At 38.3% G+C, this 487587-nt stretch overlaps 3 protein-coding genes and 4 pseudogenes across 13 annotated transcripts; 4 read left to right on the top strand and 3 right to left on the bottom strand.

Annotated features, from left to right (window-relative positions):
* Positions 1 to 45826: 45826 nt before the first annotated feature.
* CASK (calcium/calmodulin dependent serine protein kinase) lies at positions 45827 to 485047 on the top strand. 10 transcript variants are annotated; one of them, XM_053917273.2, is made up of 27 exons: positions 45827 to 46546; positions 158189 to 158301; positions 229626 to 229731; positions 265288 to 265365; positions 270680 to 270752; positions 317528 to 317630; positions 339816 to 339991; positions 345521 to 345643; positions 357631 to 357714; positions 371586 to 371685; positions 375198 to 375215; positions 383452 to 383573; positions 409522 to 409599; positions 412003 to 412083; positions 419641 to 419829; positions 436131 to 436209; positions 444414 to 444499; positions 445845 to 445913; positions 448572 to 448640; positions 450045 to 450080; positions 451699 to 451895; positions 458980 to 459095; positions 465843 to 465908; positions 466018 to 466098; positions 468765 to 468967; positions 475893 to 475976; positions 479472 to 485047. In XM_053917273.2, exons 1-27 carry the CDS (start codon positions 46488 to 46490, stop codon positions 479646 to 479648), a joined length of 2766 nt encoding a protein of 921 aa, XP_053773248.1. In that variant the 5' UTR covers positions 45827 to 46487; the 3' UTR covers positions 479649 to 485047. The 10 variants fall into 10 exon arrangements, with proteins under 10 accessions (XP_053773248.1, XP_045043521.1, XP_053773251.1 ...); XM_045187586.3 differs by having other exon boundaries at positions 45828 to 46546; positions 465828 to 465908; XM_053917276.2 differs by lacking the exon at positions 450045 to 450080 and having other exon boundaries at positions 45828 to 46546.
* Positions 107860 to 109349, top strand: LOC112322464 (bifunctional methylenetetrahydrofolate dehydrogenase/cyclohydrolase, mitochondrial-like; annotated as a pseudogene).
* On the top strand, positions 166841 to 167331 carry LOC112322386 (ubiquitin-ribosomal protein eS31 fusion protein-like; annotated as a pseudogene).
* LOC112322547 (small nucleolar RNA U3) lies at positions 228866 to 228938 on the bottom strand (annotated as a pseudogene).
* GPR82 (G protein-coupled receptor 82) lies at positions 281646 to 289734 on the bottom strand. The gene is made up of 5 exons (XM_024580054.4): positions 289576 to 289734; positions 287062 to 287184; positions 285800 to 285904; positions 283580 to 283647; positions 281646 to 283449 (listed from the first exon to the last, which is right to left on the bottom strand). Exon 5 carries the CDS (start codon positions 283434 to 283436, stop codon positions 282417 to 282419), a length of 1020 nt encoding a protein of 339 aa, XP_024435822.1. The 5' UTR covers positions 283437 to 283449; positions 283580 to 283647; positions 285800 to 285904; positions 287062 to 287184; positions 289576 to 289734; the 3' UTR covers positions 281646 to 282416.
* Positions 303190 to 311499, bottom strand: GPR34 (G protein-coupled receptor 34). 2 transcript variants are annotated; one of them, XM_053917282.2, is made up of 4 exons: positions 311351 to 311499; positions 309579 to 309690; positions 308364 to 308427; positions 303190 to 307612 (listed from the first exon to the last, which is right to left on the bottom strand). In XM_053917282.2, exon 4 carries the CDS (start codon positions 307510 to 307512, stop codon positions 306400 to 306402), a length of 1113 nt encoding a protein of 370 aa, XP_053773257.1. In that variant the 5' UTR covers positions 307513 to 307612; positions 308364 to 308427; positions 309579 to 309690; positions 311351 to 311499; the 3' UTR covers positions 303190 to 306399. The 2 variants fall into 2 exon arrangements, with proteins under 2 accessions (XP_053773257.1, XP_045043522.1); XM_045187587.3 differs by lacking the exon at positions 308364 to 308427 and having other exon boundaries at positions 311351 to 311498.
* LOC123478674 (protein phosphatase 1 regulatory subunit 26-like) lies at positions 397940 to 401986 on the top strand (annotated as a pseudogene).
* Positions 485048 to 487587: the final 2540 nt, after the last annotated feature.

Raw genomic sequence — 487587 nt, forward strand, 5'->3', positions numbered from 1 at the left:
CCAAAGTGAGGCTTCTCAAACAGCAACCTTTCTCCAGAATTTATGGTTGAGTTGGTAAGACTGCGAGATCTGCATCTCAATCTGTGGGCTTTCACTGCCTAATCCTGTTTTACCTCTTTTTAACTTGTATAACCTTTACCCCCTATAAACTTATTCCACTCCTAACTCCATCTCCATGTTGGCTTTGCAGAGGACCCATTGACACAATACAATTTTACTTTTGGCTGTTGCCATCCCTAAACAAAGACTAGTACTATTTTCATGAAGAGTTGTTACATAGGAAAAGAACTTGGATGAAAAACATTCATAAAATCTTCCACTTGGACCTGGAGAACATTATGCTAAGTGAAATAAGCCAGTCAGAGAATGACAAATACCATATGATTTCACTCATATGTGGAATCTAATGAAGAAAACTGAACAGGCAAAACAGAGACAGACTCACAGATAGAGAGCAGGATGACAGCTAGTTGGGGGGGAGGTTAGGGGATGGAGGGATTGAACAAAAAAGAAAAAAGACTCATGGACATGGACAACAGGAGTGGCGATTGATGGCAGGAGGAGGGTGTAAGGGGACTAAATGGCAATGGGAAAAATATAATAAAGATTATATATTTAAAAGAAAAAATATAAAATCTTCCATTCCTGATTTTAAGTCATAACTGACCCAGCATGCTGGAGTTCTGAGTCTAGTGAAATCCAAATGAGAAGGATATTGTGAGCCCAGGTGAATGCAGCTGTGAGCCTGGCTGAACACTATTTGGTTTCTATGCTACACTGGGTTCCTTGAATTAAAATTAATGCCTTAATTGGAAAAGATTCAAATCTTAGTCACTGGAATGAGAATGTTATGGAGGAGCCAAAGGAATTAAACCCTGGGACTCCTCCAAATCCCCGAGACCTCCCAGATGGACAAGTATGATTATTGCTCCAAATATAAATCAAACCTGAGATGCAGCTGGACTAGTTACAAGGAAAGACCACTGAAGCCCCTCCTATGTGTCAAATACCAAGCAAGGCACAGAAGACATAGTGACATAGCAAGGGAGAAAAAAAATCTCTGCCTGCATTGAACGTGCATCCCAGTGGGTGGAGTGGGGAGAGGAAAATAAATAATAAAGTGGTAAAGTATGTTATATATTAAATGGTTATAGATGCGGTGGGGAAAATTAAGCAGAGAAGGGGGATAGAGTGTGGGAACAGGGCTGCAATTTTAAATAGGGTATCAGAGAAGGCCTCACTAATAAGGTGTCATTTGAGTAGTAGATATAGAAGTAAGTCATGCATATGTAAAGAAAAAAGCATTCCAGGCAGAAAGAGTAGAATTTGCAAAGACCCTGAGATGGAAATGTGCTTATATATTTGAGAAACATTCAGAGTGGTAGGACATGAGGTCAGAGAGGTAGCTAACGTCAGATCATTAGGACCTTGTAGGCCACTATTAGAACTTTTCAATTTTAATAAGAGTGAGGAGCCATCAGAGGATTTTGATCAGAACAGTGACATGATCTGGCTTATTTTAACAGACTGATATGTGGGTGATAGACCATAGAGGAGCATAGAGGAGCTTGAGTGGAAGCAGGGAGGTCAGTGACAGGCTACTGCAAAAATCCAGGAGAAAAATGATAAAACAATAATGGCTTGGGAGAAATGGAGTTGCACTGGAGTTGAAAAGAAATAGTTGGACTCTGGATATACTTAAAGTAGAAACAATAGAATTTGCTGTTTGACTGCTTATGTGAAGTATAAAATAGAGTTAAGGATGATTCCAGAAGTTTAGGCAGAGTAACTAGAAGGACGAAGTTATCATTTCTTGTGCTGAGGAACACTGTAGGGGGAGCCAGTTTAGAAGGAAGACCAGAAACTTCATTTAGGACATGTTAAGTGTGAGATGCCAATTACACCCAAGTGGACATGCTGAGGAGGCAGTTGTATTGTCAGAAAATTCTCAGAATCTCCCCTGGCTGGTGTGGCTCAGTGGATTGAGTACCAGCCTGCAAACCAAAGGGTCGCTGGTTCAATTCCTGGTCAGGGCACATGCCTGGGTTGCAGGCCAGGTATTAGGGGGCATATGAGATGCAACCACATATTGATGTTTCTCTCCCTCTTTCCCCCTTCCTTCCCCTCTCTCTAAAAATAAATAAATATTTTTTTAAAAAAGAAAATTCTCAGAATCTGTTCTTGACTCAAACCAACCTAGCAGACAGTCTTTCCAAGTAATTGTTAGGCTTTAATTCAAAGGGTGCCAACCGTTGCCAGAGGAAACCATTTTTATGATACCTGCTCCCACAAGAAAATCCTCTGCAGTTTTCTTTTTCAAATGTTCCATCTTCAGTAAGTAGTAACACCATCTATCCTGAAACCCTAGAAGTAACTACCGTCTCCCAAATGTCCCCTTCCCACCACATACATAACCAATCAATCACTGAGTTTTATTTATTCTCCCTCTTCTATTTGTCTTAAGTCCATCTGCTTTTTCATCATTATTGCTATCCCTCTGGTCCAACTACCATCATTGTTCACTTGAACTGCTGCATTACCTCCTATCTGGTCTCCTATGCTCTTTTACCTCCTTTCCATCCATTCTCAATTCCATAAAGAGAGGGAAAGTTAACACACAAGTTTGCACATGAGTGCCCGGTATTCCCCCCACAAATGTTCCCACTAGTTATTGGGCCCAAAAGCTAGGGAGTAGGAGGGTTAGAAACTCACACATAGTTGTATAAGAATTCAATAATATCAAAAGTGATGTTGCATAGTGGCAAATAATGATAACTGACACACTTTTGAACTGGATAATGATAAATAACAATCATTGAATTAGGGGAAAAATAACAAATTGGAATAAGCATACTGGAAAAGGGATGGAATGAATTATGTGTTTTCACTAGATAGTTCTTTACTATAAAGCTGAGTTTGATCACAGAAAATAATGTTATATTTCTCTGCACATCTGCATCACAGTAGGTGATATCAACCTGGCTCAATGAGCCATTACTCTTCCATCTGTATATACTCTTTCCTCTACCTTAATGTTCCTCCACATCCCAAACAGATTGCTATTCATCCTTCAGATCCCAGCTTCAATGGTTTCCTCAAAAAAACCTTCCCTGACCCCAGATGAGATCAGTTCCCCTTTATACCTCCTCTTAACATTTTCTGCGTGTCCTTTATAGCACTTAACACAAGTGCAATTGTACAATTACTCATTTAACTCACATTTTAATGCTTTTCTCCTCTAGAATGTAAGCACCTGAATAGGGATTGTACCTATCTTGTTCATGGCAGATGAACAAAATATACCCTATATCACAAGGGCATAGCATGGGGCCTAGTATATAGTACATGCTCAATAACCATGTGTTGATTGAATAAATAACTATGGATATTTTGCAATAGTAATCTGGAATTTTTCCTTCCATGCTCATATCCACCTTTAATCAGATCACCAACTCTCTGTGCTTCGGGGAGGTATGTGATGGGGCAGAAATATGAAACAGGATGCACAGCTTTCTAGTTTTTGTTTTCTAAAAGCCTAAGTCTTTTGGAGAAGAAGATCCATAGATCTATATAGTGTTTCTTGAAGAAACATGTAGGAAAAAGGATTTCCCTCAGACTAGAAAAAATTTCCCCAAACTGACAGAGGTAAGTTGTTGATAGGCCCCTAGAGCAGTGAGACTTGAGTCCTACTTCTCAGCAATGCCCTAGGGGAGGAGGCAAGACTTAAGAGAAGAATGGGTGCCATGTGGCCAGAGCTCTTGTATTTCTGAGTGTAACCAATCACAGAGAACCAAATATACACTTACACACACAAACACACAGAGCACCTTGACCCTGCTTAAGTTCTCAGACATGAATAACACCCTTTAGGAAAGGGAAACCCCAAAATAACTGAAGTGACATTTTAGAAAAATGTAAAGGTCATTTCTTGCACCCATAGGTTTGTAGAATGAGATTCATTAAAGATACATACACCCTTGTTTTATCAAAGACATACTTAAATATAACTTTGCTTTCATGTCATATGCAGTTTATTCTAGCCTAACAATTTACAACTGGATCCCCATGTATGGTGTTGACAAAATCTTTTACACTTTACAGTCACATTTTTTTCCTTGTAATAACCTTGCAAGATAGAGAGAATATGTATTACTCCCACCACCATCCCATTTTACAGGAAAAAAAAAAAAAACCCTAATTTAGACAGGTCAAATGAACGAACAAAAGTCACACAACTATGCTAGAAGCAGAGCTGACCTTCTCACCAGTACTTGCATAAGAATCTTTATGTAATATCATGCTGTCTCTATTAATCAACATGTTGAATTATAAGAGTATTCCATTTCCTGACAACATTAAACAACTATGATTTTTCTGTATTTTACATCAATTTTTCCTGGCAAAATTAATTTGCGTTTTTCAAAATTCAGTTACAATTTTCAAATATTCTTTATAGAACTGATGTCATGTTATTTGTTAATTATTGCTTAATTGTTGCATTTTGTTGTCTGTTGGTTCTTTTTCTTTTGGATGAGACACATTCTGCTAAAATTACCTGCTGTTGTTTGTGATTCCAGTGGTGATGCAGCCTGCTGGAAAAAAGGGAGACAGCTTGAGTGAAATTCTCATGTTTGATATCTTCAAAGTGGGGCCTGCAAATACTTCCCTCCATTTTAAATTTTATGGCACAGTAGGACTACTCAGATTGTACAATGTAGTCCTAGGTTTTTTGATGTTCCCCTAAATTCTGATACTTGTTTTATAATCATGATTGTACAAAAACTTTCAGTGGCTTAGCAGACTTACTTACATGGTTACAAAGGAAGCTCGCTTCCATGAAATTATAAATATTCTCCTTGGTATTTAGCTATGTTAATGCCATCAGGAGGATGATCCCATGTTAGTCCCTCACCTTAACATTGTATATTATAACAATATTCTAAAGGCGTTTGTCAAAAAATAAAAATGTGATAGACCACTTCATTTATTTCTAATATATTCAGATAGAGGGACAAAAGGGGGGCCAAAGTAGTAAACAGAAATGATTTTGTAAATACAAACATTGATCAATGACTACTTGAACATGGTAAAAAAAACACTATGATAAAAGACCTGTTTTGTCTAGTTCTCCATTTTTATCTCAAAAACAAGCATATGGTTTAAAATGAAAAATAGTTTCACTGATAATATGACTATAAAAACAGTAGTATGATGGTGCATAACAAAGAATTCTGGGCCAGGAGGACAGTCAGGATCACTGCCAGCCCAGTTTTGTTGCTGGCTTGTCAGCAAACCATTAGCCTCTTTACATGTGAGAGTCTTATTTGTGAAATGGAGATTCCTCTACCTGTGCTTAATCAAGTGTAAATGATGTTAGGAGGATTAACTGTACAATCCCTGAGCTCCAAGGGGAAAGTGAGGTGTGTAGGCAACAGCTGAAGTGTTTTAACTGGACACTAATATACCACTGTACCAGCAGGTTGCCTGTGTACTGACACTCTCATTCCCTTATTTAGGAAAGTTAAGTCATCAAAAATAAATGTTTAAACTAGCAATGGCTTTAGAATAAAAAATAATAAATAGTACACCAAATTATTTTTTTCATTCAATAGTTCAGTGCATAAGATCCCATGTTACCATGTGGAATCACAATGCAAAATTGTAAATACAAAATTTCAAGCAAATCTTGTCCTAAAAAGTCATCAAATTTTAGAATTAGACAAGCTATATCTGGTCATTATATTGTTCTTATTAAATGTTTTAATGAATCATAATTGTTTTAATTTTCAGCGTTTTAAAATACTGGACTAAGGCAACATAAAAAGTTAAGAAGTCTTAGCCTGCACACTTTAAACATTTATAGGATCTATCATTTTTATTTCTCAGATAATTGTTACCATATAATATCTGGTCTTATAGCCCTCATAAACTTTCAAATTAAGCTTCTACATCCTCCCCTGATTCAAATTTTTTTTTTTCGTGGACACCACTGAATCAGTTAAAGTCAAGTTACCTAATGGCTTTCTCTTTAGGAAACTCACTACTAACTGCTCATCTTGCTTAGAAGGAACAATTATCTTTCTAAGAGATAGAAAATGCACTAAATGCATGCAAAAGGGATGAATACTAAAGAACAATAACCAAATCAGAACATGAAATACTAAGTCTAACCTTTGACTGAGAGAGGGTTAGCTCTACTGTTTCTGAGTAATAGAATGAAACTTACCAAAATTCGTGTCAGTGCTTATAAAGTCAGATTTTTGTCATTCAAAACATCATACAGGTAAGTTACTCACAAATTAATCAAATCTCGTCTTAAGAAAAACTTTAAAATGTTTTCTTAAGTGGATAAAAGACTTAAATATAAGTCATGACACCATAAAAGTCCTAGAGGAGAACATAGGCAGGAAAATCTCAGATATTCCACACAGCAATATTTTCGCTGATATGTCCCATAGAGCAAGGGACATAAAGGAAAGAATAAACAAATTGGATCTCATCAAAATAGAAAGCTTCTTAATAGCTAAAGAAAATAGCATTAAAATGAAAAGAGAATCAACTGTACAGGAAAACATATTTTCCAATGATACCTCAGACAAGGGTTTGATCTCCAAAATATATAAAGAACTCAAATGACTCCACTCTAGGAAGACAAAAAACCCAATTAAAAAATGGGCAAAGGACTTGGACAGACACTTCTCCAAGGAGGACATACAAAGGTTCCAGAGACATATGAAAAGATGCTCAGCATCGCTAGCCATCAGAGAGATGCAAATTAAAACCACAATGAGATACTACTTCACACTGGTCAGAATGGCCATCATAAACAAATCAACAAACAATAAATGTTGGAGAGGATGTGGAGAAAAGGGAACCCTAGTGCACTGTTCGTGGGAATGCAGACTGGTGCAGCCACTGTGGAAAACAGTATGGAATTTCCTCACAAAACTAAAAATGGAAATGCCCTTTGACCCAGCAATTCTGCTGCTGGGATTATACCCTAAGAGCCCTGAAACACCAATCCAAAAGAACCTATGCACCCCAATGTTCATAGCAGCACAATTTACAATAACCAAGTGCTGGAAGCAACCTAAGTGCCCATCAGTAAATGAATGGATCAAAAAAGTATGATACATTTACACGATGGAATACTACACAGCAGAAAGAGTGGAGGAGCTTATACCCTTTGTGACAGCATGGATGGAACTGGAGAGCATTATGCTAAGTGAAATAAGCCAGGCAGTGAAAGACAAATACCATATGATGTCCCCTATTAGTGGAACCTAATCAACACAACAAACAAGCAAGCAAAATATAACCAAACACATTGAAATTAAGGACAATCTGACAGTAAACCAGAGGGAAGGTGGGAAGGGATAATAGAGGGAAAGTACACAAGGGTTTTTAGGAACACCTATAAAGGACACATGGACAAAACCAAGGGGGTGGATGGAATCAGGGTAGGGAGGTGGGGATGGCTGGGGTAGGGGGAGAGGTAGGGGAAAAAGGCAGACAACTGTACTTGAACAACAATAAAATTTAAAAAAGGAAAAAAATGTTTTCTTATGAGGAAACAATGGGCACTTAATGAGTGCAGGGCCTTAAAAATGCAAAACAGATATTAAGGTGCCATGTACATTCTTCTGTTTGGGGAAACTGGCTGCTAGAAGGAAGGTAAGCACTGAATCAACTGGAACACAAATTAAATGATGGTAGTGTAGTGTTAAAAGAGCAAATACTCATTTTTCTTGTCCATGGCTTCTAAACAATCTTATCATTGGTTTATCTCACAGGGCATAGTAGTCATATAGTGTATCTGTTTTCTAGTGTGCATAACAAATTACCACAAACTTAGCAGCATACAGCAACACACATTTGTTATCTCACAATTCTGTAGGTTAGAGTCTGCACGCAATGTGCCTGGATTTTCTGCTCAGGTTCTCACCAGGGTGACAACAAAGGGTCGTTATCTGGGACCCAGGGTGTTCTGCCAGGCTCACTGGTTGTTGGCAGAAGTCAGTTCCTTGGGGCTGTAGGACTTAGATCCCATTTTCCTGCTTGCTGTTAGCTGGGGACTGTTCTCAGCTTCTGGAGGATGCTCCTAGTTCCTTGCCATGTGGCTCCCATAGGCAGTTCACATGAATGTTTATTTCTTCTGGGCCAGCAAGTGAGTGTCCCTCTGAGAGGAAGCTCTTCTGTGACTCTAGGCAGAGAAAACTCTTCGCTTCTAAAGGGCTCACTGGATTAGATGAGCTTTACTGAGCATAATCTCCTTTCTTAAATTCAATTGTGCCATATAACATAATCATGACAATGACATCCTATTATATGCATAGGTCCCTCCCACATTCAAGTGGAGGAGAGTATATAAGGGTATGAGCCATTGAGGGTCATCTTAGAATTCCATCTACCAAATATAGTTTACAAAACATTTCCACATAGTTTATAATTTCACTCTCAGAGCCTTATGCCCCTTTAAACAAAATTAAAACCAAAATACAAATGAGACAAAGAAAGTAAGGAACCATCAACTACATATGGGATGCCTACTGTGTTCCAGGACAATACCAGTGCTTCTTAGGCAGTGTCTGTTTTCATTTTCACAAAATGTTTAAGATGGTACACTTATCCAAATTTTTTGATGAGAAAAACTAGACTCAGACTAAGCAATTTGCCCAATATCACAAAGCATATAAGAAGTGTGCCAAGACTTGCACCCAAATCTTTTGATTCCAATTTCCTTTTTAAATTTTATTCAGAATAACAACGAAATACTTTGTGTGATGTGTGGTTGACAAAAAAGACTAGCCTTACTGATATAAAAGAGTCTCTGGGTGTGGCAGGTGAGTAGAAAGCAGACAAATGTGCAAGTGTGACTCAAATACAATGGTGGTACTCAAAAAAGAATATAAGACCAGCACATTGGACTAACTTTGTGGAGGACAATGTGAAAACACCTATCAAAATTACAAAAGCACATACCTTGAACTTTGAAATTCCACTTCTAAGAATGTATCCTACAGATATATTTATTCATGGAAAGAATGAAATACATACCAAGTTAGGTTTTTCAGAACTCTTCACAATAGAAAAGGATAAAAACATCCCAATTGTTTATTTATATGGGGCTGGTTCAAGAAACCATAACACATTCATGCAATGCAATGCTATGCAGGCATAAAAAAAATAAGGGGGCTCTTTATGAATGAAGATGAAGATTATTTTGCTATTTTGTTAATTGAAAAAGTAAGATACAGAATGGTATGCATAGTATGTCACCATTTTTATAAAAGAGGGAGAACGAAATATATGTATATATAATGTATATGCTTGTGTGTGAATAACTTGTACATGCATAGAATATCTCTGGAAATACACACACACATGAAAACTGATAACATGATCCACCTCCAGGCAGGGGGATTGAGAATGAGAATTGATTACAAAAAATAATTGATTACAAACTTTTCACTGTATAGACTCATGTACCTATTTGACTTTTGAACTATATGAATATGAATATATGTTATATGAGTTAAGTGGTCTACTTGTGTGATAAAATGATACAAAGGGAAAGGGAATAAAAGGCTCAAGAGAAATGGAAAATATTTGCATGTAGAAATGTTTATTAGGCAAGGGACATGGAGTTATTTCTAAAATTTTTGTTTAAGGAGTGAATATTTAAATTTACATCACTCTCTATTAAGTCCTAATATAACAGCAAAGAAAAATAACACCATCTATAAATTCACAGTGAAGAAAATGGCATTTAAAACATCAAATGGGCTTAATTCATTCCCTGGTAAGAGATTCAGGAAAAAGCTTGAGAATGCTGAATAATATGGATCTAAAACCATATTTTGATTTTAAATGTATATACCTATATATATGATAGCTAAGATAGCATTTACTATAACTATATATCCTTTTTGCTGTGAGTCCTTGTTAATATGTCATAGAGTGAACAATGCTTTGGAGTTTGGGTATCCTGAAAAGTCACATAGTATAAGAAAACTTACGGTTGTTGGATTTTTAAAAGTTATGTAAAAACTCAGAAGGAAATGATTATTTAAAGGAGCTATGAGTTAGGAAATTAAACACTTCTTCCTAGAGAAAAAAAAAGAAAAATAATAGTAAGTAGAAGCCACTAAGAGAAGTATGAGGCACAGAAAGAACATTTAGAATGTATATGAACAATGAAGCACTGTAAGAAATCTGATAGAACCAAGACAGTAAATATGAGAAAATCACTTACATGAAAGAAGTTACTATCTTTGGTTCATGCCAGGCAGGTAAAGTAGATTCAGTTTACTATCTTGGAACTTAAAATTTCCTTGATATCTTTATGGTTTTAACCAGAACATAGTAATACTAATTTGTTTTCCAAAACCAGCTACAATTCTTGGGAGCTGAATCAGGTGTGTAGGCTGTCACTGATTCACTAGCAGAACATGGGATAGAGAAGGAATTTAAATATCAGTCATCTTGCCCTACGTGGGGCTTGTCTGATGCCAAGAAAACCAAGTTTATCTTCAAACCTTCAACATAAAGCTTGGGGCTTCTGGACAGCATTTGCATTAAAGGCATCCGGGTTTTACACACAACTTCTCTAGAAAGCAGTTTCTTTGAGCCCCCCTCTTCTGAGGCTGTCTGCTGGTATTTAGTGTCAGAAGGGAGGCCCAAATGGGGGAAAAACTGTAACAGTAGAAAAAGGAGCAGACCCAGAGATCAGATAGGATGCTTTCCTTTCTCCTATTTGCTCTGTCCTTTAAGATGTAATTGCCTCATTTCAGAACCAAGAAACTGAGATTTATGTATATGTGGATTATGTCCTTTGTACCTAGGCTGAGACCAGAGAGTGTCTAGCAAGAAGCTCATTGTTCTATTATGCCTATGCTTTTCTCATAACCCTGCCTTTCCATTTTGTACTAGAACTGCCCACCCAGTGGACCCTCTTGGACCATTGGTAGTTTTCAGCTGTATTGGGTGGACTATCTAGCCCAAAGTATGCTCCTCCAGCATTTCCATAAAAAGGTCTTTCTTCGTATTTTTCATTTGAAAATCAAAAATATCCCTGTAGGCACTATGACAACAGGGGCTCAAGGTCTCAGTGTGCCCCAGAAATTGTATATATCCTTTCCACCCACACTTTCTGAAGAACTCAGTTTCTGAAAGGTGTCCTTTATTTTTGTCCCTTCCTCTCCCTCACAACCCTCAGGGGGTGGAAATTTAAGTAATTAAAATCTGAAAGAAAAACTCTAACTTGCATTCCAACTTCAAGATGAAATTATTTTGCTGCAGAAAGTGCCACTGCACTATATCTAAAAGCCAAGACCTATAATGGGGCCTGCAAAGTTTTGTTGAAACAAATTAACTCAGTGTATTGTAGCCTCACAGTTTATAGGACACTACTAGCTTTATGGAATTCTATGTTTAATCAATCCACTGGGGACAAAGAAATCTTTTCAGTTTGGTCACTGACTGCTTATTTGATGGATTTAAGCTTGGAAAATCCAAATGAACCCTAAATATTTGCGTTCACATTGCTTGAGCAAAATTAGGCAAAAGGGCCATAGAGAGCTGTAAGGATTTAAAACTGGAGTCCATCTGTGCTAATTGTTGCATATTTAAAATCCCAGAGGACGAAGGGTGCAGGTATCCGTCACATCTCTAGGATACTAGAGAGAGAAAAGACAACATTCAAATAAGAACAACCACCTCTATGCCTCAGAGGAAGATTTGGAACTATGAAAGAATAAATAGCAGTGTGTTTTGAAAACTTCTTCAGTCATTTGAGACTAAATTTTCCACTGTTTATTATGAACTCTGTGAATTTGAAAGATATTTTCAAAATCAGTCTTTTTGAAAAATATTTTTTGATGTTTATTTTTTTTATTGTTATTTAGTTACAATTGTCTGCAAAATCAAGTCTTAAGACTCAACTCTGGTGACCCTTGTTTCTTAGATTGTAAATTTCAGAAATTGTGAAAGGTAGATATAGGAGTAATTCTTATTAAAGGTAGATACAGGGCAATTCATCAAACTAAAATATAGGTCAGGTATAGGCCTTAATTTGGGCTCCCCCAAAAGCAAACCCTGAGACTGGAATATAAGTAGTTTGTTTGGAAAGTAGTTGAAATACCCAGTACGTAGGGTGGAGAGCTGGGACAGGGAAGGGAAAAGAACCAACAAAGCTGTGGTATTTTCACTGTGGGAGATTTGAACTTGGGTCCACTGGAAGCCAATCGAGTACCTACACCTCATAGTTATTTTACCCAAGAGGCCAGGGAGCTACAGTGCTTAGACACCAATTCCTGTCATTTATTGTCTGAGCAATACTCCCAAGGGAGCATTAATTTCTTAGCACTTCTGGCCTGCTGCATAAATGGCAAAGTGGGCTCTGGAGGCCAGAGAAAACTTTCAGGCCTGTACTTGGAAGTAGTAAGAGCAAAGGGAATCTGGGCAGGGCACCATTAGCAACTGCTAACCTCTCTTTTGTCACTGCAGTTTTCCACTGAGGTAGTGACTCTAACTGCATTTGTGAATCCTTATCCATGTCATTGCTGACCTCTAATCCCCAGCCCTTTGCACCGTGCTCTCACGTGGCATCTCCTAAAACATATTGGTCGAATGAATCAACAAATGATCTATTCCATCCATTATTATTATTACTGTATTTTAAAGGAAGCAAAATCTCATGACACAGTTTTGAAATTGTTTCCAAATGTGTTCGCCTCCCAAAACAGCATCTAAAAAACTAAACAGTATGGCCAAGGGTGGGAGGAGATAGCAATTTGCACTCTGTTAGTGAGTGCGTAAATAGGAGTAGGCTTCCCAGACCAATTTGTCAATATTTATCAACATTTTAAAGGTACATACTTTGGGACTCAACAACTACACTAGCAGGAATTTATCTTACAAACATACTTGTGTAAGGATACAGAAATATGCACATAAGATGTCCACTGCAGCTCTCTTTGTAATAGTGAAACCCTAGATAAAAAGTTAACTATCCATAAACATCCTAAAGGTTAAAGAAGTTATATAGTAAATCCACACAATGAAGTGCTATGCAAAGCACGAAGGCATTAGAAAGAATTAGGTATAACCATATAGGATGACAGAGAAAAAGTCCAAGATATATTAAAAGAAAGCAGCCAATTCTAAAACATGTTCACTGTGATCCTATATGTGTCAAATTATGGGGAGGTTAGATATTTACAACACAGTTACGCTTATTAGGGAAGGTAAAATACCTAGAACATCTGAGTTTCCAAATCTATGAGACATCATAGAGTCATTTAATTTAATCTGGCCCTTAACTAAATTGGTTGACTATTTTGGCAACTATATGTTACATTTATTTCCTCCTTACCAGAAATTCCATAAAGTGGGTGGTAACGCCATCTGTAGGAGTCACTGTCCATACCCTATTCCTATCCCATGGCCCACCCCAGAGGTCTCCTACAGGCCCTCCTTCCTGCATATCCTCTGGGTGCAGAAGCCTACTAGACCTGCCTGAAGTGTGGGTTGCAAGTGCCAGGAAATGACCCTCATGCAGTGAGTGACAGGAGTTGGTAGATAAATACCCCAAATTCCTCGGCTCTCTCAACATTTTCTAGGTGTGTTCTACATGGTCTCTCAGGAGCTCCCCAACAGGACAGAATCTTTGCCAAGAGCAGTGAGTGACCTACTCATCACACACCCTTAGTTTCTCCTTTCCTTATCCCACTTTCCCCACTCCTTCATTGGGCTTCCTGTAAAATCCTCCCAAACAAAATAATTGCACCTAAATCCTCATCTGACAACCCGTTGACCAAATGTTTACCTCAGGGTCTGCTTAGACTACATCACCATTTAATAGGCTAAGAAACTGAGACTCTTAAAAGGTTAGGTGAGGCATATAAGGCCACATGGCTACTAGGTTGAACTGTATGAAAATGTGATTTCTAAAGGTCATAGTTAAATTATCAGGAAACTCATGTGGTTTAACCTAATAGTATTAGGGCAGAAGCTTGAATCCAGATTGAAAACAAAGTTTCGGGTTTAAAAAATGATCCTAATAGGCGTGGCCCAGGGCAGAACAAGATGTGCTTCAGTGACAATAAAGGTATGTTATACACACTTTCCACACTGCTTATGAGCTTGGGCTTTGGATTGAGTGAAACTTGGGTTCAAATCCTACCTCTTATTAGTTTGCAATGTTGAACAAGTTTCCTAATTTCTGGGAGCCCCCCATTTCATCACACATACAATGTAGCCACCTCATAAATTTCCTGTGAAAATCATATGAGATATTATGTAGCAAGAGCCTGTCACATAGTAAGCCCCCAACAAATGAGTACTTGCTCAAGTTGGGAAAATCAAAAAATTTGGTTTTCTTTTATTATAGTGGACAGAAACAAGCTTGAGCATAAAAGGGCTTGCTCTGGGTCACGACACCAAACAAACAACATGTGTAAACTGGCCTTAGGTAACTAAATTCGGGGACTTTGGACACTTTCTCTTACCCATTATTTCTCCTTCTCTCTGTTTCGTTCTTTGAGACAGTCTTTAGGTGTCCGAGCCTATGGCTGTAACTGACTAAGGATGTAAAGGGAGCTCTCTTCCAGGGAATGTCTCTGAGGGGTCTGGCTTTTACTCACACATTCTGCACTAATTCCTGTGGCCAAAGAAAAATGGTCCAGCTTGACTCATTTACCCACTTACTGGGACAGGAAGAGGGAGGCTGCTACCAGCAGAAGTATGTAAAAGGAGTTCTTGGCAAACAAAAATAAAACCTGTTTATCTCAATTTTAGCAGTCATTATCATAGACAGGAAACTTTTTTAAAAATTACAGTAGTCCCCCTCCTGCTTATCCATGGTTTCAATTTCCACAATTTCAGTTACGTACGGTCAAACATGGTCCAAAAATACTAAATGGAAAATTACAGAAATAAACAATTTGTAAATTTTAAATTGTGCACTGTTCTGAGTAAGCACAGTGAAATCTCTCACTGTCCTGCTCTGTCTTGACTGGGAAGTAGATCTTCCCTTTGTCCTGCATCTCCACACTATACAGGCTCTCTGCCTATTAGTCACTTAGTAGCTGTCTCAGGGACCAGAGGCACCAATTTTATTATTAGTTATTTTTGTTAACCTCTTACTGTGTCTATTCATAAATTAAAATTTATCATAGATATGGATGTACTGAAAAAACACATAGCATATATAGGGTTCAGTATTATCTGCAGTGTCAGGCATCCGCTGGGGATCTTCAAACTTATCCCCCAACGATGGGGAGTGGAATATTGTAATAAATTTTAATGTTTAGTAAACTTGTAGGTTTAAAAGAAAATTGAGCATAAAGTACAAAGAATTCTTATATACTTCCTCTCCCACCCTCCCCCCATGCGAGTTTTCCCTGTTATTAACATCTGGCATTGGTGTGGTGCATTTGTTACAATTGCCAAACCAACACTGATACCTTATTATTTACAAAAATTCATGGTTTATGTTAGGGTTTATGCTTGGTGTTGTACCTTCTATAACTTTTGCCAAATGCATAATGTCATGTATCTAGCATTGTAGTATCACACAGAGCAATTTCACCACCCTGAACATCCCCTGTGCTCCATCTGTTCATTCTTTCCTTCTACCCTCCCCCTACCCACTTATCTTTCCACTGTCTCTATATTTTTGACTGAAACACTGTTTTGAATAAACACCTGCAGAGAATTTTAAAAATGGAACATTAAGTTTTTAAAAACCTTCCATGATGGCATGGATACTATTTTATAAACTAGTAAACTTGCTTTTTTTTAAATAGACAACTTCCATAACATGTTCTCTTGTGTTGTCACACACTGTCTTACCCCAATTTGCCTCTTCTCATCATTCTGCACTTGAACACCCCACTCCCTCAGTCTTGGCATCTTTCGAGCAGCAAAACCCATTGCATTTCAATTAATGTAGTGTTTATGAATTGAAAATCAAAGCTGCAGTACTTGGCATGGTGTTAGATTATTGGATAGGTAACTTTTGGATTGGCAAGAACAGCGAGGATCTTCAGCGGGGTGGTAGTAAGAGGCATGTTGTTTGGCACTTGTTTGGTTTTCTTTTAATTTTTCTTCCAATTTTATTTTCAATTCTAATTGCAGTGGGAACTGATTTAGCAGCTGTAATGTTGCTTGCAGACTGTTGACATTGCTAGCCATTTATTTCTTGTCTTCATTGATTCCTTCAGTTCCCCCAAACTAATTTTCTCTTCTAAAGCTTCTTGTTCAAAAATAAACAAAAATATATTATAAGGAAACCCTATAAGTAAAATTCATGCTGCATTCTTCATATTAAAAAGCACTTTGGGGATTGCCTTTATTTCTGCCAACAAATAAACATTTTCCCAAGGCTTAAGTAAAGGTACCACTTTTATAGTCTATAAAGAAACTGGCAAAGTCTGGTACTTTATTAAAATGCTGATGCTATCATGTTAAAAAAATTATACAGATAACACATAAATATTATATTGCTTGAATAATCTGTTTAAAGATGTTGCAGCACCACTTTATTACATTTTTTTTATTGGTGGTATGTTTAACAATGTTAAAAAGCTTCACAGTGATTTTCATCATATGGTTCTCTGTGAAAGAGAGAGAGAGAACCAAGAATAATACTGTATTTTTTAACTCCACAGTAAACTGCTGAGTTTAGCCAGAATGGATTGGATATATACTGTGGCAAGGTGCTATGACTCATGAATACAATGGCATAGTCTGTATGGTAGATTGGATTCTCCAAAAGCATACACTGGGATGGAGTTTGGGGTACATGAAGGTCTTAGGGATCAATACCTTGAAGGAAATGGGGGGGGGCAGGGGGCAGCAGGATTGGTCAGAGAGAGAAGTTGAACTGCAATGCAAGTCTGATAGAGTCTTCCCCAACCCAGCAGGGAGCTCTAGAGCAAGAATTGTCCATCAGTGGTCCTGAATCTGGCTGAATTGGCTGGGACTCAATATCCTCACTTTGTTGAGTCATTGACTGTGAGCTACCAAGAGAGAGGCATGACAGAGGGCCAGGGTGCTGACTGTGGTAGAAGCAGACCCTGAAAGGGTCAACCATACTTCATACAGCTGGGCAGCAAGTCCTTCATTGAAGGGAGATTGGGCAGGACATCCCTGTGTCTACCCATAGTCTGGTGGGAAGACCATACCCAAGTATAATTTATCACAATACAGGATAAACTATAATAGACGGTTTTGCAGGTTGCTATGGAAGCACAGAACAGGCATTGGGAGTCTAGGGGCTGAAGAACTGGGGGAAGATTTGCATTTTCAGAACCTATTTTTTCTGAGGCTCCCTAAGCATGGAGTTCATTTGATACCTCACTGGATCGGAAATTAGAAGAATTCAATTATTTCCCTCTTACTGCAAGATTGAAATTAGTTATTAAAAGTAATTTAAACATAGAGCCAGGAAGAAACTTCAGTAGGTTGGGGGGCCCTGTGTGAACCACTAATTCAATGGCAAGACTCAAATTTGTCAGTTGAAAGAAGAAAAAAGAAAAGAAGTGGCAAAGGTGGTTATTACCACACATAAAGCTTGTTTCTCATCACTGAAATTTGCAGACACTAACTCTCATATTTTGCCTAATGTGATGAAAAGGCCATTGTATCTATATGTGACAATAATAATAATGACAACTAGAGCTGGGCTGGCTTCGTGGGCATACAACCTATACAATAGCATAGGACCTTGTGCTAAGAAGGGGGGCCACATTTCATGTAATGTTCTGCTGTTTTTGCTGTCTTGGGATTCTTAATAATTTCAGAACAAGGAACTTATTTTTTTCATTTTACCCTGGGCCCCAGAAATTATGTAGTCAAGCTAAAGTATAAGCAATTGCTTAATTTAAGAAGCAGGTTTGTTTTCTGGGTATATGCAAAAATCAAATTGTTATTATGAATTTGAACTTTTTTAAGACCTAGAAACCAGGAATATTTTGCCTTTTTATCTTGTACTTTTATTTCATTAGAAAACTATGTGTTCATTGTACAACATTTAATAAGCATGTGAAGTATAAAGAAAATCAGCCAGAAATATTCCTTCTTCATGCCCCTTCTATGATGCAAAGATATTATTAATAGTATTTTTATTAATCTCTCTTTGATTATTCTTGTAACATTTAAAACATTCCTGGAGAGGTGTATTTCATACCACATTCCAAAATTAGGGATATGGAGAGGATACAGAGCCACAGGAATGCTGAAAATGTTTTTTTTTGGGGGGGGGAAATGGTAAGAAATGATCAGGGTAATGAGAAGTTAAAGATAGAATGTGTGTTTTTTAACACAGTTCCAAGCAGTCAGTAAAAATGCAACAATGTTAACTCTTCTCCTTGGGGCTTCCCTCCCTCAAGTGTAAGCAGAGTGGGCAGGTTCCAGAGGGAGCAGACATATTAGCAGTGTTTTGTTCACCACTGTATCTCCAAGAAAATATTTGTTCAATTTCTATTGAATTGGAGGAAGATTTTGATATGCAGGCAGGTAGTAACAGAACACTCAGGCAATAGGAACAAATAGATGAAACTGAGAAAGAGGAGGTGTATTTGGATGGCTCAGTAAGAATGAAGCTGTGATGGGCTGAATGATGGCCTCCCAAAGATAACCATTATCTTAATTCCAGGCACTTGCCAATACCACGTGGAAAAAGGGACTTTCCAGATGTGATTAAGGATTTTGAGATAAGACTATCTTGGTGGGACCAATGTAAACACAAAGATCCTTATAAAACAGAGGCAAAATGGTCCCAGGCACAGAAGGCAATGTGATGATGGAAGAAGAGAGAGAAGACAGAGAGAGAGAGAGAGAGAGAGAGAGGAAGAAGAGAGAAAGAGAGGATGGAGGGAGGGAGGAAGAGAGTCAGAGAGAAAGAGAGAGAGAGGAGAGAGAAAGGGATGCTAAAATGCTAACTTTAAAAATGAATGATGGACCATGAGCCAAAGAAGGCAAGTGGCTTCTAGAACATTGAAATGCAAAGAAACAGATTCTCCCTTAAAGTTTCTAGAAGGAATACTGTCTTGACGACTCATTTAAGGACTTCTGAACCTAGAACTGTAAGAGGAAAAAAAGTATGTTGTTTTAAGTCACTAAGTTTACAGTAATGTATTATAGCAGCAATAGGAAACTACTACAGAAGTGAAAGGTCAACTCAGGGAAATGGGGCAGGTAATTCTGGAAAGATCAAGTTTTCAAGTAAATGAAAATCTTTTTTTTGATATATTTATTGATTATGCTATTACAGTTGTCCCATTACCCCCCCTTCACTCAACTCCATCCTGCCCACCCCCTCCCTCACACATTCCCCCCCTATATTCATGTCCATGGGTCATACTTATAAGTTCTTTGGCTTCTACATTTCCTACACTATTCTTACCCTCCCCCTGTCTATTTTCCACCTATCATTTATGCTATTTATTCTCTGTACCTTTACCCCCTCTCCCCCTCCCACTCCCCTAGTGATAACCATCCATGTGAGCTCCATTTCTGTGGTTCTGTTCCTGGTCTAGTTGTTTCCTTAGTTTGCTTTTGTTTTTGTTTTAGGTGTGGTTGTTAATAACTGTGAGTTTGCTGTCATTCTTACTGTTCATATTTTTTATCTTCTTTTTCTTACATAACTGCCTTTAACATTTCATACAATAAGGGCTTGGTGATGATGAACTTCTTTAACTTGACCTTATCTGAGAAGCACTTTATCTGCCCTTCCATTCTAAATGATAGCTTTACTGGATAGAGCAATCTTGGATGTAGGTCCTTGCCTTTCATGACTTGGAATACTTTTATCTAGCCCCTTCTTGCCTTTAAGGTATCTTTTGAGAAATCAGCTGACAGTCTTATGGGAACTCCTTTGTAGGTAACTGTCTCCTTTTCTCTTGCTGCTTCTAAGATTCTTTCCTTCTCTTTATTCTTAGGTAATGTAATTATGATGTGCCTTGGTGTGTTCCTCCTTGGGTCCAGCTTCTTTGGGACTCTCTGAACTTCCTGGACTTCCTGGAAGTCTATTTCCTTTGCCAGATTAGGGAAGTTCTCCTTCATTATTTGTTCAAATAAGTTTCCAATTTTTTGTTCTTCCTCTTCTCCTTCTGGCACCCCTATAATTTGGATGTTGGAACGTTTCAAGATGTCCTGGGGGTTCCTAAGCCTCTCCTCATTTTTCTGAATTCTTGTTTCTTCATTCTTTTCTGGTTGGATGTTTCTTTCTTCCTTCTGGTCCACACCATTGATTTGAGTCCCAGTTTCCTTCGCATCACTATTGGTTCCCTGTACATTTTCCTTTGTTTCTCTTAGCATAGCCTTCATTTTTTCATCTAGTTTTCGACCAAATTCAACCAATTCTGTGAGCGTCTTAATAACCAGTGTTTTGAACTGTGCATCCGATAGGTTGGCTATCTCTTCCTCGCTTAGTTGTATTTTTTCTGGAGCTTTGAAGTGTTCTGTCATTTGGGCCATTTTTTTTTTGTCTTGGTGCGTCTGTTACTAAAAGGGGCGGAGCCTTAGGTGTTCCCAGGGCAGGGTGGGGTAACACTGGTCGCCTGGCTGTGATGCTGTACATGGGGGAGGGGCCGAGAGGGAGCAATGGCGCCCACTCCACTCTCCACCGGATTTCAGCCACTCCCTCGGCCACCCACAATCAAATTGGGCCCTTCTGGCACTGGTTCCCGAGTGGGTGGGCTTGTGCACACTCTAGGCCCCTGTGGGTCTCTCCAACGACCTCTCCTGTGAGGCTGGGAGTCTCTTCTGCTGCCGCCCCAACCCCAACAGGTGTTTTCAATCAGAGGTCTGAGTCTTTATTTCCCCTCGCTGGAGCCCTTGGTTGCGCGGTCTGCTTAGCTCCCCACCATTCGTCCTGGTTTATCTGTGCTCGAGTGTGGGGCCTCAGGGTACTACCCGCCGCTCTGCCTGCCCCGTTCTCCGCCACTCTGAGTCCGGCCCTCTCGGTTTATCTGTGCGCGAATGTGGGGCCGCAGGGTCTGCTAGTGGTCAGACTGCCTGCCCCTTTCGTTCATCCCACACTCCGCCAGTCTCGGTCCCGCCATGGCCCCGGGAGTCCTCTCCGCCCCGGTTTCCATCTCTGCCCCTCCTACCGGTCTGGATGAATGTTTATTCTTTATCTACTTGATGTCGGACTTCCTTGCCGTTCGATTTTCTGTCAGTTCTGGTTGTGCGAGGAGGCGCAGTGTGTCTACCTACGCCGCTATCTTGGTTCTCCGAAAATCTTTTATTTATAGTATAATAGTGAGCTAGTCTCAAACCCCACCGATATCAAGAAGGGGTATAGACTGTAACATCATTAGGCATTTTCATTCATCAAAGAAGATTGTGGCATCTTCCTCAGGAAGAACTTAAAAGCTGGAGATGTTTTATTTACCACTCTAGTACAGTTTAGGTGGAATTCCACTATAAGCAGGGCTAACACTAGACATTTATGAGTTGCACAGATCACAAATGACATTTCACTAGAATTGTTTGTATTTCCCTATGATTTGAAAGGGTTTAGGACTAAAGCCCAGGGTTTGCTACAGGTAACATGTTAAAAAAAAAATGGGTAGGATAATTGGACAGTCCTTTCCTAGAGTTTGGATCTGGAATTATATGACTAGCGTTCCTATTAAGATATTCAACAACAGATTTATGAATGGAGGAAACAGACAAATTCAGAAGAATAAAAGGGCAAGGCAGAAGTGGACTTACCAAACATTACTTTTCCATCACTATTGTGTCCCTTCCGCTATTGGAATCTTGCTGCTTTCGAAAATCCTAACTCCCATAAATGACAATGGACACAAATATAATTTTTTAGCCAAGTCCCTAGCCCCTTTTTGTTAATGGGAAAAATAAAAGTACTACTGATATATTTTTTGTCTGAAATAATGCTTTCTATAATGACCAATCCTGCTAATTTAACCTCCTAAATACATCTCTAATCTGTTCATTTTCCTACATAACCTGCTACCACCTATGCTGTTGAGGGTACTGACAAGAAACATGTGACACATTCAAGTTAGGATAATTGAAAGAGGAATGGTTTACAAAGAGGTGATTGCATAGAACCCACATAGAATAGAAAATAGAGAAACCCTTGTGAAAGCAAAGCTATCACAACCCGTAGGCCTGAAGAGATGAGGGGCCAGAGAACTTACCTGGAAAGAGAGTCAGGTAGAGAAGGTAAATTTGAGAGTAGTATGAACTTCTAATTAGGGACACAGCCAGCCAGAGGCACCGCGGGAAGGAGGGAATTGGGGAAATAAATACTCCGATCTCATCCTCCTCCTAATTTCCAGTCTTCTACAGGGACCCCCCATTGGCCAAAGTCAACCAGAAGCCAGAGGGCATGAGATCTTGTTTGTGTAATTCATACAGTTCAGCTTCTCAGGGCATAAAACAAGATAGAGAAGGTGGAGAGTAAACTTGGAGGGGCAAATAGAGAAAACCCAGCACATCGCCCTCGTACAATCTATTATCATCTCTCTACTAAACTGCAGCATAAGTGGTTTCTCATCATTCATTTTTGTTTCAATCCAATATATTCTCCAAACTGTAGTTGAAGTGATCTTTTGAATATGCAAATCTGATTATGGCAAATCTCTGTTTAAAACCCATCAGTTACTTCCCAAAGGGACCCAAATCCTTACCATGGCCCGAAACCCACCCAGGGTCGCTTTCCCCTTCTTTTCCTCTGTTCCTGTCACACACGCCTTCTTTCAATCTCTAAAATCCACAAGGCCTTTGCAGGAGTATTTTTCTGTCTGGACATTTCCACCCCCAACCCAACCCTTGGCCTAGTCAAGTCTTTTGGGGCAGCCTTAACTGGCCTGCCCCACCAGACTCCCAGTGTATGTTAAATTCCCACTTCACACACGTCAGTGATTTCCCTGAAGGCACTCACCTTCATTTGCAATTCTATATCCATCTCTTGGGACCCTTTCCTGATGATGCCCTACTTGGTTTTGTTCCCCTGGTGCCTCCTGTGCTGAGTTGAGCACTGGGCCAGGCACTTAGAAGGCACTCAGCAGGCACTCAAAGAAAGAAAGAATGGATGAGTGACTAATATTAAAATTATTTTGCAATTGGGCTTGTTTCTTTGAATTCAAGCAGAAGTTAAAATGCAGATGGAAAAGAAAATTAACGTTAAAACCCAGTTATATAGGAACTTGCTAAAGAAAGCCATTTTTCCTTACCAAAATGTGTTCCATCCCTTCATTTCTGAGAACTATGATGCCTTCCATCATTCTCCTGCAACCATTTCCTCCAGCATTGCTTCAGTGCCTGTCTCCCAGAGGAGGCAATACTTCCCACAAGTGCCTGGTAAGGTACAATAAAACTGCCGCTGTGTTCCAGACATAAATGATGACTTTACTGGAAGTCTCTCCCCGCCTCCCTCCTAAGCATTTGTCCTACCTCTCGGGTCACAAAGGATACAAACTCATGACTCAGGAAATTTCAGCTTGGAGACTACCTGCAGTGTTTATTCCTTTCAATCAAAAGTCTACTGTAGAAAAGATCGTAGCAGTACAATTATTCGTGTGTATATTGATAGTAATGACTTTTAATGGTGGGTTTTATAACTTCAAATCATCCCAGGTTTTAAAAATGAGCCCTTAATGTGTTAGAATTCTAAACATTCATGTTTAGTTGGTCTATCCACAAGTCTACTACTAATTTAGTTGTCTTGATTGTACTATTCATATGGAAATAGGCATCCTTTGGTTAGGCATCAGAGCCTCAACTTACTATCCCAAGTGGTCTTGTACGTGATAAACCCATTCAAATGGTATTCCTTCTCAATTTAAAACTTTTGTTCTAGAATTGAGGATTCTTAGAGTTCTTTTTAACATTTGTTACATTTCTTTCAGAAAAATTAACTATAAGGAAAATACTTCACAAGCTAAGGGAGAGAGAGTTTGCTCAGGTTTTTCTTCTAATCAAAAGCATCACATTGGGTAGAGAAGTTGCATTATCAAAATGCCCAGAATCATTTTCCAGTCCTTTTTATATTCTCAAGTTCATGATCATAAAGAATGTCTAGAGATTTTTATGCCTCCTGGGAATGAGGAAATAATTTAGTTGTGAAACTGTTAGCTAGGTCTACCCTCTCCGTGTTACCTGGGTGTTTTTGTGCATGTGGCAGGGCTACATTCCTTCAGTTGACCAAAGTCTTGTCCCTGTTTGTTTACATTTAAGCAGGTAGCACTTCAGCCCATCCCCTCAGCCATTCTCACCAATGCTACCTGCATTTCTCTTTTGGCGTAGAATACAGTCCTCACAATGGTATCAGCCTTGGTCTGCTTAATGGTTCAGCATGGAGCACTTTTTAAACTTAAACTAGCTTCACTCAGAAGTTCCTCAAATGTTCCAATAAGTCCTAGCTTTCCCCCACTCCCCAATGCCCCAGGATCCTCCAGCTCCCACAATCCTCCAGCCACCAGGATCCTCCAGCCAGGGCATCTGTCACCCTTTTTCCTCCTTTCCCTGGAAAAAGTGCTCTGTGGCTCACACCAACCAGTTACCTTATTTAGGCTAAAAGCAATCTGTGGATGAAACCAAAAACTTTATCCTAGGAACTCACACACTAGTTTCCATTCTGCCCTTCCAACAGGCTTTTAAGGCAGCTACTCTACTAAAAATTTCTAGGCTCTATCCCCATTGGGTTTAAGGTTTTATTTTTGGTGAAGAAAGAAAGACATAGAATGTTTATAGAATAGAAATAAGGAAACCAAACTGCTATCTTGATTCCACACTTAGATACGGTTCTCATTTGAGGGGGGACAAAAGAAATGGCATTATTATGGGAGGCCTTTTGTCAGCACCCTTGATAACCAAAGCTACCCACATTCCACAGTGACCAAATCTAGCAAGTGACAGTGTGATTCATTTGTTTGAAGACTTGACTGGCTAAGTCTGGTGACAGTTTAGAGCATGAATGTTAGGCTCAAGGAACAGGTTCAAATACCATCTCTACCCATGAGAGTAACTGTGTCACCTTGGGCAAGTGATTTGGCCTCTCTAAATCTGAGTTTGCAGAGGTCGGAAAAAGGCGGCGAGATAGGTGGAAGCGGAGTCCACTTCCCTTCCACACCAGTGAAACACCTAGCTGGTCTGAGGAACAGAGCGAACAGCCAATGGTATTGCAGCATAGATGAAGATCAGAGACCAAAGATAGAGGACATTAAAAGATTGGACGGTAAGAAGAGTGCTTAAGGACAATAAGCTCCCTGGGACCAGCGCAGGGAACAGGGCAGCTAAAGCCTCTGCCCCGGGCGCAGGGTCTGCTGCAGGATTCTTGGGAGAGAGCCAGACTCGGCTGTGTGAGAGGCCAGGTGCTTGTTTGGACCAGGGGGGCTTGAATAGGAAGAATGTCATCAAAAGAAAAAGAGAAAATAGAGGCACTCAGTGGCTAATTAGAGAACTCTCCGCAGCAGCCTTGGCCTCTGGCGCCCCTCCCCCCTCAGCTCCTGGACTGTGAACCAGGATAAGCAGCCCCAGCGCTCACCTGAAGCGCGCCTGGAATGCACCCAGATTAGCGGACTGGGCGCCCACAGCTGAAACCCTGGCTGGGCACCCACACCTGAAACCTCGGGTGGGTACACACCCGGTTCAGTGGTTGGCTGCCCCACCCACAGGGCCACAGGAGCGGACCGCCCATGCACACCACGCCAACAGCCACGGATCGTCCCCACAACCCGATCAACCCCCAGGCTGCCGGGCAGGCGACCACACCTAAAAGCACCAGTTCTGAACAACTCCTACCTAGTCCCTGCTCACAGAGCCCCACAGGGCCCACTGGCTCTCTGGGAGGAAGGCAGAAGGCCCAGCAGAGGGGAGCTGCAGGGCTAGGGGAGACTGCATAATCAGGAAAGACTTGACCCAGTGGCTGACCTACCCCATAGCAGCACCGAGAGCCCCTAGCATCTAAGACAGCAAAGAGCAAGAAGGTGGAGTGTGAGTTGCCCCTAGTTGGTGCAACTCAAGAACAGCACAACTGGCGAAATAAAGGCCTAGTGGGGAGCAGAAGGACCCTGAGGAACTGGACTGGAGGCTGAATGACAGAAGAGTATGGCTCAGGAAGGGAGAAAAGTGAAACCAATCCTTCCAACCACCCCCTCCCGTTTCACAGACAGGAAGACCAGCAGAACTAACCTAACCGGTTTAAAGCCAGCAGAAGACTTTTTTTTTTCTCTTTTTTCCTCCTTTCCCCCTAAATTACTTCTTCCTTTCTGTACTTCTTTCTTTTTTTATTCCTTCTTCCTTCCATCCTTTACTTTTTTATTCCTTCTTCCTGCCTTCTTTCCTTCCTTCCATTCCTTTTCTATTACCTTTTCCCCTCCTTCCCTTCTCCCTTTTTTTTTCTCTTTTTCCCACAGGTGACACAATAAAACCTGGAGCACTGAAAAGATCAGAGTTAGACCGTGTTAGACCCATAAAAGTCAGTGCAAGACCAGTGAGCACAGGAGATTAAGGAGACAGCACCACTGAATCCCATTGGCATTCTACCATAGAAATTCATACCATAAACCCAGGGAGTCAGAATAGATCAATTTAAGAAGCAGAGGCTAACAAGAAGAGACTCACAAACAATGGGAAGACAAAGAACCAATTCCCAAATGAAAGGAAACGAGGAAGCCCCAGAAAGAATGCTAACTGAAAAAGAGGCAAGTCAACTATCAGACACTGACTTCAAAGCAATCGTTATCAGGAAGCTCACTGAGATCATACAGAACTACCAGAAACTACAGGGAAACTACAATGAACTCACTACAAACTATATCAACAAGAAAAAAGGAAATAGAAACTATCAACAAGGGCCAAGAGGAAATACAGAATACAATTTCTGAATTGAAGAACACAGTAGAAGGAATGAAAAGCAGACTTGCTGAAGCAGAGGATCGGATCAGCGAGCTGGAGGACAAAGTAGAAAAAAACACCCAGAAAGAGCAAGAAAAGGAAAAGAGGCTCAGAAAGAATGAAGAGGGATCAAGGGAAATGAAAGAAAACATGAAATGTAATAATATCCGTATAATAGGAGTACCACAAGGAGAAGAAGAAGAGCAAGGGATAGAAAACCTGTTCGAAAAAGTAATGATGGAAAATGTCCCTAATCTGATGAGAGAGAAAAAGTCACACAAATACAGGAGACACAGAGAGTCCCAGCAAGAGGAACCCAAAGAGGCCCACCGCAAGACACATCATAGTTAAAATGGCAAATTACAAGACAAAGAGAGGATCGTAAAGGCAGCAAGGGAGAAACAGGAAGTAACATACAAGGGAGCCCCAATAAGGTTAGCAACTGACTTCTCAATGGAAACACTTCAAGCCAGAAGAGAATGGCAAAACATATTCCAAGTAATGAGAACCAGAGGCCTGCAACAAAGGCTACTTTACCGAGCAAGGCTCTCAATCAAGATAGAAGGCCAAATAAAGAGTTTCCCAGACAAAAGAAGTCTAAAAGAATACACTTCCACCAAACCAGATCTGCAAGAGATGCTAAAAGGGACTGCTTTAAGGGAAGGAAGGGAAAGAGAAAGAGAGAGGAACACAGGTAGGAAAAAATGGCAATGAATAGCTACCTATCAATAATAACCTTAAACGTAAATGGATTAAATGCTCCAATCAAAAGACATAGAATAGCTGAATGGATAAGAAAACATGACCCACACATATGCTGCCTACAAGAGACCCATCTCAGGACAAAAGACCTACACAGACTGAAAGTGAAGGGCTGGAAACAAATTTTCCAAGGAAATGGACAGGAAAAAAAAGCAGGGGTAGCAATACTCATATCAGACAAAATAGACTTCCAAAGAGGGGCCATAAAGAGAGACCCAGAAGGTCACTTCATAATATCCAAAGGAAGAATACACCAAGAAGACATAAACATTGTAAATATATATGCTCCCAACATAGGAGCACCCAAATACATAAAGAAAAGCTTGGAGGACTTCAAGAAAGATATTGACAGCAACACAATTATAGTAGGGGACTTTAACACCCCACTATCAAAAATGGACAGGTCTTCCAAACAAAATATCAAGAAGGATATTGTGTCACTTAACAATACCCTAGAGGAAATGGACTGAACTGATATATATAGAGCTTTTCATCCCAAAGAAGCAAAATACACATTCTTTTCAAGTGTCCATGGAACTTTTTCAAATATAGACCACATGATAGGACACAAGGCAAGCCTAAACAAATTCAAGAAAATTGAAATCATACCAAGCATTTTCTCTGAACACAAGGGACTGAAACTAGAAACCAACCCCAAAGGAAAAAACCCCAAACACTCGAAGTCATGGAGACTGAATAGCATGCTATTAAACAATGAATGGGTCAAGAACGAGATTAGGGAAGAAATCAAAAACTTTCTGGAAACAAATGAAAATGAACTCACAACAACCCAAAACCTATGGGACACAGCAAAGGCAGTCCTCAGAGGGAAGTTCATAGCAATACAGGCCTACCTTAAAAATATACAAACATTTCAAACAAACAACCTAACCCTACGCCTACAAGAACTGGAGGAACAACAACACAGACAGCCCAGAGCAAGCAGAAGGAAGGAAATAACCAAGATCAGAGCAGAACTAAATGACATAGAGACTAAAAGCACAATTGTAAGGATCAATGAATCCAGGAGCTGGTTCTTTGAAAAGATAAAAAAATCGACAAGCCTTTAAGTAGGCTCATCAAGAAAAAAAGAGAGAGGATCCAAATAAACACAATTAGAAATGAAAGCAGAGACATTACAACTGATACCACAGAAATACAAAGGATTGTAAGAAATTACTACGAAGAACTGTATGCCAAGAAATCTGAAAACCTAGGTGAAATGGACACATTTCTAGAAAAATATAATCTTCCAAAACTGAATGAAGAAGAAGCAGAAAGCCTGAACAGACCAATAACTACAGACGAAATTGAAGCAGTCATCAAAAAACTCCCAACACACAAAAGCCCTGGACCAGATGGTTTCACAGGAGAATTCTACAAAGCCTTTAAGGAGGAGCTAAACCCCATTCTTCACAGACTATTCGAAAAAATCCAAACTGATGGAAGACTCCCAAACTGTTTTTACGAAACCACCATCATCCTAATCCCCAAACCAGATAAAGACACAACGAAGAAAGAAAACTTCAGGCCAATATCGCTCATGAACATAGACGCTAAAATTCTCAACAAAATATTGGCAAACTGCATCCAGCAATACATTAAAAAGATCATAAACCATGACCAAGTGGGATTCATCCCAGGGATGCAAGGATGGTACAATATTCACAAATCAATAAACATAATACATCACATCAACAACAGCAAAGACAAAAATCACATGATCATATCAATAGATGGGCAAAAAGCATTTGATAAGATACAGCACCCATTTCTGATAAAATCGTTCAGCAAAGTGGGAATGGAGGGAGCATTCCTCAACACAATAAAGGCCATATATGAGAAACCTACAGCCAACATCATACTCAATGGGCAAAAACTTAGAGCTTTCCCACTAAGATCAGGAACAAGACAAGGATGCCCTCTCTCACCACTCCTATTCAACATAGTACGGGAAGTCCTAGCCACAACAATCAGACAAGAAAAAGCAATAAAAGGCATCCAAATTGGAAAGGAGGAAATGACACTGTCACTGTTTGCAGATGACATCATAGTGTACATGGAAAATCCTATAGACTCCACCAAAAACTACTCGACCTAATAAATGAATTTGGCAAAACAGCTGGATACAAAGTCAATACTCAGAAATCAAAGGCATTCCTGTACACCAACAATGAATCTGCAGAAACAGAAATCAGGAAACAAATCCCATTTGATATAGCAACAAGAAAAATAAAGTACCTAGGAATCAACCTAACCAAGGAGGTAAAAGACCTGTACTCAGAAAACTACACAACATTGAAGAAAGAAATTAAGGAAGACACAAACAAATGGAAGCATGTACCATGCTCATGGATTGGAAGAATTAACATCATCAAAATGGCCATACTACCCAAAGCAATTTATACATTCAATGCAATCCCTATTAGAGTACCCATGACATATTTCACAGATATAGAACGAACATTTCAGAAATTTATATGGAACCATAAACGACCCCGAATAGCTGCAGCAATTTTGAGAAAGAAGAACAAAGCAGGAGGGATCACAATACCAGATATCAAACTGTATTACAAGGCCACTGTAATCAAAACAGCCTGGTACTGGCATAAAAACAGGCACATAGAACAATGGAACAGAACAGAGAGCCCAGAAATAAACTCAAGTCTTTATGGTCAATTAATATTTGACAAAGGAGGCAGGAGCATAAAATGGAGCAAAAACAGCCTCTTCAACAGATGGTGTTGGGAGATCTGGACAGCTACGTGCAAAAAAATGAAACTCGATCACCAACTCACGCCATACACAAAAATAAACTCAAGATGGATAAAAGACTTAAATATAAGCCGTAACACCATAAAAGTCCTTGAGGAAAACATTGGCAGGAAAATCTCAGACATTCCACGCAGCAACATCCTCACAGACATGTCCCCTAAAACAAGGGACATAAAGGAAAGAATAAATAAATGGGACCTCATCAAAATAAAAAGCTTCTGCAAGTCTAAAGAAAATAGCACCAAATTACAAAGAGAACCAACAGTATGGGAAAACATATTTGCCAATGATTCCTCCGACAAGGGCCTGATCTCCAAAATATATAAAGAACTCACACGACTCCACTCCAGGAAGACAAATACCCCAATTAAAAAATGGGCAAAGGACTTGAACAAACACTTCTCCAAGGAAGACATACAGAGGGCCCAGAGACACATGAAAAGATGCTCAGCATCACTAGCCATCAGAGAGATGCAAATTAAAACCACAATGAGGTACCATCTCACACCAGTCACAGTGGCCAGCATAAACAAATCCACAAACAAATGTTGGAGAGGATGCGGAGAAAAGGGAACCCTAGTGCACTGTTGGTGGGAATGCAGACTGGTGAGGCCACTATGGAAAACAGTATGGAATTTCCTCAGAAAACTAAAAATGGAAGTGCCCTTTCACCCAGCAATTCCACTGCTGGGATTATACCCTAAGAACCCTGAAACACCAATCCTAAAGAACCTGTGCACCCCAGTGTTCATAGCAGCACAATTTACAATAGCCAAGTACTAGAAGCAACCTTAGTGCCCATCAGCAAACAAGTGGATCCAAAAACTATGGTATATTTACACAATGGAATTCTACGCAGCAGAGAGAAAGAAGGAGCTTATACGCTTTGCAACAGCATGGATAAAACTGGAGAGCATTATGCTAAGTGAAATAAGCCAGGCTGTGAGGGACAAATACCATATGATCTCACCTTTAACTGGAACATAACCAACAAAAGAAAAAAGCAAACAAAATACAACCAGAGACATTGAGGTTGGGAACAGTCTAGCAGTGGCCAGGGGGGAGTGGGGTGGGGACGGTGGTAAGAGGGGATTGCAGGAACTGTTATGAAGGACACATGGACAACATATCCGAAATTTATATGGAACCATAAATGACCTCCAATAGCTGCAGCAATTTTGAGAAAGAAGAACAAAGCAGGAGGGATCACAATACCTGATATCAAACTGTTTTACAAGGCCACTGTAATCAAAACAGCCTGGTACTGGCATAAAAACAGGCACATAGAACAATGGAACAGAACAGAGAGCCCAGAAATAAACCCAAGACTTTACGGTCAATTAATATTTGACAAAGGAGGCAGGAGCATAAAATGGAGCAAAAACAGCCTCTTCAACAGATGGTGTTGGGAGATCTGGACAGCTAGGTGCAAAAAAATGAAACTCGATCACCAACTTACGGCATACACAACAATAAATTCAAGATGGATAAAAGACTTAAATATAAGTTGTAACACCATAAAAGTCCTAGAGGAAAACATTGGCAGGAAAATCTCAGACATTCCATGCAGCAATATCCTCACAGACACATCCCCTAAAGCAAGGGACATAAAGGAAAGAATAAACAAATGGGACCTCATCAAAATAAAAAGCTTCTTAATGGCTGAAGAAAACAGCATTAAAATACAGAGAGAACCAACAGTATGGGAAAACATTTGCCAATGAAACCTTAGACAAGGGCCTGATCTCCAAAATATATAAAGAACTAACATGACTCCACTCCAGAAAGATAAACACCCCAATTAAAAAATGGGCAAAGGACTTGAACAGACACTTCTCCAAGGAAGACATACAGAGGGCCCAGAGACATTTAAAAAGATGCTCAGCATCACTAGCCATCAGAGAGATGCAAATTAAAACCACAATGATGAGGTACCCTCTCACACCAGTCAGAGTGGCCAACATAAACAAATCCACAAACAAATGTTGGAGAGGATGCGGAGAAAAGGGAACCCTAGTGCACTGTTGGTGGGAATGCAGACTGGTGAGGCCACTGTGGAAAACAGTATGGAATTTCCTCAGAAAACTAAAAATGGAACTGCCCTTTGACCCAGCAATTCCGCTGCTGGGATGATACCCTAAGAACCCTGAAACACCAATCCAAAAGAACCTTTGCACCCCAATGTTCATAGCAGCACAATTTACAATAGGCAAGTACTGGAAGCAACCAAAGTGCCCATCAGGAAACGAGTGGATCCAAAAACTATGGTATATTTACACAATGGAATTCTACGCAGCAGAGAGAAAGAAGGAGCTTATACCCTTTGCAACAGCATGGATGGAACTGGAGAGCATTATGTTAATTAGTGAAATAAGCCAGGAGGTGAGGGACAAATACCATATGATCTCACCTTTAACTGGAACATAATCAACAGAAGAAAAAAGGAAACAAAATATAACCAGAGACATTGAAGTTAAGAATAATCTAACAATAGCCAGAGAGGTGTGGGGAGGGGACAGTGGGGAAAGGGGATTGCAGGAACTACTATAAAGGACACATGGACAAAATCAAGGGGGAGAGTGGAGGTGGGGGAGAGGGGGTTTGACTGGGCTGGGGTGGATGGATGGGGAGAAAAGGCATACAACTCTAATTGAATAACAATAAAATTTTTTTAAAAAACTAACTGAGTTTGGTCTATAAAATGACCATAATAAAAAGCTCTCTCCTCTACTTATTTAAAATATTAAAGGAGATAAATATTTTAATTATACATTTAAATTTTTTAAGTTTCAATTTGTGCAAAATACATATAAAAATATTTACTATTTTAATCATTTTAAGTATACAGTGTTAACTATATGCACATTGTTGTAAAATCAACCTCCCGAATTTATTCATCTCACAAAACTGAAACTTTACACCCATTAAACACTAAATTTCCATTCCCACCCCTCACATCCTGGCTTTGGCAATCACCATTTTGTTTATGGTTTCTATTAATTTACTCTTCATAACTCATATTTCTAAAATCATATAGCATTTGTCTTTTTGTAACTACCTTATTTCATTTAGCATGATATCCTTAAGGTTCATCCACATTGTAACATGTGGCCGAATACCCTTCTTTTCAAAGGCTGAATAACATTCCGTTGTGTATATACCACATTTTGTTTATCCATTCATCTGTAGATGAACATTTGAGTTGCTTTCTGCACCTTTGGATTTTATAAATAGTATTGTCATAAATATGGGTTTACAACTATCTTTGATACTCTAATTTCAATTCTTTTACATATATGAGGTCTGCCCAGAAGATATCCAGCCATGTAATATGAAAAATAGAGGCATTTATTGAAGCAGATACAAGATACAAGAACCATTGTACATAGGACAATGACACCTTAGTCCCCTTCAAAGTAGGCATCTTGAGACCTCACACAGTTCTGCCAGTCTCCATCAGCTGCCCCATCGTATTTTCCTGAATCTCGTCAATGGTCTGAAATGTCTTCCCTTTCAAAGGTAATTTTAGTTTTGGGAAAAGCCAGAAGTCATAGGGTACCAAATCTAGGCTGAAGAGGTGCTGCATCACTTGAATGATTTGATGTTTTGCCAAAAAATTCTGCATGAGACGTGATATATGAGTGGGTATATTGTCTTGATGAAGCTGCCCATCTCAATCATCCAAATAGTTTCCAGGGAGGAATGTTCAAGCTTAACGCAAAATTTGATGCAGATTTATTGCTCTACTTGCTCAGTCATTTTGAATGTGACGGCCACACAGTACACATGCTCAGTCAACAAAGTCTACTGCCCCCACTGACTAGTACAGTGAAGTCATCATTATTCACACATATGCATTCTAGTCCACTCTCCTTGGCTGCCAGGTTATATCAATGTTGTACAAACCATTGTTATATAAACAATGGCTGGACTTTTTCTGTACAGACCTCGTATATCCAGGAGCAGTATTTCTGGATCTTATGGTAGTTCTATTTTTATTTATTTATTTATTTATTTATTTATTTATTTATTTATTTTAAGAACTGCCATACTCTTTTCTATAGTGGCTGCACCAATTTCCATTTGCACTAACAGTGTACAAGTGTTCCAATTTCTCCACATCCTCACCAACACTTGTTATTTTGTTTTTTGTTTCTCATAGTAGCCATGCCAATGAGTGTGAGATGACATCTTATTGTGGTTTTGATTTGCATTTTCCTAATGACCACTGAAATTGAGCACCCTTTATATGCTTTTTGGCCACCTGTATATCTTCTGTGGAGCTATGTCTATTCAAGTTCCTTGCCCAATTTTAAACACTTTTATTAAAATATACTTGGCATACAATAGTGTATTAGTTTCAAGTGTAAAACATAGTGACTAAACATGATGATGTGATCACCACTCTAAGTCTAATAACCATCTGTCACCATGCCAAGTTATTACAATATATTTTGCTATATTCCCTGTGCTGTACACTACATATCCATGGCTTATTTGTTTTATAAGTGGAAGTTTTTTTAATATATTTTATTGATTATGCTATTACACTTGTCCCATTTCCCCTCTTTATTCCCCTCTGCCCTGCATACCCCCTCGCACCCCCATTCCCCCCTTTAGCTCATGTCCATGGGTCGTACATGTAAGTTCTTTGGCTTCTACATTTCCTGTACTATTCTTAACCTCCCCCTGTCTATTTTCAACCTACCACTTATGCTAATTATTCTCTGTACCTTTTCCCTCTCTCTCCCCCTCCCACTCCTGGAGGACATGCTATTTTTAAGATTCCCTCCTTCTCATTAATCTTAAGTAATGTAATTATGATGTGCCTTGGTGTGTTCCTCCTTGGGTCCAACTTCTTTGGGACTCTCTGAGCTTCCTGGACTTCCTGAAAGTATATTTCCTTTGTCAGATTGGGGAAGTTCTCCTTCATTATGCTTTCAAATAAGTTTTCAATTTCTTGCTATTGTTCTTGTCCTTCTGGCTCCCTTATGATTCCAATGTTGGAATGTTTAAAGATGTCCTGGAGGTTCCTAAGCCTCTCCTCATTTTTTTTGAATTCTTGTTTCTTCATTCTGTTCCGGTTGAATGTTTCTTTCTTCCTTCTGCTCCAAACCATTGATTTGAGTCCTGATTTCTTTCCCATTACTGTTGTTTCCCTATAGATTTTTCTTTATTTCACATAATGCAACCTTCATTGCTGCCTGGGTCTTTTTTATGCTGTTGAAGTACCCAGAGAGTTCCTGGAGCATCCTGATAACCAGTGTTTTGAACCGTGCATCTGATAGGTTGGCTATCTCTTCATCACTTAGTTGTATTTTTTCTGGAGCTTTGATGTGTTCGTTCATTTGGGCCATTTTTTTTTTTGTCTCGGCACACCTGTTACATAGTAAGGGGCGGAGCCTTAGGTGTTCACCAAAGCAGGGCAAACCATGTGGCTGCATTGTAATGCTGTATGTGGAGGAGGGGTCCGAGAGGGAACAGTGCTGCTTGCTCTGATCTCTCCCGGCTTTCAGTCACTTACCTGGCTACCCACAATCAAATTGGGGCATTCTGGTGCTGATTCCCAGGTGGGTGGGTTTGTGTACATTCTAGGACCTTGGAGGTATACGTAGATACACTTTGCCTCCTCACACAACCAAAAGAAGGACAACAACAAAGTTAAAAACAAAAAACAACCAGAACTGCCAAAAAATCAAACTGTATGGAAGTCCGACAATGAAGAAATTAAAGAAGAAACATTTACCCAGACTGGTAGGAGGGGCAGAGATGGGCAGCGGGGTCAGAGAGGGTGTGTGGCAAGGTGGTGGCTGGCAAACCAGGCAGGTGAGGTGGCAGCTATCGGTCCCATGTTTGCATGCAGATAAACCGGGAGAAACAAGTAGACAGGGAGACAGACCGTGAAACCCAAGGTTCCTGCATGGGAAAAGAAAGCCTCAAATCCTCTGGCTGTAAAAATGTGTGGAGGTTGTGACAGCAGGAGAAACTCCCAGCCTCACAGGAGAGTTCGTTGGAAAGACCAACAGGGTCCTAGAATGTACACAAACCCACCCACCTGGGAATCAGCACCAAAAGGGCCCACTTTGCTTGTGGGTAGCAGAAAAAGTGACTAAAAGCCAGACAAGAGCCTAGCAAGTGGCACTGTTCCCTCTATGACCCTTCTCCCACACATGGCTTCACACTGCACCAAAGTGGGTTGGCACACCCTGGCGAATACTGAAGGCTCTGCCCCTTACAACATAACAGGTGTGCCCAGACAAAGAAATATGGCTCAAATGAAAGAACCGATCAAAACTACAGAAAAACAACTAAGCAGTGAAGTGATAGTCAACCTATCAGATGCAGAATTCAAAACACTGGTAATCAGGATGCTCACAGAAATGGTTGAGTATGGTCGCAAAATAGAGGAAAAAATGAAGGCTATGCAAAGTGAAATCAACAAAAATATACAGGGAACCAACAGTGATGGGAAGGAAACCAGGGCTGAAATCAACGATTTGGAGCAGAAAGAAGAAAGAAACATTCAGCCAGAACAGAATGAAGAAACAAGAATTCAAAAAAATGAGGAGAGGCTTAGGAAAATTGGGGATAACTTTAAACATTCCAACATTGGAATCATAAGGGTGCCAGAAGGACAAGAACAATAGCAAGAAATTGAAAACTTATTTGAAAGCATAATGAAGGAGAACTTCCCTAATCTGACAAAGGAAATATACTTTCAGGAAGTCCAGGAAGCTCAGAGAGTCCCAAAGAAGTTGGACCCAAGGAGGAACACACTGAGGCACATCATAATTACATTACCCAAGATTAAAGAAAGGGAGAGAATCTTAAAAGCAGCAAGAGAAAAGGAGAGTTCCCTACAAAGGACTTCCCATAAGACCGTCAGCTGATTTCTCAAAAGAAAAGTTGCAGGCAAGAAGGGCCTGGAAAGAAGTATTCAAAGATATGAAAGGCAAGGACCTACATCCAAGATTACTCTATCCAGTAAAGCTATCATTTAGAATGGAAGGGCAGATAAAGAGCTTCCCAGATAAGGTCAAGTTAAAGGAGTTCATTATCACCAAGCCCTTATTATATGAAATGTTAAAGGGACTTATCTAAGGAAAAGAAGATCAAAACTATGAACAGTAAAATGACAATAAACTCACAACTATCAATACCTGAACCTAGAAACAAACAAACAAACAACTAGAACAGGAACAGAGTCACAGAAATGGAGATCACATGAAGGGTTATCAGCAGGGAGGAGAGGGGGGAGATTGGGGGGGAAAGTACAGGGACTAAGAAGCATAAATGGTAGGTAGAAAATAGACAGGGGGAGGTTAAGAATAGTATAGGAAATGGGGAAGCCAAAGAATTTATATGTATGACCTATGGATATGACCTAAGGTGGAGGAATGCTAGTGGGAGGGGTTGTTCAGGACAGAGAGGAATAAAGGGGAGAAACATGGGACAACTGTAATAGCATAATCAATAAAATATACTTTTAAAAATAAAAAGTTTTCTAGGTTAATGCTGCCAGAAAAGACCCCCAGGATCTTCTCCATCCATGCCCTGTGGAGGGTAAATGATTAAACCTACCAGTGTTGATAGGCTTGTATTTCATATTGGTGACTTATTAATCACTTGACCTTTTCCACAGTACACTTAACATAGTAAATTATACTCCTTTCTATTGAGGCCTGGGTGACTTACATGACTCTTTGCAACTTAGCCAGAACTGGGTTCAGTATAAGTCAACCATTGGACACACTGCAGCTGACTGTGCATTTTTACCATGAAGTGAGATAGTTTAGTGGCAGCCTAGAAAGAAAGCGCCAGGAAATACAGAAAAGGAAATAAAGGAGGAAGTACCAATTTCATTTCTCACTCTACCTTCAAAATCTCTCATAGCTAAGAGAGAAGGAAAATTTCCCAATGCTATGAAATTTTAATTTGTTTTTTCTACACAAAAGATAGCTAGTAGAACTACTTTCAATTAGTAAAAATAAATCCAATGCTTTTTTTTAGTCCCTGCTTTTGATACTTCTTCAGCTCTGATACTGTTGACTCCCCTCCTCTGTGAAATTGTATTTCTTCTGTTATACTGTTTCTTCCCAAGAATCCAAGCACTTTAGCTGTTTCCGTTGGTACTTCAATCTCTTCCTAATTATGACTGATTCTCTAATCCAGTTCAAGAAACCTATAATCATTTGTTTATTTAACAAACATATAGAGAGTACTTACTATGTTCCAGACACTTTCTAGGTTCAAGGGTTGAAGAGAAAGTCTATAAATAAAACAAATAAAGAGAATTCCAGGAAGTGATAAGGGTTATGAAGCCATTCATTCATTTATTCATTCATTCATCATTCAATAAATGCCTTTTGAATACCTACTACACACCAGACATTGTTATAGATGCTAAGAATTCTCTTTTATGGACCTCAATTGTGGCTCTCCATGGTGAGCAGTATGGGAAAAGCAATTAAAGGCAGGAGCTCAGTGAGTAAAGTGAGGCAACATCTAAGTATGAGTTGATGGGGGAGTGGATTGGAGGAGGAGACCGAAGACGTGGAAAAGAAAGGGAGAAACTGAAATAAATTTTGAAAGAAAAGTGACAAGATCTGATGACTAGTGAAACATGGAGAAAGTAGACTGCAGAGAAAAAGCCAGTGCCTGTATTTGGGTGACTAGGGGAACAGGGACCCTTCCCACCATTCATTTTGCCTTTCTCCTGCCAAAAGTGTCCTGCTTTTCCTTTGAGGGTTTTTCCTACCTCTCCGTCCTCAGTTAGGAGATTGATTCCCATGCCCGCTTGATGGTGGGACCTAATTGGTCAAATTATTCAGTGACTCTCACTGCCTGACTACAGTGATTTGTTCATGGATGGTCATGTGCCTTAATACAAAGCCAATGAGAGAAAGGAAGTGAATCTTAGAACATGGGCAAGACCTATTGGATAAGACTCCTCTTTTCCTGGATGTTGATGTACAAGGTTAAGTCTGGAACAGTGGCAATTGTTTTTGCTACGTCAAGGGGAGACCATTGCGGTGGGGGGGGCACTTTGTAGAAGAACCTAAGGATGATGCCAGTACCACAGTATACACAATAATGAAGTTGGGAGAAAGTGGATCTTCAGTGACATCATTTGAGTCTGACTTTTCAGTTATGTAAGCCAAAGATTCTCTATTGTTTAAGCTGGTTTGAGTTTTCTGTCACTTGCTACCAAAAGAATCCTTACTATTGAAGTCCCCTTTAGCACATAGTGCAGTGTTGAGTCTCTAAGACACCAGTGAGTACTTGAGATCTTAAGTGGCTCAATGAATGGATATCTTTTGATTAACTTTTGAGTTACACATTCAGTGTATACAGGCACTGTGCTATATCCAAAGGCAATTTTGTTTCTGTCAGACAAAAGTTTCCAGTGACTTGTTTATTGATATTTAATGAAGAAGGGTAAAATGAATCTTTAGACAGAGGTTTATAGAAGGACTATAGAAGGAATATAGAGGTTTATATTTGTCTTCAGACCCTCCTCTGTTGCCTGAAGTGTTCTTTTGTGTTTGTTATGGTTTCTCCACCTTAGTGATGAAGTCAGCCCTGGCTTCTTTTTTTCAGTAAGGTTATTCAGTGGCCAGTGCTAAGGAAGTGGGTCTTAATTTTTAGGTGTAAAAGACTCAGGGAGCTTATAAAAATACAGATCCCTGCAACACGCTCCAGAGGATTCAGATTCAGTAAGTCTTGGGTAGGGCCCAGGAATCAACAGTTTTAACATTTTTCATATACTCCCAGGTGATATAGATGTGGTTGTCACTTTGAGAGTCACCATTGTCTTAGGTTACAGTCACCCAAGGCAGATACTGATCATGAGCAAATGATTTATTAAGGAAGTACACCCAGGAGAAACCTGTTGGGAATAAAACGAGTAGGAAATGGAAGGGGAGGAAACTAGGCAAAGTACTGAGGAGGGTAGGTGCAGCCTGATCCCACAGGGAAAGTCAGGCTGTAAGTGGTTATCTCTGAGTTGTCCCCTCTCCTCCGGGGAAGGGAACTGGGCTTTTGCATTTCTGCACTAACAGCCAGATGATTCCAGTAGCTTTTGAGAAGTCCTCTGAAGTCACAGGCATGGACTTTGGAAGCAAAAGCATACTGAAGCTGGGGGAGGGCACACAGAAAACGTAAGAGGGATTGGAGGGGATTTGGGTGGAGCACCTACACTGTCAGCTCAAACCTTTTAAGAGATTTCATATTTAGTACAGGTGTATCTGCATTTTAAATATAACTAAGGGAGAAAACAGTGTGCACCAAGTGCAAAGGGGAGAGTTACTTAAAAGTAGGATTTTGTTCATGATGGGGCTTTGGGGATCTTAGTCTACAAATAAGTCTAGTGCCACTGAAATCTGCAGTCTTTTAATAGGTGAACTCTTTGAAATAATTGGTTGCCTTTTTGTTTTGTTAATGGTTTCTTTTGCTGTGCAGAAGTTATTTAGTTTGATATAGTCCTATTAATTTATTTTTGCTTTTAAAAACTTGTCTTATGAGAATGGGCTGTACACATCTGCACGTAGAGAACTTTTTAACCTCCTCCTTTGATCTCTTTGTTCTGCTTCCCTCTCCCTCCTTATAAAAACCTCTGCCTGCACTGATATGTGGACATAGGTATTGAGACATGAGTCCTCCATGTTCCAGATGGCTGGCACCTGAATAAAGCATTTTCCTTTACATTAAAAAAAAAAAAAACACCTCATAGACACAGGGTTCCCTTGCTTCCATAACCTCACCAGCACTTATCGTTTGTTGATTTGTTGCAGACTGGTGCAGCCACTGTTGGAAAACAGTATGGAATTTCCTCAAAAATCTAAAAATGGAACTGCCTTTTGACCTGGCAATTCCACTGCTGGGATTATACCCTAAGAGTCCTGAAACACCAGTTCAAAAGAACCTATGCACCCCAATGTTCATAGCAGCACAATTTACAATAGCCAAGTGCTGGAAGCAACCTAAGTGCCCATAAGTAAATGAGTGGTACATTTACACAAATAATTGTGGTACATTTACACCATGAAATACTATGTAGTAGAAAGAAAGAAGGATCTCCTACCCTTTGCACAGCATGGATGAAACTGGGGAGCATTATGCTAAGTGAAGTAATCCAGGTGGTGAAAGACAAATACCATATGATCTCACCTTTAACAGGAACCTAATCAACAAAACAAACAAATGAGAAAAATAGAACCAGAGACATGGAAATAAAGAACAAACTGACAGTGACCAGAGGACAGGGGGAGAGGGATAACAGGGGAAAGAAGAGGAAGGGTAGCCAAGAAACATGTATAAAGGACCCATGGACAAAGACAATGGGGGAAGGATTGAATGTGGGAGGTGGGGGTGGTTGAGCAAGGGGGGAATAATGGAGGGGAGGAAGTGGGGACAACTGTAATTGAACAACAATAAAAAAAACCCTCATAGACACAGAGAACAGTATGGTGCTTACCAGAGGAAAAGGGGGATGGGGGGAGGTAAGAAAGGGTAAAAGGGGTCAAATATATGGCGACAGGAGATTTCACGTTGGGTGGTGAACACAGTGCAATATACAGATAATGTATCATAGAATTGTATACTTGAAATCTGTCTAATTTTATTAATCAATGTCACCCCAATAAATTTAATAAAAGTTTTTAAACACTTGGAAAGGACAGAGGCTATGCCTGCCTTATTTGTAGCTGCAGCCTCAGTGGCTATCATAGATATTAACTGAATGAATATAAAATAAATGATTTGCAATGTGATATTGGAGTATAAATCTAGTATCTATGACTGTTTCTGGAGTGACTGATGGTGTCTTTCATTTGAGTTTAGAGCACCCTCCTTATACCAACAGGAATAACTTTGGTCCAGTTTCAGACAGTGTCATTCTTAATTTTATTCAGTGATTCAGTAATAATTTATATGCTTAAACAATCATAGCTACAGGATGAGGCTCAAACCTGAATTGCCTAAATTAACCCTCCATGTTAACCTCTGCATTGTATTCATGCTAATATTCCTCTAGAGTGTATTTTCCTCTTTTATATCTGTATCATTTTGAAACTAAGTGCGAGCCCAACAACCTGAGAGCCTCTAATGCAATTGTAAGGAAGTCTAATACTTCAAAGTCACTGAAGATTTTCACTGACACTTGAGAATCAAATTTGTTTAGCATCAACCCCATCCTTGTGTGTTTTAGATGGTTCTAAATTTTTAAAAGGCCTATCAATTATATACTCAAGGTATATTTACATTATGATAAAGATACATAATTATTTCATTGCTAATTTTCCTAGGATTGAAAATACTGCTGTTTGGCTGTCAAAACCCATTCTCCACCTGCTTCTCCCTTGCCCACCTTCAAAGAAGAGGCAGGAAAAGTGAGCTACCCATGTCCCCAGCTTCCCTTGCAGATGAGGGTTGCCAAGTGACTCTGTTCTGGCAGTGAGATGGAAAAGGATATTTTCTTTCTTTAATAAGAGATGATAGAGGAAACAAAATGGCTTGCCTGTCTTGTCTTCCTGATTCCTGCCTTTGAATGCAGTTTGATGCTGGAAATTGTGACAACCATCTCATGGTGAAGAAGCAACAAGCCTGAGAATGAGAAGATAACATATCAAGTACAGCAGAGTGGAAAGAAACAACCTAGGTCACGGAAGATACTGATGAGTAGCTGATCCAGTGTTAGTAACCATCTACCTTCAGACTCCTTGCTCTATACAAAAGATAAACCCCCTAATTTGTTTAAACCACTGTTATTGAGTATTCAGTTATTAATGTCTGAAAAAAATCTAACTGATGCACCCAGTTACTTTAACATTTTCTTCATGGAAACTCAAACAGAACTAAATTATTGACACCTGACCATTTATATTTATGCTTATTTGTTGGAAGAATATTAGATTTTTTGGAAGAAACCCAGAGAATACTTATCTCCATTTAAAAGGTTTGGTCATCTTAATTGCAGAAGAAGAGAGGGGCCACCTCTAGTCACAATGCATGGTACAAGTTCTGAGGGATGTGTATTGGGATAACTTCTTTATGACTACATACCACACTGGGAGCTGGAAGGGCTAGGTTCAGATTAGATTTTCAGCTAAATATGTGACCATGAACATATAGCCATTTCTGAACTTATTTCCTCATCTGTGGTACAATTTGTAGGATGCTTTCTTTGAAAATAACAGAAAACGCAACTTAAAAATGTCTTAAATAATAAGGAAATTTATTTCCTTATGCAATGGGAAAGTGTAGAAAGTCGGCTAAATGAGGAATTGATAATGTCATCGCAGGCATCTCCACCCTGATGCTCCTCGGTTCCACCTTCATCTTAGGTCTGACTACCCTTGAGGCTGCAAGATGTCTAATGACAGCAACTGAGGCTGTGTATGCCTCTTTATTCAAGGTCAGTGCCATGGTTGGAGGTTGAGAGAGTGGGGAGAAAGATTATTTCCCATTCGAAGGAGGAAAAGTCCTGAGTTCTGTGCTGATTGGAAGACCTTGAACCATTCAAGGCCAGTGACCAAGGAATGCCAAGAGCTGATTGTTAGGCCAACTATTGTGGCAAGGGGGCTGCATTTATTAGTTAATTAATCGGGGCCCACCTCTACAGGTGAGATGGTTACAATCCCACCCTAAACCCAGAGCTGCTACCTCACGGTGGAAGGGGTAGAATGAATGGCTCTTGGGAGAGCAACCACTACATTCCCCCTATCTGTAAATGACTGACTTGGACTAGCTGACCTCTAAGGCTCTTTCCAGGCAGTGATTCCATGAGCAGGGTGCAAACTATCTTTGCAGTTGTCTTTTTTATTCAACTCCACTTTCTTTTAAAATTGTCTGTTTCTACCTCTGAACATAGCCCCTGTGGAAAAATAACTCCCAAATGAAGTTGACAAACCTCAGCAAAGCTCAGACTGGAGCTGGGGAGAGGAAGTGAAGGTAACAAGGTGACTTGTGAGGGTCACTGTGCACTTCAGGGCAGAATGGAATGATGTCTTATTCATTAGGCACCAGGTAGACAGGCTAACTTGGGGTGAGTGACTTAGAACTGTGGGACCCTCAATGGATGCGATGTTTCTCAGGCTGTAAAGCTCTCTTCTCCAGTGAACTCATGAGCTCTTTGGGAAAGGAGGACAACCTTCTCATAAAATTATGTTTTTCCTCTGATTTGCATTTTTAAAAGGTTTAGTACTCAAATCCTTAACCCTGGCAAATCTCTCAGCCTCTTGAGGGAGTGGTCAAGGGTTTGCACAAAACGTTTCTGAATAGAAAATAGGCCGTGAGTCTCCACCCACTCCATACACTTTGGTAAATATTATCTTTCTTTTTTAATTACCGCACTGAGAATTTTACCAGATGATTTCTAGAAGCTTACTTATAAACTAATTGGGCACTTCTGCTGTGCAGAGAAACAGACTTTTTTTATTGGTCAACTGAGGCATATACCTGTCTGATGGCATTGGCTCATTCCACACAAGTTCAAACAAAAATTTTCCTGTTGAATACAACCTATTACAACAACAACACCCAGAACCTCACTCGTTGGCTGACCCTGTGCATACTCCTTCTAGTTGTATTTTTATGCTGAATTATGTAACACTTATAGGGAGTAGAGCAGAGTAGGTCCTGTGGCCTTGGCAGGTGAGGGGAATTTACAAAGGGGCTTAAAGTCTCTGTATGTCCCTGCCTTCCTGACCTCTCTCTAGGCTGTTTGTAGCAGGGACAGGGGCTAGATAATTCGTTGAGTTTGGGCAGAATATGGGAGAAGTTGTCTCTATAAATTGCCGTTTGCTGTTGCACACCTTCCTGGACAGTTTTTGTTTGGTCCTTTATTTGTAGGTGGACGACCCCCCTTTCTCCAGCCCTCATTTTCAGTAAACAATGGCAGTGGCACTAAAAGCATCAGTCGCCTAGCACGGTATGGACTGACAACCTCTCCACCTTTCTTCTAGCTTTCCCATTCATTAGGGCTCTTTCCCAGCAAAAATTGCTAAAGGCTTCCTGCGGTTACAAAAGAAGTGGGTGGGGAGCGGTCGGGGTTCCAAGCCTCTCGTTGCAGACAGCCGAAAATGTGCGTTCGGCCGTGGACCTTCGGTCTCGGCCCCTTCCGCCGTCTGGTTCGCGGAGGTGACGACTCCGAACAGCCCCCACCTACACACGGCAGCCCCAGCAGCCCGAACAGCCCGCGGGCCACTCCCCACCTCTTCAAAATCCCCTACACCCGCCCGTTCGCCGTGACGTGTCCCGCGGCGCACGCATGCGCTGCTCGGCTGCTCAGCCTTATTGCCTTTCCCTGGGCCACTGGCCTCCCGACGGTCTGGAGTGGGCGGGGCCTGTGAGTCCGGAGGCCGCGCGGCCGTAGAGGGAGGAGGGCGTGTGTGCGCGGGGTGGGTGCGCGAGGCTCACGAGCTAGTCAGGGCTCAGGCAGAGGAGGAGGAGCTGAAGGCAGCGGCCGCGGCTCCCTCTTGCACCGAGAACGAGTCCTGCGAAGCCTCCTCCCACTCCCAGGCGGGCGGTGGCGGCGGCTGGAGGAGGAGAAGGAGGAGGGAGCGTCTCTGCCGCCGCCTCCTGGTCCCCAGCGCCGATCTGCCGCCGCCACCTCCCTCAGCGGCGTTCCTCCCTCCATGGTCCTGCAGCGGCCCCCCCTGTAGCCCGAGCTGCCCGGCGTCGCGCCAGAGCCAGCCTCGGCAGAGGGAGCGGTCGTGGCCTCGCGGCCCCCGTGGGCTGACGAGCGGAGAGCGCGGCGACGGGCGGTCCCAGAGGATCCGCACGCCGGGCAGCGCGGCCCGAGCAGCGTGAGGAGCAGCGGGCGGGCGGGCGGCGCCGGGCCCGGGCCGCCCTCACTCCTGTGCCCCGGCCCCGCCGCCCGCGCCGGGGCGGTCGCCCGCAGAGGAAGGCGCCGCAGTTTCTGGGCCTTGCAGCCCCACTCGAGCGTCCTCAGCACCGAGGGCTCGCGGGTCCAGAGGGGAGAAGGCGAGCCAAGGAGCGGGCACCGAGCTCTTTAGCGCCCCCACCCCCGTTTTCGGAGCCCTCCACGCTGCGGCCGCTGTCCCCTCCGGACCATGGCCGACGACGACGTGCTGTTCGAGGATGTGTACGAGCTGTGCGAGGTGATCGGCAAGTGAGTCTCCACGCGAGGGAGCGGGAGTGTGGGAAAATGCATTTCAGTGATGTCCGGGTCCTCCCACACCCATACCCGCTCGGGGCCTGACCCCTGCCCTCCACCCCCTCCCCGTCTTCGTCCACCTCACCCCGGAGTATTTATAGACGTGTACGTGGACCTCCTGTCGGGTGGGGTTCTGGGGGGTTCCCAGTGATCGGTGGAGGCCAACGAGCCGAGAACAGCCATCCCATGAGGCGTGGGGCCGGCTGAAATCCGCTGTCTGCATTTTATCTGACGGTTGCACAGGGACGTGGCCGAACCGATTTTATAGTTGCTTCCTGGGAACAGCTGGGGTTATTGTTACCTTGCGTGTACCATAGACCATTAACAAAAAGAGCAGCTGGTGTGGAGAGAAAGAAAGAGAAAGAACATCCAGGGTTTTTAATTGTGGGGTGTGTGTCTATTGTGCAGGTTATTAGATAGATGCCTTTGTGTTCACCCTATAGCCGTATTGGAGGGGGTCATTTAAGACGGGGTGCGTTCAGTTTCAGCAAATTCTTCACCTGGTGTAGACAAACGTAGAATGAGTTGGGGGGATCAGAATTTTTAATGCCTCGTTATGCAATGACTATAAAATCAGTGTTCGAGGCTTCCCTCGACTGTTGTTGGGATGGTGGTTAGTGTGATAGAGCCGTCTGCTTTGAGTCACTGGGCTAGTCTAGAATATAGAACTGACAGTCCAAATGCTCATCCTTTCATCTGTGTTGTACAATTACACTAGGGAAAAGCAGGGAATCAGATTAATCACAGTACTGATTGAGAATTAAATCTGCAGTTCCTCATCTAATTGTCCATTCCTTAAATCTGTTTTGAATAGTTCCCTTTTCATTCTTGTCAAACAGTATTCCAAGTGCACAATCCTGCTAATTTGCTTGTGAGGGAAATGCTGGCAATCCGAAGTTGATTTCCTAGTTCAGTGTGTATTCTGTGGCTTTCGAAGTTGAGATAAGATTTAAGAGCAATTTTAGATTATTTATGGATTGCTAGATGGCTACCATTGAAACATTTTACCTCTTTTTGGAAGTGGTGCTTTATTGTCTATTTTAAGATCCAAGACCTTAGAGCAGTTGGCTCTTTCTCTTTTAAGTTGTCTGCAATGCTGGATTTCAATTTGTTTAAGTGCTGATAACTCATTTTTCTCCTCCCATGTTGAGGTATAACTGTTGCCTCACCTGGTGATTGTGGGTAGACCTTGCTACACACTTTCCTCAGACTGAATTGATAAGACGACATGTTACTCCTTGCCCCTATTGTTTGTTACATGACCAGCCTGTCTACTAGAAGAAGAATATCCAAATGTGCTCCTGGTGAAGTGATTGTGGAAGTGCTCTAGAGCAGCACTGTCCAAAAGACAAAGAATGCAAGCCATATATGTAATTTTACACATGTAAATTTTCTAATAGCCACATTTAAAAGATTAAAAACAGGTGCAATTAATTTTAATAAAATATTTAACCTCATAGATTCAAACTATTATCATTTCAACATGTGATCAGTGTAGAAATTATTAATGAGATGTTTTACAGCCTTTCTATCGTACTTAGTCTTTGAAATCCAGTGTGTATTTTATACCAACAATACATGTCAATTCTGACACTAAGCTAAATTTTCATAGGAAATACTTGATATGTATTTAGGTTTCATAAAATTTGCATTTGCAACAGTAGATTCACATACACAAGTTTTTCCAAGCATACCTAAAAGTTTTCCAATAATGGAATCAAGTATCTCTTTCTAAATTTAAATTTAAATTTATTAAAACTAAATAAGATTAAAAATTCAGTTCCTCTGTTGAACTAGCCACATTTAAGTGCTCAATAGCCATATGTGACTAGCACAATTCTAGAAAGGCAAATATATTTTTTTTAATCCCCTTGGTTTTTTCATTCTCCACACCCAGTAAAGGTGATTAGGTGTTTCCTCAAAGCCCCCAGATGATTGTGTGTGTGCATGTGGTGAATGTTGTCTATTATGTCTTAGTTGTATTTGATTTAAATGAGCCAGAAATGTCATAATTTGGAACTGTGAGATTAAAATGTTAATTATATTGTGATGATGGAATATAGCCATCATTGAATCTGTGTTAGTTACTAGTTCTGATTCCTTAAGGTCTGGAAGAGTTATGATATTGCTCTTTGGATATCTAAAAGAAGTGATCACCTTCACATTAGCACAGCAAATATTCTGCTGATTTATAATTGATAGAATATTGTCAGAAAACACCTGATATGACTAAATTAATCTCTTCTGTTGATTCAGAGCTGCATAATCAGGGAGAACAAGCTAATTTTGAGGTGATAGGTACTCTCTGGCTACCTTAACTACTGTGAACGTGAAATCTCATTCATATCCTACAAAACATCTGACTTGGTCAGTGTCATTTGTGTCACTCCATGAAATAATGAATTCAAGGTGGCCTTCGTGGCAAAGAATGTAATGATGGTGTTCCTTGCCCTGTGTAAAGGTTGAAGGTTTCTCCAGTAAATTGTCTCAGCATATATTGATCTGGAAATTGAAATTCACTTGAGATTTTCTTGCAGGGACCTTGACACCGTACATTTTAACTTAGAATTTGTTCAACTTTGAATTTAAATAGAAAGGCCTTGAAGATGTTCATTTATACTGAAAAGATTTTTGTTGATTTTTATCCAAGTTCTCTGGAATTGTGATTTTCTCGTATGCCAAATTAGTATCACAAGTTCGTTTTAACCCCTGGGTTTAAATTTTCACTAAGGTAATTTTCTTTTGTTGTTGAATTTGTTGGGGTGACATTGGTTAATAAAACCATACAGGTTTCAAGTATACAACTCAATAAAACAACATCTGCATAATGCATCATGCACCCAAAGTCAAGTGGCTTTCTGTCCCCATTTATCCCCATTTGCCCACTTCACCTCCCTCCCCCGCTTTCCCTCTGGCTGCCGCCATACTGTTGTCCATGTCTATGTGTCATATATAGATTTCATTTTTCAAGATCAGCTGACCAATCAGTCCTTCCCCTACCTCACTACTCCCATCTACTATCTTCAAAGGCATAATGTGCCTGAATCCTTATGAATATTGAAAGAATGCTATCTCTTTTTAAAATTTTTAAACTCTTTTCCCATGTCTCTTATTTTTTGAAGTCTTACAAAAAGCTCCTTTGAATGCCTGTTGTTTCCATAACATTTTGCTATACAACATCTTTCAAGCAATGATGGCACCTTACCATAGTCTCTAAACTTTGTTTTAGCAAGTATAGCAGTTACTGGAAAGGAAAGGTATTATACAAATATAGGTAATTGGCTAATTTTTGTCATGATCATTTACTGTATATTTTGCAAATTTAGTTTTATAGGTATATCAATCAATAATATGACATGAAGGAAATTTTATGATTCATCCAAATTAAAACACAGAAACGACCACCTTCATAGTATAACAGTTTCTGTGAAAGAGAATAGCAAAATGCACACTGTTTTCACCTTGTGTAGGCTGAATACTCGCCTGGGTATTCAGTAACCTGTAACTTCTGGCTTTCCTGCTTTGGTAGGACACATACTAAAATTGGAATGCTGTAGCATGACCCTGGCTCAAGGATGACATATAAGGCATGTTGTATTTGTGAAGCATGCTGGATTTGCTTACACGTCAGGAACACTTTATCATATTTAATTACAGTTACTTATTTATGGGTCTCTCTACCTATTTAATAGGGAGCTTCTTGAGGGCAGGGGACATATCTTGTACATCTCTCTCCATTACTGAACACAGGTTCTACAATGTAATAGTCATTCATTAGCTATAGAATGAATTGAGTAGTTTTAATAAAATCTCATTAAAAGGCAAAAAAGCCTATTTATCAACCTCAGAGCAATTGTCCCAAAGGGCTGTATTAGTTTAAAGTAGTGGTTCTCCACCTGACTGCATACTAGAATTACCGGGGGAGCTTTTTAGATAGATCAATTGCCATGCCCCTGTGTCAGAGCAATGAAATCAGAATCTCTGGGAATGGGTTCTGGTCATTGATAATTTTTTTAATGCCCTCTAAAATGATTCTAATATGCAGCTACAATTGAGAGTCACTGGTTCGTGTATGTAGTATTTTGGGACTGGCTTTTCAGAGGCTTATGGTTTTTAAAAAATGGAATGAACATTTTTGGTGGAGGTATTGAAACCAAAAGAACAAAACATGGATTTTATTTTCTCTACGCTGTGTTTCTGAGCCTTGTTGAGTAAGAATTTTGTTTCAGCCTGTTTTTGGCTTTGATTTCTTGAGTGTTTTTAAGATTCACACTGATTCATGACACTCATCAAATGATAGCATGGTGATTGTCTGGTGTTTGGAACAACACAGAACAAGAATTGCTTCAATAACAGTTGATGATGGCTATCCACTAGGATGATTCAATTTAATAATAAGAAATATATCAATTTAAAATAGATTGTGTTTGTACATACACTCACTTGGGAGTATGGTTAAGTGGCTTATATACTTCAAAGCCCATACTTGTGATTCCAGTAATGCTATTTACCAGAAAATTGAGTTAAATGCAGCCTTTATGTATATGCTGGATTAATAATGTATAAATATTTAATTTAACATAGAGAAAAATTCAGCTTTACTATTTTTACTAATTACTTTGACTTTCACATATATCAGTTGGCCCACTGATTTGGTTTGCTAGTATCACGGTGATGGTGGGGGTGGATATTGTATTATGTTGGAACATCTTTCCTAGAAATTTTATTTAGACATTGTAAGTAAACTAGTTTTTAATATTAGGAAGATGTCACGTGTGAGCCTGAAGGAACTAGCAATTGTCCATAAATGAGTAGCTATTCCATGAGGAAGTGCTTGATCAAGTGCCACTCATGTAACAAAGTAAAAGAAACACAATCACCAACTAACCTGCTCGTGGCCCAGAAGGATCCAAGCTATGGAGGTTAAACTGAAGTTCCACAGAGGAAATACCTGTTAAGCATAGGGTGTGGATTCCTACACACAGCAGGCCTTATTGGGAGTCAGTAAGCAGTATTCATCCTGGTGATGGAGTTTGATTCTGGGACCATTTTAGAGGGAACTGAGCTCTACTCAGTTGCTTTTCTGCATTGGCACTACCTCACTCTGAGTCTCGTCATGTCCACATTCTACAGACTGCTTTAGGACTTGGACTTTCTGGAAGTGTGGGTTGCATGTTGTCTTCATAAGTACTTACTGTGACTCCCTTACTTTCCGTGACTGTGACATGCTTCTGTGTCCTTGACATATGCAGTTCACTCCCCTCCGCTTTCCCCTTGTATCTGCAACAGTTTCACCTGGCAAAGTATCTCTGATGTTCCTTAAATTGTGTTCCTGGATATTTTCTTTAAATTGAACATTCTCTTGCCATCTCCAGCTGTAGCTCTACTCAATAAATTAAAGGTGCAGGTATACCTTACTTTCTGAAATTGTTCTTGAGTTAGTGCATTTTCATAAATGTTTTCATATTTTAAATGTGGCAGAAGCACTGTTCAAAGGGACTTTGATATAAGATTGTTTAAAAGAAAACAATCTGCTCTGGCTGGTGTGGCTCAGTGGATTGAATGCCAGCCTGTGAACTGAAAGGTTGCTGGTTCAATTTCCAGTCAGGGCACATGCCTGGTTTGCAGGCCAGGTCTCCAGTTGGTGGTGTGCGATAGCCATCGATGTTTCTTTCCCTCTCTTTCTCCCTACCTTCCCCTCCCTCTAAAAAACACACATAAAATATAAAACAGAAAAGAAGTCTTTATAACTTAATGCCTACTTCATAAGGGGAATTGGCACGTATGCCTTCACATGTCAGGTGTTTTACATGTATTATCTCTTCTACTTGTTCCCATTTTACAGAAGACTGAGATTCAGAGATGTGTGAGTAACATGCCCAAGATCACGTGGAATTCTAACTGGTTCTAAAATCTATTTATTTCATGCTGCATTGGGTTTCCTTAAAGTAAGGGACATGTCTTCAGAGTTTACTTACTGCAAATTTTAATTATTCGACTTTCTAGTTAAATTTCTTACCTCTTCAGTAGAGGTTCCATACTACTGTTCTGTTCATTGTTTCATCAATTTTGTTTTTCTTTTGATCATTCTCTTTAATGAAATATCAGCCTTTGTCACAAAACTAGTAAGTGCATGCATTCTTTAGCAATGGAAATATAGAATCTTGGCCATCCATCCAAAATAGAATTTGTTTTGGAACGTTTTCTACCCCTTTTATAATCCAAGTTTGTCCTTCCAGTTCTCCTGCCCCAACAGATAGAATGGTTGTTTAATTACTCCTAATTGCCAAACCAGAAGTAATGAGGTATCAGAGGTAGGTGTTGGTTGGTAGTGGGGTGGAGTGGTTTCCACAGGGTAGTTATTCCTATATCCTGTTATAAAAACACTGAAATTGTTCTCTCTGGTCCTGAAAACTGTGTACTGAGCCACAGCTGTTGAACTGTAAGCATCTCAGCTGTTTGCCAGCACTGTGCACCTAAATAATCAAGTGACTGAATTATTGCTGCAGAGCAGATACCTGACCCCAGCCAACAAGCTGATGAGGTATACAGCTCTCACATTTGGGTTTTATTTTTTTAGTTGCCACTAACAGTGCAGACTCTAAAACCACCAACTATGGCTCTGGATTTATGCTACAGGGTTCAAGGTGCTATGAGACCTGCTCTCTCTCCATTCTTTCTCTCCCGAGACTACCCAGTCTCTTGGTATCCCCTCTTTCAACTGAGTAAAATGTAATTACCCTGATGGCCATTATGGTACTGTAGTATGATTGGTCAAAGAGCCCTAGTCAGTATAAGAAGAGTCTCTCTTTGACTTTCTATACCAGGAAGATTTCATTTCTAAAGCTATTTGACTCTGTTTCTATTACTTCCTCATTATTAATTAACTAGTTTTTATGAAATAAGTTGTAACAATGACTTAAAAATATAGATGATACAAAAAGGTAAATGGCAGGTCTCTCTCTATTCTCCAACCATCTGTAACCCCATTCTCTAGACGTCACCACTGTCCAGTTCTTGTATACTGTTGTAATGTTTTTGATTAAAGAACAGAATAGGGGGGTGGGGTGGAGGGAAGGGGAGAAAATGCAGACAATTGTAACTGAATAAAAATAAATAAATAATTTTTTTAAAAAAGAACAAAATAGGATCATATTGGTATACTATACTAAAATATTCATTTTCAATTGAAAAATAGTATATTTGATTACCATTCATTATCCATCTATGTACCTAACTCTGTTTCCTCTTAAACTGCTGCCCAGTATTCTATGGTGTGGATTGGTACTTAACTTTGAATTGAGCAACGCCCATTTCCAAGTGGACATTTCTGGAAATACCTCATTGGAGTTTGGATGAGAGATCTGGAATGACAGTGAAGATTTGGAAATCATCTGTGTGGAGGTGAAACGATAAGTGAATGAATTCTTGGGGACTGACTGAGCTGGGGATTGTAGTTTGGAGTATAATTCACAGTGTTCGAAGAATCAGGATAGCTTGGCATCTCAGAGTTTCAAAGAGGTAAGGATAAGTAATAATGTAAAATGCCAGCACACTCTGAGGACCAAGAAAAGGCTTGTCTGTAACAGAGAGACTTTTAAAATGTCTATCAAAATAAATGTAATGTTTAATATTCAGTTCATGGTGTGACTGAAAAGCAAGGATCTGGTTTCATTTCTGTGGATGTTGGTAATATACTATATCTCTCTGAATCTTTTTCAACACCAACATAGTTAGAGTCAAAAGGGAGTATATTATTTTTTCAGTATAATTGTGTTTTGCAGATTGTGATGGCTGGCTTTTAGGTAAAACCATTTGGTTTTCCTAAGGTTAGGTCTTTATGATTCCAGAGCTTGGTGCATAACTTTCAAGTAAATGGAAACCTTAAATGAAATGAGAAAGAACATTTTAGATACTTTTAAGTTCTTGATATTTGTCAAACCTTGTTATTTTCTTTAATCCTTCCCCTATAGGGAACAGAATTCTTCTTTGCCTCAAGGTTTTTGGTCCCAGCGGGATAAGTGTAGTACTCTCCTTCCCTCCCCCCAACTAAATTTATTCATTGGCTTTTTTTAGGTTTCCACATCCATTCTCAATAAGAATTTATTGTACCTAAGCCAATTTTTTTTTGTATCTAAGTGCATATTATTTAACTTCAGCATCTTGTGTTCTCTTACTGGGCTGTTGCATATTGGGGTTTTTTTTTTCAATCTTTTAAATTTTTTTAATATACTTTTTTTGCTTTGTTGCATTGTTTTGAATATCTGAATCATTTACAGATAGGAATGATGATTGTCCTCCCCTTTTGGTATAGTTTAATGATATAAAAAATATACCATGTTGAGCCTGTATCAGGCTTTTAACTTTAATCCTGAATTTAGAGTATTTTGGTGTGTTTTAATATATAATGAAAGTATTGCCATTTAACCAAATGCAGATTTAATGTTTTATTAAAACACTCTAGAGTCTAGCTGTTACTCAATTTCAGAGGTCTCTAGCCCTGCTATGATATGCAGATTACCATTATACCACTGCTGTTTTATAGGATCTTGTTCATGTTTTTAGAAAACTTCATAGATTTTTGGCCTTTCTGCTTGCCCTTGGTATATACTTTCCTCCAAACATACGGATCAAAATTGTTTTGTAGCTTGTAATTCAGCCCCCTACGATGTGATCTGGTAACCTTTGGGCACAGCATGGACATTTTCTCATTATTTCTAGAAGGAATGATAGCTTCTTCATAAGCCATTTGCATGGATTAGTGATAGTAAAGTACAGCATAAGTATTTTTCATTTCTAGAATGTCTCTGAGATACTCAAATTACTTTTGGCAGCTATGTAGATAAGTTTCAACAATTTCCAAATATGCACTTTTTCAGTGCTTAAACACAGGCTCTATTACATAAAAGATACAGTGAAATGAACATTCTTTTCTACCCCATGCATGAAATTGTTAGTGATGTTAACATTCATTTGTTCCTTTATGCATTTATTTCTAGATGTGTGGCCCTGGGCAAGTTAGTTAACCTCTCTGAGCCTCAGTTTCCTTATCTGTAAAATCAGGGTGATATCTTGAGAGGGGGTGTTGTGAGGATTGAATAAAATGATCTATATAAAATGTCTAAGGGTTGTTATTTTAATTGCTATTAATATTATTCACCAGATACTTGAGTTATTCAGTCTAAAGAATCTCTGTCAAAAGGAGAAGCTGACAAATAGTTCATATCTAATCTAACTAGACCTTAAGCTCTGTTAAGGCCAGGGCCATATCTGACTTGTTCACCTAGTATCCTCAGCATAACTCACATAAGGTAAGCACTCCATAGTTGTGGAAGGAGTATGTTAAGTGAGTAATCCATAGACTATAGCCACCTAGTAGAAGGGAGTTGGGGAAATCTTTGCAGAGGATGTGAGGCTTAAATGATTTGTTGGTCTTCTTGGGTGACTCATTTAATCTTTTAGGCCTGTTTCCTTATTTAGAAAAAGGAGTCTAGGAATACAGTTAGAGAAAATAAAGAAATCTTAAGAAAGCTAAAAAGGGAGGGGTAAGATTGAGGGCGGGAGGTGGGCGTGGGTAGGGCAGGGGAAAGTGGTGGTGGGAAAGTGGAGACAACTGTATTCAAACATCAATTTAAAAATTAAAAAAACTACATGGACAAAATTAAAACATAATTTTACTTAAAAATGTACAAAAGATGTTACTAAGTGAAACATTTATTATATATTATTAGATGTAAAAACTTATGAAATTTTAATTCTCTTATATTTAGTCTATAAAAACAATGTAGTTTCTCTTAGAAAAAAAGAAATCTAAAAAATGTTTATTGTTTTATTTTTAATTAATAAACCTTATTTTTAGAAAACTTTTAGGTTTACAGCTCCTATTGTTAGCTTTAGTGACACAGGTAATATATGTAAGAAATTCAAATAATAAATATAAAGTTAAAGTTTTCAGGGACAACTTTAGGAATTCTTTGATTTTTTTTTCTTCTTGGTTCTCAACTTCTGTGGCTTGAGTGCCCATTATATGTTGCACAAGGTATTAAATTTTTTATATTCTCTTAATTTAACCTTGGCCACAACCCTTCCCTTTGAGGCAATCACCCCTCCACATTTTACAGATGAGGAAACTGAAGAAAAAGGAGATTAGTAATTTACCCTGGGCAGAGTGGCAATAGTAAGTGGCAGCATGGGGATTCACACCTGGGCATATGTGACCCATCTAAACACCTGTTCTGCAATACTGTTTTACTGCTTGTCATTTAGTATGAGCAGAGACTGGTTATTTTTTAAGGTATTCTAAATAAAAGGCTTTAACAGTCTGATTTTGTATATTTTAGCAGATTAATATAATGACTTTTTTGGTAACAGCCTTGAGATATAATTCACATACCATACAATTCAGCCATTTGAAGTGTACAATTCAGTGGTTTTTAGTATGTTCACAGAGTTATGCAGCCATCACCACAATAAATTTTTGAACATTTTCATCACCCCCAAAAGAAACCCTGTATACTCCCATCCTTCCCTAACCCAACAACTAATCTCTACAGATTCTGTCTGCAGATGTTCCTATCCTAGATATTTCATATAAGTGGAATCATACAATATGTGGTCTCTTGTGACTGTTTTTTCCCTAAGCATAACGCTTTGAAGGTTCATTCATGTTGTAGATGTATCAGTACTTCATTCATTTTTAAGGTCCAGTAATATTCCACTGTGTGGGCATACCACATTTGTTGACCAGTCGATGGGCCATTTGGGTGGTTTTCACCTTTTGGCTATTATAAATAATCCTGCTGTGGACATTCATGTACAAGTTCTTGTGTGAACATAAGTTTTTCTCTTGGGTATATACCTAGGAGTGAAATTGGGTTCTCTTGGGTTCAAATCGTATTGTAATTTTTTGAGGAATGGCAGGCTGTTTTCCAAAGTGGCTGAGCCATTTTATATTTCCACCAGCAGCATATGAGCTTTTGAGTGCTTTTTAGTCAGGTGAGTACTATCAGAGTTTGCCTGTAGAGTCTATTCAACACATAAATAGGGCATAAATTAAATTTTATGATTTGTTGGCTAACTTTTTATCTCATGGGCATATTTGTAGTGCTTTTCAACAATTTTAGGTGTTGTAGATGATGAGTTGGCAAACTATCTGTAAACTAACAGTAAGTATTTTAGGTTTTCTGGGCCATATGGCATCTATCACAGCTGTTCAACTCTGCCATTGTAGCATGAAGATAGCCATATGAGAACAAGTGAGTGTGGCTATATTCCAGTAAAACTTTATTTACAAAAATAGGTGCTGGACTTGGCCCTTGAACTATACTTCGCTGATTCCAATGTATATTAAAAATAAAAATGGAGCTTATTGTCCAGTTGTCATTCTTGTTTACCCTCAAGGTTGGGAAGTTCTTTCAGTGGTCTGAGTAGCCCCATAGTGAGTAGGTTGTTTCTGCAAAATGTAAAAATATTCAGACTGGTCCACTGAACTGTTTCACTGTTACATAGGGAAATGCTATACATTTAGTATTTCTTCTCTTTTCTTTCCTTTTCTTTTCCCTCCTTTCCCTTCCTTCCTTCCATCTTTCATTCCTTCCTTCCTTCCTCCCTCCCTCCCTGTCTTTATAAAACTCCTTTGAGTTTTCTTTTTGATCCTGGGTTAAAAAAGAAAACCAGCAAAATTATTCTACTTTGACTGGAAGCAATATAAATGTGAGTTCCTGGAAAAATTATTTCTTTCATTCTACCTTATTGCCTGTAGAATGGATGAAAATAGAGCTGAGAACATACTACAAATTATCAGAAATTAATGATTATTTTAAATATTGGCTTTAATAAAGTTAGGGGGGAAATCACTAGCTAAATCCCGATCCCTAATTAGAGAGTTATGATGTGTCATTGGTCTGTTTTATGACTTCACTAAGAGGCCCTGATAGAGTCATCGTTTTGAATTAGGAGTGTGTGTGTGTGTGTGATATGAAAATAAAAATTCTTCTTTCACCTTTAATTGGAAACTAATCAACAAAACAAACAAGCAAGCAAAATATAACCAGAGACATTGAAATTAAGAACAAACTGACAGTAACCAGAGGGGAGGTGGGAGAGGATAATGGGGGGAAAGGGGGAAGGGTTTTCAGTAACAACTATAAAGGACACATGGACAAAACCAAGGGGGTGGAATCAGGCGAGGGAGATGGGGATGGCTGGGGTAGGGGAGAGCGGTGGGAGGAAAAGGCAGACAACTGTACTTGAACAATAAAGTAAAAAAAAAATTAAAAAATTTATTTTAATTTACCTACATAATTTTTTTAATTAATTAATTTATTTTTATTCAGTTACAATTGTCTGCATTTTCTCCCCTTCCCTTACCTACATAATTTTAAATAGTTTCTATAATAATAAAGAAAATAAAAGTTATCAAATTCTACTTTATGTCTGAGGTCCATTTACTCAATGTATTTTATGGTAGTAGACACATACTATTTAGAATGCTTTGCGGCTTTTAAAATTGTCATTGCTTATGTACACAGGAAAGAGTATTTTTTTGAGAGAGACAGTTATTTGTTTATTTCTTTTTTCAATTATTTATTTATTAAGTATATTTTATTGATTGTGCTATTACAGTGGTCCCGTTTTTTTCTTCCCTTGTTCCCCCTCCACTCTGTACCCCTCTTCCCTCCAGCATTCCTACCCCTGCTTAGTTCATGTCTATGGGTCACAGTACATATAAGTTCTTTGGCTTCTCCATTTCCTATACTATTCTTAACCTCCCCCTATCTATTTTGTGTCTACCAATTATGCTTCTTATTCCGTGTACCTTTTCCCCCATTCTCCCCTTCCCCCTCCCCGCTGATAACCCTCCATGTGATCTCCATTTCTGTGATTCTATTCCAGTTCTAGTTGCTTACTTAGTTTGTTTTTGTTTTTAGGTCAATTTGTTGATAGTTGTGAGTTTGTTGTCATTTTACTGTTCATAGTTTTGATCATCTTCTTTTTCTTGGATAGGTCCCTTTAACATTTCATATAATAATGGCTTGGTGATGATGAACTCCTTGAACTTGACCTTGTCTGGGAAGCACTTTATCTGCCCTCCCATTCTAAATGAAAGCTTTGCTGGATAGAGGAATCTTGGATGTAGGTCCTTGCCTTTCATGACTTCAAATACTTCTTTCCAGCCCCTTCTTGCCTACAAGGTTTCTTTTGAGAAATCAGCTGATTGTCTTATGGAAACTCCTTTGTAGGTAAGTGTCTCCTTTTCTCTTGCTGCTTCTAAGATTCTCTCCTTATCTTTAATCTTGGATAATGCAATTGTGATGTGCCTTGGTGTGTGCTTCCTTGGGTCCAACTTCTTTGGGACTCTCTGAGCTTCCTGGACTTGTAAGTGTATTTCCTTTGCAAGATTGGGGAAGTTTCTTTCATTATTTTTCAAATAGATTTTCTATTTCTTGCTCTTCCTCTTCTCCTTCTGGCACCCCTATAATTTGGATGTTGGAATGTTTAAAGTTGTCCCAGAAGTTCCTAAGCCTCTTGTTTCTTCATTCTGTTCTGGCTGAATGTTTATTTTGTCCTTTTGTTCCAAATCGTTGATTTGAGTCCTGGTTTCCTTCCCTTCACTGTTGGTTCCCTGTATATTTTTATTTTATTTCGTATAGCTTTCACTTCTCCCTTTATTTTGTGGCCATATTCAATAATTTCTGTGAGCATCCTGATTACCAGTGTTTTGAATTCTGTATCTGATAGGTTGGCTATCTCCTCAGGTGCAGATAGGTCGCTTAGTTCTTCTTCTGAAGTTTTAATCTGTTCTTTCATTTGGGTTGTATTTCTTGTCTGGGCGCACCTCTTATGTTGTAAGGGGAGAGCCTTGGGTATTGCTAGGGCCAGGCAACCCACTTGGCTGCCTTGTGGCACTGTATGTGGGGTAGGGGTCAGAAAGGGAACAATGCTGCTCACTCAGCTCTTGCCCTGCCTTCAAAAAACTGGCATTCTCCCATTGCCACAACCCCCACAGGTTTTTGCAGCCAGAGGTTCTGAGGCATTATTTTGCCCACACTGGAAACCTAGGCTGCTCAGTCTCTCACTTCCCAGTTGTTCCTCCCGGTTTATCCGCTTGTGAATGTGTGACCATCTGGTCAAACTCCCGCCACCTTGCTGTGCACCCTGGCTGTCCATCTCCTCCTCTCCTACCAGTCTGGATGTTTCTATTTTAACTCCATGGTGGTCAGGCTTCCATACAGTTCAATTTTCTGGCAGTTCTGGTTGCTTTTTGTTTTTAAATTTGTTGCTTCCATCTTTTAGTTGTTCAAGGAGGTGAAGCATATCTACCTTTGCCTCCATCTTGGCCGGAGCTGTGCAATTCTATTTATTTATGTATTTATTTGTTTATTGATTGATTTGAGAGAGACGAGAAGGGAGGGAGAAAGAGAGGGAGAGAAACATTGCTGTGAGAGAGAAACATTGATTGGTTGCCTCTCCTGCATGCCCAGACCAGAACCGAACCTGCCACCCAGGCATGTGCCCTGAACGGGAATTGAACTGGTGACCCTTCGTTTTGTGAGATGATGCCTAACCAACTGAGCCACACAGGTCAGGGCTATTTCTTTTTTCCTCCCATTTTTTAAAAAGTTTTATTAAAGGTTTTATTTATTTATTTTTAGAGAAAGGGGAAGGGAAGGAGAAAGAGAGGGAGAGAAACATTGATCTGTTGCCTCTTGCACGCCTCCATCTGGGAACCTGGCCCACAACCCAGGAATGTGCCCTGAGTGCGAATCAAATTGGTGACCTTTTGGTTGTCAGGCTAGTGCTCAATCCACTGAGCCATACCAGACAAGGATTCCCCCCGCCCCATTTTAAAGTTATTTTTATTTTTCAATTACAGTTGACATACATTATTATATTAGTTTCAGGTGTATACCCGTGATTAGACATTATTTTAGTATCTTACTAAGTGATTGTCCTGATAAATCTCAAACCCATCTGACAATATACATAGTTACTACAATATTATTGACTATATTCCCTATGCTTTACTTTACATCCCCATGATTATTCTGTAACAACCAATTTGTACTTCCTAATCCCTTCACCTTTTTCATCAAACCCCCAACCCCCCCCTCCCATCTGGCAACCATGATAATGTTCTCTTTATCTATATGAGTCTGTTTCCATTCTGCATGTTTGTTTGTTTTTTGTTTTTGATACAATTGTTGATAAATATTTATTGCCATTTTATTGGGTTTTTTTTAATCTTTTTTTCCTTAAAGAAGACCTTTTAACGTTTCATGTAATACTGGTTTGGTGGTTTTGAACTCCTTTAGCTTTTTCTTGTGTGGTAAGATCTTTATCTGTCCTTTGATTCTAAACATTAGCTTTGCTGGATATAGTAATCTTGTTTGTAGGTCCTTGCTTTTCATCACATTGAATATTTCTTGCCATTCCCTCCTGGCCTGCAAAGTTTCTTTTCAGAAATCAGTTGACAGTCTTCCATATGGGAGTTCCCTTGTAAGTAACTAACTGCTTTTCTCTTGCTGCTTTTAAGATTCTCTCTTTGTCTTTAACCTTTGGTATTTTCATTATGTGTCTTGGTATGGGCCTCTTTGGGTTCATCTTGTTTGGGGCTCACTGTATTTCCTGGACTTGTATGTCTATTTCCTTCACCAAGTTAGGGAAATCTTTTGTCGTTATTTTTTCAAATAGGTTTCCAGTTTTCTGCTCTCACTTCTTCTTCTGGTACCCCCATGATGTGAATGTTGGAATGCTTGAAGTTGTCCCAGAGGCTCTTTATACAATCCTCATTTTTTTTGGATTCTTTTTTCTTCTTGCTGTTCTGACGGGGTGTTTTTTGCTTCCTTATATTCCAAATCACTGACTTGATTCTTGACTTCATCTACTTTACTGTTGACTCCCTGTAAATTATTCTTCATTTCAGTTACTGTATCGTTTATTTGTGACTGGCCCTTTTATATGCTGTTGAGGTTCTCACTAAGGTCATTGAGCATACTTAAAGCCAGTGTTTTAAATCTGCATCTAGTAGATTGCTTGCCTCCATTTTGTTTACTTCTTTATCTGGAGTTTTGTTCTGTTCTTTCAATTGGGACAGATTTCTTTCTCCTCATTTGGCTGCCTTTCTTTGTTTGTTAATATATATTTGGTAGAGCTGCTATGTCTCCCAGCTTGATAGAGTAGCCAAATGTGGTAGGTGTCCTGTAGGGTCCAGTGGCACAGCCTCCCCAATCACCCTAGCTAGGCATTCAGAGTGTACCCCTTGTGTGGGCTGTGTACAACCTCCTCTTGTAGTCAAGCCTTGATTGCTGTTGGCATGTCAGTGGGAGAGAATTACCCCCAGGCTGATCAGCTGCAAGGACAGGCTACAGCCGCTGACTGCCCACCTCCAACTACCATGGAGGATCAACTGTGCAGGGGCCCACCCCACCAAGCAGGACTTACTTCAGTGGAGCTCTGTTGGCTGCTGAGTCTGCCCCTTGAATATGTCGCTTGTGGAGGTGGTTGGGTGGTGATGCTTTGACTTGGTGTATAACTGTCCACTGAGTTTGCTGGTTCTGGGGCCTCCCAGGAGGTGAGGCCAAGGCCAGCTGCCACCTGTGTTTTGCCCAGGACCACCTGCCCTGAACTAAAAAGTGATATGCAGATGGCTGCTACTTGTGCTGGCCTGGTAGTGCCCAGTCGAATCCAAGTGGTGAACCAAGACTGGCTGCTGCCAGTGCTGGGCCTGGGGTCTCTTAGCAAGAGCTATTGGGTACGCTGAGACCAGATGCTACTTATTTGAGAGATACTATGAAAATATGAAGCATGAACCAAGGAAGGCCATTTGTATGGAAAAGCTATTGAAACTGACTTGGGTGGGCCTAAAAGTTGGGTGAGGCAGGGCCAAAAAGTGTGAGCCAGGTTGGAGTGTCAGATGTGGCACCCATCTTCTGGCCCTGTGCAGGGAGGGCTCATGAAGGAACAATTCCAGCACCTCTGTGTGGGAGAAAGCTGCCCTTCCAGCCATCGCCTTGATGCTGGACAGTTTGGTTCCTTCCTGTATGTCCCTTGGCACCCTTCAAGCTGCTGCCCCGGCACTGGAACTCAGAGGGAGTGAGTCTGAGTAAGTCCATGCATAAGCCTTTTAAGAGGAAGTCTGGGACTCCAGAAGCCCTCCAACTCCCTCAGCCTCAGTCCTCACTGGTATTTACTGCCAGAAGGTATGGGGACTTCTCTTCCTGGCACTGGAACCCCGGGCTGGGGGACCTGGTGTGGGGCTCTCCCTGCTCCTCAGGAAGGACCTCTGCAGCTGAGATATCCCTCCCAATTTTTATCCATCACACATGGGTGTGAGACCAGCCTGGTTTGTGTTTCCACCCCTCCTATGAATCCTGATGTAGCTTTTTCTTTAATTCCCTAGTCGTAGGACTTCTTTTCAGTCAGATTTCAGGTGGTTCTGAATATGGTTGTTGTGATGTTTAGTTGTAAGTTTGATGTGGTTGTAGGAGGAGGTGAGTACCATGAGTACCATGTTTACTGATGCCGTCATCTTGACCAGAATTCTAAGAAAAGAATATTCTTTGAGCTTATAGATTTCATAATTTGTTTGCAAGACTGTTCTAAATTTTAATAATGTTAAAACAGGGATTTTATATCATAGCTTTTGTCTTTGAATTTGGCCATATAACAGATGAATCAGTTCTTCATAATGTGAAAATTAGAACCGAGACAAGGAAAATCACAGAATATATATTTAGGAAATAGCCATATACAGGATTTATGAATATTAAAATAATTTTATATAACTTCCCCAAATTTTATTATGTCCACATCTTAACATTGAGCAAAAAGAGGTGGAAACATCCTAAAGTTGTAGTCTGTGATAGGATTGTGCACTGAATCTAAATTACCTAAATTTACAGAACAGCATTTCATCTACTGGATTACGTTACATTGTCATGTGGTGGAAAAGTGATCATGGTGAAATATATTTAGACCACTTACTTCAGTGAAAATACTTCCTAGGTTGGCTTCAGAGGACAGTAAAAGGTATCTTTTCCTAAGATAATCCTCAGAACGTATTGTTTATATTGCACTGTTTAGGTTAGACATTTTTGCTGAATTCCATCTGAGCCATTAGTTACAAAGCAAAATGGTTAGCCTTTATTAATATAAAAGTTTTACTTGTCTTCTTAGGCTTAATATATCATATTAACTGGGTTATTGTTCTAACAGTAATATATGGCATTGAATTTGAAATTATCTTTTTAATGAATAAATTTTAAGTCAGTCATTTGTAAAATAATTAGAGACTTATAAAACAAAGGTGTTTTCATTGAGGACTTTCTTTAATTATATTTCATACCAATTTTTTCTTTTTTAAAAAAATTATTTTCAGGGAGAGGGGAAGGGAGGAAGAGAAGGCGAAAACATCAACTGGTTGCCTCTCGCATGCCCCCTGCTGGGCACCTGACCCACAACCCAGGTGCATGTGTCCTGACTGGGAATCGAACCGTCGACCATTTGGTTTGCAGGCCAGCACTCAATCCACTGACCCACACCAGCCAGGGCATATATTTCACATAAATTTTTAAAAATTCTTCAGATCACAGTTTAGAGTAATCTCCCATTATAATCAACATATACAATACTTTTAAATGCATGCTAATAAGAATGGGAAACCCTCTCTAGACCATATTTATTTAAAGTTATGCTTCTTGCCTTCTTTTTAAAAACATTTCTCTCTTATAGTGGATGTGAAAATGATTTCTGTAAATATCTATTCAAATGAATACACCTTCATTATCATCACTGCAAAAAGAGCCTGGGAATTGGAAGTGGGAGCATCTAGGCTTGCAGCTCTACTTTTTGGATTATCTCCATCAATAGTATTTCTCCCATTGTTGAGTTTCTATTGTACTGCTGAAAGGGATCACCGCACTTCCACATCTGTGACCCTCTTACAGTAAAGGTCGAATATACTTTAAATTATGATCTGATTCCAGTTCAGGCTTCTTGGTTAGACTTGACTGAGTAGCTTCAGAATTAGGCCCATGAATGTGAATATGGACTTGAAGATCTTTGAATATTTTTCCCCATGAAGATATATTCATAGACATAGTCCTGAAAAGTTATGTATAAATTATAGTGTATAAACAGTTTAAAACTTACTAGGAAAAATAGTATTTTAAGGAAAATGTTTAATAATTTTGGCCAATCATTATCTAGTTTGTTTTCCTCAGTTTCTTCATCTTGTGAAAGAAGGATAGTAAAGGCTATATTATCCACCTCATTGTATTTTTATTAGCATAAAATTACACAATTCTTCAAAGTCTTAAACTGCCTTGTGTATATTGCTATTTTGATTTTTATCAAAATGAGGTACTTCTAATTAGAAATGGGCTTTGTTGAATTTTCTTTGATTTTGCAAGAATCATTTACCTTTGTGTTTAAAACTGATTTTATTTTCTTGTTTGATTTCTAGAGCTTAATACTTCTCAACTCTTTATAGGACTTAGAACATGTTAGGTGACAATGTTGAATAAAGAGATTTGCATGAATTATGTGTATTTTACTGATGGGACAATGTTTACACTGAAATCAAAGCAAAGAAAAATTCCCAACTAGTATGGTTCCCTTTGCTTCTCTTTAACTTATTTCATTTTATTTGAGCTTTGAAGTTTGAAACTTAATACAAGTAACAAATTTTTGTTGCCAAAATTTGGCAGCTACTTAAAACATTGACCTTTTTGTTTAGTAGTAAGATCTACTGCAGCGGCTCTCAAAGTATAGACCTCATCCTGACCAGTATTAACATCACCTAGGAACTTGTTAGAAGTGCAGTTTCTTGGGGCCCTACCCCACTGCTACAGATCATAAGCTTTGAGGGTCTGGCCAAGGTATCTCTATTTTAATAGCTCTCCAAAGGATTCTGAGGCACACTAAAGTTAGAGAACCACTAACTTAGAACTCTGGATCAGGGCCTAGTGAAGTGTGGCCCATCAACCAAATCAGTCCACTGACTGTTTTTACAAATAAAGCATTTGGGGAATGCAGCCACCCTCATTCTTTTAAATATTGCCTGTGGCTCCTTCCTCACCTCAGGGGCAGAGTTGACTAGTTGCAGCAGAGGACTATATGGCCCACAAAGCCTAAAATATTTACTTTCTTGCCCTTTACACAAAAAGTTTGTTCTTTTGGGTTTTTTATAAAAAGTTTTCTGATCCCTGCCTTGAGTTGAAACCTTGGTGCTATTTTCTTGCCTATAATACTGGACTGCAAACATATGAAATCAATAGGTAAACACCTATTTTTGCCTTTACATAGGACTCTTATTTCTAAAAACCCATTTTTCTCCCTGATATCCAACTATTACTCAGTGACTGGAGTAAATGAAAATAATACACTATACTCTTTCCCTGTGTTTAGTAATGGTGATAGACTATTTAACAATTCTTTGACATTTCCTCACTGATTCTGCACTGATATGCCCTTGATTTTTCTGTACTCCAGAGTAACATAACTTAATTACAACCATTTTAGTTCCTCAAGAGAAAGCCCACCTTGAGACTGCTAAGCTTAGGAATTCATGTGAGTTTTTTGGTGTACTTTAAACCATTGAAATAGTGCTGTTTCATCTGGAAAATTTTTACCCTTGGCCTGGAATGCTGTAGCCACTGTATTTTACAACAGAGTTTGTGAGCATATAGATACCAGATATTGTGGGTAATCTTAGAATGTTTACTGGATGAGTTTTTGTTGGCCTTCCCATAATCAAGAGTGGCTGTTTCTACCCTTAAGTGGAATATCATAATACACTCTTGATATTCTTTTGTAATTGACTTTCAGTCAAGGTGATTGGTGATCAGTGTCATATAAAATACAAGAATGGAATTTTGACCTTGTCCTTATTGATGTACTTGGAATCTCTCTCTACCCACACCACTGAAGGAAGTGTAATAGCTTTGGGGGGGGGGGAATGGAGACTTGCTACTAGAACTAATGGAGACTTTTCATAGTCTCCATTAGTTCTAGTAGCAACATCAGGCAGAAGTGTTGTTTTGCATCTGTGATTCCAGGGTTGTACATGACTGATGTTTTTAATTAAGAAATATGACTTGACCAAATGATAGTGAGCTGTATTACTGGTGAGTTTGTTTGGTCCGTGATTTCTTTCAGTAAATTCTAGTTGAATACTTTGGTAGGGGATTCTGGGTAACACACAGAAAATAGTGAGCTTGAAGCTAGAAATGGTTGTTAGATCTTTCATTTAAACTTTCCCAATCAACTTAATTCATACCTTTTGACCTGCTTACTCATTGCAGAGGCGAGGTACAATGAGAGGTGCAGGCAAAGGCCAGCCCTCAGAGTGTGACTACTTAAGGTCTGTTGCCAAAAGTAACCCATCTACAGGAGAATTTGAGCTTTAATGTTTGTACAATATAGTGTGGAAATGCAGTGTTGTTAAAATTAAATTGTTATTTATAGTGATGAATAAAATGTGAACTCTGTAAAAGAGAGCAGTGTTCTGCAGCCTTATTGTCCCAGTCAACACAATAGCTACCCATATGAATCACCCGAACAATCTCATCACTTCCGTTTTATCTACCTGAAATAAGGGTCAGAGGTGGGTAGTGATGAAAGCTGGAGATCGTGCTATACTTTAGGCAAGAGAAAAGAAATGTTCTGGTAACTCTTGCCATGCTGTCCTTCCCTGTATGCACAGGAGTCCAGGACAGCCCCACAGAGCTAGAAGTAGGCTTTAATCCCCTTGCTCGTTGACAGCTGGCCATGCTTGGAAGCTGGGTACTGCCTCCCTAAAAGGAACTGCTGTAGACAAGTCCTGCAATTGGGTGGATTTTGAGCCACTTTAAAGGCTGTGATGTTCAGACTCAGAATTTCTTAGTAGGCACAGAGTGTCATTTAAGGGTACTTGTGCTGCAGGGATAAGGTTCGTTATGAAATTAGAATAGACACTGCAACAATGCCTCCGTGTGACGTAGATTTATTGGAGCTTATGTACTTTTAAAACCGTGTGTGTGTGTGTGTGTGTGTAATCTTTAATATATATTTTAAGCTTTATTAGGTCAGAATTCATGGCTGTCATAGTCATTGCTGACCTCTACATCTAGGACAGCATCTAGCACATAGGCATTGCTCATTACAAAGTTGTCGGACCAGTTCAGAGAAAGAGGGGAAGTAGTTGAATATATTAGGAATGATAAAGTCTGGCCCATAATGCACAAATAAGTTCATATTTTCATTTAGTGCTAATATTTTGCTGCTTCAAAAACCATCTAATTCTCATCATGTCCCTTTGAGATAGGTTAATAGATACAGAATTGTACAGTATATGCTGAACATAATGGTGGAACCCTGACTATAAAATCATTGCTATAATTAAACTAGATAAAGATAAGAAGTTTCTAAGGTTAAAATGGAATGGAGATTTTTATAATGACTAAAATTACCAATACTTGCTTACCTGATCAATCTAAAACTGCTCCCTCATTTGTAAAGTGCAGACAATAGAATCTACCTAATAGGATTGTTATAAGGATCGAACGAGACAGTAGGTATAAAGTACAGTTCCTGGCATGTTGCAAGTGCTTAATAAATATGAGTTGCCTTCATCATCAAGAGTAAGTTTTGAGAACTTCCATAGTGCCAGGCTCTGTGCCAGGTACCTCCTCATTCCCAGTGTTGTTTCAATTGCCCTTTCCTCTCTCCTTGCTGCCTCACACCTGGTTCCATCTGGGGCATCTGGGATGACTCATGAAGCTGGGCTTGACCTTCAGTCACCTAGCCATTCCCACCTGACCTTGAGCAAAGTTAAGGGGACCATATGCTGAATTCTGCCATCTGCCTAATACTGTAGCCACTAGATACTTGTGGCTACTTAAAGTTCATCAAACTTAAATAAAATGTAAAGTTCGTTGTATATTTTTCAAAGATTTACAAATGGCCAATAAACATATTAAAAGTTGCTCCATACTGTTAGTTATTAGGGAAATGCAAATCAAAATCACAATGAGATGGCACTCCACATGTACCAGGATGGATATAATAAAAAAAAAGACAGACAATAACAAGTGTTGACAAGTATAAGGAGAAATTGGATCTTTCATATACTGCTGGTGAAAATGTAAAATGGTGTGGGCACTGTAGAAAAACACTCTTGCAGTTCCTCAAAAGTTATAGTTTCCATACAGCCCAGCAATTCTACTCCTGGATATATACCCAAGAGAATTGAAAAACACGTTCACACAAAAACTTGTACATCATTGTTCTCAGCATCTTTATTCACAATAGCCAAAAGGTGGGAACCACCCAGATGACTATCGACTGATGAATGGATAGACAAAATGTGGAGGTTGTATTGTACACAGTAGAGTAGTATTTGGCCATAAAAGAAATGAGGTACTTCTGCATTCTACCACAAGGATGAACCTCAGAAGCATTAGGCTAAGTGAAAGAAGCCAGACACAAGAGCACATACTGTATAATTCCATTTATATGAAATGTTCAGAATGGGTGGATCTATTGAGACAGACCAGTTTAGTGGTTGTCAGGGGCTAGAGGAAAGGATGGCGAGTGACTGCTACTGGGTATGGAGTTTCTTTCTGGGATTATTAAAATGTTCTGAAATTAGATAATGCTTGCTGGTCAAGACACATATTTGTGACTGACTAAAAATAAGCTGAATTGTATACTTTAAAAGAATGAACTTTATGATATGTGAACTACACTTCAATGAAGATGTTATTTTTAAGAATTCAGCTCCATCATTGCATCAGCCACATTTCAAGTAGTCAATAGCTAAATGTGGCTAGTGGCTACAAACTGGATGGTGCAGACTTAGAACATTCCCATCACCAAGGAGACTTCTGTTAGACAGTGATGATCTAAAGGAACTGAGTTGCTCAGTCTGGGACCCAAAAAAGGTGGGGTGGGGAACCACAGTCTAAAAATTGCAGAGAGAATGGAAGACAGATTATGTGATTATGCTTTGGAGAAATGTTACTTTTGAATAATTTTACTTTTTGTTGCCTTCAGAATGTTCCAATGGGTGACTGCAAAATTATTTTTATTTAATTCTCAAACAAACCCATGAGGTAGGTACTATTCTCAAATTTTACAAATAAATTAATTGGTGATTTACTGAGTTTAAGAGATCTGCATAGCTAGAAAGGGCTCAGCCTTTCTAACTAACATAGGTTGTATTGCTCCAAAGGTAGTTCACTTCTGTGTTATATTGTTTCCCTCTTTTTATGATATTTGAGTTTCTTACAATCCGCTCCCGCTTTGTTGCTAGCCCAATAGAGTTATTTACAGCACCCTAAATGCACAGTGCTTTTTGTGCCTTAGGAGATGCTAGTCTGTTAGCTAACCCTCTATCCTCTCCAACATTAGTGTGTGCCTGTGCCCTACTTACCTGAAAGCACAGCTCAAATAGATCTTCCTTTGTGAAGCTATCCTACCCTTCCAGGTTTAGCAGCCTTTTTTTTTTTTCTGTTTCCATTTCTGTAGTTAATTTCTAAATATTCCCCAAGTTAAAAAATATTTATCCACTAAGGAAACAATTATGTCAAGCAGTTTTGGGGGCTGCTGTCTTACGTGATTGAGGTTTTGGAACAGATTCTTATTTGTGACACCATGACACATTGAGCCCTATTTATAGCTGTTGTGTTGGTGACTCTTAATAAGGAAATGGACTTCTCCTCCACGCCCTTGGATTCATTTTATACATTAACTTCTTTCCACTCACAATAGTCTGCAATCTCCGTCCTCACTGCTACAATACTTGGCAGAACTTTGCCTCTTAATGTAATTTTCTGCTTAGATTCTATGAACTTGTTAAAATACTGCCATGTTTTCATAGTTTTCTATCAACAAAACTCTTGATATTAAAAAAGATACCTAATTGAATTCTGGAACTCTTTCATGGCTTTCCCTGAGTCTGAGTTCACCTTTTTCTAACCTTATGCTAACATTAGTTTACTCTCTGGTTTCTCCAGTAGCTTCTGGAGAAAGGTTGAATGTGAAGTAAATTTTGAGACTATGTGTAGTATGCTGAATAAGATATCCATGTCCTACTTCCCAGAACCTGTGAATATATTACCTTCCATGGTAAATGAGTCTTTGCAGATGTCATTAAATTAAGGATTTGGAGGTAGGGAGATTATCCTGGATTATCCACGTGGGCCCAGTGTAATGACAAAGGGTCCTTACAGAGGGAAGGCAGAAGGATCAGAGTCAGTAAAAGGAGACATAACTACAGAACCAACCCAAGGTTGGAATAATACACTTTTAAGATGAAGAAAGGGGCCATGAGCCAAAGAATGCAGGTGGCTTCTAGAACCTGGAAAAGATTCTTCCCTGATGCCTCCAGAAAGAACACAGCCAACACCTTGATTTTAGACATCCAACCTCCAGAACCATGAGAGAAGAAAAATGTGCCCTCGTAGGCTACTAAGTTTTTGCTAATTTCTTTTTTTACAACAACAATAGGAAACTGTGACTATGCCATGTAGGAAATGTCTTTATTATGCCCTTTGGTTTAGTTTATATAGACATAATATAGTTTATATAGGTAGTAGGATATAGAATTCTAGATTGGAAATAATTTGCTCTCAGGGTTTTGAAGACACTGCTACATTGTTCTCTGTAAAGTTGCTAATCTTTTGTGACCTTTTTTCCCATTTTCTCCTTGCCAGCTTTTTAGACTTGTTCTTTATCACTGGGGTTCTCAAATTTCAGGATAATATACTTTGGCGTAGATCGTTCTTTATTCACTCTGTGGGCCACTCAGTGGGCCTTTCAGTATGAAGACTCATTTTCTTTAGTTCTTGAAAATTATCTTATATTCTTTGATCATTTGTTCCTGTCTATTTTTTGTTTTTTTGAACTCATATTCCTTGGATTTCCACCCTCCAGTTTGTTTTCTCTCATATTTTTCATGGTTTCTCATCTTGTTTTATTTTCTAGGAGGTCCCTTCAACTTATTTTCCAGTTCTATAATTCATTTCTAAGATTGGTTTTTCCCCCTGATTGGTTTTGTTTCTTGGATGCTTTATTTAGTGTCCTCAAAGAAAAAGAGAGGAAAGTGGAGTTATAATTATTTTCTTCTCCCTATATTGTCTGTTTTCTCTAATTTTCTCTTCTTGTTTCTTAGTGTTGATACCAATCTTTCATGTTAGAGGAAGGAGCTGTCTTTCACCTGGCTATACAGAATTTTACTTGCTCCTTGTTTTTAGTAAGGCATTCTATCCCATTTCTTTTCTCAGCTATGGCTGGTGTTCTTGAGTTCAGGGACTCTGGTTCAACCTCTCCAGAGAGTAATTTAAGTCTTCTGTGTGGAGAAAAGGCAGTTGCACAATCCTCTGGCTGAGGAGGAAGAATCTGAGAGTTTCACTGCCTTTTTTAAGGATTTTTCAGCACCCCCCCCCCTTTAATTCCTATTTTCTTCAAATGTCTCTGGAAGCTGCAGTTCTTGTGCTTTTACCTTCTGTTTTCTGGTGCTTTCACAATGAGCTAGCTTATTTGCTTCTGAATAGATTGCCCCATTGCAGGTAATTGGCAGAAAGAAGAAAGATACAACCACCATGTTACTTACCTCTCTTCCAAATGCTTTTCACTTTACATTTTATGAACATCTCTCCTTTGTTGTTACATTCTTTCCCACTTCCTTGATCTTGTTGGTTTATATCTTTTCTAATTCTTCACTCTAATGGTTTCTAGAGGTAGGTATTTAAAAATGCTTGTATTCAATCAACTCTATTTAATCAACCTCTTCTGCCCTTGAAACCCTTTCTTTTCTTGGATTTCCCATTACTTCTTGGACATCTACTTTGGCCATTAGAATATGAGTTGCTCAAGGGCAGGGACAGGGCTTTTTTTTTTTTTTTTAATCTCAGCATTTGCATAATGTCCAGAGTATAGTAGTATGGTTATTAAATGAATCAACTTTAAATGTATGCCCCAACCCACACATTTACAAGTCTGCCTTGGCCTTTACTTTTACTTGTGCAGAAATTGCAAATCAAACAGTGAAATCTTTCTGACAGATAAGTTAGGAAGCTATCCTCTTTCCTTGATCCTTATTTTTTACCCACGGTGTATCTAATACAGGGCCTCACATGTGTCCAGCCTTCCAGAACCTCAAGAACTCATCAGAGCTTTAATCCCCCTATGGCTGTCTCATTCTCCAGATCTCCCTTTTGCCTGGTTGGCTTGTCTCGTTTGCCCCTAACCAGTATTGCAGGTTTAGGCAGCTGTGTTGTTTGATTGTTTGCCAGTGATCCCTATTTTTTTCACCAGTGCTGTAGTCGTGAGGCTTTCCCTTGGAGCTGCAAATCAGGTCAGCTCACTTGAATGGCAAGTGTTCACAGAGCTACAATGCCACAGACTTGTTGTGGGGGGAATGGAAGCAGCCCCAAGATAAAATGCCACAGACCCTGCTTGTTTTACCTAGGATCCTTAGTAGCTAAGGTCCTCATTCTGCCTCGAGAAGTCCTGCCCCACCTTAGATTTTCAATGTATTTTATACCCATTTGTAGTTTGATAGCTTTTCATTTAGTATAAGTACTTCCTCATGTCCTTGATGGCTGTGTATCATATCATTTGGATGTCTCATAAGTTATTTGGTAGTTCCCCTATTGTTGGGCATAAGATAATTACTTGATTCATTTATCTCCCTTTTCCAACATGCTCTAAAGCTCAAAGAGGGTTGGGACTGTTTGCTTACTATTTCATCTTCAGTGCCCGACACCATAATTTGTGTCAAATAAAAATTTTCTTCCAAATTTAAAAAATTATAAATAACACTGAGGAATATCTTACTGCCAAAGTTTTATCCAGATTTCAGATTATTTTCTAAGTCTGGTGTCCTAGAAATGGGATTGCCTGGTCAAAGAATACAGACATGTTTAAGTCTCTTGACATAGGTTGCCATATAGCTCTCTCCAAAGGTTCTACTGATGTCTTCTTTCAGCAGAAAATAGTATTCCCATCTGTTGCACTGTGCATTTAGCAACATTGAACATGCTAATTGCTTAAGTTTCACTGACCTGATAGGCAAAAACTGTTACCTCATTGAACTACTTTGTGTCTTTTTAATAACCAGTGGAACTATTCATTTTCCTAATGTTTAATTTTTTATATTCCTTCTATAAATTGGTCTTTTGGGTATTTTTCCCATTTTGTTATTTCCTAGTCTTTTTCTTGCTAATTTGTATAAACTTTATATGTCAAACATATAAATTAGCCTATTGTCTTTCAAATATTTTGCAAGTTAATTTTTTTTATTATCCTGGTGAATGTATATGTGGAAATTAAAAATCATGCAGGAGAAGCCTCTTTATTTGGTGTGATTAGATCTCATAGCTGGTCTGTTTAACAGGAAGGGGTATCTTTAAAAAGTTTACCTAAGTATCTTCAACATTAAACTTCACAATATACATCAAGTAACTAATTCTTTTATATTGGGCTGCCCTTTTCTTTGAATGAGTCGTAATTGGTTATAAATATGCTAATTTCTTTTTTATATCTCATCCAAAATACATCATCAGTGATTTTTAGTTTTGTTTTCTTTAAAGTGGAGTGAGACTTTAGTCAGCGGTAATTGATGAAGAATCCTTTCAAGTATTTAACAGACCTTCCCAGTCTTTTGCAGGTTTGTCGCTCACATTTAATTCAGCATCATCTTTATCTAGTCTTTCTAGCCAGTTGCTCTCTTTTTGCATTCTCATTCAACTGATTTAACCTATAATTAAGAATTACAGTAACAGGTACACAACTGGCGTAAAAGGGAACAAGTTTGGGAATAAACATAAATAACTCTTGGTAAGTAGGCAACTTAATATATAGAGCTCATGGGCAGGTGTACTACACAGTGGACTGCTATCACTGAGCAATCAGCATGCTAGGGGCATTCGGTAGGTTTCTACACAGGAGTTGGAAAATGGGACAATGTGAAACTGATTAAATGGAGGTTAATTCAGAGAGCTTCTACCATAGTCAAAATTTATAAATCCTTCCCTTTACTATTTCTGTAATTATTTTGATGCTTAGAAAGTCATTCCCTTTCTGGGAGTCATGTGGAAATTCACCTACATTTGTCTATTTGTTTTGATGTCTTACATTTAACCCTGATTCATTTGAAATTTGTTCTTCAGTATGAAGTAAGGATCTGAATAGATTTTCCATCCTCGAATAATGTGCCATGTTTTTCCAGTATAGCAAGTGCTTTCTTAAAAGCAACTGATCAAAAGTGTCATTTCTAGTTCTCAACAATTAGTCTAGTCTTGGGAGTGGAAGGGCATTATCATCCTTGGGGAGTTAGGGCAAGGCAGGTAGAAAATAGAGTGGGATTTTATACACACACATGCTAAGGAAAAAAAGAGAACTGGAAGAGAAAATAGGTAAGAACAGAGTTAACAAGTGAATATTTTTCAAGGAACCCCTTTTTAGAATCCAGGCCCTGCCCCAAATGTTGCTTTGAAGGGGCAGTTAGGCTGTCTCTGTTTGGATACTAGTGGGGTAAAGTAGTTTATTTAGCAGCTAATAAACACGAACAATTAATAAGTAGTTTCTTAATAAAGGATATGCCAACAAGGGAAGAATTAAGCAAAGTTCTACAGATACTGTCAAACTTAAAAGTACGATTTACCCCCATCTATTTTATGAGTTTATGCTGGGAAATTCTTATGATAATATCTCAGTCCTTCATGTAAGCCTTTCTCTGAAATTGACCTCTCACTGCAATTATTGCTTTTTTCTGGGCCAGAGCATTAGGTCAACTAGTGAAATACTGAGTCTGATACTGTGTAAGGCTGTGAACAGCTTCCAAGTCTTATGTGGAAAGTATGGGATTAATATTAAGAAACTACTGTGAAACAAATGTTACTAATGGAAAATTTTATTATGTAATGGTATTTCTGCTGGTTTTACATTGTAACATGTTTTCTCTTTAAGTGACCAATGTATGGATTTACTTTCAAAATATTGTTTGGTGATGACCACTGTATGAATTTTACTTTCAGAATGTTGTGTGGGAACTGGTTGAAATAAGGTGAAGGGATTGTTCAAAGAATATATATGCATGACACATGGACATGGACAAAGATTTGGGGATTGACTATGGGAATGGGGGTGGGCTGGGAGTAGAGGGGCAACGGGGGAAATTGGGACATCTGTAATAGCATAAACAATAAAAAATGTTTAAAAATACATAAAAATAAATAAAGTTTGAAAAATTGTTCGGTGTTGATAGGTTCTATTTAATCTCTTCTAATTGATCTTGAGAGATGAGAGAGAGAAATACATCAATTTGTTGTTCCACTTATTTATGCGTTCATTGGTTGCTTCTGTGTGCCCTGGCTGGGGGATCGAACCCGCAACCTTGGTATATTGGGACAATACTCTAACCAACGGAGCTACAGGGTCAGGGCTGTTGTATTTAGTCTTAACATTTATTTGTACTATTTTAAGTTAGTCACTTCAGAGTGATTCATCAGCATTGCATTCAAGCAAACCAACAACCAACCAATATGAGAGATTTGTTTCAGCTGGAGGATCTTAATCTCTTAAGGCTGTATTCTTCCCTTGTTCTGGAAATTACCAATTGCAAGTTCTCTCCCTCTCTGAGTTTTAGGTTGTTGGGGTTCTTGCTTGCATGCATAGTAGAGCACATGCAGCAAGTGTCCCCTAGTTTTTCAGGCCATCCGCAGCTACCTGTGGATGCTGTATAGTCAAAACCTCAGATGGCTCTCTGATCTAATGGCAGATGGCTAAATTGGAATCTTTGTGTCAGAGCTGTAGTTTATCTTATTTTTCATTCCAGAATAGAAAAGTGAAATAAAGAGATATGTTGAAGGTTGTGATGTTTTTGTGAATTTGAGAAGTATCGACATTTCTCTGATAAATATGACAATAGATTGATGTTGTTTCTGCCTGGTTATGTTTTTTTTTTCTTTCGACTTACATATTTTGTAAGATTTTTAAATTTATTATTTTTATTTTTAGGGAGGGGGGAGGGAGAAAGAGAGGGAGAGAAGTATCTATGTTTGGTTGCCTCCCATGTGCCCCCCCCCCACCAGGGACCTGCCCCTCAACCCAGGCATGTGTCCTGACTGGGAATCGAACTGATGACCCTTTGGTTTGCAGGCTGGCACCCAATCCACAGAGCCACACCAGCCAGGGCTAGACTTATATTTCTTTACCTGGAAGTAGCTGAGGAAAAGTGGCATTTGTAATGGATTGATGGTTTTGGTAGATTTTATTTTGTTTGCAGTGCCTTCAGAGACATGGCTTAAACTAATTAGAAATATATCACTGTTTTATGTAAGCCTCAAAAAGAGTGTTGTTAAGCTTTTAATTCTTTTAATTCAACCTCTGCTGTGCTTAATATATTAAAATAAAAAGTCTTATAGTTTACTGAAAAGGGTAAAAGTGCCCTGATCTCAACTACTACCACATTTGAATCCAAGGTGATTCTTCAACTTGATACATTAAGTTTTGACACTTCATTGCATGTCTATCTAGGACATGTCTAGAATATTTGAGTGCTTTTATCTTAGTAACATACAGATGTATCATACCGAGTTTTATTTGCTTAGGTAGCAGATAAAGACTTCAGAAATATAAAACACTTGAGTATTAGGTTAGGAATTTAACATTTGTACAAGAAAAAATACAACAACATATGGACTCAGCAGGCCTAGAAAAAGATGAATGCTGCCTAGTTGGAAATCGAGGGGCAAAGGAGGGAATTATGAGAACCTGATTTGGGATATGCTTATGGTGAAGAATTTGCCCTCTCTTATAGTCTGTTTGGGCTGCTGTAACAAAAATACCATAAACTGGGTGACTTAAAACACAAACATTTACTTCTCACAGTTCTGGGGGCTAGGAAGTCCAAGATCAAGGTGCTGACAGATTTGCTGTCTAGTGAGGGCCTGCTTCCTGTGGTCATCTTCTCATTGTGTCCTCACATGACAGATGGGGAGAGAGGGCTTTCTCTTTTATAAGGGCAATAATCCCATTCATGAGGGCCCCACCCTCAAGACCTAATCATCCCTCAAAGGCTTCATCTCCAAAGATCACACTGGGAATTAGCGGGACATAAACATTCAGTTCATAGTGCTCTGATTTCTCTTCCACGTGGCTGGTCTTGAAGATCACACAGTATTTTGCTGCAATTTTTATTTCTCCACCATTTTCCTCAGAAGGTGCTACTTCCAGTTTAGCAAAGTCTAGTAGTCTATTAAGTAGCCGTGTACAGGTAACTTTGTACAGGATAACATACAATGTATTTTAAATCTCCTACTTTTGCTTGTATGATTCTCTAAATCATCTCAGATGGTCCTGTCTTCTGATTGTGGGTGTATATGCCCCGTGTCAAAGGTATGCTACAGTACAACATACTTGTTACGTACAGTGCCTTTTAGAAAGTTCTGAACTTTTATCCACAGTAACCAAGTAGGAGGATGGATTATATAACAGGATATATCTAATAATTTTATCTATGACAGGCAGCTATGTTTTTGAAAGATGCTTTCATCTTATTATCTAGCCAGAATGTTTTGATTTTTAACTTGAAATTTCCTGACTGTGCTTGCATGTCCTTATTTGTTCACTCTTAAAACTAAGGTCCTTTAGGATACAGAGAAAAAGGTTGCAATGTTGGTGAGATTGTAAATTAGTGCAGCCACTATGGACAACAGTATGGAGGTTCCTGAAAAAATTAAAAATAGAACTACCATATGACCAAGCAATTCCACTTATGGGTTTTTATCCAAAGAAAGTGAAAATACTAATTAATTGCAGCATTATTTATAATTGCCAATATATGAAAGCAACCTAGGTGTCCATTGATAGATGAGTGGCTAAAAATGTAGTGTGTATGTATACACACATACACACACATACATACATACATACATACAGTGGAATATTACTCAGCCATAAAGAGGAATGCAGTCTTGCCATTTGCAATAACATGAATGGACGTAGAGGGTATTATGCTGAGTGAAATATGTCAGGCAGAGAAAGACAAATACCATATGATTTCACTTATATATGGAATCTAAAAAAAAAAAAAGAACAAACAGAAGCAAACTCATAGATCAGAGAACAAATTGATGGTTGCCAGAGGGGAGGAGGGTAGAAGATGGGTGAAAAACATGAAGGGGAACAAGAGGGTCAGACTTCCAGTTAAAAAATAAATAAGCCACAGGGATGTAGTATACATAACAGGAAACATAGTTAATAATATAACTTTGCATGCTGATAGATGGTTAATAAATTTATTGTGATCACTATGGTGTACACCCGAAAGTAAGACAATATTGTATGCCAACTATACTTTTAAAAAATTGGAATAACTTTTTTCAATATTTTATTTACTTATTTTTAGAGGGGGGGAATGAAGGGAGAAAGACAAAGAACATTGATCAGCTGCCTCTCACATGGCCTGCATCCCAGGCATGTGCACTGACTGGGAATCGAACCAGTGACCTTTCGGTTCACAGACCAGCACCCAACTCACTGAGCCACACCAGTCAGGGCTAGAATACATTTTTTAAAAATCTAAAAACTAAGGTCATTTAACATTTAGACACATTAATTTGTAGCACTTGGATAATAATCAATTGTGCTATTCACATATAGACCTTTTATTTTCTTTAGTTGGGAACTGTTAATATTTTTATATTCAGTGTGTAAGGTACTCCAAAAGTGATCTTTGCAAGCTTGACTTTAAAGATGTCTTTGTAATTTGTTCCACATTGTTAGTGTTTGCTTTGTGAAGTCTATTGCGTTTCCAAGGTTCTATAAGTTACATTTCTAGGTTTTCCAAGAGGTTCTAAGTGGTTTCAAAGTCTCAAAGGAAATTGAAGTAAGCACTGGAAAACTTTAATGAACTTCAGCTGGGAATATGTATGTGGATCCTGTTTTAAAGACCACTGATAGAGAGATTTTAATGAGTATATTTTGTATATTACTAAAACTTCTCTAAGCATTGAAACTTCCAACTACATTTTTATCCTGGGTACTTCACAGCTCTCATTGAGAGTAGGGGTTGTAGGATATTCACTATTTTAATAGTGATAAGTCATTATATTTAGTAGACAATCAAATATCTGCTGATTTAAATTAAACCTGCCTAGTAATTTTAACCTTTTTGTAAATTTTATTCTGTAGAGCTGAAGAGATTTCTTCCCTTTGTGTTAAAAAAATACATATGTGTGATAAACTTCCCCTCCCCCATAATTAAACTACTTTTTCTTTTTTCTCTTAGAAAGATTTACCCAATAGGATACAAACTGAATTCTTCCATGAATGCTAGTGTTATTTCTGCATGGTGGAATTAAAGCTTTGGAAATGTTTGGAATATACCCCTGATCTTTTTGTGCTTTTCCCTCCCTAGTCCCTTATTTCTTTGGTATAAAATCATAAGAATGAACTCTTTCTTAGTAGAATTCTCTATACCACTACATAAGATAATACAGCCATGTTCTGGAAATGAATTTAAATTTAGGTATTGAGTATTTCTAATAGCACATTATAATAGTTGTGAAGAATAAATTACATGTTAAAGACATTAATAATTTACATGTTCATAGTAATTTAAAGTTCACTTTTTTCACACTCATTTTGTATGTGATCTTAACATCAACCCTGAGGTAAGTGGTGTTTTATTATGTTTATTCACCTCACAAATGAAGGCACAAGTTTTTAAAGAAAATATGATTAGTCTGGAGTTGTAGAATTAGATTATATAATTTGATCTGAGTTACTTGACAGGTGTAGAAATCTTGACACTTTTTCTCCATCGTAAGATCTATAAATTTGTCTTAGAATCCTAGAACTCTAGAACTGGGATAAACTTGGGTTGTTAAAAAAGAAAATAGGTTCACAGCATTAAAATACAAAGAGAACCAACAGTGTGGGAAAACATATTTGCCAATGATACCTCAGACAAGGGCCTGATCTCCAAAATATATAAAGAACTCACACGACTCCACTCCAGGAAGACAAACAACCCAATTAAAACATGGGCAAAGGACTTGAACAGACACCTCTCCAAGGAAGACATACAGAGGGCCCAGAGACATATGAAAAGATGCTCAGCATCACTAGCCATCAGAGAGATGCAAATTAAAACCACACTGAGGTACCATCTCACACCGGTTAGAGTGACCAACATAAACAACTCAACAAACAAATGTTGGAGAGGATGCAGAGAAAAGGGAACCCTAGTGCACTGTTGGTGGGAATGCAGACTGGTGCGGCCACTATGAAAAAACAGTATGGGATTTCCTCAGAAAACTAAAGATGGAACTGAGTTTTGACTCAGCAATTCCACTGCTGGGACTATACCCTAAGAATCCTGAAACACCCATCCAAAAGAACCTATGCACCCCAATGTTCATAGCAGCACAATTTGCAATAGCCAAGTACTGGAAGCAACCTAAGTGCCCATCAGCAAACGAGTGGATCCAAAAACTATGGTACATTTACACAATGGAATTCTAAGCAGCAGAGAGAAAGAAGGAGCTTATACCCTTTGTGACAGCATGGATGGAACTGGAGAGCATTATGCTAAGCGAAATAAGCCAGGCGGTGAGGGACAAATACCATATGATCTCACCTTTAACTGGAACATAATCAACAGAAGAAAAAAGGAAACAAAATATAACCAGAGACATTGAAGTTAAGAACAATCTAACAATAGCTGGGGGGGGGGGGGTCGGGGACAGTGGGAAGAGGGGATTACAGGAACTACTATAAAGGACACATGGACAAAACCAAGGGGGAGGGTGGAGGTGGGGGAGGGAGGTGGGTTCAGCTGGGGTGGGGTGGAGGGATGGGGAGAAAAGGCATACAACTGTAATTGAGTAACAATAAAAAAAAAGAAAATAGGTTCTATATTGGGTGTCAGGTCAGTAGATCAGGTGAAAGTTGGAGTTGAAATAGTTTTGTAGGTATACTTTCAACTTACTGGGAAAGAGTGCCCTGACTGATTAAACATGCCTAAAGTGGATATGGGGGATATGGATGACAAATATGTGGCACTCTGGCTAAGTAAACCAAAGGTATCTGATACAGATTTTTTTTTTAAATAAAAATGACATTTATTTACCTTTTTGTAAATACAAATAACAATAAGTGACAAAAGGCAAAATAAAACAAAACAAAGAACTGACATGTTACATCATTGATCAATTCCAGGCACAAGAGCATTTATTAATGAACATAAAAAAATAAACTACATTATTTTTATTTGCTTTTCCCCTAGCTTTAACTATTGAATACATGGATATTTTTGGAGCTTGAGTTCCTAAGAAAAGTCTGTAGCTATTCCAGCTCCTACTGAGTGCATGAGGTCAAGGTATTCTCCCATACGGAAATACATTTCTATCCTTGGGAATTTTGAACTAGACCTCTAGGAACTTAAAAAGCAGTTCCTTTCATTAGGATCCTTCCAACATGGGGGAAAGATTGCCATCATCCATTGAGACACCATCCAAATTCAGGTACTGTGCAGGTGTTCTTACTTCTCCACGTGACTACCTGACTCAGCCACCAGCTTTTCTGCCAGCCCAGCCTGCAGCCTGCAGCCTCTCGAGGTGCACTGAAAGTTGGATCCGCAAAACCAAAGATAAAGCATTTTGACCTTTCTTTCTGGAAGTCAGAGGGCTATTTGGATAGGAAGAGTAAGGAGGTTTTGCATCAAGCTTGCCTTCACACTCAGTACTGGGGGAGGGGCTGCCACACTACCCTGTGCACACCTGTGTTGAGTGTATGGCGTGTACTCACCCATCACCACTCAAGGAAGTTCAGTGAACTAACAAGTCATTCTGGACCAAGCCCCTCAAAACAGGCAAATTCAGTGAACCAAGGCATGTGGTCACAGCCCCAGTTTACCTAGGTCCTTTCCTAAAGGACCATATTAATCTCCTGATAGAGGTTTTTATAGATTACGTTTTTTACTAACATAAATTTGGTTAATTCTCCAGTGGTTTATAGGATTCTGTGTGTATCAGTTAAGGAATTGAATTTTGTTACATGGAATAGAAAACCCAAAGAATAGTGGCCTAAATTTGAGCTTATTTTTCACTCATGAAATGAGAATTCCAAAGTTAAGCATTTCAGGGCTAGTATGGTGTCTCCAAGATATCATTAGGGATGTAGGTGCCTTCTGGCTTTCTTCTTAGCCATACTTAGTGTATGCTCATGGTTACAAGGTAGCTTGTGAGTCATTCCGTCTGTGTTCTAGGCAGTCTGAAAGATGGGGGAGGAACAAAATGGTGCCTGCCACATGAGTAAGATATCTTTAAAGAACTTTCCACCCTGGCTGGTGTGGCTCAGTGGATTGAGTGCCAGCCTGCAAACCAAAGGTCTCCAGTTCCATTCCCAGTCAGAGCACATGCCTGGGTTCCAGACCAGGTCCCCAGTGGGGGGCATGCAAGAGGCAACCACACATTGATGTTTCTCCCTCTTTCTCCTTCCTTTCCCCTCTCCCCCAAAATAAATAAATAAAATATTTAAAAATAAAAGAACTTTCCTGTAAACCACATCCATTGAGGTTTACTTTTACATTATTTATCAAACTATTTCACATGGTCACTTCATCTGCCACAAAGCTGGGACATGCGTTTTTACTTGAGCACTTTGGAGCACAACAACTTGGGGTTTCTGATTGCAAGAAAGAAGCAGGAGAATGGATATTGATTAACAATATTTGCCACAGTTTTAGCTATCTAATCCTTATTCCATCTTGTTCCTATGCAAGGAATATACTCACTCGCTCCTCAATGGGAACACCTCCCATTCAGTTTCTAAGTTCTCCATTTCTTGGTGATACACAGTCTTCCCCATTAGGTTTAGGTATGGCTTCTTGTCGTCTGGTATTCCACAAACTGCCCCCTCTTCCATTGTTACATAGGAAGAAAAGGAATAGAATAACTATAAGGAAAGTATCCATCCCCCCAAAACAGGGAATGGGATAGATAGCAGTGATCAAATCCTACTGGACAGGAAGAGCAAAGACTCACTGTTCAGACAAAAGAGAAAGTTTCTTGCCTACATCCAAGATTACTCTATCCAGCAAACTATCATTTAGAATGGAAGGGCAAATAAAGTGTTTGCCAGATAAGGTGAAGTTAAAGGAGTTCATCATCACCAAGCCTTTATTATATGAAATTTTTATTTTATTGTTGTTCAATTACAGTTGTCTGCATTTTCTCCCCATGCCTCCATCCCACCCCAGCCAAACCCACCTCCCTCCCCCATCTCCACCCTCCCCCTTGGTTTTGTCCATGTGTCCTTTATAGTAGTTCCTGAAAACCCCTCTCCCCACTATCCCCTCCCCATTCCCCTCTGGCTATTGTTAGATTGCTCTTTTTTTTATTGTTATTCAATTACAGTTGTATGCCTTTTCTCCCCATCCCTCCACCCCACTGTTAGATTGTTCTTAACTTCAGTGTCTGTGATTATATTTTTTGTTTGCTTTTTTCTTTTGTTGATTATGTTTCAGTTAAAGGTGAGATCATATGGTATTTGTCCCTCACTGCCTGGCTTATTTCACTTAGCATAATGCTTTCTAGTTCCATCCATGCTGTCACAAAGGGTATAAGCTCCTTCTTTCTCTCTGCTGTGTAGAATTCCATTGTGTAAATGTACCATAGTTTTTTGATCCACTCATTTGCTGATGGGCACTTAGGTTGCTTCCAATACTTGGCTATTGGAAATTGTGCTGCTATGAACATTGGGGTGCATAGGTTCTTTTGGATTGGTGTTTCAGGGTTCTTAGGGAAATGTTAAAGGGACTTATTAAGAAATAGAAGAAGATCAAAACTATGAACAGTAAAATGACAACAAACTCACAACTATCAATAACTGAACCTAAAAATCAAAAACAAAAACTAAGCAAACAACTAGAACAGGAACAGAACCAGATAAATGGAGATCACTTGAAGGGTTTTCAGTGGGGAGGGGGAGAGGAAGAATGGGGGGGAAGGTACAGGGAATAAGGACCATAATTGGTAGGCATAAAATAGATGGTGGGGGGAGGTTAAGAATAGTACAGGAAACAGAGAAGCCAAAGAACTTAAATATGTACAACCCATTGACACGGACTAACAGGTGGGGGGGAATGCTGGAGGGTGGGGGGTGCAGGGGGAAGGGGGTTAAAGGGGAGAAAAAAATTGGGACAACTGTAATAGCATAATTAATAAAATATACTTTTAAAAAGAAAAGTTCCTTGGATGGCCTATCTGGCAGTCCCTGGTTCTGCTCTTTAGGTGGATTTCCTTTGCCTAGGAAATTAATTTGTGAGGGGAGCCCCAGCATTCTTGAAGAGCTCTGTGACTGTTTTTTCCTCTAGGTCAGAAATTATAGTGGAAACTGTACAGTAAGCTTACAGCTGTGAGCATGCAGAACACAGAGTTTATTCTTATATTATTATTTATTAGTTTATTACTTATTTGTATTACAAGTGTAAACCTACTTTTGTCCATCTCTGTACAGTGAAAGTAACTGGATTCTGGGGTGGCAGAGGCCAAATAGCACTCAATCACCAAAGGCAAGGTAGGCATGGTTTTCTTAATGGAGAGCAGGGTCAAATCAGCAATTGAAATAATCTGAATAATACAGGGGGATGGATTTCTTTTGCCCCAGAACAGGCCCTCGACTGTTCTCTAGAAGTACTTTTTCTGTCCATTTTTTTCCATAGCCCCATCTGAGGTACTCATTGGGGAGCATAGTTTTCTTGGTGAATGCACAGCTTTCTCAGCTAGTGTTTTGTTGGTGAAGGTTTGGGGCCATGAATTATTTTAGAGACTTAATACTTGGTGGCTGGTGAAGGGCAATCTTGTGGCTTCTATGGTAATATTATTTCCTTAAAACCTTAGAGGTTTTTATATTTTTGCTTTTAATAAGCCCCATTGGGGAGAAGTCACATCTAGACATAGTTTCTTGGACTGAAAATTCTTATATTTACTGGCCTCTGTGGTCAGCCCTTTTCCTGTAGCTTTTAAATTAATAGTGATCTGCCTTGGTATAGGCAACATCCTTAATCTGATTTTTGCTGGTTGGTTTTCTTCCTTGTCCTGAAAAGAACTCTTAAAACAGCTTGGAGCTGTGGTCCTTTCCTGCTAAGATAGTTACTTCTCTGAGTTACTGCTTATAATCACCTCAATTTGAAGAGCAGGGTCTGTTGATGTTTGCAGCCCTACAAGGCTTCAAATTATGTGACTCTCAGTAGATCAAAATTGAAAGCTGCAAGCATAGAATGACTAGCTCTAGTTTGATTTGGTCTCTTACACCACAAGCCTCAAAAGCTGCAAGAAAAAGCCACCATACACCCATATCCTGAAGTTTTCCTGTATTTCCTTTAACTGTAGCCTCATTTGCCATATGGCATTATTAAACTTTGCCACCACCTAACAAGAGTAACCAGCATTAAGAGTCACTAACTTCGAATCAGAGAGTGATGGCATTAGTTCTTCAGACTAATTTTCCATTGATGTGTTTCCTTTTCCTTGATATAGCTATATTCTAAGAATTGATGGGCAGATTGGGGTGCATTCACTTTTTAGACTCTTTAATTGGGAGGAATTAAGACTAGGGGGAGTGCTTTTTTCTAAGGAGAGGAACATTTTGAAAAGACAAGGAAAAAGTATGAGAGAAGAGATATGTGGACATAATTGCTAAGAAGGGAGTTAATCAGTGATGGGCAAATAAATGGTCAAGCAAAAATGGGCAGTGTGTTCTATGTATGATCCTGTTAAAGCAGAATAGATATTATGCCAGCCATTTTCTTACTTCAGCCACCAGGTGATGTAGTTTATACCCAGGGTCTTGGTTTCTATCCACAGTGAGAGGTACCATGGTTAAGTAGAAAGTGAACTTACTAGTCATTATAAGTTCTTCAGGGTTAGCTGTTTTTTGGTTGGAGTCCCAGAAGGAGCAAAAAATGAGAAAGGTACAGAAAGTTTATTTAAAGAAATAATGATAGAAAACTTCCCAAATGATGGGAAGACAATGAACATCCAGATCCATAATACCCAAAGTACCCTAAATAGGCTGAACATCAAGAGTCCTTTACCAAGACATATTATAATCAAACTGTCAAAAGTCAAAGGCAGAATTTTTTAAGCAGCAAAAGAAAAGTGACATTAGATACAAGCCTCCTCTTCTTCCTCCTTTTCCTCTTCTTTCCTCCATTTCCTCCTCTTTCCCTCCCTCTCCCCATAAGGCTGTCAGTAGATTTCTCACCAGAAATGTTGTAGGCCAGGAGAAAATGGGATGATATATCCCAAGTGCTGAAGGGAAATAAATGCCAACCAAGAAGATGCAACTAATCCATTTCTGGGTATTTATCTGAAGAATATGAAAACCCTAGTTCAAAACAATATATGCACCCCATGTTCATTACAGCATTATTTACAATAGCCTAGATGTGGAAAAAACCTCAGTGTCCATCAATGAATGAATGGATAAAGAATATGTGAGATGCACATACACACACACATATGTAATAGAATACTACTCATTCATAAAAATGATGAAACATTGCCATTTGTAACAACATGGATGGACCGTGAGAATATTATGCTAAGTGAAATGTCATGTGGAAAAGGACAAATACCATGTGATTTCACTCATAGGAGTATAAGAAAGAAATGAAAAATTAAAACAAACTCATTGATATGGACAACAAGTTGGTGGTTACCAGAGAGGAAGGGAGGTAGAAGGAGGATGAAATGGGTAAAGGGGATCAGATACATGGTAATGGATGGAAACTAAACTTTTGATGGTGAGCAGCTATAGTGTGTACAGATACTGAACTATACTGTTGTACACCTGGAACTTATGTTATTCACTAATGTTACTTCAATAAAAAGGGTTTTATAAATTTAACAAAAATAATTGGTGTATCTGGCAAAGGTGTACTTCACAAATGAAGGAGAAATAAAGGCTTTCCCAGACTTTCCAAGACAAACAAAAGCTGAGGGAATTCATCACCATTAAACCTGCCTTACCAGAAATGACAAAGGAATTCTTTAAGTTGAAATGAAAGGACAGTAATTAGCAATAAATTCAAATTTTTTAAAAAAAATATGAAAACTCTCTGGTAAAAGTAAGTACATAGGTACTCAAATTCAGAATATTCTAATACTGTATTGGTGGTGCATAAATCACTTTTAACTATAATATAAAAGTTAAAAGACAAAAGTATTAGCAACAACTACAACTATAGTTACAATAACTTGTTAATACATAACCATACATAATATAAAAAGTTGTGAATTGTAACAGCAGTAACATAAAATGTGAGGAGGGTGTAAAAGTAGAGTTTTTATATGTAATTGAAGTTATCAGCTTAAAGTAGATGGTTATAACTATAAACTTTTATTATTTCAAGCACCATGGTAAGCACAAAGCACAAACATTAGTAGATGCACAAAAGATAAAGGAATCAAAGCATACCACTACAAAAACATCAAATCACAAAGGAAGAGAGCAAGAGAGAAAGTAAAGAAAAAAACTACAAAATAGTCAGAAAACAATGAACGAAATGGCAATAGCTGTCCTTACCTATCAATTATTTTACATGTAATTGAATTAAATTCTCCAATTGAAAGACATAGAGTGGGTCTATGGATTAAAAAACAAAACAAGACTCCACGCTGTCTATAAGAAACTCACTTTAGATTTAAGGACACAAACTGAGAGTGAAGGAATGGGAAAACATATTCCATGTAAACAAAAGAGAGTAGGAGTGGCTATACTTATATAAGACAAAATAGACTTTAAGTCAAAAACTGTCACAAAAGCAAAGTTGGACATTATGTAATAATAAAAGTTTCAATCCATTAGGGTGATATATAATTATAAATATATATATATATATGCGCCTTACATTAGTGCACCTAAATATATAACGCAAACATTAACAGAACCAAAGGGAGAAATAGATAGCAACACAGTAATAGCAGGGTACTTCAGTATCCTACTTCAAATAATGGATGGAATATCCAAACAGATTATCCAGGACTTGAGTAATATTGTAGACCAAATGGACCTAACAGATATATACAGAACGTTCCATCCAACAGCAGCAAAATACACAGAGTCTTTTTAAGTAGACATGGAACATTCTCCAAGATAGATCATGTTAGGCCACAGAGCAAGTCTTAAACTTTAGAAGTTAAGATTGTATTTAAATCATACTAACCACAATGCTATAAAACTTCAAATCAGTAATAGGAGGAAATTCACAAACATGGAAATTGAGCAGCACACTCCTGAACAACTGATGGGTCAAAGAAGAAATCAAAAAATATTGAGAGACTAATGAAAACAGAAACACAACATACTAAAACTTGCATCACCAGTCATTAGGGAGTGCACACCAAATGCACAATGAGATAACACTTACACCTGTTAATATGGCTGTTATCAAGAATAATATAAATGTTGGCAAGGATGTGAAGAAAAGGGAACCTTTGTACACTGTTGGTAAGAATGCAAATTGGTACAGCCATTTTGGAAAACAGTATGGAGGTTTCTCAAAAAATTAAAAATGCAGACAATTGTAACTGAATAAAAATAAATAAATAAATAAATAAATAAATAGTTTTTTAAAAATGGAACTACCATATAATCCAGCAATTCCACTTCTGGTTTATATCCAAAGGAAATGAAATCAGTATCTCAATGAGATAGATGCATTTCCATGTCCACTGCAACATTATACATTATAGCCAACCAACATGTGTGGACAACTGAAGTGACCATCAATGGATGAATGGATAAAGAAAATGTGGCCTGTGTTCACACATGCACACACACATGTAATATAATGTTGTTCAGCCCTTTAAAAAAGAAGGAAATTCTGCTGATTCTGCTGTTTGTATGACGTCTGTCTGGAAAAAGTCCAACCATTGTTAATATAATGAGAATGGTTTGCATGACATCGATGTAACCTGGCAGCCAAGGAGAGTGGACTGGAATGCACATGTGTGGACAATGATGACTTCACTGTACTAGTCAGTGGGGGTGGTAGACTCTCTTGAGTGAGCATGTGTGCTGTGTGGCTGTCGCATTCAAAATGACTGAGTGAGTAAACAATGAATCTGCATCAAATTTTGTGTGAAGCTTGAATATTCCTCTGCAGAAACTATTCAGATGATTCAGAAGGCTACAGCTATGGGCAATTGGTGATTGACAGCTTCATCACAACAACACACCCACCCATACATCATGTTTCATGCAGAGTTTTTTGTTGAAACATCAAATCACCCAGGTGACTCAGCCCCGCTATACCCCAGATTTGGCACCCTGTGACTTCTGGCTTTTCCCAAAACTAAAATCACCTTTGAAAGGGAAGCAATTTCAGACCATCGATGTGAATCAGAAAAATACAAAGGGGCAGCTGATGGCGACTGGGTGAGACCCCAAGGTGCCTACTTTGAAGGGGACTGAGGCATCATTGTCCTGCTTATGATGTTTCTTGTATCTTCTTCAATAAATGTCTCTATTTTTCATAGTACATGGCTGGATACTTTCTGGACAGGCCCCAGCGAGTAACGTGGAGGACATGATGCTATGTGAAGTAATCCAGGCACAGAAAAACAAATACTGCATGATCTCACTTATATGTGGAATCTAAAGTAGTCAAACTCATACAAGCAGAGATTAGAATGGTGGGTCCCAGGCATGGGCAGGATAAATGAGATGTTGCTCAAAGGGTACAAATTTTCAGTTGTGCAGAATGAATAAGGTCTGTGGATTTAATGTATAGCATGATGGCTATAGTTAATGCTACATTGCATACTTGAAATTTGCTTACAGAGTAGATCATAAATGTTCTCCCCACAAAAAAAGGTAATGGTTAATAATGTGAGTGGGTGGAAATCTTAATTGATTTGGTAATTTTACTGTGGTAATTGTTTCACAATGTATGTATGAAATCACATTGTATACCTTTAATGTGTATAATTTTTATTTATCAATTATATCTCAATAAAGCTAGGGAAAATATACAACAATCCCAGGAGGTAGGTGGTATTATCTTTATTGTATAGATATGTGAAGAAAGACTCAGAGTTTAAGTCACCTGTTAAGGGTTACCAAGTTCTTGACTGGTAGAGCTGGGAGCCTAGGGAAGTTTGAACTGTTCAGCCACCTTGCTATAATTTTACACAGTCCCTGCCATTTGAGAACTCAATTAATAGGGGAAGTATTCACAATATATGCCAATCAAACCATAATGCTGTATGCCTGAAACTTATACCATGATGTATGTCAATTATTTTTCAATAAAACTGGACAAAATTAAAAATAGGGAAAGTAAACTTGTAAATAATTGAATTATTTCACTCTTAGTTTGCCATACTTGTTATTGTTCCATAATGTCTGTAACCATAAGTTGCATATGTGAAGCAGCTGTGGCATGCTAATTCAGAATATCATTTTTGAAGCAGTAAATGAAAATGGGCTATCAAGTGAACCAAAATGGTGTGGAACTTCTTGGAAACACTCATTCAACAAAATGTGTTGAGCAGTTACTATGTTCCAGGTTCTTCTGAACTCTAGAGATGTTACATGATTTTACAAATAATTGTTTAAAATACAATTGTGAGTGCTGTGAAGGAGAGCCAAAGGGTTGCTATGACAAAATATAGAAATAGAAAGGGAACCCAGCCTACTTAGAGTGAGAATTGGGGTAATGATCTAGCGTCTAAGTAAAGATATCTTTAAGACTCCACAACATACTTTAGTGTTTTATTAGTGAGTTTTGTTACTCTTGATTCATTGTTCTTTCTACTGGTATATAGCAGCAGTCCTGTGTTTTGTGAGCACTAACACAGGAGAGAATGCTTAACTTGATCTGAGGGGAATTGAAAACAATTCTTTAATACTTGAGCTAAGTCTTGATTAATAGGGGCTAGACAAGTGGGAAGGCATTCTGGGCAGAGGAAACAGTTTGTATGAATAGATTGGGGGCAGATGAGGACCTAATCTTTTCAAGATGATTGTGGTTAGTATAGATGGATTTATAATGTGTCTAGATGGTGTTGAAAGGTGATTGGAAAGAAATATTTATGTGACCAAATCTGGTTTCTGCAGAATTGTTCTATTGACCTTTCCCCATCATTTCAGAGAATTAAGAGATGTGGGGAATAGCCTGAGATTCCCTCCTTCCAATTTTCAGTTGTTAGCATTTTTTAAAGAAAGTGTACATATTGACTTAAACAGTTTAGATAATGAGATATCTTACAGTTAAAATCATAATGGTACACAATGCAGTAATTATTTATACAGTAAGACTACCAAAGGATGGTTATCGATTAGTGAAATGCATTTGGTTCTCCTAACAAGGATGAGGGTTGGTTGTTGCAGGGATACATATTACTGCATGTGTGTAAGATTAAGTTGACATGAAGAGAAAGTTTTTTAAGTGTGGTATTTCAGGTATATTCTGATCATGAGGCTGAATATTTCATTTGTTGATGACCAAAGGAGAAATAAGAGATAGAGTGGAAGGAAATGATTAACAGTGAAAGCAACAAGGGAGCATGGGCAGTTGGATGCAGAGCACTGATTACTACCCAGGAGTGACATGGCTTGCTTTGGGGCCTGCCTCTGCCACTTTAGGCAAGTTACTGTATGTTTTGAAATCTGAATCTCTAGGTTTTATTTTTTAAATGTTTTTAGTGAAGTATAACATAACACACAGAAGACTGTACAAATCATTAGTGTATGTAGCTTCATGAACTTTTACAAACTGAACATACACCTGTATCCAGCACCAAATTCAAGAAACTAGGACATTACTAGAAGCTGTCTTTGTGCTTTCTGCACTTCCATTTTTATCTTTAAAGTAGAGGTAATACTGTCTTCTTCCCTTTTTAGGAGTGTTGAGAAATGACAAAAAAAGTACCTTGATCTCTCTCAGATAGGGTTGTGCAACTGATATGAGATGGCTCTAGCGTTATGAATTAGACCTAAGAAAGTAGGACCAATTTCCACAGTTGTATAGAGCTTACTTACAGTAATAGTAATAAACCTATTACATTGGGGGTGAATGAGTAAGTCTGAAAACCAAAAAGCAAAGGACAAACTAGCTGTCAAAACTAACTATAAAGATGTATAAACCAAGTATATTAAGGGGGACCAAAGAAACCCTCAGAATTTTTAAATAAAAAATTGGTATTTATTCTCACATGTTTAAACTTCAGTCATCTTCAAAGTACTCTCCATTTGATTCATTACACCTAGCGAGACATTTTTTCCACTGCTCAAAACAGTTTTTGAACTCAATTTTGATGCCCTTTTAGTGCTTCTGCGGTTTTTTGTTTCACCTCTTCCACATCAGCAAAATGATTCCCTTTGAGGACTTTTTTCATCCAGGGAAACAAAAAAAAGTTGCTTGGGGCAAGGTCCGGTGAATAGGGAGGATGGAGCAAAGAGGTCATGCTGCTTTTTGGTCAAAAACTGCTGAATGCTCAGCTTCATGTGGGCAGGTGTGCTTGTAAATCACCCATCATGAAATGAGCAAATGCATTGAAAGTCTTCAAAAGAAATTCACTGAAGCTGAACACATCCTCTCACAATAATGCCAGCTGGCACACTGATACAGATGGGTTCCTAAAACACTCACCCACCTAGCAGGGGAAGCCTATTTTACAAGGGGCCTGCCCTCCAGAAGATAATTCTGGGTTTTTTGGGTTTCCCCCCCTTGTATGTGCTTGCCTTATTATGTTAATTCCTACAAGGTATCATTCCTGGGATTCAGTAAAGGAACTTGCATATTTTTACATGTTCAACAGATGTATAACCACTCCCATTATTTGAGAATGCTCAAAGAGTGGTAGCTCCCTGAAATAAAATCAAGTTTCATATTGAAAGTACCTACAAGTCTTAAGTTCACCAGATATTTCTGTTTGTTTCAAGAGGTCTGATGTTGAAAATTTTTATATTAATCTGAATGTTAATGAATGCTTTTAAGATGGGAAATACATCTTCATGCTCTTAAATACTGTTTACAGAATAATTGATTTCCTCCTGAGTAATCATAAATGAAATTACACACAGATAAATAAAGGTAAACCCCTTTTGTAGCACTTTTTGAAAAAAAATTCAAATTTATTTAGTGTGGTAACAAATAAATGGTGCTTATAACAAATGGCACTAGTTCTAGTCACTGAAATTATAATTCTGCATTTTCTATTCCAAGTTTTCCATGATCTCCCTCTATGAGCACCTATTGAATTCCCATAAGAGCTATTCTGAAATTTGCCTGTAAAGAAAGACAATCAACTATGATTTTTTTATTTAAGCAAGGAGAGGTCATTTTATGTGCATATTTTTCTGTTTGATATTTAAAATTATATTTGCTGGGCTCAAAAGTTTAGTACATTTTTAATTATTTGGTCATGTACTCAGGAGATCCTTACAATAGGCCATACAGACTTACTTCATTTTATTGGACACTCCTTTATTGTGCTTTGCAGATACCGTATGTTTTACAAATTGAAGGTTTGTGACAGTTCTGCTATGAGTAAGTCTGTTGGCGCCATTTTATCAATAGCATCTGCTCATTTCATGTCTCTTGTCACATTTTGGTAATTCTCACAATATTTCAGACATTTTCTTTTTTCCTTTTTAAAAAAAATATATTTATTGATTATGCTATTACAGTTGTCCCATTTCCCCCCCTTCACTCTCCTCCATCCTGCCCACCCCCTCCCTCACACATTCCCCCCCTATAGTTCATGTCCATGGGTCATACTTATAAGTTCTTTGGCTTCTACATTTCCTACACTATTCTTACCCTCCCCCTGTCTATTTTCTACCTACCATTTATGCTACTTATTCTCTGTACCTTTCCCCCTCTCACTCCCCTGTTGATAACCCTCCATGTGATCTCCATTTCTGTGGTTCTATTCCTGCTCTAGTTGCTTGCTTAGTTTCTTTTGTTTTTGTTTTAGGTGTGGTTGTTAATAACTGAGTTTGCTGTCATTTTTACTGTTCATATTTTTTATCTTCTTTTTCTTAGATTAATCCCTTTAACATTTCATATAATAAGGGCTTGGTGATGATGAACTCCTTTAACTTGACCTTATCTGAGAAGCACTTTATCTGCCCTTCCATTCTAAATGATAGCTTTGCTGGATACAGTAATCTTGGATGTAGGCCCTTGCCTTTCATGACTTGGAATACTTCTTTCCAGTCCTTTCTTGCCTGTATGGTCTCTTTTCAAAAATCACCTGACAGTCTTATGGGAACTCCTTGGTAGGTAACTGTCTCCTTTTCTCTTGCTGCTTTGAAGATTCTCTCCTTCTGTTTAATCTTGGGTAATGTCATTATGATGTGCCTTGGTGTGTTCCTCCTTGGGTCCAGCTTCTTTGGGACTCTCTGAGCTTCCTGGACTTCCTAAAAGTCTATTCCCTTTGCCAGCTTGGGGAGGTTCTCCTTCATTATTTGTTCAAATAAGTTTTCAATCTTTTGTTCTTCCTCTTCTCCTTCTGGTACTCCTATAATTCAGATGTTGGAATGTTTCAAGATGTTCTGGATGTTCCTAAACCTCTCCTCATTTTTTTGAATTCTTGTTTCTTCATTCTTTTCTTTTTTTTTTTTTTTGCTTTTTTTAAAATATATTTATTGATTGTGCTATTACAGTTGTCCCATTTCCCCCCACTCCACTCCATCCTGCCCACCCCCCTTCCTCCCACATTCCCCCCCCATAGTTCATGTCCATGGGTCATACTTATAAGTTCTTTGGCTTCTACATTTCCTACACTATTTTTACCCTCCCCCTGTCTAGTTTCCACCTATCATCTATGCTACTTATTCTCTGTACCTTAACCCCCCTCTCCCCCTCCCACTCCCTTATTGACCACCCTCATGTTCTAGTTGTTTGCCTAGTTTGCTCTCGTTTTTGTTTTATGTGTGGTCGTTAATAACTGTGAGTTTGCTGTCATTTTTACTGTTCATATTTTTGATCTTCTTTTTCTTAGGTAACTCCCTTTAACATTTCATATAATAAGGGCTTGGTAATGATGAGCTTCTTTAACTTGACCTTATCTGAGAAGCACTTTATCTTCCCTTCCATTCTAAATGATAGCTTTGCTGGATACAGTAATCTTGGATGTAGGTCCTTGCCTTTAATCTTGGGTAATGTAATTATGATGTGCCTTGTTGTGTTCCTCCTTGGGTCCAGCTTCTTTGGGACTCTCTGAGCTTCCTGGACTTCCCAGAAGTCTATTTCCTTTGCCAGATCGGGGAAGTTCTCCATTATTTGTTCAAATAAGTTTTCAATTTTTTGTTCTTCCTCTTCTCCTTCTGGCACCCCTATAATTCAGATGTTGGAACGTTTCAAGGTGTCCTGGAGGTTCCTAAGCCTCTCCTCATTTTTCCAAGTTTTTGGTTCTTCATTCTTTTCTGGTTGGATGTTCCTTTCTTCCTTCTGGTCCATACCATTGATTTGAGTCCCAGTTTCCTTCTCATCACTATTGGTTCCCTGTACATTTTCCTTTGTTTCTCTTAGCATAGGCTTCGTTTTTTCATCTGTTTTTCGAACAGATTCAACCAAGTCTGTGAGCATATTGATAACCAGTGCTTTGAACTGTGCATCCGATAGGTTGGCTATCTCTTCGTCACTTAGTTGTATTTTTTCTGGAGCTTTGAAGTGTTCTGTCATTTGGGCCATTTTTTTTTTGTTTGTTTGTTTGTTTGTCTTGGCGCATCTGTTACTTTAAGGGGCGGAGCCTTAGGTGTTCACCAGGGCCGGGTAATGCTGGTCGCTGCGCTGTGACGCTGTATGTGGGGGAGGGGCCGAGTGGGAGTCATGGCGCCCGCCTCACTCTCCTCTGGATTTCAATCTTTCACTCCGATACCCACAATCAAACTGGGCCACTCTGGTGCTGGTTCCCGAGTAAGTGGGCCTGTGCACACTCTAGGCCCCTGTGAGTCTCTCCAACAACCTCTCCTGTGAGGCTGGGAGTCTCTCCTGCTGCCGCCCCAACCCCCAGGGGCGCTTTCAATCAGAGGTTTGAGGCTTTATTTCCTGCGCTGGAGCCCTGGGTTGCGTGGTCTGCTCGCTCCCCTGCTGTTCCTCCCGGTTTATCTATGTGCGAATGTGAGGCGCAGGGTCCACCAGCCACCACCTTGTGGGGTCTGCTAGCTGCATCCTGGCCTGCCCAGTTCCACAGTCCACCACCTCGCTGGGTCCGCCAGCTGCCCCCTTGCTATGAGTCCTCTCCACCCTGGCTGCCTGTCTCCGCCCCTCCTACTGGTCTGGATGAATGTTTCTTCTTTATCTCCTTGGTTGTCGAACTTCCATACAGTTCGATTTTCTGTCAGTTCTGGTTGTTTTTGTTTTTAAATTGTCGTTGTCCTTCTTTTGGTTGTGGGAGGAGGCACAGTGTGTCTGCCTACGCCCCCATCTTGGCTGGAAGCCCAGACATTTTCATTATAATTATATTTGTTATAATTTGTGATCAGTGATGTTTAATGTTACTGTTGTAATTGTTCTGGAGTGCCATGAACCAGACACATACAAGATGGCGAACTTAATAAACCTGACTGCTCCGCTGATCACCTGTTTCCCCATCTCTCTGTCTCTACAGGCATTCTTATTTCATGAGACACAATATAGAAATTAAGTTAATTAATAATCCTATAATGGCCTATACACGTTCAAGTGAAAGAAAAAGTGACAAGTCTCTCACTTTAAATGAAAAGCTAGAAATGCTTAGTAGATAAGGCATGTCAAAAACGAAGACAGGCAGAATGCTAGGCCCCTCACACCAAACAGTTAGCCATGTTTGAATGCAAAGGAAAAGTTCTTGAATGAAATTCAAAGTGTTAGCCCACTGAACACTTGAATGATAAGAAAGTGAAACAGCTTTATTGCCACAACATTTCCTTAAGCCTAAGACTAAATCAGAGCAAGGCCCTAACTCTGTTCAATTCTATGAAGGCTGAGGAAGTGACAGAAGAAAAGTTTGAAGCTAGCAGAGGGTGATTCATGAGGTTTAAGGAAAGAAGCTGTCTCCATAACATAAAAATGCAAGGTGAGGTTTGATCTCCAAAATACATAAAGAACTCACATGATTCCACTCCAGGAAGACAAACTAGCCAATTAAAAAATGGTCAAAGAACCTGAACAGACACTTCTCCAAGGAGGACATACAGAAGGCCCAGAGATATATGAAAGGATGCTCAGTATCCCTAGCCATCAGAGGAATGCAAATTAAAACCACAATGAGACCACTTCACACCGGTCAAAATGGCCATCATAAACAAATCAACAAACAAGTGCTGGCGAGATTGTGGAGAAAAGGGAACCCTAGTACACTGTGGTGGGAATGCAGACTTGTGCAGCCACTGTGGAAAACAGTTTGCAAATTCCTCAGAAAACAATGGAACTGCCTTTTGACTCAGCAGTTCCACTGCTGGGACTATACCCAAAGAATCCTGAAACACCAATTCCAAAGAACCTGTGCAGCCCAATGTTCATAGCAGCACAATTTATAATAGCCAAGTGCTGGAAGCAACCTAAGTACACATCAGTAAATGAGTGGATCAAAAATCTGGTACATTTACACAATGGAATACTATGTAGCAGAAAGAAAGAAGGAGCTTATACCCTTTGCAACAGCTTGGATGGATCTGGAGAGTATTATGCTACGTGAAATAAGCCAGGCAGTGAAAGAGAAAGACCATACGATCTCACCTATAAGTGGAGCCTAATCAACAAAACAAACAAGCGAGCAAAATATAACCAGAGACATTGAAATTAAGAACAAACGGACAGTAGCCAGAGGGGAGGTGGGAGGGGATAAGGGGGATGAAAGTGGGAAGGGTTGTCAAGGAATATATACATATAAAGGACAACATGGACAAAGCGAAAGAAGGGGTAGTATCAAGGATAGGAGGGAGGTGGGGATGGCTAGGGTGGGGGAGAGTGGTATGGGAGAAATGGAGACAATTGTACTTGAACAACAATTTTTTAAAAAAGAAGCCGAAGTAGGTTATCCAGAAGATCTAATATACTTAATGAAGGTAGCTACAATAAAGAACAATTTCAATGTAGGTGAAATAGCGTTATATTAGAAAGAGATGCAATCAAGGGTTTTCATAGCTAAGAGAAGTCAGTGCCTGGCTTTGCAGTTTCAAAGGACAGGCTGACTCCCTTATTAGGTGCTAATGCAGATAGTGACTTTAAGTTGAAAGTAATGCTCATTTACCATCCTAAAGTCTTAGGCCCTTAAGAATGATACTAAATTGACTCTGCCTGTGCTGTACAGTGGTCAGCAAAAGTAGATTTACAGTTGTTCATATGGAAAAAGACATGCAGGTTATGATCATTATAATAGCTTTATTAACTCAAAAGAATGTCACTCACAACTGTACACCTACTTTTGCCCACCCCTGTATGAATGGAAAAACAAAGCCCGGATGACAGCACATCTGTTTATAACAGTTTACTAAATATTTTAAGCCCACTGTCGAGACCTGCTCAGAAAAAGGGATTTCTTTTCAGAATATTACTGTTCATTGACTAGAGCTCTGATGGAGACACACAGTGAGATTAATGTGTTTTTTATGCCTGCTAACATAACATCCATTTTCCAGCCCATGGATTGAGGAGTAATTTCATATTATTTTAAAAATGCATTTCATAAAGCAATATCTGAGCAAAAGAAATTGAAGAACTTCTGGAAAAGATTCACCATTCTAGATGCCATTAAGAACATTTGTGATTTATGGGTACAGTCAAAATATCAACATTAATTGGAGTTTAGAAGAAGTAGATTTAAACCCTCATGGATGACTTTGAGGGATTCAAGACTACTGGAGGAAGTAACTGCAGAAGTGGCAGAAATAGCAAGAGAACTTGAATTACGAGTGGAGCCTGAAGATGTGACTGAATTGCTGTGATCTGACAATGAAACTTGAAGAGATAAGAAGTTGCTTCATAAGGATGAGCAAAGGAAGTGGTTTCCTGAGATTGAATCTACTCCTGGCGAAGATGCTGTGGAGACCATTGAAATGACAACAAAGGATTTAGAGCATTACATAAACAGTTAATAAAGCAGTAGTATGGTTTGAGAAGATTGACTCCAATTTTCAAAGAAGTTCTAGCGTGGGTAAAATGCTATCAAATAGCATTGCATGCTTCAGAGAAATTGAAGGGAAGAGTCAATTGATGCAGCAAATTTGTTGTTATTTTAAGAAATTGCCACAGCCACCCCAACCTTCAGCAACCACCACCCTGATCAGTCAGCAGCCATCAACATCTAGGCAAGACTGTCCACCAGCAGAAAGATTACGACTCTCTGAAGGCTAAGGTGACAGATAGCATTTTTTAGCAGTAAGTATTTTTAATTAAGATACATACATTGTTTATTTTAGGCATAATGATATAGCACACGTAATAGACTACAGTATAGTGTAAACATGATTTTTATGTGTACTGGGAAACCAAAAAACATGTCAGTCACTTTATTGCTATATTCGCTTTATAGTGGTGGTCTAGAACTGAACCCGTGATATCTCTGACAGATGCCTATACAGTTCTAAAGAATAAATAGAGCAGCTACACTTGTGATAAACACTTGAGCGTTGCCTTGGATTTCCAGGTTTTAAAATAGAATTTGAAAAAAGTAAAATTGAAAGAAAAATTAGAATCAAGTATTATTTGCCTGATATTTTTATATACATGCTTGGGCATTTGAATTATTTCCATTTGTTTCCATGTAGTCACTGACTTCAGTCTGTTCCATTTGGGATGGCCAACTCTGGGTGTGGAGCATAGGCTGGGACAGAGTAGAGGAGGGCTAAAGAGACCAAGCATGTGTGATAATGCTGCCCATAGTACTTGCTTCAAGATGCAGGCTTCCAATTTTGTGACTTCCAACCAAGATGGAGGCATAGGTAGACACACTATGCCTCCTCGCACAACCAAAAGAGGGACAACAACAAATTTAAAAGCAAAAAACAACCAGAACTAACAGAAAATCCAACTGTATCGAAGTCCGACAACCAAGGAGTTGAAGAAGAAACATTCATCCAGACAGGTAGGAGGGGCGGAAACAGGTAGCCGGGCAGAGAGGACTCACGGGCAAGGCAGTGGCTGGATGACCCGGTGAGGCAGCAGATTGTGGACTGGGTAGTCCCACATTTGTGTGCAGATAAACTGGGAGGAACAACTGGGGAGCCAGACAGACCACGCAACCCAGGGTTCCAGCACAAGGAAATAAAGCCTCAAACCTCTGATTGAGAACACCCGTGGAGGTTGAGGCAGCAGCGGGAGAAACTCCTAGCCTCACAGGAGAGTTCATTGGACAGACCAACAGGACCCTAGAACGTACACAAGCCCACCTACCCGGGAATCAGCACCAGCAGGGCCCAATTTGATTGTGGGTCACCGGAGAAGTAACTGAAAACCAGCAGAGATCAGAGCAAGCTGCACTGTTCCCTCTCTAACCCCTCCCCCACATACAGCATCACAACGTGACGATGTGGGTTGCCCTGCCTTGGTGAACACTTAAGGCTCCTCCCCTTACTATGTAGCAGGCATGCTGACACACACAAAAAAGGCCCAAATGAAAGATCAGATCAAAGCTCTAGAAAAAATAAAACTAAGCAACGAAGAGATAGCCAATGTATCAAATGAACAGTTCAAAACACTGGTAACCAGGATGCTCATGGAATTGGTTGAATATGGTCGCAAATTAGAGGACAAAATGAAGGCTATGGAAAGTGAAATAAAGGAAAATGTACAGGGAACCAACAGTGACAAGAAGGAAACCGGGACTCACATCAATGTTGTGGACCAGAAGGAAGAAATAAGCATTCAACCAGAACAGAATGAAGAAACAAGAATTCAAAAAAATGAGGAGAGGCTTAGGAACCTCCGGGAAAATTTTAAACATTCCAACATCCGAATCATAGGGGTACCAGAAGAAGAACAGGAAGAGCAAGAAATTGTTACAATGTTCTTAATTTCAATGTCTCTGGTTATATTTTGTTTGCTTTCTTCTTTTGTTGATTATGTTCCAGTTAAAGGTGAAATCATATGGTATTTGTCCCTCACGCCCTGGCTTATTTCATTTAGCATAAAGCCCACCAGTTCAACAATAGGCAGAGGGGAGTGGGGAGGGGATAGTGGGGAGAGGGGTCTATAGGACCTACTATAAAGGACACAAGGACAAAATCAAGGGGGAAGGTAGAGGTGGGGGAGGGAGGTGGGACTGGCTGGGGTGGGGTGGAGGGAGGGGGAGGAAGTGCAGACAATTGTAACTGAATAAAAATAAATTAATTAAAAAGAAAAAACAAAACAAAAGAAATTGAAAACTTACTTAAATAAATCAAGGAGAACTTCCCCAGTCTGGAAAAGGAAATATACTTTCAGGAAGTTCAGGAAGTTCACAGAGTCCCAAAGAAGTTGGGCCCAAGGAGGAACACACCCAGGCACATGATAATTACATTACCCAAGATTAAAGATAAGGAGAGAATCTTAAAACCTGCAAGAGAAAAGGAGAGGTTACCTACAAAGGTGTGCCCATAAGACTATCAGCTGATCTCTAAAAAGAAACCTTGCAGGCATGAATGGGCTGGAAAGAAGTATTCAAAGTCATGAAAGGCAAGGACTTACATCCGAGATTATCCAGCAAAGCTATCATTTAGAATGGAAGGGCAGAGAAAGTTCTTCCCAGATAAGGTCAAGTTAAAGGAATTCCTCATCACCCAGCCCTTACTATATGAATGTTAAAGGGACTTATCTAAGAAAAAGAAGATCAAAACTATGAATAGTAAAATGACAACAAACTCACACTTATTAACAACTGAATTGAAAAAACAAACTAAGCAAACACCTAGAACAGGAATAGAATCACAGAAATGGAGATCACAGGGAGGGTTATCAGTGGGGGAGTGGGTGAGGAGAGAGGGAGAAAAGATGCAGAGAATAAGTAGCATAAATGGTAGGTAGAAGGTAGAGAGGGGGAGGTTAAGAATAGTATAGGAAATGTAGAAGCCAAAGAACTTATATATATATGACCCTTGGACAGGAACTAAAAGGGGGAGGGAATGTGGGTAGGAGGGGTTGTGCAGGGCTGAGGGGAATAACGGGGGAGAAATGGGACAACTGTAATATCATAATCAATAAAATATATTTTAAAAATAAATATTTTATTCCAAAAAAGAAGATGCAGGATTCCCTCACTGGTCATGTGAGTTACAGTCCCTTCAGAAATCCAGATTATTTTCTAAATCTTCTGGGCAAAGTTTAATTAGCATTGATAGATGTTCTGGAAGAAGTAGGTGGGTGTGTTTAAGAGTGGGAGTATTTATTTAATTGCTCCTGACATCTAGTGTACAACCGATGAAAGTCTGGAAACATTTACAACTAATTTCGTATAGTTTGCCGTTGTAGCTAGTATTAGTAGATGGAACATTTCAAATCATATAGGGTGGTCCAGGGCTTTTGTGGTTGGAAGCTTTTTGATTACTGTTTCAATTTCATCAGGTGTTACTGGTCTGTTCAGTCTTTCTGCTGCTTCATTGAGTTTTGGAAGGTTATATGTTTCTAGAAATTTGTCCATTTCATCTAGGTTTTCACATTTCTTGGCATATAGTTCTTCATAGTAATTTCTTACAATCCTTTGTATTTCTGTGGTATCAGTTGTAGTGTCTCCTCTTTCATTTCTCATTGTGTTTATTTCGGTCCCCTTTCTCTTTTTCTTGATGAGACTGCTTAAAGGCTTGTCGATTTTGTTTATCTTTTCAAAGAACCAGCTTCTGGATACATTGATCCTTAGAATTGTGCTTTTAATCTCTATGTCATTTAATTCTGCTCTGATGTTGGTTGTTTCCTTCCTTGTACTTGCTCTGGGCTGTCTTTGTTGTTGTTCCTCTAGTTCTTGTAGGTGTAGGGTTAGGTTGTTTATTTGAGATGTTTCTGTTCTTTTTAGTGAGGCCTGTATTGCTATGAACTTCCCACTCAAGACTGCCTTCACTGTGTCCCATAGGTTTTGGATTGTTGTGAGTTCATTTTCATTTGTTTCCAGAAAGTTTTTGATTTCTTCCCTAATCTCATTCTTGACCCATTCATTGTTTAATAGCATGCTATTCAGTCTGTTTTTTTTTTTTTTTTGAGTATTTTGGGGGGGTTTTCTTGAGATTTGTTTCTAGTTTCAGTGCCTTGTGGTCAGAGAAAATGCTTGATATGATTTCAATTTTCTTGAACTTATTGAGGCTTGTTTTGTGTCCTATCATGTGGTCTATCTTTGAAAATGTTCCATGTGCATTTGAAAAGAATGTGTATTTTGCTTCTTTGGGATGAAAGTCTATCTATATATCAGCTAAGTCCATTTCATCTAGGGCGTTGTTCAATGCCACAATATCTTTGTTGATATTTTCTTTGGAAGATCTGTCCATCTTTGACAGTGGGATGTTGAAATCCCCTACTATAATTGTGTTGCTGTCAATATCTTTCTTGAAGTCCTCCAAGATTTTCTTTATGTATTTGGGTGCTCCTATGTTTGGTGCCTATATATTTACAATGTTTACACAGGAGAATTCTACAGAGTATTTAAGGGAGAGTTAACCCCCATCCTCTACAGATTATTTCAAAATATTCAAGAAGATGGAAGACTCCCAAACTCATTTTATGAAGTCAGCATCATCCTAATCCCAAAATCAGATAAAGACATAACAAAGAAAAAAAAAACTTCAGGCCAATATCACTGATGAACATAGATGCAAAAGTCTTCAACAAAATATTGGCAAACTGCATCCAGCAATACATTAAAAAGACCATACACCACGATCAAGTGGGATTCATCCCAGGGATGCAAGGATGTACAATATTCGCAAATCAATAAACATAATACAGCACATAGAGAAAAGCAAAGACAAAAACCACATGATCATATCAACAGATGCAGAAAGAGCGTTTGATAAGGTACAGCACCCATTTATGATAAAAACATTCAGCAAAGTAGAAATAGAGGGAGCATTCCTCAACATAATAAAGGCTATTTATGAGAGACCTATAGCCAACATCATACTCAATGGACAAAAACTTAGAGCTTTCCCACTAAGATCAGGAACAAGACAAGGAAGCCCTGTCTCACCACTCCTATTCAACATAGTATTGGAAGTCCTAGCCACAGCAATCAGACAAGAAAAAGAAATCCAAAGGCATTGGAAAGGAGGAAACGAAACTATCACTGTTTGCAGTTGACATGATAGTGTACATGGAAAATCCTATAGACTCCACCAAAAAACTACTTGACCTAATAAATGAATTTGGCAAAACAGCAGGATACAAAGTCAATACTCAGAAATCAAAGGCATTCTTTTCTATGAACTATGAAACATCAGAAAGAAAAATCAGGGGAAAAATCCCATTTGATATAGCAACAAGAAAAATAAAGTACCTGGGAATAAACCTTAACAAGGAGGTAAAAGACCTGTACTCAGAAAACTACACAACATTGAAGAAAGAAATTAAGGAAGACACAAACAAATGGAAGCATGTACCATGCTCATGGATTGTAAGAATTAACATCATCAAAATCACTATACTGCCCAAAGTGACTTATAGATTCAATACAATCCCCATTAAAGTACCAATGGCATATTTCACAGATAGAGAATAAACATTTCAGAAATTTATATGGAACCATAAATGACCCTGAATAGCTGTAGTACTTTTAAGAAAGAAGAACAAAGCAGGAGGGATCACAATACCTGATATCAAACTGTATTACAAGGCCACTGTAATCAAAACAGCCTGGTACTGGCATAAAAACAGGCATATAGACCAATGGAACAGAAAAGAGAACCCAGAATTAAACCCAAGTCTCTACGGTCAATTAATATTTGACAAAGGAAGCAGGAGCATAAAATGGAGCAAAAATAGCCTCTTCAACAAACGGTGTTGGGAGATCTGGACAAGTACATGCAAAAAATGAAACTCGATCACCAACTTACACCATACACAAAAGTAAAAGGTGGATAAAAGACTTAAATATAAGTCGTAACACCATAAAAGTCCTAAAGGGAAACATTGGCTGGGAAATCTCAGACATTCCATGCAGCAACATCCTCACAGACATGTCCCCTAAAGCAAGGGACATAAAGGAAAGAATGAACAAATGGGACATCATCAAAATAACAAGCTTCTGCATGGCCAAAGAAAACATCATTAAAATGAAAAGAGAACCAACAGTATGGGAGAACATATTTGCCAATGATACCTCAGACAAGGGTCTGATCTCCAAAATATATAATGATCTCACACAATTCCACTCCAGGAAGACAAACAACCCAATTAAAAATTGGACAAAGGAATTGAACAGACACTTCTCCAAAGAAGACATACAGAGGGCCCAGAGATATATGAAAAGATGCTCAGCATCACTAGCCATCAGAGAGATGCAAATTAAAACCACAATGAGGTACCCTCTCACACCAGTCAGAGTGTCCAACATAAACAAATCCACAAACAAATGTTGGAGAGGATGTGGAGAAAAGGGAACCCTAGTGCACTGTTGGTGGGAATGCAGACTGGTGCAGCCACTGTGGAAAACAGTATGGAATTTCCTCAGAAAACTAAAAATGGAACTGCCTTTTGACCCAGCAATTCCACTGCTGAGATTATACCATAAGAGCCCTGAAACACCAATCCAAAAGAACCTATGCACCCCAATGTTCATAGCAGCACAATTTACAATAGCCAAGTACTGGAAGCAACCTAAGTGTCCATCAGCAAATGAGTGGATCAAAAAACAATGGTACATTTACACAATGGAGTTTTATGCAGCAGAGAGAAAGAAGGAGCTTATACCCTTTGTGACAGCATGGATGGAACTGGAGAGCCTTATGCTAAGTGAAATAAGCCAGGCAGTGAGGGACAAATACCATATGATCTCACCTTTAACTGGAACATAATCAACAGAAGAAAAAAGCAAACAAAATATAATCAGAGACATTGAAGTTAATAACAATGTAACAATAGCCAGAGGGGCGGGGGGGGAATTGTGGGTAGAGGGGTTTTCAGGAACAACTATAAAGGACACATGGACAAAACCAATGGGGAGGGTGGAGATGCGAGAGGGAGGTGTGTTTGGCTGCGGTGGGGTGGAGGTTTGGGGAGGAAATGAAGACAACTGCAATTGAACAATAAAGTAATTTAAAAATTGGAAAAAAAATTATATAAGGTGTATGCAGTCCAAAACGCACAAGGCATTGGCATGACTACTGCTTCTCTTGTGTCCACATTGGCCACCTGGCTGCTCAGGCTCACACAGAACTGCCACCTCTGCCATCGTCCCTGCACTTCTCAGTACTTCAAATAAAGTTGTTGTCATTTTTTGAGGGAAACTTGACTAGCAGATCAAGTAGGAAGTGCAACAGAAAGTAGAAGAGTGGGTGGCAACAAGTAGCCAACAGTCACTCCCGAGCATGGTTCTGGTTGGTGAGAATCCTACAAGTTATTCCTATGCCCTCAGGAAAACCAGGGCCACTGCTTATGTGAGAATCAACAGTGAGACAACCAGCTTCAATTTCAGAGGGAGAACTATTGAATTCAATCAGTAAACTAAATAATAATGACAATAAAGATGACTTCCTTGTTCAGCTGTCTTTCCAGAGTACGTTGATGAGAGAAGGAACTGCAGTGCTGTTTTTCCAGACAAGGATGTTGATGGTTTTCATGTAATTAATGTGAGGAGAATGTATATGGGCTAGTATTCCATGTTACTACCACATGAAATGAAATTTCACCTACCAGTGAAATTTTACATTTCACTACCACATGGGATGAGTGAAAAACAATTAAGCAAACTGGCATTCCAACCCTGGGAAATAATGTGGTTGTAGCTGGAAGGTCAAAAAATGTTACATTGACACAACACACAGATGGGGGTGCGTGAACATCCTGGAGGTAATGCCACTATTTCAGTATCTCATCAATGCACTCTCAAAGAGCAACTGACAAAACATACAGTTCTTGCAGATAATGTGGTTTCTACGGCAGGCAATCCAAATCTGATCACAGCAGATAGGGTCAAGGTAGGAGTGGATTTGAAAGTCCCATCACTGCCAAGCCCAAGATGGTTGGAGATGTGGATTTTGAAGGAGTCCAGAAGAAAGCTGGTTACGTTAATCCAGTCCCTGGGCGTGCTGGTCTCATGCCAGCAGCAATGCTAATGAACAGTACCAGTATTGCTGTCAAAAAGGCTCTGAGGCTTGAAGAGTGGGAAGCACTGAAATCTAAGCAGCTTAGAATGGCAACTTATTAACTATTGGTGTCTTTTGTGTCACAAACAATACTCTAAGCCACTTCAAAGGGCAAAACAGGCCAATAAAATGCAATATTTTTTAGTTATTCTATTGACATGGTTTTAAATGATGCTTTGTTTTTATTGGAGACTTAAATGGGTGGGTGATTATGTACATAGTTTTGCAGTACCTCACCAGGGAGCATACCAGTATCATGCTGGGTCATGTGATCTAGCCATAAGAGAAGCTATTAACCTAGTGATTACTATGGGGGACATTGTCACATTGAGAATGGCTACCTAACTTTGTCAGACCACTTCAGTTACAATTTGGCTTTTCTAGGATTGCATTTCTCAAGTACTGTTCCATTTAAGAGTTAATACTTACTTTAGGTTCTAAACCTTTTGAGTATAGCTGGTCAAACCAAAGGAAAAACGTTGCTAGAGAAAATTAGGAAAAAGGTAAGAGGGAGAAATGATGGTAATTGAGTAGAAAAAAAATTAACCTAATTTTATACACATTGACTAACAACCAGAAGAAAAGCTACATGTTAATAGTGTCCTAAGCTGTCATTTTGCACCTTAATCAATGGAAAATGTCTAGGGTTGTTTCATGTGCTACTATCCCTTGTTTTACGTGTGTTACTATTCATGAGGTCTCCCCATTTTAGTTTTCTTGGATTGAAAAGTGTCTTTAAGTAAATAACTTGTGTGTATTGTCATAGTTTGTTTTTCCTATATCCTTAAACTTCATTGTTAAATTTTTGTATCGTTGGGGTTCTGTGTATAGTTTCTTTGGCCGATCTTGAAACCTATTTTTGAAAACCAAAACTTGGACTTGATAGTCACTGGGGCAGTTTGTATAAGTATGCAACATCCTTTTCCACCAAAGAATTGTCAGCAGCTGCCTGCTTTTCTCTGATGCAGGTGTTGGCTTTCCCCAATAAGTTTTTGAGAGCTTGAGTTAATACTGAACTTAATCAGACTTCCTGATTAAAGAATTTTTTGTTTGAACAACAAAAAAAAGACGTATATAATTACAGTTGACCCTTGCATAATGCAGGTGTTGGGGCTCCAACTCCCATTGAATTAAAAAATTGGCATATAGCCCTGACTGGTATAGTTCAGTGGGTTGGGCACAGTCTCGCAAACCAAAAGGTCACCAGTTCAAGTCCTGGTCAGGGCACATGCCTAGGTTGTGGGCCAGGTCCTGGTTGAATGTACACGAGAGGCAACCAATCGATGTTTCTCTTGCACATCGATGTTCCTCTCCCTTGCCCTCTCTCTCAAAATTCTTTAAAAAACCTTTTTTCTTTTAATAAACTTTTCTTTTTTATTGTATTTTTCCCACTACCATTTATCCCCCTTATACTCCCCTGCCCCCACAATTACCACACTGTTGTCTATGTCCCTGAGTCCTTTTTCCTTTTTGCTCAATTCCTCCACTCCCGAACCACCCCTACCCATAGCCATCAACCTGTTCTCTACCTCTGAGTCTGTCTGTATTTTGCTTGTTAGTTCAGTTTGTCCATTAGATTCCACATATGAGTGAAATCATATGGTATTTGTCTTTCTCTGACTGGCTTTTTCCACTCAGCATAATATTATCCAGGCCCATCCATGCTGTTGCAAAGGGTAAAATTTTCTTCTTGTTTATGGCTGAATAGTATTCCATTGTGTAAATGTCCCATAGTTGTTCTAGCCACTCATCTACTGATGGACACTTGGGCTGCTTCCATATCTTGGTGATTGTAAATAACACTGCAATGAACGTAAGTGTACTTATGTTCTTTTGAATTAGTGTTTTTAAAAAATTGGCGTATAACTTTGACTCCCCCAAAACTTAACTCCTAATGGCATTCCGTTGACTGGAAAACTGATAACACAATCAGTCAGTAAATATATATTTTGTATGTTATATGTATTGTATACTGTATTTATGCAATATAATAATCTAAAGAAAAAAGATTAATGAAATCATAAGGAAGAGAAGTACATTCACAGTATTCGTTGAAAACAATCCATGTATCAGTGGACCCATGCAGTTCAAACCCACATTGTTCAACAGTCAATTGTACATTTTATATCAAATTCCGAAATTCCATGCTTGATATTAAAGTTAACAAATTGGTATCCCAATTGTTTAGCATAACTCATCAAACCCTGCTGCCTTCAGGTTAGCAGAAAACCTATATAATCACTTCAGGTTGCCACCAAATCTATATTATCACTTTAACATAAAGACTGTTCCTCAAAACCATAGGGAGACCATCCATCTTAAGACTATTTGTTCTGAGTGGGGGAACCAAGATGGCGACGTAGGTAGACACACTGCGCCTCCTCGCACAACCAGAACTGACAGAGAATCGAACAGCAAGGGGGACCGACACCAAGGAAATAGAAAATAAACATTCATCCAGACTGGTAGGAGGGGCGGAGACGGGCACCGGGGTGGAGAGGACTTGCGTGGCTGTGGCGGGACTGAGACTGGCGGAGTGTGGGACAAATGGCGCAGGCAGTCCGAGCACTAGCAGACCCTGTGGTCCCACATTTGCACAGATAAACCCAGAGGGCCAGACTCAGAGTGGCGGAGAGCGGGGCAGGCAGAGTGGCGGGTAGCACCTTGCGGCACCACATTCGCCCACAGATAAACCGGACAAACGGCGGGCAGCAAAGCAGACCGCTGCGCAACCCAGGGCTCCAGCTCGGGGAAATAAAGCCTCAAACCTCTGATTGAAAGCGCCCCTGGGGGTTGGGGCGGCAGCAGGAGAGACTCCCAGCCTCACAGGAGAGGTTGTTGGAGAGACCCACAGGGGCCTAGAGTGTGCACAGGCCCACCCACTCGGGAACCAGCACCAGAGGGGCCCAGTTTGATTGTGGGTATCGGAGTGAAAGATTGAAATCCGGAGGAGAGTGAGGCGGGCGCCATTGCTCCCACTCGGCCCCTCCCCCACATACAGCGTCACAGCACAGCGACCAGCATTACCCCGCCCTGGGGAACACCTAAGGCTCCGCCCCTTAAAGTAACAGACGCGCCAAGACAAACAAACAAAAAAATGGCCCAAATGACAGAACACTTCAAAGCTCCTGAAAAAATACAACTAAGCAATGAAGAGATAGCCAACCTATCGGATGCACAGTTCAAAGCACTGGTTATCAATATGCTCACAGACTTGGTTGAATCTGTTCGAAAAACAGATGAAAAAATGAAGCCTATGCTAAGAGAAACAAAGGAAAATGTACAGGGAACCAATAGTGATGAGAAGGAAACTGGGACTCAAATCAATGGTATGGACCAGAAGGAAGAAACAAACATCCAACCAGAAAAGAATGAAGAAACAAGAACTTGGAAAAATGAGGAGAGGCTTAGGAACCTCCAGGACACCTTGAAACGTTCCAACATCCGAATTATACGGGTGCCAGAAGGAGAAGAGGAAGAACAAAAAATTGAAAACTTATTGGAACAAATAATGGAGAACTTCCCCGATCTGGCAAAGGAAATAGACTTCCAGGAAGTCCAGGAAGCTCAGAGAGTCCCAAAGAAGCTGGACCCAAAGAGGAACACACCAAGGCACATCATAATTACATTACCCAAGATTAAACGCAAGGACCTACATCCAAGATTACTGTATCCAGCAAAGCTATCATTTAGAATGGAAGGGAAGATAAAGTGCTTCTCAGATAAGGTCAAGTTAAAGAAGCTCATCATCACCAAGCCCTTATTATATGAAATGTTAAAGGGAGTTACCTAAGAAAAAGAAGATCAAAAATAGGAACAGTAAAAATGACAGCAAACTCACAGTTATTAACGACCACACCTAAAACAAAAACGAGAGCAAACTAGGCAAACAACTAGAACATGAGGGTGGTCAATAAGGGAGTGGGAGGGGGAGAGGGGGGTAAAGGTACAGAGAATAAGTAGCATAGATGATAGGTGGAAAATAGACAGGGGGAGGGTAAAAATAGTGTAGGAAATGTAGAAGCCAAAGAACTTATAAGTATGACCCATGGACATGAACTATGGGGGGGGAATGTGGGAGGAAGGGGGGTGGGCAGGATGGAGTGGAGTGGGGGGGGAAATGGGACAACTGTAATAGCATAATCAATAAATATATTAAAAAAAAAGACTTTGTTCTTTGGAGTAGCAGTAGCTTGTGTGTAGTCTACCTATAATGTGTCACAATCTTGTTCTTTGAAATTCTTTGAGTTTCTGTAATAAATATGTTTTATATCAGAACCTGCGTTTTGCTTTTTATCTTTAAATTACCTTAAACTCTGTCAAATGTTGAATAAAAATGGTTTGTCAGAATTTACTCTTTTACTATGTAGGGTCTATTGTCTTTATACATTGTAATACATTTTTTCACCTAAGAATCAATTGTATAGTTAGTTGTTACCAGTGCTTTTTGTTGAAAGTTTATTTGATGGGTCCTGAGCTGAATTCAGTTCTATATATACATGTATACTCCAGGTCTTTAATGAGGCTATAGGATAGCTTCTCCCAAAATTTGCCTCAAAGAATATTGGTTCCATTTTTTTTAAGATTGTATGCTAAGAAGTTTAGGGGAGGCTTAGTCTTAATGAAATCTAACAAGTCTCTTTTCCATAGGACCTTTCAGAGCCTTACATTTGCTAATATGCATTGAAATTTTTAAAGAGAGGGATATTGTAGCGTGTTCCCTAAATTTACTTATAGAAACTTTTAGTAGTAGAGTATGATTCAGGAATAGTGAGCCTTCAGAACACACCTTGGGAAATGTGATAGGAATATTAAAAATATGAGCAACCATGTTTCATATGAATTAAAAAATGTATTTGGTATTCTTGAGCCACGATGATTGTTTGGAAGGAAAAGAAATGGAGAAGAGTATGAAGTGAATGAACACTGCTGCACTTTGAGCTCCAGAGGTCAGGTTTTAGCTGTCATCAGCATCTCCTGTGTTTGTGTGTCCTTGGGTGTGTGTTTTGAGGTATCTGGGAGGTGGTGGTTGTCTCTTCTACAGACCTAGAGTCTTCATCTATGAAATGAAGGACTGGATCAAGTGGGTAACACCTGGAGTCATCTCTACATCTGAGGTTTTTTACTCTAGATGAGCCTGCCTTTAATAAAACCATGTACAGAAGCCAGAATTTTAGGTACTACTTGGGCACTTGCTTGCTTTGCAAAAAAAAAAAAAAAAAATCTTCACTGCAGAGAAATCACCTTTTCAAGCTGAGTTTTACCAGTTTTCCCCTCAAATTCATTTAGATGTAACTCACATATAACTAAGTTTTCAGAAGGGTAGCATGTATAAGAAATTCCACCTCTGTCTATAGGCATTTTACTTCCTGATTCTCAGGAGGCTTTTGCCATTGTGTGATTGATGTGATTAGTGCTATTAATGAAAACATTGGTCCTTCCTGATGGACACTTCTCCAAAGAGGACATACAATTCCACTTTTGCATATATATCTGAAGAAACCCAAAACACCAATTTGAAAAGTTATATGCACCCCTATGTTCATTGCAGCATTATTTACAATAGCCAAGATATGGAAGCACCCAAGTACCCACCAATAGACAAGTGGATAAAAAGGTAGTGGTACATATAGACAATGTAATATTCCTTGGTCTTAAAAAAGAATGAAATCTGACCATTTGCAACAACATGGATGGCCCTAGAGGGTATTATGCTAAGTGAAATAAGTCAGTCAGAAAAAGAAAAATACCACCCTGGATGGTGTGGCTCATTGGATCAAGCACCAGCCTGTGAACCAAAGGGTCGCCAGTTCGATTCCCAGTAGTCTAGGGCACATGCCTGGCTTGCAGACCAGGTCCCCAGTAGGGGGCACATGAGAGGCAACCACACTTTGGTGTTTTCTCTTCCTCTTTCCCTCCCTTCCCCTATCTCTAAAAATAAATAAATAAAATCTTTAAAACAAAAGAAAAATAAAAATACCATATGATTTCACTTATATGTAGAATCTAATGAACAAAGTAAATGAGCAAACAAAACAAAATGAGCAAGCAAAAGAGACAGACTGGTAGATATAGAGAACAAACTGATGGTTGCCAGATAGGAGGAGGTTTGGGGGACAGGGTGAAAAAGGTGAAGGGATTAAGAAGTGCTAATTGGTAATTACAAAATAGTCACTGGGATGTAAAGTATAGCATAGGAATATAGTCAGTCATATTGTAATAAGTATATATGGTCCCAGGTGAGTGCTAGAATTATTGAGGGAATCACTTTGTAAATTATATAATTGTCTTAACTACTATGCTGAAACTAACATAAAATAATATTAAATGTAAAAAATAGTCTGTCCTTTAAAACTCAAGCATCATAATGTACTTATTTCGCTTAAAACATGTACTCGTTAATTTTTAAAAACATATGCTTATGCCTAATGAAAGTACATTGTGAGATGTATTTTTTGTTCCTTCCCATTTCTTACTATTTAAAATTCTGGTAAATGTGTATAACATTAAATTTGTCATTTGTACCATTTTAAGTGTATGATAAAGTAGCTTTAATTATATTCACAATGTTGTACCACCAGCTATGTCTAAGATGTAACCTTTTTGGTGAGTGAGGTTTTGTTGTGACTGAAGTTGGTTGTATTTTACAGCATTTCACACCAGGACACCTTTGTGCTAAATTACAATGGTATCATTACTCAAAGCAGATATTGTAGGAAGGGAGAGAAACTCATGGTAAGGAATGGTTAAATGATTTCTTAAGAACCTAGTATTTCAGATCTGGATTACTAAATCTTTTGGATAGATGTTAAATTTTGATCTGATTGGTCAGAGTTTAAATCATCAGGTACCTATTAAATAGCTGCCTTTGTTAGTCACAGGTATTCTACACCTATAGTATCCATTTATGAAGATTTTTAAAAATTTATTTCCTTTTAGAGAGGGGAAGGGAGGGAGAAAGAGAGGGAGAGAAAACATAGATGGGTTGCCTCTCGCAACCCCAACTGGGAACTCGGTCTGCAACCCAGGCATGTGCCCTGACTGGGAGTCGAACTGGTGACCTTTAGGTTCGCAGGCCGGCATTCAATCCACTGAGCCACACCAGCCAGGGCTATAGTATCGTTTTAAGGTAATGAGATTTCATACAAAGGAAGCATGGAGGTGTGTCTAATATTTATTAGCAGACCCTCTCCCTCTGGACTTTGATCTTTCTGGTGATCTCAAGTTACTACTATTGGTTTTGCTCTTGCTCATAATGTCTATTTGATAATGGGGCTAGAATCTGGTAGCTTCCTTCAGGAAAAAACCTTTCCTCCACTCTGGAAATGCTGTGTCTTATTAATATTCTCCCCCTCACTCCTGATTGTTAATCTTCAGTCTTTGGTTAAATGAAGAGACTTGTCCCCACGAAAAGAGATTTGGGACCAGTCTAATTCCCCTACCTGAGGAAAGCACTAGAGAGTTGGATCTAATAGTGATGAATTTAGAACTAGAACATACACGTTCCAATCTTCAGTCAGAGAAGATGATTGTCCTGTGGTGGTAGATGAAACAGAAGGATGTTTTTCTTTTCTCCTAAAGTCAGAATTTAGAGCATGGCAGAATGGAAGTATTTATCTACTTTTAACAACCTCTATTAAAAATGAGGAAACAAGCTTTTTTTTTTGATGAAATCAAAAAACTATGGTACATTTACACGATGGAATACTATGCAGCAGAGATAAAGAATGAGCTCCTACCCTTTGCAACAGCATGGATGGAACTGGACAGCATTATGCTAAGTGAAGTAAGCCAGGCGGTGACAGACAAATACCGTATGATCTCATATATAAGTGGAACCTAATCAACAAAACAAACAAGCAAGCACAATATAACCAGAGACATTGAAATTAAGAACAAACTGACAGTAACCAGAGGGGAGGTGGGTGGAGATAATGGGGGGGAAAGTTTTCAGGAACATCTGTAATGGACCCATGGACAAAACCAAAGGTGGGTAGGATCGAGGGTGAGAGGTGGGGATGACTGGGGTGGGGGGTGTGGTGGTGGGGAAATGGAGATAACTGTACTTGAACAACAATAAAAGAAACTCTTAGAGATGCAATTTAGAAATCTGGAATGATGTTACAAAAAATGGTTAATTATGTTAAAGACTCATTTACTCAAGAAAAATAAAATTTTAAAAATGAGGAAACAGGCACAGATTGACTGTGACTCAAAAATGTATAACTCATCAGTTGCAAAGCCAGAACTGGATGCCCATATTATCTTAACTTTTGGTCTAGTGTCAGATACAAGAGAGTGTGACTCTGTTTGCCTCTACTAATTTATTTGCCTGCAGTATACTTGGTAAAATTGTCACCGCATGTATTTATAGGATTACTCCAGAATAAATATTTTAGATGTTTTTAGTGTCACTTAATAGTGTAATCATTCAGCAGAAAGAAAACTTACAGCGTTTACTTCAATGTACAGTGTTAACTTCACTTTTGTAATTTTTAAAGTTTTTTTTAAACTAAACTTTGAGATTCTTTCTACAATATACACTATTTTTCTCATATAAGTGCTTACTATATACTACTTAGGACGAAAACCCAAGTAACACAGACCATAAATAAAACACATAAGGCAAATGAAGTCTGCAAATTTTCCTGGTAAATAAAACAGGTGAGATTTTGCTTTTATATAGGGGATAAAGATTGGGTAACTTCAACAGGGAACCTTGGGTGTTTGTCTGATACTAGTGTGAGGCAGGGATAACGTAATGATTAAGAAAGTCATGGGCTCTAGATCTGGAATTTTTGGATTTGAATTCTGATTAAACCAGTTACTAGCTCTGGAGCTATATATCTCAGTTTCCTAATCTATAAAATGGCAATAAAGATACTGGCTATCTTCTAGAGTAGCTATGAGAATTAGTTAATAATACCAAAAAATCTTAGGAAAATGACTGGCACATAGTGAATGCTCATTCGTATAATACCAGTAATTTTGTTGTTGTTGATGTTGTTCCTGTTGGAAGACTGCGGTAAATGTGACATGTGAATGGGTAATCCTTTTATGCTTCTTTGATAAGTGCAATCAATACCTTTGACCTGTGGAAACATTTGGCTACTTGGATGTAGATACAAGTATTTTAATAAGACTTAAACCAGTATTAATTAATTTTATGTTGAGAAAGTATTTCTCAGTCCAAATGGTTCCACTAAGTCAGGTTAATTCCTTGATCAATTTTTTGTACCATAGTTAAAACATTTGCATTTTTACTGTTTCCAAATTTATTTTCCTGAAAGTATTTTTATTGGGATTAATTGTTTCTGTGTAAATCCTAAAACTGGGCTCTTTTAAATATCAAATTTTATTGGTTATAGCTCTACCATTGTAAATTTTCTTTTGTAGTGGAATTGTACCACTTTATTTTGTCTTTAGTACTGTACTAACCAATATAGTTTTTGAAAGGAAGCGTTATTATGCCTTCCTGATTATTATGCTTCATTTCACATGTATTCTTGTTTCCCTGGCATTCCTCTCCACCAACTTCTCCCCCACCCCTTCATATCACTGTTAATACTGCTTTCTTTAAAACATCTTGATAACTCTAGAATCAAAGAGCATAAGCAGAGATAAAGTATAGCTCATTAAGTGACTAGGAGTGAAGGTGTCCCTGTAGTAACGTGTCTGATAAGGAGAGTAACATGGCTGAGGATTGGAGTAAACCAAGATGTTCTGTATGAGGAGGAAGAGAAGGAATAAGGCTAAAATGGTTTTAAAATGCTCTAAAGCAGAGCTTTTCAACTAGTGTGCCACAAGAGTTTTTAAAACATGCAGTACCTGACTATTTAGTCAGGGGCACTGACCTCTTTTCCCCTTAGATTGTCATTTCCAACACAACAATAGCCTTCCAGTGGGAGTGAATCAAAATCACACCTATTTTTTCAGATTGGCAAAAAATATATTTTTGGTGCGCTGCAGAATTTTAATAATTAGTTTATGTGTGCCATGAGATGAAAAAAGTTGAAAATTGCTGCTCTGAAGGAACTGAGTTCTGAACAGGACAGAAGGCCATAATGTTTTAGTTAGTAAACTATACTAGTTTACTTTTCTTTAGTAAAGAAAACTCACTGAAAAACCAAAAAGAATTAATATGATGGTTTTCAAATGTGCATTGTTTCAGATCAGTTCTACTCTAGACAATGATACAAGTACAGAATTTCGCTTTTTAAAGAACACGTATTAAAACTATTCTCTTGCTTAGCAGTGACTTGCTGACTTAGGGTAAGAATCGCTAAGATTTTAGATAAAGGAAAGAATAAAACAGTTACTCTAATAGCTTTAGCATTGTGCACTGTGGTTGATAGTTTATTTAATGTTTTATTAAGATTGGAAAACAATAAGCATTGTATATTTGAAACAAGTCCTAATCTAACCCAGTAAACATCTGTTACCATTCCTGCTTGTCTCTGTTTTGTGAAAAGCAACGTTATGGCAAAGCTGAGAATGTCTCAAGCAGTGATTGAAATAGTAGCTTTGCTAATTCCACTGATCACCACAACCATCTTTATTTTTTGATCACTCATACATTTTATGTATTAGAGTTAAGGTTTAAGTTCAGTGATGTCTTTCAAAAAGAATTATTAGTTTTGATCAATCGTGTATTACCTTTAGTACATTTTTAGCTTAATGTGATTTCCTTAGTTGGTATTGAGATCCATTTTATCTGTTCAAGAAATGAAAGCAGCAGCTGTATAGTGCTTTGGATTGTTTGTATTACAGATCAACTAATTATTTGTGCTAAATCAGAAGTATAAATGAAGCTCAAAACTCTGTTCTTTTATATGGAAGTAAAAACTACAATCTCATTAAGAACAGTAACTCTGCATTTGTGTACTGTGGAAATACCAGAATTTTTTCACAAATGGAATGGTAATGTCTTTTTTGATGTGTTCCCTAGAAAGGATTGTGGTCCATCATTTTTTCAACTGATAAACTCTGTTGTTCAGCACTTGAAGTGTTATTTACTAATTTACAGCCAAAGTAAAAGTACAACTGAGCAGTGGCACTCACTTCTCCTCCTCTCTTACAGCTCTGTGAAAGTTGTTTGAGGAAACCCTAATTGCCTACAGCCCTACATGAATTGTATACCAGATGTACTGTTTTAAAAGTCTTGGTTCTTAGTATGCATTTTACACCTTTTATTTCAGTATTAGCCTTTTGTTTGGTGCACTTAATGTTAAGTGGTATAAATGTCTTTTTAGACAACATAATTGGATTCTTATTTTTTCCCAATGAAAAAAACAAGGTCAGCATCAACTTTACAGATTCTTCTCAGGCTATTCCTTGAGTGAGGTCAGAGTTGGGTCAAGGTCAAAAACATTTCTTCATTTAGATAGTATTCAAATGCTGGTGTTTCAGTCCTTCTGTTTGTCATTGCTTCTCACAAAAGTACTTTTCTGTAAGCTTTTCACTTGTTTTACTCTTCAACTATGAAGTATTTGCTCCTATGATGATATGGAAAGAAATAAGGAGTGAGCACATGACCTCAGCCATTGTGTTCTAGATGAGTGCCATAAAGTGAATTTGAGCTTTCTTTGCTTTTGGGTAACAACATTTGTCGTCATCAGCAAATCTGCCGAACCTTGAGTCCTGTGGATTCTGGTCTCCGCCCTGATTTGGTCTGCAAATGCCCATCTTCTCTTGAGGAGGTAACTGGCCTACAGAGTCCTTTATGAACTCCTCTCCTAGAGCAGATGCCACTAAGAACGTTCCTTCTGGAGTTTCTCTGTAGGCTGCTTGTGTTGTCTGTGATTACTAGTAGCCAACACAGAAGAAGAGAGGGTCACTGGCCAGTACCACATGAGGAGAGGGGATCTGGAATGGGAAGAAAGTCAATGCCAAAGGCCAACTTCCTTGAATCCCTCACTTTAGCCCAGGACCAGCTCTGGCCTGAAAAGGATTAGAAAAAATTTCTTCCACTTACTAAGTTCACTTTAGTAATGATTGTTCTTCAGCAGCTAGCTCCTGGCTGCTTTCATTGTGTTCTGGCCTGATTATTATATCCCTAAAGAAGGGTGCCAACCGGGTCCAACATAACCAAGAATTATTAGTTGTTTTCTTCACAAAAACGTATCTGAATTCATTTTGTTGTGCAGGGGAAGGGAAGTATCTGTTGGGTTGTGAGATGGTGATGGCTCACCTACTTTGTACCAAGTGGGATAAAAGTGGTAAACAGGAAAAATAGTCCACAGTCAGTCACAATTTTTATGAGAATTAAATCCATTTCTATTAAGATCTATTCTTCACATTTTGTTAGGTTTTTCTTTAGGAAATATTGTGGAGATTTTTACTTATTTGATTTGGAAATTATAAGATTTCTGCACTCTGTGACATACCTTCAGAAACAATGAATCTTTGTAAGAATTGCCAAAGCACTAGGAATGGAAAACATTAAAGATATTCATGGTGTTAATTTTGTCCAAATATGTAAATGCAGTTTGTGTGGCAAGTAGGAAATTTTAGCTATTAAGTACTTATTTTTATTTTTACATGAATATCGATTTTAAGTAAGTCACGTATTTTAAAAAGTTACTATTAAAGTCTAATAACTAAGAAATGGACAGTACATGTGGACTGAACATAGCAACTTACTTCCAAAGACTACAGTATGAAAGTAAATACCTTTACATTGAGGAAACCTGATAAACACTATACCACAGTCAACATCAGCACTGATAAGTCATGTTGACAGTATATATCTTTGATATGATGTGATGAAAATGGTCCTTTACCTCTGTGGTATTCCTACCCCAAAACACATAATTCCAACCTAACCATGGGAAAAACATCAGACAAATTCCATTCAAGAAAATTCTGTAAATCACCTGAACAGTAATCTTCAAAACTGTCAAGGTCATTGCCCTGAGTGGTGTGGCTCAAAGGGTTGGTTGGGCATTGTCCCACAAACCAAATGGTTGAGGGTTCAATTCCCAGTTAGGGCACATGCCTAGGTTGCGGGCCAGGTCCCTGGTTGGGGAGTGTGCAAAAGGCAACTGATTGATGTTTTTCATTTACATCAATATTTCTTTCCCTCTCTTTCCTCCTTCCCTTCCCCTCTCTCTAAAAATAAATAAATAAAATCTTTTAAAAACCCTGTGAATGTCATCAAAAACAAGGTAAGTCTGAGAAACTGTCACAGCCAAGAAGAACATTAAGGAAAACTGACTAAATGTCATGTGGTATCCTGGAACAGAAAAAGGACATTTAGGTTAAAAGCTAAGGAAATGTGAATAAAGAATGGATTTTAGTTAATGCTGATATATCAGTATTTGTTCATTAATTGTAACAAATGTACCATTCTAATGCAAGATGTTAATGATAGGGGAACTGGGTACAAGATATATGGGAACTCTATGTTTTATCTTGGTAATTTTTCTGAAAATCCAAAACTTGTAAAAAATAAAGTTTTGAGGTTTTTTTAGAATTTATTTATTTCTTTTTAGAGAGGGGGGAAGAGAAGGAGAAAAACATCAATGTGCAAGAGATATACTAGTTGGTTGCCTCTCACATGCCCCCAACTGGGGACCCAGCCGCAACCCAGGCATGTGCCCTGACTGGGAATTGAACCAGTGATCCTTCAGTTCACAGGCTGGCATTCAATCCACTGAGCCGCACCACCCAGGGCTAAAAATAAAGTTTTTCTTAAAGACCAGTATCATAAGAGGTATCCTGGCTTTCTATTTAGAATTCTCTTTTGATGATGAGGTTAATAAAATATTTAAGAAAACCTATAGGAGCATAGATAGTGGTGTTTCTTGAGATCTATACTCTGATAATCCTGGTAATGCAATATCATTTCATTGACAAGTACAATTCCTTATTTTAAGTAAAATCAACATGCTGAATTTACCTGTAACAGAATTGAAGAGGTAAGAAACCCAGTAATTTAGCATAATGAAACCTCCACTCTGAACATGTTATGTGATTGAGATCAACATCTAAATGAAGATTGGACAACCTACTTCTGTGTAGCAAAAAAAAATCCTTATAGACAATATGTAAATGAATGCATGTGGTTGTGTTCTAATAAAGCTATATTTACTGAAATAGGTGGCAGTCTGGATTTGCCCTGTGCCCTGTAGTTTGCTGAACCCTGATCTAAGTGATCTTCTTGTCCAGTTCTATTAGGTATGCCATAACTTCTCCTTTAAGGATTCATAAAGGAATGCAGTCTGAGCAAGATAGAGTACTATTGCTTTCAAGGAGAGTAGAAATGGCAGCAACATAGAGATAGATGTATGTGGGTTACTCTGCCTTTGGTAGCTCCAAGGTGTGTGTGTGTGTGTGTGTGTGTGTGTGTGTGTGTGTGTGAGAGAGAGAGAGAGAGAGAGAGAGAGAGAGAAAGAGAGAGAGAAGAGGAGCGGAGTGGAATCTGAATCTGAATTCAAGGCAATTCATTAACCATATTCTTTTTATGTTTAGTCTGATTATGGTCTTTTTTCTTTTTGTTGGTTTGTTCTGAACTGATTTTTACTATAACAAAGTATTCAAAATCCTTCAGGGAAACCCTTTACCACATTTATTTCAGTCCAAATTTCTAACCATGGCTTAAAGTAATATTTCCTAAAGTGTGTGACAGGTATTTTGATAGGCTGTATAATTTTAGGTGGTACTCCAACAAATCATTATGTAAAAAGTAATGAACAGAAAGAATTCCCTATAGTCTTCTTTCAGTCTTTTTGATTAATCTAATAACTTTGAAAAAGTCAAAGCTTGGTTTTAGAGTTCCGGCCAAGATGGAGGTGTAGGAAGAAACGCTTCGCTTCCTCACACAACCAAAAGAAGGATAAGAACCAATTTAAAAACAATAAATAACCAGAAGTGCCAGAAAATTAAACTGCATGGAACTTCGACAACCAAGGAGTTAAAAAAGCATTCATCCAGACTGGTAGGAGGGGCAGAGATGGGCAGCCCAGTGGAGAGGATGCACGGCAAGGCGGTGGACCACACAGATGAGGTGGGGCTGGCTGAATGGGAAACTAAAGACTCAAAACCTCTAGCTGTAAAATACTGTGGGGGTTTTGACAATGGGAGAAACTCCCAGTCTCACAGGAGAGTTCATTGGAAAGTGGGGCTAAAGTGGAGGGAGCAAGAGGTAATGTTCCCTCTCTGACCCTTCCCCCACAGACAGCACCACAATGCAGCAAAGAGTGTTGCCACACCCTGGCAAATGCCTAAGGCTCTGCCCCCTTAAAACAGAAGAAACATGTGCACTGAGACAGAGAAGTATGGCCCAAATGAAAGAATAGATCAAAACTCCAGAAAAAGAGCTAAGTGACAAGGAAACAGACGATCTGTATGATGCAGAGTTCAAAACACTAGTAATCAGGATGCTCACAAAATGAAGGAAGAAGTGAAGGCTACCCAAAGTGAAATAAAGCAAAATATATAGGGAACCAACAGTGAAGGGAAGGAAACTGGTACTCAAATCAATGATTTAGAACAACAGGAAGAAATAAACATCCAACCAGAACAGAATGAAGAAACAAGAATTCAAAAAAAAAAAATGAGGAGAGGCTTAGAAACCTATGGGACAACTTTAAGTGTTCCGACATATGAATCAAAGGGGTGCCAGAAGGAGAAGAGGAAGAGCAAGAAATTAAAAACTTATTTGAACAAATCACAAAGCAAAATTTTCCCAATCTGGCAAAGAAAATAGACTTCCAGGAAGCTCAGAGAGTCCCAAAGAAGTTGGACCCAAAGAAGAACACACCAAGGCACATCATAATTAAGTTATACAAGATTAAAGATAAAGAGAGAATCTTAAAAGCAGCAAGAGAAAGGAGACAGTTACCTACAAAAGAGTGCTCATAAGACTATCAGCTGATTTCTCAAACCTTGCAGGCAAGAAGGGGCTGGAAAGAAGTATTAAAAGTGATGAGAGGCAAGGACTTACATCCAAGATTATTCTGTCCAGCAAAGTTATCATTTAGAATGGAAGGGTAGATAAAGTGCTTCCCAGATAAGATAAAGTTTAAAGGAGTCCATCACTACCAATCCCTTATTATATGAAATGTTAAAGGGACTTATCTAAGAAATAGAAGATCAAAACTATGAACAGTAAAATGACAACAAACTCAGAACTATCAACAAGTGAACCTAAAAAAACAAAAACGAAAAGTAAGCAAACAACCAGAACAGGAACAGAATCACAGAAATGGAGATCACATGGAGGGTTATCAGTGGGGAGGGGGAGGCAAAGAATTGGAGGGGAGGAAGGTACAGGGAACAAGAAGCATAATTGGTAGGCATAAAATATACAGGGCAAGGAGGTTAAGAATGGTATAGGAAAACAGAGAAGCCAAAGAACTTACATGTACAATCCATGGACCTGAAGTAAGGAGAGAAGGAGGAATACTGGAGGATGGGGGTGGTGCAGGGCAGAGGTAGGATAAAGGGGAGGAAAAAAATTTGGAAAACTGTAATAGCATTATCAATACACTATACAAAAAAAGCTTGGTTTTAATATAACATTAACAACTAACACAACCTCTTTTTTCCTCCAAGTCAGAGTAGTCTTTAAGCTCATGGCATTGGAAGGAAGGCAACAGTACATACCTAGAATTTTATAGTGCTTTTGTTTTAGTTCTACTTATTTTTAAAGTCACCATCTATTTATGACAAGTGTACTGTGATACTGTTTTCTGTTAGTGGAAGTGGTATAATAAATAAATGTATTTAAGTAAAGAGGGCTGATTTAAGGGCAATTTCCTAAAGAAAGAGATTCTGATTTGAGAGAGATTTGATGCAAGAGAGACTCTCTTTCTCCATTGCTGGCTTGAAGATGGAAGGGGCTTCCTGACACGGAATTCAGGTGGGCTCTGGGAGCTATGAGCCTACCTAACCACTAGGAAGGTAGTGGACCTTTAGTCCTGCAATCACAGGGAACTGAAGTCTGCCAAAAACCTGAATGAGCTTGGAAGTGGATTCTTCCCCGGAGCCTCGAGATAAGAGCCCAGCCCTGCTGACACCTTGATTTCATCCTGTGAAACCCTAGGCAGAGAATTTGGCTGAGCCTTTGGATTCCTGACCTACAGAAACTGATATCACATGTGGGTATTGTTTTAAGCTGCTAAATGTGTGATAATTTGTTATGCAACAATAAATAATATAGCCAATTGCTTTATTCTTATTTTTCTTCAATTAGAGAACATGCTTCTTCCCCTAATACCACTTCCCCTAAAACAAAAAAGACTCAGTTCAGTAGTAGTCTGATTGTAGGTTTGTAGGGGAATCCGTGTATGCTGACAGGGAGAGCTCTTTTCTCTGGGTGTAGCATGGCTGGTTTGACAGAATTAGGCATTGCATAAGAATTTCTCAGAACCACCATGCCTGGAGAAGTTAGTTCAACTTCTCTCTTTCCTATATGTGACAATTTTGTTTGGAGAAAATCACCCAGCAAACAATACAAGAAGCAAAATCAGGACATTTCAATTTAGAGGAAGGGAATGAGACAGGAAAACAGAGAGTATTGCCTACAGATTAAGAAAAACTAATACTTTTTGGACGTGCTCAGGATGACAAGAAGAAAGAAAAGAACCATTAAAAATTAAAGCAAGGTGAGAGGAAGGCCACAACAGTGACAGGTGTACCTGTTGAACGTTACTAGGCTGGCTTCACACTCTGGTCTGTCAACCCAGTTCTCTGGGCGTTATTCTGTAGCTTTCATAAAATTTCCTCTGTGAATCTTCAGTCAGTCAGATGCACGTTGAGTGTTGTTAATGTGTCTAATTGCACCTATTGACCAAGTCATTACCTTCTAAATTCATTTTTCCTTATTCTTGGTGATAATGGTTGGCACAAGATACAGCATGGAGAGTGGAAACCTCATAGACCTTACAGACAGGCAGATTTTACGTTAGAATTCCAGCTCAGCAATGTATTAACTGTGTGGGCCACTGGGTGAGATTTTAAAGTTAATACCTTTGTTTGTAAAATGGGAATAACAGTGTCTTTCTTCTGGAGCTATTGAGAAAATAGCATGAGACCTTTTGCAAAACACCTAGTAGAATGTTTGGCAAACAGTAGATATGAAGTAAATAGTAGCACTGCTACTCTTGTGATCATCAGGGCAAGTCCAGGATGAAAGAAACTCTTTCAGAAGCACTCATATGGTATTTGTCTTTCACTGCCTGGCTTACTTCGCTTAGCATAATGCTCTCCAGTTCCACCTGTGGAACCTAATCAACAAAACAAACAAGCAGGCAAAATACAACCAGAGACATTGAAATAAGGAACAAACTGACAGTAACCAGAGGGGAGGGGAGAGAGAGATAACAGGGGAAAGAAAGGGAAGGGTAGTCAAGGAGCAAGTATAAAGGACCCATGGACAAAGACAAAGGAGGGAAGGATTGAGGGTGGGAGGTGGGGGTGGGTGGGTTGGGGGAAAGTGGTGGTGGGAAAATGGAGACAACTGTACTTGAACAACTATAAATATATATATAAATACATATATTTACATATATATAAATGTTTAAAAAGAAACCCTCAAAGAAATGGATGGGTGACAATTGTGGGGAAAATATAATACACTGAAAATAATGGTCTCCACAGTGGTAGCTCCAGAGCTGTGGCTAGAGAGAGGTATGTGCTTTTAGGTCAGCTATAGAGAGGGAAGGAATCTTTGCTCAGAGAATACCTTCCTAATGAGGCCCACCCTAACTACCCTGTTTAATACTAAAACGCGTCCCAAATCCACCTTAGTAGTTTCACATCCTTAAAATTATTTTTTTCTATAGACTTATCCCCTTTTAATACACTTTATAATTTACTTACTGATTGTTTGTTGTTTGTATATTTTTACTGCTCCTGGCATGCAATAGTAATATATTTGAATTTAAATCTCTTATTTTGTATTTTGCTTATCCTGCCTGTTCTGTTTAATTTTCCATTTTCTCTCTTTATTACGTAATTACTTTTGACCACTCCATTTCCTCCCCCACTTAGTTTAGAATTTAGACACTGTGTCTCAATTTTTTTAATGGTTACCCTTAAAACAACAACATATGTTATGCACTTAAAAGTGTAATACTAAGTCTCACTACCCTTATCTCAGGCAATGCAAGAATCTTAGGGCATTTCAACTTTATCCCTTCTTTATTTATATGTTAATATTTGTCATGTGTTTTAATTCTCTTTATATTTGTAAACCCAGAGGATTTTATTATTGTTATTTTACATGGTCAGTATTTATATAGATTTACCTACATATTTATATCTTACTTTGCTCTCCATTCTTTGCTGTCTCTCAGACCTATCTGGGCTATTTTTTTCCTGCTTGTAGTATCCCTTAAAAATTCATTTAGTGTGAATCTCCTTTGACGCACTCTCTCAGCTTGTGTTTGTCTTTAGTTTGCTTTTATTATTGAAGTCCCTGGGTATAGAATTGTTTGAATGGTACTTTATTTCATCTCATTGAATACATCATTATTCCATTGTCTTCTGGTTTCTATTGTCAGCTGTCAAACTGTCTCTTCTTTGAAGATAATCTGTCCTTTTTTTTTTACCTCTGGTAATTTGAAGATTTTTCTTTTTGTCTTTGCTTTTCTATGATCTATTTAGGTATAATTTCTTTTTATTTATCCTGCTGTGATTCATTAGAAATCTTGAATTTGTGGACAGACATGTCTGATGAAAATTCTGTGAAAGCATTCAATGAAAACTTCACAGCCATTTCCTCAAATATTGTTTCTAGTTCATCCTCTCTCTTCTCTACTTCTGGGACCCCAGTTAACATACATCAGATCTTTTCATCATTTCACCTAAGCCTCTTATCTTGTCTTCTATGTTTTATTTTTGTTTTTCTCCAAGCTATATTCTGGATAATTTCTTCTGACCTGTATTCCTCTTTACATATTCAGTTCTCAGTCACTCTGAAATCCACCCATTGAGTTTTGAATTTTGACTACTGTATTTTTTTGTTTCAGTATATCATGCCTTGACCTTTTTCTGTTGTCTCTTACTCACATTCTTCCTCATACTAAAATGACTGTCTTTTGAAGATAGGATTTGCCTGCTAGATTTGTGGGGGAGAGCTTATAGCCAGGACAGCACCTAATTCAATTGTAAGAGTTGAGATTCCATGGACGACCAGATGCGAGGGAGCCAGGCTCCAAGTCCTTGGCAAGGCTAGGTTTGCTTTTGGTTCACCTCCACTCTAACCACATAACCTTTCAGAAGAAACCAGAACAAAGTGGGGATTGGTTTTTTTAGGTAGATTGCAAAACTTCTCTTAACTCACCTATTTCCTATGAGACCTTTCCATCCTATTAGGCAGCTGTTTCCCAGGGGTGGAGAATTGCCCTATAGGCAAAAGTAGCTGTGTATGGCTGAGCTTCCTACTCTGGCTCCCCTTGTGCTCCTAATCTTTAGCTGGCAAAATTTTACTTTATAAGATATTTATACTATTTCAAGAGGATGAGGTGTGTGTGTGTCCAGGTTTTATTTTGTTTCTTAGTAGAAAGGTTGGTCCAGGGTACCTATTTCACTATTATTGGAAACAGAACTCTCCCTGGTTCTTTCCTGTTTCTTAGTTTTTACAGTGAAATAGTACCCTAATAGTATGGGAGACAGTTTATATTTTTTAGGGGAGAAGTAGTAAAGAGGTACTTGTCCAAAACAGATCACCCTCTGAAGAAGTCTCCTCTTGTGCGTCTGTGCCAGGCTCAGCCCTTTGTGCCTTCTGTTTTCTCCTCCCAACCCTTTGAAGTAACTGTTATCTCCATTTCATAGTTTAAATAAAGTGGGCCCAGAGAGATCGAATAACTGGCCAAATGCTGTCATAATTAGTAATGGGCAGATCCAGGACTCAGCCCCAAGTCTTTTGAACTCCCAAGCCTGTGCTCTGTTTGTACTGTGATGGCTTTGATTTCAAAGAGGAAAAGTCAAAATCTGTCAAGGGTTAAAGTGCCTTCTCCTAAAGGGACTTTTTCATATGTAAGGAATATTTACAGCTGGGGGTGTTGGTACTTCAGGTTGCTTGGCCATGCCAAAAGGAAGTTCTAAGTTCAATATGAAATATTAATGTGCAAATATTTTTGGTTAGTAGAATAATATTTTTCCTTTAAAAATTTTAGTGGTCACTCACTGGAGCTGCCTAAAAAATTCATGTGTTAAAAACATCTTGTTCTCATATATGATCTCAACCCATCGTTTTCTATGCATGCTAGATGTTCCTCATGCTTCATTCTTTCATTCTTTTTCCTACTGGATGCTAAAAAGTAAAGGATTTGGGGTGAAATTGGAGACAACTGTACTTGAACAACAATAAAAAAGTAAAGGATTTGGTTAAAGGGCATTTTTTATTTTTTATGATTTGATGAATAGTTACTGGCTAAAATGTTTCTAATTTTATCTCATCCTATGTCTGTTTACTGATTTAAGCTTGTGCTTAAAATTGTTAGTCTTCAATCCAGCATTAATTAGGAACTGTGAAGTTTCTTTGTCTTCTGAGCCTTGAGTTTATTTACTTGTAATTTGACCAAAAATGTGATCATATGTATAAAGTAGTTTATTTCCATGTAGTTATATCTTGTGGTGGTAAATTATTATAATGATTGAAGCTTATATTCAATCTTGCCAGATTATACAAACTGAAATTTGTTTTAATAAACTGTTTAAACATTCAAATAAAGATTGAATTAATTTTGAGACAATCATTGTTACATCTGATTTTATGAACTCTTAGATTGAAAAGCTTTCTGAATTTTAGCAGCTATGTTTGGTTCTCTGCCATTGCAAAATACTATTTTTGTAAAATGCCTCAAGTTTACAAGGCCTGCTTTAAATCATTAAAACCAAGTATTTCAGAACAGATGTTAGTACATGTTAAAAGTAGAAAAGTCTGCTATTTTTTAAAAAAGTTAAAAAGTCTGCTTTTTGACTTTTAATTATGGTAGCATTAGAAAGATTTTTAATTGGTAATCGAAATCTCATAAAACAAGAATTTATTTTTGGAGAAGTATTCAAAAAATTAATTATCATGTTATGACTTTTACCACTTTTGTCTACCTTTCAGTAATTGACACTGACAAATTAAATTTTTTGGTTGGGGTGGGGAAAAGTAGTGGCAGGAAAATGGAGACAACTGTACTTGAACAACAATAAAAAAATGATTACAAAATTAAAATTCTTTATTTTTTTATTTTTTTAATTTTTATTGTTGTTCAAGTACAGTTGTCTGCATTTTCTCTCGACCCCTCCACCCCACCCCAGCCACCCCCCCCTCCCTCTCCTTCTCCACCCTCCCCCTTGATTTTGTCCATGTGTCCTTTATAGTAGTTCCTGTAATCCCCTCTCCTCACTGTCCCCTCCCCCCTCCGCTCTGGGTATTGTTAGATTGTTCTTAAATTCAATATCTCTGGTTATACTTTGTTTGCTTTTTCTTTTGTTGATTATGTTCCAATTAAAGGTGAGATCATATGGTATTTTTCCCTCACCGCCTGGCTTATTTCACTTAGCATGAGGATCTCCATTTGCATCCAGGCTGTAGCAAAGGGTATAAAGCTCCTTCTTTCTCTCAGCTGCGTAGAATCCCATTGTGTAAATGTACCATTGTTTTTTGATCCACTCATTTGCTGATGGGCACTTAGGTTGCTTCCAGTACTTGGCTACTGTAAATTGTGCTGCTGTGAACATTGATATGCACAGGTTCTTTTGGATTGGTGTTTCAGGGTTCTTAGGGTATCATCCCAGCAGTGGAATTGCTGGGTCAAAGGGCAGTTCCATTTTTAGTTTTCTGAGGAAATTCCATACTGTTTTCCACAGTGGCTGCACCAGTCTGCATTCCCACCAACAGTGCACTAGGGTTCCCTTTTCTCCACATCATCTCCAACAATTGTTTGTTGATTTCTTTATGTTGGCCACTCTGACTGGTGTGAGATGATACCTCATTGTGATTTTAATTTGCATCTCTCTGATGGCTAGTGATGCTGAGCATCTTTTCATATGTCTCTGGGCCCTCTGTATGTCTTCCTTGGAGAAGTGTCTGTTCAAGTCCTTTGCCCATTTTTTAATTGGGTTGTTTGTCTTCCTGGAGTGGAGTCTTGTGAGTTCTTTATATATTTTGGAGATCAGACCCTTGTCTGAGGTATCATTGGCAAATATGTTTTCCCATACTGTTGGTTCTCTTTTTATTTTAATGCTCTTTTCTTTTTTTTATCTTAAAAAATTATCTATGTGTTTATTTATATGCTTTAAATATAACATGTAACAATAAGTCAAACAGAAAAACAGATGAGAAACTAGCTATTTTCTCGTAAACTATTTGTTAAAGAGATTGCAAAGTGTAAAACAATACCTCTATTCTCATTAGTTTATTTGGAGAAAGTAAAGTCATTTTTATAAAAAAAAATGTATGGTAGTAAGCAATGAGTTTACTATTCTTATTTTAAATGAATGTATACATACATTTTTTAATTTCTCAATTTTAAGTTATAATGTGGTAAATATGAATACCTATAATTAACATAATCAAAAGCTCTTTAAAGTTCTCAATAATTTTTAAGGACATAAAAGGTCCTCAGATCAAAAAGTTTGGGAGCCTCTGCTATACAGTATTTCGTTGTAAGCAGGGATTTAATTTTAACAGTAACTTCTGGGAATATTCTTGAGATAGTATATATTTAGCTTAATTTCCTCTTATGGCCTTTCTGCTTGTGGTTTCTTCTCTCCAACCCTTCTTGCACTGGGCCAATCAGATTATTCTTCAGTCTCATACAGTGGGTATTACATCAGGTGCACTTTATTCCTCCTGGCAGGAATATCCCAGAAGGCTTTACCAAGAATGTGGGGCTGTGCTGTGGCTTTAAGGATTTGGCCAGAAGGAGGTCAGAGGAGGACAGAGCAAACTAGAGCAATGTAAGCAATAGACTTTTTCTTGGATTATGGATATGGTTTCCTGGGTTTCTCAGTTTAACAGCATCTTCTAACACCAAATGTAAAACAATCTCCCTGTGTCTCTGTAACACATAACCCTGTTTTTTTCTTGGTTTTTACTTCTTTCTTCCCTGCTGCCTTTCCCAGAATGTGAGCTCCAAGATTGTAGAGACTCTGTCTTGTTCATTGACTGGAACTGTGTCTGCTGAATGGTTCTTCAGCTTCAAAACCACACAGGTTCCCGAGTCATCTCACTGCATAGCCTTAACTTACTCCATTCCATTGGTGGAATAAATTCGGAAGGTTTCTATATATTTTTATTGGTACTCAGCTTGTATTCCTCTACATGAAAAAAGTAAATATCTCAAAACAACAGCAAAAAAGAAAAAGAAAATCTGTGCGTCTTTTAGATGAGTAGGTGAGAAGTTAGGGGCCTGGTCTCCTCTGGGGACAGAAAATGAAGTGGTAGGAACTGGGAATTGACCTGCGGGAAGGAAGAAGGGAAACGGCAGAAACGACTGAGGGTCGGTCTCTTTGTAACCTGACTGGATGCCATTTTTGGCTGATAAAGACCAAGTTGCCGTTCCCAATTATCTACACTCAAGCTATATCAGAATAAAATAGTCCTCAAAATGAAAAATTATTTCAAAGTAACTAAAGGCCAAATATAACTTCTCATTCACAGGAATAAACATATATTTAATACCATATTAGGCCAAAATACTCTTTGAGACTGGAAAGCATGAGTCAATGATCTTGTAAATAAAAAATTTTGGCACAAACGTGTGATCTGCTTGCCAATTTTACACATCCAGAATTCGTAATTAAGTCCATGACTTCTTTTCTTCACGTGAATCTAGTTCCTCTTTCAAGCTCAAAGCAAATCTTGTTTTAAAAACAGGTCAGTGCTTTCACTTTGCATTGATGTCCAGATAACTGGTTATTTCAGACATAACTTTTACGTAACCAATAATAAAACATGCGATACTAATTTTTTTTTAGCTTGGCTCTTTGAAAATTTAATTTAATTTTTTTGATGTATTTATTGATTATGCTATTACAGTTGTCCCATTTCCGCCCCTTCACTCAACTCCATCCTGCCCACCCCCTCCCTTCCACATTCCCCCCCTATAGTTCGTGTCCATGGGTCATACTTATAAGTTCTTTGGCTTCTACATTTCCTACACTATTCTTACCCTCCCCCTGTCTATTTTCCTCCTATCATTTATGCTATTTATTCTCTGTACCTTTCCCCCCTCTCTCCCCCTCCCAATCCCCTATTGATAACCCTCCATGTGAGCTCCATTTCTGTGGTTCTGTTTCTGTTCTAGTTGTTTGCTTAGTTTGCTTTTGTTTTGGTTTTAGGTGTGGTTGTTAATAACTGTGAGTTTGCTGTCATTTTTACTGTTCATATTTTTTATCTTCTTTTTCTTAGATAAGTCCCTTTAACATTTCATATATTAAGGGCTTGGTGATGATGAACTCCTTCAACTTGACCTTATCTGAGAAGCACTTTATCTGCCCGAGAAGCACTTTATCTGCCCTTCCATTCTAAATGATAGCTTTGTTGGATACAGTAATCTTGGATGTAGGCCCTTGCCTTTCATGACTTGGAATACTTCTTGCCAGTCCCTTCTTGCCTGTAAGGTCTCTTTTGAGAAATCAGCTGAAATTCTTATGTAAACCCCTTTGTAGTAACTGTTGCCTTTTCTCTTGCTGCTTCTAAGTTTCTCTCCTGTTTCATCTTGGGTAATGTAATTATGATGTGCCTTGGTGTGTTCCTCCTTGGGTCCAGCTTCTTTGGGACTCTCTGAGCTTCCTGGACTTCCTGGAAGTCTATTTCCTTTGCCAGAGTAGGGAAGTTCTCCTTCATTATTTGTTCAAATAAGTTTTCCATTTTTTGTTCTTCCTCTTCTCCTTCTGGCACCCCTATAATTCGGATGTTGGAACATTTCAAGATGTCCTGGAGGTTCCTAAGCCTCTCCTCATTTTTCTGAATTCTTGTTTCTTCATTCTTTTCTGGTTGGATGTTTCTTTCTTCCTTCTGGTCCACACCATTGATTTGAGTCCCAGTTTCCTTCTCATCACTATTGGTTCCCTGTACATTTTCCTTTGTTTCTCTTGGCATAGGCTTCATTTTTTCATCTAGTTTTCGAATAAACTCAACCAATTCTGTGAGCGTCTTAATAACCAGTGTTTTGAACTGTGCATCTGATAGGTTGGCCATCTCTTCGTCGCTTAGTTGTATTTTTTCTGGAGCTTTGAAGTGTTCTCTCATTTGGGCCATTTTTTGTTTGTTTGTTTGTCTTGGCGCATCTGTTACTTTAAGGGGCGGAGCCTTAGCTGTTCACCGGGACTGGGTAACGCTGGTCGCCTGGCTGTGACGCTGTATGTGGGGGCGGGACTGAGAGGGAGCAATGGCGCCCGCTCCACTCTCTACCGGATTTCAGGCACTGCCTCAGCTACCCACAATCAAATTGGGCCCCTCTGGTGCTGGTTCCCAAGTAGGTGGGCTTGTGCTCGCTCTAGGCCCCTGTGGGTCTCTCCAACAACCTCTCCTGTGAGGCTGGGAGTCTCTCGTGCTGCCGCCCCATCCCCCATGGGCGTTTTCAATCAGAGGTTTGAGGCTTTACTTCCCCCACGCTGGAATGCTCGGTTACTCGGTCCGTTTCGCTCCCCGCTGTTCATCCCGGTTTATCTGTGCGCGAATGTGGGGCCACCGATCTGCCTGCCCCGCTCTCTGCCACTCTGAGTCCGGCCCTCTCAGTTTATCTGTGCGCGAATGTGGGGCCGCAGGGTCTGCTAGTGGTCAGACTGCCTGCCCCGTTCGTCCCACACTCCGCCAGTCTCGGTCCCGCCATGGCAACACAAGTACTCTCCGGCCTGGTGCCAATCTCCGCCCCTCCTACCGGTCTGGATGTGTGTTTCTTTTTTATCTACTTGGTGTCAGACTTCCTTGCCACTCGATTTTCTGTCAGTTCTGGTTGTGCGAGGAGGCGCAGTGTGTCTACCTACACCGCCATCTTGGTTCTCCTTAATGCTCTTTTCTTTAGCCATGCAGAAGCTTTTTATTTTGATGAGGTCCCATTTGTTTATTCTTTCCTTTATGTCCCTTGCTTTAGGGGATGTATCTGTGAGGATGTTGCTGCATGGAATGTCTGAGATTTTCCTGCCAATGTTTTCCTCTAGAACTTTTATGGTGTTACGCCTTATATTTAAGTCTTTTATCCATCTTGAGTTTATTTTTGTATATGGCGTAAGTTGGTGATCCAGTTTCATATTTTTGCACATATCTGTCCAGATCTCCCAACACCATTTGTTGAAGAGGCTATTTTTGCTCAATTTAATGCTCCTTCCTCCTTTGTCAAATATTAATTGACCGTAAAGACTTGGGTTTATTTCTGGGCTCTCTGTTCTGTTCCATTGGTCTATGTGCCTGTTTTTATGCCAGTACCAGACTGTTTTGATTACAGTGGCCTTGTAATTAGGTTGATATCAGGTATTGTGATCCCTCCTGCTTTGTTCTTCTTTCTCAAAATTGCTGCAGCCATTCGGGGTCATTTATGGTTCCATGTAAATTTCTGAAATCTTTGTTCTATATCTGTGAAATATGTCATTGGTACTTTAATAGGGATTGCATTGAATCTATAGATTGCTTTGGGTAGTATGGCCATTTTGATGATGTTAATTCTTCCAATCCATGAGCATGGTACATGGTTCCATTTGTTTGTGTCTTCCTTAATTTCTTTCTTCAATGTTGTGTAGTTTTCTGAGTACAGGTCTTTTACCTCCTTGGTTAGGTTTATTCTTAGGTACTTTATTTTTCTTGTTGCTATATCAAATGGGACTTTTTTCCTAATTTCTGTTTCTGCTGTTTCATTGTTGGTATACAGGAATGCCTTTGATTTCTGAGTATTGACTTTGTATCCTGCTGTTTTGCCAAATTCATTTATTAGGTCTAGTAGTTTTTTGGTGGAGTCTATAGGATTTTCCATGTACACTATGATGTCATCTGCAAACAGTGACAGTGTCATTTCCTCCTTTCCAATTTAGATGCCTTTAATTTCTTTTTCTTGTCTGATTGCTGTGAGTAGGACTTCCAATACTATGTTGAATAGGAGTGGTGAGAGAGGGCATCCTTGTCTTGTTCCTGATCTTAGTGGGAAAGCTCTAAGTTTTTGTCCATTGAGTATGATGTTGGCTGTGGGTTTCTCATATATGGCCATTATTATGTTGAGGAATGCTCCCTCTATTCCCACTTTGCTGAGTGTTTTTATCAGAAATGGGTGCTGTACCTTATCAAATGCTTATTCCGCATCTATTGATATGATCATGTGATTTTTGTCTTTGCTTTTGTTTATGTGATCTATTATGTTTATTGATTTGCAAATATTGTACCATCCTTGCATCCCTGGGATGAATCCGACTTGGTCATGGTGTATGATCTTTTTAATGTATTGCTGGATGTGGTCTGCCAATTTTTTGTTGAGGATTTTAGCATCTACGTTCATCACCGATATTGGCCTAACGTGTTTTTTCTCTGTTATGTCTTTATCTGGTTCTGGTGTTAGGTTGATGTTTGCTTCATAAAATGAGTTTGGGAGGCTTCCCTCTTTTTGGATTTTTTGGAGTAGTTTGAGAAGGATATGGATTGGCTGTTCCTTAAATCTTTCGTGAAGTTCTCCTGTGAAACTGTCTGGTCCAGGGACTTTGTGTGTTGGAAACTTTTGATTAGTGTTTCAATTTTATCAGGTGTTATTGGTCTGTTCAGTCTTTCTGTTTCTTCTTCATTGAGTTTTGGAAGGTTATATTTTTCTAGAAATTTGTCCATTTCATCTAGGTTTTCACATTTCTTGTCATATAGTTCTTCGTAGTAATTTCTTACAATCCTTTGTATTTCAGTGGTATCAGTTGTAGTCTCTCCTCTTTCATTTTTGATTGTGTTTATTTCGGTCCTCTTTCTCTTTTTATTGATGAGACTGCTTAAGGGCTTGTTCATTTTGTTTATCTTTCCAAAGAACCAGCTCCTGGATTCATTGATCCTTACAATTGTGCTTTTAGTCTCTATGTCATTTAATTCTGCTCTGATCTTGGTTATTTCCTTCCTTGTACTTGCTCTGGGCTGTCTGTGTTGTTGTTCCTCTAGTTCTTGTAGGTGTAGGGTTAGGTTGTTTATTTGAGATGTTTCTATTCTTTTTAGTGAGGCCTGTATCGCTATGAACTTCCCTCTCAGGACTTCCTTCGCTGTGTCCCATAGGTTTTGGATTCTTGTGAGTTCCTTTTCGTTTGTTTCCAGAAAGTTTTTGATTTCTTCCCTAATCTCATTCTTCACCTATTCATTGTTTAATACAATACTATTCAGTCTCCATGTTTTTGAGTGTTTTGGAGTTTTTTCCTTGAGATTTGTTTCTAGTTTCAGTGCCTTGTGGTCAGAGAAAATGCTTGATATGATTTCAATTTTCTTGAACTTATTGAGGCTTGTTTTGTGTCCTATCATGTGGTCTATCTTTGAAAATGTTCCATGTGCATTTGAAAAGAATGTGTATTTTGCTTCTTTGGGATGAAAGTCTATCTATATATCAGCTAAGTCCATTTCATCTAGGGCGTTGTTCAATGCCACAATATCTTTGTTGATATTTTGTTTGGAAGACCTGTCCATCTTTGACAGTGGGGTGTTAAAATCCCCTACTATAATTGTGCTGCTGTCAATATCTTTCTTGAAGTCCTCCAAGATTTTTCTTTATGAATTTTGGTGCTCCTATGTTGGGAGCATATATATTTACAATGTTTATGTCTTCTTGCTGGATTCTTCCTTTGAGTATTATGAAGTGACCTTCTGGGTCTCTCTTTATGGCCCTTTTCTTGAAGTCTATTTTGTCTGACATGAGTATTGCTACCCCTGCTTTTTTTTCCTGTCCATTTGCTTGGAAGATTTGTTTCCAGCCCTTCACTTTCAGTCTGTGTATGTCTTTTGTCCTGAGGTGGGTCTCCTGTAGGCAGAATATGTGTGTGTCATTCTTTGTTATCCATTCAACTATTCCATGTCTTTTGATTGGAGCCTTTAATCCATTTACATTTCAGGTTATTATTGATAGGTACTTATTCATTGCCAATTTTTTGTACCTTTGTTCTTCTCTCTCTCTCTCTTTTCCTTCCTTTCCTTCCAGCAGTCCCTTTAGCATCTCTTTCAGAGCTGGTTTGGTGGAGGTGTGTTCTTTTAGACTACTTTTGTCTGGGAAACTCCTTATTTGACCTTCTGTCTTGATTGAGAGCCGTGCTGGGTGAAGTAGCCTTTGTTGCAGGCCTCTGGTTCTCATTACTTGGAATATTTTTTGCCATTCTCCTCTGGCTTGGAGCGTTTCCATTGAGAAGTCAGTTGCTAATTTTATTGGGGCTCCCTTGTATGTTACTTCCTGTTTCTCCCTTGCTGCCTTTAAGATTCTTTCTTTGTCTTGGAATTTTGCGATTTTAATTATGATGTGTCTTGCAGTGGGCCTCTTTGGGTTCCTCTTGGTTGGGACTCTGTGATTCCTGCATTTGTATGACTTTTTCTCTCCTCAGATTAGGGAAATTTTCCATCATTACTTTTTCAAACAGGTTTTCTATCCCTTGCTCTTTCTCTTTTCCTTCTGGTATTCCTATTATACGGATATTGTTACGTTTCATGTTGTCCTGCATTTCCCTTATTGCCTCTTCATTCTTTCTGAGCCTCTTTTCCTTTTCTTGCTCTTTCTGGGTGTTTTTTTCTACTTTGTCCTCCAGTTCACTGATCTGATCCTCTGCTTCATCGAGCCTGCTTTTGATTCCTTCTACTGTGTTCTTCAGTTCAGAAATTGTATTCTTCATTTCCTCTTGGCCCTTGTTGATAGTTTCTATTTCCTTTTTCATGTTGATATAGTTTGCAGTGAGTTCATTGTAGTTTCCCTGTAGTTTCTGGTAATTCTCTGTGAGCTCAGTGAGCTTCCTTATAACGAATTCTTTGAACTCAGTATCTGATAGTTAACTTGCCTCTTTTTTATTTAGCATTGTTTCTGAGACTTCCCCCTTTCCTTTCATTTGGACATTGTTTCTTTGTCTTCCCATTTTTTGTGAGACTCTTCCTGTTAGCCTCTGCTTCTTAAGTTGCTCTGTTCTGATCCCCTGGGTTTTTGTTGTAAACTTCTGTGATAGAATACCTGTGAGATTCAGTGGTACAGTCTTCTCGATCTCCCGATCTTACTAATTTTGGACTGTGGTTTATGTTCGCTATATGTATGTCTTTTGGTTTTGGTTCTTTTGGGGTCTTTCTTTGGTGGGTCTTTCCCACCAACTGGTTATCTGAGGGTCAGTCTGTCCCCACCTCTTGTTTTCTGTTGTGCAGGTGTCGGAAGATTGTGTTGGAGCTGGTTCTTCCATGTGTACAAGGTTTTGAGGCTTTTCTCTTGCCTTTGTTCAGTTGTTTGTTCTTAGTAATATCTTCACTATTTAGTTGTATTTTCAGATAGTTCCTGAGTTGAGTTAGTGTGGCTTCCACTCCCTCCTTCACCTTCTTCTATTCTTATCTGTTGGTGTTTTCTTTGTTGGTGGTTTTCCTCTTCCAGGAGGTATCCTGGTGTTCCCAGCTTCTATCTACTCTTTTTTATGGTAGGCCTTCTCCGGGTTAGGGGTGTGCACGTGGAGCCTTCCTTGATTCACACTCTCTTTGGTGCCTGTGGTCTCATTTCCCTCCAAGATGAGGCGCAAACACTCCCCAGTGGATGCGCACAGTCTCTGGTGGGTGCACACACTCCCAGGTCAATGCACACACTCCCCGGATGGGCGGGTGGTTGGGTGAAGAGGAGACTGGAGCTGTTGCTGCAGGGGAATTCCCCATAGTTCCCCGAGGGTTTTTTTCTTTTTGGGAAAATCCTGCTCAATTCAGTGGCTCCCTCCATAGAAGGAAGGGCCTGTCCTCTCACACAGCCCACCTCTCCAGCTAGACCTGGGACTGTCTGGGTTAGGGCCCCACACGGCCCAACTCTCAACTCTCCCAAGCCAGCACCCACAGACTCTGTGGGTTTACCACTTCGTCCTTATTCCCCTCCCTGCGTCTTTAAGCAACCAGGTCTCTCTCAGTGCTGCTCAAGCCTTGTTTGGCAGGGGAGGGAGCCTTTAGGTCGGCTCTCAGAGTTCTGTGGCAAGCCCGGCAGGCACGGGCCTGGGGCTGAAGTCGCCCTGGTCCCAGGGACCTTTGTGTCCTGAAGCAGTCCCCTTCCCATCTGTTTTTTTCAGTGTCCTCTATACATTTTGGTCTCCTATCTTTATAAACGCTGGGCTGCTTTTGGCTGTTCACTTTGTTTCTCAGTAGATTGGGTAGGTGTTTTACCCAGGTGCAGAGGGAAGTTGACTCTGCTCCCACCTATGTCGCCGCCATCTTTGAATCATGTAGAGTGATTTCCACGTTACTGAGGAGGAGGAGGCAGTGGGAGCGTGGCATGGCAGGGCCACGGCAGGGCTGGGTGGGTGCAAGTAAGAGTGTTACGAAAGGGAATTAACCCCATCACCAGCTCGGACACTGACTCCAGCGGCAGCCGCAAAAAAAAATTAAAATTTTTATTTCTGTTAGATACGTGAAAATCTCCCCCAAGAGATTAAAGAGATATACAAAGATAAATACCATGTCTGGGCATCCAAAAATATACTTTGGTTTCTCTTCAGATCATATAAATCTTTCACCTTTTACTAAATGTGGATTTATCTGTCCATTGTACATCCAGAAAACATTTACTGAGGCTTCACTAGTATAATGTCAGACATAGTTCCTCATATTAGGCATAGAGGATGAATAGAGAAAATACCTGCCTTAAAAAAATTAGTAAACCAATAGTCCTTTATTAAAAGCCGACCTTCAGTTATGCATAACCTTTTTTATGTAGATTACTATTCCCCCTAACTTTCTTCACTTTCTGTAATATGTAAGACAAAATAATGAGATCGTTATTTAAACACCATTTACCAACCAATGTGCCATGACTGAAATATGCTAAATAGACTGTGATATCTTAGCTCTTCTTTCAGACTCAGGAAGGCCGTAAAGGTTGTTGGTGAGTGTGTGGGTGTGTGTGTACATGCATGTGTGCGTGCATGCATGTGGAACAACAGAAAGGCACCCCTATTCTAGTATACTTTGACTAGTTTGGTATTCTTCAAATCCGAAAAGGTTGAGAAACATCAATTGTTTGAGACCCTAAAATTCTGAGCTAGGGATTATGGAAAACTATTTATGGGCCGAATGAGTTTAATGGCTACTATGTTTAATTAGATATATCAGACAAAAGAACTGTAGCTTGCGCCCTAATTTTGAATAGAATGAACTCCTAATGCTAGCCGGAATAAGAGAGGTTGAAAATGCACAGGCTTCCATTTTTAGAACTCATTTTTCCCTGCCCCTCCCCTATAACCACAACTAAATGCCCTGGAGATTATTCAACTGACAGTGATAAAAGGGCTCTGAAAATTGGAAAGAAGGCTAGGAACCTCAGCATTTGAGGAATTGTGGTGAGTTCACTGGGTTTCTTTCCCTTCCATTTACTCCTGGCCTTAGGTGCCAGAGAGACCTACTACCTAGAACCACCAAAGGGCCTACAAAACAAAAAACAAAACAAACAAACAAAAAAATGCCTGCTTTCTCTTGCCAAAGGACCAGGAAAGGGGAAGCCCAACAGAGATCTAGTTGGGCTCCACACCTGGGGCCTGGTGTGCAGTCTGGACTGCCCACAATCCCAACAGGAGCAGAAAAGCCCCTGGTCATCCCAGCCCCAGCTCCACAACTGGGGCAATAGCAGATAGTCTGATCTGCCAGCAGCAGTAAAGCCCTGACCATTTCAGCTTCCATACCACAGTCCAGGACCCAGTTGTCTGGTCTGCCAACAGCAGCAACAAGAGCAAAAGTCAGGCTGTACCAGCCTCTGCTCCACAACCAACCCTGGTAGGTGGTCGAATCTATAAGCAGTGGTGGTGATGGCATGTGTGGGAGCAGCAGCACTGTGTCTCCATGTGCTCTGCCCCATGGCAGAAGGAGACCCAGGCCCAGTAGCTTCTGATCCCCTCTCCCTCCCAATTGCCCAGGTATAGCAAGTGACCCTAGGAAGTACCTTTTGACCTTGTAGATGGCATCAGCAGGGATTGACTGGGAGTCCCCAGCTGCACCAGAAGAATGAAACAGATTAAACTATCACTGGAACTAAAGCTCACTAAAGTAGTCTAAAACTTATATATAACCTAAACCAGGCAATTACCTGCTAAAATAGAAGATCCTATGATCAGGCTTCTCCTAATAATAACCAAGATATCCAGGATACAATTGAAAATCACTCATCGTGCCAAGCACCAGGAAAACGACAATTTGAATGAGAAGATATTTAGCTGAGGCCAATACCGTGCTGAATCAGATATTGGAATTGATCTCACGAGGATTTTAATTCAGCTGTCATAAAATTGTTCCAACAATCAGTTACAAATTTTCTTGAAACAAATGAAAAGATAGAACATCTCAACAAAGTAAAGCCAAGAGCATTTCCTAACGAATTGGAATTGGAATGTGAAAGAAAGGGATCTAGAATGGTGGCAAAATTACTGGCTAATCAACTGAAAGAAATATGGAGTTGACAAACTGAGATAGGAAGAGGGGAAATCAGGAGTTCACTTTCAGACATGTTGAGGAATATGAGGCCCTTTCTCTTCTTGTTTTCCATGCTCTATTGTGTGTCCTCACATGAGCACTAAAAGGTTGATCCATCCTTGGGAAACTGGTTAAAAGTGAGCATTACTAACTTGCATACATTCTGTTACATATAGGGACTTTGGTTTTTTTCCTAATGTGAAAAATTCCCCATGTTTGAATACCCAATTTTACTATCTTGCCTAAACAGTTATACCCACTTATTTTATACTGTTGTTTTTTGGTTTTTCCCCTAAAGCAATTATTTTCCAGATCATCTACTTTACTTCTTTAGACCTAGAAACTGATTACTGCAGTTATGATTCAAACCTATTTTCTGCTGCCCTGCACTGAGCTGAGTAATTGGGTGTAAATATTTATTTCCTTTGTATGCTTTGCCTTTTTGTTAACTGGATTTTGTTGTTGTTGTTGTTGTTAAAAGACCAGAGGTTGCATTATTGCCTGCTGAATATGCTTATATTAACAATTGTAAAAAAGCAAATTACTTTTGGGAGTATTAATGAATAGACACTTAAATTGCATAGTTCAATCTTTTCTATCCTTCACTAAGCAAACAATTGAATCACACACCACCACCCCCCATCTCTGTAAAAATTTAAACAACAATTTGTGTGCCATGTCTGGGGGGAGAATATTTGTTTCAGAAAAAAAAATGTTTGAAATCTGAATGATTCATAGCCATTACAACCTCATACTTTCTATTTGTATTGTTTGTTATTATAAGTATTAAACTTCAGATCATCATGTTCAAAGTGTTTTTCAGGGAACACTACATATTAGTAGGTGCTACATGGGTGATGGGGGTGGAGTGTGGTGAAGGAGAGAGATGCTCATTTCCGAAATGCAAGACTTGGCTGCTAATGTGCAATGTGAATATTGGGGGGGGGGGGTATTTTATATGTTGTTTCTCAAATTTACTTGATAGGGAAACTTTTTCTCTTTAATGACTGCACAAGGTATCAATTTGGGAAATCTCTATTTAAAGTGTTAGCTAATTACATTTTTGTTTCTGTGCTGCTGTATAAATTTTGCATAATCCTAATGCAACTAAAATTAATAATAGAGAAAGGAGTATTGCTGGCTTTGAAATTTCTTTCATTAACTTGTTTAATTTAAACCAGATCATTTAATTTTATTTAATTCAGAAGTAGGTCTAACTTGCTAGGGAGATCCATAAAACATGGTTCTGAATGGGAAGAGATTAACACTACTCTATAGAAGTATTACTGAAAAAAATCTGTTAATGAACATAGGAAGTTCTGATCTCAAATATTAATTTCCTCTGCTCCTCTTAGATGCAGAGTTGTAATTAATGGCAGGCAACAATGCTGTTATAGGATACTGTGGCATTTGGAAAACAATCTATGTTATTGACATTAACAGAGCACATTCATATTATAAATATGATTTACAATGTAATTTCATTCTGCCAGACGTCATAATTATTAGTTTCAATTTCTAAAGACTAGATTATGCACAACAGAATTTGAAAATTGTTATAATGTTAGTACTAGTTATAAATAATTAAGTTCATGAAAACTACTAGAAAAGGTCAGGAGTGAGTTTCTAAAAAATTGATTCTCTACTGAATGTTGTCATTGGGCCAATTTCTGTTATATAGTCCCACATTTAGAAAATGACATAATGTGAATGTGAAGCTCTTTATTTAAAAATGAAAATCACGCTTCGCTTATGCTGGCCTTTTGAGGAATGGGAGTACCTCTGTGTTCATGTCTAGGGCAGACCTTGCTAAACACTTGATTTGTGTCTACACTGGGGATATGTTCATGTTTTGGGGGGCACTGTCTTCTGTCCTGTCATTCATATCAATAGCTTCAGTTACCTCCTGTTCACTCATGCTTTCTAGGGAGTATAGAAACTGAGAACTTAGATTTTAGAGTTAAGTATATCTAATCTCTAGTCCTGACTCTACCATTCAACACTGTTTGGCTATAGGCAACCTCCTTAGCTTGAGTTTCCTAATCCATAAAATGAGGGCTAATAGTATATTAGTTATTATGGTAAACTATGACAAATAATGAGAGAATATATATGAAGTTCTTAGAAGAGTGCTTGGCACGTACGTTGTAATTGGTAGATTATATTGTCTTTATCACCTACATGTTGACCCCTTTCCTTGAACTTTATACTTTTATCTAATCTCGCTGTATATTGTAAATCTGTAACTCATTCTTTTGACTCACCTTCAGCCTCCCCCTAGCTAATCATTTACTCTGTTGTCTTGACAATTTTTTTACTTAAGTACCTATTAGTTGCCTCAACTATATTGGTCTAGGTCTTTATCATCCCTTGTTTGGGCTAACGTAATAATTTTCTCTTTGGCTCCCACCAACTTCTCAACCCATCCTCCACTCTTCTGTCACAGTGATCTCTGGTCCCCTTCTCCTCCAGCCACTTTTCCTACTTCTCACTGCAGTATTTCATGCCAGTAATACCAAACAGCTTGTAGTATCCAGCACACACCATGCTTTGACTTAGCTCTGTGTTGCACATGCTACCGCTTATTTCTGGAATCCTCCCCTTTCCCTTATTATTCTGAAAAACTCTTTTCGTCTTTCTAAACCCTCCTAGGTATCTCTGTTTCATAGAGGCCTTCTCTGACCACGTTCTTATCAACAGATGAGAAACTCTTAGTATTATACTATTTCAATACGTTGTTCTATAACATATTAAAATTATACATATCAACAGCAATCTATTAGAATTTCCTGAGGGTGCTAATGCTTTATTAATCTTTTTTGGTTTGTCCTTTGTATTTTTTATCTTTTTCCATTGGGGAAAATGAGGTCAATGAATAGGGCAAATATCAGAATTTTTAATGTCAGTGTTTTAATATTTGTGGAAGTTCTTTATATATTTAGCTAAAAAGGTATAAGTGTACAACCAAGTCAGAGTTCTTAATTTGGAATGTGTTTATCTTACAATTCTTTTTTTTTTTTTTCATTTCTTTCCTCCTATGTCTACTCTTCTTCCTTTTCTTATCTGTTACAAAAAATTTTTTCCCTCCTTTTTTCTACTTGATAGATACTGCATCGTATATGAGCTAACAAAGACCTAGAGTCTGTATACCTCTTCTTTGGCTCTAATGAACCCCAGCCCTTAAAACACACACACACACACACACACACTCACATACATTCAATCAATCAAATTTCCCAGAACTTTTGGATAAGTAGAGACTGTTATGTATGCTCTGCAGTTATTCCTAAAAGTAGTGAATGGTGGATATGTAGATTCAAACCAGAGGATTATGTGCTACATAAAATCTAAAACGGGGTCTACTAAACTTTTCACTGAACTATCAAAATTTGATAAAGGTACTAATTATACCAATACAAGTACTGAATTAGTAAATGCTAGTCTTGAAACTCTGTGAGGTACTCAGCTTTGAAAGTTGAGCCAGATTCGTTCTGTTACCTTATTGGAGATCCATGCCAACTTTTTCAAATTAGCTTCTCCTTTTTATTTTCTAGTAAGTATCTGAATTGTATTGAGCTTAATTCCTTTGTCAGGTTTTCTTTTCTTTTTTTTTTAACTTGTTATTTTATTTTATTTATTTATTTTTAGAGAGAGGGGAAGGGAAGGAGAAAGAGAGGAAGAGAAAGATCAATGTGTCGTTGCCTCTCATGCGCCCCCTACTAGGGACCTAGCCCACAACCCAGGCATGTGCCCTGACTGGGAATCGAACCAGCAACTCTTTGGTTTGCAGGCACGCTCCTTTGTCAGGTTTTTAATTGTTAACATTTAGGCAACAGTGTCTAAGACTTTGATTTTAATAATTTTCTACCCCATGTTTATTTCTTTAGCAGTAGCTGTGATTAGGTAAAGTCTTTTTCTTTGGTTTCATCACTGTACCTAAAGTACCCAGCTTGGGGTATGTGTGTGTATGTGTGTGTGTGTGTGCATGTGTTGGAGGTGGAATGGGTACCAGAGGTATTAAAAAGAAGAAAAGTGTGAAAAAAACATCTCTGTCTTCCTAGCATTACCATAAAGCAACAGGAACAAAAGGAAAGGGTTTATTGATTGAATGTCTTGCATAAACTCTCCTTTAGAGGCAATGGCTAACCTAAGTGTTGATGAAATAAGAGGAAAAGACCATCATATCTTCAGCACTATCATTTTTATATATATTTATGTGTCTAGAGTATAGTTTTCAAGATTTTATTCTTTCACAGCTAATGTTGTCATTACCACCATTATATTTTTGTTTCCCTTTCACCTACTCACCATCTATTTCCCTTGTTTCCTAACGTCAGAACTATACAGAAAGTAGTGGGAAGATACAGATTTAGTAAATAAGTAGAAAACTATATGTAAGTGCCATAATTTCCCAAAATTTTATACACTTATATAGAGTGATGGAATATGACAAATTTATCAGTCCCTTGTTCATTCCTAGTTTATTGTTTTTGATACATCATTCACCACATATTTATTGAGGGCCTAGTATATATATACTAAGCACTCATTGAGTTTTCTATATTCTAGTATAAATACATGTAATGTTAAATATAAATATATATTATAAAATATAAATACACCTGTATGTGTACATATGTACACAGCACACACAGTCAATGCTCATTATGTGTGTTATGTTCTATAAAGTTGCCACAAACACTGAATGAGTGAATACTGAACCATTGTTCCTGAGGGAAATACAGGATTAGGTTCCTGTGAGCCTCTGTTCACTTTTCTTCAACCGGCTGATATATAACCTGTTTTATGTGTGCTTCTGTTTAAAGACATCTTGTTTTATATTTGATGATTCATTAACATTGAACTTCCGGACAGTGACCCTTTAACTCATGCCCGAATGACACTTATCTAACATGCATTTTCTCCCTGAGGGACATCACACCCTTCTTGCATTTAGGAACAAAAGGCAGCCCTTCAGCACTACGTTGGTGGGCCATTTTAAACAGTGAAATCACGAACAAAAAGCACAAAATGTGAACAATGCACTAAATAGATGGCAAAAAAGGACACTTGTTTATACTCGGAGAGCTGAAACAAGGAGGCAGTTGCACCTTGTTCAACTTTAGCTGGTAATGGCATGTCGGGTGACTCAAATTTTTCACTGCTGTGCACATATCTGCCAGTGACCAGGAAAATGCCGTAAGTATGGATTTTGGGTTACAAATAAATTTTAGTGAGTAAGTGAATCCACAGATACTTAATCTGCAAATAATAAAGAGTGGCTGTATATCAACTCTGTGTGTCTGTGTGTGTGTGAGAATTTGTTTAGCACCCCTGCCCTTTTCTTCCCTTTTGTTGATTGCTTGTTCTTGTTCATAGTTTTCCTGCATCTCTTGTGGTGCATTGCACAATTTATAAGTATAATGACGTTTCTAGAACTGTAATGTGGACAGGAAGTTTACTACATTTATCAAAGGTTTCCTGAGACATAATGTGTTTTGTTTATACATCTCTTCTAGAGTGATAACTTTATATTATAGATGTCACTCCAAAGTTTATGTAAAGCATCTCCAAGTATTATTTTAAATTTAGTTCAATTAAGTGTAAAATTACAATTAGCATAATTCATATTGACTTGATGTTAGAGATGCAAACATTTTTTCATTTATATTTATCAAGTCATTTAAAATATTTTTATACAGTATTATACAGATATGTAAAAAATTAAGACCTCCTTTGCTTAGCATCATTTTAGGGATGTACCACTCAGTCATTGAAAACATTATTTTTAACTGTGAAATATATATATTGGAGGAGTGTATAAAGTGTGTTGTATTTATTCTGAAGAATAGTAATAAAATGAGAACTCATGAATCCATCATCCACATTAAGAACAGAATATTACTAGTACCTTTAAAAGCCCCTTGTGTGCCCCTTCCCAATCATGTCCCCCTCAACCACTGCCCTGGCTATTGTATCAATCATTTCTTTTGTTCTTGGTTTTGGTTTTTTTACAGCTTTATCACCTATGTATGTACTCCTAAACAGTACATTGTTTAGTCTTTAAAAACTAAGTAGCAAGCACAAACTTAGCCATTATAACGAAAGGGCAATATTACCACTATTGTATAAAGATTCAAAAGGGAAGCTGACCAGAAACTCTAGTTAACAGTCTTGGCTTCAGATCTCCTGACAACATGTAAGAGACCCTGCTGAAAAGTCAGTTGGCAAGGTCCCAAGTAAATCCCAGGAACTGGGGTCTTCACAGGCAGGACAGTGGTGCTGTAGTGGAGGGCTGGGTACTGAATATCCAGCAGGAATGCAGTCAGGACATGGGCTGTTCTGCATTTTCTGCTTTTCTACTCTCGGAGACTTGCCTCCAGCTCTCAGGAACAGGAGAACATTTCCATGGAGTGAAATGAGAGTCTCTGCTGATCCAGACTGCAGAGAAGAGCAGAATCTGATCAGCCCCTGGTCAGCAAAAGCAAAATAGAAGAACCTGGCCCTCGCTCACCTGGTCCCTCTATTTGTAAGTTAAAAAGGTATCCAGTAGCGGTGGGAACCTGTCAACTGTCAGCCGGAGGTCTCCTTCCCTTGTACTCCTGGAGTTCCCTCTATGTATCTTCTGTGTTGGATCTCCTATTTTACTACACCTTGACATCCTATTTACTGGTGTACTCTCTTGCCTTGGCAAACACATCCTACAATAATTTCTTCAGAAACTATGCATTGCAAATAATTTGAGTCCTTTAATATCTAAAAATATCTTTATGATTATGTATTTTTCTGCTGGCTGTAGAATTAAAGGTTAGAAATAATTTTCCTTCACAATTTTGAAGGTATTACTCTGTTTTTTTCTTACTTCTAGCATTGCCATTGAGAGATCAGATACAATTCTGGTCCCTGATCTACTGTGTGTAAACCAAATTATCTTCCCCTCCCAAAGCACCTTTACCTCTACCTCTGGAAATTTGAAACTCTTCTGGCCCACAGTGTTCTTAAATTTCACAGTGGCATGTGTGGACATGGGTCTGTAACCTATTTTGCTGAGTGCTTGGTGGGTCCTTTTAATTTGGGCAACTCATGACTTAAGTTCTGGAAAATTTTGTTGGATTATTCCTTTGAGTTTGTTCCCTTAATTTGCTTTGTTCTTTTTGCTGTACTTTCTGGGAAATTTCCTCAACTTTATCCATCAGCCCTTCTATTGAGTTTTTTTAAAATTTTAAATCCTCACCCGGGGACATTTTTTCATTGTTTTTAGACAGAAAGGGAGGGAGAAGCGGGGAGAGAGAAAGGAGGAAGAGGAGGAGGAGAGACAGACAGACAGACATCAATGTGAGAGAGAAAGGTTGATTGGTTGCCTCTCATACGTGCCCCAACTGGGGATCGAACCTGCAACCTAGGTATATGCCCTGACCAGGAATCAAGCCTGGAACATTTCAGTCTATGGGATGTCACTCCAACCAACTGAGCCACACTAGCCAGGGCTCTATTGAGTTTTAAATTTCTTCGAGTTTAATTTTCTTTATTTTTTTGACATTTGTGTTCTGTCTATCTATCTATTTTTTAATTATATTATATATATTTTTTTAAGATTGTATTTATTTATCTTTAGAGAAAGGGGAAGAGAAGGAGAGGGAAAGAAAGATCAATGTGTGGTTGCCTCTCATGTGCCCTGTACTGGGGACCCGGCCTGCAACCCAGGCATGTGCCCCTGAGTGGGAATCGAACTGGGGACCCTTTGGTTCACAGGCTGGCACTCAGTCCGCTGAACCACACCAGCCAAGGCCTAATTATATTTTATTGATGATGCTATTATACTTGTCCCAATTTTCCCCTATTTGCCCCCCTCAACCCAGCAGCCCCCACTCCCTGAAGCAATCCCCACACCACTATTCATGTTCATGGGTCATGCTTAGGTTCTTTGGCTATAAGGGTGTCCACTCATGTGGCCAAGGATGGTTACGAAGGTGGCCCAATACAAAATTGTAAATTTACGTAAAACCTTTTTTTCTGCTCATCTGTTTTCATTAGAGTTTGTGTATTTAATGTGTGACCCAAGACGACAACTCTTCTTCCAGTGTGGCCCAGAGATGCCAAAGGATTGAACACCCCTGGTACACCATTTCCTATATTGTACTGTACATCTACATGGCTATTCTGTGACTACTTATTTGTACTTCTTAATCCCCTCACCTCTTCATCCATTCCCCCATACCTCTCTCCCATCTGGCAAGCATCAAAACGCTCTGTGTATCCATGATTCTATCTCTGTTCTTCATGTTTGTTTAGTTTGTTTTTTTAGATTCAGTTGTTGATATGTATTTATTGGCATTTATTCATAGTTTTGATCTTTTTCTTAAATAAGTCCCTCTAACATTTCATATAATAATGGCTCGGTGATGATGAACTTCTTTAGTTTTTTTCTTGTCTTGGAAGTTCTTTAGCTGCCCTTCAATTCTAAACGATAGCTTTGCTGGGTAGAGAAATCTTGGCTGTAGGTCCCTGCTTTTCATGACTTTGAATATTTCTTGCCAATCCCTTCTAGTCTACAAAGTTTCTTTTGAGACATCAGCTGGCAGACTAATGGGAACTCCCCTGTAGGTAACTAACTCCTTTTCTTTTGATGCTTTTCTTTAGCATTTTAATTATGGTGTGTCTTGGTGTGGGCCTCTTTGCATCCATCTTGTTTGGGACTCTCTGTGCTTCCTGGACTTGCATGTCTATTTCCTTCAACAAATTAGGGAAGTTTTCTTTCATTGTTTTTCAAATAGATTTCCAATTTCTTGCTCTTTCTCTTCTTCTTCCAGCATCCCTATGATGCAAATGTTGGAACACTTGAAGTTGAGGCTGCTTACACTATGCTTTTTTTGGATTGTTTTCTTCTTTTTGTTCCCGTTGGTTGTTTTTCCTTCCTTATATTCCAAATCATTGATTTGATTCTCGGCTTCATCTACTCTACCATTGTTGCCTGTAAACTGTTCCTGATTTTAATTAGTGTATCCTTTGTTTCTGCTTGGATCTTTTTTATGCTGTTGAGGTCCTAAGTTCCTTGAGCATCTTTATAACCAGTGTTTTGAACTCTGCATCTCGTAGACTGCTTATCTACATTTCATTTAGCTCTTTTTCTGTAGTTTTGATCTGTTCTTTCATTTGGGCCATGTTTCTTTGTCTCCTCATTTGGAGCCTCCCCATGTTTGCTTTTATGTATTAGATAGCGCTGCTTTGACTCCTTGTCTTAGTAACATGGCCTAATGTAGTAGGTGTCCTGAAGGGTCCAGTAGCACAGCCTTTCCTATAACCCATGCTGGTGCTCCCACTCGAGGTGCTCCCTTCATGTGGGCCAATTATACCGTCCTCTTGTAGTTGAGACTTGATTGCTATTGGCATGTCAGTGGGAAGGATTTACCTGGGCCAGGCAGCTGCAAGGATTAGCTGTGACCACTTACCACCAACTTCCACCCTGCATGGAGTATCAGCTATGAGATGGCATGGTGGTGGTGCTCCAACATGGTCTGTAGCTCTCCACTGGGTGTGCAGGCTCTTCAGTGGGGTTTCCTGTGTGGTTCAGGCTGAGGTCAAGTCCTACCTGTGTGTTGCCCAGGACCATCCTGCCTGAACTATAAAGCAGTCTGCATATGACTGCTACTTATGCTTGGCTTGGAGATTTGCAGACAAAGCTAAGCTGTGAATCTAGGCTGGTTGCTGCTAGTCTTGGAACTGCAGCCACTTAGCAAGAAATACAGTGGTTGGGGACTCACTGAGGCTGGCTGTTGCTTGTTTGAGAGGATTTGAGAAGTTGTGAAGCATGAGCCAAGACCAGCCATTAATATGGAAAAAAAACTTGGGTGGACCCATAAGTTGGGTGGCACAGAGTCTCTGGGGATCTCCAGAATGGGCCAAACAGTGTTAGCCAGGTTGATGGAGTCTCTGATATACCACCAGCCTGCTGGCTCTATGCCTCTGTGGGGAGAGGGACAATGTCCCTTTCAGGAAAGGGACAATGGCCTCTGTCAGATAATGCATTTTCTCTCTGTAGGCCACTGATGCTTTTCAAGCTGCTATCCTGGTGCTGGAGCTCAGAGGAAGTGAGTCTGAGTAACTCTTGTGTGTTGGTTCTTTAAGAGGAACTGCTTGGGACTCCAGAAGTTTCTTCCACCAACTCAATCCCCACTGGTTTTTGCAGCAGCCAGAAGTTATGGGGACTTGCCTTCCTGGCATTGTAACCCTGGGCTTGGGAACCTGGTGTGGGGCTGGGACTCCTCGCTCCCAAAATATCCCTCCCAAATTTTTATCCATCATACATGGATGTGGGGATCCCTCCCAAATTTTTATCCACCACACGTGGATGTGGGACCAGACTGTTCTGCATCTCTGCCCCTCCTATCAGTATGGATGGATGTGGTTTCTTTAATTCCATAGTTGTCAGACTTCCGTTCAACTCAATTTTTGATGGTTCTGGGTGATAGTTGTTTTATATTTTAGTTGTAATTTTTATGTGCTTGTGCGAGGAGGCGAGCCCCGTTTACCTATGCTGCCATCCTGACTGGGAGTCCTTGTGTTAATTTTCAAGAGCTCTTTTTTGTTTTCTGAAAGTTCTGTTTTTTTATAGTTATCTTTCTGAGGATAGTAATGGTAGGTTGAGGTTTTCTTCTTGTTTAGTCTGTTTCCTCTAAGTTGCTCTTTCTGTTTGTTTTGATCTCTTCTTCCAAATTAGACTCTTCTCCAGATGTCTTGGAAGTTTGGTTGTCTGCTTATGATTAGGAATAGACCTGTAATTCTTGATCTGGGGCAATTCTCCCCCCACCTTCCTGGGGACATTCGACAATGTCTGTAGACATTTTTTGGTTGTTAAAACTGGTTGAGAGGATGCTACTGGCATCTAGCAGGTAAAGGCCAGGGATGCTGTTATGCATCCTACAAGGCACAGGATTACTTCCACAAGTATCCAGCCCAAATGTCAGTAGTGCCAGGGGTGGGAAGCTGCAGTAGAGGGACTGAAAGAAGATTAAGAGCTCTGAACTTGCTGACAGAACTTGTTGACTTTGGGTTTTAGGGAGGATGACCTAGTTGGGTGGTTTGAACAATTTTGTGTCATTATCTTTAGATCTTTCCTACTGGGCTGGTCAGATATTTAGTAGAAAATCTTTCCTTTTCTGTTTGAAGGGTAAAGATCTAGGTTCTAATCTCTCTCCTATTAAGGGGAGAAGGAGTTGGGGCTGTCTGCATTCAGTTTGTGTGGGAGCATATAATCCCCTTGCTTTCTATATAGTACCCACTTCCTCAGCTGCTTGTGTCCCCAGTTCTAAGACCTAAAGTTTTACCCTCTCTAGAGAATGGACCTTTGTGAGAATGAGATTGGGGCATTTACCCAGTGGCATGTGTTAAGGAGGGGTTCTAGGACTCTAACTGCTTCTCTAACAGATTTCATGCAAACCTTGTTATTTCAGCATCACCCTCTCCCTCCGTCCCAGAGTAATCTAGTGCTATCAGTTTAAATGCTTCTTGAGCATTCTGTACTATAAATGGGTTTGGTTCTGAACTTTCCTTAATTTCTCTTTGCAATTCAGCTTTTCCAAATGTGCTAAGCCTGCTACCATTACTGTATCTGCTTTCTTGCTTCCAAGATTTGATTATTACTCTTGTCTCTCTTGTTCCCTCAGTCCTTCAAAAAAAATTTTAACCCCCTTGGTATCATTTTAGTGGGGTTTGGGAGGAAAATAAATTAGATGCATTGTGCCAAATCTATCCTGTTATCCTAGAAACCAACATACTATATTTTAGCATAATTTCATTTAATTCTAGTCACCTTTATTGATGTATTTACTTTTGTTATCAGAACTGTTCATTTCCTAGACTTAACCTTTCTTCACATAAGTGAAAACTGGAGATTATTCCATGTCTGCATAGAGTCACAGCTGCTTTCTTTTCAAAGCATGTGGGATTTTATAGCAATATTGACTTGTAATGTATCCTGGTTTAATTGACCTTTTACTTAAAAACATAGAATTCTTCAAACAGCCATCTGCCTCCAGGAGAACCTTGTGCCACAATCCCAATCAATATTCAGTATTCTTAAAGAGTTGAATACTGAGCATATATTTCACGAGGTCTGAAAAACCCTAAATTATCTTACTGCATTTTGAATAATATCCTGGCCAGAATTAGTGGAAATATGAGAAACATAGTAGTTTATCATGATAGCTTATGTAAATACTCAAGGATTAACTATATGACAGACTACAAAATTTAAGCATGAAATTTCAAGCATCAAAAAAGATTTTAGGCCAGAGTGAAACCTAGGCCTTGTGAATTTTTGCCATTTATTAAACTGCCATTCAAGTATAATTAATAAGTTTAATACAGTAGATGTTTTATATACACTTTATTGCACCCTCACCCTTTTAACATGGCAAACCAAACCAGATTTTCTCATAGCCAGCCTCTCTTTAACCTGTCAAATAAATGTAATTAAATCCTGCTAAAATTATAGGCACTATATACTCATTTAAATGCTTATCAGTTTCTATTGAGTTTCTAGTTGGTGGATTGAATCACAAAAAAGCTTAAAGTGTATTTCAGTATCTTTTAGTGTATTAAATTTGGTATAATTACGCTAACCCCCTGGATGTCAATGAGGTACAGAATACCCTTGAAAATGCTGTACTTGTGATCTCTCTGCAGGTCATCAGTAATTCATAGATAAAATCATTTTTTGCCTCACATTATAAAATTAGCCTAAAGAATTAATTTGATTTTCTATTTATCCACACATATAAATACATTTGTTTGTTTGGGGTTTTTGTTTTCTCTCCCTTCTCTAGAACTAGCTTTTGTCATTCTACTGTTGCTAAGAGTGGGAGGACAAGCTATGCTTTCTTCCTCATCTTTGCTCAAACCGGTAAAAATAAAGAATTGACCCATTGACCATGAATAATCCCACATACAGATCTCAGAAAATTTCCAAAAAGATGTAGTGAATTGAAGCACATTACACAAATAAATGTATATATAGAGTCCCAAGGGTTTATGTGTGGACAGAAACCAATTACGTTAAGCTTTTCCTGAAATTGCTTGTTATTGTCAGGATAAGTGATCACAAGTAAAATATCCAGATTGAGAATGAAAACATTTGTGGGAGTCCTGTCTCACTTTGTTACATTGTCTTCTCACAAAGGAAAATCTTTGAATGGTTTTGAGTGATTATCAAAAAGATCTTGTTTCTATCGAGTTCTGAAAGGTATATTATTACCATTGCTTTTCTTTCCAGTTTAGCTTTGTTAGGTTGTTTCAAGAGAGAGATTTACTGCTGTATGTAATCAATGTCCTGGTGATGTCATGGTGAAATCAACTAATTCATATGATCCCAGAGAAATGCTTAAGTCTGGGTTACACTGTATTCTTTTGCATGTGTTCTAGTTGAAAGAAAAAAAGACAAACTTAAACTTTAAGGCAAGCAGAATCACAAATATCCTAGATAAATGAAGAACCTTTCTCTATCTCCTAATTGACCACATGCGTCCAGGTGTACTGTTTTTGCCTGTAAAAGCCAATGAGGATGTTTTGTGTTTTTTCCTGAGGGGGAAAATACACACATGTATGTATGTGTACTTAATGACTGAAACCATTCTAGCCTTCAAAAAAAAACTATTGTAGTGCATTACTATTGAATTTGGTATTATTCAATAGTTGATTTAAGAATGTAGAAATCTATCTTTTGATTATCTTTAGATCAGATGCTTATTTGGTAACTATTAATCACAAGAAACTGTGTGTGTGTGTGTGTGTGTGTGCATGTGTATGTTTTAATGCCTGGGCATTGATATTTCATCAATCATCCCAATTTTGAGAGCCACCAATTTAGACCGAGGAGAGGACTAGGTGAGCAAATGATTGAACCAGTGACACTCTGCTAGTAGAAATTATTTTCTTCACTATAGCAGTTTAGAACAGTTCCAAAATGAAGTTTGAGGAGGATGAAGGATTTCTCTGTGACCTCAGGTGATGCTGGAGAGGTTGTTGGGAGACCAAATCATGTGAGGCTTTCACTTTGTAAAGTGCCTGTTCGAGTGTTTTGGCCAGATTTTAGTGGAGTGTATTTTCTTTTCTTATTTTACTTAAGAATTATTTATGTAATTTGGTTCCTAACTAAATATATGTATTGCACATACCTTCTCTCTCTGGGATTTTAAGCAGAAATATAATACCAGATTTGCATTTTTAAAACATCACTGCAAGTATGAATAGGAATTATTTTTAGGTAGTTCTGGTAGAAAATGGTATTAGCTTAGACTAGGGTATGAGACATGGAGAGAAGTGGATAGGATTAAGAGATATTTGGAATAAATTCAATAGGACTGGTTAGTGAAGATTAGAAAGGTGGTAGGTAAGATGAAAGGAAGGGGTCAAGAGTGACTCAAGTTTCTGGTTTAAAACATAAAAGTTATGTATGTTGCCAGTGATCAATTTCTTATTTTGTTTAAGATGTTGATAATATGTATAGAATATTACAATGATTATTTTCCTTAAATATAAGAATGCTATTTAGAATTTTAAAGCATGATTTTGAAATGCAAATTTATTTTGTTTTTCTGGATTAATAACTTTATCAGTCACTTACCTCATGAATTATAGAAAAATATGTTCAAAATTACAATACCTAAATTTGATTTTGAAAACTGTGACTACAGTAAACAATGAAATATCAGTGAGATATTGGGAGAGAAATGGGAACTTAGGAAAATCAATTAATTAAACTTCGCTTTTTTTTTTTTTAGGGGCCCCTTCAGTGTTGTACGACGATGTATCAACAGAGAAACTGGGCAACAATTTGCTGTAAAAATTGTTGATGTAGCCAAGTTCACATCAAGTCCAGGGTTAAGTACAGAAGGTAAGAGATGGATTTCAAGTAAGTTATTTGATGTCTGGCTTTATTTCATCTCCAAAATCCATTTATCAACCTAACCTTCATCTGGGGGTGGGGAAACAGAGGTTATAATGTAGTGGGGAAGTGGGTGGAGACAGTTTAAAGTCTATTCTAGTTTGTTAGAATTCTAGAACATGGTATTTGAAAGATTGCTAGAGTGATTTACAGAGTTATAAAGTCATCTAGAATTGCTTATAGGCCTATGTGTTTTGATTAGGATGAAAGTGAAATCAGAACATATATTTTTTTAGTGTTTAATTTTGAGTCCTATGGTATACAACATGGGACAGGAAGGGAGAGAATGGAAATAATGACAAAGACACGATAATTGCAGATCAGAAGAAACTCATGAATTTTCTTCAAGTTTGTAACTTACTTCCTTTAGAAATATGATCTAATAGAATTAAAAGACTCACATAATGTTGGGCTTAAGTCACATGTGGTGGGTGTGTGTGAAAATTTGAAAGATCAATACTGTTAGGACTTGCAGGACTGAAACTTTTAAGACATTAATATGGGTAATCATATTCATGTATGTATATTCATAAATAGTATGTAATCACTTAGTTATTTTTTACAGTTTTAAGCCATAGTTTCATGTAGCCACAATTCACATATGCTCACACTTTACATGGCACAATTATTGTATTTTTCTAATTATCCTGTCTTCTAACTTTAGACTTTTTCACAGTCCAGTAGAAGATGTATCCTTCTTTAGTCCTTTCCTTTCTAATCCCAAAAGCAATGCAGCTGATAGTTTAAATTGGAAAACCTAAGGCAGAGTGGCCTATTTATATTTTATCCACTTATGCTACTTTGGGGAGTAGAAGTCCACATAATATGAACTCCAAGTTAATATGTTCCTGCAGATATTTTGGAGGACCCTTATTTTGAAACGTCAATATTTTTGCAAACCTTCGAAATATTATTATCCATATGTTAATTATAAAAGATCCCTGGAGGTTGTTACTCATAAAAAATCACTAACTGAAATTTTTAGTGCTTTAATCTTTGAAATCTTACAGTAAGATTTAGGTTTTATATATTATGGTTTCATACTCTAAAATTGGCTCTTATTACTTTCTAATACAAATTATTTTATAAATTTAGCAGAATTTAAAATTTACTTCCAATCAGGCTTTACGACTAAATTGTTACCTAAAAATTTTTAACTGCATTTAAATATACTGTGTTTGATTTTAGGTACCTCAGTTTTCAACTAATAAAGAAAACCTTTCTGAGTACTGAGATAATTTTGCATAAACCTAGTTTATTAAACATATAGATGCGTTGAATCTTTATTTCTCTTAAATGTTCTGATACTATTGATGAACTGTTAGTAAGATTCCAGTTCAAAATCATAAGTCTAAATCAATTAGTATTCCTATATTATATATATGTATATTGCATAATATATACCTATATGTATTATATACAGGCATATCGATATTATATAGGCTTACCGATATAGTAAATATAAATATATTTATATATAAATAAAATATTTTTTAAGTCCTCACCTGAGGATATTCTTATTGATTTGACAGATAGAGACAGACAGACATCATTGGTTGCCTCCCATACATGCCCCAACTGGGGATCGAACCCACAACCTAGGAATGTGCCCTGACTAGGAATCAAACCTGCAACATTTTGGTGTATGGGATACTTCAAGTAACTGAGCCACCTGGCACGGGCAATATACCTATATTATATTGATTTAGGTCATCATTAATACCTAATTCTGAATCTCTCCAATCTAAAGAGTTTTAGGGAGACAATTACTTTATCAGTTGGCTGAGAATGTTTATTTCTTCAGCGAGAGATCCCTAGAGATATAGACCCATGCTGCCAGGCTGAATGTCATCCATCAGGGAGTCAAACGCCAAACGTTTTTTTGTTTTTTTTTAAAGAGGGGATTGACATGTAGTCCATGCCTCTTAGTTTAAGTTTTGTCTTTATCGAATATATGGGAAATTGTAGCTCACTTTATTGCTTTGGCATGACTTTGGCTACAAAAATGTCTTCGGGTCCTGTTTTGAAGGTAAAGCCAGGTCATTCCATTGATCCTATGTGGTAGGGCCACAGTCTCTAAGTATTAAAAGATATCCAGTTGAAGTTTGCTTATTACTTATGACTATCTGGTTTTCATCAGGATTCAATTTTCTTCAATTGAAAATGTGCAATTAGTTCTATATTTGTGGCAACAAAATGTAGTTTTCCCACCTTCTTTAACACAATGACCGAGAAACAATCAAAATTTTATCTCCTTCCCTGACCATTATTTTTTTGCAATGGAGTTCCCATACCCTCTATTATTCATTTTCATACTAGTTTATTTAATTCTAATTTGAACTCATTTTAAGATTTATTATATATAATAAATAATAAAGTATTTATTTTATTATTTACACCTCTGGACAGTGCCCCCCAATCCCAACTTCTTTAAACTCTTTTCCATCACTACAGGCAAAACATTTTATCCCCTTTGCCTTTGCAGTCAATTTGCTAATTGTTAGGGTCCAAAAATGACCTCATTCATGGCTAAAGATAGGAGATGCTATACTAGGAAGAAACATTTCCAAGTGAAATTTAACACAAAAAGTTTAAATAAGTTCAAATAAGAATATCTAGAAATATCTACATTTACCATTACATTCTCTCCTAATTAATCTTGTCTCATAGGCGACAGAGAATTTAACATATCATTCTTTATTCTTTCCTTTCCTATTTTATTTCTGCCTTTGTGGTTTATTTGATCTTTGTCATTGCCTCAACATTTTTTTTCCTGTTCTCTTAATGCATTTGTATTCAAATACATCATTGAAAAAAATACGTTTTGTAAAGGGTCACCTGGGAACTACCATGTGCTGTTTATTTGGATAGGTCTTTATAATACAAAGACAAATAGAAACAGCATCTACTCTTAAGAGACTTACAGCTTAATAGTCTCCAACCATTGTTTCTAAAAATTTTAGGAGAAAACATATGTAATGCTACATATAATGTACAAGTTAGCTTTTAAAATGAAATGTATTAGTTGACCATGTTTTAATATTTTAAATTCTTATTACTCCATTGAAGATGTGATATAATTATTTGAATATCTGTTCTGTATTTCCCCATTAAAATCATATTTTTTCTCCTTCAGTAGTAGTTTTTAATACACAAGCTGCAGAATATTTAAGAACCCCTTAAATTATAGGCAGAATTATGTATATATGTTCATTTTCCTAGGAAGAGATTCCACAGATTTTATTAGATTCTTACAAAGGCATATTTTTCCTAAATGGTTCAGAACATCTTCCTTCACATTAAGATACTGTTTCTGATTGGAGGATATTTTTATATTTATATACACAGCTACCATTAATCAAATTTCTTGCCTATTATCTTAAACTTTTAATTAATACACATTTTATCTCTTACTCTTCTGAGCCACTAATGAAATTTGACTCTCTGGTTTTAAAAATAGGTAGCAAAATTAGTTCAGGCAAATTGCTATAAGAAAGATAAGCTATATAGAATTGGACCCTGAATTGACAAGAGTTCTGAAATCTTGAAGGGACTCAGTTCTTTATGGTTTGGTTTTAAGAGTTAAAAAATGGTGGGTTTTATTTTGGAATATAATATTAAGTTGTCTTCTAGAAAGAATATAAATGGAGTTACAGTTTGCTTAGTCTCCAGGAATATTTCATTGTAAAAGCTCCAAATAGCAGTTGATGTCAGCAAAATTGGAGGAGTAAAGACCTTCAACAATTCTCATCTCCATAAAAGCAAGGGTAAAACTGGCAAAAACTGTCATAATCAACTTTTTCAGAACTGGAAATTCACCAAAAGCTTGCAGCTATCCAGGAATAATTTATTCAAGAAAGACATCTGATTCTTGATAAAAACAAAACAGTGAGCTATGTGGCATTTTCACCTGCCCCGTTTCCCATTCAACTCTCTCGAGCTCCACAGTACCCTTGACAACAGTTCACAATCAGAGTGAAAAAACAGGAGCCTGGCAGCCTCCAGGAGGCAGAACATAGATGGAACTTCTTCAAAGCCTCCTAACAAGAACACTGTCATTATTTGACCTGTCTGGAAGACCCCACTTGGAAGGCTTGAGGCAGATGATAACAGTTGGGGCAAATAAAAAGCTAACCTAAAAGCTTACAAATAAAAGCTGTTTAATGAGATGTCTATAGGGGCCCTGAGCTACAGCATATTCAAGGGAAGCAGAAAGGCCATGCACATGTATAGGATTTTACCAAGCTCAAGAAAGATTTGAAAAGGACTTAAGCTCTCAACTGTAGCTGACTTTCAGAGTGTGAAAGAAGAAATTGAGTGCTAAGGCAGAGTTGCTACATCCCTGACCATTGAAGGTGTGCTCCAGCACATACACAGGGCCTGTGAACAGAGACTAAGCTCACCAAGCTGAGACTTGGTGGCTACATACCTCAAAGAATACAGACTTCACAGAATTAGTTCCAAAAACTCACTAAACAAATAAACAGCAACAATAAAAACAAACCACCAAGGGGGAGGGTGGAGGTGGGGGAGGGAGGTGGGTTCACCTGGGGTGGGGTGGAGGGATGGGGAGAAAAGGCATACAACTGTAATTGAATAACAATAAAAAAAGAAAGAAAGAAAGAAAGAAAATTTTAAAAAAATAAAAAAATAAAAACAAACCATGGAGAAGATGAAGTTCTGATTTCCAGAGGTGACAGTCATGTTATTTGAAATGTCTGATTTTCCACAGAAAGTTATGAGACATGCAAAGAAACAAGAAAGTATGGCTCATTAACAAGGAAAAAGCAATCAATAGAAACTATCCCTGAGCAAACCCAGATGTTATACTTATTGGGCAGAGTCTAAATGAGCTATTTCAAATGTGTTCAAAGAAATAAAGGAAACCATGCCCTGTCTGGTGTGGCTCAGTGGATAGACTTCCAGCCTGTGAACCACAGGGTCACCGACTTGATTCCTGGTCAGGGCATATGTCTGGGTTGTGGACCAGATCCCCAGTAGGGGCACACGAGAGGCAACCACACATTGATGTTCCTTTCCCTCTTTCTCCCTCCTTTCCCCTCTGTATAAATAAATAAATAAGTAAAATATTTTTTAAAAGAAATCATGTCTAAAGAACTAATAAACTAAAAGGGGAAGTATGAAAATGATATCTCACCAAATAGACACTATCAATAAAGACATAGACTTTATTTTTAAGAGAATGAAATAGAACATCTAGAGTTGAAAATGACAATACCAAAATTAAAATTAACTGGAGGGGCTCAACAACAAATTTGAGCAGAAAACAAAAAGCATTAGCATTCTTGAAGATAAGTCCATTAAGTTTATTTAGTTTGTCTCTGAGATTTCTCTTAGCAATGTTTTTTATTACATACCTCCTCAGGCAAGGAAAACAAACAAAAAATAAACATATGGGACTGTATCAAACTAAAAAGTTTTTACACAACGAAGGAAACCATTAAGAAAATAAAGAGACATGCTACTGAATGGGAGTAAATATTGGCCAATGGTACTTTCAGTGAGGAGTTAATATCCAAAATTTATAAAGAATTTATATGACTCAACACCAAAAAAAATCCACTCCAATTAAAAAATGGGCAGAGGACATAATACTTCTCCAAAAAGGACATAGAGATATCCCATAAACATATGAAATGATCATTCATCATTAGAGAAACGCAAATTAAAACCACAATGAAATATCACCTCCCATCTGTCAGAATGGCTATCATCAATAAATCAACAAACAACAAGTGTTGGCAAGGATGTGGAGGAAAGGGAACCCTTGTGCACTGTTGGTAGGAATGCAGATTGGTGCAGCCACTGCAGAAAGCAGTATGGAGGGGTCTCAAAAAGCTAAAAATGAAACTGCCTTATGACCCAGCAATTCCACTTCTAGGTATATACTCAAAGAAACCCAAAACACTAATTTGAAAGAACATATACAGCCATATACATTTCTTGCAGTGTTATTTGTAATAGCCAAGAAATGGAAGCAACCCAAAGTGCTCATCAACAGACTGGTGAATTAAAAAGGTAGGGTACGTATATACAATGGATTATTACTCAGACATAAAAGAGAATGAAACTTTACATTTGTGACAGTATGGATGGACCTAGAGAATACTATACTAAGTGAAATAAGTCAGACAGAGAAAGACAAATACCATATGATTTCACTTATATGTATATTCTAAAGGACAACATAAACAAACAAAATAGAAACAGACTCATAGATACAGAGCTTAGTCTGATGGTTGCCAGAGGGGTTTGGGGGCTGAGTGAAAAAGGTGAAAGGATTATTAAGCAGTAGAAATTGGTAGTCACAAGAGTCACAAAAGTACAGCATAGGGAATATAGTCAATAATACCATAGTAACTATGTACAGTACCAGGTGGGTACTTGAAATATTGGGGGGAGCCCTTTGTAAAGTATATGATTGTCTAATCATTATACTGTACACCTGAAACAGATACAAAATAATATTGAATGTATATTGTAATTTAAGAAAAAAAGATTATTTGAAGAACAGGAAGAAAAAAGATTGAAGAAAATTAACAGGGCCTCAGAGACCTCAAGGATAATATCAAGCATATCAACAATGTGTAATTGGAGTCTCAGAAGAAGGGAGAAAGGGATAGAAAGAATATTTGAAGAATGGCCCAAAATTTCCCGAATCTGATGAAGAACATAAATCTGCATGTCCAAGAAGCTCAACAAAGTCCAAGTAAGATAAACGCAAAGATACATCATAATCAAACTGTCAAAAGCAACAGACAAGAAGAGTTGAAAAGAACAAGAGAGAAGCAATTCATTATACACAAAGGATCCTCAATAAGATTAATCACAGATTTCTCATCAGAAACCATAGAGGTCAGAAGACAAAATTTGCCTACCAAGAATTCTATATCTGGCAAAACTATACCTGAAAATGAAGGATAAATTAAGACATTCCCAGATAAACAAAACAGAACATTTGTCACTAGCAAACCAGCCCTACAAGAAACAGTAGAAGTAGTCCTTTTGGCTCAGAAGAAAACACTAGATATAACTAAAACTATAAGAAGGAATGAAGCGTACTAGTAAAGGTAATTGCATATGTAAATATGAAAGACAGTATAAATATTTCTATTATAATTTTTTCCTCCTGATTTGAGAAACAACTGCATAAAGTAACAATTACAAATGTATCATTGGGCTTGCAGTTTATAAAGATGTAATTGGAATAAAAATAGTGCAAAGAAGGGAATGGAGCTATATAGGATCCAAGTGTTTGTACGATTTAAATTAAGTTTATATGTATTAATGTGAGTCAAATTGTTATAAGTGTTAGTTGTTATCCCAAGTCAAGCAAGAAGAAACTAACTTACAACGTGTAATTTTAAAAAGACAAGGAAAAAAAGATTTACAAATAATAATCATTTAAAAAAGACAAGGGAATTAAAAAGGCACAGTAGAAAATGTCTAACACAAAAGAAGGCAGTAATGGAGCAATACAGGAACAAAAAAGACATGGAAAACAAATAGAAAAATTGTAGGAATAAATTTGACCTTATTAGTAATTACATTAAATGTAAATGAATTAAACACTCCAGTTAAAATGCAGAGATTGGCAGAATGGATGAAAAATATGACCCAACTATATACTTTCTGTTGACATACTTTAGAGTCAAAGGCACAAATAGGTTGAGTAAATGTATAGAAAAAAAAATGTACCATACAAACAGCAACCAAAAGAAATCTGTAGCAGCTATAGTTATATCAGACAAAATAGACTTTAAAACAGAAATCATTACTAGAGTCAAAGGACATTTTATAATAATAAAAGTGTCCATCCATCATGGAGATAGAACAATTATAAACATATGTGCACCTTACAACAGAGCCCCAAAATACATGAAGCAAAGAGAGGCAGAATTGAAGGGAGAAATAGGCAATTCTACAATAATTGGAAACTTCAGGGCCCAGCTCTCAATTATTAATACGACCAGCCTTGTGATCAACAAAGAGAAGACTTGAACATTATAAACCAACTAGACCTCACAGGCACCCGTAGAATTAATGCTCCATTCAGCAACAGAAGAATAGGCATTTTTTTCAAGTGCACATAGAACACTATGTACAATAGACTGTATGTTCATCCATCAAGTATGTCTCAGGTAATTTAAAACAAAACCTTACAAAGTGTCATCTCTGAGCACAAAGGAATTAAACTGGAAATGAATGACAGAAGGAAATTTGGGGAAATCACAAATATGTGGAAATTAAACCACACCCTACTAATAGCCAGTGAATCAAACGAGAAATTGCAAGGGAAATTAGAAAATAATTTTGAGGTGAATGAAAACAAAAACACAATATACCAAAATTTATGGGATGTAGCAAAAGTAATGATTAGAGGGAAATATATTAGTGTAAATGCCTAACAAAAAAGAAGAAAGATCTCGCTTTCTGATCTACCGTCTGTGGTGGAATCCCCATCAAGATGTAAATTTTTGTGAAAACCCTTATAGGGAAGACTGTCACTCTCAAGATTGTACCCTCAGATACAATAGAACATGTGAAGGCCAAGATCCAGGATATAGAAGTAACTCCTCCTGATCAGCAAAGACTGATATTTGCTCGTAAGCAACTGGAAAATGGATGTACTTTGTCTGACTACAACATTGAGAAGGAGTCCACTCCTTGTCTTGTGTTGAGACTTCATGGTGGTGTTAAGACAAGGAAAAAGTCTTATACCACTCCCAAGAAGAATAAGCATGAGACAGGAGGTTGTGCTGCCTATCCTGAAATAGTACAAATTGGTAAGAATGGCAAAATCAGTTGCTTTCTTTGGGAATGCCCTTCAGGTAAATGTGGTACTGGAATTTTTATGGCCACTTTGACAGATATTATGGCAAATGTTGTCTGACCTATTGCTTCAACAAACCAGAAGATAAGGAAATTGTATATGAGTTAGTTAAAGACATTAACTAATAAAAAAGGAGATCTCAAATTAGTAGCCTAACCTTTGACTTTAAAAAACTGGAAGAGAACTCTAAACCCAAAGCAGGCAGAAAGAAGGATATAATAAAAATTAGAAAAGAAATAAAGAATTTTAAAAGAGAAAATCAATGAGGCTAAAAGTCATTCCTTTAAAAAGATTTAAAAAAATAACTACCCTTTATCTAGACTTATCAGTCTAAACAGAGACTATTTTTATTAATAAAATTAGGAATGAAATAAGAGAGATTACTACTGACATTACAAAAGTAAGAGAATATTACCATCATATGCCAACAAATTAGATAACCTAGATGAAGTGGACTAATTCCTAGTACGAGGCAAAGTGCCAAAACTGACTCAAAAATAAATAGAATATCTGTATGGACCTTAAACAAGAAAAGAGACTAAACATGTAATCCAAAATTTTCATGAAGAAAAGTTTAGACCAAGGATGTCCAACCTGCAGCCCATGAGCCACATGCATCCCAGGATGGCTATGATTTTGGCCCAACACAAAATCATAAATTTACTTAAAATATTATGAGATTTTCCTAGTCGATGTAGCTCAGTGGATTGAGTGCAGGACTGCAAACCAAAGGGTGACCAATTGGATTCCCAGTCAGGGCACATGCCTGGATTACAGGCCAGGTCCCCAGTAGGGGGCGTGCAGGAGGCAACCAAACATTGACATTTCTCTCCCTCTCTTTCTCCCTCCCTTCTCCTCTCTCTAAAAATAAATAAGGTCTTTTTTTTTTAATTGAGAAATTTTGGTGATTATATGTCACAATGTATTTAATGTGTGACCCAAGACAACTCTTATTCTTCTGGTGTGGTCCAGAGATGTCAAAAGGTTGGACACCCCTGGTTTACACCCAGGCACTTCACTGGTGACTTGTACTACACATTTAGAAAATTAACATCATTCCTTCACAAATATTTTTTAAAAATTAGAAGGAACACTTCTCAACTTACTTTATAAGCCCTGCATTATCCTCTTCCCAAAACTAGACAAAGACACCACAAGGAAACTACAAAGCAATATCTGTGAATACAAACATACCTGTCCTGAAGTAAATGCTAGCATGCTGAATCCAACAACATATAAAATGTACTATAGTTCCTCAATAATGAAAAGACAGTTATCATATGACCCAGCAATTTTACCCTTTGGCCTCTACCAAAGAGAAATAAAACATGTCCACATAAAACCTTATATATGAATATTAATAGCAGCATTATTCATAATAGCTAAAAGGTGAAACCTAAACCTAAAATGTCTATCAACTGATGAATGGTTAGACAAATGTGGTATATCTATACAGTGGAATATTTATTTAGCCATTAAACAAAATGGAATAATGATATAAGCTACAACATGGATGAACTTTGAATACATTATACAAAGTGAAATAAGGTAGTCACAAGAGACCCCATAATATATATTCTGTTCATCTGAAGTATCTAGAATGGGCAAATCTATAGTAACAGAAGAAAGTAGATTAGGGGCTACCAGGGTCTGGAGAAAGATGGGAATGGAGATTGTCTTCTAATGATATTAGATTTTTTTTTGAGGCAATTAAATGTTCAAAGATTAAATGTGATGATTGCATGACTGTGAATATACTAAAATCCATTAAATTATGCCTTTTGTGGGCAAATTGTATGGTATGTTAATTATATCTGTTAAAGGTATTTTAAAGTATTATATGCATGAGTAAGTGGGATTTATCCTAGAAATGTATGCTGGGTTCAACATTTAAAATATTCAAGGAATGTAATATACCTTATTAATAGAATAATGGACAAAAATCACATGATCATCTCAAGAGATAGAGAACAGCATTTAACAAAATCCAATACCTTTTCATGATAAAAACACTCAACAAACTATGAGTAGAAAGGAACTTCTTCAACCTGATTTTTTAAAAATCTAAGAAAAACCAATAGATAACGTCATATTTATTAGTGTAAGATGAATGCTTTATGGATGTATCTTCTTGGTACTTTTGTTCAACGTTGTACTGGAAATTTTAGTCAGGAAAATTATGCAAGAAAAATAAATAAAAGGCATTCAGATTGGAAAGGAAGGAATAAAACTTCCTCTGTTTGCAGAGGGCATGATAATGAATATACGACATCCTAAGGAATCAACTGCAACAGACTATTTGTTCTAATAAATGTATTTAGCAAGATACGTGATCGTTATACAGAAACCAATTGTATTTCTATACACTGTCAGTGAAAAATCTGAAAATGAAATTAAGAAACAAGTTCATTTAACAGACACCATTGAAAAGAATAAAATACTGAAGATTATATTTAACCAAGGAAGTACAATATTTGTAAACTGAAAAGTATAAACTACTATTGAAACAAATGAAGGACATATTAAATAAACAGAAAGACCTCCCATGTTCATCAATGAAAAGACTTAATAGTAAGGTGACAGTACTTCCTAAGTTGACCTACAGAAACTGATCATAAAATTCACATAGAAAAGGAAGAAACCCCAAATAGCCATAACAATCTTGGGGGAAAAGGACAAAGGTGGAGGACCCACATTTCCTGATTTCAAAATTTCCTGCAGAGCTATATTGATACACATTAGTGTGGTACTGGCATAAGGATTGACATATAGATTAATGGAATTGAATTAAGAGTCCACTAATAAACCATACATTTATAGTCAAATGGTTTTCAACAGTAGTGTCAGGATGATTCGAAGGACAAAGAATAGTATCTTCAGTTTTGTACAGTTGTCCACTACTAGGACAACTAGACAAAAGCATAAAGGTGGGGCCACTACTGTGTATCATATATAAATTTAACTGAAAATTAATAAAAGATCTAAATGTAAAAGTTAAAACTATAAAACATTTAGAAGAAAACATGGGCATAAATTATGACCTCAGATGAAGCAATGGTTTTATAAATATGAAAACAAAAGCACAAAAGCCAAACAAAAATAGATAAATTGGACTTCATCAAAATTTAAAACTTTGGTTCCTACTTCTGGTCAGCAAGGAGATGTAGGTACACATGGCTCCCCTCCTCACACAACCATATATCAAAATTACACTAAACTGCAGAACAACCATCATTCAAAACTCTCAAGAATCGAGTTGAATGGAAGGCCAACAACTATGGAACTAAAGAAGCTACATCCATCCAGACTGCTAGGAGACATGGAAACATGGAACGGGGTGATACCAAACCTACATGTAGTGGATAAAAATTTGGGAGGAGAGGTTCCAGCACCACAACAAGCCCCTCAGCCCAGGGTTCCAGTGCAAGGAAGATAAGCCCCCAAAACTTCTGGTTGCAAAAACCTGTGGAGACTGAGCTGGTAAAAGGAAATACTGAAGTCTCAAGCAGTGCCTCTTAAAGGACCTGCACATGGACTTATTCAGATTCACTACCTCTGAGCTCTAGCATCAGGGTAGTAGCTTGGAAGGCACCAGTGGCATATAGGGAGGAACACAAGTGTCTGGCATCAAAGAGAGAGCTGGGAGACAGCTTTCTCTCAGACACAAAGGTAGGCAGAGGCCTCCTTTACTGAGCCCCCACCCCACAGACCCAGCAGGCAGGGGACATCTGAGACTCTATCAATCTAGCTCCCATGGTTTTCTCTGCCCTACAGAATACCTGAGTCTCTGCCAGACCCAACTTACAGACAACCCAAGCTGCTTTTCCATATGAATGACTGGTTCAGCTCAAGCTTCACATCCTCCTGAAACCTCTCAAACAAGCAACAACCAGCCTCAGCAAGCGCTCAGCCCCAGTACCTCTGGCTAAGTGTCCCAAGGCTTGGCACTAGCAGCAGCCAGCTTTGGATCACAGTTTGGCTTTGCCCGGGAACCTCCAAGGTCAGCACAGATAGCAGCCATCTGCAGATTGCTTTTAGCTCGTGGTGAGTTTCCAGGAGGAACACAAGTGCTGGCTGACCTGGACTGCACCACCCAGGAAACCCCATAACCTGCACAGCCAGTGGACAGCTACAGACCATGTCGGAGTGCCACCACCCTGCCCCTGCACAGCTGATCCTCCATGGAGGGTGGAGGTTAGTGGTCGGTGGTCACAGCCAGTCCTTGTAGCTCACTGGCCTGGATAAATCCCTCCCATTGACCTGCCAACAATAATCAAGGCTAAACTACCAGAGGAGGGTGTACTCAGCCCACACAAAGGACACACCTGAAGTACCCAGCTTTGGTGGTAGAGGAGGCTGTGCCACTGGACCCTACAGGACACCTACTACATTAGGCCATGCTACCAAAACAAGGAGTCAAAGCAGCACTATCTAATACATAAAAGCAAACATGGGGAGGCTCCAAATGAGGAGACAAAGAAACATGGCCCAAATGAAAGAACAGATCAAAACTACAGAAAAAGAGCTAAATGAAATGTAGATAAGCAGTCTACGAGATGCAGAGTTCAAAACACTGGTTATAAAGATGCTCAAGGAACTTAGGACCTCAACAGCATAAAAAAGATCCAAGCAGAAACAAAGGATACACTAATTAAAATCGGGAACAGTTTACAGGGCAACAGTGGTAGAGTAGATGAAGCCGAGAATCAAATCAATGATTTGGAATATAAGGAAGCAAAAAACAACCAATCAGAACAAAAAGAAGAAAGAACAATGGAAAGAAAGAAAAAACAAGGACAACGTAAGCAGCCTGTGGGTCAAATTTAAGCATTCCAACATTTGTATCATAGGGGTGCCGGAAGAAGAAGAGAAAGAGCAAGAAATTGGAAATCTATTTGAAAAACAGTGAAAGAAAACTTCCCTGATTTGGTGACGGAAATAGACATGCAAATCTAGGAAGCACAGAGTCCCAAACAAGATGGGTGCAAACGGGCCCACCCGAAGATGCATCATAATTAAAATGCCAAAGGTTAAAGATAAAGAGAGAATCTTAAAAGCAGCAAGAGAAAAGGAGACAGTTACCTACAAGATAGTTCCCATAAGACTGTCAGCTGATTTCTCAAAAGAAACTTGGCAGGCTAGAAGGGATTGGCAAGAAATATTCAAAGACATGCAAAGCAGGGACCTACAGCCAAAATCGCTGTACCCAACAAAGCTATCATTTAGATTCAAAGAGCAGATAAAGAGCTTCCCAGACCCCCCCCCCAAAAAAAACCCTAAAGGAGTTTATCATCACCAAGCCATTATTATATGAAATGTGAAAGGGTCTTATTTAAGAAAAAGAAAAAGATCAAAACTATGAATAATAAAATGGCAATAAACATAGACCTATCAGCAGTTGAATCTGAAAAACAAACTAACAAAACAAGAAGAACAGAGACAGAATCATGGATATGGACAGCACTTTGATGGTTGCCACATGGGAGGAGGCTTGGGGGAATGGCTGAAGAGGTGAGGGGATAAAGAAGTAGAAATAGGTAGTTACAGAATAGCCATAGGGATATAAAGTACAGTTCAGGAGACGTCCAGCCAAGATGGAGGCATAGGTAGACACACATCGCCTTTTTACACAACCATAAGAAAGATCACAACTAACCTCAAAACAAAATAAAACCAGAAGAGCCAGAAAATTGAATTGTATGGAAGTCCAACAACCAAGGATTTAAAGAAGAAATATTCACCCAGATGGGTAGGAAGGGCAGAGGTGGGGAGCCTGTGCTGAGAGGACGTAGTGTGGTGGTGGCAGTGAGGGAGTGGCTGCAGTGCCTAGCATTCATATATGGTGGATAAGAACTGGGAGGGATACCTGGGGAGCAAGCCACCCCAGCACCAGGCCACACCACGCATCCCAGGGTTCCAGCGCCAGGGAAAGAAAGCCTCATAACTTCTGGCAATAAAAACCAGGGTAGGGGCATTGGGTCAGTGGAGGAAACTGCTGGTATCTCAGAAGAGTCCATTTAAAGGACCTGCATAGTCCTAAAATGTATGCATATTTGCCCACTCTGGGATTCAGCACTAGGACAGCACCTAGAAGAGCTCCAGCCACATACGGGAAGTGGAGGGAAGTAGATGGAAACAGGGCAGGGCTGAGCAAGTATCATTGTTCCCTCTCCAACCCCTCCACCACATACTGCACAATAAAGCGGCATATCCTGGTGAATGCCTAAGGCTCTGCCCCTTACAACATAACAGGTGCACCAAAACGGAGTCAAAGCAGCTCTACCCAACACACAAACAAACATGGGGCGGGTGCCAAATTGAGGAGACAAAGAAATGGCCCAAATGAAAGAACATATCAAAATTCCAGAAAAAGAACTAAGTGAAAGATAGCCAACTTATCAAATGCAGAGTTCAACACAATGGTGATAAGGATGGTCAGAGATGTCATTTGAGTATGGAAACATATAAGGGAAGAAATGAATGCTACTCTAAGTGAAATAAAGAAAAATCCACACAGTGAGTCAACATTGAAGGGAAGGAAGCCGGGGTTCAAATCAACAATTTGGAACATAAAGAAGAAATAAACACTCAACAATATAGGATGAAAAACAAGAATCAAAAAATCAAGGAGAGAATAAGACAGGCAGTGGGGCGGAGAGGACAGGGTGGGCAAGGCAGTGGCTGGCAGACCACACAGGCAATCCCACATTCACGCACAGACAAGCCTCGGGGAAAGCAGGGGGCCAACATGGACCACGAAACCCTGGGTTTCAGCGCAGGCAACTAAGGACTCAAAACCACAGTTTGAGGAAAAGATCTGTGGGGATTGTGGTGGCGGGAGAAACTCCCAGACTCACAGGAGAGTATGTTGGAGAGACCCACAGGGTCCTAAAATGAGCACAAACCCACCCACCTGCAAATCAGCACCTAAAGGGCACAACATGCTTGTGGGAAGCGAGGGAAGTGATGGAAAGTAGGATGCGAACAGAGCAAGCAGCATTGTTCCCTCTCTGAGCCCTCACCCACAGACGGTGCCACAAAGCAGCCAAGAGGGTTGCCCTGCCCTGGCCAATACCTAAGGCCCCACCCCTTACACATAATAGGTACACCGAGACAAAGAAATATGGCCCAAATGAAAGAATAGATCAAAACTGCAGAAAAAGAATTAAACAATGAGGAGATTGCCAACCTATCTGATGCACAGTTCAAAATGCTCACAGAATTCATTGAGCTCGGTTGCAAAAAGAAGGAAGAAATGAAGGCTACATAAAGTAAAATAAAGCAAAATATACAGGGAACCAACAGTGAAGGGAAGGAAACCGGCACTCAGATCAATGATCTGGAAAAAAAAAAAAAAGGAAAAAGTAAGCATCGAACTGGAACAGCATGAATAAACAAGAATGCAAAAAAATGAAGAGACACTTAGGAGCCTCTGAGACAACTTTAAATGTTTCAACATCTGAATCATGGGAGTGCCAGAAGGAGAAGAGGAAGATATTGAAAACTTACTTGACCAAATAATGAAGGAAATCTTCCCCATTCTGGCAAAGGAAATAGACTTCAGGAAGCCAAGAGAATCCCAAAGAAATTGGACCCAAGGAGGAACACACCAAGACACATCATAATTACATTAGCCAAGATGAAAGAGGAGAGAATCTTAAAAGCAACAAGAGGAAAGGAGAGAGTTGCCTACAAAGGAGTGCCCATAAGACTATCAGCTGATTTTTCAAAAGAAGCCTTGCAGGCAAGAAGGGGCTGGAAAGAAGTTATTTGCAGTCATGAAAGGCAAGGACCTACATCCAAGATTACTGTATCCAGCAAAGCTGTTATTTAGAATGAAAGGGCAGATGAAGTGCTTTCCAGATAAGGTCAAATTAAAGGAGTTCACCACCACCAAGCCCTTATTTTATGAAATATTAAAAGGACTTATCTAAGAAATAGAAGATCAAAAACTATGAACAGTAAAATGACAACAAACCCACAGCTATCAACAACTGAACCTAAAAAACAAAAACAAAAACTAAGCAAACAATTAGAACAGGAACAGAATCACAGAAATTGAGATCACATGGAGGGTTATGGGGGGGCAGTATGGGGAAAAGGTACAGGGAATAAGCAGAATAGGTGGTCACAAAATAGTTAGGGAGAGGTTAAGAATAGTATATAGGAAATGGAGAAGCCAGAGAACTTATATGTACAACCCATGGACATGAACTGTGGTGGGTGGGGGGGTGCTGGAGGGTGAGGGGGGAAGTGCAGGGAGGAGGGGGATAAAGAGGGGGGAAATTGGGACAACTGTAATAGCATAATCAATACAATATACTTTTAAAAAAAGAAAAAAAGAGCCTAGAAATAGAACCACACAATAGAGTCAGCTGATCTTTAACAAACTGGCAAAGGCAATCCAGCGGAGAAAGTACAGACTATTCAACACGTGGTTCTGGTACAACTGGACTTCTACCTGCAAAAAAAACACAATGATTTTAGACATAAACCTTAAGTACTTCAGAAAAAACTTTTTCAGAGTGTTTTTCCTCTCACAATGGAAACAGTGTAAGGATGTACATTCTCACCATTTTTATTCAGCCTAGTTCTGGAAGGCATCAGAATATGGCAGGAACAAATAATATAAGCACATGGACTTCAAAGAAATGAAACTATTTCATTTCAGACAATAGGGGATTGGCCTGAAATATTCAAAATGATGAAAGGCAAGGACCTACAATCAAAACTACTTTACCCAGCAAGGCTATTATTTAAAATTGAAGGAGAAATAAAGAGCTTAAGACCAAAAAAAGCTGAAAACGTTTCTTACCACCAAACCAGTCTTACAAGAAATTTTAAAGGGTCTGCTTTAAGAAGAAGAAAGGAAAAATACAGAGGAACATAGTTCAAAGAATAAAATGGCACCTAGGCTGGTGTGGCTCAGTGGATTGAGTGCTGGCCTGTGAACCAAAGGGTTGCTGGTTCACTTCCTGGTTGGGCCACATTGCCTGGGTGGTGGGCCAACAGCCCAATTGAGGGTGTGGGAGAGGCAACCAACTGATGCTTCTCTTTCATGTTGATGTTTCTCTCCCTCTTTTTCTCCCTCCTTTCCTTCTCTCTAAAAAATAAGTAAATAAAATATTTTTTAAAAGAATAAAATGGCAGTAAATATGTACCTATCAATAATCACTTTTAATGTGAATGGCTTAAATACTCCAATCAAAAGACAGAATACCCAAATGGATAAGAAAACTAGAATCATATATATGCTGTCTACAAGAGACCCACCTCAGAACGAAAGATGCACAGACTAAAGTAAAGAGATGGAGAAGGATTTTATGCAAATGATAATTTAAAAAATGCTGGGGTACAAATACATATATCTGACAAAATGGACTTTAAAATAAAAGCTATAGTAAGAGACAAAGAAGGACATTACATAGTGATAAAGGGAGCAATACAAGAAGAGGACATAACACTTGTAAACATACCATGAACCTAACATAGGAACAGCTAAATATGTAAAGCAAATGTGGATGGACATAAAGGAAGAGATTGACAGTAATACAGTTATAGTAGGGGATTTTAAGACCCTATTGGCATCAATGAAGAGATCTTCCAGACAGAAAGTCAACAAGGAAATGGCAGCCTTAAATGACAGACTACATCAGATGGATTTAATTGATATCTTCAGAGTATTTCATCCCAAAGCAGCAGATTATACATTCTTTTCAAGTGCACATAAAACCTTTCATAGGATAGACCATATGTGAAGACATAAAACAAGTCTCAAATTTAAGAAGATTGAAATCATATCAAGCATCTTCTCTGACCATAGTGGTATGAAACTAGAAACCAATCATAAGAAAATACAGAAAAACACACATAGAAGCTAAATAACTTGTTACTAAACACTGAAGGAGTTACCAGTGAGACCAAGGAACAAATCAAAAGATACCTGGAAACAAATGAAAACGAGAACACAACAACCCGAAGTCTGTCGGACACATTGAAAGCAGTCCTAAGAAAGAAATTCGTAGCATTATAGGGCTATCTCAAGAAACAAGAAAAAGCTCAAAGAAACAATCTAACTTTATACTTAAAGGAAGTTGAAAAAGAATAACAAAAAATGCCTAAAGTTAGTGGAAGGGAGGAAATAATGAAGATCAGAGCAGAAATAAACAAAATAGAGTAAAAAAAAACAATATAAATGATCAGTGAGCTGATTCTTTGAAACAATAAACAAGATTGACAAACTTTTAATCAGGCTCATCAAGAAAAAAAAAAGAGAATGAACCTAAAGGAATAAAATCAGAAATGAAAGAGAAATAACAACTGACATGAAGGAAATAGAACAGACTATATGAAAATATTACAAACAACTGTATGCCAACAAATTGGACAATCTGGACAAAATGAATAAATTCCTAGAAACATACTATCTTCCAAAACATCAGGAAGAATCTGAATAGACAGATTACAACTAGTGAAATTGAAATAGTAATCAAAAAACTCCCAACAAACAAAAGTCCTGGACTGAATGCCTTCACAAGTGAATTTTACCAAATATTCAAAGAACAACTAACACCTATATTTCTCAAACTATTCCAAAAAACTTCAAGAGGTGGGAAGACTCCCAAGCTCATTTTGGGAGCCAGCATTATCCTAATTCCAAAACCAGATAAAAACACTACAAAGAAAGAAATTATAGGCCAATATCCATGATGAACATAGGTGCCAAAATCCTCAATAAAATATTACGTAACCAGATCCACCAATACATTAAAAAGATCATACACCATGATCAAGTGGGATGTATTCCAGAGGTGCAACATACACAATATCTGAAAATCAATTTTCATTAATACACCACATAAGCAAAATGAAGGATGAAAGCTACATGAACATATCAATAGATGCTGAAAGAGCATTTGATAAAATCCAGCACCCATTTATGATAAAAACTCAGCAAAGTGAGAATAGATGGAACATAACCTGAACATAATAAAGGCTATAATATAACAAACCCACCGCCAACATCATACACAATGTAAAAATATTTTACTTAAGATCAGAAACAAGACAGGATGTCTGCTTTCACCAGTCTCATTCAACATAGAACTGGAAGTCCAAGCCACAGCAATCAGACTAGAAGAAATAAAAGGCATCTAAATTGGAAAGGAGCAGTAAAACTCATTATTTGCAGATGACATGATACTGTATATGGAGTACTCTAAAGATTCCAAAAAAACCCTAGAACTAGAATTCATATATGAATTCAGTAAACTAGCATGAAAGAAAATATCCAGAAATAGTTGCAATTTTATACACCAATAATGAACTATCAGAAAGGGAAACTAAGAAAATAATTCCATTCACAATTGCTTCAAAAAGAATGCCTAGGAATAAATTTAACCAAGAATGTAAATGACCTGTACTCAGAAAATTAAGACACTGAAGAAAGAAATTGCTGAAGATACAGATAAGTGGAAGCATATATCATGTTCATGGATAGGAAGAATTATTATAATGCCCATAATACCTAAATCAATATATAGATTCAATACAATTCCTATGAAGATACCAATGGCATATTTCAGACCTAGAACAAATATTCCAAAAATGTATACGTAATCACAAAAGACTCCAGAGTAACAGTGATCTTGAGAAAGAAGAACAAAATTGGGGTAATCATACTACCTGACATTAAACTATGCTACAAAGCTGAAGTAATCAAAACAGCATGGTAGTGGCATAAAAACAGACATATACATCAATGAAACTGAAAGGAGTGCCCAGAAATAAACCCATGTCTTTATACTCAATATTTGTAAACAAGGAAAAAACATACAATGGGCTAAAGGTAATCTAGTCAGTAAATGGTGTTGGGAATAATGGACATTTATGTGCAAAACAGGAAACTAGACCACCTTGTTACACCATACACAACAATAAACTCGGAATGGATTAAACACTTAAATATTAGACTCAAAATCATATAAATCCTAGAAGAAAACATAGGCATTAAAATCTCAGATATTTCTCAGAGCAGTATTTTATCTGACATATTTTCTCAGGCTAGGGAAAGAAAAGATAAATGGGACTACATCAAATTAAAAGGTTTCTGAAAAACAGGAATCATCAACAAAATGAAAAGACAACCCACTGAATGGATGAACATATTTGCCGATACATCTGATAAAGTGTTAATATCCATAACATATAAAGGACTCTTAAAACTCAATACCAGAAAAAAAATAAATCAAACAATCCAATGTGATAAGATTGGCAAAAGACCTGAATAAACATTTCTCTAAAGAAAACATATAGGCGAGTGGGTTCAGCTGGGGTGGGGTGGAGGGACGGGGAGAAAAGGCATACAACTGTAATTGAATAACAATAAAAAAAAAATTAAAAAAAAAAAGAAAAGAAAACATATAGGCGGCCAATAGCCATGTGAAAAGATGCTCAGCATCACTAATCATCAGAGAAAGGCCAATTAAAAGCACAATGAAATATCACCTCACACCTATCAGAATGGCTGCCATCAATAAATCAACCTTCAACAAGTGTTGGTGAGGATGTGGAGAAAAGGGAATCCTCATGCACTGTTGGTGGGGATGCATATATGTTCAGCCACTTCGTAAAGCAGTATGGAGGATTCTAAAAAATTAAAATTGGAACTGCCTTATGGCCCAACAATTCCACTTCTGCAAATTTATCCAAAGAAACCTGAAACACTAATTTGAAAGAATATATGCACCCCTATGTTCATTGCAGCATTATTTACAATAGCCAAGATTTGGAGGCAGTGCAGATGTCCATCAGTAGATAAGTGGATTCAAAAAGAAATGGTACATTTACACAATTGAATGTTACTTGGCCATAAAAAAAAGAAGGGAATCTTATCATTTGTGACAGCATGGATAGACCTGGAGAGCATTATGCTATGTAAAATAAGCCAGTCAGAGAAAGACAAGTACCATATAATTTCACTCTTATGTTAAATCTAAGGAACAAAATGAACTAAAATGCAAAATAATGAGACTCACAGATAGAAAGCAAGCCAATAGCCATCAAGGGTGGGGTGTTGGAGGGATTAAGGGGAAAAAAAAAACAGAAAAAACTCATGGACACGGACAACAGTGTGATGATTCCTGGAGGGAAGTGGAGGAGGGTGTGGGGAGACAAATGGTGATGGACGGAGAATTGGGGTAGTGAGCACACAATAATGCTGTACAGGTGATGTGTTGTAGAAAAGAAAAATAATAAACTGCAGCCACATTGCTCAAGAAAAAGGAAAAAGGAATAAAACTATTTGCAGATGATATGAAAGTCTATGTACAGAATTCCAAGGATCTTAAAAACTCCTAGATCTAACAAATGAATTCATCAATGATAGGAGAGAAACATAACAAAATTAATTGTATTTCTCTATATACTAGCAAAGAACACCTGGAAGCCACAATTAAAAATATAACATGATTTGCGATTGCCCAAAATAAACTGAATTCTTAGATTTAAGTCACATGAAACCTTAAGAGTGTTATGGTGAAATGTTCAAAACTCTGATAACAAACTCAAAGTTATAAATAAATAAAAAGATATAGTTTGTTCATGAATTGGAAATCTCAACATAGTAAGTAAAGATTCTCACCACATTTTTATGTAGGTTTGTGTCATTTCCATTTAAAATCCCAGGATGATTTGTTGCGAATATAGAAGTCTTATCCTAAAATGTATATGGAAACATGGTAGAACAAGAATAGCTAAAATAATTTTGAAAAACTGTAATAAAGTGGGAGGAATCATTCTACCCTATTTAATACTTACTTATAATAATACAGTGTGGTACTGGCAGACATAGATCAATGAAACATTTGATTGCCCAGAAGTAACCCCACATAAGTTAAGTACAGCCAACTGATTTTTGACAAAGCTTCAAACCCAATGAAGTGAAGAAACGATCATGTTTTTATAAGAAATGGTGTTAGAGCAATTGGACATCCATAAGCCAAAAATTGAACCTCAACTTAAACCTCATGTCTTACATACATATTAATTCAAAGTGGATTGTAGAATTAAATGTAAAATAATAAACTATATAACTTTTAAAAGAAAACATACCAGAAGGTCGTCGAGACCTAGGAGATGGAGTTCTTAGACATGATACCACATGTACAATCTATAAATGAAAAAAATTCAACAGTGAAAAGAAGAAAAAGAAACCATCCAATTAGACAGTGGGTAAAAGACATGGACATTTTTCTTAAAAGGATTATACAAGTTCTTACCAAGCAGACGAAAATGTTCAACATCACTATGTGTTAGGGAAATAGAAGTTTAAACCACAGTGAGATATTGTTACACAACTTTGGAATGGCTACAATTAAAAATGATAATATATTCTGTAGGGATATGAGAAAAACTGGATCTTTCACATATTGCTGGTGGGAATATAAATTGGTACAGTCACTCTGGAAAATAATTTGGCAGTTTCTTTTTTTCTTTTTTTTTTAATTTTTTTCTTTTTTTTAAAATTTTTATTGTTATTCAATTAGTTGTATGCCTTTTCTCCCCATCCCTCCACCCCACCCCAACCGAACCGAACCCACCTCCCTCTCCCACCTCCACCCTCCCCCTTGATTTTGTCCATGTGTCTGCAAACAAAATATAACCAGAGACATTGAAGTTAAGAACAATCTAACAATAGCCAGGGAGGAGTGGGGAGGGGACTGTGGGGAAAGGGGATTACAGGAATTTGGCAGTTTCTTTAAAAAACTAAGCATATACTTGCCATTCAATCCAGCAGTTGTACTTTAAGGAAATGTGCATCCCAAGAAAAGAAAACCTATATTCACACTAAGACTTGTAATCAGGTTTTCATAGAATTTCTATTTTTTAATTTTACTTTTGTAGTTTTTAACTAAATTTATTGGGGCGACATTGGTTAACAAGATCATATAGGTTTCAAGTGACGATTTCTATGATCTGTATATTGCAATATGTGCCCACCACCCAGTCAAATCATCTTCCATCACCATATATTTGGCCCCCTTTAGCCTCTACTACCCTTCCACCCGCCTTCCCTCTGGTAGCTACCATGCTATTGTCTGTGTCTGTGAATCTCAGTTTTATATCCCACCTGTGAGTGAAATCATATGGGTCATATGCATCTTAGCTTTTCTGACTGATATATTTTGCTTAACATAATATTCTCAAGATCCATCCATATTGTCACAAATGGCAGTATTTCATCTTTTCTTATGGCTGAGTAGTATTCCATAGTATATGTATGTACCACATCTTCTTTATCCGATCCTCTATGGAAGAATGTTACAGAGCAGGCGGGGGGTGGTTCACAATAAATTATTACAGAAAGGATTCCCCCCTTTCTGTCTCCGGAGGTTCCCACACACACACACACACACACACACACACACACACACACAGCTGCTAGGTTCGAAATGCCACCGCCAGAGGAAAGACATCTCTCAATGCCAGAGACTGGTGAAAAGGAAAGGAATTGCTTATTTAAAAGTTACAGACTTAGAGTAATGGCTTAATGTCTTCAGTAAGATACTGAAGTCCTTTAGAATACCCAAAGACGCACACAGTCCTTCCCTCTCCCTGTGCCCAGTCTGGGGTACCGTATCTCAGGAAAAGAAGTAGAAGTCTGTGATTCAGGCTCCCGGCACCATCAGCTGTGTGGCTGCTGCAATCTCCAGTTAATCCAAAGTCGTGTGGCACCTTCTCATGGCCCACCAGCAAGAGTCCTTTCTCTCCTTTTCTTCCTGGCAAAGTCTCTCCTGCTGCCTAAGCCACGTGGCAAAAAGAAGCACTCCAAAACCACATGGTCCTCCCTATTCACTCCATCAGAACCGCGTGGTCCTCTCCTTTCCCCTCAGAACCATGTGCTCCTCTCTCTATGGCTGCCGGTGCCTGGGTTTAAATCCCAGCGCCCATCTTCCTTTGCAGCCCCATTTCCGACTCCTCCTACAGTCAGTTACACCTGCCAGCATCCCGTATTCTTCCAGCTTTACTGGGCTGCCATAGTAAGTCCGGGCAGGTGTGGCCCCGTGGCATGGAGCCAATCATCTCCAAGCTCTCACGCAGGCCCTGTAACCAGGGGGAGTTGCTTCCCAGTCCCATCTTGGGTGGAATTCTCTCCCATCCCCCTGGCTCAAAGCAGGGCCACAGCTATTTAACATATGTATGAAACCAGTTAAAGGTTATAGATATGTTAAATGACTATGCCAGGGGTTGGCTGCAAAGCTGTTGCTACCCAAAACAGCTCTGAATGGCCCTGTTCCATGTGTCCCATCCCCCCTGGCTCAGGCTTGTGGGGGTGAGGACATCCTATATATATTTTTCTAATATTTCCTGGACACCTTGAGTTCTGGACCCCATTACAAATCCCTTCTTGGGGCCCTCCTCTTGGCTGCACCCTGGTTCAAGAACAGTCTGGTTGTCTCCACTGGTACAGCCACTATGGAAAACAGTATGGTGATTCCTCGAAAATTAAGAATAGAGTTACTATAGGGAACCATTCCAAGCGTGGGAAATGTGGCCCAGCCCCCACTCGGAAAAGTCAGTGGGGAGTGAGATTCAGCGGGCAGGACCCACACCCACAGATAGGGTCTCCCAAGGGAATCAGGCCCTACTATGAGACTTGCTCTTGCTAAAAATCTCTCACCCTGAATTGAGGCAGCAAACGTTTACTGCACATCTTTAATGTAACTTCCTAAAATCTATGCTAAAACTTCCAAGGCTGAGGGTAACCAGCTTAACCACTTTTCCCTTTACATTTGCAAATATCCTTCCTCTTCTATGTAATCAGCAACACCCTCTCCTTTGTTTTCTGTAACTACCTAAAGTGAACCTGTGCATAATAAATGAGGACCATCCTCAATGTAATGTTCCCAGAAAAGCAGTAAAAGCCTGTCAAGGCAAGGGTCCAGGCGCTCTCCTCTTGAGAAGTGGCCTCGCCGTCCCTTTTCCTCCACAGCACTCGGTAGTCAGTGTGTATTTGTCTATTGCCACCACAACACATGATCCTGTGGGCTGGGATCTGCATCAAGTTACCATGTGACAGCAATCTATCTTCTGTGTATCTACCTGAAAAACTCGAAAACATTTATTTGCAAAGATATATGCACCCCTATGGTCATTGCAGCATTACTCAAGGTGGCCAAGACATAGAGTTTCTATTTGAAATAGGTAAAATATAGGAAGAACTACAATGTCTTATAATGAGTTAGTGGTTAAACAAATTGTGGCACATCCATACCATGGAATACTTATCAGGAAAAAAAACAAAAAAACTATTGATGCATGCAGCTACTTGGGTGAATCTCAAGGGAATTACGCTGTGTTTAAAAAAACTATTTCTAAAGGTTATATACTGTGTGATTTTTAAAAAATACATTTCTATATCTCTGCTGTGGTAGTGACTACGTGAATTTACACATGGTGATAAAATTGAATAGCTGTACACATACACAAGTGGATGTCAAATTGGTGAAATCTGAATAAAGGCTGTCAATTGTACCAATGTCAAGTTCCTGGTTTCAATAATGTACTACAGTTAGTTATATAAGATGTTACCACTGGGGGAAACTGAATTAAGGGTACAGAGAACCTCTCTGTGCTATTTTTGTACTTTCTGTTAGGGTACAATTATTTTTAAATAAAACTATTTTTTAAATTCCTCATGATCTATACACTCATCCACAGAATGGGTAAATAACCCATAAAAATTTGGGCATATAGGCAGAAACATTTTAGCTTCAGGTTTTTGTTTTCAAATAATCCAAATTGTTCTGTATAGGCAGAACTCTGTTTAATGTAACTGATAGCATAATCAAAAACTGTCTGTTGTTTTCCTCAGGAAACATGAATGTTTAATAGACTTAATTTACATAGGAAATTTATGTTCATTTTGTGGAATAATTACTGGTCTAGCTAATAAATCTATATCTCCTCCTTTTGCATGCTGAAAGCATTGCCAAAACCTGTTATTTGCATTTACATTTTCTTATTGTCACCACTTCTTCCACTATGGTTTACAGTTGAAATAATCCAAGAAATTACAAGATGTTAAGGTTTATACTTCTGTTTCACTTTCCTGAACAGGTTGATCATGTGTTGTTAAGCCCTGATCGTAGATTTAATGTATCATATTACATTCTAAAAATTAAATATTTGAAACGATAAGACCCATCGTTTCAAACATTAAGGAATTATCCTTTATGTGCCGTGTCATATACACATGCAGTATTAATTTAATGTTGTTTTAAAGTTATTAGATAATCATTCTGATTATAGGTATTATTCATGGATGCTTTTGGCTGATGGACTCCTTAAACTTATCTAGTATTTAAAAAATGACACTGGTTAATAGTGGTCCTTTGGTGAAAACAAAAAGGATTTTGTATTTCATGGAGTAGTTTAAAAAAAAATACTATTAGAAATGAACTTCCACCTAGTGGAATAATTTTCAGCAAAACACCCCCTGATGAATCTCTAAAGCTGAGGCAATTTATAGTAACTAAACTATCATGAGATCAACTATGTGGGGGGGAGACATGATTTTTTTCTTCTTTTTTTTTTGCCTTTAAAAATCCAGGGAAGACTTAAATCCACATTACCTGCTTCTGAAAGTTTATGGGCTATCTGTTAATCTAAAAAAATCATAGTCCCTGACCATAGTAGTCATTTAATTACAGAATGGCTCACTGGATAATATATGTTCCTACGGGGGGTTCCCATTAGGTTTCTAATTTTTATTTTTAAAGCAAATATTTTACTATAGAAAACCATGTATTTCCATGGATCTTAAGCAATAAATTAGGAGTGCTGTTGTAGCAAACTGCCTTGATGGTACATCTGCCTGTTTACCCCTGGTGGCTCTTTTTGTGACTATATTGAAGCTTTCGGGCTGAAGAGCCAACTTGAAAAACAAATGTGTTTGTTTTTAATGATTAGATCATTTTGCTGTGTTGTGCCAAGCATTTCTGGGCAACTATATTTAAAATAAAATACCAGTTTTATTTTTGTGAAGTTTATCATTGTATTACTAATTGTATTCCTGTTGACAGTTACTTTCTGTGAGTACCTGCTGATGAATCTCCAAAGCTGAGGCAATTTATAGTAACTATTATAAGAGCAACTGGATAGAAAAAGAAAACCCTGATTTTTTTCATCTTAATTTTTTTGCCTTTAAAAAAATGCAGAGAAGACTTAAGTCCACATTACCTACTCCTGAAAGTATATGGCTATTTGTTAAACTAAAAATGACTCATAATTATTTAATTCTAGGTATATATGTGGCTTGATATTACATATAGTATATTGGTCATAATCTATACTATCAACATTTTATTCATAAACATCTCTTAATCTGGATGCCCTATCTTATATGGTTTAGATATGGCTCTCATGTTTATATACTAAAGCTATCAAAGCTCTTTAGCTTATATGTTCAATTTCATCTTAATATCATATTCAGGAAATGTAACAGTTTGGAAAATGTGAAATGACAGGCTGCTCATTTTTTACTCTGAAATAAGCAGCTTAGGTTTGGGTTTTTTTTTTTTAAGTGTTCCCCTCCTCCACTATATGGAGTAATTTGTGCTTCATTTTTCATTCTTTTTTTCTGTTCTCTTTCCCTATATAAAAACCTACATACTTTCTTTCAAATCCACCTTTTGCTAGCTTTAAAATTGTGATTTAGAAAATTCCTCCAGCAGTGTAGAAATGGAAAATAGATGATGGCAGAGATTTTGGTGGTTTGGTAGAATCATAAGCCCTTGGTATATGAGTGATAATAGGTGGGAAACTCATTCTGTACACTAGATCACAAGAGTTTTGGAGTGTAGTTATTAATTAAAATTTTAGTCTGCAAAAGTGAATGAGAGGCGGCTCTTGGATGACTTGAATGATGAAGTTACCATTAAACCATCTGTATGAATAGTCTTGGAAATAGTCTAAGAAATAAGTCTTCAGTAAGTACTGTTATTCTGAAAGAAATTTGCATTACACAAATAATGTGTGACAAATAAACAAATTCTGACTTTGTAAGGAAAGACTATTTGAAAGAATTATTTCAAGGAGTCAGAATATTGCCAATAGGGAATAGGGTCTATTTTAATGGAGAGAATACTCTCACAATAAGATCTACAAGTATCTCAAGGGTTAGGCAAGAGGGATTTTTTAAATCAGGAGGAATAAGCAAGGCTAGAAAGAACCAAGTAAAGGCATACCGTATAGATATTGCTGGTTTGGTTCCAGACCACTGCAATAAAGCCAGTATCACAATAATGTGAGTCAGAAATTTTTTGGTTTCCTGGTACATGAACAAGTTATGTTCACACTATATTGTAGCCTGTTAAGTGTGCAATAGCATTATGTCTAAAATAAGCAATGTACATACTTTTTTTTTATTCAGTTACAATTGTCTGCATTTTCTCCCCATCCCTCCACCCCATCCCAGCCAGTCCCACCTCCCTCCCCTACCTCTACCCTCCCCCTTGATTTTGTCCTTGTGTCCTTTATAGTAGCTCCTATAGACCCCCCTCCCCACTATTCCCTCCCCACTCCCCTGTGGCTATTGTTACAATGTTCTTAATTTCAATGTATCTGGTTATATTTTGTTTGCTTTTTTCTTTTGTTAATTATGTTCCAGTTAAAGGTGAGATCATATGGTATTTGTCCCTCACCGCCTGGCTTATTTCACTTAGCATAATGCTCTCCAGTTCCATCCATGCCATTGCAAAGGGTATAAGCTCCTTCTTTCACTCTGCTGCAATAGAATTCCATTGTGTAAATGTACCATAGTGGTTTGATCCACTCATTTGCTGATGGGCACTTAGGTTGCTTCCAGTACTTGGCTATTGTAAATTGTGCTGCTATGAACATTGGGGTGCATAGGTTCTTTTGGATTGTACATACTTTAATTAAAAATACATCAGTGCCCTGGCTGGTGTGGCTCAGTTGGTTGGAGTGTTTGGGTTTCCTGTCAGGGCGCATACCAATCAGTGTTTATCTCTCACAGTGTTTTTCTCTCTCTCCCTTTCTTTATCCCTTCCTCTCTCTCTAAAAACAATGAAAAAATGTGCTTCGGTGAGGATAAAATAATTTTTTTAATACATTCATGCTAAAAAATGCTACCCGTCACCTGAGCCTTCAGAGAGTCGTAATCTTTCTGCTGGTGGACAGTCTTGCCTAGATGTTGATGGCTGCTGACTGATCGGGGTGGTGGTTGCTGAAGGTTGGGGTGGCTGTGGCAATTTCTTAAAATGACAACAAAGTTTGATGCATCAATTGACTCTTCCCTTCAATTTCTCTGTAGCATGCAATGCTGTTTTATAGCATTTTACTCACAGTAGGACGTCTTTCAAAATGGAGTCAATCTTCTCAAACCATACTACTGCTTTATCAGCTAAGTTTATGTAATGCTTTCAGTCCTTTGTTGTCATTTCAACGGTCTCCACAGCATCTTCACCAGGAGTAGATTCCATCTCAGAAAACCACTTCCTTTGCTCATCCATATGAAGCAACTCCTTATCTATTCAAGTTTCATCATGAGATCGCAGAAATACAGTCACATCTTCAGCCTCCACTTCTAATTCAAGTTCTCTTGCTGTGTCCACCACATCTGCAATTACTTCCTCCACTGAAATCTTGAACCCCTCAGAGTCATTCATGAGGGTTGAAATTAACTTCTTCCAATCTTGAATCACTGTTGATATTTTAACTTCCCCTGAATCATAAGTGTTCTTTATTTAAAGTATGTTTTATTGATTATGCTATTATAGTTGTCCCATTTTTTTCCTCCCCTTTATCACACTCCGCATTGCACTGCCCCTCCCTCCACCATTCCCCCACCCTTAGTTCATGTCCATGGATCATACATATAAGTTATTTGGCTTCTCCATTTCCTATACTATTCTTAACCTCCCCCTGTCTATTTTATACCAATTATGCTTCTTAATCCCTGTACCTTCCCCCCCTACTCTCCCCATCCCCTCCCCACTGATAACCCTCCATTTGATCTCCATTTCTGTGATTCTGTTCCTATTCTAGTTGTTTGCTTAGCATGTTTTTGTTTTTTAGGTTCAGTTGTTGATAGTTGTGAGTTTGTTGTCATTTTACTGTTCATAGTTTTGATCTTCTTTTTCTTAGATAAGTCCCTTTAATATTTCATATAATGAGGGCTTGGTGATGATGAACTCCTTTAATTTGGCCTTATCTGGGAAGCACTTTATCTGCCCTTCCATTCTCAGTGATTGCTTTGCTAGATAGAATAATCTTGGATGTAGGTCCTTGCCTTTCATGACTTTGAATACTTTTTTCCAGCCCCTTCTTGCCTGCAAGGTTTCTTTTGAGAGATCAGCTGATAGTCTTATGGGCACTCCTTTATAGGTAACTCTCTCCTTTTCTCTTGCTGCTTGTAAGATTATCTCCTTATCTTTGGGTAATGTAATTATGATGTGCCTTGATGTGTTCCTCCTTGGGTACAAATTCTTTGGGACCAGATGAACTTCCTGGACTTGCATGTCTAGTTGCTTTGCCAGATTGGGAAAGTTTTCCTTCGTTATGTTTTCAAATAAAGTTTCAATTTCTTGTTCTTCCTCTTCTCCTGGCACCCCTATGATTTGAATGTTGGAATGTTTAAAGTTGTCCCAGAGGTTCCTAAGCCTCTCCTCATTTTTTTTGAATTCTTGTTTCTTCATTCTGTTCCAGTTGGATGTTTATTTCTTTCTTTTGTTCCAAATCATTGATGTGAGCCCCTGTTTTCTTCCCTTCACTATTGATTCCCTGTATATTTTTCTTTATTTCACTTTGTATAGCCTTCAGTTCTTTCTTTATTTTGTGACCATACTCAACCACTTCTGTGAGCATCCTAGTTACCAGTTTTGAACTCTGCATCTGATTGGTTGGCTATCTCCTCGACACTTAGTTGTTTCTCTGGAGTTTTGATGTTTCATTTGGGCCATATTTCTTTGTCTCAGTGCACCTGTTATGTTGTATCGGGTGGAGCCTTAGATATTTGCCACGGCGGAGCAACCCACTTTATAGCACTGTGGCTCTGTATGTTGGGGAGGGGTCAGAGAGGGAACTATGCCACTTGCTTAGCTTTCAGTCCACTTTCAGTCACTTCCCTTACTTCCCACAAGTGGATTGTGCCCCTTCAGGTGCTGATTCCCAGGTGGGTGGGCTTGTGTACATTCTAGGGTCTTGTAGGCCCCTCCAGCACACTCTCCTGTGAGACTGGGAGCTTCTCCTGCTGCCGAAATCCCCACAGGCTTTTACAACCAGAGTTTTTGAGGCTTTATTTCCCCACACTGGAATACTGGGTTGCACGGTCTGTCTTCCTTCCCAGTTTTTCCTCCCAGTTTGTGTGCATGTAAATGTGGGATATCCTGGCCCTGCAGATGCCACCTTGTTGGGTGTCCTCACCACCCCAGCTTCCCATCTCTGCCCCTCCTACCAGTCTGGATGAATGTTTCTTCTTTAGCTCCTTGGTTGTCGGACTTCCATTCTGTTTGATTTTCTGGTAGTTCCAGTTATTTTTTGTTTTTAAATTGCTTATTATCCTTCTTTTGGTTGTGTGAGGAAGCGAAGCATATCTACCTATGCCTCTATCTTGGCCAGAAGCCCTGAATCACAAATTTTCTTAATGGCATCTAGAATGGTGAGTCCTTTCTAGAAGGTCTTCAATTTACTCAACACAGATCCATCAGAGGAATCACTATCTATGGCAGCTATTGCTTTACAAAATGTATTTCTTAAATAATATGACTTGAATGTCAAAATTACTCCTTGACCCATGGGCTTCAAAATGAATGTTATGTTATCAGGCATGAAAACGTTAACCTTAGTGTGCGTCTCCATCAGAGCTCTTCAGTGACCCGGTGCACTGTCAATGAACAGTAATATTTTGAAAGGAAATCTTTTTTTCAGAGCAATAGATCTCAACAGTGGGCATAAAATGTTCAGTAAACCATGTTGTAAAGAGATGTGCTGTCATCCAGGCTTTGTTGTTCCATTTACAGAGCAGAGACAGAGTTGATTTCTTATCATTCTTAAGGGTCCTAGGATTTTCAGATGGTAAATGAGCATTGCCTTTAACTTAAAGTCACTACCTGCATTATCCCTTACCAAGAGAGTTAGCTTATCCTTTGAAACTGTGAAGCCAGGCATTGACTTCTCCTCCTAGCTATGAAAATCTTAAGTGGCATCTTCTAACATAAGGCTATTTCGCCTACATTGAAATTCTGTCATTTATTGCAGCTACTTTCATTAATTACCTTAGCTACATCTGGACAACCTGCTTCAGCTTCTCCATCAGCACTTGCTACTTCACCTTGCACTTTTATGTTATGGAGACAGCTTCTTTCCTTAAACCTCATGAACCAACCTCTAGCTTCCAACTTTTCTTCTGCCACTTCCTCACCTCTCTCAGCCTTTGTAGAATTGAAGAGAGTTAGGACCTTGCTCTGGATTAGGCTTTGGTTTAAAGGAAGGTTGTGGCAGTAAGGTTGTTTTACTTTCTTATTTATTATTAATTTGTTCACTGGAGTAGCACGTTAAATTTCCCTCAAGAACTTTTCCTTTGCACGCAAACATGGCTAACTGTTTGGTGCCAAAGGCCTAGCATTCTGCCTGTATCAGCTTTTGATATGCCTTTCTCACTAAGCTTAAGCATTTCTGGCTTTTGATGTAAAGTGAGAGACTTGTGACTTTCCCTTGAACATGTATAGGACATTGTTGGCCTAATTTCAATATTGTTGTATCTCAGGGAATAAGGAGGCCTGAAGAGAGGGAGAGAGATGGGTGAATGAATAGTCCATATAGCAATCAGAATGAAGGTCGCTGTCTTATGTGAATGTGGTTCATGGTGCACTGAAACAATTACAATAGTAACATCAAAGATCACTGATCACAGATCACCATAACAAATATAATAATGAGAAAGTTTGAAATATCATAAGAATTACCAAAATGTAACACAGAGACATGAAGTGAGCAAATGCTGTTGGAAAAAAATAGCTCAGTGCGAGGTTGTCACAAACCTTCAATTTGTAAAAAACACAATATCTGAGAAGTGCAATAAAGCAAAGCACAATACAATGAGGTATGCCTGTATGAGGAAGTGGGAAGATCTACAAGTAGAGAAATTTAACCAAAGTCTGGTTAACAAGCATCTTGTTCTGATTCATCAGTGGGAACAGCAGTTTAATCACTTAAGAGATAAAGAATGGGAATGTGGAGGGTCTGTCTGGCTTTTCATAGGCACACGTGGTGGGTGGGAGTGGACCTGTGTGAGTCCCTTATGTTATCTGGGGAAGGTGTTTCCTTGCTGTAAGCTCTTTTCTGGACCATAAAAGGTGTGGGGATTTCTTAACTTTCATTGTTTCTGGAATCATAGGGCTCTGCTAAAATTGAACATTTTCCTATGTGAGGGCTTTGAAGAGTCATTTATATTCAGTATCTAATTCTTGTATCCCTAATTTACACATGAATATTACTGTACCTGGTTTTCTTTGTCAGGGAATAGTTCTTGATGTCAACAAAACTTTAGCATACTGAATACCTGTTAACAAAGTTCATGCTTAGTAATAAGAAGGGGATACAAAGAGACATAAGAGGAAGTCTGCCTCCTTGAAATTTAAAATATCTTTGTGATAGTATGAAAGTTGTAGGCTTAAAATGGTAAGTTATATTACCTACAAGTGAATAGAAGTCTGAATCGAGTTGATGGTAAGAAAGGAAAGGGGTGGGAACAGAACTAACATTTGAGTTTTCAGTCTAGACATGCTTCATGCTGGACACAGGTGCTCCTATGTGTTCACAAAGACTTCTAAGCAATATTAGACATGGCTGGTTTTGAGGGAACCAATTTCCAAATTCTTAACTTCTATATATATTCTTTCTAAAGTTGATATGCCCAAGAAAGTGCCTGTAGTGGACACAGAGGTCCTCCTTTCTCATATTCCCTTTCACAATTTTCTCTTCTCTCACTACACAATTGGCCTTCCTCTCACCCATCCAGAATCTTACTGTGATCTGTGGTAAGATGTGTTGCAATATGTGCAAAACCCTCCAGGGCGCCAAACAGAGGGACAGCTTGAAAATTGGCATCGTGTTGAGAAAATAAGTGATTCTCAAAGACCAGGTAACACATACTTTTTCAAACCAGGTTGATTCTTGCTTTGCTTTCAGCAAAATTAATGGAACTTATCAACCTGTTAGCAAATGGATCATTAAAAGTAATTTCTAAGACATTATGCAGTTTGTGGCATATACAGAAGAAATTTGCTTTCACAAACTTGATCATGATGAGTTAAAGAAGCCAGGCATAAAACACTGTTTAACCTATGATTCCATTTATTTAAAGTACTAAAACAGTGAAACTAATCAATAATGTTTGGAATCAAAGTAGTAGTTACCTCTGGGATAGGAGGCAGTGACTGGGAGGAAGCACTATAGGGGCTTCTGAGATGCCGGCAGTGTTCTATTTCTTGATTTGAGGGCTGGTTTTGTCGGTGAATTCACTGAAAATTCATCAAGCTGTACATTTAGGATTTATGTACAAGGAATGGGTATATGTTGTCCCAAGGGAAAGAAAGTGGACCAGTTTTATATCATCAGCTCATGTGGTCAGAGTAAAGATTTGTATAGACTCTTTAGATATTTACATTTTGCCTAGTAGGGTCTGATTTATTCACAGAAGTCATTTACATATTCATTTTTGGGGGAAAGACTTATTAGATACCTATTCTATGTAGAATGCTAAGTATTAGGGTGGGTATAGATAGGAATAAAACATATATACCTTTAAATCTACTAATCCAGGCAGAAGATCCTCATCCTTGATAATAAATAGTGTGGAGGGAGAGCAACTCAGAACATAGATGAAACTTGTTTTGTTTTCTTTACTGAATACTGAGGAATAATGACAAAAGTCATTTGGTACAAAATGCATCTAAAGTTACAACATAAGAAGTGTGTTTGTGAAATGCTTTGGGAAGAATAACACTAATCTATTTGAACTGGCCTTGCATTGTCCCTGGTGTTTGCCTTTATCTTGGCTTGCTTTTATTTTCTCCCCATCAATAGGTAGATTTTATCTATTTTGTTTACTCTTAAGAAACAACTACCAGGAAATTTTAAGACTACTGTTTGAGAAATGGTTTCCAAATTATTCATTTACAGGCTTTCTGAGAAGCTTTGCCAGTTTGTCTCTATAATGTATATGTATTTTTAACACTTCTAATATGTGAATAAAATGTTGCCAAGTTTTTCCTTTATCCTCACCTTTATAATTTGTTCATCCAATGATTTCTTTTCTATTGAGCTTTGGAAACTTAACCTTTTATCTTTTTAATATGATTAGCTTCTCTCGTCCTCTCATTTGAAAACATCGGTCTCTTGCAGGAGACTAAGTGAGGAACAATACTATCCTGTGGTGTTCTTATTCTATCCAAGGGGAGTTTGAGATTGTTAAATACTAAGTGGATTATAGCTAAAGGTTTTACAATTATTTTACAGATCCATTGTAGTAGGAAAAGCATGGAAAGAGTTCTAACTCTGTCCTGTGTGATGTGACCTTAAGTTGTATAAACATCAGCTTTCCTAAGTATCAAAAGAAGGTAATAATACTGTCCTCACAGAGCTGGTGCAAAGATTAAGGATGATAATATCTATGAAGCACCTGAGCTCATACTTAGCACATCATAGGTATACTGTAATTTCCCTATCTCCATTAAGACTCATCTTAGATTCATTCTGGAGTTATCTTCACCTTAGCCACATTAATCACATCTCTACAACTTCCCATTTGTTTATTTCAGCTTCCTTGTACTTTTTAAAAATAAAGCTACAGTAGTTTTTCTATGTTCTGACAAAATGCAATATTTTTTCTTCTTTTTCTAATGCTATTGGACAAAACAAATTTCCAAATTTTTTCCATATTTTTAAAGATTTTATTTATTTATTCTTAGAGAGAGGAAGGGATAGAGAGAGGGAGAAAAACATCAATGTGTGGTTGCCTCTTGGACACCCCCTACTGGGAACCTGACCTGCAACCTAGGCATGTGCCCTGATGGGGAATCAAACCAGAGACCCTTTGGTTCACAGGCCAGCACTTAATCCACTGAGCCACACCAACCAGTGCAAATTTCCAAAATTTTTTTTAGAATGAAAAATGTCAAATGGGCTCATGGAACTTACTGTCTTTTTTTAAACTCTGTGCTCCCAGGGTTTGTTGATAAAATAAACTTTTTACTCATAAGGCTGAGATGTTTATTAAGGACTACTGATTTGGGAATAATGGGTCCTTTTATGTTCTGGTTTAACATATACTTACTACACATGGCTAATTTACTAATCAAAACCCCTCTTTACTATTTGTTTTTATGACAGATATTGAGCTTAATGGCATTTACATATTTTTTTCTTAAAATTTCAGAATTATTAACTCAGATCAAGTGAACTTCCCTCTCCCATTCAGATTTTACATGGTGTCTACTTTCAGTTGGAGTTTTTGCTTAAGATAAAGTAAATGCATTACTAGTACCTGTTAAAACTTTTATTTTGCTTTAATATACTGTTAATGCTTCTGTAAAGAGGAATTAATAACAGTTTTACCAGTGTATATTAAAAACAATGGAAATTTATCAGGGGATCTTATGAATAATTAATAATTATTAAAACTAAGCCAAGGAAACTGGCATGGTTTCATTTCCACTATGTCTTACTGGTCAGAGAAGTGACAGAGCCCACCTGGATTAAAAGGGAGGGGACATAGATCCCACCTCTGAATGAGGGATATGACAAAAATTTCTGGCCATCTTTAATGTGCCACACCAAGTAATTTTTAAACTTGAACTTTGTTTCCTTAATGTTTGAATTATTCCAAAGCAGTACTAAAATTCTACCATTAGATCAAATGTCCACATTAAGTACCAAATCAGGATAGAGTTGACAGCAGTGAATAATTTATCACTGTTAATAGGAGACTAAAATAAGGACATATTGTGTTCTACAATTAGAAAGAGACTATTTAAAATCTAGTCTGTCACTGTTTATTAAAACTGAATTTTAATATTTTTGTACCCAAAAGATAGGAAAATTATTTTAGGCAGACTGTTTTTTTTCTCTGATTTTCATAGCCTTTTTACAAGAATAATATAAGGAAACAAGTAGTGATTACCTTTTGAACTATAAAGAGTTTTTCATTTTTTATAAGTTTTAAGTCTGTGAAACAGTTTGAAAGAACGTATCATCTGTCAACCAGTGGTGGAGCAGTCACCAAAAGGCTCAGGAGTCCTGGAACATGTCATAAAATTCTCATGCAGAGAAATCCTTAGAGCTGAGTGCAGAGCTAGTTTGATTACCTCAGAATAGGCAGGTGCAGATTAGTTAACTAAAAAATTCATGCAATGAAGCATACTTGCATTTTAAAATATTTGATTCTAAAACAAAGACTTTCTTAAACTAATGCCTCTTTCCTTTGACTCTATATGTGACCAGTTTAACTTCTGTAATTCCAGACGATCAGAGAATTTGCTGGGTATCCAGAGTGAATTCTTTATCACTTTAGATAATCTGGTCACATCAAAGGCATCGAGGAACCTAGTCAGAACAGTTTGGGGTATTTTTCTGGTTGAAGGTGGTATATCAGTCAGGGTCCAGTGAGGAGACAGTAATCAAACAGTAATTGGAACAGGCAAAGTTTTTTTTAAAGATGTTATTTATTTATATTTTTAGAGAGAGGAGAAGGAGGGAGGGAAACACCAAACCCGCCACCCAGGCATGTGCCCTGACCAGGAATTGAACTGGCTGGCTGCCTTTCACTTTGTGGAAACATGTCCAAACAACTAAGCCTCACTGGTCAAGGTGGGACAGGCAGTTTTAATATAAAGAATTATTACTAGGAGATTGGAGAACTCTTGAAAAATACTGGAATAGGAGATAGAACACTCCAGGAAGATAGCTGGCCTCCCTTTCAGAAGGGCAGAAATCCGAACCATGTTGGAGAAGGTGTGGTGAGGGCTCATCCAATCACAGAGAAGTTCACTGAGACACCATTCTTGCAATACTTAGAAATCTGCCCTCTAGAGTCCAGGGGAAGCCATCTTTAGGGAGATGCCTCACCTTTGAACTTGCAGCAAGCTGACTAAGGTGGTGCTGGGGAAAGCTGTTTATAGGAGGCAGCCCACCAGTTAGTTGCACTCTTCTATAAAGCTACCTGGGGGTTCCAGGAGAAGTTGGTCACAGGAAGAGTGCCCTACCAGCAACACCCTGCTGCAAAGCCACCTGCCTATGGAATAGTACCACATGCTGCTGGCCACGGAGCACTGCAGATATACTATGCATACTGCAGGAGCCTGAGGGAAAAATAGACTGGAACCAGAACAGCAAACCTTTCTTCTCCAGTGCCCTCTGCTGACAAAGTTTACTTCTGTGCCAGCTGGAAAAAATTTAGAGTTCAGCTCCAATAATATAGAGCAGACAATGAAGGGTAGATTTGGAGCTGAGAGACAATAGATTGATAACTGGCATGGAGATGGTGTGTCTGACAGTGAATATACTTTTGATGAGCTATTGTATCAAGCAACTCCATCTGTAATACTTGGCAATGCTTTTATTTTGTTTTTTTCCCACCTATTCCTCATTCCTTTAAGTGATTAGTAACTAGATATTATAGGTTATTTCAAAGTAACATTTTTAGTATTGATTTTCATCACTTCAGCAAAATTAAATTTTTTAAAGCAAATTCTACCTAACAAATCATCCACTCAAATAGAATAGGCCCATGATTTGGTTTAGAATATTGGATTGGTCCATGTTACATATTTGTTCCCATTGATATTTGGATTTCACACGTTACCTAAATAGATTGTATAGAATAATACTGAATGTCCAAATGAGTTTTGGTGAAAGCATTATTACTCTGTATGTCAAAGTCAAAGCCAGAATGTTTCTCTGGTAATAAATGAGTTTAAAGTACAGTATGCGGAATATGGTGTGATCAGATGGATCTCTTCTATGTACATCGTATAAATGCTAATAGACACATTGTGGAGTAGTGATACTAATTTATCTTATTTTTAACAATAAAAGATTTTTAAGAATCTTTTATTTTTCTCTTTCCCATTCCTACTTACCAATGCTTCAATCAGGCCCTAATCTTCCTATTGCCCAGGTACTGCAAGAATCTTATTGGTTAATCTCTAATCCCTCCTGACCTCTAATTTATTGTGCTTACTATTGCCATTTTATCTTCCTTAATTATTACTTTAATCATTTTTACAAATCTTGGGAACATATAATTTAAAATGGTTCTCCCTGTTGCCTTAGGATTGAATTGAAATTCTGATGTTTGATTTTCTGGTGTTTGGTATCTAGGCCCAGATTACCAGTAGCCTTATTTCTTCTTCCCCAAATGAACTCTTGTTAGATTTATTTAACAGACCTTTATTAATTTCTTACTATGTCTCAGATACCGAGAAGACACATTTGAACCTACCCTAAAGGAGATCACAATGTAGTTAGGAAGGTATGCATGTAAAAGTGATTATTGTTACAGTGTGTGGAAGGCTGAATAATGCTCCCCCACCCCCAAAAGATGTTCCTATCCTAAGCCCAGAACCTATGAATAAATGTTACCTTATGTTCAAAAGGTACTTTGCAGATGTGATTAAATTAAAGATCTTGAGATGCGGAGATTATTGTGGAGGAGGCTAGACACGGAGGGAGAACCTGCTAGGAAGTTGCAGTGGTCCGGTAAGAGGTGTGTGAATTAACACTTTGTCAGTAGTCCTGGATGGAAAAGAGGGTCTAAATAGAAGAAATAATAAGGAGGTTCAATCAATAGGACTTGGTGGTATAGGGCTTAAGGGAGAGGAAAGTTCTAGGAAATGCCCACATTTTTGGCACATGTGAGTAGTTGGACATGAGTGTTATTTATTTTATTCAAATAGACACTATCAGCTAATAGGTTAGTCAGGGAAAATAAATGAGTTTTGAACATGTTGAGTCTGAGGAACCTTTGCAAGGTAAATGTTGGTGATCAGTAGGCAGTTAGATATTTTAGTCTAAAACTTAGGATCAAGGTTCGAGCAAACGAGGAAAGGTTTGAGAATCATCATGTAGGTAACAGATGAAATCCCAGAAATACATACAATTGCTTAAAGACAAGACATTAAAGGACCACAATGAAAATAAAACACAGTCAAGGTTGGGATCTTGAGGAACACTTTCCTTTAAAGAAAATGTGGGCTAAGAAAGAGGAACTAAGAGAGTAGTGAGAAGTAGGAAAATTATCATTAGATAATGCTGTCAAAAAAGCTGAGAGAGATTTTCTGTCATTTCAAATGCTATAAAGAGGCCACATGAGGAAATAACTGATATCCATGGGATTTGGCAACATGGAAATCAGTGGGAATCTTGGCCAGAGCAAGCTTGGTGTTGCAGTGGGGATAGAAGCCAGATTGTAGTAGGCTGAGGAAGGCATGGGTAGTGAGGAAAGTAAACAGAATAATTCACAAAACACCAGACTGGGAAGAGGAGAGACAGTGGTAGATGGAGAGGCCTGTGGAATAGAAGCAGGGTTTAAGATGGGAGGGATTTCAACATCTATTTATGCTGGAGGGAAAGAGCTGATAAGAAAAGAATGTACTGATGAAGTGAAGTCTTTGATAGGCAGCAGGTGAGGGTTGGGTCTAACTCATAGATGGGAGGTGGGCTCCTCTCCCACTGACACACTGTATTCCACGGTACAGATAGAGTTGGGTCTTGCAGGCAGGAGGAGGATGTAAAGGATGTCCCTACGCTGACGGCCTGATTTTCTTAATGAAGTAGGAAGCAGAGCCACCCACTGAGAGTAGTGTGGTGGTACAGAGTAGAGATAAGAGTTTGTAATAGCACTTTAGAGAAATGAAAACTAGATGTGAGGAGAAAGTGTTAGGCTGCCCCAAGGCCCAGCTGAGGCTGGATGCAAGAAGTTTGTAGCAGTACTAATTAACATACTGATACAATTTCCCTCAACAATACTAATTAACAGACATTTCAGGAGATGAGAATTGTATGGGTAGATTGTACCAGAGTGGGAGGTATTACACACAGTAGATGTGATGGATGAAGGAGTCAAGAGCTCTAAAAGTAATGGAAAGAAGAAAGACCATGGAGCTAGACAGGGAAGAAGGATTTCAAAGGTACAACAAAAATGGTCTAGCTGGTCAGTCTAGTCATCAGTCACGACAGCTGTGATGACACTACTCTAAAAGGAACTATAGTGCCATGAGTAAGAACAAGGGGCTTAATTTCAGGAAGACTTGGATTCAAATTTGATCTTCTGAAAGATACTTGACTTTTAAGCAAACTTGAACTTTTATACATGGTAAATGTTTAAAAATAAAGTAAAATGTCAAGAAATCAGAAGGTACGATATGACAAGAAATGCCATTATAGCACAAAGAAACAAAATCAAGAATGCATTTTTATTTTGGGCTAATAGCCAGTTTTGATCAGAACATTTTGCTTTATTACATGGTGTTCTAGGTACTGTGTTACATACCAAATTACTCCAAAACTTAGTGGCATAAAACAACTATTTAACAACTACTTAATATGCTCACAGATTCCTGGGGCTCATCAGTTTGGATGTGGCACAGCAGGAATAGAGTTTCTGTGTTCCATGATGTCTGGGGCACAAGCTGAAAGACTCGAGGGCTAGGGGCTGGAATCATCTGCAGGCTCACTCACTTGCATGTCTTGCAGTTGATGCTGGCCATTGCCTAAGAGACCTTACCTGGGACTCTTGGCCACACTTCACATGGCCGCTCCGTGTTGAGAGGCACCCTCAAAGCATGGCAGGTGAGTTCCAAGGGTGAGTGTTAGAGAGGTGGAGAGAAAGAACCAAGTTGAAGTCATATCATCCTCAATGATCAGGACTCAAGAGAACAGGAAATACACCATGTCTTGATGAAGAATACCATGGTCCTAGAAGAGCATGTGGTATCAGAAATATTGCTATGGCTAATTTTGGAAAATACAGCCTGAAACATTTTTTCAAAATTAGATACATACATTTTTAAATTAATTACATTGAGATATAATTTACTAACATAGAATATAAGGCACCTATCTTAAGTTTACAGTTTAATGAGCTTTATTCAATATACACATCCATGTAATCAGCACCACAAATAAAGAACATTTTCATTATCCAAAAAAATGCCACTGTGCTCCTTTGTGGTTATTCTGCCCTCTCCCTGCCTCAAACTGATCTGCTTTCTGTTGCTACTCATTAGTTTCATGTTCTAGAATTTCATATAAGTGAAATTATATATTCTGTACTTTTATGTATGGCTTCTTTTGTTTGCCGTAAAGGTTTTGAGATTCATCCCCATGTCCACTGTCTTTAGCAGTAGTTCTTTTTTATTGCTAACATTCCATTGCATGGGCATACCATGGTTTGTTAAATCTACTTTTTTGTTAATAGAAATATAGTTTGTTTTCAATTTGGGGCTATGCAATTTGTTCATTTCTTCGTGCACTTCTATCATTTCTGTCTTTCATATGTTTTGTAACTGTTATTAGGTTCATATACATTTAGTACTGTTACGCCGTCTTGATGAGTTGACCACATTATTATTACGTACTGACATCTTACCTTTACTTTTCCTTTATGCAGTGTTTTCTTTCTCTGCCTCCTTTTAAAACTTTATCACTGATCTTATGCAGTTTATTGATGATGTGCTTTCATTGCCTTTTTTTTTGTATTTTAATCTGCTTAAGATTCTTTCAGCTTGTATCTGTGGGCTTATAGTTTATATAACATTTGGGGAGATTTTGGACATTATTTCTTCAGGCTATTTTTCTATCTCCACCTGCCTCTCCTCTTCTTTGGGAGCCCCAATTGCATGCATGTTAGACCCCTTAAGATTGTCCCAGGAGAACCAAGATAAGATGGAGGCGTAGGTAGACATACTGCACCTCCTCACCCAACCAGAACTGACAGAAAATCAAAGGGCAAGGAAGTCCGACACCAAGGAGATAAAAAAGAAACATTCATCCAGACCAGTAGGAGGGGCGGAGAAGGGCAGCCGGGGCGGAGAGGACTCCAGTTGCCATGGCGGGACTGAGACTGGCGGAGTGTGGGAAGAACGGGGCTGGCTGTCTGACCACTTGCAGACCCTGCGGCCCTAGAGTCACGCACAGATAAACCGAGAGGGCCGGACTCAGAGTGGCGGAGAACAGGGCAGGCAGAGCGGCGGGTAGCACCCCGCGGCCCCACATTCCCGCACAGATAAAACGGGACGAACAGTGGGGGCGGGGCGGGGGGGGGGGCGAGGATAAAGCCTCAAATCTCTGATTGAAAACACCCGTGGGAGTTGGGGCGGAAGGAGGAGAAACTCCCAGCCTCACCGGAGAGGTTGTGGGAGAGACCCGCAGGGGCCTAGAACACACACAAACCCATCCACTCGGGAACCAGCACCAGAGGGGCCCAATTTGATTGTGGGTAGCAGAGGGAGTGACTGAAATCCGGTGGAGAGCGGAGCTAGCGCCATTGCTCCCTCTCAGCCCTTCCCCCACGTACAGCGTCACAGCGCAGCGACCAGCTGGGGAACACCTAAGGCTCCGCCCCTTTAAGTAACAGACTTGCCAAGACCAAAAAAAAAAAAAAAAAAAAAATGGCCCAAATGACAGAACACTTCAAAGCTCCAGAAATAATTCAACTAAGCAGCGAACAGATAGCCAACCTATCAGATGCACAGTTCAAAACGCTGGTAATCAGGATGCTAACAGAATTGGTTGAATTTGGTCAAAAACTAGATGAAAAAAATGAAGGCTATGCTAAGAGAGACAAAGGAAAATGTACAGGGAACCAATAGTGAGGCGAAGGAAACTGAGACTCAAATCAATGGTGTGGACCAGAAGGAAGAAAGAAACATCCAACCAGAAAAGAATGAAGAAACAAGAATTCGGAAAAATGAGGAGAGGCTTAGGAACCTCCAGGACATCTTGAAATGGTCCAACATCTGAATTATGGGGTGCCAGAAGGAGAAGAGGAAGAACAAAAAATTGAAAACTTATTTGAACAAATAATGAAGGAGAACTTCCCTCATCTGGCAAAGGAAATAGACTTCCAGGAAGTCCAGGAAGCTCAGAGAGTCCCAAAGAAGCTGGACCCAAGGAGGAACACACCAAGGCACATCGTAATTACATTACCCAAGATGAAACAGAAGGAGAAAATCTTCGAAGCAGCAAGAGAAAAGGACACAGTTACCTACAAAGGGGTTCCCATAAGACTGTCAGCTGATTTCTCAAAAGAGACCCTACAGGCAAGAAGGGATTGGCAAGAAGTATTCCAAGTCATGAAAGGCAAGGACCTACATCCAAGATTGCTCTATCCAGCAAAGCTACCATTTAGAATGGAAGGACAGATAAAGTGCTTCTCAGATAAGGTCAAGTTAAAGAAGTTCATCATCACCAAGCCCTTATTATATGAAATGTTAAAGGGACTTATCTAAGAAAAAGAAGATAAAAAATATGAACAGTAAGAATGACAGCAAACTCGCAGTTATTAACAACCACACCTAAAACAAAAACAAAAGCAAAAGCAAAAGCAAACTAAGCAAACAACTAGAACAGAAACAGAACCACAGAAATGGAGATCACATGGAGGGTTATCAATAGGGGAGCGGGAAGGGGAGAGAGGGGGGAAAGGTACAGGGAATAAATAGTATAAATGATAGGCGGAAAATAGACAGGGGGAGGGTAAGAATAGTGTAGGAAATGTAGAAGCCAAAGAACTTATAAGTATGACCCATGGACGTGAACTATGGGGGGGAATGTGGGAGGAAGGGGGTGGGCAGGATGGAGTGGAGTGAAGGGTGGGAAATGGGACAACTGTAATAGCATAATCAATAAATATATTTAAAAAAAATATTGTCCCAAATGTTGTGGAGCTTCTGTATTTTAAATTTAATCTTTATTCTCTCTTGAAAAATGTGCTTTACATTTGGGAAATTTCTGTTTCTATGTCTCCAGATTCATTGAGGTTTTTTTTCATGCATTGGCTAATCTTCTGTTTCGTTCATCCAGTCAACTTTTCATTTAAGGTAAAGTATTTTTCAACTCTAAAAACCCCTTTTTGTTCTTTTTTATTTGTTCTATTTCTTCTCTTATTTATGCCCTTTCTTTCTTTTAAATCCTTGAGCATATTCCTAAGCTATTTTGAAGTTCCTGCTTTGTAATGGCTTTACATCTGTAATTTATAGGTCTGTTTGTATTGATTAGTTGTCCTTTTGGTTATGTTTTACAATTTGTTCCTTCCTTTATTAGCCCGAATCTAGAGTAGCCTTTATTCTGGGGCTTTATTTAGCTCCAGTACTTAGATGTGACCTTTCTAATTTTCTTTAGTATTCAGCTAGGTATCTCTACTCTGACTGGTTAGAACTTTACTGTCTCCCTGCTCTGACTGGTTAGAACTTTACTGTATCCCTGCTGTCTTTGTCCAGCATCATGGAGTTTCAGCCTATACATGAAGAAATTACTATTTTTTGGAAGATCTTACTCATATTCATTTCTTTGTTTTTAATTTTTTATTGTATTTTTTCCTCTACCATTTAATTCCCTTATACCCTTCTCCCCTCTGTGATCACCACACTGTTTTCCATGTCCATGAGTCCTTTTTCCTTTTTGTTTGATCTCTCCACCCCCTAATCTCCCTCCAAGAAATTATTATTAAGATAAAGACCAACAGTGTTCTTTGTGCAGATTTTTGGAGTTTTTGTATACCTAGCTCCCTTTTCTCTAGTACTCTGCCCTGAATATTCTGTCTTCTCATCCTCCCTAAACTGATCTGTCTCCTCAACTCAGTGACACTGTCATGCTCTGCTTTGTTTCCCTTCCTTGTGCTGGACATTGGGAAATCCTTCCAGGAAGAAGCCAGGCCTAGCATCAGGCATTTACTTTATTCATTTCCTTTTCCATGGGAATTATAGTCCTTTACTGCTTTTTCGCCCAATGACTGAAAATATTTTTTTGGTTTTCTAGTTTAGTGGGAAAAGAAAGTTCTATTCCAATTAAATTTTCATGGTTTGGAGCAGAATTCGTTATCTTGGTTTTTATGTGACTTTAAAGAATTCTAATAACTTCATTTTCAGGAAGGGGCACAATGTTATTAAATTTTGTTAAATATAATGATAGAACTTAGCTTGTTTTCACTGATGCTCTGGTCAGAAGACTATTGCTGCATTTCCAATGTGGTTAAGAATAGAAGATGGTGAGGTTGAAATAGAAAAATAAGAGTTCTACAGTGATAAGAATTAATAATACAGTAATATACCAATAATAGCTATCATTTATTTAGCATTTTAATGGTGTGAGATACCTTGCTAACAGGTGTATTGATTCTCATTCCAATCTTATTATTCAGGTACCATATTAATCCCATTTTATAGATGAAGGACTTGAAGTTTTCAAGAGGTTAAGTAATTTGTTTGTGCTCACATATCAGTCAAGTAAATGGCAAAGTCAAGATTCAGACACAAGTTCTGTCAAACTCCCAAGGCTCTCTTGTTCTGCATCACCATGCTATGCTGCCTTCAAAAGAAGTGGATGGGCAGCTGTGACTATTACGTCATCAGCTTCAGAAGTGGGAATCTAGGATGCAATACTTTGGGGACCCACTTCCAGGTTTTGTACAGCAGTCTTTCTTGGGGCCCGTTTTCACGGTTTTTTACTTCAATAGGTCAAGTCAGGCATCTTTTAAGCAACACTTATGGGGAGGTTGTGATGGCATCTTCTTTTTGTTTGCACCTGATTGGAAATCTAAAGAGATGTTGGGTGGTTGGAAACCATGTCATTGGCCATCACTTTTATTGCAACTCTGCATTGAAACAGTTTTTTAAGAATGACAAGGTACCGTGAGAACAGAATTACATGACTGGAAGAGTGGTGGCTAGTTTTGTAAAAGCAGAACATTCAATAGTTTTCTAAAGTCCAAAATTATTTCAAAATAAAAAGGTTTTAAAATTTTTTTAAAATTACTCAAAATTCTTTCCTTTGTGGTTTAGCCACCAACTTGTTATATTGTTAGGTTACTTGTTTCATTTTGTTTTTATTTTTTGGCACTGGGTTTTTTTAATTTGATTTAATTTTGCCTTATGTAAAACATTTACATGGCTCCAAAGGCAAACTAAAAAAAAATAGACATGTATTTTTTTTTGTTCCTGTTACCATCTTCCATAAGTAATCATTTTGTTAGCTTTTGGTTTATCCTTCACCACCTTTTCCTAAAAATTATAAATGTATATGTGTGTATAAACATACACACACATATGCTTCCCTCTTTCTTGCATAAAAAGTGGCATATTCAGCACACTATTCTCCATCATCTTTTTTAATATATACATTCTAGAGTACACTCCATAACAAAATATACAGATTGTTCTTGTTTCTTTATATTCCACTGGGTTCACATTCTTCAAAATTCTTATCTGGTGAACATTTATGTCCACTATATATGCGTCATCTCTCAAGTGTCGTGTGTGGCATTTTGGAGTAAACAGATGTGCAGTATACAGTCTTCACCCTCAAGAAACTTAGGGAATTTTAAAATACTTTTTAAAATATATACCTCTCCCTAATATACAGTAGCTGATCCAGTGATACTTACTTTTGTTTGTACCCATCTACTTCTAGAAAACACAGTAGAAGGTTTTTTGGCATTTAGTGTTTTGTCATTTAATGTCATTTCAGTATTTGTAAGCATCCTAGTGAATACATCCCAACATATAAAACATTTATATATCTGATCATAAAATATGTGATAGAGAAGTATGTAATATGCATGTATGCTCTTTCTAGATATTCCCTATTGATTTCAGTATATAAAGTCATAATGTACCACATAGTCTGGATTACTGTAATTATACTGTCCTCTTGAAAGTCAGCACCCCCTTTCTTCCTTGTATTTCTCTAACCTTCTTTTTTGTATCAGGTGTCTATTCTGCCCTTCACCTCTCTGCTCTCTTTTCCAATATTCCTTATTTCCTTATTTCTCTTTTAAGTATATTTTATTGATTATGCTATTCAGTTGTCCCAATATTCCTCCCTTTTTTCCCCTCTGCCTGGGACCCCCTTACCTCCAGTGATCCCCCCCATTCGTTCCTGTCCATGGGTCATATTTCCTTATTTCTTTCCAACCCCACCTCATAAGGTGCTGAGCTTTCCCTTGAAGACTTTTGCCATGGCCGTGGAGGAGTACGAACCCAGATTCTGAAAGCAGCTCATCTATGGTACTTTGTCTTTGGTCAACAGCAGTGGCCTTCTCTGTCTTCCTATCTCTCCTCACTGTCATCACTCTATCTCAGAGTCCTGCATTGGATTTTTTTTTTTTTTTTTTGGCCTATCTTCCAGTAGTGCCTGAAGCTAATTCATGGTATTGTTTGACTCCTCACAGTTCTTCTGGTCTGGACCTGTTAACCTAGTTGCTCCTAAACTCTGCATTTGACACTCTCTTTCCCTTCTCCCTCCCCTTTCCCCACCTGCCCTCTCAGTTCCCTAATCTTTTTTCACTCGCTATACAGCTATATGTTCATTCACTTCAGAGTGTGTTTTTATGCTTCCTCATGTATTGGAGGTTGCAGCAAGGTTAAATGGCTGAAAGCAGTGAAGGAACATGTTTCAAGTAGTTTCATTTGATTTCATTACATAAATGTAGATTTGGTAATCTGGCACCTACCACAGTGATTAAAAGATTTCCTGCAGTGAAAGTTTCTGAGAAAATAAATACTATGCAAGAAGTAGCCTCACAAGAACCTTTTTTAGTTGAGAAAATTGATTCCATGCTTACAAAGTCAGCATTTTCTCTCAGCAGGCATCACAACTAAGACATTAATGAGACCCGTGCCATATTTTAAAAAAGGAGAAGAGAATAAAAATGGGCAAAACTGAGAATTTTAAAAGGGAGTTATTTCCAGTGGTCTGTTTGAACATTGTAATTACCAAGAAATAAAACAAGAGAAAACAGTTTTAATTGTGGTTTTTAGTACTCCGTTACCAGTGGATCAAACAACATGTAAGTTGGGACAGTCTAAAATGAGTGCTTATGTTAAAGTAGGAGAGCCATCATTCTATAGGACAAAGCCTCGTATTTAGTTCACAGTATCCAAGACCTTATCGTAGAATGTCTTACCACAGATTAGATACTTCTTAAATTTTTCTTATTTTAATAAAAGTTTTTTTCTTTTAATATTATAAGGAGAAGAGATGCCAAGTTACCTAATAAAGTTTAAACAATAAGTGGAATAGCCCAAAATTGCTTCCTTTTGTTGGTGATAATATGCTTTTGCAGCCCCAGCACATCACATCAGCTTTGTTATGCTTGTAGAGAGCTTTATAATTTGTAATATATAAAATGATGGTTCCCCAAAAAAGAGGAGAGCCATGACTGGTGTTGAACGTCTTACAAAGCTAGCTCATCAGTGATTCCTGGTGTTACCTTAGTAATTATAGTTAGAAAGATGGACTTTCCAAAAACAGTAGTTCACAGCTGTCCTCCCTCTCTTCTGTCTTCTGTGTCGTAAGATTTTTTTGTTCTGTTGCTTTTTACATGTATGTGTCTCCATGTACATAGATACAATATTCAGCAAATGGTGGGTTGACACTTGTGTAAGAAAATGTTTGCACCTAGCTTCAACAGTTCTAAAGTTCAGTATGTCATAGGGAATTGGTGTAAGAATGCAACCAGTTGAATATTTTTCCCAAATCACTTGAAAATCATTGTTATAATTTTTTAAATATGTGAATCATTTATACCCTGTAAATTGGAGTATACCTTGGAACCCAAGAAATGGGTTGGGGCACAATGAAAAAAGTATACCATATACTTTATAAATGAAAATTCTAAAACCAGATGGCTATATATTTACTTCCCATCTTTAACATATTTGTATATACTTTTTCTAGTGGCTGTTATAACAAGCAGCACTTTTTTGCAGTAAAGTTTTTGTTTTGTTTAGTTTTTCAATTTGTAAATGTTCAAAGCCTCACCTACCTTGACTTAGTTATGTCTTTCCTTTTTTCAGTAATGATAAATGTATGATTTTTGGTAGATTAAATATAAAGCCTTATTCTTGTTATTTATATATTTGAGTTTTACTTTTATCTAATATAAGCCCATAGGTTTTAAAAATTAAATCATACTACTTCTAATAACAACAAAAGGCAGTTTGTGTCCTAATTCATTCCAACCCCAACAGTCTATTATCTGGGGCAACTACTTCAAGCATTTCTTTTTTTTCTTTTTTTTTTTTGCTGTTCCTTTTGTAACTAACAACATGTGCTTATATTACTATTTCTTGATTTTATAGCTTTACATGTTATCATGTAAAGTTTATGTAAGCAGTTATTGTCATACTGCTATGGAAATGTGGTGGCTCTCTTATGTTGCTACCTGTTCCTCTTCACTTTCCCTCCCCTGTTTTTATAACATTATTTATATTTGAGTCATTAGTGTAATGTGACAATATTTGTGTAATTATTGTCACATTAATATAATTTATTGTTATATCTGGAGTAAATAGCTGACTTATTTTTAGATTGCTTCATTTTCTATGTATTATAGCTAATTCATCCCCACACTGTTTCACTGAACTATATTACTACTCTCAGTACATTCAGCCCCATTGGATAATTTATCACATGTCTTTTATCTTGACAACAGAGCCCTTCATCTATCTCTTTCATTCTAAATTGGTTGCTATCTTTTTCTTTTGGACCATCATTATGGGAATTCTCTTTGCTTTTCATCTGTGCTGGATTCCCTGTTTCCTAGATCTCCTAGACTTGGCTTCATATTATACTTACCAGCTCTGTGGCTTGGGCAAGTCACATAACCTGTGTGTACCTAAACTGCTTCATCTGAAAATAGGGCATAATAATCTTACCTACCTCTAGAGTTATTAAGAAGATTGAGTAACATAAATAAAGCACTTAGAACAGTGCCTGCCCCTTTTTCTCTTTATCCAAAAACCTTAATGATATTCTTTTTACCCCAGTACCCTGAAATTGCACAATGGTATTCTTCAGTGTGAGCCTTTTTAAAAAGTCATTATGCTGGGTTCTTGAAAATCTTTTTAAATCTGGAAATTCATTGTTCTTTAGTTCAGAGGAAAATGTTTCTATTATTTCTTAGACAAGTTCCTTCCCTCCAGTTTGTCTCTGTTCTTCCTTGATAGAGTTCTTGTTAGTCAGAAAATATTAGGGTTCACAGGATTGATCTTTATCTCTAACCTTTTCTTCCCTGTTTCTGTTTCTGTCTTTTTGTTCTACTTTAAGATATTTCCTTGGCTTGATCTCCTAACCCTTCTATTTGAATATTCTGTTTTGGCTCTCATTTTTCATTTTCAAGAGTTTTATTCTCCCCTGAATATTTTTCTTTTAAATTATTAGTGTTATATAGTTTCCTGTTCTTGTTTCCTGGGGTTCACATCATTCTTATCTATCTCAAAATAGTAAATTTTTGGAAATTTTCTTTGCCTTGTTTATGCAAGAAATGGTTTCCTCAGAATTATTTTTTCTATTTATTTATTTTTAGACAGGGGAAGGGAAGGAGAAAGAGAGGGAGAGAAACATCAGTGTGTAGTTGCCTCTCATGTGCCCCCTACTGGGGACCTTGCCCACAACCCAGGCATGTGCCCTGACTGGGAAGGAACCAGTGACCCTTTGGTTTGCAGGCTGGTGCCCAATCCACTGAGCCACACCCACCAGGGGTATTTTTTTTCTATTTCTTTGTTTTAGTCTCTTTTCTTTTAAGAGGCTTTCCTCAAATATCTGGTGATCCTTGGTGGTTCTTTTATTTTTCAGAGTGAAATATTAAGTAGTTGCCTGGAAACTTTGTACATAGGTAACTTAATTATTCGTGACCTGACAAGGACTGGCCCATTTTTCCAGAGCCCCATGGGTGTTAGTATCTTTAGGTTTTTTGTTCTCAAGCAGGTCAGTGTGACAGAAAACAGTCTTGCAATCTTATACCTTGGGCTAGGGGGATGTGTATTTGGAGGGTGGGGGTAATGATACACAGGTCTAAGCCTGATTACAATGGTTCCAAGCACCTACCTCCAGGAAGGAGGCTGAGGGTCTTTTTTAGCATTCATATTTAACATGTGAACTTAACAGTTAATCATTCTAGGTACAGTGCCCTCATTTTGACCTGAGTTATGAATCTGGTGTCCAAAGTCTCCAAAGAGTGTAGGGATGGATAATTTGCTTGGGCAAGGATATCTAGGGTCAGATTGTTTCTGTAAACATTTAGCCAATCCTCCTATTGGCTACTCCACCATGCACCCCTGCTTTCAAAGTTACCTCGTGCTTCCTTTTCCTAAACCTTTCTTGGGAATATTTTGGTAAAGCGTATCAGCTTGTTTCTTACAGGCTTGCCTTGTTGCAAGCGTGCGAGTTAGTTAAGGTTCTACAAAAAGCAGATGCCAAGAAAAGATTAGATGTGTGAGAAATTTATGGGGAAACTGTCTGTGAGTGAAAATTAAAGGGAAAGGAGCCTGAGGAGGCTGGGAGAGCCATCACAGGTTATGCAAGTCTAACTCCTTTTGAGGAGAAAGGGTAGGGAGAATCTGAGACTAAGGTGCAGATCCAAGAAGGTTTTGCTGAGGACTATTGGAAGTCGTTGAGCCAGTGCTAGCCATCACAGTCCCATCTCATAGAAATGAGTCTGCCTTAGTATTCCTGCTGCTGTTAGTCACTGGCCAAGAGTAACCTATAGGAAGTTTGGTGCTGGCAGGAACACAGTGAAGAATTACAGTGCTGCACCTGGGGTTGTCAGTCAGTCATAGTCCCTGCAGTTACAGATTCAGTCGCATCTTCTTAGTGGCTGCCACATTTGGATTTTAACTTTCTCTGATCTGCTAACTGTTTTCATTTACTTTCTACCATCCAGGCAAAATTTTGTTTACCTGTCCACTGTGCTGCTGCCTCTTCTCTCATTCTCTTTATATTTGTGAATCCTGCCTTTACTGAAATATTAGTTGGGCTTTAAGGGGTAGCAGGGAAAAATGGATGCATTTAGACAACCATGTTTAAGTGGAAGTACTGGTTACTTATTCATACAGTTAAATTATGATTCCCTAAGTCATTATATGCATTATATATTTATTATAGCATATGAATGTATCTCTAGTTACCCTCCTACAGTATAGCCTTCTTTGGTCACATAGCGATTACCATTTGGAACTTTATGGGAGCAGCAAGAGTTAAGGATAAAGACATAAGCAGGGGCCAGTTCACTGTGGTTCTCATTCTTCATTATGGAGAATAATTGGTGGGGAGGAGAGTGATGGTGTTGCTGATTGATCTTTAAGCCCCTTCCTAAGAGAGTTCAATCTAGTAGGTATGGGGTCTGGACCAGGGACCTTTTTTAAAAAATAGGTACTGTAGTGATTCTGAAAAGCCCCAGATGGACCAATAAGCCATGTCTAAGGGGAATAGGGTTTGAAGTTGGGATAGGGGAACTCTAGTCAGACATGGTTGAATTTTCATTTTCGAAGAATTCTTTGTAGTAAGAGGATGAGATAATGCTTTTGCAGTTATATAAACAAGATAAATGATGGCCTCAACTAACTCCCAAGTGGCAATTGGGATGGACAAAGAGAAACAGATTCATGAAGTCTTAAAGAACAGACTCAGATAAGCTGGTTAGTACAATATTTGAATGTCTTCTACATGGGAGGTATGCCTATTTCCCCTCATTTATTTATTTGTGTAATTTTTTTATCAGTATATTTTCCAGCTCTTTTTTCTCTCTCCTCTCCTTATGGCATTCCCTTTATGCATATGTTAATGTGTCAGTGGTGACCCACATTACTCCAAGGCTCTGTTCATGGTTTCTTTATTCTTTTTCCCACTGTGTCCTTCAGATTGCATAATCTCAGTACATTTTCAGGTTTGCTGATTCTGCCAGCTCAAATCTACTTTTGAGCCTTCTAGTAAATTCCTCATTTTGATTATTGTACTTTAAACTACAGAATATACATTTAGTTCTTCTTTATTTCTGTCTCTTTGCTGATATTCTCTATTTGATGAGACATTGTATCATAGCTTCCTAATTTAATACTTTAAACATGAATTTTCTTTGTTCTATTGAGATACTTATAATAATTGCTTTGAAGTCTTTTCTGCTAAATTCAACATCTGGGCCCCTTCAAAAGCAGTTTCTATTTTCTGCTTTTTTTCTTAAACCTATATAAGGGTCATACTTCCTGGTTTTATCTCCTGCTTTTGTTTTGTTTTGTTTTTTGTTATAGCAGCTCTGGATACTGATACCCTTCCCACACTCCAAGACTTGTTGTTCTTTGCTTATTTGTTTAGTGATTTTATGGATTAGTTCAGTGCAACCTCTCATGTCCCTCTTCAGAGGTAGCAGCCTTGGGTATGAGCACAACCTTACAGACCATCAGGAATGACTGTGCCTTTAACTGGCCTCTCTTTGTCTCTTCCCTTGATCTCCCATTAAGATGATCTAGGAGCTCCTACCCTTTGCGACAGCATGGATGGAACTGGAAAGCATTATGCTAAGTGAAATAAGCCAGGCGGTGAAAGACAGATACCATATGATCTCACATATAAGTGGAACCCAATCAACAAAAGAAAAAAAGCAAGCAAAATATAACCAGAGACATTGAAATTAAGAACAATCTGACAGTAACCAAAGGGGAGAGGGGAGGGGATATTGGGAGAAGGGTTTGCAGGAACTACTATAAAGGACACATGGACAAAACCAAGGGGGAGGGTGGAAGCAGGGGAGGGAGGAGGGTTTGGCTGGGGTGGGGGAGAGTGGTGGGGAGTAAACATAGACAACTATAATTGAACAACAATAAAATAATAATAAATAAAATAGATTAAAAAATTTAAAAATTTTTAAAAGGTGATCTACCTCTATTGGTATCACAATGTGCTAATTGCTAGCTGATTTCTCTATTGTTTTTGATAATGCCCTGTGGTATAATTTGTACCATAGTCTGATACAAGTTGAGCCCCCTCAGCGGCAGGGTTTGCTAGTCTGTGATGCTTGCTGTACCTTCCTCTGAGTAGAATCTCTTCACTATGGAACAAGAGCTGGAGAGAATGGGGAATTTACTCCTCACTGGCTATTTCACCCAAATCCTCCCTATGGAGCAGGACTTTGTATTTAGGAGGGGGCAGGAGGTATGAACTAGTGCCCCATCCTGGCTGCTACTAGCACTCAATAAGGATTTTTCACACCCAAAGTCAGGGAGGATGACATCTGCCAGTGTTCACCAGGTGCTAAATATACTTGGGCTAATTGTACTGCCTAGGAAGTTGAAGGAGATGGGAGCTGCCACTCAGCTGCCAAGCCCACTTCTGTAGCTCTCTTGCAGCCACAGAGCCATGCAGGAAAGGGGGACTACACTCTTTACTAGCTGCCCCCCCCCAGAATAACCTGTGTTTAGCTGGAGTTGCGGCAATGGAATGGGTGCTGCCCGTGTTCCCAGCTGCAAAATTGACCCTAAATAGCTCTTCACTTCGAGGAGCTGATATGTCGCTCAGCTGCTGGGCCTCTTAGAACAGTCTCTCTTCAAGATAGAGAGCTATGGAGACACAGATGCAGTCCCTATCCTGTATGTACAGCCTCCCATTGTTCTTGCTGTAGATTTTATTGAATAAGTGCTTCTTAATTTATTGTAAGTCCTTTGATCAGTCTTCAGAGACTTTGAATGATTGTTAATTTTGAGCAGCTAAATATATGTCTGGGCAGAGTGGGGAGGTTTCCCTGAGCTCACACAGTCATTTCAGAAGCCCTGCCTAGTCATTGTATTTTTATTCATTCTGTATCTTATAGCAAACTAGTTTTTCAAAAATAAAATCAGGTGACTTGAAAGGACTAACCTAAGATTTTTAAAAAGGTATTATGATTTTATTACTGAAATTTGCTCTGATTGAACTTTAATCACAACTTTATATTTCAGTTTTTAGAAATAATACAAAGAAATAGCTTACCTGTAAAGTTCATCTTCAGAACCAAGTAGTCGAAGACCTAAGAAGCCATATAGCAGAGTGTTAAGAGCCTAGGAACTTAGGCCAGACTATCTGAGTTCAAATCCTTCTTATGCAGTTTATTAGTTCTGTGGGTGAGTTCCTTAACTGCTCTCAGCCTCAGCTTCCTCATATGTAAAATGAGTATCATCCAACTGTGAGTGTTGTAATGAGGGTTGAATGACTGGATGCATTTAAAATAGAGCCTTAGTCATAGTAAGTTCCCAGAAAATGTTAACTTGTGGTTATTGCTAGACATGTCAAAGGCAAATAATCTGCTCATCTGTGTATTATTGAAACCAATAGTACTATTGTCTGTGATCAGATATTTTGGTGATATGATTTGTCTAACTAGCTATATGATCTTTAGTGTCCTCTAGTGGAAGTAAATTAGATACGCTCTCTTCATAAACCTGCTTCTTTTGGCATCGTGATGATTTAACCTTATAAAATTATTTGTGAATAATTAACCAAAGACAAGATCCACATATATAAATGGATTTAAGAAATAGTTTAAATTTATATGAAACTTTAAATCATAATTATGTAATATTATTTAATACTTATGATATTAAATAATAGAGTACATGTACTATACAGTAACATAGAAATGTTAGGCATATGTTACTTTTGTTTAAAACTAGTGCATTCAGTAATGGGAGTACCTTGAAGTTTTTTATTTTAAGTCATGGCAATATACTACAGTATAATGTTAACATCCAAATATCTGCAAGGAGGTGGCATTTTTTTGTCATTCTCTGAAAAGTTTTCAGTCGGTGTAGATGTAGATTGCCTCAAATATTGGATATTTTTAGAGTCCTCTTCCAATAGAGTATGGGTTAACAGAAAGATTGCTAGATGGGAATCAGAGACATGGCCTTATTTTCTGGTTGTGCTGTGAACTAGTTTTATGGCTTTGGGCATGTCTCTTGCCTTCCTACAGCCTCATTTCCCTTATGAGTAAAATGTGACAATATAGAGGAGTGTGTGGTAATGGCTCTATTTAGTGTCCCTGCCATTTCTAGTACTCTCTGATTAGTGATAAATATACTTTGATGTGAGAAAGAAGATATAATAGACATTGGTCAAATGAGTTCTGGGTGTTTGGTGATGCCTTCAACAGAGTTGGCAGAAATCGAAATCACCAGCAGTCTTACAGTTTGGTAATTGCTGAGATATTGAGGCCTGTATGAGGTGTTATTAAATTGCAACAGGGTAGGTCTACTTCAGCTTGGGGAGAATGTTAAGTAGAACTTTGAGGCAAAGTGTGAGTGTGATTTTGATGGATGAGCTGGGATTTAGCAGCAGAGAAGAAAGGATGCAGAATCAAGTAGAGGGAGCAGCATAAAGGGGCATAGAGAGCATGGGGGTGGTGCAGAAACTGCAGGTAGTTCAGGGTGGGGGTCAGGGAAGATGATGGAAGGAGCTAGGAAAGAATGTAATATGTGTGACACCCAAATAAAAGAAAAATAAAATCTAAACTACTTGAGTAAGAAGTAGGAAAACTAGGTTCAGTTTTCACTTATGTTGCAAAATAGCCATGTGGACACCAGTTATTTACCTTAAAATGACAGTTTTGGAAGGCTTTCAAAGCCAAGCTATGAGGGATTATACATTGTGGTGTACGAAATGGAGAGCACAAAGGTTTTTGGAATAATATGGTAATATCTATTTTAGAGAACACACTATGATGACAATTTAATGAGTAAAATGAAAAGAAGGGAGTGGAAGCAAAGATTCCCATCAAAAGATCTTCGCTGTGATCAGACAAGAATTCATGAGGGCTGAATCTAGGGTAAGAGCAGTAAGGGGCAGATTGTTTTGACAGGTGTTGCAGAAATAGAATTCGACAGGTCTTGGCAGTTGCATATAGGAAGTAGAAGAAAAGTAGTAGTTGGTCTGAGGATGATTCCAAGAGCTGTCCAGAAGAATGATGATGCTGGTAGTCAGTAGGCCACACCCATGCAGCTATGTGGAGTCTGTTTTACCTTTTTTAACTACTGTCCTTATTATTAGGCACTTTAGTTGCACCTGATTTTTACTTTTTTTTCCAAATAATTCCATGGTCAACTTCAGATTCAGTTCTTCATGAACCGTGTTACATGATTTCTTCAAGAATTGTAGATGAAAAACTTCAAGGTAAAAGTAGGTTTAGAACTATATAGCAGTGTGGCTTAATAATTGAATGTTCACATTGACAACTTCTTGTCATCAGTCTTCGTTGGATTGACATTTGGTAAAGGTAGGAAAAATTTATTTCCACCAAAAATGGTCAGAGGGAAAGGAAGAAAAACTTGTGCTCATGCTCTGTGTCATGCGCCATGGCAGGCACTTTCATCTACTTTATGAATCATCCAGAGCGAACTACAACCTGGTGTGGGAGCTATTCTCTTCCTCTAGATTTTATAGATGAGGGAATTGGTGTTCTAAGGTTATATAGCTACTAAGTAAAGGAGGCGAGATTTAAAGATGGTCCTTTGACTCCAAGTACATTGCTCTGGCTGTTATATCCTAAATGCATCCCCAAAAAAGAGGGTTAGCATTTGAAAGGATAAGTGCAAAATCTGTGGAAATAGTGTGCCTGGGACCCAGGACAGGTTCACAGGACAGAGAACTTTCAACTGGTACAACTCGAAGGTACCCTGAGTTGGTACCCTTACAAGAAAAGTCACTTATATAAAATAAATCATTATCTAGAATTAGCTAAATAAGTTATTGATTGTCTTTGTTTCCCATAATATTGAGACATGAATTAGACCTTTTGTTTCTACTAAGTGACAAAGGATTCTTAAGTGAAGAGGGGTTAAGGCCCTGTCTGACTTCCTTCTGCTTCTTTTCACTGAATCTGAACATCCTGCCTTGCTGGGATTGCACTCAACTCTGTGTGTGAATCAGATGCTAGAAGCATCTGCTTCTATCTCAAATGGAAACTTATGTTTTACTTACTCTAAGTTTGATGAAATGGCAAAAGAGCTACTGAGAAAAAATTAAAAAAGAAAGCAAGTTAATTAGAAATGTAAAGTCTTTAAAGAGTAAGAAAATAGATTTTCTGGTATTCACCCTACAGCAAATAGGGAAAACCCTTAGCATAAATGTAAAATATATTTACTTTATGTGTATAAACATTATGCTCTAATAAGTAACCAATTTATATAGTTTTGATAGGAAAATGGGAAACAGGATATTTGGCCATAAGGAAATGACCCCAAGGGAACTTTCTGTACTTTTACAAAAAAAAGAAGAAAAACACACTTGATGGTGGTTGCATTCATTTCATACAGTAAAGTGCTAGGTTTGGGGCAGAGATTAAATGATATGCAGATATACTTATAAGTGGGGTTTTTTTTTGTCTAATAGTTATCCTCAAAATATGCCCATTATTAGGATATACAAGGAGACACTAATTTTTCTGGCTTTCTAGTCTCAGCCGTACTCTTGTGGCCTCAAGAAGATGGGTTCGATGATTATCTGTCATGATCTTAATCCTTGGACATCATTATCTACATCAGTCTCTAGGGCTTTTGTGCTTCCCTTAAATTTTACTGTAAAATCTTTTGGGGAAGAGCATCTGTCACTTTTACAGATTTATAAAAATGGTTCCTGGCCCCAAATAAGTTAAAAATTGCTGATCCAGATAACTGCCACATTTTCAGGTACTTAAATACGCTGCATCCTGGTTTTATAAAAAAAGATTAAAGGAAAATAGTTTATTCTAAGGATAAAGCAGTATATTATTTACTTAAAATTGTATTGAAACAAGGAGAAATACAGCCTTTTCAGAATTCCCTATGTTTCTCTTTTTTTCTAGAGTTTCACTGTGTAAAAAAAGTATCCTCCCTGCTACTCTCACCTACTATCAGTGATTCCACATTGGAACAAGAAAAAATTCTATTGCTACTCCTTGAAGCTTCTTGATCAGTTTTGTTTTTAATTAAGATTACAAGGCAAGCTATTTAAATTCATATTGCTGTTAGCCATTTGCAGCTCTCTGTATAAATTGGGATTTTGGCAGTAGACCACCAAAATAAAATATAGAGATGATTTGGTGGTTCAGGTGTGTATGAATCTGCAGGGTTAACCATAATCCCTGATTTCAAGTTATTATTTATCAAAACAGTTAGCTTATTATTTGTATTGATTCTTTTCAAAATGTGTCACACATTGGTACTTACCTTTTACTATACATTTGTTTTTTACTATTTTTATGAGATTTGTTGACAAAAATATTCAACTGCTGGATGGTGAAACCCATATTATTTTTTTAAACTTTGATAATTATTTCACTATGCCATAGAGAATCTTGGCCTTAGTCTTTCATTTATTTGTATATTAAAACAGACTACAAATTGATTTCCGGGGAGACTTTTGGTCCTATTGGTAGTATTTCCTGGGCTGGCCCCAATCTGGAGGAAAGAGGTGTGAAGGGGAAGTGGGTAGTGAGAAAGCTTACCCTTTCAGGTATCCTTGTTGAACTCCTTGGCTATCAATAAATACATAAAAATAAAATAAGTATAGCAGCATAATTAGGAAAGTGTAAAATACTGGTATGTGAATAACATTTTTGACTTAGATGTATTAGTTGAATTCCTGTCTTATTGCAGTAACTTTTCTTTGTAAACTTTACTGCATAAAAATTTATAAAGGCCAATGAATTTTAACATACACACATATATATTCTCTATCATGCCACAAAGTTCCTTCATGCTTCTAACATGTATGTTTTTAAGACTTTAATATTGAAAAGTAATTGAGGTATAAACTAATATTTCTCTAATTTTCTTTTACAAAGTTAGGGATACCATTTTGAAATAGATGTCTGGTTTTAATAATAGTGAAGTGCCCCATCTTTTTCCTTTTTTTAGTAAAGCTTTTTTTTCCTCAAATAAATTTTTATTGTATTTTTTCCCATTGTGATTTAGTCTCCTTATACTCCCCTACCCCCACAATCACCACACTGTTGTCCATGTCCATGAGTTCTTTTTCTTTTTTGCTCAATCCCTCCACCCTCTACCCTGCCCCACACCCTTAGCTGTCATCCTACTCTCTATCTATGAGTCTGCATCCATTTAGCTTGTTAGTTCAGTTTGTTCATAGATTCTACATATGAGTGAAATCATATGATATTTGTCTCTCTCTGACTGGCTTAAAGAAAGCATAATGTTTCGCTTAGCATAATGTTCTCCAGGTCCATACATTACTGTCCCAGAGGGTAAAACTTTCTTCCTTTTTATGGCTGGGTAGTATTACATGTGTAAATGTCCCATAGTTGTTTTCTCCCTTCATCTGCTGATGGACACTTGGGCTGCTTCCATATCTTGGTGATTGTAAATAACTCTGCAGTGAACATAGGGGTGCTTATGTTCTTTCAAATTAGTATTTTGTGTTCCTTTAGCTATATTCCCAGAAGTGGGATTGCTGGGTCAAAAGAACAAAGTTGGAGGAATCATGCTACCTAATATCAAACTATACTATAAGGCCATGGTAATCAAGACGCCATGGTACTGGCATAAAAACAGACACATAGATCAATGGAACAGAATAGAAAGCCCAGAAATAAATCCACACCTTTATAGTCAATTAATATTCGACAGATAAAGCAAGCACATACAATGGGTTAAAGATAGTTTATTCAATAAATGGTGTTAGGAAAATTGGACACATAGGTACAGAAGAATGAAACTAGACTACCTTCGTACACCACACAAAAGACTACATTCAAAGTGGATTAAAGACTTAAACATTAGACCCGAAACGAAAAATATCGTAGAAGAAAACATAGGCAGCAATATCTCGGACATTGCTCATAGCAGTGTTTGATCAGATATATCTCCCCAGGCAAGGGAAACAAAAGAAAAAATAAAATGGGACTACATCAAACTAAAAAGTGTTTGCTTAGCAAAGGAGACCATCAACAAAATAAAGACAACCCACGGAATGGGAGAACATATTTACCAATACATCTGATAAGGGGTTAATATCCAAAATTTATAAAGAACTTATAAAAACTCAACGCCAAACAAAAACAAACAACCCAATGAAAAACTGGGCAAAGGGGCCAAATAGACACTTCTCCAAAGAGGACATACGGATGGCCAATAGACATAAGAAAAGATGTTCAACGCTACTAATCATCAGAGAAATGTAAATTAAAACCACAATAAGATATCACCTCACACCTGTCAGAATGGCTGCCATCAATAAATCAACAAACAAGTTCTGGCGAGGACGGAGGGGGGGTGGAATCCTTTTGCACTGTTGGTGGGAATGCAGATTGGTGCTGCCACTGTGGAAAGCAGTTTGGAGATACCTTAAAAAAATTGTAAAGCTTTTTTGGTTTACATTTCCCGAAATGAAAAGCAACAGAGGATTTGTACCTTCTAGATGTTTATAACATTGTATTTCTATTTTTATCATGTTCAAAATACCTTAATGATCATTCATATAATTGAGAAAAATTCTAATGCTGGAACTTTACTTGGTGTGGATTTCAGTCACCTCTGCCTTTTCCTTTTATCCATATAATTAACATCTCACTATGTTACTAGTTGAATCCAAAACAAATTTTCACTGAATTCATGGCTGAGTAACAGCTTGAATAGAAGACTCAGAGTTATATCTTCTAAAAGGCAAATGATTTGATTTCTTTTTAACTTAATGTTGGCCCTTATCCACAAGTGCCTTTTAAGCAAATGTTCTTTCAGGACATTTTAATACCTTAGAAGATAAATAGTAGTAAAGATTATTGTATTGGTCTCCTGTAATTTATAGTACTTCAATATCGATTAAGAATGTCCTAGAGTTTTTAAAATGGTACTTCAGATAATTATTTACCAAATCCATCTTAATGAAGAGTGAGAGGAAAGACAATTAGTTCTCACAGTAATTGGCTTTATTATATTTTCCAGGTAATGGTTGTTTATAAATATAATGTTGCATTTAGTTTGAATTTGGTACCCAATTGGATGGGCTGCTTTAATACATTCGTTACATTTAATCACAACTGAAAACTTGGGGGGCAATATATTTCCAAAACCCCAGGCCCTGGCTGGTGTAGCTCAGTGGATTAAGTACAGGCTGCAAACCAAAGGGTCGCCGGTTCAATTCCCAGTCAGGGCATATGCCTGGGTTGAAGGTCAGGTCTCCAGTAGGGGGTGTGCAAGAGGCAATCACACATTGATATTTCTCTCCCTCTCTTTCTCCTTCCCTTCCCCTCTCTCTAAAAATAAATAAATCTTTTTTTAAAAACCATTAATCTGTAAATGCTTAATACAGTTAAGATTGATTTCAAACTAATACTTTTGCCTATTTAAGAAAAACTTTGCATCAAACATTCTCAATTAGTAATATGCTGCTTCCTTCCTTTTTTTTTTTGATGATAAGAATTATTTATTTCCAAAGTCAAAAATTTTGTTTTATATTTGTTTTTTCTCCACCCACCCCCACCTCCCACCCTCACTCCTTCCCACCTTTGGATCTGTCCATGGGTCATTTATACATGTTCCTTGATGACCCTTCCCCTCCTTCCCCCCATTATTACCCTCCCCCACTCTGGTTACTGTCAGCTTGTTCTTTATTTCAATGTCTCTGGTTCTACTTTGCTTGTTTGTTTTCTTCATTGGGTTCCACTTATAGCATATGATATTTGCTTCCCTTCTTTAGTAACCTGAGAGATAAGATTTTTAGGCCATAGGATTTTTTTTAATAGGCAAGAAATGAAATTAGAAGCTGCTTGAATTTCTTTGTATGTGAAAAAAGATAATAAAACATATAGGGTAATAGTAAAATGTGTAAAAGATCAAAGAAACAGAGTTTGCAGTTAACCCTGATTGGTGTGTGGGCCTGACTGGGCCTCTGGTCATCCACTGGTTGAGAAGGTCAACTCTCCCGATTTACAGGAAGACAGCCTCATTAACGTCAACCTGATCTGTATGATTGCCAAAGGCAGCTGGGATCTTTACTCTTCAAATTAATTATTAGATAAAGGTGGAACTCAACAACAGAATTTGACTTTGCTACTACAGGGTAGGGCAAATGTAGTTTTACAGTTCATATGGAGAAATAGCACAATAATTAATAAATAATGCAATAATAAACTGTTTTGTGTACTCACAACTGTAAACGTACTTTTGCCTCACCCTGTATAATCCTTGCAAGGTTCTGCTTAGATTCCTTTTTTAAAATATCATATGGCGGCCAAGATGGAGGCGTAGGTAGAAACACTTCACTTCCTCACACAACCAAAAGAAAGATAACAACCAATTTAAAAACAAAAAAAAATCCAGAACTGCCAGAAATTCAAACTGCATGGAAGTCTGACAACCAAAGAGCTGAAGAAACATTCATCCAGACTGGTAGGAGGAGCAGAGACAGGCAGCTGGGGTGGAGAGGACCAGTCGGTTCCCATTCACACACTGATAAATGAGGAAGAACAACTGGGGAGTGAGACACACCGTGGAACCCAGGGTTTCAGTGGTGGAAACTAAAGACTCAAAACCTCTGGCTGTAAATTCTATGGGGGTCTTGGCAGCAGGAGAAACTCCCAGTATCACAGGAGAGTCCATTGGAGAGGCCCACAGGGTCCTAAGAAGTACACTAACCCACCCACCCAGGAATTAGCACCAAAAGCTCCCAATTTGCTTGTGGGTAGCAGGGGAAGTGACTGAAAGCAGGGTGACACTGAGGAAGCGGCATTGTTCTCTCTCTGAACCCTCCCCCACATGCAGTGCCATAACTCATACCTAAGGCTCCGCCCCTTACAACATAACAGGTGCCCCAAGACAAAGAAATATGACCCAAATGAAAAAACAGATCAAAACTCCAGAAAAAGAACTAAGCGATGAAGAGATAGCCAACCTGTCAGATGCAAAGTTCAAAACACTGGTGATCAGGATGATCACACAGATGGTTGAGTATGGTCACAAAATAAAGGAAGAAGTGAAGGCTATGCAAAGTGAAGTAAAGAAAATTAATAGGAAACCAACAGTAAAGGGAAGGAAACCAGGACTCAAATCAATTAGAGCAGCAGGAAGAAAGAAACATTCAACCAGAACAGAATGAAGAAACAGGAATTCAAAAAAATGAGGAGAGGCTCAGGAACCTCCGGGATAACTTTAAACATTCCAACATCTGAATCATAGGGGTGCCGGAAGGAGAATAGGAAGAGCAAGAAATTGAAAATTTATTTGAAAACATAATGAAGAACTTCCCTAATCCGGCAAAGGAAATAGACTTCCAGGAAGTCCAGGAAGCTCAGGGAGTCCCAAAGAAGTTGGACCCAGGGAGAAACACACCAAGGCACATCATCATTACATTCCCCAAGATTAAACAGAAGGAGAGAATCTTAAGAGCAGCAAGAGAAAAGGAGACAGTTACCTACAAAGGAGTGCCCATAAGACTATCAGCTGATCTCTCAAAAGAAACGTTGCAGGCAAGAAGGAGCTGGAGAAAAGTATTCAAAGTCATGAAAGGCAAGGACCTACATCCAAGATTACTCTATCTAGTAAAGCCATCATTTAGAATGGAAGGGCAGATAAAGTGCTTCTGAGACAAGATCAAGTTAAAAGAGTTCATCACCACCAAGCCCTTATTATATGAAATGTTAAAAGGACTTATCTAAGAAAAAGAAGATAACATCTATGAACAGTAAAATGGCAACAAACTCACAACTATCAACAACCAAACCTAAAAACAAAACCAAAAACAAAAATGAATTAAGCAAACAACTAAAACAGGAACAGATTCACAGAAATGGAGATCACATGGAGGGTTATCAGTGGGGAGTGGGAGTGGGGATAATGGGGGGAAATGCACAGGGAGTGAGAAGCATAAATAGGTAGAAAATAGGGAGAGGTTAACAATAGTACAGGAAATGGAGAAGCCAAAGAATTTATATGTATGACCCATGGACATTAACTATGGTGGGTGAATGATAGTGGGGCGATACAGGACAGAGGGGAATAAAAGGGAGAAAAAAATGGGACAACTGTAATAGCATAATCAGTAAGCTATATTTTAAAAATAAAAATAAAATAAATCCTTATTGGGTGGTTCTATGCAAGCGCACTTAAATTTTGGTGTTTTATACGAGACATATACTGAGGTGGAGATTGCTAATCCAATGCTAAGAATGTCAGACGTCAGAAGTCATTCCTTCAGACATATTTGTAAATACCCAAATTACTTTTGACCCATGGTCAAATTAACTTGTTGCAGAATTGTGTCACTCTGGAAGTAAAATCCAACTTTTAAAAGATACTATGCAGAATTCTATCACAAGAACAACTAGTTAATGAAATGAATAAGTAAATACTTTCCAGGAAAATTCTTTAAAAAAAATTTTAGGCCCCAGTGTCTTAAGAAACTAGTAGTAGTGGTAATAGGCAAAGCAGTAAGTGTGGTAGTCCTTATGCCATGTAGGAAGTTGATTTAATTTGTGTGTTTCTCCAGTTTGGGTCAGAAAATGAAATATTACTTTCTATACTACTAGTTCTCCTTTTAAGGGGAAATAAATTGGTAAAATATAGACATGTACTTAAATATTATATAAGGGTATTTATTACACATAGAAATACATAATTTTTGAATCTTTTAAAATTTCCCTCAGAAATTAGAAAATAGAAAGGTACAAGGAAAAATGGAGTGTTACCGGTTAAATGTAGACAAAGCAGCACTTCCAAACAGCCGTGATAACTCTAGGTCAGGTCACTCACAGGAACGTTCTGTGCTAGTATCTCTAAGCAGTCAGATAATCTCTATTTCAAATCAGTACCTATTTTCTGATTTCTTTCTACTCTGCTTTATGAGTTGATTTGTAGGCAAGTAGAGGCATACCTGGGAGGTACTGTGGGTTTAGTTCCAGACTACCACAATAAAAAGAAGCATCGCAATAAAGTGAGTCATAATCTAAAACAAACATTATGAGCTTATTATCTGTGGAATCTATAGTTAGAATGCATATGTGATACATTTGTATTTTTTAACCTATGATTTTTCTATTTAGGATTTTTAATATACCCATTAAGTATTTCCATAATACTTAAATTATGGAAAAATGGTGCCACAGTTATCCTAGATGTAAGCCAATTTTTGCATTATTACTCTTACAATTTCAAATATATTTTTATGTTGTTAATTCTATGCTGTTTAATTAGTGTTCTGATCTTAGTTGCTGAAATGTCAGATTTGATGACATTTAAATGTCTTTAGTCCTTGAAGGCAGGGTCCCCAGCAATTCTTTCTTCATTTTGAACGTGGGTAGGTGGTAGTGACTAGACCAGGATCATGTTCAACCACATGCCAAGCAGTAATGTGCAAGTTCTAATGGAGGGTTCTTTAGTGCATGCATGTCTACTTTCAGCCTTTTAGTTTAACAAATGTGGCATGTGACAAATGGTGATTGTGGAGGCTGAAACACAGTGTAATTACATGAATGGGGCAAAATAAAAAAGATAAACTGAACACAGGAGAAAAGACCAGTTTTCAGTGGCAAACACAAAATCTCTGTTACTTCTTGACTCCAGGGTCAGAGCATTGAGTTAAAATCAGCTTTTCTGTCGAAATGGAAAGAAAGTGTGAAAATAGAAGGTATTAAAGGGGTACCTTCTAATAAAATGAGAAGCTAGAGACAAACATAAAAATAAGTAATAAATCTCTTGAGCTTTTCATTGCATCAGGAGATAGCACATTCTTGAAGGGAGAGAAAAACTGCAGGCACCTGGTTTATGCCGTCTGGCTTCAGCCTGGCCCTCCAGGAGACTTGTCAGAAGCCTTCCTTGTAGTTATGACTTCCCAGCACAAAACCCACACCTGATTCACACCTCTCCTCCCCTGCAGGACCTTTCCAACCACTTTAGGAGACAGAGACCATCTTTCAAGTACCTCCAATCTCTTCCTTTACAGTGAACGCTGAGCCACCTTACCCCTAAGCCCCATAGTGCTGTACTCCACACAAGTCCTTTCACATCCATTTTCTCATTTGAATCTTACCACTGCTCTCTGAAGTTGATGTAGTAGACTCTGCAGGTCCTACATCACCTACCGCCTTCCCCACTTCATTTGCAGTAAGAAAGGCATTTTAGAAGTTAGCCGTTGGTAGTCATGTATCAGTGACAGAGGCAGGACCGGCACCACGTTTCCCAACTCCATATCCCATGGGCTTTTCATCACTGCCACTTACAAATGCAGAGTATTCCCTCTAAAACAACTGCAAAAACAGACAATCAAAACTTTTTTGACTCTATTCCTTTCCTACTGCTAGATTCTTCTGATCTGATCATCTCTAAACCCAACATCATGGAGTTGGAGAGGCCAGGGCTCAAACCTACCCCTTGTGATACTATGTGATCTTGAACACATTTCTAAGCCCGTTTCCTCATCTGTAAAAATACCTGCTTCACAGGGTTATTGGGACAGTATATGACAATGACTATATTAAGTACTTAGCCCAATGAGAGACATGATAAATTTTTATTTATTATTACATAATTGTCTCCTGCATACTGACCTCAAACCTGACATCTCCACAGAACTTCATCCTGGCCAGAATGCTAATGGTCTCTCTTGGCTGAATCTTACAGCCTTTTCTCTGCCTTCTCCAACTACGCATGCCTTAATTCCTTCTATTCCCTTTCTTAATATTGTGTTATTGATTCTTCCTTTGCCTGGTGGCTTCTCTTTTGGCTAATTTACTGATTTGCTTTCTTCATTCTGTCTACCCTTATGTAAGTCGTTCCCTCGGCAGCCATTGCTCTGTTGGCAAAACTAAGTTGAATTAATATTAAATCAGAGAGCAGATAATGTTCTCTTTTGCTTTGGGCAATGTATCCTTGGCCTTTGTTCTCTTTACCTGTCTCCCTCTATTTCCAAATATAAAAGTGTCATATTGGATTTTATTCATCCAAACAGGTAAAACCGCAGCACTATTTTTTTAAAGATTTTATTTATTTATTTTTAGAGAGAGGGGAAGGGGGGGAGAAAGAAAGGGAGAGAAACATTAGTGTGTGGTTGCCTCTCACGCACCCCCAAATGGGAACCTGGCCTGCAACCGAGGCATGTGCCCTGACTGGGAATCGAACCAGCAGCCTTTTGTATCACAGGCTGGCACTCAATCTAGTGAGCCACACCAGCCAGGGCAAAACTCCAGCACTATTAACACAGGACGGCTTTAATTATCTTGTTCCATGTAGACATGGCAAACTGTCTTCATATGATGATGATGACAGTGGTGATATTAACAGTTTTATTTTGCAAATAGTATTATAGAACTTGCAAACTGGTCTTACCTACATTATCTGAATTTGATCTTCAAAATAACACTTTAGATTGTGTCCTGAATTATCCTGAATTTATAAATGATGTAAAAAGAAAACTTCTGACTTTGATGCTGGGAGTAGTATCTTTTCTATTTAAACCATACTCTTTTTTGCCCCCTATTCCATGTAATTGCCCTGATGTGTGTCTATAAATGCTAGATTTTAGACTAAGACAATATATTATTATCCAATTTAGGGAAAACTAAGAAAAAGGGGTTAACTTCAAAACAACAAATTGAGTTACTTATTAGCAGATTAAGAAAGAATTATAAATTTCAAAACTTGATTATAAAAGTTTGAGGAAAGTAACTAACTATAGAAATGATCCCTGAAAGTATAGTCTTTATATATAAATGGAATTCTATGCAGCAGAGAGAAAGAAGGAGCTTATACCCTTTGCAATGGCATGGATGGAAGTGGAGAGCATTATGCCAAGTGAAATAAGCCAGGCAGTGAGGGACAAATACCATATGATCTCACCTTTAACTGGAACATAATCAACAAAAGAAAAAAGCAAACAAAATATAACCAGAGACACTGAAATTAAGAACATTGTAACAATAGCCAGAGGGGAGTGGGGAGGGCATACTGGGGAGAGGGGTCTATAGGAGCTACTATAAAGGACACAAGGACAAAATCAAGAGGGAAGGTAGAGGTGGGGGAGGGAGGTGGGACTGGCTGGGGTGGGGTGGAGGGAAGGGGAGAAAATGCAGACAATTGTAACTTTATAAAAATAAATTAATTAATTAAAAAATAAATAAAAGTTTGAGGAAAGTATTTGTGCTATTTACATTTGTATTAATAAGAACTGACTTTATAATGTATATAGATTTAAGGTGGCAAAAGACATGGAAAAGTTATAGTGTCAAAGATTTTACAGGTTAAAAGGTAGGCTTAGCTTAAATGGGGGATTTCATCTCTTTACTTAGAGAAATCTTCATGTTACCATAGATCATATCCATTCATTCATCATTCACTCTGATTGTCTTTTGTTCCTACCTAACAAAGCATGTTGTGTGTTTGTTTTGCAGATCTAAAGCGGGAAGCCAGTATCTGTCATATGCTGAAACATCCTCACATTGTAGAGTTATTGGAAACATATAGCTCAGATGGAATGCTTTACATGGTTTTTGAATTGTGAGTGTACATTTTATTTTCTTAAGGGTTAAAGCTTTAAGCAATATTAGTTTTGAATAACACTAATGCTTTCTTTTAAAATTTAACAATAGTTGTGGACGCATCTATTACAAGGACCTAAAATAATAAGAATAAAAGGATTATCTCATCTTTAAAGTTCACAGTGGCTGAGGAAGCAAAAGTTAGTCATATTTAGTTACCCTCACATTTTTAGCATACTTCAGAGAAGAGGCTCTAAAAAGAAAGAATTCAGAGAGATAGGAGGCCCCAAAATAGAAAATTCTGATCATAGGAGTCTTCATGAAGAGGGGTGGGATGGCGGTGGAGGCCTCCATGTAGCAAGCCTCTCTAGCAACTAAAAACAAGTAATAAGAGTTAAATTCCTCTTTTGATATAATCACCATATTGGCTTATAAAGGAAATTCTATAGATAATAGTGCATCTTGATTTCAATAAGCCACTTGACATATTTCTCACAGAATTATGTCAGTACGATGGAGAAATGTGAGCTAAGGATAGGGCAACTCGGTAATTTTATAGCTGGTTAGATGATTGTGTCCAGAGATTGTATCCTTTATGGGCTACCATCCTATTCTGTTCAAATTTTAATCAGTGGCTTGATTAGGGTATCCCACAAGGTAGTAATCAAGGATCTGGCCAGGGCTGAAGTCATTTTAAGGCTCCAGTGAGGATGGATCTGCTTCTAAGCTCACTCATGTCATTGTTGGCAGCAGGCTATTAGGCTGAAGGCCTTAGTTCCTCATGAGCTATTGGCCTGAGGCCACCGTAGGTTCCTTGTACCTGGATCCCTCCTTGGAGTAGCACACAACATGGCAGCTGGCTTCATCAGAGTGAACAAGCAAGAGGGCAACAGTATGAACAAGACTGAAGGCAATCTTGTAACCTAATCTCAGCACTTCTGCCATATTCTATTAGTTAGAAATAAGTCATTAAATCCAGCCCACACACAAGAGGAGGGGATTACACAAGGGTGTGAATACCAGGAGGTGGTGATCACTGGGAACTATGTCAAAAGCTACTCCCACAAAAGGCTAGCTAATACACAGAATATCCAGATGAAAATTTTAAAATATTTTACAAGCTTGCAGCAGAGGAGCTGAAACTAAGAAGATGAAATTTAAGACCAGTTGATATAAACTTATTCATTCAAATATGTAAGTGCAAGTACACCATGAATTTAGTTGGAGCTTCTTGGGTGAAAAAAATGGAAATGTTCTAGTTAGTTCTTGCAAAAGAGCTTTAAAAGCCCTAAATGGAACCTTTGGCTACACGAATTATAAGTGCATAGTATTCAGAACCAAGCCGCACTCCCACTGTATTGTATGCTGCTCATTCTCCTGGCATGTTCATAGTAAGCAGGACACTGTCATGCTTCCAGAAAGGGATAACCAAAGTGGGAAAGAGCCTAGAAATTCTGTCATAGAGTCATAGCCTTCAAAATCTTTGTTGGCAAACTTACTAAAAAAATTTTGAAACTATGTACCTCCTCACATATTTTCAAGGTGACATATAAAAACTTATATTGTGAGCTTGTAGTGTTCAGTATCTCATATTTTTTAATATATTTTCTTCAAAACTGGACAGCTGCACCTTTATCTCATTCGCTTTATGTCTGCTATGTGACTAAATGGCAAAACTAGTCATCATTGTCAAACCAGTGAGCCAGGCTCACTTTCTGTCGGAAAAAAAGTCTGACTTTATTTTTCAAATAAAATTAAAGTGTTAATAGACATCCGTGCGACACCCATGTTACTATTCATTTCTTTTCTTACTGTATTTTTTCTATTACCATTTAACCCCTTATTACCCACTTCCCCCCTGCAATCACCACACTGTTGCCCATGTCCGTGAGTGCTTTTCCCTTTTTGCTCTATCCCTCCTTCTAATTCTAAAATAGACCAGGCTTTCCCATGCATGTATTGTCTGGAAGAAATAAGATGGTTCTTCCCTTTCTTATCCAAGTTTTCTGTGTTACTGTTAAGGTTCTCTCCTTCACTTGAGAGATTTGTATTCTCCAGTTGTCCCTTTGAAGCTAGGGAACTTCTCAGGATAGGAGTATGGTTTGTCATTTGCCATGGTTTCCTGTGAATGGAGTTGTAAAAGGAAAATCAGCAGACCACAGACATGTTTTCAGATAGATCAAATTGTGGCAAATGAAAATATGGAAATTGATTGCCTTAAAATTATCATAATCCCTTGGAAGGACTTTGAGTACTCCCAGAGATACTCTAGTCCCAGTCCGAAGAACAGTGGCATGGAAGAGCTATTGAAAATGTTGGGAGGCTTTAGTTATCCAAAAATCTATTGGCTTTTTTTTTCTGCTAAAAGAGTCCTCACAGCAGAAGCCCATGGTAGAACATAATGGATGTCTTCAGTTATTTAAAAGATTGTCATCTGTAAGAGGATTATATGTTTGTTCAGTGTAGGGTCAGGGTTGTAACTAGAATCAACAAATGGCAGGTAGATTTCGCCTCTAATGGTTAGACTTAACTGCATACATGAATGGGCTGTCTCACAGAGTACACATTCCTCATTAGATATATTCAAGCTGAAGTTGGTTTGAAGTAGAGAGGGTCCCTAACATCCCTTCCAATTTTAAGATATTATAATTTTAATTACTTTTTCTGATTAAGTATTCTTTATTCAAGAAATACGTTTCTGTCCAAATTTTTATTCACTGAGAAAACTAAAGAAATAGATTTCATCACATACTATAAAACAGCATAGAAAGCAAAATTTAAAATTTTGCTTAAATTTTACCTTGTCTCTGTTTGTTTCAAAAGGATATAAGTACAGTAGAGAGAAAATGGTTTTTGTTTTCATAAAACTTGGTTTAGTATCCCAATCATGTCACTTTTACTAATTATATGACTTTGGCCAAGTCTTCTTAGCTTCCCTGAGCCTCAGTGTTCTTTTTTAAAATTATATTTTATTGATTATGCTGTAACAGTTGTCCTGATTTCCTCCCCTTTACCCTCTCCACCCAGTAACCCCCATTCCCTCAGGCAATCCCCCCACCATTATTCATGTCCATGGGTCATGTGTATAAGTTCTTTGGCTACTCTATTTCCTATAATGTACTTTACCCCCATGGCTATTATATAACTACCTATTTGTACTTCTTAATCCGCTCACCTCTTCACCCATTCCCCTCACCCTCCTTCCGTCTAGTAACCATCAAAACGCTCTCTATATCCATGATTCTGTCTCTGTTCTTCTTATTTCCTTAGTTTGTTTTTTAGATTCAATTGTTGATAGATATATATTTTTGCCATTTTATTGTCCATAGTTTTGATCTTCTTTTTCTTAAATAAGTCCCTTTAACATTTTATATAATAATGGTTTGGTGATGATGAACTCCTTTACTCTTTTTTTCTTCTCTGGGAAGCTCTTTATCTGCCCTTTAGTTCTAAATGATAGCTTTGTTGAGCAGAGCAATCTTGGCTGTAGCTGGCTTTTCATGACTTTGAATATTTCTTGCCAATCCCTTCTAGCCTGCAAAGTTTCTTTTGAGAATTCAGCTGACAGTCTTATGCAAACTGTCTTGTAGATAACTGTCTCCTTTTCTCTTGCTGCTTTTAAGATTCTCTCTTGATCTTTAACCTTTGGCATTTTAATTATGATGTGTCTTAGAGTGGGCCTCTTTGCATCCATCTCATTTGGGACTCTCTGTGCTTCCTGGACTTGCATGTGTATTTCCTTCACCAAATTAGGGAAGTTTTTGTTCATTATTTTTTCAAATAGATTTCCAAATTCTTGCTCTTTCTGTTCTCCTTCTGGCATCCCTTCATGCGAATGTTGGAATGCTTAAATTTGTCCCACAGGCTGCTTACACTATCCTCATTTTAAAAAATTCTTTCTTCTTCCTGTTGTTCTGATTGGCTGTATTTTACTTCCTTATGTTCCAAATCATTGATTTGTGTCTTGGCTCCATCTACTCTACTATTGATCCCCTGTAAATTGTTCTTTTTTTCAGTTAGTGGATCCTTCATTTCTGACTGGTCTGTTTTATGCTGTTGAGGCCCTCACTAAGTTCCTTGAGCATCCTTATAACCAGTGCTTTGAACTCTGCATCTGATAGATTGCTTATCTCAATTTTGTTCAGTTCTTTTTCTGGAGTTTTGATCTGTTCTTTCATTTGGGCCATGTTTCTTTGTCTCCTTGTTTTGGCAGCCTCCTTGTATTTGTGTCTATGTATTAGGTAGAGCTTTTTTGACTCCCTGTGTTGCTAGTGTAGCCTAATGGAGTAGATGTCCTGTAGGGTCCACTGAGCAAAGCTTCCCCTATCACCCAAGCTGGGTAGTCGAGGTGTGCCCGTTTGTGTGGGCTGAGTACGCCTTCTTCTTATAGTTGAGCCTTGGTTGCTATTGGCAGGTCAATGGGAGGGATTTTCCCAGGCCAGGCAGCTGAAGATTGGCTGTGACTCCTTACCACCAACCTCTGCCCTGCACGGAGGATCAGCTGTGCAGGGGTAGGGTGGTGCTGCTCCAATGTGGTCTGTAGCTGTCCACTGGGTGCACTAGCCCTGGAATATCCTGGGTGGTGCAGGCCAACGTCAGCCCCCACCTGTGTTTTGCCCAGGGCCACTATGCCTGAACCATAAAGCAGTCTGAGATGGCTGCTATTTGTGCTGGACTTGGAGATTTGCAGGTGAAGCCTAGCTGTGAATCTAGCCTGGCTGCTGCTATTGCTGGGCCTAGGGCTCACTGAAGCCAGCCGTTGCTTGTTTGAGAGTATTTAGGAATTTGTGGAGCAAGAGTCAAGACTTGCCAATCATATGGAAAAGCAGCTTGGGTGGGCCTGTAAGTTGGGTGGGGTGGAGTGTCTGGGTATTTCCAAGGCGGGTCAAACAGTATTAGCCAGGTTGATGGAATCTCAGATATGGCACCAGAGCTTGCTGGCTCTGTGGAGGGAGGGTTTAGAAAAGAGACAATGGCCTCTGCTTCACATGAGGCCAGACATTGCAGTTCCTCCCTTTATGCCACTGGTTCCTTTCAAGCTGTTACCCCGGTACTAGAGCTCAGAGGGAGTGAATTTGCGTAGGTGAGTCCATGTGTGGGTTCTTTAAGAAAAACTGTTTGGGGCTCCAGAAGTTTCTTCCACCAACTCAATCCCCGCTGGTTTTTGCAGCCAGAAGTTGTGAGGACTTATCTTTCTGGCACTGTAACCCTGGGCTGGGGGCCCTGGGGTGGGGCTTAGACTCCTCGGTCCTGAAATATCCCTCCTGAATTTTTATCCACCACACCGTGGGTGAGGGACCAGCCCATTCTGCATCTACACTCCTCCTACCAGTCTGGATGGATGTGGTTTCTTTTAACTCTGTAGTTGTTAGACTTCCATTCAACTTGATTTCTGATGGTTCTTAGCGATGGTTGTTCTATATTTTAGTTGTAATTTTCATATGGTTGTGTGAAGAGGCGAGCCATGTCTGCCCATGCTGCCATTGTGACTGGAAGTCTTGAGCCTCAGTTTTCTTACCTTTAAAATCTTCATAATATTATGAGAACTAGATGAGAAAACTATATGAATTTACTTTTTATAAAATGGTAAAGTGCTCTGCAGCAGAAAGTATTGTTTTCACGGTTTAGTTTTAGTTCTTCAGTGTTGAATCTGTATTAGATTTTATATAGCTCATTTTATGATTCAGTTGTGATTGAAATAACTTACCAATGGCTATATATTGAGGTGAGACCTCATTAAAATTGCATGTTTACTAGTCACCTAATTCCAGTGTTAATCTGCATCACTAGAACATACATTTCTATTTAAAATTTTTTAACCCTTTTGGGGAGTTTTAAATAAAAGAGAATACTATAATCAACCTCAGTGTACCTGTCACTCTGCTTCAACCATTATCAACATTTTGCCATTCTTTTCCTACCTATCCATTACTGTTTTCTTTTTTATCATGGAGATTTCTAAAACAGCATCATTTCAACTATAAATTCTCCTGTTTGTATTTCTGACAGTTAAGGACCTTTCAAAATGACCACAATATTATTATCATACCGAGCAAAATCAATAATAATGTCTTAATATCATATATTCAATTGATGCTCAGTTTTCCTTGATTGAACATGAATTTTAAAGACTATATTTCTAAATTTAGAATTGTTTTATTAACTCTGGGGGTCTGGAAATAGATTATAAATTCACAGTTAAAATTACTTTGTCATTTCTCAAAAGGGTCAGAAACAAAACAGAAATATAAAATTTCTTCGTATCATGATTTTTTAATAAATTCACCCCATTTTCTTAATTCCTTTTGATCTTCTGGGTTTAAAACAAACAGACGAACAAATCAAAACTATGGATTACTGTAAGATTTAAGGTCCTGTGGATAAAAGAACAAAGCAGTAAGTTTGTGCGTACCTCCACCTACTGGCTAGGCAAGAGATTGCTTATCTAGCTGCATGTAGATGAAACTACATAATTAATTCCATATTTGTGGCAGCAGGATAGAATTCGCCCAAGTACTCAGGAACTCATTGCCCAGTTATGCATAATCTGGATCCTTTCTACAGTTTTATGACATGACACCAATACAGAGTGGACAAGGAAAGGGGAAACAAATGAAATAAGGTCAGATGGCTTTGCTAATTTGTTGGCTACTTAGAAACAGCTCTGATGTATTTGATGGAGAAAAGGCTACATCAAACAATATATTTCAGTTATCAGCAAGTTTCTTAATATGGTATCCATATCAGTCTTTGCTACAGACTGACTATAACCAGCTCTCCCTTGTTTTTCCTAAACTGAAGTCATGAAATTATTCATGTTGCTTATCACGTTAGAAAATTCTTAGAACAAGTTGATACCCATTATATTACAAATGATTTATCAGTTTAAAGCATACTCAAATGCAGAGACTCACAGAACCAGAATTTTAGGGCTAGAAAAGATTACAGCAGTAGATTTCAAAACTTAGCATTGGATAATGCTGAGTAGTGCCTATTAAACAAGCATGTTCCCAGTACCCACTCCTAAATATTCAGTTTAAACAAATGTGGGTCCCATAGCAGGAGTTCAAGAGGTGATTGACCTTTAAAGTAGGTGTAATACTATTTAGAGACTACGTTGTCATTTTCCCCAACACTCATTGTTGAAAATCTACATATGTTTGCACCATTGCCTTGGGATTACACTTAAATTTGGTCCTGTCTATAGCAATTTACTGAAACATTCAAAAATGTAGGTTCAATTTTGAAGACAGGACTGTGCTGTCATCCACCCCCCCCAATTAAATGTTTATTTCTAAGTAACACATGTGAACTTGTCTTTAGAAGTGCTGATATGTGAGTGAAACTGTAAATCCTAAATTGGCTGGCCAAAGAATTTTAATTACCTTATTATAGAATGATTACATATACCATGGGGAGAGTTTTACAGTAATTATATATGGATTTATAACACATCTGACGTGAAAACAGTAGTTTCTATCTCTCAAAATAGTATTAACGGTTTGTATTTTTTAGCTCACAGTAGAGATAATTAGACTGAAGGCACTTTATATTTTTAATTTTATTATTTTTTCATCTGGTGTTTATTCTTGGGGTTGGGAGTATTTGTAGAAGTCAATTTTACTGATAAAGTAGAATCAATTAGTGCTTCCAGCAAACCTACCAGATAGGGGAAAATACTTGTTTCATATCAAGTAAGAAAATTATAGAGTAACATTTTAATTTATATGAAGATATGTACTTATTTTTAATATATTTTATTAATTATGCTATTACAGTTGTCCTGTTTCCCCCCCTTTGTTCCCCTCTGCCTTGCACAACAATTCCCCCCCTTTACTTCATGTCCATGGGTCCTACATATAAGTTCTTTGGCTTCTACACTCCTATACTATTCTTACCCTCCCCCTGTCTATTTTCTACCTACCATTTATGCTACTTATTCTCTGTACCTTTTCCCCACCTCTCCCACTCCCACTCCCCCACTTATAACCCATCATGTGATCTCCATTTCTGTGATTCTGTTCCTGTTCTAATGGTTTGCTTAGTTTTTTGTTTTTTGTTTTTAGGTTCTGCTGTTGATAGTTGTGAGTTTCTTGTCATTTTACTGTTCATATTTCTGATCTTCTTTTTCTTAGATAAGTCCCTTTAACATTTCATATAATAAGGGCTTGGTGATAATGAACTCCTTTAACTTGACCTTATCTGGGAAGCACTTTATCTGCCCTTCCATTCTAAATGATAGCTTTGCTGGACAGAGTAATCTTGGATATAGGTCCTTGCCTTTCATGATTTCAAATACTTCTTTCCAGCTCCTTCTTGCCTGTAAGGTTTCTTTTGAGAAATCAGCTTATAGTCTAATGGGAACTCCTTTGTAGGTAACTGTGTCCTTTTCTCTTGCTGCTTCTAAGATTCTCTCTTTCTGTTACATCTTGGGTAATGGAATTATGATGTGCCTTGGTGTGTTCCTCCTTGGGTCCAGCTTCTTTGGGACTCTCTGAGCTTTCTGGACTTCCTGGAAGTCTATTTCCTTTGCCAGACTGGGAAAGTTCTCCTTCATTATTTGTTCAAATAAGTTTTCAATTTTTTGTTCTTCCTCTTCTCCTTCTGGCCCCCCTAGATTTGGATGTTGGAATGTTTAAAGATGTCCTGGAGGTTCCTAAGCCTCTCCTCATTTTCTTGAATTCTTGTTTCTTCATTCTGTTCTGGTTGAATGTTTATTTCTTCCTTCTGCTCCAAACAATTGATTTGAGTCCTGGTTTCCTTCCCTTCACTGTTGGTTCTCTGTAGATTTTTCTTTATTTCACATAATGCAACCTTCATTGCTGCCTGGGTCTTTTTTATACGGTTGAAGTACCCAATGATTCCTGGAGCTTCTTGATAACCAGTGTTTTGAACTGTGCATCTGATAGGTTGGCTATCTCTTCATTGCTTAGTTGTATTTTTCCTGGAACTTTGACCTGTTCTTTCATTTGGACCATTGTTTTTTTTGTCTTGGTGCACTTGTTACATACTAAGGGGCAGAGCCTTAGGTGTTCACCAGGCAGGGCAACCTGTGTCTCTGCATTGTGGTGCTATATGTGAGGGAGGCATCTGAGAGGGAGCGATGCCGCTTGCTTGGCTCTCAGCCCGCTTTCAGTCACTTCCTCCACTACCCACAAGCAAATTGGGCCCTTCTGGTGCTGATTCCCAGGTGGGTGGGTTTGTGTACGTTCTAGGACCCTGTGGGTCTCTCCAATGACCTCTCCTGTGAGGCTGGGAGGTTTGAGGCTTTACTTTCCTGCACTGGAGCCCTGGGTTGTGTGGTCTCTCTCACTCTCTAGTTGTTCTGCCCGGTTCATCTGCAGGCGAATGTGGGACTGCCCAATGCGCAAACCACTGCCTCACCCGGTCCACCAGCTTCTGCCTTGTCCCAAGTCCTATCTACCCGGCTACCCAGCTTCCCATCTCTGTCACTCCAACCAGTCTGGATGAATGTTTCTTCTTTAACTCCTTGGTTGTCAGACTTCCATACATTTTGATTTTCTGTCAGTTCTGGTTGTTTTTGTTTTTAAATTTGTTGTTGTCCATCTTTTGGTTGTGCGATGAGGCACAGTGTGTCTACCTATGCCTCCATCTTGGCCAGAAGTTGATATGTACTTATTTTTTTAGCTAGTATGATCTATTTTTTTGTTTGTTTGTTTTTATGTGTAGTGATATAAATTGCTGTTCATTCACTCAGCACATATTTATTGAATGCCTGCTAGAGTGCTGGGTAATAGAAAATAGTTGGGAAATACTATTTTATCCTAGTAAACATTAGAAACTTGAAACTTCAGGTAATTCAATAAGATTGGAGATATGAAGGAACCTAGCTGGGTGCCTGTGTAGGCCTTGATAAATACTAGTGGAAAGAAAACACATCTGTATCATTATAAACATTTTAAAACTAAACATTTCTCTTGACTAGCTTTACCACTATATTAAATGTTTAGTTGCATCTTAGTTTTAAGAACTGTGTGTCCAGCGTCCCCAAGATGACCCCTAGCTTTGATGATTCACTAAGAAGACTCAGAGGACTCAGTAGAGACTCATAGTCACAGCTACGATTTATTACAGCTAAAGGATATAAAGAAAAATCAGCAAAAGGAAAAGCTGCATGGGTTGAAGTTTTAAGGACAACCAGGTACAAGCTCCAAGGGTTTCCTGGCCAGCAACCAGTGTGACAACACATGTGAAATGTTGCCAACTAGGGAAGCTCATTAGAGACTCAACACCCAGGGTTTTTATTGGGACCTTGTCATGTAGGCATAGGCACCTTCTCTCTGCCTGGCGCATACCGAATTCCAGACTCCCAGAAAGAAAGCAGGTGTTCAGGATAAATCATATTGTTTGTACAAATAGTTTAGACACAGCAAGCCACTCTTTTCACTTAGGAAGGGAGGAAATTATCCAAATTCCCAGATGCTAATCAAGAGCCAACCTTGAAAGCAAGGCTTTCATGCTTTTCAAAAGATAGTAGTTTAGACCTGCTATGTTAACTTTTTTCTGTACAAACTAAAATAAAGATAAATAGAAGAAGGGTTTTGAATTGATAAACTCCTGAACCTTTAGGCAAAAATGTAGTTAGCTATCAAAATAATTGCAGAGTTTGAGTTTTTTAATTTTTAACTATAATTACTGTATCATTTTGACATCTACTTTAAAAATTTTTTAGGTGTCCCAATTTTTGTAGAAAACAAATCCTAGATTGAGATGTTATACTATAGAAAAGATTTGAAGCTTTGAATGCTACATTTGAAAACAAACTACATTCTGATGTCTCCTATCTTAGGAATGTATTTAAAGTTGTCACTCTGGTAATTTTTTATATATGAAAGCTGATCTTCAACCACTAATATAATTTTGAATAAATTTGTATACTTATAAAATAGGAAGAAAATTCAGTTAACTGTCTTATTTTAAAGAAGTAGTTAGTTAATGTAAAAGTAAAAATTATAAGCAGTTTTTAGTGTTGACAACCTTTATAATACACATTACACATACTTTATACAAACTTATAAATTATGGACAATTATAATCACAAAAATAATACCATTGCTAAAGTTAATCACAGTGAGCATTTCAGAACACTTCCTTCTATTTACACTCATTATCACAATCACACTAAATTGAGATCATTTTATATATGCAATTTTGTTTCCTGGTTCTTTTCACTTAATAATTTTAAGCATTTTGCTATGCCATTAAATACTTTTAGGTACAAATATTTTAATGTCTGCATTACAATATCTAAACTATATGCATGTGCCGTATTGAATTTAATAATTTCCCTATTGTGGCATGTTAATTGGATATTTACAGTTTTCTGTTTTTTCCTATTAGAAATAATATTATGATTAACATTATTCTTATACATAATTACTTGTTCACACTCCTGATTGCTTTATTTCCTCAAAATAAGCTTTTAGAAGTAAAGTTACTAGATAAAAGAATATATGAGTACATATAAACACCTGCATCACACATAGAATTAATCTTTTTATAGGCTATATTACATTGAGAAAAAATGCATACACTGAACTATACAGTTTAAGGGATTATTGTAAAGTGAACAACCATACAACTACAACCGAGGTCAAGAAATTTAAAAACTGTGAGCACCTCAACAGCCTTTGAATTCCCCTTTCTTTCTTTCTTTTTTTAAGATTTTACTTACTTATTTTTAGAGAGAGGGAAAGGGAAGGAGAAGAGAGGGAGAGAAACATTGATGCATGCATAAAAGATATACATCAACTGGTTGCCTCTCACACGCCCCCAACTGGGGACCTGGCCTCCAACCCAGGCATGTACCCTGACCAGGAACTGAACCTTTCGCAGGCCGGCACTCAATCCATTGAGCCACACCAGCCAGGGCCACAATCCCCTTTCTGATCACAACCCCCTATCTCTCTGAGAATTAATTTTAATCTAGACTTTACTTTCTTGCTTTTATATCTGTCTATACCATCCAAATAGGTATCCCTGAATAATATAATTTAGTGTTACCTGTCTTTTAAAATCTTATTTAAATGGAATCATACAGTATATACTCTTTCGGTCTGTGAGATTGATTCAGGTTGCTTTGTGCTTCTTCATTTTATCCATGTATAGTATTGCAATGAACCTTGCAATCACAGGTTATTAATTTTAATGGTAATCGGTATTTGAGTTGTTTCCAGATTTGGCTGTTTAAAGCACTGCTGTTGTAAGCAATTGTGTACATATATTCTGGTACACCTAAGTACACATTCATGCAGAGTATAGACCTAGGAGTGGAACTGATAGATTTTAGAATATGTACAACTTCAGTTTTCCCAGATAACACCAAGCTATTTTCTAAAGTAGACATTTAAACTGACCCCTTACCTATGCTCTATGCCTGTCTAAGGTGATCCAAGTCCTAGTTTTCCTGGCACTGCCCCTGCTTAAAAAGCCTGTTGTTAGTTCTTATTAACAGCCCCTTCCTTTTCTTCTCATGATTGCATGTTACCTTTGCTGCATACCCTTGCTAATAATTGGCATTGTCAGAATTTTTTATTTTTGCCAATTGGTGTGTAGTAGAATCTCATTGTGGATTTTCTTGATTACTCTTTCTTAATTGCCACTTAGTGACCTAGCTCTTCATTCCTGTAATGGTATCTATCTCTTGATTAATAGAACTTTGGAACTTTAATACAGTTTCACTTATCAGTCTTTTATGGTAAGTCTTTTTGTGTCTTAAGAAATAATTTACTACTCTGAGATTATAAAGATTAGCCTCCTATGCTTCTCATCCAGCTGGAATTGATTTGGGGTTGACTCTGAGGTAACAGTCCAATTTCATTTCTTTCCATGTGGATATTCAATAGTCTCAGCAAAATTACTGAAAAGACTGCTCTGTGGTACCCCTTTTGCCATAAATCAAGCATCCACGTATGTGTGATTGTTTCCAGGCTCTATCCTGGTCCACAGGCCTATTTGCCTGGCATTGTGCCAAGAGCACACTGTCTTTTTTACTGGAGCTTTATAATATGTCCTGGGAACCAGTAGAGCAGGGCCTTCCACCTTGTTCTTCTGCAGACATATCTTGAGGGGTGTACTTGTCTCTGCATTTTCCATATACATTTTAGAATCAGGTTGTCAGTTTTCATATACAAACACACGCACACCCCCCAAAAACAACCTGTTGGGATTTTGCCTTGAATATTATATCAAATCTTAGCAACTTGAGAATAATTGACATGTTTACAATATTGAGTCTTCCAATTCCATTGAACATGGTGTCTATCTTCCCATTTATTTGGGTCTTTAATTTCCTGCAATAACATTTAATGCTTTTCCCCACAGAGATTATATATATTCTTCATTAGATTTATTCTTAGGTATTTGCTTTTTTATATATTTTTTTAATTTATTTTTATTTTTTTCTAATTTTTCATCATTTTATTTTTATTTTTAAAAAAACATTTTATTGATTATGCTATTACAGTTGTCTCAGTTTTTTCCCTCTCACCTCCCTCCACCCTATAACCCCCATTCCCTTTGGCAACCTGCCCCCCACCCCTTAGTTCGTGTCCAGGGGTCATGTATATAAGTTCTTTGGCTACTCCGGAACTGGAGAGCATTATGCTAAGTGAAATAAGCCAGGCGGTGAGGGACAGATACCATATGATCTCACCTTTAACTGGAACATAATCAACAAAAGAAAAAAGCAAACAAAATATAACCAGAGACATTGAAATTAAGAACATTGTAACAATAGCCACAGGGGAATGGGGAGGGGATGGTGGGGAGAGGGGTCTATAGGAGCTACTATAAAGGACACAAGGACAAAATCAAGGGGGAGGGTAGAGGTGCGGGAGGGAGGTGGGACTGGCTGGGGTGGGGTGGAGGGAAGGGGAGAAAATGCAGACAATTGTAACTGAATAAAAATAAATAAATAAATTTAAAAAGAAAAAAATAGGTATTTGCTTTTAAAGATAGATCCTTCTCTCTCTCTTTCTCTGCTCTTTCCCTCTCTTGTGTTGACTTTATATTCCTTTCTATTCATCAGGCTTTGGCAATCCCAAAAATTTATCTGTAGAATTGTTTGGGTTTCCTGCATACCTGACCATATCATCTGTGTGTGAGGAGGATTTTATTTCTGAGCAGTTCTTTTTACATTTTATTTCTTTTTCTAGCCTTTACTGCAATGGATTAACATCCAGAACAATGGCAATAGCAGTTTTCTTAGCTTATTTCTGATCTTAGAGCCTGCTAAGCATGAATGGATGGTGAATTGTTATCAAATGCTTTTTTCTGTATATGTTGAAGTGATCAGGTGATATTCTTCTTTAATTTGTTAATGCATTAAGTTTCATTGATTCTTTGGTTAACCAAACTTGACAATGTTGTATAATTCTTAATAATCCTTTTTATATATTGCTATATTTGGTTTGTTTATATTTTGTTTAGACTTTTTACATCTATATTTATGAGAAGGTTGTACTATAATTTTCATATATACTGTGCATGTCAGGTTTTCATAGCTAGACTATGCTAGACTTATAAAGTGAATTGGGGAGTGTTCTCTGGGTTTTATTTTGCTCCCTTTATGATTGGTAGAACTCACCCATAAATCCATACAGGCCAGTCTTTCTTGTGACAAAGGTTATCATTTCTGACTCAATTCCTTAAGTATTTATAGGAATATTCAGGTTTTCCATTTATTACTGTGTCACTCTGGTGAATTATATTTTGCTAGGAATTAGTGCATTAAACAATTTTGGCATAAAGTAGTTCATAATATCTCTGCAGGATCTTTCTTATTCTTGATACTGGTAATTTATACCTTTACTTTTTCTTTCTTAGCCTTCCCAGACCTTTGCCAGTTTTATTAACTTTCTAAACAATGACTTTTAGTTTCTTTAATTCTTTTTATTGTGAGTTTATTTTCCATTTCAGTAATTTCTGCTTGTTTTTTCCATTCATCTATTTTGGGTTTAATTTTCTGTTTTTCCTCCCCTTCCTTTTAATTTTAATCTTTTTGTATCTCCTTTAGATGTGTCTCTTGTTAAAGACATATAGTTAAGTTGTTTTTTATTCTAGACTATCAGTCTTTGTCTTTTAATTGCAGCATTTAGTCTATTTACATTTAATCATTATATATCTTGGGATAGTTTGATTTACATCTGTGGTCTTCTTATGTGCTTTCTATTTTTACCACCTATTGCGTATTTTTTCTTGGCTTTCCTGATGTATCTGTATCAATTGAATATTTTTTAACATTCCATTTTGCTCTATTAATTTGGAGGCTTAAGCACTCTTTTCTGTCATCATAATGTGTACCCCAGAAATAACAGTGTGATTCTCTAATTCATCATATTTTAATATTGATACCATTGTCTTCCCAAATAGTACGAACACTGTAGAATTTATGTAGAATTACATAAATTTCATGTAATGCCTCCCTTTACTTGTAGGCTATTTTTTTATATATTTAAATTATATTTTTGTGTGTAAATGATGTTACATGTTTTTAGATCACTATTATTTTTATCCATTTAGATTGACCCTCACACTTGTCCTTTCTTTGTTCTCTAGCTTCAGCTAGAGAACATCTCTAAGGTTTTATCTGGATTCAGTTTCCTTGTGTCAGTCTGCTGAGTGCAAATTCTCCTTTTTTCTTAGTTTCAGAATTTCCTTATATCCCCTTTAAACTTGAAGGGTATTCCCTGAGCGGAGAATTCTAGATTGGGATTTTCTTTCCATTAGATATCATTCTACTGTGTTCTGGCTTCCATTGATACTGAGACTTCATCTAGCAGCCTGCCATTTCTCTGAGGGTAATCTGCCTTTATTTCTCAGGTTATTAAAGACAATGTTTTCTTCGTCTTTTGTTTTCTCTGTGATGGGTCATGTGTGTGTGTGTCTGTATTAATCCTGCCTTAGGTTCTTTATGTTTCTTGAATCAGTGTATTGATATTATTCATAGTTAGGAAAATCCTCAGTCCTTATGTCTTCTAATATTGCCTCTACCCCTTTCATCGCCTTTGTGATCCAGTTAAGTACAGATATAGGTATAATTATGGTATTCTGTATATCTTCTACCCTCTTTTCTGTATTATGCATGTTTTTTCCTTTTAAAATCTATATTTTTATGTTCATTTTCTTGAAAAAATTCATACTCAGACTTTATGTTTGGGGACATAGTAGACTTCATTATTTAATAATCTGTGTTGGATAATCTCAGCATATGAAGTCCCTGTGGTGGGGGTTTTTTTTTTTTTTTGAGTGTGTGACATTTTTTGCTGGTTGTTGCTCCAGATCTCTTACCCCTTCATGTACCTGATTCATTTTGACTGTGTGCTGGAAATTATTTCAAAAATTTTTGGCCTAGAATGATGCTTTCTTCCTCCAGAGAGGACTTATTTGCTTCTACAAGGCACCTTTAGGCACTAGTAGTTTGGGACTCTCTTAGTTAAGGTTCAGTGCTTAGATTTTTAGGGCACTCAGAGATAAAGACAGATTCTAAGTATATGAAGGGGCTGATTGCTTCCAGTTCTCCCCTAGCTCTTTAGGGTCCTAGCTCAGTGTTGGAGTGTAGTTTGTCAGATTCCCTGAATTGTGACTTATTTTCCCTTAGATATCTTCTGTATAAGCAAATGTCCCCAGGGTAAAAGGGACTCTGATTCTTGGCCTTACCTCTCTGAATTCCCATTCTCTCAGAGTTCAGCCCACATTCCTGACAATTTAAATACTTTGATGCCTTCAGGAAATGTTTTATCCAGTTTTGTTGTTGTTCAATGGGAGACCTCACATAGCAGAAATCTAGCAATATAGTCAACATTTCCTTACATAGTGTCATATTACTTTCCATGAAGTTTGTACCAATTTATATTTGTATCAATTTATATTAAAACCAATGGTAGGTGAGAGCATCCATGTTTATATTTAGATAAGTCAAAATGATGTTTAAGATCTTATTTGTATTTTTTTTGTCACTAGTGTAGTTAGATATTTTTAAGGTATGGTCACCCATTTCGTTTTTATTTGTTTGCTTCCTTTAGGTTTTTTCTGTCTGTGTTTAAAGAATTCTTCGTTTACTAAGGATATTTACTTTTTTCATGTATTGCAAATATTTTTCCCAAGTTTGCCTGTTTAATATTGTTTACAGCGTGGGCCTTTTTGTGTATTTATTTTTAAAATATGCAGAAGTTTAAAATCCAGTTAGAAAAAAAAAACGGAACTGCCTTATGACCCAGCAATACTACTGTTGGGAAAGTACCCTAAGAATCTTGAAACACCAATCCAAAAGAACCTATGCACCCCTATGTGCATAGCAGTGCTATTTACAATAGCCAAGTGCTGGAAACAGGCCAAGTGCCCATCACTAAATGAGTGGATTAAAAAACTGGTACATTTACACAATGGAATACTATGAAGCAGAAAGAAAGAAGGAGCTCCTACCCTTCACAACAACATGATGGAACTGGACACTATTATGCTAAGTGAATAAGCCAGTCAGTGAAGGACAAATACCATATGATCTTACCTATAAGAGGAATCAATGAACAAAATAAACTAACAAGAAAAATAGAACCGCTTCTGTGGCTGGTGTGGCTCAGTGGATCGAGCGCTGGCCTACAAACCAAAGGGTTACTGGTTTGATTCCCAGTCAAGGCACATGCCTGGTTTGCAGGCCAGGCCCCCAGTGGGGGCATGCAACAGGCAACCACACATTGATATTTCTCTCCCTCTCTTTCTCCCTCCCTTCCCCTCTAAAAATAAATGAATAATTGTTTTTTAAAGAGAAGGAGTGGTGGGAGGGAAATGCAGACAACTATAATTGAACAACAAAATAATGTTTAAAAAAAGAAAGAAAAGTAGTACCAGAGGCATGGAAACATGGAACAGACTGATAGCTGTAGTAGGGGAGGAGGGAGGTAGAAATGGTGGAAGGAAGGAGAAGGGACTAGTCAAAGGACATGTATGAATAATACATGAACATGGACAATGGAGAGGGGATTGACTGTGGGCAAGAGGGGTGGGCTGGGTGGAGGGGGGCAAAAGGGGAAAAATTGGGACAATTGTAATAGAATAAACAATTAAGATAATAAAAAATAAACTGAAAAACATTCAGTCAGAGAAAGAAGTTGCTCTGAGAAAGAAGCAAGAGTGGAAGTTAGACTGAACCATATGGTGCTAGAATCGGAGATGGCAGTATTATCTCATGTTTAGTTTGTGTACATACACGTGTGTGTATGCATATATCTTTGTGTGTGTATACATATATGTGCATTTATACATACAGATAGATACAGAAATAAATATAGATACATGTGCATGGGTTAGTACACACATGTATTTCCTAGCTCTGTCCACTGAGAGGGCCTAGAAGCTGTGACACGTCAGTAGTAACCAGCGTACTTATACTCATATCTTCATTTCTAAATATTGTTCTATGGTAAAAGGAGTTTGGGTCCTTGGAGAAATGGTTAATTCTAGGACTGGGGCAGAGAACATACAAGATGAGCCTGGAGCATTTTATAGCACTGGAAAGTAAGGAAGTGTTCAAAATCAAAGGGCCACAGAAACCAACCTGAAAGAGCTCCCAATGACCAACCTGGAACAATTTGGACAACAAAATAAATAACATAGTATTGGATTATAACCCAAAACATAAAATAAATGAGCCCAAAGTGATATAAATAAATTATTGAATAAAATTTTAAATGAGAGAATGGAAACAAATCTTCCTTACAGAATTCCAAATAATGTATGTAGTATCCCCGCCTCCAGGAGATAGAGATAGTCCCCTTCCCACCTTAAGTGTGGGCTGGACTTGGTGACTTGCTTTCAAGGAACAGGGCATGGAAAGGGGAACATAGTAATTTTACAGTGAAGAAACCTGGCTGACTCTCCCTTAACCAAGAAAATCAAGTTAACATCACCAGTGGTAGACAAATCATGTGGCTATCATGTGCCCCCTGGGGTAATGTGTTGAGAAAAGTACTTCACCTCTATGTATCCTTTCCCCAAAACCCACAACCCTCATCTAAAAATGAAAAAAAACCTTCAGACAGATCTAAATTGATGGACAAAATACTCTGTCAAGGTCATGAAAGACAAGGAAAGACTGAGAAGTTGTCACAAACCACACAAAACTAAGGAGACTTGATAAAATGCAATGCAATATCCTTCATGGGATCCCAGAGCAAAGAAAATGCATTAGTCAACAAACAGGTGGAATTCAAATACAGTCAGGAGTTTAATTAATAGTAACGTGCCAGTGTTAACTCTCTTAATTTTGACAAGTGTGCTATAGTTACCTAAGATGTTAATGTTAGGGGAAGCTGGGTAAGGGGGATGCAGGACTTTCTATGCTATCTTTGTAATTTTTATGTAAGTCTAAAATTATCTGAAATAAAAATTTGTCTTTAATCAAAAAAGTACATACAAAAATGAAAACATGAGTTTACACCATTATTTCCAGTTAAACAATCACAGATCTTTATTTGTGAGACATTATTAGATTAGGTAATAAGGAATTATTAGTTGTTAATGCGTAATTTTCTTGCAGTTGTTGTACAGAAAGAGTCCTTACCTTCTGGAGATAACTACTGAAGTATTTAAGCATTAAGTGATAATTGATGTTTGGGCTTTACCTCAAAATCAGGTGAGGGGTGAGCAGTGGGCACCCTGTTGATATATAGGTAAAAGATTAGCCTGTGAGTTGCAGATGTTAACTGCTGGAGGAGGGTAATGGATATATGAAACCTTGGTACCTTAACTCTTTAAATTTTATTCTTGTACATTTTTCCTCTAAAAATCAGGGGTCTTTGTCACATGAACATACTCTCTTCATTTAAATAATTCTTTTCTTTGTGGTTATGCCACAAGCTTGATATAGAATTAGGTCTGTTTACTAGGTTTTTTTTTTCAGTTAAAGTTTTTATTGAGGTAACCATAGGTTCACATGCAGCTAAATGAAGTAATATAGAGAGATCCTTTTAGACTTTGCCCAGTTTCTCCCACCATTGACACTTTGCAAAAGTAGTGTAATATCACAACCAGAACTCTACCAATCTTATTCAGATACCTGCATCATTTGTGGGTTTTTTTAATGTAAAACTATTTATTCATAAATATTTTCCAAAATGAAAACAAGTTTACCAAAAAAATGTCCCTCACTAGGGTGGGTGCATCAATCATTTCTAATTTTAAGGATTGCCTCTTTTTTTCCTCTTGATTCGATTCAATTTTGTTTTTAGATTGTGAATAGAGTTTATTCAGAAAGGTCTGGCTTGTATCCCTGTCCCCATTCACTCCCTCCCTTAGAAGGAATTGTCATTGTCATAAATTCTATTTATTGTAGAGCCTTAGGATGCTGGAGCCAGATGGCTTAGATTCAAATCCCATCCCCACTACTTTCTAACCCTATGGCCTTGAACAAGTTATATAACATTTGTCTTAAGCCTCAATTTCCTCATCTGCAAAATAGTACCTGTCTCCTTGTGTTGTCACAGGTATTAAGTAAGTTATTACATGCAAAGCACTTAAAATGACACTTGGTATATAGTTAAATGCTCAGTAAATCTTTGCTTTTAGCTATTAACATATTTTCATTTAGCAGAAACCTTCAGTATCTTATCCAAGAGGAGGGACTAATGTGAAAATCATAGTCTATGAGGGTTATGTGTCTTCCTATAATACTCAAAGGATCTGTCTGGTTAACTGCCGACTTCTGTTTCTCTACATACAGAATTTTGTTGCCCTTTGCACATTGGCTATGATGTTATGTGGCCATTCAAGAACTCCTATATTTTTCTTTGTTGTATTTGAAACTTGGAAACAATTTATACATATGGAATCTTCTCATGAGGGCAGAATAATGGTTCCTTTTTTCTTGCTAAGTTGAAACAATTCAATCTTGGGCAGACCCTTGTGCTATGTGCCTCTGTTTTTGTTTCTATCTGTACATCTAGAGTTTTATAAGTACCAACATTAACTTTTTTATGATGGGAGGAACTTACCCAGAAGTAGGAATTATACCATCTAGTTTGATTTCAGAGTGCAAATGGCAGTAAAATGAAAACAGAAAATCAATAATTAACTATGTGATTAATTTTTAATCCCTGGTGTGTTTGCTTAGGATGAGATCATTTTCCAAACTAGCCCACTTCCTCATCTGTAAGACCACATCAGGGTCTGGCATGATTATGTAAAGTTTTTTTGATGTTGTAAGAGACGGATAAACAGAGGACATGCCAGAAGTATAACTGTCAAAGAATGACCCTGAACCTTGAATTAAGCAAATGGCTAGAAGGAGTATGTTGGGGTTTTCATATCTACATTGTTTGAAGGTGTGCTCCCTCCTGTGGGCCAAGGACTTTGCTGGTAGTGGGGGCAGGGAGTGCACTGAGGAACCTGCCTCTGCATGAAAAAAAGGCATTGAGGAGCATGAGGGAGAACTGTATTTCTAGAGAGAAGAGGCAAAAAGAAGAGCTAGAGAGTCTTAGGAAGAATCATAGATACTAACCCACACCAAAGTTATGAGAAATTATGCAGGATAGAAAGTAAACTGATACAATGATTATGATTGATTTGGTTTTGAGTAGCAGAGGTACTATCCTGGCTCTCACCTGCAAAGGAAAGTAAGTGGAACTAGACCAGAAGTCTAAGAAACCTAAAACTTAGCAAATAAATGTGCTTAAACTAGGTGAACTAGTACATCCCATAGATAAAGAATTGCATGTAAGGTATTTGCACAATTGTTTTTAGAATTAATGAAGTTAAAAGATTGGGAGGGTAGTGTAGGAAAGAGAAAAAAGTTCAAGGACCCAGGCCTTTGGACACTTTACTCTGTGCAAATATAGCAAGGGCCATTTAGTAACCGGTGTCTTAGATGGACTCTGTAGATCTGGTGCTGAGAACAGAGACTTCTTACTAGCACTATAAAATCCCTTCTGTCTCCTGGTCCAAAGGGAAAGAAAGCGCAGGTGCAATTCCCTTGTGAAAATATTCAGTAACTTTTTTAAAGTCCTTTGAAAAAGTAGAATATCACTATCCTCTCATCAACCCACCTACATCCATATTATACTAAAGGAAAAGTGTACCCTTCTTTTTTTTTTTTTATTGTTATTCAATTACAGTTGTATGCCTTTTCTCCCCATCCCTCCACCCCACCCCAGGTGAACCCACCTCCCTCCCCCCCCTCCACCCTCCCCCTTGGTTTTGTCCATGTGTCCTTTATAGTAGTTCCTGTAATCCCCTCTTCCCACTGTCCCTGCCCCCACCCCACCCCCCGCCCTGGCTATTGTTACATTGTTCTTAACTTCAATGTCTCTGGTTATATTTTGTTTGCTTTTTTCTTCTATTGATTATGTTCCAGTTAAAGGTGAGATCATATGGTATTTGTCCCTCACCTCCTGGCTTATTTCACTTACATAATGCTCTCCAGTTTCATCCATGCTGTTGCAAAGGGTATAAGCTCCTTCTTTCTCTCTGCTGCGTAGAATTCCATTGTGTAAATATACCATAGTTTTTGGATCCACTCGTTTGCTGATGGACACTTAGGTTGCTTCCAGTACTTGGCTATTGTAAATTGTGCTGCTATGAATATTGGGGTGCACAGGTTCTTTTGGATTGGTGTTTCAGTGTTCTTAGGGTATAATCCCAGCAGCGGAATTGCTGGGTCAAAGGGCAGTTCCATTTTTAGTTTTCTGAGGAAATTCCATACTGTTTTCCACAGTGGCCTCACCAGTCTGCATTCCCACCAACAGTGCACAAGGGTTCCCTTTTCTCCGCATCCTCTCCAACATTTGTTTGTGGATTTGTTTATGTTGGCCACTCTGACTGATGTGAGATGGTACCTCATTGTGGTTTGGATTTGCACCTCTCTGATGGGTAGTGATGCTGAGCATCTTTTCATATGTCTCTGGGCCCTCTGTATGTCTTCCCTGAAGAAGTGTCTGTTCAAGTCCTTTGCCCATTTTTTAATTGGGTTGTTTGTCTTCCTGGAGTGGAGTCGTGTGAGTTCTTTATATATTTTGGAGATCAGGCCCTTGTCTGAGGTATCATTGGCAAATATGTTTTCCCATACTGTTGGTTCTCCTTGTAATTTGGTGCTGTTTTCTTTAGCCATGCAGAAGCTTTTTATTTTGATGAGGTCCCATTTGTTTATTCTTTCCTTTATGTCCCTTGCTTTAGGGGACATGTCTGTGAGGATGTTGCTGCGTGGAATGTCTGAGATTTTCCTGCGAATGTTTTCCTCGAGGACTTTTATGGTGTTACGACTTATATTTAAGTCTTTTACCCATCTTGAGTTTATTTTCGTGTATGGCGTAAGTTGGTGATCGAGTTTCATTTTTTTGCACGTAGCTGTCCAGATCTCCCAACACCATCTGTTGAAGAGGCTGTTTTTGCTCCATTTTATGCTCCTGCCTCCTTTGTCAAATATTAATTGACCGTATAGACTTGAGTTTATTTCTGGGCTCTCTGTTCTTTTCCATTGGTCTATGTGCCTGTTTTTTATGCCAGTACCAGGCTGTTTTGATTACAGTGGCCTTGTAATACAGTTTGATATCAGGTATTGTGATCCCTCCAAGTGTACCCTTCTTTTTCAAAAAAAAGTGAGCAGGAAGCATGGAGTTACGCAGGGGTCTGAGACTCAGGAAGCTGAAGTTCTAGTCCCAACTGCCATTAATTAGTTACTGACCTACAGCAAGTCTTTTAATTGAATTTATAGTTCTAAAATTCTGTGATGTGACTCATTGTGATTTATATCTGGAAGCCCTTCCCCCTCATTTTTTTTTCCTTCAGAACCTTAACTAAAAGAATAAGAATGTGTGTGTGTGTGTGTGTGTGTGTGTGTGTGTGTGAATGTTGGAGGTTGAGGAGGTGAGTGTTTAGCCATAAGGATTAATGAGAACACTGAAGGCTGATAGTTATTGCTGTCAACTATCTCCCTTTCTGTGCTGGGGATTTTAGAAAACCATACAGAGGAGCATGTTAACATAAACATCCAATCTCCTAAACTAGGATCATTTGCTGTCTCTTGTAGCTGCAGTCTCCTCATCCACTAGGAGGCACCATTGTCAAACAACATTGATTACGGCTCGCAAGATCCTGTCATTTTAGTGTATTTGACAGTATATCAGAATTTCTTTTTTAAACAATTCCTGTTACAGTGAACACCCCCTTTCCCCATTGTAAAAATGAAGGTTTCTATCTACTTACATGTCCTAGTTCACAATCCTATGTAAGTACCTTCTCTGGTCCCTGTCCAAGTTTATCCTGAAAGGATTTGATTGTCTCCTGTTTATAGTATAGGTAGGAATGGAGAGTTTAGCTCAAATTATAGCCCCTTAAATATTCCTACAATTTACTCCAAGTCCACCTAACATGTTGTCATATTTTGTAGTGCTTCAAGCCTTACTGTTGTTTGCTTGTCAGAAGAAATGCCTTAAGATGCTGCTTTCCTCTTTCCTCTTAACTGCTGACCACTTCCACATTCTCTCACTCTGTCTTTCTCATCCTCTCCTATTCTCCCTGTCCCCCATCTGAGAGGCTGCTTACTCCACGAAGACTGACTCCTCAAAGATGTACTCTTTCCTTCCACTGGAACTCCAACATGTGTTATTCTAATCACTCCTTCCCACAAAAATGAATTTACCACCAATAAATATTTGTAAATATTCATCAATGTGTGGAATATTATGCTGATGATAAAAGACCTTTTTATGCCCTCAAGTTGTTTATAGTGAAATTGTACAAACCAGACAGGTGCCTATGCACGACATAAATAATAATAACTAGTAGTGTAGGTCTAAATGACCATAGAGAGGCACAGTTATTAGGGTTCTGAGAGGTCAGTGGGGGAAACAGTTGGGAGCTGGAACAGGCAGGCAAGCTTTTACAAAGTTGGTGAAGGACATCAACATCAGTACAGGAGAGAGACAGACAGAAAAGTGAACAGAGGACATTCCTAGCAGGAGCATAAGTAGAACATTGGGAAAAGGTGGTGGTTTTTGGACATTTGAGAATACTTCAGGACAGTACCATAAGCAATATGCAAGGATTAAAGCGTTTATTGGCAAACATTAACTATGGAGAATTCATTTAAACCATATCAACAATACAGTATTCTCATGTATCACCTGGGATGATAGAGATGGAAGCTTTGCACCAAAGATCCCACTACTTGGTTCTGGAGCATGGGGCCCCCTGTAAACAGGCATGAAAATTGATTTGTTATACACAGCCCTCCTTATAATATGATTTTGCTTACTTAGCTGTAATCTCTTACCTTTCATTAAGTAACTCAGACCCTTGAGCTAAACTCAGAAGTTTCCCTCTCTGTAACCTGAGCATTTTGAGGGGAACAGCACATGGACTCTGAAATCTGACTGCCTGAGTTTGAATCCTGGCTCTGCCACTAAATATCTATGTGATCTCCTGGGCAAGTTACTTAACCTTTGCTTTCTCAGTTTTCTCATATGTAAAATAGGGTTGGTAATAATACCTACCTCATAGACTTGTAACCACTCTGTGAACTAATCATGTAAATACCTGTCACATAGTAAGCACTCAAAAATGCTAGCTTTAATTATTCATCACAACAAAATAAGATTATTACTGTTTTTGAACTATATGTGAAGGAAATCAATTTATATTTTGCTGTGCTGCTTCCTTCACTCAGTGTTTATCTTTAGGTATCAGCCAAATTCTTTTGTGTAGCTGTAATTTTTTTCATTGCTCTGTAATATTCTGTGTGTGAATATACCAATACTTTAATCTGTTCTATTACTGATAGACATTTGGGTTGTTATCCCTTGGTGGCCATGGTGAACAGTGCTGCTATGAGCATTCAGATATATATCTCCCAGTCCACATAAACATACAAGGTCTATCCAGAAGATAAAGAAATAAATACATACAGAAAGAAAGAAATAAATAACTACATATCCATGTAATATGAAAAATACAGACATTTATTGAAGAAGATACAAGATACAAGAAACATTGTACATAGGACAATGATGCCTCAGTCCCCTTCAAAGTAGGCACCTTGGGACCTCACAGAGTTCTCCCAGTCGCCATCAGCTGCCCCACTGCATTTTCCTGAACCTCATCGACGGCCTGAAATCTCTTCCCTTTCAAAGGTGATTTTAGTCTTGGGAAAAGTCAGAAGTCGGTGGGCACCAAATCTGTACTGTACTGGGGTTGAGTCACCTGGTGAGTTGATGTTTCACCACAAAACTCTGCACAAGACATGATGTGTGAGCAGGTGTGTTGTCATGATGAAGCTGCCAATCACCAGTTGCCCATAGCTGCGGCCTTCTGAATCATCCAAATAGTTTCCACAGAGGAATGTTCAAGCTTAACACAAAATTTGATGCAGATTCATTGCTCTACTTGCTCAGTCATTTTGAATGCAATGGCCACATAGTACACACACTCACTCAATGGAGTCTACAGCCCCCACTAACTAGTACAGTGACATCGTCATTGATCACATATGCACATGCCTGTCCACTCTCCTTGGCTGCCAGAGTATATCAATGTCATATAAACCGTTCTCATTATATTAACAATGGCTCAACTTTTTCCATACAGACCTTGTATGTTTATTTGAAGAGAACATCTTTGCCCAGTACTCTGCAATCATCTATTTGTCACCAATCAAGCATCCATATGTGATTCAAAGACACATAGGGTTCTGTTTCTAGGTTCTCTGTTATGTTCGACTGTCCTGTTTATCTGCCCTATGTTAGTGTCAGTAGCAAAGTCTTAATTACTATGCTTTATGTTATGAAATTTTGAAATCAAGTGTAGCAAATCTCCCCACTTTATTATTCTCCCAAACTCTCTTGGGTGTCCTTGTCCTTTTGCAATTCCATGTGCATTTTAGATTCTCCTTGACATTTTCCACAAAACCTGTTTGTATTTTGATTGGAATTCCATTGAATTTATGCTTCAATTTGGAGAAGATTGGCTCTTGTCAATATGGAGTCTTCTAGTCTGTGACCAGGATAATTTTCTCTCCATTTATTTTCCTTATTTAATTTATCTTATCTTAATTTAAAAAATATCATGCTTTTTTCCATAGAGATCTTGTACATCTTTCTATGATACTTATTTCTGCATTCTTAAGAACATTCTTTAAATTTTTTATTTGATGTACAACAATGAATTTTCTAAATTCTGATTAATTTAAATTTTACCTTAGATTATTTTGGACATTATATATATGCAATTACACCATCTGTAAATAATGACAGTTCACTTGTTTTCAATTTTTACACATTTTATTTCTTTATCTTGCCCTTATTGCACTGGCTGGGACCTCCAGAATATTTTGAATATGAGTTGTTGGAGTGGACATTTTTGTATGTCAGTGTTCAAAATATTATTAATTGAATTCCAAATGTGAAAACAGTTTTACATTTCTCTGGTAAACACAACTTTATCCTGATGTAATTTTATATATTGCCGTTTCGGTTTGGTAATGTTTTATATGGGTTACTTTCATCTACATTCATTAGTGAGATTGTTCTTTAATTTTCTCATGCTGTCCTTAATGTGTTTCTGTATCTAGGTTAAGCTAGCTTCATAAATTGAATTGGAGGCTGTTCCTGCTTTTTATTCATTTTAGTTCTTCTCAAAATGTTCAATAGCACTTGTCAGAAATTCCATCCAGGCCTAAAGTTTTCTATGCCAGAAGGTTTTTAATTACTGATTCAGTTCCTTTAATCAGTAAAGAATTATTCAGGTTTTCTAGTTCTTTTTGTGTCCATTTTTATGAGTTTTATTTTGGAGGGAATTTGTCCATTTCATATTTGTGGCATAGAGTTTCAATACCATCCTTTGAATGTCTGCAGGATATGAAATGCTATCTTTTTCATTCCTGATATTGGCTTCTATATGTGTCTTCTCTCTTTTTTTAATCAGCCTTGCCAAAGATCCATCATTTCATAGGGAACAACTGTTAGCTTTCTTTATCCTTCTTATATCTGTTTGTTTGTTTTCCATTTCATTAATTTCTGTCATTATTTCCTTCCAATTTGTTTTGAGTTTAATTTGATGATCTTCATATAACTTATATAGAACAGATGCTAGTTCATAAATTTTTGGCCTTTCTTTTCTAATATATACATCTACAACAGAAAATTTCCCACTAGGTAGTACTTTATCTGCATTTTATAAGTTTTGATGTTTTTATTTTTGTTATTCAGTTTAAAATATTTTCTAATGATTTATTCTGAGATCTGGATAATAAAAGCATATTGTTCAGCTTCCAAACGGGGATTTTCTGGATCCATTTTATTAATCTTTTCAAAGAACCTATTTTTTTATTTTCTGTTGCTCTATGTTGTTTGTTTGTTCTTCATTAATCTTTGTTCATTATTACTTCCTTCTGTCTTTACCTGATTTAATTTGCTGTTTTTAAAATTTTGTTCTCACTAGCTTTAGCTTTTCTTATTTTTTTAATATTTGACATCAATACTTGTAATATTTCTGTTATTTCAATAACTTAAAGTTTTAAAACAAATTTATGGATGTACACTGCTCTGTAAATACTGTTTAGCTGTATTCAGAAAGGGATGTTTTTTTTTAACACTTAGAACTGTTTTTAGCGTAACAGAAGTGGTAGTACCTGTTCATGTTTTAAAAGTAGACGTAAAAACAAATAAACAAAAAACGCAAATACAGTCCTACCCATCCACTCTTTAACACTCTGTTATAATATTCAAAAACTATTCAATGCATCTGCATGCACACATATATGCAGACTATATGTTTATATATCCTAATATATTGTGAACATCTTTCTATATCAATAAATATACTTCTGTAGCATCATTTCTTTTTTTTGTTTTTTGGAACATAATTCTGTATTTTAATTCATAAAAATTTTGTTTGACAAATGTATATAGATCAAAATGCTTTTTAAAACCAAGTTCATAATTAAGAAACAAAACAAAACAACAATTATTCTTTTTTTTAATTAAAGCATTTTTTAAAATATATTTATTATGCTATTACAGTTGTCCCATTTCCCCCCCCACTCCACTCCATCCTGCCCACCCCCTCCCTCCCACATTCCCCCCCTTATAGTTCATGTCCATGGGTCATACTTACAAGTTCTTTGGCTTCTACATTTCCTACACTATTTTTACCCTCCCCCTGTCTATTTTCCACCTATCATCTATGCTACTTATTCTCTGTACCTTTCCCCCCCTCTCCCCCTCCCACTCCCCTATTGACAACCCTCCATGTGATCTCCATCTCTATGGTTCTGTTCCTGTTCTAGTTGTTTGCCTAGTTTGCTCTTGTTTTTGTTTTAGGCGCGGTCGTTAATAACTGTGAGTTTGCTGTCATTTTTACTGTTCCTATTTTTGGTCTTCTTTTTCTTAGGTAACTCCCTTTAACATTTCATATAATAAGGGCTTGGTGATGATGAACTTCTTTAACTTGACCTTATCTGAGAAGCACTTTATCTTCCCTTCCATTCTAAATGATAGCTTTGCTGGATGCAGTAATCTTGGATGTAGGTCCTTGCGTTTAATCTTGGGTAATGTAATTATGATGTGCCTTGGTGTGTTCCTCCTTGGGTCCAGCTTCTTTGGGACTCTCTGAACTTCCTGGACTTCCTGGAAGTCTATTTCCTTTGCCAGACTGGGGAAGTTCTCCTTCATTATTTGTTCAAATAAGTTTTCAATTTTTTGTTTTTCCTCTTCTCCTTCTGGCACCCCTAGATTTGGATGTTGGAATGTTTAAAGATGTCCTGGAGGTTCCTAAGCCTCTCCTCATTTTTCTGAGTTCTTGTTTCTTCATTCTTTTCTGGTTGGATGTTTCTTTCTTCCTTCTGGTCCACACCATTGATTTGAGTCCCAGTTTCCTTCGCATCACTATTGGTTTCCTGTACATTTTCCTTTGTTTCTCTTAGCATAGGCTTCATTTTTTCATCTACTTTTCGAACAGATTCAACCAATTCTGTGAGCATCTTGATAACCAGTGTTTTGAACTGTGCATCCGATAGGTTGGCTATCTCTTCCTCGCTTAGTTGTATTTTTTCTGGAGCTTTGAAGTGTTCTGTCATTTGGGCCATTTTTTTGTTGTTGTCTTGGCATGTCTGTTACTTTAAGGGGCGGAGCCTTAGGTGTTCACCAGGGCGGGGTAATGCTGGTTGCTGCGCTGTGACGCTGTACGTGGGGGAGGAGCCGAGTGGGAGCAATGGCGCCCGCCTCACTCTCCTCCCACTTTCAATCCCCCACTCCGACACCCACAATCAAACTGGGCCACTCTGGTGCTGGTTCCCGAGTAAGTGGGCCTGTGCACACTCTAGGCCCCTGTGGGTCTCTCCAATGACCTCTCCTGTGAGGCTGGGAGTCTCTCCTGCTGCCGCCCCAACCCACACGGGTGTTTTCAATCAGAGGTTTGAGGCTTTATTTCCCCGAACTGGAGACCTGGGTTGTGCGGTCTGCTTCACTCCCCGCTGTTCGTCCAGTTTATCTGTGCGCGAATGTGGGGCCGCAGGGTCTGCTAGTGCTCGGACTGCCTGCCCCCTTCGTCCCACACTCCTCCAGTCTCAGTCCCACCACAGCCACGCGAGTCCTCTCCACCCCGGTTCCCGTCTCCGCCCTTCCTACCGGTCTCTATGAATGTTTATTTTTTATTTCCTTGGTGTCAGTCCCCCTTGCTGTTCGATTCTCTGTCAGTTCTGGTTGTGCGAGGAGGCACAGTGTGTCTACCTATGCCGCCATCTTGGTTCTCCTGTAGCATCATTTCAATGGCAGCATAATATTCTACTCTGTGGGTTTACCACAATTTATTTAACCATTCTCCTATGTTGGACATCTAGGTTGTTTCTCACTTCTCTGTATTATCAATACTTATGATAAATCCTGGTCATTAAAACTTGGCACATAGCCTTGATTATTTCCCTTGGAATGAAATTATTAGGTCAAAAGACATGTACATTTTTTTTATTGTTATTCAATTACAGTTGTATTAAGATTTTTGTCAAGCACTATAAAATTGCCCTCCAGAGAGATTGTATTGATGTGGTTTTCCATCAATGGTGGATTACCTAATTCAAGAAAAGTTTCTCCAACACTGAAGAGTGTATGCGAGAATAACTTTCTCATACTGGGAGATTTAGATTTGATTTATACCCCAACACCTCCTTTCAGTCAGTTCTATATTTGCTGGTCTAATAATGACACCACCCCAATTGGGAAATGTAATGCCTCAGTCCTGCATGAGTTTTGGTATGTATTGTTTTCATTATTGTTGTTAGAAGTATTTTCTAATTTTTAATATAATTTTTCCTTTGAGTCATAGGTTATTTAGCATGCATTTCTCAATTTCTAAGCATTTAGAGATTTTCTAGTTATTTTTTAATTTATTTCTAACATAACTATATTGTGATTAGGAAACATACTCTGAGTGATTACAGTACTTTAAATGTTTTGGGGCCTTAGAAAAGCACTTATGCAGTTTCTTGAGTTATAAGGTGAACTATTTGTGTGTGTGTGTGTGTGACACCATTTTTACTTGAAAGAGTGACTAACAGACAAACCAACAGTTATGCTAATTTGGGTATGTGACAGACATTTATTCAAAAATGAGCAAAGTGAGCCTGCTGCTTCCAGGGAAACAACTCACAGTAGTTGTTGCCAGTGATGAAATTCAAATTTTCAAGTGAAAATTAGAATTTTGGAAAACTTGTATATCTGCCATTGTGAGCAAATATTGATAGATAAACCCCACAGAAACACAGTCCCTTTGGGGCTCTCAGTAATCTTTCAGAGTACAAAAGGCCCCTGACATTTAAAAAAAGTTGCAGAACTTAGTGGTTGTCCTAGAACTTGCAGTATGCCTCCTGACTTATGTTATTGTTGTCAAGTATTTTTATTTAAAATCAGTCTTCTCTCTCTCTCTCTCTCTCTCAGAATAGTCACTGTTTTATAATCTCTCACTGTAGAGAGGGAGTGAGAAAATGGTTTTCTATAGTCATTGTTCATTTAGATTCATCTACAGTCACAATGGTGTACCTATAGCCTAGGTGTGCAGTAGGCTGTACTATCTAGATTTGCGTACGTGCACTCTAGGATGTTCATACAATGATGAAATTGACTAACAACATATTTTTCATGCATATTCCCATAGTCAAGTGGTACATGACTATACATATTTACCACATTTTATGTTTTTCATGATGCTGCATCTCTGAGTTTTTATTTGACTTCATTTTTCTCTATCTGAAGAATACTGTTTTGTATTTCCTTTAGGAATGGGTATACTGGTGGCAAATTCTCTTGGTTTTTTTGCTTATCTGAAAGAATTTTCTTATCTTAATTTTTTTAATTTAATTTTTTTATTTTTTATTTTTATTCAGTTACAATTGTCTGAATTTTATTGGTGAAAATAGAATTTTAGGTTGGCAGTTATTTTTATTTAAGATTCCTTTCCACTGTAACTACAGATTACTTTCATTTATGTTGCTTGATATGAGATTGTCATTTCAAGTACTAACATTTCAGATATGACCAGAAAAATTGGATTGATCCATGCCAATAATTGTAGCACAGTGCAGTAAATAATTTCCAGTTACTTCTCACTGACTGGTTTCCTCCATAGGATGGCCTCTCACCACCTTACTACCTTCTCCTACTCTAAAGACTCTGTTTCCCTCTTTCAGGTCCCTCCGTAAGCCTTCCTCTAGCTCTCAGGACAGATGCAATCAGTTTAGCTCTCTCCTTTGCCTAACTTCTCTCTCATCTACATTGAATAGTGCTTACCGTCACATTTCACAATTAAAAAGGAAAACACCTAAACAAAACTATAATTTTCTCTGGGTGAGGTGTGTTTAGTCCTCATAGATCAACCAGCCAGCTTAAACTGCAGCCAGCTTTAAAAATAGTATCCTTTCTCTCCACAATACAAGAGATTAAAAATATTCAGCCTCTCTAGTAATCAAGGAAATACAAATTAAAGCAATCATGAATGACTTTTTTCTCTCCTAATTGGCAAAAATTAAAAATAATAGTCATCCTAGTGGAGGCAAGATAGGAGAAAGGACACTTTCACTCAGTAGTGGCAGAATACATTGCTAGAGTTTTTCCAACTGTGTGTATCAAGTGCATTATTGTATGTGCTCCTTGACCTAATAACTCCACTTGTAGCACTTTTACTACAGCAGGTGATCAGGGTAGTTCACAAAGATTCACGGTTATGTTCATCTGGGCTTTGTTTCTGATGGTGGAAAATAAATGCTGCTATACTTCAGAATAGACTAGGCCATTGTAAGAATTATTTTGGTGAAGAATTCTATTTGACATTGGAAAATGTTCATTAGCTGTGAAGTGGAAACTAGGTGAAATTTGTAAAGCCTTTTATAAATGTGAAAGTATTTTCATTTACATAAAACCACACCGAGATTTAAATAACATAACCAACTGTTCATTAAATATTTACTGTGTGCTCAGTCTTCTGGGAATTGGAGGTGAACATATTGAAAGTATGAAATATACCAGTTTTTTAGGACTTTATGCTATTGTTGAACTGTTGAGCTTAGATGCGAAGGGGTCCCCCAAAAAGGGAATATATTTATAGAAATTATAAATTGATTCTTGCATGTTTAAACTTCAGTCGCCTTCAAACTACTCTCCATTTGATGCAATACACCTAGTAAGACGTATTTCCACTGATCAAAACAGTTTTTGAACTCCTCGATTTTGATAACTTTTAGTACTTCTGCAATTTTTTTTTCACCTCTTCCACATCGGCAAAATGTTTCCCTTTGAGGACTTTTATCATCTGGGAAAATAATTAAAATGTTGCTCATGTTGGGATTGGGTGAATAGGGAGGGTGGGTCACAGGGGTCATGCCATTTTTGTTCAAAAACTGCTGAACACTCAGCTCTGTGTGGGCAGGTATGTTCGTAAAATCACCCATTATGAAATGTACAAACACATCGAAAGATTCTTCCAAAAGAATTCACCAAAACCGAACGCAGCCTCTCACAACAATACCAGCTGGTACACTGATACAGATGGGTTCCTAGAACACTCACCTAGCGGGAGAAGCCTGTACTATAAGGGACCCACCCTCTAGAAGATAACTCTGTTTTGGGGGGGTCCCCCCTTGTGTGTGTATTTGGTCCTTGCACACCCAGCAGCTATACATCTAGATAATGGAAAGAGCATTAAACATATATAGACAGGCACTTAAATCCTGTCACTGTCACATAGTTTTCTACTCACTTAGACAAATTATTTGATAATGAGAAGGATGCTGACTTCATGGGATAATTATAAGAATGAAAGGAGCTATAACAAAGAAGTGCTTCCCATGATCATTGATGAATAGTAATATTACTAATGATTATTATTATAACTATTTAGTAATTATTGGTAATAGTAATGAATAGTTAGTCCCTTTTGTTTCCCTTCTAGAAGTCTCTATTTCCTCTGTATAGTACCTGAAGAAGATATATTGGAGCCTGAGCTACTGAATAAATGAATGAATGAGATACTGAATTTCAAAATACTTTATAAGCTTTAAAGTATGAAAATGTTAACTATTAATATTTGAATAATTGTATTAATATATATATAATGATCTGGCAAAAATTCTATGTATACACATATATGTGTTTGTATGTAAGTGCCAAATGTTATGATATGGGCTAAAAGGGGTTATAGAATTTAAGCAAAAGGACTTAATGTGGCTGTTAATCATCTGGAGGACTTTTGGAGGAAGGTGAGATTGAATTAAAGTAGGTTTTGAATAAGAGAAGTAATATATGCAGAAGCATGTGGCTAAAAAAGAAAAAGAAGAAAGAAACTGGTATATTCATGGAGTAGTGATAAGATTCATGTGCCTAGAGAGTGAGGTATTCTTGAAAAATCATTAGAGTAAGTAGAAGAAGTAAGGTGTGGCCAAGACAACAAGAGGCCTTACTGATCTGATAAGAAAAAGAGAATCATTTTAAGTTTGGGGGCAAGATAAGAGACACTGTGTCACCAACACATCACTGTTAAAATATGTTTGTAGCAACTAACTTTGGTAATAGAAGTACAAACAAAAATAAATTGTGGATTAGCTAATCATTTTTTTCTTCCACAGTATGTAGCTGGAATTCCCATTTAGTGGTGATAACTATAGCTAAATGTTTTAGAATTCTTGTTGTATCCTTAGAATATTTAATTACTTGATTAGATAATGATAATTTCAGAATTTGATTCAAAATTATGCCTATAATCCCAGCATTGCCCTTTTCTGAGACTTCTTGCTGTGACAGCCTAAAGAAAATTTACAGCCCATTTTCCATACCTTCAGTTATTTGATGGTACCATGTACTTGTTCTTCCTGGTTTTTTCCCTGTAAATTCTCAATGTTAAAATGGTTATAATATCCTTTATAATTTATGTGTAATTTTCATTGAAGGGGGGAAAAAGGTTTAACTAATTTATTAAAATCATTAGTTGTAAATCTATTAATAACTTAGTTACAATGTTTTCACTTTCAATGTTTTCATCCTGAAATTTCCTCTTTTCTTATATTCTTTTTCATATTTCTCTGCAGTATGGATGGAGCAGATCTATGTTTTGAAATCGTAAAAAGAGCTGACGCTGGTTTTGTATACAGTGAAGCTGTAGCCAGGTATGTAATTTGTATCAACTCCCCAGAGGTCAAGGTGAATGTAAAAGAAGGAAATGAGAAAACAAAACAAAAACCCCACATGAAGTGGCCTATTCTTTAAACCAATGATGAGCGTGCTGCCGCTCTTTCCTACAAGGAGCATACCTGTTTTCGTGTGCATTAGTGGAACCAAATAGTAACTGCACATGCAAAATACTGAACAAAGAATTTATCTATTAATATGAGTTTACAGTTTCTCATCAATACTGCTGTTTCTCCCATTCCTGATGACTTTTTTCTTTCAATTTTATTTTATATTGATTTCACGTATACAGCTTAGTGGTTAGACAATTGTGTACTTTACATAGCATTTCCCTCAATATTTCCAGTACCCCAACTGGCACCATACGTAGTTACTGCAGTATTAGTGATTATATTTCCTGTGCTTTAGTCACTTCCCCATGACTATTTTGTGACTACCAATTTGTGCTTCTTAGTCTCTTTACCTCTTTTACCCAGTTTCCCAACCCCCACCACCTCATGACTTTTATACAACGGGGGATTTGACAGTTTAGGAACCATGTACAATTTAACTTGGACTTTTTGTGTGTTTGATTTTTGTCTTTTGGCAGATATTGCCTCATTAGTTCTTTGGTTCACCTTGTAGTGATAGCAACTTGCTATGTGACCAGTTAATCTAAGAAAAGCACAGAACAATAGAAGGAACAGAAATAAAAGCACAATTTTTCTGCTGAATATATTTGCCTCAGGCCAGTGTGTGATCTCCCAGTCAAATGGTGACCATTGTCCTAAGTGGAGGAGTTGTTGTAAAGAACTATAGCTCAAAATAGGGAGTAAATATGAAAAATCGCAGGAGGCATGTACTGGGCTACTTGTTTATAGATTTAGAGTAATAAGCTTTATGCTTTGGTGATAGTCATATCATAAATACCCATTTCAATGGGTTGCCTTCTTAATACATGGAGTACATAAATTACTAGGATACAGCATATCTCCTCATTCACCAACCATAATATGTTGAAAGCTTCAAGCCCACAAACCCATTAGGATGTATGAAAATTTCCTACCATTTAAGAAACAGCTACCATTAAATGTTTTTAACTTCCTCCCTCCTATCATTCTTTTTGTAAGTATGGCATCATGGACAGATATACCTGGAAACAGCTTAGAAGACTGCCTAATGCAGCTTTGAGCTCAGAGTGGCTTGACTTTCTTCAAATTCATTATCCTGCCTCCTCCTACCTGAGGTGGAAGTGCCCCAGACCCCAGTCCCAGAAGATGGAACAGCCATAGCTATAGCACAAGATAAAGAATATACTCAATTTGAAATAGCTGCTATTTTGTACTACTGGAGCTAGAGAAAAGAAGCAAGTGAAAGTTTACATAAACTATAATTTCTTCTTTAAACTCCTGATGTATTCATGGTAGACCTGAGGCTAAATAACCTCTTTTTTCTTTTGTGGCACGCTCATTCAAGCACATGCTATGGTTTTTTTAATCCCATATTTCTGTTGTTTGCGGTTCTTATCATAATTTTAAATTTGTATTCTTTATTGTGCTTCAGAATTGAAACGCATTTTTAATACCAAAAATAGTCAATGGCATCTTGATTTTTCTTATGGCAATAGTGGTAAACCACTTTATCCAACTACATGAAACTCTCAGACTTTTACATATCATCGTTTATATTTATTTCTTCAAGAAGTTGAACTAACTTGCCTTTTGTACTTTCAAGAGCAGCATCAAATAGGGAAAACTAAAAATTCTGAATGTTGATTTTATAAAATTAGTGAAGCTTGGTGGAAGAAGATCACCTTTTCCTTTTTGAAGCACAATAACACTGGGGTCCCTGGCATATGTGCTGGCAGGGTTGATGTTAAACCAGCCCCACTTTTACTCTGTTTCCGCTCACCCATATTGCTTTTCCTTAAGTTCACATTTGTCACTGCCAGTGGGCTGGGTGTCAGGATAGGGAGAATAGTTGCAGGCAGAGATGATGTTATATGTGAAATGACTTGAGGTCTCTCCCAATCTCAAGATTTATAGAAAAAGTAGGTGTTTATATACATGTGATGAAAGGCTGTTGGTTTTAAAATCTACCTATATATGCTGTTAAAGTGATGATTTTATGAAAGGAATTTTCCAGAACAGACCAGAAAAGAGTAACATTGGGACCAACATGTGACACTGCACAAAGAAAGGTTTGACATAATTTATTAAAAACCCTTCCTAAAAATGACAGAAGAGGTGGGGCAGCCTCAGAAAGTGCTTATGTATGTTCCCTATTGCAGAGAATCAAAGACCATGTAACAAGGGCACATAAATCCTTCCTTTTGGTTAGAGTGTCAAACCAGATGACTTCTAACCTTCCTTCCTCTCTGATTCTGTGATTCATTGTTGGGGAATTCAGCTTACATCAGTATTCTAGTGAGACCAACTGCAGGAAGACTCTCAGACACCAAGTAATCAAATTGATAATGTTGTTTTTCTCCAACTGGCTGAGCTTCAAGAGGAGCAGCAGAGCATGGCTAAAATAAAACTCTGTTCAGTCCTTACCACCCAATTAGTGATTACCTCTGTTCTTTCAGGGTTGATGAGTTGTAGAGTAAGCTAACATACAGGATCAAATTATGAAATCATATTCTCACAAATCAGAGATCTTCTTACTCAGTACCAAGCTTTACAAATAACTACAAGATACAAGCAATCAAAAGGCTCAGCTGAAACAGAAAAAGGTCTGAGCCTTCAAGGGCAGCTTCCTGCATCATTCCTTCCCGCACCTTTCCCTCCTGCACCAGAAATGCACGTCTGGCCCAGAATAGATGAGGCCTCTGCATGAGGTTTGTGGGATTACATACACAGAGGGGAGCATTTCAATATGAAACCTCTCCATTGTATACCCAGAGGGTTGTACAGCTTATATGACATCTTCTAGAAAGCCATCAAAGAGCCTAGGTTCTCTTTGTCACAGGTAATCCTTAAGGGCATTTCAGAGGTAAGTTCTCTTCTGCCTAGTAAAGAACATTAATCTTTCTACCTGAAGTTCACAAGGAAAATAGACTCAGTCACCTCCCTTCTTTTCTTTCACCACCCCACCAACCCCCGAAACGTCTCCTTCCAAAGGAAGTGAGCAGATTGCTGGCCAGCTCTTTCCTTCCTCAGAGTTCTCATCATTCCTGATCCTTAAGGAAGATGTGAAAAAACATAAACTGCTGATTTTCTCTGAAAGTATAGGCCACCATGATGCTTCATGATTTGGAGCTCTTTGATTCAAGTTTAGTCAGGAACTCTCTGGAACATGTGGGTGGATTTTGGTTCTCTATTTTGCTTTCTTATACACTGTTCACATGCAGAGCGTCCCCCAGGTCATGACTGGGAGTGTGGAGAAAGCTCAGTTTAAATCTATAATATCTGGGAAGAAAACAATTCTACCCCCCACATACACGCCCCAGAGATTCGGATATGTATGATATTTGGGTCAAATAATTGAATGCGCTGATACTCAGATTTTAAAATGCTCATTTAGTGAGTTTTTTCAAATAAGGCTTTGAGAGAGGAATTTTCTTTAAGCTAAAGATATAAGTGGCTGTCTTAGTACCATCTATCCAAAGTAGTCTATAGTGTAGTACAATCTGTGTCCATCCATGTTACCTAATTCAAACTTACTACTCCATTTTTCACATCTAGATACACAAATAGGCTCTTCCTAAATCCTTGACTAAATTTAACAATAATGATGATGTTGTAATAAGAATGGCTTATACCTGTGTACATGGTTTACAGAGCTCTTTCACATTCAGGACTTCTGCCATTTCTGGGGGGCGGGTCACAGGTCCTCCAAAGCCTGATTTGAACCAGGAAAGGGTCACGCCACTAAGTTAAGAACTGTTAACTCAAAAAGAAACTTAATTACAGGCTGCACTGGCCCAGGCAGAGTATGTGACCACAACCCCTTATCTGTTCATTTGCAAAGCAAGAAAAATGGAACATCTAAGGACTAACTTCATGTTTCTAGCTCTCTGCTGAAAGCCCAGTTGTGAGGAGACAATAAGTGTAGGAACAGTCTGGGTTTGTTTGTTTTCCTTTCTTTGTAAAAATGAAACCTCTGGTCAACTGTAATAAATGAAATAATGCATGTGCTAATTAGAGGGACATTCATATGAGTTTGGTTAGATCGTAGCAACCAAAGAGGGAACTTGACGGAAAAGTCTTTTAATTTAAAGTAGGAGTGAGGAAATTTTTTTATGTTGAGTCACAAACACACACACAAGGTCATTTTTAAGTACTATTGAATTCTCTTTTATTTTAAAATGTGGGAAATACAAGATCTGGAAAGATAAAACAAAATTCAGTAAATACTATGCAATAAATAATGTTGAGTATAATGCACTTCTATGTCATGCCCAGTTGGGGAAGGAAAAGGGGAAAATAAGGAAAAATAAGGATGAAAGAGGTATGATAGGAAAAATGAGAAAGATATAAAAGAAATAAAATACAGAGGAAGAATAAATGAAAAAGACAGAAAAAATAGCGAGAATTCACAAGAACTTTAGAATGGAGGGAAGTCAAAGTAAGTTCTAAAGGAATACTGAATAAAGTACTCTTGTCACACCCTGTTGCTAGTAGGCCCTGTTACCACTTTTTAAGGACTGTTCTTCAAAATGCTAACTCCTCCTACACCCAATGGGGAGCCTTAGCTGACCCCAGTTGGCCATGTGAGGAATCCGACTTCCTAGGACTTGGGCCCAATACAAACTCTGCTTTGTTCATGGATGCCCCAACTAAAACTTGATTATTCTGCAAAAAGAAATTGTAGCCATAAGGGTTTTCTCCCCACCTGTTAAATTCGTCCTTATAGCTAAGTTGAAATAAGGCAAGGGAGCCAGTGTCTACTGGCAGGTAAAAGACTCCCAACCCCTTAGTCAGGATCCTCGATGTACCTCTAAGCACTGTACATTTAATAGCAATCCAGTGGAACTAAGTAGTAGTCACTGAGTGTCAGAGAATAGTTAGGGTTTTTTTTTTAATGTTTTAAACTTGAATTCTTAGTTTGCAAGCTATTTTACTTATGAACTATGTGAAATTCTTTTGACTTAGAGATTTTAGAAAATATAGAACACATAATTTCTTCATAACCTCATAAACATATGAGTCTGCCAAGTTTTCATTATTAAGTCTCACATTCCATAAGTCTTGTCTACTTAATTGGAAAGTGTCCATGAAGGGGGAAGTTACAAACTAGGGGCAACTGTATAGTAAGTTTGAAAAATAAAAGGTTTTTTTACAATTTTATATTTCTTTTGTTTTTCTATAGTCATTATATGAGACAGATACTGGAAGCTCTACGCTATTGTCATGATAATAACATAATTCACAGGGATGTGAAGGTAAGTCACTTTTATCACTAACTTTAGTATTTGTGAAGGGTAACTGACTTATAATGGTAATAATCAGCTTTTTCTTTAATATTCTTATTTAACTGCTTTATGTTTGCAGAGTCACTGTACTAATTCCTAAAACAGCACTTTTTACAATTTCAGTTTCCTTATTTTTGTTAAAATGTACATGCATTCTAAAATTCTGTTATTCCTCTTTCTCATGTGTGTGTGAGAGAAGAATAAAAAATCCAACATACAGAAGAAAAGCAAACAATATCCTATGCTAAGTTAATTGGGGGAGGGGAATGAGAATTGGTTTATATAAAGTAAAAACTTAAGTAAAAACTTATACAGCTGTAATTTTGTGGTATTGCAATGTAGAATAGTCAGTATTTTATTTTCTTTGCAGATTTTTAAAAATAGTCTGAAATCATTATAGGTGTGTACCCTTAGGAATATGAGTATTACCATTATTCAGTCTTTCTGCCTATTTGATGCCAGTAACAAGTTCATGAGAACTGCCAGTCCCTGGCTCTAACAGTGTCAGGCAAAACATGAAGACATGAAAGGAAGGAGACCAGTGGGTCTTCCTCCTGATTTCCAACCCCTTCTAAGGCCTCAAATCACTAAGATCCTCTGAAGTCTCTTTGGCCCTGTTGTCCCCTTTCAGTGCTCTGATATTTTGTCTCTGGCTTTTCTCTCTAATGCACACCATCCACATACACAATGCTCTCCTTCCCTCAAGACATATTATCAAAGGCTTGGCTTCTTTAATGTATTTTAAGAAAATCAAGTAGAGCCCTGACTAGCATGGCTCATTTGGTTGGGTGTCATCCCACAGAGTGAAAGGTCACCAGTTTGATTTCCTCTCAGGGCACATGCCTGGGTTGCAGGTTTGGTCCCCAGTATGGGGCACATGTGAGTGGCACCTGATTGATGTTTCTCACATTGATGTTTCTCTCCTTCTCTTTCTCCCTCCCTTCCCCTCTCTCTAAAAATAAATAAATAAAATCTGTTCTTAAAAAAAGAAAAGAAAATCAAGTAGAGTTCAATTTACTATGTTTGGGAAATTTTAACTGAAACACTTGTGGTTAAAACCTGAGGAAAAGCATAAGCAATTCCAAAACAATCCAGTGGCATGTCATAATAGCAAATGAAAAATCATTGGAGAAATTTGCAAAATACACATTACTGTAAAATTAGTTGTGAAATATCTTATTCATGCTTTTCAAATGTGGTACTAGGAAATGATAGTTATTATCCACAGTCAATACTGAGAAACCCACTGGATACATGATACTTTTATTTAAACGGTATTCTTCAGTTACATAAACAAAGAGAATAAAAGGTTTGGGAAGATAAAGGGGTCAAACTTCTAAATGGTGATAGCATACCCTGTTATTCTTTTACATTTAATTAATACAAGAAAGTAGATATATACAAACTAAAATATATTTCCTTGAAGGTATATAAAATATATACAAGACAGAAATGACCATTTGAGAACTTAAATGGGCAAAACATATTCTTAGGTCTTGTAATAGCATTGTGTTAAAAAAAAAATGCCTTTGGACACTTCCGGCCAAGATGGAGGCATAGGCAGACACACTGTGCCTCCTTGCACAACCAAAAGAAGGACAACAACAATTTAAAAACAAAAAACAACCAGACTGACAGAAAATCAAACTTTATGGAAGTCTGACAGCCAAAGAGTTAAAGAAGACACATTCATCCAGACCAGTGGGAGGGGCAGAGACGGGCAGCTGGGCAGAGAGGACTTGCGGCAAAACGGTGGCTGGCAGACCCAGCGAGGTGGCTGATTGTGGAGCAGAGCAGTCCAGGCTGCAGCTGATCAGCAAGGAGCAGATGGCGGACCCTGCGGTCCCACATTCGCGTGCAGATAAACTGGGAGGAACAAAGGGGGAACAAAACAGACCATGCAACCCCAGGGCTCCATCGTGGGGAAATAAAGCGTCAAACCACTGATTGAAAACCCCTTGGGGGTTGAGGTGGCAGTGGGAGAAACACCCAGCCTCACAGGAGAGTTCGTTGGAGAGACCCACAGGGTCCAAGAACGTACACAAACCCACCCACAGGAATCAGCACCAGAAGGGCCCACTTTGCTTGTGGGTAGCGGAGGAAATGAGTGAAAGCCAGCAGACAGCAGAGCAAGTGCCATTGTTCCCTCTCGGACCCCTTCCCCACATACAACATCACAGCGCAGCGACATAGGTTGCCCTGCCCAGGTGAATACCTAAGGCTCTGCCCCTTTACATAACAGGTATGCTAAGACAAAAAAAAAAAAAAAGTGGCCCAAATGAACTGTGCATCAGATAGCCAACCTATCAGATGCACAGTTCACAACACTTGTAATCAGGATGCTCACAGAATGGGTTGAATTTGTTCACAAATTAGATGAAAAAATGAAGGCTATGCTAAGTGAAATAAAGGAAAATGTAGAGGGAACCAAAAGATGGGAAGGAAACCAGGACTCAAATCAATGGTATGGACCAGAAGGAAGAAACAAGAATTCAAAAAAATGAGGAGAAGCTTAGGAACCTCCAGGACATCTTTAAATGTTCCAACATCTGAATTATAGGGGTACCAGAAGGAGAAAAGAACAAGAAATTGAAATTTTATTTGAAAAAATAATGAAGGAGAACTTCCCTAATCTGGCAAAGGAAATAGACTTCCAGGAAGTCCAGGAAGCTCAGGGAGTCCCAATGAAGTTGGACCCAAGAAAGCACACGTGAAGGCGCATCATAACTACATTACCCAAGATTAAAGAGAAGGAGAGAATCTTACAAGCAGCAAGAGAAAAGGACACAGTTACTTACAAAGGATTTCCCATAAGACTATCAGCTGATTTCTCAAGAGAGACCTTACAGGCAAGAAGGGGCTGGAAAGAAGTATTTGAAATCATGAAAGGCAAGGACCTACATCCAAGATTGCTCTATCCAGCAAAGCTTTCATTTAGAATGGAAGGGCAGATAAAGTGCTTCTCAGATAAGGTCAAGTTAAAGGAGTTCATCATCACCAAGCCCTTATTATATGAAATGTTAAGGGGATTTATCTAAGAAAAAGAAGATAAAAAATATGAACAGTAAAATGACAACAAACTCACAGTTATTAACAACCACACCTAAAACAAAAACAAAAGCAAACTAAGCAAACAACTAGAACAGGAACAGAACCACAGAAATGGAGATCACATACAGGTTATCAACATGGGAGTGGGAGGGGGAGAGAGGGGGGAAAGGTACAGAGAATAAGTAGCATAAATGGTAGGTAGAAAATAGACAGGGAGAGGGTAAGAATAGTATAGGAAATGTAGAAGCCAAAGAACTTATATGTATGACCCATGGACATGAACTATAGGGGGGGAATGTGGGTGGGAGGGGGTATGCAGGGAGGAGGGGAGTGAAGGGGGAAAACGGGACGACAATAATAGCATAATCAATAAAATGTATTTTTTAAAAAATGCCTTTGCTTAAGAGGCAATTTTGTTTTGAGTTCTGTTCTTCAAAGCTACTTGTATCAATATCATATAATAAATAATGATTGACAACATACTTTATTGTAATACTTTCAATAATATAGTCAGCTTTTGATTAACCATGGTATTTGATATCATGACAACCCAAAACCAAATAAAATCCCAAAGTAGTTGTATTTGATTTCACCTTCTCATTTACCTTCTGATTGATTCATTCCAATGTTTGGACGCCTACTTCATGCAGAATACCGTGCTTGGAGCCCTGAAGCTATTATGATCTCAGTAGAGAGATATGAGGCAGTATATTATTGCTGCAGATCAAAACAAAGCTAAACTTAGTGACTTCAAACAGCAACTATCATTTATTTGCTCTCAATTACACAGTTTGGACAGAGCTTGATGGGGCCTCCTCAATTCTGTTTCTCAGGCTATTGGCTGGGGTGGCATGGCTAGTATCCATTAGGGCTTTTCTCACTTTTCTGGCATCTCAGTTGAAGTGACTAGAACAGCTGGGAGCTGGCTAGGCCTGCTTCATAGTCTCTCGTTCATGGCATCTCTCTCTCTCCATCTCGCTCTCTCTTCCCCCCTCACTTCGTCCCTCTCTCCACAAAAGAGCAAACATGGAAGTTGTCAGGCCTCTTGAAGCCTCAGCATAAAATTGACACTGTGCCATGTCCTCTGCATTCTGTTAGTCAAAGGTCACAAGGCTGGATTCAAGAGGAGGAAAAATAGACTGCACCTTTCGGTTGCTGGAGCCACATATATGCACAAGGATAGGAAAACTTGTTTGTGGCCATCTTCACAAACAGGCAAAGCAAATAATTACTTTCCAAGGTAGAAGATAGGAAATATCATTAAAAGACAAAGTCAGAGAAATATCATGAAGGAGGTCATTTTTGAGCCTGGTCTTGAGTCATGGGGTAGTTATGTGGAGACAAAAGGACATTTCCAGTAAAAGAAACTGTGTGCAAAGGCTCAAGATTAACAATGAATTTTATTAAATTAGTTGATATCTAAGGCACATGCCAAATAATCTTGAGGAAGCACCCAAAAACATGCTCAGGAAGGGAAGAGTGAAGTTATTTTCAAACTACAAATGAATAAGAGGAAACCACCAGGAAAGGCGCTACTATTCTGTTGGCAAGCAGACGCAACATAGAGCACATATATTAATGGCATTCTTTCTATTTTAGTTCCCAAAATTTATACATTTTGCATGGGTAAATGGAATATTCACATTATGCTACTTGGTAATTTTTTCAATTTGGGTATATTTTCCTTAAGACATTCATCCAGAAAATATGTATTGAGTGCCTACTGTGTGTCAGACACTATTCTAGAAACCAGAGCTACAGAGTGAACAAAACAGACAAAAATCACTGCCCACATGAGCTGACTTTCTAGTTCAGGGAGACAGACACTAATCAATGAGCATAAATAAGTCTACTGTATAGTAGGTTAGAAGGAGAAAAGGACTACAGGAAAAAAATAGAGTAGCAGCAGTCAAAGGAATAGGGACTGCAAGACAAGGAGTTGCAATTTTAAATTGGGTGATCAAAGCAGGCCACATTGAGATGACATCTGAGTAAGGACTTGAAGGAGCAGAGAGAGTGGGCTAACTGATGGGGAAGGAAGGGTGTTTTGGCTAAAAGGAAAACCCAGTGCAAAGGCACTAAAGCAGGAGTATAACTGACCCTACCCACTCGCCAGCACAGTAAAAAATCCAAGTATAACTCTACTCCAGAGTCAGTCCATCACATCCATGGGTTCAACCAAACATGGACTGAGAAGAGATTTTTGATACACAGTTGGGAAACCCCAGTAGGGAATACAAAAATACTGTTTTTGATCCACAGTTGGTTGGATCCCCAGATGCAAAACCCATAGATACAGGAGGGCTGACTGTATTTATTGAAAAAAAATCCACATATAAATGGACCTGCACAGTTCAAAACTATGTTGTTCAAGGGTCAAGTATACATTGCTTTGCTGATAATACATTGAATAGGGGCTCAAGGGTGGAAGCAAGGAAACAGGAGTTGGACCAGAGTGGAAGCAATGGAGGTGGCAAAAAAAGTAGATTCCAGATATATTTTGGAGGTTGTGTCAACAGGAACCCAAAGTAGTTTCATTCAGGAAATTTTTATAGGGATTTTTCAGTGTACTGGTTATTATATTTTTATATGTATTGACTTTAGAGAGAGAGAAGGAGAGGGAAAGAGAGAGAAAGAAACATCAATTTGTTGTTCCACTTATTTATGCATTCATTGTTTGATTTTTGTATATGTGCTGACCTGGGATTGAACCCCCAACCTTGGCATATTAGTACAACACTCTAACCATCTGAGCTACCAGACCAGGTCCCATAGTGGTCATTATAAAACTTTTCTAACGTATTTCACGTGGCTAATAATTTCAAATTTCACTTGATGTGGTGTTAATATTTTTGCTAATAAAGCAGTCTTTTAGCTTTTCACATTCAGATATATAGTCAGTGACTTGAATGTATATAGATTGCATTGGATTTTGAGTTTTGTATTAATAGTTAAAGTTTTTATGAAATTTTTTTAACTTAGTAAAGAAAACAGAAGAGCAATGTTTCATTCCTTTTAAAAATTTTTAGATTATTTAATCACCTGTTACATCTAGCCAAGAATATTCTGTCTCTTCCTCTTTTCTTCTCCCTCTCTCCATTTTCCCCTCACCCACTTTCCCCCCCTCTACATTTCCCTCTACACCTCTCCCTTTCCCATTTCCCTCTTTCTCATAATTCTTGGCATTGATCCAAAAGCATTAGGTGTTCAAAGGTCCCAGCGTCATATTGATTAATAATGCTTTTTATCTTGCCCTGGCTGGTGTGGCTCAGTGGATTGAGTGCCAGCCTGCAAAGCAAAGGGTTGCTGGTTCAATTCCTGGTCAGGACACATGCCTGGGTTGCAGGCCAGGTCCCTAGTGAGGGGGGTGCACAAGAGGCAACCACACATTGATGTTCCTCTCCCTCTCTTTCTCCCTCCCTTCCCCTCTCTAAAAATAAGTAAATGAATGAATGAATAAATAAATAAATAAAGTCTTTTTAAAATAATGCAAAGGTTGTGATGATTTGTCTTTATATGGTAGGCATTTCTTTTTGAAATCATCATAATTGAGTAAAAATTTTTGTTATATCAGGTTAGAATTGAGTTTATGATGCCACATGACTTGTAGTGGAATGGATTGATTTGGAGAAGCAGTTCCCCATGAAAATTGGGGGAAATTAATTGTATAAGCCTTTGAAATTTAGGGAAGTATGTGATCATAGTACAGAGTCTCCCAGAAGCCACCCTAGTGACACTTAGACTTGGGTACTTTATTGTAGGAGTGAGTCTGTCCTATGTATTTTTGCCTCTACCTACCTAGCCTCTACCTACCACATGCCAATAGCCTTTCCCCCAGTTATGACAGCAGGGATGGAACTGGAGAGCATTATGCTAAGTGAAATAAGCCAGGTGGTGAAAGACAGATACCATAGGATCTCACCTATAAGTGGAATTTTCTTAATCAACAAAACAAACAAGCAGGCAAAGTATAACCAGAGATGCTGAAATAAAAAACAAACTGACAATAACCATAGGAGAGGTGGGAGAAGATAACGGGGGCGGGGGCAGGGGAAGGGTCATCAAGGAACGTGTATAAAGGACCCATGGACAAAGACAACAGGGGGCTAGGATAGAGGGTGGGAGGTGGGGATGGCTATAGTGGGTGGGAGTGGTGGGGGAGAAATGGAGACAACTGTACTTGAACAACAGTAAAAAAGAGAGAAAACATAAATAAATAATTTCATACGTGGAAAAAATAATGATTATGTATCCATTGAAAATAATGAGGTAGATGTGGGGAAGTCTCCAGACATTGTCAAAAATCACCCCCAGTTAAGATCCAGCCATAATGTCATGTTATCTTTCTCATGCTTTGCCTCCCTATAGGCATATATTAACACACACGAAAATTCCTTTTTCTTCTCTCACCTTCTTCCTTTTATTCCTCTTTTTCTTGTGAAGGATATGAAAACTTTGTGTTTCAGTTTTTCTCTTTGCTTCCTCTCACCCCTAAATTAAAAGTACTTTAGAAAGAAATGGTACAGCTGTCAAGGTAAATGCAACTCCTGGCTCCTTGCCTGCTTGCATTGGCTCTGTTAAAGCGCTGAGTGTTGGTGGAGTTCTCTTGTCTCTCCTAACTCCTGGAAACGGCCTCACAGTGCATCACCTGGGTGTAGGGAGACAAGCAATCCTCACACCTTTCTATGGCTCTCTGACCTACTGACACACAATTTTAATAATTAAAGTTGAAGTTCAGCTTCTCTGAATGCAGTCTGCTATCACCATCATTTTCTTTTCCGAGTGGGGCCTGTGTGCAGGAGGTTTGAGGTATCAGTTTTTAGTTCTCAGAACTGGGCAAAAACCCCAGTCACACAGATGCAGACAGAAGCCTCCGCCCAGCATTTCTGTGTGCGCTTCCCTTAAATGGTTTTCCTTGCTAACCCATGAACACGCCTGGCTGGCCTTTGGTCCCCTTCTGGTTTCAGTTCTCTTTTCACCTGCTTCGGACCAGGCTTTTATGATAAACGGGTGTTCGTCATATACTGGTTGCCATAGCATTGTGGATTTCCTACAGTATTTCTTCCTCTATCGCTCTTGGTTGCTGATATTTCTTTTCCATCCCTTACCACAGCTCCCAAAAATCCCTCATGTTCTATAAAGAAATCAAAATTTTCATTAAAATGAAAAGTGACTTATTTTGCTCTTTGTTATAGGAAGCATACTGGTTAAGCTTCTGCATTACTTTTGGAATGTTGTTGAGCATAATCTGCATTTCATTCAGCTCTCACGTGGGGTTTTAATAATTGTACTTTGAAAAACCTCATGAATTATAAGATCATCTTAAAATTACCTTGAATTTCTTTTTTTTTTTTTTTTCAACTTCGAATACATATATTTAATTTTTTTTTTATTGTTATGCAATTACAGTTGTATGCCTTTTCTCCCCATCCCTCTACCCCACCCCAGGTGAACCCACCTCCCTCCCCCCTCTCCACCCTCCCCCTTGGTTTTGTCCATGTGTCCTTTATAGTAGTTCCTGTAATACCCTCTTCCCACTATAAAATTACCTTGAATTTCTAACTGCTGTGCTTCTCCTCTCCCACTCCACCTTTCGAAAAAATCAACTCCTTGATTTCAAAAGAAAAGAATAACTGTTTCTTTTGCTAATGAGATGTGAATCCTTTCACTGCTCTGTGTCTTCTGAGCCAGGGGCAGCAAGCATGTATGATGTAGCCAAAACCTGTTTTTCTGTCAGATGTATAACCTTTCTAGCTGTAGTAACTCTTCCCTCTGATATCAATTCAGTTTGAATTTGGGAGTAGTCTGAGGAAGGTCTATGGCATTAGGCTGCACAATTGAAATGCTTGGCATATGACCAGTATCCCTCTGTGCTCCCTTTCTGGTTTGCCAAACAAGATTTCCTTTCAGCGTATTTTCCCACGTTTGTCCATACAGTAACATCTCCACCCCGTACATGGCAGGGCCAGGAATAGGCTGTGGGAATCCTCACCAAATCAGAGCAGGGTGGACATCCTCCTCGTCTACCCAGGGAGTAGAAACTCACTTCCAGGTTGAGTAGTCTATTCTTAATTTTGCTTGTCTAGTCTTAATGGTTTGTGTTCCTGATTGATAGTTTGAAAGCTTGCCTTGATGAGAGGTGTGTCTATGGAAAGGATAATAGGGGAGTGAACATTTCTCATGGCCTGTTTTAAGATATACTCTTGTTGCCCTGAATCAAAATTCAGTGTTTTTGAAAGTGTTTGGCTATAACTCATAGGCACATTAAAAGTACTGTTTTCCTGAAATCCACTCCTTAAATTTAGGGTAAATTTAGAAAGTGATATTCTATATAAAATATTTACCATGACATTAAATAGCCAGTTCTTCAGTCACACCTAAAATTCAACATGATTTTCAATCACCTGTTCAAGAAAGCTTATATGGTGTAATGACAAACGTGATGAGTTTAATAAGCTCAGTGCAGAGAATTAAATGGGAGTTTTCTCTCAGAATGAGCAACTCACAGAGAAATTGTATAACTCTATCACTGCCTTTTTTAAATGCAAGAAACTCTATTTTGGCAATATCTTTTACATTTTATTTAAGTAGTAGCAATGTAAAGAGTGACTTTTTAAAATAATGATTTTTATTTTATAACTTATATAAGAATAAAACTACTGGTACACCTGTGGAAAACCTACATGTCTTAGGGAACTAGCCTGGTCAACTTTGAGCTGTTCTGTGATTCTCATGTCTATGAGGTTACTAGCTTGCACACCTCTGTTTACGGCCAGCGTGCAGGGAGTCACCTGGAGTTCCCAGGTTTGCCTTTGTCTGTGCAAGTCAATCAGCCAGATATCAGATTGCTACTATAAAAGAATAAATGTACACTGTAAATATTTGAAGCTAGCATGTGTTTTTTCATACTTTTAACATTTTCTTCTGTCAACTGAACATTGAAATCAAACAGGGGAAAAAGCACTTACTGTTTGTTTTCTATTCTTTTTAAATTAAAGTTGTGCAGACATGTTGGGAAAACCTCTAGTGATACTGATTACATGGCCCTTGGGGAATCTGTAGAGTGAATTGTTTCTGCATTTTTAATTCAGAAACAAAATATGCTATGAGTTTAAAGGCTTGGAAGTGCTATGTGAACTTACTTGAAACTTCTTTTGAGCACTGAAGAAATGACCATGCAGAGGATAAATGAGTCTTTAAGCAATCTCTAAGTAGCAAGTTACAATTAATATTTATTCAACTTTCTTTTGTGTGTTTCTTATCTGAGCAGAGAATGCAGGTACCATGGGAGTAGAAATAGAAAACAGACTATAGGTCTAAAGGTACTTATCATCTCTTCAGAAAGATAAAAAACAATAATTATAATGCATATGACACAGAATACAGTCACCATCTGACAAGACTACATGGAAGAAAGAAATAACCATTAAGAAATGCTTACTCTTTAAATATTTACTTAGATATTGGAGAAATTTGGGGCTTCAGTTTTTCATCATTAAATTGACATACTTTAAGGTTGTGATGATTTAAATAATACATGTAAAGCATAGAAAAAGAATGCCTGACAGATAGCAAGTGGTAGCTACTCATAACAGTAACATCATCTGATTTAATAATAGTACCTATGAATTATGTAGCATTTTTCCATTCCACAAATGAAGAAATTAACACTTAAAGAGGGTAGGTTGCCTATGATTATCCAGCTAAATAAGAGGTGGAGCTAGGATTGAACCCAGAGATTCCAGCTCCAGAGACCAATCTCTCAACAGTGATGCTATCATACTGTTTTATCATTCATTCATTCATTATTTCACAAAAATTAATCAAACATATCTACATGCCAAGTACTATTTGTCATTAATAACAACATATTAAATGCATAGGAAAATATACTAAATGTGATGGAGATTGGCATATAATGACATTGTATTAACTTTTTATTTTGACAAAGCCTAATCCAAATATTCAAGCATATTTATAAATAACATCTCCTTAATAAATACCAGAATCAATGACTATTCCTTCTCCTAGTAACATGAGCTAGATTATACCAAATAAATAACTGTGTTTATAAAACCTTGGATTGTTACTCTGTATCATTCATACATTTAGATAGGACTCAACTGAAGAAATTTCATATTCACTTTTTTTCTTTAACTCACTCTTAAAGTTACCAACAAAACACTACCTGTAGATTGACCCTTGTACTCTAACTACTAGAAAGCACAAAAGTCATACACCATTTGCTTCTTTATCCTACAGTCACAAAATACTGTGTTCTGAATAGAAGCATCCAACGGTTGAGTTTAAATGGAAAATTGTCTCTTAGATTCATGTGCAGTGGGATCCTTTCAGTATGCTTGACTTTTGCCTCTGTTCAATCTCTTCCATCTCAACCTTCATTATAAGTGGAACTGTAAAGTGAGTTTTGTGATTATTTATTTTTTAAACCAAAGAGGTTTTCTTGGTTCCTGTTATCAGCTGAGCTGTGACCTGTTGATCATGTAGTTTAGCGTCCCCAGTAGAGTCATATGAACACTTTTATATTTGGTGGTGTTTTCCATTCAGAGGTCAACCACAGGATTATATACGTGTGGAATCAGATTTTTTAAAGAGATTATATATCGTCTTCTTGAATGTTTTATCTAAAAAAAGAAATATAATGGGGTCTGTGCTACTTCTAGCTGATGCAAGACAGGTGAGGATGTTTTTTATCTCAATTAAATAATTCAGTTGCTTACAGTTATCTCTTTGCTGTAGAACATAAAAAATGGGTTTAAAAATGCTAAATGGGAGGAAACAAACTATTAGTAGAATCTGGATGACCAAAAGATGCTTCCTCACGGAACTGTAAGTCAAATCTTTCTCCGTAATGGATGTACAGGTCCTTATTTTTCTCAGATGACTGACAAAAGAGTAGTATGATGTTAGTACAACTAAAAATGAAAATCCAATAAATGTGGTTCCAATGAGGCCTGCAGTCTGAGAGATCATGGCTCCTAATTCCATATTCCGGTTATAGCACCTGATCTCTTCTCCTTCTGTAGCCTCCACAGCTGAGTAGTATATGATAACTGGAACAATTAAAACTAGTACAACTCCCCATATGTAAACACACAGTTTTTTTGCAAAGTTGGGCTGGCGGAATTTTTTCAGTAACTGACCATAAAATACTTTCTCATAGCACGATGTGGTCTCTTGTATGGAATCCTTTTTCATTAAGGTGGCATAGCGGCTTATGGCAATCCAACTTAAAATTAAGAGGCTGACAAACATACATACATGCATGGATAGAGTTCCCAAAAAATTGACCACCCTGCATTGTGTTGATTGATATTCCCATTGAAAGCCTTTGAGGAAATAGATGCCCATGAAAGGCATGGCACTGCACACAAGTAAGTTTGCAGTCACAAGATGTGTTAGGTAGATGTGAGTTGATGTTTTCTTACCTATTTTTGCTAAAAATACCCATTGAGCAAGAGAATTTCCAAAAAGACCAATGATACAAAGGAAGATATAAAGGACTGGCAAACCCATGGAAGAGATCATGGATGGTTGAATACATGTTGAGTTGTTACTCATTGATACCAGATTTTCTTGCATTATGTCACAGGAGCTAGAACAGAATTACAGACATTTAATATTAAGATTATAGATGGTATTTAAGCTGAGTATTTTTAAAGCATTGTATAAAATAGTAACATAAATTTATTGGATGGAAAAGGAAAGTACAGATGCCTTCTCACCTTTTATGATCAAAATTGTCCAGTTGAAATAAAAGCAAAAAGTTGATTGTTGTTTAAAGTACCTTTGTCTAAAAGATAAAATTTGATACAAATAGTTAAATGCCTGAGTTTTATCATTTTATACTGGAGGAATTTATAATTCTTATATTGGATTGTAAAGCAATTTGTACATAACAGTTGTTTTTTGCCTAGAAAGGTAATTAAAAATTTTTTTAACACAATGCAAACAATACATACTGGCCAAAGGAGAGTGGTGTGAAAGCATTTTGTGGCCACATTAATAGAGAGAAGACTGATTTTTAACTATCGCCTCAATTGTACATGAATATTTTTCAAAATGGTTTCTTTTCATGGCTAGGTCACAGCACTTCTCCATAGTCCAACACAATTAGAAGAGTCTCTTTTCATTATTTCAGAAGTAAATTTAATTCCACATAAACAAATACTCAGGCAGGGTCCTGAATTGAACAGAAGGAAAGTGTAGTAAGCAAGGACAAACACCAAAATCCAAGAGTCTTTACCAACAGTCATCAGTAGTTTCTTATTTCAAATATTTAATGCTAAACTATCGTGCTTGAAAAGTTTAAAATTCTGTGTCACAACTGTAGTTGCTGTGCTTGTTGCTTAGAGTGCCCTCATGTGTCCGTGTGTGTAATTGACTATCTTGGTTTTTCAAAGTGTATGTTTTTTAGAAGCTATTTTAATCACAGCATACATGCAGGTATAGTTTTTGCTTTTTTATGTCGTATTTTTAAATATTTCTCCAAAGGGTATGTATAAAGTGTTGAAGAGTCATATACAAACTGCTTTTCATTCTTTCTTTTCTCATATCCTCATTTCTTTCAAGTGGGAATAATAAAAGTTATTGGATTCTGGTCAAATAAGAATCATGAGCTCTATTCAGAATGTGCCATACTATGTTTTTCATGATAACTTTCTAGGTTACACATTCTTTATGCTTTTTATAATCTGGAGTGTGGATTCTCAATCTTATTTTATAATCATATTTTCTCTTTTGATAAACACAACATTTTTTACCATATACTGCCTTCTGAGATTCTTATATACCCCCAGCCCCTTGGGGCTGTTTACTCTCTATCCCTCTCAGAATCATGGCTGTCTTTTTACCTCTTGGATTACAGAAAAAGTATATTTGAAAAAATCCCTATTACAATTTTGAGATATTTTTTAAAACCAAATAATACCCACCTAAAGACTTGAAAGCTTGAGGGCTTTGCAGTGTCTATACATTCAAATACTGCAACCTTTAAGTAATGTCTACTGATATCTTTGTCATTTTATTTTCTTTGCGATTTTTATTTAGAAAATAGTCGATGTGCTGCAAAGTTAGTGTATATCTAGTTGTAAATATACATTATAACCTGAACTGTAATGAATCGGTCATCTAGAAAGTAAAATAAACCAGTTTATTTCTTAAGAAAAATTTATCTGATAAAAGTAGTTTTTACTTTCCATAAGGAATGGAGCTTCCATTTATGATGTTATTAAAGAAAAACACTAACCCCCTGCCTTGTATAGATAATACATTATATACTAAAATCTCTAAAAGTAATAGTGTTTCTGTATTGAGTACTCCTTTTTTTTTTAAGTAGACCAACTCATACAGCATCTGATATCTCATATTACTCATTACCATTGCCTTGCTTTTCTATTTCACACTAGCAAATGTTTCAGAACAGAAGGGAGGTTAAAAAAAAAAAAAAGACCTTCACAGAGTCTAGCATTATCAGACAGATGACAATGAGACTCTGTAGAACTTCATTCAGCATAACAAATGACAACTAGTTCACATCTTTAGCTTTCCAAATATCAAACTCATATTTACTATGTACCTCTCCTTTAAAAATAAACTTGGATTATAAAACTTTTGGATAATTATTTTCTAAAATTTGGAAAATACTGTAAAGCTTAAGAAATCAAATGAAAATCACCTATTATATATACAGAATTGCTCTCCAGAAAATGTCTACAAGTCTGCATTCCCCTCAGTAGAGTGTCTTTCTCGGGTCATGTACACATTGTGTCTCTGCTAATTTGACAAATGAAAAAAGCTCTACAACTCTAACTTCAGTTATTAATGATTATCTATAGAATATGCTGCCTACCTTTCTTGATTTGTTTTCAACATTTAAACAATTTAGCTCTGTTAGAATTTTTACACAGTTATCTTTTAAGGTAAAAGTAAGTGATTAGTCTTACCTGTACAAGTAGTTTACGCCAGTCAAGGCTCTGTTTTTCAGGGCAGTGATGTGATGCTAAAAAACTTCACACTTAAAATTCTCTGATCATCACTCTTTCAGTACCCTTCAGTTTTTATTAGTGTGAACAGGTTCGTGCATGACACCGACGACAGAGGTGAAAAGAAAAAAAGGAAATTAAACAGTATTATAGAAATTCAATAGTTGTAGTATGTGTAGCAACTATCCCCACCCACAAAAAAGAAACCCTTATTTCTCTATTTCTGCAGTGGGAGGAAGTTGGTGGACCATATATATATACTGGACTAACATGTGATTATTTTATGACCTTTATGACCCAGTTACACATCAGTTAGCTTTATTAGCATGTTTGATTGAAGTTCATAGGTTTAATTCCCATGGCTAGTTAGTTTTATACAACACAGTGGTAGAGGGAACCACTCCATACTGACCCAATAAAATATTGTTACAAACTCTTATGTAAAATTATCTGCAGATGACTTATTTACAACTCATCTTTGTCAAGAATAAAAAGAAGCAGAACTCAGTTTTCTTACCTACAGAAGCTTACTAGACTCAAGTATCATAGAACTAGAATAGAACTTCATGATCACCTATGAGTGTAAACCCTTTATTTTAAGGAAAAAGAAATGAGGCCCAGTGCAGCACACTTTAAGCACAGAGTGCACCCCAGAAGTTTCGGTCCCAACTTGATTACTAAGATCTAGCCCATTCTAGTTTGAATTGCCCTGTGCTGCCTCCATTCAGATTTAGAGTTGATCTGGAGCATTTCATAATGGATTTGGGGAATCCTAGAAAGTGCTAGAATATGAAGACCAAATGTGCCTCAGATGATATAGTTACATTATGATACAAAGAATTTTGAAACTGATTTTATGTCTAAAATTGTTTAACCAGTCTGCACTAGTAACTAAATGAAAGCTAAGTGTGTACAGCTAAGTGTGAAAGCTAAGCTGGGGAGCCAGACCTGAGTCACACACTACCCCTTTCTTGGGAAGTTAAACCACTGGGAGTCTGGGAATGGGAACAGAAATCTAATGTCATCAAGTCTGGGTACTTTATCAGTAAGTCTCCATTTAAAATTAATAGTGCTTTGCCATTTCTCAACCCCCAATGCTTACCCTATTTCATGTTGATTGCATAAATCTTCCGTAACATTTGCTAATATTTCTCTCTAAACCAAGTGAGAACCACCTTAGTGTCTGGATTTTGTTTGCTGCTGTTCATCTCTGCAATGCTTACCTTCATTTAATTAAAAACAGTGGCTCATCCAGGGTTACATGGCCATCGATAGCAGAGTAATTTGATCTCTGGAATTCATGTCATTATTACTTGAACAATTTTTCATGTTCCAGGAAGGAATTACTTAGAACAAAAAACAGTTTGAAGTAATTTAGAGAAGAAAGAATGGAATGCTGTTCATAAGTGATTGAAAAACAGTTTTAATATTATCTGTTTGAGGCTTAAGTACCTTTGGTCCAAAAAATAATGTCCTTGTTCTCCAAAACTTTTCTTCCATTGTCCCCAAACTCAGTAAAAAATACCACTACTTCTTTAGTTATTCAAACTAAAAACCTAGGAATTAGCTTTGATTCTATTCTTTCCTTCACATTTCACATCCAATTCCTGCTACTGCAGCTTCTATCACCACCACCACCACTAATTAGCAGAAAATTGGTCCTGTCCAAAACATGCAGAGACATTTGGTCCATGCCAAATGGTCCTTGAAATTTGGTCCTGTCAGAAACATCCACACTTACGAAATGTCCTGGGTTCAAACAACCCATAATGTTTATTTATACTTTTGGATTATAGGATTAACACATTAAAAATACCATCAGGAGGTTTTGGCCAAGATGGAGGCATCGGTAGATACTCTTCACCTCCTCATACAACCATAAGAAGAATAACAACCAATCTAAAAACAAAAAATAATCAGAACTGCCAGAAAATCGAACTGTATAGAAGGCCAACAAGCAAGGATGTAAAGAAGAAGCATTCATATAGATGGGAGGGAGGGGCAGAGACAGGCAGCCAGGGTGGAGAGGACTCGGTGTGGTGCAGCCAGGGGGTGGCAGCGGCAGCAGGTGGAATGGACAGTCCCACATTCACATGTGGCAGATAAAAACCAGGGGGGACAACTGGGAGCAAGTGATCCCAGCCCCAGACCAGACTACACAGTCCAGGTTCTTGCACTGGGAAAATAAAGCCTCATAACCTCTGGCTTTAAAAACCAGTGGGGATTGGGACAGCAGAAGAAATTGCCTGTCTCTGAGGACAGTCCATCTAAAGGGTCCACAGGGTCCTAGAATGTATGCAAACCCACCCACTCGGAGTCAGCACCAGGGCGGCAACTAGAAGGAAGCCAATTGCTCACGGGAAATGAGGGAAGTGACTGGAAACAGGGCGAGAGCTGAGCAAGCAGCATTCTTCCCTCTCTGACCTCTCCCCCACATACAGCACTTCAAAGCTTCAAATCAGGTTGCCCCACCCTGGCAAATGCATAAGGCTCTGCCCCTTACAACATAACAGGTATGCCAACACAGGGAGTCAAAATAGCTCTACTTAATACACAGAAACACAGGGAGGCTACTAAATTGAGGAGACAAATAAATATGGGCCAAATGAAATGGATCAAAACTCCAGAAAAAGAACTAAGTGACACAGAGATAGCCAACCTATCAGATGCAGACTTCAAAACACTGGTGATCAAGATACTCAGAGAAATGACTGGGTACGGCCACAAAATAAAGGAAGAATTGAAGGCTATACAAAGTGAGATAAAGAAAAATATACAGGGAACCAACAGTGAAACAAAGGAAGCTGGGATTCGAATCAACAATTTGGAACAAAAGGAAAAAACATTCACCTGGAACAGAAAGAAGAAACAAGAATTTGAAGAAAATGAGGAGAGGCTTAGGAACCTCTGGGACAACTTTAAACATACCAACATTTGCATCATAGGGGGGCCAAAAGGAAGAGGAAGAAATTGAAAACTTATTTGAAAAAATAATGAAAGAAAACTTCCCCAATTTGGTGAAAGAAATAGACATAAAAGTCCAGGAAGCTCAGAGAATCCCAAACAAATTGGACACAAAGAGGGCCACACCAAGACACATCATAATTAAAATGCCAAAGGTTAAAGATAAAGAGAATCTTAAAGGCCACAAGAGAAAAGAAGAGTTACCTACAAAGGAGTTCCCATAAGACTATCAGCTGATTTCTCAAAAGAAACCTTGCAGGCTAGAAGGGACTAGCAAGAAGTATTCAAAGTCATGAAAGGCAAAGACCTACATGCAAGATTACTCTATCCAGCAAAGCTATCATTTAGAATGGAAGGGCAGATAAAGTGCTTCCCATATAAAGTAAAGCTAAAGGAGTTCATCATCACCAAGCCCTTATTATATGAAATGTTAAAGGGACTTGCCTAAGAAAAAGATCAAAACTATGAACAGTAAAATGACAAACTCACAACTATCAACAACTGAATCTAAAAAAAAACAAAAACAAAAACTTAAGCAAACAACAGACACAGAGTCACAGAAATGGAGATCACATGGAGGGATATCAATGGGTAGAGGGAGTGGGGAGAATGAGGGAAAAGGCACAGGGATTAAGAAGCATAATTGGTAGGTATGAAATAGACAGGGGTGTGTTAAGAATAGTATAGGAGCCCTGGCTGGTGTGGCTCAGTGGATTGAGTGCTGGCCTGTGAACCAGGGGGTTGCCGGTTTGATTTCCAATTGGGCCACATACCTGGGTTGCAGGCTGATTCCCCAGTGCGGGGGCGGGGGCGGGTGCATGTGAGCCAGCCACACTTTGATGTTTCTCTTCCTCTGTTTCTCCCTCCCTCCCCCTCTGTCTAAAAATGGATGAATAAAATTTTTATTAAAAAAAGTAAAGGAAATGGAGAAGTCAAAGAACTTATATGTGCAGCCAATGGACGTGAACTAAGGGGGTAATTGCTGGAGGGAAGGGAAGGTGTCTGGCAAAGGGGGGGAAAGGGGAAAAAATTAGACAACTGTAATAGCATAATCAATAAAACATACTTTATAAAAATACTATTATATATTATTGGTCCAATAATTGTGTTGGGGCTGTACTGCCAATAATAACCCTTCTAGCCTCAGTAGCCTAGCTGGTCATGGCACGTGGGGTTAGGTAGATGGGTTTGGTGTAGACCAAATGTCTCTGTGGACCTTTTGGACAGGACCAAATGTCATACAAGACCACCACCACCAGTATTGGCCACATATAATGAGAGCTTGTTATATGTCAGACCTCCTGTTATGTGCTCTTACATGCATGTCTTATTTAATCTTCGCAACACCCTCTGAAATAAATATCTTCATTTTAATTGTGAGGAAAACTGCCCTGGCCAGTGTGGCTCAGTTGGTTGGAGCATTGGTCCATAGACCAAAAAGTCACGGGTTCAGTCCCCTGTCAGAGTGCACATGAAAAGGCAACCGATGATATTTCTCTCTTACATCAATGTTTCTCTCTCTCTCTCTCTCGCTCTCTATCTATCTCAAAGCAATGAAAAAATGTCCTCGAGTGAAGATAAATAAAAATAAAGGTGAGGAAAACTGAGCCTCAAAAAGTTCACATCAGTTGCCCAAGGTCATGCAGCCATCTGTCACTTTTGCAGTATTCTGCTGGTCACACAGAACGTGGGAAAGGTGAATATCAGGAGGTGATGATTATTGGGAGCCATCTTGGAAGCTGGCTACCACAGATGTCAATCAACCACTGAACTGAGGAAGAGTCAGAAGTACTGCTTGACATACTTGTCAGAGAACTGATCATTTATGAAACAAGAATATCTAAACAGGTGTAACTTTTGCCATTTTTTCCTCTACTTTGATTTTTTAGTGCTTTCTATTTTTCTTAAACAGTGCCATTCATTTAACAGATATTTATTAGAGTTCCTAACCATGTTTCTAGTGGCATGTGGTGGTCACAGTATATTAGCCACAAGCTAATTTAGGGTCTGTGGAAGTTTGAACCCAAGAATTCAGGTTAATATGTGACGTGTAGCACAGACTTTAAGTGCTCTCTATGAGCTAGAAAAGGGGGAAAACAGTGCATCAAAGTGGTTCTGAAAGGCCAAAGGAGCTGAAAGGAAAAAGAAGAGAACTCATGATGAGCAACAACCCTGTGCCGGCACTGCACAGGGCACGGAAGAACCCTAGCAATGGGTGCCGGTCGTCCCATTTCACACGTGAGGAAATTGGGTCTCAAAGAGGTTAAATAGCATGCCCAGGGTGACACAACTAGTAAATTAACTTTGAAGCACATGTCTTTTTTTTTTCAACCTCACTTTCTGCCTTAGAAACCAGAAATTACTGGTTTTTCTAGGGTCACTAAGGGTCCCTTATAATACTTAGAGTAAGTGAACTGGGGTCAAGTTTTGAATTGTTTTCACTTCATTCAGACAGTTTCCTGTTCTAGGCTCTCAAGTAGCAGAATTGACTATGAAAGAAATCAAGCCAAAAATTTTTTTTCTATCTTTAAAAATTTCGGACTTCATTAAGCTAATTTTTATCCCAGCAGTATCAGTATAAATTCTTTGTGATTTAGGTGATTTTGAGTTCCCTCATTGAAATATGAGGCAATTTTTATTTATATTTATCTAAGACACTTAGAAATATTGCAATTTTTAGAAAAGCATAAATATCAGAGAATACTAGATTAATGAAATATAACTCATCAGGCAAAAACTTCAAGAATTGCAAGTTCTCTATAAAAATAGCCCCTTGGACTTTTCACATTCAGGTCACCAGTAATTTTCTTTGGTTCTCGTGCCTCTTTCCCATCCATATCCTTTTCAAAGTTCTGCTTTTGTTACACAAGTCCAAATGCTCTTGCATAACATTTCTAATTACTTTGTGTATTATCTGCCAAATACTGATCTCTTAAGTGTCCTCCTCTGCCCCCTATCATTTACTCCTTGAGGTGTTAGAGTAGTACCAGTGTCAGTGGCAGTCCTAAGAACTGGAATGACCTCAGAGGTAGCAGTTGGAAAGCACATGGAAAATTAGCAGGCTTAGGGAAGAGAAGAAACTTTAATGTTGGGTTAGATGAGGCAAAATGTAAGTCCTGCCTTATGCTAAGTTGCCTGCTTTTGAGATATTTGTGTGTGTGTCAGCTGTGTGTTTTACTCTGACTCCAGAATTCATTTGGAGTGGCATAATAAGAATGGCTCAAAGGATAGTCCTGTGGTAATTTATTTTGACAATCCGTGGTAAGCTATATACAGCAGGAGTACATGAGAGCTCTCCTGACTCACATGGATTATGGGGGTTAGGATTAGACTCCCTTAATAACTTCCCTCAGATCCAGAACCCAGAGGACATAGCACAACTCAGTTATACCTGAACCTTTGTGCTTCAACTAGACAGTTATTTTAGGCCATCCAAGTTAGTGTCTAGCTGGCCACAGTTGGCCTTTTCAGGACTCTCTCTGACCATTCCAGCGCTCAGGGCCCTGAGAGGCTGGTGTGCAGGAAGAGGAGACATGCCGTATGTAGTCCACATTACAGAATCACATTCAAAAGATGATTATTTCTCCAAAAGCAGGGATCGCAGTAGAAGCCTTCCTTTATTCAGTTCGATGCACACCCAAGCCAGTGGTTACCTTTAGGAGTGAAGCACAGACCTGTTACTCAGTGCTGTGGCTTGTTCAAGGTTTGCTGAGCCCCCTGCTCTCTTCAGGATGTGGTGTCTGGCCACAGCCCTGTCTCCAGTTGCACTGCTCTCAGGCCCTCACCACCTACTATGAACAGCTACAATCATGACCATCTGTCCTTACTCAGGGTGTGGAGAAGAACCTCTACTTACTCCTAAGAGCTGGTTTCTCAGCAAAGCATAGGAGTATTTCCCTAAAGAACTATTAAAAACAACAATTACAGCCCAAAGTTTGGGAATTTATGATAGCACAGAAAAATTATTAGCTTTGTAAGACAGGTCTAATGACAAAGCTTAAATGGGCCAGCTAATCAATATTCCACTCTACTTCACCTTTGGCTTTTATCTTTTTTTAAAATTTTTATTGTTATTCAATTACAGTTGTCAGCTTTTATCTTTTCAACACAAGCTTGAATTTAGTGGATAGACATTGTCTTCCAGAAATGCACACCACAGAAACACTACCAGTGTCGGTGGCAGTCCTAAGAACTGGAATGACCTCAGAGGTAGCAGTTGGAAAGCACATGGGAAATTAGCAGCAGGCTTAGGGAAGAGAAGAAACTTTAACATTGGATTAGATGAGGCAAAAAAACTTTTTGAGGACAGGCAAATTTTGAATTTCACCATCTTTGAGTCGGTCAAGTTTGGTTCATATTATGCTTCAGAGCCTACCATTCTTTTTTATATATACACGTTCTTGGAAAGGCCAAAAGTAAATAGTTTTCTGAAAATGAAGCATTTGATGATAGAATTCTAAAAATAATTTAGGCCATCATATCACCACAGGTACAAACCATATGCACCTACCTATATGCTGTGAAACAATCACTTGAATTGCAATGAAGTTTAGAGAATTTAAAAGACATCCTATATTTTATATACCTGGCTATTTTATTATATTAGCAACCACTCCTTTTGCATTTCTAAATAAAATTGTCTTGAGGTTAAGTCCCCTGTTCCATGTCACTTCCTGTCCTTATTGAAGGTGAAAAAAGAGAGAGAAATGGCAAAGGAAGATGAGGAAGTTTGGTGTATAAAGTCTTACCTCCTGTACTTATTAGTGTCTATATTCATTTTCTCTTAAGAGCCTTAGATATTGAAGTAACAAGCTTTCCTTATAATTACTTTTAGAAAATTTAGAATAATAATAATAATACAACATGACAGACACTGAAGTGTTTTTATATAAATTCATTTAACTTAAACTATCTTTGAGAGAGATACTATTATTACTATCATTTTCTGGATAAGGAGATTTAAGTCCATGGAAGGTAAATAACTTGCCAATAGTAATATATCGGGTATATTGTAGGGTCTAGATTTGAACCCAAGTAGTCTGATTTCAGAGCCCATATTCTTACTGCTACCAGAATCTGGTTTATTTTTTTGAATTAATATGACCAAGTATCCCCAGTAACCAAAAATGTACCATACTTATATACCTGTTTGTTGTTTTAAATCTGCAAATTTATTAATTTCTGCCAACTCCCCATTGTAAATGTAGTTTTTCCTCTTTGTAATTGATAAGTAATCTGAGGGCCATATTTTGAGCCTCTGAATATATCGTTTCCCTTTCACCCAATAGATTTTAGCACTCACTGATGATCCTTGCCTAAATCAGCTCCATGTCGGTGGTTGCATCTTGGTAAACTTTTGATGGATGGAGATATACTAGACTTGAGGTAGTCATTTTAAGGCATGTAAGCAAGCCTTGGTGTTTTAGCTATTTCTGAAATTGCACTATCCATGACATAGCTTGTAATATTGCTATGTTATCTCTTCTTCCCATTCCTCCATCAAAAACCAGCCTAAAATGTATTGTTTTAATCAATCTGCAAATAAGATTTTGAATCAAGGAAATATAAGTCCTCTGGAGTTCCATATCTCCAGAAATATCTGGTAGAGAAAATTGGAAAGAAACCACAGTTAAATTTTAACCCAGAAAAAGTATGGCCCTGGCTGGTATAGCTCGGGATTGAGCAGCGGCCTGCAAACCAAAGGGTCGCCAGTTCGATTCCCAGTCAGGGCACATGCCTGGGTTGTGGGCCAGGTCCCCAAGAGGGGACGTGCAAGAGGCAACCACACATTGATGTTTCTCTCCCTCTCTTTCTCCTTCCCTTCCCCTCTCTCTAAAAATAAATGAATAAAATCTTTAAAAATAAAAAGACTGCCTCTAAAAAAAAAAAGAAAGAAAAAGTCTAAAAGACTCATTTCTTTGGTGGTGCTTTGTCCAGCAGAGGGCAATGTATTACCAGTCCTGGTTAAAGCTCTTTTGGTATTAAACGCTGAAGCTTTGAGTTGCCTGCATTGTACTATTTTCCAACCAGAAACTTAAAACAATTTAAAAGTTTAGTTTTTTAAAGCTCTAACAAAATGATAAACTTCTTTATTTTAGTAGCTGAAAACCACTTTAAACATTATAGAATAAAGGTAATTGTACGAACATTGGATTTCTGTCCTTAAGATGAAAACCCAGTGCCATTCATCTGCCTTTAACAGGAAATGTCCTTTGAGGATTGTTCGTTTTGCTTTGTACTGGTGATTATCACAAGAGTCACCTTTGTAAAACCTTCATAACTATAATTATTCTAGTGGTAAAAAGAAAGTCTGACATTGGAGTATGTGAAAGCTTCTGTCATATTTTTACTTTTCCTTTAACATTTTTGAGTCATAGCAACTGATAGACATAAGTTTAAAAATCAAATAATACTAAAAGTCTTGTAATAAAAAACATCACGACTATTAATCAGTGTAATTCAAAACACATTTCATCTAATGAAGAACGTATAGGAGAAGTCACCTTCATCATCCACTATAGTCATTTCCTCCTGTCAGCCTAATAACAAACTGTGCGGGTTGCTTCATCTTCAGTCTGTAACCAGTTGCCTCCTGATCTCCATCAGGGGGAGTTACAGGTTTGTTTTTATCTATGAGAACACATGGTTTATTACTGAATTCAAAAACCCTACCACTCCCCACCCTGCAGTAGTTTGAAAGATATCTCTTCCTCTCTTAGATACACACACACAGAGAAGGGACGGGGAGCTTTCAAGTAAAATAATTCCAAGCATTGTCTTTTTTGTTAACAAAATAAGTAAATTTGTTGCACCTTTTTAGAAATCAATGGCACACATACTTTCCATTTATATTTTATATGCCTCATTTATCTATTGCGTACCAAACCACCTCCAGACTTGGTGGCTTATGACAACAACCATCTGTTCGTTGTCAGTTCTGCAGTTTGTTCTGTGCTCAGCTGAGCACTTATTCTGTCAGTCTCACCTGGAGTCATTCCCGTAGCTTCTTAGTCATCTGGCAGCTCAGCTGAGGTGGCCTCACTCACATGTCTGGAGCCTCAGCTGGGGTGGTTGTGCAGGCCGAGCATCTCTCTCCATGTCATCCATCGTTCACCCTGGGTTTATTTACAACAGGATGGTCTCAGGGTTCCAAGAGGGTAAAACTGAAAGCTGTAAGGCCTGTTAAGGTCTTGTTCTGATGTCGTACAACATCCACCACATTTTATTGATCAAAGCAAGTCACAGTACCTGCCCAGATTCAAGAGGTGGGCAAAGACTTCACCAGTGGATGGGAGGAGCTACAGAGAATATTAATCTACCATTTTAATCTGCCACTTTTTAATGTTTTTGCAATTGTAATGTTCTAACTAGCTTTTTATATTTTTTCCTTAAAGTGCAGTGCATTTGGCTTTTTTGGGGGGAAGATCAATATAGTATGTATACCTCAGAGTCCATCATTTCTTGGGTAATATTCCAAAAAGAAAAGTTAAATGTACTTGCAAAGGGACACCCACCATGTCCTACTTTGGTCTTGGAGCTGTCAAATTATTTTCATTGTTTCTTATATTAAAAGGTATATTGAAAGTATCATGAATCCATACTGTTTCCTTTGGACTTTTTATGCTCTGTAAATAGCCTCTCCCTCTCTTTGCAATTTACATGCTTTTCTGAGTAACAGAATGAAATCGCTCACCATGTCCCAGACTGTGAACCACCTCTTTGTCCACCATCTCTACATTGTCTATATTTCCTACCTGTTACCCATCTTGGTTATCAGATGGGTTATCAGAGAGGGAGAGAGGGAGAGAGACCATATTTACATGACTTTAATACTGTATGTTGTCATAATTATTCTATTTTATTATTATTGTTGTTAATCTCTTACTGTGCCTAATTTATAAATTAAATTTTATCATAGGTATGTATGTTTAGGAAAAAACATAATATATATAGGGTCCTATCCAAGGTTTCAAACATCCACTGGGGTCTTGGCACATCGCCCCCACAGATGGGGCCCTCTAATGTAGAAAGATGACCATTCTTGCTTGCCCCTTGTAGCTTGTCTCCCCACCATGCTAGGATATACTCATTTCTCAAGGTTTCGCTATTTTCAGGATCACAAATGCAAACTATCAGAGCATAAGACCCACATTTACTTACTAAGCCGACTTTTCTCACTACTTGCCACATATATTTGGAGCTCTCTAATCAGTCCCCACAAGAGCTGACCCTGTATGTCCCAGTGTTTTTCAAGTCTCACTGGCCACAAAGGGGAACTGAATATGAGCATGCATGCAAACCTCATCAGTTCCCTTTGCAACCAGCTGAAAGTTGTTTTTAATATAGAGGAAACAGTGTTTTTTCTTTTGAGTACAAACTGAATTTCTACAGATATGAAGCATTTCTGCTTCTGGCAGATCAGGGGACGCACAAAAGAGGAGGGCGCTAAGTTGCGAGAAAGGCAATTAAAAGAGAAAGTAGGAAAACAGAAATTGGGGAAGAGAAAAAGGTGCTGCTGAGTGCCGGAAAGGAAAACAGTGGAGGTGCAGGGTGTAATAGAACAGGAGAAGAAACAAGAAATGTAGAAAGGAAATTGTAACAGGAAAGCGCCTGTACTAGCATGGCCAGCAGTACTAATGGAAGGCATTGAGATCTTTTGGTCCAGAAGTTTGCCATTGCATAAAATGTGAAAATATAGCAAATCAGAATGATTACCATTTCCACCTGAGTTCGTACTATTGAGCCAAGTCTACAGGGAAGGTGTCTTGTCCCCACTTCAGGATATGATATGCTAACCTGTTGGACCACTCTGATTACACAGAACAAAGCCAGGGGTCAGTAAGAAAGCAAAGAAACCTGAACACCTAACATAAAAATCATAAACATCGCAGAATCCATCAACTTATTTTATATATAAACAATCCCTCAAGCAATAAACACTTATGAATGCCTACTCTGTGCTGAGCAAGGGACATTGGCAAAAGAAGATTCAGGGAAAGTGCTTGGGGGCCATTGACCATATGGCGAGTAGCTACCTCCCCCAAGCTGCACACATTTGAGTAGCCCTGCGTCCACTACTGCATTGGCATATCATCGCAGGGCTTCTGGTAGCCAATCATTATTAAGGCATTGAATGTTCTGTAAAATACAAAACTTCTGTTAAAGGGATCTAAAGAACATCTCAGCCAAACTTTGTTAAATGCTTTGCTACCTTCCGAGCCTGCTGGGGATCCAAACTACATTGAAACAGTTCTATTAGCAAATAACTCACTGGCTTTCTACTCTATTTAAGATCTGTAATTATTAGAAAACCCTCTCTTACAATCCAGTGAAACATGCTGCAACTCCCATCTTTCACTGATCCTCTTTATGCTTGCTCTCCGAGGCTACACAGACACACACACACACATTTTTGTTCTAATAGCTTTCCTTTAGTTTTTTGCTTCAAGGCTAAATAATCCCATTCTTTCAGCTGTCATTCATCTGTCATCCTGTAAGGTACTCTCATTCCCATCTTCTACTTGCTCAAGTTTCAGAGTATGGTTCTGACCAGCACAAAATAAAATGGGTCTGCTCCGTTCCTGGCCGGGACATTACTGTTATTAACAAAAGCTAAAGTTAAATTACCTTTATGAGTTACTCCCCCCCCGCATTTGATCCAGGTCAGCTTCCACTGCATATCCTCCTAGTTCTGATGTTTACCTTCATCTGGCAATCCCATTTTATGTATTTCCCCTACCTTTCCCTTGGCATTTGAGTATTTGGATTACATACATTGACTGTTTTCTGCAGACCAAGTACATTTACTGATTCATTTAGTCCTCATAACAATAATATGAGTTACATACTCCTGTTATTCCAATTTTCTCATTAGAGGAAAGATTACATAGTAAGTGGTAGAGCCAGAGATTGAACTCTGGTCCAACTGCAACAACCGCCCTCTTAACCTGTATTGTGATGCTGCCCTTCGGTTCATTATTTAATAATGTTTAATGTCATTGGGCTAAGAAGACCTGTTAGATCCAGACCCACTACAGTGCTTGCCATGGCCTTACCAGTGGGATGATAACACTCCTGGTCTGTTGCTCAAGACTCTTCCCCTGGACTGTGTTTGAGTGGGCAATGCCAACATCTTCCTAATCCCCCCTTTTTCTTCTAATCTTCCCTCAGTCTTGCCCCCTATTGTACAGCCAACTCTTTCTTTAAATATGTTCATACATTTAGCAAGTCAACTCCTGGTGTAGGAGATTTTCTGTGCTTTAAAATCACTTGCATATCTGTACTCAGATGTTTTAATTTTGTAGTTTAACTCTCAGAAAACATTTCTATTTCTGTGTTCTTAGGGAATACTTCATTCTGATTCCTATGTACTATTTATGACTGAAATGCCAAACTGTCTTAATTGTAAGATATTTCATCTGCAGTTCTTTAGTGTCATCCTTGAAGGGGTGTATCTGCATCAAAGGGCCAGGGTCTACCTAGATTTATTGATTAGAAAATGTCTTACTTTGCCAGAAAGTGTCTGGCCAAAGATACCATAAGCAAAGTAAATGATAAGTTCCATATTGGTAAAAGTATTTGTAACCCACATGAACAACAAAAGATTAGTTTCCAGAATAGAGATTACTTCAACAATTTGAAAGAAAGAAAAGAGTAAAAGGTAAGCAACTCATTAACAGAAAAGGAAAGAGAGGTGTAGATATGAACAGGCACATTCACCCAAGAAGAACTCTGAATAGACCAAAAAAAAAAAAAAAACCATGTGATGATACGCCATTTCACTCATAATTATGGAAGTACAAATTAAAACCACAGGGAGACGCCATTTCACACCTACCGTGCTGGCAAAAGTTAGTAAATCTGAGAGAACCAAGTATTACTGGGGATGTGGGCAAAGAGGAATTCATGTCTTGCTAGTGGTGAAATAGGTATATAAACTAATGAAATTATTTTGGAGAGCAATTTGTCACAACTAAGATAAACTGAAGATGTGCGTGCCCGTACAACCAAGCATTTCTACTTCTACATGTTAACCATAGGGAAATTACACACATGTGCACAGAGCGTACAAGAGACTTCACTTGAGCATGGTTTCTAATAGAAAAAAAGTGGAAACCACCTAAGAACCCATTGTTAAGGGAAATGGCGAAATGAACTGTTGTTTATTTGCACAACAAAACATTTTGTGTAAAAATACCACGGTGCATCAGTGAAAATGAATGAGAACTATATATGCCAACATAAACTAATTTGAGTGAAAAAAGTTTACAAAAGAATGTAGTAATAAGATATTATTTGTGTAAACTTTTTAAACAAAAACTAGTGTGTAGTGTTATGCATACATATGTTATAAAACTGTAAAATTATATATCAGAATGATATACACTAAGTTCAGGAATGAGGCTACCTTGAGATCAGCTTTAGTATCTCTAAACTTTTTGGATTGTGTAGGTACAAGGAAACAGTTAAGCAAAGAAGCCAAAACGTTAACAACTGTGTACTTTGGATGATAAGTGTTTAGCTGCCTGTTAAGTTCTGTTTTCTCTTTTTTGTATATTTGAAATGTTTCATAAAAAAGATTATATATAGAATTACCAAATCGTAGTATAACTGCAGCAGTTTATTTTTCCTCCTGAAATAACTTGCATCATCAACACCGGTATCCAAAGCATAAGTAGAAATCTTTTTCAAATCTCATCTTACAATTGTTCCTTATGCATTTCCTAGGCCAGAAGCAAAATTAGTAAGGGTGAGATGCTCTGACTTGATTTTTTTTTCTTCTGTTCAACCTGTATTCTTTTTTAAAAAATATTTTATTTATTTATTTTTTGAGCTAAGGGGAAGGAAGGAGAAAGAGAGGGAGACAAACATCAATGTGTGGTTGCCTCTCGTGCGCCCCCTACTGGGGACCTGGCCTGCAACGCAGGCATATGCCCTGACTGGGAATTGAACCGGTGACCCTTTGGTTGGCAGGCCCACACTCAGTCCACTGAGCTACACCAGCCAGGGCTATATCCGTTTGTATTGGATTATCATCCATATTTCAGGCATAGCTTTCACAGAGTGTACAAATGTTAATAGCTAGATAACTAATCTTTAAGATTTTGGTTATTTGACATCACACAATCTTGATGAGTAATAACCAGGATATTTTGCCCCAAATACATATTAATGCTAATTTGTGTTTAAAAAAAACCAAAAGACATCTCACCAATTACCACTGTGCTTAGGCAGAATGAAATGAAAATGAAAAGCATTGTTTTAGCAGAGACAATGTCTATGAAATAAAAGTCTACCAACTTGCATCTCCTCTTATAAAATACTGTTGATATATATATAATCACAATGCAATGAGGATTCAAAAATAATAATGCATGTCAAGCACCTTGCACAGTAAAGGGCACATAAATAAATATATTTTACTTTGCTTCCCATTTCCTCACATGTGAACTTGAAGAGGGGAAATGAGAAGCAAAGTAGAAGTTTAGGACAAACCTAGCTAGTACTTCCCTTCCAGTTCTGAGTCTACTGTTACCACCACCAGACCAGACTGAACTGAGGCACTACAGCAGCCACTTACAGGACTGTGTTCTCAACTGGGCCATGTAGCTTTGAAAAAAAGACACTGCTTCATCCAATGTGAGGATGTTTCTATCTCATCTGAGTTGATGTAATCCAGATTATATTCTGAGTTTCTAATACTTTCTTATCAAAAATACAAGTTTCTTTACAAGTTCATGGTGTCTGTTGGTGCCTGACATAAAAAGCTCTCCATCAATGTCATATCTGTTGTGAATATTTGTCCAGCTTTGTGCTTTGCTTTTATTTTTATGATTTTTGACCCCCCAAGATCTATCTACTTTTTTTAGTCAAATCTATGCATTTTTCCCTATGGTCATTTCTATTGTCTTATCAATAGAAATTTCTTTCCTGTTGAAATTAGGAAAGAAATAGAAACTAGTTTTCTGTCGGTTTTATTCCTGCTCCTACCCTTTTGAGAGCCATTAATTTGTCATATAATCTTCTCATGTATCATTGAAGGTCTGCTTAGAGATGTGTATTATGTTCCACTGATAAGTGTATCTTTGCATCTGTGCCACAGCGTTCTCCTTACTAAAGGATAAGAATAGATTTTAATATCTGGTAAAATGAATTTCCATTTATATTTCAAAAGGCTAAAAAATAATTAGCCCATTAACACGTTTCTGCAAAATCCAGGTTGCCTGTTGAGAACTCAATTTCATGCTGTTTTTCTCTTGTGGATATCTTTCAGTAAGGCTTTGCTTCAAACAGTTGTAATTATTAGTTCTACTTTTATAGTACTGAAAAATCCATTTTAAAAAGAAGTTGAAAATAAGACCTTCTGTACTAGAACAGAATTTTCTTTTTCCAGTGCCCTGATCTTAGAAATTCAACCACCATCAAGCCCAGCTCTTCCCAGAGTAATTTTTAAAACTAACAGCAATACTCAGCATTTAGGTCTCTCTCTGGCAGTCAGGCAGTTAACTTTGCCCTTGTTTGGTTTTGCATATGTGAGATGTTATCTTGAAACTTTTTCTGGAGGTTTTTTGTAAGGTGAGGATACATTACTTCTGAATTTCCTTTTTCTCTATGCTTCTAGAACTAAACCTTGGGTTAGAGGAAGTAGGGACAGTGTTTCCTGCTTGCAAACGCTAACGCTTAATAAAAAATTAAATTTGCTAAGTCAGCAGTATGTTTTTCTTCTAAAACTTTAGAAACATTCTCAGGATTTAGGTTACTCTAAGGCATGTTATTAGTGAAATTTCTATTGGTAAACAGACATGCTGACTTTCATCAAAATGTATCTTACCACAAATATTAAGATTTAACTCAATGTACTTTTTAATTTTTTAATGAGTGCCATTGTATAGGGCTTTATAGAGGACATCTCACTTAATAAAATTTTGAGACAGCTTCTAGAACTATGAGTGTATTTGTTTCTTTTAATATTTCATAAAACTAATAATAATAAATGATGTGATTTAACCATTCAAATTATATGTTTATAAGAGATGCATGTAGGAGTATAAAATATTTACCAGTAATATAAAATAAATTAATTTTGAGAACAGGGAAAAGCAATATTTAAATCATATAAACAGAAATGCTGAATTTCAGATAGGCAGTGTTAACCTTGTCAAAGCAAGGCAGTTAATAAAATTTTATTACTTTTTCTGAGCCTCTAATTTTTCTGCTAATTTTAATTTTTATTCTCAAATGGTTTTGGTTTTTAAATATAATTCTGCATTGACCTATTCTTTTTTCAACCAATTGTGTGCACTTATTGAAATAGTGAGCACTAATTATATACAAGGCAAATCTCATGAAAATAAATTTAGCCCTAACAAAATTCTTCATACTTTTTTTTCATACTCTTCAATATTGATTTCTCAGCCAGTGGTCTACCTGAGGTTCCAAGAAGTGTTCTGACTATAAATAATTCTCATACTCTGTGACACAAACTTATGAATGGTTCCTTGGAGTTTGTCAGAACAGGCTTTTACATTTCCAGCCAAGATGGAGGCATAGGTAGAAATGCTTCAGTTCCTTGCACAACCAAAAGAAGGATAACAACCAATTTAAAAACAATTAAAAGCCAGAACTGCCAGAATAGCAATCTGCATGGAACTCTGACAATAAGGAGTTAAAGAAACATTCATCCAGACCGGGAGGAAGGACAGAGGGAGACAGGCAGCCAGGTGGGTGGAATGGACCCGCAGAAAGCAGCAAGTCGAGCGAGTGAGGAGGGACTGACTCATTGGGAAACTAAAGACTCAAAACCTCTAGCTGTAAATAGTTTGGGGGTTGCAAAGGTGGGAGTTTGTTGGAAAGTGGGCCTAGAATGGAGCAAGTGGCATTATCCCCTCTCAGACCCTTCCCCCACAGACAGCACCACAATGCAGCAAAGAGGGTTGCCCTGCCCTGGTGAATACCTAAGGCCCTGCCCCCTAACAACTTAACAGGTGCGCTGAGACAAAGAAATATGGCCCAAATGAAAGAACAGATCAAAACTCCAGAAAAAGAACTAAGCAACAAGAAGATAGACAACCTATCTGATGCAGAGTTCAAAACACTGGTAATCAGGATGCTCACAGAACTGATTGAGCGCAGTCTCAAAATGAAGGAACAAATGAAGGCTACCCAAAGTGAAATTAAGCAAAATATACAGGAACCAACACTGAAGGGAAGGAAATCAAACAAATAATGAAGGAAAACTTCCCCAGTCTGGTGAAGGAAATAAACTTGCAGAAAGTCCCAGAAGCCCAGAGTCCCAAAGAAATCGGACCCAAGGAGGAACACACCAAGGCACATCATGACTAAGTTACCCAAGGTTACACTTAAGGAGAGAATCTTAAAAGCAGCAAGAGGAAAGGACACAGTTACCTACAAAGGAGTTCCCATAAGACTGTCAGCTGATTTCTCAAAAGAGACCTTACAGGCAAGAAGGGGCTGGAAAGAAGTATTTGAAGTCATGAAAGCCAAGGACCTACATCCAAGATTACTCTATCTAGCAAAGCTATCATTTGGAATGGAAGGGCAGATAAAGTGCTTCCCAAATAAGGTCAAGATAAAAGAGTTCATCACCAACAAGCCCTTATTATATGAAATGTTAAAGGGACTTATCTAAGAAATAGAAGATAAAAAAATATGAACAGTAAAATGACAACAAACAACTATCAACAACCAAACCTAAACAAATAAACAAACTAAGCAAACAACTAGAACAGGAACAGAATCAGAGAAATGGAGATCACATGGAGGGTTATCAGTGGGGAGGGGGAGAGGGGAGAATCGGGGGAGAAGATACAGGGAATAAGCATAATTGGTAGGTAGAAAATAGACAGGGGAGGTTAAGAATAGTATAGGAAATAGAGAAACCAAAAAATTTATATGTACAACCCATGGACATGAACTGGGGAGAAAATGCTGAAGGGTAGGATGGTACAGGGTGGAGGGGGAATAAAGAGAAGAAACAATTGGGACAACTGTAATAGCATAGTCAATAAAATATACTTTAAAAAAATAGAACAGGCTTTTACATACTCAGTCAATGGCATTCTGATTCTGTGTTTGAAGAACAAATGCCAGCCAAACTTTTGAGAACAGTTGCCTTAATGACATCTCCTTATTACAGCTGTATGATGTTCTCTGCAGCTATGACCAGGAGTAGGAAAAAAACAAAACATACCCCCTTTTTCTATTCTGTTAAGCACCTCTTCCCCCCTTCCTGTCTCGTTCATCCTTCCATTCATTCACTCATTCATTCAATTATTCAACAAATATGTACTGATATGTATGCCAGGCAAGGCACTAAATAAACTCTGGGGAATCATCATCTCTTTCTCTTAGATCTTACTCTTTAGTTATTTTTGAACATTCATGAAAATTTCAGAATTTGCTCCTTTTATTCTAATCTACAGTGTTCTTTATTATTATGAACTATTTCCAACACTCAGAAATATACCAAAAATAATATAACAAATACCCATATACTACCACACAGTTTTAACAGACATTAACATTTTACTGTTTGCTTCAAATCTCTCCAGATATAACCCTTTAACTTTTAGTGGGTGTGCCTGTTGTGTATATTACTGTGCATGTTTTTTTATTTTTATTGTATAAATATAGACCCATGAAGAATATGGTACTGTGTCATGTAGTTTTGTATTTTACTTAACTGCTTTCATATGTTACATACCCTTTTGCAGTTTGTTTTTTATTCAACATTGTTTTTGAGGATTCGGTTGGTGCATGCAGGTGTAGTTCATTTCATTTAAGTGCTGTGCAGTACTGTATTTTGTGAATAAGCCACAGGTTAGCTCTCCATTCATTGCTGATTCATGCTCACTTAGGTTCTTTCCAATTGTTTGCTATTATGAACAGTAGTTCACTAAGCATCATTACATGTGTGTTCTTCTATATGTGTTTGAGGTTCTATAAGTTGTTAGGGTATGCATATCTTCAATTTTACTTTGTCAAAGTGTGGTTAAGATGGCTAGGTTTTAAGTCCTATTGCTAGGCTGTGGAATTCTTAGCTTATCTGTTGTTTGATTTTACTGTGCAATATTTAAATTCTTTCCATTTTATCTAAGCAGTGATTTCATTTTTTATTAAAAGTTTAATCATTTCATCTGTTATAGAGGTTTAGGCATCAGTGAATACAGTGGCAAATTTACAAGCTTCTTAAGTGACGATCAACATATATTTTCTGACATTTTAAATCAGCCCTCCAATCATTTAACTTACTTTTAAACACACTTTAAATTAGAATTAGGTACTTAGTTTTGAGTAACTACTTTAGTGACTTGAGAAACTATGACATTTCCTTTAATTATTCTGTTGTTAAAGCCATAAATTTAACAACTTTATAATCTATGTTGAGTGTTAGCTTAACAGTATATTTTGAAAAGATTTACATACAGATTTAAAATCTAGTGATCAGCGTAAGCTTTTCAATATCACAAATAAGAGCTTTGCGAAGAACCGACCCTTGTAAATGCTTGAGGTTTGTTTCGTAATATTTAGTTCTTCAAGGAATTAAGAGGCTTTTTAATACGTTTACCTCAAATGCTTTAAGAAGTAGTCTGAATTTTAGCTGCGGTGGACATATCATGAAGGGAGTATCCTGGTTTAAATTCTGAAGTGCTTTCACTCCTGCTCGATTCCCCTTGAAATCCTCTAGAAAGAAGTTGGCACATTATTTTGCGGATATTACTAGACATCAGGAAATACATGACTGGATCTAAGCAGCTATTGAAAGATGAGAAAACCAGCATAATCTCATTGGTTTTGTGAATTATTTCCTTCCAATAACAAGATGGCACATTTAGCTGTAAAGAAATATAGACAAATCGGAAGGCATGGTAGGGAACAAAACATATAGTAAAAATGATAAGCACAATAAAGGAATTCCGGGCTGTAGTGGCATATTTGCCAGAATTAGGAAATTTTGACCTCCTTTTCGAAATCCTCATTAGATTCTTGCCGATCTTAATATATGAAAGGATTATTAGTAGGAAAATTAGCCAGAACATTACCACAAGAACTAAATTAAAAATTGCTTCTCCTTTTGCATTAAGCTTATCTCTATAATGGAAACACATTGTGGAATTGTGACCTCCTTTCTTAAGGGTTAAAATGATCATAATTAAAAATCCAGTAAGAGCAACTGTCCATACTATACAGCAAACATAAATACTTTGTTTGGTTGTTATTGCTTTCCGTTGTTGTACAGACCGATTAATTTTTATGTAGCGATCCAAGCTGATGAATCCAAGCAAGATAATGCTAATGTACATGTTCATATAAAATAGTGTTCCCACAACCTTGCAAAGAATCACACCTAATGTCCACTTGTTTTCGTTAATGTGATACATTATTCGGAAAGGGAGGCAGAAGATAAGTAAGAGGTCTGCAATGGCTACATTAAGGAGGTAAATCTGAATGGAATTTCTTTTACGGTGGATACCCAGAAATACATAGAGGGCGATTATGTTTCCAAACAGTCCCAAAATGAAAATAACAGAGTAGAATGCAGTTAACACACGAGACAGTAATTTTTCATCCATGGGGCAGGCAGTAGAATTCGGTGTCCCTGAGTTGTGTGGCACGTGGTCACTATGGTTAGTTACAAAGGTTGCTCCCTGGGAGGAGCAAGGCCATCTGCTGACTGAAGCAGTCGTCATTGTTATGGTGTGACTTCTCTTCTTCTGTAGGGATCAAAAAGTGAAGGTACCAAATGACATGTTCTTCATGTGTAGCTTTTATAAGGTCTTCAGATTTTTCCTACAACAGAATGCCAAACATTGAGTCATTTGCTATTTTAATAAGTTACTTTAAGCATAAATAATAAATAAATAATAAACATAAATAATAAATGATTTTTTTCAGACATTGTAAGAAGCTTTATTTTTATCCTACTTTGGATCATTTCAGTATCTACACTATGTATGTAGCAGCACTATGGTATTAAAATCAAGCAGCAAAAAATATAATAGAATCTTATGGAATATCCTGTTCTAACCTTTCCTGTATCTGTGATATATGTTCAATGTTTGTTTTATTTATTATATTAAAATTAACTGAAATACAAAATCATCTTCATTCAGGGAGGTTGTTATGGGAATAGAGATGGAGGTGAAGACAAATGACAGCTTATATTTTTCAAAGATAAGCATCAGTTTCCCTAAGGGTAGTTACAGCCATAATTGAGCTGGGCCTACTGCTGGCCTCTGCTCAGCTTTCTGCCTTGACTCATTCCCTGGTATGTGGCGTTCTTTCATTATGACATGCATTGCCACATGGCATATGACTGACTGGTAAGCTCTCATGCCATGGTGGGATGAGAGCAGTCTCTCATGCCATGGTGGGAATAGAGAAAAGGGTCCTAACTGTCTTCCTTTTCAACTTAAGACCAAGTCCGGCACACTAAAATCATTTGCCTACAGGGGCATGCAATTAACATAACAGACCCAGGGAGCACAGCACCTGCCTGCACAAAAAAGCGAAGTTGAAGGGAATTGAAGGAAATAGGTACCTTTCCCTGGAGATGTGAACGCTTACAACGACGTGGAGAAAAGGATTTCACCTTAAATATGTATCTTCAAAAAGCAGAAGAAGAATCAATGAGTAGAAATTGCAGAGACAGATGTTGCTTGCTTTTAAAGAAATGCTTTTTTTTTTTTTTTTTTAAAGAATGAAGCCATCTATCTTGGGAGGCACTAAGGGTCTTACCACCAGAGATTGTCCAGACTACAACCAATTGGGTACTTTGTGGAAAAGATTCTCAGTGGTTCTCAATCCTGGCTGCATATGAGAATCCCCTTGAGGGCTTTATAAAGACTCTGATGCCTGGCTTTATCCCCAGATCTGATTTAATTGGTCTGGAATGAAAGGGAGCCCGGATAGCTCAGTTGGTAGAGGGTCAGACTTTTAATTGGTCTGGAATGGGCTCCAGGCAATGGTTTCCTTTAAAAGCTCCTCGAAGAATTCTAATGTGCATGCAGAATTGAACCCTTTAGCTACACAGCTGAACCATTAACTAATTTTTATTTAGCATTTGCTGTGTACCAGGCAGTGTGTTAATCATTTACATAATCCTTATAATAACTGTGTGAGGTAACTATTACAAAAGAGTTCATGAAAGATCAAGGGGTTATGACCTTGACCTATGACCACACAGATCTTAAATGGCAGCACCAAGTTGGGACTCAGATCCGTCTATCTTTTAGAGCCTCTGATCCTTTCCGCCAAGCCTCTCTCCTCCTCATCACATATGATCAGCATATTCTTTATTAATGATGAGTTCTGTCAGCAGTGTTTTGAGATGATTCCTTTAACATTATTCACATCAGCAATTCTAAGAAGGGATTATGCCATTTAGCTTGACTTCTATGGAAAAGGTATTAATCTTTTTAGTTGCTATGTTCATTATAGCAAGTAATAAGCACAGTCAAACCTTGGTTCTCGAACATGCCCTGTCTCAAACAGTTCAGTTCTCAACCAACTTGTTCATGGAGAAAATGCCTTGGTTGTTGAACAAAACTTCGGTTCTCGACCTGACAACCCTTTCATGCTGATACCTGTATGATCAGTCATGCATCTCTCAGGGGACAGACAAAGGAGAGAATGTTCGAGTATGCATGTGATTCAGTTTTTGAACAAATAGCTGCTCAAACACTCTTCCAGAACGAATTAAGTTTGAGAACCAAGGTTCCACCACAAAAAGTTTAACAAATCATTCAGCACTTACCCCAGAACATATCTTCCAACTTCCTTCTAGGCCTGATATCCTTAATCAAGATGTTTCTAGAAAGCTGTTAGCACAAAATACATATCCTGAAACCACTTGCCTCAGCTCTAACCTGCAAATATAACAAACAATAGTTAGACAAGATCACCAGTAAGCCTTTCTGGTTTTACTTTATTTTCAAACTTAAAGAAAATAAGGCAAAAGCAATGTATTTGTTTAAGTAGTAATAGTAGCCGTCCTTTAGAACCATATATTAGATGACTAGTGTTCGGTCATTTACTGACAAGTTAAATTCTGTTTTAAATGTAATGGCTGCATTTTGCCTCCTTTACAATGTGTCAATAAGGTTAAATCTGATATTTAACCATTATCTGTGTTCTTAAGGGCATTTATTGATGTTTTTAAAACTACTTATTTGATTTATTAACAATTGCCAGTGAAGACAGGAAGTGAACCACTGTCTTCACATAGTAGACAAATTTCTCGGTGGATATTATTTGTGACTCGTGCTATATTGAAGTGGTCACAATAGTTTTCTGATAGGAGATGGTAAATGATTTTGTAATATTGTTACTTGGCAAATACTGAAGATTGCAACCCTGTGTTAGTGCTGCATTAGTGTTACCCACCAGCACCCGACCTTCGCCAATATTTTTCAACTGGTTCATGTAGGAGCTTCATGAACCAGACAGATTCCACTGTGGCCCTCAATGAGCAAAAGCTTTTTAAATGCAATTTGGGTATGTTTGTGCAAACATGACATTGCTATGTGAAAGGACATACCTGTTTGGCAACAGTAGCAACCTATCACCACTTACAGTTTGACTGAATCATGATAATGACTGAATCATTCAGGCCATGTGTCAAAAACTGCATTAATTACTGCATACAGACTGAAAATTGAAAGCATGTTACTTTGGAAATAATGCTACTAATAATACATTAGTAGTACATTAGGTTTTGTTATAAGCTTAACTATGTCTAAAGCCCCATGTTTTTAAATTTTAGTTAGTTGAATTAACTAAAGTGTATTGTGCTTTTGCTTTTCTCTAATATTCACCTTATTTCCTTCTGAAACACAAAACTTAAATTTTTTTTTACTTTTTTTTATTGTTGTTCAAGTACAGTTGACTCTATTTTTCCCTCAGAAAACTAAAAATGGAACTGCCTTTTGACCTGGCAGTTCCACTGCTGGGATTATACCCTAACCACCCTGAAACACCAATTCAAAAGAACCTGTGCACCCCAATGTTCATAGCAGCACAATCTACAATAGCCAAGTGCTGGAAGCAGCCTAAGTGCCCATCAGTAAATGAATGGATCAAAAAACTATGGTACAAATCTTAAAATTAATAAATCTGGAATTACCATAAAGTAATAACAATATAATAAAGAAAATACAATCATTGAAACTAGGGAGACAGCATAACTTTAAAGTTAATAAGTTAAAAAATCATTTATAATACATTGGAAATAAAATCTGTTGCATATGAAAATAACTTTTAATTTGTTCAAGTAGATCTGCAAGTCTTTATGGCAATGTACAAAATACAGTGCACACAATGTGACGGTAACGGGAGGATGAGCTTAAATACTTCCAGTGTCCTAAAGTACTTCAAGTGACTAAGAAGGCAAGGCAAGGCAGCTTTATTCAAGCAGTTTCTAAAAACAAAGTGTCACCACGAAGCAGGTTTCACTTTTAATATTCAGCTCTATCAAAGTTTAACTAAAATAAAGGATCATTTATGTACTTAAAATCAAGGAATACTCACAGTTCAGGCTCCCTTGAAGTAAAAGGCACTGAACCCCAAGCTTCCCTAGACACAGAGACTCTTCTTGGTATGTCAGCTGGTTTCCTCCATCTGGTCTGTGGTGTAGTTGGTTAGGGCTTTCTTCTTTTTCAACATTTGCATGCGGTAATAGTTTTTTCCCCTTTTCTTTCTTTTTTCAATATGACAACCCTCAGACTTCATGTGAAAATATTAAAAAGCCCTACCACTATATAACAACTTTATCTATAAACTCAGTGAACACTTAACTTTAGGAAACTAATCTTTTGTATGAATACTTTCACCTTGATAATTGTGGGAAGTTTTCCCTTATGCCTCAAAATAAAGAAGCTTTATAAATTCTAAACAGAAATATGCATTTCCTCTTTTTTGCTAAGAAATGATATAGAATATGCTATATAAACTTTTTTCTTTAAAATATTTTATTATTTATAAAACATAACAGTGGGGATAAAGATACATAAGTAAAAATATAAACTCACACATCACAAAATAATATCTGTGGTGTCATACTATTATGTGATACAATAAATATAACACTTCATTAATTTTATATCTGATCACATAATTTTTAGAAATTGATTTTCTGTTAATGCATTTTATATCCTGAAAATGTATAATTTCAGCGAAATAATGTTTAATCAATATAATTAAATACTAGTCACTTGCTAATTCAAGATTTCAAATAACTTTTAAATTTATTATGATCTTTATGATACAACTGTTATTAGAGCTCATAAGAGCATGTTTTAAGCTGTGATGATATTGAGATAAATTTCTGATAATTCTATGAAATTTAAATTGTTGTTTATAAGAGTTGCTTGTTCGTGGGGAAAAATTTTTCTTTTCTTTTAATGTCCAGAATTTGGACTTTATTTTGTAGATAACCAGGAAGCCATAAAGTGTGGTAAAAAGACTCTTGTTTGACCAGATTTATTGATGAACTACTGTGAAGAAGCAGAGCATGAATTGACTCAGACTTGTGTGGCTGTGTGCTGTATGGACTTTTAAAACACAGTCACTAAATTTGTTTCTTTCTAGATTTGTTTTAGAAATTTAGTTATTCACATAAAATGGCATTCCTGTATTGAATAATACCTTAGTAATGAATTATTTTATTCATTAATTTTTTAAGTTCTACTTGATTTATACATTACTTTAGTATATTTTCATGTATTCCTTTAAGACCTTGGATTTATTTTCTAAAACAATCTTATAATTTTATAACTAAATGAGGTTTGTAATGGTATTTTCCCTGGTTCATCACCATGATAAACTCACCCAAGTAAGTTGAAGTATCTCCTATATTTTAAAGAAAATAATGAAGGAATTCTACAGTTTTCATTTTGGTCCAAATCTGATATTTAACCACTATCTTTCCATTTATGTAATTGCTGGCCCTGCATGTTAATGTCCTTTTTTTTTGTCATTTAAAATGAAGAAACTTAGTTTTTATTTTCCCCATAATAGTTTCTCTGCAGCTTTGTTTAACACTTAATAATATTTAACTCATTGAGCTTTAGCTAACATTCTGATCATTTCTGGGTACATACACTTTTCTGAACATAATATTCTTCAGAGCTTTTAGTTATTTATAAATATGACACATGGGACAGAATATTTTTAAATTGCTAGAATAAAATTATTTTGTAGCTCTTAAACCTCCCACCCCCCGAACCTCTGAAAAAGAAGATGACTACTGCATTGGCCTGGTTTGATTACTGTATTAGACTGACAAAAATTTTGTGTATATATTTTGGTGATATATCTTCTAGGCAAGGGAAAGAAAGGAAAAATAAACCTAAGGGACTACAGCAAATTAGAAAGCTTCTACACAACAAAAGTAACCATCAACAAAATGAAAAGGGAACCCACTGAATGATAGAACATATTTGCTAATGATACATCTGATAAGGGGTTAATTTCCAAAATTTATAAAGAACTTATAAAACTCAACACCAAAAAAAAAATCCAATTTAAAAATGGGCAAAGGATCTGAATAGACATTTCTTCAAAGAAGACATACAAATGGCCAATAGAAATATGAGAAAATGCTCAACATCACTAATCATCAGAGAAATGCAAATTAAAACCTCAATGAGATATCACCTCACACCTGCCAGAATAGCTACCATCAATAAATCAGCAAACAAGTGCTGGCGGGGTTGTAGAGAAAAGGGAACCCTAGTGCACTCTTGGTGGGAATGCACAATGGTGCAGCCACTGTGAAAAACAATATGGAGTTTCCTCAAAAACTTAAAAATGGGACTACTTTTTGACCTAGTGATTCTACTTCTGGGAATATATCCTAAGAATCCTGGAACACTAATTCAAAAGAATACATCCACCCCCATGTTCATAGCAATGTTATTTACAATAACCAAGATCTGGAAACAGCCCAAGTGCCCGTCAGTAGATGAGTGGGTAAAAAATAGCCATGGCACATTTACACAATAGTATACTACACAGCTGTTTAAAAAAAAAAGGAGAAGGAGGAGGAAATCTTACCTTTTGCGACAGCATAGACCTAGAGAATATTATACAAAGTAAAATAAGCCAGTTGGTGAAGGACAAATACCATATGATCTCACTTATATGTGAAATCTAATAAACAAGATAAACTGACAAACAAAATAGAAACAGAGGCATGGGTACATGAACTAGACTGACAGCTGTCAGAGGGCAAGGGGGGAGACTGGGACTGGATGAAAGAAGGTGAAGGGATTGGCTAAAGAACATATGCAAACAAACTGACAGTAACCAGAGGGGAGGTGGGAGGAGATAATGGGGGAGAAGGGTTTTCAGGAATATGTATAAAGGACACTTGGACAAAACCAAAGGGGGATCAAGGGTGGGAAGTGGGGATGGCTGGGGTGGGGGTGAAATGGAGACAACTGTACTTGAACAACAATAAAAAATGTGAAAAATAAAAGAACATGCGCAATCCACAGACAAAGACAAAAGTGTGGTGATGGTCAGAGGGAAGCGGGGCGAGGGTGGGGGTAAGGTAGGCAGTGGGGGAGATGGGGGGGACATCTGTAATAGTGTAAACAATAAAAATATGGAAAAAAAGAATTTTGTGTGTATATGTTGTTTTAAAAACACATTAATTTTACCATCTTAATGATTCTTCAGTTTACAGTTCAGTAGTGTCAAGTATGTTTATATTGTTGTGCAACAGATCTCTAGAACTTTTTCATCTTGCAAAACTAAAGCTCTCTATACCCACTAAGTACTAATTCCCCCTCCCACCCTGGCAACCACCTTTCTACTTGCTTTGATTTTGACTACTTTGTGTAATTTCAATAAAATCATACAATATTTGTCCTTTTATGACTAGCTTATTTCATTTAGCATAATATTGCCAAGGTTCACTTACGTTGTTGTGCGTATAACAGAATTTCCTTCTTTTGAGGTTACATTGTATATCCACATTTTCTTTATCCATTCACCTGTTAATGGATATTTGAGTTGCTTCCACCTCTTGGCCATTGTGAATAATGCTGAGATACACATGGGTGTGCAAATATATTAAACATCCTGAGAGAATTTTTTATGACTGAATAGATGCTTATCTATTAAGCATTCATAAAATTGAATATAAATATTTTCTTCTATATTATGTTAGCTATTTTTCCACACCTAAGCCATCCCTTTTCAAAATACTAATTCTGGTTTTTAAATCTTCAGTTCCCTTGCCCTACTCTGACCAGATTTGAATATAATCTGTTTCTAGTCCTTCCTTTATATGAGCTTTTTCCTGTTCATTCTGAACTTTCTACTCTCTGTCTGTATGTTCTTAGCTCATTCCTATATATCCTCTTCCCCTTCACCCTCCCTTTCCTACTTTGCTGTTATCTTAACTTTTTATTTATGTAAAGATAAAAGTAAAAAAGAAGAAATAAATGGATATGCTTGTTTGGTGCCATGGATTAACTGACATGACTGTCCTCTCTTCATCTAAATCCCAACCCTGGTGAAATTCAGCTCACCACCTACTCCAGGGCTGAACCCTGCCAGGTAAAATCAGGAACTAGGTTCAGACACACAATCATGCTGATTGTTCTCACTTAAAATTCATGACCACAAATCTCGAGTGGGTTCATGTGCTGCCAGCAGTCTTGCTCTATTTCCTTAGTCTGGTAGTTCTCAAAGTATGGTTCCCAGACCAGTAGCATCAACATCACTCAGGAACTTGTTAAAAATGCACATTTTTTACTTCATCCCAGACCTTATGAATCAGAAACTCTGGGGTAGAAGCCAGTAAATCTGTGTGATTCTGATGCTGTGGTTTGAAAGCAACCGCCTTAGTCAATTCATGCTCCTATTCTTTGAAAATACTTTTTCACACCTTCCCTCTTCTCAAATTGCCAGTGATCCCCTCCCTTCCCAACTCCCACCTGATGATCAGTTTTATTTCAAAGTAAATGGAAAATGGAAGTGCTCAGAAGAGAACTTCCTCATCTTCCTACATCTACATCTGTCTGCATCTACAGGTGCTCCTGTACCCTGCCTTCTTTGCTGTCAGCAGGACCAACGCCCCACCCTACTTGTGCAGCTCATCCCATCTGCCTCTCTTTCCTGGAAATATATGTCCCTTCTGCAGATCTTTTCCATCAGCACACAAATGTCTCTCTTTAAAAAACAAAACAAAAACAAATCTCCCTGAGAATCTCTAGGTACTGCTATGGAGTCATCTATTGGACATGCTGTTATGTGAAAATGTTGAATATTTATATGTATTTCCCTATTTTCAAAAAAAAGAAGGATAAACCAAAAATTAATACCAATAGTTACCAATGAGGAGAGAGAGGTTGGGAATGAGGAGAGGGGCCAAAAGCTAGAACTCTCTGAATGGTTTTTGTTTACAGTTTTCACTTGGGAGCTATGTACATGTTTTATATAATTAAAATATCAAATTAGGTCAAAATCTAATTGAAACAAATTGATCTTACTATGTAACAAACTGAAAGGATAACCACAAGAAGTCTTTTACATGGACAAAGCCAAATAGGGGAAGGATTGAGTGTGGGAGGTGGGGGTAGGTGGGGCAGGGGAAAGTGGTGGTGGGAAAATGAAGACAACTGTATTTCAAACATTAATTAAAAAATGATAAAAAAAAAAGTATTTTAGGTGACTTTAAAATAAAATGGGGTTGCTTCTACATAATTTTAGACTTACAGAAAAATTCAACGGACAGTACAAAGAACTCCAGGCACCTTTTGCTCAGATTTCACATATGTCAACATTTTTCTACATTTGTTTTATTCTTCTCAATCTCTCTTCATCTAGCACTTTATCTACTGACTTATATACTTCCTAAAAGTAAGAAATCCTCTTAATAGTCACGGTAATATTATCAAACTCAAGGAATTTATATTGAAAGAATATACAGATATTTTTCCAATTTCTTAACTAGAGGCGGGCCAAGTATCTCCTTTCCCCCTTCTTGTTTCTCACCTCCCATTCCCACAGAGGAAGGGCAGGTTCAGAGAAAAGGCGTGCCCAGGGAGGGCAGTGAATTCCCTAGGAGCAGGGCTCAATTAGAGTCATTTAATCTGACTCTTCTTATGTAGGGATGAAATAAATAAAGAAAACAAAGAGGCTGGGAGGGTGGACCAAAAAAGGCCATCAGGGTCCCCCAAGGGCCGAGATAAAGTGTAGGTAAAGTGAGAGGTTTCAAGAAACGTTTTAGCACAAGGTGTAAAATATATTATTCCTTAAACAAATGTGGACTGTCACTCAAAGGAAGAAAACATTGCATGAAAAAGGCAGAAAATATATCTTTCTTGAGCATCCATGCTTCCTGAGTAATTCTTTTTTAAATTTATGTTTAAATGATTGATGCCATACAATATTATATTAGTTTCAGGTGTATAACATAGTGATTAGAATCCTGAATAATTCTTAGCACCATAGCCCAATATTGGAAGCAAATAATTCCTGAAAAATATTAGATAGAACAGGTATGTCTTTGGAGAAAGCCAAAAGTAAGAATAGGACAAATAATACAAGCATCCAAAATAATTACAGAAGTTTTTAATGTATTATTCTATTGTCATGTTACTTGGTTTTATGCAAATTGAATTGTTCATCTTAAATTAATCCTTCTTTTTTGGTTTGTTTTTTGTTTGTTTGTTTGTTTGTCTTTCTTTTCAGCCCCACTGTGTTCTCCTCGCCTCAAAGGAAAACTCGGCACCTGTTAAACTCGGGGGCTTTGGGGTAGCTATTCAATTAGGGGAGTCTGGACTTGTAGCTGGAGGTAAGAACACTTTTTTAAAAATATTCTTCAAAACCTGGTCACTTTTAGACTGATGTAAAACTTTCAAAGTAAATATTAGCCTGTCTTCAGTGTTTCATACCCCATTCCACCCAACCCTACCCCACCCCCAAAAGTGCCATCATACGGTTTTGAATTTAATAACTCTGTAGTCACAACTAGAATTTTAGTCCCTTAAGAATAAGCTGTCCTTTTATTATTCGTATCCTCAGCACTTAACAGAGAAGAGACCCTACATACAGAAATATTTGAAGCAGTGACTTTTAAAGTTGAACTGACCAAATGACATCAAATCAAAACTGTATGGATTATCTACTTTCAGGCTTACACCTATAGCTAGTTTTTAATTTCATACTGTTTTACTCATTCCATTTGTCAGAGAACTGCTCAAGCCATAATCTGTGTATTTCGAAAGAGCAAGCAGATGTGAATGCAGACTGATTGTATTATCAGCCAAAGCAAAACATAACTGGAAAATTCCAGGCCAGAGAATGAAGAAAAGTGAAAATAGAGACTTTCTTCACTAGTGTACAGAGGTGGATGCTAATTACAAATTCAAGTATTTGGGGGTTTTGTTTATTCCTTTGAATAGACTCCAGCTCAGAATGCTGCTCTATTTTTAGTTATCTTCCTTAGTTTTGCAAATTACTTAGTTCTCTATTCTACAGACTATCAGTTTTCTAGTCATTTCCTTCTCTTTTCTATCTCCAAATACTGCCAGCCTTCACAAAGAGGAAAAATATGGAAAATATCAATGGGACTTTTTAAAACCTGTCATCTTTCAAGATTGCTTATATTAAATTCAAATACCTGACAAATGATAATATCAAAATAATAATGTTACACAGTTTATTTCATTTCATTCACTAGTACTAAAACAGCAAAGCAGTATTAACACAGACCACCAACTGGAAAATGAGCCATGAGTCATAGTTATATTCCTTAAATCATTATTTCACCACATTGCCCTCTAAAATTAAATTAGGTTTAAATTTTCTTTCTGTTTTGCATTTTCTTCCAGTTAATCATTTCCAGTGATATGAGAAACTGCAAGTTGAATATAGTTTTAAAAACTGATTTCTTTTCCTAATTCAGAACTTTTCATTCGTGATCAGAAGACTGACCAAAAGATCAGGTGGTAAAGCATAGTTTAATCATAAAGTCATTGAATCTCTGGATTCAAAGGGGCCTTAACTTCTCTAGTCTTATAACTAATGATTGAATTCTCTCAAAAATTCCCAGCAAAAGGTTGAGCTCTAGTTGAATTCCTCAGATGGCAAAGAATTTACTATGTCCCAGGACAATTTATTCCATTTTTGGAAAGCTCTTTAAGTATTTGAACATTTTTTTAAAAACTATTGAAACATTCATTCTTACATTGAATAGAAATCTGTCTTCCTATAACTTCTACCCAGTGGTCCTAATTCTGACTTTTGGAGCCAGGCTGAACAGTTTTAATCCTTCCATGTGATAGCCATTCAGATGTTTGAAGACAGCTGTCATTTTCCCTGAAGTCTTGTCCAAGTTAACTTGCCTAGCTTAATCTTGCCATGCGTCATGTAAACTGGTTCAGAATCTCCTCACTATGCTCAAAGTATGGAGCCAGAACTGAATACAGCTACAGGTACAGTCTGGTGCACAGGAGCTTGGAGCTATCACTTCTTTTGCTGTGGGTTTTAAATTTCTCTCAGACTCCCCAAGCTGCATTAGCTTTTTGGACAACCACATGATGCTGCGGGTCCAAATTAATCTTGCAGTCAACTACAAGTCTTAATTGTTGTTGTTTTTAAAGAAATATTGCTGTTAAACTAACATTCAAATTTGGTATTTGTACAGATCACCCTTGTGTTAAGACTACACAATTATAACAAGTAATTTCTGATAAATAGACCCCTCAGGTTGATAGGATAAAATGAAATAAAACAGATAATTCCTCTTATCTGTTATATACTGGTTACATATAATGACTTTGTTTCTATTGATCTGGATCGGCATCCTGTTAATATTCAGAATGGCATGGGCTTCATATTTTAGTGTGCATCTCAGTTGAGTGGGAAAAACAGATTCATTAAATTTACCTGGACATATTCTACATGTTAATCTATTTTCCAAAAGTCCACGAACCTTTTCCCTTAATTGCATATTTTCAAAGCTGATTTTGAACCAAAAATGTGTGTGTTATACAAAATTTATTTTTATCAGTGCTTGTAGAGTTAAAACACTTCTGATGGACAGAGTGTTGTCATTTCTTAACATACCTTTCCTTACAGTCTTGAAATAACTACTTCAATCATTACAGTGACTTTAAAAATGTGATATATGTGGATTGGGATAAATGATTTTTTGTTTTTTGTTTTTTGTTTTTTTTTTTTAATTTTTATTGTTATTCAATTACAGTTGTATGCCTTTTCTCCCCATCCCTCCACCCCACCCCAGAATGATTTCTTTTTATAAAAAAGCTTTCCAGTTGTTTAAGGTACTCTTGAAAATTTTGTTAATATTTATCAGCTAACTTGCTGATATTTAACAGAAAGCTATTTTCCTGTCACTTGATCAGTTAGTCCTCCAAATGGAAAGAAATTCTCTCCCTTATATGTACCATATAGTAAAAACCATTTACAGATACAGGGTAGGTAAGTAGGCTTACAGTTGTACAAATAAATAATACAATAATTAATAAATAATACAAGAAGAAACTCTGTTTCACATACTCACAACTATAAACCTACTTTTGTCCACCCCTGTATTTATGCTTCTCCTATGTAAAACTCAGCTATTTGGAAAACTTATCCAGAAGATAACTAAGAACCTAGAAAATCATTATAGTAGCAGCAAGACTCTTCCTGCCTTTAAAACCTGCAGATTGTCCTCTCAAGCGATTATCTAAAGACACTCTGAGGCTGGCGTGCTCTCATTTTACAGAAAGTTGTCTGGATTTGTGTTCCTTTATACCTTGCACCTCTCTAGCCCCTGGTTGGAATGCCTTTGGTGATTTTATCTATCTAGATTACTGGTGGCAAACACAAGGCCCATGGGCCGAATCCAGCCCTCCACCTTGTTTTATCCAGCGGCAGCGCCAAGCTCCTTGCCCCTAGTTAAGGAGTAGTTACATTTATACAGTCCTAAAATTACATTTGGCCCTTTGAAGGCAACTGCAAGGCTGATGTGGATCGTGGTGAAAATGAGTTTGACACCCCTGATCTAGATATCTTTTACTCTTCTTAAAGCCTGAGCTAACAAACATCTTAAGAGCAGGCTGAGCTTCACCATCCCCAGTTAGGTAACCTAGTCCTTCTCTTCCATATTACCATAACTATCTGAGCTACATACCTCCATGTAGCATTTGATGCAGAGATTTGTAATCATATGAAAGACTAAGCTTTGTGAGGGTCCAGGGGGATCATGGCTTATCCTACTGTATGTCCACAGCACCTACTGTGGTGTCTAGGACCTAGTAGACACTTAGGAAATTGTTATTAAATTAAAAATTCTGGTTGCTCATTAGTTTGCAGGTAACAGCAGATTTTATGCAACAAATTAGAAGCTGAGGCTGGAGTGAGCCTAGTGAGAGAAAAGAAATGAAAGCCAAACAGAAAAAAATACACTGATCAGATACCATAACTTGGAAAGCACAGCAGTGTTTCAATACTGATCAACCCTTGCATACAGCTGAAGTTCCTGAGACGGTTTCCTGTTCTATACCATTGTTCTTTAATTGATATCCACAATGACAATTCTGAGTCATCAAGAAAAGGTTAAATTATGTGCATCTTTTGTAAAAGAAGTCAGAAAATTGAAGGAAGATAGCCATTCAAAACTATTAAAGTAAAAAGGTTTGGGTACATAAAGATTCAAGTTCTGGACTTTCGGGGGAAGATGGCGGCAACATAGGTGGGAGCGGAGTCTACTTCCCCTCAACGCCAGGGAAATACCTAGCTGATCTGAGGAGCAGAGCGAACAGCCAACAGTATTCCAGCATATACGAAGATCAGAGACCAAAGATAGAGGACACTGAAAGATCTGACGGTAAGAAGAGTGCTCAAGGACAATAAGGTCCACGGGACCCAGGACCGCGCGGTACAAGGGCGGCAGAAGCGCCAGCCCTGGCGCAGGGGCTCCTGCAGGAGTCTTGGGAGAGGGCCAGGCTGCGCTGTGAGCAGCCAGGTGCTTGATTAGACCAGGGGGGCTTGAAAAGGAGGAATTTCTCAAAAAGAAAAAGAAAATAGAGACACTCAGGGGCTAATTAGAGAACTCTCGGTAGTAGCCGAGGCCCCTGGCGCCCCTCCCCCTCCACCCCTGGACTGCTACGCTCACCTGAGGTCCGGTCGCGCGAGCAGATTAGCGAACGGGACCCACACTTGAAACCCGGGAGGGGCGCCCACACCTGAAACCTCCGAGATAATTTGGAGCAGAGACTAGCTGCTCCACCCACAGGCCCAAAACCTCGGAACCGAGTGCCGCGTGATTCAGTCCCAGGGCGGCCCCGCCCGCCCGAGAGACTCAAGCCCAGGGCGGCTGGATCGGGCCCCCAAGCACAGAGCCTGTGGCTCAGCAGGCTTCGCGCGCTCACCAAGCACAGGGCCGGCTGGGTGCCTGTTTTCCAAATACAAAGCTGCTGGCGAGTGTCCTAACCCCAAGGCGGCTGAATCCGCCACCTGCGCGCCAGCGTTCCAAGCCCTGGCAGCTCGATTGGTCCGCCGGCTGCGCGCTCAGGGCACAAAATAACGTCACAGACCCAAAGCGGCTGGATTCCCCTGCTGCGCGCGCACGCGTCACAAGCCAAAGCAGCTGGATTGGCTGATCAACGGACTGATTGACTGCCAGGGACCACACCTACAAAACAGCGAAGAGGGTGACCCAGGAAGAGAGAAAAGTGAAACCAATCCTTCCAACCACCCCCTCCCGTTGCACAGACAGGACACCAGCAGAAATAACCTGACCCGTTTAAAGCCAACAGAAGATTTTTTTTTTTTTATCCTTTTTCTTTTTTTTCCTTTCCCCCTGAATTCCTTCTTCCTCTCTCTTTTTTTCTTTTTTTTCATTCCTTCTTCCTCCCATCCTTTACCATTTTTATGTCTTCTTCCTGCCTTCTTTTATCTATTTCTATGTTTTAATTTTTGCTAAAATTCCTTCTTATCTTGCCTCCGATCTTTCTTTATTCCTTCTTCCCTCCTTCCTTCCTTTCCTCCTTTCCTATTTCCTTTTTCCCTCCTTCCCATCTTTGTTTTGGTTTGTTTTGTGTGTGTGTTTTTTTTTTTCTTTTCTTTTGCCCCCCCTTTCTCTTTTTCCCACAGGTGAGACAACAAAACCTGGAGTGCTGAAAAGACTAGAGTTAGACCGTGTTAAACACATAAACGTCAGCTCAAGACCAGTGAGCACAGGAGAGTAAGGAGACAGCACCACCGAATCCCATTGGCATTCTACCATAGAAGTTCATATCATAAATCCAGGGAGTCAGAACAAAGCAATTTAAGACGCAGAGGCCAACAAGAAGAGCCTCACAAACAATGGGAAGACAAAGAAACAATTCCCAAATGAAAGGAAAGGAGGAAGTCTCAGAAAGAATACTAACCGAAAAAGAGGCAAGTCAACTATCAGATACTGAGTTCAAAGCAATGGTCATCAGGAAACTCACTGAGCTCTCTGAGCTCAAAGAGAACTACCAGAAACTACAAGGAAACTACAATGAACTCACTGCAAACTATATCAACATGAAAAAGGAAATAGAAAATATCAACAAGAGCCAAGAGGAAATGAAGAATACAATTTCTGAATTGAAGAACACAGTAGAAGGAATTAAAAGCAGACTTGATGAAGCAGAGGATCGGATCAGCGAGCTGGAGGACAAAGTAGAAAAAAACACCCAGAAGGAGCAAGAAAAGGAAAAGAGGCTCAGAAAGAATGAAGAGGCAATAAGGGAAATGCAGGACAACATGAAACGTAACAATATCCGTATAATAGGAATACCAGAAGGAGAAGAAGAAGAGCAAGGGATAGAAAACCTGTTTGAAAAAGTAATGATGGAAAATTTCCCTAATCTGAGAAGAGAAAAAGTCACCCAAATCCAGGAATCACAGAGAGTCCCAAACAAGAGGAACCCAAAGAGACCCACTGCAAGACACATCATAATTAAAATGGCAAATTTCCAAGACAAAGAGAGGATCTTAAAGGCAGCAAGGGAGAAAAAGGAAGTAACATACAAGGGAGCCCCAATAAGGTTAGCAACTGACTTCTCAATGGAAACGCTCCAAGCCAGAAGAGAATGGCAAAAAATATTCCAAGTACTGAGAACCAGAGGCCTGCAACCAAGACTACTTTACCCAGCAAGGCTCTCAATCAAGATAGAAGACCAAATAAAGAGTTTCCCAGACAAAAGAAGTCTAAAAGAATACAGCTCCACCAAACCAGCTCTGCAAGAGATGCTAAAGGGACTGCTTTAAGGAAAGGAAGGAAAAGAGAAAGACAGAGGAACACAGGTAGGAAATAATGGCAATGAATAACTACCTATCGATAATAACCTTAAACGTAAATGGATTAAATGCTCCAATCAAAAGACATAGAACAGCTGAATGGATAAGAAAACATGACCCACACATATGCTGCCTACAAGAAACCCATCTCAGGACAAAAGACTTACACAGACTGAAAGTGAAGGGCTGGAAACAAATCTTCCAAGCAAACGGACAGGAAAAAAAAGCAGGGGTAGCAATACTCATATCTGACAAAATAGACTTCCAAAGAAGGGCCATAAAGAGAGACCCAGAAGGTCACTTCATAATACTCAAAGGAAGAATCCACCAAGAAGACATAAACATTGTAAATATATATGCACCCAACATAGGAGCACCCAAATACATAAAGAAAATCTTGGAGGATTTCAAGAAAGATATTGACAGCAACACAATTATAGTAGGGGATTTTAACACCCCACTATCAAAAATGGACAGGTCTTCCAAACAAAAGATCAACAAAGATATTGTGTCACTTAACAATACCTTAGAGGAAATGGACTTAACTGATATATACAGAGCTTTTCATCCCAAAGAAGCAAAATACACGTTCTTTTCAAGTGTCCATGGAACTTTTTCAAAGATAGACCACATGATAGGACACAAAGCAAGCCTCAACAAATTCAAGAAAATTGAAATCATATCAAGCATCTTCTCTGACCACAAGGGTCTGAAACTAGAAACCAACGCCAAGGATAAAAACCCAAAACACTCAAAAGCATGGAGACTGAATAGCATGCTATTAAACAATGAATGGGTCAAGAATGAGATTAGGGAAGAAATCAAAAACTTCCTGGAAACAAATGAAAACGAACTCACAACAACCCAAAACCTATGGGACACAGCAAAGGCAGTCCTGAGAGGGAAGTTCATAGCAATACAGGCCTACCTTAAGAAGTTAGAAACAGTTCAAACAAACAACCTAACCCTACGCCTACAAGAACTGGAGGAACAACAACAAAGACAGCCCAGAGCAAGCAGAAGGAAGGAAATAACCAAGATCAGAGCAGAACTAAATGACATAGAGACTAAAAGCACAATTGTAAGGATCAATGAATCCAGGAGCTGGTTCTTTGAAAAGATAAACAAAATCGACAAGCCTTTAAGTAGGCTCATCAAGAAGAAAAGAGAGAGGGTCCAAATAAACAGAATTATAAATGAAAGTGGAGAGATTACAACTGATACCACAGAAATACAAAGGATCGTAAGAAATTACTATGAAGACCTGTATGCTAAGAAATTTGAAAACCTAGATGAAATGGACACATTTCTAGAAAAATATAATCTTCCAAAACTGAATGAAGAAGAAGCAGAAAACCTGAACAGACCAATATCAGCAAAGGAAATTGAAGCAGTCATCAAGAAACTCCCATCACACAAAAGCCCTGGACCAGATGGTTTCACAGGAGATTTCTACAAAGCATTTAAGGAAGAACTAACCCCTATCCTTCACAGACTATTCGAAAAAATCCAAACTGATGGAAGACTCCCAAACTCTTTTTATGAAGCCAACATCATCCTAATCCCAAAACCAGATAAAGACACAACGAAGAAAGAAAACTTCAGGCCAATATCGCTGATGAACATAGACGCTAAAATTCTCAACAAAATATTAGCAAACCGCATCCAGTAATATATTAAAAAGATCATCCACCATGACCAAGTGGGATTCATCCCAGGGATGCAAGGATGGTACAATATTCGCAAATCAATAAACATAATACATCACATCAACAACAGCAAAGACAAAAATCACATGATCATATCAATAGATGCGGAAAAAGCATTTGATAAGATACAGCACCCATTTCTGATAAAAACACTCAGCAAAGTGGGAATAAAGGGAGCAGTCCTCAACATAATTAAGGCCATATATGAGAGACCTACAGCCAACATCACACTCAATGGACAAAAACTTAGAGCTTTCCCACTAAGATCAGGAACTAGACAAGGATGCCCTCTCTCACCACTCCTATTCAACATAGTATTGGAAGTCCTAGCCACAGCAATCAGACAAGAAAAAGCAATAAAAGGCATCCAAATTGGAAAGGAGGAAATGAAACTGTCACTGTTTGCAGACGACATGATAGTGTACATGGAAAACCCTATAGACTCCACTCAAAAACTACTCGACCTAATAAATGAATTTGGCAAAACAGCTGGATACAGAGTCAATACCCAGAAATCAAAGGCATTCCTGTACACCAGCAACGAAACTGCAGAAACAGAAATCAGGAAAAAAATCCCATTCGATATAGCAACAAGAAAAATAAAGTACCTAGGAATAAACCTAACCAAGGAGGTAAAAGACCTGTACTCAGAAAACTACACAACACTGAAGAAAGAAATTAAGGAAGATACAAACAAATGGAAGCATGTACCATGTTCATGGATTGGAAGAATCAACATTATCAAAATGGCCATACTACCCAAAGCAATTTATAGATTCAATGCAATCCCTATTAGAGTACCCATGACATATTTCACAGATATAGAACAAACATTGCAGAAATTCATATGGAACCATAAACGACCTCGAATAGCTGCAGCAATTTTGAGAAAGAAAAACAAAGCAGGAGGGATCACAATACCTGATATCAAACTGTATTACAAGGCCACTGTAATCAAAACAGCCTGGTACTGGCATAAAAACAGGCACATAGACCAATGGAACAGAATAGAGAGCCCAGAAATAAACTCAAGTCTATACGATCAATTAATATTTGACAAAGGAGGCAGGAGCATAAAATGGAGCAAAAACAGCCTCTTCAACAGATGGTGTTGGGAGATCTGGACAGCTACGTGCAAAAAAATGAAACTCGATCACCAACTTACGCCATACACGAAAATAAACTCAAGATGGATAAAAGACTTAAATATAAGCCGTAACACCATAAAAGTCCTTGAGGAAAACATTGGCAGGAAAATCTCAGACATTCCACGCAGCAACATCCTCACAGACACATCCCCTAAAGCAAGGGACATAAAGGAAAGAATAAACAAATGGGACCTCATCAAAATAAAAAGCTTCTGCATGGCTAAAGAAAACAGCACCAAATTACAAAGAGTACCAACAGTATGGGAAAACATATTTGCCAACGATACCTCAGACAAGGGCCTGATCTCCAAAATATATAAAGAACTCACTCGACTCCACTCCAGGAAGACAAACAACCCAATTAAAAAATGGGCAAAGGACTTGAACAGACACTTCTCCAAGGAAGACATACAGAGGGCCCAGAGACATATGAAAAGATGCTCAGCATCACTAGCCATCAGAGAGATGCAAATTAAAACCACAATGAGGTATCATCTCACACCAGTCAGAATGGCCAACATAAACAAATCCACAAACAAATGTTGGAGAGGATGCGGAGAAAAGGGAACCCTAGTGCACTGTTGGTGGGAATGCAGACTGGTGAGGCCACTGTGGAAAACAATATGGAATTTCCTCAGAAAACTAAAAATGGAACTGCCCTTTGACCCAGTAATTCCACTGCTGGGATTATACCCTAAGAACACTGAAACACCAATCCAAAAGAATCTGTGCACCCCAATGTTCATAGCAGCACAATTTACAATAGCCAAGTACTGGAAGCAACCGAAGTGCCCATCAGCAAACGAGTGGATCCAAAAACTATGGTATATTTACACAATGGAATTCTACGCAGCAGAGAGAAAGAAGGAGCTTATACCCTTTGCAACAGCATGGATGAAACTGGAGAGCATTATGCTAAGTGAAATAAGCCAGGAAGTGAGGGACAAGTACCATATGATCTCACCTTTAACTGGAACATAAGCAATAGAAGAAAAAAGCAAACAAAATATAACCAGAGACATTGAAGTTAAGAACAATCTAACAATAGCCAGGGCGGGGGTGGGGGTTGGGGGCGGGGATAGTGGGAAAAGGGTATTACAGGAACTACTATAAAGGACACATGGACAAAACCAAGGGGGAGGGTGGAGAGGGGGGAGGGAGGTGGGTTCACCTGGGGTGGGGTAGAGGGATGGGGAGAAAAGGCATACAACTGTAATTGCATAACAATAAAAAAAAAAAATTAAAAAAAAAAAAAAAAAAAAAAGATTCAAGTTCTACAGTATTGAATCTGTAGCTATTCAAAACAATTCCCTCCCTGAGGTTCTGGGTAGTAAATTCTTATTATATTATCAGAAAACATAGCATTTAAATATTTAAGTGTATCTGATGTATGTCATAATACAGTGACATTTAATTTGATTTGATGACTGGGTTCCTCTTCTTAGAATTTTGTGGTCAAAGTCATAAAAATCAAGTGGCCACAAAAAAGGAAAAGCTAAAAGAACACAAAGAAGGAGTTTGGGGTGGTCAGTAAAGGTTAATTCCAGTACTTCTACATTCTGCTGATGTGCACAAAATAAAAAAGATCATTCCTATATATTCTTTCTACCATTGTCTTCTATCATCTATGAGCAAATTCTTGAACCAAAATACATGCACCTTCTTTAAGGATGAACACTAATTCCCCACATCAGGGTAGTCTTCAACCCAGATAAATGTAGAGAAGCTCCTCAGGATGACTGAGGCTGGCCATGGTGGCTCTGACTAATCCCAAAATGAGGCCTCCATTTTGAGTCACTTACACCTTTCTTGTGTGGGAAGTGGTAGGATGTAAGTTGAGTTTCAAAGCATCATGCAAACTTGCCAGCAGGCACCCTGATCTCTTGTCCTGCTCTTCCTTTCTCACGCCAGCTCCTGTCCATCAGAACAGGGTGAATCTCTAGTGGCCACACCCTGTCCCAGGCTGTTAACAAAGTAGGAGGCTTAGGTCTCATCACTTCAGCTTCTTTATGTTACTTGAGGAAGCAAAGTGGGAAATAAAAATATTTTCTTCTAACCAGTGAAGTTTTCACTGATCTGCTGTACCTTTTAAATGAAGATATTTTCACTCTCTAAACCCTGAACTTAATCTCTTCTATTGTGGGAGAGGGAGAGGAACCATAATGATCTGCAGCAAGGAACATCCCCAGCACACAAAGACTTGCTTTATCAGTCTCCATTCCAAACCAAGTTTGACAATCACTAAATATGACTTTATGGTACATTCTCTCTAGCTGGATTTGAATATCTCTAAGGTCTTAATCATAGTATTATGCAGTGTGCAAAATAAAAATAATCTGGGACTCTACGTGGAGAAAGAGAGAGGGGGAGAGGAGAGGAGAGGAGAGAAAGAGAAAAGGAGGGGGCTGGGCCTGTATACAGCTAGAAGAGCTGCCAAAACTGTTGGGCAGTGCCCCCTGTGTCCCTTCCCACAATAATTTGCTACAGGGTACAAACCTTTCTACAGTAGAAGAAGACTCCCTTTGGAATACTGAGATTAAGATGGTTACCAGTATGCAAACAATTACTATCAGATTTCTTCCTAAAAGCCTATTTTGATAGGAAAAGAAAAACTTTAAAGAAAATGAAGGTCGGAGGAAGGGCACAAGATGGCAGAGGAGTGAATGGAGGTCACACTAACCTCCTCCCTGGACCAAGCTGGAATTACAACTAAATTATGGAAAAATCACCTGGAACAAACAACGGAACAATAGCGAGAGATAGAGAGAAGCCATATAATTTCGGACAGACAGAAGAACCAGCTTCAGCACAACCTGACTGATAAGGAGTGTGGTAGAGACTTGAGAGGGGTAGACTGGGCGCCCACAGGCGGCAGCAGAGGGTTAATTAAGCAACGTGTTGTATCCCCCTGAGAAGTGTGGGGACTAAACCCTAAGCTGGGATCCCCAGCCTAGAGCACCAGAGCCCAAAAAGTACACAGATAACACCTAGCAGCAAAAAGCTTCAGGGTTGCTCTCTTCCAGAGAAGGTCAGCTGGAGACACAAAGAGCCATTTAAAGGGCCAATGCACAAATTTTCATTTGCAGCCACTTACCCTAGGCTCTGGCAAAGGCAGGGGCACAGTGTGCTGGAGACACCTGAAGAAAGGCTGGGGACAGAAGCTTTGAGGAGAAAACTGAGAGTGTAGATGCCACGGTCCCGGTGCTGAGTCATCACCCATATGGCATCACCAACCTGCTCAGGCAGACTACTTCCCTCTGAGCAATGGCAACCTGAGGGAAACAATAACCCTGACCCCAAGAGGGACTCTGTCCTAGCTCTGTAGTGCTTAAGCCTGACTGCTGACTGCAGAGTGACTAGATTAACAACCAAAGAAGTCAGTCACAGGCATTATTAGATCCCTGGCAGTCTCAGAGCAGGCTGCCTAAGGTCAGATGGGGTCAACATCTAACATTACCACAGGTGGATCCAGAAAGAAAAAGCAGTGGTAAATACTAGAAGCTACGGAGACAAAATCCACCATGGTCTTCTCCATGACTTGCAATATTTTCTTTCCTGCATAGCTTTTTAACATTCATTTCTTGTCCATGAAGTTTGTGCATATTAAGTCACTAGATTTTATACTATGGTTTAGTTCAATTCACATATTTTGCCCCTCCCTTCTCTTTCCCCATTTTACCTTCTTCTGTCCTCTCATTATTTTTGTTTTAAATTTTGTTTTCTCTCTTGCTACAACTTGTTTCCATTCCACACTCTTACTATTTGTCCCCTATCCAACCTCACAAAAACCAATTTTCTTCTCAATGGTCATCTCACATCCTTTTCCCCCACTCTTAAAATACCTGCGTTCTCTCTCCACCTTTAGCAGTCTTTGCTCATTGGTTTTGGATAGGGTAATTGTTGTTTTATTTTTCAATTTTATCTCTACACTTCACTAATTTTGTATTTCAAATCTCAAATTTTCCCAGTCCCCTCTCCTATCCTTTTTTTTTCATCTCAAATTTTTAATTCTGCCCTGTCTTAGCCTGTTTTTTTCTTTCTTTTTCTTTCGTCTTTTTCTCTTTTATCCTGCCCTTTTATTTTCTTTATTCTCCTTTTTTTTCTTTTTATTTTTCATTTCATCTCAAATTTTAATTTTTCCCTATCTTAGCCCGGTTTTTGTTCCTCACTCTTAATATTCCCTCTCCCTTTATCATTTCAAAATCACTTCCTATTCCTCTAGACATCTCTTAAGCTCTTCTTTCTTTTTTCCCTTTTATTCCCATCCCTCCTATATTAATTTTAGCTCATTTAGTGTTGATAGTGCTGTGGTGGATCTTTCTCTCCAATTTGACTCCTATATCTTTCCTTTTTTAAAGTATTTTTTATTGATTATGCTATTACAATTCTCCCAAATTTTCCCCCTCTATCCCCCCTCCACCCTGCCCCCCTAACCCTCCAGCATTCCCCCCACCTTAGTTCATGTCCATGGGTTGTACATATAAGTTCTTTGAGTCCTCTGCTTCCTATACCATTTTTTATCTCTCCTCGTCTATTTTATGCCTGCTAATTATGCTTCTTCTTCCCTGTAACTTCCCCCCCATTTCTCCCTTCCCCTTCCCCACTGGACTCCCTCCATGTGATCTCCATTTCTCGGATTCTGTTCCTATTCTGATTGTTTGCTTAGTATTTGTTTTTTTTTTCTTTTCTTTTAGGTTTATTTCTTGATAGTTGTGAGTTTGTTGTCATTTTACTGTTCATATTTTTGATCTTCTTTTTCTTAGATAAGTCCCTTTAACATTTCACATAATAATGGCTTTGTGATGATGAACTCCTTTAACTTTACCTTATCTGGGAAGCACTTTATCTGCCCTTCCATTCTAAATGAAAGCTTTGCTGGATAGAGTAATCTTGGATGTAAGTCCTTGACTTTCATGATTTCAAATACTTCCTTCCAGCCCCTTCTTCCCTGCAAGGTTTGTTTTAAGAAATCACCTGATAATCTAAGCAACTCCTTTGTAGGTAACTGTCCCCTTTTCTCTTGCTGCTTTTAGGATTTTCTCTTTGTCTTTAATCTTGGGTAACTTAATGATGATGTGCCTTGGTGTGTTCCTCTTTGAGGCCAACTTCTTTGGGACTCTCTGGGCTTCCTAGACTTCCTGGAAGTCTGTTTCCTTCACCAGATTGGGGAAGTTTTCCTTCTTTATTTGTTCAAATAAGTTTTCAATTTCTTGCTGTTGTTCTTCTTCTTCTGACACCCCTAAAATTTGGATATTGGAACGTTTTAGGTTGTCCCAGAGAATCCTCAACCTCTCTTCATTTTTTCAGATTCTTGTTTCTTCATCCTGATCCGGTTGGATGTTTATTTCTTTCTTTTGTTCCAAGTTGTTGCTTTGAATCCTGGTTTCCTTCCCTTCACTCTTGGTTCCCTGAATATTTTGCTTTATTTCATTTTGGGTATCTTTCATTTGTTTTTTCATTTTTCAACCAAGCTCAATCAGTTCTGTGAGCATTTTGATTACCAGAGCTTTAAATTCTCCATCAGATAGGTTGGCAATCTCCTCATCACTTAGTTCTGAGGTTTTGCTCTGTTCTTTCATTTGGGCCATATTTCTTTGTCTTGGTGCAGCTGATAGGTTGTAAGGGGGCAGGGCCTTAGGTATTCACCTGGGCAGGGCAACCCTCTTTGCTGAGCTTCCCTGGTGCCTGTGGGGGAGGGGCCAGAGAGGGAACAGTGTGCTCATCTCTAGCGCACTTTTCAACTCACTTTTCAGCTCTCGTGTAAGATTGGGAGAAACCGCCACCTCGGCAGCCCCAGCTGTAGCCCACAGTCAGCTCTGAGTCTCACTTTTCCCCTTAAGTCAGCCCCTCCCTCACAGCCCATGGAGCCGACAGCCAACCCCGCCCCTCAGGCACCTCTCCTCAGTTTTTCTGAGTCAGCCCGCACAGTCCGCTGGTAGTTCTGGTTGATTTTTTCTTTAATTCCTTGGTTGTCAGAGTTTCATGCAGTTTGATTTTTCTGGCACTTTTGGTTGTTTATTGATCTTAGATTGGTTGTTATCCTCCTTTTGGTCATGTGAGGAAGCAAAGGGTTTCTAGCTACACCTCCATCTTCGCCCGAACTCCTATATCTTTCTTATTTATTTACTTTTTTCCTTCCTTTTTCTTTCTCTCTCTCACTTTAATTTCTGTTTAAACCTAGTACTAAATTCTTCCCTTTTCTTGCTCTATTCCACCTTCTTCATTCCCCTTTTTATTTATTATGTAAATTTTGCTTTCTTTCTTCACATTGCTCTGACTTACAACTCTTATTAGTACTCCACCATCTACCCTCTCAAAATCATTTTTCTATCAGTCGGTCATCTCATATTCACTCTCCTTTCCTATAATAATCTTAATTTATTTACATCCTTATTAATACTGATTCATTTGCTCTTGATAGTGGGATTGGGGGGGCGTATTTTTGCAGGTGTGGGTTTGTTTCCTGGGCTTTGTGGTTGAGTTCTGGAAGCACCTGCACAACAGCGTACAAGATGTGATGGGAGGATTGACCCTCAAAGAATTACCCAACAACAATCAAAACCCAATTACATCCAAAGAACCAACATAAATGGAATAAAGGGCATCCCAAGAGCATCAAGTTCAGGAGACCAAGGAGACTACACCTCTGAATCTCACAGGTCTCCTACCATAGAAGGTCACACCACAAATTCAGGGAGTCAAAACAGATCAATTTAAGAAGCAGAGGCTAACGAAGAGAGTCTCACAAATAATGGGAAGGCAAAGAAACGACCCCCAATCGAAAGGAAAGGAGGAAGCTTTAGAAAGAGTGCTAAATGAAATAGAGGCAACTAAACTATCAGATATTGAGTTCAGAACAGTCATTATAAGGAAGCTCAATGAGCTCAGTGAGAATTACCAAAAACTACAGGGAAGCTATGAGGAACTTACTGCAAATTATCTCAGTGTGAAAAAGAACATAGAAACTAAGAACAAGAGCCAGGAGGAAATGAAGAATACAATTTTGGAATTGAAGAACACAGTGGAAGGAATCAAAAGCAGACTAGATGAAGCAGAGGATTGATTCAGTGAGGTGGAGTACAAGGTAGAAAAAAACTCCCAGAAAGAGCAAGAAAAGGGGAAAAAAGACTCAAAAAGAATGAAGAGGGGTTAAAGGAATTGCAGGGCAACATGAAACAGAATAATATCTGTATAATAGGGATACCAGAAGGAGGAGAATAGGAGCAAGGGATAGAAAACCTGTTTGAAAAGGGAATGATGGAAAACTTCCCTAACTTTCTGAGACAAAAAGTCACACAAATCCAGGAAGCACAGACAGTCCCAATCAAGAGGAACCCAAAGAGGGCCACTCCAAGACATATCATAATTAATATGGCAAAATTCCAAGACAAGGAGAAAATGTTAAAGGCAGCAAGGGAGAAACAGGAAGTAACATACAAGGGAGCCCCAATAAGGCTAGCAGCTGGCTTCTCAACAGAAACATTACAAGCCAGAAGAGAATGGCAAGAAATATTCCAAGTAATGAAAAACAAAGACCTGAAACCAAGACTACTCTATCCAGCAAGGCTCTAGATTAAAATGGAAGGTGAAATAAGGAATTTCCCAGAAAAAAAGGTTAAAATAATACACCTCCACCAAACCAGCATTGCAAGATATGCTTAAGGGACTGCTTTAAGAAGATGAAGAAAAACAGTGAGTGAAAGAGGAACACAAGTATAAAGGGGTAAAATGGCAATGAATAAGTACCTATCAACAATAACCTTAAATATAAATGGATTAAGTGCTCCAATCAAAAGACATACGGGTAGCTGAATGGACAAGAAAACAACCCACACATATGCTGCCTACAAGAGACCCATCTCAGAACAAAAGACCGACACAGATTGAAAGTGAAGAGTTGGAAAAATATATATATTAAAAGCAAACAGAAAATCAGCCAAGGTAGCAATACTTATGTCTGACAAAATACACTTCAAAACAAAGGCCATAAAAAGAGACACAGCAGGACACTTCATAATACTGAAGGGAAGAATCTATCAGGAAGATATAAACATTGTAAACATGTATGCACCCAGTGTACAAACACCCAAATATATAAGGATAATCTTGGAGGACTTCAAGAAAGATATAGATAGAAATACAATTATTATAGGGGATTTTAACACCTCACTGTCAACAATGGATAGATCTTCCAAACAAAATATCAACAGGGATATTGTGGAACTGAAAGATGCATTAGATCAAATGGACTTAACTGATATATATAGAACCTTTCATCCCAAAGAAGCAATGGCCAGGGGGGATTGGGGTGGGGACAGTGAGAAGAGGGGATTACAGGAAATGCTATGAAGGACACATGGACAAAATCGGGGGGGAGGGTGGAGGTGGGGGAAGGAGGTGGGTTCGGCTGGGGTGGGGTGGAGAGATGGGGAGAGAAGGCATACAACTGTAATTGAATAACAATAAAAGTTTTTTTTAAAAAAGAAGCAAAATACACAGTATTTTCAAATGCACATAGAACATTTTCAAAAGTAGACCATATAATAGGACAAAAAACAAACCCCAACAAATTCAAGAAAATTGAAGTCATATCCAGGATTTTCTTTGGCAATGAGGGCTTGAAACTAGAATCCAACTTCAAGGAAAAAACTTCAAAAATGTTCAAACTCACGGAGACTGAATAGCATGCTATTAAACTATGAATGGGTGAAGAATGAGATCAAGGAAGAAATCAAAAGTTCCTGGAAACAAATGAAAATGAACATACAACAGTCCAAAACATATGGGACACAGCAAAGGTAGTCCTGAGAGGGAAGTTCATAGCAATACAGGCCTACCTTAAAAAGATAGAAACATTTCAAACAACCAACCTAACCCTACATCTACAAAAACTGGAGAAACAACAACAAACAAAGCTCAGAGCAAGAAGAAGGAAGGAAATAACCAAGATCAGAGCAGAATTAAATGACAGAGACTAAAACAACAATTCAAAGGATCAATAAGTCCAGGAGTTGGTTCTTTGAAAAGATAAACAAAATTGACAAGCCTTGCACCAGACTCATCAAGAAAAAAAGGGAGAGGACCCAAATAAATAAAATCAGAAATAAAAGAGGAGAAATTACAACTGATGCCACAGAATACAAAGGATTGTAAGAAATTACTATGAACAAATTTATGTAAAGAAATTTGAAAGCCTAGGTGAAATGGACAAATTTCTAGAAATATGTAATCTTCCAAAACTGAATCAAGAAGAAACAGAAAGCCTAAACAAACCAATAACAGCTGGTGAAATAGAAGCAGATTCAAAAAATTACCAGCACACAAAAGCCCTGGACTAGACAGTTTCACAGGAAAACTTTACAAACTATTTAAGGAACAGCTAATCCCTATCCTTCTCAAACTATTCCAAAAAAGTCTAAGAAAAGGAAGACTCCCAAACTCTTTTTATGAGGGCAGCATCATCCTAATCCCAAAACCAGATAAAAAACACAACAAAGAAAGAAAACTACAGGCCAATATTGCTGATGAAATAGATGCTAAAATCCTCAACAAAATACTGGCAAACCCCATCCAGCAATACATTAAAATGGTCACACACCATGATCAAGTGGGATTCATCCCAGGGATTCAAGGATGGTACAATATTCACAAATCAATAACCGTAATACGTCACATTAACAAAAGGAAAGACAAAAATCATATGATCATGTCAATAGATATGGAAAAAGCATTTGATAAAGTACAGCACCCACTTATGATAAAGACACTCAGGAAAGTGGGAGTAGAGAGAGCATACCTCAACACAATAAAGGCCATACATGAGAAACCTACCACCAACATCATACTCAACAGGCAAAAACTAAAAGCTTTCTCACTAAGATCAGGACCAACACAAGGATATCCACTTTCACCACTTCTATTCAACACAGTATTGGAAGTTCTAGCCACAGAGGTCAAACAATAAAAGGAAATAAAAGGTATCCAAATTGGAAAGGAGAAGTAAACCTGTCATTGTTTGCAGATGACATGATAGTGCATATAGAAAACCCTAGAGGCTCCACCAAATAATTATTCAACTTAATAAGTGAATTTGTCAAAACAGCAGGATACAAAGTCAATATTCAGAAATCGAACTCATTTTGGTACAAGAACAAAGAAATATCAGAAACAGAATTCGGGGGGGGGGGGAATCCCATTTGCTATAGCAACAGGAAAAATAAAGTACCTAGGAATAAACCTAACCAAGGAGGTAAAAGACCTGTACTCAGAAAACTACACAACACTGAAGAAAGAAATTAAGGAAGACACAAAAAACAAATGGAAGCATGTACCATGTTCATGGATTGGAAGAATTAACATCATCAAAATGGCCATACTACCCAAAGCAATCTATAGATTCAATGCAATCCCTACTAGAGTACCCATGACATATTTCACAGATATAGGACAAACATTTCAGAAATTTATATGGAACCATAAATGACCCCGAATAGCTGCAGCAATTTTGAGAAAGAAGAACAAAGCAGGAGAAATCACAATACCTGACATCAAACTATATTACAAGGCCAGAGTAATCAAAACAGTCTGGTGCTGGGATAAGAACAAATAGATTAGTGGAACAGAATACAGACCACAGAAGTAAACCCATGTCTCTATGGTCAACTAATATTTGACAAAGGGGCAGCTGCATAAAATGCATTAAAATTAGTCTCTTCAACAAATGGTGTTGGTAGATCTGCAAAGCTGTGTGCAATACAGTGAAACTCAACTACCAACTTACACCATACACAAAAATAAACTCGAGATGAGTAAAGGACTTAAATATAAGTTGTAACACCATAAAAGTCCTAGAGGAGAACATAGAAAGGAAAATCTCAGATATTCCATACAGCAGTATTTTCACTGATATGTCCCCAGAGCAGGAGACATAAAGGAAAGAATAACAAATGGGACTTCATCAAATTAAAATTTTTCTGTACGGCTAAAGAAAGTATCAGCAAAATGGAAAGGAAACCAACTGTATGGAAAAATATATTTCCAAATGATACTTGGACAAGGGTTTGGTCCCCAGAATATATAAAGAACTCGCACAACTCCACTCCAGGAAGATAAACAATCCAATTAAAAACCGGGCAAAGGACTGAACAAACCCTTCTCCAAGGAGGACATACAGAGGACCCAGAGGCATATGAAAGAATGCTCAGCATCACTAGCCATCGGAGATATGCAAATTAAAACCACAATGAGATACCACTTCACACTGGTCAGAATGGCCATTATAACCAAATCAACAAACAACAAATTCTGGCGAGGTTGTGGAGAAAAAGGAACCCTAGTACAGTGTTGGTGGGAATACAGACTGGTGCAGCCACTGGGGAAAACAGTATGGAATTTCCTCAGAAAACTAAAAATGGAACTTGCCTTTTGACCTGGCAATTCCACTGCTGGGATTATACCCTAAGAATCCTGAAACACCTATTCAAAAAAACCTGTTCTTCACAACATTCATAGCACAATTTGCAATAGCCAAGTGTTGGAAGCATCCTAAGTCCCCATCAGTAAATGAGTGGATCAAAAAAGTGTGGTACATTTACACAATGGGATACTATGCAGCAGAAAAAAAGAAGGAGCTCCTACCCTTCACAACAGCATGGATGGATTTGAAGAGCATTATACTAAGTGAAGTAAGCCAGGTGGTGAAAGACAAATACCATATAATCTCACCTATAAATGGAATCAAATCAACAAAACAAACAAGGGAGCAAAATAGAACCAGAGACATAAAAATAAAAACAAACTGACAGGGACCAGAGAGGAGGGTAGAGGGGGATAATGGAGGAAAGAAAGGGAAGGGTCATCAAGGAACATGTGCAAAGGACCCATGGCCAAAGGCAACAGGGGCGGTGGTAGGATTTAATATGGGAGATGGAGGTGGGTAGGGCAGAGGAGAGTAATGGGATAATGGGGACAACTGTAATTGAACAACAATAAAAAAAAAAGAAAAAAGGATTTGTTTTTTGGTCTTGGTGCTGGTTACAAATGTTCATTGTGTAGCAACTTTTTACATTTGTACACTTACAATTCGTGCAATTATTATTCACACACCTAAACTTGTGTGGGTTGCTTTTCAATAAAAGGAATACATAACAGAAAATTGAAGATCAAAAAGGATTGAATGGAAGAGTTTCTGACTGTGGTTTATGTCATGTATTTGTCTTCATTCTCTTCAAATGTTAACATTAGAAGGAAACTTTAAAAATCTTGTAACAAAATATTACTAATCATTGCTAATTGCTATAATCAACACCTAAAATCTGAACAGGATTTCAGATCAAATTCATACTGTTAAAAGTTCTCAGCATTAGGTTTAACTTGAGAATTTCCATTCCGCAGTTTAAAGTAATCTTTTTTTCCACAGATTTTTTTTCCTCACTCCTGTGGCACCCATCCTCTCCCTGCCCCTGCCCAGGGCAGGCCCTCCCAGCTCTTCGCTAGGCAGCCACGCTCTGCCTGCTGATTGTTCCACCTGCCTCTGTTCTATATTATTTTTACTTTTTAACTTGTGACAATTAGAAAATTTAAACAACTTCATGAAACAAGAAACCCTTGCTGTGTACTGCTGAGTTCAATAGGAAGTACTAATATTAGAAGTGATTAGATAAATAATGTATTTCCTTCTACAAACTTGATTTTATTGAGGAGGGCAGAGGAGGTGAGGGAATATTTATATCATTAAACTTTTCATTCAGACTGTTATGGTGGTATTATTTTCAGTTTTCAAATGAGGAAACAAGCTCATTTAATGTAAACGTTTTTTCCTTGATGTTGTTTTAAATGTAGGACGCGTTGGAACACCTCATTTTATGGCCCCAGAAGTTGTCAAAAGAGAGCCTTATGGAAAACCCGTAGATGTCTGGGGTTGTGGCGTGATCCTTTTTATCCTGCTAAGTGGTTGTTTGCCTTTTTATGGAACCAAGGAACGATTGTTCGAAGGCATTATTAAAGGAAAATATAAGGTAATATATTATGAATGTTTTACTTTTTACATTGAGATGAAATTATTCTGAGAAATGTGTTCTGAAGTAACTATCTGTCTTTGGATTGCTTATTGATTGTCACATACTTACCAAGTCACAGAAAAGTTCTCTGCTTATATCATTGACCCACTAGCCTTGGTGGGCAGCATAGGCCACAAGGAAATTTCTGAGTCACTATCAGCTAAACAGTCATCTAAGTAGAAGAAAAGGGACTGGCTTTAAAGCCTTTTCTCTCTGCTGCAGCTAAAGTCTTTCCGCCCTGTTTGGATCCCAGTTCTGTGTTTAGACTAGAAAACAGGGACCCTAGTTCTCTTTCATACAGTGTAAAAACCGGAGACCAAATAGATGTCCCTCTTTCCCCCATGTGCAAGTCAACTGTTTTAAGAGTTCTGGGCCCTCAGATTCACAAACCACATCCACTACAAATCAAATTCTTTATCCACAAATATATATTCTAGCAAAACTGCTCATTTAGCTAGGTTAAAGAAAATGTTCAGTTAATGCCCTACTGATTTCAAATAAAATTTCTAGTTCAGGGAAAGAATTTGTAATGATCGTTAGAATTCATTGTGATAGAATTTGTCCTTTTATTTTACCCTGAGTAAGGGGTTTATTTTTTTTTTTGACAGTCATGAACCTAGATTTAAAAGTATCTATTAGCATATTTACACAATAGAATTCTACTCGGCCGTAAAAAAGAAGAAAATTTTACCCTTTGCAACAGTATGAATGAACCTGGAGAACATTATGCTAAGTGAAATAAGCTAGTCAGAGAAAGACAAAACCATATGATTTCCCTCATATGTGGAATCTAATGGACAAACTGAACTAACAAGCAAAAGAGAGACAGACTCATAGATGGAGAGCAGATGGCAGGTAGTGGGGGCATGGTAGGGGGTATAGGGATTGAGGGAAAAAGAGAAAGGACTCATGGACACGGACAACAGTGTGGTGATTGCAGGGGGAGGAGGTATAAGGGGGATAAATGGTAATGGAAAAATATAGTAAAGATTAAATTTTTAAAAATAAAATAAAGGTATCCATTAGCTGTCTGGTGGCCAAACTCATTTATTCAGGCTAATCTGGAAAGTGAACTTCTTTGTGTAATTTTTTTAAAGAGGCTTAATTTTTTAAACTTTTGGTTTAATTTATAAAGTTAAAATGGAAATTTCATCCAGGTAATTTTAATAATTCTTTATTTTATATTCAGTGTCTATCAGCCTTCATTTGTTTTTGCTTTATCACACTTTATTGTATTTTATGTAGTCAGCCAGCACAACTGAAACATTTGCCATTTACATTCCAGAATAAACAACTAAATGCCAGTATCACAACTGCAGTCCGTAACATAATTTGGAGCCATCTTGGTGTGACTTCTTCATATTTTTCATTGGCTAATATGGATTGGAAACCACATGTACAATTTACAAACTTCTTATTAGTATATTATTACTTTCATTATTTAAAAAGTAAAAAATCATTACTGACATTGTGAATAGTGATACCAAAAAGACCTAAGGAATTTTTGGAAATCAACAAGCTTAAGGTTGACCTCAGTACCCCAGCTCTTAGACTGTTTTGTCCCACCACATAAGGCTGACAGAACAGGGTGCTGTGTGTGGGAAGCATGGGGGTGTGTATCTGGATATTAGATCAGGGCTGCTTATGTTGGGGAAGTTCTTTTTCCTCCCATTCTTACTGAAACCTGTACTTGCTACTCAACAAAACTACTGTTTCATTTTCAGCCATGCCTGGCAACGTAAAACCAAACACATGGGTTTATATAACACTAAACTCCCAAAACTATGAGGTCCCTAAAGTTTTCTTTTCAATTCTTCAGTGATGTTAGGATTTTATATCACACTTGGAAAAAAGTGAAGAAAAGAAAAGAAAGGTAAAGTAATTTTAGAGTTACAGCCTTATTCTTTTAAGCCAAAACTGAAGCTTCTGTAGTTAAGAGTGGTTTATACTTTTTTATTTTTTATTTTTTGGCCTATGGACCATCAGCTTATGAAGGCATACAGGTTTGTCTTTTATTTGGGTTAAGATATATGCCAAAACTCTGTTAACAGAGAGAGATGTTTTAAGTATAGGTTTTTCTGCTTCTCTTAGAGTCAGTTGACCACTGGAAAATAAAATCAGTCTTTCAAGGTAACTCAGTGTCTCACGAAACTGCTTGTAAGTAATCATCCCCCTTCAATCCCTGGAAGTTGTGAGTGGCTATCAGGAATGCACACTGCGGCTTTATGGTTGAACTTTGCCAAGTGAAATCACAGATACTAACATGAAAATAAGCACAATTGGTAATGCATCAGCATAATAATAATACTAGCAATAAGGATAGCTAACTCGTACATAGTACTTACTTTGTGCCATGAACTGTTCTAAATACTTATATTTAACTCACTTTATCCTCACAGTGACTTATGACATAGGTACCATATAATAAAATCTTCCACCTGCCTTTTTGAATTATAAGCATTTGCTAATAATAGAATTCTTCCTTTGTGTTTGTTCATTTGCTAACTTCCTTGTTTCCAAGGCAATGTGCTTCATTCCAACTGCTTCTGGTATTTGATTTTGTCTATATTTAAAGCATTGAATAGTTATTTTGGTTTCTTTGGAAAAAAAACTTGGACTGTTTACACATGTACAAAAAGTTAAATTATTTTAAAATTCCCTATTCTTATTATAGTAAGTCAGATGGATGGTGGCAGCTGTATCATAATTTCTGTATATCATAATTTCTGAAGGTTTGAAGCTTTAGGTTAATAACTTGTTTATGCTCTTACTTGGCTAACCTCACCTCATGCTTTTATTCATGGGTTTTCTTACAAAAGCTCCAGGTTTTCAGCAGCTCAGTTTGAAATGTAGATTCATCTCTATCATCAGTGATGAACCTGGTGGATCTTATTTTTTTAAGTATAGTATGCTGTGATTCTGTCAGCCCTCAATGTTTACAAAAACATTAATGTTTGAAAATTTCAACCAAGTAAAAACAGTAGAGATAAACCATATAATGAACCCTAGCTTTAATACTTGGCGACATACAGCCCATCTTGTTTTATCCATATTCCATGTACTACCAGATTTTTTGAAGCAGATCTCAAAAATACCATTTTATCACCTTGGTGGTACTTAACCGAAGAATTATTAACAAAGTCCTAGATCTCCATGGGTATTTTCAAGAAATTTTTTATATTTTTTAAATGTAGTACATTTCAATTGTCACAGTTTATAAACGACTACTGGTCTTAAGTGATTTTAGTTTAACTTTTTATCCTCACTTGCTAGCTTACTTGATCTTTTAAAGTGGATGTGAGAGAATACTATTTAACTGGAATATATGCTAACATTTAATTTCAGTTAACTTTTTTTTCAATTATGGTTGACATTCAGTATTATTTTATATTAGTTTCAAGTATGCGGCATAGTGGTTAGATGGTTGTATAATTTATGGAGTGATTCCCCACCCCCAATAAATCTTGTACCAACCTGACACCATACATAGTTATTACAATACTACCAACTGTATTCCCTATGTTGTACTTTACATCCCCATGACCATTTTGTAACTACCAATTTTTTTATTGTTGTTCAATTACAGTTGTCTCTCCCCTGCCCCATCTCCCACCCCCACTCCCACCATCAGTCCCCCCCATTTTCCATACCCATGAGTCCTCTACTTGCCCCTGCCCTGGCTTTCCCCCATTATTCCCCTCCCCCTCCCTCTGCTCTGCCAATTTTTATTTCTTAATCTCTTCACCTTTTTCACCCAGCCCCCTAACCTCACTTTCATCTGGCAACCCTCAGTGTGTATCTATGAGCCTGTACAATTAACTTTTTTTTAATAAAAGACAGTATCATCTTATATCACTGCTACAGGTAGCCAGTTGGTATCTACACAGCAGAAGTCTAAGCTGCCTGGCTTTTGTATTTAAATAAGTGACTGTTTTATAGCTTTGTTTAGTTCCCCCCCCCTTATATAGTCAACCTCCCAAGTTAATTTCAGCTACTCTTTTGAGCCAAAGGAAGAGAAAACTGTAGACTTCGGTCCCCAATACAACAATACAATAAAATTTAAATTTAAATTTTAAAAAATGATGGGGAAGTATACTTCTCAACCTGTACTCCAGAAATCTTACCACCACTGTCAGAGGATTTCTCAAGCCCTTCCCCAAGGACTAATCATTCAGACCTTAAAGAGCACAAGAGCTCTAGGATGGGGAGCAGGGAACAAGGCTACCTAACTCCCCTTTAATCACTCACCTCCTTATTTCAAACTGCACAGTTGATCACAATTTCAGTAGGATGACAATATTTTAACAACCTCATGGCATTTGTTTTAATGGGCTCTGACAAGTAGAAGTGACTATCATTTGGAATTCTGCCTGTTAGAAAAAGAAAGTGGAACACCCTCCAATATTAAGAACTATCCCCTCCCTAACCTGGAGACATTTTTCACTCCCCATCTACAAGTACAAAGCCTCACATTAGCCAGAGTGGAGCAGCTAATGCTAACCCTTGACCAAATTGTAATGATTCACATGTACTGTGATGCAAGTTGTGATTTCATTTGATTTTAAGTTGTTATGAACGTTATTCTCCAACTTTCTTCCTTTGAAGGTTAAAGTCATAGCATTGCTTAAAGCTCCTGGGACCAGGCAGCTCACTGAAGCTCACTGATCAGTCAGCTTCCTGATATTAAATAGGGAATGAGACCCTCCTCCTCCATCTCTATTCCCCTGACCTACTTGCCTTCCCAACCCCAAACCCAAAGCATTCCTTTGCATTTTTTTTTTCTGGTTTCTGGTCTCAGATTTTCCCCTTTTCCAGGAGCCTTCAGCTTTTTTCCTCACAGATCCACAGCCTTTCCCATAAGTCCTGAGTCTTTTGAACAACTCAATTATTTTTTTTGTTTGACTTCAATTAGTTTACTTTGTGGCTTAGTTGTCTCTAAAAACAGGACAAAAGTAATTTCACTGAGGACAATATACAAGTGAACTGGTTATTTCATAAGGTCAATGGTAATAGCATATTTTTCCCTAAAAACTGAAATTGATATACAGTGACCAAAATATCCTATTAATAACTTGTTATAGCTTTACAATTACTGCTAATCCCAATTAAAACCAAAATATCAAAAATATTTCTTTAAAACTTTTCATTTTTAAAGTTTCTTTTAGTTTTTTCTAGGCCAAAGTATTCTAGTCCCTTTGAGGTAGAAACTGTAATCATAAACATTGTATTTTCCATTAATAAAAGTATTATAACATATAACAACAGGAACATATGTAAGGGATACTTACTGATGCAGAATCTCATAATGAGCAACTCAAATAAAAGAATTATATTTGTCTTCTTCCTTAGAAAACAAGCCTTTAGAATTAGACTTCTATTATTTTCTCTGAGAATTTCATTGACATTGAACCAGTACAGGAATATTAAATAATAGTGAATGTTACTTCTCACTGAAAATAACTGTCATTTTCCTTTCCTCCTCTTCAGATGAATCCAAGGCAGTGGAGCCATATCTCTGAAAGTGCCAAAGACCTAGTGCGTCGCATGCTGATGCTGGATCCAGCTGAAAGGATCACTGTTTATGAAGCACTGAATCATCCCTGGCTTAAGGTACATGAGCTCATAGGTGGCCTCCTAAACTTTGTTTGAATATTTCCAGTGACAGCCATGTGCTGCTCTCTAAGGTGATCCATTCCACCTTATCATTTTTCTGAGCGTTTTTCATTACAGTTTTGTTCATCTGGTTTGCTGTTTCCGCACACCCTCTGTAAAAACATCTGAGTCGAAGATATACCGTTCAGGTGACATTCAGCTGTCAGACAGAGGGTACAAAAGTGGATTGAGACAGAATATGTCAGGGAGGAAGGCCTGTTTGTGCTGTACCAACACATGTTCCAAAGATGTGCAGCATGAATAACTGAAATAGTACTGTGGTATCATGAATTAATTATCTTTATTTTGGGTATGACCGTGCTTTATAGCATTATTTTTATTTGAATAGATACTAAATATGGATTTATTGTCTTAGGGAAAAGGCATTTCAAAAATTCTTTTTATCTTCCATCTTGCCTATAAGTATTAAGGAAAATTACAACTTGGGAATTCAGTGAAACAGTAGTGTTTGATGAAGACATGATACAGTTCAATAATTCCAAGAAATTCTTCCTTTACAGTTGGGAACGCTAAGGCTCAGAGAGGTTAAGAATCTTGCACCAAATCACAGAAGTTGTCAGTGGTGGAACTAGTGTTGGTTTGTTGATTTTGGGTTTGTTGGGGGTTTTTTTTACCATTTTAACCATTTTATTTTTTGTATTGTTGTTCGGTTACAGTTGTCTCCACTTTTCACCCAATTGCTCTCACCTGCCCCATCCAACCCCACTCTCGAAGACAATCCCCACCCCATTGTCCTTGTCCATGGGTCCTTTCTACATGTTCCTTGATTTGACCCTTCCCCTTCTTTCCCCTATTATCCCCTTCCCTCCTCCCCTCTGGTCACTGTCAGTTTGTTCTTTATTTCCATGTCTTTGGTTCTTTTTTGCTTGTTTGTTTGTGTTGTTGATTAGGTTCCACTTACAGGTGAGATCATATGGTATTTGTCTTTCACTGCCTGGCTTATTTCACTTAGCATTATACTGTACAGTTCTATCCATGCTGTCATGAAAGGTAGGAGCTCCTTCTTTCTCTCTGCTGCATAGTATTCCATTGTGTAAATGCACCACAGTTTTTCCTTTCCTTTTTTTTAATTAATTTATTTATTTTTATTCAGTTACAATTGTCTGCATTTTCTCCCCTTCCCTCCACCCCACCCCAGCCAGTCCCACCTCCCTCCCCCACCTCTACCCTCCCCCTTGATTTTGTCCTTGTGTCCTTTATAGTAGCTCCTATAGACCCCTCTCCCCACTATCCCCTCCCCACTACCCTGTAATCAACAAAAGAAAAAAGCGCCACAGTTTTTGATCCACTCACTCACTGATGGGCACTTAGGCTGTTTCTAGCACTTGGCTATTATAAATAACACTGCTATGAACATAGGGGCACATAGGTTCCTTTAAATTGGTGTTTCAGGATTCTTAGGGTATAATCCCAGCAGTGGAATTGCCAGGTCAAAAGGCAGTTCCATTTTTAGTTTTCTGAGGAAATTCCATTCTGTTTTCCCCAGTGGCTGCACCAGTCTGCATTCCCACCAACACTGTACTAGGGTTCCCTTTTTTCCACAGCCTCTCCAGCACTTGTTTGTTGATTTGGGTATCATGGCCATTCGGACTGAGGTGAAGTGGTATCTCATTGTGGCTTTAATTTGCATCTCTGATGGCTAGTGATGCTGAGCATCTTTTCATATGTCTCTGGGCCCTCTGTATGTCCTCCTTGGAGAAGTTTCTGTTCAGGTCCTTTGCTCATTTTTTAATTGGGTTGTTTGTCTTCCTGGAGTGGAGTATGTGAGTTCTTTATGTATTTTGGAGATCAAACCCTTGTCCATTTGCTAATATATTTTCCCATACAGTTGGTTCTGTTTTCATTTTGCTGATGTTTTCTTTAGCCATGCAGAAGCTTTTTATTTTATTGAAGCCCATTTGTTATTCTTTCCTTTATGTCTTTTGCTCCAGGGGACATATCAGTGAAAATATTGCTGTGTGAAATAAGAGATTTTCCTGCATATGTGCTCCTCTAGGACTTTTATGGTATCACGACTTATATTTAAGTCTTTTATCCATCTTGAGTTTGTGTGTGTGTGTGTGTGGTGTAAATTGGTGCTCAAATTTCTTTTTTTGCATGTGGCTGTCCATATCTAACAACATGTTTGTTGAAGAGGCTAGTTTTACTCCATTTTATGCTGCTGCCCCCTTTGTTGAATATTAATTGACCATAGAGACATGGGTTTATTTCTGGGCTCTCTCTTCTGTTCCATTGATCTATGTGTCTGTTCTTATGCCAATACTAACCTGTTTTGATTGCCATGGCCTTAAAATATAGTTTGATGTCAGGTATTGTAATCCCTCCTACCTTGTTCTTTCTCAAAATTGCTATGCCTATTCCAGGTCATTTATCATTCCATATAGGTATTTGAAATCTTTGTTCTATATCTTTGAAATATGTCATTGGTATTTTCATAGGGATTGTGTTGAATCTATCAATTGCTTTGGGTACTATGGACATTTTGATGATGTTAATTCTTCTAATCCATGAACACAGTACATGCTTCCATTTGTTTGTGTCTTCCTTAATTTCTTTCTTCAGTTTTGTGCAGTTTTCTGAGTATAGGTCTTTTACCTCCTTGGCAGATTTATTCCTAGGTACTTTATTTTTGTTGTTGCTATAGCAAATGGGATTTTTTTATGGATTTCTGTTTCTGATATTTCTTTTTGGTACACAAAAATGCTTCCAATTTCTGAATATCGACTTCTATCCCACCATTTTGCCAAATTCACTTATTAGGTCAAATAGTTTTTGGTGGAGTCTATAGGGTTTTCTGTGTACACTATCATGTCATCTGCAAACAATGAGTTTTATTTCCTCCTTTCCAATTTGTATGCCTTTTATTTCCTTTTCTTGTTTGATCTCTGTGCTACAACTTCCAATACTATGTTGAATAGTGTGAAGTGTTGAAAGCAGACACACTTGCCTGGTGCCTGATCTTACGGGGAAGACATTCAGTTTTTGCCCATTGAATATGATGTTGGCTATAGGTTTCCCGTATATTGCCTCTATTATGTTGAGATATGCTCCCTCTACTCTCACTTTGCTGAGTGTTTTTATCATAAGTGGTGCTGTACTTTATCAAATGCTTTTTCCATATATATTTATATGATCATGTGATTTTTCTCTTTCCTTTTGTTAATGTGATGTATTACATTTATTGATTTGTGAATATTGTACCATCCTTGAATCCCTGGGATGAATCCCATTTGATCATGATGTGTGATCATTTTAATGTATTGCTGGATGCAGTTTGCCAATATTTCATTGAAGATTTTAGCATGTATGTTCATCAGCAATATTGGCCTGTAGTTTTCTTTCTTTGTTGTGTTTTTTATCTGGTTTGGGGATTAGGATGATGCTGGCCTCATAAAAGGAGTTTGGGAGTCTTCCCTCTTTTTTGATTTTTTGGAACACTTTAGCAGAGTGTGGTTTAGCTCTTTCCTAAATGTTTTGTAAAATTATCCTGTGAAGCTGTCTGGTCCAGGGCTTTTGTGTGCTGGGAGGTTTTTTTATTACTGCTTCAATTTCACTAGCTGTTATCAGTCTATTCAGGCTTTCTGCTTCTTAAAACCAAAATTTAATGAAAATGTATATATTTGTATATATGTTTTCTTGAGAGAAAAAATAGACAACCACAAGAAAAAATATATATTGATAAAAAATAATATGGCCCTAATTGCAGGAAAATCACCACAGAGATATCAACAACCAATGAGCTAAGATTTATGTAGGTGGAATGGTAATAAAAGGACACACGGAAAGAAAGAAGAACTTGAGAGATGTCTAGAGGAAAGAAAAGTTATTTTGATAGGAGAGAGGGAGAAGAAATACTAAGATTGTGGGGTGAAGACCTGGCTAAAACAATGAAAAAGTAACATTTAAAATGAATTAAGGAAAGGGCAAGAGGAAGGCAAAATGGAGTAGGAGAGGGGAATAGTGAGATTTGAGATTTGAAATACAAAGATAGTCACTATCTAGAAATAAGACTGAAGAACTATAACAGCCACCTTTTCCACTACCTATAACTAAAGATTGATAAAGGTGGAGAGAGAATAAGGGTATTTTAAGAACAGGAGAAGGAATGTGAGATGACTAATGACAGTCACAAATGGTTTTGAGAGGCTGGAGGGGGAGCAATAGTAAGAATGCAGAATAGAAACAAGTCATAGCAAGAGAGAAGATAGAATTTAAAACAAATATACGAAGGAGGAGGAAAGAGGTAGTGTGGAGTAAGAGAAGGGAAGAGCAATATATGAAATTTGAAATAAACTATATTATAAAACCTGGTGCCATGTTATGCCCAAACTTGAAGGATATGAAATGAATGTTAAAACAGCTTTGCTGGGGAGAAGATAGCATTTTGTTGTGCCTGTCTCTATTTTCTCTGCCCTGCTGAGTTTAGTAAATTGGGGCCCAAAGGTCTGTGCTGTTTGTTTATTCTGTTCCAATTGGATATTTATCTCTTTCTTTTGTTTCATATCGTTGATTTGAGTCCCAGTTTCCTTCCCATCACTGTTGGTTCCCTGTACATTTTCCTTTATTTCACTTTGCATAGCCTTCACTTTTCTTCCTCTATTTTTCAACCATACTCAACCATTTCTATGAGCATCCTGATTACCAGTGTTTTGAACTCTGCATCTGATAGGTTGGCTAACTCTTCATCACTTAGTTCTATTTTTGGAGCTTTGATCTGTTCTTTCATTTGGGCCATATTTTTTTGTCTGGTGCACCTGTTCCATATTAAGGGACAGGGTGGGGCAACCCACATAGCTGCACTGTGGTACTATATGTGGGGGAGCGGTCTGAGAGGGAACAATGCCTCTTGCTAGGCTCTCAGCTGGCTTTCAGTCACTTCCCCACTACCTACAAGCAATTGGGCTCTTCTGGTGCTGATTCCCAGGTGGGTGGGCTTGTGTATGTTCTAGGACCCTGTGGGTCTCTCCAACGAAATCTCCTGTGAGGCTGGGAGTTTCTCCCACCACCACAACCCCCACAGGTTTTTTCAGTCAGAGGTTTTGAGGCTTTATTTCCCCACACTGGAACCCTGGGTTGTGCAATCTGTCTTGCTCCCCAGTTGTTCCTCCCAGTTTATCCTCACATAAATGTGGGACCACCCCATCTGCCAGTCACCACCTGGCCCAGTTCACCAGCCACTGCCATGCCATGAGTCCTCTCCACCCCAGCTGCCCTTCTCCACCCCTCCCAGTGGTCTGGATGAATGTTTCTTCTTTAACTTCTTGGTTGTCGGACTTCCATACAGTGCAATTTTCTGGCAGTTCTGGTTAGTTTTTGTTTTTAAATTTGTTGTCCTTCTTTTGGTTGTGCACAGAGGCAACATGTATCTACCTACACCTCCATCTTGGCCGGAAGTCCCCAAGCATAATTTTATAAACAAACATTATTTTTTAAAATTTTTATTGTTATTCAATTACAGTTGTCTGCATTTTCTCCCCATCCATCCACCCCACCCCAGCCAAACCCACCTCCCTCCCCCACCTCCACCCTCCCCCTTGATTTAATCCATGTGTCCTTTATAGTAGTTCCTGAAAACCCCTCTCCCCATTTATCGCCTCCCCACTCCCCTCTGGCTATTGTTAGATTGTTCTTAACTTCAATGTCTCTGGTTATATTTTGTTTGCTTTTTTCTTTTGTTGATTATATTCCAGCTAAAGGTGAGATCATATGGTATTTGTCCCTCACTGCCTGGTTTATTTCACTTAGCATAATGCTCTCCAGTTCCACCCATGCTGGAGGTACCATCTCATACCAGTCAGAGTGGCCAGCATAAACAAATCCACAAACAAATGTTGGAGAGGATGCGGAGAAAAGGGAACCCTAGTACATTGTTGGTGGGAATGCAGACTGGTGAGGCCACTGTGGAAAACAGTATGGAATTTCCTCAGAAAACTAAAAATGGAACTGCCCTTTGACCCAGCAATTCCGCTGCTGGGATTATACCCTAAGAACCCTGAAACACCAATCCAAAAGAATGTATGCACCCCAGTATTCATAGCAGCACAATTTATAATAGCCAAGTACTGGAAGCAACCTAAGTGCCCATCAGCAAATGAGTGGATAAAAAAACTATGGTACATTTACACAATGGAATTCTACACAGCAGAGAGAAAGAAGGAGCTTATACCCTTTGCAACAAAAGTATTTTTGACGGTGTCCTTATCTCTCTCTCCATGTCAGTTTCATGAATGGTGAGCAGAAAAGGTGTTCACTAAAACAGCGTTCACATTCTGTTATATACTAAACTTCCCAGTCTATTAGAAAGAAGCATAGTCAGGCTCTGAAGTCGATTTTCAAATGCTACTAATATAACAAAGATAGGTAACCTCAAAAAATCACACGTGGGAAGCACCATACGAGAGTACAGAAATACAGGCTCAGGAAGACTAATGAGGAGCGTGGAAGATCACTGTAGGCTGGAGCTACAGGTGTTCATGGGACTGAAGGGGGTCATATGCTGCAGGTGGGAAGTACATGGGAGCACAGGCAAAGCCCTACAAAGTATTCAGGGCATGCAGATATTGGGGCAAGGAGCAATCTGGTGTTATACAGTAGTTCCCCCTTATCCTAGGGGGATACATTCCAATACCTCCAGTGGGTGTCTGAAACCATGGACAGTACCAAACACTAGATATACAAGGGTTTTTTCCTATACATACATGCATACATACCTATGATAAAGTTTAATTTATAAATTAGGCACAATAAGAAATTAACAATAATAACTAATAATAAAATAGAACAGGCAATCTGATAACTAAGACAGCTACTAAGCGACTGACAGGCAGGAAGCATATGTAGCGTGGATAAGCTAGAAAAGGGATGATTCATATCCAGGGTAGAATAGAGTGGGACAGCATGCGATTTCATCATGCTATGATAAGCAATGCACAAGTTAACACTTATGAATTAATTGTTTATTTCTGGAATTTTCCATTTAATATTTTCAGTTGATCACAGGTAAATGAAACCACAGATGAGGGGGCGCTACTGTACAAATGTCAGCTCTTTAAAGGATTGTAGCAGTAGTATACTGGAAATTTTGCTTTGAAGGAAGACTATATAGTCTAGAATGCCAAATTAAGTACTTTGGATATTAGAATGTAGAGAGTAAAAAGCTGTTGCTGGCTTTCGAGTGATGATACAGTACAAGCAGCATGCTCACATAATTCCTTTGGACACTGTGTGCCGGTGGGTTGCCTGTCAAGAATCAGACAGCAGTAGAAGCAAAGAGATCCTATAGACATTATGGCTGTCCAGTCAGGACATGGCAGGGGCCTAGACCAGGGAGTAAAAGTGGGAGTGGGAAAGCAATACTTAGACAGAGAAATTTTAAGGAAAATTGATGAGGCTCAGTGAGTAATTGGAGTAATATAGAATTAGGAAGCCCATAGGAGGATCAAACATGTAGAGTGGAAGTAATGTATTATAAACTTTTTATTCTGAAATAATTTTAGACTCACATAGAAGTGGCAAAAATAGTATAGAGCTCCCATGTGCTCTTTACTATTTCCCCCGCCCCAATGATAACATCTTGTATAACCATAACACAATTATCAAAAGTAGGAAATCGACATTGGAGCACTACTATTAATTAAACCACAGACCTTATTTGAATTTCACCAGTTTTTATATAGATTCTTGTGTGTGTGTGTGTGTGTGTTTTTGTGTTTCTATGAAATTTTATCACATGTATAGAATTGTAAAACCATCACCATAATCAAGATATAGAACCGTTCTGTCACCTTCATACTGTTCCGTAATAATCATATACTCTTCCCAACCCTAACCCCTGGTAGCTACTGATCCATTGTCCATCACTGTAATTTTTGTCCTTTGTAATTAGTATATGAGCAGTATTATACAATATGTAACTGTTTAGGAAATGCTTGTGTGTGTTTCTCCTTTGTTCTTACACTACCACCTCAGTCACAACACTTCTGACACCACATGTGTGTGGATTTTTTTCCCACACCAAGCAATTCTCTTGACACCAGCAGGGTGTCCTACATTTCAATTAAATTCTGACACTACCTGGAGTTAATGCAGACTCCACAGGTTAAGGGCTCAGTCCCACCAAGGCTGCCCCTCATTTCAGCTGCCATTTACAAGTAGTAGGCCCCCATATAACCCACAACTTTTATCCCACTTCACTGCAAACTGGAGATTTTCATGACCTCCTTATCTTTGGATTATTTGCTAGACAGCTCACAGAACTCAGAGATATACTTTGTGTTAATTAAACATCACCACGCATTATACAAGTCAAATTTACCATCCATAATCAGTAACCACAATCCATTAAAAGATTCCATTGCTTGTTCTAAAATAGTAATTTTATCCTTTTCTCTGCTAGATAATTATTTGATAAATTTTTATGCCTTCTGTTTTGATAAACCTGTTTTGGCTCAGTGCAGGGGAAGAAGGTTAAGTCCCTAGAGATAATGAAAAATTATTTCCAAGATGTTTTTTAGCACATAGAATCTAGCATAGATGAAACTTGTAGTCATTTTAACAATGAGTGTTGTATGTGTACTAAAGAAAAATATAATTTTGCTCTCCAGTGGAATTCTAGTTACTTTTAGTCATTAATATATAAATAAATTTTGAAGTGCTCTTATTTATTTTTTAGGAATTTTATTTTATAAGGTGAAATTTTGACAGGGCTAACTATAAAATTCTACATTTAAATTCAAAAATAAATTTTGTAAGTACATAATAACAAAACATTTGAATTTAGAAGTAGCTCATATGCAAACAAGAATTTTAGTTACAAAATAATAATAGTAATAATAATATTATCATGAACCTAATTTACAAGGTTTATATAGTATCCGGATCAAGGAAAGTAAGAGGCCCACTTCACTTTATACTAATTAATCTTCATCTGGTATAATGGCGTCTCATTTTTTTCAACTAGGTAATAGATTAATAATGATGTGTACCTCATTTGTGAGAAATGAGTAATATAAACATGTAAAGCTCTAGAACAGCATGAAGCACAGTATACCTCAGTAAATGCTAGCTGTGATGAGACAATTATGTCTAGTTTGAGCCACAAGTTTTGAAATAACTAATGTGTAGCATTATCTCTACTATCTTATATAGTTGTTTTAAAGAAATGGGATAATGCCTGTGAAAGTCTCAAATTCAGTGCCTGGGACATAGTTAAGTACTAATTTAATACTTAATCCCTCCTAGATGTTTATGACCCCCCAAAAAAATATTTTATTTCCAGCCCAGACCTCTTCTGATCTTCAGGCTTATTTGTCCAAGTACCTACCTGAATCTCCACTTGAGCTTTATGTATCTCAAGCATAATATATCCAAAACTGAAGTCCTGATCCCTTCTCCATCTCACCCTCTCCCCAAAATCTATTTCATCTGCAGCCTTTTCCATCTCAGTTGATGTCAGACTTCCAGTTACTTCTAGTTGAAAACCTTGGTGTAGTCCATGACATCTGTCTCTCCCACACCCCACCTCCAATCTGTTAGAAAATCCTGTTCTCTCTACCTTCAAAATATATTCAGAATTAAGAACTTCTATTCTTGGAGAGACACTGTAAAAGAATGAAAAGACAAGCCACAAACTGAGAGTAAATATTTGCCAAATATATATTTGATAAAGGACTTATATCTAGAATATATAAAGAATTCTTAAAACTCAATAATAAGAAAACCCAGTTCAACACAGGAAAAGATTTGAAATGACACTTCAACAAAGAAGATACATGAATGGCAAATATGCTCATATAAAGTTGCTCAACATCCTTAGTCATTAGGGAAATACATATTAATGCCACAATGAGGCATCTGTACACACATGTATCAGAATGGCTAAAATGAAAAAGACAGCACCAAGTGTTGGTGATGATGTAGAACAACTGGAACTGATACACTGCTATGGAGATATAAAATGGTACAACCTCTTTGCAAAAGTTTGACAGTTTCTTAAAAAGTTAAACATACTCTTATAATATAACCCAGCCATTCTGCTCATAAGTATTTACCTAAGAAAAATGAAATGCATGTTCATACAAAGACTTGTACATTAATGTTCATAGCAACTTTATGTGTAATAGCCAAAAATTAGAAAGAACCCAGGGTCCATCAACACATGAATGGATAAACAAATTATGGTGTATCCTTAAAACGGAATACCAGTCGGCAATAAAAAGGAATGAACTATTGATACACGTAATAACATGGATGAAGTGCAAAATCTTTATGCTGAGTGAAAGAAGCTGGACAATAATGAGTACATAGTGTGTAATTCCATTTACGCTAATTATACCTTAGTAAAAGTTTTGGGGGAAAATAAAACAATATATTCAGAGTCGACCTTTTTACCCTTTTTTATTTTTTCCATCTGATTTCATCCACCATCATCTCTCCCCTGGATTACTGCAATAGCCTCTTAACTGATCCCCCTGCTTTTTTTTAACCCTCACCCCCTTCCAATCTATTCTCAGTAGAACAAAGGGAGTGTCCCATTAAAGTTGTTAGATGATGTCACTCCAGCTCAAAACCCTCTAGTGGCTCCCTCTCCCTCTTAGAATAAAAGACAGAGGTCCTTTATGTCCTACTCAAGCCTTGTCACCTCTCTCATCTGATCTACTATTTACTCCACACATGGGTCTCCTTACTAGTTCTTGAAAATTGCAGCCATACTCTCTCCTTTGGGCCTCTGCATTGATCTCTCTATCTAGACCACTCTCACCTCTTTTGGATGTCACATTCTCAATTGGGCCTACTTTGATCCCCCTCTTTTAAGTTGCAATATTCCCAGTGCCTCTTGCTCTAGTTTACTTTTTACTTTTTTCCATACCACTTTTTTTTTAAATTTTTATTGTTATTCAATTACAGTTGTATGCCTTTTCCATAGCACTTTTAACATACTCTATAATTTATATTTTGAGGGTTTTCTTATCTTCTCCCACCAGAATATGAGCTACACACGGGCCTGAATCTTTGTCGGTTTTGTTTACTGGTGTATCCCAAGTACATAGAACAATGCCTGGCACATAGTAGGCTCTCAAGAAATATTTCTAAAATGAGTACTTATAGCATATAAATCTTTAAGATACATTGAGAAATTAGACTAGAACCAAAGTGGGGGGATAAAAAGAATGGCAAGTGTTTTTAAATATACATAAGGAATAGTTGAGGCAACTGGAGACATTATCACAGAGAAGAATGGATTTAGTGGAAACATGATCCCCCTCTTAACTACTGAAGGGGTATTATATGCAATAGGTAGTATGTTTGTTCTGTGATGCCCCAGAAGATAGAGCTAGCCCAAACAAGCCAGATATGGGCCCAGGCTGAGTAAGAACTTTTTCACTTTCTTTAACTTGTAATGGGCTGCCATAAAATAATGATCCCCTATTGGACAAGGTCAAAAAGAATGACCATCCATCCGGGATTGAAGAGGATCCCCCATGGGGAAATGTTTGAATTAGATGGCCTTGAAGTTTGTTCTAGGTACTGTGATTTGTTTTACGTCCATTTATTCTTAGCAACTCAGAATGCCAATCAGTTGTGAATTTTTCAAATGCTCATTTTACCTGACAAGATCATGTCAAAGGTAACTTCATACCTTAATCATCACATGATTAATTAATTAGCCATATGTCTGAAAATTACATGACCTGCTATTGCAGCCCTTTATTATTGCTGAAAATAAAATACTATTTTTCTATTAGTTTTGACCTTCTTATGCCTCATTTGAGAATGTTTATCAGTATCATGGAATAAACCCTCCAGCCTACCAAAATTCAATCTAAGTTTCACATTTAAGAATTTGGACTTTATCATTTGTTATAGGCTAAGCTTCTTCACTTTTAAAACAGTTATGAGTATTTATTGTCTTTCTGCTTTTATAGGAGAGAGATCGTTATGCCTACAAGATTCATCTTCCAGAAACAGTAGAGCAGCTGAGGAAATTCAATGCAAGGAGGAAACTAAAGGTAAATTAAAGAAATCATCAAAAAGCCAGACAGATACAGTTGATGATAATGTTTTTATTCTGTTTCAGGGCCCATGAATATATCCTAGTTTTGACCATTGTTTTTCTTATAACTAAATTCTTGCTTCAAAAAATTACCACCGTTTCAATAAGATTTTGGTTTTTTTAATCATATAAGGTAATATGTAAGTATGAATCTAAACAATGTTATAATAAATGGAAGATTAATCATATATTAAATTTGTATTATTTTTAAAATTTATAGCAGAGATAAAATTACTTTAAAAACAGCAATTTACTATTATTAACCATGATTGTTTTCTCAAATATTTTGATCAAAAACATGTGGGGTTAGTCCTGGCCACTTGATTGGAGCATCATCCCGTATGTCAAAAAAGTTGTGGGTTCAGTTCCAGTCAGGACACATACCTAGGTTTCAGGCTCAATCCCCAGTCAGGGTACATACAGGAGTCAACCAATCACTTTTTCTCTTTCTCTCTCTCTCTCTCCGCCACTCTCTCTCTGTCATCAATAAACATATCCTTAAGTGAGGATTAAAAAGAGAGAATTTAGTTCAATGGAAACAACACTGAATTAGAATTGGAACTAGAATTGAACAGCCATCACAATGCAGTAAAAATCCCCACTATCTTGGTCTACTAGAAAATACTTTGATTACTTTTCCCACTTTTTTAAATTCTTCTTAGGTACCTTTCTACTTTTACTGCTCTCTTTATCCTCCACCCAACCAAAAAACAATTTTTGGTAATTGCAGCCTTATATGGGGAAGCCCACTTGACTTTAAAGGGTTTTTTAAAAGACCCAACATAAAATAATGGAGTCTTTTCAGCACTGAGCAAAAGTTATATGGGACAGCATTTCCCCCTCCCCCCAACAGGGGAAACAGTTATATTATGGTCTTAAAACTAACATATAGTTGAATTGTTTTTGATTACTGTAAAAAAAAATTAACTCTGTCTTCTAAACAGTTGATTGAGTAGTAGTCCTTAGTCATGTGACTCCTTGCCAACTCTAAAACTTTTCTTTGAAAGTATTTTCAGATCTGTCATAAGTTGCAATAATATTATTATCAAGCCATGAAATATCTAAATGATTATATACAACTCTAGATTTATGAGAACATTTATATGAATTTTAGGGAAACTATGCATGCCACTACATTATCCTATGGAGCTGAACTAACTGTCCAACATGATAGCTACAAGCCACATGTAGTGATTTAAATTTAAATTAATTAAAATTAAATAAAATTAGCCCTGTCCAGTGTGGCTCAGTTGGTTTGGGTGTCATCCTGTACACTGAAAGATTATGGGTTCAGTTCCTGGTCAAGACACTTACCTGGGTTACAGGTTCGATCCCTGGTCCAGGCGCTTGTGGGACGCAGCCAGTCAATGTTTGTCTCTCACATTGATGTCTCACTCTCTCTTTCTCTCTCTTCCTTTATCTCTAAAAGCAATGGAGGGGTGTCCTTCAGTGAGGATTGAAAAAAAATAAATAAAATTAAAAGGTCAGACTTGCAGCCAAGATGGAGGTGTAGGTAGATATGCTTCGCCTCCTTGCACAACCAAAAGAAGGATGACAACCAATTTAAAAACAAAAAACAACCAGAACTGTCAAAAAATTGAACTGTATGGAAGTCCAACAACCAAGGAGTTAAAAAAGAAACATTCATCCAGACTGTTAGAAGGGGCAGAGACAGGAAGCCAGGGCAAAGAGGACACTCGGCAAGGCAGTAGCTGGCGGAAATAGAGGTCCCACATTCACATGCAGATAAAAACTGGAAGGAACAACTGGGGAGTGAGACAGACTGCATAACCCAGGGTTTCAGTGCCTGGAAAATAAATCTCAGAACCTCTGGCTGTATACACCTCTATAGGTTGAGGCAGTGGAAGAAACTGCTAGTCTCTCAGGAGAGTCCATTGGAGGGGCCCACAGCATCCTAGAACATACACAAGCCCGCTCGCCCAAGAATCAGCACCAGGGCAGCACCTGGAAGGACGCCATTCACTTGTGGGGAGCGGGGAAAGTGACTGAAAGCAGGGCGAGAGCCAAGCAAGTGGCATTTTTCCCTCTCTGACCCCTCCCCCACATACAGCACCAAACCGTGCAAAGTGGGCTGCCCCACCCTGGCAAATACCTAAGACTGCACCCCTTACAACATAACAGGTGTGCCAAGACCAAGAAATATGGCTCAAGTAAAAGAACAGACCAAAATTCCAGAAAAAGAACTGAGCAATGAGGAGATAGCCAACCTATCAGATGCAGAGTTGAAAATATTGGTAATCACAATGCTCAGAGAAATGATTGAGTGTGGCTGCAAAATAAAGGAAGAAGTGAAGGCTATACAAAATGAAATAAAGGAAAATGTACAGGGAACCAACGGTGAAGGGAAGGAAACTGGGACTTAAACCAATGATTTGGTACAAAAGGAAGAAATAAACATCTAACCAGAACACAATGAAGAAACAAGAATTTTAAAAAATGAGGAGAGGCTTATGAACCTCTGGGACAATTTAAGTACCCCAACATCTGAATCATAGGGGTGCCAGAAGGAGAAGAACAAGAGCAAGTAATTGAAAAAATAATTAAAGAAAACTTCCCCAGTCTGGGGAAGGAAATAGACATAAAAGTCCGGGAAGCTCAGAGAGTCCCAAAGAAGTTGGACACAAAGAGGAACACACTAAGACACATCATAATTAAAATGCCAAAGATTAAAGATAAAGAGAGACTCTTAAAAGCAATAAGAAAAGAAGAGAGTTACCTACAAAGCAGTTCCCATAAGACTATCAGCTGATCTCTCAAAAGAAACCTTTCAGGCAAGAAGGGGCTGGTGAGAAGTATTCAAAGTCGTGAAAAGGAAGGATCTACATCCAAGATAACTCTATCCAGCAAAGCTATCATTTAGAATAGAAGGGCAGATAAAGTGCTTCCCAGATACGGTGAAGTTAAAAGGAGTTCATCATCACCAAGCCTTTATTACATAAAATGTTAAAGGGACGTATCTAAGAAAAAGAAGATCAAAACTATGAACAGTAAAATGACAACAAACTGACAACCATCAACAAATGAACTAAAAAACAAAAACAAAAACTATGCAGACAACCAGAACAGGAACAGAATCAGAGAAATGGAAGGTTATTCAGCCAGGAGGGGGAAGGGGAAGAATGGAGGAAAAGGTACAGGGAATAAGAAGCATAAATAGTAGGTACAAAATAGACAGGGGCAGGTTAAGAATAGTATAGGAAATGGAGAAGCCAAAGAACTTATATGTATCACCCATGAACATGAACTAAGGTGGGGGAGAATGCTGTAGGGAATGGGGGTACCAGGCAGAGGCAAGTAAAGGTGAGAAAAAATGGGACAACTGTAATAGCATAATCAAATACTTAAAATTAAAAGGTCAGTTCCTCAGTCACACTAGCACATTTCAAGTGATCAATAACCGTATGTGGCTAGTGGCTACTGTATTGGACAGTGTAAATACAGGGCATTTCCATCATTGCAAAAAGTTCTCTTGGACAGCACTGCTGTGGAGCAAGGGAACTTTTCTCATGTCATTGTTGTGGATGGTTATTCCCACTTGAGGCTTTCTGCCAGTTGTTTTTGCAGCAGAGGTTCAAACTGGCTTCTATCGCTTTGTTTTACAAGTCCATAGCAAAAATAATTATTAAGATGCCAAAACAAGTTTCCCAAGACTTTTCATTTGTTTGCCTTGATATACACCTGAATCAGTATAGCCTACCAAAGGAAAAAAATCGTATTATCCAAAGTGAATTTTGGTCAGCTGTTTTTGAAGTTAGTTCTCCTCCCCCCTCCAAGAAAGGTCAATTATGCTACTTTCTCAAATCTTCCTTAAAGTCTTCTTAACTCTAATGCCTCTTTGACCTGTGTGACATTACTCTGGGGTTGAACCGTTCATTGCCCAAGTATAGGCCTTTTACCATAGGGCTCAGATTTGCCCCAGTCGCAAGAAACGTGCTGTATTGCTTCTGCCGCTACAAAATCAGACTTGGGCCTAAACTAGCCAAAGTGGTGACTAAGATTTACTTGGACAGGGCCAAGCTGTCACAGCAGAAAGGGGTCATGTGAATTTACCACATCCCTTTCCAGTAATATTTAAAGTTTCATGACCCACCAACAACCTGGAATTAGGGACATCAGCAGAGTTATGAGTTTTTCAGCTTCTGCTACAGCTGTATTCTTTTGAGTGATTCAGCCACTCTGCTTATAGCATGCTACACCTACCCTCCTCAAGGAAGTAATTCTCCTTATTCTGCCTTTTCTGCAAGTTTCTAGAATAGAGATTGCAATTTCCCTGGCTTCCAGAGCCCACCACACAAGTTATTTTCAGAAATGAACAGCTATGTACCATCCTTCCACCCAGGCACCGTTTTTAAGCTTTGTGAATGGTGGGCAACAAGGGAATTTTTATGGCTCCCTTTGAAAGGATTAAAAGGGAACTTCACAGAAAGCAGTAGAAAATTACTTTTGTTCTTAGAGGTAGGAAATTTTTATTGTTGGTGGCAAGAAGAAAGAGAAGGAATATAGCATTATGGGAAAGAGTGGGCTCTGGAGCTACATTGCCTTAAGTGAATCCTGGCTCCGACACTTAGAATCTGTAAACTTGAGCAAGTTATTTAAATTCTCCGTGCCTCAACTTCCTTATCTATAAAATGGGGATAATGATAATAGCTAACTTGTAGGGATGTTGTAAGGTTTTAATGAGTTAATACATTATAGCAGTTAGAATAGTACTTACTAGTCACAAGTGCTCCATAGATATTATTTGCTATTAATGTTGTTATTGTTTTATTAGGATTTTCATGTTAATACTTTTGATTTGGTACTTTATATATAACTGTAATCCCTCAATGGACACTCCATACCATTTTTCACTGACAGTAACATTTTAAGGTTTTTAAAGGTTTTTTATGTATATAGAACACAAAAAATTTCATTGGATAATCCCTATTTTTATATTTATTCCAGAGTAATTACACTTAGACATTTCTGATCATTTCGATCATATTCCTTCACAGTATCTAGAAAAAGAGGATCTTATACTTGTGATATATTATCATATTCACTTCTCTTCCATTACTTTCCTCTAGCATCATATCCTCTGTGTGATATATATTCTTTAGAGCAGTGGCTCTTCGAGTGTGATTCCCCTGATCAGCAGCATCACTGTCACCTGGGCACTTAATAAAAATACAAATACTCAATCTCTAGTACAATTAAGCAAGAAAACAAAATAGAAGGCATCCAGATTGGAAAGAAAATAAAATTGTCTTTGTTTTAGATGACATGGTCCTGTATGTAGAAAATCCTAAGGAATCTTTAAAGAACTATTAGAAATAACAAGTTTAGCAAGGTCACAGGATACAAAATCAGTATATAAATTTGAATTGTGTTTCTGTATATGAGCAATGAATAGTCTCCGAATGAAATTAAGGAACAATTCTATTCACCATAACATCAAAAAGAATGAAATTCTTAAGAATAAATGTAACACCCTGGCTGTGGAGGCTCAGTTGGTTGGAGTGTCTTCCCATAAACCAAAAGGTTGCAGGTTCAATTCTTGGTCAGGGAACATGCCTGGGTTGCGGGTTTGATCCCTGGTCTAGGCGCATACGATCCCCAGTCCAGGGCATACTGTAGGCAAGTGATCAACGTTTCTCTCTTGCATCAATGTTTCTTTCTCTCCCTTCCTCTCTCTCTAAAAGCAAAGATAAAAAAATAAAATATCCTCAGGTGTGGATTTAAAAAAAGAACAAATTTAACAAAAGAAGTGTCTTATAAACTAGCATTGCTAAGAGAAATTAAAGAAGATATAAATAAATGGAGAAATACTTAATGTTTGTGGATTTAAAGACTCAATATTGTTAAGATGACAGTTCTTCCCAAATTGATCTATAGAGTCAACAAAATCTCTCTCAAAGTTTTAGCAGAAATTGACAAACAGATCCTGAAATTTATATGAAAATGCAAAGGACCTAGAATAGTCAAAACAGTCTGTAAAAAAGAACAAAGTCGGGAGACTCATACTTTCCTATTTCAACATTTACTATAGTTATCAGGACACTGTGGCACTGTTACAGTATAAAATTAGACATTCAGATCATGGGACAGAATTAAGAGTTCAAGGATAAACCCTTATATTTATGGTCAGTAGATTTTTAATATAAGTGCCAAGGCAATTCATTGGGGAAGGAATAATCTTTTCAACAAATGGTACTGGGGCAATTGTATAGCCACATGTAATAGAAGACGTAAAAGGCCATATATTGGATAACTCCACTTATTTACAGTATCTATAATAAGTATTTATATCTGTAAATCCATAGAGAGAGAAAGCAAATTGATGGTTTCCTGGTACTAGGTAGTGACTGCTTAATGGATATAGGGATTGGAGGGGCAGGGGATAGGATGTTTTGGAACTAGACAGAAATGGTGGTCGTACATTGTGAATCTACTAAATACCACTGAATTGTACACTTTGACATGGTTACTTTTATGTCATGTGAATTTCACATAACCCACTTTTTTATACCATGTGACAAAATATTCTTAAATACTGGCTTTCCCTTTGGCACACTTGAGGGATGTGAGATACTACATACCCATAGAAACAGTGGCTCACTGCACCACTCAACTCATTTGAGAGACGGCCACCTCCTCCCTCAGCCCCAGGCATGCAGGTTGGAGGGGTGTGTGTTTATTGGAAAAGCTCTATGGGTGATTCTGATATGTTCACCTTATTGAGAGCTATTACTCTAAAGCACAAGCTGTAATGGTTCTACAAAAATCCAAAAATCCATGATATATATGTATATATCACAATTTAATGAACCAGCAGTTAGACATAGAGATTGCTTCCAGTTTTCCATGGCCATAAATACTATTGCATTGGCTGTTTTCATTAATAGATCTTTGTGTAGCCCTAGCTGGTGTAGCTCACTGGATTCAACAGAGGCCTGCAAACCAAAGGGTCACCGGTTCGATTCCCAGTCAGGGTACATGCCCGGGTAGCAGGCCAGGTCTCCAATTGGGGGTGCATGGGAGGCAACCACACATTGGTGTTTCTCTCCCTCTCTTTTTCCTTCCTTTCCCATCTCTCTAAAAATAAATAAATAAAATCTTTTAATAAATAAATAAATAAATCTTTGTATAGCTCTGATTATATTTTTAGGGTAAATGCTCTACTGCTGGAATTGTTGCCATCAAAGTGTGTACATGTATTTAAGATTTTTGATCTCTATAAATAACTTGCCCTGCAAAGGCTTATACCCAAACAGGTATCATTGCTAGTGGGTTTATTGTTTTTGCTATTGAACCTTTTTCTCATTAAGAAAGTTTTGTGACATTGGCAGGAAAATCTCAGACATTCCACGCAGCAACATCCTCACAGACATGTCCCCTAAAGCAAGGGACATAAAGGAAAGAATAAACAAATGGGACCTCATCAAAATAAAAAGCTTCTGCAAGGCTAAAGAAAATAGCACCAAATTACAAAGAGAACCAACAGTATGGGAAAACATATTTGCCAATGATACCTCAGACAAGGGCCTGATCTCCAAAATATATAAAGAACTCACACAACTGCACTCCAGGAAGACAAACAACCCAATTAAAAAATGGGCAAAGGACTTGAACAGACACTTCTCCAAGGAAGACATACAGAGGGCCCAGAGACATATGAAAAGATGCTCAGCATCACTAGCCATCAGAGAGACGCAAATTAAAACCACAATGAGGTACCATCTCACACCAGTCAGAGTGGCCAACATAAACAAATCCACAAACAAATGTTGGAGAGGATGTGGAGAAAAGGGAACCCTAGTGCACTGTTGGTGGGAATGCAGACTGGTGAGGCCACTGTGGAAAACAGTATGGAATTTCCTCAGAAAACTAAAAATGGAACTGCCTTTTGACCCAGCAATTCCGCTGCTGGGATTATACCCTAAGAACCCTGAAACACCAATCCAAAAGAGCCTGTGCACCCCAATGTTCATAGCAGCACAAATTACAATAGCCAAGTACTGGAAGCAACCTAAGTGCCCATCAGCAAACGAGTGGATCCAAAAACTATGGTATATTTACACAATGGAATTCTACGCAGCAGAGAGAAAGAAGGAGCTTATACCCTTTGCAAGAGCATGGATGAAACTGGAGAGCATTATGCTAAGTGAAATAAGCCAGGCGGTGAGAGACAAATACCATATGATCTCACCTTTAACTGGAACATAATCAACAAAAGAAAAAAGCAAACAAAATACCACCAGAGACATTGAGGGGGGGAACTGTCTAGCAGTGGCCAGGGGGGAGTGAGGTGGGGACAGTGGGAAGAGGGGATTGCAGGAACTATTATAAAGGACACATGGACAAAATCGGGGGGGATGGTGGGGGTGGGGGAGGGAGGTGGGTTCAGCTGGGGTGGGGGGAGGGAAGGGGAGAAAAGGCATACAACTGTAATTGAATAACAATAAAAAATAAATTAAAAAAAAAAGAAAGAAAGTTTTGTGAAACTCTTCCATGCCAGAATATAAAACACTACTCATTTTACTTTGCTGAAATTTCTTTTTTTTTTTAATTTTTATTGTTATTCAGTTACAGTTGTATGCCTTTTCTCCCTATCCCTCCACCCCACCCCACCCCAGCCAAACCCCCCTCCCTCCCCCACCTCCATCCTCCCCCTTGATTTTACTTTGCTGAAATTTCAAGACAGTTACTCATTATTGCTTATAATAGTGTCGATGCTCTACAATCAAAAATTGTTCCTTTCCATATTTGTACTTTCGTTTTGGCATTTAACCTGTACAACAGACTACAGGAGACAACAAATCCCTAATGAGAGAATTATTTGGATAAGTAGAAAGTATAATATCATTTTCAGACTATGTCTCAAACTAGATTTTTAAAAAGTTTATGGAACCCTGCATGTGATTTGAATTATTATCATATACTTGTTTTTATTCTCCTTTATTTCACTATTTTACTTTACATCTGTGAATGATGATGGAAAATTTCTTTTCTCCATTTTGGTTACCACACATTTCATATGTTGGTTTTGGAGTTTTGGTTTTTGCCCTTTTATGTAATGCTAAGCTCTAGAATTTCAATAGTTCAATTTTTTAAATCCTACAGGGGTGTCCAACCTTTTGGGCCACACTGGAAGAAGAATGATTGTCTTGGGCTACACCTTAAATACACAAACACTAATGAAAACTGATGAGCAAAAAGAAGGTTTTAAGTAAATTTATGATTTTGTGTTGGGCCATATTCATAGCCATCCTGGGCCACATGCAGCCCAGAGGCCGTGGGTTGGACACCCCTGCTTACTTCCTTTAATAAACTACATAGGCCTGAGCATGGGAGTAGATATGATGAGGATCCTATTTTCTCAAACTGTATATTAGGACCCATGGGACAGACTGCGATCTAGGCCATGTAGGAAATCTATGCTGTGTGTTTCTCTTAAGGAGGCACACCTGCACTCTAACCCTGGCTGTCACCTACTTGAAGGAGTTGCTGAGCAAGGGGCGAGGGGTGGTGGAAAGGTGGGAAAGGGGACTAGCAGGTGTCTGAGTGTCTGAACTTGTCTACCTAGGAAAACGGTTCAGGAAGGAATCTGTTCTAGAAATTATCCCCTTTGCTTCATGAATCATCTCTATATTTAGAAAGCAAATTTCCCTACAGTGAAGTATGTGAAAGAAATTCTGTATAAGAAGCAGCAAGATTCTGTATTTGGGTAAGTTTATTGCAGTCAGTTCAGGACATGGTGAGTTGAGTCCATGTGATTCAATCTAGGGGATAAAATTATTTATTCCTTGTATATACAGAAAGTGAGGGAGAATTCTGATAACTGTCTCAGATAACTGTCTTTTTGTATTGATTTTGCAAATTGCACAAGTATAGCCTGCATGCATCTCTGACTTACCAATTGGTCCAGGGCTACTGAACTTTGCAGAAGTAAAAACAATTTGTTTAGCAGTGCTGGTTTCCAATACTTTATAGAGCTGCACTATCCAATGCAGTAGCCACTAGACGTATGTAGGTTCTTAAATCTTAATTTTAATTTATTAATATTAAATAAAATCCTGAATTTGATTTCTCAGTTGCAGTAGCCACATTTCAAGTGCCCAATACCACATGTGGCTGATGGCTACTGTATTGCACAGCCCAGATATAGAACTTTTCTATCTTTGCACGAAGTCTTATTGCCCAGCACTTCTATCTTGAGTCTTGACACCTATGTAGCACCTATGTAGCACCTATGTAGCGCCTTTTGAGAGGTCTACCAGCAAGCTCTAGTAGCTGCCTTTTAGCATTCTTCCCCTTTCTATTAATCCAACAAGAACTAACTTAAGGATTTATCAAGGACTTTTGTGCATGAAAGCCAGCATTTACATACAGCCCTCTCCTGTAGTGAGGGCTTGTGCAGAGGCAGTCGGTTAGCATAGCATTTGTGGGTGCCAGCTACTCAGAAGTAAATCTAGTATATAAAATGCACCTTTGATTCTAAAAACTGAAAAGTATTCTAGTATGAGGAGTTTCATAAATAATTAAAGTGATCTTGATCCTCCTATATTGCTTTTACTAAGCAATTCTATTAATTTGTGATTCTGAAATGTAGAGTTACTACTTCTTAAGTTAGGCAATGTGGCTTTTAAACGTTATGTAAATCAAATTGCCAAGTACTGGAAGCAACCTAAGTGCCCATCAGCAAATGAGTGGATCCAAAGACTATGGTACATTTACACAATGGAATTCTGTGCAGCAGAGAGAAAGAAGGAGCTTATACCCTTTGCAACAGCATGGATGGAACTGGAGAGCATTATGCTAAGTGAAATAAGCCAGGCGAGGGACAAATACCATATGATCTCACCTTTAACTGGAACATAATCAACAAAAGAAAAAAGCAAACAAAATATAACCAGAGACATTGAAGTTAAGAACAATCTAACAATAGCCAGAGGGGAGTGGGGAGGGGACAGTGGGAAGAGGGGTTTTCAGGAACTACTATAAAGGACACATGGAAAAAATCAAGGGGGAAGGTGGAGGCGGGGCAGGGAGGTGGGTTTGGCTGGGATGGGATGGATGGATGGGGAGAAAATGCAGACAACTGTAATTGAATAACAATAAATTTTTTTAAATTAAAAACTCTAAAAAAATTTATGTAAATCAAAAGACCATCTTTATAAAGTACTTTGCACAGATCAAAAGGGTTCTTAAGATATCGATGCCATACAATTGCTCTTAAATATAGTCATATCCACTACGGTTATGAGTCTCATTTTTTTAATTTTCTTCAGAGGAGATAGCATAGCCTTCTTTAGTCATATATCCCTATTTAATGTTATAAAATTCCAGGTTTTAGACATGTGTTTAGCATATGTTTGAGTGTCATATGTATACAGGCTATGCCGACTATACTGAATGATAACTTTGGCTAAGACTATAAGGAGAGAGATTGGAGGTTCTGTTTTAATCAGTGATCTTGCCTCATCATTTAGGACCTAACTCTTAAATGTAATCAACCGAAATCCTTTAACATTTCTACCTTGGAAAGATTTTCCAGCCTTTTTGTTATCTTTGTTCAGAGGGCCTCAATTCTGTCTATTCTTGATTCTATCGCAAAGATGCCGTCAACCTTAACAAGTTGCTAAGCCTCTGTGAACCTCAGTTTCCTCATCTGCAAAATGAGGCTCTTAGAATGAGTCATCAATAAGGTTGATTCTCAAACTCTAATAAAATTCTGTAAATCCATAAAGTGTTTCAAAACCATATTTGCAGTTTTACTAATAGCTTTGTGTTGAAAATTTGAACCACAAGTGCAGTCACTAAGTTGAGACAAGTAAATAAACAAAACCACTAGTCATAAGACCGACAAATTAAGAACTTGCTACTATTATTTCAAAAGAATTTACCTTACACTATTTTACCTTACCTTATACTATTTCTTTATAGTATAAGTACTTCTAGATCTTTGACTTCAGTGGTAGCTAAACACGCCATGAAACATAAAACTAACATATTAAGAAACTCAATTGAACTTCATTAGGAAATGAAAATAAAGCATCTCTAAAATTTTAGTTTCAGGGTGTGGGAAACATGATTTGATTTATAAAAATTTCATCCCCAACCAACCTTTAGGGAACATAGATAATATGTAAAGTAAAATAAGCTTCTATTGTAGAAAAAAGAACTCAGCGCTTTCATCATGGTAGCTGACCATAGAATTCTGCACAAGAACCTCTCTTGCATTAACCCTACCCTTTGGAACATCTAAAAGTTGCCTGGAATGGTATCAGCAAGATCACTTTTCTGTTTGTTTGGGTTTCTTTTTTCTTCCCTTTCTGCAGTCTGTCTCTTTTTCAATTTCTGTTTGTGGAAAGAAACCCTAACATGATTCCTCCCCCCCAAGAAAAGAGTCTTGCAGAAATGTATTACTATTAGTGTTTTCATATATGTATTTAATGCCTACACACATAAGATTTATCTTTCTTTTCAGAAAAAAATCTAAGAGTTTAATATTTAAAATTTAGACTTAAGACAGCTTAAGTGAATTGATACTTAGGTTACCTAAATGAGCCTTTCTTGCCTAGACCAGCAAAAGGTTGTGCTCATGTTCTGGCTACAGATTAGTAGGGTTAGTAATGATTTACATTTGCAAAATGCTTTACAATTTGCAAACACTTTCATATACATTATGACTTTTAACAGTCCTATAAGGTAAGTTATGCCAGTTTTAATATCCTCACTTTACAAGGGAGAAAACCTAAAGAAGTTAAATGATTGACTCAAGTAGCCTCATGTGGCCAGAAAGTGCAGAACCAAGGAACACACCTGCAGTATTTAACACTTTTATAAAATATCCCTTATAGTTTTTCTTGTTACTGAAACAATAATTCCCAGCCATTTTCTACCCAACTGTCCTAAGGGATGTCATGCACTCAACATGACAGTGATTCTCAACTAGGAATCAGGAGAGGCTATGTGTGACTTAAAAGAGTCACATGTAGTTGATTCTTCTGTGTGGCCCGATTGAGAAATACTATACAAGAATAATACATAGTCATTGTTAACAATGAAAGGAAAGGGGAAAAAAGAAAAATGACTCATATTCCTACTTCCCATAGATAATTACTACTAATAACATTTTGGTATATGTTCAGTCTCTTATATTTATATTAACCTGGTTTTTTTCCAAAACTGAGATCATACAATAGATTGTTTTAAAAGCTTTTTTATCTAATTCATCACAAGCATCTTTCCATTTCATTAGACATTCTTCTGAAGTAGCATTTTATAGAGACTGCAGAATATTCCAGTTGTGGTGCATGTTTGAGTTCAAGATGTAAATGGTATATACTTTTGCAATCACCAACAGTTTTATTCCGGTATTTGCATATGTGATCAATTTGAAGGAATCAAAAGTTATTTAAAAGCTACCCCTTTTCACCCTGGCCAGGTGGCTCAGCTGGTTGGAGCATCGTTCTGTACACCAAAAGTTTGTGGGTTCAATTTCTGGTCAGGGCACATACCTAGGTTGTGGGTTCCATCCCTGATTAGGGTGCATACATAAAGCAACCAGTCTGTTTCTCTCTCAGATTGATGTTTCTGTCTCTCTCTCTCCCGCTCCCCCTCCCCTCTCCGTTCCTCCCTTCCTCTCTCTCTAAAATCAATGAATATATCCTTGGATGAGGATTAGAAAAGCAAAGCTACCCCTTTTCTAGCTGTCATCTCCTGTATATTTTACTTTCTGAATAATCCTTAAATAACCGTTTGTTGATTAACTTTTTATATTTATGTATTTGTTTTAATAGATTTTTTATCTCTTTGCTTTAGGGTGCAGTACTAGCAGCTGTGTCAAGTCACAAATTCAACTCATTCTACGGGGATCCTCCTGAAGAGTTGCCAGATTTCTCGGAAGACCCTACCTCCTCAGGTAATTGGATCATTCATCCATTCACCAGGGTGAATCATTTGGTGTCTACATCTTTTCTCTTCCATTCTGAATAAACTTTTTTCTGTGAATGCAGTCAGATCCTCCAAGGGATTCTAAGGAAGTTTGTCAGCAACCAAATCCCATCCACCTGTGTCTGATTCCTTTTAATTTTAATACCAGAGTTGCTCTCCCCTACTGCTCCAAAAGCATCATTTCACTTTTTTCTTTTTACCTCAGAAATAATTCTTCCCTTTCCCCCACTCCAGACCCAACATCGCAGTTCATCCAAACATTGTAGTTGATCTTTTTGGATCTTTCTGATTACCTTCTACCTCAGGAAAAAGTTCCGATGTAAGATTTTCCCCAGGTCAGCCATAGCAGATCAGACTTTGGGACAGCACTGCCTTTATTTACATCTTTAAATGTAAAGTTGTCTTGTGAGTTATCTCTTGAAACAATTTACAGGTTCTTCTCTTTTTATAAAGTCTGTAACTTGGAGAAGAACATAGAAGAAGAGTTGCCAATTTCAATGAGATGTATATAAGTATTCCTGAAAGAAACCCACCAATGTTCACAAAATTGTATTATAAAATGCTCAGATTTTGATCTTATGAGTGAGGTATTCTCAAGTATTATTTACTAAAACTCCAGAGGATCCATATATATGTATATGTCAGTGCACATGTGTATTATAGTTTTTTAATTTTATTTATGTTTCTTTATTAATTCCTGCATCATATGCCCTCTGCCCTCAGCTTTTCTTCTTTCATTAAAGTCCCTTGGTATTTGCCATGTGGTTGACTTTGCACTGCTGATTTGATTTTTGTACTCTTAAAGCGGCTCATTCAATATTCACATATTATCATTGGAATGAAGGCCTAGGGCCCTTCCTGAAACATGAGTTGTTTGTCCTTCACAAGTAGCAATATAGAAAGAATGGATGTGCTAATGCTTCTTTCCTATTCAAACTAAGAGCTTTGGTTAGTATTCGTGCCTCTTCCTTCCTCTGTTTATATATGTATGCGCACATATATGCTTACATGCTTATACCTTGTACAAAATAACAGGATCAAGTTTCCCATTCCAGCAGCTATACACAGGTAGGGAAAAAGTAGGTTTACAGCTGTGAGTACACAAAACACAGAGTTTATTCTTGTATTATTATTTATTAATTATTATATTATTTTCCATGCAAACAACTCTAAACCTACTTTTTCCCCACCCTGTAGTTCCTCATTTTGACTTTTACCAATTGGGATGTGAACCTTCCTCTTTTGAGTGAAGGTGATTTCCAAAACATTCAGAAATGGGAATCTTAGAGAAGAGACTCCGAGGAGAAGGCCTTGCTGTTTTTCTCTGGTTCAACTTGGTAATTGCCCAGAGCCCTTACACGCAAAAGGCAAGGCCCTAGTTGCGTTTATACGTATGTTCCCCAATGCTCCCTATTGTTTCCTGTCAGTCCTTTTGTTCCTGTCACCTGTAGCTTTCTGTTGTTGTTCCCTAGCTCACAACCTCTTTCTTTGCTCCTCACACTCAGATTACAGTTGACCCTGTCTCCCGGGAGTAGATCCAGTAATGGTTTTATGATATACTGTGACTATGTGACATAGTCACACACTTGGGATATATTCAGAGATTTTAGATCCAAATCTCTAATACCATTTTCATCTTTAGAAATGGGCTTACACAGCACTATGGTCTTTGTAATAACCTCACAGACCTGACCGTTAATGTTTCCCCTTAGTATGTACCTCTGCCTAATAAGAGTATAATGAGCTCTTCTTTCCTTTGTGAGAAAAGTTGGGGTTTTTTGTGCATTTTGGTACAGTCTCTAGGTAATGTGGTTGAAATAGTTTCTGATTACAGTATTTGCTTTTTAAACAAAAATAGAAATTTGTTACATTGTCTAGCAGTTAGTCTGCAAGCCCTAGCTTGAATTAGTTGTTCACAATTTTGCATTTCTTCTTCCTTTTCCTGAAGTCACACCCTATTTCTTTTTTTGTCTTTTTTTTCTTAATTTCTGGACCTTAATGATCTTGTAAGCAGTCTATATCTTCATTTGATGTGCTAAATGTCTATCTCTAAAGTATTTTTAAATAGCACTGTCCAGATGCTGCAAATAAAAGATAGAAGAATTACTATGCAGTATTTTTGTATGATCACTTACCCTAAATGAAGAGGAAATTTTTATATTCTTAGAAGTCAAAGACAGGGCCAACCACACTGGCCTGGAGCTTCTAGCCCAGCCGAGAGGACAGTGGTCCTGGCAGCACCTGATCTATGATTTCAATAAAAGATAATTTGCTTTGCAAAAAAAAAAAAAGTCAAAGACAAAGAAGAAATTTGAAAAAATTCTAATGTTTTCTTAACTTTCCCATAACTATCAGAAATATGTTTCTAAAATTAATTTTTAAAACCAGGTCGTTTAAAGGGAGGCATTACACTATTTTATCAGCATTATTTATCATAACTATCTGCCAGCAAGTTTTCTTTTCTGCAAGCAATGGTTGTATGCTTGGTTAACAAAAAGCTATCTTGGATTCACGTAAGAGCTTTATACTTACATAAAGTAACTCACCTATGTTTTTTCATCTCTTTTATTTTTTAATATCTTCACTAATTTTCAAACCTAAATTCATCTCTGTTTAATTCTAATTCTTAAATTCTGTATCATTTATTTTAAGTTCCCAATGTTATCCTTTCCACTGTCTTTCTGTTTAAATGTTCAGGAGCTTGTTTTACAGTACAAAACACAGAGCAGCTAAAAGTTCTTCCAAGCTCATGGCAGAAAGAGGAAAATGATCATAGAGCATGTGTGTGTAGGGTGGAGGTGAAGGGCAGGGAAGGAGGGGTTTGAGAGAGAGAATTGTGAGTGTAAGGTCACCAACTGCCCTTCCTTGAGATGATTGTTTTTCACCTTTACACGATGCCTTTTCTGTTCTTTCTATGAAATGATAATAAATGATAGGTAATTAGATTTTTTAATGACCTTGTTTGACAAAATTAAAAGCTGATAATCCTATTTTGCCCCCCCAAAAAAATCTATTTAAAACCACAATTTAAAAACATTTAAAAGGAAACAGCTTCCCAATTTGTCATCTAAACAAGAATCTAACATGTTTAGGTATGTTGTTTACATTGTAAAACAATTTTTATACAAGAAATTCTTTCTATTTTGATTATCAGAATTTGTTAATACATTCACTAGAACGTGTTTAGTTTAATCTTATGGTAAGCAGTATATTGTTGCTTCGTTACTTAATAATCCAAAGTGCAAATGTTCCGTTCTCATATTTTACATCAAAGAAGTCAAAATCAGCACCCAGTATTTTGATAACTGGAAGCCTAAACAGTCCCAGTGAATGTGCTTATGGAACACAGGGGATCACTTTGGACTCAGCTGGGGGACCATGCTTCTTGTGGCTCATCTACTGGGCCCAACTGTGCTTGATAACCTGCTTGCTCTAAAATCGTACTGTTTGTTGTTTGTCCATATGCTGCCTTCCTCCTAGGACTTCTAGCAGCAGAAAGTAGGTATCCCTTTGTTTTCCTCTAAGGTTTATCTTTTATGCAAAAGTATTTGGCTTTGCATGGTTCATAATCAGCTTGACTTTTTCCTTGGCTGTTTGTGTGTAGATATTTAATTGTGAATTTTAACACTGCCTGATCATAAAATAAAAACTTGGGTATATTGATTTCCTGAGGCATTGTTGTACAAATACTAACTTCTCACTTCTTTCATAAGAGGAAAAAGCAGTGTTAAAATTTTAATTGCACTTACTCTTTCACATCTGAATTTCAAGCACAATACATTAATTCTGGAAGAAGGGTAACATTTTATTTTATAGTTTGCTTTCAAGAAAACTCAGGGTAAGTGAATTTTCCTTTCACAATTACATAATCTATAAGTGGTTTTTATTACTTTTTGTTACTGACTCTATTTTCAATTTATTAATATGGCACTATGAAATAAAATACTGAATTTATGTCTGTTCATGTCTCTTAACTTTTACCATCAGAAAAAACATATATGAAGAATAATATAACAGCTAGATTTTAATTACAAAGGGATGTAACTTGAGAATGGAGAATATTAAAGTAAAAGGCACGTAAGAAATTGCACGTGTGCGTACACACACACACAAATGAGTACAAATAAAACTTAGGCAAACTGAGTAAGATAGGTGGATTGTGTCAATGTCAGTATCCTGGTTGTGGTATTATTATACTGTAGTTTTGTAAAATGTTACCAATGGGGAAACTGAGCAGAGTATACAAGGGATCTCTATTATTTCTTAAAACCGCATATGAATTTATTATCATCTCAATAATAATTTAAATTAAAACAAAAGAATAAACCTTTACCTTAATGTTGTACTTACTGAAAGGAAAGTATATAAGAGACAAAGGTAAATTAGAAAATCTGGAAGCTAATAATCGAATTCATGGTCACATTTTGTTACATTAGTTGTAGCTCCAATTGCAGTTGATTTAATACAGTCACGCACCACTTAATGGAGATACATTCTGAGAAACGTGCCATAAAGCAGTTTCTTCACTATGCAAACATCACAGAGTGCAGTTACACAAACCTAGGTGGTCTAGCCTACTACTGTTAATTGTATGTGGTACACTGTTATATGACTAGCAGCACATGCCACCATTGTATATGTGGTCCATCGTTGACCGAAACGTTGTTAATTGGTACATGACTGTATAAAAATTTCACAGTGTGTTTGTTATCTGTTGCTATGTAATGAATAACAGCAAAGCAGCATTTATCACCTTATGGTTTCTATGGATCAGGAATCCAGGCATGGTTTAGCTAAGTGCCTCTGGCTCATGATCTCTCATGAGATTGCAGTCAAACTATTGTCCAGAGCTGCAATCTCATGTGAAGGGCCAACTGTAAGGGGAAATCCTCTTCCAAGCTCACTCACAAGGTTGTCGACAGGCTTCAGTTCCTCACTGGCTATTGGGCCCCTCCATAGGGCTGCTCGCAGCATGGAAGCTTGCTTCCTTCAGCGTGAATGATTAGAGAAGGAGGACAAAAGTGAGAAAGAGAGAGAAAGACAGAAGCCACAGTCTTTAAAACATATTCTTAGAATTTACATCCTATCACTTCTGCCTTATTCTGTTCATTAAAAATGAGTTAATAAGTCCAGCCCACACTCCAGGGATGAAATTGCTCATGCAAGAGAATGAATACCAAGAAGCAGGGATCTTGAGGACCATCTTAGAGGCTGCCTACCACATACAAGCTAATGGCTTTTGAAATGTAACATTCTTCTCATTTGTACCTGCTTTTGTTTCTCCAGATTTAGCACCCATCTCCTTTTAAAAAATCAGCAGATCTATTGTCATTTGGGAATGAAGGCATCTTGGAGATATCAAGTAGTGCTTTTCTTAGTTGTAAAGCTTTATATCAATAGGCAGTTAACAACCAGGAGAATGTTATTTAAAATACTTTGACAGTGAAACTCATAGACACAAACAGTATGGTGGTTACCAGAAGGAAGGGGGGTGGGGTAGTAAAGGGTAAAGGGGATCAAATATACGGTGATGGAAGATGATTTGACTTTGGGTGGTGGGCACACAATGCAATATACAGATCATGTATCATAGAAATCTACACTTGAAACCTATATGACCTTATTAGCCAATGTCACCCCAATAAATTTAATTAAAAAAAATAAATAACCATATCAAAACCAAAAAACTTTTTTAATAAAATACTTTAACAAATTTGCACCCAGTGATGTTGCTATTTAGAAACATAGACTATTCTAACAAGCATAATGCCATTAGAATTTTAGTATCTATACTCCAAAAGAACACATTTACAGTTTGCTTCTTTTAACCAATAAATTTTAAGCCATCTCTACTAAATTCTGTACATAAAGAATCTAAACAATTTGTCACTATGTGTGAGTTCTCATAATTTGAATTGGATATAGCACAGAGCTGAAATCCAAACTGTAATTTCCATTATGAGACTCGCTGTTTCTTATAACTTACTTGATAACCAGAATTTGCTCTTATAGTGAGAATAAAAGGTATTGTCAGAGGGTTAGGAGGGAGAAATTGGCTGCAAAGGACAAGAGGGAATTTTTTTTTTTTTGGAGTGATGAAAGTATACACATAAATTGGGGGATTTTAACTTAATTATACACTAGTAAGCAGATTTTTCAAAAATAAAAATATTTCCCTACAGGGCAGGGCTATTATGGAATCATATAAGGTAATGAGTATAAAAGCACTTTGGAAATTATGAACTATCATACAAATACAAGTATTAAAATAATTTTCTTTTTAATTTTTATTGATTGTATTGGGGTGACATTGGTTAATAAAATTACATAGGTTTCAGGTGTATAATTCCACAGTATATCACCTGTATACTGTATTGTGTGTTCACCACCCCAAGGCAAGTCTCCTTCCATCACCATTTACCTCCCCCTTTACCCACTTCTACCTCCCCTACCCCCTCTCCCTCCGGTAATCATCATAGTGTTGTCTGTGTCTGTGAGTTTTTAAAATTAACTGTTTTCTGTGATTTTGTTATAATACTTATTTTCAAGTCTTCAGAATTTGCTCAGAAAGATTAATTTTAATTGAAATTGTTTTGTTGTATCTTTTTGTACAACACACTCTGCAAGTGCAGCCTGGAATACAGATGTGGATAGGATACCTACCGTCCTGCCATTTGTTAGAGGGGTGAACTCATGTTCTATTTATTGATTAATTTTTTCCAAGGTAGTTACAAGTTTATACAGAGGTCTGATGTAAAAACATCCTTTTCAGTTTTTAAGAAAAGTGAATATTGTTTTCAGATTTGACAGTTATTGATCAACAAAATAAATACTTGGTAGCAGCTTAAGAGTCTGCATGTGTTTGTTGTATTATTACTACTGCCTCAGTTTTAAACAAATAACAGTAGAAAAGCCCCCAAAATGTGTTTCTGTACATTTATGTCTTATAATGAATTGAAAAATTATGGGAGTTTTAGATGGGCTTGGTATTCAACTACAAATATCAGTTATATACATCTGTCAGACTAAAAATGTATATGTGGTTCTGCTGGTTATACCCAAAGAAAGAAATAACAGAACTACAAGAGGTGTCCATGGAAGGTGTTAAAATGACCAAAAGTGACTAAAGATTTTGAGGTTAGACTAAAAATAGCGTTTATTCAATTTGAAACAACAATGGAGAAGTGGAATACAAATGAATTTTCCTACCTAATTACAAAAACTTAAAATTAGGGGTATTTTTCAGAGTTTGAAATAGGCAACTTGAATACAGCTATAGAAATGCTTCCTCTCATGATTGAAAATTCACAAAGTTTCACATTTGGGTACAAGACAAGACTAAAATCAGTTCAGAAAAGGAAGCAGATTTAAGGTGGTTAAATAGATTTGTTGACCTAATGGGTCTTGTCTACTGGAAACAGGCTAACAGATGCCTTTATGCTTTCCAGCTAAGCATCCACTGGGCCCCTAAAAGCAGATTAGACTCTAGGTGGAGGTGTTGAATTCCTCCTGCTCACCCAACTCCTCTCTGAGGCTTCCCCCCCAGCAGCCTATTTCTGTGCCCATTTGCTTCAGGGTATAATATGGGGTGACTACTTTACACAGTAGCCTGAGAGTTCCTTTCTTGAGGCCAGGAATTACACCTGTTTTCTCTGAAGCTCCTGCCTAGCATCTAGCAAAAAGCAGGAACAGCTCAAGAAAGGTTTGGGTTATTGTCTGACCCAATATGGTTCAAGTTCTTCTTTAACCTCCCTATCCACAAACCACACATAGTTTTGTGTTGAAGGTTTCCCCAACTTTCCTGGTGGGGCCAATTAGTGTAGTAGCTCAGGTAGGGCACAGACTTAGGAGCAAGACAAACCAGAGCTGAGTCCTTGCTCCACTACTTCTACCTGTGACCTTCCTTGGCCTCTCTGAACCTCAGTTCCCTATCTAGAGAGGTTGGGTAATATATCTACCTTACTGCATTTTCTTGAGGATATGCCTGGCACTTAATAAATACTCAAGAATTGGGAGCTGCTGTTATGATGTTTCTTTAGTACTACATTAATTCAGTGGATACCTTGTGTGTGTTATAAAATGAATCAGAGATAGACCTGCCTTAAGGACCTCACAGCACAGAAGAGTGAACAAGTGCACACGTAGGGTAACCCATGCTGTGTGTTGGTGGGACAAGAATTGCACAGAGCTTTGGCACTTCACAGCCAAAATTGCTTCCCAGAAATTATACTTACCGGCTTAGTATTCACTAGATACTATTTTAATCTTATAGTATTAATAAACTTCCACCTAGATTATGTATCAGCATAAGCAATGCTGGAAAAAATAAAAATTAGATAATATTTCACTGAAATAACTAAGTAAAAATAATAATTAGGTTTCCATGTGGATAATCACTTGATTTATGGCTTAAGCCTTAAATGCTTAACATAATTAAATAGTACTGCAAAAAATGGAAAGGAAACTGGAACTCAAATCAATGGTGTGGACCAGAGGAAGAAAGTAACATCCAACCAGAAAAGAAAGAAGAAACAAGAATTCAAAAATATAAGGAGAGGCTTAGGAACCTCCAGGACATCTTGAAACATTCAAACATCCGAATTATAGGGGTGCCAGGAGGAGAAGGGGAAGAACAAAAAATTGAAAACTTATTTGAACAAATAATCAAGGAGAACTTCTCTAATCTGGCAAAGGAAATAGACTTCCGGGAAGTCCAGGAAGCTCAGAGAGTCCCAAAGAAGCTGTACCCAAGGAGAAACACACCAAGGCACATCATAATTACATTACCCAAGATTAAAGAGAAGGAGAGAATCTTAGAAGCAGCAAGAGAAAAGAACACAGTTACCTACAAAGGAGTTCCCATACGACTGTCAGCTGATTTCTCTAAAGAGACCTTACAGGCAAGAAGGGGCTGGAAAGAAGTATTCCAAGTCATGAAAGGCAAGGACCTACATCCAAGATTACTCTATCCAGCAAAGCTTTCATTTAGAATGGAAGGGCAGATAAAGTGCTTCTCAGATAAGGTCAAAGTAAAGGAGTTCATCATCACCAAGCCCTTATTATATGAAATGTTAAAGGGATTTATCTAAGAAAAAAAGATTAAAAATATGAACAGTAAAATGACAGCAAACTCACAGTTATTAACAACCACACCTAAAACAAAAACAAAAGCAAACTAAGCAAACAACTAGAACAGGAACAGAACCACAGAAATGGAGATCACATGGAGGGTTATCAACAGGGGAGTAGGAGGGGGAGAGAGGGGGAAAAGGTATAGAGAATAAGTAGCATAAATGGTAGGTAGAAAATAGGGAGAGGGTAAGAATATTATAGGAAATGTAGAAGCCAAAGAACTTATAAGTATGACCCATGGACATGAACTACAGGGGGGGAATGTGGCAGGGAGGAGGTGTGCAGGGCAGAAGGGAATAAACGGGGGGAAATGGGACAACTGTAATAGCATAATCAATAAAATATATTAAAAAATAAAATAAAGTACTGCAAAAAAAGCTGTTGCTTATATAGCAACTTTTTTTCTAGTATAGAAAACTTGGAACATATGGATAGGAACAGAATGAAGTATAACTAGGAAAATAAAAATAACTACTGTTACCCTTTTGCTGTATTTCATTCTGGGTTTTTTTTCTGAGTTTGTATATTTTTTTTCAGTCATAATTTGGAATTACAGTGTCTGTGGTTTTGTATTCTGCTGTCTTGAATTCTATGTTCTGAGGATTTCTCTGTTTTTAAAATTCTTTAAAAGTAACTTTCATTTGGCCATGTAGTCCATTTATGGGTGTTCTATAATTTATGTAATCATTCTCTAACTATTAGATTTTTTCCATTTTGTATGATAAGTATCCTTATACATAAACATTTTTCTGTATTTCCTGTTTTTCCTTAAGGTAGATTTTTGTAAATGTAATTACTGAATCAAAGTGCGTGAGCATTTTTAAGGACCTTTGTTCTGTGTTACCAGATTGCTTTGTGGAAAAGTGTAACCATTTACATTCTTACCAACAAGTCATGCAAATGGATAAAGTCCAAGACAAGAAGTAATTAGAAACAGCAGAGTTCCAGAACAGAAAGATTCAAGATTTTTATCTTTATCCAAAGCAGCAGTCCGCAACCTTTTTGGCACCAGTGACCAGTTTCTTGGAAGACAATTTTTCCACAGACCAGGGGGAGGGTTTGGTGAGACAGGTACAAGTGAAGCTTCGCTAGCTTCCCGCTGCTCACCTGCTGTGCAGCCCAGTTCTGGTATGGGTCCACAGCCTGGGGGTTGAAGACCCCTGATCCAAAGCGAGGTTTATCAACCTCAGCACTATTTTTTTTTCAATTTTTAAATTATTTTATTGTTGTTCAATTACAGTTGTCTGCATTTTCTCCCCATCCCTCTACCCCACTCCAGCCAAACCCACCTCCCTCCCCTGCCTCCACCCTCCCCCTTGGTTTTGTCCATGTGTCCTTTATAGTAGTTCCTGAAAACCCTTCTCCCCATTGTCCCCTCCCCCCTCCCCTCTGGCTATTGTTAGATTGCTCTTAATTTCAATGTCTCTGTCAACCTCAGCACTATTGACATTTGGGGCTACAGAATTCTTTCCGGGGGAAGGGGACTGTCCTGGGCATTGTAGGATGTTTAATAGCATCACAGGCCTCTACCCACCAGATGACAGTAGCACAACCTGTTCCCGCACCACCACATTTGTGACAAACAAAAATGACTCCAGCCATTGTGAAATGTCCACCTGGGGGGCAAAATTGCCACTGTCTGAAAACTACTGATCCAAGACAACAAGGCACTACTTCCTACAATGTACCTAACATCATGGACACTAATATTTTGAAGCGTCTGCTCTCAGGGTTCTTTTCTTTCTCTGGAATATGTATGTAGGTGGTGTCTGCAGAGTACAATAGGCTAATCATTTCTTTAAGGCTGTGTAAGTGACTTTGTTACTACTCCGTACGAATCTTTCCCTGCTGATAGCTCTCAGGATTCCTTGCTTATAAGAGGAAAATTTAAAGGAAGTGACCACACTACCATTTGCTTTGCCCTGCAAAAATGATTTGCCCTAGTATTGAATATGGTATTTGGAAGTGTCAGTCAGTATACTTTACCCTTTGTCTTTGTCTTCTGAATAAAAAGGGCCCAACAGACTGAGAACAACTTGGTTCTCTTGACTTTGTACATGAAGGAAAGAAATAGAATGGATGGGGTTTCTGTTAAGTTTGAGCCTTAAAAATCCAAAGAGGCCTATTTTACACTGCAGAAGCTCCCAGCTGAAGGTGTTTGTCCCTCAGTTCTGCAGCTGGGTTTACCTTCCGTTCTTGATGGAATGCACCTATGTGAAAGGTTCACCTGTGTTATTTCTGTAATACTCCAAACATCATGGGGTCGTGGGACCCACATTCATCTGATGTGTAACTTGCTACACTGGGATCTTATCTAGTAGCTCAGTTACAGTTGATGAATTTCCTTAATTAGAGTAAGACAAGCCCCAATTTGCTTTGAAAAAAATGAAGAGCACACGTGACATTGTTAAAACAAATTCACTGAGAATACTCTGTCCTTAAAGATATGAAATTCCATTTAAGTCTGTCCTCCACTAAGGACACTAACCTTTGAAGTTCTGTTTGTTAGCCCATTGTTTTGAAATGCAAGATTTAAATTACAAAGGTCGGTCTGACATTGACCTTCTGTACTGGCTATTTGTTTTCTGTTTGTTCCCCTTAGGAGCAGTCTCACAGGTGCTGGACAGTCTGGAAGAAATTCACGCACTTACAGACTGCAGTGAAAAGGACTTAGATTTTCTACACAGTGTTTTCCAGGATCAGCATCTTCACACACTACTAGATGTAAGTCTTTCTTTTTATTAATTTTTCGGGGTAAATATTTAGCATATATCATTTTGCTTTACATTAATTTCTTGATGTCCATTGTAACAGTCCTTTTTCAGTTGCCTTAAGTCTGTGAGAAATGTGGGAAATCATCCATCACAGGTTCATAACTAAAATAAAGTTCTGTATCATATAAAGCACAATGCAATATAGGCTAACAAGTCATGGTGAAAAAATTGTATGTGTGTATATTTCTATTAGAAGAACCCATGGATATTAGCTGTGATTAGTTTTTATTGCTTTAAACATTGTTTTTAAAACATTGCACCTCAAGCAGAGAGAAAAGCAAATGAGATATTGTATAATGGACTATATCACACATTTCATATTTAATATGACCAATTTTCATAGATTCAGTTTCTTCTCCTTAACACAGAAGAGTATACTTCATTATTAAATATGACGGGCTCCATTAACAGCAGGTTGAGATACAAAGAAAATGAGAAGCGGACAGTTCACATGCGCCTTCATTTCAGTAACATTTTAGTAAAATGCCTTTCTTAGAGAACTTGCTTCACTTCAGCAGTGAAAACTTTCTTAGTACATGTTAGTGTACTAGTACGTATCAGGGTTTCATTTTTACAAGAAAAACCTTCCCTTAATGAGACAACAATATTTGCTTAGGGGTGCCTAGAACTTTTGGTGCCAACTCTGATCAATCCACCACATGAGGCAAACTCAACTAAAGCGAAGTGTTTTAGAATATATTCTACAGAACGTTGCTCTGGGAGATAGTAATGAGTGTTGCCATGAGGGGGGCAGATCTTAAATTTACTGACTAATTAAGTTTAGGAAATGCTACATTCTTTATTCCCTTTGTACAGATTTACAATGGATGTTAGTATATTAACACCTCTGAGATATCCTATAGCAAAGAAATGTGATTAATGTTTGGGGATTGACTGTGGGGGAGGGGCAGGGGAATGGGGCAGGGGAGAGCAACGGGGGCGGGGGGAGGCAGGACAAGTGTAACTGAAAAACAATTTAAAAAATAAAGAGCATAGTACAAAACTAAAAAAAGAGCATTTCTAAAACTAATTTAGACATAGAATTTTTATTCACAATCCTGTCAAATCGATGAGGACTGGTTTGGGGAAAGCTAGTCTAAGTGTTGCATTATGTTTTAACTTCATGGTAAATGTAATCATAGATATCTAACAGTGACTTCTCTCCATAAATGTGGTCAAATCAAATTAATTACCATATTTTAAAAATTAGTTTGGCTTTTTACTATTTTATTTCTTACTCACATCACAGCCTAAAACAAGTAGATTGGGAGGGCTCCTCTTCCACATAGTCATTTAGGGATCCAGGTTTCCTCCACTGTGTGGTTCTGCCCTCCCCCAGCACTTTGGAATCTCCCACGGTATCCTTTGCAACCAGCCAGCAGGTAAAAGAAAATGGAAAATTTTGCAGGGTCCAGGTTGGAAAGGTCTACATCACTCTTGCCCATATTTCATTGGGAAGTACTAGTTACATGCCTACCTAGCTGTAAGAAAGCTGAGAAACATAGTTTTAAAATGTGGTTAGTGAAACAAGCCAGACAGAGCAAGGCCAATATTGCATGGTATCACTCATATGTGGGATCTTTAAAAAAAATTGAACTCAGGGAAACAGAACAGAATGATGGTTGCCCCTGGCTGGGGGTGGGGGAAATGGAGAGAGGCTAGCTAAAGGGTACAGACTTTCAGTTATAAGATGAATAAGGTCTAAGGATCTAATGTATAACATGGTGACTATAGTTGATAACATTGTATTGTGTAATTGAAATTTGCTAAGAGAGCAGAACTTAAGTGTTCTCACAAAAAAAGATAAATGTGTGAGGTGATGGATGTGTTAATGAACTTGATTGTGGGAATCTTTTCACTATGTAGACATTTATCAAGTCACCATGTTGTGATCTTTAAATATGTTACAACCTTATTTGTCAATTATATCTCAATAAAGCTAAAAATGTGCTCAGGAAGATAAGGAAATGGTTCTTCTCTTTAGTGTAATTTATCTCAAGTGACGACATTTCGGATTAAGTCTATTTCAAGTAACTATTACTTTCCTTGGGCACCAAAATCCCTAAAATTCATTCTATTTTATGACTCACTCCCAGTACCACTCCTCCTCCACCACCTCCTCCTCCTCCTCTTCCTCCTTTTCCTCTTCCTGCACCGCCACCACCACCGTCATCATCGTGGTTGTCATTATTATGTGTGTTATTTAAATTATAGTTTGACCTCTATTCATTGGCTATTTAAACATGTTATTCTCTATCATTGCTTCATATGGTGCAAAAAGATTTCACAATTGTGAATTTCCCACAGAAGTCTTATCCTTTACTAGAACTAGTATGTGGGATATATGAAAGAAGCTGCAGCAGAGTGTGGAAATTTGGTTTATTTCAGTGTAGTCAGTGGTAAGGTCTTTACTGAGATTTACTGACCTTTATTTTTTTTAATATTTCATTTATTTATTTTTAGAGAGGGGGAAGGGAAGAAGAAAGAGAAGGAGAAAAACATCAATGTCTGGTTGCCTTTCTGGCGCCCCCTACTGGGGGCACAACTTGGCTCACAACCAAGGCATGTGCCCTGACTGGGAGTCAAAACAGCGACCCTTTGATTCACAGACCCATGCTCAATCCACTGAGCCACACCAGCCAGGGCAGATTTACTGACCTTTAGATCAAGGACTTTTTGTCAATTAAAGGCTCAGAGAAGCCAAAATCGGTTTTTGAAGTTGTACTTTTCTCACTAATATGACAAGGTATCTGAGCACTGCAAGCTTGAGACTTCAGGGGAAATGCAAGAACATTGCTAGTTTTTACAAGGAGGGGCAGAAGGTTAGGAACAGACTGAACTTTGGAGCTGAGCCAGGCCACTAGTTATTGCCCAATGCTAACTTCTCAGACCTTACTAAAAACATTTATTTTGGGTAACTGCTGCATTCTTAGATAGACATTCTTATAACTTCAGAAGAGACTCAGATTTTAGTAGGAAAAAACATGCTTAAACTTCTTTTGGGTGCTTATAAATTATAAACTTAAAGATGTGTCTATAGTATCAGCATCTGCCTTATCAATGCACCTCAATTTGAAAAGGAGCTGGTGGGCTAAAAATGACCTCTGCTCAGTAAAAACATGCCATGTCTGCAGAATTCAGCAGACAAGTGCTACACGTGAACCCCAGTCGCCTCCTGAAATGACCGACTCTAAGGCTGGCCCTCGGCAGAGCTGGGATGCATTTGGCTCTGATGATGCAAACTGAGCTGTCCTTCAATGAAAGCTTAATCATCATGAATGACATAGACCATCCTTAGAATATGCCCTCGTGGTCTTCATCCCATAAATACAGTTCACTAAGCTCTCATTTCAAAGCTAAGAGTCTACATTTCAATAATATAATCAATGAAGTATTCAACTGGTTGCCACATAAAAAAATCTAACCATTAAGCTGTTATTTAATACTTAAATGCTATGGTATGCCCCCCAAAAAGGAACATTGTATGACCAACTGTTGAGAAGAAGCTTTTCAAAGTTTGACCACTCATTATTCTTCCTTCTAATGCTCCATATCCCATACTTGGATTTGAATTGTTTTGTTTTACAAAATCAGCATTGGTTCCTTTTTAAGGATTCTAAGTAGTGACACCTAGTGGCATGGTTTTGTGGACTATGGATTGACTGTTACTTAATCCCACTGAACCAATTTATTAAATATCTTTACTATATTTAAATAATTCCTATTGATTCAGTAACACTCTAAATAGCTAAATTTGAGGCCATAACTTTTTAAATCCTCACCCAAGGATATGTTTACTGATTTTTAGAGAGAGGGAAAGGGGGAGAGAAACAGAGACAGAGAAACATTGATCGGTCTCCTGTACACACCTAGACCAGAGATCAGACCTGCAACCTAGGATGTGCCCTGACTAGGAATCAACCTTCAACCTTTTGGTGTACAGAACAATTCTCCAACCAATTGAGCCAGCGGCCATGGCAAAGCCATAAGTTTTAAGCTGGCAAGAAACAGAATTAATTTCCTACAGAAGATTAAAGATCATCAAGTATTTATTTTTTCTAGTCATATGTTTAAAACAGTAACAAGCTCAGAATTCAAAGAAACATTATTAGCATTTGTTTAGAGGAAACAAAACAACTGTCATGTTGAAAGAATTTACAGGAAAACAAAAGAAGAAATACTGTGGTTCCACTGAAAGGAGGAAATACTTTCTGATTTGAATTCTAGTAAAACACATCTAGTGTAATCTGTAGTTAGAAATAGGTTCAGGCCCTGGCTGGTGTAGCTCAGTGGATTGAGTGTGGGCTATGAACCAAAGGGTTGCCGGTTCAATTCCCAGTCAGGGCACATGCCTGGGTTACAGGCCTGGTCCCCAGTAGGGCCCATGTGAGAGGCAACCACACATTGCTGTTTCTCTCCCTCTTCCTCCCTCCCTATAAAATAAATAAATAAAATCTTAAAAAAAAAAAAAGAAAGAAATAGGTTCAGAATCTCTAAATATTTCCTACCCAACCAGTTCCTCCTGGCACATACATGCTGCCCCTCATTTTGTAGAAAAAAACAGAGGCTTGAGGAGGAGCTGAGCTTGGCCCAGCTTGTTCTGGTATGTCTACTTTCAGAAATTAAAAGCACTGGTGCAGAGATGGTCTGTATATGAAATATATAGATCAATTTTAGTGCAATACAATTTGGCATGTGTATTAGTTTGCTAAAACTGCCGTAACAAAGTATGATAAACTGGGTGGCTTAAAATAACAGAAATTATTCCCTCACATTCTGGAGGCTGAAAGTCCCAAGTCAAGATGCCAGCAGGGCTATGCTTCCTCCCAAGGCCCCAGGGGAAGAATCCTTTCTAGCCTCTTTCAGCTTCTGGAGTCGCCTACAATCCTCAGCATTCCTGGGCTTATAAGTGCATCACTCCAATCTCTGTCTCCATCTTCACATGGAGTTTTCCTCTGTATGCGTGCGACTCTTGTCTTCACATGGCCTTTTTAAAAGGATACCAGTCATTGGGTTTTGAGCCCACCTTAATTCAATATGACTTCATCTTAATTAATTACATCTCCAAAGACCCTGTTACCAGATAAGATCACATTCTGAGATTATGGGTAGACATGAACTTTGAGGGGACAGTATTTAGCCCAGTACAGCAAGGAAAACTGATTTTGCCTGGAATTGATTCTTCAAGTGTGAGTGCACATTGCACAAAGCTAATATAAAATAGTGATATGTTACCCTATCGTTCATTAATTAGGCTTTCTTGGGAATTGGTGTTAAAATATAGTTGTGTCTTTTAATGATATGTTGAATCAGTTTTGGGTTGTAACTTGTATGTGGTACATTGGGTGGTCAGATGATGGATGTTTTTTGGATAGACTGAAAAATCCATAGGTGGTTTGTTTGTTTGTTTTTTTTTACATAAAAAGCATTTTGCAAATGTTGTTTGGTGCTGATTCTCAGTCTTCTCGATTTCTTGTGGAAATGTTCCTATTACAGAATAAATGTTTATTTTCTAAGTCAACAATGTTATAAAACATTGTTAAATGACATTATCTCCCTGCCAAGCTCTGACAACTGAATTTTAAACATTCACCCACCATCTGTCATACCTCTGAACAGCTGTTAGCATTTATTACATACTGCTGATTTCATAGTAAATGTGATACCCTACCTACTTAAGGTTATTTTTGTGGGAAGTTCTAAAATTATGTTTTCTAAAAATATAATCTGTGATTAGATTAATAAAGCAAAAACTAACAGCAGTAGCAACTTAATTTAGCAGTTTTATATTAATTTATAAGTACATTTTTATAATAGATCAATATTTGTAAATATTGCATTAGAAATAAACTGGTGTCTGATATCGTCCCTATTTTGTATTACTGACATCTTTATTATAACTTTTTACTATTTAGGGAGTTAGAGAGTTTTTCTATCTGACCTGGAGTTAACACTGGAAAACTACAACTCTTGATTTACTATTTTGCTTTTTTGAGATGATTTTAAATTAGTAGTCATATTTGGGAACAGCATATTTTTAGAACTTGGAAATTTCCTAAAGAAACTTCTGCAGTAATTTCATGTTTTTGTGCAATTTGGGGTCTGAGAAATAACTTGATACACTGTTAAGTTTTGATGTTTAAATAGATTACCAGGCAGGAAATGCCAAAGCAAAGCTTCCCATGAATTTATAGTCCAGTCAGTTCTCACTTAAATGTCTGGACTGTCTGAGGAACTTCAAAGGCTGAGCTACTGGTACTTTCTTGGGGACCCATTTAGTCTTAAGAATAAGTTTCGGGGTGGGGTGGAGGGATGGGGAGAAAAGGCATACAACTGTAATTGAATAACAATAAAAATTAAAAAAATAAAAGAATAAGTTTCGGCAAATATGAAACCAGCTGGGTAATGGGCCAGTGGTGGGGCTCTTGTGCTACTTGCCTCCTGGGGCTGGAGACTGAAGTGCACTGCTGCTCACTTTGAGTGTTGGTGTCTCATTCCACCGTTACTAACTGGATGGGCAAAAACTCCCATATCTGTTTCCATCAATGTATCAAAGTATTAATGTCAATAGACAAGTACCACATAAAACAAAATTCCTGGAATAAAGAGCTAGAAATATCATGTCATGAAGATTTTCAAAGTAATATTTCTTCATTTTAAATGTAGATATCAATAGACTTAGTTCCCCAAAAGCTACTACTGTAAATGGTCACATGTTAAGAAACAATGTATAACTAGTACAAGCAGAAACAAAACAAGGACTGTCCACTCCTAACACTTCTGTTCAGCATTTAGGTTCTGACCAGTGTAGTAAGGCAAGAAAAAGAAATTCAAGCTTTGTCCACTGTGACTCAGTTGGTTGGGCAGCATCCCACAAAGCAAAAGGTCACTGGTGCGATTCTGGTCAAGTCATGTGCCTGGGTTGCAGTTTGGTTCCCGGACAGGGCATGTGAGGGAGGCAGCTGATTGATGTTTCTGTCTCGCATGGATGTTCCCCTGTCTTTCTCCTTTCATTCCCTTCTCCCTAAAAGTGAATAAATAATTTTTAAAACAAAAAAACTGAGGCATGCACATTACAAAAGAAGAAATAAAACTATCTTCTTGCAAAGGTATATTCTTGTATGTAGAAAATCCTAAGGAATCTACAAAATAATCTAGAATTAATAGTCAAGTTTAGCAAGATTACAGGATACAAGATCAATATACAAAAATTAACTACTTTTATAGATAAGCAATGAATTATGTGAAAATAAAAGTAAAAATGCTTAGTGGATTGCACAAAAAAAGTATAGGATGTGTACAGTAAAATCTATGAATGTTGGACATTTGATCAAGATGGCAGCATAGGTAGACATGGCTTGCCTCTTCACACAACGACATCAAAATTATAACTAAAATATAGAACAACCATCACTCAGCACTGCCAGAAATCGAGTTGAATGGAAGTCTGACAACTGTGGAATTAAAGAAACCACATCCATCCAGACTGGTAGAAGGGGCACAGACGTGGAACGGGCTGGTCCCACACCCACATGTGGTGGATAAAAATTTGGGAGGGATATCTCAGGAGCAAGGAGTCCCTGCCCCACACCAGGCCCCCCAGCCCAGGGTTCCAGTGCCAGGAAGATAAGTCCCCACAACTTCTGGCTGCAAAAACCAGCAGAGATTGAGTCGGTGGAAGAAACTTCTGGGGCCCCAAGCAGTTCCTCTTAAAGAACCCCCGCACAGACTCACCTACTCAGACTCACTCCCTCTGAGCTCCAGCACTTGGGTAGCAGCTTAAAAGGCACCAGCGGTATAAAGGGAGGAACTAAAGTACCTGCCGTTAAAGCGAGCAGAGGACATTGTCCCTTTTCTAAACCCTCCCGCAGAACCAGCAAGCTCTGGTGCCATATCTGAGACTCCATCAACCTGGCTAATACTGTTTGACCCACCTTGGAGATACCCAGAGACTCTGCCCCACCCAACTTACGGACCTACCCAAGCTGCTTTTCCATATGAATGGCTGGTCTTGGCTCATCCTTCACAACTTACTAAGTCCTCTCAAACAAGCAATAACTGGCCTCAGTGAGCCTCAGGCCCAGCATTAGCAGCAGCAGCAGCAGCCAGCCTAGATTCACAACTTGACTTCACCTGGGAATCTCCAAGCCCAACACAAGTAGCAGCCATCTCAGATTGCTTTATACCTCAGGCGGGGTGGCCCCAGGCAAAACACAGGTTGGGGTTTACCTTGGCCTGCACTACCTGGGAAACCCCAAGGTCCATGCACCCAATGGACAGCTGTAGACCACATTGGAGCACCGCCACCCTGCCCCTGCACAGCTCATCTTCCATGGAAGGTGAAGGTGGATGGTCAGTGGTCACAGCCAGTCCTTGCAACTGACTGGCCTGGGTAAATCCCTCCCATTGACCTGCCAACAGCACCCCAGTCTCAACTACAAGAGGAGGGTGTACTCAGCCCACATGAAGGGTACACCTTGAGTACCCACCGTGGGTGATAGGGGAGGCTGCACCTCTGGACCCTACAGAACACCTACTATATTAGGCCACACTACAAAGACAGGGAGTCAAAAAAGCTCTACCTAATGCATAGAAACAAACACAAGGAGGCTGCCAAAACGAGGAGACAAAGAAACATGGCCCAAATGAAAGAACAGATTAAAACTCCAGAAAAAGAACTAAACAAAATGGAGATAAGCAATCTATCAGAATCAAAAAATAATGAGGAGAGTGTAAGCAGCCTCTGAGACAACTTCAGGAGGTCCTAGAGTCACATCATAGGACTACCAGAAGGAGAAGAGAAAGAGCAAGAAATTGGAAATCTATTTGAAAAAATAATGAAAGAAAACTTCCCTAATTTGTAGAAGGAAATAGACATGCAAGTCCAGGAAGCACAGAGAGTCCCAAACAAGATGGATACGAAGAGGCCCACTCCAAGACACATCATAATTAAAATGCCAAAGGTTAAAGATAAAGAGAGAATCTTAAAAGCAGCAAAAGAAAAACAGATAATTACCTACAAAGGAGTTCCTATAAGACTGTCAGATGATTTCTCAAAAGAAACTTTGCAGGCTAAAAGAGATTCTAAGAAATATTCAAAGTCATGGAAAGCAAGGACCTACAGCCAAGATTGCTCTACCCAGCAAAGCTATCATTTAGAATCAAAAGGCAGGTAAAGAGCTTCCCAGACAAGAAAAAACTAAAGGACTTCATCATCTCCAAATCATATGAAGTGTTAAAGGGACTTATTTAAGAAAAAGAAGATCAAAACTATGAACAATATAATGTAAAAAAATAAATATCAAGAGTTAAATGTGGAAAACAAACTAAGAAAACAAGAACAGAGACAGAATCATGGATACAGAAAGCATTTTGATGGTTGCCAGACAGGAGGTGAATGTTGGTGAATGCATGAAGAGGTAGGGGATTAAGAAGTACAAATAGGTAGTTACAGAATAGCCATGGGTATGTAAAGTACAGTATAGAAAATGGAGTAGACAAAGAACCTATACATATGACCCATGGACATGAACAATGGTGTGGGGGTTGCCTGAGGGAGTAGGGGATGCTGGGTGGAAGGGGGGCATAGGAGGGAAAATTGGGACAACTGTAATAACATGATCAATACAATATAACTTTCAAAAATTTTATGAATGTTGCTGAAAGTAAAGATCTAAATAAATGGAGAGGGATATCATATTGTTGGATTGGGGGGCACAGTATTGTTAAAATAGTAGTTTTCCCCATATTGATCTACAGAGTCAATGCAATTCTTGTCAACATTCCTGAAGAGTTTGTTTTTGTAGAGGTTGACAAGCTCATCCTAAAATTTATATGAAAATAAGAAAAGAGTTTTGAAAAAAGATAGTTGGAGCATTGATTCCAAAGCTTACTGCAAGCTACAGTAATGAAAACAGTGTGGTATTGATGTAATGACAGACATATAGGTCAATGGGACAAAATAGAGTTCAGAAATAAACTGTCATATTTGTAGTCAACTGATTTTCAACAAAGGTGCCAAGGCATTTAAATAAGGAAGGAATAGTATGTTTTGGGTTTTTTTTTAACATGGTGCTGGAGCAATTGAATATCCATATGCAAAGAAATGAACTTAGTGCCTTACCTCACACCATACACAAAAATTTCCACAAGATGGATCAAAGATCCATTGTAGGTTTAAAACTGTGAAACTTAAAATATAGGAGTAAATCTTCATTACCTTAGGGTAGGAAAAGAGTTCTTAGATACAACACAAGGGAATTTGGGGGAATGTGTGAAATGTTCTAAAACTGGATTGAGATGATGGCTGTACATTTGTATGAATTTATCAGAAATCATCTAACTGTACACTTACTGTGGGTAAATGGTTTAATATATAAATGAAAATAAAACTTTTAAAAGTGAAAAATGAAAAGTATTATATTTTCTTTTTATTTAAAAACATATACTTTACCCCCTTTTTGTACTTTTTTAAGGTAAAGCACTGTTAGAAGTTTCTTCCACGTGCTCTGGGTTACAGTGTACTGTGGACCCCACGGTGTCATTTATAATCAATCCATGCTCCCACTGCAACATCAGTTTCCAGTGTCTCCTGGCATTGTCCCTGTGTCCTAACACCAATCCAGGATAGCCAAGCTGCTTGCCCCCTGCAGTGCCCACAAAGCTCACTGAAGAGGTCATCCCAGTAGATTTTTTTTTACAGATTTTATTTATTTTTAGAGAGAGGGGAAGGGAGGGGGAAAGAGAAGGAGAGAAGCATCAACGTGTGGTTGCCTCTCAATGCATCCCCAACTGGGGACCTGACCTGCAACCCAGGCATTGTGCCCTGACTGGGAATCAAACCGGCGATACAGGTTCACAGACCTGCACTCAATCTACTGAGCCACACCTGCCAGGGGTAATAGCATCATTGCATTGATTTCCCCATCTCGATATTTAGCTTTACGGCTAACGTTTTACTGTTAACTGGCATTAAAATGCTAAATTTGTTTTTCTCTCCTAAGAACTGTTTTTAGTAAATTACCAATGTGTAGTTGTACCTTGTGGAAGAAGCCCAAAATTGGCTTTTTTGTTTAAAAGCAGTATGAATTACATAATTTTATGTATTTTTTCAATAAGAGAGTATCTCCTGGTGGTATCTTCTCAGAATAAAATGTTTCAGTTTATTTTTTAGTTCTTTTATTCTTCATTCAAATACATATTTGTCATTTCCCAAAGTTCACAGGTTTTTGCAAATTTTTTGCCATGATATTAATTTTTTGTCTTTTTACTGTCATAAAATATAAATAACATAAAATGTACCCTTTAAATCATTTTTAACTGTGCAATTCAGTGGCATTAAGTAGATTCCTATTGTTGGGCAACCATCACATCTCTAAACTTTTTTCAGCTTCCCCAACTAAAACTTCATACCCATTAAACCACAACTCAGTATTTCCTTATCTCCCAGCCTCTGGAAGCCACCAATCTACTTCCTGTCTCAATGAATCTGACTACTGTAGGGACCTCCTAGTGTAAGTGGAATCATACTGTATTTGTTCTTTTGTGTCGGGCTTATTTCACCTAGCGTAATGTGCTCAAAGTTCATCCATGTTATAACATGTATCAGAATTTCCTTCCTCTTAAAGGCTGAAAAATATGTCATTGTATGTATATACCACATTTTGTTTATCCATTTATCCAATATCAATGTTTTATGGTAGACAATTATATAATAGGGAAAAAACTAAGTCTCAAAATAAAGCTATCTGGTGGTAGGGAATTTAGCCTTAGCTCTAGCTGGGCTCCAAATGAGCTCCCACATTATACATCTTTGTAAAAGGAATGTATGACTTTCACTAAAAGTATAATAACAGGAGTCCCTCTACTTCACAAGTGGCAAACACAAGGCCCGTGGGCCGAATCTGGCCCTCCGCTTTGTTTTATCCAGCCTGGCACCTTGTTTCTACCCCACGGCAGCGCCAAGCTCTCACCTAACTATTAAGGAGTAGTTACATTTATACAGTCCTAAAATTACATTCGGCCCTTTGAAGGCAACCGTGAGGCTAATGTGGCCCCAGTGAAAATGAGTTTGACACCCCTGCTCTACTTTCCTGATTTGTTTAGATGAATTAATTCTTAAAACAAGGATTGGAATTTACTCTAAAATACCAAGAATAATGAATCAGCTTGTCCCCAGTACCGGTATTTCCCATTGAGTGTCATTCTCTTTTATGACATCACAGTAAACTTTACCAGAAGGCAAAGGAATGTTCAAAAAGCCTTGAAAGTGCAACAAGCACTGATTCTTCTTCATGCCATTCTCAAGGAAAGGAGGGATTCCCCCCTCCCGCCGAATGGAATGTAATATGCTCAGTTGAAGAACATTCAATGGGCTTGGCTTGCAACATTCACAATCCAGGAACATAGCTGCTCCTTCTCTTTGTGGCCCTTCAAACATTATCTCATAAAACCACTTCTGTCAGACTGTCTTTGTTTTGTTCTCTTTTAACTTTTCCACAACAGAAAATCTTTTTTGCTACAGCTACTTGTACAAATGCTTGGTGTTCTAAAGGGCATATCTTAAGTCAAGAATTACTATATTGCATAAGTAATTAAAGTACTATGTGACACACCTAATATAAATGTTTTCTTTTAAAGCAGGAAATTACTAATAGGATATTCACTTAGTGTAAATATCATTTAACTATTATTGTATATGCTTCAATATGTACAGCTCATTAGGAAATGAGGTTTTAACCCTTTTAAACAATATATTTAAGTGTTTTTTAATAGGAAAGAAATTTATGTCATAGTGAAGTTTCTCACAGTTGGGCAAACTCTTAAATCTGGTATTTCAAAGTGCCCTATTTCAGATGGTTTAATTAAAAGGAAAATACAGGCTTGTTTTCCCTCATGCTTTCTTTTACTTGCTCAAGAATAGGGATTATGAGTTGTTTCTTACAGGACTTGATCTTAGAGTTATTTGCCAGCTAAAAACTTACCAGAGAACAGTCAAGTTAGGTCATCTGTGGCCAGTGCTTGAGTTTCTCAGAAAGAGCTGCACACTGGCCAGAAATCTGCCACAGTGGCTTACACTGTTAGTCCACTAAAAAGAGAGTCATTTTAGATTGAACTAGAAAGTCAAGCAAGTCTTAATTTCTTGGAATCAAAAATAAATCCTTGTAAGTGCAATGTTCTGATGGGATTGAAACAAAAGCAAGTCTGTATAGACAAATAAAACCTAAGCCAAACAAGAGCACCCTTAGGGGTACTTTCAGTGTCAGGATCCAAAGTGTTTCAGGAAATCTTCAATTGACCCAGATATACTGATTTTTCAATTTCCTATTTGCTATTAGAAGAAAACTCATAATGGATTTAGTTAAGCCAGCTGGGCCCCTTTTTACAAAGACTTCAAGTAAGGCTGTTTACTCCATCATGATTTTCTAAAACTTGATTTAAGCTAGCACTTCATTGCTATACTCTTCTGTTAAAGCTTTCCTGGGACATCTAACTCAAGGGCTTCCAGCATCATTCTTATTGTCCACCAAACACAATATACAGGACATCAGATATTCATTTCTAATTAAAGTTGCCCAGTATAAACTGGGCCATAGTATTAGTAGCAGCCCCGAACTTTTCTCCAGGGAAAAATCCAAATTCCAGAGTGGGACTCCTGCTAATTTATTATGGCCATTAGATTTGTGGATGTGATGCCTTTTTTTAATGTGAGAAACAAGTTTAGTTTAAGATTTATAAATTTTAGCTCTTTGCATGTTTTCTGAACTTGTAGAGGGAAAGTTAATGCACAGTACAAATTGTGAAAAATAATGTGCAAATAAAATGGAAGTACACTCTTAAAATGAATAGAGTACATTATCTCCATCCAGATGGAGAGTCATCTGCATGACTAATCTGAATGCTGCTTCAGTTAAAATGATTTTTAGAAATTTTATAGGGGAGTGAGGAGCAGCAGTGGGGAGAAGGCAACCCCAGCCCCCTCCATGTGCCCCAAGGGGTGAAGTGCCAGGACCCCACTTCCCCTGTGTCCCCCGCCCCCACACATGGCTCCTACCCCAGGACACAGGGTGGTTGGGCTGGCACTCTGGGAGGAGGTGGTGGCGAGGCATGCGACCGATGGACTATAAAGTCTATTTGAAAAGTGGGCAAAGGATATCATGGAATGCAGGAATGAGTAAAGACCTCATGTACATGACGTGTCAACATATCAAAACTCTGAACCTGGACTTGAAGAGAGTTTCAATCCCTGTCACTACCCACTCTAATGGTGACCCCTAACCTTTGGGGTGGAAGCTGTTTGCCAGCTGGTCATCAGTGTTCCCAGGACTGGTCCAGTTCTGAGGAATGCACGGAAACTGGGAGCTCACTGCTCCATCAAGAATGAACCATCCTAACAATAAAAATTAAAAAAAAAAAAAAAAAAAGAATGAACCATCCCATGACATTGTAGTCACCCACCTGGGGTCCAAGTCCTCCTGCTCTTTAACCTACAGGGGTGTCCAACCTTTTGGCATCTCTGGGCCACACTGGAAGAAGAAGACTTGTCTTAGGCCACACATTAAATATACAAACGTTAACAAAAACCGATGAGCAAAAAAAAGGTTTTAAGTAAATTTACGATTTTCTGTTAGGCCTCATTCATAGCCATCCTGGGTTGCATGTGGCCCATGGGCTTCGGGTTGGACGCCCCTGAAACATGTGCAGCCTTTACCTCACTAGCACCTGGGCAGCTTTTTGAGGATGTGAAGCTAGCAGGCAGACAAATATTGGCCTCTGCATGCCTCCCCGTTGCTAGAATGTTCCTCATGAATGCCCCTCCTGCTTGCTCTCCAGTCTACATGGAAGGCCTTTGGACTGCCGGGATGCTGTAGGTTTCCCAGCTGCTTCTCAGAGCCAGAGGGCACAGAGAATGCGGCAGTGGGTGCCAGGGTGCAGATGATCATCAGCAGGCCTCTGAGCAACGGGGTCTCCTGAGGCAGGAGCCAGGAGCACACCCTGCACAGAGACCAGAGGAGTTGACACCCAGCCAGCTGCCAGCCCCACCTTAGTTGCCTATGGTCTTGCTGCTGATTTTGACCCCATGAGGGAGAAAGAAGCCACAGACTTTGGCCCCTGGGTGCTGGATTCAAACAGTGACAAGTCTGTGGACCAAGACATTGAGAAAGCCATCCACGAGTATACCTGAAGGCCAAGAACAGTGCTGCCCAGCCAGAGCCATTGATGGGGACAGTCAGTGCAAACCAGAGCCTTCTCAGAGCAGCCCCTGACTGACTACCCTGTGTCCCTAAAACTTGCACCTGGCTCAGGAGGTGTCCCTAGAAGCCATGTGGGAGTCAGCAAGGCCCCATGATCTACCTCCTGGGTCAGCATAAGCAGCAAGGACTCCTTTTGAGCAGAGCATCCAGGTAGAAGTAGAGCAGTTTCCGAGTGAAAAAAGACAATATTAGACCCCAAAATGTGACACGCCTGCAGATAATAAACCAGACCCAGTGACAACTTGGCCAAACTGGCACTCTGATCCAGTGAAGAGCTGGTCATCCAGGTGCACTGGCAGGATTTAGTGGGATATTGTGAGGAGTTTGTCTTCTGGAAACATCCCAGGTTGGCTAAGGTGACTGCACAGCCCAGAGACCTCAGGTGTAAAGTCACCACTGAGCCAGAGAGTTTGGGCGGCATGAAGATGGCAGCCCCCAGGCCAGCCACTGACTGCTGCACTGAAAAACCTAGGGTAAGGGTAGGGTCAAGAGGAACCTGGGCCCCAGGAGGAGGAGACAGGGAGTCAAGAAAATGGCCCCAGTACACAAGGCATCCAACTCCAGCAGCGCCAACGGCATCAAGGAGGCCATTCAGCTGAAGAAAAGAAAGGGGACCACAGCAAAAAACCTAGCTGGGGGAGGAGCAGACTGATCCTCCTGCCCACAGCATGAGCCATGCCACAGAGTGTGCCTTGCCCGAAACCCATAGGAAAATGCTAGGCAAATAGAAGCCAGTGGCCTCAAAGTTGGTGGACCTTGGCCCACATGGCCTTAACCCTGACTGTTCCTCCAAGCCACCAAAGGAAACCAAAGCCTTTGCACCCCCAGGAAACACAGTAGCCAAGAGCAAGTTTGTGGACTAGTGCTCACATCGGGCAGAGACACCACCAAGCTTATGTGTACTGAAGCGATCCTGGACATATCCAAAATGATCCTGCCAGCTCCTGGGCAGGGCAATGACAGACCTCTGTCTGCCAGCCCACTCCCTTGTCCCCTAAATGTGCCTTCTCAGACAGTGAGAGCAGCTCCATGGACAGTGACAACAGTATACAGCAGGAGATCCAGATATTTTGGGTGCTGAAGGTACATTCAGGGAGTTTGCTGGCTAGGACACCTGCCTGCAATCTGCAGAGAGCCACTGTCATCTCCTGGCCTCAACAGATAGGCTGGTGTCCCCAAAGCCCCTGTATCTAAAACACTGAGCTGCAAAAGGAAACGCAGAAAAGGCAGCAATGCCGTGTGGTGGGCCATGCCCAAGAAAATGAGAGAGGTGGTAAAGGAGGGTGCCCCAGACCCTGACCGAGGTCAGGGAAAAGTACACTCTGACCAAGAAAAAGCCAGCGAGGTCCCTGGGAGGGAGGGCAGGCAAGGGGACAGCCTGTCCCCTACAGGATAGGAGGGCTGGGTGACGAGCATATGGCCCTGAACACAGGGGTGGCGTGTCACCAGAAGGCAGGAAGGCAGTGGAGGTGAAGAGTGTAGACAAGAGGGAAAGCTCCAAGGACAAAAGCAGCTTGCTGGATAGTGACAAGGACCTGGACACTGCCATGAAGGACTTGTTACAGTTCAAGTGGAAGCTCAAAAGGAGACCCCAGCCTGTGTGCAGGAAGAATGTCAGGTTCAAGACCACCAAGACATGGGCCCTGGGTCATCAGGGTGGCTTCCAAAGAGGCTGGAAGGATGGAAGCCCACACTTGAAAAATTGCCTCTCATGGGGCTGGATGGACATGGGAAGGGGGGGAAAAAGTGGGTACTGTAATAGCATAAACAATTTTTTTGAAAACCTGCCTCTCAAAGTCCAAACGGGACAGCAGGGAGGACTCACTGAGGAAACCTTCCAGCATCTTCTGCAGTTGGACAGAGGGAAGAGAGTCAGGCAGCACTGCACTTGCGGATGTGCCTCTGCCTTCCTGTCTGGGCAGACAGCCTGTGGAGGACATGTGTTCTCCAGTGAGGCAGAGGCACATCACCTTCACTGCTCACCCATCGGCCCCGGCTCTCAGTTTGATGACAGCAGTTTCATGGACAGTGACAACAACATCAAACTGGAGATCAGCAAGTTTTTGGCCAAAAAGGCTAAGGACTCCATTGGGCAGTTCAGAAATTCAAGGAACGGAGTCCCGCCATACCCAGGCTGGAAAGTGTGCCCAGGCCACAACCACTGTGCTCAAAGGTAGTGGGCCCAGCCCTCACCCTTCAGCCCAGTGTGTACACACAAAGGCAGAGGGACAGGGGTCCCCTCAGCTGGCCCCTGGGCCAGGGGACGGCCCCACACACAGAGCAGGCCTGCCTCCCTGCTGCTCTGTCCAGAGGCCAGCTGGTGCCACCCAGAAGCACCAGTGGAACTGTTGTCTGCCAGACGATCACCCACAGGTAGGTAAAACCTTTATCCACACAAAGATCAAAGCCCACAAGGGGCCAGGCCTGCCACTGGGGATATTACTTCCAGTCATCTGTCCAGTTGTGTGGAAGCAGGCGCCCTGGCAGGAAGCCCCAGTGGGACTTTGCCCATGAGTTCTCGGAGCCCAAGCGCACTGACTTGTAGCCCAGGAGCGGATATGGAGGGGGCAGCCACAGGCCGGCCTCACCCTCCCATGGGGGCAGTACTGCCCACCAGAGTTGGCCGCAGAGCACATGAGCAGTGAGTTTTGAGGCAGGGACATGGTGTGGCAAGGGGACCAGGAGCAAAAGGGAGAAGGGAGCCCAGCCTCACCACAGACCCCAAGAAGGGCTTGCCCTTCGTAGGCTTCTCCCTGCTGCTCTCCATTCAATTATTCCACTTCGGGAGTAGTGTCTCCTTGGGAGCCAAGCCAGCCGGCCTCTTCAGCCCCAGCCCGAACCTGCCTCTGCAGGGCCTGTCCCTCTCAGTGTCTCAGAGGCCCCAGCAGGCCATGGCCCTATGTTTGGAAGCTCAAACTTGCTCATGAAGAAGGAGGGTAGGCACTAGCAGTGCTCAGCTTACAGAACAGCAGAAACTTGGGTTCAGATGAGGACATTTTAGACCTGAGGTATACACGGAGGATGGATGATAGAGATGACAAGGACCAGGAGGCCTGGGATGGTGACACATTAGGCTGAGCAACACCTCCATGGAAGACAATGGCTTCATGGCCAAAGTCCTCAAGCTGCAAGTATGTGTCCTGGCACCAGCATGTATGTGGACAGCACATATATGTGCATGTACCTGTGTGTATATGGACACTGTGGGTAAAAGGGGGGAATGGGAGCCACTGTAACTGCCTTGTACATATGTGCACTAATGAGAAACAGTGCCCTTACTTAACATATGCATCCTGGTAAATATGATTTTTGTATCTTTTTTGTAAATTATTTAGTGCTGTAAAACCATTTTTTGGAAAATATAGCTGTTTGATTTTGTAGGACATCCCTGAGTGCAGTTTCTGTGTCCTCCATAGCACTTGGTTCTGCCTGTCACAGCCAGGTTTAAGTGACCCTGAGACCCTGTGACTTTGAGGTGACTACTGTGGAAACATCCAGTTGTGCCTGAGGGGGCAGCATTGATACCCCCAAAGCACTCCCCAAGTCCCCCCTGCCTCTGTCCAAAGGTTCCTGGACATCACTTGTTATAAGTGACCCTGGGCAAAAGCCTGGAGCCTCCGACCAGAGAAATGTCAAAGCACAAGCACCAGCAAACAGACTGGCCACGCCTCAGTGCATGTGGAAGTCCCAGGCAGGAGCTCGTGCCGGTCACCCCAGTTTTCCCTAGACCTGAATTGTCTCCTATCCAGTCCTATTCAATGGCTACATGGTTCTAATAGCTCAGTAAACCTCTTTGAACATGGGAGCCACTCTTACTCATTTTTAGCCACCGCCCTACAAGGTAACAGGCAGCCCATATATCTTAAATGTTCATGTCCTGACCTATGCCAGTGAATGAGCCCAGACACTTGGATCACTGAGGACAGAGCCCAGTACTCTCCAGAGAAATGCCAAGCAAATGCTTCAGGAGGCTTTCAGAGAGCCTGCCTCCCATGGCAGGATGAGAAGGCCATGTCCAGCACCATGCAGCTTGGCTGCAGGCAGAGTCCTGGTCCTCTCCCAGTGCTCTAGGTGTTTGGGCTCAGGATAGGGAGGAGTGTGGCATCCTGTGCCACCTCTGTTCGGCAGGGGTGCACGTGGCTACTGTAGACACAGGAGGGACAGCTATGTCACATGGGTCTGGGCTCTGACCAGTCACCACATTTACATGTGATTGTCCTGGAGACTTTCATTGGTTGCCCTGAGCTTTAGAACTCTCCATCACAATTTAGCTGCAATGGCCCTGGAGCAAGGTTTATTTTGCAGCCAAATGTACTTTGTATTCTAACATTCAAGTGAATTTTCTGCACATCTTGCACCCCTGGGTTTTAGCAGTGACTCACTCTTGTGCCGAAATGTGGACCTGCACTGGCACCACAGTCAGTGTCTGCTTGGTCCCATGCTGTGACAAGCAGGCCTGGGGAGTCCAACTGTCCCGTGGCTGCCTGATGTGCACTTGAGGTATCTGTTGTCAAATACTCATTCACTCAAGTGCTTCCAGGAAAAACAGTTCATGTATTCTATGCTTTAAATTTTATTTAATTTTTAAGAAGTGCATTGGATACTCAAAAACAAAAATCAGCGGCTTTTGTATATGAGAACTAGCTTTTTGTTGCTAATAAATCAAGCACTGCTCATGAATCAAAAAAAGATATTTCATAGAATATATATTTTTAGCAAAAACAATTTTTACTACTGATACAATAGACATTTTTTATCCCATAAAAGAAAAAATGCCCTAGGTAATTTCAAATTCTTTTTGTAAGTCATAATATCCCAATGATACATACTCATTTTTAGATTTGTAAGATGGACAGGTTATGTAAGTTCCTCCCAAAGTTTTATTGTGGCTCCTTCAATTTTTGAAAACACAATTTTAAGTTTTGTAGTGTGTTTCTTTCAAACTTACGTTTCTCATCACGCAGTCTTTAGACCACTGTTAAATATACTGTTCTTTTCCTAGTTTGGACTATGTCACATTTAATGATGCCAAAGATCTTTGAAAGGGCGTTTTCCTATTTTTAACCAAGAGAAAAAGTTTATATATAAACTTGAGCAGGAGAAAAATAGATTTTAGATCTCAGAAGATTTTTCTCTGATCTCTAACTTCTGAAAATCAGTTCCAGCACCAGTTCCTTATATTTTTAGTATTAAATCTACTTTTCCTAACATTTTGCCAGATTTCAAATGTGTTTTTCAAAAATACTATTGGATATTGATGGCTGATCTGCTGAGTTCACTGAAAAGATGTGCCTTGAAATTTTGTTCCTAATCACCAGGTTCTTCAAAGAAAATGTGAAGAAAATGCTTAATGAGATAGTCCGTGTTTCCACAGCAAGTCATTTCAGTTCCCATTATTGCACAGTGTAAACTTGTGAACACTGTTATTACTTACTTTGCAGCTAAATATTTGACTCTTGAAAACTTTCCTTCTTCCCCAGCAAGAAACTTCTTCAGTATCTTTGAAGTTAAGTGCTCAGATGGTAGTTGCTAATGAACTTCAGTGTTCCCTGCAACTCTACAAATTCATTCATTATTTCATCCATGTCTGCAGTCTGGTTGCAAAAGCTATAATCTTTCTCAACTAATATACAGTCTGGTCCTTAGATTTGGTTTTCTCTAGGCTAAAAACTTAGTGGACATAACCCAGTAACAGTAAGTTTATAGGTTCTCTGCCAACCATTCCATTTTAAATCTGTTGACCTTGCTAAATGCTGCATATAAACTATGAGCAAAACAAAGGCTTCTACTTGAGGACCAGAAATCAGACAAAAGTGAGATATAATTGAGTATGGTAAAAAATGAAATGATTTAATGTTTTGAGTGTAAATAAAAAGTAACATATTAACTGATGCCTTCATGTTTGAAGGTATAATTTCAGAAGATTTGAATTTAATATTACCACCAACTTTATTCTGCTTTGTTTAAAACAGCCCATCCCAAAGATAGAATGTGGCCTCCTAACGGAACTGTCCTTGTACTCCTTAAGACAGACAGACAAAGCGTGTCCACATAGCTTATGTGTGGTCATATCTGACCCAGCAACAGAAACTGGCAGGGAGCCGGCCTGTCTGTGTGCAGACGGTGTGAAACAGTCTGTTTCCCTTGCAGCTGTTTACATTTCCTCATTTCGCTGTGTTTTTTTTTTTTAAATAAAAAGTGCTGAGGTCAGGTAACTAATTTCATTAGAAAGAGAAAACAAACTAATAGGTTCATTCTTGTTTTCTCTCTAGGGATAATTTATTAACATTCTTCCCTTTCTCCCTCCACCTCACCTTCTACACCTCAGCTTTACAAATACATTTGATATCTTAACATTTCAGGAAAGCAAATACCAAAAGGATTATGTTTTCTCATTTCAATCCACCTTGAATTTAAGCTTCTAGCGCAGTCAGCTACAGCTCTTAGGCCAAATCCAGCCAGCCACCTCTCTTGTAAGTAAAGTTTTATTGTAACGCAGCCATGCCCATTCATTTGTGAATTGTCAATGGCTGCCTTTGCATATATGGCAGGGTTGAGTGGTTGTAACAGAGTTCAAATGCTGTCTGAAATATTTACTATCTGGCCAGGAAAGGATTAGGATTCTAATATTCTTTAACAGGGCAAGGCTTGTTGTTGATTGGCTAGTATCTTTTAAATCATGTTTAGTGTATTTTTTCCTACAGTCTATAAGTGACATTTTCTGAAGTTCTTTCCCCAAATATTTGCTGAAGGCAAGAGACTTTGTGTATTACTGAATTATAATATAAGCCAAGGAAATCTGGTATGAAAGAAAGGACAACACATCAAACGGCCACGGTTTAGTCCCTGCTACTCTGGCTGCAGGACCCTGAGCTTGTCACTTAACCTCACTGGACCTCAGCTTTCTCCTTAAAATGGAAGAGTCTAATCATGTTAACATATAAGATCTCTTCTGCCTTGAACAATTTTATGCAGTAAGTCATCCTGGAAACATACAAAAAAAGAAAAGAATTAAATGTGGTTAAAATAGAATTTCTTAATTTTGAGGGAAATATTTTAACTACGCGAATGATAAATAATGTGGTTCCTAAAGAAACAAGCTAAGAAATAAGTATTCCCACTGTTTATTTTTGTTACTCTGAATTTTTTTTAAATATCTATTTACAGTTCCTATGCACCAGTTCAAATACTCCTTTTTTGAAGAAATGTATATTAAACATGTACTGTGTGCTCAGCCCCGTGCTAGGTGCCATTATGGGATGTCAAAGAATTCAAGAGTCTGGTCACAGAAAAAAAAAAAAAAGAAAAAAGCGCTTAAACAGCTTGTTCTATAATCTTGTCCCTCATACAGCCATTGCCCTCGTGGTTGTTAATGCCCTTGGTGTGGCAGGCATCCAAATCTTGGCTCTGCCCTGGGTTGCTTCTGCCCCCAGGGGTTACTCCACAGCTATGTCTGGGTCCTCTTGTTCTGTACAGACAGCCCTCTTGGGCAGGGCTCCATCCAGATGTCTCCAGCCAGATTACTTTCTGAGACAGGAACTCAACTCATGGGAAAAACACATTCTTGCCCCAGCATACAAGTGTTGACCGCCCTACCACTGGCCTCACCCTACCCTCAGGGGCTGCCCCTGAGGCAGACTGCAGCCAGGAAGGAGGCAGTCAACAGTCTCTTTTCACTTGGGACCCCAAACACCACCAAATGTCATGCTGCCCCAAGGATTCTTTCTCACACAGGGCTCCCTCCTGATGCACCAAGACAGGCCTTATAAGTTGCTGCAACTCAGCAAACATTCCTCCAGAGAATGAGATAGTGAGCTCTCCTTGCTAGCACCTCCAGTTTCTGTGCATAGTTCTTTTGGAGCATCCACCGTCCTTTACTTCCATGGGGAAGGGGGCAACTCCCTCTCCTTTCTTCCCCATCAAGAAGAAGGGAAATCAAATACTTCATCTCCTCATCCTGTAACTCCTACAGGTTCCAGGCTTTTGCCTCTGTGGGGAGAATGGTGTCCTGGGATGAGTGTGGAAGGACAATTTTGAGCACTTTTCAGCAAGCCCTAGAGGGATGATGTGGCAGTTTTCTAGCCCACTTGATGCTACTTGATTTCTATTGACCTTAGCTCTTGGCTTTAGCCGAAAGTGCAAAAATAGGTGAAGTCCCAAATCACATTATCCTGTATATTATTTATACTTCATGGACTCGGGGAGGGAATAAAGGGTGCTGAGAAAGAGAAGCTACTGCTTTCCTTTGTTCTCAAAACCCAACTGCCTCTCACCTGCCCCCAGACCTTGACACAACTTTACATGCATTTGAACTTTGAGTTCTGAATTTCATAAACATGACCCATAGTCATGTTCACATAGAAGTGAAAAAGCTGCATATTTCTCACTACTGTTTTAAACAGTCAAATGTTACAGTGCATTGAAAATGTCCTCCATTGATTACTTTTTATTTACTTTGACACATTTCTCAAATGCCTTATATTTGTTATGGGTATCTCTAAAATATTTTGAGTCCCTCAGCCAAAAATATGGTAATAGAAATGGAGCAGGGCAGGAGAAAATTGAAGGTTGGCATGTTATGCATTTACATCCAGATAGTCACCAACTTGGGGCTGCTCACTGAAATCCCTTCCAGATGATATTGCTGGAGACCAGATTACTCTCCAGTCCTCAAAGGAGTCGAGCTGTCAAACATTTCTGAGCCATTGTCTTTGAAATTTGTGAGTCCTTTGAGGGCAAGAATTTTCATCTTTTTAATCTTTGTAACCCTAGTAAATAGAACCCCACTGCCTAGTGCATAGTAGGACCTTAATAAATATTGGATGGATGGATGGACGGATGGACAGACAAGCAGTCACTTCTTCCCACTACTAGTGAAATGAGCTCCTTCTCTACCCCTTCTAGCCTTGGTACTTACTTGCCTTTTTTGTTCATGAGCAGGCAGTTGAGATTTATCATCTGTTCTTGTCCGCATGGACACTATCCACTCTGTCCAGTGCCTGCCTTGAGAGCTCCAGTCCTGTGCTCTCAAGAACTTTAGTAACTAGCATTTAATAAGTGCTCAATACAAGTAGCAATTGTCATTGCTATTATTCTGTTACTCTTACTCTCAGAATTTAACACTGAGTTATAAGTTATAAATACCTAAGGAGTTTATTAAAGCACAAACTTCTAGACCCCCTTTTCAAATTCTTATTCAGTAGGTCTGGAGTGAGGCCCAGAAATCTGCATGTTTAATAACCACTCCAGCTGATTATGCTATGAGTCCTCAAGAAATCACACTGACATAAGATCTAGGGAACCATACTTGGCATGGTAAGATCAAGCCACAAATAAAATGTCTCCAGTGACAGAGTGGGAGCAATTCTTGGAGCTGTGGAAATTTTGTTGCTTTGTGAGTAAAAACTAATGTGCATTTATTAAATGTGTAAATAGAAACTAATACTAATCATAGCTGAAAAATTTGAAAGTAGGGCTAGTAGTATCCCTTGGTTAAGAAGACAAAACTTTTCATGGTGGAATTAGGCATTATAAGGTGATAGTGCTGTCAACCTGTAAAGCCTCTAAGGTTTTTTTCTTTTTTTTCCGAACAGTAGCATTCAGGAGTTTTTAAAATCTTTTTATTGTTAATATACTTTTTAATTTTGTTCAGTTATCAGTATTATGACATGTCAGGTGATGAGTGTGTCTATTTTGTAAGTGTTATATATTGTAAATGTGTTTTTTAACTTACTGATCCTTCTGGGATGGGGGGGGCAAGGGGTCATTGACCTCTCCACTAGCATGGTTATGCATAGTAGGGGAGTTAAAAAAGGACAAAAATCAACCACCTCAAAACTACCATGTATTTTAGAGAAGTTAGGAAATAGAAGTGGCAGACCAGCCAAGATCATTTTTAACTTGTCACTTTTCAAAGCAGACTGTTGAATGAGACAGTTCAACTGAGGTGGAAATTAACATTTCAACTGTATTTCTACACTACAGACATTTTTCTCTAATGAACTAATTTTCTTAAGAAACGTAAATTTTTGGATCATTTAAATTTGTGGGGGTTTTAAAATATATTTAGATTCTTCCAATGTCTTCTCACATTCTGTGACTTTCAAATTCAAAAGACAAAAAGTTTATGTTCTTGATTTCCTGTGTAAGGGTGCCAGCACTGATACTGTTAATGAACATCCCTAGTAAAATAAGCACAAACCTTTTGTGAGAACATTCCTTCCTAGAAGGAGTTGGGTTTGCCCTTTCCCAAGAAGTAGATTTCTGTGAAAATTCCTTCAGTCGCGTCTTGGCCAGAAAGCATTGAATTTACTCTGTAATCATCTTACTAAATGTTGCTTCTATCAGAGGAAAAGGTACTGTGATTACTGAAATATTGATGAATTTAAAATGACAAGGCAATTGCCACATTGACAGAATTTGGGACCATCTCTTTAAAGGTGATTTTTTAAAAAGATATGCATACAGCTCATATTTCATCAAGTTTCCTTGAATGAACAAGAGATGATTAACAAGAAGATCCCACTGGAATCATCAGCCTGCCTTTTTAAGAGGAAAACACCGTTTAGTGACATAATAAATATGAAGCTCTGATTTTTAGCAAAGAATGATAAATGTTGACTGGATTTTCTTCTTTGCTTTTAGCTGTATGACAAAATTAACACAAAGTCCTCACCACAAATCAGGAATCCTCCGAGTGATGCAGTACAGAGAGCCAAAGAGGTAAGTGACATATTTTCTAAACACATCTGGATACATAATTGCTGCCTGTGTTGAAAACTTTCTGCTGCACAGGAAGAAGCAGTTTCCTTGGAGTCATAGTTGGACCATTATGCTCGGATTTAGTATTTCTAAGTTTATCACTTAGCATTTGCATACAGAAAAGAAAAAAACCTCAGCAACATTGCCTAGATTTCTAGTTCTGGTTCTGCTATGTAAACTTGAACACGTTAATATGTTAATTTTGCTTATCTTTTTTTAAAAAAAGAAGTTAATTTATTGCACCTGGTGAAAACACACATGCTCTGAAAATCTGAGTTGCTTTTTTAAGGTGGTTTGAAAGTTCGTTAAATATCTGTAGCATCTAAGTTCAGAGATAATGCATTTCCGTAAATTGTCAGTTCATGTGTATCTGCCACAGACTTTAATAAAACTTTTTTAATATAGAAATATGATATTGCAGAAAGCTTGGAAAATAAAACGAAAATGAAAACTACTGTGTTAGGGTGATGGGATTGTGGATGAATTTTTATTTTCCAAACTTTCCAGTCACTATTCTTTTGCATATAAATTTTTATGTAGTTCCAATCAAAATGTATCGTTTTTAACCTAACATTATATAATGAGCATTTTCCCATGTTTCCACTTGGTCTTTGTAAATATAAGTTCTAATGGTGGCCTAATTTTTCTTTGTTATTGCTAAATTATAGTGAATTAGCAATTCCCCCATTGTTGGATACCTAGTGGGTTTTTTTTTTCACTTTTTGATGTTATAAAAGTCGTCATGCAAATAAACATTTCTCTTTGAAAAAGTTCATTTCTTATAAAGTGAGGTTACTAAGTAAAAGAATATGAAAGACAACCCTGACCATTGTGGCTCAGTTGGTTGGGTGTCATTCCACAAAGCAAAAGGTTGCTGAATTTGAGTCAGGGCACATGTCTGGGTTGCAGCTCCGTCCCTGGGGGCAACCTATCAATGTTTCTCTCATATTGATGTTTCTCTCCCTCTCGTTCTTCTTCTCTTCCCCTCTCTCTAAAAATAAATTTTAAAAATCTTTTTAGAAAAAGAATATGAAAGACATCATTTCTTCCCTGACAGATTTTAAACACAAGACCTATACTGTAAAATATCATATATTCATTGAGAAACAAGACCTAGGACAGGGGGCTGCCAGGCCTGTCCATGTCTGGTCAGGGCACCAGCCAGGAGAAGTCCTCTCTTACTTAGGAGACCACAACTCTGTGTTTAAAATTATAGATTGTGAGAGTGGTAGGGAACCAGAGAGAGTGCATTTAGATAAGAAAGAAACCCTGTAGTTTCTATTTGTTTGGCCAGTTGTCCCCTGAATTGGTTGAGTAGCAGTTAGGTATGCTGCTGAAACCTAAGCCTTAGGCTGAGAGACCTCACAACATTCCTTCCTGCCATGGTATTAAGATTCTCCAAGCAGAGGTGAGAGGTTCCTACTGGATGGATGAATTTTGTGCCCCTGGCATCCAGTCCTGCTGAAGTAATCCTTGACTGGTTTAACTTTTGGAATTGAGTGCAATTTGTATAACCACTCTGTAAGCCCAGCCATCTACAGTTAGGAATCATAGCGGTTTGTATACTCTGAAAGACAACAGAAGTTTCCCCGGGGCTCATCTCATATGATCAAATTTTAAATGTGTAAACTCCATCTTGGTGGTAAGGGATAGCTTTTACAGAACAATTTCATTTGAAAACAATAGTTTTTACCTGTACACAGAAAATGTTAACGACTAATTAGTGAAGAAAATTTTGGTGGAAAGAGAAATGTTTGTGTTTTTTTATTATTATTCTCTAGGACACCCTGGCGATTAATCCTAGGAACCATTGGCAGAGCAGTGGTTCTGTCTATGTGAGGAGATGAGTGTGGAGAATAACACTTATTGCCAGGCTGCAAAGAAGATTACTCGTGTTTTTCTTCTCTAATTTGTTTTATTTGAACCTGTGTCATTTTAATCATTCTAAAAGGAATTGACAATTTTGTTAATGTAAAATAAAACTGTTACTAACTTTTATTACAGATTCCTTTTGGTGAGTTTGGAAAAAAGTTTGCAGAGATAATTTACCATTAAGTTAATTAAGTTACACTTGTAATAAATATGTTGTAGACTTACTATTTTGTATTTTTCAATAACCTTTTGAGTTATCATTGGATAGTGTAGGCAAGGACTTTTATAGCAATTTTTAAATTTTTATTGCCATCAATATAGTTCTTTTATATATTAATAACCTTTGAACATAATATTGGATTTTTTCCAAAATAATTGTTTTTTTCTGTCATAAAAATCTATAATTTTTTAAAATTTAAACGACTTCTGTATTTTTAAATTTTTGCATCCTCTCTGCACTATTCCATATCTTGCCTATTTTTTATTTTTTAGGTATTGGAAGAAATTTCATGTTACCCTGAGAATAATGATGCAAAGGAACTAAAGCGTATTTTAACACAACCTCATTTCATGGTAAGTAACAAACTTCCGCAGAACTAAAACCTTACTTTCAAAAGAAGTTTTTAATATTTTTCATTTTTATTAAAGTACAGTTAGCATTCAGTATTACATTAGTTTCAGATATATATCATAGTGATTCAACATTTATATACCTTATAAAGTGATCACCGTGATAAGTCTAGTAACCATCTGTCACCGTGCAAAGTTATTACAGTATTATTGACATGTTTCCTGTGCTGTGCACTACGTCCCCGTGGCTTATTTATTTTATAGCTGGAAGTTTGTACATCTTATTCACCTTTACCTTTTAAAAAAGGACGTTTTTTATAATCCTCATAAAACAACCATCTTCATCAAATACATTTTTATCCAGATAATATCAGACTGTTAAAATTATAATACAAACATACTAAATACATTAAGATTCTTGTATTTACTTTGTGTCACAGTTGTAAAGATGCTGTTTTTGAGGTGGCTCTTCAAATACCATGCGACCATCAGACAAGGAATTTGCTTCCTACAGGGCAGAACTTAAATCACTAGAGCTGTGTATGTTACTTAAACCACAGAGAGCTCAAACTGGAGACAGTTCTCACTAATAAAAAATTCTCTGAACATAGGTGATATATTACAGTAATTACATCTCTTCACAATGCAGAAGTCTTATACTTGTCTTCATTCATTTCTACTATTTAAATGGGATAGCACCTGTATTTAGCCAATTATTACAAAGCTAAATGGTTAAACAGAAATCAAAATAGATGAGATACATTTCTGTAGAAGAAGGTTCATAAGTTGTCTACCTAACTGCAATTCAAAAGCACGATTACAGATGGAAATTTATGTTAAATGTAACATTTTTAAAACATTAGACACATCAGTATATATGGAATATGTGTGGAAAATGGAAAATCCAAGCGACTGCCCTTTGGGAGAAAATCTGACTTAAAAGCTACGTTCTCTTTACTACTATGAGGTGAAATTTTTAATAGTAATGGTATATGTGTATCATGTCAGTGACTGTGAATTTTGACATACATTGTACTGTGTGATACAGTGTGTTAAAACATTTACCTACGCATTGAACTAGAATTTTTCCTTAAAGTGGAATTTTTCCTCAAAGTGACCACCTAATAAGGAACAATAACCATATTCACCCTAACTCTCCCACCCAAATATGAAAGGAAATCAAGTATAATCCTTGAGAACATTTGACTTGATTCCATCTGGTAGCAGCACTCCCAAGTGAATTACGGGAAACCAGGTTCTGACTGTACCTGTTTGTGTTCACCTGTGGAACATTCTAATACATGCTGGCCTACTGAAGCAGGTCCCATCCCCGGTGAATGGGCACGTGTCACCTCAGCTTGGTTGTTCACATTGAATTTATTTTTTTTAAGATTTTATTTATTTGTTTTTAGAGCGAGGAGAAGGAAGTGAGAAAGAGAGGGAGAGAAACATCAATGTGTGGTTGCCTCTCATGCACCCCCTACTGGGGACCTGGCCCACAACCCAGGCATGTGCCCTGACTGGGAATCGACTGGCAACCTTTCGTTCACAGGCCAGTGCTCAATCCACTGAGCAAAACAAGTCAGGGCTGAATTTATGGTGGTATTTAATTGTTGTTATTATCTGTTGCACAGACCAAGAAAATGAAGAAACCCCATGCCTTACTAGTCTCCTCAAGTTTGATAAATCGCAATGTCAGGAGTTAATTATCCTTACATAATATTATCTTGTTCCCTGATTGTTTCATATGTGTAAGCCATGTTTCCCCAGATTGTAATTAATTCCCCTTTAACCATCATGTCATATAGTGTAAAAGTGGTTAAAGCTGTGGGTCCAGATGGATCTGGGATTGAACTCCAGCCTTGCCACCCTTAACTCTGACTCTCTGAGCCAATCTTATGAAGTTGGAATAAGAATTAAGTAGATGGTATATGTACCATGTTTAGCACAGTGCCTGATACGTGCTTGATGCCTAAGAAATGTTAGCTAATGAACATTATTAGTTACTCCATAGTGTCTTATCATGTGTAGGGTATATAGTATGTTCTCAGTAAAACTGAATAGGTTAGGAACTTGCCCATTTGCAGATAGGTTAGCCTCACCTCAACTGTTCTGTGCAGTGTGTTTTCCATAGGTACAAACCTGAACATTTTTGATAGACATGTCATTCTATAAATTGCTGAATGACTTCAGCTCAAGTCAAAGAGTGATATATGACCATTTGAGATCAGTAAATCTTTCAGATTTGATGTAAGCTAAATAAAGAAATTAACATATACCCAAATAAGAGCCTTTTTAAGGCTAAGGTTTTTTTCAAAATCATTAATGTTCAGATACCTCCATGTCTCACAACCTACCTACCTTCAAAGCCTTGATTATTTTGCTTTTCTGGAGTCAGAGAGAAGTTAATGTGTGTGTTGCTATTAGTACACATTTTCAGAAATAATAAATAATTCTTAAATTTTTGAATACCTAGCTAGATGCTTAAAAGACATTTTCATTCATTCATCAAATATGTAATTGCCTATTATGTGCCAGGCACCACACTAGGCACCAAGGATAGTGGTGAATAGGACAAATAAGGTTCCTGCCCTCATGGAACTTCCATTCTAGTGGGAGGTGGTTGTGAGGATAGATAGAGACATAGAGGATAGATAGAGGATAGATAGGTGAGCTAGAGACATAGTAAGCAGAAAAACTAACAAGATAATTTCATATAATGATAATAACTATGAAGAAAAGAAAGGATAATGGGGTAGAGATGATAGTAAAGTGGGAGCTACTTTAGATGGTCAGGGGAAAGCCCTTCTGAGGAGTTAACACATGAACTAAGACTTGTTATGTGAAAGAACCAGCCTCCTGAGTGGGCAAGCCTGAGGAAGAACAAATTCGAAGGCCCAGAGGCAAGAAGGAGCTTTGTAGGGTCAAAGGACAGAAGGAAGGCCATTGTGGCTGGGTCATAGTGGAAAAGGAAGCAACTGGTACAAGAAGAGCTAGAAGATAGGTCCTTCCAGGCCATGGTAAGGAGTCTGGATTTTCTCCTGATTGCTGTAGGATGGCACTGAGTGATTGCAAGCAGAAAAATATTACGAGATCTGTGCTTTAGAGGTTGCTGGACCTGATGTGTAGAGAATGGACTATAGAGGGATAAGAGTTAAAAGAAGAATTCAGAGGCTGCTGTGAGAAGTGGTAGAGGCTTGGAGAAAGATGGGGCTAGTGGAAAATGGACAGTTGAGATTCTACATCACAGATGGTTGACTGTGACAGGACTTGCTGATGGATGGGATGTGAGGTGGTGTGATTAACCCCTTTTACACTTTGCAGAGGACATTGTGTCCTTGAAAGGTAAAGGGGTTTGCTTGAGGTCACCCACATAGTAAGTGGCCTCCGTGCAGTTCAAAATACAGATCTTCCCGACTCCAAAGCCCATGCTCTCAAAAGTGGGTTGCCATGGTTGCCAGATGGAAGGGAGTTTGGGGGGATAGGTGAAAAAGGTGAAGGGTTTAAGAAATACAAGTAAGTTGTTACAGAAGAGTCATAGGGATGTAAAGTACAACATAGGGAATATAGTCAATAATTTTCCACTAACTATGCATGATGTCAGATGGGTACTAGGTTTATAGGGATGATCACTTAGTAAGTTATATAATGTATACACCTGAAACTGATACAATAATGTATGTCAACTGTAGTTGAAAAATCAAAAAATGATACTTAAAAATTGCAGAAACTTTCTATCTTATAAACATTGTAAAATCATGGTTTTGAAATCTTAGTATTTTTAAATATTAATAGCTAAAGGGAAATATTTTAATGCTTATAATATGTTGTTATTATGCCAAGGTTTGGGAATTATTCTTAGTTATTCTAAATATAAATTATATTCATTATTTCACAGTTATATGTTCAATTATCTGGCTTTTCCTTTGTTTTCTGATCATTGAAACATGAGGATTTCACACTGAGTTACCTGAGACTGACAAATACAGAGACTTGTAAATATTTACAGTAATTCAAGGAAGAGTAAATAAGTGTAGATTTAAAAGATTATTTAAAATCTGTACTCTAAAGTTCATGAAAAAAATATTATCACACTAGTCCCTTTTTCAATTATTCCATTTGAAAGACTGATTTTTTTAAAAAAGAAGACATCTTTTGGGTTTGGCAATTGTAAAATACAAAACAGTAAAGATAAAGACAAATATTAATAAAGTTAATACTTTAATTTTTGTCTTTAAGATATCAGATCTAGATCAGGTTTTAAAAGCAAATTTATATCATACTTTCCAAAAAAACACCTTAGGTTGTAATGAAATTTTTGTTAAGTGGTAAATTTTATGATTTGTAATTAAGAAGCCAGAGGAGCCCTGGCCAGATAGCTCAGTTGGTTGGGACATCGTCTAGTACACCACAGGGTTGTGGATTTGATTTCTGGTCGGGTGCTTGCCAGAGGCAACCAATTGATGTTTCTCACATCAACGTCTCTCTCTCTCTCCCTTTCTCTATCTCTCCCTCTCTTTTTCCCCTCCCTTCCTCTCCAAAATCAATAAACATATCCTCAGGTGATGACTAAAAATAAAAGAAGCCAGAGGAACTACTTTTTGAACCTGAAATTAGTATTTTTTTCTACTCATTTAAAACTAGTCAGATTGTTTTTACTCTCATCTGAAGTTGTTAGTGGTCTTGTCCATATCCTTACAGTACAAAAAATGAAAGTGTTTCTTTCCTATTACATAATTCTTATGTAATTAAAAATAACAGCTACTTCAGCTTAGTAACAATTGCTCAGTCATCCCTCATTACGTATTTGAAGAAAAATATTCAAACTTTGATTTTCCTGCCCTGGCCAGGTGGCTGAGTTGGTTGGAGTATTGTCTTGTATACCAAAAGGTTGCGGGTTCGATTCCTACTCAGGGCACATACCTAGATTGCTGGTTCGATCCCCAGTCAGGGCACATATGAGAAGCAACTGATCAATGTTTCTCTCTTACATTGATGTTTCTCTCTCTCCCTCCCTTCCTTTTGCTCTAAAATCAATAAAAATGTATCCTCGAGTGAGAATTTAAAATAAAAAACCTGTGATTTTTTTTCTTTTTTATTTGGCATACTCTTTAATGGCTTTTTAAAAATAATGTGTTGCCCTGGCCAGCATGGTGCAGTTGGTTGAGCATCATACTACAAACCAAAAGGTTGCTGGTTCAATTCCCGGTCAGGGCACATGCCTGGGTTGTGAGCTCTGTGCTCTGCCCCTATTGGGGTGCTTGCAGAAGGCAGAAGGCAACCAATTGATGTTTCTCCCTTACACTGATGTTTCTCTCTCCCCCTCCCTTCCTTCCCTTCCTCTCTCTCTAAAATAAATTTTTTTTAATTTTTTTAAAAAATAAAAACAATCTGTTAAGTGGCCCCTTGTCTTCTGTTTACATGTACATTGGAGCTTTGTGTTAAGTTTTATTTTGTGGTAGCAGTCTTTTACAGTGGCAAATTGTGGTTAATATCAAGTATGTCTTTATATGATGACATAGTTAAGCATTTTTCTATCTTTTAAAGTTCAATTTGGGCTGCATTTTGTGATCGTGGCTTTATCCTTCCTTATAAGTAGTCCATTAAAATACAAGTGTTTGCTTATATATTTAAAAGGATACATGGAAATCATTTGCAAAGAGCAGTGTAAACACTGTCTCCAACCCATGTAACTGGCATTATAACCTGATGAAAGTTTGGTTCTCTGTTTACCTGGTTCTATATGAGGATCATATTCTCCAGTCAACAAAGTATGTTTTTAAAAATTCACTAATTGTGGCCCTGGCTGGTGTGGCTCAGTTGGTTGAAGCATTTTCCTATAAACCAAGAAGTCATGGGTTTAATTCCTGGTCAGGGCACCTGCCTAGGTTGTGAGTTCAGTCCCAGTTGGGGCACATACGAGAGGCAACCAATCGATGTTTCTCTCCCTCTCTCTCCCCCTCCCTTCCCCTCTCTATAAAATCAATAAGCACGTCCTTAGGTGAGGTTAAAAAAATAAAACAAAATACAATAAAATTAACTAATTATGGAAGACATCTATAATTGATACAGTTAACTTAATTTAAGCAGATGAAGTTTTTCAGCTTATCTATTATTGACTTTTACTTTCTGCCCTGTCTTAGTCTCTTAAGTGGCCATAATTGAACCAGAAAAATGGGCATTTACCCACATAGCACAACCTCTACACTTGGGCTCAGGGTACCAATGCAGGGTGCAGTCAGGGAATGGTCAGAAAGCCAAGATCCCCAGGGCTGTTGTGGAGCCCCTCACCCAGACCCCAGTTTCAACCAGCCCTCTGAAATCTTGGAAATAGTTGCCGTTTCCATTAGAAACCCAAATGCACGTATGGCTTCAAGCACATGCTCTATTGATAACAAATCAACACCATCTTCTTTGTAATTTCACTACATTGTTACTTTATTTTTGCCTCATATACGTGCCTTAAAATTAAAATAGCCAAGTCATAACTTTGATAAGCCTTTTAATTAAGTAACTTAATTTGAGATGCTAAGAGTAATATTGTCAAAGCAACTTTAATTGCATTTCATTATCACGAGATATTTCATTATTACACAGATCACAGATTAAAACAGAACTATATTTATAGTTAGCACACAAGAAAATATAATCCGTATAAAGCTCCAAACATACCGATAGTCAACTGTACAATTCTCTTTGAAGTAGAAATGTCCAAACATTCATGCTTATTAAAAATTTTTTGTGATGGCATCAAAAGTACATTATGTAGAAGAATATTCATTTTTAGGGAAACAAGGGATATTCGTTATCTAATTCCACCAAGATGACATATGCAGATATCAATACAAAGAAATCACTTTCTCTTTGTTAACAAGCTTTGCAAAAAGAAGTCATAATGATAATTGTCAACTTATGTTTCATTTAGTCAGGTGCTCCAAAAAGTAGAAATGAATAAAAATATCAGGTAGGATTAGATTTTGAGGTCTGTGTCATGTGATATTTTGGGAAAAAAAATTTTCAGATACACATGTGTTTTTTATTTCTTTTACTAAGTCATATGTTATAAATTATATTTATCCTTTGGGTTATATAACAGTTATTGTTAATACCATCAATGAAAGATACTTGCTCAGCACACCAATTACTGCACTGCTTATTTTTTCATTTGTTTCCATTTTAAGCCCCAGCACAAATTTGCCAACTCTATTTACAGATGATTCTTTCTGCTAAATTATTTGAAATTGCATTATGTCAGCCTTTATTCGAACAAGTTAGTTGGTACTTTCTATAGCAACAGACAATACCTCTAACCCAGGTAATCAACAAACACATGCATTCCTTGATTTACTCATTCATTCATTTGTTCATTTTTTAATTTGTCATTATTATTTGTCATAAAGAAACCAGGGTATAGTTGTATCTAGGTATAATGGGCTATGAGTCCTCTGTAGATGAGATATACCTTTAAGAGGCAAAGAATAATTTTATGTATGTTTATAGAAGAGATTTCTGCTGGAATAGTGCTACTATTAATATTGTACTTTCTTCACAAAATACTAGGCCTTACTTCAGACTCACGACGTAGTGGCACATGAAGTTTACAGTGATGAAGCATTGAGGGTCACACCTCCTCCCACCTCTCCCTATTTAAATGGTGATTCTCCAGAGAGCGCTAACGGAGACATGGATATGGAGAATGTGACCAGAGTTCGGCTGGTTCAGTTCCAAAAGAACACAGATGAACCAATGGTAAGTAGGAAAACAAAGTTTTCTATACTCTCATAAAATGACAGCATGAGTTAGAGCAGCTAACTTCAACATGTACTACTAGTAGGTGGGGACAGAAGGAGGGCATGAATAGTTTTAAAGAAATCAGTTTCCAGATCCTCATTTTACCCCAGGCATCCCACACTGCTGCCCAGAATTGTTGCAATGACATCATGCCTAAGGCATGTTGATTCTCCTTCCCACCTCATCTTTCAGAATTGCTTTTCAGCCCTGACTGGTGTGGCTCAGTTGTTTGGGCACTGTCCAGCAAAGCTAAAGGCCATTGGTTCGACTCCCAGTCAGGGCATATGCCTGGGTTCCGGGTTCAGTCCCAGGTCGGGTCATGTACAAGGTACAACAAGTTGATATTTCTCTCTCACATCCATGTTTCTCTTCCTCTTTTCTCCCTCCCTTCCCCTCTCTCTAAAAATAAATAAAAATAAAAATCTTTAAAAAAATAAATTGCTCTTCAGCTTTACCAAAAATAAAAGAAAAAAAAGAAGAATATATACCGGTACATTACTCCAGAGTGTGAAAACCTCTAAGGCAGCAGAAAAAGGGGGAGACATTTTGAAATATTGGTATTGGTTTTGAAAAAGTGAGTGGAGTAGTTCAGTTGGTTGGAGTATCATCCCAATACACCAAGGTTGCAGGTTCAGTCCCTGATCAGAATCAACCAATGAATATATAAATAAGTGAAACAACAAATTGATGTTTCTCTCTCTCCCCCTTCCTCTCCACTCTAAAGTCAATAAATAATTTTTTTTAAATATCCATGCTTTAAGGACTTCTGGCCACAACGGAAGCATAGGTAGATATACTTTGCTGCCTCATACAACCAAAAAAAGGACAACCAATTTAAAAACAAAAAATAACCAGAACTGCCGGAAAATTGAACTGTATGGAAGTCTGACAACCAAGGAGTTAAAAAAGAAACATTCATCCAGAATGGTAGGAGGGGCACAGAAGACACACAGCAAGGCAGTGGCTAGAGGACCAGGGCAGGCAAGACAGCAGCTGGCAGACCAGGTAGCCCCACATTTGCATGCAGATAAACTGGGAGGAACAACTGGGGAGTGAGACAGACCACGCAACCCAGGGTTCCAGCATAGGAAAACAAAGCCTCAAAAACCTCTGGCTGTAAAAACTTGTGGGGGTTGTGGCAATGGAATAAACTACCAGCCTCACAGGACAGTTTGTTGGAGAGACCCACAGGGTCCTAGAACATACACAAAACCACCCACCCAGGAATCAGCACCAGAAGGGCCCAATTTGCTTGTGGGTAACAGGGGAAGTGATTGAAAGCCAGCCCAGAGCCTAGCAAGCAGAATTGTTCCCTCTCTGACCCCTCCCCCACATACAGTGCCACAGTGCAGTGACATGGCTTGCCCTACCCTGGTTCCCCTTGATAATAACAGGTGCACCACAACAAAAAAATATATATGGCCCAAATGAAAGAACAGATCAAACCTCCAAAAATAGAACTAAGCAACAAAGAGATAGCCAATCTATCAGATGCACAGTTCAAAACACTGGTCATCAGGATGCTCACAGAAATAGTTGAGTATGGTCGCAAAGTAGAGGAAGAAGTGAAGGTTATGCAAAGTGAAATAAAAGAATATACACGGGGAACCAGTAGAGACAGGAAGGAAACCAGGACTCAAATCAGTGATTTGGAGCAGAAAGAAGAAATAAAGATTCAACCAGAACAGAATGAAGAAACAAGAGTTCAAAAAAATGAGGAGAGGCTTAGGAACTTCCAGGACAATTTTAAATGTTCCAATATCCTAATCGTACGGATGCCAGAAGGAGAACAACAGCAAGAAATTGAAAACTTATTTGAACAAATAATGGAGAACTTCCCCAATCTGGCAAAGGAAATAGACTTCCAGGAAGTCCAGAAAGCTCAGAGATTCCCAAAGAAGTTGGACCCAAAGAAGCACACACCAAGATACATCATAGTTACATTACCCAAGATTAAAGGTAAGGAGAGAATCTTAAAAGCAGCAAGGGGAAAGGAGACAGTTACCTACAAAGGAGTGCCCATGAGACTATCAGCTGATTTCTCAAAAGAAACCTCACAGGCAAGAAGGAACTGGAAGGAAGTATTCCAAGTCATGAAAGGCAAGGACCCACATCCAAGATTACTCTATCCAGCAAAGCTATCATTTAGAATGGAAGGGCAGATAAAGTGCTTCCCAGATAAGGTCAAGTTAAAGGAGTTCATCATCACCAAGCCATTATTATATGAAATGTTAAAGGGACTTATCTAAGAAAAAGAAGATGATCAAAAATATGAACAGTATAATGACAGCAAACTCACAACTATCAACAACCGAACCTAAAAGAAAATAAAAACAAACTAAGCAACTAGAACAGGAACAGGATCACATGGAGGTTTATCAGCGGGGAAGGTGAGGGGGGAGAATGAGGGAAACGGTACAGGGAATAAGAAGCATAAATGGTAGGTACAAAATAGACAGGGGGTTCTTAAGAGTAGTATGGGAAATGGAGAAGCCAAAGAACTTATATGTACAACCCATGGACATGAACCAAGGGCAGGGAATGCTGGAGGGAGTAGGTGGTGCAGGGTGGAAGGGAATAAAGGGAAGAAAAAAATGGGATAACTGTTACAGCATAATCAATAAAATATATTTTTTAAAAATAAATAAATATACATGCTTGAAAAAAAAAAGAAAAAGTAAATGTCTAAGGACATTGTTAAAATGAGCCTTTTATAAGTCTCACAGTTTCCAGATCCTTTACCTTAAACAAATTTAAAAGAAGACTAATTAGGAAGACATTCAAAGAATTGAGTAATGTTGCTAAAATAAAATGGACCATGCAATTACTCACTTCCAAGGAATTCCATCCATAGAAGGAATTCCATTCACATCCACTTATTTAATATGAATTAATTTTCTCAGTGCTTAGGAATAATATTGAAATAGAATTGATGCTGACCCTACCTCATTCTCATAGAATTAACACAGATTGGGAAGATCAAAAAAGGCCCAGGGTATGTAGGGCAGAGCAGAGACCATCCAGGCAAATCAAGGGGCATGCGCAGAAACGTTGAAGTAAAAAGGCTCTTAGCATAGTTTCAGAATGGAAAGAAGGAACCATGACCGGACTATAGAAAACAAGGTGAGTGGCAGGAACAGGACCACACAAATGTTGAAAGACATGTTATGGATTTTATTCTTTATCTTAAAAACATCAGGAAGCTATTGAAGAGTTTTAAGCAAGGAGATAAGAGCAGATTTTTATTTGAGAAATCAGTCTGGAGAATGGATTAGAGGGGAACAAGAGTGGGTATGGGGGGAGATGATGGAACTGTGAACTAGAAGGATGGATATCAAATGGAACGAAGTAAAAAGATTTAACAAAAGAGTAAAATCAATAGACCTCGATGATGGATTGACAGTGGAGATGAAGGAGAAGCAAGTATTAAGGCTGACCCTAAACTTAGGTTTTCACAACTGGATAGACAGTGATGCTACCCACTGAGATGGAATATTGGGAAAGTTCCAAGTTTTGGGGAGGAATCATATCTGCATGGAAAGATTCAAATTTAATGCATTCATATCTTTTTCTTAGAGCATAGAGAAGGGATATTGGGATGTGTATAGAAAAACAAATTACCTACTTAAGGAAGTTGCCCAGTTGCTCTCCAAATTAAAAGAAGAGTTACAGAGCAGTGATTCTAGGACTACAATTTCCAGAGAGCCCTCAATTGTAGACATTTCAGGTTGTAATTCTCATTTACTGTTCTTTGCCAGTTGTACTGCATTGTCCCAGCACTTACAGCAGGCAGGGGACATGCAAATCACCTCACCCCTTCTGGTGCTCTCCAAGCAACACATTGGCTTAAGAGCATGGGCAGTAGCAGCTTTGGGAGAACTTGGGCAAATCATTTTATGTCAGTCGGCCTCAATTTGTTCATATTTTGTTTAGCAAGTATTGCCAAAAGCGTACTTGACTAAATGGTCCCCAAGATCCCACCCAGCCCTGAAAATCCAATATTCCATTCATTCACTTTACATATTCATTCATTCACTTAGCATATGTTTGTTAAGTGCCTACTATGTGCAGATAACTACATTAGATGCTCCTGACATAGTGGCAGATAAGACATGGGCCCTCTCCAGAGGTCATTTTCCATAGGGTTGCCTACATTGAACAAGCAGATATGCAGTTTAGCACAGTTTAACAAGAACAGTTGTGATTCGGCTATGGAAGAGAAAAGGCTGTGTCAGAGAGGCAGGATGAAGGGGTAATGAGCCAAGCAAAGCAGACAGGAAGATGAAATTGACCACAAGAAGGTAGCCCAGAAGTGTCTTATGGTCATGATGTTCTAAAGCAACCCAGTGACAGTTGCTTGGTCTTTTATATGAAAGCTGACTACATAGAAACATAGACTGAGTAAAAGTATAAAAGTGCATCCCTGAGTTACTTTTTTCAGAAAGTATAAAATGGCCTTGAATCTCCCTTAAAAGTCTCCTTAGAGAAGCCCTTCTCTCTTCTGTCTTCTATGATCCTAGAAAAGATGTGTGTATTTCTTCTCTTGTTGACTGCTTGCCATAAAAATCAGAATTATTTTATGGAAAATGTGTATCTTCAATAATACAGTTCTCTATTACATTTAATATAGCTTCATTTGCTTGCTTAGTTATCTTATTAAAAGCATTATATTACTGTGCAACATATATCCATATGATCTCTTTGCTTTTTCGAACTTCTGTAATGCATCCAGCTATGCTAGGTTTACCCTCCAAGGATGATACACTCCCATTACACCCTTGTTTTCTCATTTGTAATATTGCACTTGTGATTACTTCTTTATTGATTGGGACTCCCTTAGTTGCAAGTGATAAAAACCAAACTTGAACTAGCTTAGACAATGGGGGAAAGACTTACGTAAACAAGGAAAGGCCAGAAATTTACCCTAGGCTAAGATAGGTTGAGGAATAGGCACCTAGCCCAAGCTGGGCCAGTTCTTTCCCTAGAATTTGGGAACTTGGGAACAGTGAAACCATGAGTCAATTTCTCTCTGCAGAGAAATGTTTGAGGCAGACAAAATAATGAATGTTAACTTCATTTGGTTTCGGGTGAACTTTACCCTAGCCATGACAGACCTGTCTGTCTCATTTACTACGGTACCTAGCAGAGTATCTGCCAGATGAAGATCCACGGTGATGTTGGCTAAAGGAATTCATTGAGTTAGTAATTTCAAGGATGGAACCCACATCATATTATCATTTCCCTTATGAAATTAGATTTACCTTACATATTAATTTACAACATTTTCCAAGAACACCTCCCTCGGTAATGATACATGCTGACTGAAAGTATAAGTGGGAAATGAAATATGCCTGCCACTTTTAAGAACTACAAAATAGGAACCATGCAAAGTTATATTTTATAGAATTGTACAAATTAAGACCGTCCAAATTATAAAATCTCAAATATTTTATGAAGTTTTCTAATAGTGTTATTCTGCAGTAAGGAATATAAGACAGAGTCCCCCTACTCTTAATCATCTCAAATGCAAGATCAGTTTTAACCAAGGGCACTTGTTAAAAATGTAGATTTCTGGTCTCCATTCCAGACTTCCTAACTCTAAACCCAAAGAGTGAGTTTAAAAATCAGTATTTTTTTTTAATTTTTAAATTTATTTATTTATTTTTATTCAGTTACAATTGTCTGCATTTTCTCGCCATCCTTCCACCCCACCCCAGCCAGCCCCACCTCCCTCCCCCACCTACCCTCCCCCTTGATTTTGTCCTTGTGTCCTTTATAGTAGCTCCTATAGACCCCTCTCCCCAGTGCCATCAGCAAATGAGTGGATCAAAAAATTATGGTACATTTACACAATGGAATTCTACACAGCAGAGAGAAAGAAGGAGTTTATACCCTTTACAATGGCAAAAATCAGTATTATTTAAAAGGCCCCTGAGTGATTCTCAGAATCAACTATGTAGTGCAAAAATACCTTTATGAAAGCTTGTCTTATAATGGTGACTAATTAGAAAACCAAAAGTAATCTATTCCATAGAATAGTATTCTGGCATCACGTATGTGGAGCTTATACTTCTGGGCCAAAATGGATTAACAGGGACCAGATTTACCCTCTCACTTAAAATAACAGTTCTCAAGATACTGAACATCAGGCAATAAAGGACAGTAATCCCTAAGAGACAGGAAGCAAACAAGATGAATCCTATGATTGCCCAATCTTACTAACTTGAGAGAGTTTCCAGGCCACAGCACAGGGAGGTATAATTGATGCAAAGCAGGCAGACTTCCTGAACTGAGGAGACAGAACTGAAATTCTGGAGAGACCAAGGTACCTAAAGTTCATAGGAAAGGGTACTGAAGAAAAGAGAGCTGCACAGAGAGAGAACCCCAGAGATCTATAGACAGTCATCCTCAAGTACTCTGAATAATAATTAGCACATTTATGAGAGCAAACTACCCAGAGCTAAGGAAAGACAATCCAAAAGGATTAGAGAGAACATTGCCCAACACTGACTGCCTGTTCCCACCCACCAGACTGGAAAAACCAATTTGTGAGGCATTGTGTAGAGTGCTCAGGAAGGTCTTGCCTCAGTAATGAGGAATAAAGATGGAAAATTACTCCAGACCTGCCTAACAGAGAATGAAAGGAAGACCCAGAGGATCAAACTAATTTTAAGTAACTGAACTACATCCCAGAAGAAAAGCTTAAGAATATTTATAAGAATAAAAAAAATACCTAGCATGCAACAAGATAAAATTTACAACATCTGGCATCTAATCAAAGATTACAAGGCATGTTAAGAGACAGGAAAATGTGACCTATAATGTGAAGAATAATCAGTCAAAACTGACACAGAACTGACAAAGATATTTGAATTCACAGAAAAAGGCACTATGGGATTAATGGCGGATTAGACATTTCCAAAGAAGAGATTAGTGAATTCAAAGACAGCAAAATAATTATCTAAAATAAAGAGGAAAAAAATAATTTTAGAAGAGAACCAAGATGGCGGCGTAGGTAGACACACTGCGCCTCCTCGCACAACCAGAATTGACAGAGAATCGAACAGCAAGGGGGACCAACACCAAGAAAATAGAAAAAAACCATTCATCCAGACTGGTAGGAGGGGTGGAGACGGGCACCGGGGTGAAGAGGACTCGCATGGCTGTGGCGGGACTAAGACTGGCGGAGTGTGGGACAAATGGGGCAGGCAGTCTGAGCACTAGCAGACCCTGCGTCCCCACATTTGCACAGATAAACACAGAGGGGCGGACTCAGAGTGGCGGAGAGCAAGGCAGGCAGAGCAGCGGGTAGCACCCCGTGGCACCACATTCGCCCACAGATAAACCGGACAAACGGCAGGGAGCGAAGCAGACCGCGTAACCCAGGGCTCCAGCTCAGGGAAATAAAGCCTCAAACCTGATTGAAAACGCCCGTGGGGGTTGGGGCAGCAGCAGGAGAGACTCCCAGCCTCACAGGAGAGGTTGTTGGAGAGACCCACACGGGCCTAGAGTGTGCACAGGCCCACTTACTCGGGCACCAGCACCAGAGTGGCCCAGTTTGATTGTGGGTAGCGGAGTGAAAGAGTGAAAGCCGGAGGAGAGTGTGGCGGGCGCCATTGCTCCCACTCGGCCCCTCCCCCTCATACAGCGTCACAGCGCTGCGACCAGCATTACCCCGCCCCGGTGAACACCTAAGGCTCCGCCCCTTAAAGTAACAGACGCGCGAAGACCAAAAAAAAAAAAAAAAAAAAAAAATGGCCCAAATGACAGAACACTTCAAAGCTCCAGAAAAAATACAACTAAGCGACGAAGAGATAGCCAACCTATCGGATGCACAGTTCAAAACACTGGTTATCAATATGCTCACAGACTTGGTTGAATCTATTCGAAAAACAGATGAAAAAATGAAGCCTATGCTAAGAGAAACAAAGGAAAATGTACAGGGAACCAATAGTGATGAGAAGGAAACTGGGACTCAAATCAATGGTGTGGACCAGAAGGAAGAAACAAACATCCAACCAGAAAAGAATGAAGAAACAAGAACTTGGAAAAATGAGGAGAGGCTTAGGAACCTCCCGGACGCCTTGAAACGTTCCCACATCCGAATTATAGGGGTGCCAGAAGGAGAAGAGGAAGAACAAAAAATTGAAAACTTATTTGAACAAATAATGAAGGAGAACTTCCCTAATCTGGCAAAGGAAATAGAGTTCCAGGAAGTCCAGGAAGCTCAGAGAGTCCCAAAGAAGCTGGACCCAAGGAGGAACACGCCAAGGCACATCATAATTACATTACCCAAGATTAAACGCAAGGACCTACATCCAAGATTACTGTATCCAGCAAAGCTATCACTTAGAATGGAAGGGAAGATAAAGTGCTTCTCAGATAAGGTCAAGTTAAAGAAACTCACCATCACCAAGACCTTATTATATGAAATGTTAAAGGGAGTTACCTAAGAAAAAGAAGATCAAAAATAGGAACAGTAAAAATGACAGCAAACTCACAGTTATTAACGGCCACACATAAAACAAAAACGAGAGCAAACTAGGCAAACAACTAGAACATGAGGGTTGTCAATAAGGGAGTGGGAGGGGGAGAGGGGGGTAAAGGTACAGAGAATAAGTAGCATAGATGATAGGTGGAAACTAGACAGGGGGAGGGTAAAAATAGTGTAGGAAATGTAGAAGCCAAAGAACTTATAAGTATGACCCATGGACATGAACTATAGGGGGGGAATGTGGGAGGGAGGGGGGTGGGCAGGATGGAGTGGAGTGGGGGGGGGAATGGGACAATTGTAATAGCATAATCAATAAATATATTAAAAAAAAAAAATAATTTTAATGGTCAATAGTGTAATAAGTCTTTGGTACCAGGTGGGTACTAGAAATATTGGGGGAAACACTTTGTAAAGTATATGATTGTCTAATCACCTGAAACTAATACAAAATAATGAATATAAACTTTAATTGAAAAATAAAAACTTTTTAGAAAAAGAATTTTTAAAAGTATCACTGAGCTGTGAGACAACTCCAAGCATGTTAATTGACAGAAAAAAAAATATTTAAAGAAATAGTATTTTAAAAAACTATAAAACTGCAGTTGCAACAACCACAATGAACTCCAAGCTCAAATATGAAGAAAACAGTACCAAGTTGCATCGTAATCAAATTGCTTAGAACCCATGATTAATAGATCTTAAAAACAGTCAGTGGTTGTTAAAAAAGAGAGACATGTTACATGCAAGGAAACAAAGATGAGGATGAAATTAGATTCCTTATCAGAAACAGTACAAATAAGAGCAATGTCTTTAAAGTACTGAAAGTTTAAAACAAAACTCTCAATTTACAATTCTAAATCCAGCAAAAGTATCTTTCAAAAGGTAAAATAAAACATTGTCAGACATACCAAAACAAAGAATTCAGTAGACCTACAGTATAAGAAATGTTAAAGGACATCCTTATCATTTAAGTCTCTTTAAAAGATAATTGGCAGCCCTGGCTGGTATGGCTCAGTGGATTGAGCGCTGGCCTGCGAGCCAAAGGGTCACCTGTTCGATTCCCAGTCAGGGTACATGCCTGGGTTGCGGACCAGATCCCCAGTTGGGGGTGCGCAAGAGGCAACTACATATTGATGTTTCACTTTCTCCCTCCCTTCCCCTCCCTCTGGAAATAAATAAATAAAATCTTTAAAAAGAAAAAAGATAATTGGCAGCCCTAGCAAGTGTAGATCAGTTGGTTGTGCATCATCCCTCAAATCAAAAGGTTGCCAGTTTGATTCTCAGTCAGAGCACATGCCTGGGTTGCAGGTTCAGTCCCCAGTTGAGGTAGATATGAGAGGCAGCCAATCAATGTTTCTCTCCCTCACTTTCTCCCTTCCTTCCCATCTCTCTAAAAATAAATAAAATCTTTTAAAAACAAGATAATTGGCAGTTAAATAAAAATAATAGCAATATGTTTGGGGGTTTATAATATAAAAGTAAAATGTATAACAACAGTAGCAAAAAGGTCAAAAGAAAGGAAGTGGAAGTACATTGTTATAAGGCTCTTATACTATTAGTGATGTGATATAATGTCGCTTAAAGGTAGACAGAGGTAAGTTTAAAATGTATGCTATAAACAAACCCTAAAGCAATCACTAATAAAACAAAATAGAATTATAGCTAATGACAACACAGGAAAATAGAATAAAAATAAATTAAGCCAGAGCGGGGAGGGGTATAATGGGGAAAAACGGGGAAGGGTCACCAAGGAACATGTCTAAAGGACACATGGACAAAGCCAAAGCGGGGTAGGATTGAGGGTGGGTGGTGGGGATGAGTGGGGCAGGAGGGAGTGGCAGGGGGGAAATGGAAACAACTGTACTTGAACAACAATAAAAAAGGGCGGGGGAATGTTGGGCCCAAAGAGGACCACACCAAGACACATAATAATTAAAATGCCAAATGTTAGAGATAAAGAGAGAATCTTAAAAGCTGCAAGAGAAAAGAAGTTAGTTACCTACAAAGGAGTTCCCATAAGACTGTCAGCTGATTTCTCAAAATAAATTTTGTAGGCAAGAAGGGACTGGCAAGAAGTATCGAAAGTGGTGAAAAGCAAGGAACTACAACCTAGATTACTCTATCCAGCAAAGCTATCATTTAGAATGGAAGGGCAGATGAAGTGCTTCCCAGACAAGGTAAAGCTAAAGGAGTTCATCATCACAAAGCCATTATTACATGAAATGTTAAAGGGACTTACATAAGAAAAAGAAGATCAAAAACTATGAAAAATAAAATGGCAACAAATTCACAACTATCAACAACTGAATCTAAAAAAACAAACCAAGCAAACAACCAGAACAGGAACAGAATCATATCTATAGAGATCACTTGGGAGGCTTATCAGCTGGGAGTGGGAAGACAGAGTGTGGGGGAAAGGTGCAGGGATTAAGAAGCATACATTGGTAGGTACAAAACAGACAGGGAGTTGTTAAGAGCAGTATAGGAAATGTGAAGCCAGAGAACTTATATGCATGACCCATGGACATGAACTAAGGGGAGAGGGATTGCTGGAGAGAATGGGAGTACCAGGAAGAGGGGAGCAAAGGGGGGAAATTGGGACAACTGTAATAGCATAATGAATAAAATTTTTTTTAATAGAGAAAAATCAATGACCTTTTCTTTGAGAAGATCAGGCTGATCAGTGGGAAAAAAGACTAATTACCAATGTCATGCATTTGAGAAGCAACATTACTACAAATTCTACAGATATAAAAAGGATAATAAGGAAATATGATAACTTCATGTTAGTAAATTCAACAACTTCGATAAAATGGATAAATTCCTTGGAAGATAGAAACTACCAAAACTCACTTAAGAAGGAGTAAACAGTTGCCCTACACTATTAAAAAGTGAAATTTGTAGTTAAAAACAGTGCCTCACAAAGGACTTGAATAGACACTTCTCCAAGGAAGACATACAGAGGGCCCAGAGACATATGAAAAGATGCTCAGCATCACTAGCCATCAGAGAGATGCAAATTAAAACCACAATGAGGTACCCTCTCACACCAGTCAGAGTGGCCAGCATAAACAAATCCACAAACAAATGTTGCAGAGGATGCGGAGAAAAGGGACCCCTAGTGCACTGTTGGTGGGAATGCAGACTGGTGAGGCCACTGTGGAAAACAGTATGGAATTTCCTCAGAAAACTAAAAATGGAACTGCCCTTTGACCCAGCAATTCCGCTGCTGGGATTATACCCTAAGAACCCTGAAACACCAATCCAAAAGAGCTTGTGCACCCCAATGTTCATAGCAGCACAATTTACAATAGCCAAGTACTGGAAGCAACCTAAGTGCCTATCAGCAAACAAGTGGATCCAAAAACTATGGTATATTTACACAATGGAATTCTACGCAGCAGAGAGAAAGAAGGAGCTTCTACCCTTTGCAACAGCATGGATGAAACTGGAGAGCATTATGCTAAGTGAAATAAGCCAGGCGGTGAGGGACAAATACCATATGATCTCACCTTTAACTGGAACATAATCAACAAAAGAAAAAAGCAAACAAAATACCACCAGAGACATTGAGGGGGGGAACTGCCTAGCAGTGGCCAGGGGGGAGTGAGGTGGGGACAGTGGGAAGAGGGGATTGCAGGAACTATTATAAAGGACACATGGACAAAATTGGGGGGGATGGTAGGGGGAGGGGAGGGGGAGGGAAGGGGAGAAAAGTCATACAACTGTAATTGAATAACAATAATATAAATAAATAAATAAAAATAAAAATAAAAATAAAAAAATTAAAAAAACAGTGCCTCAGAGAAAATTACAGGCCAAGAGTGTTTAAAAAGATAATGCCATAAGTAAACTCGACTCACCTCCTTGCATAACCACATAAAATTACAACTAAAAAATACAACAACCATCACTCGGAACTGTCACAAATTGAGTTGAATGGAAGTCTGACAACTGTGGAATTAAAGAAACCACATCCATCCAGACTGGTAGGAGTGGCACAGATGTGGAATGGGCTGGTCCCACACCCACAATTCGTGGATAAAAATTTGGGAGAGATATCTTGGGGGTGAGGAGTCCCAACCCCACACTAGGACTCTGAGCCCAGGGTTCCAGTGCCAGGAAGATAAGACCTCATAACTTCCGGTTGCAAAAACCAGCACAGACTGAGTCAATGGAAAAAACTTCTGGAGTCCCAAGCAGTTTCCCTTTAAGAACCCACACATGGACTTACTCAGATGCACTCTCTCTGCTCTAGAACCTGGGTAGCAACTTGAAAGGCACCATTGGCATAAAGTGAGGAACTGAAGTGTCTGGCGTCAAGGTGGCAGCTGGTGGACAGCTTTCTCCCAGACAAAAAGATAGGCAGAGGCCATTGTCACTATTCTGAACCCTCCTACCATGGAGCCACAGAGCCAGCACGTGGGTGCCTTATCTGAGACTCCATCCCACCCAATTTACAGGCCCACCCAAACCGCTAACCATGACTTTTCCAAATGAATGGCTGGTCTTGGCTCATCCTTCACAACTTCCTAAGTCCTCTCAAACAAGCAACAGCTAAGTGGCCCCAGGCCCAGCACTAGCAGCAGCAGCTAGCCTAGATTCACAGCCTGGCTTCACCTGGGAACCTCCAAGTCCAGCACAAGTAGCAGCCATCTCAGATTGTTTTATGGCTCCAGCAAGGTGGCTCCAGGCAAAACACAGGTGGGGTCTGACCTTGGCCTGCACCACCTGGGAAACCCCAGAACCTGTGTACCCAGTAGACAGCTGCAGACCATGTCTGAGCACCAGTGCCCTACTCCTGCCCATCTTCCATGGAAGGTAGAGGTGGATGGCCAGTGGTCACAGCCAATCCTTGCAGCTGACTGGCCTGGGTAAATCCCTCCCATTGACCTGCCAACAGCACCCAAGTCTCAACTACAAGAGGAGGGTGTACTCAGCCCACATGAAGGGTACACCTTCAGTACCCAGCGTGGATGATAGGGGAGGCTGTGCCACTGGACCTTACAGGACACCTACTACATTAGGCCACACCACCAAGACAGGGAGTCAAAGCAGCTCTACCTAATACATAGAAACAAACACAGGGAGGCTGCCAAAATGAGGAGACAAAGAAACATGGTCCAAATGAAAGAACAGATTAAAACTCCAGAAAAAGAACTAAACAAAATGGACATAAGCAATCTATCAGATGCAGAGTTGAAAACACTGGTTATCAGGATGCTCAAGGTGAGGACCTCAGCAGCATAAAAAAAGATCCAGTCAGAAACGAAGGATAAACTAATTGAAATAAAGAACAATTTACAGGGAAACAACAGTAGAGTGGGTGAAGCCTAGAATCAAATCAATGATTTAGAACATAACGAAGCAAAAAAACAACCCGTCAGAACAATAAGAAGAAAAAAGGATCCAAAAAAATGAGGAGAGTGTAAGCAGCCTGAGACAACTTCAGGAGGTCCTATAGTCCCGTCATAGGACTACCAGAAGGAAAAGAGAAAGAGCAAGAAATTGGAAATCTATCTGAAAAAGTAATGAAAGAAAACTTCCCTGACTTGGAGAAGGAAATAGACATGCAAGTCCAGGAAGCACAGAAAAGTCCCAAACAAGATGGACACAAAGAGGCCCACTTCAAGACACATCATAATTAAAATGCCAAAGGTTAAAGATAAAGAGAGAATCTTAAAAGCAGCAAAAGAAAAACAGATAATTACCTACAAAGGAGTTCCCATAAGACTTTCAAAAGAATTTTGACAGCTGATTTCTCAAAAGAAATTTTGCAGGCTAGAAGGGATTGGCAAGAAATATTCAAAGTCATGAAAAGCAGGGACCTACAGCCAAGATTGCTCTACCCAGCAAAGCTATCATTTAGAATTGAAGGGTGAATAAACAGCTTCCCAGACAAGAAAAAAACTGAAGAAGTTCATCATCACCAAACCATTATTATATGAAATGTTAAAGGGACTCATTTAAGAAAAAAAAGATACAAAAATATGAAAAATGAAATGGCAAAAAATACATAATCAGCAATTGAATCTAAAAACCAAACTAAGCAAACAAGAAGAGCAGAAACAGAAACATGGATATGGAGAGCGTTTAGATGGTTGCTAGATGGGAGGGGGTGTGGGGGAATGGGTGAAGAGGTGAGGGGATTAAGAAGTACAAATAGGTAGTTACAGAATAACCATGGGGGTGTAAAGTACAGTATAGGAAATGGAGTAGCCAGAGAACTCATACGTATGACCCATGGACATGAGCAGTGGTATGGGGATTGCCGGGGGTGGGGGGCTGCTGGGTGGAAGGGAGCAAAGGGGAAAAAATTGGGACAACTGCAATAGCATAATCAATAAAATATAATTTTAAAAAATTAAAATGAAAAATAATTTAAAAAGAAATAACACCAGTTCTACACAAACTTCCCAAACCATTGAAAAGGAAGGAATTCTTCCAACTTAGTTTTTGTTACTAATGTCATCATCACCATCATCATCAGGCTAGCATTGCCCTGATACCCCCAAACCAGATAAAGGCATTACTAGAAAACTACAAACCAGTAATCCTCTTGAATATAGATACAAAAATTCTAAACAACTGCATATCTTAAATGAAGAGGACGGCGACAATGACGTTATAATGAAGTGGAGACTAACGCAGGAATACAGCTTTATTTATTTATAATAGCCAAATTCTAGAAACAATTCAGTGGGTGAATGGATGAACAAAATGATATATCCATACAATGGAATACTCAGCAAAAACAATAGACTATTGATTCGTGCAACAAGGGTTGAATCTGACATTGTGAGTGAAAAAAAATGCAACAAAGCTTTACTTTGATGATGGGCACAGTATGCAGATGGTATTTGTTGAGTTGTAAATTTAATACCTGTATGATTTTTGTTAACAAATGTCACCCCAATAAATTCAACTAAAAATAAACTAAACGTAAATGGTAAAATGAGAATTTTATCCATTCAATGTTTTAAAAAAGAGTACATACCATGTGAGTTTATTTATATGCCAGCCAAAGCCTATCAGTAGTTGCTTGGGGATGAGGGCACAGGGCGTGGAGGGAGGGACTGTAGATTACCAGCAGTCATGAGGAAACTTTTCTGGGGGGGTGGATATATTCACTCTCCTGACTGTGGTGATGTTGTCACACATATAGACATACATCATCAAACTTATCAAATTGTACATTTTAAATAACTATATGTCAATTATACTTGTACATCAATTAAAACTTTTAAAATGATTAAAAACATGAAAAATAAAACAACATGGGAAATATAATTAGAAGATTGGAAAACACTATATAAAATGTATGAGTACTGTTATTATAGCAATCAAAATACCAAAAATAATTTTGTCATGGCACAGTGGAGTAATGAATGGTTTTCTCCCCCATTATCAATATTTCTTTAATGTTTTCCTACCTTTTGTAATTAAAATTACAGCAAAATCACAAATATAAAAACAAGTGCCAGCCCTGGCTGGGTGGCTTGGTTGGTTGGAGCATTGTCCTGTACACCAAAAGGTTGCGGGTTCTATCCCTGGTCAGGGCACACACCTGGGTTGTGGGTTGATCCCTGATCGGGGGCATACGGAAGGTAACCAATTGATGTTTCTCTCTCACATCGATGTTTGTCTCTCTCTTTCCCTGTCCCTTCCTCTCTCTCTCTAAAATGAATAAACCTGTTTTTGGGTGAGGATTAAAAAATTAATAACAAGTGCCATCTCATAGTAATTCTATTTTTACTTTTTACAGGGAATCACTTTAAAAATGAATGAGCTAAATCATTGTATTGTTGCAAGAATTATGCATGGGGGCATGATTCACAGGCAAGGTAAGTTTCACATATGATTCTTTCTTTTCCTTCATTCACTTTTTTCCTGTAGCCTAGTGAAGAAGGTGTTTTTATGATCTGTATAAAAGATCTGTTAAATATATGGTCATATAAGTGATCTATTTAAGTTTTCTTTTGGTTTTAATCTTTGTTGCCCTCCATTTCTTCTTATTCATCTGCACATGCTCCAGCCTGTAGATAATGAAGGGAGGGTGTGTTACAGTTCTGTAGCTGGAGCATCTGTGAACCACTGTTTAGTCCTGACTTATTACAAACCATGAAAGATAAAGCAAAGTATCCTAGTGGGCCACAGGATATATGGAAGACATCTATTCTGGGATATAAGATATATATTTAAAAAGTTAAATCACAGTTCAAGAATTGTTCTCTATTCATTCAGAAATGACATGTACTATTTATAAATTAAGAAATTAGAGTTTCATAAATAACAACATAAAAATTCAATGGGAAGATCAAACTGATGGTTGCCAGAAGGGAGAGGAGTTGGGGGGGGGGGTGCTGCGTGAAAAAGGTGAAGGGATTAAGAGGTGCAAATTTGTAGTCACAAAATGGTGCGGGATGTAAAGTACAGCATAGGGAATATAGTCAGTAATATTGTAATAGCCACGTGTGGTGCCAGGTGGGTACTTGAAATATCAGAGGGAAGACTGTAAAGTATGTGATTGTCTAACCATTGGGCTATATACCTGAAACTAATACAAAATAATATTGAATGTCAACTGTAATTGAAAAAAAATACTTAATTCAGTGGTAAAATAAGAGATATCAAATCTTTTGATTAAGTTTTTAATACCTGCGACAGTAAAGTCAAGTCATTCTGAAGAGGGAATTCACTAAGGACTGAAGTAGACAAAGAATGATTTTGTTAAGATAGTGGAATTTTCATTAACCTTCGGGTGGGCAGGGTTTGGACATGCAGATTAGGCTTCTCTGTGAAAGGGCTGAGTTATATGTACTAGTACTTAGAGTGTGATCCAAAAATCATTCTCCTGTCCAAAATTAGACTTCCTTTCTTTGATAGCAGGTTACTTTTGTACTTAACACCTTATTTCCTTCACCCCAGAGAGCAAGAAGTAACACCATACGCGTTTAAGTGCCTTCCTGTCCTCTTTAGAGATGACGGTTGTGTACGCAGATGGTATCTGGCATTACTGCTGCCTTCAGGGGAATCGTTACAGGCTTAGGGAGTGGACAGCATTCACACAGGAGGACATTTGGTTTTTGATCCCAGTATGAATTTTTTGTTTATTATTTTTAATAATTTGCTGTAAACTCAGAAAAGTTACAATATCATTATTTCTTTAATCTCTTTTTCTTATATGACTGCATTGGCTAGGATCTGCTGTCTAATAGAAGTGGTATCGTGGACATCCTTGTCCTATTCTTGTTTTTAAAAGGTAGCTTTCCAATGTTTCCCCCCGAAGACTAACATTTACTGTACATTTTTTAGTAGATACATTTTATTAGGGCTGAAGAAGTTCCCTTTTATTCTTAGTTGCTGAGCATTTTAATTATGATTGGATATTGAATTTTATCAAGTGCTATTTCTGCATCTGTTAAGATGATCGTTTGGGTTTTTTCCTTATATCTATTAATGTGGAGAGTGGCTTTTAAAGATTTCCTCATGATTAGACTCGCTTGCATTTCTTAGATAAACCCAGCTTAGTCATTGTAGATTATCTTTTGTATGTACTATTCAACTCTGTGTGCTAACATTTTGTTTAGGACATTGTATTTGCAATTATGATTGAGACTGGCCTGTAGTTAATTTTTCTTTCTTGTGTTTCTCTGTCTGGTTTTAGTGTTGAAGTTACATTAGCTTAATAGAACGACTTAGATAGCCTTTTCTCTTCATGAGTTCTCAGAAAGACTTTGTATAACATTGGAATGATTCATACCTGGAAAGCTTAGTACAACTTGCCTGTAAAACTATCAGAGCCTAATGTTTTGTTTTTGTTTGGTATTTAGGAAAGGTTTTTTTTTTTGGTTTTTTTTTACGACTACTTCAATTTCTTTAACATCCATAAGGCTATTCAGGCTTTCTATATCCTCTCTGGGGTTTGGTAAATTACATTTTCCTTAAAAATCTTAAAATTTTAAAAATTATTGCAGTAAGTTTCTTCATAATGTTCTCTTACTATTTTCTGTCATTTCTATAATTGTCCCCTCATTCATTCCTAATATGCCTTACTTGTTCCTTGTCTTTTTCTCTTAATCAGCTTTGCCAGAGGTTTATTCAAATACCCACTTTAACTTCTGTTAATTGTATGTTTCTTCTTTTAAGTATATTTTACTGATTATGCTGTTACAGTTGTCCCATTTCTTTTCCTCCCTTTATCTCCTTCCACCCTGCACCACCCCTCCCTCCAACATTCCCCGCCCTTAATTCACGTCCATGGGTCATACATGTAAGTTCTTTGGCGTCTCCATTTCCTATACTATTCTTAACACCTCCCTGTCTATTTTGTACCTACCATTTATGCCTCTTATTCCCTGTACCTTTTACCCCACTCTCCCCCCTCCCCCTCCCCACTGATAACCCTCCATGTGATCTCCATTTCTGTGATTCTGTTCCTATTCCAGTTGTTTGCTTGGTTTGTTTTTGTTTTTGTTTTTCAGGCTCAGTTGGTGATAGTTGTGAGTTTGTTGTCATTTTACTGTTCAGTTTTGAACTTCTTTTTCTTAGATTAATCCCTTTAACGTTTCATATAATAAGGGCTTGGTGATGATGAGCTCCTTTAACTTTACCTTATCTGGGAAGCACTTTATCTGCCCTTCCATTCTAAATGATAGTTTTGCTGGATAGAGTCATCTTGGATGTAGGTCCTTGCTTTTCATGACTTTGAGTACTTCTTTCCAGCCCCTTCTGGGCTGTAAGGTTTCTTTTTTTTTTTTACTATTTTATTTTATTTTAAAGGTTTTCTTTATTTATTTTTAGATAGAGGGGAAGGGAGGAAGAAAGAGAGGAAGAGAAACATCAATGTGTGGTTGCCTCTCACACGCCCCCCACTGGGGGGACCTGGCCCACAACCCAGGCATGTGCCCCAACTGGGAATCGAGCTGGCAATGCTTTGATTCACAGGCTGGCATTCAATCCACTGAGCCACACCAGCCGGGGCCTTGCCTGTAAGGTCTCTTTTGAGAAATCAGCTGATAGTCTTATGGGAGCTCCTATGTAGGTAACTCTCTCCTTTTCTCTTGCTACTTTTAAGATTCTCTCCTTATCTTTAATCTTGGGTAATGTAATTATAATGTGTCTTGTTGTGTTCCTCTTTGGGACGCTCTGAACTTCCTGGACGTGCATGTCTATTTCCTTCACCAGACTGGGGACGTTTTTCTTGATTATTTTTTCAAATAAGTTTTCAATTTCTTGCCCTTCCTCTTCTCCTGGTACTCCTCTGATTTGGATATTGGAACATTTAAAGTTGTCCCAGAGGTTCCTCAGCCTCTCCTCATTTTTTTAAATTCTTGTTTCTTCTTTCTGTTCCAGTTGAATGTTTTTCTTCCTTCTGAATGTTTTTCTTCCTTCTGTTACAAATCATTCATTTGAGTCCTAGTTTCCTCCCCTTCACTGTTGGTTCCCTGTATATTTTTCTTTATTTCACTTTGTTTAGCCTTCACTTCTTCCTTTATTTTGTGTCTGTACTCAATCATTTCTGTGAGAATCCTGATTACCAGTGTTTTGAACTCTGTATCTGATATGTTGGCTATCTACTTGTCACTTAGTTCTTTTTCTAGAGTTTTGATGTGTTCTTTCATTTGAGCCACATTTCTTTATCTCAGCACACCTGTTATGTTATATGGGGTGGAGCCTTAGGTATTCGCCAGGGTGGGGCCACCACTTCATAGAGTTATGGCACTGTTTGTGGGGGAGGGGTCAGAAAGGGAACAATGCCCCTTACTTGGCTCTTCCCCTGCCTTCAATCACTTCCCCCGCTACCCACAAGCAAATTGGGCCGTTCTGGTGCTGATTCCCAGGTGTGTGGGCTTGTGTATATTCTAGGACCCCATAGGCCCTTCCAACGGACTCTCCTGTGAGGCTGGGAATTTCTGCCGCCGCTGCAACCCCCTCAGAATTTTGTAGCCAGAGATTTGGAGGCTTTATTTCCGTGTGCTGGAACCCTGGGTTGTGTGGTCTGTCTCGCTCCCTGGTTGTTCCCTCCGGTTTACCTGCAGGTGAATGTGGGACACCCAGTCCTCCAGCCGCCACCTTGCTGTGCATCCTCTCTGCCCCAGATGCCTGTTTCCACCCCCTCCCCCTGTCTGGATGAATGTTTCTTCTTTAACTCCTTGATTGTTGGACATCTATACAGTTTGTATAGATTTTCTGGCAGTTCTGTTTGTTTTTTGTTTTTAAGTTTGTTGTCCTTCTTTGGGCTATGCCAAGAAGTGAAATGTATTTACCTACACCTCCATCTTGACCAGAAGTTCCTTTTTTTTCTGTATGTTTATTTTCTGTTTCATTGTTTTATGACTTAATGTTTGCGATATATAATGCACAATTTTCTGTCCAAATTTCTGAGAGAAAAATAAGAATGCACATTATACATGGGTATGATGATTACACACCATGGGTATAATAATCCCATGTATAATGTGCACAAAAACGTGGGTGCACATTATACATGGCAAAATACGTTTTCTTCTTCCTTCTTTCTATTGGTTTTATCTACCTTTTTTAATTAGACAGTTCATTTATTTCAGTCTTTCTTCATTTCTAATATATGTATTTAAGGCTAAACTGTACCTCTCTAAGTATTATTTTATCTGTATCCCACCAGTTTTGATATTAAGCATTTTTATTGTAATTCAATTCTAAGTGTCTTTAAATTTCTACTGTGATATTTTTCATTGGTCCATAAGTCACTTAGAAGTGTTTTTGTACAAACATTTAAGAGTTTCTATGTATCTCTTTATGATTTACTTCTAACTTAATTGTACTGTGATCAGAAAATGTGGTATGTATGTCACCATTCTTTGAGGTTTGTTGAGACATACTATTTAGAAATTAGGAAATTAGAGTTTGGTAAATGACAATATAAAACTGAATGGTAAGATCAGACTAATGGTTGCCAGAGGTGTGGGGGTTTGAGAGGGTGGATGAGAAAGATGAAGGGATTAAGAGGTACAAATTGGTAGCCACAAAATAGTCATGGGAATGTAAAGTACAACATAGCACTTTAATCACTTTATAACACTTACACTTAAGAAAAATGTTTATTCTTTAATTGTATAAACAATTCTCATATAATAATAGGCTTGGGGTTAATTTTTTGTTCAAATCTTCTATATCTTGACTAATTTTTTGTCTGTTTGACCTATCAATAATTGTTTAAATATGTTATTATCATAGTAGAATTTTTTTTACTTCTACCTATAGATCTCTTTATTTTAGCTTTGTATATTTACATGTTTATTAGGTGTATAGAAGTACCTGGTAAGTGTTATTCTTAATAATACTTTCTACTTAAAATTTATTTTATCTAATATTGATATTGTTATTCCAGCTTTAGTTTAGTTTTTGGTAGCATGTCTTCTTTCATCCTTTTATTTCCAACCATACTTGGGGGAGGATTTTCCTTCTTCCTAAAGTACATCCTCAGAAGTTCCTTTACTGTTAGTCTCTTGTTGACAAACACTCTTAGGTAGTGTTTATCTCTAAATATTTTACTTCAGCCTCAGTATTGAAGATAATTTTTTCTGAGAGCGTAAATTTAGGTTGATGACCATTCTGTTATGTTCTGGCATCCACTATATGATATTGAGAAATCTAAAACTAAATAAAGTCTTTTAAACAAAAAGAAAAATTGCAACCATCCTGGCTGGTGTAGCTCAGTGGATTGAGCACGGGCTGTGAACCAAAGGGTCGCGAGTTCGATTCCTACTCAGGGCACATGCCTGGGTTGCAGTCCAGGTCCCCAGTAGGGGATGCTCAAGAGGCAACCACCCATTGATATTTCTCTCCCTCTCTTTCTCCTTCCCTTCCCCTCTCTCTAAAAATAAATAAAGAAAATCTTTTTTAAAAAAAGAAAAGAAAAATTGCAACCATTATTTCTTCAAATATTGCCTCTTTTTCATTTTCTCTGTTCTCTCTTTCTAAACTCCAGGTAGAAGTATGTTAAACATTCCCTCCATGTTTCTTAATATCTTTTTCCTATTTTTTATTTTCTCCTTCCTATTTTCCTTATTTTGTTATTTCTCTGACGTGCAGTCTAGATAATTTATCTGGTTATATCTTCCAGTTCACTGAAACTCTCTCTTCAGCCATATTGGCTTATACCACCAGTTATATTTTTCTTTTCTGGAAGTACTAGACATTTGTTCTTATCTTTATTTTTACATCTGTATGTTCACACCTGATAATCTCTTACTGCATGCTCATCCTTGCAACTGGCTCCTTTCATTTTGTTCTGATATTTACTACATAGTTATTTTATATTCTGCATCTGATCATTCCAATATCTATCCTCCTTGAGGATCTGAATCTGTTTTTCCTATTTCTTATGACTCACATAGTAGTTTTCCTTATTGTATGTTTGGTGATCTTTGACTGTTGAGCTCATTTCTTGTCTAACTGAGGGAAGTCCTGTGGGCCTAAGCTGGATATGCTTTCCTCCAGAGAGGGTTTGTTCCTTGTTGTACCAGTTGCCATAGAGTGCCACTGATCTGGGCTTTGGCCTCCTACAGAATCCCAGCCTCAGCTTTTCTAACTTAGCCCAACGCTCAGAATCCACCTAGCAGACATTGCTACTATGGCCTTCAGCCTTCCCACTATTTCATTCTACCCTTAGTTTGCTACCACTTTGGATCAAGCACACAGGGTTCTTTTGTGTGAAGGGGAGAATGGGGATGGAAGTAGGTAGTGTTCTTAGGGGTTTGCACTCCTTTTGTGAGACCAGTAACACTTCAAGAGGTGTGTCCTAGGCAGGATATAGTTGTGAGAAATTCTTTTGAGTGACCAATCAGCCATATTGGAAGCAAAAGTCCCCAAAGTTTGGGGGTATTATGTTAATTTTCCAAACATAAGTAGAGAGAACAGTGCAACGAGTTTAAGTAGCTAAAAGTGAAGAGATTAGTACATTGATCACCCACATACCCATAACCCAGCTAGAAGTATTGTTAATTCATGGCCACACTGGTTTCATCTGTACTCGCCCAACTGCCCACTCTCCTAGATTATTTTGAAGCAAATCCCAGGCATCTGAATTTATTTATATGCATTTTAGGATATGCCTATAAAAGACACTGTGAGCTTCTCATAATGTCAGGCCAGTATGTAAATGTGCACAGTTTATAAATAAGGAGGCAAAATTCTATGTAACATTCTATTTATGCATTGGTTCCTGGTCACTTTTTGAACTTAAAGTATTACATGATGCTAAAATGCCCCCCAAATTATTTTTTAAAAGATTGCTGTATGTCTAAGTTTAGTGTTACATAAGTATTATATCACAATTCTTTGAAAATCAAGAGCCTTTATATCATATTTGATAGATAATAGCAGGAAACACTTAAACGGTACTTACTATGAACCATTCTAAGCCCTCTACGTGTATTAAACTCATTTAATTCTCACAACAGTCCTATGAGATAAGTACTGTTTTCATCTCCACTCTATAAATGTGAAAACCGAGACATGGAGAGTTTCAGTAACTTACCCAAGATCTTAAAGCCAGTAAGTGATGAAGCTGGGGTTTGTACCCAGACAGGCTGGATCTAGAGCGGGGGTGTCAAACTCATTTTCACCCGGGGCCACATCAGCCTTGTGGTTGCCTTCAAAGGACCGAATGTAACTTCAACTCCTTAACAGTTAAGTAGTAGTTACATTTATACAGTCCTAAAATTATTGCGGCCCTTCGAAGGCAACCTTGAGGCTGGTTTGGCCCCCGGTGGAAATGAGTTTGACACCTCTGATAGAGGCTGTGCTTTTAAACCACTATACACACTGCCTCTCTCAGAAAAATTAGCAGATTTCCACAACCATCTTTCAAAATTGTGTCTTCCATAGTAGATGTATCTGTTTTGGAATTTACTACATGGACCAAACTTATACCTGTTTCTGAAATTTTGGCCTTCAATATTTAGCTTAGTTTTTTTTTTTTTAATTACTTACATTTCTGGCTTTGGAGTTTATTACTATAAAAAGTATCTATCATTTCATGCTTATAATTTGTGTAATTTAGGTACACTTCATGTCGGTGATGAAATTCGAGAAATCAATGGCATCAGTGTGGCTAACCAAACCGTAGAACAGCTGCAAAAAATGCTTGTGAGTAGATGAAAGTTTCTTTTTCTTTGACTAAGGTTGACTTTCAGTTTGTTAGCTTTCTTTTTAAGGCACCAATAAGAGGTATTCTTTTGCAATCAGTATCTCTGATACCACCATGTGTGTGAACTTGAACTTAGACAACATTCATCAACACTGACAACAAGGAAAATATTTACATGCAACAGAGTTTAGAAACATTTTACCCATCTTTAGCAGTGTGGGCTTTAACACTTTCCTTTCAAGCTTTATCTGCTATTTTTTTTTATCAAGCAGATGTTTAAAGAAAACCTTCTCTTGCCGGGCTGCTGTGTCTCAGTGGATTGAGTGCCAGCCTGCGAACTGAAGGTCTCCGGTTCATTTCCCAGTCAGGGCACATGCCTGGGTTGCAGACCAGGTCCCAAGTAGGGGGTGTGCAAGAGGCTACCATGCATTGATGTTTCTCTCCCTCTCTTTCCCCCTTCCCCTCTCTCTAAAAATAAGTAAATAAAGTCTTTTTAAAATTTTTTAAACCTTTAAGTAAAAAATAAAATAAAATTTTTTAAAAGAAAGAAAAGAAAACCTTCCCAGCTGTGCATACCTTTCAACTAGTTTCTCACTGACCTCGACTCTGCTGACATCAGCAATGTCAGAAACCTCTTTCCTGTCTAGCTGAGTCATAGCCAGCTATATTGGGTTTGTCTACAACAGAGAGGGGAGGAAAGTTATAGCAGACAAGGCCATTTGACCATACAGATCCAAAATTTGTGTTCAGATTAGGCTTTGGATTTTAGGGGTGGAGGGGGACAGTGGGCAGAATGACAGGCCCTGGCAAGCAAAGGGAAATATTTTGGACTTCTGGTCCCAGATCTTCCCACCACAACAGAGCAGCCTCCTATGTTGTGAATATCTATTAAGTGTGAAACAATCACATAGACTTACTATTGTAAAAAACAAGGTCAAATCATGAAACAAAGCAAATTTTATGTAGTATACCATCATAATGTAGCCTACCAAATATATTTTTTATGTAATTACTTAGTTATTCTATTGTCCAGGTCAGTTTCTATTCACTTTTGAAAGACACGTCACTTAGAGTTTTTTGTATTCATGTCTATAAAAAGGTACATGTCAGGTCTGTAATGCCACTGCTACATGAACAAGGCAGTCAGCCTTGACTTTGCAGGGCTTTTCCCAGGAACAATTTAACTGTTACAGTAAGTGGTCTCTGCGTGATAACTTGGTTTCCTGTTAGACCCAGGTGCTCTCAGCTGAGCTTACATTAATTGCCCTCACACCTTTTGATGGCTTCTTACATGGTTTTTGTGCAACATTTGTTAGTTAAGAAAGCTGTCTTTTCTTCCTCCAGCGGGAAATGCGGGGGAGCATCACCTTCAAGATCGTGCCAAGTTACCGCACTCAGTCATCATCCTGTGAGGTAATAGCTTGAACAAAACACTCTGTCTCCTCTGGGTTCTTAACTAACTGTCTGCTCATGGCTGAATGTTTTGGCTTTCTGGGAAATTGTTTCTGCCTGTGCTGTTGATCACTGCACACCAATTTTACAACAAAGATAACGGAACAGAGTAGGTCCCATCCACCTACTCAGCCCTACTTCTATGGGGACCTCCTTAGCACTTTAACTTGCTGCAGGCCGGAATCAAAGCAAAATATAGAGAAGCTACAGTTAATGACATAAGCCTTAATAAAGAACAAGTAGAGTCTCTGAGGGAAAAAATTAAGGTTATAATTGCAATAACATTTCCAGGAAGTACATTCACTTCCCTTATTGAGAAATCACATAGTTCTTCTTTCTAAGAATCTGAGAAGCAATCTGTTTCTGTCAAGATAGAGTCATTTAAATAATTGTGACACATCTCTAGATGGATGTTAAGTCTGTGAGGAATTGATAACTAACATTCTGAGAGGAGTATAGGCTTTTGCAATATTTTGTGAAGTTGTTTAAACTTGGAACGTTACATGATTTATAAACAAGTTTTGTAGAGTAATACAACACCAAAGTTTCTTTCTTACAATATAGGTTTATCGTATAGAAATTGTCACTTTTTCAACCTCTATTATTCAGTGTTATGTTGGTTATTAAATGAGATTCAAGGATCTATTCTTTTTATATTTGGAAATACAAACTGGCATGAATGGTATCGTCCTTCAGTCATTGCACAGTCAGCTGGAGGATTATTTTCTTGGAGCCTGTTCTTTCCATGTACACCTTCCAAGTATGTGTACATCAATATGAAATACACATTTCCTATACTTAATTTTTAAGACTGACAAGTAACTTATTGGAACTCATCTAGAAAATGGAATTTGTACTTAGGAGAGGTTGCAGGAGAAATCGTAATGCTTCCTTCATTCCCTAGCAGTGCTATGAATCTCACAAGAAAAATCAGGCTTTCTATACTTTCTGAACCTATTAAAGAGATGTATAAGAATTTGTAGTTTTGTTAAGTATGTTTTTAGAGCCATGACAATTGGGGTTTCTGTTTACATCAGGTCTTGAGCTCCTCTTGGTGGCTTTTTATGGAACTTCAAATAATACTATGTTGTAAAAGGAAATGCAGAACTGTTTCTGCTCCAGGATTTGCAGTTTTGAAATTTGTTGCCTAGAACACAAACCTTGCTGGGAAAGGGAGGCTGTCACACATACATTTTATGTAAAGCATTTTAATACTCTAAAATCGCAGGTGGTCCTCATACCATTTCTCATCATTAAAGAAATTTAGTAAACACGATTGATTTTTGTCTTTTGCCACGGTGGGGGTGCTAAGTAACCAGAAGGTACTGTTCGTTATTAATATAACATAGATTTCTCTTGAGTTTTTAAGTAGTTGACCTAGTTCGGGGGTGGGAACAGTACTAAACATGTAAATTCTACGTTGTTGAGTAAGAAAAGCTCCCCCCTTGCCTTCTTTACCTCTGAATAATATGAAAAATGATACTCCCCTCCTAGCTACACTCCCAACCTGTTTGACCTCCTGTGCTCTGGCAGAATTTAAGCCTGTGGTTGCACTTTTCCCAACTGGGACAGTACTTCCCAAAGGAATGCTCTCTGGCCACCTGCATCAGCATCCCCCTGGCCCTACTGACTGGAGTCTGTTGCAGTGGTACCTAGAGATCAGTCTGCTCACTAACATTTGAGAAGGCTCATCTAAGGGATCCCATTATTTAAAAGACTAATGAGTTTCAGAAGTTTTCTTTAAATCTTCAGGGGTTGGGGGTGTGGCGGGGAACATGTCTTTCAAGCAGGCATGAATATTTCAAAGGTTTCAAAGAACTCTACTAACCCAAAAATTTTAAAATACCTACTTTCTTCTTCTCCTTGGTCTTATCATTAAAATTGATTTGGACAGTAAGGGAATGGAGCCTGGAAAGGATTTTGATTGTGTCGAATAATATGGAGAGTGCAGTTGAAGTACTAGGGCTCTGGCTCCTGGGATCTTTGCCAGAAGTGTAATGCTTTGAGAGGCTCAAGATTGTTGTTTTAATCAATCTGCTAAAATGATCTCAAGAATAAAGGTTTCTTCTCCAGTGTATATCTGTTTTTTACCCTTATTTGTAATATTTGTCTTAGAACGATCCCAAGGTGATTACGATATGAGAAGTCTTTTTTTAGGTTAGTTTCACTTCAAATGAAGTCATTCAGTAATTTTTTACATTGAGGTACCTAAAAATTACTAAATACTTCTTAAACCTATTGTTTTATAAAAATTAGGTGATTGGGATCTTCAGCACAATGATTTTATAGTAATACTTGTCATTTTAGAGCACTAGATAAGATTTTAATATCAAGTCCCTCTTCTGGGTCTCATTTAAAGAAAGCAAAGGTTAGAGGATGTTGGAGATAGGAAAGAAATTGTTAATGAATGACACGGTCATCACTTACAGTATGTGACTCTATAAATGGCAACGTTTTTTTCTTACTTTCTATAAAAACATGCAAATAAGTCAGTATGGCGCCTATGCAGCTGAAACCTCAAAGGGAAATGGTTGTCAGATTGTGGTTGTAACTGTTGATGTGAATATCTCTGTTTCTGTGCTGGTGTTCTTTGTTAATGAACCTTGTGTCTTATTTCAGAGAGATTCCCCCTCCACTTCCAGACAGTCCCCAGCTAATGGTCATAGCAGCACTAACAATTCTGTTTCGGTAAGAACTCGAGCTTCACACAGCAAAGTGTGACAATTTTGTTGGTGCCACCTGCCATGAGTGTTCTAGTTACATGTGTTCAGTGGAAATATTGTCTTCTGCCAATATACAAGGCTACTACGGCTACAATGCAGTTTACTCCTGGAAAATCTGTTTGCAGCATTTTCTTCTCAGTAAAATCCCTTCCATTAGTTACATGTAAAGACATGTAGTTCAAGACTGCTTTGGTCATTCTCAAAATATTTCTGTGTCACCCCACAAGTATTTATGACTTTGCTCAAACTTAAGCAAAGGATGTAAATGGAAATTTTGGAAGTTTCTAAATATCTTTTTATTTTGAGAAAGATAAATAAATGTATGGAGTTTGCAGAGCAGGCATTTGGGTCTTGGGCTTTGTAGTTGTCTTTTCTGAGTGATATCAGCAACGTGTTTTAGTTTCCGCTATCTAAGTTTATGAATTGGTGTGCCCTCTGTTTTTGTGGTACGTGCACATATTTTTGTGGATTACAAGCCTTGCCTGGGTATGAAAAGCAAAAGGAACTGGCTTCCAACTGCACTTACGCCCCGCTATTATCACATCTTTAACACAAAGTACTTTACATTCTGATTTAAATTTGGAATTGTATTTTTTTCAGAACTATCCATTTTGAAACATAAAAAGAAGTGTTTTTAGTTTATTTAAACAAATGGAAGCACTTACAGGTGCAAGTATGCAATATTTGGGGGTAATAATCTTCTCTAAGTTGCTGGTATTGCTGTTAAAATTATTGAGAGTTCTAATAATGCAGCAGTATCGCTTTTTCCTAACTATTAATTTGCCCTTTGGAAAATATATCAACTTTTTCTATCAGGTAAAATTTTAAATAATTTAGTGATCATCTCAAATGGAATGATATCAGTAAGTGAAATTATGGAAGAAAATTTCCTATGACTTTTATTTTCAACTTCAAAATAGGCCATAAAGGAGTTCATTTGTAACAGTTAACATTTAATAATTCTAAGATGGTGAAAATTCATACAACCATCAAATTTTTCAAAATCTAAAAGGTTGCAGTGACTAAGTTGAAAAGGGCAACAGCTCTTTTTGGTTTGGGTTTTTTTTTTTTTTAAACAGGGCTGTTTCACTCACAGTGGCTTTTGTGTTGAAGATGCTGAGTTGTTTCTCAAGAACACATTTTCTCTCTGCTTAAACTTACCTGCTTTCTTCAGCTTGCTGCTAAATGGCCTGGGTTTGATTTTTTTTTTTATAACTCAACATTTCTGAGAAATGGAATGATGTATATTATCTCTTTACAACTTAAATCTAGCTCATTTTTTAACCATATTGTAACAGAACACACAAATTACCTTGTACTCTTGACAAGTAAATGAAAATTTTTCTCCTGGGTTGGCTTTATTCTACAGGACTTGCCATCAACTACCCAACCAAAAGGACGACAGGTGAATAGATATCCTCTATAGAAACTTCTCTAAACTGAGCTGCTAATAGCCAATCCTTTATTAACCCTTTCCATCCCATAATGTCTGCATTTTGGACCATAACATTTTAGCATTGAAAGCTTGTACCATTTCATTTTAACACATTAAACATGACTAATTCTCTATAAAGATTTTTCCCTACATCTTTGTAGCTGTGATGGTTATTGTAATTTCAACCTGATAATTGTGTCGATGATTAAGAATTCAGCCTTTCGAGGGGTCTTAAGAGCCTGCCTCTGAGGTGGAAAAAATGTTAAAGCTTACAAAATTCTTAGTATTCTGAGAATAACTAAAATGTACATGCTGGTGAACATTCTTCAGCAATAATTTTTTGAAATTTGAAGGCTTCTTCTTAATTTGCATTTACAGTGAAAAATAAGAACATAAATATCCTGAGTTTACGTCCTTGTATGCCTCTGTTAACTCAAACCTGAAAAGTTAAGTGCTGCCTAACACTGGCGAGTAACTTTTGATGTGCCAGCTCCTTCAAAGTGTGGATTTTAGGTTCAAATGCAGAGACTTGTTAATCTTATAGGCTGGATTCCTGAAAAGAAACTTAAATAGAATAATTACACAATAGTCCCAAAGCCTTCAGGTTGGTTTTACAGTGACTTAAACATTAATATTCAAATTTAATTTCAAGAGATAGAATTTTTTGTGGGTTTTTTCATGAAATGTGGTATTAAAAATAATCCAATTTAGAGTTAAAATTTGCGTAAGTTAGCCCCGGTAGGGTTTGCCCACAGTTTAGTATTGACTGCGTAAGTAATCCAGCATTCTACACTGGCTACGCTATCTTAAAGCATTTAGAAACCCAGTAATTCATAAAACGCTACCATATGATAACCCCTTACATGCTAGTCTGTTTTATTTTATAATATTTACTAATTATATTTATGTATCATAAAACTTAAAAGCATTGACCTCTGTGCTGACTTCAAACATTACATTGGCAAAGCCGGGATTCACATTTATTTTTCTTCTCTACAAAGAGCAAAATACCAATATAAAGCCTAATTCTTTTTTAAAAAATAAAACTATTTTTAAATGATCTTTAAAATTGTTTGAATTACATTTAAGTTTATCAGCAGTGTGTAGACCCAAAACCAGTTGTCGTGTAGGCATGTTACAGCAAGGTCCCACCAACACAGTGTTCTTGCTAGTTTGGTACCATTTGGTGCTTTAGGGTTAAAATCCACCCTGAATGCTGGTGTTTATGGCTTAAAGGCTGCCACTTGTTCATGACAACTTATCCGTAACATCAACTAAACATACGCAGATTTTACAATGGTAAGCATACATCTCTATCTAATTATAGGCCTATTCTGTTATAGTAAAAGCCAAAAACAAGTATCTTAAGTGTTCCCTCCAAATAAAAACAACAAAGATTTAAACCTGTACACATCAAATGTAGTACATTGTTTCCAGTGGTTTTGTGTGTTGTATTTCCATGCATCATTTTTGTTTTCACCATCTAATGTCCTGTTTGTATTGTAAGTGTTGGTGTGTAGTTACTAGGTTAGCGCTGTTTTCTTTCACATCACCATGGCACCCTTTCTTACAAACTCCTGTTTTATAGATCTATGTAAGAGCACAATTTGAATATGACCCAGCCAAGGATGACCTCATCCCCTGCAAAGAAGCTGGCATTCGATTCAGAGTTGGTGACATTATCCAGATTATTAGTAAGGATGATCACAATTGGTGGCAGGGTAAACTGGAAAACTCCAAAAATGGAACTGCAGGTCTCATTCCTTCTCCTGAACTTCAGGAATGGTATGTTTTTGTTGTTTTGTTTTATTTTGTTTTATAATAAAAACGAAACCCTGCCCCTCCACTTTTTAACTTCATATTACTGTTTTATGGTATAAAACCTGTTTAATCTATTCCTTGCTTTACTAGCCAAACAAAATTCAAGTTAGTCATCAAAGAATTCTAAATCCTCGGCGTCAAATGAGTTCCTACTGATACAGTGAGATCTTTGTTTTACATAGCAGGACAGAGGAGGGTCTGGAGAGAGGTTGAGTGACTAGCCTCAGGTACCTGTCACGTCATGGCAGAGCCCACCACTACTATATGCTGTTTCAATCCCATTAGAAATGCATTTTTTTTATCCTCACCCAAGGACATGCTTACTGATTTTGTTTTTTTAGAGAGAGAGGGGAAGGATAGGAGAAAAACATCAGTGTGAGAGAGCAACATTAATAGATTTCCTCTTGTACGTGCCCCAGCTGGGGACCAAGCCCACAACCTACGCAATTGCCCTGATTGGGAATCAAACCTGCAACCTTTCGGTTCGTGGGACGACACCCAACCAACTGAGCCATACTGGCCAAGGCTAGAATTGCAATTTTTAAATGTTCCTCTTCTTGCCCGTCTGCGTGCTCTTACCACCCTATTCCACCCCACCAGCCACAAAAAACTCAAATGCCCTGATTCAGTGTCACTCAGGGTATTTTAAGATAAAATGTGTTTCACTGATAGAAGAAAAATGTAGTCAGATGCTTTGTTCTTTACCTTACCAGGTCTTTAAATATATGTCTGTTAGAAAGTTTGACCTTTGAAAGCAGGTGAAAGTCAGACAGTTTTTAGACACTAGTTTTAACTGAGAGAAGGAGTCACAGATTACTGTGCATTTTGGTAAATCTGTTTCTGCTATTATTGTTACACTTTGCTTCGTTGAACTTTTTTTTTTTTTGAACACCGTTGATAGTTTTACCTTTGTTGGTCCTTTGACAGTCTATCATAAATCTAGTGCAAAAGAGATAACTTTATGTCTGAGTTTTGTTTCATGTGACAAAAATAACCATTAGGCATTGTGCCAGTTTCTCCCAAAATACTTTAACCTACCTAAAAGAAATGAGAGGCACTGAGCTCATAGATATTTATAACTCCTTTTTGACGCATTTTTCTCACTAATTAAAGGGATTTCTCAGTTAATCACTGGTTTGATTGCCTCTTTCAGCTGTCCCCTGTTTCCCCAAAGCAGTCTTAAATTTAGAATGTTAGAGCTGATAAGAACTTCAGCTGCCACCATTTTGCAGAAGGATTTGTAAACCCAGCTAGAGGACGTGGCAGCCTTCTACTTGGGATTGTCTTTCAGTCTGATCTTCAAGAAACAGTCTAAGCGTTTGCAGGAAGAGTCATCTGGATGCTGCTGCTGGTGTTGTTATATATTACTGATATTTATGTTTTAGAAAGTGTATTCTTGAATGTTGCTGTATATTATGAGCATTTACTGAAAATAATTATGTAGATGCCACACCTCTTCTGCCTAATCAGGTCATTTGTATAAATATGTTTCACTGCTACAAAACTCCACATCCTCTGGAGCAATCCTGAGAAATGGCAGCGGGAAAAGCAAGTTTGTTTCCTCTTTCCTGTAATGGTGAACTAGGTTATTTGAATCAATTCTCCTGCTGAATAAAATGAAAAGTGCTGCAGAAGATATGCTTTTGAAAATTACCTTAAAAGCATTGAGTAGCTGAAAAGGTATTGGGGAACTCAATGACCAATTTTTCTGTGAAAGCCATTAATCAGAGCAATAAAAATTCAAGTACCAAATTGGCCCGTTCAGCCAGGAGAGCATTTCAATTACCGTAAAACTTCTCTACCAGAGGACCAAGGTTAAGACCCAAAGCCCATACAAGAGAATCTGTTAGGAGACCCTTTCTACATTGTTAGGACTGCAAAAGGCTATGCCCCAGGTTAAGAGCAAGCAGGTAAGTATGCCTCTACTTGCCTTTCAACACCAGGGGACTGTAGAGAAGCCTGCTTTGTCAGTGAGCAAAGCAAAAGACCAGGAGTAAAAGAACAAAAATTGTGACCACCGGTCCACCTTGAATGGATTTCAGGGACACGTAGCTTGCGACAGCCAGGGAAACTGTAGCCATGCACTTGATTTGAGATTTCCCCCAATAGTTTCAACTGTCTGTTAGAAACAAAAAGATAGACTCATGAGAACACTTTTATCTTAGGCCTCATCTTAGAGCTCCTTCTAATCCCCCACATAAACTTTTTCAAGGGCAGTGACCAGCAAGTCAAAATAACCAGACATACAAGGAAACAACTGAAACCTGACAGAGACCCAACTGAAAATGGCAGTAGAAACAAACCCAAACTCACTTCATATATCGGAATTAGGAGACAAAAGTTTTTAAACAACTGTGCTTTTTAGGAGGTTTTTAAAAATCAGTAATAAGCTTGAAAACTATCTTCAGAGAACAGGAAAAATTTTAATGGCATAGCAGATTTTAAAAAGAACTTCCAAGAAAAAAAAAATGCAGCAGCAAAACTCAGTGGCCAAATACCTGTTAGAATGGCTTAAATTTTTTTAAGTTTTCATCAATGGCTAAATGGATAAACAAATGATGATGTATTCATACAATGGGATGCTATTGAGCTATTAAAAAGAATGAACTCTTGGTACGTAAAGCAATATGGATGAAACTCAAAGTCACTATGCTGAATTTCCAGGCAAAAAAAAGAGAACAAACTATATGATTCCATTTACATAAATTTGCAGAAAATGCAAAACTAATCTATAGTGAGAGATTGCCTGGGGTTCTGGGGAGGGAGGGAGAGATTACAGAGGGCCATGAGGAAATTCCTGGAGTGATGAAAATGTGTTTGTTGTTTTGATTGTAATGATGGTTTCATAGGGTATGTCCAAATTGATGAAATTATACACTTTAAAGATTCGGTTCATTGCAAAGAAACTGAACTCGATAAGCTGCAAAAACTCTAGAGGAAGAAAGGGATTCTAACTGTGGTGATGAAGAAGAGGCCCACTGGGCAGTATGTGCCTTGTGACCTAAGTGGGACTTTGGTGGTACAAGAAAGCACTCCCGGCTGAGGGGAAACAGCAAAGTCTCTTGCTGGAAAAGTGAACTGGTCTGTAGGATGTCAGAGGGCTTGCAATACTAACAAGAAGGATTTGAAACAATACTATCAACCAGACCCGAAAGCTTTGTTCAAGTACGTTGCTACCAACTTACATTTCTCACACCCTATAGATGAGAAATCAACTTTTGCACACAAATGCTTACCTTATTTCTCCTTGTTAAATTTCATCTTGCTGACAAGGCTCATCATTCTATGCCTTTGATATGTTTTGAGTCCCTGAATCTGTCATCCCTTCCCTTGCCTCAGCAATAACATGTTAAACTTGTTTCAAATTTCCCTCCTGATTGACCTAAATCCTAACACAGTTTCTCTGCTCTTACTGAGCTAAAAGAAATAACATTCCGATCCCAAGTGGCTGGTAAAAACCCATTTTATTCCTCTATCACTACACCATATATGGCCACACCACAAACTGTTACTGGGAACTTTTTGTTTTTATTTTTAGGCTTAAAAATATGTATTATAAGATACTCTGTATACTATAACACAAACTTCACAAGGTCAGGATTTTGTTTTAACCAGTCAAAAATTCCTCAGTTCTGTTTATGTTTCCAAAGATTCTGTGCCTCACAGAAGGTGTAGTTATGACTAACAGCACATATTAGCTTGTACTGGAAGAATCCTTAAAGCAAAGTCTTTATCAGCCTCCTCTGTATTCCATTTAGGCAATATATGGGGATTGACTTTGATGTGTTGCTAAGAGTTCACAGTATTTCCCAATAAATGTCTTTATCCTAACCTAAAATAAAGAAATAAATTTAAAAAAAAAAAACCCTCAATGAATGAGAGAGAGTAAGAGACATGAAGGACATTCTCCTCAAGAAAACAGAAGAGAACATTTCCCAACTCATCTCATGATGCCGGCACTTCCTAATACCAAAATTCAATAAAGGCAATTCAAGGAAACTACAATGTCCCTCACGAACATAGATATAAAAATTCTCAGCAAAATATTAGCAAGTTGAATCCAGAAATACATAAAAAGGATAATACATTTTGACCCAATGGAATTTGATCTGGGAATGTATGGCTGGTTCAACATTTGAAAACCAGTCATATTAATGACCCAATCCTCCATATTAATGGACTAAAAAAGAAAATCCACCTGATTTTATCAATAGATGCAGGGAAAGCATAAGATTTGATGCCCACTGATGATTAAAGCTCTCACAAAGTGAATTAAAGGGAACTTCCTTAACCTGATTGAGAGCATCCACAATAAACCTACAGCAAACATAATTGGAAAGGAAAAAATATTGCTGGTGATATGATTCTTTGTGTTGAAAGTCCAAGGAATCTATAGATAAACAGACAATATGAGATTTTAACAAGATGGCTTATAGATAATCAATACACAAAAATCAATTATATTCCTATTTACCAACAACAATCAGAAAACAAAATTTTTCAACATACCATATATAACACCACCTATTAACCCATAATACTATAAAGTATTCTTGCAAAAAATATGGAACTTAAATTTGATCAGGCCTCTTGATCTAATTACCTGTTTTCAGGAAATGGAAAACACAGAGGGACTTACTGAAAACACCACAGAGATGAAATCAGAAAAATCTGGAATTGGAAACTACAGGACAAACAACCAGTTTCTGCAACAAGTAAATTGCAAGAAGAAAAAAGAAAAAAAAAAAAGAGAGAGGGACCCTGTAGATTTAAAGGGAATTTAAAATATTTAGGGAGGAAATAATACAAACTTAGATTTGTTTCAAAATAATCTGGAGTGGGTTATTAAATTAAACAAAATAATCCATGAGTTAGTAAGTGTTGAAGCTGGATTTTTAGGTACTTGACATTCATTACACTATTCTCTTAATGTATGTTGGAAATTTTCAATATTACAGAATTTTTAAAATGCATTTATAAAACTTTTCTTTTAAATGAACAGCCTAGGAACAAATCTAATAAAGATGTTCAAAACACAGGATAAATCTTAAAATGTATTGAGACATTAAAGAAGTCCTAAATAAGTGGAGAGACACATTGTATTCATGTACTGGAAGACTCAATATTATAAAGATGTCTATTCCTCCCAGAATGATTCCGTGCAGTCCCAACCATTTTTGAAATCAGTAGGCTAATTTTAAAGTTTTCATGGAAATTCCCAAGATCAGGAATAGCCAAGATACTCTTCTAGAACACTAAGGAGGGAGATCGTACTCCACCTAATGCCAAAACTTACAAAGCTGGAGGGGGGCAAAGAGGGGAAATGGGGGACATAGTAATTAAGTTAATAAGGTTTGGGTATAGAGATGCTCAAAAGACCAGCTGAAGAGAACCCTAAAACACTCCCACACATTAAAATAGTCACTAGTGAGGAATGGATAGACTTTTCCATAATTCATGCTGGGACAATTGGGGATCCCTGGTGGGGGGATGTGGACAAGACAGACAATCCCTAACTTCACACCATACACAAAAATCAGTGTAAAAATCAGTAAGTTCTAGTGTATTAAAAACCAAAATATGAGACAAAACTGTAAACTCTTGAGAAGGTAATGTTGGAGTATATCTTCAGAGACGAAGAAAGACTTCTTACACAAGATATGAAAAATACTTCCTATGACAGAAAAGATTGCCAAAGTGACTAGATTAAAACTAATAAGTTATATTCATCAAAAGATACCATAAAAAGGGTAAAACAGGCAAGCCACAAAGTAGAAGACATCTGCAACATGTATGACTAGCAAAGGTGTAATATCCAGGCCATGTAAAGAATTGTTACAAATCAAAAAGACAGACAACTGGATAGGAGAACGGTTAAAAGACTTGAACAGGCACTTTGCGAAAGAGGAATGCCAATAAACATGAGAAGGTGCTCAATCTCATTAATAATCAGTGAAACACATACTCAGAACACTGTTATTTCATTACTTGCCCACCATGATGGCTAAACTTAAAGACTAATAATACCAAGTGTTGTCAAGATAGAGGAACATTAAGAACTCTCATACACCCTATGGAGTGTACATCAGTACCTCATTGGAAAATAACTTGGTTTCAATAGCATTTTATGGCATTCTGATGGTGATTTTGTATTCTCCTTATATATGGCTCACTCAGGGACCCCTAGGCAGTCGGTCCACAAGCAAAATAATTAAATAGGCAAACCCTTCTATGGAAATATCACACAATTATTTGCTTAGAGAGCAACGTTTAAACAACATTTGTGCATATGTTATAGGTGGGGAATATTATCATACAGAACAAAATTATAATTTCCTGATTGTATATCTAACTGTGGATTTAATCGTAGCATTTTTTTCTATCTTAGATTGGCATCTCCATGTAGTAATAGTGCCATTTATTAAGCATCTACTATGCCCGTCACTGTGCTAGGTACATTGTTAGCACTTTTTGTTCTAATCCATCCAAAAGACTCTAAGAGGTTAAGGAACTTGCCAGTAATGTACTGGCTAAGGGCGTGGGCTCTGGTGCCACACTGTCCTCCTTCTCCCACTTATTAGCTATGTGAGTTGGGGGCAAATTACTTAACTTCTCAGTCCCTTGATCCCCTCACCTGTAAAGTGGTGATGCAATTTTATGTGTTTGAAAAGACTAAATGAGTTAATACAAGTAAACTTCCCAGAAAAGCACCTACCACTAAATCAAAAAAAGCTAATTAAGTGATAGTCAAACCAGACCTTTCCACTATATGTCATGGTCATATGTATAGGCTCCCCATCTGTGTTATCATTTAGTATATGCTCAAGGAACACAATGTCATTTTATTATAAGCCTGTGTTTTTAAACCATTTCTAGGAAATTGTTGTGAAAGCCAAAGAACAACCTTTATCTGAATGACCTGAAAAATTTGTGAGGGGTATGTTCATGCAGGTTCATGTAAACTCTTCAAAATGGTTATCTTTCCCTTTTATCAACATAAAACTATACATTAGTTTCTTTTCTCTTTCTTTCTTTCTTTGTATGCTAGGCGAGTAGCTTGCATCGCCATGGAGAAGACCAAACAGGAGCAGCAAGCCAGCTGTACTTGGTTTGGCAAGAAAAAGAAGCAGTACAAAGACAAATATTTGGCAAAGCACAATGCAGGTAGGGGGAAGTATGACCGTTATTGAGGCCAGTGACACATCTCAAAGACCAAAACAGATGTCATACCTCAATTCAGTCTTCAGAGTTCTCTATCCAAAAATTCCACCATATGAGATCTTCATCAATTAGCAAAAACGTTATGAAACCCCTACCATCAATTATTATGTTGGTTGTTTCCCAGATACTTTACAGAGCTGTACTTTATAGGAAGAAAATGCTATTTGGAAATAGTATTCTCTGGGACAAGAGAATAAGAACCCAGTACATTAAGTTGTCCCCTGAGAAATGAGAGTTTGAGAGTTTGCTGAGTCACCAGGATTCTTGCCTCCTTGCTGAGATTTGTCTTGAGCAAACACCGTTGCTCTTGGCTCCTCTCTGGCCCTTGGACTTGGCCCTAGGACACATTTCAAAGGGCAGAGGTGCACTCTTAACAGAGAGCTGTGCTGCACATGGTTCAGTGACTGGTCTGAAAGAGCACAGATGACTTTGGAAACTAACTTGGTTTAGTCAGTTTCTGTGACTAGTCTTCTCTCACGATATTTCCTTGGCTCCTAAAAGACCAAAGCATTGACCTTCCCTTTATGGTATGTTTATCTATATGGAAGCATGCATACAGGTAACAGAAAGTACTCACTTGTTTGCTAAAAACTGAAATGAACACCAAAAAAGCATGATCTGTCATTGCGGAATTCCCAGAAGACTCACAGGATGTAATTTAAGTTAAAGAAAATGCATGGTGATATGCAGAGTGGGACTTACGTATTTTCCATAACTTCTTAATATGACTCCTTTTTAAGGAACTTTTCCTGAGGAATTGCAAGTCCCAACATTGGCATTAGATTAGTTCCCAAGGTTTCAGAAATAACTCCATAAATCAAACACGTGGCAAAAAATCAAGTGAATGCAATCATGCATGCCCAATTTGACAGTGTAATGTTTCTGACAAATAAAAAATGCATTTGTCTCTGTAGAATGTTATAATGTATGTTATTGCCGTGCATTAGGAAAAAATATTTAGAAACTCTGAATGGTTCATTTCTTATTCGGAGAATAAAAGTAAACATTTTGAAGTACTGTGTAATGTGGAATAAATGTAAGTGGCCACATTTTATTTCCAATAAATTGTATCATTTCTGATCATGTACCACTATAGAGCACTAGTGTGATAATGGCTTTTTTTGTTGTTTTATAAAAGGAAGAAACATTTAAGGCAGATTAGTTAAACATGACTTAGCAACTATTAATTGTAAATGCTCAAGTAGTACTATTTGAAGAAATTCACTGTAGTATGAGCAGAATGTTATTTAACACAGAATGGCAGTGGCTTTTGCCAAGGGTCCATAGTCACCTTTATTTTCATCAACTTCTAATGGTCTCACATGATGTGTCAACATTTTATTTAGATAGATATAGATATAGATAAATATAATTTTAAATGATATGGACAGATAAATGGCATTAAAATTAATTTAAACCTAGAAAAGCAAAGAACTAGCTGGTGAAGGCTGTCAGTTCTCATTAGCTTTATATTATACTAATAGAAAGCATGTAGACATGAGTATTCAGTTTGCCAATGTTCTTTAATTAAGCTCTGAGGAAAAATACAAAGCCAGTTGACTGAAAAACTAGAACCCCTAAATTCTGACAAAGAATCCATTGAACTGTTCACTTAAAAATGTTGCCTTTTTCCCTTTTTCCATGCTTTGACACCCTGGGGCATCACTGATCTTCCATCTGTTCTCCTGATTCATCAGTGGTCCTGCAAACACACCTGTTAGCTTAATAGGCCACCTGAGACAGGACCAGGAATGAGCACACCTGAGTAACCGCTACTTTCGAAAATGCCTAGGCTCTCGTGGGCCTCAAAACAGGGGAATCTCGAATCCCGTTAATCAGTCAAGGATATCTTTTCTAATTCTAAAATTCAGTGGATCTCACATTCTTTCATCAGTGGGCCTGACAAATGGATATCATTTAATGAAACCAAGTACTTATTTGCTGTCCCTTATCTCAGGCTTTAGCCCTGGTAAACATTGCCTATCAAGTTTGAAGGGTATCACCCTTGATAAAGAAGGCAAGCGCCTCCTAGGGATGGAATAGAATTGCCTTTTCTCTTTGGACATTATATGTCCTACCCCAAACCATGGACCTGTCCAAGCTCTTGTAAACTTAGAATTAAGAAAGTGGGAGAGATCCACCACTACCGCTTTTTTATCTTCAGCATTTCTAAGTGGTGGCCTTCTGGACCTCAGAGCCTTCCTTACCATGCTTGCAGTTTCGTCCTACATGTCGGTATTTGTCACTGTGAATGAGATGCTTCTTTCACGCCCTTTGATAGACAGTCTGAGCTTCTTACAAGGTCCTTGCAAAGCCACTCAAATTTCTTTGTAGAGCTTGTGTTTAGGCATATTTGTAATTGTCTAGTCAGAATGTCATTGTTAGGGTTCCCTTCCCCACAGAATCATCCGTCATGAGGTCTCCTGTTAGTTTTTCTGGTCGGGAGAAGATGTCTACTTTCCTGAACTTTCTGAAGTATGCTGCCCGGCAAGGCCTTTCTGTCACCATCACTTCAGGTTTCTTCCCCTTCACCAACCAACTCTTCCATTTTGTTCATTAAGTCCAGAAGATCCAGTTGCTTAGTGATTGTCTTGACAAGAGATGAAGGGAAGTCAAGTATTTTGTCAGCTGTTCTGCTTTTAGCTATGATGAAAGTTCTTTCTAATATGCAGCACGACCTATAGAAAGAATGCTCTAAAGGAGAGAAACAAATACTGGTGACCTCCACCTGGTGGATACTTTGAGAACTTTGAAATATCATATTCTTTCATACCAAAAACTAGCCAAATGGGCTCATGGGTCTCAAATCAAATTATATTTCAGAAGGATTTTTTTTTGGCTTTTTCAGAAGTGGGTTGTAAAATACAGTGGGAGATCTTCTCATAGTTCTCAGTAAATTAAAATAAGACCCATATGCTTTGTTTCCTGCTTCAAATATTTGAGAATTCAGCATATATTGATGGCAAGATCCAAACCTTACCGTCATTCTGAAGTTGTTGATGTTGTAGTAAAAATGAAGGATGGGAACTTTGTCAATATCTAGAACTGATGGGAATGATAATACTAGAATTGATTATTTCCATTTCTCCAGGAAATTGCACGTGTCTAGTTAAAGCAGAATTCTCTTCCAACTGTGTGGCCTACATCTCGCATTATAAAGTAGCAGTCTGTGAGCTGAATGTGACCCATAAATAAGTTTCGTTTTCCCCACATACACACAGTGTTTAAAGTAATAGTTAATCACATTTGAAAATCAGATATTTGACATAAAATGCTGGCTGTCTGCCTACCACTGGAAGAACAGAGGATATGGTAACACAAGGCCCACTTTCTTTTTGAATGACTCTAGGCTGTTGATGCCCCTTTTGAATCAGACACTCATTCTCTAGACACTCTCTCTAGGATGCACTGTCCCCACTACCCCATTCCTGCACCAGGCCCTCTCATTTCAGCCCATTAGCTGCTTGCTCACTGCAGGCATTTGAGTGTGTGCTCAGCCCAGTGTTACCAGTGTGCAATGTCTTTTCTAATTGAAGGTTTGTACCATATTTGAAGATACTTCTAGCTTTGCAAAACTGAGACAAGGAATCAATGTTAAAGGCTTATTTATGAAAAGATTCAACTGGGAAGTGGTTACCTAAATACTTGAAAGTGTCATAAATATTGAGTAGCTTACCGGGAAATCAAGATAATATGAGCCAACTATGCCAGACAGTATTTCTGAAGCCTTGGGAATAGATTTGATTATGGTGTGTATCGTGTTTACAGCAAATACATTTTCTGCAGCGCATAAAAGATTTTAGCCACATTAATTTGATGGGGAAAGTACTGTCATGCTCCTAGAAGAACTATACTCTTGAGGCATTGAGATTCCTCAGCCCTGGGACTTCCAAAATCAGTTTAAGATCAAGTCACTAATGTAAACTTTGAAAAAATATTCATTAACTCATTTTTTCAATGTTAGAGCCCTGAGCAGAGGTATTTAAATATCCTGTGATACCTTATTTACATACATCCATATGAACGTAGAAGAATTTTATAGTACCATTCATAGGTGTGTTTAAATTGTTTAATGCCACAAATTAGTACTGTTGACTTTTAAAAGCTATAACTCTTTTTTCTTTAATACAGACTACTCTAAAAACAACAGAAAGTGGCCCATAATCTCACTGCCCTGTGGACGTTTCTCTTTTTAAACAATAAAAGTAATAGGGACATGTGATTAGAAATTGCAAACAGTACAGGAAGGTACAAAATGAAAACCAAAAGGCTTCCACGTCTACAGTCCCTGAAGAAGTTTTCTTGTAACTATTTCCAGACAAAATTTCTATGCATATGCTAGTTTATAAACCCACTGGCTTTTATAGGAGGGTGTTGTTGAATTTTTATTAAATGGGTTTGTTTCTTAATGTGATTTATTTGCCTCATGTTTAGAATACTGCATGGTAAACTTTCTTTTGTGCATATTATACTTTTATTTTACTAATATATTAAAAGCCATATTTCAATGACCCCTGTACATTTTTCATGCCGTCTTACTCCCAATGGCCTCTGTGCATGTAAGTAACCTGTTGAGTGACTATGCCTCTTTGTTTTTTGACAGTTTCCTTTCATTCATTAAGTCTTTTTTTTAAATCAGTGAACATCTTAAAACCTTTAAAAATCCAATGTTTAAGTGTTCTCCTTATATTCCTTGTATGTCTTATTTTTTAATATTCTTTTTTATTGTTTCTCAATCCTATGACCATGTGTTGACTTTATTTAGACCAGAGTAACCTCTTCATGCTACTTGTTTATGTTTAAGATATTGACGTGTAACATATCTGTTCATTTGTTTGTGGTGTTGATGGTTAATATCTAACTCATTCTCATGTGGGTTTTTTTTAATGACAAAAGTCTTATCTCAGTAGAATTGGAGTTAGGGCTCTGTAGAGGGAAATGGGTGTGTATACCATTCAGAAAGCTTGTATCATTATCACCTTGCTCTTTTGTGAGATGTTTGATTATTTTTACATATTAAAATCTATCAGCTTGTTGATGCACCTCTTTCGTAAGCATATGTTTTCTTGATGGAAATATCACTCAGCAATAAGTAGAAAAAGCAATGTCACAAGCATTCCTGATTTTATTTTTGTGAACCTTTGTCACTGCATTAACCACCATAGCATGACTAGCTAGCTCTGCTATGCAGAGAACCTCGCGTTCATTTTGATTTTGTAAGTGTGCCATTCTAAACACAGAAAGCATTTCTTGGTTTTTAGCTCTTGCTAGAGAATATGCTTTAAAGAGTTTTTAGTCAACCTTTATGGAATCAAGTTATCAAAAGGAAACAAATGCATAAATACCCATTAACATGCACTAACCCTTATTTTAACATATTGTATTTTTTTATTATTTGGGGAATGATACTTTTGTTCATTTGTTTGTTTCTGATCTGTCGCATTCCAGAGTATCCTATTTTGCATTCTTTGCTACTGGGAAGATCACAAATGTTAAGGACTGAGCGGATAGTCAAAAGCATTTGGCCATATTGTTTCAGGGAGTAGAAGCTTCTCTTAATGATTGGCTGAAACGCTCCAGATTCCTTTATTACACCAGGGAATCAATTTTACTTCATTTCTTTCAGCCCCTCTGAAATCCATAGTGTATTCCATATCCTTTAAAAAAGAAATTTCAGTGTGCCTGAAAACATTTGGGTATGACCACGCAAAAATAAAAATATTACAAGAAACATAGATGCATGGTTTTAGCCTTCTTGTGAGACAGCTCAAATGTGTTTGAGAATTGGACTGCCTTAAACTTCAGCAGGAATGGTTGTCCTCTCGGGAAAGTTTTTGTAATAGTTTCGTTAAGAGTCAGGTTTCCAAAAATATTTTTTAAAGTATTTCTTCTCAGTCTATAATTATTAGAGAACTCCCTTTTGCAAAGGTTTTCAACTCATATTCTGCTCCATGCTTCTTTCCATTCTGTTCATCCTGATTTACCACACACAGGCCAACAAAGTTTGGGGCCCAGAGACGCATGTCATTCTACTTACATTCCCAAGACTTCCCATCGAATGGATAGCTGGGTTACCATAAAACTTGTCAGATGCTCATTTCAAAAGCTTGTGAAATCATAGTTACAAGAACTTGACTTTGAAAGAATCTAGCATGCTGCCTTCAGGAACTCTGTTAAAAGAAAGAACCGTGAACTTAAAGACCAGCTGTCCATGCATCCCACAGCCATTTCTAGAAATAATCTAGCTGACCTCTTTCTTGGTTAACTTTAGTTGCATTCATGCTATATTTGTGTTGGTCACTGTCTGCAGACTTTTTCCTTTTTAGTATTGCTGATTTCTTAGAATTGCAAAAATATGAACAGCATGTGGTTTTGAATGAATTCATATGATTTGTTGGATACCGCATGAAAAGATATGCAGTATCTTTTAGAATTGAACTTCCATGCATGTGCTCAACGTAGCTCTGGATGCCTCTGCTTCTAAAGTGCATTTTCATGGGCTTAAAAATGAAATTTTCTACCAAAAGATTGTGACTTAAATATACTATAAGTGGGATCCATATTTTTTAAGACATGGTTTTACTATTACTTTAGTTTTGCCAGTAAAATTATAATTTACATACATGAACTGTTCTTTCTACAAATTTACCTTTCTTCTAAATCTTTGCATTTTAGTGTTTGATCAATTAGATCTTGTTACATATGAAGAAGTAGTAAAACTGCCAGCATTTAAAAGGAAAACACTAGTCTTATTAGGTAAGTCTGATTGTATAAGCACATGACTCTCTTATTGTCATCTTCAAAACATTTTGTGAATATTATTAACAACTGTCAATTTTACCTTCCTTTTTAAAAAATGGTATAGGTGCGCATGGTGTTGGGAGAAGACACATAAAGAACACCCTCATCACAAAGCACCCAGATCGGTTTGCGTACCCTATTCCACGTAAGCAATGTCTCTCTTTTCAGTATATTTTTTCTAGTACTTGTTTACTATTGTCATTTATATATTTTTCTGATTACATTGGTACTAACTGTTTACTATAAGCAATTTGGAAGATCCAAAAAAGAACAAAGAGAAAAGGAGTTAATAACCCCAGCCCCACTCCCCTAAAAATAGTGCTATAGATATTTTGTTTTATACCCTTCCAGACTTCTCTTAGTGCCAGTGCGTGTAGTGTGTGTATTTATTTGTTGTTGATGACTCAGATGAATTATTCTTCAGAAAAATTTGTTTTAATGATAGTATAGTTTTCTTTGACACAACAATATTTTTCTTACTCAGTAACTAAATTGTTGACTCTTATCACTTTCAAAACCCAGTCAACATGCTACCAGTTGTTTATTATAAAGAACTTTAAATCTGTAATATTTTATTCCCCTAATTTTCTATGTCTTATCCTTAACCTCTTGCCCTCTTTCAGGGGTGTCCAACCTTTTGGCATCTCTGTGCCAAACTGGAAGAAGAAGAGTTGTCTTGGGCCACACATTAAATACATTGCGACACATAATCACAAAAAAATCTCATAATGTTTTGAGTAAATTTACAATTTTGTGTTGGGCCACATTCATAGCCATCCTGGGCCGCATGTGGCCGAGAGGCCGCAGGTTGGACAGCCCTGCTTTGTTCCCTCAGTTATAAAATGAAGTAATTCTAGAGATACAAAGAGCATTTGAGATCATGAGAAGCACTTAGCAGATACTAGATAAATAGTAGCCATCTTACCACAATAATTTTATTATTATTACTACTCCAAAGTTTAAAATTTGAATCCCAAAAGCTTTCTAGCAGTTAGAGCTTTGTTCATGGCAAGAAGAACTGAAGGAGAATGTGTTTTAAAAGCAGCAGGAGAAAAATGTGAAGACTGGCTCTATCCCATAGGGCCTTCATGCCTTCCTGAAGCCATGGCAACACCACTTACTGTTTTCCCTGCACCCCGGAGAGCCCTGAGGCTTCATTAGACCACCTTCGTCCCAGAACACTGTCTGATTTCCACACAAAGGAAATTCATCTTTCGACTGGACCACTGGGGTTTTCTAATAAAACACTTTCAAATATTCTTTTACTTCTCCTTCTGTCTAGATCATGAATACAGCAAGCTTAGCCAACATTTAGTTTCTTTTCAATCATGTAACAATTGAACTTTCGTGTTGTTAAATGGCCAGTTAACTAGCTCAGTTTTAAAGTATAACGTTGCTAACTCAGTCATGTCCGCTCCCTAAAATATTTGGCCCCAGATGTATGCATACCATATGTTTTTATCTTCCAAAATGACTAAAGGTAGTACAGCATCCACATAATATATGGCCTTTATTCAGCTTTTCACATATCTGGAAAAATGGTACTTTTTTTTTTTAATCTGCATTTTAATGACCATGAGCACTTGGCAGTTCTAATAGTCTAGTCAGGGCAGGAGAGGGGTGATTCCCTAGGGGTTTGGACCCATCCACACAGCAAAGAGTAGCATAAATTTGTTCTTGCCACTCAGGAAAGGGAGGAAGCAAGAAGGAAAAAATGGAAATTGAAAGAAAGGGAGGGAGGAGAGAAAAAAGAGAGAGGAGGAAGAGAAGGAAGGAAAGAAAGAGGGAAAAGAAAGGAGGTGGGGGATTGGAAAACAAAACCAATGTTCCTGGCTTGCCTAGGAAAATTTTTCTAAACTGTGTTTTTCAGTATCCGGTCCCTTTAGTGTGCCACAGAACCAGGGCTACCGGCATATGTTTTAGTCTGTACTCACTTAGGTAAGGGATCAGCAAACCTTTCTTGTAAAGGGCCAGACAGCAAGTGTTTGAGGGTTTGAGAGCCCTATGGTCTCTGTCACAACTACTCAACTCTACCCTTGTAGCATGGAATTAGCCATGGACAATATGTAAACAAATGGGCATGGCTGTGTTCCAAAGAAACTTTGTTTACAAAACCAGACAGCATACCATAGTTTGTCAACTCCTGGTTAAGGTCTTTCTTAACTATTATAGCCACATGTGGCGGAGGTCATTATGTTTTCAATATGGTGTGCCGCCTTCTGTATTCTAACATTCTCCTTTTGCAAGATACTGTAGATGAGCAGTACCCCACAGAACTTTTCTCTGAGAGTAATGGTGTTCAGTATCTGCACTGTGTGGTATAGCAGCCATTACCTACATGCAGCTATCAGAACCCTGCAAATGTGGCTAGTGAGACTGAGGAACTGAAATTTTAATTTATGTGATTTTAATTATTTTAAATTTAAATAACCATATGTACTTTTCGGGAGGAGAGGTATTCTTTTTTCCTTCTGCCTAAGTGCATTAAGGCATACAGTGAGTTAACTTAATTTGGGGTCATTTATGTCTTTCTCACATGGTGACCCATGAAAGGACTGAAATAGATCTTATCTAAACACTGAAAGTTTTGCCAAACTAAACAACTAACCAGCCACCGTGGTCTGTTATCACACAGATAAATGTGACTTCTACAGTTTAGTTCTACAAAGCTACTGGGAGTGGGAACAGGGCATGAGGCATATACTAGGGAATCCACAGCTTTTAGGAAAAGATTGGGTTTTGGTAGGTCCATTGGAAACATAGGCCCATAAGCTCAGCCTTTTAAACTTCTCTTGACATTTGACTTTGCAGATACAACCAGACCTCCAAAGAAAGATGAAGAAAATGGAAAGAATTATTACTTTGTATCTCATGACCAAATGATGCAAGACATCTCTAATAATGAGTACTTGGAGTATGGCAGCCACGAGGATGCGATGTATGGGACAAAACTGGAGACCATCCGGAAGATCCACGAGCAGGGGCTCATTGCAATACTGGACGTGGAGCCTCAGGTAATGTCTGGCCACACTCGGCCTCCCGTCATCCTGCCTGCATGCTAAGCTCGGGTTCTGAAATTAAAAATGTCATCAGGACATCGTGGGTTGCATAATAACTGAATAAACTCCAGGAAATATCAGTAATGAAGGCATCGCGGGTTAACAGTCTAGGCTACAAACTAATTGTTACACTCAGGGCACATACCAGGTGTTTAAGAAGCAGAGACTATTGTCTTAGGAGATTCATTATAAAGTACTGGATTGGGTCTGTGCCTGCCAGAAATCCTACAATAATATGACTAAGGACGAGACTCTGGCACTTTCTTATCCCAACAGCCACCTTTACATCTCGGTACAGCTCATGCTGAACCATCAGAGCCCCTGCCAACATCATATGTTAACCCCCACTGAGAAACGCTGACCCTGGGGCCTGAGTCTGAAACACAGCACTAGCTTTATGAAAGCCACGTGAGTCAGCCCTGGGGGTGTCCAGTGGAGCCCAAACGGAGCCCTGTGGTGATTGATGGTCAGCCTCTGCCATCTCTTTACTGATGATGTTGCCTGACCCTGAGCTAAAACTAGGAAGGATATGAAGAACTGGGAGAGGACTCAGGAGCCAGATGCAGAGGTGATTAGATGATTTGTAGATAAGTCCTACACCAGAAGCAATAGAAATTATTAAATTTTCAAAGGAAAAAGCCGAAGGCCTTACTTCAAAAATGCAGATAAGGTATATTTTCCTCTCTGAGGACAAACCAAGTGGAAGTGGGACTTAAAGCCCAGTAGGAAGGACTTGGGAGTTGGAAGGGCAGGCTGCAGTAGAGGCTTGTGTGTGCCCAGTGACTCCTGGGCTGCCATTTCTAAAGACCCATTTGTACCAAAAATCCCTTATCACTTATAAATAGAATCAGTATGCCACCTGCTGAAATGGTAGGCCAGCAGCCCTTCAGCAGGCTCCGTTTCATCAGGAGGGCTACCTGGCTATCCCAGGCAAGGAAGAGATTCTTGTTCAAGGGCCACTGTATGAGACTTAGTCCCCTAGCCATCCCCAAACGGAGGGTGGAACCTGCGGTCAGGTGGTCAGGATCTGTGTGACCTAAGGCCTGACAGCTCAGTTACTCAGCGCCAAGACCCTAACATCATGCCCAGTGGGTTCACCCATTTCCGTTTCACATCACCTGATGGGCTTCTTGAACTTGGAATCTGGTTAAGGGGCTGGGAGGAAAGCACCAGTAGGGTGAACACTATACAGTTTACTTAACAATTATCTTGGACCTATATAGAACTAAATATATGATGTATAACACAGACTGATTTCTGTTTAACTACTAATCCCTCCTTACTAGGGATTGGAAAAATCTTCTGGCCAGGGGTGGCTAGAGGCAAAGTCTCAATCCTGGTCCTGGTCTTCGACATCCTCTCCTTGGGTTCCACACTGGTCTTCACCTGAACGTCGTTTTCTGCTGGTAGTAATGTCTCTAGCAGTATGCTGGCTGCAGGGCTCCTCAGACCCCTCTACATTTACCTAAGTCCACTTTCAAGGGCTTCTGCCCTACCTGCTGCTGCCACTGCTGCCACCGCCGCTGCTGCTGCTGCTGCTGCTGCCGCCGCCACTCCACTCCTAGTGTCCAGCTCTCCCTGTGCCCTCACCCTTGCACAGTCATGCATTGCTCTGCACTGCCGAGCGGGAGACACTTCTCTCAGCCTTATCAGGACATCCACAGCAGTCCCTTTTACGTGTGGCACTGGGCACCAGAGCACCCGCCATCCCGGGCTGGGCACGTTCCCTGCTCCCCTTGACTGCTGGATGAGCTCACTGCATTCTTCTCTCCTGCTTCCTATGTCCCCACCTCTGAGAACCATGATCTGTCAGGGCCACCTACCCCTGAGGACAGGCCATAGGCACCCTGTTCCCTGCCGGAGCCTCTCAGGCCTGAGGACAGGGGTTGCCCAGGTTCTGTTCCTCTCATTGGTCTGGTTGAAAACTCTGGTCCCAGGCTGTCCCGCCCGGGGCCACACATGCGCAGTCTACACTTCTTCCCACTCCTGCTCTCACACTGACTGTCATGTCTGATGGTACAGCTGCAGATGCCCACAGGGTCTCACCTCCTGGGCTTCGCCCTGGAGCTTCTCTGCCTTCAGTTCACTCTCCCCCAGGCTTGGCAAGGTCCGCATCCTAACATCAGGATGCCCGTGGCCATGACCAGCTTGCTGTCAGGCAGAGCCTCGTTGTTCCTGAGACGCTCTCTCCTTAGGACATTTTTCTCCATGCCCTTCCCCGCCCCACCCAGCCTGTTAGATTACCTCCTCTGCTGTATCTCATGGACAGTTTGATTCAACCAGCTTATGTTAAGCACTTACTGTATCCCAAGCATTGTGTCAAGAGCTAAAAATGCAACTAGGAAGGCAAGCTGGTAAGAATGAAATTCCTTCCTCCATGTACATCATAAACTGTCCATAACAAGAGAAATTCCATGTGGCAATTTTTTAAAAACCTTCTCACTTCTATCACTGCTGACACCACTTCCACTATGCGTGGACCATAGAAAGACCACCTAATGCTCGTGTTCAGCTCATTTAGCTCGGGTCTCATACTCTGTACCATCTTAATTTAGACACTTCAGGCCAAATTTAACACGCGTCTAATAATACTGTGTGATAAGACATTGTGGCCCAACTTTAAACCTAGAGGACCATGATAAAGACATTAAACTAGAAAAAATTTGGCTTCTTTTAAAATAATAATAGATTGTGTTCCGGTAGTGCTCTATATTTTGCCAAGCATTAGTACTCCTTACCTTACCCCTGTAACCCCTAAGATAGAGATGTCAGCATCTACTTTTGTAGATGAGGAAACCAAGGCTTAACATAATTATGATTTGACCAAGGTTTTACAGCCAACTGAAAATGAGGTTTGAACTTGGCAGTTTTAGTTTTAGGTGTTTTTACAATCGATTCTAGCCTTCTTCCATTGTGTTGTCCTAGAAGGGTTAGCCCTGAGGATCCTTAAGCTGATCTACCTTGTGTATAGTGGTACAATTTTAATCTTTGGGGTTTTTTTTTTTCATTTCAAAAAGTCTAGAAGACAGTCAAACCTGAGGAACACTGTGGAACTTATTTTTCATGGAAATAGACCCATGGCTTAGAAAATAATCTATGTCCCTAAAGCTGAAACTGTAATAGCTCCAGTTTATAATCAAAACTTACTATGATGTTTTTAAATTTAAATTTTATTCTGATTTATTCATTTTCCATGTTAAAAAGTTAAGAGTAGCAGAATGTTCAGGGTTTTGCTTTGCCCACAGAGGAAAAGGTTGCCATCAAGGTGCAGCTGCAGTCTGTTAGGAATCTGTACTTCAGAACAAGAGCCAGGTTCTCACCAGGGGCTGTTTTGTGAACTCAGCTGACTCTCAAGATTCTTTCTGGGCTCACCGTGCTCTTCCTTAAACCCTTAGAATTTTTTTACAAAATGACTAAGGTGCGTGCTCTTACGTACTTTTTAAGTTTACAAGCCAAATAAATCTTAAAAGATATCTGCGTCTTAGATACTTGGTCAAATGGGTTTTTATTCCTTGAAGATGGTAACCTGAGATTAATTATTGACCATAGATGAGCCATATAATCAATTTATCTCCCCAAACTAAACTAAAGAATTAGCTTTAAATGTTGAATTTATGTTACTTGGGCTGTTTGAATCCAGTATATTTTCAGAGATCTTTCTAGGCTCTCTCTCCCCTCAGGAATTCAGAAAAAACAATATTTGCCTGTAAAAATTAGCAGATTTGTGTCTCATCTAAAGTCAGAAAGGAAAGGGATTTAGAGGTCATTTTAAAGTCACCCATTAACCGCCTGAGGGAAAGGAATCCTTGTGAAGCAATTTCATTTCCTGTCCCTGAAGTGCCCCTGAACCTCAGGCAAGCTGAGACTGTGCAAAAAATGACACCCACTTGAGACCCCTAAGTTAAGCAGAGAATGGGGACAGAGACCTTCAAGAACAACTGCGGGAACGTGTGATGACTCTACTGAAGATACAAGAGCAACTAGACCAGAAAATCTCAGTCAGGATTCGAGGCATGTTATAATTTTTGGAAAAATATGATAATATAGGATAGAAATAGAAAATTGAAGCCATGAAAAGGAGGGGAAAGCAGATATGCTAACCACAGAAGCTGCAGTGATTACTGTGATAAACATGAAATTTAGCTCTAAACTTCCTGGCAACCAGGACAAAAAGGGGAGATGTCCTGGGTCCCATAATTCTCATCTAATAGAAGTATGCTAGTTCTTTCCTTGGAATTGATTGCTAAGGGAATATAACCTGATTCTTAGGCACAAGCGGCATTTGACAATGTGATGAGTACAGTCTTCATGGACAGTTTCATTCTGCAGTAAGTGCAGAATGACCTTCGTGTCTTTATGGATAAACACAAAGGAGGCGCATGCAGTGTGAAGAGAAGGGTAATCTGCAGGGAGCTAATGTTTTCTGAGTAGCGTGCTTTCTGGTGTTATAATATGGTAGGTAGCAGGCTAGAAGTTAAAATATTCAAAGAATTGGATGGCTATCAGGGTCGGGGTCACTAAGCAAAGAAAAGACCGTTTCTCGCCTAGGGTGTCCTTCTCACTTTTCAGTGAGTTCCATTCAGCACCTGGGCTGTGTGCATTTCCATCTGGCACTTGGAATGGCTTCAGGGATGGAAGCAAGGGTAGGAACTCTGCATTAGGAATTTCTTCCCATCTTATTTGCCCAAAGGCTGGCTATGGGTGGGTGTGCAGTGATGAGGAAACCTTATGTTTCAACTGACTTATAGTCTCCCCTGACTTATGAGCGTAGGAAGGACAGCGGGGAAAAAAGGCCATTTCTAAATGAAGACCCCTGTTAAGTTCAATTGAGCTATATATGGACTTTTTCATATATAGTTTGTCCCTTGCTAAAGTCTTCATTCACGAAAGGACTGGCAAGTACATTGCCAATTACCTCTTTCAAACATGAACATATGCAAGCTGGAAGAGCTTTCTCTCATGGGGAGTCTGAGCCTGTGACTCACAATTAAAACACTTCAGTGGACAGGTAAAACAATGTGCTGGGTTCCTTTAACCCACAAGGAGATACTGTGTAACTAAAATTCAGAAACATAATTATAGTGAAAGCGAACTTGCACTAAAAAAAGAAAGTCAAACCCTTTGCTATCCAATTTGCCTCTTATGTGCCAGTGTATTCATGGAGGCCGAGAGAGTCCCTTAAGCCCTGAAAGCATAGTGCCCTCTAGTCAAACCTGCCTCAAAAGGCAAGGTAGATTTTGTGAAAATTATATATACTGCATTACATTTTCATCTTATCATACAGACTGTTTACAGCAAGTGCCATTTGGGACATGAGGGAGATAACTAAACAAGACGCAGCCCCTGAAAATTCAGGCACTGCATTTTCAGTGTGATGGGTGCATCAGTGCGGGTGCATCCAGAGCACATGGGAAGGGCACCTCACCTCAGCTTAGAGCTCACAAAGGACTTTCTAGACAAAAGAAAATCAGTACTCTGTTCAGTAAACACTCAACCAAGCAGAAAGGAGAGTAGGGAAGGTCCAGGCAGAAGGTGTCCTAAGAAAAAGGCCAGGAAACCAGAGAAAGTTTGGCCCTTTCTCAAACTGAAAGTTGTTCGGTAAGGCCAGTCCATGGAGGGGCAGAGAGAGGCTGACAGGTAAGCATGGATCAGCTATCGAGGGAGGGACCTGACATTAACCTTAAGGACCGTACATTTTTACCCCAAGGCCAAGAGGGAGCAGTCAAAGGGTTTGAAGCAGAGAAGTGATCCGTTGGGATTTGTGTTTCCAAAAGATCATTCTGGTGGCAAGGATTAGTATGGATTGGAACGTAGCAAAACTGAAGGCGGAAAAATAGGTCTACTTGCTACTACAGTAAACCAGGCCAAAAAAAAGAGGAGGAAAGGAATATGACAAAGCAAACAATTGAATGGCCATTTAGAAAGCAAAATATGTGGATAATGGAATAGACGTGTTAAATTCTTGTATAAAGGACAGCAAGATATTTATCCCGATACATACAAATTAATTACATGTCAGTTACTTGTAAATTGTGTGCCCATACATGTTTTTGTCCAATAGAGGGGAATTTGTAACTTCTGGAAGTGCTGTGTGCTCAAGAGGAGCTGAAGCAGTAACCCTTACCAGAATCAACTGCTAGCTACACCATCAGCAGTCAGCTTTGCACTGTGTCCCTGCTAACTCGTAGCTCACATACTTAGAGGTTTTTGATGCCTGGGAAGGGAGCTGAAAGAGGAGAGTCTTCAGAGGTCCCTCTCCCTTGAATGTAGTGTCCTCTCATGGGCCTGTGAATTGCCTATAGCCCCAAAGCTCCTTTAGTGACTCCAGACTCCAGCTCTAGAGAGGGTCTCCCTTCCCCACCCCGAGCCCCACGGGGGCCTTTCCTGAGGGCAACTCATAAGCTGTGAACACAGCCTCACAGTGACAGTGGCAGGGTTTGCTAATCCTTGTTAAGCAATTTGAAATTTGAAATGTGAAGCGCGCTCTAGATCGATGGTGAAGTCAGCCTGCTGGTCCCAATCTACACCAAAATGCACTTTGTATAAATTACAATTTAGACTATAATTAATAACCAGGTTTAAGTGAACATTAAACCAACATAATCAGTGTTAACTTTTCTGAAGAAAAATTAAGTCAGATTGATTCATGAGATGCATAAGAAAAATGTCCAGTTTGTCACCTTTTATTTGCTGACGGCTATTGTCTATCCTTTGGAAGAGAGGGGAGTCATGTGTTATTTATAAAGTTGGTAAATTTAATACCTTGCCAAAAATTTGAGTCAAGGGCTTTTTCAGTTGTGTAAATTTTTTGTGGACTCATTTGAAAGGTGTATTACTTATTTCTTCTAAGTCTCAATTGTTTGTTTGTTTGTTTAAACAGGCACTGAAGGTCCTGAGAACTGCCGAATTTGCTCCTTTTGTTGTTTTTATTGCCGCTCCAACTATTACTCCAGGTTTAAATGAGGTAAGAATTGATCAGTGTTCTCCCCAAATTAGCACACCCACCTGTAGTAAGGATCCAGTAGTGTCGTACATTCAAGACCCAAGCCTCATGTTATTAAGATGACTAACCGAAGCTCTGCTTTGTTCTTCATGCTGGCCATTAGCGTTTCCAGAGTTTGAGGTCCTCTTTCGGTGTTAGGAACTAGGCCATATAGACAAGTGTGGTTCTTCTACGATCAGAGTCATTCGGCAAATTCAAGCCTTAGTTCCCAGCACAGTCACCCTGTGGCCTCATCAATGTCTACTTTTAAATAGTTTAGAACCCCTCACCCTTCCAGGGCAGAGGCTTTCCAGGCAGCTCCCTCCCTCCAGGGCTGCCAGCCCACTCCTCTCCTGATAGGGACTGCGCCAAGAAAGCAAAGCGGCAGCCCCAAACCCAGCTTCGGGCCAAGGATTGTTTTGCCTGAAGACAGCTATAAGGAATTCATGACCTTGACAGGGCTGCCCAGGTTCCCCAAGGCAGCCTCTGGAGTGGAACCCATGCCCCTGGAGACTTCCAAACCTAGGAATGAACTCTGCCCCCTATCAGGCCAACTCAAGTCCGCAGCTGGCTACAAGAGTTGGCTGCCATACGTCTCCTACCAGGCTGACTTAGAAGGCCTCCTATTGTTGAGCAGATAAGAAGGTACTTTTGTATGTGTTGGCGCTTGCTGCTTATCTGCTGTGGGGTCATTCTTAAGAAAAGACTTCTACACAAAGTTATCCTGAAGACCATTACTTTACATGGTCAAGAAACCACGTAAGGGCTCTTGACTCTGTTCAGTAAACACAGGCCTAACCGCCAAGCTTATGACAATAAAATCAAGGCTTGGAAATTTCACTTCATGTACATTTCATTTTTTTGTCATTTCATTTGCAAAAGAGGTATTCCTTTGTGAATGTTACTTTTTTATCTCATTTAATACATAAACGTGTTTGAAAGTCCACATTATGGTAGCTCTTATCCTTTGGTTGCCATGTATTTTTCTTGAATTATCATCTTTGCTTTGTTTTTGTTTTTGTTTTTTGCCTGTTTTCCTGCCCTTTTACTAATTTTCCATAGCTGCCAAAATGGTGCAGAAAATTGCCTGTAAGTACAAGCTAGGAGGTGATGAAATACAGCCTTCTTTACTTTCATAGACTTAGAATGTAGAAATTTTGTTCCTACAAATCCTTGCTTTTGCTGTTAAAATAAAGGCATTTTGTTTTCACTGAATTAAATTATATTCACATGTAAGTTAAGCCTGCAGATAAGCTGTTGTTAGGGAAGAAACTGTGATAAACATAGCTTCATCCTGTAAGATCCTTAAGAGGGAGCTGTATTTTTTTTTATAAAGAGAACTACCTTAAACATTTGATGCTCTCAGCTGTAAATTTTCTTCAATGTTTTTATCAGCCCAGCTTTCTGAGCAAATCATAAACTCTACTAGTGGTTTTTGAAGCCCAGGACTTTATATTCCAATAGGGTCCCCTATCCCAGAGAGTAATATGTAGGAATTATTCCTTCTCATACTGGTAGGAAGCACTCATCCTTGAGTGAATGCATGTTTCCTAAAATGCAGCTGCTGAATTGTATTTTTGGTAAAGTAAAGCCACAGTGAAAATACTATGCTTTTTTCAGTGCAAGCAGAAAGTGTGTTAATATGACCTTAGGAGGTGATTCACTGAGGTCTTATCAACACTGTAGTGGTTAACACCTAACATCCAAAGCATGCCGAGTCCTGCTTTGAAATTCCAGTAGGAGATGACAAAACAGGTAGGACACTCTCATTTCAGAGTGTCCCCATAGAAAAGATGGAGTCCCCAACTTCCCTGGTGTGTGTCCATCCCCCCTGCAGTGCCATGATGGAATCAATCAAGTGTCGCTTTGATTCCCCTTTCCAGAGAGTTGCACCCACAGACATAGCAGGAAGGGTCTCTTACAGATAAAAGATGGGCCTTAGAGAAGAGGAGGAGTCCTAAGCTAGCACTGGGTGGCACGGCTCCCAAGTCCCTGAAAGCACCACATGTTTTAATTTTTCTGGAATTCCATCTATGTCATCATAGGCCCCCGTTTCCTGGTAGAACTGCTCTGTCTCTTGATTATAGATTTAACACTCATCACATCCTATAATGGCCAGTACTAGTCAGCCAGCCAAGTGCTTGTTCTTTCAATAACCTTTATTAAGCACTTACTGTGTGCAAGGCAAAATGCCAAGTGCTGGGCACAGCACAGGACACACAAGACAAGTTTACGGTCTAGGTGGGAAAAGAGATCTGAATCTAATAACCAGGTATTTAATTGTATCTACGTATATTTTAAAACTCAGCCCAACAGCTCACCTATGTAGTGTTGGGGGAGAAGGGGACAATTAACTTGACTTACCAAGTTGCCTGGTTTCAATTTTGAACATGTCTATTGAACGTTCAGCATGACATGATCTGAGCCATGAAGATGCAATGGCAGACTTTCTGCTGACTTGTAAGAGACCGTCGTCTTGAAAGAACTGCCATCTTGAGGCTAAAGTGAGACTTGCATGACAAACTAGGGACCCTGAATTTCCTCCTTCTGCGGGCTCACCCTGCTGAGAGTTCTCAAAAGCTGTAGCAAGCCCTGGGAGTTGAGGGAAAGTTCTTTACTGTTGCAAACCTCCGTCGAAGTCAGTGGCTTCTTTTACTTCAGAGTGTTTTCCATAAGAGAGTTGCATACTTATGAACAGTGACATTTGGGCATTTCCAATACAGACCAATTGGAGGGGATTCATCAGATGCCAGTTGCTGTTGTATCTGGATAATGGACTTATTTCATCCATTATTTGTAACATCCAAAAAGCTTTTGCCTCTGGCACCCACTGCGGTTGAGTGAGTGCCATTACATGTAATTGAATTTCTGGAACATGTTGAGCCTCTAAGTAGAAAAGAGAAAAACACAACTTAATTTGTTTTCCAGAGTCAGGGGCTTCTTGGTGCAAATGCAGCAGGGCTCCAGGGCCCTGTGAAAGTGAGTCAGAGGACCAAGGGAAGGCAAAGGCAGGGTTCTGACCACATCACCCAAGTCCTCCCACTGACCAGGAGAGTGGCTGGGGATGAGTCGAGCCTGGTTTAGACAAAAGTGATCAGAGCAGCACAGCTGTGCTAATTGGTCACCTACTGACCCTGGGGCAGGACAGCTAGTCCCAGTGGGGTAGTGTGTTTGCTGAAGAGTGTGTGTTTTCTCTGGTCCGTCTGGTTTGGCATGGAGCCCCTTGTTGCATGGTGAGCAGTCTGGGTTGCAAGCAGTAGTTCTGCAACCCTGCCATCCTGGGAACCGTCATCTCCTCTCTCATGAAGCAGACTCAGCCTTGTGCCCAGATACGACGCATCACGATCTGGCCTTGACTGTTTCTGACACTGGGATGAACAGAAATATGAAAAGGGAAAGAATCCGGCTGACTTCTCTCTTCTCTTTGCTTTTCCCTTCTCCCATGCCCACCCCTGCCTCCATCCCATCACCATTTAGGATGAATCTCTTCAGCGCCTGCAGAAGGAGTCTGATATCTTACAGAGAACATATGCACACTACTTCGATCTCACAATTATCAACAATGAAATTGATGAGACAATCAGACATCTGGAGGAAGCCGTCGAGCTCGTGTGCACAGCCCCTCAGTGGGTCCCAGTCTCCTGGGTCTATTAGGCCCGTCCCCAGATATCTGATGCATAACTGGGAGCCACCTCATACATGGAAACGCCTCTTTGTTATTGGCCTTGTGTCAGCAGGTCGTGGTCCCTAGAGACTACCTAGTTGTAGTGTGACCTACATTTATAATTATTGTCATGTCCAAATAGGTAGGAGGAGAAAAACAATTACACACTAATTTAAAGAGACAGTATCTTTTTTAATCAGTTCTCCTAAACTTTAATAAAATGTATCTTTAAATGTATGTATTATTCAATCCTTTGGAATGTTATATTTTTGGAAATCATAGCCTTTTTATTTCCAAGGCCCCTAAAAACTGCACAAAATAGATGCTGCTTTCTATAATCTATTTTAATAATAATAAACAATGATTCTGTTACCTTGACTGGGGGTGGAACACTACATTCTTTTTAGAGTCTGATTTTATGGATTGGAATATCTTTCTTTCCTTTATTTATTTGAAATAATCAGTCTAGTGATTACAAAACAGTCATAAATTTTTAAAGGCCTTTTTTCTCTTTCTTTTTTTTAGAATAGTATTTTTTTTAAGTCCTTTATGTAACATCCAGATAATGTGATACTGTCTCTTTGAAGCACCCTGTAAACCTTTTAGAGATTTGAAGTTGGGTCTTGACTCTTAATGCATGTGGACAGTCGCGAGCGTTTATGCTGTTGGTGTGTCTGTGTTGGACAAAACGATCTGTAATCTACAGCCAAGTACATTCCGTTCACGGGGCACACCCAGGGGAATAAGAATAAAATGCTATTATGACTAAGTTGTAAAACCTATGCACATCCCTTGCATTTTGGGCAACTTTATAAAAAAACAAAACTGATTTTTATTAATAATAATCATATAGTGAAATGTGTTTGTAATTTTGTCTCAATTTAATTTGTTGTAAGGTGGGAGGGGGAATTGCTGGTTTCACCATTTCAAATCTGTGTTGTCTGAGAGTATTAATGTTTTAATTAAGCAAATAAATGAGGATTTTTAATATGTATGTAATTGTTTTAAAGCACCCATTTTAAGAGAATATACTGTGCAATGAAGAAACCAGTTTAGGCATTTGCTATAAACTGAATTATTCCAAAAGAATAATCTATAACAGCCCTGTAAATTCCTTTAAAGTGATAACTAACAGGACAGTTTGACCAATTTTTTTTAAATATACTTCCTTTTATGTGTTCAATAATTAAATGCCTTTGGGTCCTTCATTTCATTATAGATTTGTTCAGATATACAAGCTGATAATCTTTGAGATTTTAATATTCATTAGATGCTCATTGAACCATCGAAGGCCCAGGAGTGACTCTCAGTTGGCAGGACAACAAAATACTCTGCCAGAGCACAACTCAGACCATGCCTGGCTCCCAGAGCACGCGCAGTGCACCCAAGGGCCACCAATGTACGAGAGGCCATCTGTGGTTTTTCCTTCCTCTTGCTATATCCCTTGGCACAGGAGAATCATCTTTCCTTGTTGCTTTAGAGGCATTAACCATCTCATCACCCTCACATGAGGCCACATCCTTCCAATATAGCGGATTCAGGCTGCGGGTTTTCCGACTCTTGCCAGAGGTCAGTGGAAGGTTTTTCATTAGAGTGTCAGGGTGTGTGAAGTGGTTCTATTAACCTGTGATTCTTGAAAAAAAAAAATACCATCATGTTTGCTTCTTGTCAGTTAGGTGGCCTCATCGCTTTGTGCCTTGGCAGGATGTGCGGGGTGTGTTCTGAGCTGAAAAGCCCCTCTTAAAGGACCACACAGAGAAGACATTTGCATATTCCTTTTACAGTGTCATCGCTCCCCACCTACTCTTATTAAATGATGCTGATTTTTTTCTCTGATGTTGTCGTTTGTCAGTGACCAGATGAGTCTGCAATGTAGCAACAAGATGTCGAGTGGACTGCTTCTGTTGGTGCTCCATAGCAGGGTGACCACACCACCATACCAGAGACATCCTGGGTGGAGAGAGAAACCCGGAGAGTTGTTTAGGGCTCTGTTAGGATTGATTTGAATCTACCTGATGTCAAGTCATTCCCGTGATGGTACCACAATCCAGGCTCTTCTCAGTGTGAAAGGGCCCGCTCTACCTCTTTATCAATGAAGCACAAAGAAGAATACAACTAACACATGGGGAAGAGAAACTCCCTCTGGCAGAAGCCTCCATGCTCCCACTTGCCCTTTTAGACCAAATCTCCAGAGATGCTGGCAATGCCTGGCTTAAGCCACCCGCCACATTGATAAATGTGGATCAAGCAGAGAAAGAGAAAAACAATGCCAATTTAAATGTCTGCGGTCCCAGAACTGAAAAAGCATGATAGTGTTAGTCCTCTCTTCTGATCGCTTTATGCGTCCTACGGGAAGCATACGGGCAGGCATTGTTCTTGCCATTGTGTAAATGGCGGAATTCTTCCATCCAGAACTCGTTCTATCTGACTTCTCAGAGAGGTCACCTATTCCATTCCACTAATACACGTCTTCTCTAAAGCAGATCTAGCAGGAAACACTTAAATATCTGAATTCAGGGTAATTTCAGTACATTGCTGCTGCCACTACATTTCAGTTGTCCACTAAGTAATCAGAGAAAATTGCTCAAAAGCTGCTTTATTGCTTCCATTCCGTCAGCAAAACCATCTTTTTTTCCTTTTGAATACCAGAGGAAATGATGAGGTTATTAGATTTTATCACTGGTCAAATCAGCCACATTCTGGGGGTTCTCAGTCCTACCCCAGCCCCCCCTCCCCACAGCAAAAAGAAGAGGTATTTTTAATGCATCGAATTATTTGTTAAAAAGAAGAAATATCCTGATTTTTTAATCATAAACCAGTAATTACTTTGCACATGCAGCATATTCAATTTTAACACTAAAAAGGATAATGTCACTCAGTTCTTCTGGAAGTTTCCCAGTGTCAAGATAGTATGGCAGCCCTTTAAAATGCAATTAAATGTATCTCCTGTCAGGTGAGATGGTTTAAAATATTTGCTCAGAGAAAAAAAGAAATGGATGACCTACTTCTTGCTATTCACATTCAGAAAGCGTCTTTCCCGAGCTCATTCTATTGGTGGCAGAGGATCTAAAGATGGTGCAAAGGCATCAGTGCACGAAGGAGGCAGCAAGTGCTCCCCCTCCCCAGGTCCAGTTCCATCTCGCACTGCTGGGGCCAACCAGTCAGGCTGGGGCTCGGTGCTGCAATTTGTGTTTGTAAAGCCTTTGATCTCATTACTGCAGAGAAGTGGGGGTTGGTTTTGTTTTTAAATCACTTGTAGTTCATTAAGGGTTTGAGTTCATCCCTTAAAAAAGTGGAGCCAGTTGAGCAGCCCGGCCCCTGGGGAAAGTGAACGGAGGAGATGCTCAGAGTGGACACTGCCCCTTACGGACAGGTCGCCCCAAGCAATCTGTTGTATTCCATTATTGTGATGTCCTTTTCTTCATTTTAGGTCCATCTCTTAACTTGGGGCAGAGAGACATGCTGCTATAGCTAGCAAGAAAAATTCTTGATTAAAAAATTCTTAATTATAATGCCTCCCACGCTGTCTCCTTGGCAGGAGGAGAAGGCACTTTGCAATTGGCATTCCAAAACAAGCCCCTAAAGGTCCTCATTCGTCCTCCTCCTTGTTGCCTATCAAGCTGGTGTGTGTATGTGTGTGTGTATGCATTGGGGAGCTGGGGAAGGGTTTGTCTTCCCAGAACTGAGCACAGCCTCCTAATTCCATCCTCTTTACAAGGGCTTATGATACTGAGGCTGATTACAGCATGCCACAGGTTAAAGGTCCCTGAGCACTTTTCTCTTGTTCTGTGCCTCTTAATTAATTCTCTTCTTCGAAAGATATTTTGCTTCTTGCTGCAGCTTACATAAGGGCTACAAGCTTTAGTTATGAAACATCTCATTTGATAGAACTTTTCCTTTTGTTACCCCTTTAGAAGTAAGGTTTTCCCCTCCCATGTGGTGTCTTCGGTTACAGGACTATGCCCAGAAGGTTTGATGCTTGATTGGCTTTGCCCACACTCACTTATCAGTTCGCCTTAAACTTGGAGCAATTGGAAGACTCAGGTCTCCCAGCTTAGTGAGACAAGTTTAGCTGTGACATGTACAGAAAGTAGAAGAGAGGGAGAAGAATAGTATGTTCACCAGTCCATATCCCTTTTATCTGGTCTTTTCTCCACCACTCTTGGCCTGCAGAAGGCGGGCAGACCCAGCCCACAGAGAGGAGGAAGAGGAGGGCCTCACCATCTCTAGGAGAGGCACTGCCATGTCTTCACTCCTGGGGGGGAGTTGAAAAGCCAGAGCTCCCACCACCTCTCACCTGACCCCCTCCATCAACTCTCTTGAACCTGTGCAAATGGACCCAGCAAAAGAAAATGGAAAGAGATGTTTGTCACCACACAAGAGACCTCGTTTCTGGCCCCAAGCACAATCCATATCTATGTGTGCTCAGAAACTCGGAACTTTGCTGCCACATATGTGTTAGTTCCAGTCTCTCCGGCACGTGATGTAGGGACTGTGTCAGCGTTCTCACCAAGGGAGGTCTGGAGGTGTGACCACCTCAGGACACACAGGATGTGCAGTCTCTTAGAAGGAGGTCTGTTGGGAGTAGAAATAGGCATTCCTGCACAGTGAGTCATCCCACCTATTGTTTTTTTCATTTTGAAGAGACCAGGAATTAGAGGAATTGATTTGCAGCTCAGCTGTGTCCTGGAATGGCACCCATGCAGGCAGGTTGGAGGCTGCATGGGCAGCAGGCAGGGTGACTGAAGCAAAGGCCACACGAGCCTCACGTGCTCGGACCAGAGTATCACGTTTAATTGCAATGCAGGTGCGTCGCCATTCAAACTCAGTACTGGGGTTGTTTTGCATAAAGTTTTGCCAACATGTTCTTTTTTCTGTATGTATAATTGCCTTTTTATAAAAGGTTTTGAAGTATTGTCTCAGTGATAAAAAGAGAGCGATGTTAATGGTTGTTGTATATTTCACCGTATCCAATTGTAAGTATTTGCAGGGTACAGCAAAGCCTTAGCGTGCAAGAGCGTTTGTGCAGGAGGTGTCCTCCAACACCCAGGAGGTGAAGGGACCGGAAAGGTTCGGATTCTCTGTAAATGTCCCGCTTTTCTTTCTCTCTGTGTGTATCTATTTACATGCCTTAGCACACGCCCTCCCGCCCTGATCCCTTTGCCCTGTCGCCAGAACTACCAGAACGCTGGTGCACTGCCAGACAGTACAAGTCGATGGAACCCTAATCAGTTATCTCTTATGTGACAGGGGAGGAAGAGAATCTTCATAGTATTCTTTGTAGCATATACATACTTGTAGGATGCTGTGTAATGGGAAACCATAGAATTGGGCTTTTGTCATTTCAAAGTTGGAGAAATGTATGAATAAAATGTATAAAACATGAAAAGGCAGTTTGTCTCCTCCTCAGATTGCAGGCCAAACAGGTTGGGGACAAACCACACAAGGGCTAGAGGGAGAGGAAGTTCCTCTCCCTCCCACAAAGGTCTGGGACAGCTCTCACGTTTCCAGGGTCCACCCTGGCAGTCTCGGCCTCCAGCATGGCCACTGCGGACTGTGGCACAAGAGCTGTTCAAATTCAGTTGCTTGCATTTGAATGTAGATTTAAAATAGCTTCAGGGTTGGTTTTTTTTAAGAGGGAAAACATGCCGCTTGTTTGACACTGCAGAGAAAGCCTCAGGAGGAAGCCTTGCTGTTGGGTGGTTTGCTTTGGTGGTTTCCTGGAGTCTGAGATGCAGCCCCTCGCGTGCCTCGATGACCTACTTTACACCCTCCCTTCTCTGTCCTTGCCCTAGGCTCTGCCCATGGTGGCTTTAGACACTCACACTTGAATGTGTCCGAACACGCAAACCCCCTAAAATAGCCCAACCTAAAAGTGCTCACAACTTACACTAAAAAGACCCATATTAAGGAAACATACACTAGGAGTAATTAATTGCTTGACCTAACTAAACTTCATGCTACCAAAAATATATAGTAGAGTCTATATTCAGACATAAGAAATTGAGCCCCTGGCCTTTTGATTCACGGAACCCCAAGTCACTTTCCTGCAGACTTCTTACTCTCAATGGAGAGAGCACCCAAAGCATAATCTACTATGAAGCTTATTCTCCACACTTCGTGGTGTTGAAAACACACCCAGCTTGCCAATATTAAGCTGGTAGAAACGAATAGAAACATGTATTTCTGTAATTTTCCCAGTTTACTGTCATACAATTAGCTGAATAAATAACACCAAGTATCATGTGATGAACTGCTGCTGCAGAGACTGGGAATCTGCAAAAAGACTGCAACAAGATTGGTGCAGCGTAGAGGGTAGTACCCTTGAGTATCCTGAGGTAGCAAGCTCCCCAAGGACAATGTAGTAGTGCAAACTAGCAACCCAGCCAAAGGCAAGGGTGCTCCAGGAGAGAATGTTCCATCACATGGCACCTGACTTTATCAAGGAATGACCACAAGACATGGGGCCTGCAGCCAAAATCCCATGGTTTTGGCAGTGTCGGGGATCCTGCACCCACGACATCTGCTTTCCATGCTCCTCCCCATCTTAACCTTTCACGGTGTGGCACCGAGAAACAGTTTTGCCACAGATGAATTCTTAGGCTGGACCACTAAACGCATCACTACTGCTGCCATTGCCCTCTTCACATCCCAGAAAGCAGCTTTAGTACTGCAGAGAATCCAGCTCCCTTCTGCCACCAGCCTGGTCTGATGAACAACTTCAGAGGGGACAGCCTGTTGGGGCCTCCCATGGGCTCCAGGCCCTCGAGATGTTAAACTGAGGTTGGAGATGGGTAAACGCAGACTGTGCACAAAGCACAACACCTCACCACGAATTCCCTCTAAAACTTTCTGGGGTGGTGGAAATGTTCTATTTTTTGTTTGGGGTGGTGGTTATAAGGTGTATACAATATGTGAAAACACATCGAACTGAACACCTAAGATCTGTGCATTTTATTATATATAAAATATACTTCCTTATATTTCTCTTCCTTAAGAAAGAGAAACCATCTGATCATCTTTGCAGTGGCCAAAAAGAAACATTTCACAAAATTCAACACGAGTTCTAATTTAAAAACAATAACTCTTTTTTAGAAGACAGAAGATATCCTTAGCAGATAAAGAATAGCTATTTCAACCCACAGCCAACATAATCCACCTAAAAGAGACACAAAATGTGTTAAAATTGCCATTAGCTTTTAAATTACCTAAATAATACATGACCTTCAAGAATGATTAGAAAATATGGATAAACAAAAAGTAGATATTCAACCAAATTATGCCACTCAACTGCTATAAATACTCTGTGTCTCTGTCAGGCCAATACACGCACACACAGGGGTGGGCAAAGGTAGGTTTACACTTGTGAGTACACAGAATACAGTTTACACTTGTATTACTTATTTATTAATTATTGTATTATTTGTAAACTACTTGGCCTACCCCTGTGTATGTGTATATATATTTGTATTTCCCAGTGCAGTGAGGGGGTCATAGTAAGAACACTGCTCGATGACTTATCTAACATGCCCTCCCCCACTATCATTTCGTATTCATTGTAAAGCACTGCCCGGAAACAGATCAAAGTACAAATGTCAAAAAAGACAAAGTTGCCCATATTGCTGATGATGTCAGTGTACACCTTAAAGTACAAAGAGAACAGCTGGACGTCCATTCAAGTTAATAAAGAGCAGATTGAAAAACTCAAAATTCAATAGTATTCTTAGGTATTGGCAATAAAGTTGCACAATTTTAATGATAAAAGGATGCTATTCTCAATTGCAACAAGTTTTTTGAAACCAACAAAATCCAAGGGATTTATATGGAAGAAAATAAGATAAAGCTGCACTGAGAATATAAGACTTGAATAAGTAGAGAGAAATGTTCTTAAATGGAAGAACTAAAACCTTTCATAGCATCATTTTCTTC

This window comes from Desmodus rotundus, chromosome X (assembly GCF_022682495.2).
Source record: "Desmodus rotundus isolate HL8 chromosome X, HLdesRot8A.1, whole genome shotgun sequence".
Taxonomy (NCBI): domain Eukaryota; kingdom Metazoa; phylum Chordata; class Mammalia; order Chiroptera; family Phyllostomidae; genus Desmodus; species Desmodus rotundus.

Excerpts from the sequence above, each read along its gene's own strand:
- CASK (XM_045187586.3), top strand. The coding sequence starts at position 46,488 with ATGGCCGACGACGACGTGCTGTTCGAGGATGTGTACGAGCTGTGCGAG. Across the intron at positions 158,302-229,625 it reads TCCAGGGTTAAGTACAGAAG|ATCTAAAGCGGGAAGCCAGT; the intron begins GTAAGAGATGGA and ends TTTGTTTTGCAG. Across the intron at positions 383,574-409,521 it reads ATCTTCACACACTACTAGAT|CTGTATGACAAAATTAACAC; the intron begins GTAAGTCTTTCT and ends CTTTGCTTTTAG.
- GPR82 (XM_024580054.4), bottom strand. The coding sequence starts at position 283,436 with ATGCAAGAAAATCTGGTATCAATGAGTAACAACTCAACATGTATTCAA.
- GPR34 (XM_053917282.2), bottom strand. The coding sequence starts at position 307,512 with ATGACGACTGCTTCAGTCAGCAGATGGCCTTGCTCCTCCCAGGGAGCA.